The 552019-nt window shown below is 46.6% G+C and overlaps 1 protein-coding gene across 1 annotated transcript; it reads left to right on the plus strand.

The window, feature by feature from the left end:
• Positions 1-32264: 32264 nt before the first annotated feature.
• KSR2 (kinase suppressor of ras 2) lies at positions 32265-436252 on the plus strand (the record flags this gene model as incomplete). The annotated part of the gene is made up of 19 exons (XM_082640816.1): positions 32265-32444; positions 111175-111315; positions 115128-115278; positions 183126-183639; positions 269861-270045; positions 329987-330056; positions 333238-333321; positions 351451-351518; positions 354636-354754; positions 363085-363253; positions 372312-372353; positions 373004-373076; positions 376070-376118; positions 377945-378312; positions 420761-420857; positions 421868-422001; positions 427964-428095; positions 434907-435036; positions 436052-436252. 19 exons carry the CDS (start codon positions 32265-32267, stop codon positions 436187-436189), a joined length of 2844 nt encoding a protein of 947 aa, XP_082496942.1. The 3' UTR covers positions 436190-436252.
• Positions 436253-552019: the final 115767 nt, after the last annotated feature.

The raw sequence follows: 552019 nt of genomic DNA on the forward strand, positions 1-552019 counted from the left end.
GATGTGACAGTGCCCCTGCTCTCTGCTTCCTCCTGTCACTGGCTGTGCAGGTCGCTAGGGTACCACTGTTCCCGCTCAGCTTTGGGCAGGTTACTTCTCTCCTCATCCAACCATATCTACTCCAAGATGGCTGTGAGGATTAGATGAAATAACATAGGTAAAGCATCTGGTATATTCCACCCCCCTCTCTCTTTCTCTTCTAGAAAACTCTTCACTCATCCTGTTCTTGTCACAAATGTTTCCTCTCAAACAAAACCTAAAGAATTGGCTGGTGTGACTATGCCGGGGAGGGTTAATTTTATGTGTCAACCTGACTGGGCCAAGTGATGCTTGGAGAGCTTGTAGACATTATTTTGGGGGAGCGTCTCTGAGGGTGTTTCTGGAAGAGATTGACATCTGAAGTGGGAGAATGAGTAGAGCAGATAACTCCCATCAATGCAGGTGGGCGTGATCCGATCCACTGGGGTCCTGAATAGAACAAAAAAGGCAGAGGAAAGGTGAATTTGCTCTCGTTTTGAGCTGGGACATCCATCCTTTCCTGCCCCCTGGACATCGGTGCTCTTGATCCTCAGGCCTTTGGACCAGCTTTCCTGGGTCTTCAGCTTGCAGACAGCAAACCATGGGACTTCTTGGCCTCCATAATCATGTGAGTCAATTCCTATGATATCTATGTTATATAAATATCTATATACAAATATGAATATATCTAAAATATATTTTAAATTAAATAATAGTATATATAATGTATAGTGATATATTAATATTTGTTGTATGGCGTATAATATAAAAATATTTTAAAATCTACATAAATATAGTACATAGTATAAGTATAAATTATATTTAAATATACTTGTATTATAACATAAGTATAAATATAATATATATATGTAAATACGATTGGTTCTGTTTCTCTGGAGAACCTTACTATAAAAACCATAAACTGGGCTTTATTCAACTGCCATGGTAAGAGCCATGCTGCTAAGGGGCTTTTGCAGTAGAAACATGATGCCACCACCTCCTTGAGCTGGAAGATGCAAACAAAACTTGACCAAGTTCTCATAAAACTGTGTGCACTTGCTGTCTAGTTTGCCTGGAGTGCAAAATTCTTGTGTGTGACATTCTATCTTATATTTATGAGGTCGTCTACTGTGGATTGTAAGCTCATTTGATTTCCTCACCATTGTACTCCTGGTGCCTGGAACCGTGCCCGTCTCAAAGGAAGCACTCAATTTATAACTGTTTGATGAAGGAATTAATGAATGCTAATAGCTAATGTTCATTAGGCAGTTACTATGGGCCAGACACTGTTCTAAGTGCTTTTACATTCTGTATGCATATTCAGTTGTTGCCAGGAACCCAGGCCACTATTATTATCGGCCCCATTTCATAGGTATGCTAAGTAACTTGCCCATGTTCAGACTTGGTATAAGAGGCAGAACTGGATCTCACCAAGATGCTGTGATTCTATAGCCCAAGCTCTTAGCCACTCTGGTGGTGGCTGGTGTGGTCGCTGGACCAGCAGCGGCAGCATCTCCTGGAAACTTGTTAGAAATGCTCATTATTCTTCCCCCCACCCCAAAACCACTGAATCTGAAACTCTAGGGGTGGGCCCAGCTCTCCGTGTTGTAACAAGCCCTCTAGGGGATTCTGATGCACTCAAGCTTGAAAACCACCGCCTTATATTCTACTGCTTCTTAGTCTTGGAGCTCCTCAGGACTTCACTTTCTAAGAAAAAGAAAGGGTACTAAAATGAGTTTTCTGGGAAAACAAAGGTGTCCTAGTAAATGTTATTTGTGTGTGGTTTTGCTTCTGTTTTGCTATTAACTGAAGGTATAGTCCTTCAGGCAACTTAATTACTATCTCTTTGGACCTCAGTATTGGCATTCGTAAAATGGGTGGGGCTGAACGAGAGAGAGAGGGTTAATATTAAAAGCACCAGAGGATTTTAAAAAATTCCAGTGCCAGAAGTCCAGTCAGACCAATTAAATGTGGCCTGGGGGTGTGACCCGGCAGTTGGCATTATAAAAGGTTCTCAGTTGATTCTGATATTCAGCCAAAGTTGAACTACTGCCCTAGGCTAAGCCAATCACAGCAAACCTCGTCCCCTGATTGGCTTAAAGGGTGAGCCTGTGATCCAGTTCTGCCCAATGAGATGTAAGAGAGAGTGGTGGTGGAGGGAAGGGGCATCTGGGAAACTTTTCTCATTACTTTGCCGATCTTTGCACAGATGATCTTTAGCTTTTCTCCCAGTGCCAAAACTCTATCACTTTAAAGAGAAAGAGGGAGAGACCTGAGTTCCAAGCTCACATGTCTTACCACTAGCCTGAAGTTAATATATAAAGGAAGAGAGTTGGGTGGACACTATGCCCTGCCTCAAGGGGGCAGAGTTTATACATGAAAGATTTAAGCAGAAAAGGATTGTAGCTCCCAGTCAGTTAGATAGAATTCTGGAGACCCCCGCTTGGAAAATGGAACAGAGACAGGCCGTGGAACTGAAACCATGGTCAAAATTACTCCACGGAATGATACTACTAAGAAAACTGTTTTTGCTGCCGACTTTCAGAGGCTACTGCCCGCCCACCCCACGCTGACCCTACAAACTGGATGTTGCTTTAACCATTTCTACTGTCAGAAAGAATTCAGTTCTCTCCTGTACTAGAGTCTTCCTAAAGTTAGTGCCACGTTAAAAACCTGGGGAGGGACTTTCCTGGGGATCCAGTGGTTAAGGCTACGCACTTCCACTGCAGGGGGCGCGGGTCCGATCCCTGGTCTGGGAACGAAGATCCTGCATGCCACGTGGTACAGCCAAAAATTAAAATAATAATAATAATAATAATAAAATAAAAAGAAAAACCTGGGGAGACATGCCTAATTGGCCAGGCCTGGGTCCCATGCTAGTAAGTACCAGGTATATAGCTTGAGTAGTGGGAAGTGACATCTGCCTGCCACCAAGACTTGTGAACTGGTGACATCCCTGAATATAGGAGAGGGATTGCAGCCGTAAGGATCACACCTGGCCACTACACCAGTACTCAGCCATGAGGGACAGCAACCAAATGGTGCCAGCTCTTCTGACTTTTCAAGAGAAACCAGAAACTTGGATTTGTATGTGAAATTCTTGTATGTTAAACATTGACAACTAATTAAAAAAAAAGCTGCTGGCCAAGCAAAAACACCGTCAGAACACTTGTGACTTTTGATTTCTCAAGGACAGATGATCAGGCAAAAGATACAGCGATTCCTTCTTACGCTCTGCCTAGATTTTAGACCTTCTGGAGGATTAAGGCAAATCAAGCTGCTCTCTGCATGTGAATTGTGACATTGATGAGCACAGGCACAAACTTTTCTTATATAAGCAGAACCAGATTTCGAAATGCTTTAATAAAATATCAGGTCATGGAGATGGCAGGATCAGAGTTTGCAAACAAAATTCACAACAAAAGGCATTTGCTCTTAAAATTGGATTAGGGAAAGGGAACCCTGAATTTTATTATTCTCAGCTTTGGAACAAACTTGGCCTTGGACACAGCACTTACTGCCTTAGTTTATTTTTAAGACTTGTTCTTATGAGAGAATGGGATTCAGGCTATCTTTGGAAGAGGCTGGCAGAAGAAAATCAAACTGGGTCTTTCTCCTGAACATGTTTATACTGGTGAAATCATGTTTAAATGAAGAGCTAGGACTTGAAGGAGGGAAAAATCTCAAAGGGCAATTTGAAGAGTGTGTATAAGGGGAAGGCCGTCTTCTTTGGTGACCATGGCAAGATCATTGACTGACAAGGAATTTAAGTCCTCAGGTCTTTTGGGGGTACTTGTCCCCTACAACTAGTTTCTCTTGTCAGAAGTCCAAAAATGCCCTACATCGGAACTTAGAGAAATTCATTCATCATCCCCGAAACATTTGTTGATTGAATAACTAATGAAATGGCTATTTACACATTCCTGAATTTGATTCTCTTTAAGTTGAGATTGAAAGGATAACTCATATGAATTTGCTCCATGCCACTTGAGCTCAAAATTTTCAGTTTTTCTACATTAAATATATCTGGCTCAAGGTCCTCTACTGCTCCTTCCACAGGCCAAGGCAGTTTGGAAATTCAGTCTATTGGGGGTTGGGAGTTGGGTTCCTTCCCTTCTGTAGGGTCATTCAAGAAGTCTAAGAGGTTATGGGGAAACAGGCCAGAAAATTTGGGGAAGGGCTCTTAGTCTAAAGTTCTTTTTTTTTTTTTTTTTTTTTTTGCGGTACGCGGGCCTCTCACTGTTGTGGCCTCTCCCGTTGCGGAGCACAGGCTCCGGACGCACAGGCTTAGCGGGCCCAGCCGCTCCGCAGCATGTGGGATCCTCCTGGACCGGGGCACGAACCCGCGTCCCCTGCATCAGCAGGCGTACTCTCAACCACTGCGCCACCAGGGAAGCCCCAGTCTTTAGTTCTTTACATAGTCTGTTGGAATAGATGCTCTTTGTACAGACTGGAATGATCCCTTTGAAGATGGACCGTTCTGTTGATAATAGTGTCCTTTCCCTCAGCGCACAACTCAGCCACCCGGAACTTTTGTCGTTCCTCCCAGGGCCACAGAGTATGAAGTTTAGACTTTCCTGTGCCCCCTCCTTCCAAGTCCTCCCACCTCCTCCTCCTTACCCACTACTGCTCCCTCCACGTGAGGCCCAGGACCCATAGTATGGGCGTTACCGGGGAGCTTGTTAGAAAGGCAGAGTCTCTGGACCCACTCCAGACCTCCTGAATCAGACTTCCATTATAACAAGTTCTCCAGGCAGTTTGTGTGCACATTTCAGTTGATAAGCTGGATTGCATAACATATCTCTCTCCCATCATCTTGCTCCCCACTGCTGCTCGGCATCCCGCGTGTGGATCTTCAGGGAGCCTGGCGACTCCTCTCTCACACGCACTCCCACCCCTTCCCCTCTAAGGGCCTGGAATCTTGATAATTCACTCACGTCCCTAAGATCCTAGGCATCCTAGCTCCCTTGAGCAAGGCAAGCCCAGGACCCCAGGACTCTGAGACTTAATTGCTTGGGGGAAAAAAATCCCCCTTAGTCATTTGTGATGAGTCTAGGGTAGAAAATAAGTCCAGTTTATTCTTAGTCATATTATTCTGTCACATTAATAATACGCCCTCCTGGCTGGTAAAATTTTAAAGATATTTCTTCTTCTGGAATCCTTCCTAATTCTCCCTACTTGGAGTCTAGCGTCATTGCCTTGGGCTAGAATCTCCGGGGTCATTGGGATTTAAAAAGAGAAAAGGGTATTAATAAAGAGGTGATGGAAGTGTACTTACACTGGCCTGGCTCTGTTCGGCATTGGTCCAGCTGTGAACTGTACTGCCTTTGGGTTTGTGAGACTGAAAAGGCAGAGGCAAAAAAGCAGCTGGGTGTGTACCTGTCGTTAAGATCTGTGTGCTAAACAAGGGGACTGTTGACTACCCACTCCCATCATAGTAGGGACCCTGGGGGATGTAAGGAAGTGAGAAATAGACCTTAATATTGGCAAAAGGCCACAGATTCAATTCGAGGACGAATAGTAATAAGAAAATGCAAATTACTGTCATTATTTACGTTGCATGGCAGAGTTACACACAGTTTATTATACAGTACATGCTACACAGAGAACTGCTATTTATAGACATTTCATCCCATTCCTCCAATCCCCCTAAACTCACTCTTTCAAAGTATTTGGCCCAAGTTTAATGGCAATGTGATTTTAAAAAAAAGTGTATTTAAAATCAATGTAATGTTGAAAAGTACAGCAAGAGAGTAGTACTGAACACTGAAGAGCCGAGGCTGCCCCAGGTCAGTCTGGAGGAGGATTTTTAAACCTGAAAATATTTTAAGTGTTTCAAAGATATAGATGGTTAAAAAAATGTATATAAATATATATATATATACATTTTTTTAACAATGTATCTTTTTATTATGAATTTTTTTAACATTTTCATTTTCAACCAGTGGCTTTTGTACTACTTTAGACAATGCCTTAGAGTCTTTTTTTTTTTTTTTTTTTTTTTTTTTGGCTGTGTTGGGTCTTAGTAGCGGCCTATGGGCTTCTTCAAAATATATATATATATATATATTTTTTTTTAAATAAATTTATTTATTTATTTATTTTTGGCTACATTGGGTCTTCGTTGCTGTGCACGAGCTTTCTCTAGTTGCAGCGAGCGGGGGCTGCTCTTTGTTGTGGTGCACGGGCTTCTCATTGCAGTGGCTTCTCTTGTGGAGCACTGGCTCTAGGTGCGTGGGCGTCAGTAGTTGTGGAACACGGGCTCAGTAGTTGTGGCTCGTGGGCTCTAGAGCACAGGCTCAGTAGTTGTGGCGCACGGGCTTAGTTGCTCCACGGCATGTGGGATCTTCCCAGACCAGGGCTTGAACCCGTGTCCCCTGCATTGGCAGGCGGATTCTCAACCACTGCGCCACCAGGGAAGCCCTTCAAAATATATTTTTAAAAATTCTTTTGACTTAGGAGAAAGTGTGTTTTTTAAAAAGGGAGGCACCTTAGAATTAAATCTTGTTCTATACTGAAGAGACTTGGCAGATGTGCAGGAAACTAAAATATCTGGCATGTTCATGAATATGAGGACTGGACAATTGTATCTTGAAGAAGTCTTGAAATTTAAAGGCCATTTAAAGTACAGATTTAAAAAACATTTTACAAAAGCAAATTTCTTACTTAAAGGGGTATCTAATTAAATTTTCCTGAGTCTCATGGAAGTAAATTATTTTATACCCTCTGCTTTAATTTTTTTTCACAGTTTAATTTAAGGGGTATTGAATAAAGAGAACATATTCAATATGTCATATTTTGGCAAATGTCAACCAGAACTGGCTTGTTAAATACGGGTTATCTTCAACTTGTGCCAATTAATTAATTAAAAATGTTTTCTTAATGCTAAATTCAAATAAGTTCTTGGTTTTGATACAACTTCTGATTTTCTTCTGTTGCTCAGGTGATTTGAAATTATAATTGAGAATAAATTTTGCAAAATTAACACATAAAAGGGCATCATTGGAAATGTTTTCCACTGCATAATTCCAAATGCCATGGAAGTGGTTGGCGTATTTGGATAGTCACGAAACTTAATTCCATACGTACATATTTCAAAATTATCCATCTGCTTAACACCAGGAAGGGTTGCAGTGGTAAGATCTTGGTGTACCCGATTGTGGAGAACTCGGTGTGGTAAAATTTGCAAAATCAAAATTGTTGTTTCTTAAAAACAATTAGTGGGATTAGAAAGTTCTTCCAAGCCTACAATATGGTACATCAGAACAAGAGAACAATATAATTTATTCATGTCTCCCCATACTCCTAAGTGACCACCAGGGAGAAGACACACACAGAGGTAAGGAACTAAAGGTAATCACCCATAGGAATTCCACCGCCACCCCCCCCAGTCCACTGCGCTTCCACTGCAGGGGGCATGGGTTCCATCTGGAGCATGGCACGGCTCAGCCAAAAAAAAAAAAGGAAAAATAAATAAATAAAAAAGGACTTTGGAAATTATTCTGAGATGGGAAAATGTAGTAAGTCAAGCCATATAAAATTGCTGTTTAGAAAATAAACAAGGAAATAAATAAATAAAGGTAATCCCCCAGATCCTAAGGAGGAGTTGAATTTAACTTAAGCTTTAATGTTAATCAAGTGAGATTGTGCCTTCTTACTTGGAACTGTTAAGTGCTGAATAATGACAGTGACATTTAAACGTAGCCCTAAGCGTATTTATATTAGGAAAATACCTTGACATCTTTAGTCTAAGTATTATAAACTATCCTAATACTAGTTATTAAGTTATCCTAATCTGTCGTTAATAAACTTCCCCCTTTGATTTGTAGCAACTTTATAAACAGAATGGGTGCTATGTATTTAGTTGGGTAAAGCAACTGCAGTGGATTGCCTGCAAAGATGGCTGCCAACAATTTCTCCTGTCCCTGTGGATGGGGGCCTCTTCCCCTCTCAAGAAGTGGAATCTATTTCTTCACTCCTTGGAGGCTGGCCTTTGACTTGCTTTGACCAATGGAATGTGACAGAATCTGGTGGAAATACTCTTCTGGGACTTCCAAGCTGAGGCCTGGAAGTTTCCACTTTAACCAGAGTGGGACACCATCTGCCATGTCTAGAAGTCCAGGCTGTCCTGCTGGAGAAAGAGGCCAAGGCAGGGGACTCCGGGAACTCAGCTGACAGCTAGGAGGCCCCATGCACACTAGGGAGTCCAGCCAGCCCCACAAGGAAGGAGGCCCAGCCATGCAGTCCCCAGTCGTTCAAGCCATTCCAGCTGAAGCACCAGCCCTGTGACTGAGACCAGCGTGGGTCCTCCAGCCCCACATGAATGCACCCCAGCCGGCACCGCAAGGAACACAGATGAACTGCCCCTCTGAGCCCTGACAGAGTTCCTGACCCACAGACTCAGGAACAAACTAAACGATTGTTATTTTAAGCCATTGCTTTTAGGTGTGGTCTGTCATGCAGCAATAGATAACTGCTACAGTGACAATTCTCCAAATCCTTAAAATTGGGATTTACCAACTCTTAAAACTTTCTTGGAGGCTGAGAAGAAAAGCCAGGTAGAATATTCATTAACCAAAGCTGACATAACTAAGATAATGTTTTTTTTCTTTGTTTCTTTTTTTTTTGACCTCAACCCAGCTTGCAGGATCTTAGTTCCCTGACCGGGGATCAAACCTGCACCCCCTGCATTGGAAGGGTGGAGTCTTAACCACTGGACTGCCAGGGAATTCCCTAAGAGAATTTTTAATAGTCCTTTTGAAAAAGCTTTGTGACTGTGCTCATAAACTATTTCAGTGGCTGATGTTTCTGTCATGGAGAGAGACTTACTTATAAGTTAGCTAATGTGTAACCTTGACTAGAGCAATGACAAAAGTAGTCACTTTAATACTTATCTAATTCTTACTTGGTTTTATGTTAAGGAGAAGGTCCAAGTAAGCTATGAGTGAGGATGAACAGTATTACAAATACTGCTGCAGCATCCCTAGGCTGCAAATATTATCTGTATAAAGGACACAGTATACTTGTATAGCAATAGAATGTTTATATGCATATATTCCTAGATCGAAGACCAAAAGTAATTTATCTAGGCCTAAAATAAGTTTGAAGCTAGTTAGAATTTTCGTTCAAATTGTAGATGTGACTTGCTTTACTAGTACTGAATTTTTAAAAACGTAGCTACCTAGTGTTACCAAGTTGGCCAGTCTTTTGACAACAGTTTTTATGGAAACATTGCTAGCAGTTTTGTCAACCTCAAGATTTTTTTTATCTGCAAGACTGGGTTAGATTTTTTTTTTTAAAGAAGAGCATTTAAATTAGCAGGTGACATATAGATCAAATACTAACTATATTTGGTGCCTGTTCACTAGGAAATTACAAAAAAAAAGATAGTTAGGATGGGAGCTGAAAAAGAGCCAATAATAAGAGCCAAATACTAAGGGAAAAAAAGAATAGTTTATACTGAGAAATTATTAGCATAAGGCATCTTGTTCTGTAATGTAACTTGTAAATGTAAGAGAACAGGAGAGAGGTGGTAAATATACAGAAAATAAGAGGAGAACAAAGTGACTTAAAAAAATAGACTCATGCATACAGAATGAGGGAAAGATCTGAAAACTAGTCCACTGGGTTTCCATTTTGGGCAATATTCTGGACTAGATAATCTAAAAACTTTCCCACATTTGATAGTCAACTAGAAATACTGGAGAAAATAGAGATAATTTTCTGGAGTCAGAAAAAGAGGGTATGAAATCCAGAGTAGCGGGAGGAGGTCTTTGATTTTTAAAGGTGCCAAAGGAAATAGGGGGGAGTTCCCTGGCAGTCCAGTGGTTAGGACTCCGCACTCTCACTGCAGAGGACCCAGGTTCAATCCCTGGTTGGGGAACTAAGGTCCCACAAGACGTGCGACACGGCCAAAGAAAAAAAAAGAAAAAAAAAGAAAAAAAAAACCCAAAACTAAAAACCAACCAGCCAAACAAACAAACCAAAGGACAGAGGGGACAAAGTTTGAGGGGAATTGGAACTATGGCCTCCACACAAACAAGGACCCTCAAAGAGCTCCACTCTTATGGAAGAGAGTGGGGTTCTAGAAAAATCTGCCCAGCCAGCATAGGGCGATAACTCGGATGTTTATCTCTCCTTAGGTGAGCCTGGGTGGGCAAGAAATGTCCCCTCTGAATTTGTCACAATACGACTGTACTCACATAGGTTTGGGTTTTAATTTATACTGTGGGGAACCGCCAAGCGAAAAAGTAGATAAACACAAGCTCTGGAAGGAGGAACCTTCAGCCTTGACATACAGAATTCCCACAAATAAAGATCAACTCGTTTGAAATTACAAAACACACAAGGAAGCAATTCACCATGAGCAAGAGACAAAAGAAACAATAAACAGCAAGATAAGTTGCCAATTGCTTCAGATAATTATATTTTTAAAGAGTCTGTTAAAATAAATTGGATCACATCTATTTGTACAGCACAGGGAAATATAGCCATTATTTTGTAATAAGTTTAACTGGAGTATAATCTGTAAAAATATTGAATCACTGTGTTGTACAGCTGAAACTAATATAATATTGTAAATCAATTATATTTCAATAAAAATTAATTAGTAAAATAAAACTAACTTTAAAATAAAATTAAAAAAATAAATTGGATCACAGTGATTAAAGCCATAAATAAACGAATAAGAACCATGAGAAAAGAATGACTCTTAAAATAGATAAGGTACTTTTAAAAAAGAAAGTAGGGTGCCTGTATTTTGGTAAGCGATCTTTCTCTTTTTTTATCACTGTCAGTGGAACCAAATATTCAACATGAGACTGTACCTACGCATTTGTGTATTAACTAGAAGCAGTAAAATTTCCCCATGAGTCATTCATCGTCACCCTTTCAGCAAACATTTATTGATACCTGCAGTGGGCCACCAACTGTGCTATGCTATGCCTTGGGGGTACAGCAGGTAAAGGAGAAAGACCCTCAAGTGGATGAGAGAGAAGGACAGGCAACACAAACACTGAGTAAGTTAATTACTAGTGTGATGCCCGTCCCCATGGTGAAAGAAAGTAAAGGGAGACCCAGGCTGGGAGGAGCCAGGAAGGACCCTGAGCAAGTGATGTTTCAGCAGAAACTGAAGAATGAGTAAAATTTACCCGGATTCCAGACTGGCTTGTGCAGTGGAGAGTCTGCAAGAAGACCACTAAGGCGGAATGAAGAAAGTCCACGGGGGTGTGGAATGTGTGTGTAGACCGTCACCACTCAAGGCTGATTCTGGACGAGGGGCCAGCTTCTGAAAATCTTCATGCTAGGCCAGGCAGTTGGGATTTGGATTTATCCTGCAGGGCCTTGGGGAAATTTGGGAGAGGAGAGATCATCAAACTTAGGCTTCAGAAAGATCATTCTGGGGACGAGGTGCCCAATGGTTTAGTAAAAGGTAGAGCTGTCATCCTCAGGGTTGTTGTAACCAGGACTTGAGCTGCAAAAGGAAGTTCCTATCCTGCAAGTTTGGGGAGGGGGGGAACACTTGAAACAATTTTAATGAGCATCAATAGGGAAATGAAACACTTAAGAGGAAGTGAGCTTGGCAATATACCTATTGTGCCTTCCTAAATGGAAAAACAAGCATAAGAATAATCTGCAGACCATGCTCCCATTTTTTTCAAAAAGGGAAACAAAACCTAAAACTGCCCCTGTACTTGTGTGCCTAGTAAAAATATGTATTAACGTGAAAAATAGTCTGAAAGAGCTACCAGCCTCCTCTTCTGGTGTTTCTGGTTTCTATCCTCGATAGGTGGGGGAAAACAATAACAATGATATCTCCTTTTTTCATATTCACGGCTAATTGTCTAAAGCGATGAAAAGAGAGAAAAACTTAAAATTACTCCTAGGTCACTATCATGATCCCCTCACTGGAAAGTGAGCTCCCTGGAAGTAAACCATGTGTTCTATTTATCTTTGAATTTCTCCAGTGGGCAGTACATAAATGCCCAATAAAAGTGTATCGGAGGGCTTCCCTGGTGGCACAGTGGTTAAGAATCCACCTGCCAACGCAAGGGACACGGGTTTGAGCCCTGGTCCGGGAAGATCCCACATGCTATGGAGCAGCTAAGCCTGTGCCCCGCAACTACTGAGCCTGTGCTCTAGAGCCCGTGAGTTGCAACTACTGAGCCCATGTGCCACAACTACTGAAGCCCGTGTGCCTAGAGCCTGTGCTCTGCAACAAGAGAAGCCACCGCAATGAGAAGCCCGTGCACTGCAACGAAGAGTAGCCCCCACCCGCCGCAACTAGAGAAAGCCCGCGCACAGCAACAAAGAACCAAAGCAGGCAAAAGTAAATAAATAAAAAAATGTATTTTAAAAAAAAAAGTGTATCGGGGACTTCCCTGGTGGTCCAGTGGTGAAGACTGCGTGCTTCCACTGCAGGGGGTGCAGGTTTGGTCCCTGGTTGTGGAACTAAAATCCCACATGCCGTGAGGTGTGGCCAAAACACACACACAAAAAAACAAAAAATAAAGTGTATTGGATGCAAGAAGGAGAATATGGGAATTGGGAATGCCCTAAAAGTTATGAGGAAACCAAAAAGAGATGACTTTTTTGGGAATTAAAATCAACAAATATTTATTGAGCCCTTGTCGTGTGCCACCCTGAGCTGGCACGTAGGGTGAGGAGAGGCAGTTGTGTTTAGTAGCCTAAAGACCTAAATTAGCAACAAGCAAAGAAGAATTAGAGAGACATGGTCAAGGGCACCAGCTTTGGAGTCAGGCAGACCCGGATTTGAATAAGGAGTCTTCCACTCACCGGCTGTTTGACCAGAGGCGAATAGCTCAATCTTTTTGGGCCTCTCACTCATCTGCAAAATAAGGATTGTAAAAATAGTGCCTGCCTCAGAGAACCGCTGAGAGAAATAAATGAGATATTCATGTCAGGCACTTACCACAGTGCTTGGGATAGAGTAAGCTCTCCATCCACGCGAGGTGTTATTGTAGACAATTGTAGGCATCAAGTTCATTGTATCTGTTTGGTGTTAATCTCACCAGCTACTCTATAATATCCATCTCTTTGGTGACTTTGGTAGGCAGGATAATGGCCCCCCAAAGATGTCCACTTCCTAATCCCTGGAACCTGTGACTATGTTACCTGACATGGCAAGCAGGACTTCACAGATATGATTAATTAAGGATTTTGCGATGCGGAGATTATCCTAGATTATCCCAGTGGGCCCAGTGTAATCACAAGAGTCCTTATAAGTGAGAGAGGGAGGCAGAGGAGTTAGAGAAAGATGTGACAATGGAAGCAGAGGTCAGAGTGATGTGCTTGCTGGCCGGGGGCCACAAGCCAAGAATTGTGGGCAGTCTTTAGCAGGCAGAAAAGTCAAGGAAACGTATTCTCCTCTACAGCCTCCAGAAGGAACAAAACCCTGCCAACACCTTCACTAGCTCAGCAAGATATTTTTGAACTTGCAGTCTTCTGAACTGTAAGATAATAAATTTGTGTTGTTTTTAGCCACTATGTTCGTGCTAATTTGTTATAGCAGCCATAGCAGACTCATACGGTAAGGATGGACCCTGGAGATGGTCCAGACCCTATTCAGGGAAGGACTTGCTGTCCAGCTGCTGGGAGCATGACCTGGAGACAGACTCTGCTTGTCAGCTTCTTTGGGATCAGCCTCAGCTACAGAGAGCCGCCTCCTCCAAGTTCATGTCCTTTCTGGGGGAGCTCGCACGTAGTAATTGAGGAAGGCAGGGATGAGAGAAAGTATCCTTGAGGAGTGAGGTTAGAACAGTATTTTTGGGCATGCAGAGACTTGAAAAAAATTGCCTCCCATTTACCCTCTTTTCGTAAGCTTTTGGAAATGTGTGCCAACAAAATGGTAGAGTAAAGTGAGAACGAGAAGGACAAGACTCCAGGGCAGGGGAGATTTTAAATGGGCGAAAATAAAGGGAATTCCGAGGACAATGGCAAAGAGATGATTCAAAATGACAGCTGCGTAACAGGCCCCAAAGAGCAACTTGTCCACATTGGAGCAAGAAAACAGACTCTGGGAGAAGGTCTCTGGGAAATAGATGAAACTGATTCTTTGAATGTAGAGATTTTGTTGATAGGCCTACGGCAGAGATGTCAGAGCACTTGGAGAATTACTTAGAAACAATAGTAAAAAAGCCAGAGACATAAAAAAACCAAGTTAGTTATTAATTCTAGGAAAAGCAAAGGGTCGTATAGGAAAGGAGGCATAGTCAGAGTGCATGTACTTGGTTCGGCAGTAAACAATATTTATGTGGTTGTAATAAAAACCTAACGTAAACATTTTCCACTCTCAAAGTGCTATGTAATGATGTTGGAGAGATAGGAGGAGGGTAATGGGGAGTGATGTTCCTGTGGGAGAAATGAGCCAATAAACATTCTAAACTTGATAAAATCAAGAAATGTCAGTATAAGTTTCTCATTTAGAAGGGTGGTAGTAAGTACCAGGGGAAAAGATATAAGGGTTGAAGGTGGTTGCCTTTAACAAACAGGACTTGAAAGGTGAGATGGGGAAGGGTAGGATAGAGGGGTCTTTTAAATTAAGTGCCTTTCAAGTGTATTATTTCGTGTTTTTCTTTTTTTGTTTTTTTTTGGCTGCACCGCGTGGCCAGTGGGATCTTAGTTCCCCGACCAGGGATCGAACCCGCGCCCTCTGTAGTGGAAGTGCCAATTCTTAACCACTGGACCACCAGGGAAGACCTTCAACTATATTATTTTGAATAAATCATTTAATACTTTGAAGAAGTGATATGTACTGTAATATATTTGACTACAGTAATAAGTAAGTGAATGATATTTTGAAATGTAAAAAATTAATTAAAACTTGCTTTGGTGCACTTTTAGGAACAATTAGAATTGTCTCATGAAACTGAAGGCTTGGCAAAGTATTCTCAGCATAGGGGTCAAGCACATAGACTTTGTTTTTTTTGTTGTTTTTTAAAATTTTTATGGGAGTATAGTTGATTTACAGTGTTGTGTTAGTTTCTACTGTACAGCAAAGTGAATCAGTTATACATATAAATATGTCCACTCTTTTTTAGATTCTTTTCCCATATAGGTTATTACAGAGTACTGAATAGAATTCCCTGTGCTGTACAGTAGGTCCTTATTAGTTATCTATTTTATTTTATTTATTTATTTATTTTTTGCAGTATGCGGGCCTCTCACTGTTGTGGCCTCTCCCGCTGCGGAGCACAGGCTCCGGACGCGCAGGCTCAGTGGCCACGGCTCACGGGCCCAGCCGCTCCGCGGCGAGTGGGGTCTTCCCAGACTGGGGCACGAACCTGTGTCCCCTGCATTGGCAGGCGGACTCTCAACCACTGCGCCACCAGGGAAGCCCTAGTTATCTATTTTATATATAATAGTGTGTATATGTCAATCCCAGTCTCCCAGTTTATTCCTCCCTCCTCTCTTTCCCCCTGGTAACCATAAGTTTGTTTTCTACATCTGAAGTACATAGACTTTGGAGTCTGACAGTCACTTTTTAGCCTCAGCTCTGCCATGTGCTGTGTGACCTTGGACAAATCACTTAACTTCTCTGAGCCTTGGTTTTTCTTGGCTACAGAATGGGGATATCAATAATACCCAAGTCACAGGAATGATTTGAGAATTAAATGAGACAAAAATAAGAACAATAATAACTAAGGAACTGTGCTAACCACTTTATAATTGTTATCTCATTGAATCTTTATGACTTGCAAAATTTATGAAGGGCATCATATCACAACGTCTAATTGTATAATTATCTTTTTTAATTAATTTATTTTTATTTTTATTTTTTTGGCTGTGTTGGGCCTTCATTGCTGCACGTGGGCTTTCTCTAGTTGCGGCGAGCAGGAGCTACTCTTCATTGCGGTGCGCGGGCTTCTCATTGTGGTGGTTCCTCTTGTTGCGGAGCATGGGCTCTGGGTGCGCAGGCTTCAGTAGCTGTGGCACATGGGCTCAGTAGTTGTGGCAAGCAGGCTCTAGAGCACAGGCTCAGTAGTTGTGGCACATGGGCTTAGTTGCTCCTTGGCATGTGGGATCTTCCCGAACCAGGGCTCGAGCCTGTGTCCCCTGCATTGGCAGGCAGATTCTTAACCACTGTGCCACCAGGGAAGCCCAAATTGTATAATTATTAATTGTTAAATGTTAGCAGTTTTCTGTTAGTATTTCAATGGGAATGAAGATGAATAGGAGATACAAAATGAAAAAAAGATAAACTCAGTAGCATTCTGCTTATTTTGAGACCAGATTTGCACTGTCCTCTGTCCTCCCATTACCCATAGTCTTTTTTTTAATTTTTTTTATAGTGTTTATTTTTACTTGTTGACAGTTTGCTTTATTTATTTATTTATTTTTGGCTGTGTTGGGTCTTCGTTTCTGTGCGAGGGCTTTCTCTAGTTGTGGAGAGCGGGGGCCACTCTTCATCGCGGTGTGCAGGCCTCTCACTATCGCGGCCTCTCTTGTTGCAGAGCACAGGCTCCAGACGCGCAGGCTCAGTAATTTTGGCTCACGGGCCCAGTTGCTCCGCGGCATGTGGGATCCTCCCAGACCGGGGCACGAACCCGTGTCCCCTGCATCGGCAGGCAGACTCTCAACCACTGTGCCACCAGGGAAGCCCCTACCCATAGTCTTGAACATGAAATAAAAAGAAAAATGTCCGTGGGGCATCAAAGTTCTGTTCAAAAGTGATACCTTTTTGGTTTAGCACTGCATTCTTTTTTTAAATTGTGGTAAAATATACTTAACATATAGTTTACCATTTTAACTGTCAGTGCACAGTCCAGTGACGTAAGTACATTCACATTGTCGTGCAACCATCACCACCATCCGTCTCCAGAACTTTTCATCTTCCCAAACTGAACCTCTGTACCCATTAAACAATAACTCCCCATTGCCCCTTCTCACAGCCCCTGGTAACCATTATTCTACTTCTGTCTCTATGAATTTGACTATTCTAGGTAATCAACATAAGTGCAATCATACAACAGTTGTCCTTTCATGTCTGGCTTATTTTACTGAGTATAATGTCTCCAAGGTTCACCCATGTTGTAGTATGTATCAGAATTTCATTCTTTTTTTAAGGCTGAATAATGTTCCACTGTGTGAATAGACCACACTTTGTTTATCCATTCATCCACTGATGGACATTTGGGTTGTTTCTACCTTTTTTTTTTTTTTTTTTTTTTTTTTTTGCGGTACGCGGGCCTCTCACTGTTGTGGCCTCTCCCGTTGCGGAGCACAGGCTCCGGACGTGCAGGCCCAGCGGCCATGGCTCACGGGCCCAGCTGCTCCGCGGCATGTGGGATCTTCCCGGACCGGGGCACGAACCCGTGTCCCCTGCATCGGCAGGCGGACTCTCAACCACTGCGCCACCAGGGAAGCCCTGTTTCTACCTTTTGACCACAGTGAATGATGCTGCTATGAACATTCATGTGCAAATATCTGTTTGAGTCCCTACTTTCAATTCTTTTGAGTATGTGCTCAAAGTGCAATTCCTGGATCATATGGTTAATTCTATGTTTGATTTTATGAGGACCCGTCATACTGTTTTTCACAGTGGCTGTATCACTTTATATTCCCACCAGCAGTACACCAGGGCTCCAACTTCTCCACATCCTCACCAACACTTGTTTTGCACATACATTCTTGTGCCTGTATGGAAGAGATTCTGTTGTATAGATTTTTAGTAATGGAATTGCTAGGTCAAATGCATATGCCCTCCAGAAGGTTGTACCAATTTACACTCCCACCATTAGTGTATAGAAGTTCTTATTTGCCATTTCCTCACCCACCTTAGATAATATTGTACTTAATATTTGCTATGCAGATGGACAAAAAATAGCTCAGTGCTTAAATCTGTATTTTTCTGATTGCTATGGGAGTATCTTTTTGCATTGTTATTGGCTACCCATGTAATTTCACTATGGTTTAATCAGTTTTCTATTGGTGGACACTTAGCTTCATTACCACCCACTGTGTATATGAAATGGCCAAAGAGGAGGGTGAATTAGGGAAGCTATTAGAAATGTGTCCAAAGACAATAAAATGACTACAGAGACATTAAAAATGATAACCCTGAGTCATCAAGTAGTTACACGGGATTTAGGAAGTAGAAAAGTGTTTTACAAAGAGTTCTATCAAAAGTGGTTTAAAATATGAAGGCTTGGTAATTTTTAAAAGCTACCATTTACTGAACATCAACCACATGTCACCCCCTGTGTTAGGGGCTTTTCATACATCATTATGTCATCTTGGCTCAAACAGGCATCATCTCATTTTACAGTTGTGGAGATGGATTCTAGAGGTGTGCCCAAGGTCACAAAGCATAGTAGGTGAGTTGGTAGTGGATACCAACCCAAATCTATTTGTCACCCTTGAGAGTGACATCTGAAGTGGGTCCTGGAGCCTTGTGGAGATAGAAGTATGGATTGCCCGGACCATGACTCCCAGTGTCTTGAATATCCTGGGGCTTTTGTTTTTGTTTTTGTTTTGTTATTTTGTGACTGTGTGTGCAAATCCAGAGTCAGTAAACTTTCAGACAAAGACCTGATTGCAGTTCTGCACAAAGTGTGCGCCGTGACTTCACTAGGAAGGGACTTAAGGGGCTGCTTAGATACAATATATGTATATATTTTAAAAGTGTAATGGAGATCACTGTTTTTTTTAAATAAATTTATTTACTTTTGGCTGCATTGGGTCTTCGTTGCTGCGAGCGGGCCTTCTGTAGTTGTGGTGAGCAGGCTTCTCATTGCAGTGGCTTCTCTTGTTGTAGAGTGCGGGCTTCAGTAGTTGTGGCACGTGGGCTTCACTAGTTGTGGCTCGCGGGCTCTAGAGTGCAGGCTTAGTAGTTGTGGCGCACGGGCTTAGTTGCTGCGCAGCATGTGGGATCTTCCCGGACCAGGGCTCAAACCTGTGTCCCCTGCATTGGCAGGCAGATTCTTAACTACTGCGCCACCAGGGAAGTCCTAGATACAATATTAAATGTCACTGAATCCCCCAACGAGGAAGTTATTCCCCTCTCATTCCCTTGCAGTCATTTCATGAAGGAGAAAGTCTCCACATGGTGCTAGAAAGACTGTAACACCTCTCCAACCCTTGCCGATTTTTTTTTTTTTTTAAAGATGCTGCTGCAAATTCAGAGCTTCAGCTGGTAACAGTGTCTAGGTAGAATTTAATAACATTATTTTTAAAATTATATTTACTTTTATAGTTATCATCTAATTATGCAAGATACCTATTTTTTTCATTCACTCGAATGAAATAAATTTCCCTTTTAAAATAAATTCACAGGCTTCCGATTAAACTGATTTTTTAAATCAATTAAAAAAATAATAAAATAAATTCACTTTTGTAAAAACCGTGAGTCACTTTATAGAAAACTATAAGCATATGCTGTGTCAGATTGTAAAATAATTGGGCAAAAATTGTGCATAAAGATAATATTCAAATGAAGTTTTGGAGACACTACTTTAGTGGATCCATAACAGCAGTATTTGGGCTTCACGGGTATCGTTATTTGTTAAGTCTGTTCATACTTTTCTAGCTTTAGAGTACATCACGGCCCCATGGGATGCTTGTTAAAATGCAGATCCCCAGGACTTTAACCCCAGAGAGCCTCAGTAAGTCCCAGGTGGGATCTGAGATTTTGCAATTTTTTTTTTTTCTGGCCGTGCCGCACGGCTTGCAGGATCTCAGTTCCCCAATCAGGGATTGAACCCTGGCCACGGCCGTGAAAGCCCGGAATCCTAACCACTAGGCCACCAGGGAACTCTCTGGGATTTTGCAATTCTGATGTAACTGGTCAGCCTGGGGCACTTGCAGAAATTCTGAACTGGATCTTCCAATTTTAGCCCAATACAGATTAAAAAAAAAAAAAAAGGGTGTGTGACAGTGCTACATGCGTGTAAACCTGCCATGCTACAAAAATGCTTTTGCCTTTGTGCTACTATTGTGTTTCCAGGGGCAGAAGCAGTTATAGCTAATGTGCAGGCAGCGTTCTAAGCGCTTTCCACAAGTTGAGTCACTGTATCCTCCGTGACACCCCAGGAGGCAGACTATTATTACTCTTATTTTACAGGTGTGGAAACCCAGATCCAGGGAGCTGAAATCCCTTGGATAAGGTCACAGGGCCAGGAGGTGGCAGGGCTGGGACTTGAACCTGGCCATCCGGCTCCAGGTCGGTACTTTATCCTGTAGGAGCCTCTTACCTCTCCTGGACCCCAGCTCGACTTGTGATGATAAAGGATCATCACCTCCTTCCATTCGCCATCTTCTTGTCATCCTATCAGCAAATCAGACTTTTTATTTAAACTCAGAAATATATTGATATTTGGATTGAATAAATAAACGAATCAATGACTAGGTGAATGTCCCAGGATTGAGGACGCTTCACCTTCTAGCTCATTTGAAACCGGGGACCGGGTCTGTCTTTAAAAACGAAAAGCCAACATTTGTACTTCTTTTGATGAAAAAAAAAAGTGTTCTCAATTTACCAAGAAAACTAAACTGGTACCGATTTATCTGATTCTGTGCACAAAAAGCACAAGACGGGAAAACCTGCGATCTGTCCCACTCAACATTTCTAATTTTCTCCTCCATTTCTTCAGAGAAAAGGAAAGTCCAAAAATCACAGACGAGACTTGTAAAGGACCTTCAGTTCCATTTTTCTGACTTGGGTACAAAATGAGGCTCAATAAACTCCAGGTCTATACCTTTCAGAAGGCAATCAAATATTGGATGACTTGAGGCTCATCCAGGATGACGTGGGCAATTTTGTTCCCTCACCACATGCATTTCTTTTTTCTTTTTCTTTTTTTTCCCCCAAGTCACAGATGGGTGCTGGAAGCTGAGCCAACACTGGGCCACCAGGCAAGTTGCAGACAGCTGTGGTGGGGTGTGAAGAGGAGGCATGTTCTGCTTTTATCGGCCAGACAGACGGCCCACGTGTGAACTGGAGGCGGTGGTGGGCTTCATCTCTGACCCGGGCACAACTGACCTCAGCAAAGGTCTGGTATCAAGGTAGGTAGCGTGCCTTGAATATGCGCAGACTATGGAACAGGTTTTGTTTTTCCTGCCAGCAGATGCTTTTTTGCACTGTTGAATTGCTCTGGTGGAAGAGAGCTTACAAGCAGGAGCACATGGAAAATGCATGGCCAGGATGTTAGCAGTTGCTTCACAGTTGCACTTTGCAAAGGGGTGATCACTTTGAACAATGCACACACATTCACACGACAAACCATTAAGACTCCGGCCGGGGGAAACAGCGTGTGTTCGTTATCAGATGGCTTCCTTAGGCCGAAGCGCACTGTGGACTGGAGCCCTTCACACCCATTAAACAAACGTGCGGTTAATGTCTCGATTTTATGAGGCGCTTTAGATGTCCTTTTGATAATGAGCAGTGGACTCCCCTCCAGAACAAAATAGATGATTTGCTCGTGTGTTTCCAGCTGAGGAGAGCTTGTGTCTGTAGGGGTAGATATTGAGAACAACAAAAGACATGTTAGTAACAGCTACAGAGATTTTCAACTTGTGTGCCGTTTGCTCTGTGACATCTGAGGCCAAAAAGGGCAATTCTCTAAAAGGCAGCTGTAAAGCGGTCATTCTCAACTTTGGCTGCATATTAGAATTAGCTGGGGAGCTTTAAAAAATCCCAGTGCCCAAGTTGTGCCCCAGACCAAAGAAGTGAGAATCTCTTGGGGGTGGGTAGGACCCAGGCATCAATACTTTAAAGAAGTTTCCTGGGTGATTCCTATGTGCAGCAAAGGTTCTGAATCACTGCTTGACCTTTTCAAAAGTCATATAGCATTTTGGGGGAAATGATAATCCACTGATATCTCATTTACAAGGGGATGAAAATGGAAGTCACCATGTAGCGTGCCTGATTTCCAGACTTTATCATCTGCCTCTTTTCTAATTGTTTTGTGCAAGTATTGGAAAGCCTATGCTTAGGGCCTCCGTGGGCCAGGCAGGTACTGCACAGCAGGGAAGGAGCCCAGGTGAAGGTTGGGGGCAAGGGGACTTGAGGGGACTGGAAGGCCTCAGCCTCAGAAGAAAGCGGCCCCTCCGCCCACCTCCCAACATTGCCAGGGGCAGATGCAGTCTCAGTGGGGCCAGGCTTTCGAATTTTTCCGAATAAATTGCTCATCAGAAACTTTTAATGCGAAATATCCCCTTTTAGACCTGTTTGCCACAAATTCAAATTTTAAAATTCCCTGAAGCCAAATGAAACTCACTGCAGGCCAAATGTGGCCCAGCGGGCTGGCTTTTAGTTCACCTAGTTTATATACCTTTTGGGGATTCTTCTTCTTTTTTTAATTGCAGTAAAATATACTGAACATAAAGGTTACCATTTCAGTCATTTTAAAGTGTACAATTCAGTGGCATTAAGTGCGTTCATGGTGTTGTACAACCATCAGCCCTATCTAGTTCTAGAACCTTTTCATTACCCCAAACAGGAACCCCATACTTTTAGACACTCACTCCCCATTCTCCCCTCCCCCAGCCCCTGGCAACCACGAATCTGCTTTGTGTCTCTCTGGATCTGCCTATTCTGGGTATTCCATGTAAGTGGAATCACACAGATGTGGCCTTTTGTGGCCGGCGTCCTTCCCTCAGCACAGCGTTTCCAAGTTCATCCTTGTTGTAGCATGCGTCAGGGCTCCACTCCTTTTTATGGACGAATAAGATTCCATTGTATGGATAGACCACATTTTGTTTATCTGCTCTTTAGATGATGGATAGTTAGGTGGTTTCCACCTTTTGGCTCTTGTGAATAGTGCTGCTCTGAACATCTGTGTGCAAGTTTTGTTTCAACACAGGGATCAGTCTTCCATAGCAACATATGCTCCCATAGTGCTGATCCCAACTCTGAGCACACTGTAGGTGCTCATGAATTGGGAACTTCACTCTAGGGTGACCAGGTTGTCCCAGTTTGCTTTGGACAGTCACGATTTAGGCACCGAAGGCCCCACATCCCAGGAAACCCCTTAGTCCCTAGTAAATGAGGGTGGTTGGTCTTCCTGTAGAGGCTGCTGAAGCCAAGCAGTAGAGGAGGGACTGACAGGACCTCTCTCACTCACCAGCATGAGCCTTCTCAAGGCCAGGCCAAATGGTTTAGTATTTTGATTGTGACTTTAAAAATCATCATGACAAGTACATGTCTCTTGCAGTTCTCTGTAATCACCATTGATTTCAGGCCTCTGTGCTTTGGCACAAGCCGGTACCTCTGTGTGCACCTGGAGGGTTCCCATTCCTTCTTTTATTTATTTATTAAAAAATTTTTGGGGGGCTTCCCTGGTGGCGCAGTGGTTGGGAGTCCGCCTGCCGATACAGGGGACACGGGTTCGTGACCCGGTCCGGGAAGATCCCACATGCCGTGGAGCGGCTGGGCCTGTGAGCCATGGCCGCTGAGCCTGCGCGTCCGGAGCCTGTGCTCCGCAGTGGGAGAGGCCACAACAGTGAGAGGCCCGCGTATCGCAAAAAAAAAAAAAAAAAAAAAAAAAAAATTTTTTTGCATTGGAGTATAGTTGATTTACAATGTTGTCTTAGTTTCTGGTGGTCAGCAAAGTGGTTCAGTTATACATACCTATATATATATAATATATGTATTCTTTTTCATATTCTTTTCCATTATGGTTTATTACAAGATACTGAATATGCTATACAGTAGGACCTTGTTTTTTATCCATTCCATATATAAGTTTGCATCTGCTAATCCCCATCTCCCAATCCATCCTTCCCCTGTCCCCTCTCCCCGCTGGCAACCGCAAGTCTGTTCTCTATGTCTGTGTGTCTGTTTCTGTTTCGTAGATAAGTTCATTTGTATCATAGTTTAGATTCTACATATAAGTGATATCATATGGTATTTGTCTTTCTCATTCTGACTTACTTCTCTTAGTATGATAATCTCTAAGCCCATCCACATAGCTGCAAATGGCCCATTTCTTCTTTAGTCTCAGCCTCAGAATCTCTACCTCAACAGAGCCTTACCAGAGTCCCTCCCCTTTCCCTCGCAGGGGTCTAAAGGACTCTCCTCCTTTTTTCCCAGAGCATATTATAATTACAGGATTTGTTTGCACGGGTCTCCCCACTAGTCTGTGACTTTCTCAAGGAGGGTGGAATGTTGCTGATGCTTTTGTCTGGCCAAATATATCCTCTCTTCTTCTGATAATAGCATTCCTCTTTCCCTTTGGGGGACTAGCCCTCCCCTAATCTCATACCACGTGGTTTGGGTAGAGTTGATGCCACTTCCTACAACCCAGGCCTGGCCCATCCTCACATTCACCCCCTTGGCCAAGGTGACTGGCTTGGGAGTAGGTGGCCTAAACCAGGTTAGTGCACATTCAATCCTGCAAATTATGTTGAAACTAGCTGGAACTAAGTTGCAATGAGTTAGAACTTCGTTGGAACTAAGGAGAAAGGGACTCTTTTTCTCACGGAGTTGCTAAGCTCTCTGTTACCATCTTTGTCACATCCTGGGGAAAAGCCACCGAAAAACGAAGCCAACACAGAAGAAAGCAGAGCTGAGCGATGGGGAGAGAAAAGGATGGTGCCAGGCCAGAGCAACATTCTTCCCCTTCACCTCCTGGTGACCTGAGTCACTTTTTTTGTCTAAACTGGTTTGTGTTGGGTTTTTGTCCCTTGTAACTAAGAGAAAACTGAAGAATGCACCATCCCTTATTAATCTTTAAATCCTGTGCATGTAGCATTCTCCCAGCACATTGCAGGCACTCAAGAAATGAATGTGTCAATACTTTCCTAAGTACGCCATTGCGATGTTTTTTTTTTTTTTCCAATAATGAAATAATATCGATGCAAGGAGAGTCCGGAGGGGAGGATGTAGAAAAGTTGGAGCCCTCACACTCTGCTCGTGGGAATGTAAAGCGGTGCAACTGCTATGGAAAACAGTGACAGTGTCTCAAAAAGCTAAACGTAGAATTACCATCTATGCTAATTCCGCTCCTGGATATATAGCCAAAGAATCGGAAACCGGTGTTCAAACAAAAACTTGCACACAAATGTCCACAGCAGCACTATTCACAATAGGCAAAAGGTGGAAAAAAAATATCCATCAAAAGATAAGTGGATCGGGCCTCCCTGGTGGCGCAGTGGTTGAGAGTCCGCCTGCCGATGCAGGGGATACGGGTTCGTGCCCCGGTCTGGGAGGATCCCATATGCCGCGGAGCGGCTGGGCCCGTGAGCCATGGCCGCTGAGCCTGTGCGTCCGGAGCCTGTGCTCCGCAACGGGAGAGGCCACAGCAGTGAGAGGCCCGCGTACAGCAAAAAAAAAAAAAAAAAAAAAAAAGATAAGTGGATCCATAAAATGCAGTATATGCACACAATGGAATATTATGCAACCACAGAAAGGAATGAAGTACTGACACATGCAACAGCATGAATGAACCTTGCAAACGTCGTGCAAAGGCAAAGAAGCCAGACACAAAGGGCCACATACCGTACGGTTCCGCTTACGTGGAAGGTCCAGAATACGTAAATCCATAGGAACAGAAAGCAGATTTGTGGTTGCCCAAGGCAGGGAGAGGGGGGGACATGTGGAGTGACTGCTAAACCTGTACGGGATTTCCTTCTGGGGTGAGGAAAACGTTCTGAAACTAGATGGTGGTGATGGTCGCGCAACATTGTGAAGGGACTACACGTCACTAGTGGTGAATTTCATGTTATGCATATTTTTCAACAGTAAAAACAAAAGAATTGGGAACTTCCTCAGGGCTGCTGCAGATGGATGCCATGCAAGTTGTTTCCTTCACAAGGTGCCCAGATCAGAGTAAGTCTGAAATCCAGACCGTGCTCTGCCCTGCAAGCTGTGACCCCTGGTCCCCTTGCAGAGCAGATGCCTTTTTCTGATTCACACAAAGACACCATCTGGGCTAATGCAGAACTCCATAGACGAGGTGGCATGAGAAGTAAGCAAGCTCGGTTGATGGCATCACTTTACTGCAATTTTCAGTACTCCTCGGCTGTGTATCTCTCAGAATCCGGAGAGTGCCACAGTCCGCATCCTTTTCCATCCTGAGGGTGCTGTGTCTGAAAATCCACAGTGCATTGTTCAGTGCTTAATTTGTAAAGCCAGCATAAATCACTGGACTAATCATCCGTCCATTACGATGAGCTCAAATTATCTCACCATCAAGAGAGTGATCTGGTTGTTTTGCTCACATTGGAAAATCAAGAGACAAAGAGGCAAAAGGCCAAAAGAAGAACTCTAGAACAAGTCAGTTTTCTGATGTTAGGAAAAATTCACAAGGTTAAAGATAGGAACTTTCTGCCTGCACTCATCAAAGGTATTTTTTAAAAAGCTATTTATGTTTTGGGGATCAATGAGTTAGAACAGAGCAATGAAGCTCTTGCAGCTATGAAGATTTGGTTGTGTCCTGGGGGCTAGTGTTCTGAGCTGTTTCCCCTCCTTGAAGAAGTCAGTAGGAAAAAAAGAAAAAAACAATGCCCTGGGAAAACAGTACATTGAGCCTCTTTAAGGACAAGTCAATGGTAGTTTTTTTTCAGTTCCAGGGTCATCGACCACCCCTCTACCTTTGAATCTGCTGTTTCCCAATTTGCGTCCCCATTCACAATGCAACTTAGAAAATATTGGGGACAGGTCATTGCTAATACAACAGGATGTGGAATGAGACTCTTCCTGTCAACCCAGGACTACAGCTAAAGCTTCGAAGGGAGGGCAGTGGGTAACGATACTCCATCCTTCCATTAAGAGGCAGCCAGACTGGTCCTCTGACCATCAGTAACCATCAGCCTCCAGCCGACGTAAGACAAGTTCAAGATTTTATCCAGAGGAGGTTTTTCTGACAGGTCTTTGTAGGGGGTTTTCTTCTCCCCTCCCAACCCCCAAGCCAAGAGAGGAGAGTTCAAAGAAGAATCACCCATGAGACTCATGAGACTGGGAGCACCGAGGGGGAGTGGCTGGCATCTCACTGCCCGCTTGAGGCTGCCTGGGGTGAGGAGAGAGGGCAGCAGGGCAAAGGTGCATCCTGTTTCTCATGAGCTAGAGCATATATTAGCCTTGAGTCATCCTGAGAACCTCACCCAGCCTGCCAGGCAAGGGGCCCTCAGATAGAGAATGTAGGGTACTTCCCGGGGTATGAGTGGAAAAGGGGTGTGCGAGAGGTCACAGCATGTGCTTTGAGTCCCCACGTGGTCCCCACGGAGGTCTCCGAAGACACCCCAGTTCACCCCCATGTGAAAGAGCCAGCATGTGAGGGCTCATCAGGATATGGCGGGGGCGGGATCTGACACTCAGGCGAGAACTATACCTGTTCTCGCCTGTTCCACCTGAGGCCCCTTGTCCACTCATTCTTTTGCTCCTGTACACCAGCAAGGGGAGCTGGAGAGGAGGCAGGAAAGGACACGCCTGCCTAGTCTCCACACTGCAGATTCCTGAGCCATCTGTGGTCAGAGCAGAGGGGCGGGGAAGAGGTATCACACGGGATGTGAGAATGAAGTTTAGGTTGGACTAGAATGGCCTTCTAATATTTAAATTTGAGACTGTTCTTATAGTTGAAACTAAAAGCTATGGGATCTAATGAAGTATTGCCAACTTCAGCTCATTCAGTAGCCCAGTAACAATAATTTATTTCCACTATTGAGGAAGCTACTCTGAGACATTCGTTATTCAGAGCTAGAATGCAGTTTCTTTTTATTTATTTATTTATTTATGGCTGAGTTGGGTCTTCGTTGCTGCACGCGGGCTTTCTCTAGTTGTGGTGAGCAGGGGCTACTCTTTGTTGTGATACGCGGGCTTGTCTTGTTGCGGAGCACAGGCTCTAGTCTCACAGGCTTCAGTAGTTGTGGCACGCAGGCTCAGTAGTTGTGGCTCGTGGGCTGTAGGGTGCAGGCTCAGTAGTTGTGGCGCATGGGCTTAGTTGCTCCGCGGCATGTGGGATCTTCCCGGACAAGGGCTTGAACCCCTGTCCCCTGCATTGGCAGGCAGTTTCTTAACTGCACCACTAGGGAAGCCCTAGAATGCAGTTTCTGAGATGAAATACAATTCTCATCAGTTAACTCCCAGGCAGGGAGCTGCTTCTGGGGGACAGAGAAACCACAGAACTTTTGGCAGTCTTCTAGGGCTGGAGAGACAAAACCAGGGACTTGAAAGGCTAATATCCCAGAGAGAAGGAGTGGGGGGACAGAAAAGTAAGCTTGATAGATGGCAGTATCCCCCTTAAGACATTTGGCAGATTCTGAAACTGTGCAGGCCAAGAAGCTAAGAAACCAAGCAAAAAGTTCCTGAAAAACAGAGCAGAGGAACTTCCCTGGTTGTCCAGTGGTTAAGACTCCGTGCTTCCAATGCAGGGGGCAGGGGTTCAATCCCTGGTTGAGAAAGTTCTGCCTGCTGCACAGTGCGGCCAAACAAACAAACAAACAAAAACAGAGCAGAGTTTCCAGCAGTCTTGCCATTAGAACTCAGGACTGGTGGGAGAGGCCTCGGTGAACACCTAAACTTCTCAGTTGGAAATCCTGAAAGGCAAGGCCTTAGAAGTGAAGGCCAGAGTTAAATGGTGTCTTATCAAAACTGCAACCCAGCCTCCATCCAGCTCAGCCTCTGATTGGATTAAGATGGTCAGTCCTCGTGCCATCTGTCTTGCAGAGAAAGGGTGAGCCCTCTCCAGAGTTAGATAACATCACCTGGAGACTCTAGATATTTTTTTCATGCACAGACATTGTATGGCATTCAACAAAAATTACAAGGCCTGCCAAGAGACAGGACCAAATCACTGAAAACAAAGAGAAAAATAGTCAGTAGAAATAGACCCCACAGGTGACCGAGGCATTGGAATTAGACAGGGGCTTTAAAATAACCATAATTAATATGTTCAAGAAAAACAAAGCAGAAGATGGAGAAAATGGATGAAAAGAGAATTTTACCAGAGAATTGGAATCCATAAACTTCATAGTCCGAAAGATTGAGAGCATAGAGAACACACTTGAGCTCCTCATCAACAGGGGGATTTTGAAAATGCTGGTTCAGCTCTATACAAGCCATGAAACCCTACAACCCACAGTCTGAGAAAAAGTTTGCCATCATGGGTTGTCATTCTCTCTACTTTTTTTTTTTTTTTTTTTTTTTTTGCGGTACACGGGCCTCTCACTGTTGTGTCCTCTCCCGCTGCGGAGCGCAGGCTCCGGATGCGCAGGCCCAGTGTCCATGGCTCACGGGCCCAGCTGCTCCGCGGCACGTGGGATCCTCCTGGACCGGGGCACGAACCCGCATCCCCTAGCATCGGTAGGCGGACTCTCAACCACTGCGCCACCAGGGAAGCCCTCTCTCTACTTCTTAAGTGGCTTCCTTTAAGAAACACATATTGTACCCTGAACTCTTGAGTCTCCTCTGCCCCATAAGCCCAATCCCTGGAATGGAGCTCTGTTAAAGAGGTGCCTTTTGCTAATTATCCTAAATACATCCTTTGGGCAATGTGTGATGGGAGTACTATTAGTTAAGATGGTCAGGGAGATGAAGCCTATTTGAGTTGACACTAGTGACAGGAGCCAACCAGGAGAGGATTAGGGGGAAATTTGACCCGGGCAGAGGGGACATAGAGTACATAGACCTCTGAGGCAAGACTGTGTTTGGCGATTTAACCTGGGGATAACAAACTTTTCTGTAAAGGGCTAGATAGTAAATATTTTAGCTGTTCCAAGTCATACAGTGTCTGCTGCAACTAAATTCTGCTGCTATAATGCAAAGGTACAGACACATAATAAATAAATGGGTGGTAGTGTCCCAATAAAACTTTATTTATGAACACTGAAATTAGAATTCCTTGTTAATTTTCACGTCACAAAATATCCTTTTGATTTTTTCCCCAACCATTTAAAAACGTAAAATCCATTCTTTTTTAAAATTTTTATTGTAGTATAGTTAATTTACAATGTTGTGTTAGTTTCTACTGTACAGCAAAGTGAATCAGTTATACATATACATATATGCACTTTTTTAGATTCTTTTCCCATATAGGTCATTTCAGAATATTGAGTAGAGTTCCCTGTGCTATACAGTAGGTCCTTATTAGTTATCTGTTTTACATATAGTAGTGTGTATATGTCAACTACAATCTTCCAATTTTTCTCTCCCCTCCCTTTCCCCTTTGGTAACCATAAGTTTGTTTTCTACATCTATGACTCTATTTCTGTTTTGTAAATAAGTTCATTTGTACCATTTTTTTAGATTCCACATGTAAGTGATATCATATGATCTTTGTCTTTGTCTGACTTCCTTCACTCAGTATGACAATCTCTAGGTCCATCCATGTTGCTGCAAATGGCACTATTTCATTTTTCATGGTTGAGTAATATTCCATTGTATACATGTACCACATCTTCTCTATCCATTCCTCTGTCGATGGGCATTTAGGTTGCTTCCATGTCCTGGCTATTGTAAACAGTGCTGCAGTGAACATTGGAGTGCATGTGTCTTTTCGAATTATGGTTTTCTCCGGATATATGCCCAGGAGTGGGATTGCTGGATCATATGGTAGCTCTATTTTTAGCTCTTTCCGCAACCTCCATGCTGTTCTCCACAGCGGCTGCACCAATTTACATGCCCAGCAACAGTGCAGGAGGCTCCCTTTTCTCCGCACCTTCTCCAGCAGTTGTTTGTAGCGTAAAATCCATTCTTAACTCTGGGACCGTAATTTGCTGATATAAGGGGGGTTTGGTAGACTGGGATCAGACCATGCAGGACATGTAGGACATGGTAACAATCAGATTGAAGCAAAGCCCCTTTCACTCTCCAAATGTAAAGCCACCCCTCAGGGCAATTGCAGGCCGGGGTGACAGTTCTGGGAGGCAGCTTCCTACAGCTCATGGGAGATCAATCACCAGGTTTGTTTCATTTTCCCCCAGTATCAAGAGACGACAAGCAAAAAGGCAGAAGCGCGCGCACACGCGCACACACACACACACACACAGACATACACACACAGAGCTAGAAAGCCAGAGAGGACGTGCCCAGGTTCACGCTGACGTTTCTCCAGCATGCACTACGGGGTTTAAAGTTGGACGCACACCTGCTCCCTGCGGGAGTGCACCTGCTGAGCCGCGCTCCGGCCTCGTCTCGCGAGAGCGGTGCCGTAGTAGTGGCCCCCACCCCCACCCGGCCACCAAATCCCTCTCCCCGCCCCCTCGGCCCAGCCTCCGCGCTGTAGCACAGTCTCTGCCATCTCCACCGCCCCCGGGAGCAGCCTCGGCCCGCCGAGCGCGCTTCCCCCGAGCCCCCGCCCGCCGACTGCTCGCTCGCACGCCCGCCCGGTAGTAATTTCACTTTGCCACGCGAGCTCCGCATCCCCTAGAAATCCCGCCCCCCGCTCCCCCTGCCGCCGCCGGGAGTCGTCCCTTTTCCCGGCCAGGTGCGCGAGCCTGCGCGCTCCTCCTCCGCCTCCTTCGGCGGGTCCCTGGCGAGCCGGGGCCGGGGCCCGGCGGGGGCGGATGCGCGCACCGCGCCTCTCCACCAACCCGCTCCCCTGCAGGTCCCTTGCTCTCCATCCCTCGCCGGCGCTCCCTTGCCCCCCCCGCCACCTTGATTGACAGGCAAGATGTCGGAGTGGAGCGAGGCAGGAGCGAATGCAGCAGCCGTCACCCCCGGAGCCCGGCGGCGGCAGCAGCAGCAGCGCGACGACGAGCCAGCAACCAGCCGCAGTCGCCGCCGCAGCCGCGGGAGCAATGCAGACGGCATCTTGAGAACGCGCTAAAGCACCACAAACGGTGGACAATGCCGTGTCACTGCAACTGGGAGGGGGGCAAACCAGATTTTTTTTGACATAAAAGCCAGCCAGCCAAAAATATATAATTTTGTCCTTCACGGAGCCGGTGTGTAAAGAGTGAGCGCTATTTTCCTTCTCCCCCTCCTCCTCTCCCTCCTCCTCCTCCTCTTTTTCCTCCTCCTCCTCCCTAAGTGTACAGACAGCATCACATCACCTGGTTTGCTTCTGAGAAACAGCATCTCTCCTTTTCAGGGACCAGAGACTCAGAGGAGACGTTCTAATGAAGTCTGCTTGATACCCCAAAATAAAATAATAAATTTTGGCTCTTGTCCCCTCCTCCCACCCCCACCCCCTCAACCCTGTGTGAGATGTTGGGTTTCTTCTTCATGAGACATTGTTGAGAAGTCGCAGTGGTTGGAGAGGCGTAGGGGGCAGACTACCTCTACTCCCCCCACACCCCCCTTTTTTCTCTCTGGGAGGAGGAGGAGGGGAAGGGGGCTTGCAGAGCAAGCGATGGATGAGGAAAACATGACGAAAAGCGAGGAGCAGCAGCCTCTGAGTTTGCAAAAAGCCTTACAGCAGTGCGAGTTGGTCCAAAACATGATAGACCTGAGCATCTCCAACCTGGAAGGGCTTAGGACCAAATGTGCTACTTCCAACGACCTCACACAAAAAGAAATCCGGACCCTGGAGGTAGGTGTTGCCTATGGAAAGAAAGCCATCCTTCCTTCCCTCCCCCTTCTCCCCCACCATCCCCTTTCCCTTGATTCTGTTTGTTGGGGGTGGGGTGGGCGGGTGGGAGGGTAGCAAGGTGGGCACGATTTGGTCTCCTGTGATTTATCTTGCAAAGCCTGCACTGGGTGTCCCTTTACTGTACTGCTGGCGTCGGCGCTTGGCTGGGTGGTGGGAGGAGTAGTAGTAACTGTTATTCTTTATTATTATTCTTGCGGTTGTGGTTATCATTCGCTTCCTCTTTGAGGAGTGAGTTCTCCCTTTTTTCCGCTTGTGAATTTGTTTATATGCCACGGGGGCTTGCTTGTGTGCTGGGTAAGACATTAAGGCGCTGCAGAGAACCCACGTGACCTTGCGCATTCTGCAGGTGGTCAAAAGGTGCTTTTTGCTCGCAGAATGGGGCTGCCTGTAAAGATAGACCTCTTCTTTTTCGGTCTCCTTCCCAGCCCCCCTTTTGCTCCTTGGATTTGGTTTGTTTGTTTGCTTGTTTGTGTTCAGTAATATACATGTCAGGAGGCAAGATGCATGAGAAAGAATTCCCCATTGAGCTACCCATTTCCAATCAAATCATTTTGATGCAGGGAGCTGTTGCAGGCCTGAAACGTGTTTAAAAAAAAAAAAAAAAAAAAAAAAACTAAAACAACCCTGGATCAGCATACACAGGTGGTGTGGGAAAATACTCTGAATCTTGGTGGGACCGTGCAAAAAGGGGTCAGCAGTTTTATCTTTGGCGTGTTGTAACATTCTCTCCAACAGAACTTGAGGGGGAGTTTGAAGCAATTTCGTGGGGGGATGGGGGGGTGGATGCAAAGTTACTCAGAAAGAAGATGGCAGAAATTATTTCTTCCGAAGGCCATCTGGTCAAAGGAAGAAGGTTTCAAGAGCTTTAGAAAATGCCTGGCGTCCACGTAATCATTGAGCATCCACGTTGTTCGAAACATCTCTAGGGTTCGACTCACATCCCTCCCTCCAACCGGCCCTGTGCTATGCATGGCTTGATTAAATTTGGGAACTCCCATTAGCTGGCACTTGCTGAGGGTGGTGGCCATGGGGCTGGGAGGAAAGGAAGGTGGTTCTCCCTGTGGTGGGGCGGGCGTGTGCAGAGCTGGGATGGCCACTAGTTTCCAGCCCGTGTGTTTCCAAGGCCTGAACTCTTTCATCCCTACTGAACCTTTTAGCCCTTGTGCCCCCATTCTAGGCTGGATGAGCATCTATCTCTGGTTCACTTTCAAGTCTTCCTTTTTCCTCCGTGGTTTTAAATTTGGCAGCATGTCAGCAGGCAGGAAGGTCACCAGTTTGAAAGTGGAGTTTGTGTGTGTGTGTGTGTGTGTGTGTATTGAGTGTGCTATTTGCTCCCCTAGAACGCATCTCTGTGTGCACCTGTCATCTGGGAAAATGATTGTCAGAAATGAAATAACGTAAGTATCAAGGGGTAGCAGAGGCGTGGGAATTCTTTGGGGAGGCGCAGGTATTTTCTTTCTCGGAGCTTTGGAGAGCCGTGTAGGCTAGGACTCCGCTGATGGAAGAAAAAGTGTGGGATGCCCTGGCCCAGCCTTCTGTCTCTGTCTGAGCAGTGCCCAAGAGAAGATTCTGTTCAGACTTGCGTGTTGTAAATACATAACCCAAAAGGGCCACCGGAGGTCTCTTCTGTTCCTCTGAGTCAGGAGTCCCAAATGCTAGTTTGTGTATTACTATGTAAGTTTCTCCAGTTTTTTTTTCCTCTTTCCAGCGTGCTCCATCCTCTGAGAGCTCCCTGGATCATGGTGATTGTTGCAGTGGGCCATGGATTCCATTGCTGCTTTTCTGCGTAGTGGTTTTCTTTTTAAACTGGGGGATGTGGTCATTGGTATGGTGGGAAGTGACAGTTACTGGGAATGCATCTGTTGTTAGTTTCCTAATCCCAGTATGCCACAGAGTGTGCCCACGACTTTATCCATATTGCCCAAGAAAGGATCTTGAGCAATTATGTCAGTTTAGGCTTCCTAGGTCTAGGGTGGGGCCTCTGGGGAGGAGCTGATGCCTTAGGGTCCAGCCAAGTCCTGCCAAACCTCACATAGGTTTTGGATCCACAGTTGTTGTTTTTAAATCCCAGCAGTTGTCAAACTTTATATATCAGAACCACCTGAGGGAGCTTATTAAAAATGCAGATTCTCAGCCTCTAATCCCAGAGATTCTAATTCAGTTGGGATTGGAGGGGGCCTAGGGATCTGCATTTAGTAAACGGTCCAGGTGTTTCTGATGCATGTTTTCATATTGACACTTCGAGAAAGACTAATCTAATAGGAGATAGAGACCATATTTCAGCTATTCAATGATGACATCTCCCTGCTCACAAACACTAAAGAAAGTAGTAAATTGAACAGACCATCCCTGAAAACCTTGCCTCTACCCCTGTGGAAACAAAAAGCATCTGACATGGACTTAGTCTCCAAGAAGCGTACTTTCATGATGAGGGAGACAAGGCTAATAATGTGTATGTGGGATAATGATAAAGTCCAAACAGTAATATGGGAGACAGCGTGTGGGTCCGTTAGGAATGTGTTCAGCTGCATGAAATGGAAAATCCACCCAGCGTGGTTAAGCAATTAATGGTTTAGTTTTCTCAAGTAGCAAGACGTCTGGAGGTATGTAGCTGCTTGAGTTGGCTCAGTGAGTTAATGACATTGGGGCTGATGTCTTTGTGAATTCTCATGGCCTCTTCCTTATGGCCACAAGATGGCCCCTGAAGCTTTAGCCATCACACCCAGGTTCAAGGTAGGGAAGAGGGGGACCAGGTGAATAGGAAGGAATAAAGGCTTCATATCTTTGTTTGGTTTCCACAGGACACCTCTGCCTTACTACCCCTAAGGTGATGTTTCATTATGTCTTCTTTGCCAGAACTGGGTCAGATCACTTGTCCGAGCTGCAAGGCAGTGGGGATACCATCGTGACTGGTTTAGATAGTTGCAGTCCATTTCCTGGTTTGACCTGTTGCTGCTCCATACAAAATCAGGGTTGTGCTAGCATGGAAGAAGGCATGCAGGGACATTGGGTGGACAGCCAGCAATGCTGGCCACAGTACGTTACCAGGAGGTACTTTGGCAGAGAAGAAAGGTCATGAGTTTTGGAGTTGGACCGATGTAGTTTGGCATTCTAGCTTTCCTACTTACTTTATCTTGGCCTAGTGATTTAAATTTTCTGACCCATGGTTTCATTTTTGGCAAAATGGCAGTGAAGGAATAACATTACCTACCTCAGAGGTGGTGGTAAGGATGAAAAGAGGTGAGATTTTCAAGGGTCTAATGCTATCTGTAGCCCAGCGCCTGCAGGTGCTAAATAAATGATAGCTTCTTTGATGGTGATGATTAGCATTACATGGTGTAGAGTAGATGATACAGAAGGGAACAGCTCAGACTGGAGGGAGAGAAGAAGGAGCTTGAGCAGCATTTCCAAAGTATGTTCTGTGGAACCCTAGCATTATCATTCTTTCAACAAATACTGAAATCCTGGCACTGTACTAGATGCTGGTGGTCAACAAGTATTCTGAAGACAAAATACATCCCATGGTTAACACATTTGGGAAAGGTTGAGGTAAGCAAAAGAGATAGGTATCTTGACTGCAGGACTTCTCAGAGCCTTTAATGTGCTGTATTTGTACATTGTGACTCCAAGAGAGGGTAGCGTCTGCGGTGTTTCCATTTTCTAGAGACATCTCTTGGGCTTGATGTTCCATAGAATGCACCCAGGGAAACATGTGACGAAGTGGTTAGGGAAGCATCCTTGACTGGGGAGCTGGGGACCCTGAATGGAGTGAGGTATGGGGAGTGTTTAAATTGCAGCAGGTTGGGGGAGCTCTCTGGGCCAGAACAGCAAACCGGATGGAGGCATTCTCCTGCCTTCAAGGGGCAGCTTACAGGCCGGCTGGCCCAGAATGGAGAGTACCTGGTAGAGTGTCATAGGAAACGAATTCAGGTTACAAACTCCTGGGGTGTAACTCAGGATCGGGAAGTCAGACAAACAGTTTCATCCCTTTGAGAGGGGAGATAGAAATCTTCAAAGGTTTTGGAGTGAGTACAATTAAAAAATTGTTTAAAGGTTAGTCTGATGGCAGCCTGCAGCAGGGACCAGCAAACTTTTTCTGTAACGGGACAGATAGTAAATCGTTGAGGCTTTGTAGGCCATGTGGTTTCCATCACAACCACTCAGCTCTGCTGTTGTAGCCTGACGCAGCCACGGACAACCCAGAAATAAACGTTTTCTAATAAAACTTCATTTAGGGTCCCTGAAATTTGAATTTGATTTAATTTTCATATGTCACGAAATAGTATTTTCCTTCTAATTTGTTTTTTACATTTAAAAATGTAAAAACTATTCTTAGGTTTCGGGCCTTAAAAAAACAGGTGGTGGGTCAGACTTGGCCCGTGGGCTGTAGTTTGCTGATCCCTGATTTATAGGGTGAGAAATGAACCTGGAGGCACAGAGGCCATCTGAAAGGTGAGTGAGTGGTACTAGGGCTGGTGGGCACTGGCCACGTGCAGCTGGTACTGAGTTGGGTTCTATTTCGGTTAAATTACAAGTGGAGGTGAATATCAGGGATTGGGTCGGGGGATGGCTAAGTAACAGAATCTCCTATACAGCGAGGGTGTTCTAGCCATCACATATCTATTATTTGTTCTTTATCTGTTCCATCTCAATTACTGATTATGGTTTGAGAGACCATACCTAGACTTAATTAAGTTTGGGAAACTGGACCTCAGACAATAACGCATTATTTTCAATGATGCTGTGGGTTGGGATTGGCTGGGCAGTTCTTCGGCTGGTCTTGCAGACCAGTAGTTGTGGTCATCTGGCAGCTCCACTGAGGCTGAATGGTCCAAGATGGCCCTATTCATGTGGCTGGCGGTCGGCTAGTGATTGGCTCAGGCACCTCAGTTCTCTTCTACATAGCCTCTCCAGCAGGACAGCCCAGATTTCTTTCTTTGTTTCTTCCTTCCTTCCTTTCTTTCTTTTCTCCCTTCCTTCCTTTCTCTCTCTTTTCTTCCTCCCTCCTTCCCTCCCTCCCGCCTTCCTCTTTTCTTTTTCTTTCTTTCTTTTTCTTTCGTTTTTTCTTTCTCTCTCTTTCTTTCTTTCTTTTTCTTTCTTTCTTTCATTTTCTTTTTCTTTCTCTTTCTCTCTCTCTCTTTCTTTCTTTTTCTTTCTTTCATTTTCTTTTTCTTTTTCTTTCTCTCTCTTTCTCTCTCTCTCTTTCTTTCTTTCTTTCTCCCTCTCTTTCTCTCTTTCTTTTCTCCCTTCCTTCCTTCCTTTCTCTTTCTCTCTCCCTTCCTTCCTTCCTCTCTCCCTCCCTTTCCCTCCCTCCTTCCCTCCCTCCCTTCCTTCCTTCCTTTCTTCCTTTCTCTCTCTTTCTCCTCTCTCTGCCTCTTTCTTTCTTTCATTGAACTACAGTTTATTTACAGTGTCCAGATTTCTTACATGGTGGCAGCGGCAGTGTTCCAAGAAGGCAAGCTCCAGTTCATAGCCTGTCTTAAGCCTCTGCTTCTGTAACTTTTGCTAATGTCCCACTGGCGAAAGCAAATTATGTGGTTGAGCCCATCGTCAGTGTGGGACTTAGTATCCAAGGGTATGGATTCCAGCAGGTGTGGTTCATTGGGGGCCAGTGAACAATCTAATATAACTGAATCACAGCTATGGAAAAAATCCAAAATAAAACCAAAAGAGCATGGGAAAGAGAGGAAGGGGCATGGGATGATGAGCAAAGGCCCCCTTGGGGAGGTTTTACTGACTTGAGGAAGCAATCCATGAAATATCCGGGGAATGCGCAAGTCAGAGGGAACAGCAGGTGCAAAGTTCTTGGGTGGGACGACGTTCTACATGTTTTGAGAGCAGCAAGAAGACCACTGTTTGGCGCAGGGTGAGCGGGGAAGGGGTGAGGGGCACGAGCGGGAGGCAGACTCAGGGCCCCAGTCACAGACGGCTTGGCTCAGATACTTGCACTTTGTTCTAACTATGCAAAGGGCGGGGGACTGACTAATGTAAAAGCTCCTTTTGATTGCTGCAGGGACAGTAGACTCTAGGGGAGAAGAACGGGAGCACGGAGACAAATTGGGAGGTTACTATGGGAGTCAAAGCCAGGAATGACTGCTTTTTTTTTTTTTTTTTTTTTTTTTTTTTTGCGGTACGCGGGCCTCTCACTGTTGTGGCCTCTCCCGTTGTGGAGCACAGGCTCCGGACGCGCAGGCTCAGCGGCCATGGCTCACGGGCCCAGCCGTTCCGCGGCATGTGGGATCTTCCCGGACCGGGGCACGAACCCGTGTCCCCTGCATCGGCAGGCGGACTCTCAACCACTGCGCTACCACGGAAGCCCGGAATGACTGCTTTTGATGCAAGTGACGGTGGGGAGATGGAGCAAGTGGCCGGTCATAGACGGTCACGTGCATGGGAGGTGCGCGTGAATCGGATGTCGGGGGTGAAGGAAAATAAAGAACCGAGGATTATTCCTACGTGTTTGGCCGAAGAACTAAGTGAATGGCGGTGTCATTATCTGAAGTGTGAAGACCGGGGGTGGATTAGGTTGGGCTTGACAATGAAGTCCTGTTTAGACATTTACGTTTGTGAAGTAGACAGTTGGGTATGTGAGCCTGGAGATTTGATGAAGGCTAGAGATACGAGGTTCACTTAACATGTCAGGAACATCTTTTCATCTTATTAAATAGTATTTTTAATGGCTGCATAGTGTTACATGGCTGTTGCATAATTTATCTAACTTATATAATTCTGTCAGATGTGTATGTTTATCATGTTCCATTATTATAAATAATACTGTAGTAGACATCCTTGTGGCTTGTAGTCATCACTGTCTTCGATTCCTAGAAGTGAAATATTGCTGGATCCAAGGATATGCAAAGTTTCCAGACTTTTGATAGGTTTTGCCAAATTACCTTTCACCCACCGTGTGGGAAAGGGCCCGTTTTTCCCTATCCTCAGTCTGGATTTATGTTTTGTTTTATTTTTTGGTTGCCTGTGGTTTGATGACCAAGAGCTCTGGGTTAAGGAGGCAGTTGTCTTAGGCCCAAATCTCGTCTTTCCTGTTTGCACTTGGGAAGGACCTGGGAACCTGCGTTGGTGAGAGCAGCACATGGTTTTCCATGCACAGCACCCAGCCTGCAGCGACCCAGCCTCTGCCTTGTTCTCATAGAGGCATGGGTGGGATGTGGTCTCAAACTTCTGAGTCAGCGGCCAGAGTTATTTCTGAAGGGTTCGCTGCCCCCTCTGGGGTTTTAGGGTGGGCTCTACTAGGGAGCTCTTAGCCTTCTTCCAACGGGCAGGAAACTGAGGACTCTTCCTCCTCTCCCTGAGGACGGGTCATTTTCTGGGCTCCCCTCTCCACCCGCCTCGCCGGGCTCCACCTTTTGGGACCTCCCTTCCCCCTTGCTGCTCTGGAGCTGGGGAATGGAAGGTGTTCCGAAGCTGAGGAAGCCGATGGTGGAGGGGGGACATGGCAACTGGGAGGGAGGCTGGAGAAGCTGAAGGGTGGGGAGGGAGAAGGGACAACAGTGGGAGAAAAGCCAGAGCGTAGCGTCATTTTCTTGGGCAGGGTTTCTATGACCCTTGGAATGTCTCTCCAGTGGGGGGTGACCGTAACTGTAGTTGTTCCTGTTTTATAAGCCAGTGGACTGAGGTTTAGAGTCACTGATCTGACCCAGACTGCAAAGTCAGGCAGCCACGGGTCTTGGAAGAGGTTGACTGCTCCTCCCCGGAGTCCCCAGAGGTGGCCTGGCCTGGAAGAAAAGAAAGCAAAGATGAGAGCAAATAGAGGCGAAGGAGGAAACATAGGTGATAAGGGCAGTGTGATCAGAGGTGAGAGCTGTGGGATTAATGAGAATCTTAGTGATGGAATACTCTGTCACTCATGTGCCCTCATTGGTGACCGCGCCAGGTGATGATTGAAGAGAAATACAGAACTGATGGAGACAAAGTAGGGCATCTACAGAGACAAGGAAAGATGAGAAAAAGAGAGGGAGACATTTTATTTTTTTTATTATTATTTTAAAGAAAGCCTAATTTATTTAATTTTGGCTGTGTCGGTTCTTAGTTGCAGCATGCACGTGGGATCTAGTTCCCCGATCAGGGATCAAACCCGGGCCCCTTGCACTGGGAGCGTGGAGACTTACCCACTGGACCACCAGCCAGGGAAGTCCCCAGAGGGAGGCATTTCAGACCTCAGAGGTCCAGTATGCCAGCCACTTGCCACACTGACTATTAATCAGTTGAAATGTGGCGAGCTCTATTTGAACTGTGCTATTATTATAAAATACCCGCCAGATCCCAAACTCTTTTTTTTTTTTTTCTTTTTCTTTTTTTTTTTTTTTGCGGTATGCGGGCCTCTCACTGTTGTGGCCTCTCCCGTTGCGGAGCACAGGCTCCGGATGCGCAGGCCCAGCGGCCATGGCTCACGGGCCCAGCCGCTCCGCGGCATATGGGATCCTCCCAGACCGGGGCACGAACCCGTATCCCCTGCATCAGCAGGCGGACTCTCAACCACTGCGCCACCAGGGAGGCCCCAGATCCCAAACTCTTAGAATGAAGAATAGAATGCAAAATATCTCATTGGTATTCTTTTACATTGACAACATGTTGAAATGATGCTATTTTAGATATATTGGGTTAAATAAACTATGTTAAAATTGATTTCACCTGTATCTTATTTTTTCCCTGAGGCTATTAGAACATTTTAAATGACACAGGCAGCTCACTGTATATTTCACTTGGTCAGCGCTGCTCCTGAGCATCGAGGTGATTTCTGTGTTTTGCCATAATGGAAATCTTGTTCTTGATAAAGACTGAAAGCATGGGCCCCCTGGAGTTTCTAGGCAGCCATCGATTAAAGCTGTGGATGCGTTCCAAAGATGGATGCCTTCGATTTCCCTGGACCAGGAGAAAAATGAGATGAAGACTCAGAAATAATAACATAATTGAGTCCCTGGAAATTTGGGGGTGGGTGCTCAAAGCAGTAGAGCCAAGTAGTTGGGAGGGTGTGGACTACACAGTAAGACTGCTTGGATCCCAGTCTGAATTCAGGATCTACTAGCTAAGTAACCCTGGGCAAGTGAGCTCTCCTTCCTGAGCCTCAGTTTCCTTGCTTATAAAATTGGGACAGTGTTTTACATGGGGTTGTTACGGTGATTCAATGGAATCATGCGTTAAAAAGCCGAGCAAAGTGCCCGGCACATAGCAAATGCTTAATAATTGTTCGCTTTGGCGGTTTTGATGATCATACTCTCTGTAGCTTGTCATAGGGAGGTTAGGGTGCTTCAGCCCTGAGTGGTGGGTGGGGTGTTTCAGCCATCCAGGGAGGTACCAGTTCATTTATTCGGTCATTGTTAACTGAGCCCCCAGTGTGTGAGAAGCAGGGAGAAGGCGAAGCCCATGGAGGCCTTCTATGGGATAATGGCACACCTGCTGGGCTGCAGGTGACATAAGCGAACAAGATTCTCATACCAGGTCTGCATCTTCGAACTGCTCACAGATGACTCACTTCCCATCAGTGCCTGGCTGGCTTTAGTCTTTAAACCATTTGCTTGTCATAGACTCCAAGTTGGATAACAAAATGCCAGTTATGGGGTTGGGCCTTACAACTCCTGAACTTGTCTCAAGCTTGTGCGGTAAAGAGAAAACTCAGAAGCTGTGATATCCAAGTGCTTCAGAGGACCCTAAGAGGCTGTGTAGGACCCCCTCCTGCCCAGTGTCCAGCTTTGGCTTTGTGATTTGGGGGGAGCGCTACTTCACAAAGCAGCCTTTTAAAAAATGCATTTTTTGGGCTTCCCTGGTGGCGCAGTGGTTGAGAGTCTGCCTGCCGATGCAGGGGACATGGGTTTGTGCCCCGGTCCGGGAAGATCCCACATGCCGCTGGGCCCGTGAGCCATGGCCGCTGAGCCTGCGCTCCACAACGGGAGAGGCCACAACAGTGAGAGGCCCACGTACCACAAAATAAATAAATAAATAAATAAATAAATAAATAAATAATGTATTTTTTTTGGTGGTAAAATATATATAACATGAAATTTACCGTTTTAACTATTATTTTTAAATGAGCAATTCAGTGGCATTAAGGACATTCATGGTGTTGTGCCACCATCATCACTATCCATCTGCAGAACTTTTTCATCACCCCAAATAGAAATTCTGTACCCATTAAACAATATCTCCCCCTGCCCCCAGCCACAGGGTTACCTCTATTCTATCTTCTGTCTCTATGAATCTGACTATTCTAGGTACCGCCTCATGTAAGTTGAATCGCACACTATGTGTCTTTTGTGTCTGGCTTCTTTCGTGTAGCACAATGTTTCTGAGGTTCATCGATGTTATACCATGTATCAGTGTTTCATTCCTTTTTATGGCTGAATAATATTCCATTGTATTGATAGACCATGTTTTGTTTATCCATCCTGTGTTGATAGACACTTGAGTTGTTTTCATCTTTTTTTTTTTTTTTTTTTTTTTTTGCGGTACGCGGGCCTCTCACTGTTGTGGCCTCTTCCGTTGCGGAGCACAGGCTCTGGACGCACAGGCTCCGGACGTGCAGGCTCAGCGGCCGTGGCTCACGGGCCCAGCCGCTCCGCGGCACGTGGGATCCTCCCGGACCGGGACACAAACCCGTGTCCCCTGCATCAGCAGGCAGACTCTCAACCACTGTGCCACCAGGGAAGGCCCCTGTTTTCATCTTTTGACTACTGCGAATAATGCTGCTATGAACATTATTGTACAAGTATCTGTTTGAGTCCCTGCTTTGAATTCTTTGGGGTTATGTATCTAGGAGTGGAATTGCTGGGTCCTATGGTAATTCTGTACTTAATTTTTTGAGAAACCTTCATACTGTTTTCCACAGTGGCTACACCATTTTATATTTCCACCAGCAATGTGCAAGGTTTCCAATTTCTCTACATCCTTGGCAATACCTACTATTTTCTGGTTTTTTGACTATAGCCATCCTAGTGGGTATGAAGTGGTATCTCATTGTGGTTTTGATTCACATTTCCCTAATGACTAATGATGGTAGGCATCTTTTCATGTGCTGATTGGCCATTTGTACATCCCCTTTGGAGACATGTCTATTCAAGTCCTTTCATAAGTCAGCCTTTTGATATGGGTGAGTTATAAAGGTTAGAATTATCCTCCTTCTGTTGACTTGGATCTACTCTCTGATGTCTTTTATCCTTTGGTTCTACTCTTTGGAGGAGAGCGAATAAGGCCCGTCCTTCCTTTGGCTGACAAAAGTCTCGAGTAGAGTTTGCATTTAGATCTGGAACCTACCAAGTAGAGACAAGAAATAGCCACGTCCACAGATTCCTGACAAGTCTCCAACCCAAATTTTGCAGCCACTGTTTCCCTGCTTTGTCCTGTATGAGTTCCGTTCTTACAGAATTTTGGATTCTGGGGTCTCTGGCGATGATAAATTTCCCTTTGCCTGTGCACCAATCCTACCCAGAGTATCATGCCCATCAGAAATAATCATGAGTGTGTCTCTTTGTGCCCATCCACAAAGGCCCTGCAATGGTGCCTTGGGCAGAGTTGGGTGGCATGCACTTGAGCAATGAGGCGAATAGACAGGTATAAAAAAGAACCCATCAGGTGGGGCATCCAGGGGCTTCATTTCTATTAGATAGGATGTAGAGCAAGGTTAGATGCCACTTTTTATATTTTTATGCTTATCTGACTTGGAGAAACAGTGCTTTGTGATAAACCCAAAAAACAATATTATCCTTTTAATATGTTGCTATACTATTATTTTAATATGTCGCTGGATTTGATTTGTTAGAATTTTGTTGAGGATTTTTGTGTCTGTTCATGAGGGATGTTGTCTGTGGTTTCCTTTTTCATACCATCTTTGTTTAGTTTAAGTATCAGGGTAATACTGGCCTTATAAAACGAGTTTGGAAGTGTTTCCTCTACTTCTGTTTTCTGGAAGAGACTGTAGAATTGGTGTTATTTCATCTTTAAATGCTAATAGAACTCCCCAGTGAAACTATCTGGACTAGAGATTCATTTTAATTTAATTTTTTTGCAGAAGGTTTTAAACTACAACTTCAATTTCTTTAATTTATTCTTGGGTGAATTTTAGGACTTTGTGGCTTTCAAGGAATTGGTACATTTTATCTAAATTGTTCAATTTACATATGGAGAGTTGTTCATAGTATTCCCTTATTATCCTTTTGTGTCTGTGGGGTGTACAGTAGTGTCACCTCTTTCATTCCTGATGTTGGTAATGTATATTCTTTCTCCTTTATTCTCTGTTAGTCTGGCTAGAGGTTTATCCATTTTAGCCATATTTTCAGAGAACTAATTTTTAGCTTCATTTATTTTCTCTATTTTTCTGTTTTAACTTTTACTAACTTTTGTTCTTCTTCTTATTTCCTTTCTCCTGCTTGCTCTGGGTTTATTTTGCTCTTCTTTTTTCTATTTTCTTGAGGCGGATGCTTAGATTGTTGATTTGAGACCTTTCTCCTTTTCTAATATAAGTATTTGTTGCTGTAAATTTCCCTTGAAGGATTACTTTAACTGCATCCCACAATTTTTGATATATTATATTTTCATTTCCCTTTAGCTCACAGTATTTTATAATTTCTTTTGAGGCTTTTTCTTTGATGCATATATTCATCAAATTAAATGATATTTGATGTCATTTAATTTCCAAGTATTGGGGATATTTCCTGTTATCTTTGACTAACAGTTTAATTCTATTATGTCAGTGAACACATTTTATATTATTTTAATTCTTTGAAAATGTTTAAGGTTTATTTTATCACTTAGACCATATTTTCTCTTGGTGAATGTAGCAGGTATACTTGAAAAGAATGTGAATTCTGCAGTTGATGGGTGAAGTGTTGTATAAATGTCAATTAGATCGATAGTGTTAAGTCCTCTATATCCTTGCAGATTTGCTCTCAAGTTTTATTGATTACACAGAGGGGAGTGTTGTCCACTTCTCCTTGTAGTTCCATCACTTTTTGCTTTCATGTATCTTGAGCTGTTTTGTTAAGTGTATATGCATTTGGGATGGTTGTTTTCTTGGAGACTTCACCCATCATTATGTAAAGTTACTATTTATCCCTGGTAATTTTCCTTGCTCTGAAAACTATTTTCTTTGATATTAATATAGCCACCCCAGCATTTCTTTTTTTAGGTTTTTAAAAGTTGAGGTAAAATTCACATAACATAAAATTCACCATTTAAACTCTTTTGAAGTATACAACTGAATGCTTTTTAATATATGTGCAATGTTGTGCAGCCATTTCCCCTATCTAATTTTAGAACATTCCCATTACCACACGTGCAAAAACAAAACAAACCCCCCCAACAACCAAAAAACCAAAACTAAACCTTGTACCTGTTAGCAGTCAATTTCAATGTTCCTGGCCTCCATCCCCTGGCAACCGTTAATCTATTTTCTGTTGCTATGGTTTTTCCTAGTCTGGGTATTTCATAAAAATGAAATCATACAGTATGTGGCCTTTTATGTGTGGCCCCTTTCACTTAACATAAAGTCTTCAAGGTCCATCCATGGTGTAACACGTATCAATAATTCATTCCTTTTTATGGCTAAATAATATTCCATCGTATGGATAAACCCATTTTGTTTATCCGTCCGTCAGTGGACATTTGGGTTGTTTCCACCTTGTGGCTATTTGTGAATAGTGCTGCCATGATTATTTGTTTGGTTAAGAGGATGGGAGCATTTGGGGAGGAAACTGTTTTGCTTCTGCTAAAAACTAAAGAAACGTGTCCCCAGGTTCAGGCTGCCATGCAGTTAGGAACTCTAGAGCTGGAAGTTCCTTCCACACCCTTTGTGGTTGTACATGATGGTCTCTGTGACATTTCCCTGGAGCTCTTGCAGGTATTCGGTTGGCTCTTCAGGTTACACATGCCAGGTGATGAGTTGTTCACACTGACTTCAGAAATGGAACTCATTAAATAAAATAGTCTTTTAAAAGACATTTATAGCCATTAAAGCAAAGCATATTCACTCTAGAAAAAAATAGAATATGCATTTAATCAAAAAGAAAAATGAACACACATATAATCCCACCACCCACAGATCAGCATTGTTAACATCTTGTTATAGAGTCTTATAGGTTTTTCTGCATGCAAACATGTACCTTCATATGACTTTTAAGAACAACTATATTTTATTTATTTCATAGTCTCCTCTTATTTGTTTCTTTTTCCTCTTAAAATTTGACTTAAGACATGAATGTCTTTCCCTGCCAAAACCATTTTTTAAATAGCATTTCAAATGGCTGGTAACACTCCAGCATAAAGATGTAGCATAATTGAGTTAAACAACCCCCTTTAGTGAGTTAGATTATTTCTGGTTTTTTGCTCTCATAAACACAGCCTTAGTGACTACTTTTGAAATGAAGTCTTTGTAAAGCATTCTTATTTGTTTCCTTAAGAAATATACCTAGAAGTAGAATTACTGCGTGCTTGTAAAGCTTTTTCTCACATATGGCCAAATGGTCCTTTAGGAAGAGTGTACCCGTTTATAACCCTCTCAGACTTTACGAGAGCAGAGTTTGTGGCTTTGCATCTTCAGGAATGACAACTGTGAGAGGTAAATATTTCCAGCAAATCTGTGACTTAATGAAAAATATGTAAAGTCACTTTACTAGTGAATCCACTTGTGATGAGCTAAGAAACTTGGGGCGGGCTTGGTTTTTAAAAATATATACTTTCAGTTGAAATAAATACAGAGTTAGAATCATGTCAATGACAAGGAAGCCTAATTTAAGATGAAATTTTTCTGAAGTGACATCAGAAAGGGATGTGAGTTTTACAGATGAGGCTGTGTGATTTCCAGGGATCACACAGTCAGTTGTTTTCTGGGACCAGGCAGGGAACCCACAGAAGAAAAATAGGCCAGGGGCAGGATACTTGGGAGGAGACATAAGGGTCACAGTGAACTGGAGAGCATATGTCACATCTACAGATGTCAGTGTTGCCAGTGGGTCGTATGTAAGCCTCATTTTATCATGGAATTTCCATTTTCCAGCAGAACTCAGAAATCAAAACTATAAGTAAAAAGCAGACATTGACTCATTATTATCTGATTAAGAACCTCACCATTCTTTCCCTTAATATGTTTAAACAGCGTTGGATAAGGAAGAGGAAGGTACAGATAATCAGTGCTATTGAAGTAATGTCTCACTGCTGTTTCAAATTGTTTTTTCTAATCCTACCCATCCATAAGTTGAAAAAATTGAGGTTGTATTGTTTAGTCTGGAGAAGATGGGGTAACCAACTACTTGTTGATTTTATGATCTTTGCTTATTGGGGGGCTGTTTCAATCACCAGTGAGGGCAAAGTTAGAGATATGATTGAGACCACACAATCACACACACACACACACACACACACACACATACACACACACTTCAAACCTATACAGAGGTAGGGAGAATAGCATAATGGACCCTTATGTACCCATCACAAAAATTCAACAAGTATCAAATTATGGCCAATCTTCTCCCCCTACCCCATCCTCCCTGGATTATTTTGAAGCAATTCCTAAGACATCGTAGCATTTCATCCTCAAATAGTTCAAATGTATATTTCTGTTAAATACCAGGTGCTCTGTTTGAAGCATAACCAGACTCCTATTATCACACCAATAATTCCTTAGTCAGATATTTCTCTAAACAACAAATCAAAGTATTTATACACAAAAGAGAGCTGTACTTCTCAAAGCAGCCATGGTAGAAGGCATCTGTCTTGTCCCAGCTCTGCTGGCGTTACTTAAGACATTCTTGAAAACCATCTTCAGAGTCACCTTACAAGAAAACAAGCCTCTTTATTTTTTTCTTGACCCTAAATGGTGGCTTTCAAGATGGAAGGCTACCATCTTGACTTGCCTTGACCCACTTCTGATGACTTTTGTCCCTTTAGAGCAAATAAATAGGCACTCAAAAGGACAAGCCGTGTTGCCATTGAAGATTCTCCTGACAACATTCTGGGTACCGTGTCTGGGAGGAAGCTCAAGGAGAAGAGTCATAGCTTTGATGTTAGGATAAGCCTTCAGCCATTTCCATTGTCTACCCTGAAAGGGGACCTGGTTGATTAGCTTCAACATTCATTCACTCATTCATTCATTCCACTTTGTGTTAAATGCATTAGACATACAAAGGAGACTGGAACAACGTCTTGCCCATATGGGGCTTAAGATGTACAAATATGTACAGCACATAAGGTACTGTTCTGGGTACTGGGACCTGGAATATACTGCCTCATGGATCTAGTGATATGATGTTAAAGCTAAGACCTGAAGGACAATGGAGTTACCTTGAGTTGAGGAAAGGCTGTTCCAGGCAGAGGGACAGTATGTGCAAAGGCCTAGAGGTAGAAGACAGCCTGGGTCTTCTGAGGGACCAGATGGAGCCCAACATGGCTGGAGTACCGAGTGCTTCAGGCCCATTTGAAGGCAAGGGGATGGGGCAGCACTTTTTCCTTTCTCTAAACTGGGTTCCTTTGCATCTTCTTCCTGCCTCATCTCCTCCTCATTATAGAAAAATGAGGCCGTCTCATTTGCCAAATTGAATAAAACTCTCTATGATCACCATTTCTGAAATACAATTTGAAAGCATAACATGAGTTTTTTGGTTCCCTAAGGTGGAGGCAGGTTCTTTAACTCCATAACAAACACAAGCCATCCCATAATAATAACAGATGGGCAAGGCCTTGAGAAGGGTGGGCTAGAGGGAGGGAAAATAAAGCCAGGAGAGAAAGAGGTGGTGAAATGGAAATACGTTTTCAATCCCATGCTTTGTGGTTTATCATTAACAGCAGTGCAGAAAACGTCTCCACAGAGTTATAAAAAGTTCATTAGTAGCATGCTACAGGTCCGAGAAGCTGGTCATTGATCAGATTAACGATAATGAGAGCAGTCTTATATTAACTCAGATTAAGAGGAGGACTCTTCCCCCTACTATTCAGTCATACATGTATAATCACATTTCCTCACAGCCAGTCGCCCTTAGTTTTCTGCTAAGTTGGGAACTAGGGTCTTTGCAAAGGTAGAACCAGGACGGCAGAGGGTAGGCTGAGCCCAGATGCCACCTTGAACCTTGGGTCTGATGGAGGAAGAGTCTCTGGACCCTCCCCTGTGCTCCAGCTTTTGTCTAATCTCCCGGAGGCTGCCCTCCTATTTTTCAGACCTGTTTCCTTCCTCCTGGGCCTGCGTTATCCCAACTCACGATTTCCTACTGTTGAGCCCATACAACATGCCATGCGATGTTCTAGGTGCTAGGGATACATCTGGGTGTAAAACAGGCAAAGACCCCTGATGTTGTGTAGCTCACATTCTAGTTGGTGGAGACAGACAATAAATAAACATGAAGAAAAGGAAATGTCACCTTCTCCACCTTCATGGAAAAGGTGACATTTGAGCAAAGACTTCAAGGAAACAAGGGAGCCATCCATGAATCTGTCTGGGGCAGGGGAAGAGCCCTTAGAGTGAGGCAACAGCTCGTGCAAAGGCCCTGAGGCCTTGGAGGAAGCGTGTGTGACTGGAGTGGAGTGTTGAGGCTAAGGTCAGAGCAGCAGAGTGGGACCAGATCAGTAGGGTCTTTTAGACCAGTGTAAAGATTTTTTACTAAGTGCATGAGGTGCACTGGAGGATTTTGAGCAGAAGAGTAACATGATCTGACTTGAGTTTGAATAGCATCCTTCTAACTAATAGACTGTAGGGGGCAAGAGTAGAAGCAGGTAGATGACTTCGAAGACTATCATGGAGAGAGACGATGGTGGCTCACACCAGGCTGGTGAGCCGTGGTTGGATTTTGGATATATTTAGAAATTACAGCAAATAGGATTTCCAGATATTTTTGACCCTGCCTGTTGATTGATGTAAAAAATGATGGTGTTTACTGGTTACGTTAACCCGAACTCTTTTGGTCGCAAGTGACAGAAACGTACCTCAAATTGCTTATGCAAAAAGTGGGAGGTCTTTGGCTTATGTAACTGAGAGGTCTATGGGTCATTATTAGCTTCAGCATGGCTGGATCCAGATACTTAAAGAATACAGGCAAGGGCCTCTATCTCCACCTCTCAGCTCTGCTTTCTTTCTCTGTTGCTTTCTTTCTATCACTTTTTGCTACTGTGGAGGAAGAGCCTCGTTATTTCCCAGGAGCTGCAACAAATGTCTGGGGTATCCTTTTCACTGGTCAGGCTTGATTCATTTCTCTACTCCTCCTCTCTACAGGAGGGCACAGCATTCTCAGAGATCGATCCTGGAACCAGGGCGGAAGGTCAGCTCTTCCCAAGCTTCATGGACCAAGCAGGGGTGTTCTAACCAAACCTCCCTTGGATGGAGGGAACACTAGATTCTGTTGTCCCAATCCTTAATCCAGAATTCCAGCAAATGTAGGAAAATCTGAGGAGGGTATAAGGAGCAAAAGGGTAAAACATACCCTGGGAATGTCAAGATGCTCATGGTGGGGTGTTTCAGAGATTTTTTAACTCAGTGTTCACAAAATCAGTGGATTTACCTAATAGCCTTACTCTGTGAGTCTACTCTGGGACCAAGAAACTTTGCTTCCAGTGTGTTCTCATGACTGGCTTCCCTTTCAAGGTGGGCCATATATCTCTCATGGGACAGCGAGTAGATGGAGAGCTAGAACACAAGGTATGGGTCCCAGCTCCGCCACCCTGTTGCTGCTGATTTGGGCAAATTACATAACTTTACTGAGCCACAGAGGATATTGGCAGGATCAAAGGACAGACACTTTTTAAAGCGCTTGGGGGAAATTCCCTAGTGGTCCAGTGGTTAGGACTCTGAGCTTCCACTGCAGGGGGCGCGAGTTCAATCCCTGGTCAGGGAACTAAGATCCTGCATGCCATGCAGCGTGGCCTAAATAAATAAAATAAAATAAAATAAAATAAAATAAAATAAAGCACTTGGGAAACTGGACCCACAAGTCAGGGCCTTGGCTGTATTGTTTTGTGTTTGCTGATCATGAGGTTGCCAGATAAAATATAGGATGCTCAGTTAAACTTGCATTTTAGATAGATAATGAATACTTTTCCAGTATATGTATGTCCAAATATTGTATAGGACATACTTACAAAAATTATCATTGTTTATCTGACATTCAGATTTAGCTAAATATTCTTTTATTTGCTAAACCTGGCAGTGCTGGGTGATCATGACAAGGGAAACGTGTTATTCTTACTGATTGCTCATGAGTATCTCCTGACAAACAATTCCTGCGAGGACCAGGAACATTCTCTAAACTGTAGATATCACTAGTGTTTTCAGATTGGACATGAATGAACTTTTTGTTCTCTTTTTGGACTATGGGTTTGTGGCTAAGTTTGAATTCTTGAATTTGACTATGTCAAATTCATGTATGTCCATCCTATAATACCACATTTTGAAATTCTCATTTTAAGATAGGTTTAAGTTTTGGGCAACAGTGTTGGCTCTTCCAGTTATGAGCCATAACCTTGGGCTTAATCTTCTCTGTGTCTCAGTTTTCCCATCTGTACAAATAGGAAGATGACAGTACTTAACTCATAATGTTGTTATGAGGATTGGATAATATATGCAAAATGTTTAGCTCAGTGTCTAGCACATAACAAGAGCTCACTAAGTGTTAGCTGCTGCAGTTATGGCAAATCTCTAGAAATTAATCTGGCTGGTCCAGAATAATTTGTGTTTGGTTTTCCAAATTAACTTCTCAGCTGCATGTGGAAAATTTGGGATTGAATTGTCCTTATGGTTCGGGCTTCATGCTTACCAGATTGAACCCTTGAAGCAGAATAACAAGGTGCAGTCTTGAACTTGACATATATGGGCAACTATGAGCTCCAAACTGGGGGAAGGGGGAGAAATGAGGAGGGAGAACTAACAGTGATTTGGACTGTTGTTCCTAGGCTTGGTGGGCATGATTTTGGCAGTCTTAGCTCAAGATTTTGCCCCAAATTCAAGCAGGCGTGCCCTGTTTAGCAGGGGTGTTGGGTGTAGGAGCATGACTTGGATCCAGGCCATGGAGATGTGCTCCTTTTTGAGTCATTTTCTGCAGCTCCTGTTTCTAACTATTTCTGTCCATTCCTCACCTGCAAACCCTGGGCAAATGCCGGGGTGGAGTACAGATGAGCCCATGGTCATCAGAAGTGTTTGAGGGCTGCCCAAGATCAGGGTCTGGACAGGGCCCGCCCAAGGTTCATGCTGTGTGTTATGCATGCTTCTTTCTCCTCAGGATTATTTAACATGGAAATGTTTTCAAGCTTGGTGTTTTTATCCAAATGCCATTGTGAGAGAAAAGTTTTTAGATGACTGTGGCAGACACAGCGGCTGAAGTCTCTGCTCTGCAACACTCTTGTAGCTTCTTACAAAGAGCATGCTTGGGGGCTATGAAATTTCAGAGGCAGATCAAAATGTGCTGGTGCATACTGAATCCTAAGCACTCACCTGAGCTTCAGGTACATGGCTCCCCACAGTGTGGCTCACAGACAGGTGGCATCGGTGCCACTTGGGAGCTGGTTAGAAAAACGCAGAGTCTCAGGCTCTGGCTCAGATTAATTGAATTGCATTTTAATACAGTCAGGTGATCTGTGTACACATAAAAGTTTGTGAAGCACCAGTCTAATCCTTAGAACAACCCCAGTATTATTGATTCCATTAAAATTTTTTCTTGTGGTAAAATATACGTAATATTTATTATTTTAACCATTGGTAAGTGTACAATTCAGTGATGTTAAATACATTTACAGTGTGGTGTAATCATTACCACTGTTTATACCCAAAACTTTTTCATCATTACCAAGAAAAACTCTGTAACCTCTGTTCTACTTTCGGTCTCTATGAATTTGCACATTCTAGGTATCTCATATAAGTAGAATCATACAATATTTGTTCTTTTGTGTCTGACTTATTTCACTTAGCATAATGCCTTTCAGGTTCATCCATGTTGTTATGTGTATCATCACCTCATTCCTTTTCAGGTCTGCATAATATTCCATTAAATGGAGAGACCACATTTTATTTATCCATTCATCTGTTGATGGACACTGATGAGTTGTTCCTGCCTGTTTTTTTTTTTTTTTTTTTTTTTTTTTTGCGGTACGCGGGCCTCTCACCGCCGTGGCCTCTCCCCTTGCGGAGCACAGGCTCCGGACGCACAGGCTCAGCAGCCATGGCTCACGGGCCCAGCCGCTCCGCGGCATGTGGGATCCTCCCGGACCGGGGCACGAATCCGTGTCCCCTGCATCGGCAGGCGGACTCTCAACCACTGCGCCACCAGGGAAGCCCCCTCCTGCCTCTTTTAAAAAAATATTTATTTATTTGTTTGTTTATTTATTTATACTATGCTGGGTCTTAGTTGTGGCATATGCAAGGTCTTTGTTGCTGCATGCAGGATCTTTTAGTTGTGGCATGTGGGCTCCTTAGTTGCGGCATGCAGGATCGTTAGTTGCAGCATGCAGGATCTTTTAGTTGCAGCATGTGGGCTTCTTAGTTGTGGCATACGGGTTTCCTAGTTGTGGCATGAGGACTCTTAGTTGCAGCATGCATGCAGAATCTAGTTCCCTGACCAGGGATAGAACCCGGGCCCCCTGCATTGGTAGTGTGGAGTCTTACCCACTGGATCACCAGGGAAGTCCCCTGTTCCTGCCTCTTGACTATGGTGAATAATGCTGCTATGAATATTCATGTACAAATATCTGTTTGTACTTTCCCTGCTTTCAGTCCTTTAGGATGTATTCCTAGGAGTATTAACTCCATTTACACATGAAGAAATTGAGATGCAGAGATGTGAAGGGACTCGTCTCAAGTCACACAGCTGCTGGGTGGTGGTGCTGGGTTTCTGCATTTATTTGGTCCCTTCCATTGAACCCAGAGGCCACATGCATCCTTAAAGAGAAAGACAAGTGTTTTTCTTCCTTTCTAAGGGATGTCAACATGGCCTGGTGATAAATATTGGGCTTTGGGGTCTTCCAGATCTGAGTTCACATCCCACCATTTGCTCTTGCTAAGTTTAGTGTCTTGGACACATTACCCATCCAGTCTTAAGCTCTATTTTTTTAATCTGTAAAATCAAAATGCCTACAATGGAAATTGCTGTGAGAATTAAATGGGAAAAAGTAATTCAAGTGCCTGGTTGTAAATATTCAACAAATATTGTTTACCATTAAAAATAAGGAGGTTCCTGGGAATTCTCTGGCAGTCCAGTGGTTAGGACGCCACGCTTTCACTGCCGAGTGAAATCCCTGGTCGGGGAACTAAGATCTCACAAGCTGTGTGATGTAGCCAAAGAAAAAAAAGGGGGGGGGGGTTCCTTATAAAATTAAACATAGATATACCATATGGTCCAGCAATTTCACTTCTGGGTGTATACCCAACAAGATTGAAAGCACGGACTCAAACAGATACTTTTACATGAATATTCATAGAAGCATTGTTCACAATAGCCAAGAGGCAGAAACAACCTGTGTCCATCAACGAATGAATAAATAAGCAAAATGTGGTATAGCCGTACAACGGAATATTATTTTGCCATGAAAAGGAAGTACTGATAAATGCTACAACATGGATGACCCTTGAAAGCATTATGTTAAGTGAAATAAACCAGACACAAAATGATTAATACTGTCCTTTTCCACTTTTTTTTGTGTGTGTGTGTGGTACGCGGGCCTCTCACTGTTGTGGCCTCTCCCATTGCGGAGCACAGGCTCCAGACGCGCAGACTCAGCGGCCATGGCTCACGGGCCCAGCCGCTCCACGGCATGTGGGATCCTCCCAGACCGGGGCACGAACCCATGCCCCCTGCGTGGGCAGGCAGACTCTCAACCAGTGCGCCACCAGGGAAGCCCCCCTTTTCCACTTTTATGAGATACCTGGCATTGTCAAATTCATAGAGGCAGAAAGTAGAATTGTTGTCGTCTGGAGCTGGGAGAGAGGGAAATGGGGAGTTACTGTTTAACGGGTACAGAGTTTCAGTTTGGGAAGATGAAAAGATTCTGGAGACGGATGGTGGTGATGGTTGCACGACAATATGGATGTGCTAAACTGTACACTTAAAGATGGCTAAAATGAGATATTTTGTTATATATATTTTACTACAGTATTAAAAAATGAAGAAAAGGAAGAGAAGTACTTTTCCAGGTACTAATTTTTTTCTCGTATGCCCTGATTACCTTGCTTTCACATACCAGTATTTGATTGGTATCCAGGAAAGGCTGGATCCTTTTTTTTCTTTATGATATAATGATGATAAAAACATTACCCATAAGTGATCAGGGTTGTTATTGGGTGCTGACAGTGTGCCAGAGACTAGGCAAAACCCTTTCCATATGTTATTCTATTTTCATATGCACAACAACCCCGAGAGGTAGGTGCCATCATATTTGACACAGGAAAAAACTGAGATCAAATAACTTTCCTGAGGACACACAGCTAGTCACTGGTGGAGGCAGGATTTGAGAGCCTCGGGACCTGCTGACCTACAGGCCAAGCTGTGCTGCATCCCCAAGGTAATCTACAAAGGGCACCCTTAGATCGTAACTGTGCCCCTATGTTGCAGGAAGAAGGTAGGTGGTGGAGTTCATTGGGCCATCTCTGCCAGGAGCAGGGCCGTCTGTGGCTTTCACTACCAGTGGCTGCTGAGTGATATTTCTCCTCTGGGTGGGAATGAATGCATGACAGGGGAAAGAATGTTCAGGGAGACTTCCTTGGTGCCAGAAAGAGCTCTTGGGAACAGCACCAGTAGAGTCCCTCCCAGGAGAGATCAACCAGTTTCCTCTGTTTAAAGCAGCCCTGATATATGCAAATCAAACTTATAATTCACCTCCAAAGCAGCAGCTTCCAGATTCCTAACTGAGAGATGCTAATTAGGAATTATGGAGCGTTCGTCATCCTTGGGGTGCTTTGCACATGATGTTCGGTGCTCACAGCATCCTTGTCAACAAGTTATCAGGACTTCTGTCTGTAGCAGAAAACAAGACAGGCTAGTGAAGCTTTGCCTGGTTCCCTAAGAAGGAAACCAAGGCAAGGATGGGGAGACAGCTGATTTTTCTTCTGTTTTCTCTGTTGTTTACTTCCAGATCTATATGAGAAAGATAGATGGGCAGCCAGTTCTTTGTTTCTGAAAAGGCTACGTTGGGCAGTGTCCCAAGACGGATAAGCACACACTTCAGAATCAGCCCTGGGTTCAAATCTCAGGTTTGCTGTTAATTAGCTGTGTGTCTTTGAACAACTCTTGTCAGTTTCATCATCTGTAAAATACAGATAATAACAGGACCTTCCTCTCAGGGTTAGGATTTAATCAGATAATACATGTAAAATGCCTTATATCAGGCATGCAGGAAGTAATAATATTAATAGCTACTGCTGTTATCATTATTATATAGTTATTATTATGTAAAATACTACCATGTGTTAAAAATTGTCAGCATTAACTATCTTTTCCTTTAAGGAGTAAGGTAAATAGGAGACAATTTATTTAATTTTTTTAATGGAAAAATTTAACAGATCAAACAGTAATCAACATTTTGCTAATCTTGTTTCATTTGTGTGTGTGTGTGTGTGTGTGTGTGTGTGTGTGTGTTTTGGAGTATTTTAAAGCAAATCCCAAAGGTTGTAGACTTTTATCTGTAAATACTTCAGTATGCACCTCAAACAGGTTAAGCCTTTTGAAATAATATAACTACAAAGCTGTTAACCACAGCTTACAAAATAAAAACGAATTTCTTAATATAATTTAATACACAGTCCATGTTCAGATTTCTCTAGGTGTTTTGAAAATGTGTTTGTGCAGTTGATTTGTTTGAATCAGGATCCATATGAGGATCTTATATTGCATTTGGTTTATGTGTCTCTTAAGTTCTTAATCATCATCGTTCCTGCTCCTTTTTTTCCATGTTACTTATTTGTTGATGAAGCTGAGTCATTTGTCTTGTAGAGTTTGCATGCTTCCCCAGGGTATGGTTTAACTTGTCCCTATATCCCCATGTTTCCTGTCAAATGATAGCTAAATCTAGAGGTGTTTGATTAAGTTCAGGCTTATTTATTTATCTTTTGCAAGAATACTTCATAGGTGATACTGAGTATTTTGTAATGATCACACCAGAAAGCACACAACATCTGGATATTACACTTTTAGTGATGTGAACATCCATCTAGCAGGATCATGTGCTGTCAACCCGATGTATGCATTATGTGTCCCAACAGTCTTTCACCTAATGACTGGCATCCACTGATGACCATATCTAGATCCTTTATTCCATTAGGGGGTTGCAATATCATGCTTTTCTAATTCTGTCATTCCTTCTGCATTTTAAGCTAGAATTATTTTATAAATAACTTTTGCATATCTCCTATATGGTTACTCTGAAATCCAGTTTATATGAAGAGGCAGGATAAATGTTGATTCTTTCCCTTTACTTACCAGTTTTTCAAATGTAGAGTTGGTAAAAATGGCCAGTGATTGTTTTAAAGAATACTATTTTGAAATCATGGATTAAAAAAAATTTACTTGATGTGTTACAGCCCATTGTAGCCATTACTGTTTTTTTTTTTTTTTTTTTTTTTTTTTTTTTTTTTTTGCGGTATGCGGGCCTCTCACTGTTGTGGCCTCTCCCGTTGCGGAGCACAGGCTCCGGATGCGCAGGCCCAGCGGCCATGGCTCACGGGCCCAGCCGCTCCGCGGCATATGGGATCCTCCCAGACCGGGGCACGAACCCGTATCCCCTGCATCGGCAGGCGGACTCTCAACCACTGCGCCACCAGGGAGGCCCGCCATTACTATTTTTGAAGCTCAAAATGCCCCATCTTTGCCCATTCAAAGCCACTTTAAGTTGTCTCCCAAGTTCTTCGGACATGGTCTCAGTTGTCTTGAATGGCCTCCATGCCTTCTGTCCCGACAAGTTGTGCCAGAATTCTTATTTTGTTCCCCAGACCTGAAATCAGTCATTTCTCAAAGAAGCCCTGATTCCTTTGAGAGAAAATGATATTTAGAAACCACAGGTGGGCACTGGGGGTGCTCATTGCTACTGGGTTATCATTTCAGTAGATAGAAGATACACTTTTTTTTTTTTTTTGCGGTACGCAGGCCTCTCACCGCTGTGGCCCCTCCCGCCGCGGCGCACAGGCTCCGGACGCGCAGGCCCAGCGGCCATGGCTCACGGGCCCAGCCGCTCCGCAGCATGTGGGATCCTCCCGGACGGGGCACGAACCCGCGTCCTCTGCATTGGCAGGCAGACTCCCAACCACTGCGCCACCAGGGAAGCCCAAGATACATATTTTTTAGAGAGAGAAAAATGAATTCATAATTTAAATCTAAGATTATGTGATTTTACTTAGCTTTTGATTTTATATTTGTATCTCATTTCTCTTAAGCTAAGAATTTTGGTTTCTAACTTTATTGACCTTAATACTAATTATATATGTTTCAAAATAGTGATATTTATACTGCTACTATTGACTAAGAATACTGAATATAATTAAGATGTTTTTCAGTTCTCTTTGTCATTAGGATATGTCCTCCTCAATATTTACAATTGAAACACTGTATTTTAAAGTAACATAAATTTTTTTTCTCTGTGTAGTTATGTCATCAACTTGATATACAGATAGATTCATTTGTTTTTAAATTTTTATTTTAGTTTTAACCTCCATCAAAAAAGCAAATATGTACATGTATACATATGTGCATATATGACAAATATATCTGTTAATATTACCCCCTTTCTTACACAAAAGGTAGAATGTTATATACACTCTATACCCTAATAATCTAAAGTAGAGCTCCCCTGTTTAGTTCTATTTCAGCTAAGTTGTTTGCTTCATTGAGTTAATAGATTTGAATGAGTTGATTCTCATTATTCACGGTAGTTATGTTCTATAAAGTCATCACTGAGTTCACAAATACTGAACCATTACCCCAGGGGAGATACAGGGTCAGGTTCCTGCAAGACTCTGCCATGTTTTTGCCAACTGATGAGCACATAACCTTGTTTTGTGTGCGTTTCTGTTTAAAGATACCTTATTTAGTATCTCAGCCAACACTACTATAACTCACCCTGAATGAACCTTATCTAACACACGTATTGTCTCCATAAGTCACATATCCCAGCTTTCTTCCTTAGGAACTCTAAACAGCTTTTCAGCACGATGCTTGGGGGCTGTTTAAAAAAGTGAAATCTAAAAAAAAAAAAAAAAAAGGAAAGGTACAAAAACGTGGCTCTAAATAGACCATGAAAAAGACACTAGTTTATAGAACCAGAGTTAAAACAAGAAGCCAGAATGTCACTTTGTTCAACCTCAACTCGCAAAGTACAATGGGCAGTGCAAACTTTTCACTGCTCTGTGTATGTTCCCAAATGACTGTGAAAATGCTGTGAGTATTGATTTGGGGATTACAAATGCATTTTAGCAAGTAGGCAAATCTGCAACAGGAAATCAGCAAATAATGAGGGTGGATTGTATTTTATTTGCCTATCCCTATTTTCTTTCTCCTTCATTCTCCACTGTTGTAAGCTCTATTATGGGAGAGACCCTGCTTGTGTGTGTCTCGGACATGATAGAAGCTTAATAATGATGGATGAATGGATCCCCAAGTGAGAATGGGTATTTTCTACTTTGGGTCGTATAGCTCTAAATATTTGTGTTTAATTTGGTTTAGATGTGTTTCCATTCTTCTGAAATAGTAGTTTTTTGTCAATAAGGCACTGGCCTGGCACATTTGTCATCAAGTCTATCAAGTCTGTTGGTTCTGGGTCTTCAGAAATATCTTGTGTGAAGTCAGATTCATGTAAAATTTCCCAAGTGCTTCATTTGTGACTGTTGGTCACCCTACCATACGATTTACCCAGATTTTCTTTAAATAGAGAACTCTACTAATATGTGCAAACCATGCTTTCATTTACCCCAAGTTGATTGATATGTACTCTTTCAGCCACACAGGCATTGTCCTGGTAGGTGATCTTAAGCCATGAATTTTAGCCTGTTAGGGAGAATTTCTCTGAGAAGAAGTTAAATCATTTGCATTAGATTGGCTGATGAGATTTTGTTGGATGTTGCTAATTTGAGACTCGCTGGGTTTGCCCTGTCTTCAGATAGGTGGGAACATTTCTGGGTGTGATTAGCAGCCTAAATATACTGTATCATCCTGCCTGCAGAGGAGCTAAGCTTCCAGAGAGCTTGGGAAGGAGTCCTGGTTTCTGTCTGGGGACTGCTTCTTTTAGAGTCTTCATCATAATTTGTTTACATTTACTGCATCAAATTCTAGGCAAATAAAATCATGCAACCTCCATAAATAGCTGTCACACGAACATACATTTGCTAAGTTCTTTAGGGATTTGCATGTATATATGTTAAGAAGAGCATCTACTATTTACCGATCACTTCCTGTTGTTTTGTAAGGTTCAAACCACTTTACTAGCTATGCATCCTCTTGTGGGTGACACTATAACATTATTTGTGATGGAAAAGGAGTAGCATTAAGTGAGCCCAGTGCAGTGACTTAGTTGCTGATAGTGATTACTGTTATTTTAATGGGCATTAGTATTTATTACGTGCTAGGCATGGTGCTAAGAGCTTTATATTGATTGCATTTAATTCTCCCGGCAGTTCTGAGGGCATAGTATCAACATCCATTTTACAGATAAGGAAGTTGAGGCTCAGAGAGGTGAAGCCATCTACCCAGAGTCACACAACCTGTTAGTGGCAGAGTCTAAGTCAGCCTGACTCCAAAGCCTGTGTGTTAACTACCTCAGTTAGAAGTGTCTCTAAAAGTCTCTTTGTGATAAAGTCTTACTGTGTGGCCTCAAAGACAGTCTTATTCAACTTGCTTAATATTTACTGAACACGTATCATATGCTAGACACCCCACTTGGCGTTTGTGGAATTAAGAATAACAGTGGCAGGCAGTACTTATGTAGTGTTTAATGTGCCCATGCTATTCTGAGGATTTTACATATATTGGCTCATGTAATCATTATAATAACCATTTCAGGTAGGTTTTATTATTACCCTCATTTTACAGATGAGGAAACCGAGGCCTAGAGCAGTTAAATAAGAAGTCAGAGTCCCACAGTAAGTAAATAGCAGCCAAGACTCATACCTGGGCACCAGGGTCCCTGAGCTGGACCACTACACTCTTACTGCCTCTCAGAGATAAATCAAACACCAGTATGGGAGTAAGAACAGTACCTAAAAAGCTATAATTTAGAATGAGGAGGGTTTTGTACTTCCACCCGCCGTGAGTCCACAGTTTTACCCCAGGTTTGTGTTTGTTCCCCAGGAGTTTGCCATCCGTGGGCTGCAAACCCATTTTGAAGCCAGGTGGGCCCCCAGTTCAGAAACTCTGCTGCTGTGTGCTCGAATTCTCCCTTCTCTCCACCCTGTTTTGTGGTGTGGGCAGCCATTCTGCCATCTCCACCCTGAGCCCTGTGTTTACTTACAGAAGTTAAGAGACTGCATTACAGAGTATAATCTTAGGAAAGGCCTTTTACCTTTGCGGGTCACCATGTCTTTATTGAAAAATGAGAAATCATAACTGTACCTCTCCCATGGGACTCTTGTGAGGTTTCAAGTTAATGCATCCAAAGTAGATGATTTAATGCCTGGCATATAGTAAGTGCTCAATAAATGGCATCAATATATTACTATTATTCATCTGTCTTATTTTAATCTAGGCAGTTGTTTCTTTTTTTTTAAGTGCTAAAATTTAATGAAAATATCAATTACTCTTTAAAATCCTAGAAGTTTTGGTCTCTACTAATTTAATAATGTATCTTAGTGAAGTTATAAGAAAAAGCATGGATAGGCAGTTGTTTCTTATTCTTCCCTTATTCCAGGTCAAAGCCACCATCATAGGACCTACTTTATATTTCTTTCATTTATGTTGTTAAAAAATTATTCATATAATGCATGACTCATTCTCTTGGTAAAAAATTAGAGTATTACAGATAGCATTAAAATGCCCTTAAGCACCCCTACAATTCTGGGGCCTCTTCCCTGCTCCCCAGAGCTAGTTGGTATGATCGGTTTGCTGTGTATCCTTCTAGACTGTTTTCTGTGTATTTACATATACATATATGCACTTGTAGGAAATACATATCATTGTTTTATTTGTATATAAGTATATACCTTTACTGTATACATTATTCTGTAATTTTTTTCACTTAATATGAATTAGTTCCCATTTTTTCAAGTCTTCTCTGTTTTTGCTGATTTTGTCTAATTCTTCTATCATTTGTTGAGAGTGGATATTCAAGTCTCCAGCTATTTTAATTTATTTATTTATTCGTTTGTTTGTTTGTTTGTTTGTTTGTTTATTGGCCCTGCCGTGAGGCATGTGGGATCTTAGTTCCCTGACCAGGGATTCAGCCCATTCCCCTTCCTTGGGAGTACCTTAACCACTGGACCGCCAGGGAGGTCCCTCCAACTATTATTATTAAATTGTTTTTTTTCTCCCTTCAATTCTGTGAGTTTTTAGTTCATGTATTTTGGAGCTTTGTTGTTAGGGGTGTGTATTTTGTATAGTTGTTAATCTCATCTTTTAGAGTGCTGCATTGTGTTCCATAGAACGTGTACAAGTCAGCATGGGCTAGGAAATGCTGCAGTGACAAATAACCCTCAAATTTCAGTAGCTTAACACAACAAAAGTTTATCTTTATTTCATGCTACATGTTCAGTGCAGGCCAGCAGGGATCTCTGTTAATCAGAGTCACTCATGGCCATAGGCTGACGGAGGCTTCAACTTCACAATCACTGAGGCAGAAAAGGGGGATGTAGAGACGGCCACACCGGCCCTTGAAGGCTTCCGTTTGGATGTGACATATGTCACTTCTGCTTGTGTTTCACTGGTCAGAGCAGGTCACATGGCCATGCCTTACTTTAAAGGATATGAAGAGGTATAGTCTTTTTTTTTTTTTTTTTTGCGGTACGCGGGCCTCTCTCACTGTTGTGGCCTCTCCCATGGCGGAGCACAGAGTCCAGATGTGTAGGCTCAGTGGCCATGGCTCACAGGCCCAGCCGCTCTGCGGCATGTGGGATATTCCCAGACCGGGGCATGAACCTGCGTCCCCTGCATCGGCAGGCGGACTCCCAACCACTGCGCCACCAGGGAAGCCCAGGTATAGTTTTTTTGTGACAAGTGAACGTGGAACTAGTAAGTAGCACTGACAGCCATAAAATGGATGTTCCATAGTTTAACCATTTTACTATCCAAAGTCATCTAGGAGGAATTCCCTGGCATTCCAGTGGTTAGGACTCCGCGCTTCCACTGCAGGGGGCGTGGGTTTGACTCGTTGGGGAACTAAGATCCCACATGCGGCACAGCACGGCCAAGAAAAAAATAGTCATCCAGGATATTTTTGACTATTTGTTTTTACAATAATTACTGCAACAAAGAGCCTATTATATGCCTACTCGGGGATTTACCTTCTGCCATGTTGTGTTTAAAGCTGTTGATGCTCCTACTTATTCCTTGGGGCTCTGGGACTTATTCATCAACCAGCTATAGATAAAACACGGGAGTTGTTCAAAGCAGGGACAAGATCATGCCTGGTCTGAAGGACCAGATAAGGTTTATAAGAGACAATGTTTGCAATGGGTATTGAAAGATGGTTAGGAGATGATAGTGCAGAAGTAATAGGGTGAGTTAGTAGGTGACGGGCAAGGAAGTTTGGGGTTCGTAGTGGAGTGTGCACAAGTTGGCCTTGACACTGGGGCCGTATCATCAAGAACTTTGAATACGTAGTTTGGTGGGCAGTGGGAACCAGTGAAAGTTCATGAGCAGGAAAGTGGCATGATCAGGGGTGTGTTTTAGGACGCTGCGCAAGGCACCACATAGGGCTTAGGTTTGCAAACTCAAATGCTTAGAGGTGCCAAAGAGGCTATCATAATGAATGGGACAGTGTCCCCTGAAATAAACATACAGTGCAAGTAACAACAGCTTGCCTGCTACTTCAGGGCGTTTCAGGTCAATTGTCAGCCTCCTCTTTCAATCAGAAAGCCATCCCTGATGGAGTTGCCACTGACTGGATGTGAGATAATAAGGAGTGGGGAGATGGGGGGTGGGAAGGAGATGGGGTGGACTGGAAAGTGGAGACACCATTACTGGGGTTTCCATGCACGAATGTGGGCTCAGAGTTGCTGAATCTTCTGTTTGTTTTTCGAGAGAAGTCAGACATTCAGATTTTTCTTGATTTCTCCTAACTTTTAGACTTTGGCAGCTAATGCACAATTGAAAGGATACTTTTATGGGTTGGATCTGACCTGTGAGTTGCGTGTTTTCATCCTCTGATGCTGAGGAGAGAACGGAGCAAAGAGAGGCCAGTTACAGTAAGGATTCCGAGTATTGATTACATTCCAATATATCTACAGGTATATCCATCTGTGGGTGCAGGTACTCTGTCAGTTGGGGTTTCACAAACTCAAGGAATATTCCTCTTATAAAGGAAAAAGACTTTTAGATATGTTATATAGACTTAATTATTTTAAGTAAATAATTATTTAATTAAGTCTCTACCAACACAAGACTAGTTCTCAAGCAGGGGTGGTTTGGCCCCCTCCCAGAGGTCATTTGGCAAAATCTGGAGACATTTTTGGTTGTCATGACTTCAGGGAGGATGAGGTACAACTAGCATCCAGTGCAGAGAGGATGCTGATCAACACCCTGCAGGACGCGCAGGGGTGCAGGGCGACCCCCGCAGCAGGGGATTGTCTGGCCCCAAATATCAGTAGTGCCCATGTGGAGGCCCCCTTGCACAAATCTAGGTGTAAATGTCTTATGCTTATAGACATTAAACAATGATGAAGACCACACAGATTTGCAAAAATTAAATGCAGACAGTTCTGCAAGCCCAGTATATTCCAATGGATCATATCTGTGGGGCAAACAGTACTTTACTGAAAGTCAGTTGTTCATTGGAAGCCTGACGTGGCTCCATCTTACTGCTGTATAGTTGTTTTGTCTTCAGTGAGCCTCAGGTGTGCGCCTTGGTGCCTGAGTTCTCCTGTCCTATGAGGAAGGAAGAATGGTAGGGTTTGGCCTTCAGGGGGAACCCGTTATCTCTGTGTTGAAACTGCCTCGGTCCGATTCTCATTAGATAATTAAAGCAGAACAGCTTGGCACCAAAAGGCTCATAAATTACAAGCACTGAAATAGCCAGGCAGGACTGGTTTCCAAGGTGGGCATCCAGATGATCCAGTAGGTATTTGTATCGTGTGCCATTTAAAAATATTAGCTTTGAAGTGAAAACTCAAAATTAAAAAATTCTCATGTGGAATTTGTAGACCCTGAAGAATTCATCTGAGGGCCCTCAAGGTTTCATGTATCCTAGTTTGAGGACCACTAATGTGGATGATATCAGAATGTGTTGGATTGGGGAAAAAAGCGAGAAACGGAAGTGGAATTATTTTGCTAATCTTGCAGTTGGCAAAATGATAAATTGGCCATTTCCTCAAAGTCTGCTTAATGGTAGAGAAGGTTTTGGTAATTCTGGGTGTGGGGGAGATGGTGGGAGGGCGTTCTGGGTGTGCAGGTGATAGATTTTAAATCTTCCTCAGGGCTGAAAGAGGTTTCCAGGTGAAGGGGCTATTTGCATCAGGTCTTGAAAAAAGAGGACCCCTTTTTTAGGGTATATCTCAAGCCAAAGCTTCTAAACTTGTCAGGATCCACGGAAAATACACAGATATGACAGTTTCCCCTGTGTTTGCCAGGATAGGTTTAGTGTGTGATCAGCCTGATGGCAGAAGCCACATCTGTGTTCCTCTCCACTGTTTCCCCACTGTCTGGTATGTACAAGTATGCAGTTGAATGTCTGTTAAACAGACCACACCATTGTGTGGTCATCTCGGCTGAAAGTCCTCTGACCTGGCATCCTGCTAAGTGCACTGGGGCTTGTCAGATCTCGAATCTTGATGTTGGGGTAGGAAACAAGCCACTGCAGATACAGACTGCTACTGATACAGTCATGGCTTTGGGTGACCTTGTACCCCCGCTGACATTTGGGGTCGCAGACCTTCACTATGTGACCGAAATCGCGGGTACCTGAATGTGTCCTTTCTCGGCCTCATGTCTCTGAGATACTCTGCCAGCCCACGGCCCCCATACTTGCAGATCCCTATATTCACACTGTATCTAGCTTACGCGTGTGAGAATTTATCTCTTGTCGTTTTCATCAGAGTCGTCCAGCACTTACTACCACTAGGCCGTGAGACAGACACAGGCATAGAAAGGGACAAATCAGGGGTCCTATAAAGGCTCAATGCCCAATAATTGGAATTCAACTCTGTGAGCCTTGTTTTTTCATCTATATAATGAGTATAATAACTTCTACTTGGCGAACTTATCCTGAGGCTCAAACAAATCACAAAGTGGAAGTAGTTTGCAAACTGTAAAGTGGTACCATTTTTGGAATTTATTATCCAGCAACTGCTAATTTTTCTGCCTAGGTCCAGGAACCTCAGAATCCTTCATTATTCTCTTAGCTCCACTTTCATCCAAGGCTGTTCAGATCAACTTAGAGAAAGTGCCAACAAAACGGGCATAAGCAGCTGAGTAAAAGCATTACCGATTTATGACAGATGAAATCAGTGTGAGGTGCTTGATGTGGATTACTTCTTTGATCCTCCTAATAACAGGATACACCCAGCACATTATTCTTCCTAGTTTTGAGATGGGAAATCTGACGCACCAGGCATTTGATGTAATTTATATCCAGGTCACACAGCCAGTAAATGGCAGGACCCCCTTAGAACCATTTTGGGGTCATTTGCCCCATTTGGAGTGAAGAGAGGAGCAGAGAAGGAAAGCCACAGGAAGAGGGTGATGCATAGGAACTGGATCCACGGGGCCAGGGTGGAGAACGTGGGGGTGGTAGCTGTATTAGTTTCCTGGGGCTGTTGTAACAAAATTCCACAAACCAAGTGGCTTCATACTATAGAAATTTATTCTTTCAAAGTTCCGGAGATCAGAAGTCCACAGCAAGGCATCAGCAGGGCCGTGCTCCCTCTGAAGGCTTGAAGGGAGGATCCTTCTTGCCTCTTCCAGCTTCTGTGGCTCCAGGTGTCCCTTGGCTTGTGGCTACATCACTCCAGTCTCTTCCGCCATCTTCATGTGGCCTTCTTTCCTGTGTCTCTCTGTGTGTCCTATTTCTGTTTCTAATAAGGACACTGCCATTGGATTCAGGGCTCACCCTAATTTAGTATGATCTCCTCTTAATTTTTACCTTAATTACCTCTTCAAGGACTCTATTTCCAAATAAGTTCACATCCTAAGGTTCCAGGGGGACAGGAATTTTGGAGGAGACACCCTTCACTACTATAGTAGGATGGACAGGTTTAGAGAAAGAGAGGCCTGGAATGGGGCAGGGAGCAGAAAGGCCAGGTGTCCTTACTGGCCCGTGGCACTTGGTGGTGGTAACTGCTTCCCTGGGGGTGACTTTCAAAGCTCCCCCAGCCCACCGACATGTGACCATCTCACAGCCGAAAGAAACCAGGTCCCCGCGTCCTGTTCTAGAAACTCACTGTCCAAATCCCAGGATGTTTCTCTTTTTGGGCCACGTGGGGATCAAGCACTCTGCTTCTGAAGCCATCTGGGGGCGGGGACAAGCTATGCCGTTCATTTCCTAGTCGATGATGTCCCCCTACCTTCGTTCCTGGCTCCCCTGCCCCGGGTAGGGCCTCTCACCTCTGGGCTTGCTGGAGATTCTCATCAAAAGGTTAATTTGGAACAAACTGTTTTCATAACTGCTGGAAACAGTGTCTGCCCTGAGGGGACTGACTGCCAATGAATTGTTTTAACTAGGTAAGCCTCCCTAGCTGGCATTTCACTATCTTTACAGGTCCCCACTTGCCGTCTTCCTGAAATACAGCATCCAGGGAGCCAAGAGCAGAGAAAACTCTATCCTCTGGAGTGTTGAGCTCAAATCACTCTTTCTTTTAATGTGTGTTTTCCCTGTATTTTATATTTTTAAATCTGGCTCCTTGGTGAACATTTGGACAGTATGCAAAAGTGTTAACGAGTACAAAACAGTCCAATACCCGTACCACCCAAAAGCATTCACTGAGACATTTAAAATATTTTTTCTCCTCTATCATATTGAGGTCATCTGCATATAATGCTTTGTATCTTGCTTTTCTTGCTTAACCTTATATTCTTGCTTGACTGTTTCTCTGTCATTTCAAAACTCTCAGACAACTTTAGATCCCTGTGGGCAAACAGATCAGCAGTTTTCCCTAAGTTTCTGTTTTCATTAATACAGAAGTCTCCTGTACTGGCAAGATTTTGCTATAAGTTTCCAAGGTTCCAAATGGTCTTAAGGTCACAGATACAATTTTTTGTGTTTCCCAGAAGAATATAACCTACTATCATTTCAATAATGTTAACCTCTACTTTTATTTTAACAAGGATATTAAGATAAACCATTAAGCAAGGTTACAGATCCAAATAGCTAAGTACCAGCAAAATAGCTTCTTCCCAGTGAACTCAGCTGCTTAATTTGGTCTTGGGAGAACTTAATTTTCATATTTAATGTATAATGGCATTGAACATCCAAGACTCTTGTTTATTACAACACGTCCTAAAGGTTGAGAGAGAGCTAGGTTACTTTCCTTCTTTTTAGTTTCCTGGTATATTGGAAATGAAGAAAAATAACAAAAGGCCCAAAGAGAATTATACAAGCTGGTGATATGTTTTAAATGTTTTCATTTAGGAAATCAATATGCTTTACCCTCATAATATAGTGAGATACATGGCTTTTTGAGATGGTGTTGGATGTCTGGATTCGAAGTCCTTTCTGGATTCAAAGCTCAGGACAGATGGCCCTCTTGACCTAAGAAGACTTCATGCCAAGCAGTATGTTGCCATGTTTAAAAATCCAACTCACGTTTGCTAACTTACGCCTGTAGTCATCGTGAGTTGCGGTATCTGTCCAGTCGAAACTGATTTATTGAGCAAGTGTACTGAATGCCTGCCATATAAGAAACTGGAAGGGATGTCATTCCTGCCCTCAAGGAGCTGTCTCATGTGGACATGGAACTGTAAAGAAAAGCACTTAAAGTATGATAAGAAGTCCTTGGATAGACGTGTTCAAGTACCGCCATACCAGAGGAGGGGAGTCTGGATGCAGCATGTGTTAGCTGACTGAAAAATAATGCAGTGGCCAGGGTCGTGCCCTTTGAGGGCAGGGGGACTAGTGAACCCTGACTTCATGAGCCGTATACAGGAACAGGCAAAAGCGAGAGCTCATCAGCCAACGTTGGCTATTTTCTACGCCAGGCACCGAGCTGGGCGCTTTTCATGCAGTATCTCTTTTGAACCTCACGCCATCCTATGAGGCAAGTATTCTTATCACAAATGAGGAAATAGAGGCTCGCTCTTAGTTAGATGGAGATTAGCAAGCACTGGGGAGTTGTTAAGGATAGAATAGCACTAAGCTGAGACTCTCCTGGTATAATCTTGATATAGTTGAAGAATTGGAGAAAGTGAATAAGTTTCATACCACGTGATTCAGGGTTGTGTAATGCCATGTGCAGGCACCAGCTAACTATTCCCTGATATTAACAGGTGTACATGTACCACACTTTGGTAAATTGTATCTTAGGTAATTGTTCTGGAGGGTAAAGACAGTTGGAAGACATAGGAGCTGGGGTGGGGGCCCGTGGAAGGAGAACTGGAGGCATAGAGAAGTATTGTCTCCCACTTGATCACCATCCTTTTGGTAAACAATGTCAGGTGACTTAGACCTGGTAGGGAGGGAACTAGTGAATTTGTTTTATAAGAGACAACAACAGGGGTAGTGACGTAGTGCCTAGATTTTATTCAGGCTGTGGAGACCCTTTTCCCAAGCGAAATCTTCCTGAAGACTCCAATATAAAAAGAAGGTGAAAGTCAAGCTACTAGGTTGAAGCAGTTGGGGTTATTAGAACCCTGAGGGTTCCATGGAACGCGGTTTGAAAACCACTGGTGTAAGGACATGCATCTTGGTCTTGGGAGGCAGAACCAAGTTTGAGTCTTGGTGCTGGGATTAACTTGCTTCTTGGCTTTGCATGTTTATGCCACCGCTCTATGTCTTTCCTCATCTACAAAGTTGGATTGCAAGAGAGGCCCTCAGAGGCTCACTTTTGGTTTCAATATTCTCTATAGTTATAGGTTGAAGTGAATTAAATACTGGAATTGAAAGGGATATTTCATTGCCCAGCTACTTCGTTGCCTTAATAGTCCAAAAGAAATTCTGTAACTTGCTTTGGAAACTCAAGTGGGACTTATGCAAAGTATGTAACTTTTCCCCGTATTGTGTTAAAATGGTGGTTTACTTGCAGTAAGTATATAGCACGTAACTTCACATTCTCATAAGAGTCATAGCACATTGAAGTTCCTTTGACCTCAGAGATGCTATGTAACACCGACATCTCTTTGACCCTTGACCTCTGTGGATTTAAATCCCAAACACTGAGGATTATCTTTATGATTTTTGTGTCCTAGAGATACTTAAAGATACTAAACTATAGACATCCTTCAGGTAGTAGAAAGAGCAGCTTTCATGAATTGTGCCTCTGTTTACTGTTCTATTCCTAAGGCTGGTTGCTTAGGAATATTTCGCCGTGATAAAGTCCCTTAAAGGTGAAGGTAGGTGTGCATTTCCACATTTGTTCGGATTTCAGAAGCCTTGTTTTTCTCTCAAGGCAACCTCACTAAGTAAACATGCCAGTGGATTCTAAAATGTAATCCAGAAGAAAGCCAAACTCAGTAAAGAATTAGTCTTGCAAGAAAGCATAAACAAAGCCAAAGTGAATGAGTTTTCTAGTTATTTTTCCCGGATATTTATTTGGAAATGTATGTAAATGGATATATGACAGGTTCATTTAAATATAGTCCATGCTTTGCTTTTCCATATATGGATTGTTTTCATTTCAACACGAGATAGAAATGGAAGATATTGATGCCACACTGTAAACTGATTGCTGTCAACCACTCTATCCTGCAAATACTCACCCCAAATGTTTCTTTTTCTCATGACATTCTTCTTTATAACTAATTCTCACTTTACTTTTACCCAACCTGAATCTTCCAGTATCTTCCAGCTCTCACCAGATGCTTTCACTTGATTCTTTTCTCTCTAAAAGACAAGCAGTGTGATTATATTGAATACCTTTTCAGTAAGTTGGCAGCTCCCAAAGAGGGGCCGTGAAAGGATTATTATGAAGCCAGTATTATATAGCTTTATAGGAAGAAAAAAGGAAAAATTAAAAAAAACAAAAAGATGTGGCTACAGTCCCCCTTCCAGATATTTCTGGAACCTTGGACATGAATTTCTCTTCATTTGCATTTCATGACTAAACAGCGTGAAGTCAGCTTACTTTGACCTTGTAACTCTTACAGGTGCTTGGTTTGCTTGCAGGTTTTTCCATTCACTTTTTCTGATATTCTCCCTCTCTCACTCTGTCCCTCTCCCCCTCTCCCCCTCTCCCCGCCCCACCCACACTTCCTTTCTCTGTTCTGTGCTCTCTTAATCTCTAAACAGGTCAGGGCAGGAGAGCAGTTTCCATTGTGGCTGACGTCAATCCAGCCCTGCAGATTAGTTAGCGGAGGGCGTTGCGAGAGAGGTGCAGCTGTTGTACCTTCACCTGGAGACCAGATCTCACCTGAGATGCCTGGCGAGTGTCATCTTGAGCTCCCAGGCCTGGCACATGTTTACAGGCTGGAGGACTTGTTTCTTTGAGTTTTATACATTCTGGCTGAAAGAAAGTGCACCTGTTCAACCTCTGCTGAATCAGCACAGCAGGACTCCCCATCCTCAACCAAGACAGTTTGTTGCAGTGACAAATCTCATAGACACTGTAGTCAGAAAGAACCAGGTGTGAATCTTGGTGTTGTCACTTACTTACTGTGTTAATTTGAGCAAGTCATTTAACCTCCCTGAGCCTCAGTTTCCCCGTCTGTCCAACAAGGAAAATAAAAGTACCTGTCTCATAGAATTGTTGAAAAGGCATTGGTTCCCAAAGTGGGCCCCCTGACCAGCAGTGTGAATTAGCATCACCTTGATACCTATTAGAAATACAGATGTTCAGATCCTACCCCAGGACCTACTGAATCAGCAACTTTGAGAGTGGAGCCCAGGGATCTGTGTTTTAACAAGCCCTCCAGGGAATTCGATGCACACTTTGAGAACCACTGCCTTGAGGAGTCAAGGAGAGAATCGTCGGCACATCAGAAACTTATACCTCTGAAGCGCAGAAGCTTCTTGAAGATCAGTGATTTTTTAATATATTTCATCCATGTGTCCCCAGCACCTAGAACCAGGCCTAACACATAGTAGGTACTCAACAAACATTTGTGAAATGAATGAATGGATGTTAACTGTTATCATCACTCAATTATCATTTCTATTACTAATTATTACATGCTATCTTCCTACTTTTTAAGTCATGGAATCAGATCAGAAAAAAGGGGAAGGTGGTATAATTTAGTCCAGATCTCTTCAGAAAGATAAGGGTATACAATTCCCATTTTGTGGTTATTTTATTTATATTTTCCTCTGATTATGGCTCAGTGTCTAGTCCGCAGGTATAAGGCAGAGCTGTGATTCCAACCCTTGTCACCCGCTTCTCAGGGTAATGTTTTTCTGCTGCAAGGTGCTATCCTTATGGGGAAGAGAATACATTCTTAGTTCTGCAGAATTTTTCATTGCCGATATTCCACAGCTGCTGTGTGTAGCCTACATATTACATTAGCTTTTTCTCTTTCCTCTTCTGGAATCCTGTCTCCCTTCATTGTTTTTGCTGCTTCTAGTGTTTCAGGCATCCCAGACTGTGACAAACTGACCACCAATGGTAGATGCACATGGTGATTTGGGGCTGGGGTGTGGCATGTGGGCAAAACATTTTGCATTTTAATAGTTACATGTTTAATTTTATTTGTATTAAATACACACACTAGCATATCAAAATTATGGCCTCCCAGATATTATGATGTAGGACAAGGCCAAAATGAGAAGTGTTATTAGGTTTGCATTAACTTGAAGACAAATTTTAAAGAAATAACCATTGCTGGGCCTCCCTGGTGGCGCAGTGGTTGAGAGTCCGCCTGCCGATGCAGGGGATACGGGTTCGTGCCCCGGTCTGGGAGGATCCCATATGCCGCGGAGCGGCTGGGCCCATGGGCCATGGCCGCTGGGCCTGCGCGTCCGGAGCCTGTGCTCCGCAGCGGGAGAGGCCGCGGCAGTGAGAGGCCCGCATACCGCAAAAAGAAAAAAAAAAAAAAAAAAAAAGAAATAACCATTGCTGATTTTATTCTATTTTACTTTTTTGTGGAACACTTTCATCTTTGCAGTTTATTCAGTGATCACCTCCATGTCCCTCTTGGGGTGAAGCAGACTTTTTTTTTTTTAATATTTCTTATTTTATTTATTTATTTTGGCTGCGCCAGGTCTTAGTTGCAGCACGTGGGGTCTTTAGTTGCGGCATGCGGACTCTTAGTTGTGGCATGCATGTGGGATCCAGTTCCCTAACCAGGGTTCAAACCCGGGCCCCCTGCATTGGGAGCGCGGAGTCTTAGCCACTGGACCACCAGGGAAGTCCCCAGTTGCTGATTTTAAAGAAACAGCAGTGGGCTTCCCTGGTGGTGCAGTGGTTGAGAGTCCGCCTGCCAATGCAGGGGACACAGGTTCGTGCCCTGGTCCAGGAAGATCCCACATGCCGCGGAGCGGCTAGGCCCCTGAGCCATGGCCGCTGAGCCTGCGCGTCCGGAGCCTGTGCTCCGCAATGGGAGAGGCCACAACGGTGAGAGGCCCGCGTACCGCAAAAAGAAAAAAATAAAAAATAAAAATAAATAAAAAATAAAGAAACAGCAGTGACTGTGGCAAAGGTCAGCAAGGCGGTATACAGGTGACAAGTTTGGGAAACTAACCAAGGGCCCGAGAGCATCATCTTTGGGGTTAAACATAGCTGGTTTTGAGCTCAGGATCTGCCAATGACAAGCTCCATAACCTTGGCCAAACCATTAAACATCCTTAAGCAACTGTTTTCTCATCCATAAAAAGGGAATATTTCCTCCCTCACAGGGTGGTGGGGAGGATTAAGTGAGAAGCGTATGCAAAATGCTTAGCAGAGTGCTGGCACTTAGTAAAGGCCCAACATACGGAAGCCTAATATCTATAGGAGACGAAGGGGGTTATAATGCCATGGGAATCTGTTTTCTAGTTTCTTAAAGATGGTCTGAATTAAACAAAGTGTTGATGTAGAAAATGTTAATATGAATGGTATGATTGTCCTCTATTTTTCAGCTCAGAGAGGTTAAGGAACTTGCCCAAGGTCACACAGCTCATAGGCAGTAGAGTCAGGATTTGAATCCAAGCAGTCTGGCTCCAGAGACTATTGTTGACCTCTCTGCATCGTTTGGTATATGTTTGAGATGAATCCATAAATAAAACTTTTGGAACCTTCAGAGAAATTTTTCCATCAGGTTGGTTTAGCAGAGACTCCTTAAAATAGGAGTCTATTGACATTTGTACTGAAGATTTCATTTTCCTTTCCTGGCAGTTCACCTTTAGCAAGTGTAAACAAACTTTGTTGTATCCAGAATTTTCAAATTTTCAAACCAAGTTCAAAATTACGTTCATTATGTTTGGCCATTCAGGGTATATAAAAATGAAAGGCTTTGACTGCTCACTGCTGGCCGGGGAAAGGTAGTTTTGACAGTAGTGAGCAGAGCCGCATTGGGGCATGAGGGGCAGGAAGAATGGGTGCCCCTCTATGTCCTTCTCAAAAGATCTGCCCATATTCTGAGCCGAGTGGGAAAGTTAGTAAAAGCGTTACAGGAAGGGGGACCCCTTCCAGGTCCCGAGAGTGGGCTCTTTCTAACACTCGGAAATGAATTATCCGAGGAGACACACGTGCTGACAAAGCAGGAGACTTTATTGGGAAGAGGCACCCGGGTGGAGAGCAGGAGGGTCAGGGACCCCAGGAGAACTGCTCTGCCATGTGGCTTGCAGTCTCGGGTTTTATGGTAATGCAGTTAGTTTCCGGGTTGTCTCTGGCTAATCATTCTGACTCAGGGTCCTTCCTGGTGGCACGCGCATCACTCAGCCAAGATGGATTCCATAGAGAAAGATTCTGGGAGGTTGGCAGGACATATGGGCTGGCGTCTCCTCTCTCCTTTTGACCTTTCCCAGATTCTTCTGGTTGGTGGTAGCTTATTGGTTCCGCGTTCCTTACCAGGGCCTCCTGTTGTAAGATAACTCATACCAGTGGTTACTATTGGGCCTGGCCGGGCCGGGCGGTTTCGGTCAGTGTTTCCCCAATAAAAGCTCTACAATAAAAGAACATGACTACATCGGGACTTCCCTGATGGTCCAATGGTTAGGACTCCACACTTCCACTGCAGGGGGGCCGGGTTCGGTCGATCCCTGGTCGGGGAACTAAGATCCCATAAGCCTGGAGCTGCGGCCAAAACAAAACAAAACAAAACATGACTACATGTAAAGCCTTCATTGTCCAATGTCTGAATGTCATTTTCGACCCTCATAAACCTGCCTAGTAGGGGACATTGATGACCTCACAGGTCTAAGGCTTACTGGAAATGACAACTCCTATTGCACAGTAACTCTGGGTCTTAAAATGAGCCATCAGCCATGGCATGTCTTAAAAATATTCGAATATTTTGTTCATCATGAATCATTCTTTCCATTTTTTTAAAGTATTGCCTTAAAATATTAGGTATTTTATTTATGTTTTTGTATATATTTATTATTGTATGTTTATTTTATGTTTTATTTACATTCTATTATTTACTTATGATTTCCAGGGTGTTTTGGCACCCCTTTAACTTTTTTTTTGAGTGGCAAACGATTTTTTAAAAATTTATTTTATTGAAGTATAGTTGATTTACAAAGTTGTGTTAATTTCTGCTGTACAGTAAAGTGATTTTGGTATACATATGTATACATTCTTTTTCGTATTCTTTTCCACTATGGTTTAATACAGCATACCGAATATCGTTCCCTGTGCTATACAGTAGGACCTTATTGTTTATCCATGCTATTATATTATATAATAGTTTGCATCTGTTAACCCCAAACTCCCAACCCATCCTTCTACCATCCCCTGTCCCCCTTGGCAACCACAAGACCGTCCTCCATGTCTGTGGCACCCCTTAAATTTGTATCCAAGGCAAATGCCTCACCTGCCTCACCCTAGCCCTGGTCCCTCAACTTCAGTGACCCCATTGCACACTGTTTCATTCTTGAACACCTGTCGCAGTGGTATTCTCTTCACTGATGTTAAGCTGCCTTTTTTGGGAAGAGTCCGTGATGCTTCTGAATTTATTTTGCCAACAGGTTCTCTCCTGGGAAAGATGAAACCATCTTTTGGTCTTAATGATTTGATGTCTTGCCATGCTGTTCTAAGCATTTTGAAGAGAAAGGATGCCTTTGCCAATATCACAATTAGCTGGGAGGCATGTGAATTTATTGTATCCGATCAAAGCATCTATTCAGCCAGAGCTTGTCCACCTTACGCGCTGGCCCGTCACATTTGCTTGTCACAGTGGATAGTATGGTTGAATGCCAGTTTATTCAATACCTTATCAATGTTGGATGCATTCTTAAATACAGGTTTTGGCTATGATGCTGATGTTCTTATAATAGGAAGAACAAAAAAAGCAGTGGGGGGCTTCCCTGGTCGCGCAGTGGTTGAGAGTCTGCCTGCCGATGCAGGGGATGTGGGTTTGTGCCCCGGTCCGGGAAGATCCCACATGCCGCGGAGCGGCTGGGCCCGTGAGCCATGGCCACTGATCCTGCGCGTCCGGAGCCTGTGCTCCGCAACGGGAGAGGCCATGGCAGTGAGAGGCCCGCGTACCGCAAAAAAAAAAAAAAAAAAAAAAAAAAGCAGTGGGTTACAAGTTATAAGTTGGGTTTGCATGTCTGTCACATCTCAATAGCCCAATTAATAATAACCAACTTGTCATATCTACTGTGAAGATGAAACATATGAAGTCCCTATCAGGGTGCCTGGCACACACTAGATTTTCAATAAATCATGGTCATTATTATTTTGAATTTTATGTCTATCTCCCTGTTTTTCTTTCCTTTCCCTTGATGCATCCGTGAAATGTTCTTTGATTACACACTGTGTGCTAAAGACTGACCACAACACCGTTGGCTGCTGTCAAAATCTCTTTCGTATAGGATCCGTTCCTGCTATGTCTTTCCAGTATTATGTTTCTTACTAGCTGTGTTCTAAAAAAATATACACCTGAATTTATGTACTGAGTTGGAGTTAATAAGCCTCTGTATTGGATATTGGGTGAGAGTCCCATAAACCTCTGAGTAGGGAGTGGAGGACCTCTATGTTAGTTTTATATTGCTGCATACAAGTTACCACAATTTTAGTGGCTTGAAACATACACATCTGTTATCTCACAGTTTCCATGGGCCGTACGTCCAGAAGTGGCTTAGCTGGGTTCTGTGCTCAGAGTCTCGCAGAGCTGCAGTCAGGGTGTTGGCTGGGCTGCATTCTCATCTGAAGCCTTGACTGGAGAATAATCTGCTTCTAAATTCATTCATGTTGCTGGCAGAGTTTATTTCCTGGCAGCTTTATGACTGAGGACCCCAGCTTCTTGCTGACTGTTGCCTGGAGTCCACCCCCGTGTCCTAGAAGTTGCCCATGGTTCCCTGACCATATGGCCATCTCTGTAGGCAGTTCACAGCATAGCTGTTTGTTTCTTCAAGTACAGCAGGGAAGTCTTGTTCCCCACTCCGCTAAGATGGGAGTTTCATATAATGAGTCCTAATTACTGGAATGACATCCCATCACCTTTGCCATATTCTGTTGGTTAGAAGCAAGTCACATATTCTCCCCACACTCAAGAGCAAGGGTTGTACAAGGACATAACAGATCATGGGGCCGTCTTAGAATTCTTCCTACCACAGCCTCCTTGGAGAAACTCTTAGATGTTAGAGCATGGGCTTTGTGAAAACTGTTTTAACTTCTCATAAGACCTCATCTACAGTTTACTTTATGGTTGCGTCCCAAAATGGGGGGAAGTTGCTGGAAGTGTGGTCTGGGAATAAGTAGAGATTTTTATGTTTTTATCACATACTAAGTATCCATGATATACCAGTCAAATCTATATAGCTATTGAGAAAATCTGTGCTTATGTTGGGATCCATAGTATTCAAGGTTTTATGAAAGGGGGGGGGCTTTCAACAACAGTTTACACAGCAGGAAGAGCCCAAGGTCATCTGATCCTGCTTCCTGCCTCCAAGCAGGAATTTAGTCAGTCCTTACCCCTCCCAAACAAAAACAACCCAGGAGACAAAACAGCCCCACCAACACCTCCTACTGTTTTCTTACAAGAGAGTGGAAGAAGAAAACCTTCACTGACCTCTTCTCCAGCTGGAGGACTTTTGAAGTATGATTGCATCTGGCCCTGTACTAAGAAGACAGTTGTTGAGAGGGGGGAGATTGACCATCACTGTCTGTGTTCACTATCCCATCACCCTTTTGAAGTGCATTTGAGTGTCTTAACCCTCAACATGGGCAACCAGTTTGCAGGAGGTCGATGTGCAAAAGACAGGAGCCCGGAGGAAGCCACCTGAGAGAGGTGCTAAGTCGCTGAGCCGAGGGTAATATGTGACTGTGTGCATAGACGCGCGCAAATGTGCGTGTACGCACACACACACTCTCACGTTGTGCACAATAAATTGCCAACACTTTTGTGTGGGTGGACATATTCTCAAGCCAAGTGAAACTTCTGCGGGGGTGTTTTCATAGAAGACTTCAAAATAAGACAATATTCCCAACAATCCGGGGACTTGAGCCCATTATATTTGTGGGGTATCTGCTTGGTGGTTTCTGCTGCGTTAATGATCTGGCATCACCAGGTTTCTTTGCCCTGCAAAAAGCTAGCACCCAAGTCACCTAGCTCACATTAAAAAAAAAAAGGAAAATTACCAACCCAGTGCTTATTTTTGTGCCAAAGGGGATTTCCACAGGGGGAGAATATTCCTCCCTTCTGAAGGCCATTGTTACCTCAAAGGCATGTCTGTTGAGCCAGGTAATGGGGACAAGCATGAAGTCAGAAGCCCCTTGCATGGGAATCACAGGAGACACCAGCTAAGCTTTGATTGTATTTTTGGACACTGCAAAGCTGATGTGCTTTCCTAGTCAACCTTTCATGCCTCCTGATAATGGAGGCTATTGGGCGGACTGGAGTGCTTGCTTTTTCTCTTAAAAGAAGCGGAGATCTCAGACTTGCTGGGTCAGGGAAAGCAACCTTCTCACCTTTCTGCACAGCGTGCTGAGTGCCAAAGCTATTCTTAGTTTGAGTGTATTTCCTTGGCACTTGTGCCTTTGTATTTTTTTCCCCTCCAGATCATTTCTGCTGTACATAATGTGGCTTGAAACTGGCATCTGCCGCAGCTTGGGAGATGGATTCTAATGAGGCAATAATGCCTGGTAACGAAAGGGTGGATGCTTCCTGCCCTCCCCCTCCCCAAGCTGAAGAACAGTCCCTGCTGACTTGGGCAACGAGGAACAGGGTGAAGGGGAAGAAACTGTTTCTCTCTAACACCTCCTGGTAGGCAGAGGAAGTGGCACAGCCCTGCCCTGTCAAGCTCTCCTAGTCTGATCACTATCGGAGCCTTGACCTTGCTGAGACGGGCCACTACCAGCACATCCATTTTATAAAGATGGAGACTTAGCTGCATGTTAGAATCATGCAGGGACCTTTTTTTTCTAAAATTGAGATATAATTCACATAATATAAAATCCCCCCTTTTCAAGTGTACAGTTACTTTTAGCATATTTACAAGGTTTCAAGCGTACAGTTCAGTTGCTTTTAGCATATTTACATCACCACTGTCCAATTCCAGAGCATTTTCATCACCCCAGAAAAAACCCCATGCCCAGTTATGCCCCATCCCCTCCTCTCCCCAGCCCCTAGCAACCACTAATCTACTTTCTGTCTCTATAGATATGCCTATTCTGGACATTTCATACAAATGGAATCATACAGTATGTGGCCTTTTGTGTCTGGCTTCTTTCACTCAGCGTCATATTTTCAGGGTTCATCCATGTTGTAGCCTGTGTCAGTATCTCATTCTTTTTTATGGCCAAATAATATTCCACCGTATGGCTAAACCACATTTTGTTTATCCATTCCTTAGCTGATGGACATTGTTTCTGCATTTGGGCTGTTGTGAAGAGTGCTTCTGTGTACCTTCATGTGTGATTTTTGTATGAGCATATGTTTTCAATTTTCTTGGTCTGTACCTACTAGCAGAATTTCTGGGTCATGTGGTAACTCTGTGTTTAGCTTTTGAGGAACGCACAAACTGTGTTCCACAGTGCTGCACCACTGGATGTTCCCACCAGCAGTGTATGAGAGTTCCAGTTTCACCACATCATCACCGACACTTGTCTGTCTTTTTGATGATAGACATCCTAGTGGGTGTGAAGTGGTCAGGAGACCTTTTAAAAAATACCAAATGCCTTTACCACCCCCACTTCTCTCCATTCCAATGAATTGGTCTGGGGATTGGGCATAAGCATTGGTTTTATTATTACTGTATTTTTTAATTCCCCCAGCTGAGTCTCTTGTACAGCCAGGTTTGAAAACCATGGGGCTGGGAGCACTTTTTAGCACATTAGTAGATTTTTAGCAGGCCTCTACCCAGGGTTGGGAGTAGGTGAGGTAAGCAAGGCATTCCCCTTGGGCACAAAGTTTAAGGGCCAGGGGTAAAAAAAAAAAAGTCAGTAATCAAGATATTTAATATTTTAATGCAGTATTTAAAAATCAAAATTAATGCAACAAATTCTTGATAAACAAAATATCACATTTTATATAAAAACAGCCTCTGACCCCTCATTGGAGTGACTTACCTCACTCCCCTCACCCTAATCCTGGCACTATTAGATCCTGTCTTTATTTAAAATCGTGAGCTTTTGTTCTTTGTAGATTTTTTTTGGTATTACTTTTGATTTTTAAAGAATATTGCATTGAAACAGAATCCATCTTGAGTGTTTGGTGCCTCCTTGAATTTTGCACCTAAGGTGAATGCCTTACTCTCCTCCACTTTCTCCCAGCCCTGCCTTTACCTGCCTCCAGATACGGTGAAAATTAAGCACCTACTATGTTCCGGTTACTTTTAGATGCTCTGCGTGATCTCATTTTATCACACCTAATTCTCGCGGCAAGCCATTTAAAGTAGGTGATAGAATCCTCAGTTTATGGATGAAGATACAAGGTTCAGAGAGATAGTGACCGTGACCCAAATCACACAGATAGCGTGGGTGACAAGGCTGGATTTGGACCCAGATCTTTGTGCCTGAGATGATGCTTTTTGCACAGCTCTGTGCTGGGGTTTCTGACATGTTCAAATTCATAAGCCGAAACCAACCCTGCAAAGTACAAAGGATGGAAAGTATGGGTCCCCATGGACAGATGAGAAAACTGAGCCTTAGTCACTACGAATTCATTGGAGATTTGGTCACTTTTTCTGGAAAGTTTTTTTTAGTTTACATAGACTCTCATTCCATTTTCCCTTTAAATTTCATTGGCAATTTATTTATTTGGCCCAGCAAATAATTATTGAATCCAGCTATGTGTGCTCTGTCATGTTGGTTGTGGAGTAGGGGACAAGACAGTTAAAGTTCTGCACCTGGAGTAGAGATCTGGTAGTGTTCGTAAAAATTCACTTTATAAGCAGCTTCTCATGAAATTGATTTGTTGTTTGTTTGTATGTAGGGCAGGGGTTCCCTCTTTTCTGTAAAGAGCCAGAGGGTAAATATTTTAAGCTTTCCAGGTCCTGCAGTCTCTGTTGCAACTACTCAACTCTGCAGTTGTAGCCCAAAAGCAGTAAACGAATGGGTTTGTCTGTGTTTCAATAAAACTTTATTTACAAAAACAAGCTGAGGGCTGGATTTGGCCTGTGGGCAATAGTTTGCTGACCCCAGGCGTAAAGGAAGGTGTATCTTTCACCAGAAGGCAGTATGGGAAAAAAAATGCTTGGAAATGTCTGAAATTGGCCTGTTGAAGATAGAATCTTGAAAGGCTGGAAACGAAATGAATTCTAAAAGGCAGAACTAGAAGAGGTGGAAATATTGTGTTGTGAGAGTCCTCAGCCTTGGAGGCATGAGGGGGAATGAGAAAGAAAAAAAAAAAAGATTTGCCAATTTTTGGGGGGGGCAGGAGGAGTTAGCTTTTAATTTAATCTTGAATTTTAAATGGGGGAAATGAGAATGTAAGTTAGAACAGATGTTTAAAAGGACATATAAACTGCTTTTTTTTTCACTTGACTCTCAACTGTCTTTTAAAAAATGATTAAAAAATTTTATTGTGGTAAGAATGTTTAACATGAGAAACGCCCTCTTAATAGAGTTTTAATTGTGTAGTTCAGTACTGTTAGATTTCCTTGGTCATGATGTTGTATGTCAGATCTCTAGAACTTTCTCATCTTGTGTAACTGGAATTTTATATTTATTGGTTAGCAATTCCCCGTTTCTCCCCCCAACCAATCTTGAAATAAATCACTTTAGATGTAATAAGACATTTCTAATAAAAAAGGTGAGCTCTAGTGATTGGAACTAGAGGCCTAAGAATCGAGAACCTCACTTAATTGGGTTGGCCAAAAAAATTCATTCGGGTTTTGCTGCAAGATGTTATAGAAAACCCGAACGAACTTTTTGGCCAACCCTATACTTTTTTCCCTCCCCATGCACACTTCTCCTGTGACCTTTGAATGATTTAAAGGGGTGACAGTGCTTAACCACATAGTAAAGTGACCCAGTGGGTAATTCCTCATCAGCAAGGGAATCCAGTAGCCCTTGGAGGGGGAAGATGGGCTGTTTCATAATTGCACTTTGAGACTTCTTTTTCCCATCTGCTGGAACCCAAGTCTCCTGGCTCCCAGTCCAACGCTATTTCCATTACACCATTCAAGTGTGATGCAAGATTTGGCAGAAAAATGTCCCATGGTGGATCCCAGCGGGAAGAAAAAAAGAAAAAAACCCTATGGTTTATGGATATATAAACAACTTTAAATGCCATAAAATGGATCTGAATGAAGCATAGGAGAGGGGTCCCCACATAAAGTAAATAGGGCATGAAATCATGGGTAAAGTATGTCTTCTATAAAGTTTCTACAACCTGCAAAGGCTTTAACACAGAGAAGACCTTTAAATAGTGATCTTATTTAAAAATACTAGGTTTATAAGCAGCGTTTCCAGGAGAACACAATTATGGAATTCTGAGCTTGGTCCCCTTAGTCTGAAACTTACAAGCTCCATTGATAGAGGATGATTGTGGTTGGAGAAAACATATGCAACAGGTTCCGTCCTGGGCTCCTAGGATACTTGGCTGAGCACTAAAGCCTTTGGGTACCCATGGAGGCTGGAGATTGTATGCATCTGGGTTTGAATACTGATCCTGTCACTTAATAGCTTGAGTGCCTTTGGGCAACGCTTGTCCCCTTTAGAGCCTCTGTTCTCACATCTATAAGATAGGAAGAACAGTGTTGATGCCTCAAGACTGTTGTGAGGATGACCCACGACAGGGCTTCTCGCACTGTAGTCCCTGGACCAGCAGCATCAGCATCAGCTGGTTGGATGCGAAGTTGGTCATCTCCCCAGACCTACTGAATCACAACTCTGAGGGTGGAGTCCAGCAATCTACGTTTTGACAAGCTCTCCAGGGGATTCCGATGCAGCTCAAGTTTGAGAACCATTGGCGCAGGAGAGGGTTTCTCAGCCTCAGCACTGCTGATATTGAGGACTGGATAATTCTTTGTAGGGGTGGGGGTGATGGGAGGGAAGGGGGGACTGTCCTGTGCACTGTAGGATGTTGGGCAGCCCTGGCCTCTACCCACCCGATGCCAGTAGCAAACCCTCCCCTGTAAGTTGTGACAATCAAAAATGTCTCCAGATTTTGCCAAATGTCTCCTGGGAGCCCAAATCACCCCTAGTTGGGAACCACTAGTTTAGTATAAAGCGAGTTCCTGGAACTATGGTAGGCTGTTAATTACGCATTAACTTGCTTTACTTTCTTCTGCGGTTTAGCCATTTGAATTGTAGTAGGAAAAAAGAAGAAAAGAGGCAAGATGCAAGCCTTTTCTTTTTTTTTTTCCTTAAACTTTTGTGGGTGTGCTGACATCGTGGCCTGATGTCTCATTTAAAAATAGTCATACCCTTTAAACTTTCTAACAAAATTTTCCTTTGGGTTGAAGCTAAACATGGAAAATCTCAGCGCCGGGGACCCGCATTAATTCTCCCCCAAAGCTAAGTGGCTGCACGTGGGGATTTTGGTGGAAAGTTTTAGGTCGTTGTGAGTGCAGGGCTTGCTGCCCGGATGCGCGGGCACGATGTCCCTCCACTTCACCTTGGGTTCCTCTCCTGAGAGCCGCTCAGCTGGTGCCCTCGACACCTGGCTGCCTCCCCCTGCTAATAATAACCAGAGGAGTTCTGTTTCCCTTTGCTGGTTAACTGTCTCTTGTGCCTGGATTTTCCTTCGACATGTGACCCTAGTTTGAAGAGGCATCTGAGCCTGGGGAAGGGGGCATCGTCCCAGTGTGGTGCCATGGAAGTGGGTGACCCTGGTTCTAATTCTGCCTCTGCTACTGACTTGCATGGGAGATGCTGGGCAAGTCATTCGGTTTCTGCATCTGTAAAATGGACACTATAATACCTGGGGCTTCTGTGGGAACATAATTTTTCTTTTATTGTTATAAAAAAATATATATATGTCATAAAACTTACAATTTTAACCATTTTAAGTGTACAATTTAGTATTAAGTGTATTGGCATGTTGTGTAACCCTCGCCGTGATCCGTCCCCAGAACGTTTTCGTCATCCCAGACTCAAACTCTGTATCCATTAACAATAACTCCCTGTCAGCCAGGGCCGCCATACAAAATATCACAGAATGGGCAGCTTAAACAACAGTCGTTTATTTTCTCACAGTTCTGGAGACTGGATGTCCAAGATTGTTACCGGAAAACTGAGTTTTCCTCTTGGTGGGTGTTGAGCCAGTAGACACAGCCAAGCCAAAGATCAGGAGAAGGAAAGATTTATTATTACTTGCAGCAAGTAAGAAGAACACCAGGGATCTTCCCCAAAGCAGTGTCTCCGAGCAAAATTGGGAAAGTTTTAAGCTAAGGGTACATGCATATTCATGAAGGGGCTTGAGCAGAGGAGAACTCAGCATAGAACTGGAGCAAAGGTCAGCAGATTCCAAGCTTTAGTTGACTGAAGTCAGGAGGGTCAACATATCATTCCATCCTCCACCTGGGTGGGGGCCTGAGTTTCTGCAGAACTCAAAGGTATATTATTATGTATATCCCTTGAGGAACCAGGCCTCTCCCCCAAGGCTACACTATTGTTTCTTGACTCCTCCTCCCTTGTCTCTGCATCCCCTCCCTTCAGATCGTTAATTACTGAGACCTGTTCAAGGGCAAGCATTGTGACCAGGCTTAGTTCACAAAATGGCTTAGGCCAAAATGGGTTCTCTTATGTCAAGAAAGCCATGCCTGATTCTCTTTCTCCGGGGACCTCCTAACCTTGCTTGCAAGATCATGGTGCCAGCACGGTCAGGTTCTGGTGAGGGCTCTCTTCCTGTCTTGCAGACAGCCCCCTCATGACCTCATCTAAACCTTATTTCCTCCCAAATTTCCCATCTCTAGATACCATCACACTGAGGATTAGAGCTTCAACGTATGAATTCTGGGGAGACACATTCAGTCCATAACACTCCTCATCCCTCCCCTGCAAACCTCTACTTTATGTCTCTGTGAATTTGACTATGCTGTACCTCATATAAGTGGAATCATCCAATATTTGTCCTTTTAGAGAACATACTTTTGATACGGTGGAAGCTTTTATTTGTAGCACTGACCCTCTTTGAGTTTTCTGAGAAATCTGATTCAGGGCTGAATCTGAACTCAGGTGGAAAGTTTGGAAGTGCCCTGGGGAAAAACCAAAGGTCAAACAGCTGAATAAAAACTAAAAAATGCTGGTGGTTTTCCAGTTATCCTCCATAGGGGTTTAAGCCAGAAGTTATTTGGGGCTGGAAAAGAGGCTGCACTTGTTGGAAATACTGTCCCAAACATTCAGCCCTTTTTTGAGGCAAGCACTGGGGGTGGCAGACACTCCTGTTTGCCTATCCAAAGTCATCCATCTTCCTCCCTGCTTCCTGAATTCTAATATGATTTTGTTTGTGTTCATTTGGGTGACACTGCCCTTCAGTAGGTCACTCAGAACTGGTCCAAACCAATGACATTCTCTTTGCAATGATTGGCTTGTCCTAACCACGTGACCTCCCCTTCTCACCAATGGGATGCAGGGGAGGTCTAAAGGAGGAGGGCTCCTGGAAAAAGTTGTCTCACTGATGGAAAGAGACCCCTTAGAGAAAATGCTGCCCCTTTGTTGTCACCTACAGGGAACTGCTGCAGCCATTTGGTGCCCACTAGGAGAGAAATCATTATACACGGTGCTTGGTAGTGTCAGTGAGCCACTGAATGAACCAACCCTGGAAGCCACTGCCCTCTGGATTTCTTGCTCTGTAACTAAAAGATTCCTCTGTTGAAGCCAATTTTAATAGGGTTTTTAGTTCCCTAAGACAGAGCATCCCATGGATAGGCTAGATTCTCAGGAATTGGTTATGGGCCATCTTACTCCGGTGGTTGCATTGAGGCCTGTGTATATTGGATTTTGACCAAGATGGACCTACATGTAAATATCATAGGCACCTCTACCCTCCCTCACACCTCTTCTTAGGACCTTGACAAAAAAGAAGACAAGGTATTTTTTCTCTTTCCCCGGGGATGACCCTATTTTGTTAAAAAATTTATTATTTATTTTATTATTTTGGCGGCACACAGGATCTTTGTTGCAGCATGTGGGATCTTTAGTTGCAGCATGCATTCGGGATGTAGTTCCCCAACCAGGGATCGAACCCTGGGCCACCTGCATTGGGAGCATGGAGTCTTACCCACTGGACCACCAGGGAAGTCCCAACCCTATGTTTTTAATAATCTAGGTCATAGATGCTTATGACATAAAATATACATAACAAAAACAAAAAAGTATATACTTAACAATTACATATACACACACATCTGTATGTGTGTATGTAATTGTTATATATGTATATTATATGTGTATATATACCTGTATGATTACATGTATATTATACAGATAATTTACATATTGTGCACATGCACACACACACACACATACACACACACACACAACTTTTCCCCCAGAGATAACTCTGGCAGGATACTATAGTGGTTACGTGCCTGGGCTCTAAGCTAGACCCCCTGCATTCATTTTCGGGCTCCACCTTTTCTGGCTGTGTGATCTTGGGCAAACTGACTAACCTCTCTCTGTGTCAGTTTCCTTATCTGTAAAAAGTGATTAATAATATTAATACCTACTTCATAGGTTTGTGGTGCAGATCAAACGAGATATGCACGCAAAGTGCTTAGCACGATGCCCAGTGTGTAGTTAGCGCTCAATGACTAGGGATAGTAATGACTCCTATAACCTTCATTGGAAAGACCTGGATTCTGGCTTCAGCTGTGCCACCTCGTAGCCGTGTAGCCCCAAAGGAGTCCTTTTGTCTCTCTGAGCCTGGCCTTGGCCATCTGCATCCAACAGATTGTTATGATTGTGCCCGTTGCAGTAGTATCCGAGGCCCAGGTAGGTGAAGTGACATGTACGAGCACACCCAACTAGGGTCTGCCCTCCCTCCTCTGGGCCTGGGCAACCTTTGGCATTACCTATTGAATATCGGGAGGGAAGACAGAAAGGCGTTAGTTACATGCAGTTTTTCTACATGGCAGATGCTATGGCTGCCTCTACCCCCATTTGTTGCCGGTGAGGCTTAAAGTAAAGAGAAGAACCAGAGTGGGTGGTAGAGATGATGGAGACAGACAGGGCTGGCGGAATCTAGTGCCTCGCTCCCCGCACTGGGATTTGCAGAGATCTACTCAGTGCAGTATTTTGTGTCTGCCTTTATCCTTTCCACTCACTAGCTACACAACAGCCGCAGAGGTCAAAGGATGTATAATTTGAATTTTTAATAACTCCTTCCAGATTGCTTTTCATAAATATATAACTTCTTGCACATCCACCAGAAAGAAAAGAAACCAGAAACTGTTTCCTCAGTTTTAAGGCGGGATTTTTTTTTTTTGTATTTATCATCATGTATTTTTGGCTGCGTTGGGTCTTCGTTGCTGCGCGCGGGCTTTCTCTAGTTGCGACAAGCGGGGGCTACTCTTTGCTGCGGTGCGCGGGCTTCTCATCGCGGTGGCTTCTCTTGTTGTGGAGCATGGGCTCTAGGCGCGTGGGCTCCGTAGTTGTGGCGCACGGGCTTTGTTACTCCGTGGCATGTGGGATCGTCCCAGACCAGGGCTCAGACCCGTGTCCCCTGCATTGGCAGGTGGATTCTTAACCACTGTGGCACCAGGGAAGCCCTAAGGCAGGATTTTTGGCAACATCTCTTCTGAGTATCATCTTTTGGTGGAAACTGAATATTTGAGCCTTGCTGGCCATCAGGATTCTGGGAAGGCCCTTTGTTTTTTCCCCACCACTACAAGTAATAGGTTTTCAGAAATTTCCCTTTGAGAAGACCATTTTTAGTTCTTGTAATAGCTGGCAGAGTTGAGGATTTTGCCTGTGCAATATGGAGCCGAAAATGTCCATCTCAGTTCAAGTACATGCTCGTTAACGATTGCTGTGCTAAGGCCGCGCCAGAGACAGGATCCCCCCTCATCCTGGGCCTCATGTCTTCTTTCTTTCTCTCTTTTGCTTGTATCCTTTGTTCTGGGATTGGGGACTTTGCCAGGGTGTAATCTGTAGAAGGGTCTTCAAAGGTGGAAGGCGGGACGAGGCTCAATGGCCAGCTGGGGGGGGTGGGTTACAGAGTTACAGATCCAGAAGAGACAGAGGAGGCCCTTAATACCATGGTGCCTCTGTTTCCCCATTTGTAAAATGGACATAATAACATTGGCCGTACCCATCTCTCACAAGGTTGCTTTATGGGACAAATGAGATTGTTTATTTCTTTTATCGGGTAATGTCACTCCTTGCTTAAAAAACTTCTGCAGCGTGGATGAACCTAGAGATGATCATACTAAGAGAAGTAAGTCAGACAGAGAAAGACAAATTATTATATGTCAGTTACATGTGGAGTCTAAAAAATAATACAAATGAATTTATTTACAAAACAGAAACAGACTCACAGACATAGAAAACAAAGGGTTTTCTATGGTTACCAAAGGGGGGAGCGGGGAGGGATAAATTAGGAGTATGGGACTAACAGATATATAACACTATATATAAAATAGATGAACAATGAAGATTTACTGTATAGCACAGGAAACTATATTCAATATATATATATATTAATGTTAATATCTTTAAAATTTTTCTTATTTTTATTTTTGGCTGCACTGGGTCTTTGTTGCTGCATGCAGGCTTTCTCTAGCTGTGGCAAGCATGGGCTACTCTCTTGCGGTGCACGGGCTTCTCACTGCGGTGGCTTCTCGTTGCAGAGCACGGGCTCTAGGCGCGTGGGCTCAGTAGTTGCGGCACGCGGGCTCCAGAGCGCAGGCTCAGTAGTTGTGGCGTACGGGCTTAGTTGCTCTGTGGCATGTGGGATCTTCCCGGACAAGGGCTTGAACCTGTGTCCCCTGCATTGGCAGGCGGATTCTTAATGACTGTGCCACCAGCGAAGTCCTGTTCAATATTTTTTAATACCTATAATGGAAAAGAATCTGAAAAATATAGAAATATATATAAATGAATCACTTTGCTGTACACCTGAAACTAACACAATGTTGTAAATCAACTGTACTTCAAGGAAAAAAAAAAACAAACGAACAAAAACCAAAAAATGTCTGCAGCTCCCTACTGCATAGTAATAAAACCTTGCTCCTTGCCATGACTAGTAGGACCCACATGATCTAGCCCCTGCCTACATCTGTGACCTCATTTCCTCCTTATCTTCCCTTTTCCCATGATAATCCAGGCCTCAGATCCTGAAACATGCCAAGTGCTTTCCCACCTCAGGGCCTTTGCACATGATGTACTTGGCTGCAGTGCCCCTGATGTAGGGAGATTTCCTTTAGCTGATGCAGGTAATCATCCTTCCCTGTTACGTGCTGTAAGCTCTTTGTTGCAACCATAGCATTTATCACAATCTGTGTTTATCTTATTTATTGCGTACATGTTGTTTCTCTTGCCCACAAAAATAGAAGTTCCAAGAGGGCAGGGATCAAGTCTGCCTTGTTCACCATTTTATCCCAAGGCTTAGCACAGTGGTTGGCACTTAAAGGAAATCAACCATTTATTCATTGTCTACTGTGTGCCAAGCACCATGAGGAGCACTTTTAAACCAACATCTTATTCTACTCTGTGGTTGGTTGTAAACTAACTTTATTGTCAAGACTAGTAATAGAAATTTATATCACTTGGATATAACAACTACACAAAGCCTGATATGCCCAATGTGATGTCGTTGGCTTTCAAGATGGGAGTCAATCCAGCTTCCCTGTGTTTTCATTATATGGTGCTAGGCGGGTACCATGAGTGAAATGCTTATATGATGAATGGATGGTTAGGTGGATGAATGAATGGACGGTTGCATGGATGAGTGGATGGATGAATGGATGGATAAAGGGGTGGGTGGGTGAATAGGTGGATGGTGGATGGATGGTTGGGGGATGGATGGTGGGTGGATAGATGGATGGATAGAAGAATGGTTAGGTTCCAGATATCTGCAATCAAAGGATTCCAGGGTTGAAAGGAACCTCAAGATTCATCCAGTTCAATCCCCCATCCACAATGATCCCCCTCTGCTCAAATGGAAACTGGTGTGGATGTATTTTTGTGTGTAGGGGACAGGTGAATGGCGACTTGGAACACAGGAAATTATGAATGTCTGTCAAGGCCTGCCTTGGATGCCACCTCCTCTGGGGAATTTTCTCAGATTGACCCTCCAGAAGTCATCTCTCTGTCCTTGGAGCACTAGGCTGCTACCTCTACTCTAGTGCCCATTTCCCCCTGCAGTCATTTGAAGGAGCTGTGCATGTACCTGGCCACTTCACTACCCTCTGAGCTCCTTGAAAGCAGGGCCTGGTTGGGAGCTGCAAGGTGCTTTCCTCTTGAGGTTGTCTGGCCTTTTCTAGCTGCCATGGTTTTTCCTTGCTGAGGCCTGTAGCTGCCTCTGGGCTTTCAGGGAAATGTATGTCCTCTGTAAATGTGCCCAGGACACCCCAACATTCCCTTTGAGGGGCTCTGGATAGGATTGTGGTCCTGGGGGTGGAGCCCTAAGCCATTCGGTGTCCTGTTATCTCTCTGTTCTCATGACCTTGAGAGATATGAATTGGGCTAAGATGCATAGAGGTACTAACCCTACTGGACTTAACCACAGCCTTGGCCTCTGGTGCTACCTCTTACCAGCTCAGCTGGCCCCACAGCTGTGGAAGGCCTGCAGCTTTGAAGCAGACAGCCCTGGGGTCAGCTCTGCCACTGCCCAGCTAGACTTGCTCCAGGCAAGTCCACTGACTCCCTATTTTCCTCATTTGTAAAATGGAGACAATGAGGCCAACCTTGCAGGTTTGCAGTAAGGATTTGAGAGACTATACATAAAGAGCCTGAGGAATGGAGGCTGCTGTTGCCATTTATTAGCTGCCGAATTGATTGGGAGAAATGACACAGCAGGGGATGTAGGACAGTCACCGTACTAAAGAGGGTCACATGATCAAAAGAATCTCTCCTCTCTCTTTATTTTGGGAAAGAATAGCTTTCCACTTCTCTCTGCTGACAACAACCTCATCTCTAGGTTAGTAGCAGATGGTTGGAGTTGCCAATCTGTTGGGTTTGTATACTAAACCCCCTTCACACCCCAAATCACACCAAAACAAGCAAAACAAAAAATGTAATCCGGAGTTGAGGCTGGTAATTCGAACCCAGGACCTATGAGGCAGCTGTGGGTTTTGTGAACAGAGAATGACCTTCCTTTGGTCATTTTTGTGCATCTCTCATTCATTCATGAATCCCTTCTACTGTTTTATTTGATTTATTATTTTTTTTGTAGGTGTCATTTTTTATTTTTTTAAACTTTTATTGGAGTATAGTTGATTTACAATGTTGTGTTCGTTTCAGATGTACAGCAAAGTGAATCACTTATACATATACATATATCCACTCTTCTTCAGATTCTTTTCCCACATAGGTCATTACAGAATACTGAGTAGAGTTCCCTGTGCTGTACAGTAGGTCCTCGTTAGTGATCTATTTTATATATAGTCGTGTGTATATGTTGATCCCAATCTCCCGATTTGTCCCTTCCCCCACGTTCTACCATTTTAATTACTTCCTGGGGGGGGACATCACTGTGTTCATGGGTGGGAGAATGCAAAGGTGACAAAAACAAGGCTCCCTGCCCTTTAGATACTTGAAATCTGGTGGGAGAATTAAGACCTGACTAGAAACAACTCTAATACCAGGGAATACGTTTTAGCTGTCAAGCATAAACATCGTGGTCTTGGAGCTGAGGATGGTGGATTGTACTCTGATTGGGGAAAAAGAAGGCTTCCAGGGAGAGTGAGCATTTGAGTTAGAACCTGAAGGATGAACAGGAGGTCAAAGGGCAGGGAGGTCATTTCAGAAGCACAGAAGTACCCAGAGCAGGAGCTCCCACACTTGAACGTGCATCAGAAGCACCTTGTGAAAAACACGTTGCTCGGTCACACCCAGCGTTTCATTCAGTGGGTCTGGGGTGGGGCCTAAGGATTTGCATCACTAACAGGTTCCCAGCTGATGTTGATGGCCCTGGTCTGGGGACCCCACTTTGAGAACCCCTGGTGAAGGCAAAGCGGCAGAGGAAGAAAGTGTAGGAGATCATTCATTCACTCACTTCCCCACTGAACAAATATTGAGCACGTACTACGCATCAGGCCCTGTGCTAGGTGATGGGGTACAGAAGAGGATAAAAGAGACTGCTGCCAGCACAGGGGAAGAAGGATGTTAAGCAGAGAGACGCCAGGGGAATATGACTGGAAGCTGTGATAAGTGCTATGAAGGAAAAGAACATGGTGATATAGGAGAGAATAACAGAGCGGGGTCTCCTCTGTCTTGCTGGAATGGACATGACGTGTGAGGGGGGCTGTGCAGAATGAGAAGGATCTGGTGAGATGTGTGTGGCGAGGGCTCCTGGTGAAGGGGCCAGCATGTGAAGAGGCCCTGGGGTAGTAACGAGCTTGGCTCATCCTCCTCATGGACTTGGAATAAAGAGTTGTGGGGTTCATGGTGGCGGAGAAGCGGGCAGAGCCCTGCCGGCCAGGGTAAGGCATTTGGATGGTACTCAAAGTGCATTGAGTATCCAGCAAATGCACGTTTGGGAGAGGAGTGGAGAGAGTTTAGGCCACAGGACAGGAAGGTCTTAGATGACAGTCTCAGGACCTTGGGCCTTCATCCGTGGCCACAGCAAGATCTGAGTGGGAGGCTCTGCCCTGAGCTCGGCTGGACAGCACCAGCTCACACCTCCGAAGGGACCTTCTATTAGCAAACCCTCAACCCTCCATAGTCATCCCTTTGTTCAATCTCTAAACATAGCTGGAAGGGAGGGAGGAGCAGGTATGCCTTTTTTGCTGAGGGGGAGGAAGATGGGGAGAAGAAAAACCATGGAGAAAGTGTTACATCTGTGCTGTCCAAGATGGTAGCCACTGGCTGCATGTGGCTATTGAAAACTAAATTAATCAGTATTAAGTAAAACTTTGAATTCAGCCCCAGAGTCACATGGAGTAGCCACATTTCAAGTACTCAACAGCCACAGGTGACTACGGCTACCATCTTGGATGCGGCAGATACAGGACATTGCCATCATCACAGAAAGTTCTGTTGGACGGTGTTGCCTTAAGTGAGGTTTTATCAGCTTGTTTAGGAGAGAGTCAGATGGGAACCTGGTCTCCGGAACAGCTCCCAGCCTGGAACTATTTTTGCTCCATGATTTCACTTCCATGGTGGCCACGTGTGCTGCCACGTGTGCTGAAGTCTCCCTGATCTTGGCTTTGCTTGCTTGAGCGCAAGACCAGGAGGCTTGGCAGCCCAAACCCGAGCCCCACCTGCCTGGCCAGCGTTCTCTTCTGAACACTGACCCTGTTGCCAAGACCCCAGGTGCAGCACAAGGAGACACAAAAATGGTTTTCCTTGCCAAGCAAAGCCAAGACTAGTGTGTAAAACTTGGTAGGAAGCTTTTGCTTTTCCTTCATCAGTGTCACTTCTAAGCATAATCCTGAAATCTTTGAACTTGGGGTCACTCTGGAGAGTATTTTTTAATCTTTCATTGAATGGATAGATAAACGAGTCTGTGAGGTGTTATGGGCTTGCCTGGCACCTCATAGCTTCTTCGTTGCAAAGCAGAGAGTTGAATGCGGGCCCCTGACTTTAATTTTAGTCTTTTTCACCCTGGCATTCAAAGGGCATGGTGATGTCATACGGTTCATCTTAGCCAGAACATTTTCTGGCTCACTTGAAAATTTCCAAGTTTATTTTTGGGTCAGGATCCTTTAGCTTGTGTGTGAAATTTACCAAATTGGGGGAAAAATCAAAATCGATTAAGCCCCTCCCTGATTCCCCACTCAGAACTGCCCAGTATTGAGCAGGGATCAGAGTGACAGTACTATCAAGAAATTGGCAAAAATCCATCATCAAATAAAACAGAGAGGGGTTAGAGGATGCGTTTATCGCTTCTATGCTTCCTCCTGCAGATTTTGATGGATTCTATTCATTCTGAGGTGAATTTCCCTGTCCCCTTCTCCTCCTCTCCCATCCCAGGTCCACTCTGGAGCTCGTCTCTTTCCTTCAGGAGCTTGCATTTTCCAATCCTGAGCATCTTTGAAGGAGTCATGTTGTCCATCTGGGGGAAAAGGCTTTGGGGTGTTTGCTTCCTAAGAGATCTTCTAAAAACTGGACATGCGTTAGAGAGGAAATACCCTATGAATGATGGACATAGTCTACTTCTGCATTGTCCAGCACCACAGCTGCTGGCCACATGTGCCTGTTGACCACTTGAAATGTGGTTAGTGCAACTGAAGAACTGAATTTTCACTTTTATGTAATTATCTGTTGGTTTTAGAAGTTAACAGTTTATTAAAGCAAAAAAGAAATTCAATACCCTTATTCTCCTTATGCTTTAAATTCAGCTTACAGGCAGTATTATTCTATTCGTGTAAGTCCAGGAAATTTTAGCAATCACATGTAAGGGGAGTATGCATAATTTTTGCTTCCACTGACAACCTTAGTGAATTAAACACCTTCAAATAATTTAACTATATTTATAAATTTGATATGCAGAAAAATTTTTTAAGACTCAGTTGACAGACAAGCCATCCCACTACTTACACATAGAAATCTAAAAAAATAAACTTATAAATATGCTGGGCCTTAAGCCACTTTCTATCATAGTACATAAATGGAATACAATTTTAACTTAAAATGTACGTCTGAACCAGTTATTCAATTACACATTTCAAATTAGACTTAGAAAGGTGAAGTCTTCCTCTAGTTGGCCAAATTATATAAAACATTAAGAGAATGTAAAATAAATACTCCAAAGGCACAGACTCTTTAATTCAAATATTACTATTATGGGTTTAATTACTTAAATATGTGTATAATTCATCCTCGATTTTCCCAGAACTTAAAGATGCTAACCCATTCAGGAAACTAGTTTATCTCACACAATTCTCAGCTTAAAGTCTAATGACATTTTTGGGAGGTGAATTCTCTGATTGCCTGAGGTCACTTAATGTCCAGTAAGACTGCTTTCTGGATTTTTGTCAGTGGTGCCCATAAGCTGCCCTAACCTTGTTTAGTCACTATGTTGATTAATTATGTAATTTTAGTTAATTTAAATTTACCTTTACAGGGCCACGTGTGCTCAGTGGCTGGTGTATTGGAAAGCACAGCTCTAGATGGAATAGGTTTCCACGGTCAAGGTGAAGTGGTTGCCCAAATGAGACGTGCTTTCAGTGTACGCAGGTTCTGTGTTTTTTCCTTGTGTCATCTGTTCTTGCTTTATGCCTGGGGTCTTAGTTCTCCTTTCCCTCTCGTTCGGGCAGTGAAGAGTAAGGCAACATCTGGCCTAGGGCAGACCTTCCACAGATGTTTTTGGCTGCTACTTTTTAAAGTCTGGCTCTGTCCCCCCAGCTGCCCAGGGACCACAGCCATCACCTCCCAGAACTTCTGTGGGATTCCTCCCAGCCACGCCTCCTCTTGTGCAGTGCCCACCCATTGGCTTTTTTTTTTTTTTTTTTTTCATTTTTTGGCAACTTCATCTATCTTTGTCACTTGCCAGGAAGTTTCATGCTCAAAGTGTAGGTACAAAGTGTGGGTCCCTACTCTGCAAGCTTATATTTCTCTGTACAGCTTGGTCCTTGGTGAGTGATTAAGGGGGAAGAAGGGGAACGGGCAGGGGGAGGTCTCTTCAACTGTCTGGCTTTGCCCCCCTAAAGCTGGCCCTCGACAAAAATGTGTGCTATTATTTATTACTCTTCATGCAGGCTGTCCTTGTTCCAGAAAGGCTGGGAGAGGTTACAGCTGGGGCACAAGCTACGTTTGCCTGAGGGAACCCTGCAATCTTATTTTTCCCCCTGCTTCTTCTCATTTTCAGGATGATTGGTCCTACATACATCACTCTGCCCTCTCTGGAATTTCAACCCCTCAAGACTCCCTCGTTTAATCAGATCAGCTAATTGGTACTGCAGTGGCAATGACTGATAAAGAACCCCTCGGCAGTGGTTCTGGACTTCTTGCGTCTGTCAGAACTACCTGGGGACCTTGTTTAAAAGAAATGAGATGAGAAGCCCCCTGTCCCCAGGAGTATTTGGTTCCGCATGTGTGGGTCGGGGGGAGCAGGGCTCAGCCTGTGTGTTCTTAACAAGATCCCCTAAGGGAGCTAAAGGTTGACAACTGTAAAGTATTGTCACTTAGTGGAATGAAAATAAGGAACGCGACAGGCTCGGGGCAAACTCAGCGCCTACTTGTTATCCTCGTGACCTTAGGTAAGTTACATCGTCACTCTGTGCCTCCATTTTCTCATCTCAAAAATGGGAATAGGGGGCCTCCCTGGTGGCGCAGTGGTTGAGAGTCCGCCTGCCGATGCAGGGGATACGGGTTCGTGCCCCGGTCTGGGAGGATCCCATATGCCGCGGAGCGGCTGGGCCCGTGAGCCATGGCCGCTGGGCCTGCGCATCCGGAGCCTGTGCTCCGCAACGGGAGAGGCCACAACAGTGAGAGGCCCGCATACAGCAAAAAGAAAAAAAAAAAAAAAAAAAAAAAAGGGAATAGGGACTTCCTTGGTGGTCCAGTGGTTAGGGCTCCGCGCTTCCACTTCAGGGAGCATGGGTTCGATCCCGGGTTGGGGAGCTAAGATCCTGCAAGCCGTGCAGCGCGGCCAAAAAAACCTAAAAAATTTAAAAAATAAAAATGGGGATGATAAAGTTCTTGGCTCTTATGGTTCATATGACAATCAAATAACATTAACAAAGCACTTACTGCAATGCCTGGCACATGGTAAGTGCTCAATTAAATTTAGCTATGATTATGAATATATTGTTGTATAATAGTTTACTGATAATAACATTGTTCTTAGCATAACTAAAGCAGTAGGCACAGGGCTGGCATATAAAAAGTGTCAACAAATGTCAATTTTATTATTATAAATATATAATATATGCTGTATAATATAAAATTATGCTTAAAATCATCTTATGTATTATATATCTATGAACTCTTATGGATATATATTATACAGATATACTATATATAATATACAATAATATATAATAATACATATATTAATATATAATAAATTGTATATGTTATATAGTATATAGATGTGCTATAAATATGTTATAGCAAAATGTATTGTTATAGCAAAAATATTAAAATAGTAATTATCATTATGTGAGGAAGTTACCAGTGGGGCTGGCATCTAAGTAAGTGCTCATTAAATATGTCAACTCTTTTTTCCCTGCTGTTTGTAGTATTCATTAGCAGTAATAATGTAAAGAAAAGGAAAAGCCACCAGGTGCATTGAGGGCTTTAAAAGGCGGTGGGCAGTTTCGGGCAGAGGGAGCCGGCCGCGGTGCGGCATTCCGGGAGGCCAGCGCTGGACTGGTGGGTCGGGTTGGCTTCCGCCTGAGGGATCCTGTTCTTACTGGGATGGAGTGGGAAGAAGAAGGACGCGCCTCCCAGGCCTCCAGCCGTCAGCAGCGAATTTGCCTGCGGTTGCAAATCGCCGGTTACTTGAGACGTTAGAGTCAATTCTCTCCGCTGTCAGCTGGTCCCCCCAGCGTCGGAGATGTTATGACAATGGTCGCCCTGGCAACCGCGGGAAGGCGTCGGGCCGCTGGCGATTTCTTTACCCTCAGAGAGCCTGGGCCGCAGAGCCAGGGCTCGGTTCTGAACGTTCAGCGCCGGCTGGAAAAGGAGTTGGGATTTCTGGGTAGAGGCCTGACCACCCCCCGACCCCCAATGATGTTAGTTCATAGAACAACCAAGAAAAATGTCTTGTATGCCAGGCACTGATCTGAACGCTGCGGGGAGAGAAAGGCAAAGCCCGTGCTCTTTTGAGCTGACATTCTGATGGGTGGGTGAGATGGGGGTAACCATGGAAACCAATAAACAGGATAATTTGTGGGATAGCGATGAGTGCTCCCGAGGAAAAAACAGGGTGTTGTGACGGTGACATTGGGGGACAGTTGGGAAGGGATGACACCCGGAAGACAAGAAAATGCCGTTTATGTCTTAACGCCGGAGGGCAAGAACTCTGAGCAGTGGGGAGATGTGGACGGTTCAGATTCAGGGTTTTGAGCTCTCCGTTAGTGGTGGATTCCTGCTAAAGAGAAGGCAGCAGTGTGGGTGCTTGCTGACAGGCAGCCCTGAGGGTTACAGAGGGCTCTTCATCTGTGTGATTTTAAGGCCAGTTATAGCTCATCCCTGAGCCTCAGTTTCCTAATGTGTAAAATGGCCGTTGCCATGAGGTTTACACGAGGTGATTCGTAAAAGATGACAGATCCTCGATCTGTATTGCACTCCTTTCCAGTTTCCACGGACTCTGCTTTAGTCTTCTCTGTTTTTTTTTTTTTTTTTTAAACATCTAAGTGGTGAAGGTTTTGGACTCCAGCAAACCAAACCCCAGGGCTTGCCCATGGGTCTCGGTTTATCTAGGTTTAGATTCTGATGAAAAGTTACCCGTTTTCACATTAGAGATTTCAGAAATGATTATTTATAGCTCTGTCACATGTCTTGACTTTAAACATTTTTTTTTTTGTTTATGCTGCTAAATTTACCATCATGCTAATACCAAGTACAGTAATAAGGCACTGAAGATGCTCAGATCCAGTGAGGTCGCAAAAAATTTTCCATCAGCTGTAGAAAGTGCCAGGCTGCCCCCTGGTGGGGATATGGGGAACTACATCTCTGGGTTCCTACTCTCAAAGTCCTGTGATCCTTCTGACCCCCCAAGCCCAGGAGTCCTTATTTTGTACGGGACAGTGCGGGGGCCCATGGTAGGCTCAGCTTGGATGTGCTGTTTCCAGGAGCCCAGTGTTTATTCACTTGAAGATGGGATTTCTTTGGACTTTTTGCAGTTCAGCTCTGCATGGACTTGAATTGAGGGTGACCTAAAAATAAATTAGGACACCTGGCAGGGTGAGGACATACCAAAGCCCTTTACTAATTGTGTTTCACAACCTTGACCTCTAGATGGTTTAGACTCTCCACTTCAGCAGAGTGTTATGGTGAAGCGGGCACGGAACTGGAAATCAGAGCCCGAGTTCAAATTCCGACCCTCCTGCTTCTTTAGTTATGAGCTTGGATACAGTTCCCAAGCCTCTGAGCATCAGTTTCCCCATCTGCAGAATTTTGTTAATAACAATCCAACACCCACTTCAGCGTTGTCATGATGCTCTTATAAAGCAGTATGTTTAGAACCATTTTGGAAAATAATTTGGTTAGTGATGTAGGGGGATTAAGATCAATCCCTGAAAATGCCTCAAGTGGAGGTCAGCGCCTCTCACACCTCGTGTGGGGAAGGGTCAGTTTTTTTCTTTCCTGGTACTTTGGAGCCAATACTCTTATAAAATGTGATAAAAATGACCTACTAGAAAAATGAAATGGACCCCAAACCCCAAACAAAATAGAAGCCTCGGGCTTCCCTGGTGGCGCAGTGGTTGAGAGTCCGCCTGCCGATGCAGGGGACGCGGGTTCGTGCCCCGGTCCGGGAGGATCCCACATGCCGCGGAGCGGCTGGGCTCGTGAGCCGTGGCCGCTGGGCCTGCGCTTCCAGAGCTTGTGCTCCGCAACGGGAGAGGCCACAATGGTGAGAGGCCCATGTACTGCAAAAAAAAAAAAAAAAAAAAAAAAAAAAAGAAGCCTCACTTTAAAACTATCAGATTCAACAGACATAAAATTGCCCTGTCAAATAGCCATTGAAGTGTCTAACTGCTCTCAATTTCTGTCCTTAACTGAAGGGGGCTGACCTTCAGGGCCTTCCTGGCACTTGAATAGTCCTGTCTTAGGGCAGGTGCGGGTGTGTGTGTAATTGATTTCGTATTCCCCCCACCCGCCCGCTCTTTGTATTTAGAAGGTACCTTAAATGAACGAATGAGAAGTCTTACTTCTCTTAGGATAAACGTAGAGCTCTCCCATCTTTGTCATCCCGTGACCTTGGAACATCGCTTTGTAAGAGGCTGTTCTCGTCATTTTGCATCCTTGGTGCCTGTGCTGAACCCTGGCTGCCCTTCTGCTCTGACTCCTGTCCTCTGCCTCTTGATTGTGTTTGCACGGCTGTCTCGTCTGGCCCACTGGGAGCCCCTTCAGGCCTGGACTGGTGCGGCCTGCTCTTTGGCTACCCTGGGCCTTGATGAGGACTCCTCCCTCAGAGCTGCTTGGTAAAGGCCTGCTGTGCAGACGACCCCACAGCCTTTAACGGGTGCTGCTGGCAGGGGTGCTGCCCCCCAGCTTCCAGAACTGGTTTTCTGCCCTGATCTTGTTGCCCAAGGATCTGGATGCTTAAGCTTGTCTGAGAAGCAAACTGCCTTCATTACGTAATTCAGACAGTAGATGGATGTTTCTCATGCTTGCCTGGCGCTCAGAACCATCGGGGTGCTTGCGTTTCTATGGATTCCTGGGCTTTCTCCAGATTCCCTGAATCGGAATTTCTAGGACATGGGTCTGGAAGTTTGATGTTTTAGCAAACACTTCCAGGTGGTTTTTATGGTCAGGAAATTAGGGAAAGAGGGAACTACCTTGTAAAATATTCCAGTGTCTTCGGAGAGCTACTTAAGCTCCATGGCCCTCAGTTTCCTCATCTGTAAAATGGGGATATGTATGTGTGTGTATTTATATATAAATATTTATATATACTATATAGATATATTTAAAATTTATTTAATGAAATGGCTAACATTGTGAATGACCCACATCTTTATTGTTGGCAACTGTCTGATTTTCATGACATTTGTGACTAATTGTTATATAGATAATTCAAGCTTATAGAAAAATTCCAAGATACACATGCACAGATATGCAGTGATAATAACCCAGAGATGCAGCTGCTAACATTTTGGAGCATTGCCTTCTAGTCTTGTGTGTGTGCGTGTGCCTATACATACATGCAGTTTATATTCAGAAAATGGGATTATACTGTTCCTGTTGTGTAGTTGCACTTGGCAGTGGATCATAACATTCTTTGTGCATCAATAAATAAGAGTTTGTTAGACTTGGGTTCATATCTTGATTCATGCACTTAGTAGCTCGGTGACCTTGGGCAAGTTATTTAACCTTTCTGAGCCTTGATTTTCTCAGTTGTGGAGTGGGGCAGTGATTGGACCTATGTTGCAATGTCACTGTGAGAATTAAATCAATAATTGATAAAAAGTGCTTATCACGGCACCTGGCTCAGAGAGAGCCCCTGTTAGCTGACAGCTGTGATTATCCTGCAGCACCAGCCCTGGGGACCTGGTGGAAAGAGCTGCTGATCCCCAGGGTCCCCATTTGGGAACTGCTGCTCCATCTCTGCCCAGTCCAACTTCACGTTCTGGGAAGTTTTCTGGGGTTTTCCCTGCTTGGACTAGCCATGCTCTTGTCCGGAAAGGTGATCTGTGTTCCTCTTTGGCTCAAGGGGAAGCCCTGGACCTGTGGCTGCCCCCTCACACTCCATCTGCTTCCTACACCCATCTGTCTCCTCCATTCTAATGCATCATAGTGGGGATGACCCTTGATTCTGGCTTCTGGGCAGGTGTAGGTCCAGTCTCTGGGTGACCCCGGAAACTCCTCCCCAGAATCCAAACATTCCTTCAACAAATAGTTAGGACACGGTGTTTTGTGAGGGGTGGGGTGGGGTGGGGCTCAGCCTGTCTTCTGCACAGACATTATCTCATGTGATGCCTCAGCAGGCATGTGAGCAAAGGTGATATATGCCCATTTCACAGATGAGAAAGTAGAGGCCCAGGGAGCTGATATGACTTGCCCAAGCCTCAGAACTGGAATTCAGAAATGCACTTCTCCCACAACACCTAGTAGGCTTCCCAAAACGAGTGAGACTGTCTCCCTGCCCTTGAGGGGTTGATAACCAACTTTTGGATTTCCCATTTGGTGGGAAGGACCTATGAACAACTCAGAGTGCAACATCCTGGTAAAGAGAGGGAACTTTGGGATCACACCCTAGCTTTGTGGATCCAGACAAGTGATTTAACGTTTTTGTTTTTTTTTTTTTTTTTGCGGTACGCGGGCCTCTCACTGTTGTGGCCTCTCCCGTTGCGGAGCACAGGCTCCAGACGCGCAGGCTCAGTGGCCATGGCTCACAGGCCCAGCCGCTCTGCGGCACGTGGGATCCTCCCGGACCGGGGCACGAACCCGCATCCCCTGCATCGGCAGGCGGACTCTCAACCACTGCGCCACCAGGGAAGCCCGATTTAAGGTTTTTGATGCGTCAGTTTTTTCGTTCACAGAATGGGCTCAGAACACCGGCCTCACAGCTAGCATTGCTGTGTGGATTTAAAAACAAACAAACACATTTAAAGCACTTATCTCACAGCGCCGGCACACTGTGAGTATTCAGTGAATGGTGGCTGTGCAAGCATGACCATTATTCCCCAGAATGCTTTATGGTAACTGACAAAGATGCCCCCAGCACACATCCCAGAGATGCTCGCATCATGGGCTTTTGACCCTGGTATCAAAAGAATGCCTCATGCAGAAGATTAAAAAGAAAGAGGTAGTGGGCTTCCCTGGTGGCGCAGTGGTTGAGAGTCCGCCTGCTGATGCAGGGGACACGGGTTCGTGCCCCGGTCCGGGAAGATCCCACATGCCGTGGAGTGGCTAAGTCCGTGAGCCATGGCCGCTGAGCCTGCGCGTCCGGAGCCTGTGCTCCGCAACGGGAGAAGCCACAACAGTGAGAGGCCCGCATACCGCAAAAAAAAAAAGAAAGAAAGAAAGAAAGAAAGAGGTAGTATGAAAAAGTATGAAAAAACAGGGAGAGATCCTGGAGGCTTACTACCTAGTGAAAAAAGTATGATACAATTTATGTGAAAAAACCCACAACCCCACCCATCAAACCACACTGCAGAGTTCCTACATGTATGTATATATATATGTGAAAGTACATAGGAAAAGGTCTGGAAAGAAGGACACCAAACAAATCTCAATAGTTCCCCCCATTACCTTCAGGGAGAAGGAGGTCAGCATTAGTGGGAGTAGTGGGCACAGGGAGCTTTGGCTTTATCTGAAGTGTTCTAGCTTCTTCTTTACAAAGAAAATATGTGGATGTGTTTATTAAATAAGTAAAGTAAATTAAAATAAAGTTATCCTTTCTGCAATATTGGGGCTTTGGAATCAGACTTGGGTTTGAATCCTAGCTCTCTACTTAAGTTGTGTGATGGTGAGCAAATGACTTAATTTCTCTGGGCATCATTTCTTCATCTGTAAAATGTAGATCCTGACAGCACCTAGCTCCAGGGGATGTGAGGATATATTAACATGATGCATGTAAGAGCGCACGGAAGTGTCAATAATGGTACTTTTATTTTTATCATTATGCTTTTTTCATTTACTCTTCCGAATCTGAAAAGGGCTCCTTAATCCTTTAAGACTCCTGTGTCTTCATTACTCACCGATTATAATGCAAGGAAAACAGTAATAAATTATATAATAGCGTATGTACAAATAAAATGCCAGAGAAGAATCGATAAAGACTTGCTGGAGAAGGTGACATCTGAGATGGGCTTTGGAGAGAAAGTCAGATTTTCATGAGTTGATGGGGTGGTATATCAGTTAGCTATGGGTTTCACTAATGCTGCATAACAAACAATCCCCAAACCTTAGTTGTATACAATATAAACTTTTATTGGTTCCCTGAAGATTAGTGGCTCTTCTGATCTTGACTGGGCTCACTCATAGCCAACCCTGGGCAACAATTTGCTTTTGGCTGAGCTAGGATGGCTTTGGCTTGGATGTCTGTGAAAACTTGACTTTGTTCTGTGTAGTTTCTCATCCTTCAGTGACTAGCTGACCAGCCTGGGCACATTCTCATGGAGATTCAAGAGAGCAAGCAGAAACACACAAGGCCTCTTTCTATTGGTGGAGGCAAGTCACACTGGTTGGGTGCTGGCACCGATTCTGCCTGTTTAGTGAGTTAACTGCAAAGTCATATCACAAAGGATGTGGAGACAGGAGGGGTAAAGGATTCAGGTCATCTTTACAATCTACCACAGGGGGATATGGAAAGGACTTTTAGGTAGGAGGAGCCTGAGCAAATGCATAGAGAGGTGACATTGAGGTGACGTGTTTAGGGAATTGCATGGAAACGAGAGGCAAGGAGAATAATGGAGTTGAGGTGAACCCCAAATAATAGTCAAAAGGGTTTGAACATTATCCTATAGGACAGTGTTGCCCAGACTCATCAGTCTGTATCACCATCATACTTTTTGTCATATCTGTGTATTTTGCTATCAACCAAACCCAATTTTCTAAAAACATACATGTATCTAAAAATAAAGCTTTGTACAACTGTTGTAATGGAAAACTAGTATCACTTGCCATAAATGGAAGACAATCAAGAAAATAAATACAATGAAAATGTATCATTAAGTTGTTAAATACTGTTACCTGCCCAGGGCTGTGAGTCTGTGTCCTGCTGTCTGTTATAAAGAGAGATTAGCCAGTGTTAGGTGTTAAAGACATAATATCACTGAACTGAGACTGTCTCTTTGATATATAATTAGATGGCTGCAGGGAGATTAGGACAGGAGAGAATGTGCTCATTATGGGACCCAATGTTGCCATGCCTGGGCACCACCCCAAGTTATCAGTGGTACCGACACTTGGGAAATGCTGCTCTTCAAGCATGGGTGTTTGAGCAGTGACATGGTTCCATCAATCCTGCTAAATGTCCATCGACAGATGAACGGATAAAGAAGATGTGGTACGTGTTTACAATGGAATACTACTCAGCCATAAAAAAGAATGAAATCATGCCATTTGCAGCTACATGGATGAACTTAGAGATGATCATACTAAGTGATGTAAGTCAGAGAAAGACAAATACCATATGATGTCACTTATATGTGGAATCTAAAATACGACACAAATGAATATATCTACGAAACAGAAACAGACTCACAGACATAGAGAACAGACTTGTGGTTGCCGAGGCAGAGGGAGTTGGGGATGGAGTGGGAGTTTGGGGTTAGCAGATGCAAACCATTATAGGTAGAATGGGTAACAACAAGGTGCTACTGTAGAGCACAGGGAGCTATATTCAGTATCCTGTGGTGAACCATAATGGAAAATAATTTTTACAAGAAGGTATATATATATATATAACTGAATCACTTTGCTATACAGCAGAAATTAACAGGACATTGTAAGTCAACTATACTTCAATTGAAAAAAAATGTTGATACTTCCAAATCAAATTGCTCTCTGGTGGCATCCTCAATAGTTTCTCACATTCTCACTGACATTGGATAGCATCGGCGTTAAAAAATATTGCCAACCCTATCCAAACATTTTTTTCCATTGATAAGCAGCTAACGCTTATATATCGTATTTTATAAGATCGCTACAGATGTTTAAACAGGAAAAAAATAGGTCACCCGTAATCTTAATTTTGTTATATACCCTCCCAAGGCTTTTCGCATCTATACTCATATAGTTTTATAAAGCTTTTAATACATTATTTATACATTACAAATATTATACATATTTTGTACATCTTTAAATGGTATGCCACTATATGAATACATTGTAATTTATTTACACCAGCTCTTATCACTGAAGAGTTGGATTGTTTCCAATCTCTCATGCCTATTATCCACTTGGAGCAAGACTTCATGAATATCCTTAATTATTTCTTTAGGATAAAGCCCTAGAGCAGCACTGTCCCTTAGAAATATAATGAGGGTCACAGATGTGAACCAAATGTATAATTTAAAATTTTCTAGTAGCCACATCAATAAAGAAACAGCTGAAATTCATTTTAATAATATATTTTATCTAACCCAATGTATCCAAAATATTATCATTGAAACATGTAATCCATGTAAGAATATTAATGAGATATTTTATGTTATTTTTTCCTGTCACGTCTTCAAAATCCAAGGTGTATTTTACACTTACAGCACGTCTCACTTCAGGCACTAAAATGTCAAAGTACAATGTAGCTCTATCAAAATGACACGGTTATGTTTAACAGAAAACTAGTGTACGGGGCTCCCATTTTCAAATTTAAATTGAATAAAATTTAAAATTCCATTCCTTAATCACCCTATAGCAATACCCTACATGTTCAGTTAGCCACACGTAGCTGGTGAAGTGACCATTTTGGACATTTGACACTGAGATTAAATCAGTTTCACTCACGTCTGCTTGTCAACGTGTGAAACCAGAGCAGAGTTGGGGGTGGTGCCTGGATATTGGATTTGCGAATCCATCAGCAAACATCAAGATCTGAAACAACAGCAACAACAACAAGGCATGCCATATGATCCAGCAATCTCACTCCTAGGCACGTATCTAGAGAAAACCGTAATTTGAAAAGATACATGCACCCCGGTGTTCATAATCAGCAGAGTTTACAAGAGCGAAGATGTGGAAACAACTTAAATGTCCATCGACAGATGAATGGGTAAAGAAGATGTGGTACATATATACAATGGACTACTACTCAGCCATAAAAAAGAATGAAATAATGTCATTGGAAGCTACATGTATGCAACTAGAGATTATCATGCTAAGTGAAGTAAGTCAGAGAAAGACATATACCATATGATATCACTTATATGTGAAATCTAAAATATGACACAAATGAACTTATCTACAAAACAGAAACAGACTCACAGACATAGAGAACAGACTTGTGGTTGCCAAGGGGGGGTAGGGGAGGGGTGTATTGGGAATTTGGGAGTAGCAGTTGCAAACTATTGTATACAAGATGGATGAACAGCAAGATCCTACTGTAGAGCATAGGGAACTATATTCAATATCCTGTGATAAACCATAATGGAAAAGAATATGAAAAAGAATATATATAGATAGATAGATACATATCTATATCTATCTATATCTGTATCTGAATCACTTTGCTGTACACCAGAAACTAACACAACACTGTAAATCAACTATACTTCAAGTTAAACAAAAACAAAAACAAAAACAAGGGCTTCCCTGGTGGCGCAGTGGTTGAGAGTCCCCCTGCCGATGCAGGGGACACGGGTTCGTGCCCCAGTCTGGGAAGATCCCACATGCTGTGGAGCGGCTGGGCCCGTGAGCCATGGCCGCTGAGCCTGCACATCCGGAGCCTGTTCTCCGCAACGGGAGAGGCCGCAGCAGTGAGAGGCCCACGTACCGCAAAAAACAAAAACAAAAACAAGGCAGGCAGCAGAACTAGGGTGAGAGGGCAGCCCAGCAGGGGTCAGGGTTCATGAGGGCAGCACCCAGGCAGGGCAGTGGCCTGGTGGAGTTAGGGAATTCACTAAATTCAGCAGACGGAGCCAGTAAATAAATATATTGAGGATTGTTTTTCTCACTGCCTGAGAAGAGTGATACAAATGTGGGGAGGGAAAATGCTAGAATAAACCCTATGGTGTTGGATTGGGATTAGAGGTATCAGTTATCAATACATATAAATAACAAATATAAGTGCAGATTTATATATCTACGTATTCACATATGCATTGCACATACATATGTTGCCTAGGCTGTCTACTAAGGGGACTGGAAATGATGACACCCCAGTATCAATAATCTCACCAAGTACTCAGATCTTGGCTTCTGAATACCATATTCCGCTCAGAGGAACCAACACTCCTTGGAAAAATGATGGATTCCAGGGTTGGGGCAGGAAAAGAATAAGATGACCCTAGAAAATTTTGTTGTGTCAGAGAGTAAGGAAGTGCTCGAAGAATGATGGGGACGTGTCAAAGTGTACTTATTTCTTTTGTGTGGTTTTCCATACTTGTATAAACAAAATAGTTAACACAAGTCGTAAAATAAAACAACGGACAGACATGAGAGTTCTATAGATGTCTTAGTTGAGAGCTCAGCTTTGAAGTCTCAGTAGGTCAGACCCTATTCATTCAGAAATAAGCTAGAGAAAAAACATATTCTTTTTGACATTTTCTATTCTAACAGTCGAAATTGAGATTCTAAATGAAAAGCATTCTAGGTACATTAGCATAAGGTGAATTTTGTGCCGTTATTGCAATAGAATGTGGACTTATCAAGAATGGCAACTTTGGGACTTCCCTGGCAGTCCAGTGATTAAGACTCCATGCTTCCACTGCAGGGGGCACGGATTTGATCCCTGGTTGGGGAACTAAGATCCCACATGCTGCGCAGCATGGCCAAAAAAATAAATAAATTTAAAAATTTTCCTTTAAAAAAAAAAAAATGGCAACTTTCTCTTTACTAGTAAGGTGAATAAAATTAACGTTAACTTAAATACCAGTTTTCTGATTTCTTCCAGTGGGCTTCAGTGCCAGGTGAGCTCTCCTAGATGGCAACAGGAATGCCCAGGCAGCTCCTGGCTTTGCCGGCACCCTCCTGACAATTCCAGTGGGAAGTGGGAGCTGTCCTCTGAGTGCTTGGGAAGGGTTGATGGGGAGGCTTCTCGGTGGCCCAGCCTGGCTTACTTGTTACTCCTGCTCCAAAGGCCGCAGCCAGGCCTGGGTCACATGCCCACCCTGCAGCCTGGTGGCGGTGGGGTAGGTGGGTGAAGCCAGCTTCACCTCAGCCATATGAACTGGGAACCAAAGAAGGAAGGCTCCCCAAAAGAAAGCTGAAATAGTCTTTGTATGGAGACCAGCTAGACAGAAACAGATGCCCACTGCTGTCATGCCCTGCTCCAAATTACATGATCCTAGAATTCCGGGACTGCCTTCTTGATAAATATTGGTTGACAGGTGCTTTAAAATGTCAAAGGCATTTGTATAACTAAGGATTTTAATTTTTGTTTCATTGAATTATCTTTATTAAATAGCTTTTAAATCACAAAAATTATAACATGCTTTGAGTAACTATTGAAACAAAGCAAAAATATATAAAGAAATACAACCGTTTTTTCCTCACCCCATCTATAGAGCTTCCCCATCCCAACTTAGCAGGCTGGGGTGTGTCTTCCACATTTTTTCTCTGCTCATGCACACCTACTGCCTTTCTTTTGTTAATGTTGTTAGTTTTTACACAATAGGCAATAAAAAAGAAAACTTTCCTTTTTCATGGCACGACATCCCTCTAGAAGCATGGGTTCAGGTCCATCTCATTTTATTTTATTTTTTAAATTTATTTTTTGCCCACACCATGCGGCATGCGGATCTTAGTTCCTGGATGAGGGATCGAACCTTTGCCCCCTGCGGTGGAAGCATGGAGTCTTAACCACTGGACCACCAGGGAAGTCCCAGGGTCCACCTCACTTGAAAAGTATTTGTTAATTTATGAATACTTGCATGTGACTTAAGATTGAAACAGCAAAAAAGGGGTTAAACAAAATATTCCTTTCACCTCTGTCCCCCTCCCTCCCTCTTTCCTTCCCTGGAAGATTAGGGATCTTTCCAGAGAGTGTCTGCATTTACAAAGATATGCAAATGTAAACATTTCCCGCATGAATGAGAGAGTGTTTGTTTTTATTTATCAGCGTATCTTGTCTTAGTACACAGCACACTTCCCCTTTTTGTTTTACAGCTGCATAGAGGTCCGCTGTGTGCGTGTGTCCTCATTTATGATGAGTCTCCTACCGATGGCCCCTCAGGGTGTTTGCAGTCTTCTGCCATTGCAAACAGAACTGTAGGAAATATCCTTCTCCACAGTCATTTGACACAGGATGGGGTGTCTGTGGGAGGAGTTCCTACAAGTGCAACTGTGAAGGTCAAAGGATTGGTGCAGCGGAGATGTGGATGGATACAGTCCAAACCCCGCCCCCACTACACGGGTACAACGCACGCCGTCCTCCCCAGCAGAATCTTGGAACCTGCCTGTTTCCCCATCTTCACCAACACAGTTGGGACATGAGTGGAAACTGGGTCTCACTGCAGTTGAACCGGTCTTTAAAACACGGAGTTGGGGTGCGGAGGGGACATTGGGGAGATACTTGCCTCTCGTCCTTGTGGCAGTGCCTCTGAGACATGTCCTCTGTTCTCTGTGTCTCCGCAGAGCAAGCTGGTGAAGTACTTCAGCCGGCAGCTGTCCTGCAAAAAGAAGGTAGCCCTGCAGGAACGCAATGCCGAGCTGGACGGCTTCCCCCAGCTCCGGCACTGGTTCCGGATCGTCGACGTGCGGAAGGAAGTCCTGGAGGTGACTGGAGGCGACCCCTGCCCTCTGCCCCTTACTGGCCGGCAGCCAGCCCCCTCAGGCAGTGGGTTTTTGGCTGTGTCTGGCTCATAGTAGGACTTAAATACGTGTTGGATGAAGGCACGGAGCATCTCTGATGCTGTCTGAATGGGGTCATTAAGAGTGCGGTTCTAGGGACTTCCCTGGTGGTCCAGTGGTTAAGAATCCAGGCTTAAGTTCGATCCCTGATCGGGGAACTAAGATCCCACATGCTGTGAGGTGTGGCCAAAAAAAAAAAAAAAAAAAAAAAGAGTGTGAATCTAGAGTCAGATAGACCCTCTTTCAACTCTGCCACTTAAGGACTCAGTCTCCTGGGCCAAATCACTTTACCTCTTAGACCAGTGCTGTCCAGCAGAATGTTCTACTATGGTGGAAATATTTCATATCTGTGCTGCCTGATGCGGTAGCCACCAGCCACATGTAGCTACTGAGCACTTGAATTGTGGTTAGTGCATGTGACCGAGGAACTCAATTTTTAATTGTATTTAATATTCATTAATGTGGCCAGTGGCCACCATACTGGGCAGCATAACTTAGGACATTGGTTTTCTCATCTGTTCAATGGGGTAATGGTTGTCTCCTCTTCTTAAGTAGTTGGCATGATAAAATGAGAGGATCTGTGTAAAATGTTCAGCCCATAGTCTGGAACCTAACTGTACCCAGGAAATGTCAACTTATGATTGTTGTTGCTGTTACTGAAAGCTTTGGAAGTAATAGGTTTTCTAGTGACAAAACCAGCACCCCTGTTGTCTTGTGTCCACTCTCCAGGAGTGGATCACATCCTTAAGGTTCAAGGATGGTGAGATTTCCCTACCCTCTGGGATCTTGGGTTCCCCCCTGTTTTCAGTGACTGGGTGGAAACTTTCCTAATAAAATCAGGTCTCATTCATTGAATCTTCAGTGCCAGGCATAGTACTGAGGGTTTTACATGCAGGATCTCAACTCGTGAGACTGTTCAGACCCTCACAACGACCTTTTGAGGTAGGTATGACTTTTACCCCATTGTACAGAGCAGGAAACCGAGGCTAGAAGATGGAGGGAGTTGCCCTGCTCGTGAGTGGGCGGAGCTAGCAGGAAAACCCAGCTCAGATGGACTCCAGAGTGTGAAGTGGGAAGCATGGTGCTTTCTCCTCGTTTTCCTGTTGGGGGGGCCTCCCTGAGCTGGAGAGAGGGCGTTCTGGGCGCCCCCCCTCACCTGCAGGACCAAGTGCCATTTCTCAAGGCACCCCCTGCTTCCTGCTCGAAGAGGCCTGGAAGATCCTTTTGTCTTTTTTAGACCTTGTTCCCAGTGTGATCTTGCCCGAACAGGCTACATCTAACAGTCCTGAGCTGGGGATACAGAACCCTCACATTCCCCTCTCCCCCGGCCCGCATCTTGCGCATACGCACCAGGTGGTGTAGGAGTCTCTGTTTCTTAATATCATTCCCAGGATGGCGGTTTCGTGTGAATATCCTTAAAATGAAAGGTCCCATAAAAGTACAGACAGTACATTTTATTTGCATGGCTCCATACACGTTTCAGAGGCTTTCAGGACCATTTATGTATCAATTGAGGCGAATAAGACGGAGACAAACCTTCAGGGGTTGAAAACTAGTGACCCTCTGCTGTATCTTGTATCTGACGCACAGATCTTTTTTGTTTGTCTTCAAAATTATTTTTGAGCCAGTATTTAAAAGTTGGAAGAGTGCATAAAAAACTCAGATCTTCGGCTTCTCTCGAAAAATCGGAATTGCTGACCGACCGCACAGACCTAAATTCCTGTCTGGTGTCAGTGAACCGAATTCTGCTGCCCCTTAGGATTCCGCAGGCTAGTTCTCAGCTTTGCTCATTTACATTTACCTGGCCTGCAAGTGCCTGAGCTCCGGCTCTTATCTTAGTCTATGAGAATCGAGTCCAAGGCCACCAACCAGGCGGTGTGGACGGAGCTGGGTTTCTAACTCTCTGTCTGCAGCTCATGCGTGTGTCTCCCAGACAGCCCCCTTCTGTGGAAGAACCAGCAGTGTAGAGAAAGCTCCTAAGTGAGACTGCCTGGGTTCACACTTACTCACAGTGTGACCCTGGGTGATGATGGTCTGACTTCTCTGAATGCCAATGTCCTAGTTACAGACTGATCATGATGGCAAAAGTACCTGCTTTATGTGGCCTTTGTGACCTTTAGAGAAAGTCCACGAAAAGCACTTAAAACAATGTTCTATTTCAATTATTATTATTATTATTATTATGAATAAATCGAACAGAAGTGCCTCTCCTCTTTTGGCCCAAGCTAGTTAAAGCCTTCTCCATTTTTTTCTGTCATTCTTCCTTCTGTGATTTGTGTGTGTGTGTGAACCGTAAACTTCAGTGTAAATTGAGTATTTTGGAGGGTAAATTATAGGATTAAAATGCACAAGTGAATCTTGCAGCAAAGAGGAGAATTCCTTTATGTTGTGACTCATCCCTTCTAAATGTAATTCATTTCATACTTTCAGATCCTGGTCCATCACCTACCTTTCTGAATGTGGACTTCCCTGTAACAGTCCCTATTTGAGAAAGCTTCTATGTGACTCATTCTTGTTCTTTCTCTGCCCCTGACCTAGTGAGTTGGAGAGGCACTGATCGGGTTTCAGCTTTTGCCCGGCAGCTTTTTTTTTTTTTTTTCATAGAATTTTTGTGTCGATGCAGTTTTCATCTTTCTGACTGCCAGATTAAGGCGGGCGCGGGGTGGGGCAGGGTGGTGTCTCATTTGGTTGTAATACACAAATATGGCCACAAGAGGGCGGAAGTACTCCACAATATTGTCTTAGTATCTCCATTCTTTGCTGTCTAAAACTCTTATTTTAATAATAGTAATAATAATAAATGTCAAATGTTGGTTACCAATAAGTGCTATAATGTGAAGGCTATTTTTATGTAGATGCGTAAATATAGAAGTTTGACCAATTTCCAGGTGTGTCCATATTGTGGTGTATAGGGCCACACTACTTCAGGGAAGGGAGGGATGGTTGCTGGCGGTGGTGAAGGGACACCTGACCAACACAGTTATAGCCGGCAATCCTACCTTTCCTCCAGCCCATCTCTTCAGCGGTGTCCCTTTCCCCACTCCATGCTATACTCCACTTTGTCTTAGATTGCAAAGTCCTGCCCCATCGGGCTCAGACACAAATCCTGTTTGATTGACAGCACTGAACCACCCACAGGGTTCCAGCCCCCCTTTCCCCTTAAGGTTCCTGAACCCCCAATCTGAGCCCTAGAACGTGTGACTGGGAAAGAGAGAAGAAAAGGGAAAGGAGACCAGCCATCAGGAGACTTGGGCTGTCCAGTTTACTCTGCTCTTATTAGTTCACCCTGGATTTGGGACAAATCATTGCAGTCCAAACCGGGCAGGAGGCATGGAAGGCCTTCCAAGATGAGTAAATTGGAGCCCTGCCTATAAGGAGTTCAAAAACTGCATGGGGAGACAGGTAATTAACTGCCACCATTTACAGAGTCCCGACTATGTGCTAAGCATACCTGCTACCTTACAGAGCACATGAGCTTAAAATTCCCACTTTTCAGGTGAGTAGAGTGGGTCTCAGAGAGGTTAAGTGATTTTCCAGGGATCATCTAGCTAATGAGTGGCAAAGCTGAGATTCAAACGCAGGCGTGTGTGACCGGAGTGAGGAGACCCAACCATTATGCCACGCCGACATCCACCGAGAGCCTGGCGTTCCTCTAGGTACCACTAGAGGGCGACATGGAGGCCTCCCCTCGGGGCGCTTCCGGTCTGTTGACCCTCCTTCTCTCTTCCCTCCGCTAGGAGATCACCCCGGGCCAGCTGAGTCTGGAGGACCTCTTGGAGATGACGGACGAGCAGGTGTGTGAGACCGTGGAGAAATACGGGGCCAACCGGGAGGAGTGTGCCCGCCTCAATGCCTCCCTCTCCTGCCTCCGGAACGTCCACATGTCAGGTGAGCAGCCCCAGGGGGATGGAAACGCGTCCCCGTCGTGTTTGCCGCCATTCCTCCGGGTTCCCGTGCCCGCACCTGCAGGCCAGGACGAGGCAGAGGCAGCTCTGGATGGTGCGTGCCGCTCATGAGCAGAGGAAAGAGGGCCTGGAATTCGGAGCCAGAAGAAGTGGTCGGGGCAGCTACTCTCGCCCAAGGGAGACCTTCTGAGGTTGTAGGGCATGGGGTTCTGGATAATTAGGGTCCAGATATGGAAATATTGGGCGTGAGTGAAAGACTAGGGTCTTTTTTTTTGCTCCGTGGCATGTGGGATCCTCCCGGACCAGGGCTTTGTGTCCCCTGCATTGTCAGGCGGACTCCCAACCACTGCGCCACCAGGGAAGTCCCTAGGGTCTTTTTACCTTATACATTGGGAAGTGCCTTTGTACTTTGGCTCAGCATCTAACTTCTTATTTTTCTTTTTCCACAAATAATATACATTCATTGTAAAAGAAATTAGAAAATAGATTTAAAAAACCCCAAGTCCCCACCCTCGACTGTTATCATTTTGGTATAATTTTTGGTATAATTCTTCCTGACAAATGGGTATGTGTATAGTTTCTCTAAACAATAAATGATGAAACCATGAAGCTAGGATTATCCATACATATTATTTTGAAACCTGCTTTTTTCACTTAACAAAATAACTTCTGATTTGTTTTTATCAGTTTGAGGTCCAACATTGTAACCTTTCTTTGCTATTTTTCATTAATTTCTCAAATACCTGTTTGCCCTGATTAGCAGGACACCAAACATCATTCTGATTGAGGTTTCCTGCTTTCCTCTAGCCTCATGATTTTTCCACTATCTCTGGGGCCTTTTCAGTCCTAAGGGATCAGCTCTGCAAGCAGCCAAAGAAAAGCTTACTGGTCCACCGGCATGGTTGTTTCAGTTCCCACCACAAGGAGTCACTGTTGAGCACTAGTCAGGCACTGATAAACGGTCAGGTGGCTGTACATCAATAGGTGCCCTAGCTGGATTCAACATGAAACATTCAACGAGTATTTATGGAGTGATTATGTGTGCCAGCAGGGCTGGGCGTATGGAAGTGGACAAAAAAGAACATGTTTGAAACAGGTCATTGGCCCAGCTCCCCCATGCATGCCCTTTTGGATTCTTTCTTGCTAGCAGACTCTAATGATGGCTACGATCATCATCAAATAGCCCTGAACTGGGGGCTCTTCTGTCACTGAAGGTGACTGGTAGCATTCCTGGCATCTACCAGTAGAGGTAACGCTAGATACCAGTAGCACCCCTGCCCCATCCCTGTCATGACAAACAGGAATGTCTCCAGATGTTTCTAAATGTTCCAGGGAGGGTCCAGAATTACCCCTGGTTGACTAGCTATACAGGTCACGTTATTCTTCACTCTAGTACAATGCTATTGAGTCACCTAATATTCTCATAGTTAAAAAAGGCCTCTCACTCAGTGCAGACAAAACCTGCTTCAAGGAGACTTCTTCTCTCTACCTACTGTGAGAAGCAGCTGGCCATTTTCTCGCCTTTAAAAAATTGCACTGAATTACAATGTTATATCATAAACATCTTCCTTTGTCAATAAATGTATTTCCTGCTCCTTTTTAACGCCTGAAATCTGCCACCATTTATTCCACCAGCCTCCTATTTCTAGAAATGTAGGTTGTATCCATTTTTTTTCCTGTTATAAGCATTGCTGCAGTGAACAACTTTGAGTGTTAACTTTGGGTACATCCTTGGCGATCCCTGTAGTGTGAATTCATAGGAGTGGAGTTCCTGCAGCAAAGTGTTTACATATTTTAAGACTTCTGGTGAATGTCGCCATATGGCTTTCCAAAAATTCGTACCAATTTATGCCTCTCCCTCCCACCGTCCCCCACAATGCATGAGAGTGAGCATTTGAGGTTAGGTTCTTTTTTAAAATTTGTTTGTTTGTTTGTTTGTTTAAACATCTTTATTGGAGTATGACTGCTTTACAATGGTGTGTTAGTTTCTGCTTTATAAAAAAGTGAATCAGCTATACATATACATATATCCCCATATCCCCTCCCTCTTGCATCTCCCTCCCACCCTCCCTATCCCACCCCTCCAGGCGGTCACAAAGCACCGAGCTGATCTCCCTGTGCTATGCGGCTGCTTCCCACTAGCTATCTATTTTACGTTTGGTAGTGTGTATATGTCCATGCCACTCTCTCACTTCATCCCAGCTTACCCTTCCCCCTCCCCGTGTCCTCAAGTCCATTCTCTACGTCTGTGTCTTTATTCCTGTCCTGCCCCTAGGTTCTTCAGAACCATTTTTTTTTGTTGTTGTTGTTTTACATTCCATATATATGTGTTAGCATACGGTATTTGTTTCTCTCTTTCTGGCTCACTTCACTCTGTATGACAGACTCTAGGTCCATCCGTGAGGTTAGGCTCTTAATTGCTTTTCAGAGTTAATATCTTCTCTTCAGAGTTGTGCTACTGAGTTCGGAAAAGTTCTCATGAATGAGCTGGACCCCAGTTCTTCCTGGGAGAGGGGTTTATGTCACCTCTCCATAGGCGGGGCATCATCCTTTGTAACATCCTGGGCTTGGTGAGACCTTGAGAGGGCCTCTAATCGGGTATTTTTCAAAAATTTTTTAATCGAGATACACAGTAACAAATATGATTTATATTGCAACCCTGTACACACACACACATACACAAATACACACGCATGCACACATTCACATACACAACTAAAAGGAGTTTCATGAAACAATACTCATTCTTACTATACGTGATATTTTATACACTTTTTTCTATTTTATTCCATATCATTTGCCAAATGCTGGTGATAATCCACCACTTTGATTTCACACCCCACTTTTGGGCTGTGAGCCACAGTTTGAAAAGAACACTGATATAATCAATCCTCCCACCACCACCAACCCTTGCTAAGCAGCTGAGATTCCTTTGACGATGTCCTACCTCGGATGCCACCCTTTGAACCACTGGGACCTTGAAAGCAGTGACCAAGGGCTGTGCTCGTGCCCAGATTCCTCCAGCACCAGGGTCAGCTTGGAGAGAACCTCAGCTCAGTAAAGCACTATCCACTCAGCTCTGAGTCTCCTTAAAATTGTGCTCTACCTGCCTTTCCTCGCTGTTATGGTGCCACTCTTCTCATTTTAAGTTTAATTTAAACTTTTTTTTTTCGCGGTACGCGGGCCTCTCACTGCTGTGGCCTCTCCCGTTGCGGAGCACAGGCTCCGGACGCGCAGGCTCAGTGGCCATGGCTCACGGGCTCAGCCGCTCCGCGGCACGTGGGATCTTCCCGGACCGGGGCATGAACCCGTTTCCCCTGCATCGGCAGGCAGACTCTCAACCACTGCGCCACCAGGGAAGCCCAATTTAAACGTTTTTAAGGAGTGGGTTTTTTTTGTTTTTTTGTTTTTTTGTTTTTTTTTTAATGGATACCTCTCTTCCTTAGTAGCCTTAAAGCTGCAAGAAGGCAGGGATCATACCTGTTTTTATTCACCATTTTATTCCCAGCTACATATCTAGCCCATAGGAGGGACTCAATAAATATCTCTGAATCAATACACCTTCCCGCTCATGTAGCCCAGGAAAACTCCCCAGTGCCTTAATGGACAGTCTTTCTTATAGATTGCAAAGCACCTCAGGATCTGGCTCCCATTTGGAAGCCCACTGTTCACATTTCCCCCGCAAGCCCTAAATATCCAATTAATCTATTAGTTACTTAGGGTTTCCTAGATCAGACATGGATTTTGCCTCTTGGTACTCACCCCCCTGCCTAGAATTCCATTCCCCTTTGTCCTCCTGGTGAATCCCTGTTTATTCTCAGGCCCAACTCCTGCCTCGAAGCTTCTGCACTTTTTTTTTTAATTTTTTTTAATTTCTGCTTTATAACAAAGTGAATCAGTCATACATATACATCCGTTCCCACATCCCTTCCCTCATGCATCTCGCTCCCTCCCACCCTCCCCATCCCACTCCTCCAGGCAGTCACAAAGCACCGAGCTGATCTCCCCGTGCTCTGCGGCTGCTTCCCACTATCTATCTACCTCACGTTTGGTAGTGTATACATGTCCATGCCTCTCTTTCGCTTTGTCACAGCTTACACTTCCCCCTCCCCATATCCTCAAGTCCATTCTCAAGTAGGTCTGTGTCTTTATTCCCGTTTTACCCCTAGGTTCTTCATGACATTTTTTTTTTTAAATTCCATATATATGTGTTAGCATACGGTATTTGTTGAATGAAAAGTTTTTTGGGAAAGCCGCCTGACATGCTTGCTCCTGATCTCCACCAGGGGGAAGCAGTGAGCCACCCTCAAAGGATTCTTGCTTTAAATTCTCTTCGCTCAAAAATTATCATTGGTTTCTTGAAGCTTCGAACTATCTTGGGAGCTGGCTGGTTCCTGTCATTTCCTGCCCTTCACCTTAACCAAAAATGTTATCCTAATAGGGAAAAAAACAAGTGTCTTTCGCACCAGACTCTTGTTTCTTGAGCTTGGTATTCCCAGCTCTCAGCCAGAAAGCTGGAGTCTCCTACAGTGATAAAATCAGATATTTTAAATTCTGGTGTGTAGTGGGGACTCAATGAACGTTTGTTGAGGGACTGAAGGAATACAAGTTGTGATGAGAAACTCATATGGAAACCAAACATATGGAGACAAGGAAGCTTTATCTCTGGCCAAGAATGCATGTAATCTCAGTCTCTCTGTTTCTTAGAGCATAGGGGCAGCTTGATTTTAGAGTTGTTAACTCTAATCTTAGTTTTCTCCTTGGGTTTTGGGGCTATCCTTATTTCCCAGTGCCCGAGGAACCCCAAAGATAGGAAAGCTTAACCTTTTCATCTCTTCTCCCAGCTAGTTAGGTCAGCCTTAGCCTGACACCAAAGAATGTGCAATCATTCCTTCAACAAGCTCCAGGGACCCCGAAGCCAGGATATCCGAACCGTTCCTTATCGTGTCAGCTATGGCCTGAAACCACAAACATTCATTCCCTCATTTAACAAAGTTTATCGAAAGCCTACAGTATGCCAGGCACTGTTCTAATCTCTGAAAATGTATGCTTAGATGTCTGTCCTTATGGAGTTTACATTCTAGTGGGGGAGACAGGCAATACATTATATCATAATAAGCATGTACATTAGGAAGTGTGTTAGAATACGTGCTGTGGAGCACTCCAAGGCTGGAGACCTCAGGTATGAAGACCACGGGCTCCCTTCCTGAGCCTTCCTGTCCTGGGTCACAGCTGCCTTATCAGAGGAGAAGCTGGTGGGGGCATAGCTCAGGTATCAGAGTGCTGTTGCCGTGACTTTCTCTTTTCTGATGTTTGCTCTTTCTCTCTATTCTGTTTCTTGGCTTTTTGATTATTTTTAGCTTACTAATGTGTGGTCATTTGTATCTTCACTTTTCGAAGGAAAAACCCAGGTTCAATGTAATGGAAGACCCTGCTTTCCTCCCTCCCTCTCTCCCACCCCTCCCTCCTATACACATGTATCAAGCACTCACTACACATTTGGTACTGTGCTGGGTTCCAGGGCCTGACGACCTTCTTGGGGCTTCAGGGTAGAGCTGAGACCAAGAGGAGGAGGGGGAGGTCTCCTAATGACCGGGGGGTGGGGGGAGCACTTGGAAGTGCATTGCTTCCGCAAGGGAGCTCGGAGCATCCCAGGCGTGGAGAGACCAGTGTGGCTGGCCCACTGGGAATGTTGGGCAGAGAGGTGGGAGCTGGCATCAGACAGGGGGCAGGGCCAGCCGCCACGGTGGACCATGGCACAGAGCTTGCATGGCAGGGTTTTGAGTAGAAGATGCCTGGATTACTTGTCCAGTTTTCAAACAAACACTCTGGCTGCAGAGTGGGTGGGTGGCTTGGAGTGAGATGCCAGGAAGCGTCAGAGGAGCCCAGGGTGCCACTGGCAGACAGGTGCCCTGGGAGCTTGCTTTGTTGAGCCCCCCTCCAGCTCCTCCTCTTGAGTTTCGGGGGTGGGTGGAGGAGCAGGGAACTGGCAGCCAGGAGAAAAACAGGATGCAGAGTGGCCCCGAAATAGGACAGCCTCAGATGCTCTCTGGTATCTCCGCAGTTTGCGTATTGAATGAAGCCCACCAGAACCCCGCCTTCCACTGTAGCCTTCCTTCCACGGGAACAAAGAGTAGGAGTCGTCTTGATTGCCCTATTGTTCCAGTTGCTTCTAACTTCGGGCGGGCTGGGCTGGGTGGCGGAGGAAGAGCCGCCCCTTCCACAGCCCGCCGTGTCTGGTGTGTTCCAGCGCCATGTCCTCATCCGTTCTCCAGCATCCTGTTCTGTGGGTTCTCAGGAATCCCTTACACAGCGTGACTCCGCGTTAGGACTCCTGATTGCAAGCGACGGAAACCTGATGTGATTACCCTTCCTCAGACACGGCTCATTCATTCAGTATAAATTTCGATTGAACATCCTTTGTTTCGGTCTCGGTGGGGGACTAGGGACACAGTGGCGGGCAAGGCCAGTCAGCTCCCGCGGACCTTGTGTTCCAGACCCGAGCTGTCCAATATGGCGGCCACTAGGCTCATGTGGTGAATTAAACTTATGTTCATTGAAGTGAGATAAAATTAAAATTTCACCTCTTGCATGGCACTAGCCGCACTTCAAGTGATGCATAGCCACCTGTGTCTAGTGGCTACCCTATTGGCACGGTTCTAGGTCGTTTCCATCATCACAGAAAGTTCTGTTGGACGGCACTTTTCTAGAATATGTCGAGAGAAACAATACACAAGAGAAATAGCAAATGGTGATCAGTTTTATGTGGAGAATTAAAATAGGGTGATAACGATGGTGGCTAGGTGGCCAGCTTTGATGGGGTGGCCACAGAGAGAGGGTCAGTCAGAGCTCTACCAGAGAAGCAGAACCAGTAGAATAAATATATTAAGAGATTCATTGCAAGGATTTGGTTTATGTGATTGTGGTGCCTGGCTGGGTAGGTCTGAAATCCGTGGGGTAGGCGGTCAGGAAGGGCGGGCTGGAACGACTGGGCATGAGCTGAAGTCGCTGTCCATGGGCAGAATTTCCTTTTCTTCAGGGAAGCCTTAGTCCTGCTCTTAGCGCCTTTCAGTGGATTGAGCCAGCCCTTCCAGATTATCGAGGGTAATCTCCCTTACTTAGAGCCAACTGACTGTGGACTTTAATCACATCTACAAAATACCTTCACAGCAGGAATATAAATTAATAATTGCTTGAATTACTGGGGACTGTGCCTTAGCCACGTTGACATATTGAACTGACCATGACAGTGAGCCTCTCTGGGGAGGTGACATTTAAACGAAGCCTTGAATGACAAGAAGATACAGATATGAGAAGACTGGGGGAAGAACATTTTGAGCAGAAGAAACAGGTCATCAAATCTCAAAAGCACTGTTAAGAAACAGAAAGAAGACCCACGTGGCTGAACCGTGGGGCGTGTTCTGATAACCCATTCCTATGTAACAATCTACTCCACAATTTAATGTCTGAAAACAGCACCTACATTGTTATCTTTCATGATTCCCTGGGTTGGCTGGGCTCAGCTGGGTGGTTCTTTGGTTGCGTGTGTTACGGGCTTGACTGGGCTGGAACGTTCAAGATGGTACATGTGCGTGGATGGCAGTTGACACTGCTTGTTGGATGGGAGTTCAGCCTGGGCTGTTTATGGGGCACCCACATGTTGCGTGTGGCTTGGGCTTCTTATGTTGGAGTGAGCATTCCAAGAGGCAGGAATTGGAAGCCACCAGTTGCCTTAGAAGCTAGTCCTGGAACAGGTACAGTATTGCTTTTGCTGGTGACTGTATCAGTGAGGGGTCAATCAGGGAGCAGAACCGCTCTGAGGGTAATGGAAAAAAGAATTTATCATAGGAGTGCAGACCTTATACAACGGTAGGAGGAGCTGGGGAAGTAAAAGTTTGAAAGGACTAACTGGAGGTTCAGAGCAAAGCCTCTAACCTGCCCTGATAAGGGAAGCCAGCCTGGGTCGTTGGGAACTTCTGGAAGCAGCATGTCCAGCTGTTGCAGGGGGACCATGAAGAGGGGCTGGTGCAGATGCCAGTGGAAGGTTATCGGTTCTTTGGAGCTATCGCCTCTGTGAGTTTGCAGGAAGTGTCTGGTGGTGGACCCGAGGTCACCGTTGATCACCAGGGTCCACGTCAGGAAGGAAAGTTGGCCGTGGAGCAGGGAAAATGGAGGATGAACTCCATCTTCCGCACCTGCCGCCTGCTGCCCTTGCCACCCTTCAGAGCAAGACAGATGCTGCTTCACTTTCTCTGCCCTAATCTGGTACATGTTCACTTTTGGCCAACTCTGACCTGAAGCCACAGAGGACAGGATTCTGGAAACGTGGTACCAGCCTAGCCAAGTCGACAATAGGCTAGTACAGCGCAGGGAGCAGGGGTGGCAGGGAGAAGGCGCAGGTGGAGGTGCAGGCGGGGACCAGCTCCTGGGGAGCCTCAGAGCCATGTCAGGAAAAGCAGAATGGGAGGCTGTTGGAGGGGGTTTGAAGAAGGGAATCGTCTTGATTTGATTTCACTTCACTCATAAGGCAAAGATGGATGGAGCTGGCTTTAGGCAAAGTTCAATCCATCAGTCAGTCTCTCTCCCTCCTCCTTCATCTTAGCTCTGCTTCCCTTGGGGTCGGCCTCAACCCTCCCTATCTATTTAACTCTACCTCACTTTCCTCATCAGCAAAATGGGCATGCTGATAATATCTTCCTCATGGCGTGGTTGCAAGAAAAGAGTTAATAGAAACACTTAGCCTGATGTCTGGCAAATCAAGTGCTTAATATATGATCGCTATGATTATCCTTATTTATTTATTTATTTATTTATTTATTTATTTATGGCTGCGTTGGGTCTTCGTTGCTGCGTGCGGGCTTTCTCTAGTTGCAGCAAGTGGGGGCTACTCTTCATTGCGGTGCGCGGGCTTCTCATTGCGGTGGCTTCTCTTGTCGCGGAGCACAGGCTCTGGGCACGTGGGCTTCGGTAGTTGTGGCACGCGTGCTCAGTAGTTGTGGCTCGTGGGATCTAGAGCGCAGGCTCAGTAGTTGTGGCGCACAGGCTTAGTTGCTCCACAGCATGTGGGATCTTCCCAGACCAGGGCTCGAACCCATGTCCCCTGAATTGGCAGGCGGATTCCTAACCACTGCGCCACCAGGGAAGCCCCATCCTTATTATTCTTTTAAGTCAGCTTCCTCCTGCACACTGCCCCCCACCCCACCCCAGCCCCTTCCCTCCCAAGCTGAATCTGAAACAGTGTATTTTCCCCACAAGCCTCTGGCTGCTCCCTGGGGCACAGGACATCCCCCCGCCCCCTGCCGCCCCGCACACCAGCCTTTATCTTACAGCCCCGGAAGCAGAGCCCCAGGTCAGCACCCAGTCCAGGGCTTAAGCTGCCCTTCCCAATACAGCCTCTATTTCTGCTGTCTTGCAGGCCACATTCTGGCCCCTCTGTCTAGCCCACCTGCCGCTTCACACAACCAGCTCTGGCTTTTGTGAAACCACCACACTCACACCCCCCCGACCCCGTCCCACCCCAATGAGAACAAAGAGAACCTGGCTCCCCGCTGTCACCTCTGATCAGCACAGTGGTTGCACCCAGCAGGTACTGAGCAGAATTGGGCGCAAAACTGACACTGAACTTGTACTATATGGTCTGCAGGGGCTGAACTGTTTGAGGATTGTGGGTTCCATATGCACTGCACCCGATCAGCCAAGTCAGGCCCAGGCAGACTGTTACAGCTTAGAATCAGATCCCAGTTCCTTCTCCCAGGCTTCTGATGTCTTCACACCCAGCTACCCTGATCTTCCTGCTTTTCCTTGAAAGGCCTGCCTCAGGGCCTTTGCACGGGTCCTTCTTTCTGCCTGGAATGTGCTGCTCCAATCTTCCTCTGGCTGATTCCTTGTCGTTTTGGTTTCAGCTCAGATGAGACCTTCTCCTGATCCCACCTTCATCTCAGTCACTCACTCATTTCCTCATGGTCCCGATCACAGATACAATGATTTCATTTTAAGTGTTTGTTTCTCTACCCCTTCTCACTAGAACAGTGGTTCTCAGACCTGGATGTGCATCCGAATCCTCCAGAGGGCTCCACTCCCAGAGTTCCCATTTCAACCGGTCCAGGTCAGCACCTAGGAATTGCATTTTTAACAAGTTCCCAGGTGATGCTTCTGCTCCTGGCTTGGGGACTGCATTTTGAGAGCCACTGTGCCGGATTGTCCCAGGGCCTGGCTCAGAACTAGAGTGTAAAGAGTAGTTACTGAATGATTGAATGAGTGGTGGTCCATGATAATGGTAACAGCACATACTGAGTTCTTACCGGGCCAGGAGCTGTCCTGGGTAATTGACATGCAGCACTGGCTTATTTAATCCTTTCAACAACCTCACGAGGTCCATGTGATTATTATTTCTATTTTCTGGTAAGAAAACTGAAGCCCAGAGTCACACAGCAACTAAGTACCAGAGGCAGGATTTGAACCTGGGTCCATCTGACTCCTGTCGAGCCGAGGCTCCCTCATTAGAGAGAGGTGGGGGGAGTTCCCTGGCGGTCCAGTGGTTAGGACTCCGCACTCTCACTGCCGAGGACCCGGGTTCAATCCCTGGTCAGGGAACTAAGATCCCACAAGCTGTGTGGCACGGCCAAAATAAATAAATAAAAATAAAAAACCAGAGAGAGAGAGAGAGAGAGAGAGAGAGAGAGAGAGAGGTGGGGACAGCTTTCCCCTTAACTTTGGGAGGTCCATCTATCTCTGCTGAAGTGGCTGCCCTTTGGGGGCGTTTCAGGGATGTAGCAGCTTAAAAGAGCTTGAGATAAAAAGAAATTACTTAAAGCCTGGATGTAACTACCAAGTAACAGCAACATCGCCTGTTGACAGAGCAACTTCTGTTGTAGGAAGTACCTGCATACAGATGACCCCATTTGATCCTCACAACCCTGTGAGTGGTGGGCAGATGAGTACACATTTCACAGGTGAGAACACTGAGGCCAAAAGAAGGTCACTTTGACCCTCCCACGGTCCCACAGAGCTGGAATTGGAACTGCGATGTCCCATTCCTGATTCTCAGCGCAGAGCCCTTTCTGCTGTATGCCATTGGGGGATGGTGGTGGTGGCCATGTTTCCCCTCCAGGTGGAATCCTCGAACTGGAGAGCCGGGCGCTGCCCCAAGCTGGGTGTGGCTGGGAAAGCTCAGAAGCCCCTTGATCTGCTTCTGAGTCCAGGGAGGCTCTTCCTTCTCCTGGCAGGGTTGAGTCTTTCTTGGTGACTGTTTCTGCCCTTCTCAGCCATGGTCCTAAGAGAGAACGGGAGGCGTCCTTGGCCATATGAATGTGTTTGAAAAGTTCAGTAAATGTGCAGGAGGAAAGCAGGGAGGGCAGGGAGGATGGAGAGAAATGTTATTACCTTGTGTTGTTATTTGAACCAAGTTATTTTCCCCTCCCCCTAAAATGTCCCAACACTGTGACACTGCATTGCTGGAAACTACGAGAGGGGTCCAGTTCATAATAGTCACACTTTTCACTCAGTTTTTTTTTTTTTTCTGCATTGTTTACTTATTTTCCTGATTACTGACTTACAGTCTTATATGAGAAGTATTCAGTCTATTGTTTGGGGAAGGAAAAAAAAAAGGCTTTGTTTTGACCATAATTTGCATGCTAGTTAGTATTTTAAAAATGGATCCATAGGAAGAAAAAGTCTAGAAGGAGATGCACTTGGATATTTATCATAGTTGTTTTTGGAGTAAGGTGATGTTATTTCTGTTTTGCTTATCTCCATTTTCTATCTTTCTGGGCAAGGAACAAGCGATGATGTAATTTAAACCAAAAAAAAAAAATTAGAAGGAAAAAAAGTCTTCCTTGAACCCAGTTTGTTTACCTTTTTCTGTACCCACCCCTTTTGTTATTTCTATGATTCCCTCATTGATTAACCCCCTTCTTTGCACCTGTTCAAAAGGGCAAACTTCCTGCTGCATCTTCCTGAAGTTAAATTCCCTGTGGCTTAGACAATTCTTGACGATGCTCTAAAATGCAACTTAAATGCCACCACTGCCGGGAAGGCTGCCTAGATTGCCCCTGCTCCACTCTTGTGTTATTCATCCTGCAGTTCTCTTGTAGTTGTTCTGATATATAAATCTCCCATATCAGATTAGAAATTCCTGGATAGCAGGAGCCATCACAAAAATAACAATTAATTATTAAAAGTATGCTCTGTATCAGGTACTGTTCTTAGCTGATATTAAGGGTAACTTCACTCAGTCTTCAGAACTTGCCCATGAGATAGGGACTGTTGTAGTCCCCAGTTTTCAGATAAGAGAACTAAGGTGCAGGGAGGTGAGCCTAGTGACCCAAGGTCATGTGCAGTGAATTGTAGGGTGCCAGGATTTGAGCTTGGGCTGACCACAGACTCTTTTTTTTTTTTTTGCTTCTTTTGTTTTCTATAGAGTACTTAGCACAGTAGCAGAAGTATCATTGAGGGGGAGGTTGAAGCATTTCTAGATTTGCCCCAGGAGAGAGAAGTGAGAAATAGAGAGTAGTTTCTGTCTATATCACTGGTTGGCTTGTGTGGTGGAGATAACAAACAGATAATGAGAGAGAATTCTCTCTAAATCAGGGGTCAGTGAAGTATAGCCCACTGGCCAAATTCGGCCCTCTGCCTGCTTTTGAAAATAAAGTTTTACTGGAACACCGCCACACCCATTTGTTGACATTGTGAAATAAAATTCACATTTAATGGCAAGACAAGAAAAATTTAAATATAAAAAATTGAAGATAACATTCCTTTTTGATCTTGTAAGAGGCCACGATGACGCTTAGAGCTGGATCATGCACCCTGTCAACAGTACGTCATTTAACGTACAGCCCTCTGTCTCAAAAACTTACATAACTGTACCTTGACTTCTAATGGGCAGAACAGTTCTTGGAGCTTTCCAAGATGCCACTCCTGTGTTATAATCCTCAATTTGTCTCGAATAAAATTTTCCATTTCTTTCTTAGATGGATGGATTAATTTTTTGTTGACAACATATTATACTGTCTATGGCTGTTTTCACACGGCAACAGCAGAACGGAGACCGTATGGCCCAGAAAGCCTAAAATATTTACTACCTGGCTTTTTACAGAAAAAGTTTTGCTGACCCTTGTTGTAAAAGACCAAGCAAGAAATACTGAGTGTTGGCTAAAACAAATACTCAGATGCTCTAAGGCAGGAGAGATCTCAGTCTGATGTTAGGAAGAACTTCCTCTGGGAGGAGGGAAGTAAGTACACGATGAGATTGGGGTACATTGACAGCGGAGAGCTCTTCGATGAGGGTGAATTACTATTTGCACAGTGGTACGGCATTACCTGGAGCTGCCCTTTATTGAGCACTTACTACACTAAAGCCTCAGGGGAAGGAAGTAAAGGCAGGGAGGATGGACGGGCCCCAGAGAGATTAAGTAACTTGCTCGGGGTCACACAGCTGCTACAAGGTAGAGCCTGCACTCAAACCCACGCCGGACTCACTAGAAACACGCGCTTTCTAGTGTTTCTTGCAGCGTCCCGTGTACCGACTTTTCTTGTCCGTTTCCCACCAGACTGTGAGTTTTTTGGGGGATGGGGATCACATCTCATTATCTCTTTGAGTGCTGCCTGGATGGTGCCCCCGGAGGGTCACTCTCATTTAGGGGGGCCTGTGGTTCTCTTTGGGGAACGTGTCACACCATCCCAACAGGATCCTGAATTCGGGGGTGCCTGCACCCCAGATCTCCCTGCTTGGGAAAGGAAACCCGAAATGCCTGCCTTCCCTCAGTGACACAGACCTGTTGATGTGTCCCACCCCCACCTCAGCCCTGTCCTTGGGAACAGAGGTCGGTTTAGCCCCATCATCTGATCATCTTCTTACTTTAGCGCTTTTGTTTTTCCCTTCTCCGTCTGGTACTTTGTGGAGGAGAAATGAGGCGGACAAGCTTTGTAATCGGATACCAGGACACCCTGGGTAATGGTGACATTGTTTTTCAAGCTCTAACTTCTAAAGACCTTCTGCCTTCATTGTCATGGAAGGCAGAGGGACTGAGTGGCAGGCTGTATTTTTGCTCTAAACCCTAGGTTTCTTGCTGAAAAAAGTTGGGGTCAAATAGCTGGTTGGCTGCAAACACTTGGATGCTTTTTCCTCCCAGTATTTATTGCCTTGGACGCCATCTGACCGGGGCTACTATGTGATGATTCTTGACGACCACCAGGGGGCGCTGCCTGATAATCTTCCTTTAGCTGAGACGCCAAAGAATTTGCTCAAGTGCCACAGAAAAAAAAGATCTACATTAAGGTGCAAACTGGAAGGAAGCTCGGTCTAATCCCCTCAACTTTCAAATAGGGAAAAAGGAGTTCCTGAGAAGAGAAGCGCTTGACCCATCTACGGCAGGGAACAATGTAGGCTGAATTCCCTGTTATAGAGAGAGCATCTGGTCAGGCTGAGAACCAGGGGGAGCTTCAGTCTCTTTTCCTGGCTGGCCTTACATGAGCTGCACAGCATCGGAGCAGCTCCTGGTTCCTGCCTGCCTCCAGTCTGCTCAGATGGGGGTCTTGCTGTCACTAACCTTCCTGCAGCACTCATGTCACTGAAGCTCTTACCTCCGTCTCCCTGCTACACTGAGAAACCAGTTAAGAGAAGGAGATGATCTGTAAAGGAGGAAGCCTTCAAATAATGACTCGTGGAGACGCAAAGGGAGCTCGGAAGGGATAGTGGCTTCATTCCCTTGGGAGACGTCTGGAAGTGCATGGGTCCAGACATGGGGTAACTCCAGCCGCATGGGGGCCTCCTGGAGGCTGTCAACAGGATGACTGTGAGAAGCAGCAGGACGTGCTTTGATTGAAATCACTGCCTTGGCCTTTGCCACGTGCCCGGCACTGGGGCACAGAGATAAAAAAGACATAGGCTACAGTTGGCAAGGGGCTGAGCTCCTGGGTTCTTTTTCCAGCTGGCCCGGCCAGTTTGTGGCACAGTTGGAGGGTGTGTGAGTTCTGAGACTGGCATGTGCATCCTGGCTGGGCCACTGGACTGTAGTGAAGCTGGTTCAGCCCTTTCCCTGTCAGAGCCTCTGTCTTTGAAACAGGCATGAAAGTGCCTGGCCGTCTCATGGTTGATGCACGGAGCAGATGACATGAGAGATAGCCCGTGTCGGGCTACCGCTGCTACCTGAGCAGAGCCGTGCTTTGGTCCTTTTGGCTGGTGTGAACTGGGAATCAGATGAACCAAGTGAATGCGCCAAGCCAAAGGTCTCTCTCTCTGCTCCCCTGTTCTGCCTCCAGCCTGCTTCTCGAAGGCAGACTCCTCCAGAGCGGAATGGTCCGAGGGCCCCAGAGCTGGTAAAGCCCACTCCCCAGTGGGCGTGGGCAGCCGAGGGTCATGCCAGGACTTCGATCAAGCCCCCGAATTTGCCAGAGCTAATGCCCCATGGATGGGGGGCGGGCACTGCAGCCCTTTTATGATTTTGGATTAGAAAAAGGATAACGACTCATCACAGCCTTCCTTTAATACATTTGAGAGGTTGGAAAAGTTTCCATCATCTTTTATAGAACCGTAGGACTATATTTATTTCCCCAAAGGGAACAAGATTCTGGACTAAAGGGCTTTTAGGCAGGGGATCCATCGGTTTCCACGAGGTCCTTCCTCACTGTGGACTGTCTCCGAGTCCGGGGTGGGGGTGATGTGCTTAAGAACGATGATCGTTGTTCATCCCATCAGATGTCGGGTCACCACACCTCAGGCCCCAGGCAGCAGGTTTCCTTGGGCTCCTCAGTGATAGCATGTAAAGGGCAGCTCGGGGTTTCTCAGCCTTGGCACTGTTGACGCTTCCGGCTGGATGATTCTTTGTGGTCGGGCTGTCCAGTGCATTGTAGGCTGTTGAGCAGCATCCTGCTATACCAGTAGCTTTGATGCCAGTAGCATCCGTCCCCAACCCCCGCCTCCACCGGGAAATCAAACATGCCTCCAGGCATCCTCAGGTGTGCCCGGTGGAGAACCACTGTCTGGACTTCTCCGAGGCGCTGCAGGCTTCGCCCAGCTGATGATGCTCCTGCTTGGACGGTGATGATGACGAGGATGACAACGATGATGACAAGTGAAGTGTCCTGAGGCCAGACGAAAGCCTGGAAAGTTTGTGAAGACCGAGGTTCTATAAAAGCACAGAAACCCGTAACTGAGTCGGACTTTGGCTTATCATGCCCAGAGTGTCGTTTTCCCAGGGGTCTTTAGTCAAATTTTCAGGAACCAGATGAAAGCTAGGAGCCTTGATGTACCATCCTCCCTCCAGCACAGACACACACACAGACACACACACACACACATGCACGCACGCACGCACATGCACGCACGCAGGCGCGCGCTCACTCTCACATGCATAATCCTTCCCTCTCTCCCCAGGGACCTAGTTAAAACTTCCATCACTTTTGGAGGTAAACAGCTCTCCATGCCCTGACTTCTTCAGCCGGGAGAGCCTGGACCAGCCACGTGACCTCCCTGAGCCTGGGGACAGGACGGACGGGCAATAAACCCTTCCCCCGTACTTCTGTATCTCAGGTTTGACCTTCATGCTGGGCCAGTGAGCTGACGACAGTAACCACATCCCCACCCTCACCGACAGCTGTATAGTTCACACCGTGGCTTCTGTCTGTGATTGTTATTCTTGCATTGATGCCCATATCAGCTCAGAGACACCTCTGGGGATTCTTTGAACATAAGAAGTAGTTCCCATCTTTGTACTCGTCTCTTCTGCCTGTGACACTCTTTCTGGGACTGGCTTCTTCCCATTATTTGCTCTCAGCTCTGGATGTGCTCGCTACCAGGGATTAGTCTGATTATCTTCTCTGTCATTACTCAGGGAAGCTCAGGGGCTGGGAGAACCCCGGGGGAGGGGCCGAACGCAGCCCCAGCGAGTTCCGGGGAACTTTCTAGAGGAAGGAACAGCGACACTGAGTTCTGAGCATGACAGGCTGTGTTTGGGCTTCTTCGCTGGCTTCCTGTGTTGATTATTTTGTTTTATTGCCCACCAGATGCCAACTCTCAAATCTGCTCAGGGTGTTTTTGTTTTGTTTTTCTGTCAAATCATCCTAGCTCAAAAAAAAAATTTTTTTTTTTTCAGTATCTTTTTGGACCATTTTTGGGACAGTATCTTTCTGGACCATTTTGTATTGTGAACGCTGCCTGAAGACTTTCAGTGCCAAAGTCAGTCATGTGCACGTTCTGTTTTTGGAAAGCAGGATGTTGTACGTACAGAAAACGCCAGGACGTGACCAGCTCCATCCACTTTCCTTTGATCCCTGTACCCATGACCAGAAGGTGAAAGAGGATTTTAAGTTAAATTCCTCCTAAGCCCTGGCCATGGGCTTTATTTGGCAAGGCCTTTCATTGGGTGATGCCAATTTTATGAGGAGACACTGGGCTTTTGGCAAAGGGGAATTATGACATCAAGTTTGGGCCCGAAAAGATTGGGACGGAAGAGATTAGAGGTTTCGTTATGAAGGAAGGGCTTGGTGTCCAGTGAAGTTTTCCAAATATTCATGGTGCCAATGAATGTGGAAGGGGAGGATTTAAAATGCCCCCATGCCTCGGGTGTCTCGCTCTGCATAGATGTTTGCTCTTCCCTACTGTGTCCAAGGCGTCGCTCCATACTTACGATGTGCTAGACACATCTTATGAAAGGATTTTCCATGATGCATTATCCTTGTAACAACTGTGTACGGTCAGGGCTGCCCTGTGAAAAGGGAGGAGATGGAGTTCAGAGAGGTGGATGAATGTAGCCAAGGCTGCACAGCATAGGCAAGTCACGAAGCCGGCCTTGCACTTGGGAGTCTGGCATGTAACCACTGCTTTATGCCACGCCCCAGGCCCTGAGGAGAGACGGGAAGGGAGTGGCATTGATTGAGAACCCAGGTGCTCTACAGAAGTGGCTCGGCCAAGGTCACCTGGACTCGCTCAGGTCTGCTTAGACGTGAGTTTTGAGGAACATGAACTCATTGGGCGACAGTGACCTGTTGGCCCAGGTATCGCTGGCGGGTGGTTTGATGCCCTGGGAGTCTGTTGGAGCAGAACCAGTGACCGGGTTGCACGTGGCTGGTCCTGGAGGAAGTGGTACGTGAGAGGGAGGGAGAGGTGGGGTGACATGGGGGTGGGGTGGGGATGAGGCCTGGAGCCTGAAGGGGGGTCCTGCTCTTTGAGGTCAGGCAGCTGCTGCCCTGACTTCTCTGGTTCTCTTTAATAGGAGTAGAATAATAGTGCCTGTGTTTTCTCTAAAAGGCAGGTTTGAGGAGGCAGTGAGGTGATGCATCTGAAGGCTTGTGGCCCAGCCCCGGCGTACAGTATGTGCTCAGTAAATACACGGCACTTGTTACTTGCGCTATTATTGCTAGTGATCTGGCTCAAACAGAGGTTTCTCGGGGGTAGGTAAGCATGGCCGCTGCCTGGGAAAGGTTCTTTAAATGAAACATCAGGTAAAGGGGAGACCTGGGCTTTGGTGCAGTGAGGGGGGCATCACAGTTGTCTGCTTCCCGGTGCGCTGAGCTCAAATTTCAACCGCCGTGGGCCAGTTTCGAGGTCTGAAGGGCGCTGTTCCTCAGTGCCAGCAGCCGGGGTGATCCCAGGAACATGCTGGGCATTCCGGGTGGGCTCCGCTCAGGGGGAGGGGAAAAGGAAGCAAGTGGGGGAGACTTTTCCACAAAACAGGTGTCATCCCACTAAGCATCGGCTCTGCTGTCACATGGTCCTGGTTTCAAATGCTGGGCTCCTTGTGACCTTGGGAAGTTGGTCTGCTTCTCCGAGCATCAGTGTCCCCATCTGCACAGAGGGGTTGAGGCCGTGGAGTTGAAAGGACCACGGGAGCCTGGAGCAATCGATGGTTAGCAAGCTGGAGACGGCCCAGAGGAGCAGGCAGGGACTCGGGCTGGGGGACCAGCTTGGGTGCCAGAGATCAAGGTGAGCAGGGACAGAGGTCAACGCTGATACCACGGGTCGTCTGCTCTACACTTTGCACCTGCATTGCCGGAGTGATGCCTCTCGGGCCAGAGAACATCCCTGAATTCTACAGCCACCGGCTGCTTCTCTCTCTCTGACACACCAGACTCCTCACAGACATGGGCTGGGGCCAAAGTCCCCCCGCAGCAGAAAAACAGCTCAGAACAGAGCAGCCCGGATTGAGAGCCGAGGCGTTCCTTGAATCCCTGGCCTACTTCCTGGGTCACATCACTCAAGCCTCACTTTCTCTCTTTAAAAAAGAGAATCGGAATTCTCATTCTCCTCACCTGCCCAGGTGTTGGTGAGGGTCAAACCAGGTGACATCCAGGAAGGGCTTTGCAAGCTGTCTAATACCTACAGCTGGAGGGGTGGTTACTTTTACTGAGGGTGGCTGGGTCTGAAGTGCCAGTTTTATCCGGGGCCATTAGCAAAGAAGAGGTGGAATCTCCCTTGAAATAAATTCCCCAGAGCTCTGGTTGGTTGCCCCAAAACATATGCAGGCAGACACAACACAAATGTCACAAAAAAATACTCAAATGTCTTTGATGGCCCATCCTGGAAAGTAGAGCCTGTTTGGAGAGGTTGGATGATGTTTTAGTATATAGTTCACTCCTGCATTCAGCTTTAACCGGCATTTGTCAGAAACCTCCCTGGGCCTAGTACTGGGGGAGAGGTCCCAGCTTTGTGGCCTTGGGTAAGTCATTTCATCTGTGAGCCATCATTTCCTGGCCTGAAAATTCAGATAATAGTTGTCCCTCTTTGGCTTGTTGTGAGGATTAAATGAGATAAAATATGCAAAGCTCAGTGCCTGGCATGGCGTTCCCATGGGGCCTGATAACTGGTCCCTTGCTATTACTATTATATTATTGGCCAATAATTATTGTTACTGTTAGGTTTCTCCACCTCTCTGATCCCGTTAAATGCTTCCGGGAGTCCTGCAAAGATTATTTTACTTCTCTCTCAGTGCCGCTCCATTTCCCCACCCTGTCTTCCGTGCGAAATAAGTGCCTGGGGTTCATGGCCCCAATTTATGGACAAAGAAAGAGGTACAGCTGCCAAAGCCTATTGGTCCAGGTCTCAGAGAGGTAGAGAAGAGGGGTCCTGGGGTTGTCCCTCCTCTGCCTCTATCGAGATGGGCCAAATTGGATGGTTTCTGCCAGTGTGATGCTTGCATGAAACTCCTCATCTAAGGAAAGAAATGCCGATGCTGGTGGAGAGAGAGCATCAGCCGAAGAGCAGGACGGAAGAAGAAAGAGCTGAGCAATAACCCAAACTTTCTTTTCAAATGCGTTTTTTGGGGAAGGGGAAAGAGCAAAATGAACAAGTTCTGCCTGAACGGACATGATTTAATGTGGCCAGGGCATATTGATTATAATATCAGGGCGTTTCCTGCTCTGGGGGAAGTATTTGGGTTTTTCATGCTCTGCCAGTCCCGTGGGAGACATGGACCTGGGAGGAAGTTGGATTTTTGGGACATGTCACATCTCTTTTCTTTTACAGTCAAGAAAATCTATTTATTTAATTAACTTTCCTTTGAGTTTGGCTTTTCCCTTGAGCTAATTTTCTCTCATGTTTTCTTTGTTTCCCAAGATGTCGGTTAGGGCAGAATTTATCAATAGAAACAACAGTATCAGTAACAATAACAATAAAGATTGTAATAAAATCCAAACAGCACCACATCCTCTGGCATCTGAAGTGTGTAGCTGAAGTCATATCTGTCTCTTTAGAGGAATCTGTCATTACCTTGTAGCTTACGTAGATTTTGTTCTTTCCATGTCTGCCTCAAGGGTTTGAAGCTTGAGGTCTGAGAGAGTTCTGAGAAAATCTTTTTAATCATCCAGAAGCCATTCAGGCTTTAGGAGATGGCGTATCCACCCCCTGCCTCCCTTTCTTCCTTCCTCCCTCCCTCCTTCTGTCCTTTCCTTCTCTATTCTAGCCTGGCCAGCTGTCTTTGGGGAAAATAGAGGAAGACTTGCTAAGCATGAGCCTATCTCCTTTATGGCATTTGGAGATGTATTAAATAACCTAGTGCAGGGACTGGCAAACTATGGCCTGTAGGCCAAATCTGGCCAGCTGCCTGCTTTTTAAAATAAAATTTTATTAGATCACAGCTATACCTATTCATTTATGTACTGTCTGTGGCTGCTTTTGCATTACAATGGCAGAGTTGAGTAGTTGCAAGAGACTGTATGGCTCACAAGTCAAAGTATTTTACTATCTTGTCCTTTACAGAAAAAATTTGTCAATCTCTGTTCTAGTCCTTGACTGTGGGCCTTTATGGTTTTTCATTTTTTTCTGCTGTGTGTGCTTGTGAACAAGTAAGCTTGTTCATTTATTGATTCACCAAGCATTTAGGAGCACTTTTTTGGTGCCAAGCCTCCTGTTAGGTACAAGGGGTGTTTCTTGTCTTTAAGGAATTATTGCAATGCAATAAGATACAAACAGAGGGCTGTGTCTGCTGCAGTGGTGACAGGAAAGAGGAAACAGGCAGTGTTTTGGAGGCTGAGTGCAGGAGAAATCTAGAGAAACCTTCATAGTGAGGAGACATTTGAGATGGGTATAAAAATAGAAAGTTTCCCAAACGGTTGGGGGACCATGACCTCCCAGTCATGGGAACAGCCTGTAGTGAGGTATGTGATTGTGATAAAGCATGATCAGCTCAGAGAGTTGGAAGTCAACTTGGAGGACGGTTTGGGTGATGAAGGGAAAAGATGAGACTAGTAAGATAGGTGAGAAGCTATGTGGCAGCACTCTAAGGACAGGAATGGTGACTTTTGTGTCTTTATTCTGTTATGATTATCTCCAGGCCACAGCTTAGGAGTGGTGTGTGGTTGATGGGGTTCATAACTCTGAGGGGTATCTCAAGGTCACCACATCTGCAGGTAGCTTTGGAGGTGGCTGATCTGGATCTAGTTTGGCTTTCCATTTTTATACCCATCTCAAATGTCTCCCTTTAGAAATACTTTATCCTTTTGGAATTTACTCCTCTCTTTTCATGGCCAGTGAGAATGTTAGCAGTAGAATTCTCCAAGGCATAGTTCCTGTTTTACAGTAGAGTACAGATGGCAGTCAGGAGGCTGGCCAGGTGAGAAGAACCTGCAGTCTGGTGTATTCCATAGAGTGTCTGGGCAAGTCCCAGAGGGACAGCCATGTGGTCTGGATACTGGATTCCCTTTGAAGGCCTGAGATCAGGGCTGAGAAGTCCTAGGGTTGGCAAGATTGGGCCGAGTTGACCTTGGACACTGGCTGCCCTTGTAACTTGGCACAGGTTGGCCACAAGGGGAGGTCCAGGGCTTGTACATTTGCTTTGATAAAGGGGCTTAAAGATCTTTGCTTCCTCATCTGTGAAATAGGGTAATTATAATACTCACTTCTTAGGATTATTGTGATAATTTAATGAGCTACAATAAAAAGCAAGTGCCTCGAATAGTAAGCACTCAATAAAATGGTTCAGTAATGAAATTACTATCCAGGATAGCATTTTCTAAAGGATGTTGAGGGGTTTTACTTAAAACAAAAATCAAACAGGTTTCTTTCCTGTAGGGCTTCTTGGTGTATGTAGGAAGTTGCTATGTACTGTGATTTTACTTACAACATCAGGATTCGACCCAAACTTGGTTATGGCTCCCTGTTTTCACTGAGGATATGTTGATACAGCATCTCATGAAGCAGGCTTTGGGGAATACTGTTTAAAGGAAGGGTGACACCTACCGAGGGCTTCCTCTGTGTCAGGCACTGTGCTAGGCTCTGGGGATATAAGAGTGAACAAGAAGCACACAGTCCTCACCTCACAGACTCTGATGGTAACGCCTACTAGAGTTCACACGAGAGCCCCGAGCTGCTCTGCGCCTCACTGTTACACTCTGTAAAATGGGAACAATATGAATCTGCTGCATTTTATCTTGCCAAGAGTTTGGAAAGGTAATGAGAAATACTGACTTGGGCAAGGGTTAGTAAAACTGAACTGAGGAAGAGTCATGCTTAAAGCATAATGTAGGAGCTAAGAGCACAGACCTTGGCATCAGTCAGCTGAGGTTGGAGAACCAGTTCTGCCTAACTGTGGTCTCTAACTGTGTGACCTTGTGCAAGTTACTTAACGTCTCTGGGCCTCTGTTGCCTCTTCTACAAAATGAGAAGAGTACTACTATTGCTTCATAGGGTTGTTATGAGAATTTAATGAGTTATACAGCACTGACATATATGAAGTGCTTTATATTTATGAAAAGAATAATCAATAACAATGGTAATAATAACAGCCAACATTGGTGGATTGTTTGCTCTGTTCCAGGCACTTTGCATGGATTTGTTTAATTTATTCCTCACAGCAACCTTACCTGGTAACTACAATTATTATCTCCATTTAACAGGTGAGAAAACTGAGGCTTAGAGTTAAGCCCCTGTCAAGAGGACACAATTTGTAAGTGACAGACTCCAGTGCTTGAGGTTGTAACCACTGCCCCATCCCTACGTAGATGAGATTACTGTGGAGGAGAGGGTGTCTACCAGGCAGGGGTCCAGCTTGTGGATGCATGTAGAGAGGAGAGCCCAGCAGAGCTAGGGGGCAGACTGCAATCGGTTTAGCATTTCCGAAGATCATTCAGGTCCAGTCTTTCTTCCTCAGACCTTCAGGAACCTGTACGCCGTCTCCTTTTTTCCCTTTCAAAAGGCAGACTTGATTCTCTTTCCTCCTCCTCTCTCTATCCTTTGTAATGGCCTTTTGAAGTCGGAAGTACAGTTCAGGGCTCCTAAGAACAGATCTATAAAAGAGAGAACTACTTTCCACAAGTGTTTAAACAAAAAATGTAAGGACATGGGAGCCCTAATACTTGAACCAGTTCTGTGTGTGTGTGTGTGTGTGTGTGTGTGTGTGTGTGTATTTTTTAAAAAGATCTTGCCAAATGCTAATACCTGCCTCTGCTCATGTCAGGCAGTGCTTCATAGAGGTCACCTTTCAGACTTCGTGTGTCTCTTGCTTGTCATCTTCTGAATATTTTGAGAATAAGGGGCTTGACCCCCTCCCTAAGAAGCAGTGCCTTTTTGTTGTTTGTTTGCCTATTCCAGTGGTTTTTTTCTCCTCGTCTTTTAAAATCTTCCTTTTTCCTCCTTCCCAGTGCCCCGTAGCCTGACCCTGCCTTGCTTATCTAAGACAATAAAACAGGAACAAGCTAACGTCAGCCCCCTCCCCCCGCCCCCGTCAGGTTGTTGCCGCAGCTCTGGCTGAGGCTACAGAGCAGGATTGCCGTGGCCTTTGCAAAGAGAGAATCTAAGTCCCTTAGCACCTGGGAGGGTTGGGTGTCTTCTCTGCGGCCACGCTGGGCTTTGTCAGCTGGTGACTGAGCAGAGGCAGAGCGAGACTTGCTTAAGGGGGCAGTTGTCCTAGGTGTGGGTGCATTCATTCACTCATTCATTCATTCATCCCATTTTTCCTCCTTCCCTCTCCTTTACCCTCTTTCCTTTCTTTCTACCCTTTGCTCCATCCACCCATCCATCCATATCCATTCATCCATCCATCCATCTATCTATCTACTCATTCGTTCACTCACTTACCTACCCACTAACTCATACATCCACCCGGTCACACCGCCACCCACCTATCCACCCGTCTATCCACCCACTCACCCACCCAGCTGTTCATCCACCTCTCCATCTTCCACCCATCCACTCATCTGTCCATCTACTCATCTATCACATTTACCCACCCATCCATCTATTTATTCATCCACCTGTCCATCTATTTTATAGGTACCAAGTCCTTTCTATGCACCAGACACTTTGGTCAGTGCTGGAGATTTAGAAATGATACTTTGGTTAGTGCTGGAGATTTAGAAATGACGAACAAGGCCCCTGCCCTTGTGGCGGACAGAACCACCTAATGAAGGAGACGGACAATAGACCATTAAACAAAGGAATGAGGTGATTTGAGAATCTGACAAACACTGTGAAGAAAGTAGTGAGAGAACCATGTTAGTTAGAAGAGACAGTGAAGGTTTCTCTGAGGAACATTTGGACTGAGATCTGAAGAATGTAAAGGGGGGAGGAAGTGGCAGAAAGAATTCTCCAGGGCTTCCCTGGTGGCGCAGTGGTTAAGAATCCACCTGCCAATGCAGGGGACACGGGTTTGAGCCCTGGTCCTGGAAGATCCCACATGCCGTGGAGCAACTAAGCCCGTAAGCCACAACTACTGAGCCTGCGCTCTAGAGCCCGCGAGTCACAACTACTGAAGCCTGTGCGCCCGGAGCCCGTGCTCTGCGACAAGAGAAGCCACTGCAATGAGAAGCCTGTGCACCGCAACGAAGAGTAGCCCCCGCTCACCGCAACTAGAGAAAGCCCGCATGCAACAACAAAGACCCAACGCAGCCAAAATTAAATAAATTTTTTTAAAAAAAGAGTTCTTCAGACACAGGGAATGGTTGTATGATGAAGGAAAGTAGTTCCGACTTAAGGAAGTAACCAGAGTTCTCTGTGGCTGGGGCCACTACATCCAGGCTCCCATGAAGGTACCCATGTGTCCATGCACCTGTTCATTCATCCATGTACATCCATGCATCCTTGCATACATCCATGTATCTCTCTGTGTACCCATCCATCATCCATGTTCACATCCGTCCTGCACCCAGGCACACATTCATGCACCCATCCATCCATCCGTGTACCCATTCACTCATCTATGTAGCCATTCATCCATGCACTCATCCATGAACTCATTTATCCATCTATGCATCCATCAATTATCCACATGCACATCCATCCATGCACCCATGTACTCATCTGTGTACCCATCCATCCATCCACCTAACAAATGTTAACTGACAACCTGTTACCTATCAGACACATCTCTCCTCTTAATCTCTCAGTAGCAGATACAACCATTGGCCACATCTTCCTTTTGGAAACATTCTCTTCTCTTGGCTTCCAAGCGGGCACACTCTCCTGGTTTACTCCTACGTTTCTGGCTCCTATGTGCCTAAAACTGAATTTGCTCATCTTCCTCTCAAATTGCCCTTCCTGTAAGTGGCAGTACCATCTCTCTAGTTGTTCAAGCTGGCAACCTGGGAGTCATCCTGATTTCAGCCCTACCCTCACTCCTCACAGGCTGTACGTCCCCAGGTCATGTTAATTCTGTCCCCAGAATGTATCTCAAATATTCCCACTTCTCACCGCTACAACCCTAGTCTTTTGCCTGGATGACTGCAGCAGCCTCCTCTCTGGTTTCTTTCACACTTGCTCCCCTCCAGCACCTTCTCTACTTGGAGTCAGATTAATCTCTTATAATCCCAAATCAAAACATGTGGCTCCCCTGCTTAAAATTGTTAGGTCCACATAAAAACATATATTAGGTAGGAAGTTCTATAAAAGTAATTCAGACAATAACCGTATTTAACATGGATTAATTACTCTGTGCCAGGCATTGTGCTAAGTGCTTTATACGCATTATCTCATTTAATCCTCCCAACAGCGTGATGAGGTAGGTGCTATTTCTGTCCCCATTTTATAGATGAAGAGACTTGAGGAACAGAGAGGTGAAGTCACTTTTGTAAGATCTTACAGATCAGAGGCAGAGCTGGGATTTGGACCTAGACCTGTGGGATTCTCAAGTTCGTGCCTTTTAACCTCAGCTTTACAGGGCTTTGACATCACGAAAGCTCCATAATAGATCTACAGACTTGGAAAAGGGTGATGTCGGCTCTTCTGGTGGTTTTGGCTAAGCACTTGAAAGTTCTTTCGCTTTGAGGAGGGAGGTAGACCAGATGAACCGCATTTGGAACTCTAGCACTGGTGTTCCTTGAAAGGCCTTAAATGGCAGGGGCACCTAGATGTTTCTTTTTCAGTCTACTGACAAGTGTTGTTGCAAATTTGAGGCCAGTCTGCGGCCGATGAATGTCTGGGTTCGGGGTGGTGGTGCACGTCTTTGCCTTTGGTGTTGGATGGTCCCAGGTAAGAACGTGACCTTGCTGATGCGGAGAAGCCTTTCTGTTTCTTCATATTCCTCCTTCCCCCTGGGATCTGGAGCCAGAGTCTGGTTTTCAAATTGCAAGATAACGATCTGATTTAGTGATTTATCTGATTAGGCTTAAATGTATTTATTACATGCTTAAACATATTCCAGTGAGCTCTGAAAATGAACCACAGGACTGTCCTGGGATAAATTTCCGGGACCCACTGGAGCAAGTTCAAGTAAAGCATAATCTACTTAGAGGAAAACAGAACCAGGTCCTAATCCAATCGGCATGTGCGTTAGGGAGCACATCCCCCAACCCCTGCCCACAAAGGTTAAAAGGAGGCTCTGTCTTCCAAGGGGCCAGGGTCACCTGGACGTTAACATGTCTCTGGATTTTCCCTCCCCACAGAAGTGGTGTGAGGAGAACACCTTATGTACCCTTTATTTATTGTTCTAAAGTCATACTTATTTCTCTTTTTGACACCCAAATCATATTTATTTGCAAAAATTCTGTAAAATAAAGAAAAAAGCAAACCCAAATCACCCGTAATCTTATTCATAGTCACATTTTATGGTGGGTCCTTTCAACACCTAAAAATGCTTTAAAAATTGCCCAAGTAGCACAGGACTACCTTTTAATTATGATACTTCCCAGGCCTTTTTTCTATGCATTTTAAACAAAATAGAAACAATATCAAATTGTATAGATTGTCTTATACCCTTTTTCCTTCACTCAATTTTCTTTTTTTGACCATGTCATTAATTAACTTTTGAAAATATCACATCTAATAGCTACACCCAGTTTCTTCCTGTGGATATGGTGAATTTGCATAACCACTGGTTTTTGGTTATGTTGTACTCTCCGTTTTTGTTATTATTAACACTAGTGTGCTGAACATCTTTGTATCATCTGGTCTTTGTATTGTCTACTCTCATTCCGTTTCTTTTAAAGATGGTATATTTTAAGAACTTCACTGAGTATAATCAACATATACTAAACTGCACAGATTCAAGTATACAATTTGATGAGTTTTGACATATGTATACACACAGGAAACCAATGTCACGAATTAAGACAGTGAACATATCTATCACTACCAAACTGTCCTTGAATGGCTTTGTTTTCCTTGCACTTTGAGGTGACCTCACACGTCTAGGACGCTCTTAGCAACTTCTGATCCCCTTGTGGTCCTAGGACAGAACTTAGGACCTGCCCTGCATGTAGAAGATGGCACAGTTCACCAAATGGAAGAATGCAACCTAACACCTGCCTGCCTTGAATGCCTTTAGTGACAGGGAGCTCATGCCCCCCCAAAAGTCAGCCTCCTTTCACGGCTGGCTATTCTGCCTGTTTCTCCCTTGACCAATCTCAGACTGGCCTCCTGGCACAGCTTACACTCTCTGGTTTTAATTCTGCCCTCCAGTCTTCTCAGGGTGCGTTCCTTCTCTCCCTCCTGACCGCTGCTTCTTTCCCCATTTCATTCATTTCCCCTGGGGCCTGCCACAGAATATTTTGACCATGGTGGTGGTGAGTGCGACTTACCCAGTCCTTGATTTCACAGTGTTCATGTGGGGGAGATAGACATTCAACAACTAAGTGTGTAAATAATGATTTAACTCCGGGGTGAGCCTCATTCTGAAGGAGAGGGGCGTAAGGAGCCATGAGAGCTTATAATGGGGTGATGATCTTTTTTGGGGGTGAGGTCAGGGAAGACCTCTATAGAAAGTGACATTTCATGAGCTTTTGCTTGTTGGGAGATAGCATCTTATGCTTCTTTTCAATTTTCTCTTCTCTGGACCAAACATTTTCAGTTCCTTTGGCCGTTTCTCCTTGGGCAGGACTTTCAGACCTCTCCATCCCCCTCTGCTTCTTGTCATCCTTGCATCCTGTGCCAGAAGAACACTGTGAGCTCCATCTCTGAGGACATTACTTGCCTAATCACACTGTCAATGACTGCATTCATTTCCTTCCTTCAGCCACAGGAAGTTTTCAGTAGGATCAAAGGCTGACTGAGAAGCAACAATAACCACAATAATACAGTGACACCCATGAACATCTATCAAATGCTTCTCTTCCCTGTGTTAAGCCTTTCCTGGGAACTCATTCTCCCCAGGACAATATAAACTCACTAGTAAGAGCCAGCCCTTTACAGCACGTGGGGTGTGAAGCCTCTGTTGTGAGTGGTTTATGCATCATAACTCACTTCATCCTCATAGCAACCTGATGAGGTAGGTATTTTTACTCTGCCCACTTTACAGATGAGGACACTGAGGCAGAGAGAGGTTAAGCAATTTGCCCCAGGCCACACAGCCAGGATCAAACCTTCAGAGTCAGTGGTTGGAGCCACCAAGCACTCTGCGACCTCTGTTATGGTTCCAGTTTTCCAGGTGGGGATATTAAAGGTTTGGGGGGGCGGCAGCAATAGGGAATCTTCCCAAGGCCAAATGGTGATACTGTAATTTGGCCCCAGCAATGGGACCCTAGAGGTTATCCTTAAACCCCACTCTGTTCCGCCTTCTCTTTGGAAGAGCATCTTGAGGAGAGGAGGTTGGGCGTGTGAATCCCAGGTTCTGTAGGGAGAAGGATCTTTCTCCACTGTCCTAGCCTCCAGGGTCTAATCCAGGTCTCATGGGGAGCACCAGTGTTGGCACGCAAATGTGAGGCATCGGGAGAGGGTCCTTCATAATGAGGGCCATCGCTCAGATCCTGGAAGGGGTGCCCTTTCTTTAAAGAGCAGTGAGCCTGCTGTGGGAAGGAAACTCGTCACGGGCTGAAAGTGTATCCATGATCTGGAATGAGCGTGGTGCCAACCTTTCCCCTTTTCTCCAATTATTGAGTCATTGATTAGAGCCGTCTCATTTCCTCTGCTGTTTCCAGTTGGGAATGTGGAGAGGGTCCTGGAGGGAGGGAGAGATCAGATCATTATCTCTTCTGCCACACTCAGAGCCTAATGAAGTTTTGCTAGAACGGCTTAGAAATTCAGATGTGAACAGACAGTAGGTCTTAAGGGATTTCTCTTTGTCGGCAAACTTTCTCTTCCAGAGGAAGAGAGACTGTCACGGGGAGGCTCTAACAGTCTTGAAATGGCTTATCAAAACTTTCATGAGTAGGAGCCGGTTAAAAGCTGAGTTCTGGGACTGCTGGTGACATTTGTCAAAAGGACATTCTCCCCCGTGGCCCAGCCATTCCAGACATAAGTGTACCCGTGTGTCTGGTGGCTTCTTTGTGCCATGTGCGTGATGGTTCAGGGTGTAGGACCCACCTGCACGGCCCTGGGTTGGACTTTCTGCTCTGCCCTCATGAGCTGAGGAACCTCAAGCAAACTCACTTCACTTCTCTAACCTTGTTGCCTTACCTGCAAAGTGCGTGGTCATTCCTACGTGACAGGGTTGTGTGAATTAACTAAAACTGCACATCTAGAGCCCTCAGCTCCGTGCCTAGATCCTGGTGAACACCTGGTGAGGGCAGCTGTTCCATGGGGCCAGTTTCTGTGCTGGGCATTGAGGACACAAGGAAGACCATGGTACAGACCTTAACCTTTAAGGAACACACAGGTAGCTAGAGGTATAAACTAATAAATAGAGCAAAGAGTTACACCAGCTACGGTCCAGGACTGTCCCCTTCAACCATCATGACCTTCCAGTGGTTTCATGATGACCCAGAAAAGACAAAGCCACTTCACACATACTTGTAAAATGTTGTCATAGTTACCACTGCTGTGTAACAAACCATCCCAAACTTAATGATGTTAAATAGCAACCATTTTATTATGTTAACGGATTCCTAGGGTCAGGAACTGGGACAGGGTACAGTGGGGATGACTTGTGTCTGCTCCGTGATGGCTGGTGGCTGGAATCATCTAAAAGCTGACCCACACTCACATGTCTGGAAGTTGATGCTAGCTATTGGCCAAAACCTCAGCTGGGGTCCTCAGTGAAACCCCTACATATGGCCTTGCCCTGTGGCTGCTTGGGTACCCTCACAACATGCCACAAATGCAGTCTTAAATTTTCTAGTAGCCACGTTGGAAGAGAAAAAAGAAACTGGTAACATTAATTTTTTCCAGCTTTACTGACATATAATTGAAATATAACTTTAAGGTGTATGATGTGATGATTGGGTACCATGTATGGTAATCAGTGATTACCACCATCCGGTTAGTTAACACATGCTTTTTTAAATTACTTTAAAAAAAACCTTATTTATTTATTTATTTATGGCTGCATTGGGTCTTCGTTGCTGTGTGTAGGCTTTCTCTAGTTGTGGCGAGCAGGGGCTACTCTTCGTTGCGGTGCACAGGCTTCTTGTTGCGGTGGCTTCTCTTGTTCCAGAGCACGGGCTCTAGGTGTGTGGGCTTCCGTAGTTGTGGCATGTGGGCTCAGTAGTTGTGGGTCGCAGGCTCTAGAGCGCAGGCTCAGTAGTTGTGGCACATGGGCTTAGTTGCTCTGCGGCATGTGGGATCTTCCCAGACCAGGGCTTGAACCTGTGTCCCCTGCATTGGCAGGCAGGTTCTTAACCACTGCACCACCAGGGAAGTCCCTGTAATTACCTTTTTGTTACTGTTGTTGTGATGGGGAAATATTACAGCTCTACTCTCATACCAGCTTTTAAGGACACAATACAGTATTGTAAACTACAGTCACCACACTATACATTAGATCCCTGAAACTTATTCATCTTATAACTGAAAATTTGTACCCTTTGACCTACGTCTCCCCATTTCCCCCACCTCCAGCCCCTGGCAACCACTCTTCTATTCTCTCTTTCTATGAATTCAGTGTTTTTAGATTAAATGAGATCATACAGTGTTTGTTTTTCTCTGTCTTATTTCACTTAGCATAATGGCCTTAAGGTCCATCAGTGTTGTCACAAATGGCAGGATTTCCTTCCTTTCTATGGCTGAATAATATCCAGTGTGTGTGTGTGTGTGTGTGTGTGTGTGTGTGTGTGTACACATATTGAATTGTATGAGTTCCTTATATATTTTGGATATTAACTCCTTATCAGATTTATAGTTTGCAGACATTTTCTCCCAGGCTGTATATTACCTTTTTGTTTTGTTGATTGCTTGTTTTGCTGTGTAGAAGCTTTTTAGGTTGAGGTAGTCCCATTTGTTTATTTTTGCTTTTGTTTCTTGTGCTTTTGGTGTCATATCCAAAAAACCATTGCCAAGACCAATGTCAAGGAGCTTTTTCCCTATGTTTTCTTCTCAGAGTTTTATGGTGTCAGGTCTTACATTTAAGTCTAATACATTTAGAGTTAATTTTTGTGAGTGTAAGATCCAGGGCCAATTTCATTCTTTTGCATGTGAATAATCAGTTTTCCCAATACCATTTATTGAAGGGACTATGCTTTCCCCATTGAGTGTTCTTGACTCTGTTGTCAAATATTAATTGACAACGTGTGGGTCTATTTCTGGGTTCTCAATTCTGTTCCATTGGTCTATGTGTCTGTTTTTATGGTGGTACCAAACTGTTTTGATGACTGTAGCTTTGTAATATGGTTTGAAATCAGTAAGCATGATGCTTCCAGCTTTGTTCTTTCTCAAGATTGCTTTGGCTCTTTGGGGTCTTTTGTGGTTCCATACAGATTTTAGAATTTTTTTTTTCTATTTCTGTGAAAAATGACATTGGAATTTTGATAAGGATTGCATTGAATCTGTAGACAGGTAACTAATTTTAATGTGTTTTATTTAACCCTGCATATCCAAGATATAATTATTGCAATATGTCATCAAAATAAAAAAATTATTGAGACATTTTACATAATTTTATTTTATGCTAAGTCTTTGAGAGCTGGTGTATATTTTACGCTTAGAGCCCATCTCAATTCAACTAGCCATACTTCAAGGGTTTAATAACCACATGTGACTGGTGCCTACCCTATTGGACCGGGCAGCTCTGGAGCTCTCCGAGGTGGGTAGTTTGTGAACGTGAACAAGAAACATCTCACATTGGAGACTTTATTGTTATTTTAAAAATATTAATTAATTAATTAATTAATGTATTTATGTATGTATTTATGTATGTATTTATTTATTTTTGGCTGCGTCGGGTCTCAATGGCGGCATGTGGGATCTTTCCTTGTGGCATGAGGGCTCTTTATTGTGGCATGCAGGCTTCTCTCTAGTTGTGGCGTGTGGGTTCCAGAGCACATGGGCTTTGTAGTTTGCGGCATGCAGGCTCTCTAGTTGTGGCGCATGGGCTCAGTAGTTTCAGCATGCGGGCTTAGTTGCCCCGTGGCATGTGGGATCTTAGTTCCCCAACCAGGGATCGAACCCTCGTCCCCTGCATTGGAAAGTGGATTCTTAACCACTGGGAAGATTCTTCCCCACCAGGGAAGTCCCGCATTGGAGACTTTAACCCAATGTATTCCAAATAGAATTCTGCTGCTCCCAGATCCCAAGCTCAGGGGGCTGACTCTCAGCAGGCACTTTCACTAAGCATGGTCAGCTGGCTTGTTGAAGAAGAGGGCCACATAACTGTGCCCTTTCCTAAGCTCCAGGCAGGGCTGTGAATTTGCAAATGCTGCCCAGGAGATGCTCCAGCTCCCTGCAGCATCTCCAAACAGCTCCCTTTCTGAGCAGGCAAATCTATGAAGACTTCAACCCAATTTAGGACTCATCCTCTCTGTAGCTACCAAACCTTAGCAAATAAGTAGTGATGACACCAGTAACTAGAACCACCTTTCACCAACGTCCTTACCAGGCTTACCATGTTAGCCCCATCATACCTTATCTCACAACCACCCTGTGACGTGGATACTTCTAATATGCCCATTTGAGAGAGGGGAAACTCAGGCAGAGAGAAGTTAAAGTAACTTGCCAAGGTCTTAATGTGAAGCAGTACGTTTCAAACTTGAGTATGCATCAGAATCCCCTGGAGGCTTATAACAACACAGATTGCTGGGCTCCACCCTCAGAATTTCTGACTCTGTGGGTCTGGGGCAGGGCCCGGGAATGTGCATTTTAAAACAAGTTCCTAGGTGATCCTGAAGCTGCTGGTCTGGGGGCCACAGTTTGAGCAGCACTGTGCTGAAGTTAACCCTCCCCCCAAGCCGCTTCCCTTGAAGAAGGGTTGAAGGCACTAAAAAGTTATTTATCCTGAAAGCAGAAGCCGGGAGGGACACGGTCACACCTGGTTCTCACATATGAGCAGGGCTGTCGCAGGGCAGAGGGGGCTGTGCTGTGTGGGTGTAGAGGGCAGAGCAGGGGCCAGGAAGGCAGAAGTCACCTTGACCGGATCTGGGCTCCATAAAAGAAGGAACTTTCTATTAACCAGACATGTCCTCCTATAAGAGGGTTTGAGCTGAGACCTCACATTGGTCGGAGAGCAGGAGAAAAATCCTTTCTTTGGTGGATTTTATGAAGACATCAGTTTCTCAAGTTTGCTACTCTTTTTAAAAACATCGTAGCACATTTTAATTTGGATTTAATTTTATTTTGTTTCACAACATCATTGTTATTTATTCACTTATTTTTAGCTTTGTTCTGATAAGCTCATTAACTTTTTTTTTTCATTTCTAAAAGCAACCCAAAATAATACCCCCTAAACAAAACAAAACAAAGAAAAAACAAAGACTAGCCGAAGGTCTAGGATGGTTGAACATGGTTTAACCAGCTCCATATTGCAGTAGCTGTCTGTCATTTCTTCTGCACATTAGCTGGCAGTGTTAAGGTGAGGGCGAAGACGTGATGGTTTAATTGCCAGTCAGGTATCACCTTTAAAATTGAGAAAGGATTTAGTTAATATTAAACTGGGGTTTGATAGAGATGCTGTAGAGTCAGGATTCATGGAGTGACAGCTCGTGAATTTTGTGGGCCCTTTGTTATTTGATGTAAAAAAAACACATCGGTTTGTTAGGTTCCGTTGGTCAGCAGCTCATTGGTGGTCTGTCCTTACGGAGTAGTGGCCTCAGTGAAATTTCTAGGGAGAAGAAACAGCAAGTATAAACCCCTAAGGTGATGTATTAGTTAAGGTAATGCTGGTTATTATAGAAGGTAAACCTCAAAGTCTCAGCAGTAGAAGTTTATTTCTAACTCAGTTATTGTCCAAAATGGCTGTTTTTGATGGGAGGTGGGGCAGGGGCTCTGTTCGTTCAGGAACCCAGGAGCCGGGCTCCGCCATCTTCAACACGGAGCTACTGGAGTTGTCCTGGATATTGACACCCAGAAGGTGGATGGCAGGGGGGCTGGTGGGGGGAGGATTGAGCAGGTAGTGTTTCATGGACCTCCTTTCTCTTGTGGTCTGCCTTGCTTCCATCCATGTTCCATCGGCCAGAACTCTAACTGTGAAGGAGGCTGGGAAACGTTGTCCAGATGTGGGCCCAGGAGGAAAGGGAGGAGCTTTCCGTGTGCAGCCAGCCAGCATGGGGATGACCTGGGTATTTTGGAGACCCCATAAGGAGTTCGCCAGGACTGGAACGGGTGGGAGAGGAGAGCATGTAGGGGTTGAGGCTGGAGGGATGAGCACAGCCCCAGTATGAGATGCAATTAGACAAACACACTCTGTTTTCTTAGGAACACTGGCCAGTGAGATGTAGCAGGGAGTGGGCCCTGGGTTAAGCCTCTTTCAATGAAAATCTCACTTAATCCTCACAGCAACTCTCTGAGATCGTTACTCTTATTATTCCCCTTTGAGAGATGAGAAAACTGAGATTTAGAGAGATTAAATAACTTGCCCATGGTCACACAGCTAATAAAGGTTGGAGCTGGGATTTAATCGCAGGCTCTAAGAAGCCATGGTGGAGACCCTAGGCTAGTGGTTCTCCAACTCGCGTGTGCCATCAGAGTCGTCTGGAAGGCTTGCTGGGCTCCACCTTCCTGCTTCTGCTTGGATAGATGTGTGGTCCTAGGAGAGCACCGTATATGTAATATGGACTCACTGTAATCCACCCAGGGTTCTCCAGGTAACTTGTTAGGGCTTCACACAATGGGGATCAACGTGGGCGGGGGGCAAACATAGAGATTGCTTTCCTTTCCCAGTGGAGTTTACAGTGCAGCTGAGAAACCAAGGCATAAGACAGGGAATATTGACAACCCGAGAGATTATGAAAGTTCCAACATAATTATGTGGGAGCTGGTGCAGGCAGAGCACAACTAATTACCTCTTGAATAGTGCAGACCGTAAATATTATAGGAGCTCAAAGGGGAAGATGTCACCCCTGACTAGAGGGGCCTGGAGAGGTTTGAATGAGGAGATCTTTAACGCAGGGACTGAGAGAGTAGATTTCAGGTGTTGTTATTTTTCTTTACTTATTTACGTATGGATTATGTCTCCACCTACTAGAGTGGAAACTGTTTGGGTGCAGGGATCATAACTCTTCTACTTCCACATCCTCAGTCCCCAAATGGTGCCCGGAACATAGTAGGTTCTCAATAAACATTTGTTGAACAAAGGATTCTGTATGTGTAGGGACTTCTAAGATGCATTTATAGGTGAGGGTCCGCATATACAGAGGAATATTTCCTTGATCGGATGCATTAAATGAAATGACCATAGTTTCCCTTCTTGCAGGACTTCTCAGGGCCTTTGATCTGCAGACTTGCTTGGAGAATCTCCGAAAGGGGGAGATGATATTCAGTGATACCTGAACTTAGAGCATCTAGTCTCTCTTTCCCACAGCCCCTGGTAACCCGCTGTGGAGCAGCATCATTTGCTGAAGCACAGTTTGGGAGGTCTTCTAAAGTGATGGTGGTTTTCTTCTGTATGTTCTCTCCCTCTCTCCCTTCTCATATGCCACCCTCAAGCCCTCCATGGTTTTCAGGTGGTGCAGGGAGTGAGGGGCTCACCCTGGCGGTCAGGTGGAATTTGGAGGTGGGTTTCTAAAATACCATGCAGCGGTGGATTTCCTGAGAGGCCCAGGATGTGGCTGCTTCATTTCCTCCTTGCGTTGTTTCTGGAGCAGGGTGTCGAGTGAGAGTGACGCTGTGTCGCTGGTAGCCCCCCTCCCTGTCAGGTTTCATCAGGGCCTAGAAGCTTCCCTGTGGCACCATGGAGTCCCTACCGTGAAAAGGAAGTGTCATGGCTGCTGGGCTGAGTCTGAGGGGCCTGAGTGGAACAGGTTTGTGTGATGTGCCCTCTTTGCCTGGGTCTCTCTGTAAGGGATCCTGACAGGGGAGGGGGTGTCAGGGGAAGGTGGGTGACAGGTGTCGGGGCAGAGACAGGCCACCCTGGGAGGTCAGAGGCCTGTTCTGGAGACCCAGGCGATGTCTTTGGCTCCTGCAGGGATTAATTTGATTTTCAATTCAAGAGCGTTATTGCGCTTTAAAAGGAAGGGGGTTCTGATTCATGCTCCAGCATGGGTGAACCTTGAAAAAAGCCAGACACAAAAGGCCCCATGTTGTATGATTCCGTTTCTATGAAGTGTCCAGGATAAACACATAGAGGCAGAAAGCAGATTGGTGGTGGCCAGGGGCTGGGGCAGGGGGAAATGGGGAGTGATTGCTTAAGGGGTACAGGGTCTCCTTTGGGAGTGATAGAAATGTTTGGACTTAGATACACGTGGTGGTTGCACAGGATTGTGACTGTAAATACCACTGAAATGTACACATTAAAATGGTTAATTTTATGTTATGTAAATTTCACCTCAATTAAAAAAAAATTCCTTAGTCCGACTCTGTCAACTTAGAGAGCGGGAAACGGAGCCCTAGAGGAGCTTTGGGATCTGGTCTGGACTGGAGCAGGGAGTCTCACCCCAGGCTGCAGTTAGAATCATATCCTGGGGAGCTTTTAAAAGTCTGGCTGCCTGGGCCTCACCCCCAGAGCTGATATAATAGGTCTGGGGTGGGGTCTGGGCCGCTGGAAGCAGGAATTGGAATATATAGCAGGTGAACAGCAAAGCCAGGGCCAGAGCAAGCGTCTCCCGAATCCCACGCTCCCACCCCGTGCTGTTTACACCCTCGTCCCTCCTGAGTCTCAGCTGTCAGGAAATGCCAGACGTTTAAAGCACGGCTCCTCACACTGTAAGGAGCACGTAAATCATCTGTGCATGTAGCACAGTGAAGATCAGGGTTCAGCAGGTCCGGGACACGTGTGAGAATCTGCATTTTCTAACCAGCGCCTGAGTGATACTGCCGCCACTGGTCCAGGGACCACACTCAGCCAGGGTCTAAAACGCAAATGAATCAACATGTGGAAATTCAGGTTCAGAGATGTTTTAAAAAAAGCATATAGCTCAAGAGAGTTATGGCTTGTTGAGCTCTGTCTTGTATCCTCTGGTCATTTTAGCCCTGACACTGGTTCTATGAAGCAAGGGTTTCGATTGTCCCTGTACTACAGATGAGGACACTGAGGCTGAGAGGCAGGGAGTAACTTGTCCACGCTTGTACGACTGTACTCTCCACCTGTCCTCTTCCCCGTCTCTAGGGAAGGGACGGGGGAGGGCCAGACCTGTGTGTCTTGGCTCAAGATGGTGCAAAGATGGCCAGGGTAGTATTCAGAGCCCAAATTCAGCACAGCCAGGCTGGTGCATGAAAAGGTGTGTGTGGGGGTGTTTGAATTCAACAAGTAGGTCCCCTGAATTAAGAGGCCTGTAGTTGACTTTGACAGGGCCTCCCATCTGCTGTCGATGGGGTGACTATCCAATATCTGGGCGGCAGGCATCACCACGTCATCCTGGTTTGCTGGGGACTTTCCTGATTTTAGCATGGAAAGTCCCCTGTCCCTGGAAATCACCCCAGTTCTTTGCAAACCAGTATGATTGGTCCCCTACTTAGAGTTCAGGAGTTCTTTACGGCTTCCAAGGATGCTGCTATGTTGGCCGTGGCTGGCGGGGCAAGATGTCTGAAGATGCCCCTACTTTGACTTATCCCCACATATGGCCTGTCTTAGTAAATAACTTTGACCTTTTTCAACTGTGCATCTTTGCACATCCCCGGGATTGTTCTGTGCTGTGGAGAAGAGCAGCTTACATTTTCAGAAGAGCCTGTTGAGGGAATAAAGACACAGACCTACTTGTGAATGGACTTGAGGATATAGGGAGGGGGAAGGGTAAGCTGGGACAAAGCGAGAGAGAGGCATGGACATATATACACTACCAAACGTAAGGTAGATAGATAGTGGGAAGCAGCCACATAGCACAGGGAGATCAGCTCCGCCTGGAGGGGTGGGATAGGGAGGGTGGGAGGGAGGGAGACGCAAGAGGGAAGGGATATGGGAACAGATGTATATGTATAACTGATTCACTTTGTTATAAAGCAGAAACTAATAAAAAAATAAAAATAAAAAAAATAAAGATAGTGATGAGTTAAAGATTAAAAAAAAAAGAGCCTGTTGAGGGATGCAGTTGCAATTTAAATTCTCATGAAGATCCCAGGAACATTGAAAAACTTAAGCTATTATTAAATATGTTGAAGAATCTCATGATTTACTGTGGGAAACACAGCATTCATTATCTTGAAGTCTGGTTCCTTGATGGGTGGTTAGCAAGATTTGTCTTTCTCAAGGAGGTAAAGATGGTAAAAGCGGCATAATAATAATAACAGTAATAAGAAAACAACAATAATAACGATACTGATTATTTTGGCCGCTCTTTACTGAACTCACAGTGTAGGGTCTCCAAATGGACCATGAACTTGCTGGCAAAGGGTATAGTACCAGGAGTCAGCAAACTTTTTCTTAAAGGACCAGAGAGTAAATATTTTAGACTTTTGAAGGCCGTATGATCACAGCCACAACTACACAACTCTGCCATTGTAGGGTGAAATCAGCCCTAAACAATCTGTCAACAAGTGTGGCCGTGTTCCAATAAAATCAGATTTACAAAAATAGGTAGCCGGCCCTCGGGCTACAGTCTGCCGCTCCCTCGTGGAGTGGAAAGAGCATTGTCTTTGGGAGTCAGACTAGGTTCCAGACCCACCTCTGCCAGTTTCTAGCAGGTGACCTTGGACATGTGTAACCTTGTCCTCTCTGAGCCCCAGTGTGCTCATCTGTAAAATGGGAGCAGTTGATGGGCCCAATCTCACAGATTTGTAGTGAGGATGAATGTATGTCCAGAGAGCCCGCAGGGTAGCGAGTGCTCAGTAAATGTTAACTCTTTTATATAAGCTTCTCAGCGTGGGGCACTGAGATATCCCTCTTTCAGATACCTTGGCAAGAGGGTGATGTATGCTGTCCGAACTCGCTCCTGCATGGCCTGCAGACTCCACCTGTCCGCCATGTGCTCCCCGCTCTGGAAAGAAACACTGTGTTCCTTCCCCCAGGTGTTGTTTGATGGAGGAGAGGCTGAAGTCCTTCTCTCTCTTTGTTTTCATGCCCAATAAATCACTCTGACAAGGGCTTGTTATTATTTAACCCTGTACATTGTTTCGGCAGTTGCTGGTAGGAGAAGGGAGGGAGAAAGGCATCATTTTGCCCAGAATTGCTTTAGGAATGGAAATATTTTTTTTTGTGAATTAATATTCATCAAATAGATCAGGTAAACATCCAGTAATGACAATGCATGGGCAATTTATCAATTCCAGTTCAGAATGCAATTATCAGTCCAGTGGCACCGAGACACCGTAACGAAGCCTGCCTGAAAAATCCCATTACTCCCAGATCAGGGGGTGTGAAGATTCATTTTTCACTTTTATATCAAGAATGATACCCTCTTGTCAGAGTAAGTTTCTCCTGAGCCTCAGCCTTGGACAAGGAGTTTGGCAAAGGCTGATTCCAAAGACACAACAGGCCTCCTGGGAGTTTCTGGTAAACAGTGGGAGTAGGAAAGGGAAGGGGATGGTCCCCAGCTGACCCCCACCCCCCAACCTGCTCTGTCCCAGATGCTGTGCTAAGAGATCATTGCATTCCTATTGTCAACCTCACACAAACCCAGGACATTGTTGCTATTATTATTATTATTATTATCATCATGATCAAAAAGTTCCACTTTACAGGTGAGAAAACTGAGGCTCAGAGAGGAGGAGGGGCTTGTTTGCTGTGGATCCCCAAAGATGTTCTTGCCCTAATCTCCGGAACCTGTGAATTTGTCATCTTACATAGCAAAAAGGACTTTGCAGATGTGATTAAGGATCTTGAGATGGGGAGATTATTCTGAAATATTCAGTGGGCCCAATGTAATCACAGGGGTTCTTATAAGAGAAAAAGGAAGGCAGGAGGGTCAGAATCAGAGTCAGAGAGAGGGATTTGAAGATGCTACACAGCTGGCTTTGAAGATGCAGGAAGGGGCCAGGAGCCAAGGAAAGCGGGCGGCCTGGAGAAGCTGGAAGAGGTGAGGAAACAGCATCACCTCTAGCGACACCTTGATTACAGTCCACTAAGACCCATTTTGGACTTCCGACATCCAGAACTCCAAGATAATAAACGTGTGTTGCATTGAGCCACTAGGTTTGTGGTGATTTGTTACAGCGGCAACTGGAAACTTGACTGAGGTTAGTGGCCAGTAAGCGGCTCTGCTCAGTATCCCTTTTGCAAGCGTATCACACACCCCTTCTGTTACCTTCTCAGTCATCCTTCTCTTGGAGACAAGTTTCCATGGTGAGAAACTCAGATCATGTAAAATTCTTTAGCCTGGGGGCCACTGAGGAATCCCAGACCAGCTGCCTGAAGGCCTTGACTCAGCCATGGGCATGCGTCATCCCTTGGCCCTTCCCACCCCCTTCTCTATCCCGTTGGAATCTGCTTTTCTCCAACTGAGTGGCCAGCGGGGCTTGGCCTCCCTAGATCCCTGGGGGACAAGCACCCAGGCCTTTGTGACTCTTGGGTTTTTCTGCTTTGGCAGTCAGGGCGAGCAGGTGAGGAAGTACCCTTAGGAGCTCCGTCCTCAGAGCTCCCTGCTCCCGAGGAAGTGCCACCATAACAGCAACTTTCGCCCTTGGTTCCTGTGACCAGCTGAAATGTCCAGAGGGCCACTGCAGCTTCTGCCGTCACTTTTTATTCCTAACTCTGCCCAGAGGTGAGCTGCAGGTACCCCCAAAGCAGTCTAATCACCCATGGTGCTTGGGGGCGTAGGAGTGCCTGAGGCTCTTCAGAGGGGCTGATGCCCACAGGTACCCAGGCTCGGTAGATGTCCTTTGTTTTGTTTTTAAAATTTATTTTATCAAGTATAGTTGATTTACAATGTTGTGTTAATTTCTGCTGTATAGCAAAGTGATTCAGTTATACATGTGTATACATTATTTTTCATATTCTTTTCCGTTCTGGTTTATCACAGGATATTGAATATAGTTCCCTATGCTATATAGTAGGTCCTTGTTGTTTATCCATCCTGTATATAATAGTTTGCATCTGCTAATCCCCAACTCACAATCCATCCCTCCCCCACTCCCCTCCCCCTTGGCTACCACAAGTCTGTTCTCTATGGCTGTAAATCTGTTTCTGTTTTGTAGATAAGTTCATTTGTGTCATATTTTAGATTCCACATATAAGTGATATCATATGATATGTGTCTTTCTCTTTCTGACTTACTTCATTTTGCATGATAATCTCTAGGTCCGTCCATGTTGCTGCAAATGGCATTATTTCATTCTTTCTTATGGCTGAGTAGTATTCCATTGTGTGTATATATATACCACATGGAAGGTGTCCTTTGGATGTTTCTCCTAGGTCTCTGGTACAGCCATTGTCATTGAATTATCACCTCCACTGTCATCTTGCAGGCACCCAGCCAGCCATGTCTCACAGAACCCAGAAGTCAGCCCCAGAGGCAGATCACTTGTCCCTACTCTGGGTACCTGTCTTTATTCTCAACAAGGTACAGTTCTGGGAGGTGGAGAAGAGTTTTGGTGCCTCTTAGGCACCCCGGTTCTTAACATTCATCACTATTTATTCAACACTCAGGCCAGGCACTGTGGTTTACATCCCTGTTCACGACAACCCTCAGCTGTGGGTACTGTTTTTTTTTTTTAAACGTCTTTTAATTTATTTAGTATAGCAGCTAGCTTTGTTTAATTTGTCTAGAGAGAAAAGCCATGATTAAAAAAATATATGTATATATATTTTTAATGCATGAAAAGAATGGGTCCTTTTGATTTACCTAGAATTTGAAGGAATCTTTGCTCTTTCAAATTCAATTTCAATAACGTTTATTGATGGCTTCTGATGTTCCAGGGGGAATGTACGTGGAGGATGAGGAAGAGGACCTATCATATATGGAAAATCAGGGTAGCTCTGATTACCTATTATAGATTAGGAAACAGGCTTAGAGATGTCAAGTGTCTTGACCAAGGTCACCCAGCTCGAGGTGGCGGCAGTGGAGCTGCAAACGCCGATCTGCTTGAGTCCTGACGCTAATCCTCTGAATTGTGCTTTAAGGAAGAATAAAGCCAATGACTGCTCATCATCTATGATTTTTTTTTACATTTGTTTCTTGTGGCAAAATAGACATAATGTCAAATTACCATTTTAACTATTTGTAAGTGTACAATTCAGTGGCACTGATGACATTCACAATATTGTACAACTGTCACCATCTCTTTCCAAAACTTCTTCATCGCCCCACACACAAGCTCTGCACCTGTTAAGCTGTCCCTCCCCATCCCCCTTTCTTTCTCAACCCCTGGCTAATCTACTATTCTGCTTTCTGTCTCTATGAATTTGCCTGTTCTAGGTATTTCATATAAGTGGCATCATAACACTTGTCCCTTTGTGTCTGGCTTTTTTCACTTTGCAGAGTGTGTTCCAGGGTCATCCAAGTTGTAGTACTTCATTCCTGTTTACGGCTGAACAGTTCCTCCATTGTGTGGACACCACATTTTGTTTATCCACTCAACCATTGATGGAAATTTGGGTTGTTTCCACTTTGGGGCTGGCGTGAATCATGCCATAGTGAACAATAGCGTACTGCCCCGGTGCTGCCTGGAGCACCTGGTGCTTCAAACACGTACGCCTATTATACATGATTCAGTCTTTTTTTTTTTTTATTGAGGTGAAATTTACATAACATCAAATTAACCATTTTAAAGCAAACAATTCAGTGGCATTTAGTTACATTCAATGTTGTGCAACCATCACCTCTATCTAGTTCCAAAGCATTTTCATCACCCCAGCTAAAGCCCCGTACCCATCAGGCAGTCACTTCTTCCTTCTTCCTTCCCAAAGCCCCTGGCAACTACCAGTCTGCTTTCTGTCTCTGTGGATTTACTGATTCTAGGTATTTCATATAAATGGCATCATTCCCTATTTTCCTTTTGCGTCTGGCTTCTTTCACTCAGCATCATGTTTTCGAGGTTCATCCACGTTGTAGCATGCATCAATGCTCCATTCCTTTTTATGGCTGAATAATATTCCATTGTATGACTAGGGCCATTTTGTTTATCCATCCATCTGGGTTGTTTTGACCTTCTGGCTACTGTGACTAGCGCTGCTGTGAACGTTTGTGTACAAAGGGTTGTTTGAGCACCTGTTTTCCATTTTGGGGGTATGTGCTTAGGAGCGAGATTGCTGAGTCATGTGGTGAGTCTATGTGTAGCTTTTTGAGGAGCCGTAATCCAGCCTTTGTGTGATGATTTTGTGCAGGGACCTCGCCGTCCACGGTCTGCTCTGGGAGAGCAGGGGCTGCCTCGGTTCTGCTCGTCGTGTTCCCAGCCGCTGCGGGATGGTGGGCGGTGTCGAGTTGAGTCATGATGTTTCTCATCTTCCTTAAGCCACTTTGTGAAAGGGAAGCAGAGGGAGCTCTCCTCCCGTGAGACCTTACCGTGTTCCTGGTTCTGTGATGAGAAACCCTGTTTATTCTCACACCTACTCTGGGAAGTAGGCGTGATTGGCTCCATTTTACAGCCGAGGAAACTGAGGCTTGGGAGAATTAAGGACACGTGCCTGGTAGGTGGCAGGGCTGGGATTTGAACCTAGGTCTGTTTGAGTCTGAAGGCCATGCTCTTTGCCTAGAGCAACAGTGTTGTTTCAGGTCTCAGGCTTCACTGGGCACTCTCAGGAATGTAGCGTGGGTCTATAAATTTACAGGGCAGTTTACGTCCCTTCCACACTTCATCAAAAGTGATGAATATTATGGTGATGGTGATGGTGACGAGGACAATAACTCAGTGCTTACTGTATGCCCAGTGTGGTGCTGAGTGATCTCCTTGCATTATCTCATTTAGTCCTCACCTGCCACCTTCCTTGGAAGCTATTATTCTCCCCAGTTTACAGACAGGTAAACTGAGGCTCACACCTGCCTTGCTCACAAATGCCTAACTAGTAAGAGGCAGAGCTTGGATTCAAATGCAGGCTTCTGACCCCAGCCCCCACTCATGCTTGCCCCAGCGAGCTGGCATAACTTCCTTCCTTCATCTTGTTGACAAATGTTGTTCTCGGGGCGCCGGGGACATCTGTGAAGATTCTGGATTGCCCCCAGAACATCTTCATGCACTGATAACCCAAACCTCGTTGTGCTTCCCTGGCGTTCTAGCCTGTTCCACCTGGCACGCTGAGCTGTGAAAAGCTGGTGTCGTTTTCCAGAGTGAGTATCACAAGGAGACAGGGTGACGTCCCTGGAACAATGACACCACTGACAAGTTGGACTTCATCTCTTTTCTAAGAAAGTCTAGAGGTTTTAAAAAACCTTGTGCTTATAGCCCTTGATGAAATGTACAGGGAAGAAGCAAAGGGTTACGGCTGTCAAGAGTGAATTTCTTCCCCATCCTACTTCCCGGGCACTTTCAGTGGCAAGGGATGCATTTCCCAGTAGCTGAAGAAAGATGAGTTGGTGTCTCTTTGTGTTGCAAGTTGGGATGATATACCTGGGGGCCATTTCTCTGCTGAAGGAGGGAAGCATGACACGGGCTTAGAGTGAGGGATGCTCTCATGGCAAGTGAAGTCCAGGGGGGTTGCGAGAGCCAAAGTCAGTGGCTTTGCTGTAGCTCTGGGGAAACTGTTACCTGGCGGTATTCTCTGATACTGTAGTCAGGCTGCCTCGCCCTGTTCCCCATCCGTGTTGCCTCCTGACAAGAGTCCTCTAATAAAATGTCACCGTCATCAACTCACCGGGAGAGTGATAAAGGAGGACAGGACTTTTCCCCCTTGGTTAAAGTTGGTGTGTTTTCCCGTCCCATTTAAAGTGACTTTCGTGTGTGTGTGTGTGAGAGAGAGAGAGAGAGAGTGTGTGCACTCTGATGTGAGCGCGCGCTGATGTGAGCGCGCGTGTGCCTGATGCAACCCAACGTTCGCCGTGGCGCCTTCACTTCCAAGACACCCGGTTATTTTTAGGGATGACGCACCCGACATCAAAATAACTGGTTATTTTTGCGATTGGGTGCATCAATCACATTATGACATATTCCAGCTCTGGAGAAACAGCAGCTAACCAGCAGGCAAGACGTGGAAAGGGAGCAGTGTGAGTCAGACACGGGGACAGAGCCAGAGGGCCAGGGGCTGGGGGGCCGGGAGACGCTGCTGAACCAATTTAAGTGGCTGGGATTCCTCATAATAGCTCCCTTGGTTGAGGGCTTGCTCTGTGCTAGGCACAGTGCTGAGCCCTCGACACGTAGGGTCCTGTTTACTCCATGCAAGGATCTTCTGTGATGGGGGGGGCCCATTATCCCTGTTCTGCAGATGCAGATACTGGGGCCCAGAAGGTAAGCAAGCTGCAGTTAGGTGTTGCATGGAGTGTAACCAGCTCCGTCCAGAACATCCTAGTCTCCTTGTGTCTTATTGAGAGAATGCTGGCCCTTCCCCTTTTTTAAGCTCCGTGTGTTTATAAAGCGGTTGCTTAATTGTGGACACTGAGCTGTGCAAATTGTCTTTTGGGAGTGGAAAGAAGTATGGAGAAAGAGACGGAAGAGCCGTTTCCGGTTCTGAAATAAACAGAACAGTTGAGTTAGGCAGACAAAATGTTGATTTCTGTTGCTACACAATTCGCGTATCTGGGTGTGTGGTAGACGGGCTGTGATCGGGGTTTTGATCTTCGAGGCCTCCTTCCTCAGCCTCTTCCACGTCTTGTCAGTCATTCACTCTGTCCAAATGTCCCTGGAGTTGGTAAGTGTCACGTGTATCACACACACCACAACCACCGCTAGCCCGGCCATCCTAGTCTCTGCTGGATCTCCATGTCAGTCTCCAAAATGATCTCACCTCCTGCCCCTTTCCACCAACAGCCAGAGGGATCTTTCTAGAAGGTACCTCTGATCATGTCATTCCTTGAATGAAACCATTCAGCCTCATTTCCACAGATTCAATGTTCTGGTCACACGGAGTGGTTTGGGGTATTTTGGCCATTCACTTACTCACTGACTCATGCAGTAACTATTTGGGGGTTTATTACGTGCCAGGCTCAGTTCAAGGTGGGAGAACAGTAAACAAGGTAGACAAAAGTGCCTGCTTTTGTAGAGCTTACATTCCAGTTGGAGTTGGGGGAGACAGACAGTAAATGAACAAATGGGCAAGTAGAGAATGACTCAGCGCTGTGAAGAAAATACCACTGTGACGTAACGGGGAGTGACTGGCAGGAGAGGGGAAGCCTCCCCGAGAGGGGGGCGTGTGAGCTGATGGCCTGCGTGACAAGGAGCCAGCCCTTGAAGGGTCTGGGGGAAGAGCTTTCCAAATAGGGAAGAGCAAGTGCAAAGGCCCTGAGGTGAGTTGGTGTGTTTGGAGCAAAGGCCAGAGTGGCAGGAGGTGTGAGGGCTTGGGGCGGTGGGGGGGGGGGGAGGAAGGGACGAGGAAGGCAGGCTTGCAGGCCGCAGGAAGGGATTTAGATCCTTAGAGTAACAGGGAGCCACTGAGGTTTCCAGTAGGGAAGCGAGGGTCGGTTATATGATTGCAAAGATCAGTTGTCATCAGAGAATGGGTTGTAGAGGAGCTGGGGGGGAGGCAAGGAGACCGACCAGGAGGCTGCTGCAGCTGTGCAGGCATGAGATGACGGTGCCTCAGACTGGGCAGTGGCCGTGGTGATGGAGAGAGCAGGCAGATTCAGGATGTGCCCGGAGGTAGCATGGATGGCCTTGCCGCGGGCAGGGAGGGAGAGATGCGTCTGAGCCGGTGGCGGTGCTGTGTATGGAGCTGGGGAGTTGTGGGAGTGATGCAGGTCCAGGGGTGACAGCCGAGGGGTTGACCCAGGGCTCTGCGTTGAACAGCATGCCTTCCTCCAGCTAACTCGACCTCCCCTCTGAGAGTCAGCTTGGAATCCTCCTCCCAGAAACCCTGTCTGAGCTGCCAGACAGGCCCTGTGTCCGCGTGTGGACAAGGGGTGCACACTTTATGACAGTTGTCTGCGTGACTTTGCTCTTGACCCCAGCAGGGATGGGCGCCTCACCTGGCTCCTTCACTGCTGTGTCTCCAGGTACCTGACAGTAGCTCTTTGTAGAACTGGATGGACTTGCTTACAGGAGGAATCAGTTGGGCTGGGGGCTTCCCTCAAGAATCTATTCCCGATATAAAGGTAGGGGTTGGAGGAAAGGAGGGAGGAGGGCCTGCCAGGTGGCAGTAAGAGAATCATGTAGAAAGAGCTCCAAGCACCAGCTCTGCCTCCTCCTGCTGTGTGACCTTGGCCAACCCACTTTACCTCTCTGAGCTTCAGTTTTGCCATCAGTAGAAAACAGAATCATGGCAGTTGACTGGCAAGGTGGCCATCGTGGATAAATGAGACAGTGTGAGTGGAAGCATCTAGACGAGGTCTGGGGAAAAAGTTAAGTATGTGATTGAATTAGAACCTGAAAAGTCCGAGCAGGGCTGGGTGTAATCTCTCCTCTAATAATGCCGCCTGAGTTTTCTCTGGTCCCACAACTGGCAGGGGAGGGCTTTGCAGACTGTACCTCCATCATTAACGATCAGATTCCTCTTTCTCTCCCCTTTCCACCTCTCATTTATGGAATAAGAAGAAAAAGTCAGAATTACAAAGGGTTGGAGCTTAATTCACAGTGAGATGTATGCAGTGCTCTGACTCCAGGTTGGTCAGAACACAGAAAGGCCTTAATCTCGAAGTCTAGACAAGTGGTTTTCAAACTGTGGTCCTGCACCAGCGGCATCAGCACCACCTGGGAGCTTGTCGGAGATGCAAAATATCAGAGTCTATCCCAGGTCCAAGGCATCAGAACCTTGGGGCTGGGCCCCACATTCAGTGTTTTTTTTTTTTTTAATTAATTTGTTTATTGGTTGATGGATGTTTGGCTGCGTTGGGTCTTCGTTGCTGCACGTGGGCTTTCTCCAGTTGTGGCGAGCGGGGGCTACTCTTCATTGTGGTGCGCGGGCTCCTCATTGCAGTGGCTTCTCTTGTTGCGGAGCACGGGCTCCAGGTGCACGGGCTTCAGTAGTTGCAGCATGTGGGCTCAGTAGTTGTGGCTCACAGGCTCTAGAGCGCAGGCTCAGTATTTGTGGCACATGGGATTCGTTGCTCCATGGCATGTGGGATCTTCCCAGACCAGGGATCAAACACGTGTCCCCGGCATTGGCAGGTGGATTCTTAACCACTACACCACCAGGGAAGTCCCCACATTCAGTGTTTTAACAAGGCCTATGGGGAATTCACAGGCATGTTCAAGTTGAGATCCACTGGCCTAGAGCTTCCAGCCTCCAATACTTCTTTCCCTTTAATGGAAAGAGAATCAGAATGTTCAAATTGAGAAGATTAGAGTTATTGTCTAGTCCAGGTTATTTGAAACATGTTTTATAGATCATGAGTTTCATCCATGTGTGGTACAAGTTAAGTAATTTGGATTCCGTGATCATCTAATATCATATCAATGAGTCTGAGAAATGCTGAGTTTCTACTCTGCAGGACTTGTCAGAACCTTTAATATCCTAATGTGCTTTGTGAATCTCCAGTGGAGGGCTATAGCATGCAGTCTTTCTCAAGTTTACTTTTAGGACTCATATTCTATGGCACATAGTCTGGGAAACACAGATCTAGTCCAATCTCCCATCACATGGACAACCCCATCTGTAAATTTCTGGTTATTCAGCATTTTCTTCAAAGCTTCTAGATACAGGTTGTTGTTGACCTTATGAGGTCACCGTTTCTTTTTTTTTTTAGAGAGGCTGTTGGTAACTACTAGTGTTTGGCTTGTAATAAGCCAAATCTGCTTTCCTTTAATTTCTTCCTATTGGTTTTAGCAATGACCCCTGCAACCATCTAGGACAAATCTAATTCCTCTTCTGACTCATGGCAGCAGAAAGATAGCCGTCCATCCACAATCTCCTCCCAAGATTTCTCCTTTCCAGTTCCCATCCCATAGATGTGGTCTGACTTCTGTCGTTAGGGAAGTACTGGGATGTTGCTTCTTTAAAATGGCTTCTTTCATAGACCTGATTACAAAGAACAAACATTTATCATTGGGCAGACAGGTATTTCAAGAATCTTCTATAGTAGTTTATCATCATTCCATCTCTCCCAAGTACATAGTGGTCTAGTCTATTAATAAAGATCTGGGGAGATCACAGTCTTTCTCGTTTGTCTGTTCTGGTGAAGTCCAGTAGTTTTGCTCATCTGAAATCTCCGTCTTACGCCTAACAGCATGGTTTCCTTACCTATCTGTTCCTAAACCATATTTGCACTTCACTTTGACTAAACAACCAACTGACCGACTGACTGACTTCTCTCGTTTGTCCATTTATTCATTCATCCCAAAATCTTTTGTTGTCCACTCTGTGCCAGGCATCTATGAGGTGCTACAGAGCTGAACAAGACCAGTTTGATCTGCACAGGCTATAGGGAGAAGAGTGATGATGAAAAGAACACATAAACACATATTTTAAACATGTGCTAAGTGGCAAGGCAGTGATGGAGAATAACAAGGGTGGAAACCAACCCAGAGAAGGTGGTCAGGGAAGGATGCTTGATGTTTGAGCCGAGAGCTGACGTATATAATTACAACCCATTTTTTTTTGGATTTCGTAATTCTGATTGTATCATTATAATCAGCCTTAGGTTATAAGGACTCAGAGAGCAGGGACTAGGTTTTCATATTGTGCTTAGTATAAAGACGTAGGCATCGTGGTTGATGTTGAGGAAGATCTGGAAATCTCATGCATGATTGAAACAAGTCTCTCCCTGTAGAAAAGCTATCCACAAGCTATTACGTTTCTTAAATATCAGAGTATACTAGAGCAAGTATAATGTTACCATTTATTAAGGGTCTACTCTTGTCTGTGTTTCCACCCTCCTTTTACGTTATCGTTGTTATATGTATCACGTCTATAAACATGAAGGTAGTTTTGGAGTATCTCCTGGACATTTGAAATATTGTGACATTCTAAATCTCCTTTGGAGAATATTGATTATTGTTTGTTTGTTTTGTTTTAATATTCTTAAGCAATCCATCTGATTAGATTCAGGCTGTCAGTTTTGTCTTGCTTTCTGTGGGTCCAACGCCAGATCATTTCTCTAAGTTTTTCTGATGCTTCTTTGGGTTGGCCTGAGCACGTGCAGTGTATTACACACTGAAGTAGGAAGCCCCTTCTCCCGCTCTTTCCTTTTGGGGATATCTTCCCCGTTCTCTGGCTCCCAGGGACTTCTTTCTTCAGTTCTTCTGGCCAAAAAGATGGCGTTCTTTCAGAGTTTAGCCTGCTGCCCTGGTGCATGATTCTGAATGGCTGAGCCTGACCTTGGGATGAAGTGCTGACGAAACAGAGAGAAAACACCCCGTGGATTCTCCCTCACGTTATCCACATCACACTGGCCCCTATTCCCAGCTCCTCTATCCAAAGGGATGGGTTTTCTCTGGGGGTCCTAGGTACCTGTGTCGTTTCTGTGTCATATGAAAGCAGTTTTATGGCTGGGGTGACCTGGGGGCAAGGCTGGGGGAGGAAAAAGAGAAAAAAAGAGGATTCTCCCCACATTCTTCTGCTCACAGGGCTCCATGTCTCCATCCTTTGGCTAGAAAGATGGGTTCCTCTGGGGTGTTTATTCTCCATGCCCACTGCATAGTTGCTAGATTCTGCCCACTTTCAAGGCAAAACTAGGAGATGAAGGAAACTCACCATATTAGTCATTCTTCAAAGTCTTACCTTCCTCCCCTTTTCACCTGCTGTTATTTATTTGTTTTAATCCTGAGATAATTAGTTGTCTTTTGCATTTTTCCCAGAGTTTGGGGCTGTAATCAGTGCTCCTAAGATGGGCTTTTTCCATCATGGCCAGACCCAGAACTGGCATGGGTAATGTCAACTCACTAGACCCTCAAAACAATCCTATGAGGTAGGTGATACTGTCCTCATTTTTTTTTTTTTTTGCGGTACACGGGCCTCTCACTGTTGTGGCCTCTCCTGTTGCGGAGCACAGGCTCCAGACACACAGGCTCAGCGGCCATGGCTCACGGGCCCAGCAGCCCCGCGGCATGTGGGATCTTCCCAGACCGGGGCACGAACCTGTGTCCCCTGCATCGGGAGGCGGACTCTCAACCACTGCGCCACCAGGGAAGCCCCACCTTTCTTGATCTCCCTTTTTGCACAGTCCCTCTGCATTAAGATTTTTTAAAAATCAGGCATGCATTTTTGAGATGCAATAACACACAGAGCCCCACCCTGTCGGGATAATTGGCCAGTACCTGACAGGAATGAATGTGTGGTGGATCACAATTGCAAACAGCCCTAATAACCCCCTCCCCCCACTCTCCATGCCCTTCATCATGTCACTCTGTGGTGCCCTCCCACTCTGACTCTGGCAGGGCCATGTGACTTGCTCTGGTCAATGGGGTGTTAGCAAATGTGGTTCAAGCAGAGGCTTAAAAAGCATTGGTGTAATTGGGCTTGCTCACTCTCACCTTCTGCCACCACCCTGAGAAGGACATACCTAGCTTAGGTGCCAGGGGGAGGATGAAAAGTATATGGTTCAGTCCCCAGTTGTCTCAATCCTCCCAGCAGTGGCCACCAGGGAAGCCTGATACTGTCCCCATTTTACAGGTGAGGAAACAGAGGTTCAGAGAGGTGAAGCCAGGTTCTAAACTCTCAGCTGACGGCCATTCTCATGCTACCTGGTGTCTTGCCTGAAGCCGCTTCATGATGTCAAAGCTGCTCACCTGGGCCCCTTATCTCCCCTACTCCACTAGGGCACCCTTGGGGTCAGGGCCCACATCCTCCTCGTCCTTCATCTATAAAATGGGGGAATACTGGTATCTACCTTGTAGCACCATTGTAAGGATTAGATTCGGTAATATAGGTGTTTAGAATAGGGCCTGGCACACAGTAGACTCTCAGTGAAGTGTGACTGGGTCATTGCCACTGCTATTATTTTTTCCTTGTATATTGGACATTTCTCAGCACAATGACTGGCATACTGTAGGGCTCAGTAAATATTTATTGAGTTCAGTCACTTGTGAAACCATTTTATCCTTAACCACAGTGTGTGTTACTTTGTCGTTTCTCTTTCAGAAATACATTAGCGTTTCGGGCCATTATTCCTTTTACTCCCCCAATTGCTGGCACCGCCCAGAGGATGCTCCCAGGGGACTGAGTGTCCTGTTCCCATTCTCCGCCCTTGTTCAGTATTCTTCTTCTGCTTCTTTTTTTTGCTCAGATGAACGTCTCCCACTTCTTCCTTATCATCCTCCACCACGAGAGGAAGAAAGAGGAGTTCTCAGTTCAAATTTTGCCATTTTTCACTAATAACAGTATAGCTTTGGAACAAGTAAAATTTAGACCCTCCCTGCCCCCTGCAAATCTCATCTGTACCTTGTGAATAATTGCTTCTGTCTGTGAAAATTAAAAATACAGGCAAAATGTTTAGTGTGGTGCAGGGCACAGAGTAAGTCCTTTAAAAATGTTAGTTTCCTTACTGACCCCTGATAGTATAATATACAGAAGTTCTGACTGCAGCGTACAAGGAGTTATTCCAGATGTGAGAGGAGTTATGATCCAGATACAGTTGGCAAGAAGCTGCCCAAGGCTTCTAACACCTCATAAGTGCTTGCTGCATAATAAGTGCTCAATAAATATTTGTGGGATGAGTAAGCCACTGCAGGACGCAAGCTCGGTGCCTTGTCTCTCAGCATCAGACTGCCCTTCGGGGTGAGTAGCCGTGAGTGTCTGCATTGCTAACTAGACACTCTTAGTTCCATCTCAGTCTCTGATTTTTTAAATCAGTTAAAAAGGTTTAATTATTGTTTAGACCGGGAGGTGTATATATATATATATATATATATATATATATTTTTTTTTTTTTTTTTTTTTTTTTTTTTTTTTTGCTGTACGCGGGCCTCTCTACTGCTGTGGCCTCTCCCGTTGTGGAGCACAGGCTCCGGACGCGCAGGCTCAGCGTCCATGGCTCACGGGCCCAGCTGCTCCGCGGCATGTGGGATCTTCCCGGACTGGGGCACGAACCCGTGTCCCCTGCATCGGCAGGCGGACTCTCAACCACTGCACCACCAGGGAAGCCCAGGAGGGATATTTTTTAATTTTTCATTTTTTTTTTTTTAACCTCTGGGCTTGGCAGCATCTCCTTTTGGAAGTATTCTTTGGAAGCATCGTCAACGTGGTGTTTGGGCTCCAGTGGCAGCCTGGGTACCAGGAAAGGTTAGCTGCTGTGGAGCTGGACCCATTTGGATTGGCTTCTTTCAGATCAAGCCAGCAAATATTTATTGGTGCCAGTGTTGTGCAAGGGCCTGAGACGGTATGAGGAGATGGAAAGTGTCGGGACGTGGCCTCTGTCCTCCAGGAGTTGGTGGTCTAACTGCAGATACGGGCAGGTCCTCAGCTCAAATGCAGTGGGCTCACGTCCTCCTAAGGGGTGGCCATCAGTACCGTCAGAGCACAGAGGGCACTGTCCTTTGAATAAAGCCTCAACTTCCCACCTTGGCCCGCAGGTCCCAGCCTGCCACCACCCCCCTCATTTTCCCCCCCACCCCGGACCCTCTATACTCTGGCCCCACTGGCCCCTCTCATATCCTCCAGTGGGCCCCATCCTTGGATGACATGCATGTCCTGGTTGGGGCACCTGCCTCTCTTTCTTTGCCTAATTAACCACTGCTCATCCTCCAGACCCCAGCTCAGGGGAGCCTCTTCCCAGCCCTCAGCTCCCTCTGTTCTAACTAAATAATTGAAGTGTGAGTCCATATTTAATGCTTGCTTCCTCTTCTAGATCTGTGATGGACGTTATATGTATAAGGAGAAGATAATATGAGCCATGTATGTAATTTAAAATCTTCTAGTTGTCACAATAAAAAAGAAACAGGTGACATTAATTTTTTATTCTGTTAAAGTATACATAACATCAAATTGCCCATGTTAACCGTTTGAAGTGTACGTTTCAGGGGCAGCAAGTACTTTCACAATGTTGTATAATCATCACCACTATTCCTCCCTAGAACTTTTTTCATATCCCAAACTGAAACTCTGTAACCATTAAACAACTCCAGCCCCTGGCAACCACCATTCTACTTTCCGTCTGTATAAAGTTGACTAGGGACCTCATACAAGTGTAAACACAATGATATTTGTCCTTTTGTGAATGGATTATTTCACTTAGCTCGTTTTCAAGGTTCATCCATGTTGTAGCATGTATTACAATTTCATCTGTTTTTATGGTTGAATAATATTCAATTGTGTGGATGGACCACATTTTTTTTCCATATCCTCACTAATGCTTGTTATTTCTTGTCTTTTTTTTAAACATCTTTATTGGAGTATAATTGCTTTACAATGGTGTGTTAGTTTCTGCTTTATAACCAAGTGAATCAGTTATACATATACATATGTTCCCATATCGCTTTCCTCTTGCGTCTCCCTCCCTCCCACCCTCCCTATCCCACCCCTCTAGGTGGTCTCAAAGCACCGAGCTGATCTCCCTGTGCTATGCGGCTGCTTCCCACTAGCTATTTATTTTACATTTGGTAGTGTATATATGTCCATGCCACTCTCTCGCTTTGTCCCAGCTTACCCTTCCCCCTCCCCATATCCTCAAGTCCATTCTCTATGAGGTCTGTGTCTTTATTCCCGTCTTACCCCTAGGTTCTTCATGACCTTTTCTTTTTCTTAGATTCCATATATATGTGTTAGCATACGGTATTTGTTTTTCTCTTTCTGACTTACTTCACTCTGTATGACAGACTCTAGGTGGATGGACCACATTTTGTTTATTCATTCATCTGTTGATGGGCCCTTGAGTTGTTTCTACCTTTTGGTTATAGTGAATAATGCTGCCATGAACATCAGTGTGCAAGTATCTGTTTGAGTCCCTGCTTTCAATTTTTTTGGGTATATACCTAGGAGTAGAATTCCCGGATCATATGGTAACTCTATGTTTAACGTTTAAGGAATGACACTAAATTTAACAATATATTTTATGTAGCCCAGTATTTCCAAAAAACTTAACCCTTTCAACATGTAGTTAATATAAAAATTATTAATGAGGTTTTTTTTTTAACTTCTTTTTCACGCTAAGTCTTCATAATCTGGTTTGTAGGGTATAAATTCTATGTGGATGGAGAAGCCGCTGGTTTTGTGGATCCAAATGCCTTGTACATAGTGGGTGTCTAATCTAAAAGATGAACGTACATAGCTGCCTGGGGAATGAAAGAGAATTACAGCTAACCAACAAGAGCAGCAGTCATGACAATGAGGGCAGGTAGACTGTTTGCAAAGTGCTTTATTTTCATGAATTCTCAAAACAACCCTACGGAGTGGGTGCTTTTATCATTCCCTTTTGTGATACACAAAGCGCAGTTCAGAGAGGTGAAGCACTTGACTCCAGGTCACACACCTTGTAATCAGTAGAGCTGGGATTCAAACTCAGTTGGGTTCTGCCATTCTGTGACAAGGAGTTATCACAGGAGGTGCTAAATTAGAGGTCTCCGAAAAGCCCTCTGGTGCCCAAGGAGGTGTCTGCCTCAGTTAAGAAGGATGACAGAGGATAATAAAAGTTTTCCCAACATCTTTTTCCTGGGAGCATCCACATTTCTGTCTCTGTGGATAACCTGAACAGATTGACTGCCTGCCACACCAGGCTCTAAAGCTTTCACAAGCAATTTCCCCGCAGAGGGAAATTGGGAGAGAAATGAGGGCAGGTGCGGGTCCCAGTGAATCCGCACGGCGAGGGAAAAGGCAGGAGGATTAAGAAAACCTGCTGTACCAGTCAGTTGTCTGGAGATAAAAATAGGGTGCCTTGCCGCACCTGAGGTCATCTAATGCCACCTTCCGCTTTCTTGAATTTTCCAGCACAAGAAGTTATAGAACTAATATAACACCTGTCACTCAAAGGGTGGCAGAGGGATGGAGCGACAGAGAGTTCTGGAATTAGAAGCATCTCAGAGAGCAGCCTTCTCCAGTGTGGCTTGTCCCTGTGTGGATTCTCTCCTGCTGCATCCCGGGGAACTGGTCTGAGCCCCATGGGTCCCCCACCTTCTCACCTCCACCTTGTCCCTCAGAGGCCCAGGGGACGGTCCATCCTTCTGCAGGGCGCTGGGGCGGGGCAGAGACACAGCTATTACTCAGAGGACATAGAGCCAGAAGGAGGCAGGATCAAGATAAGGACATCTTCCTACTCTTTTTCTGTGGTCACCAGGCCTTTATTTCTCAAGACTTTATCTTTGCAGGTCAGCCCTTGGCATGAATAGGATTTTAGCCGTGTTAAGGTATTTCCCATCTCCCTGCTTGGTGAATTCAGGATGGGCGATACAAACAAGTTTATCAGTCATGGCAGTTAGAATTTATGAAGAATTGATTCAGTCCACAAATATTTTTTGAAGCAATATATAATTTATGCATTGAGACAAAACAGTCTATATTTATTTTAAAAATTTCCCCCAGCTTTATCGAGATATAATTGACAAATAACATGGTATAAGTTTTAGATGTACCATATGATACCATATGATGATTTGATATACATATGTGCTGGGGAAAAACATCTGCATTTATTTGTTGCCAAGCACTGTGCTAGGTGCTGGGTGATGCAGTGATGAGAAATCTAGCCCAGGCATCTGTCTTCTTAGAGCCTGTATTCCAGGGGGAAAGACAGATGATAAACAAACAGATAAATCAGTCAGTCTTAATTCTTCATGGATTCTGTGTTCATCTCCGTGAATTTGCCTACTCCCTAAAATTTATTCGTAATCCTAAAGTCAATACTTGGATTTGTGGAGTGGGGAAAAGTCTGAGTCACCTGGTGTTCATGTTCTCAGCTGAGGTTCATGCTCTGCCTTCTTGTTTCAGCTCTCATACTGTCAGTGAGGTGTTTTTTTTTTTTTCTCAAGTTTTTCACATTTTTTGTGCTTTTTGGGGGTGATTTCTCTGTTTAAAATGACCCCTGAGCATAGTGCTGAAGTGCTGTCCATTGCTCCTGGGCATAAGCAGGCTGCGATGTGCCTTTCCAGAAAATACGTGTGTTATGTAAGATTCCTTCAGGCAGGAGTGACAGTGCTGTTGGCCACGAGTTGAATGTTAATGAATCAGCAACATAGATATTAAATAACTTATTAGATTCTGTCTTTAAACAGAAATATTCATAAAACAAGATTATGTAGGGATCAGTTGATGAAAATGTCACCAGAGGGTCATAGGAACCTAACCTTGTATTTCCACTAGGAGCCATGGTTCAATATTGGCTATTTCAGTGTTTGCAGTGACTTTATATTATAGAATATAATGATGGTGAATAATGAGAACAGATGATATAAAAGAATAATTCCACTGAGTGGTAAGGGGTGTGAGGAAAATGAAACAGGAGGAGGGGGAGGAGAGAGAGTGGGTAGCAGGGTGGAGGTGATGCACAGAGAACGGTGGTGGGCACTCAGCTCTGTGGGAAGCTTGGAACCCGGGAATCCTGGAAACAGTGCACCGTGCCATCCACTCTGCTCACCGTTCGTATTAGGCTGTTCAGAGCTGCTGTGTGATGCTGACGGTCACCGGGGTTCAGAACCACGGTTCCAAGGAGACTGCAGTGTACAGTGTCAGAACCAGTCAGTACCTCCAGGGCTTGGTGCCCTATCAAACATTCTCACCACCAGAGGTGTTTTATTGCAGTTTTCTCCATACAGATTCTAACCGTGTTACTAACCAGGAAGGGCTTTTTTTTCAGTTTAAACTGTCCAACAGATGGTGGTGGTTGCTCTCTTTATTCTGGAGATTGGCTGCATCCCAGTCACAATTTTAATTGTACTTAACAATTACAACACTAAATATTGTAAAAGAATATACAGCGGAGGGAAAAGAACATGGGGTTTGGAGTCGGATGGACCTGGCACCTTCTACGTGGGCGGACCTAGGGAAGGAAGGTCCCTGCTGCTCTGTGGGGCTCAGTCTCTCCATCTGAAAAATGGGGCTGGTAATACATGTCACCCTGCGTGGCTGTGAGGATTAATTCAGATGTGCTATGTATAGCTGCCAAGAGAATGTGGTCTGTGGTCAGAACACCAGGGTTTGGAGCTTGGCCTCGGGCAAGTGTTTTAATTTTCCAAAGCCTTAATTTCCTCACCAACCCCACAGGGCTGTCGTGAGAAATAAACGAAATAAAAGGCATCAGGGTGAGAGATGGCGGGGCAGCAGTGGGGTGTACAGTAAGCACTCAATGAACGTTAGCTATGGCCGTGATTGAAAGTGCTTGGCTGGGACTTCCCTGGCAGTCCAGTGGTTAAGACTCCGTGCTCTTACTGTTGAGAGTGCGAGTTCAATCCCTGGTTGGGGAACTAAGATCCCGCAAGCTGCAGGGCGTGGCCTCCCCAAAATGCAAATAAATAAATTAATTAAAAAATAGTACTATTAAAAAAGTGCTTTGTTAAACACTCATTAGGATGACAATAGTAATAATAATAAATAAATAAATAGAAATAACAAGAGTTGGCTGAGATTGGGAGAAATCAGACCCTAGTGTATTGTTGGTGGGACTATAAAAAGGTGCAGCCACTGTGGAAAAGAGTTTGGCGGTTTCTCAGAAGGTTAAACAGAATTACCAGGTGACCCAGCAATTCCACTCCTAGGTATATACCCCAAAGAATTGAAAACAGTTGTTCAAAGACATACTCGTATGCAAATTATCATAGCAGTACTGCTCACAATAGCCAAACGGTGGAAACAACCCTTATGTCCACCAACTCATGAACAGGTGAACAAAACGTGTCCTACCCATATCATGGGATATTATTCAACCATAAAGAGGAACGAGATTCTGATACAGGCTACAACAAGAATGCGCCTTGAAAACATGATACAAAGTGACAGAAGCCAGTTACAAAAGATCATTTACTGCGTGGTTCCATTTGTACGAAACATCCAGAATAGGTAAATCCGTAGAGACCGAAAACAGATTAGTGGTTACCAGAGGCTGAGAGAAGGGGGTGAGGTGGGGAGTGACTGTTTAGTAGGTATGGGATTTTTGGGGGGGAAGTGATGGAAATTTTTTAGAATTGATAGAGACAACATTGTTAATGTACTAAATGTCACTGAATTCTGCACTTAAAAATGGTTGATGTGAATTTCACCTCAATACCATTTTTTTTTAATTTATAAAAAGGAGCTTTGGGGCTTCCCTGGTGGCGCAGTGGTTGAGAGTCCGCCTGCCGATGCAGGGGACACGGGTTCGTGCCCTGATCCCGGAAGATCCCACATGCCGCGGAGCGGCTGGGCCCGCGAGCCATGGCCGCGGAGCCTGTGTGTCTGGAGCCTGTGCTCCGCAACGGGAGAGGCCACAGCAGTGAGAGGCCCGCGTACAGCAAAAAAAAAAAAAAAAAAGGAGCTTTGTTAGAACAGAAAAGCTACCCTAAAGTTCGTGACCAAACGTTAATCTGGCTAGATCTCCTGGTGGATAATAAAATTGCAAAAGCCTCGTAGGGCAGGACCTAGGAAGCATTACTGGGTCAGAGCCCAAGCTCCCTGCCCTGGCCCATCTCCCAGATGACCTGCACGGACTGCGGTCAGTGCATTTGTTTGGTCCAGCTTGGGGACGTCCTGGGGTGGAGACCGTGCCCAGAGGAACCCACAGTTTGGCCGGATGCCAAGCTCATTAATGCGATCTTAGATTAAGATTCTTGCCACTGTTGAATTGCTTTGGCAATGGTTTGTTTTTCATTTGTCCTTATTTGCTTCTTTTTGCAAGTACTACAAACCAGAAACTTGAAAATTCGTCCTGAATTTCAGGTTTCACTCTTTCAGGGATTGTGTCTATAGTGAGTATCATATTTGACTTTTTTTTTTTTTTTTTTCTTTTGCGGTACGCGGGCCTCTCACTGTTGTGGCCTCTCCCGTTGCGGAGCACAGGCTCCGGACGCGCAGGCCCAGCGGCCATGGCTCACGGGCCCAGCCGCTCCGCGGCACGTGGGATCTTCCCGGACCAGGGCACGAACCCGTGTCCCCTGCATCAGCAGGCGGACTCTCAACCACTGCACCACCAGGGAAGCCCCTTGACTTTTTTTTGAAGGGTCAGATGGCATTGCCCTCAATGCTGATCCGAAAGGTCTTTGTAAAATGGTTCAGCCTTTCAAGGGCTTTCTGACTGTGTCTCCCCTTCCTGAGAGCATTGGGAGGCTCCTAGAAAAATCGGGATGGTGAGGGGTACAGACCTGTATTGGAAACCCCACTGTACCACTTATCAGCTGTGTGACCTTGGGCCACTCAGTCTCTCAGATGATCCTCCGTTTCCTCCACTATAACATGAAGACAGTAGCAGAATTTTCTCCAAAGGGTCTTGTGAGGATAATGTGAAGTGGTGCATGTAAAATACTTAGAATACTCTTTGGTGCATAGTAGGTGCTCAATAAACAGTAACTGTTGTTAGTGTTAATAATAATTATTATTGTTACTATTTTTTTGCTTTACCAATGACTCCAGTGAAATATTTTCAGCCAGCCTCTAAAAGTTCTGTTTCTTGCCGGAAAGTTGTGAGGATTAAACTAACAAGTGTTTTGAAATATTCACAAAAGTTACAAGCAGGGGTGATTCTGGAATAGTAGCATATATGCATTCTGATGCTGGCACTGAAATTCAGACAAAGTCCAAGCCAGACGTTTCCCTGTATATAAAATGTTAATGGGAAGGGACAAAGAAGTTAGGCACTTGCCTAGACTTTCTGAAATCACTTTCTCCCTTGAGAATGGCTTTTATTTCTCTTGGTCACTTATCAGAGAATGTCAAAAGAAAAATCCCTGCACCTTGAAATGTCTTTAATCAATCCTTAGACCTTTCATTTCTTAAAACCTATTCCTTTCTCCCCACCCCATTCAAGCCTTGAAATAAAATGATTTTCCAGAAACAGATGACAAGATAGCAAGGGCTACGATTAATAACTCCCAGAGCACCTTGGTGCCACACCTTCCCTATTTAAAATGAAAAATTACCCTCTTGCCTCAGACTTTATTAAAAAGAGGATCAAAAGAGAGAGGGGAAGAGTTGATGTAATATAACCCATCAGTGAAACACTTCTGAAGCGTCGGCAGAGAGAAGTTGAATCCCTGTCAGTTGAGCAGCTGGCAATTTGGTTAATGAAATGAGGCTTTTTGCTTCTGCATCCCCAAACTTCTGATTTTTTAATGTAAGGGTGAAGGAGAAGAGAATTTGATGGAGAAGGGAATTTGGAAAGAGTAAAGCTTCTCTTCCACACTTTTTATCTCTCAGACTTTGAAACTTTAGGACAGCGATCCTTGGGACCAACTCAGTGCTTCCTCGAATCTCATGGAGTTCTGCTGTGTGTGTGTGTGTGTGTGTGTGTGTGTGTGTGTGTGTGTGTGTGTGTGTGTGTTTGGAGGAACTGTAGGCTGTGGGGGGTAGTGGATCCCAGCTCAACTTCAGATGCCATGTGATAAAGGGGAAGCGTGAAGGTGAAGGTTAATACCAGCTATGGGACTTTATAGAACTCATTTATAAAACAGATCAATAACACCTACCTTACAGGGCAGGTAAGACAAGCACTGAATCCCCTAACTGGGCCTGGCAGGGCCCTCCAAATGCTAACTTTTCTATCATAACTCCGCAGTCCATATTCAGTAAATGTCGTTGACTCCTGGTGGAAGGCTCTGTTAGTCTCCTTGATCTGCTGTAACAAAACCACCACAAACTAGATGGCTTGAAACAGCAGAAATGTATTCTCTCCCAGTTCTGGGGGGCTTGACGTCTAAAATCAAGGTGTTGGTGGAGAAGAATCAAGGAGGAGGCTGTAGGGGAGAATGTGTCCCGTGCCTCTCTCCCAGCTTCTGGTGGCTGCTGGCGATCCTTGGCTTGTAGCTGCGTCACTGCAATCTCTGCCTCTGTCTTCACGTGGTCTCCTCCTCTGTGTGTCCTTTCCTCTTCTTAAGGACACCAGTCATTGGGTTTAGGGTGCGCCCTAATCCACTGTTTCCTCATCTTAACTTGATTACATCTGCGGAGACCCTATCTGCAAATAAGGTCACATTCACTGGCACTGGGGGTTAGGGCTTCAACATAGCTTTGGGGGGCATACAATTCAACCACAATAAGGACGCAGTGGCTTTTTTTTGCGGTACGCGGACCTCTCACTGCTGTGGCCTCTCCCGTTGCGGAGCACAGGCTCCGGACGCGCAGGCCCAGCGGCCATGGCTCACGGGCCCAGCTGCTCCGCGGCATGTGGGATCTTCCCGGACCGGGGCACGAACCCGCGTCCCCTGCATCGGCAGGCGGACTCTCAACCACCGCGCCACCAGGGAAGCCCAGTAGTTCATTCTTTTTGATGGTGGAATCATACTCCGTTGTATGGACACACCACATTTACTCTATCCATTTGTCAGTCGATGGGCATTTGGGTTGTTGCTACCTCTTGGCTGTTGTGATTAGCATTGCTGTGAACATTCACATACAAACATTTGAGTGCTGCTTTCAATTCCTTTGGGTCTATACCTGGGAGTGCAATTGCAGTGAGTGCTTATTTAATCGTTGATCTTCCCACTGGCCTGTGAGCATCCCGAGGACAGGGGAGACAGACGCCCGACCCCAGGCGCTGGTATAGCGAATGCCTGGGGAGCAGGCTAGACGAGTCCCAGGCATCCAGAATAGACGTCTCACTCATCCTCAAGCACCCGCCCATTCGTCTGCATCATCATGTGGTCCAGGCTCTGTGCTGACAGCTCGACTCCTTTTATCTCATTAACTCGCTCCTTGCTTCTCTCTGATATTTGCTCAAATGCCCACTGTCACGTCCGCATCCTTTTCTGATTGAAGTAGCCCCAATACTCTTTTTTGGTGCCCACGTCCAGCTTTCTTTTCCTCCATGGCATTTATTATCACTGACATATTATAGACATTATATTATATATGACATCTTATAAGTAATATAATGTTACTTTTTTGTTCATCCCCTTTTCTTCTCTGTTTCCTTACCAAGAACATGAGCTCTGTGAGGACAGGAACTTTCGTCTCTTTCGTTCATTGCCGTATCCCGGTGCCTAGAACAGTGCCTGGTATACAAGAAGAGTTCAGATATTTGTGAAATATACTTGGGTGAATGAATGAATGAATGTGTTTAATCCTCACTGCACCCTCCAAGGGAGCCATGATTATTCATTCTCATTTTACAAACCCCCAGAGTCTCAGAGAGGTCAAGTAACTGGCCCAAGATCACAGAGCTGATCAGCAGTGGAACCAGAGTTCTAAGCTGGATCTCTCTGAGTCGCAGTCCCATATTCTTTTCACTTCACTCAGGGGAGCATGAGCTCTAGCGATAATGCCCAAAGTACTTCCCTGTGGCCGTGGAGTGTGGTATGTGATTAAGATAACTTAAAAAAATAGATTTACTTTTGTACACATGTTTTACTTAGGCTCATTTGGCAATGTGTTTGTATTTCCTGAGCAAATACATCAGTCCAGAGCTTGCTGGGTGAACCAAGCTGATCCGGGCTTGATTCTCTGTCCGCCCCCAGCTCTCAGAGCTATTCAGCCTCTCTGAACTTCACCTTCCGAGAGGTACACAGGGAGGTGACGTCACCTGGTGCCATGTTCAGCTCTCAGCACAGGTGCATACGCTTTAAACGGGAGGTAGCAACGCATCACCATGGTGTTGAGAATTACAGTACAATCAGCTAACATTTATGGAGGGCCTGCTGTGTGCCAGGTGCTGGGCTCAGCACACTGCTTGTGTTATTGCATTTGATCCTCATAATATTCCCCCAGAGCAGGTCTACTATTGTCCTGTTTCACTGCTGATAAAGCTAAGACTCAGAGAAGTTTGATGAGTGTCCAAGGTCACACAGCCAGGAAGTAGGAGAGCCAGAATTAGGGCCAAGTCATCTGACTCCAGAGCTGGCTCTCTTAGTCCCTGGGCTAATGTGTATGTGTAAATATTTGAGAATCAACACACCATAGTGATGGTGATTTTGGTAGAATGCTCTGGCAAAGTCTGGGAGGAAGGAAAAGGGAGACTCTTGCCAGGAGTAGCCCTTGCTCCAGCTCCTGCTTCCATTTTGCTGATTAGGACGGTCCAGGGTCTTCGGTAAATGCAGGTCCCACTGTCCTAGAGGCCCTGTGCCCTCGTTGTTGAGTTGGCCAAGATCCTGGGTTTGAATCCCAGAGGCCAGCTCCCATCTCTGCTGTAACCTTGGAAACATCTTCATCTCTGCACATACATTTCCTTATCTACAAAGTAGAGATCAAAATGGCCCTTTGCACACAGATTTATGAAAATTAAGTAAGATGTGGAACAGTCTCAATATAACAAATGAAGAAAAGAGATGACAAACCACTAAATAAGATCTTATGGTGTTTCTTAAAAAAAAAAAAAAAGCACAGCAAACCAGCTGGCAGGCTCCACAGCCAAGCAATAATAGGCAGGATGGCTAGGCTGTAGAACAACATTGCCTTTTTCCTTATCCAAATTTTCTAATTTTTCTATAATGAATATGTAATAACAAAATGAGTTGTTTTTAATTAAAAAAGGGGCAGTGAGTCAGTGTTCATGAAAGCACTTTGTAAACTGTCAAATGCTCTATAAATTAGCTCTTGTTATGGTCCTTATAGTAATTATTTTTGTTATTGCCAGTCGGCCACGAGTTGGAATTTATTTCAACTTGGCCTGTAATGGGAGGGCCCACTCGATCGCCTTCTGCCAGGTCCTGCCACGTGGTCCTCTCTCTCTCTCTCTCTTCTTAAAAATAAAGAAATTTATTTATTTATTTTTGGCTGCGTTGGGTCTTTGTTGCTGCATGCGGGCTTTCTCTAGTTGTGGCGAGCGGGGGTTACTCTTCGTTGTGGTGTGCGGGCTTCTCATTGCGGTGGCTTCTCTTGTTGCGGAGCACGGGCTGTAGAGGCTCAGTAGTTGTGGCTCACGGGCTCTAGCGCGCAGGCTCAGTAGGTGTGGCATACAGGCTTCGTTGCTCCGCGGCGTGTGGGATCTTCCCGGACCAGGGCTCGAACTCATGTCCCCTGCATTGGCAGGTGGATTCTTAACCACTGCGCCACCAGAGAAGCCCTGTGGTCCTCTCTTGATACCTACTGACTTCTCTTCATCTGTGCTGCCACCACCCAAGTGGAAGCCAGCATCCTCTCTCACCGGGAGCCCTGTGATACCCTTTAACTGGGTTCTCCTTGTCCAAGCAGCAGCCTCAGTGATTTGAGAAATGAACTGTATTAGATTTTTTTGGATTAGTTAAATTTTATCTATCTATCTATCATCTACTATCTATTTGTCTATCTATCATCTATTACCTTTCTCTCTCTCTCTCTCTCTCTCTCTCTCTTCCCGTTTTGTTGAGAAATAATTGACATACAGCACTGTGTATGTTTAAGGTGTACTGCATAACGATTTGACTTACATACATGATGAAGTGATGACCACAATAGGTTTAGTGAACATCCATCATCTCATATAGACACAAAAGAAAAGAAGAAGAACTAGTTTTTTCCTTGTGATGAGAACTCTTAGGATTTACTCTCCTAACCACTTCCCTGTGTAACAAATGGCAGTATTAATTATATTAATCATGTGGTACAGCACATCCCTAGTACTTATTTATCTTATAATTGGAAGTTTGTACCTTTTGCCTGCCTTCATCCAGTTCCCCTCCTCCGCACCCCCATCTCTGGTAATGACAAATCTGATCTCCTTTTCTATAAGTTTGTTTGTCTTTTGAAGTATAATTGACCTACAACACTCTGTTACTTCCTGGTATACAGCATAGTGATTTGAAATTTCTATATATTACAAAACGATCACCACGATAAGTCTAGTTACAGCGTGGGGAATATAGTCAGTAATAATGTGATATCTTTGTATGGTGATAGATGCTAACCAGAGAAATGAACTTTAGATCAAAACCCTCAATGGCTTCCTGTTGCACTTGGTATAAAATCCACATGGGCCTGGAGGTCTGCCCTCACCTGTCCCTTCAGCCTCCTGAGCCAGTTTCCGCATTGTCACCATATATTGCCTTCGAGAAGACACCAGAAAAGGGACCCAGGAAAGTGCCTGCCCTGACTTAGATGGTTTTGGAGCCTGAACGTTTGGTCCCAGTATTTGACCCTTACGCTTTTACATCTCTTAGTGTAGAGGATGTAGGACTGCACGTTGTAGCCTGAGAGTCTGTATGTGTAGACCAAGTACGTATTTGCACTCTTAATACAGCAAATGAGTGAAAAATGTTAGTGCACTGTAGGATTTAGTTTTATTTTCTGACTTAGCTTATATCAGGGCTGGAAAAAACCTCAAGTTGCATTCAGGCAGTAGGATTTTTTTTTAGTGCTCCATTTTTTCTAATAAACTGTTGTAAGACAAGGAAGTCTCCTTTCTGCCTCTATGCTTTAGTCCTTACCATCCTCCTCGCCTCTCCCCACACCTGCCATGCTCTTTCCTTGGACATTTGAGCTGTGGGCTCCCCAACCCTGGACAGTGGAGGGCAAGCCCGTGGAATGGGGATTATGGTGAGACGGTCAACTAAAGGGTTTCATTCTTTTTGGAGGGGCCAAGTGGGTGTGGTTGAATTTATGTAAATATGCACACAGCCTACCGTGCATAATTTATGTAAATGTGCACACAGCATACCGTGCATTATTTATGTAAATGTGCGTACAGAGCACGCTGTAATCAGCACCCGCACGGTGCACGGTGTCTACGGTGTAGTGCGCGTCTACGGTAATGTGCCTACAGTGTAATTCATCCGCTTTCTCTTGGCTCATCTGTCGTCTCTGCTCCTTTGTCCCAACTCAGGAGGCAACCTTTCCAAACAAGACTGGACCATCCAGTGGCCCACCACGGAGACGGGGAAGGAGAACAACCCCGTGTGCCCCCCGGAGCCGACCCCGTGGATCCGCACCCACCTCTCCCAGAGCCCCAGGGTCCAGTCCAAGTGCGTCCAGCACTACTGTCACGCCAGCCCCAGCCTGGGGGCCCCCGTGTACACCCACGTGGACAGGCTCACGGTGGACGCCTACCCGGGCCTGTGCCCGCCCCTGCCACTGGAGTCGGGCCACCGGTCCCTGCCTCCGTCGCCCCGGCAGCGGCACACGGTCCGCACCCCGCCGCGCACCCCCAACATCGTCACCACCGTGACCCCGCCCGGCACGCCACCCATGAGGAGGAAGAACAAGCTGAAGCCCCCGGGGACCCCGCCGCCTTCCTCCCGGAAGCTGATCCACCTGATCCCGGGTTTCACGGCCCTGCATCGGAGCAAGTCCCACGAGTTCCAGCTGGGTCACCGCGTAGACGAGGCCCACACGCCCAAGTGAGTGCATTTGGTGGGTTCCCGGGGGCAGCTGAGCCTCCCGGTCAGGGCAGCTTCAAATCAACTTGTATTTCCCTCCTCCAGTTGAATGAAAGGTGGATTTTCCCTAATGGCTGGTCTGGAATTTCCCAGAAATGACCCCTTTTAATACTATTAATGCTGTAAAGTAGGAGTCGTAAAACTATAGCCCAGGAGCCAAATCTGAATTTATTGCAACGCATCCAGATTCATTCCGTTCTGTTTTGTCTGTGGGTGCTTTCCTGCTACGATGGCCGAGTTGAGTGTGGCCCGAAAAGCCGAAATCTTTACCGTCTGGCCCTTTACAGGGAAAATTGCCAGTCCCTGCAGAGTCTATCCTAGTGCTGCCCCAAGAAATAGGACGCCAGCTGCATACGCGACCTTACGTTTTCTAGTAGCTGCCTTAAAAGAGTAAAAAGAAACAAGTGATATTAACTTTCATGATATGTCGTTTAACCCAATATAGTAAAACATGATCATTTCAGCATAGAGTCAATGTAAAGTATTATTACGGAAATACTTTGCATTCTTTTCTCCACACTGAGTCTTTGAAATCTGGAGGGTATTTCACACCAGCAGCTCATCTCAATTCACACTGGCCACCTTCCAAGTGTCGAATGGCTACCTGTGTCAAGTGGCTGCGATGCTGGATGGTGCTGCTCTGACTGACCCTGTGCCTGGGACTTGCTCTGTGTTTATACCTGAGATACATGCCCAGGTCTGCTGGGGGTGGGAGGGGGCTCAGGGAGCGGATAAGTGGACTGTCAGAGCAAAGGTCGTCCCACAGAAGCTGCAGGTGGGGCCACAGGCACCCAGGGGAGAAAAATCCTGAAAGTTGACATGGGCTGTGCCTGGCTCTGGCTTGCGGGCGGGGGGAGGGGGGGGACGTGGGTGGGACTTGCTGCCAGCAGAGGGCGACACGGTGTTTGTGGCTGTATGCTGGCTAATGAGAGAAATGGGGCAGCTCCCTCCAGGGCCCCTCAGAGGCTGACTGTGACCTGGGTCCCTTGCAGGTTTTTGAGGTCTCAGTGTATTAAAAATGGAAGAAATGCTAAACAGGGTCACAGAAGTGAGTAGCACGTTTTAAATATTTACCTTTAACAAAATTGCATCTGAGGCATAGAAGATAAAATGGTTATGGATAATCCTATGAGGAGATGCGGGGAAGAGTCTAAATTTGGGAACTGTCGTGTGTGAAAGGCGTGGACCCCGGTTCTGGGAGCTCTGAGGCGGGGGAAGCACTGGGGAGCGGTTCACTGCATTTCCATTTCAACGATTTAGCCGGTGTTTCGTGAGCTCTCACTACCATATGCGGGTGAATCTAAGACGTTGATCATAAGATACATCCTGTGTGCATCTTAGAATTGATGAAACGTGGTGCGTTCTAGACTCTGGGCTAGTTGGCAGGGTACAATGGAAAGGAAAGAGACATAGCCCTCGGCCTCGTGAAGACTGACACTAATCCAGTAACCACACATGGGTGTTATAGTCTTATGTCCAGTACTTACGAACAGTGTTACAGGCTATCAGGAGAAAGTGCAGGATGCCGTCAGAGCTTGTGGAGCTGATTGAGTTTGCACTGGCAGGGAGGTGAGTGGGGGGACTGGGGAGGGTTTGGTCGGCGTGGCTTCCAGAAGAACTGTTTGGACTGAAGGTTAATTAGGGATTAAGATGGTGGAAGGGGTGGGAGGTGTTCCAGGAAGGGAGCATTACCCATCGGAGGAACTGACGGAAGGCCTCTGTGGCTAAGGGAGCAGGCAGGTGATGCAAGAAGAGAGTCCTGGGTTAGGCAGGTGGCAGCACTGTTCACAACAGCCAAAAGGTGAAACAACCCGAGTGTCCATCAGCAGATAAAGGGATGAACACAGTGTGATCCATCCGTACAATGAAATATTATTCAGCCATAAAAAGGAATGAAATTGTGACACCTGCTACAACATGACTGAACCTTGAAAACGTTATGCTAAGTGAACTAAGCCAGACATGAAAGGACAACTGTAGTATGATTGAACTGATGTGCGGTGCCTAGAACAGGCAAATTCACAGAGAGAGAAAGTAGAATAGAGGTTGCCAGGGGCTGGAGGAGGGGAATGGGGAGTTAGTGTTTACTGGGTAGAGTTTCAGTTTGGGAAGTGGAAAAGTTCTGGAGACGGATGGTGGCCATGGTGGCACAGCAATGTGAATGTACTTAATGCCACTGAATTGTACCCTTAAAAATGTTTAAAATGGTAATTTTATGTTATATATATTTTACAACAATGATGAAAAAAGAGACAGGAAAGCCAGGCATGGGCACATTTTTTCTGTAAAGGACCAGATAGTAAATGTTTTAGGCTTTGCAGTTCAGGTGGTCTGTGGCATCTCTGCCATCGTAGCAAAAGCAGCCACAGACAATAGCTGAATAAGCGGCCATGGTGATGTTCCAATAAAACTTTATTTAAAAACAGGTGCCTGGCTGCATTTGGCCCACTGGCTGTAGTATGCCCTGGCAGAAGCCCTGGTGTAGGCAGTGATTCTCCCTTCTAAGACCTTAAAGTGATTTAAGTGGAAGACACGATCAGATCTGATTTTACAAAGGTTACTCAAGCTTCTGTGTGAAATCTGTATTGGAAACATACCGCTTCACCAGACATATTTGGGACATCAGAGACTTAACAGAGGGTTGATGCTTTTCTGATTGGAGTTGGGCTTGATTTTTGTGGGGTTTTTATATAAATTTATATATATTTTACTTACTTATTTTGGCTGCGTTGGGTCTTCGTTGCTGCATCCAGGCTTTCTCTAGTTGCGGTGAGCGGGGGTTACTCTTTGTTGCGGTGCGTGGGCTTCTCATTGCGGTGGCTTCTCTAGCTGTGGAGCACGGGCTCTAGGCACTCAGGCTTCAGTAGCTGTGGCTGATGGGCTCTAGAGCACAGGCTCAGTAGTTGTGGCACACGGGCTTAGTTGCTCCGCGACATGTGGGATCTTCCTGGACCAGAGCTCGAACCAGTGTCCCCTGCATTAGCAGGCGGATTCTTAACCACTGCACCACCAGGGGAGTCCTTATTTTTATGGTTTTGTGAGAGCCAGAGAGACTGGCTACTGAGACCTCAGGACGTGGGGAGGGTTGCAGGAAGGCTAGGAACGCAGGTTGCTGCTGTGGAAGGTGGGAGGGACATCTGGGGTTTGCTGGCCATGGTTTCCCCAGACTGTGCATCTCCCTCACTCATCGCTGTGTTGATCACAGAGTGAGGTGGAATTTGACCAGAAGGCAGAACCTGGCTTGAGAGACACACGATCTTTTAATCTACAAGCTGGGGGCGAAGTGAGACAGGCTGCCCTTTGGCTGTTTGTTTTTTGCCCCAGCATTATTGAGATGTAATTGACAAATAACACTGTGTAAGTTCAGGGTGTACAATGTGATGACTTAGTACACACACGTATTATGAAACGATTACCACAATAAGGTTAGTTAGCACATCCATCACCTCACATAATTACCTTTTTTTTTTGTGGTGAGAACAGTTAAGATTTGCTCTCTTAGCAACTTTCAAATGCTAACAATATAATATTGTTAAACAGTCAACATATTGTACGTTAGATTCGCCAGAACCTATCCTTGTAACTGGAAGTTTGTACCCTTTGAACAGCATCTCCCCATTTCTCCCACCCCCTAGTCCCTGGCAACCACCATTCTACACTCTGTTTATATGAATTCAATGTTTTTAGATTCCAAATATAAGTGAGATCATGCAGTATTCATCTTTCTCTGTCTGACTTATTTCCCTTAGCATAACGCTCTCAAGTCCCATCCATGTTGTTGCAAATGGCAGGATGTTTTCTTTTCTGTGGTTGAATAATATTCCATTGTGTGTGTGTGTGTGTGTGTGTGTATGCCATATTTTCTTTATCCATTCATCCATCAATGTGCATTTAGGTTGCTCCCCTATCTTGGCTATTGTGCACAATGCTGCAGTGAACACGGGGGTGCAGATATCTCTTTGAGATGATAATTTCATCCTCTTTGGATATATACCCAGAAGTGGGATTGCTGGATCATATGGTAGTTCCATTTTTAAATTTCTGAGGAAACTCCATACTGTTTTCTATAGTGGCTGCACCAATGTACATTCTTATCAGCAGTGCCCAAGGGTTCCCTTTTCTCCGCATCCTCACCTACACTTATCTCTTGTCTTTGACATGGTAGCCATTCCAACAGGTGTGAGGTGATATCTCATTGTGGTTTTGATTTGTATTTCCCTGATAATTAGTGATGCTGAACACCCTTTCATATACATGTTGGCCTTTTGTAAATTTGTAAATCTTCTTTGGAAAAATGTTTATTCAGGTCTTTTGCCCATGTTTTAATTGGATCCTTTTTTTTTTTTTTCTATTGAGTTAGTTGTAGGAGTTCCTTATGTATTTTGGTTATTAACCCCTTATCAGACATATGGTTTGCAAGTATTTTCTCCCATTCTGTAGATTGCCTTTTCATTTTTTGACTGTTTCTTTTGCTATGCAGAAGCTTTTTAGTCTGATATAGTCCCACTTATTTATTTTTCCTTGTGCTTTTGGTGTCATACCCAAAAAATCATTGCCAAGACCAGTGTCAAGGAGCTTATTTTTTTGGTCTATTTTTTAAATTGAAATATAGTTACTGTATAATATTATATAAGTTACAGGTGTACAATATAATGATTCACAATTCTTAACAGTTATACTCCATTTATAGTTATTAGAAAATATTGGCTATATGCCCCATATATTGTACAATATATCCTTGTAGTTTATTTTATACCTAATAGTTTGTACCTCTTACTGCCCCGCCCCTATGTTGCCCCTCCCCCTTCCCTCTCCCCACTGGTGACCACTAGTTTGTTTTCTATATCTGTGAGTCTGCTGCTTTTTTGTTATATCCACTAGTTTGTTGTATTTTTTACATTCCATTCCACATGTAAGTGATATCATACAGTATTTGTTTTTTCTCTGACTTATTTCACTTAGCATAATGCCCTCCAAGTCCATCCATGTTGCTGCACATGGCAAAATTTTGTTCTTTTTTATGGTTGAGTAGCATTCCATTGTATATATGTACCACGTCTCCTTCAGCCAGTCATCTGTGGATGGAAACTTAAGTTGCTTCCATATCTTGGCAGTTGTAGATAATGCTGCTGTGAACATTGGGGTGCATGTATCTTTTTGAATTAGTGTTTTTGGTTTTTTGGGATATATACCCAGGAGTAGAATTGCTGGGTGATATGGTAGTTTTATTTTTAGTTTTTTGAGAAACCTGCATATTACTTCCACAGTGGCTGCATGAATTTTACATTCCCACCAAGAGTGTACAAGGGTTCCCTTTTCTTAAGGAGCTTATTTTAGTGGGCTATGACCAGCATTAAAAAATATGAAATAGACTATCCTAGACTAGATTATATTGGAATGCATTGCATGTAGTGAGGCTAAGTATTAGTATTGTTTTGTGAAACTTGTGTCAGATATACAGTCATCCCTCGGTATCCACAGGGGATTGGTTCCAGGACCCACCAGGGATACCAAAATCCACATATCTCAAGTCCCATTGTTGGCCTTCCATATCCGCAGTTGCAACCACAGATCATGTATGACTTACTGAAAAAAAAAATCCATGTATAAGTGGACCCACGCAGTTCGAACCCACGTTGTTCAAGGGTCAAACTGTATATAGTGTTTTTTTTTATTCTGGGGGTTCTTCCCACTTGGGACAGCTTTGATTTGGGAATAAACCCCACTGGGGCGTGGGTGAGGAGGCTCGAGTAGTCAGCCTTTTATGCTGTGGAATGTAGCCAAAGGCACTTCCAGAATTACTCGGCTCATTCTGGTTTCTGTTCTCTGCTTAATGTCTGGTTTCTTCTCTCCTTCTCCCTGGTAGCCCTGCTGGGGATGGTTCTTTGTTGCCAACTTGGCAGTTTTTAAGCCTACTTTTATTTCCTCTCCACGGGATGAAGTGGGGTTTCCGACATCACAGGTCTTTCTGAACAGAACTGAATCTTTCAAAACTATTGGTTCCTGTGAGCTTTCCAGCACCAGTACCCTGGTGGGTGCTGGGTGGGAGGAAGACTGTGTTTGAGACCAGTAATTCTTGGCACTCTCAGGTGTACCCACAGTGCTGTTCAGCAGATGGTCTGCTCAGCTTTCAGTCCTGTCCCCAGTAGTACCTCATGGGCATTTGTAGAAAGAGCAGGGCAGGAAAACAAGACTGTATGAGCTATAGTATGTCTCTCATCACTGGTAGCCTTGCAGTCCAGGTACGTTGAGCTGGATCAGAACTGTTGTGATTGGTATTGGCCAAAACCGTTGCTCCTGCTTTGTATGCATTCTCAAAGTCCTTTTTACTTTCTTCTTTTCCTTTTTTTCTTTTCTTTTGTTTTGCATTTGAATTTATGAGTGTGATTTTACTCCTGTGGCACTACCAAAACACGCACACATATACACGTGCATGCATACACACACAGAGGGGGAAAAAGTCCTATTTTTTCCCCTGGTAAAAGTAATACCTGACTGTTGTGGAAATTGAGACAACACAGGGCACATGATGAAGAAAGTAGATAGTATATGCTGGACCTTTTGTTTTATACACACACACATAACATGCATTCTCACAGGGGTGAAATCACCCCTAATGGGACACAAATGGGTTTTTAGGAGAGAGAGACGGGGAAAAAAAAACCTTGATATAATAGTTTGCAGATCTCCATAGAGTCATATACATAAATAGATACCCAGTATATCTGTGGTATTAAAATTTCATTGGGAGTTGGGGGTGACGATTGGAAAAAAAATCTAAAAGGCTTCTTTAAGGGGTCATTGAAAAAAGGCTGGGAAACACTGACATAGATCTGTGGATATAATCCTATAGATAGACTTAGGCATAAACATTGGGGGTTACTAAGTCTCCCCAATGTTCTTACCCATCTCTCTTCTCCCTCTGGCTTTGTGGACACACTTACATAGGTAAGCTGGCGCTGATTTCCTTACGGTCAGCCGTTTGAAACATTGAGGGAGCAATCTCAGGGATTCTGGTCCTCTTGGCCTTCAGTCCAGGGATTCCACGGTTACTGTGTTGGAAAAAGGAAAAACCTAACAATTCTTAAGTGTGTGCTGGGTTGTCTGTCTTTTGATTCCCCCATTCGTCCACTCATCACACAAATAAATGACTTGCTCTCTTTTGTCAGAGCATCTGAAAGGGTACACTGGATTTCTGTGAACTGAATCACATTTTAAATGCATAAGAGTAGCTCAGTATTAAAAAGGAATTCTATTGTAAATCCCCCTTTTTTTTGCAAATTCTTTTAAAACATAATTTCCAATGATAATTTTAACTACAGAAGGGACTTTGTTTTGAAAATAAAGGCAGTATAAAATGTAAGCCATCCAGGGTCCAAGTCCCCTTCCCCTTGCCACAGAGAACATCTAGAGCTGCTCTTAATGCGTTGATAAAGGTCCTTGTGTACGTATGTTGTGTTTGTATGTGTATCTATCATATGTCTACTTCCCTTCCTTCGTTACTGGAACCACATTGTATGGCTTTCCCACTGTGACTTGCTGTTATTAGTTCTGCATAAATATAAACATTCCCTTTATGACCTTCATACCTTATCTCTTTAGAAATTCTTCTGTCTCCTCAAAGCTCATCTAGAACATTCCTGGGTTCATGTCTCTGCTCTCTGGGGCAGAGTGTGAAAACCTCAGCTGACCTGGGAGCAAAGAGAACGGGCTGGATGAAACCCATACTTGATCCTCACTGTGACTCTTCATTCCAGTGAATTCACATTTCTGTATCTGAGATATCGATGCCATTTGTAGCTTGTATGAGAATAGGCTCTCCCCCACAGATTCCTTATGTAAATAAGAATTCAACGGGGCTCTTTTCATTTATTTTAGAAAACTAGTTATGGGCAAAACACTCAGACACACTGACACACACCTACAGATCATTGTGCTAATTATTACGACAAACTCTAATATATTTATAAGGGCAAGAGTGGAGTGATTGGTTTTATATCACAGCATATTCATTAAAATAGGAAGGCTTCTGCTGGGCTCGTACACTGGCTTCTTTTAGGTCTAATTAAGCATTTAGACACACGAGATTAATACTGATCACACTTGGCATCTGACTGATGCACGGCAGCAGCAGGCGTCTCTTCTGTGGGTCCTCGGGGGCTGCTCTTCCTCGCCCTCACCTCCAAGTGGCCATTCAGGTGCAAGGTGGTGAGGTCCACATTAAGCGGGTGTGGGGACCATCCTGGCTTAGGGGACAAGAGCTCTTGTAAAACCTCCATCAGTATAGCTCCCAGGGTCCCTGCAGGGGACATGCCCAGTTATAACAGTCATGCTACTCAAGGATCCCCAAGGCTGTGGATTCCTTATCAGGAGTTTCAAGTTCATACCAAGAACTCCCATTCGATGTACAGTTCAGCCATCAGAGGCAATTCTACCACGAGCAGTGTGGTCTATTAACAGAGCTGACATTGCCCCTTTAGATTCGAAGGATTAGAGCTAGAAAGTCCACCCAAGGTCAGTTCCACTTTCGGAAGATGAAAAAGTTGAGCTCACCCTTCACTCTTCACCCACAGCTTCTCTTGAAAAATCCTTTCATTTTTATTTCTTTTATTTTATATAAAATTTTTTTTAAATTTATTTATTTGGCTGCTCCAGGTCTTAGCTGTGGCACGCAGGCTCTTTTTTTTTTTTTTTTTAACATCTTTACTGGAATATAATTGCTTTACAATGGTTGTTAGTTTCTGCTTTATAACAAAGTGAATCAGTTATACATATACATATATCCCTACGTCTCTTCCCTCCCTCCCACCCTCCCTATCCCACCCCTCTAGGTGGTCACAAAGCACCGAGCTGATCTCCCTGTGCTATGCAGCTGCTTCCCACTAGCTATCTGTTTTACGTTTGGTAGTGTGTATATGTCCATGCCACTCTCTCACTTCATCCCAGCTTACCCTTCCCCCTCCCCATATCCTCAAGTCCATTCTCTATTAGGTCTGTGTCTTTATTCCCATCTTGCCCCTAGGTTCTTCATGACCTTTTTTTTTTTTTTTTAGATTCCATATATATGTGTTAGCATACGGTATTTGTTTTTCTCTTTCTGACTGACTTCACTCTGTATGACAGACTCTAGGTCCATCCACCTCACTACAAATAACTCAATTTCATTTCTTTTTATGGCTGACTAATATTCCATTGTATATATGTGCCATATCTTCTTTATCCATTCATCTGTCGATGGACACTTAGGTTGCTTCCATGTCCTGGCTATTGTAAATAGAGCTGCAGTGAACATTGTGGTACATGACTCTTTTTGAATTATGGTTTTCTCAGGGTATATGCCCAGGAGTGGGATGGCTGGGTCATATGGTAGTTCTATTTGTAGTTTTTTAAGGAACCTCCATACTGTTCTCCATAGTGGCTGTATCAATTTACAAGAGGGTTCCCTTTTCTCCACACACTCTCCAGCATTTATTGTTTCTAGATTTTTTGATGATGGCCATTCTGACCTGCATGAGGTGATACCTCATTGTGGTTTTGATTTGCATTTCTCTAATGATTAGTGATGTTGAGAATCCTTTCATGTGTTTGTTGGCAATCTGTATAACTTCTTTGGAGAAATGTCTATTTAGGTCTTCTGCCCATTTTTGGATTGGGTTGTTAGTTTTTTTGATATTGAGCTGCATGAACTGCTTGTAAATTTTGGAGATGACTCCTTTGTCAGTTGCTTCATTTGCAAATATTTTCTCCCATTCTGAGGGTTGTCTTTTGTCTTGTTTATGGTTTCCTTTGCTGTGCAAAAGCTTTGAAGTTTCATTAGGTCCCATTTGTTTATTTTTGTTTTTATTTCCATTTCTCTAGGAGGTGGGTCAAAAAGGATCTAGCTGTGATTTATGTCATGGAGTTTTCTGCCTATGTTTTCCTCTAAGAGTTTTATAGTGTCTGGCCTTAAATTTAGGTCTTTAATCCATTTTGAGCTTATTTTTGTGTATGGTGTTAAGGAGTGTTCTAATTTCATACTTTTACATGTAGCTGTCCAGTTTTCCCAGCACCACTTATTGAAGAGGCTGTCTTTTCTCCACTGTATATTCCTGCCTCCTTTATCAAAGATAAGGTGACCATATGTGCGTGGGTTTATCTCTGGGCTTTCTATCCTGTTCCATTGATCTATATTTCTGTTTTTGTGCCAGTACTGTAGTGTCTTGATTACTGTAGCTTTGTAGTATAGTCTGAAGTCCTGGAGCCTGATTGCTCCAGCTCCGTTTTTCTTTCTCAAGATTGCTTTGGCTATACGGGGTCTTTTGTGTTTCCATACAAATTGTGAAATTTTTTGTTCTAGTTCTGTGAAAAATGCCAGTGGTAGTTTGATAGGGATTGCATTGAATCTGTAGATTGCTTTGGGTAGTAGAGTCATTTTCACAATGTTGATTCTTCCAATCCAAGAACATGGTATATCTCTCCATCTATTTGTATCATCTTTAATTTCTTTCATCAGTGTCTTATAATTTTCTGCATACAGGTCTTTTGTCCTCTTAGGTAGGTTTATTCCTAGATATTTTATTCTTTTTGTTGCAATGGTAAATGGGAGTGTTTTCTTTTTTTCGGGGAGGGGCACGCAGGCCTCTCACTGTTGCGGCCTCTCCCGTTGTGGAGCACAGGCTCCAGACATGCAGGCTCAGCGGCCATAGCTCATGGGCCCAGCTGCTCTGCGGCATGTGGGATCTTCCCGGACCGGGGCAGGAACCCATGTCCCCTGAGTCGGCAGGCGGACTCTCAACCACTGCGCCACCAGGGAAGCCCTGGGAGTGTTTTCTTAATTTCACTTTCAGATTTTTCATCATCAGTATATAGGATGCAAGAGATTTCTGTGCATTAATTTTGTATCCTGCTACTTTACCAAATTCATTGATTAGCCCTAGTAGTTTTCTGGTAGCATCTTTAGGATTCTCTATGTATAGTATCATGTCATCTGCAAACAGTGACAGCTTTACTTCTTCTTTTCTGATTTGGATTCCTTTTATTTCTTTTTCTTCTCTGATTGCTGTGGCTAAAACTTCCAAAACTATGTTGAATAAGAGTGGTGAGAGTGGGCAACCTTGTCTTGTTCCAGATCTTAGTGGAAATGGGTTCAGTTTTTCACCATTGGGGACGATGTTGGCTGTGGGTTTGTCCTATATGGCCTTTATTATGTTGAGGTAAGTTCCCTCTATCCCTACTTTCCGGAGGGTTTTTATCATAAATGGGTGTTGAATTTTGTCAAAAGCTTTCTCTGCATCTATTGAGATGATCATATGGTTTTTCTCCTTCAATTTGTTAATATGTTGTATCACATTGATTGTTTTGCATATATTGAAGAATCCTTGCATTCATGGGATAAACCCCACTTGATCATGGTGTATGATCCTTTTCATGTGCTGTTGGATTCTGTTTGCTAGTATTCTGTTGAGGATTTTTGCATCTATGTTCATCAGTGATATTGGCCTGTAGTTTTCTTTCTTTGTGACATCTTTGGTTTTGGTATCAGAGTGATGGTGGCCTCGTAGAATGAGTTTGGGAATGTTCCTCCCTCTGCTATATTTTGTCTTTTTTTTTTTTTTTTCTGCTATATTTTGGAGGAATTTGAGAAGGATAGGTGTTAGGCATGCAGGCTTTTAGTTGCGGCATGCAGGATCCAGTTCCCTGCCCAGGGGTAGAACCCGGGGCGTGGACTCCCAACCGCTTGACCACCAGGGAAGTCTCAAATCCTGTCATTTAAAAAAAAATTATTTATTTAAAAAAAGATTTATTTATTATTTATTTATTTAATTTATTTTTGGCCGCGTCGGGTCTTAGTTGTGGCATGTGGGATCTTCGTTGAGGCATGCAGGATCTTTCATTGCAGCATGTGACCTTGTCTCTAGTTGTGGCATGCAGGTTTTCTCTTCTCTAGTTGTGGTGCTTGAGCTCCAGGGTGCATGGGCCCTGTAATTGTGGTGCGTGGGTTCCAGAGCGTGTGGGCTCTGTAATTTGTGGCACGCAGGCTCTCTAGTTGAGGTGAGCGAGCTCAGAGGTTGTGGCGTATGGGCTTAGTTGTCGCGCGGCATGTGGGATCTTAGTTCCCTGACGAGGGATCAAACCTGTCCCCTGCCTTGTAAGGTGGATTCTTTACCACTGGACCACCAGGGATGTCCCCCAAATCCTGTCATTTTTAAACACCTGCAATTCACATTGAATTTCTTATTTTGAATTAGTGAGGTCTTTAACAAAGGCTTTTATAATTCATATAATAATATATAACATGTTTATTATATATAACATAATTTATAATTATTTGCTGTAAAATTTATGCATATCAGTTTTTTTGTTAAGTATTGTCATTACTTTGCATAAGAAAGTTCTGTTCACAGCCTCATCTTCCCATTCATCCTTGACCTGTGCCCTCTGGCCTAGATTACAGGCCCTCTCCCCCAGGGCTGGAGCAAGAGTAGGCTCTTACCCTCATGGAGACCTCTCCCTTTCCCTCAAGCTGCAGTCCTGTGATGACTCCAGGGAGACTCATTTAGAATAAGTTTGGCTTTCCAAGTATCAGTGGGACCATCTCTCTGTTTTTGCCCCAGAGGCTTATAAAAACACCACCTATGAATCATCCATTGCTACACTCCTGACAGAGCAGCTCTGAAGTTCGACAGTGAAAATGTCGCTGGACAATGTGCTGATTTTATTATGACTTATTATGGTGAGGTGAGTTGTGGTTTGGGGAACAGGTATTTTGTTTGAGGTTTCTTGTTCCTTACAAGGAATAACTGAATTTATTATAGGTGAGATTTGTTCTGATTCTATGTAGAGTCATTTTGCTTCCCCAGTGCCTGCCTCTGTCTCTTGTTATTTCTTTTTAAGGAGTTGAGAGTTTCCTAGGAGCCCTTGTAACAACTCCTTTTGGGTAGCTCTCAGTTCTAGAAGGAGCCAAGGTGAGTCCCAGCTTTACTGCCGACTAGGCTTGTGACTAGAAACAAGTTGCGTAGGAACTGTTGCTTCCAGGGAGAGGAGGCTGTGTCTGCCCACTTCTTGGGGCAGGTGAGGCCTAGCGCATCCCCCCTGGGCTGGATGTTACATGCAGCTTTGGTGGACAGACCCTGTGCACACCAAGTCCTGCCTCTGGCACCTGTGTCTCTGCCTGGGGGCTTCTTTGGGCCAGTGGAGCATGTTTTGCTTGAGTGCAGGGCAGCCCATGCCCCCAATATGGACAAGAGTTCATGCGTAAACATGTCCTCAGTGGGGCCGCTCTGACATGTGTACTCTTGGAGGGGCCTCACAGGGGCCGCACCCCAGTTCCCCACAGTGGTTCAGACCCACCCCCCAATAACACACCTTCTATGGGCTTTCCTTCCTTCCCTGCCTCACCTTTCCACTTCATCATGCTTCCTGGGACCACCTCCCAAGTATCCTGCTTCCACCCCAGAATCTCTCTCAGGGCTTGATTTTGGGGGAAACCGAACTAAGACAGGAATAAAGGTAATCCATCATTGATGTAGTCGCATTAAGCTCTACACACGGCTGTGTGGACATATTTTTACTCAGTTAAAAGATTTGCCGATTGAATGATTGTTACAATAATGGAAATCATAGCTGTCACATATTGTATTGCTTATTTTTGGTTTTTGGTTTTTTTGTATTGCTTATTATATGCTGGCACTTTACATGGTGTGTTTTACTTAATCCTCAAACATTCCGTTTTACAGTCAAGGAAATTAGCTTTAAGCAAGAATGTGCCTCTTCCAAACTCATTCAGACTAGTTAAGTACCAGAATCGGGGTTCCTTCCAACCCAAAGTTCATGGTGGTGTTGGGGGATGGGGTGAGTAGGGACCATGGGCTCTGGAGCCAAGGGGCCTGGTTTGCATCCTGACTTCACCACTTCCTGGCTGTGTGACCCCAGGCAAGATGATTACCCTCTCTGAGCTTTGGTTTTCTCATCTGTATAATGGGGCTCATATGGTACCTAGTTCATAGTGTTGTTGGAAAAGTTAATATATGTCAAGTGCTTAAAAGAGTGCCTGACCCATAACAGGGGCTAAAGAAGTGCTACTCATTGTCACTATTTTTAAAATATCAGAATCCATGATAATAACCTTGGTTGTTTGTAGGTTTCCTGCAGGGAAATAATCCATTAATAACACTGTGAGGCATAGAAAAGAGGGTCTGATAGGACCCCCCGCTGCTTTTAAGGAGCTTCAGTTCTAGTTTGAGAAGACAGGCATATTGTTAAGGCATAATCTTAATAATGTAAGTCAGCTCAAACATAAAAATAGATTTGGAAATAGAGAAGAAACTTACAAATTTGTTGCCTCCGGCCCCAGGCTCTGTCTGAGTGTTTCCGCACAGGGCAGCTGTGAGGGGCCACATTGCAATGGCTTTCCTCTGTTTCTTCCCTTCCTGTGAGCTGAACTAGAAAACCTTTCGGCTAGATCTCAGACCTTCCATAAGCCAAGCTCTAGGCTGGAACCAAGGAGAAGTTCATATCATGCTTTAAGCGGGGCTTTGCTTTCTTTTCCTCCCATGGGGTGGGACATACCATGTGACTGGTAAGGTCTTATAAGTCTACCAGCCCACAGTCTGTAACCCAGTTACAGTTGGTATGGGTCTTGGTACCCAGAACACATGGATACATGGGAAAAGTATCACTGTAAGTTCAAGGAGGTAGAGAATTGATAATTATTGAATACATGTACGGAGGACCTGGCACTCCACATGTGTTAGGGTAATTGCTTCTCAAAGTAAATGGGAGGAGAGGTAGTCATCTTTATCCCCATTTTACAGATGAGAAAACTGAGGTTCAGGGAGGTTGACCAGTGTCATGCAGCTTTGTATGCAGCAGAGACAGGATGGGAACCCAGCCTGACACCAGAGCTCTTGTTACTGTGCCATGGTGGATGCAGCTTGCACCAAGCAGATGGTGCAGAGACCAAAGATGATAGAAATCAGGTGTCGTAGGAGAGCACGAGGGCTTGCTGGCTGGCTTGGGACAGTTAGAACCTATAGGTGGGGATGGGGGGGAATAAAGTGAAGGGGGCAGAGAATTCAATCGATGCTCTTGGCACTTCCCAGGTCACCATCTCGGTTTGTAACGTAGCAGCCGGGTTGAAAGCAGCCAAGCAGCAGAGAATCTCTGCTCCAACCCCCCCTCGCCCCCCCCGAATTAAAAGGACTCTACCATGCATCTGAGATCCTTGCCACTTTAGAGCCCAGTGACAGAAAAGCAGTATAACCTAAAGGTTAAGTGTGCAGGCAATAGAGCCAAACAGACTTGGGTTCACATCCCAGCCATGCTACCTCCTGGCCAAATTTCCCTGGAAGAACGATGTCACTGGTCTGAGCATTAGTTTCCTCTTCTTCAAAATGGAGACGGTTATAGTAGCCATAGAGTTACTGGCGTTGGTTTCGTGCAAGGAGTGTTCACTGTCGTGTGTGCATTCGCAGAATATACCCACACACGTCACTGTGTGTAGGTACTAGCACTGTAGTCAACCTGGAGGCGGGAAAGGAGCCCTTTGCTGCTTCTCGCCATTTGTCATCTGGTTCTTCTCCTCTCTGGTCCTCCCTCTTCCCCTCTGGGAGCACATCAAGGCGGCAGTGGACCGGGATCCGAAGACACGTCCTGCCATTGCCACTGACAGAGCTGGAGGGTGATCCAAAGCCTCATTAGTGAAGATGGGGTGTGCTTGCTTCCTTGCCAGAGGCTGGTGGTGATGGGGAGCTCCGACGGGAGCCTGACCAGTGTACGAAAGACTTTGTTATTAGGATTTCTGTGTGTTTAATTTTGGGGAACATGTGGTGATTGGCTAATTGCATTATGTGGGAGAGACAAGTCCTTGACTGTGACCTGGAGAAGCCGGAGGTTCAGATATTCCTGGCGGGGAAGGGTCTAGCTTGGTGATCAGTGCCCTTCAATAGCTAACACAGGTGACTGCATAAATGTTATGGCCCCAGGAAAACACACACTTTGTAGACGTGAAGTAGGATATTTGTCAACCACATTCTGATCACAGCTCTTGGCTCAGTTATCTGATATGTGGATTTCTTCACGACATAACTATTCTTGCAGAGGGATGGCTTTTGTTCAGAGGCGTGGGACTCATTGATGAGTCTTATTCTACTCCTGTCCAGATTTTAAAGATTGACAGGGTTGGTTGTGCCTTCAAATATTTGGGAGGGAGAAGTCTCTTTTAAAGGTCCCTTAAAGTCTGTTTAGAACAATGTTTTTGAAATAATTTCAGGCTTGCCGAAGAGTTGCAAGAATAGTACAAAGAATTCTTTCCCAATTCCCTTCACCCAGATTCCCAAACATTACTGTTACCACACTCGCTTTCCCCCTGTATCCACCCATTCATCCACCTGCCTGTCTATCCATCCAGCCACCCATCCATATTTCTGTTTAAACCATTGGAGAATAAGTGGCAGACAAAATACCCCCTTAATTCTATCTTATTCAGCATGTATTTGCTAAAGTCAAAAGCATTCTCTTAAACAATTACAGTATAATTCCCCAAATCAGAAAATTAACACTGGTAAAATACTTTTACCTAGTGTCAGACTTTATCCAGATTTCAGTTGTCTTCATAATGCTCTTAATAGCAAAAGGAAAATCCAGATCAGACAATGAATCCAGTTATTCACGACCCCTTAGATTCCTTTGATTGGAAGAGTCCCTGAGATATGCTTTATCTTGTAGACCATCTCTCAATTTGGGTTTATCTGATGTTTCCTTATGATTAGATTCAGGTTATACAGTTTAGCAGGGATGCCACAGAAGCCATATGAAATTCTCAGTGCATCACATCAGGAAATGCGTGTTGATATGACCCATTCTTGGTGTTGCTAATTATGATCATTTGGTGAAGGTGGTGTCTGCCAAAGTTATTATTTTGCCCACTAAAATGAATAAGTGTCTGGCGGGGAGATACTTTGAAAATATGTAAATAGTTTGTTACTCCTCAGAATTTCACCACTGTTTTAGCATCCATTGATGATTCTTGCCTGAATCAGTTATTACTAGGATGGTTTCCAAATGGTCATTTTCTAATTCCATCATTTCTTCTGCATTTGAAAGGAAGAGCTTTCCTTTCTCCTTCTTGATTTATATCAGTGGACTCTCACGGATTCTTATCTTATTCAATAGGTTATAATCCTTTACGTAATATCATTATTTATCTTGCTGCTCAAGTTGTCTCAGACTCTACCGGTGGAAGCCCCTTCAGACTGGCTCCTGCATCCTTTAGACGTGTTCTCATCTTTCTTTGAGTGTTGCCTTATTTTCTGGCATAGGAAGATGTGGCATCTCTATGTGAAGGCAGATTTTTTTTTCATATATAAGATATTGTGTGTAAAGAGCTGAGCACCATGCCTCGTGCAAAGTAAGTGTTAGCTCCTATTATTAATGGCATCACTGTGTTATTATGATATGCTAGCTCTTGACCCTCAGACCTCCTGATCTTTTTCTAGCAGCAGTGGGCAGGCAGGCTCTGCCAGACACAGCTGGCTGTCACAAAGGCATAGAGGCTGTTTCTTCTTTTCTGGCGCCTAGACTCTTAACTCAATATAATACAGTCTTCAGGGGTTATCCCCTTAGGGGTGTAATTTTTTTGAGAAATTAAAAAGTATATAGAAAAATGCAGTGACTAAGGTAATGGACACTTGGCTTTCCACTACTCAGAATGAACATACATTAACATTTTGTTCTATTTGCATAGCCATTTCCCCCCAACAACAACAACAAGTATTGACAGATAAACTTGAAGATCCCTCTGAAAACTCAACCTCATTCCTGCCTCCTCTTCTCAGAGGCAGCCACAAATTCATTTCAGAGTGTGTCCTTCCTGTGTGTGTGTCCGTATTAGTTTGTGTACCTAAACTTTTTACATAACTGTAAATATGTATATATCATTGTTTCTTGCTTTCCTTCACTCAGCATGTTTGTGAGATCTCCATGTTGATATATACATAACTCCATGTTGTTTACTTTCCACTGCTGTATAATATTCCATTGTACAAATATACCATAGTTACATATTTACGGATTCCCCTGTTGATGGACATCTAGGTTGCTTTGAAGCCTTTAGTATCGCAACCAGCATTGCAATGAAAATTCTCGTACTTGTTTCCTGGTGCCTACGTGCAAGGGTTTCTTTCCAAAACACCCTTTGAAACAGAATTGCTGGGCCAAGAGTATTTGTATTTTAATGGGGGAGAGAGGATCTCGTTGAGATTGCAGTCTTTTCAAGGATAAAGGGAAGACTCAGGCACTGAGATTGGTGATGGAGGCATTTTGGTCCTGGGGGGGAGTGTCTTTCTGGAGTCCATCAAGTCAAATTTTGTATCAGGCTGGTGCTGCCACCTGTTTGCCTTTTGCCCTTGACCGTCAGGTAAGTTTTCAGAGCCAGCAGGGGTACGTGGTAAGGCAGCACTATCCTCTTCCTCTACTTCTTCACCTTAGATGGATGACAAGACTGGGGACTCTCGGAGAGGGACTGCCCAAGGGGCCCCCCAGAAACAGCAGCTGAAGTCAAGCTTGCCGGGAGAGTGCTTATGTTGAGCTGGTATTATTGCCTTCCTTGTCTTTCTTTATCCTTGTCATTATCCTCATCTGGCTGGAATGGGCCAGGTTCTATCAATTAAAAATAGTCATACCTGGGCTTCCCTGGTGGCGCAGTGGTTGAGAGTTGGCGTATCTGGTGTATGTGTAAGGCTGGCCATTCCCCCTCCAGTTCCAGAGGCAGGCGTTTTTCATGGACCCTGGTATGACTTCAGAATCCTTCTCAACACAACAGCTTGGGAAAGTCACTGTCAGTCAATTGAAACTGAAATGTTCGATTAATTAATGTTCATGCCTTTCCATCCCTCCCCAAAGCTGTTCATTTTATTGATTAGAGCAAACGCTTCTACTCTTGAGGGGGATGTGACTTCAAATATGAAACAAACACAGGTAAGAAAAAGCTAGAGGGAGAGTGTTACCCTTAACCTGTTAAATGTATTTGTTAGCAACTATTATAGGGCACCCCATGGTTTTGCGGTGCTGTGATTATCTCATAGATGCACTTTCCCCAAATCATCTGGGAGTGTCATCCTATAGGCCCACTGTTTATGCAGACCAAGGGCTGCTTGGCCACACGTGGAGTGATACATTTTGCATGGTACTGGTATGGGTGCCGTGTGTTCACAGAGTGAAATCACGCCCCACCTGACACTCCGTACCTCTGTATGCCAGATGGATTTGATGATTGAGTTTCATTCATTCATTCATGCATCCTCTTGAATGTATAATGATAGTTATTATAATTACCGTGATAAAAGGAAAAGCATTAGAATTAGCCTCAGGATTGAGGTGCCTAGGAATAAAAGTCCATCTTAGATACAGGAAACTGCAAGGCTTCCTGACGACCTCATTTGTTGAGTAGAACTTACGTGTCCTTTTTATCTTTCTTTGCGGTAATGAGGTTGCGTTTTTGCTTCTCCACTCCCTCTCTTTGCTCTGCCACTGGCAGGCACCAGCCTTCTGGGAGGGGATGTCATTTGGTTGCCAAATTAAATGTCCCAGATCTGTTCACTCGAGAGGGTGGTGTCATTTCTGGAAAAAACAAACAGGAGGCACTATTCTCTATCTTGCTATCTGACCTGTTTGATAGAATTTGAAAATGAACCTTTTATTGTGATAAATGGGGAGACAGAAAAGTTCCTCCCAGGGCCAACTTCACCACTGTATTCAGCTCCCAGATGGCAACTTGAGTCATAGGGGGCAGCTGCCCAGCACTTTGATTTAAGATAATAGGGGCCAGGATGCAGGAGTGATATCAGCGTGGGCTGGAACGGTCACACTGAGGCAGGCTTTTAAGTGAGGACTTTGAAAGCCAAGGCAGAGGTCAGGAACAAGGCTGGGCACAGCTGAGACCCCAGAAATGCATCTACAAACTGGAAGCTGTGATGGAGAAGCTGTTTAAAGCCAAGTGTGTGGCCTCAGCATGAGGATGTCAGGTAGCCACGAAACAGTCATGACTGTCCTTATAGAAGGTACTTCTGTGTTCCCTTGTGTGTCCCCTGTGTTCAGGAGCCAGTCCTGGGTCCACCCCAGAGTAAAATCTGGCCCCATCTGGCACTCTGTACTACTTTATACCGGATGGAAGGATTTGATGTTTTGAGATTCATTCATTCATTCATTCATTCATGTGTCATACATTTTTGCCTACATGGTGCCAAGTCCTACAGGGATTCCCTGGTGAGAATATGATCCCTATTTTTCAGGAACTTACAACTGAGCAGAAAAGAACGATAAGTTAGCAGACTGAAAGAGCAGTGTGTGCTGAGTGGGATAAAGAGGGCCTTGGGGGCTACCTTGGAAGTGACGGTAGGATTTAGAGTATGGGTCCCAACTTGGAATAGTCCATCCCCAACTGTTAGTGACACTTTCCTCTCTTCTCCCATTGTGTTTGCCCTGGGAGCTATTCCCCAGGAGATATTTTAGGGCCTCTTTGTTCATTGGATGGGCTCATGTTTGGGCTTTCCCTCTGTTCTCTGTTCATCCCAGGAAAATAATGCTGCTGCACAGTGTCCTGACCAAGTCGCCAATAGCCTGAATTAGTTGTACACTATTTAGTGGTATTATTGGGCTCTCCAGCCCTGCGTCAAACACTGACTCATTTGCTCATTCTTTCATTCAGAAAAACTTATTTTTCAGTGCTTAGGATGTGCAAGGACTGAGTGAGAAGCTGGGGAAACAGAGTTGAAAACAAACAAAAAAAACCCCAGCCTTCCTTTCAAGTATCTCAAGATTTAGAGGAGACAGACTAGAAACCTACCTTATAACTCAGTGGCGAAAGGTCTGGAGCAAAGGAGGTAATACTAGGACTGAGGGAACCCAGGTGAGGATCATCTAGAACGTTCGAGGGAGCCAGGGACAGCTTTCTGGAGGAGCCATCATCTAAGGCAGGAGTCAGAAAACTTTCCTGTAAGGGGTCAGGTAGTAAATACATCAGCCTCTGCAGCCCAGTGGTCTCTCTGGCATCCACTCAGCTCTGCAGTTGTAAGTGAAAGCTGCCATAGACGATATGCAAATGAATGGGGTGGCTGTGTTCCAGTAAAACTTTATTCACAAAAACAAGTGGCGGGCCAGATTTGGCCTTTGGGCTGTAGTTTGCCAGCTCCTGACCTAAGGTGAGACCTGTCGAGTGAGTGGGCATTGGCCAGGTGAAGAGAGAGGGGGAAAGATGTGCAGGCAGAATGGCAGGTGGAAAGGCCTGGAAGCGAGGGCTGGTTGGGGAGCTGAAAATGGTTGTGTAGCCAGACTTTAGCGTGTGTGTGTGCGTGCGTGTGTGTGTAAGTGTGTGCGTCTGCATGTGTGTGTAAGCGTGTGCGTGTGTGTGCACGCGCGCGTGTGTGGGGGGGTGGGGTGAGAAGGGAGGATGAGGCAGGAGCTGTTGGGGGTTTGAAGCTTCTCCCCCAGGCAGTCGGTCGGGAGCCTCCGGAAGGCCTCTTAGGGCAGAGGAGCGTGACCTGTCTTGAATCATTTTAGCTGAGAGGCGTTTTGGCCTCGAGGCCTCAGCCCAATTGCTGTGAGCGCTTTTCTTCCTGTTTTCCATTAATTAATTCTTTCAGGTATGCGACGCCCCTTCCAGGACGCAGGAGAGCGTGACTCTGGTGACACGGCTGAGCAGAAGTCAGCGGGAGGCCTGCCATCTGCTCCCGGTGGCTGATGGCAGGGAAGGGAGCCCCTGACCCACTGCTAGAGCCGCCCACTTCCTCCCGTGGCCTCTGCCCTCTGGGGACTCTGTAATTTAAAATGAATGTGGCCGGGGGTCTCTGGTTGCTAACAGTGAGCCCTCCAGCCGCCTCCCCTTGCTCTCCTCAGGCCGGAGGTGTTTATTAACTCAAATTAATAGAGGAAGAATAAACGTACTCGCATCTCTCGAGGCCTCCAGCTGGGGCCCGCTTCCACCACGGCTGGGCTTCTGGAAGCCAAGAGCCGGCGAGGTTAATTTTCTGGGGCGGTGCTTAACGACGTCAGGAAGCCATCACGGAGCCCTTCGTCTCAGCCCTAGTCGTGTTTCGGGATCATGATTCCTACATTAGAGAGATGGCCTTTCGGTGTCTGTCCGCTGAATCAGGCACAGGTGTGCGGATATCGTCCCGCCAGCCCAGGTTTTAAACACCAAGTTGGCGTGGGATGTGTCTGGGGAGGGACACCCAGCTGTCGGGATGTCATCTCTTGGCACCGGCTTTGATGTCACCTTCCAAGATGCTGAGACTGAAAGCGTTTTGTTTTCAGTGAAGATGAGGAGGAATATCTAAGAAACATGTTCTTGGCTCAGGGAAGGCACCGATTCATTTTCTTAATCCTTCATTTCATCAAAAGTCTGTGTGTGAGGACCCGAGAGAAATTTCCAGTCTTCAGAGAGCCTTTTTTTTTTTTTTTTTCCAGAGAGCTTTTTGGACAGCAACTCAGCCCTGTGGGGGAGTTAGGTGGGTTTGTTCTTTTTCTGACAGGTAGATTTAGAGAGGCTCAAACAGGTAATATTGGCTATGGTTTCCCACACACCAAACTGACCCTCCACTCCTTTCTGTCTCTGCCTGCATACTTCTGTATTCATACTATAGTGCAATGAAAATAATAATAATCTAGAAACAGCTAACATTTACTGCATCCATACCATATCGTGGGCACTGTGCTAAGTGCTTTACACAATGTATCAGCTTCTGTCACCCATGAAGTAGGTATTATTATCATCTCTCTTTTGTACTGAAGAAACTGAGGTATAGGAGATTATACAATTTACCTAGGATGGCATCTTCTCCATCAGGTATTGCCAGACTACCACCTGAGGGCCAGATCCGGCCCACCACCTGTTTATGTAAATAAAGTTTTATCGGAACGTGTCACATCCTTTCACACTACGATGGCAGAGTTGAGTAGTTGCATCCATAGCCTGAAATATTTGCTCTCTGGCCCTTTCAGAGAATGCATAAAGATTCCTGTCCTTAGCTGACGTGGCAAGTGTAATACGCATCTGGCCCAGAGGCTGAATTCATCACCTTACGTATGCTAGGCTGCCTCTGTAGTTGCCACGTCCATGCCCATCACTCTTTCTCCAGCAGGTTTTAAGTCTCTGTCCTTTTCCAGACCCTGGACTGTGAGTTCTTTGAGAGGAGGGACCCGGTCTCATTCATGTCTTTCACTTCTTTGCTTAACCCAGCACTGCGTACAGAGTTAAAGGCTTGATAAGTGTTTGCTAAATGACTGAATGGTTGGATGGATGGATGGATGGATGGACGGATGGGTGATTTTCCCAGCTTCCCAACATCGGAAGCCACCCCTCCCTACTCTTCCCATTACAGAGTGAATGCGAGAGAAGCTACATAAGGAGGACCCTTGTCCAGTTTGCTCCTTTAGGGCAGGGATGCAGGTGAGTGACGTTGTCTCTGCCAAAGTTACCTGTTCCATTGTTTCCAGCCGTGCTCCTGCCAGCAGGGTAATGTGGAAGCAGCTGGCAGATGCCAGAGGAAGCAATCTTTACTGTTCCTTTTTTAATTTAATTTTTATTGGGGTATAGTTGCTTTACAACGTTATGTTAGTTTCAGGCATACAGCAAAGTGAATCAGTTATACGTATACATATATCCACTCTTTTTTAGATTCTTTTCCCATATAGGCCATTACAGAGTATTGAGTAGAGTTCCCTGTGCTAAGCCATAGGTCCTTATTAGTTATCTATTTTATATATAGTAGCGTGTATATGTCAGTCCCAATCTCCCAATTTACCCTCCCCCCCTTATCCTCTGGTAACCATTAGTTTGTTTTCTACATTTTTACTGGTCCACTTAGAGTTGTCCTTGCCTGAAATTCAGATTCTGAATGTTCCTCATACCCTATTCCATTCAAGCAATGTGTGTCAACCCGCACGCATGGCGAGCACAGTCCCGAGTGTGAATTCATGGGGACCCTTTCCTAGAGCCTCTGCAATAGGCCTGCGTGAGAGGGGAGCTCTGTCACTCAGGCAGCCGGGAACTCTAGGGAGGGACAAAAGCAGCATCACCTTCCTCAAAGGGCAGCTACGAGGCCAAACCCAGCGGTAGGCCCAGAGGTGTTTTGGCCACTGCCAAGGCCACAGCAAATGAAGTCTCCAGCAGGGAACTTTTTTATAAGCAAGGAATGCAATTCGTGTAGAGTTCACAATCTAACGTTAGGGCACTGCTAACCGCCTTTCACAAGGGGAACCCAGCATTTCCTGAGTGCTGTTTCCCTACCTGCGTGCCCCTTAACATTTCCCCCATTTCTCAGGTGAGGAAATGATGATGTAAAGAGCCCAGGGAAGCAGTCTCGGCACTTGGACTCTGGGCTGTCTGGTGCCAAAGTTAATGATTTTAGTCTCTCTCCGGCATGGCTTGGCTGTGGGTTGGGCAGCATGGAAGGGTTTGGCCTCAGGCACTGCTTTCTGCCTGAGCCCTTAAGTGTCTGCGACTCACTCAGGCCAAGTCCCCAGCATGGCCGTGTGGAGAGCCCGCTGCTGTCTGGGCGGTGAGGGCTGCAGGGCCATTAGCCTCACTTGGAGTGTTTCATGCCACAGGGGGACCTCACAGGTTGCTCACCAAGCGCTGAGTTCCGAGTTTTTCTCAGTTTTCCATTTAGGTTTTCAAGAATATTCCCAAAGTGTGGGGAGACTAGGGTCTCTCTGGGAGCCAGAGGGCCCTCTCAGAAGCTAATGTTCCATTCCAGGTTATAATGGACAGCAGCTGGGATGTCTGCCTGGGCCAATTTGCTGTGAACAGCTCTGCACACTTAGCCTCCAGTGGAGAATTTGTGAGTTTACTTACCCATGGCGAGCGCAGGTGTAACAGAGTGACAAAACTTGTTGGAGGTGGGGACAGAGTTTCTGGCGTGTTTGCAGTTGGCCTTTTTCTGATACAGCCCCTTGCTTTCTCCCCCTCTTTTCCTTCTCTGCCCCTCATCATTGTGAAAAAGTCACGTGCGTCCCAATTTTCTTTTCTCTTCTCATGAGCCTCTTTATTTCCAGTTTTAAAAATAGAGCATTAATTTACATACAATAAAAACACAGATTTTAAGTTCAGTGAGTTTTGATAAATGTATATCCCCAGATACCCACCACCCTAATCAAGATTTAGAATATTTCTCATCCACTCTGAAAAGTTCCCTTGTGTCCCACTCTCCAATTATTTTCCCCTACCTTCAAGGCAGCACCATTCTGATTTTTATCACATGGCTGAGACCTCTCATAAAACTTCACATAAATGGAATCATGCATTGTACATATACTCTTTCGTGTCTGGCTTTTTTCACCCAGTATGATGCTTTCGAGATTAACCTACGTTGTTCTGTGTATCAGTAGTTTATTCTTTTGTATCACTTCATTATTACCTGTTAATAATATTTCATTGTGTGACCACACCACAGTTTATCCCTTCTCACTGTATTTGTTTCCTAGGGCTGTCATAACAAAGTAACATAAACTTGGTGGCTTAAACGACAGAAATTTGTTGTCTCACAGTTCTGGAGGTCAGAAGGCCATGTCAAGGTGATGACTGAGCCTTACTTCCTCTGAAGGATCTAGAAGAGAATCCTTCCTTGTCTCTTCTAGCATCTGATGACTCCTAGCAATCCCTGACGTTTCTGGGCTGGTAGCTGCATTATTCCAATCTCTACTTCTGTCTACACGTGGCCTTATTCCCTCTGTGTACCCTCTCCTCTTCTTATAAGGACAGCGGCCATTAGATTTAGGGCCCACTCTTACCTTAACTTGATTACATGTGCCAAGACCCTATTTCTAGATAAGGTCCCATTCATAGGTCCTGGAGGTTAGGACTTCAGCATATCCTTTTGAGGACACAATTCAGCCCCCTATACTCACATTGGTAGACATATGGAGTGTTTCCAGTTTGGGACTGTTGAGAATAAGTCTGCTATGAACAGTCTGTATGAGTTTTTTTGTTTGTTTGTTTTTTGTTTTTTTTTGGTCAACGTATGCTTTCATTTCTCTTGGGTAAATACCTATGAGTAGAATTCCTCGGTCGTAGTGTATGTATGTATTTAACTTTATAAGGATCTGCCAAGCTGTTTTCCAGAGTGGCTGTACATTTTACAGCCCACCAACAATGCATGGGAAGTCAGTGGCTCTGCATCAGTGCTTCTCAATGTGGGGCAGTTTTGTCCCCCAGTGGACATTTGGCAATGTCTGGAGACATTTGGGTTGCCACAACTTGGGGAGAGGGTGCTGCTAGCATCTAGCTCCTGGGTAGAGACCAGGGGTGCTGATAAACATCGTGTAATGCATGGAGCAGTCCCCTCCTTCACCCCTCCCCTCCCCAGGAAAGAATTATCCAGCCCAAAGTATTAATGATGCCGAGGTTGAGAAACCTTGTTCTACACCGTTGTCACCACTTGATATTGTCAGGCTTCTAATTTTATCCTTTCTAATAAGTATGCAGTGGGATCTTATTGTGTTTTACTTTGCACTAATTAATTAATTGATTTGCATTTCCCTCATGACTCAAGATGTTGGATGTTTCCTGGTCATTTCTCACTCTTTATGTGAATTATCTGTTCAAGTATTTCTCTTCATGTGAATTATCTGTTCAAGTCTTTTGCCTATTTTTAATTGAGTTGTTTATCTTCTTACTACTGTATTGTAGGTCCTTTATCAAATTATGTATTATGGATATTTTCTCTCAATCTGTGATCTCCCTTATCACTTTCATACACTTGTCTTTCAAAGAGCTAAAGTTTTCAGTTTTAACAGAGTCAGGTATCACATTTTTTGTTTTATGCTCAATGCTTTTTATATCCTAAGAAATCTTTGCAAATCCCAAAGTCACCGACCTATTCTCCTGTTTTCTTTTAGAAGTTTACAGTTTTAGCTTTTATGATCCAGGTTTATTATCCATCTCATTAATTTTTGCATATGGTGTATCTAGTTGTTCCAGCACCATTTGTTGTAAAGACCACCCATTCCCCGTGAATCACCTGGCGTCTTTGTTGCATATAAATGGGCCGTGTTTATGTGGGTCTATTTCAAGAGTCTTTATTCTGCTTTATTCTTATGCCAGTCTCACATTGTCTTGCTTACTGTAGTCTCCTTGGCCTTTCTCTGCTCATCCATCTCTTCTGTTTTTTGTTCTCTTAACTTCTCTTTCACTGGGCTTGGGATGAGGGCAGTTGGGAGGAAAAAAAAACTACGTTAAGTTTTTCTTCTTTTTTCATGCCTCTTTGCAGTCTCTTTCTCTTTTCATCTTCCCTCTCTCTCTCCCTCTCTCCCTCTGTGTGTGTGTGTGTGTGTGTGTGTGTGTGTGAAAATTGACTTAGCCAGGAATAAAAAGCATTACATGACTGCACCCAGCATCCTTATTCCTGTTAGCCAGTTTCCTTATTTTTCACTCAACCCCTTAGTTCTCACCTGCCCCAAGAACATCCTATCTAAACAGAGTGGCTACAACTTATTCCTCCCCTTGTCTTTGATTCTATTGACTCCTTGAAATCCATGCCCTCCCCCTACCAGTTTTCCTGGAATCAATAGAAAAAGGTCATGTTTCTTTCCTAATGAATGACTCATCAAGCCAGGGCTGAACACTCACAAACAGCCGTCTCTACAAAGGATCGAAAATGTTTCTTGTCTCTGTTGATTCTCCTATTTATTCTTGGCATGTTCTTGTGTATCTGAGCTGATGGTGCTGGTTATGTCCTGGCATTGCAGACCCCCTGCCTGTTTGACACGGCTCATGGAGTATCCAGCGGCCCAGAAATGCAAGGAAGAGGGAAGAGGAAGGGCAAAACTATTTGTTTGCTAATGATCCAGAGAGATAATGCTTGTTGTGTAGGTACCAGCAGCAAAGCCACTGAAAGTCTCATGACTCTTCCAGACTAAATGGAAAGGTTATAATGCCCATTGCAGCTCAATTTAGGAAAAGTTCTGGTTTTATATATGCAAATGATCAATCAGAACCTGTACTGATTCCTCCATATCTGAGGGGCATTGCTGCTTATTTCCAGGTATAGTTTAAAAGATATACATTCAATCCTATCCCCCAAACATATTATGTTTTAAAGAGTACATTGAAATAAATAGTAAGAGCAGGCTTTAAAGACAGCTTGAATCTAAAATACTTACCTAGGGACTTCCCTGGTGGTCCAGTGGTTAGGACTCTAGGCTTGCAGTGCACGGGGCCCGGGCACATGCCTCAACGAACATCCTGCGCGTGGGGACGAGTATCCTGCGTGCCGCAACGGGGACCCGGCTCAGCAAAACAAATAAATATTTTTAAAAATTTATAAAATAAAATACTCAGCTAATAAAAATTTAGGATTTTCATTATCTTTAAATGATTTCCTTTCTTAAAGCATAGACTAGTGCTTCTATGTCACAAATATACAATAAACATCATTTTGCATAACTTCCAAAAAACCGCATTTTAACTTTTAAAAAAAATAAATTTTTATTATAAAATGGTTTAGGACTCCCAAGAAGTTGTAGTGCAGAAGTTTCTGTGTACCCTTCACCCAGCTTCCTCCATTGATAGTATCTTATGTAACCTTAGTAGATTGTCAAAACCAGGACATTGACATAGGTACAGTACTGCTGACACAAGCACAGATCTTATTTGGATTTCATCAGTTTTACATGCATTTTTTTTTATCTTAAAAAAATCATCTTATTGTCCAAAAGATGACTTAACAAAATTAAAGAAAATTTTGGAACAAGACAACCTGGGGGCACATTCCAGCTCCGCCACTTATCTGTGGGATCATGGGTGATTCGCTTAAACTTTCCGAGCCTCAGTTCTTCCTCCATAAAACGGGGATGATGAGAGCTGCCTAATAGGGTTATTGTGAGGCTTAAACAACTTAACGTGAGCATATAATGCTTGGACACTTTTGTAATAGGTTTGTTGAAAAATCTAAACTCATCAAAGTGTAAACGTGAAGGAAGCAGTTTATTTTTCCTGTAACTGAGGTAGATTGAATGTCTCCTTTCCCATCGTTAATGACAGCTTGGGCAGGTTCATTCACTTTTGGTTGGAAAACTTAAACCAGGCTTGGCTTCCTTGGTGATGCTCTGGTTTGGTCTGAGTCTTCCGCTATGAGTGGTTTCCATACAGATGGGAGCATGGTTCCCCCCGACCCGTCCTCATGTTCATCCTGACAGCCTCTTCCGTCACTGAGAACCACCCTCCTCAGAGGATCCCATGGGCGCCATCAATGGCACCACCCTTGACCCCTTCTCTGGTGGCTACCTGGACGTGGATAGATGCCACTCATCCACTAACCTGCATGCTCATTCCCCTGGAGCCATGGGAGCACTGAGGTCCCTTCTCACATTCTCTGAGGGGGCAGAGATCTGGGATGGAGTAGGAAGTATCCCAGTTTCCTCCCCAGGCTCACCACTTAAGGTGGTTTCCCCTTAAGGGGTTCAGATATCTAGTGATCTCCCATCTATGGAAATATCTGGACCTGTATATGGTAGTCACTAGCCACAGGTGGTAATTATTTTAATTAAAATTAGGTAAAATTAAACTTTCAGTGTCTCAGTTACACCAGTCACGTGTCAAGTGCTCAGTAACCATATTTGGCTGGTGGCTGGCATATTGGACAGCACAGATATAGAACATTTCCATTATCACAGAAAGTTCTTTTGGACACTGCTGGTCTAGACATCCTCCACCTTCAGGTACCCATGTCCATCTCTTCCAAGAACTGTCCCACCCTTCTCTGCTTCGATGGTGGCATTAGAGTATGGCATCAATATTTCAGCAGGTATCTACCCAGGAAATGAGATGCCTGTTTCCCTTTCTTGCCAGCGCGTCTAGGGAACAGGAATGCACACACTTTGTGAATCCTATACCCTCACAAGGTCGAAGACCAAAACCCATCCCGTACCCCTCTTCTTCTGCACACTGGGGAGGAGGTGACAGTGATAGCTGGGGTGTGGGGCTGACTCTGACCCCTCTTTGTTACCCTTGTGGGAAGGAGTCTGGTCCCATCTTCGGCTTGTGAGCAGTTCTCTTTAGAAAGTGGAGTTATTTATGTCTTTTATTTTAAGCTTTGGGCCTTAACCATGATTCCAGGATAATAGGAGAAATCTCCCTTGATATCCTATTACACTGTTACTATGAATAGTATCATTCTGACTGCATAACCTTCTAGACGTGCCTTACAAGTATGGAAATATCCCACCCTCCGTTTCTTCTCTACACTCTTACATAGCCGTTCATTTCTCATAAGCATGTCCCCAAATTTCTACTTCAACTAGAATTTCCATTTTTAGATAACATCACATCATGTTGATGCCCATGGTTCTCTAGTGATTCTTCTTTTAGTTGGAGATTTCCATTATTTCTAGAGCTTTAATGTTATATATAACACTGCTGTGAGTGTCTTGGTGTATATAGCTTCTTGATTTTGATGACTTCTTTCCTTTGGAGAAATTTTCCCAGAATTGGGATGTGGGATTGAGGTCATGAACCTCTTAACTCTCTGTCAGAGCTTAAGGTAACCTCCCACCTCACACTTATTGCGTGTCTGATGGCTGAATGGGGTCTTAAGAGGTTATCTACTTGACATGTCTAGGTGTCACCTGGACTACACACGCACACACATGTCTTTTCTTTCCAGTTCCATCTCATTCCATTCTCCCTTCCCTCCTGCCCCAGGGACTTTGCCCATGCTCTTCTCTCTGTCTGGATGCCTCTACTCTGTGTTCCTTCCCCCACCTTTAATTAATTTATCTTGATCCTTTAGATTTCAGGTCTAGGCTCCAATGTCATTTTCTCTGAGAAATCTTTCTTCACTCCACCACCTTCAAATATGTCAGACTCCCTCGTCAAAAATGGTGCCCGTTTTTTCCATCATAGTGTTTAGCATGCCGTGTGCTTGGACGTTTATTTGTGTAATAAGTGGACTGGTGTTCGAGTCCTTTGTTTGGACACACGGTGGAGCTCATCACCGCGTGCCCGGGGAGCGCCTGGCGTTGGGCTGTATTGAATGAATAGGTGCATCTGAATGCCAAGCAAGGAGGCTGCCAATCAGGATGTCGGGGCTTTTATAAGTCTTGTCTCTGCCTCATCTCACTTTGAATAACTCCTCTTTGGGGATGGAAACCAATCAGGGATTAAAAACAACCTGAAGTCTATGAATGGGCTTCAGGGGTCTGTGAGCACCAGGTTGTTATGTGTACAACTATGGTGTGAACAGGTGTGTAGCTTTCAACAGATTCTCAAAAGGGGTAACGAACCTTCAAAATGATAAGAACTGTCAGCCTAGATGATGGTCAAGGTCTTCAGAGCACTCAGTAGCTAGCGCTCCTTCCCCCACTCCCTGCCTGAGCTCTGAGTCAGTTGAGAAATAAGAGTAAAGAAAGATGCAGATGGGGATAGTCCCAGCTATAGTCTATCTAAAGTATAGTCCTCACTACTCCAGTCTGGAGGAGGATGAGGAAGGAGAGGGGCTACATGAGCCCAGTTCCTCCCCCAAACTTCAAGTTACTGAGTTACCCTCTCTCTGTGGAAGGAGGATGGTGGTTGGAGAGGGGCCCCAAGTGGGATGTGGGTGGAGCTTCTTTCACGTGGAAAGATACACTGAAGGTTTGAGCAGCACCCGCCCCTCCCCTCACATCCCCCCAACAGTGGCCTCAGAAAGCTCGTACAGTCCTGGTATTCTCTGAGTTCCAAGGGACCTTAGAAGCCTTGACTTCTTTCACCTCCTTGCTTGCTTGGGTTTTACCAAAACAATTTACTGCACAGTTAATTCATGGGCATTTTGCAGAGCTTGCGCACTCCAGGACATAATAAGGCCATGCAGGAAAGTCAAACGGACAAAAAGGGTCTGATGTAAGATGACAAATGGCAACTGACATTCTGCTTCAGGCTCAAGGAGCACAGTAGGGCAGGGTGGGGAGTGGGGCAAACCGGATAGCTCATGCCCCCATCTATATTCCTCGCCTCCAGCTGATTGTTGCCATGTAGAATGCAGGCCCTGCGTTGTTTCAGTTTATCAAGAGAAGCCAGAAGTATGGAATTTTTCATGTGAAATTTCTCTATATGAAAAAAAAAAACATTGGCAGCACCTCCAAACTTAAGCCTCATATGAGCCAGATAAAATTTGTCTGCTGTCCAGATGTTACACTACAGGTCACCACTTTGCATACTAATTTTAAAATCTTACAAGCTCATTTAATAAATGTTTTCCTTGAAGTCCACCAAAATAGAAAGCCTGTTGTGTCCATTGCAGGGTGGTTGGTCGAAAGGTTGGAAGTCCTCTTTTTTAGGGAGATGGTGACTCTATGACATCACCTTGGACCTTGTCAGTGTCTCCATGTTAGAGTTATATATGGTGGAGGGGACACAGGAAAGACCAGCACACAGCTGAAAGACCATGCTTTGGCAGGCTGCTGTTGGCATATGTATTCAAGCCCTTGCAGAAGAGGCTAAAAATAGTCCTAGGTGTTTGGGTGATTTTTCTTGTTTTAACCACCGCCAGGCCTTTGGCAATTGTCACCTCATTAATCTTCATGGCAGGGAGCCTGGTTTGGAGGGCAGAGCTGGACTTCCAAGGGCCATACATTTATTTCTGACTAGGCATGTGTGACCCTCAGTTTCCCCATCTGCCCATGAGCCATCCACTCACCAACCTTGTGAGCTGGCCAAGAAGGTGACCTGGGGGGCCGTGATTTCAGGGTAAAGGTGAAGGTTTCCCAGTGGCAACAGAAGATTTCTGTCAAGTAATAAAAATAAAACCCTGAAGGCCATATTAATTTAAAGCCCCATTAATCCAGTTCTGAGTTATTTCCAAGTGGAGTGACTTGTCTAAAGTTTACTTTTGCTGAGCAATATCTTTCCTTCCACGAACAGTGAACAATTGGGTTTTAGTAAAATGGTCCCAGTGAAAGTGCCCTTCTCATGTACCTCTGTGCATTCTCAGTGGCTTTAGATGAAGTTGTTTGCGGTTAACTCATAATCTAGTTGTAAAAGATTCTTAGTGGCACCTCTAGACAATGCTCTGTTAACCTACATGGAATTACTACATTAATTGAAAGTCATAAAAGAAAAATTTTTTTAAATGCACTACATTTGACCTCTTTTTGCATTAGACGAGTTCTTTTGGTTGCAGATGATTAAATCTCAAGTTAGACTGGCTTCTCCTACAAAATGCACTCGTTGGCTTTTGTGAATGCAAAGTTCAGAGGGATTCTGGCTTCAGGTATAGTTGGATCTAGGTGACTAAACAATGTTGAAGGGACTTTGTCTGTCTTGATCCTTTCTCCATGATAGTTTTGCTTTCTCATGGCGGCTTGCTTCCCCCAACTCCATGTCTCAAGTAGTTGCAGACTTAAAACCCCAGTGGAAAGATCAACTCTTCTTTCTTATAGGTTCCCACAAAAGTCCTGGGATTGGCCCCTAATAGATCAACCTGGGTCTTGTGCTCATCCTTGAAACCATTGCTATGTCCAGGGGGACGGAATAAGCTGCTTGAGACAGGTACACACACACCTGTCTACCCTGCACAGACCATGTGGGTGAAGACCAGGGAAAGAATGGGCCCTCAATAGGGAAATGATTATGCATTTGTGGGAACCAGAGGAAATGGATGATAGGCAGACTAAACCTACAAGGTCTTCTACATTTTAAAAATAATTAAGGGGGGCTTCCCTGGTGGCGCAGTGGTTGAGAGTCCGCCTGCCGATGCAGGGGACATGGGTTCGTGCCCCGGTCTGGAAAGATCCCACATGCCGCGGAGCGGCTGGGCCCGTGAGCCATGGCCGTTGAGCCTGCGCGTCCAGAGCCTGTGCTCCGCAATGGGAGAGGCCACAACAGTGAGAGGCCCACATACTGCAAAAAAAAATAAAAAAATAAAATAAAATAAAATAAAATAAAAATAATTAAAACCTCAGCCCTGGGTCAGCCTAAATTATATAGAACTCTCTCAAAAGTACAGTTGTCAGCTTCCTGTTATAGTACAAGAGGAGGTTGTCTGAATAATCAAGTTTTCCTTGGTGCTATCATTCTTTTTTTAAAATTAATTTTTATTGGACTACAGTTGCTTTACAATGTTGTGTTAGTTTCTGTTGTGCAGCAAATTCAATCAGTTATACGTATACACATATCCACTCTTTTTTAGATTTCCTTGGCACTGTCATTCTTGAAAGATCACCCAAAGTAGCATGGGAAAGTGGACCACACATTAACTTTGGTGAACTTGAGGAGTCTGACGATGGGCTTGTCTTGCCAGACTCTTTAGCTTCTGAAAGTCTGTCCCTGGGGCTGGACAGGAAGGGCTGTGTCACTTGGGAGAAAGAACCAATATTGACTTTAGAAGTCAGACCATGAGGATCAAATTTGGAAAAGATGGAGGAAGTTAGGTCATAGTCAGGAGTCAGGGAGGGAGAGAGGGAAAAAACCACTTGGGGATTTAGAAACAGAGTCAGAAAATCTCATTACAGAAGAGCTTGCATTTGTATAGATTTTTTCCCAGGCACTTTCATATCCATTATCTCATTTGAGCTACACCACAACCCATGTGGTTGGTAGGTCAGAAATTCTTATATTCATCTGTTGTGTAAAGAAACCAAGACCTGTTGAGGTTAATTGACTGGACCAACATCAAAGAGCTAGTTAGTAAGAAGTCTGGGAATAGAATTGGGGAGGTTCTAAGCCAGTGTTACTTAATAGACATATAGTGCAAACCACATATGTAATTTAAAAAACTTTAGTAGGCATATTTTTTAAAAAAAGGTAAAAAAGAAAATGAACGGATGAAATTGATTTAAATAATTTATTTCATTTTGCCCTGTAAATCCAAAACACCATTTCACCATAGAGTCAGTTTGACAACTTGAGGTATTTTACATTATTTTTTCCATATGAAGTCTCCTAAATCTGGTGTGTATTGTATACTTATAGCTCATCTCAACTCATACTAGCTACATTTTAGTTGCTCACTAGCCCCATGTGGCCAGTGGCTGCCATATTGGATGGTACAGTCTAGGCTGTACTTGCTGTAATGGGTGGAGGCCATACTTTGGAGTCAACTTTTCTGGGTTTATACTTATTAATTCAGTTCAATAACTATATGTTGAGCATCTGTTATGTGCCAGATGCTGAGAATATAATGGCAAACGAGAAAGACTTGATCCCTACCTCCGTGGAATTTATATGCTAGTAGGAGAGGCTGACATAAACCTGATTTACAGTGAAATAAATAAAATCATTTCAAAGTATCCCAAGTGCTATGAAAGAAACACACAGGGTGCTGAGATGGAGAATGAAAGGTTGGGCAGGAAGGCTTCTCTGTGTAGCAGAAGCTGAGATCAGAAGGATCACAGGAGTGGCCATGCAAAGAGCTGGTGGTGGGGATGGTGGAGGGAATTGTAGGGGGAGAGAACAAAGGCCCTGGACAATATTCAAAGGCCCTGTGAAAGGAAAGCACTTGCACGTTCCAGGAACTTTCTGAAGACCAGTGTGGCTGGAGCTGCCTGGCGAAGGACTTGGAAGAAACTCATTTGTCTTGATATCCAAAGTGTCTGATACATGGTATGTTGCCAATGAATATTTGTTGCATGGATGGATGGATGGATGGATAGATAGATTAATGGATGGATGGATGATGGGTGGATGGTTGGATGGATGGAAGGATGGTTGGATGGATAGATAGATTAATGGATGGATGGATGTTGGGTGGATGGTTGGATGGATGGAAGGATGGTTGGATGGATAGATAGACTAATGGATGGATGGATGATGGGTGGATGGTTGGATGGATGGAAGGATGGTTGGATGGATAGATGGATAAATGAATGAATGGATGGATGGATGGACAGAAGGGTGCCTTCCTTATGTGTTGTCTATGGCTACTTTTGTGCCAAAATGGCGGAGTTGAATAGTTGCAGTAGTTCCTACAGTCTACAAAGCCTAAAATATTTACCACCTTGCCCTTTACAGAAAAAGCTTGATGATCTCTGATTTATAAAACGGGGCCAGCCATAATATTGACTTCTACAAATAATTGTTGTGGAGGTTAAATGAGAGGAGGCTGTCCCTTGCCTGCCCCAGTGACTAGGCTTAGTTTACACTCAACAGAGGTGACTTTTCTCCTCTGTATTCCCTCCCAGATTCTTCTGTGAACTCCCTGTCCGTCCTCCTGTGGACCCCTCATGTTCCCAGGCATCTGAAATGGGGAATTGACTTCTCTCTCTGGGTCCCTCAGTTCCTCCTGAATGCGGCATTTTGTTTGCATGAGGGGGCATAGCTGCCGTCACCCTGTCGTGCAAGCACGTGGGCTGACTTAGGGGTTTCCTTAACATTAATTATGGCTGTGCTTCATTTCAAGAGAGCCCAGATTCCCCCTGCTCTCGGTGGAGGGAAACTTCGACTGTACCCCTTAATGAGAAAGTTATGGTTGTCTTGCCACTGTGAAATTGTGAGCATGAGCATGAATTTAGATGAGAATTTATGTATCCAGGGGCAACGCAGAGAGGCAAGAATTCCCCACATACCTGTTCACTACCAGTGAGTTTTGTCCCGGGCATTGGGCAAAAATATAAGAGCACTGGGTAGAAGAACTTCTAGATTCCCAGGGTGAAAGCTAGGAGCTGGGGGGTGATTGCACATGCCTTCCACACAGTGCAGACTTTCTCAGCCTCGACACTGTGCACATCCGGGGCTAGATAATTCTTTGTGTTAAGGGGCTTTCCTGTACACTGGAGAGGGTTTAATAGCTCCCCTGGCCTCTACCCACTAGATGCCAATTGGACCCTCCTCCCCAAGTTGTGACAACCAAAGATGCCTCCTGACATGGCCCAATTGCCCTGGAGGGCAACACTGTCCCTGGTTGAGAAGCACTGCTCTAGAGGGATCCATCAGATACTGACGCATACCTGAGTTAGGAGGCCGCTGCTACAGGGAACGGGGCTTAGAGGTCAGACGAACTGGCTTCAGATCCCTGGGATGAGTTCTGTTAGCTGTGTGACCCTGGGCACGTCACTTAACCTTTCGGAGCATAATTCCTGCTTCAAACGTTGCTGTAGAGATGGCAGGGGACGGTGTGGTTGAAATGCCGGGCACGAGGGTGAATCTCCATGAGTGGTGATTTCTTTCCGTCCTGGCTGCACACCCCACTCTTCCCGCCTCCTCGTCCTTCCTTCTCCCCAGAAAGACTCTCAGAGTCTTTCCCGCTCTGGGCTGATCCGTAGGGGCAAATGGGTGCAGGCTGCGCTCCAGGTTTTCCCCTGCTCCTTCTCTTGCCTTTCTTTGTGAGATGCAGCATAGGAGGGCACCTGTCGGGGTGAAGAAAAAGTTGCATCTGATTACATAAAGTTCCCTTCGAAGAACGGCATGGTTTTCTAATTTGCAACTTCATGAAAGAGTTCCACCTGCGGCTCCAAAAAGAATAATAGATCAATGGGATTTGAACCTTAAATTCGATCATCCTCCTGGAATGGTGACAGGCATCTGGGTGAATATTTAACGAGCCCGGCTTTGATAACGAAAAGCTACTGCTTCCCCTGATCCTGCCCCCAAATCAGAAAAGAAAATTCCTCTTCTTCATTCTAGACTCTTAGATGAATGAGAAAAGGATGGAGTAAAATATTGGGGAATAACTTGCCCTCCCCAGCCCCCAAACATCACAAGGAACGCTGTGCCGAACTCATTTGATTCTGACTTGGAAGCAGTGGGTTGCTGGCCTCCAGGGAGCCCAAGGAGTTGAAATTGAGTCAGCCTCCGGGAGTAATTTGTGTTTTTGCCTCATCCCCGGAGGAGCAGCCCCATTTCACCTCTCACTGTAGAAACCCTTTCGCTGGTACTTGCTCATCAGGGCTTATAGAAAGTAGGAGGGAAGAGAGGGCAAGGACATGGCTGTGGAGGCTGGATCGGCTTTCCTTTCCTCGTCCTGCCCTGTCCTCTCATCTTTTCCTCTTACTGTGCCTTCCCGTCCCTCCCCTTCCCCTATTTTAAATGGTAAAGGTAAGCCGTGCTGGTGTAACAAACAAATTACACACAAGTACATAGAGTAAAACAGTGACAGTCCCCCCTTTCCTCCTGCCCCAATTTTAGTCCCCAAGTAACTGCTTTTAATCCTTTGCCATCCGTCTTTTGGGGGAATAATAGCCAACGTGACAAAATCTGTATTAGACAGAGTTCCCAGAGAACAGAACCAATAGGACGTGTGTATATATCTCTATCTCTATAGCATCTCTGTTTCTATCAGTGTCATCTATATCTATATCATCTGTGTATCAATATATCTATATCAATGCCATCTCTGTATCATCTATATCTATATCAATATCTGTATCTATATCAACATCGTATATATCTATATTACCCATATCTATATCTATATCTAGAACTGAAGGAATTGATTCATGGGCTTGTGGGGGGTGGAAAGTCCAAATTCCGCAAAGCAGGCCAGCAGGCTGGAAGTTCCGGAGTTGACATTGCAATCGTAAGTCCAGAGGCAGCATGGAGGCGGAATTCTTTCCCACATGCCAGGGGCTGTGTTAAGCCCCTTAATGGCATCTTGTTTGCTCCCGTAAGTACTCTAGGAGGTGGAGATGAAGCTCACTGCCCCATTTTACAGGTGGAAGGGGTGAGGGCCAGGTGGGAGCCGGCAAGGGTGTTCCTGTGGCTGGGCAGGGAAGAGAGCCCCTCCGGCCAGTGATGTTTCTGAGGGTCCCCACTGTGGATCCCCCGGCCTGTTCCTGGGTGTGTCTGAGACCCTGTCCCCAGACTTCACCCCTTCTTGGGAAGAGTTGCCATCACCCCCCAAGGCGGAGGCATCAGAGGGCCTGTCGCCTTGAGACGAAGCTTGAGTTGTAAGTGGAGGTGAGCTCTTTCACTGCTGGGAAAATAAGGGAGTCTGGTGCACCCTGGGCTTCGACCTCACCTGCCGCCTCCTGCTGAAGAGGATGAGAAGGGAGAGGCCTGGTCCCTGCGATGTGCAGGAGGTGATTGGGGGCTCTTCCATGGGCCCACTGCAGCCTTCCTGGGGCTGGGAGGGTTGATGTGGGTGATTCACACCTGGATCTTGGGTGCCTCAGACCCCGGCTGGCCTCACACGTGGGCAGCTGACATGCAAGTGGATGCGGGACCTGAGCTCAGCTCAGCCTCATCCGTGCAGGGAAGGTCATGGGAGGGGCGGAGAAAGGGTGTGGGTCAAGGTGTCTCCCCGGGCCCCAGGCCACTGGGCCAACTCCTCGTGGCACACACCTGGCCTCAAGGGCATCCTCAGACCTTCCTCCTAAGCCCAGGATCGCCCACTGATTTGTGTGTTATGGGAGACAGCAAAAGGGCATCTCTGCAGGAGTTTAAGGTGACGACAAATAGAGGGAACTGCGGAGAATTTCAGGAAGATCCCGCCAGGAAGAAACAAGAGGTCAAGCTGAAGTCCCAAGTTTCTGATCTGTATGGTCCACAGATCTCTCTACATCCCAGACTTCTCTCTTCACAAGAAGAATAACAACCCAGTGGTCATTGGCAAGGCCTGTCAATCCCACCTCCAAAATCTATCTCGACTCCATCCACCCTTGGTGTGGCCATTCCAATCTCCATCTCCATTGGCTGACTGTCACTGCTTCCCAGCCATGACTGCCCTCCTCCAAGCCATTCTCCAGAGTTCCAGCCACACTGTTCTTCCTGAGTTCCTGGAGCAGCGAGCACTTCCTGCCTCAGGGCCTTTGCACATGTCTTCTCTCTCCCTGGAACACCGTCCCCATTTCCACCTCTACTCTTTGCATGGCTGACTCTTCCTAATCCTTCTGATCTCAGCTCCAGCTGCTCAGAGAGACCTTCCTGACCACCCTCCTAACCTCAATCTCAGCATCCGCTGTGTTTCTTTCATAGCCCTTAGGACACTTTGAAATGATTTTATGTATTTGATGGTAAGCTTGTCAGCCGCCCCATGTCCCTGCCCTCTTGGAACTTAGAGGCAGATGATTGCCCAAAGAGTTAGACACGTTATAAAAGTGTGTTAAGGGATAGGAAGGAAAATAAACGGCACGATGAGGGATGAGGCCAGGAGGATCTGACTTCGACAGCATGAATGGAGAAAGCATCTCTGATTAAGTGACATTCAAGACACGCTCTAAAGGAAATGTAGACATTAGCCAAGTGGAAATGTAGGCATTAGACCTCTGTTCTACACAGAGGGAACAGCGTGTGCAAAGGTCTTGAGGCAGGAACAGTAACAGTGTGCTCCTGGGAAGAAGGCTGGCATGGATAATGCCTCATGGTGAGTGAGGAGATGTGACCTGGTGCTCAGGAGGTAGGCAGAGAACAGAGCTTGCATTTGCTAAAAATCGCCAAGCAGAGGGAATTCCCTGCTGCTCACTAGGACTCCTTACTTTCACTGCTGAGGGCCTGGGTTCAATTCTGGTTGGGGAGCTAAGATCCCACAAGCCACGCGGCAAGGCCAAAACAAAACAAAACAAACAAAAAATTGCCAGCATAATGGTACTCACCATTTATTCAGCCCTAATATGTATTAGGCCCTGAGTAAAAAGCTTTATGTAGCTCCTTTAATTCTTACAACCACAGGTATGATTATTCTCAGAGTGTAGATGAAGAAATGGAGACCCCCAAAGATTAAGTGACACCCCCAAAGCCCTGCTCCCACAGCCTGCAAGGTCAGACCCAAATTTGAACCCAGAACTCCAAAGCTTTTTTTTCTTTTTTTTTTTTTTTAGCGGTACGCGGGCCTCTCACTGTTGTGGCCTCTCCCGTTGCAGAGCACAGGCTCTGGATGCGCAGGCTCAGCAGCCATGGCTCATGGGCCCAGCTGCTCTGCGGCATGTGGGATCTTCCCAGACCGGGGCACGAACCCGCGTCCCCTGCATCGGCAGGCGGACCCTCAACCAGTGCGCCACCAGGGAAGCCCCTCCAAAGCTTTTAAATTCCACAAAACACTTGCTTCCGTCTACATCAGGTTCCTTCTGCCCCAGCATCCAAGGCCACCTGGGGTACAGGGAGGTGTGAACACCCCTGGCTCCCCCTTAAGCCACCCCAGGACCCAGATTTCTGCCCAGCCCTAATATGTACGTTTTTCCATAGGGCACTTGAATGTTCCATTATTTCTATTCCCCCAAATGCTCGGAAACTTTCCCATCTCCTTGTTAAATAAAAGATGAGAGGTGGATAATGAAATCCAGATGCCCTCAAGGCCTTCACATGTCACCTGCCAGTTTTTCTGTTGCTCTTTTTTTTTTTCTTTAAAGAAAACAGAAGCGATGGCTTGATGGTTTGGAGCAAGAGGCCATATTCAAATGGCATCATTACCTGTCGGGCCTCGCTATGTTTCATTCACTCATTTCTCTCCTTGGATTCGAGGCTCCAATTCGGTACTCCAGCTGCCTTGCAGACAGTTTTTCAAATACGTCTCAAATGCCAAAGGTCCAATCCAGATCCACCCTCTTGAGAGCTGAGAGCAGTCTCACTCTGTGACCTTCTTTCTTGGGTGTGGAACTAGACGCTTTGCGATCAAGTGCATTTGGTGTCCGTCTCTCCCATAGGCCAGTGGTTCTCAACCCGGATGGTTCTGCTCCTCGGGGGACTTTGGGCAATGCCCCGAGTCAGTTTTGGCACTGCTGGCATCTGACAAGTACAGCTACTGGTACTGCTTGGTATCCTAGGAAGCACAGGGCAGTCCCTCGCCACAAAGAACTATCTTAGCCCCAAATGTCAACCGCGCCGAGGCTGAGAGATCCTGAGTCAGACTGGGGCTCCTGAGGGAAGCTGCCGTCGTCACCACCATGTCCCCAGCCTAGTGCCTGGCACTCAGTAGAGGCTCAGTAAGTGTTGGTTGAACGAACGATCTCACCTGGCTGCTCTTAGCTGGGAGTTGGGGGAGAGCCCATCTGCATCTCCCATCCTTCCGTGCTTTACTCCAGGAACTCCCAACTCTGTGTAGTTTCTTTACTTATTCCTTTCTTCATGCCCTTCCTTGTCTTCCTCCCCTGCCTAACTCCCGTTTACTCTTTAGCACTCAGCTCAGGTGTCACCTCCTCCAGGAAGCCTTCTTTGACTCCCCCAGGCTGTGCTGGTGTCCTTCCTCTGAGCCCCATCACACTCTTCAGTCACCCAATCACAATGCTCGTCACTATGTGAAGTCCATCAAATTGTGAATAAGTGTGGCCCCTTCCCTCCCAAATGTCCCCTCTATATTCTAACTTACCACCTGCTTCCCCGCACTTCCATTCCTGCTCACCACCATCGCCTGATTCTCTCTCAGGGGAAAAAATCGTATAGCGATTAAGAGCTAACATTTCTGGATTTGCAAGGTGTGTAAGTCTCCCAGGGCTGCTGTACCAAATGACCACAAAATACATGGCTTAAATAACAGAAATTTATTCTCTCACAGATTTGGAGACTGGAGATCTGAAATCAAGATGACTTCAGGGTTGATTCCTTCTGGAGGCTCTGAAGGAGAATCCAGTTCATGCCTCTCTCCTAGCTTTTGGTGGTTCCTGGCAATCCTTAATGTTCCTTGGTTTATAAACACATCATTCAAATCTCTACCTCGTCTTCACAGGACTTTCCCCTCTGTGTGTCTGAGTCTCAAATCTCCCTTTCCTTTCTCTTATAAAGACACTAGTCATTGGATTCCAGGCCTAGCCTAAATCCATGATGATCTCATCCTGAAATCCTTAATGTAATTACATCTGCAGAAATCTTATTTCCAAATAAGGTCACATTCACAGGTACTGGGCATTAGGACCTGGACATATCTTTTGAGGGGACGCAGTTCAGCCCACTACAGATGCTTGAGGTCAAGTTGACTTGCTACCAATTAGCCTGATGACCTTAGACAAGGTACTTGACCTCTTGCAGTTTAAGGGAAAATGGTGTTCTCCCCACTGGGTCACTGGGGTAGATAAAACATAAAGAGCATGTTTGGTGTACAGGTCAAGTTCCTGAGAAGCAGCCTCTGAGATGGAGAATAAGGTGCAGGGCATTGATCAGGAAGTGCTCTTGGGATCAACATCTGGGGGAGAGATGGATGGAAGAGAGGTGGGTGTGGGAGGCAGAGTAATGGCCCCTCAAAGACGTCCATATCCCTGGAACTTGTGAATATGTTACTCTACAGGGTAAAAAGGATTTTCAGATGTGATTAAGTGAAGCATCTTGTGATGGGGAGAGTATAAGGGCAAGGGTCCTATAACAGGGAGGTAGGAGGATTAGAATCAGAGGTGTGACAATAGAAGCAGAGGTTGGAATGACATACTTTGAAAGTGGAGGAAGGGGCCATAAGCCAAGGAATGCAGGCAGCCTCTAGAGGTTGGAAAAGGCAAAGGATGGATTTGCCCTAGAGCCTCCAGAAAGAATGACACCTTGATATTAGCCCTGAAAGACCTATTGTAGACTTCTGACTGTCAGAACTGTAGGATAATAAATGTGTGTTGGTTTAAGCCATTGAGATCATGGTCATTTGTTACAGCAGCAACAGGAGACTCATACAGTTGGGAAGAGGGAGAAGTTGGGCTGTGATGTCTTCTCAGCAGAGGCCTGGGGTGGCCCTGCAGGGAGGTTTGACGCTGGAATGACTTTCAGCACGATTACACATTGGAGTAATTGGTCATTAGATGTGGTCTGCTCCCAGAAGGAGGTTTACCTTGGGAAGTCTTCTTCAGCCTTGGTCAATTCTTGGAGAGAGTGATAGTGGAGAGCTGTCCACTGGCAACACTCGCTAGCTGGGGACATGGGTCCTCCAATCCTCAAGGGAGGTCAGGGTGGCACGTTACAGCATCCACTGCACTAGGTGTTAGCCGCTATGTTTTAGTAAGTGACGAGGCATGGTGATTAAACTCAGTGGCCTTGCAGCCAGTCTGGCCTGGATTCCAGGTCTAGTGTGACTGCTTGTTAGCTGAGGCAAGTCTCTTCTCTTCTAGAGAGCAGGGGAAATCCCAGCCCCTTACTCCCTCTTCTCAAGAGGATCCCATGAAATAAGGCAGAGAGCCTGGCACTGGAGTCAGTGGAAGAATGGAATGTGGAGTCCTGGGTTGAATTTTCAGTTATCATCATCTGATTTAACATCTAACAGTAGATTCACAATGGTCTAATTCAGGTCATAGATGACTGTTTCCTAAAGTTTTATTTTTCTTTCCCCAAACTGTAGTACCACCAGAAGCTCTTGAAAATGGTGTGTGACCAGGTTAGTTTTGAAAATTCTAGGGGTTGTATTCTTGTATATCTCAGTGCACGAATATGTGAATTAAAGGCCCTGACAAGGCCTGCAGTAAAGATGCCCATTTTACTTTATTTAAACTTCAAAGTTCTCAAACGAATTTGCTTTGGGGGCCCATTTTTCATATAATACCTGTCAACATCTATTGGAATTAATGTTCTGAGGAACATCCTGGGGGAAATACTGCCAGAGATCATTGATCCAGGAGGACTTAGGAAGGGGGTTAAGGAATATTTAACCTATTACCCGTTCTCCCCAGTTGGCCACTCCTTGATGCTGGTTCAGTTGGAATAGATGAGTGACTCTCTGCTGTCCTCACCTTCCTACATGCTCCTGTGTTTCTCTCGGGCAGAGTCTGTGCCACGCTCATGATGCTTAGCGCTCTCCATGCAGTAACCTCATATTTCTCCTGCCCACGCCCTCTGCAATTGTACAGTTGTTATTCACACCTCCATTTTTAATATATGATGAAACCAAGGCTCAGAGAGGCCAAGACACCAGCCCAGGGTCGCACAGCTCAGCTTGGAACCCTGGATGTCCAAGGCTATAACTCACCCACTGATTTAATGTAATTTAATTTTTAATGGCTTTATTCTCATACCATAGAATTCACCCATATAAACTATACAATTCCGTGGTTTTTAGTGTAATCACAGAGTTGTACAACCACAATTATCATCTAATTTCAGGACATTTTTGTCACCCTAAAAAGAAAGTCTGTGCCCATTAGCAGTCACTTCTCACTCCTTCCCACCCCAGTCCTTGACAGCTACTAATCTATTTCTGTATCTAGATTTGCCTATTCTGGGAATTTCATATAGATGGAATCATACACTATGTGGCTTTTTGTGTCTGGCTTCTTTCACATAGCATAATGTTTTCATGGTTCATCCATGTTGTAGCCTGTGTCAATACTTCATTCCTTTTTATGGTTGAATAATATTCTATTGTATGGATGGATCACATTTTGTTTATCCCTTCTTCAGTTGATGAACATTTGGGTTGTTTTTACTTTTTGGCTATTATGAATAGTGCTGCTGTGAACGTTTATGTACAAGTTTTTGTGTGGACGTATGTTTCCATTTCTATTTTAACCCGCCTATTTATGATAGTTTATATTTTATATTTATAGCCATATTTATAGCCATTTACAGCCACATTGACCAGGCCATTTTTTTGGAAGCATAATGATATTTGTTCATTTGTTTAATTTACATACCATAAAATTCATCCATTTTAAATAAAATGAATGCACTTTAGTAAATTTACAGAATTGTGCAAACGTCACCATACCCTAGTTTTAGATTGAGTCCATCAGACCGAAAAGATTTCTTGTATTTGCTTGCAGTTAATTCCTGCTTCTACCCCAGTTCCAGGCAACTGTCAGTCTGCTTTCTCTGTCTCCACATATGTGACTCGGCCATGTTAAAATCTGTTTTGTAAGAGGAATGGCTGCTACTTAGAAGAGATTATGCTTTCTGAATGTCTATCCATGATGGGCATATGGGTAGGGGACAGGTGGCTTAGGCAAGTGATTTCACCTCTTCTGGCCTCAGTTCCCCTATCTGTGAAATGGGGTTGATCACCATAGGTGGCTTACAGGATTGGAAGTTGTAACCAGTGAATACGTTCGAAACACTCAGCTTGATGGTGTTTGTATGGCAGGCACTCAGTGAATTTTGGACATCCTAATCACCTACCTCCTCACCTTCTCCTAACAGCTCTGTGGGGCGGGTGTCATCAGCCCTATTTTACAGATGAATACACTGAGGCTCAGAGCAGTGGAGGAGGTGTTGGGAATGAATTCCAAAATCAGTGGCTTCCAGAGTCTGGGCCCTCTCACTTGACTGGCTTCTCAGACTTTGTAGCAAGAATTCCCAAAGAGGAGGGCAACGCCCCCCCCTCCCCCCATCCCGCCCCAAACCTTGCCTGGAGGGTTCTGAGTGCTTTGTTATGGCTCCATATATCAGGAACCAATTAGGGCTAAGAGCAGTTAGCTGCAAATGTGTTTCTGGGTAATGATGGAAATGAGGCAGATGGAAACTGTCACCGGGCAGCAAAAGACCCATGCAGCTGCTCGCCATCAAGCCAAGGCCGACCTTGAGGCTGGGTCTGTGGGATCTGAAGGTATCAGGATAAGGACTGGGCTAGGGACCTCTGCTTGGTGTCCCCTGGGGCCCTGCCATTGTACACGGAAGAGCTGGAAAGGGTGTCCCTGAACCACATTGCTCTATGTCCTGTGTCCTCGATTGCAGACTCCTAATTGTGTCTCAATACACAGGTGACTCTGTTGTACAATCAGGAGAGTGTGGACATGGCTGACATTTCTCAGTGCAGGTTGAGAAACGCACATGCGTCTCCCACTCTGGGAACGTCCTTTGCCTGACCAGTTCCTGCTCCCCCGTCTGGTCTTAGCTCCTTTAGGGAACCTTCCCCGGTCCCCTTCACTAGGCTACGTGCCTCTAACCCACTCTGAGAGGACCCAGGACCACCCTTCTGTGGCACTTTCCGTAGCAGCAGTGAAGTCATCCTTTACGGAATGAGCTCTAAGCCCCTTGAAGGCAGCGCTGGGCGGGTCTCTTTCACAGTCATGCCCCAGCATCTAGCCCAGCGTCCAGCATAGACTAGGCCCTCAAGGAATATTTGTGGAACAAGTGACTAAATAAAAACCTGGACACAGGAGCTCTTCTGACCTTGCTCTACTCTTTAAATGTAGAGTTAGTAGCTTCTAATTAAAATCATCTCAGCTCAGGATCCTTTTCCATTGTGTCCTGAGGGTGGTATGTTACAGAGGTCAGCAAACCTGTTCTGTAAAGGTCCCGATAGGAAATATTTTAGGCTTTGTGGGCCACACAGCCTCTGTTGCAGTTAACTCCGCACTTACCACGCGAAAGCAGTCAGAGATGATATGTCAGTGAGTGGACTTGGCTGTGCTCCAATAGAACTTTATTTACAAAAACCAGGTGGTGGGCCAGATTTGGCCAGAGGGCCACAGTTTGCTGACTTCAGGTGTGGAGAGCTGTAGACAAAAAATTGGAAGATCTGGCTTTGTGAAGCCTGGGCCCAGAAGAGGAAGGTGGTCCAGATCATGTCTGTGGATTTGAAAAGAGGTTGTTTTTGGTGTGTGTGTGTGTTTTCAACACAGCAGATTCTATGCAATGACTTCCACTGGAGAGGCCAGAACAAGAGAATTGGACCCAAGTAAGAAAGGCTTTGGTTGGAGATGAAGAGTTCTTGACCCTAAGGGAGTCATGGCTTAGAGACTTTGTCTCAATCAAAGCTCTAAAGGATGCAAGGAGCAGAAGTCCCTCCATCTCAAGAACATTCACACACACACACACACACACGAGATTTGTTGGAATGATAAGGGTGCCTCAAGGAGGCTGAGCGCTAGGGTCGGGACCCCAGGTGGCTGCTGCCTCTCTGCCCCTCTGTATAGCCCCCGTCTCTTTGCAGGTCAGCCTCCCCAGCTCTCTGTGCACTCAGAGTGGCAGCCTCAACCCCAAGTTCACATGTCCTCGTAGTGCAGCATCTACAGCTAACCAACCAGATGCACTAGGTCCAACTCCAAAATCCCAGGAGAGAGAATCTGATTGGCCCATCCTAGGTCAGGAGCCCTCTTTCATCCAATCACCTGTTGCCAAGGGGGCGGAGACATGTGTTGCAATCATGGCTGAAGGTGGTAGGAGTCTTCACAGAGGGAGATGTGGGTATCTTGAAAGATGTCTGCTAAAAGGAAGTGCTAGGGTCTTCTTCCTGGTGATTTTCAGGATTAGGAAAAGTATGAGCAGTGAGTGGGTTGAATAGTGTTTCCCCCCCAAATCACGTCCATCCGGAACCACAGAATGTGACCTCATTGGGAAGAAGAGTCTTTGCAGATGAATCAAGTTAAGATGAGGTCATTCTGGATTAGGGTGGGCCCTAAATCCAGTGACTGGTGTCCTTATCAGAGGAGGAGCCGGACACTCAGCGACACAGGGTCACACAGAGGAGAGGCCATGGGAAGACAGAGACAGAAACTGGAGTGAGCAGTTACATGCCAAGGAATGCCAGGGTGTGCTAAGAGCCACCAGAAGAGGTGAGGAAGGGTTCTTCCCTAGAGCCTTCAGGGGCAGCGTGGCCCTGCCAACACCTTGATCTTAGACTTCCAGCCTCCAGAAAATAAATTCCTGTTATTTTAAGCCACCGAGTTTGTGGTAGTTGGTTACAGCAGCCCAAGGAAATGAATACAGGTGGTCAGCATACCTGCCTTGCTCAGATAGTAGCTAACATGGGTAGGGATTTAGAGGCACCGAGGCTTTCCATGCGTTATCTCATGTGATCTTTACAATGGCCCCATGAGAGAGATGCCAGGATCATTCCCATCCTTCAGATACAAAGAGTGGGGATTTAGACCCAGGTGTCTGATACGGGAGCCCATGTTCTCTGACACTCTTGCCTCTTGGCCTTCCAGGGGCCTGACTCAGCAGTCTTCAGCGATTCCTTCTCTCCCCAGCTGTCTGGGTTACAAGGGTTGGCTTTGTTGCTCCGTTATTGAAGAGATGCAGAAGTAAGCTCCGAGGTCAGTGGCAGTTGGATTCTTCCAGCTCCACCCAGTACCAGTTTACCCTCCCATGCGGGAAACGTGCTTTTCCCCTCGTCCACTTGGCTGGAGATGGCCATGGGTGGGATACGGTCCTTAGAGGGAAAGCCGCGTTTCCCTCAATGAAAACGATTGATGTGAGAGATCTTTCAGGGGCACCTGCAGCTCAGGAACCATTCACCACAAAGGCATAAATATGAATGTCTTCATCCGTGAATACAAAATGTCCTCCCGGTGTTCAGATAATCCCGAAGATTACAGGTCTTCTATCGGAACCTCATAGGAAGCAGTGCACAGATCAAATAATACCCCTAAATGAGACTCAGCTTTTACCCAGAAGTTGCCCAAATGCCTTCTGTTTATGTTAATGCATCCCGCTGGTGGACATGTACTGTTTGCCCTTTCTCTCTACAGTTTCTTTGCAAAGTAAAGAGACTAGCTGATTCCACCCCATTTTATGTACACCGCAGGGAGCGGGGATAATTTCGGTGCTCCCAATCCAGACCCCAATGCGTCTGGAGTGCACGGCATTGGGATTGGAAGGACGGACACCCCAGCAGAGCAGGTCTGGAAGAGACTGATATTTATGGGGTCTGTTTGCATTCATTTTCTTTGGCCTCTAATCCTGCGCTCTGGGAAGATTGCTGGGTAGCTGTGTGTGTTTGATAAATCCAGCCTAGCCTGGGACACACGAATGGTTTTTCAGCGGGAGGTGGAATTGCCTTTTAAGAACTTCAGGATGCAATTTCTTTGCTGTTTTTTGTTGTGGCCAAAAGGATGAGGTCGTGAAGTGCAGACAAGTTTTCTCCCCTCCAACTCCTAGACTTCATGACAGCAGAACCGATTTGGTGTTGTTCATCCGTGGACCCCGACCCCTAGCACCAGAGCCAGGGCGGAGTGAGTTGGGGCCGAGGGAGCAGCGTTTACGGAGATGCTCACTCTGGGGGCTGGGCTGGTGCCTGAATTCCAGGCACTGGTACCTCACCCAACTCGCCCTAGTCCCAGCCCTGCCTAGCATGTTGTTGGCACCCCATAAGTATTTGTTGAATGAACAAGTTAAATCGTGCTCTACAGCTGAAATGAGACTAAAAGAGGTTAAATAATTTGCCCAAGATTCGGCACATGGCAGGTCCTGAGTTTGTGATTGGAATCTGGGCTTCACTCCCGGCCCATCTACCTCTCCCTCCCCGCCCCCTGCTCCATCCCGGCTTTCCTCCCCATCGTTTCTGGGTTGGCTTTTAGTTTCTGGGTTGATGCGTTTGAGTTCAGAGAGAATGAGAAGGAACCAATTCCGTCGCTGGAAAACTGTCTTTTCTCACTTTTTCTCCTCCTCATCCCCCTTGGGGGAGCTGAATGGCTTTCCCTCCATCCAGTCAATGGTCCAGCTGTGAATAGAGAAAAATGGCCCCGAATGTATAATAATGTAGCTCTGGGAGATCTCACTCCAAGCTAAACATCCCATTAGCCAGAGAGGAGCTTTAAAAGGGCCGTGGTATGCTGGTCACCAGCTCCAGCAGTTTCACTGAATTTCTCTCCTTTTGCAAGTGATCTTTACCTTGGTCTCTGGGAATATTCCAGTTTGGTTGAGGCATGGACAACAATGATGCTTAATGAGGAAATTGGTTCTGCCCACACTGGGGAGTCTGGAAGACAAGACGTCCTGATTTGACACCATCCGAAGGCTCTGGAAGTTGTTTCTGAAAACTTTGATGTGGCTTTGGGAAAACAAGCCAGGCTAAATTGCGGACTCACTCCGGAGACCTTTTTTTTTTTCCTCTCTTTTTAATTTGATGGATCTATTTGACGTCTGGCCGTAGAACCTGTTTCTGAGGTTCTCTGAATTACTCCTCCCTTCAGCATTCAGTCAAATATTTGGAGATCTGTTGTATCCCAGGCACTGTGTGCACAGCTCTGGGGACTGGAGTAGAAGACAGACATGATACTCACTCTCAGTTCTGATGAGGGAGGTGATTCAATCCCACACCTTGGCAATGGTAACCGACAGGGGCTAGCTACTAAGGAGAGGTGCTTGGTGATGGGAGGGTCTGTAATGGGGATCTCATTCTTGGCCAGTGACATCAGGAAAACCTCCCTGAGGGGAGTTATGACTGAATTGCTATCTGAAGGTGTAGAAGAAGTTAACGGGGGGCAGACAGAGGCAACAGCATGTGCAAAGGCCCTGGGGTGGACATGATAGCATGTTTCATTTGAGTGACTGAAGAAGGCAGTGCGGGGGAAGAGAGAGAGTGTGAGGGGTGAATCCCATGGAGACGTTGGGGGCTGTGTAAGTTTCCTGGGGCTGCCATAACAGTTTACCCCAAGCTGGGTGGTTTCAAACAATAGAAATCTATTCTCTCACAGTTCTGGAGGCCAGAAGTCGGAACAAGGAGTCAGCAGGGCCATGCCCTCTCCAAAGGCTTCTGGGGGAGACGCTTCCTTGCTTCTTCCAGCTTCTGGTGGCTCTGGCTTTCCTTGGCTTGTGACGGCATCACTCCACCCTCTGCCTCCATCTTCACACGGCCTTCCCTTCTGTCTTCTCTGCTATGTGAAATCTCCCTCTCCCTTTCTCTTATAAGAATACTGTCGTTGGATTTAGGGCCCAGCTGGGTAATCCAAGAGGATTTCATCTCAAGATCCCTAACTTAATTGTATCTACAAGGACTTTCTTTTTTTCTTTTAACAAATAGGTTTTATTCTGAGTTTGGGGAACCAAATACATAGTTATCTCTTTATCATGAGTGTATAGGTGAGGTTTTTGTACAAATGAGGAGGAGGAAAGTGGCATGACCCCCACCCTCTCCCTTGCCCCTCATCTGAGCTTTGGATCCCAAATGTACTTGTACAAGGACCTTTTTTCCCCAAAGAAGGCAACATTCACAAGTCCCAGTGGATATATCTTTGGGGGGCGGGGGCACCGTTCAACCCACTACAGAGGTGATGGTAAAGACTTTCATATTTATTTTATGACTTTGGGAAGCCACTAAGAAGTTTTAAGCAAAGGTGTGGCATGTCCAGATTTAAACTTTTAAAAAGTTTTCTCTTCTGTAATGCAAAGAGAGGACTGGGGACATCGGGTGCAGCTAAGAGGTTTTTTTTCCCTCCATCACCAGGAGAGAGATGCTGAGGGCTTGTCCTGGAGTGGTGGAAGGAGTGATGTGAAGAAGTGGATGGAAATGAACTAGGAGCTCCTTGTTATCATCCAGAGTCATTTATTCAGCGTTGCCCTGCATGGTGGCACCGATGTTGAGAGTTAAGAGGACGTTTCAGCAGTTCGAATGAGCCATTCTCCCTCATCTGAGAGATGCCGACATTTGCTCCCTCACTGACAATTCCCCTCATTATGTGGCTCTCTTGTGAATAAATGTTTTCTCCAGCGCAGTTAATAGCGGCCTCAACTAGTTAAGTGCACCCAGTGACAGGAAGCCAATTAAAGCACGGGCAGGCTTTATATATCTCCATATAGCTCCAAGGCATCAGTGCAGCTCATTATTTTCCAGTGACTTATTTTATTTTATTTTTTTTTAATAACAACCAGGCCAGTCCTGTGCAGGAAAAATAAATAAGAAAGGCAATTCAGTGCTTACTGTTGGTTGCATATCATTTGCATTTCATGAAAGATCTCACTCTGCCATGATGCTAGTTCAGACCATGGCTGGGGAGGCAAAGTGGTAGGTGGGGAGCTTGGGGGGTGAGTGGAGGGAGCGAGGAAGATGGTCCAGCCCGTGGGCTCTGGGATCTGAGGTCCCGCTCTCAGGTCCTGCCTCCACCACCCTGTAGCTGTATGGCCTTGGGTGAGTCACTTAGCTACTCTGTCTCCGTCTGTAAAATGGGAGCATCATAATACCTGCTTTATTGGGCTGTTGTGAGAATTAAATGAGATAATACACCGACAATACTCAGCCAAAGGGTAATCATTACTGACATTTTACATAAAAGCTATAACATGGATTTGTTCACAGGCATGTGTTGAAGGCCTAGCACATGCCAGGCACGCTCTTAGGTGCTTGGTTATGAGCAGAACAGAACGTCCAAAGGCCCTGTGGCTTGGTGGGGAAGATAGACAATAGGTGCATAAACCAGTAAATATGCACAACGTCAGGTGATGTTTCCTGTCATGAAGAAGCTGAAAGCCAAGATAAGGGGAGGGAGAGCGTGGGGAGGGGGTCTACCGTTTTAGAAGAGGTGGATGGGACGGCCTTACTAACAAGGGCACGCTTGAGCACAGAACTGAATGAAATGATGGAACAAGCTGTATGGATTTCTGTAGAAAGAGTATTTCAGGCTAAGGGAACAGCATGTGCAAAGGGACGTCCTGGATGTCCTTGGATGTCTGGAATGGCTCATTGGTTCCATACTGGCTACTCACTAGGGGGGACTGGAGCTAGAAGGATCCTTTTGGGAATGGCACTCTCTAACCCAGTCCAGTCCCTTGATAAGAGTGAGTAAGCAGGCTCGCTGAAACAGCACAGCTGCTCAGCTGCAGAGCTGGGTTCCGAATCCCATTCTGCGTCCTGAGCCCACAACCCGAAAACCTTCACGATGCTGCTTCCAGCAGTACTAGGATACAGGTCATGCCTTCCTACAGAAGAGAAACCCAAGGTGCAGCGAAGCAAATTCCAAGCTTGTCTGACTCCAAATCTGCATTTTTCTTGGCATCTAGTGCGAAACTTAGCTGTCAGGGCAGCTCAGGCAATAACGGGACAATTATTGCCGTGATCACTTCTGAAAGTTTGTACAAGCTGTGCTCCTGAGAAATCCACTCTCCTTTAGGGTTCACTGTCCACTGCTTTTCTTATGATCCAGATAATGCGTTGATCATGGGTGGAGTGGGATCCCGACAAAATCCAAGCTGGGGCCCAGCAGCCTCCCCAGGGTGGCAGGTGGCAGGTGGCACTGTGATATACTTGAGCAGGTCTGGGTTTTATGGCTCCTTTGCCAGTGGTCATAAACTTGGCATTTGCTTTTGGTACTTGGGGAGCCCTGAATCTCCAGTGAAGCTGGGTCTGAGCAGGTGGAGAGCACACAGCTAGAGAAGGTATGTAATAGCTGTGGAGAAGGCGGAGGGGCCTGGGCTGAGCTGGCTGATGGCTTCTCTCGCGGTGGTGGCTGTGAGCTTTCACTCCCACAGCTCAGCTTCCTTTGCCCAGAAAATGGCACCGTGGCTCTGCGGCGAACCTCGGCAATCCTCCCTTTGGTCTTCTTGAAGAAAAGCAGTTTCCTCTCCAAGCATCTCTCTTTCTCTCTCTTCCCCCACAGGACCCTCCTCTCCAGCTGTCATCATTGGGTGGGTTATCCACTTGCTAATTTTTAAAAACTGTGATAAAATACATATAACATCAAATTTGTCACTTTAACCACTTTTAGGCATACGGTTCAGTTGCATGAATTGAACGTTATTCTGCAGCCATCATTACCGTCCATCTCCAGAGCTTTTCCCATCTTCCCAAACTGAAGCTCTGTCTCCATTAAACTCCCCATTCTCCCCTCCCTCTGGCCCCTGGAAACTCCCATTCTACTTTCTGTCTCTATGACTTTGACTGTTCTAAGTACCTCACGTAGGTGGAATCATACAATATTTGTCCTTTTGTGACTGGTTTACTTCACTAAATGGCTTCAAGGTTCATCCATGTTGTAGCGTGGGTCAAAATTTCCTTCCTTTTAAAGGTCGAATAATATTCCGTTGTATGGATAGACCACATTTTGTCTATCCATTCGTCTGTTGACAGTCACTTGGGTTGCTTCTACCTTTTGGCTATTGTGAATAATGCTGGTATGAACACGGGTAAACAAAGATCTATTTGAGACCTTGCTTTCCATTTGGGGGCGGGGAGATATATACCTAGAAGTAGAATTTGGGATTATATACCTAGAAGCCATATGGTAATTCTGTTTACTCTTTTGAGGAACTGCCATATTGTTTTCCACAACAGCTACCATTTTCCATTCCCACCAGCAGTGCACTAGAGTTCCAATTTCTGCACGTCCTCAATGCATTTGTAGGTCCCCTGGCTAACCCTTCTTCCCTTAGACAAAGTTCAAGGGCTGAGTGATGACCCTCCAGCCAGTGTAGACCAAGGAATATGAAATTGGAGGAAAGTAATTTATTAAAGAGGCAAGAGCAGAGTGGTTTAGCCCAAGGGCATAGGACTCAGAGAAGGTCTTCTTGAAGCCTGAGTTTACTGCTCACAGGACAGATGACTTGAATAAATGACGCTCCCCTGTAAGTCTCAGGTGTCCCAACTAATCAGTGGGGTAATTCAGGACCTGCTTTTTAGGGTCAGGAGGGTTCCATGAGACTGTACATAGAAAGCATCTAGCATAGAGTCTGACGGGAGATAAGCATTCTAGGAGTATCCCTAGTGTGGATGGAAGGCATTTATCCACCCAGGATTTATCAACCACCTATTTATGCTTGGCCTGGGAATTCACAGAGACACCTACTCTCTATCATGTTGGTTGCTTCTCAAGGCCCGGGCTTTGAGATGCAGGGGTCCTTAGAAGCAGCCACTCATCTTCAGTGACCTAAGCAATCTCTAGGTCAAGAGGGGACGAGGAAGTCTTGGCTTTTGGAAAATGAGCTTCTTCCTCCAGTTCAGGAATGTTCTAGAAAGTTGGCCCCATCCTCTGGGCTTCCATAGAGCGTGGATTGGGACTCATTCATTGCCCATAGGTGGCTCATTTTATGTTGGTTCTTACTCTGCAGCATCTCCTATATTCTTCTTTAAGCAAGGCCACAGCAGGCACTGGGCATTTATATCACACCGTGTGTTCCCCTTTATTTTTATTCATTTTTTTCTGTATAACTTCTTGTGGGAGTCCATCTTGGCTCCTCAACTAGATTAACAGCAGCTTGAGGGCAGGTGCCTCTTCATATATTCTGCCCTATCATTCAGTAAGTATTTGTTCAGCTAGTGAATGGATGTTATGACTGGATATGGCCTCTGTTTCCTTATCTGTAAAATGGGGCCAATAGTACTAGTACCGACCAAGGGGTATTTGGAAGAATTAAATGTATGAAGAGTACACATTGAGTTCTTGGGAGAGTGCCTGGCAAGTAGAAAGCCCTTACTAGGTGTTATTTCATAGAGATAGCAGTCTGTTTGCAATATACTACAGGGCTCCAGGGAGTGGCGGTGGTTAATATGATAGTTATGGAAAACGTGAAACAGTTACCAAGCATCCATTAAGTGTCAGGTACATACCAAGCTCTTTACACACATCACCTCATTTAATCGTCACGACAGCCCTGGGAGAGGCGCCGCGTCCGTCCCCACCGTAGAGATGACGTGGAGACGTGGGGCCCTTGGAGTGACAGCTGGGACACGGCAGAGCCAGCATCTGGCTGCCTCCAGCACCAGGAAGCATGTTCATTTTCCCCTTTCCTTTCTCAGTCTAATTCTTCTTCTCCCTACTGTTTCATATCCCACTATGCTGAGTATCTCATTTGCACGACAGACACTTTCCCTTGAAGCGAAACAAGGAGTAGGTGGGTGATGTCGAGTTCTTTCCCTCCTGCCTGAGGCCAGGACCCGTGGTTGTTCTCAGGACTTTATGATGCAGCTGGTCTCCTTTGCTGAAAGAGCCCCTGAGTGCAGGCTGAGAAATAGTAAATGGTATCCCTTTTCCCTGAATTATTCAGTACTGAGTGCAATTCGTCAGAAGCCACATGGCGTTCGTGCTTGCTTGCCTGTGGCCCTTTCGCAGGGGAATGGTTCTTTGCGTGTCACGGGCACCACCAAGCCCCACTCTTGGCTTAGTCAGAATCAACTTGACCATCTCTGCCCTCATCACATGCCTCCAAGCCCCTTTTTCTTTGCCAGAGCTGTGGGATTTGGAACCTGTCAAGAGCAACTCTTCTCCCCTCTGCCTGCCCGGCTGCTATTTGCCCTGGGAGGTGATCACAAAGGGTAGATAACTAAACAGGAGCTTAGGAGCTATGTCAACCCAGGTTCAAGTCCCTACTTTCCCGTTTCCCAACTGTGTGACTTAAGGGAAGTGAAATAACCTCTCTGAGCCTCAGTTGCCTCTTCTGTTCTGAAATGGGATAGAGGGCTGGGTTCCCCAGGAAGCAGGCTCTGAGATGGAGTTTAGCATGGTGAATGTTTATTATGGAATGCTGTGGGTATCCGCCCCTATGGGAGGGAGGGGATAGTTGTAGGATCAGACAGAGGGGGAAGTCGAGTCATGATGGAGGCCAAGTGACAGCCTCAGCCCAGTGACCCCACGGGATCTTGGGGGCTGAAATGTCCAACTAGAGTTGGCTTGCAATGGGCCCACGTGGCCAGACCATTACAACTTTGCCTTGATGGGTCATTGGATGAGGGCTGCCCCTGGGAGGTATGACCTTGGGTGAGACAATCCCCGAAGGGCAGCTGGGGCAACAGGTCCTTCCTGAAGGCAGATCTGGGTGATACCTCACAGCATCTAGCACACAGTGTACGTGGCAGTCTCAGCTTCATGGATTTGTTATGAAGATTCAGTTTTGAAAGATGCGTGTAAAATGGTACAGCACTCGGCCCATTGTACATGCTCTATAAATGTGAGTTACTAATAGTGTTCATGTTGGATGCAGCCCAAATCCCCCATCTTCCATAAAACTTTCCTTGATTTCTGGAGTTGGAATGAGCCCCTCCCACTCCCATCCCCCACCTACTTCTGGAGCAGTTAGCTGTTTATGTTATTTCCTGCTGGATTTAGAGGTTTTGGCAAGCAGACCTGCAGCTTACTATTAAATTCCCAGCGCCTGCACATCGTAGACCCTCAACTTGTTGAGTGATGGGATCTCCAAGAGCCTTTTGTGCCACCGTGTTATCCAACAGGCAAGGAAACTGAGGCCCAGAGAGAACAACAGATGTGACCCGTCACGGAGCCAGTTGGTGACAGAGACCTCCAGGTCCTCCAGGTCTGCTGAGGTCCACGCTTCCTCTTTTGCAGTCACCCTGCCTCCCCATTTTTTGGATTCCATGCTTTTTAAAAAAGGATTTTAAAGTAACGTTTGTGACATTGAGATTCAGATAACATAAAATGAACCATTTTGAAGTGAACAATTCAGTGGCATTTGGTATCCTTGCCGTGTTGTGCAACCACCATCTCTGTCTAGTTCCTAAATATTGTCATCACCCCAAAAAGAAACCTCGTACCCATTAAGCAGTCACTCCTCCAGCCCCTGGCAACCACGAATCTGCTTTCTGTCTCTGTGGACTTGCCTATTCTGGATATTTCACGTAAGTGGAATCATACGATACATGACCATTGGTATCTGGCTTCTTTTACTTAGCATCATGTTTTCCAGGTTCATCCACGTTGTAAATCTTCATTCCTTCTCATGGCTGAATAATATTCCACTGTATGGATATGTCACAATTTGTCCATCCATCCTTTGTTGGACATTTGTGTCGTTTTCACCTTTTGAATGCTGCTATGAACATGCACGTACATGTATTTGTCTGAGTACCTATTTTTAATTCTTTTAGATACACGTCAAGGAGTAGGGTTGCTGGGTCATGTGGTAACGTTATGTTTAACTTTTTGAGGAACCATCAAACTTCCATGGCAGCTGAGCCATTTTACACTCCCACCAGCAATGTGCAAGGGTTCCACATCCACATCCTTGCCAACACTTGTTATTTTCCTTTTTAAAAATTTTTAGCCACCCTAGCTGGTGTGAAGTGGTATCTCATTGTGGTTTTAATTTGCATTTGGCTAATGACCAGTTTGAGCATCCTTTTATGTTTTTGTTGGCTACCATTTGTAGATATTCTTTGGAGAAACAGCTGTTCAAGTCTTTTGTCCATTTTATAATTGGATTGTTTGTCTTTTTGTTCCATACTCTCTTTTGATCCACATTCATCATCTCTCCTTCTCTTGAGCCCCCAGCCAGCCTGGTTGTAGCAATAGCACCTTGCAGAGGTGAAGGAGCACAGACTTGCAGCCAGCAGGGTCTGGGTGGAGTGCCACCTCTGTGGGCCCTTGGTCAAGCAGCTTCCATTCTCTGAGCCTCAGTTTCCTCATCTATAAAATGGGGACATGGTCCTCTGTCTCCTACATGGGCCCTAAAGATTGGAGGTAATGTAGGGGAAATGTTTATCCCAGTGCCGAGCATGGGGAGGCCCCCAAAGAGATGGTAATCCTTTTTATTAGCTTGAATTTTACCCCTGCTCCTCAATTTAATTTGCAGCTCATGGCTTAGCTCATGACATGTGCTATCTTCCTGGTTGCTTTTGCATCCACAAGCGATCTGGGATGGACACTGTAGATAGTGATGGAGACAGCCATATAGCTTAGGGATTCTGTACCAAAGCAAACAGGGGGCAGGAGGGGGCCTTTTGCAACATCTTGATGTGATGGCTCTCTTTGCACCCAGCACGGCCTTTGGTGGGCAGCTGTCTATCTCTGTCAATCTGCCAAACCTCTCCGATATGTAATTCATCTTGATGCTGCAGTCACACTGAAGGCAGCAGAACCCAATGGGCTGGTGAGTTTGCATATTCAGGAGGAAGAGGGGAGCCTCTTATTTAGTTTCCCAGGTGCCTTTGGCTTAAGGTGAGGGCCAGTGACTCAGTGTCTAGTGCTGCAATCTTTCTTTGTAGCAGTGAGACACCAGGTTGAGTCATTTCCCAAAGACTTAAAGACTGTACTTGACATTGCTCCCCTAATTGGCCAGTTGAGACGCCGATCGCCCTTGATTCCAGGGCACTGCAGAACAGAGTGTCCAAAAGTGCAGCAAGCGTCTTACGACTTTAAAAATCCACTTGCACAGCTTCCCATCTCTCCTCCCATCCCCTCAAAAATACGGCACTGATTCTTTTTTTTTTTTTTTTTTTAATTTTATTTTATTTTATTTTATTTTTTTGCTTTATAACAAATTTAATCAGTTATACATATACATATGTTTCCATATCCCCTCCCTTTTGCGTCTCCCTCCCACCCTCCCTATCCCACCCCTCCAGGCGGTCACAAAGTACCGAGCTGATCTCCCTGTGCTATGCGGCTGCTTCCCACTAGCTATCTACCTCACGTTTGGTAGTGTATATATGTCCATGCCGCTCTTTCACTTTGTCACAGCTTACCCTTCCCCCTCCCCATATCCTCAAGTCCATTCTCTAGTAGGTCTGTGTCTTTATTCCTGTCTTACCCCTATGTTCTTCATGACATTTTTTTTTTCTTAAATTCCATATATATGTGTTAGCATACAGTATTTGTCTTTCTCTTTCTGACTTACTTCACTCTGTATGACAGGCTCTAGGTCTATCCACCTCATTACAAATAGCTCAATTTCATTTCTTTTTATGGCTGAGTAATATTCCATTGTATATATGTGCCACATCTTCTTTATCCATTCATCCGATGATGGACACTTAGGTTGTTTCCATCTCCGGGCTATTGTAAATAGGGCTGCTATGAACATTTTGGTACATGTCTCTTTTTGAATTATGGTTTTCTCAGGGTATATGCCCAGTAGTGGGATTGCTGGGTCATATGGTAGTTCTATTTGTAGTTTTTTAAGGAACCTCCATACCGTTCTCCATAGCGGCTGTACCAATTCACATTCCCACCAGCAGTGCAAGAGTGTTCCCTTTTTTCCACACCCTCTCCAGCATTTATTGTTTCTAGATTTTTTGATGATGGCCATTCTGACTGGTGTGAGATGATATCTCATTGTAGTTTTGATTTGCATTTCTCTAATGAGTAAAGATGTTGAGCATCCTTTCATGTGTTTGTTGGCAGTCTGTATATCTTCTGTGGAGAAATGTCTATTTAGGTCTTCTGCCCATTTTTGGATTGGGTTCTTTGTTTTTTTGTTATTGAGCTGCATGAGCTGCTTATAAATTTTGGAGATTAATCCTTTGTCAGTTGCTTCATTTGCAAATATTTTCTCCCATTCTGAGGTTTGTCTTTTGGTCTTGTTTATGGTTTCCTTTGCTGTGCAAAAGCTTTTAAGTTTCATTAGGTCCCATGTGTTTATTTTTGTCTTTATTTCCATTTCTCTAGGAGGTGGGTCAAAAAGGATCTTGCTGTGATTTATGTCATAGAGTGTTCTGCCTATGTTTTCCTCTAAGAGTTTGATAGTGTCTGGCCTTACATTTAGGTCTTTAATCCATTTTGAGCTTATTTTTGTGTATGGTGTTAGGGAGTGATCTAATCTCATACTTTTACATGTCCCTATCCAGTTTTCCCAGCACCACTAATTGAAGAGACTGTCCTTTCTCCACTGTACATTCCTGCCTCCTTTATCAAAGATAAGGTGACCATATGTCCGTGGGTTTAACTCTGGGCTTTCTATCCTGTTCCATTGATCTATCTTTCTGTTTTTGTGCCAGTACCATACTGTCTTGATTACTGTAGCTTTGTAGTATAGTCTGAAGTCAGGGAGCCTGATTCCTCCAGCTCCATTTTTCGTTCTCAAGATTGCTTTGGCTATTCGGGGTCTTTTGTGTTTCCATACAAATTGTGAAATTTTTTGTTCTAGTTCTGTGAAAAATGCCAGTGGTAGTTTGATAGGGATTGCATTGAACCTGTAGATTGCTTTGGGTAGTAGAGTCATTTTCACAATGTTGATTCTTCCAATCCAAGAACATGGTACATCTCTCCATCTATTTGTATCATCTTTAATTTCTTTCATCAGTGTCTTATAATTTTCTGCATACAGGTCTTTTGTCTCCTTAGGTAGGTTTATTCCTAGATATTTTATTCTTTTTGTTGCAATGGTAAATGGGAGTGTTTCCTTGATTTCACTTTCAGATTTTTCATCATCAGTATATAGGAATGCCAGAGATTTCTGTGCATTAATTTTGTATCCTGCAACTTTACCAAATTCATTGATTAACTCTAGTAGTTTTCTGGTAGCATCTTTAGGATTCTCTATGTATAGTATCATGTCATCTGCAAACAGTGACAGCTTTACTTCTTCTTTTCCAATTTGGATTCCTTTTATTTCCTTTTCTTCTCTGATTGCTGTGGCTAAAACTTCCAAAACTAGGTTGAATAAGAGTGGTGAAAGTGGGCAACCTTGTCTAGTTCCTGATCTTAGTGGAAATGGTTTCAGTTTTTCACCATTGAGGACGATGCTGGCTGTGGGTTTGTCATATATGGCCTTTATTATGTTGAGGAAAGTTCCCTCTATGCCTACTTTCTGCAGGGTTTTTATCATAAATGGGTGTTGAATTTTGTCGAAAGCTTTCTCTGCATCTATTGAGATGATCATATGGTTTTTCTCCTTCAATTTGTTAATATGGTGTATCACGTTGATTGATTTGCGTATATTGAAGAATCCTTGCATTCCTGAAATAAACCCCACTTGATCATGGTGTATGATCCTTTTAATGTGCTGTTGGATTCTGTTTGCTAGTATTTTGTTGAGGATTTTTGCATCTATGTTCATCAGTGATATTGGCCTGTAGTTTTCTTTCTTTGTGACATCCTTGCCTGGTTTTGGTATCAAGGTGATGGTGGCCTCGTAGAATGAGTTTGGGAGTGTTCCTCCCTCTGCTATATTTTGGAAGAGTTTCAGAAGGATAGGTGTTAGCTCTTCTCTAAATGCTTGATAGAATTCGCCTGTGAAGCCATCTGGTCCTGGGCTTTTGTTTGTTGGAAGACTTTTTATCACAGTTTCAATTTCAGTGCTTGTGATTGGTCTGTTCATATTTTCTATTTCTTCCTGATTCAGTCTTGGCAGGTTGTGCATTTCTAAGAATTTGTCCATTTCTTCCAGGTTGTCCATTTTATTGGCATAGAGTTGCTTATAGTAATCTCTCATGATCTTTTGTATTTCTGTAGTGTCAGTTGTTACTTCTCCTTTTTCATTTCTAATTCTATTGATTTGAGTCTTCTCCCTTTTTTTCTTGATGAGTCTGGCTAATGGTTTATCAATTTTGTTTATCTTCTCAAAGAACCAGCTTTTAGTTTTATTGATCTTTGCTATCGTTTCCTTCATTTCTTTTTCATTTATTTCTGATCTGATTTTTATGATTTCTTTCCTTCTGCTAACTTTGGGATGTTTTTGTTCTTCTTTCTCTAATTGCTTTAGGTGCAAGGTTAGGTTGTTTATTCGAGATGTTTCCTGTTTCTTAAGGTGGGATTGTATTGCTATAAACTTCCCTCTTAGAACTGCTTTTGCTGCATCCCATAGGTTTTGGGTCGTCGTGTCTCCATTGTCATTTGTTTCTAGGTATTTTTTAATTTCCTCTTTGATTTCTTCAGTGATCACTTCGTTATTAAGTAGTGTATTGTTTAGCCTCCATGTGTTTGTATTTTTTACAGCTCTTTTCCTGTAATTGATATCTAGTCTCATAGCATTGTGGTCGGAAAAGATACTTGATACAATTTCAATTTTCTTAAATTTACCAAGGCTTGATTTGTGACCCAAGATATGATCTATCCTGGAGAATGTTCCATGAGCACTTGAGAAAAATGTGTATTCTGTTGTTTTTGGATGGAATGTCCTATAAATATCAATTAAGTCCATCTTGTTTAATGTATCATTTAAAGCTTGTGTTTCCTTATTTATTTTCATTTTGGATGATCTGTCCATTGGTGAAAGTGGGGTGTTAAAGTCCCCTACTATGATTGTGTTACTGTCGATTTCTCCTTTTATGGCTGTTAGTATTTGCCTTATGTATTGAGGTGCTCCTATGTTTGGTGCATAAATATTTACAATTGTTATATCTTCTTCTTGGATCGATCCCTTGATCATTATGTAGTGTCCTTCTTTGTCTCTTCTAGTAGTCCTTATTTTAAAGTCTATTTTGTCTGATATGAGAATTGCTACTCCAGCTTTCTTTTGGTTTCCATTTGCATGGAATATCTTTTTCCATCCCCTTACTTTCAGTCTGTATGTGTCTCTAGGTCTGAAGTGGGTCTCTTGTAGATAGCATATAGATGGGTCTTGTTTTTGTATCCATTCAGCCACTCTGTGTCTTTTGGTGGGAGCATTTAGTCCATTTACATTTAAGGTAATTATCGATATGTATGTTCCTATTCCCATTTTCTTAATTGTTTTGGGTTCATTATTGTAGGTCTTTTACTTCTGTTGTGTTTCTTGCCTAGAGAAGTTCCTTTAGCATTTGTTGTAAAGCTGGTTTGGTGGTGCTGAACTCTCTCAGCTTTTGCTTGTCTGTAAACGTTTTAATTTCTCCATCAAATCTGAATGAGATCCTTGCCGGGTAGAGTAATCTTGGTTGCAGGTTTTTCTCCTTCATCACTTTAAGTATGTCCTGCCACTCCCTTCTGGCTTGTAGAGTTTCTGCTGAGAGATCAGCTGTTATCCTGATGGGGATTCCCTTGTGTGTTATTTGTTGTTTTTGCCTTGCTGCTTTTAATATGATTTCTTTGTGTTTAATTTTTGACAGTTTGATTAATATGTGTCTTGGCGTATTTCTCCTTGGATTTATTCTGTATGGGACTCTCTGTGCCTCCTGGACTTGATTAACTATTTCCTTTCCCATATTAGGGAAGTTTTCAACTATAATCTCTTCAAATATTTTCTCAGTCCCTTTCTTTTTCTCTTCTTCTTCTGGAACCCCTATAATTCGAATGTTGGTGCGTTTAATGTTGTCCCAGAGGTCTCTGAGACTGTCCTCTGTTCTTTTCATTCTTTTTTCTTTATTTTGCTCTGCAGCAGTTATTTCCACTATTTTATCTTCCACCTCACTTATCCGTTCTTCTGCCTCAGTTATTCTGCTATTGATCCCATCTAGAGTATTTTTTATTTCATGTATTGTGTTTTTAATCGATGCTTGATTCATCTTTAGTTCTTCTAGGTCCTTGTTAACTGTTTCTTGCATTTTGTCTATTCTATTTCCAAGATTTTGGATCTGGGAAATAGAATCTTGGATCATCTTTACCATCATTATTCTGAATTCTTTTTCAGGTAGACTGCCTATTACCTCTTCATTTGTTAGGTCTGGTGGGTTTTTATCTTGCTCCTTCTCCTGCTGTGTGTTTTTCTGTCTTCTCATTTTGCTTATGTTACTGTGTTTGGGGTCTCCTTTTTGCAGGCTGCAGGTTCGTAGTTCCTGTTGTTTTTGGTGTCTGTCCCCAGTGGCTAAGGTTGGTTTAGTGGGTTGTGTAGGCTTCCTGGTGGAGGGGACTAGTGCCTGTGTTCTGGTGGATGAGGCTGGATCTTGTCTTTCTGGTGGGCAGGTCCACGTCTGGTGGTGTGTTTTGGGGTGTCTGTGGACTTTTTATGATTTTAGGCCACCTCTCTGCTAATGGGTGGCGTTGTGTTCCTGTCTTGCTAGTTGTTTGGCTCAGGGTGTCCAGCACTGTAGCCTGCTGGTCGTTGAGTGAAGCTGGGTGCTGGTGTTGAGATGGAGATCTCTGGAAGATTTTCGCCGTTTGATATTATGTGGAGCTGGGAGGTCTCTTGTGGACCAGTGTCCTGAAGTTGGCTCTCCCACCTCAGAGGCACAGCACTGACTCCGGGCTCCTCAATTTGGGATGATGTGTTGTCTATTCATGTATTCCGCAGATGCAGGGTACATCAAGTTGATTGTGGAGCTTTAATCCGCTGCTTCTGAGGCTGCTGGGAGAGGTTTCCCTTTCTCTTCTTTGTTCTCACAGCTCCTGGGTCTCAGCTTTGGATTTGGCCCCGCCTCTGCGTGTAGGTCGCCGGAGGGCGTCTGTTCTTCGCTCAGATAGGACAGGGTTAAAGGAGCAGCCTCTTCGGGGACTCTGGCTCACTCAGGCCGGGAGGGAGGGAGGGGCGCGGAGTGCGGGGCAAGCCTGCAGCGGCAGAGGTCGGCGTGACGTTGCACCAGCCCGAGGCGCGCCGTGCGTTCTCCCAGGGAAGCCGCCCCTGGATCCCGGGACCCCGGCAGTGGCGGGCTGCACAGGCTCCCGGAAGGGCGGTGTGGGCAGTGACCTGCGCTCGCACACAGGCTTCTTGGCGGCGGCAGCAGCAGGCCCAGCGTCCCACGCCTGTCACTGGGCTCCGCGCTTTCAGTCGCGACTCGCGCCCGTCCGTGGAGCCCCTTTAAGCAGCGCTCTTAATCCCCTCTCCTCGCGCACCAGGAAACCAAGAGGGAAGAAAAAGTCTCTTGCCTCTTCGGCAGCTCCAGAGTTTTCCCGGACTCCCTCCCGGCTAGCTGTGGCACATTAGCCCCCTTCAGGCTGAGTTCTCGCCGCCAGCCCCAGTCCTCTCCCTGCGCTCTGACCGAAGCCCGAGCCTCAGCTTCCAGCGCTGCGTGCCCCGGCGGGCGAGCAGACAAGCCTTTCGGGCTGGTGAGTGCCGCTCGGCACCGATCCTCTGTGTGCGGATCTCTCCGTTTTGCCCTACCCAGGTATGTGGGGAGTTTCTTGCCTTTTGGGAGGTCTGGGGTCTTCTGCCAGCGTTCAGTAGGTGTTCTGTAGGAGTTGTTCCACGTGTAGCTGTATTTCTGGTGTATCCGTGGGGAGGAAGGTGATCTCCGCGTCTTACTCTTCCGCCATCTTACCCGGAAGTCCGGCACTGATTCTTTTGAAAGTCACCTTTGTGGCATTGTCATCCCATGTCGCCCCACCCCTTGAAGCCCTGTTCCTATTTTTGAGAGAAGGTTTGCAGATTTTCCTCCGAATCAGAATCTGTTTGCCTGTGGTTGGAAAACACTGCCTGGCATTTAGAGATGCAGTTTCCTTGGAGATGGAAACATCTGCCTGAAGATCTGGGGACCTGCGTGACCACAGACCAGCTTTTGTGCCTGGCAGGAACTGGAGAACAGGTCTCTAGATGTGGAGCAGAAGCCATAGTCCTGTTTCTCTTTTCTAAGCCAGCCCAGTGCCACGGAGTGAGACCCCTTTGATGTGGTAATGTGAGAATAAGAACTGACTTTTTTTTTTTTTTAAGATCTCTGCCATTTAATTAACCTGTATGCTGGTAGCAGTTAGTTCAAGACATTTAAATGAGTAACACACAGCCAAATTCCCTTTATATCTGCTCATGTCAAGGGTTTAGGGTAATAGTTGACTTGTTAGTTTTCTAGGTTAGTAGGGAGAGGCTGGGTTTCATTCATTCTTCCAAATACTATTTCTTGAGCTCCTACTGTGTGCCAGGGTCTTCTCTAGACACTATAGATGTAGCGATGAACAAAACTGTCATGACTCTGCCCTCCTAGACCAGAGGTCACAGAACCATGACCTGTGGACCAACTCTGGCCCACTGCCTGGTTTTGTAAAGGAAGTTTCACTGGAACACAGCCTTCCTTCTGTGCTTCCCTATCTCCCTTCTTCCTCCTTTGCTTTATTTCTTTTCCTTCCTTCTTCTCCTCCTTCATTCTTCCCTCCCTCTCCTCCTCTCTCCGGACTTCCTTCTTCTCTTCCCTCCCTCCTTCCAGATTACACATTACACTGACAGTAAGCATTTTCACTGTCAAAGCTTCACATACATAGTCAAATGTGGGAGTTTCTCCAACTCTATTACTCCCACTCCTTTCTTCCGGTTCTTATTCTATGACCTTAAATACATCACAGGAATAGATAGTAAATATATTCAAACATTATGCAAATGTATCTATACATATTTATGTTTATATATATTTATATTTGTAGAGAGGAACTCACACTAGACGTGTTGCTGGGCAGTTAGTTTTCTTCATAAATACGTGTGTCTTGGAATTTTCCACATCTGCTCGTGGAGAACAGGAGTTGGCAAACCAGGGCTCTGGGCCAAATCTGGCCCACTGCTTGTTTTTGTAAATAAAGTTTTATTGGGACACAGCCTTGCCTATGTGTTTATGTGTTGCCCAGGATGGCTTTTGTGCTTCATTGGCAGAGTTGAGCAGTTGCAATGGAGACACCCTAGCCTGCAAAGTCTGTAGTATTTACTATCTGGCCCTTGTAGAAAAAGTTTGTTGATCCTGGCTATAGAGCTACCTCATTCTTTTTTTTTTAATAAAATTTATTTATTTATTTATTTATGGCTGTGTTGGGTCTTCATTGCTGCACGCGGGCTTTCTCTAGTTGCAATGAGCGGGGGCTACTCTTCGTTGCGGTGTGCGGGCTTCTCATTGCAGTGGCTTCTCTTGTTGTGGAGCATGGGCTCCAGGCTCACAAGCTTCAGTAGTTGTGGCACGCGGGCTCAGTAGTTGTGGCACGCAGGCTCAGTAGTTGTGGCTCGCAGGCTCTAGAGCGCAGGCTCAGTCAGTAGTTGTGGTGCACGGGCTTAGTTGCCCCGCGGCCTGTGGGATCTTCCCAGACCAGGGCTTGAACCCATGTCCCCTGCATTGGCAGGCTGATTCTTAACCACTGCACCACCAGGGAAGTCCTACCTCATTCTTTTTAAGGACTGCATAGTATTCTGAAGTGTGGATGCATCGTATTTTATTAAATCACTCCCTTATTAAGATATTTCCTGCTTGCTCTCTGTACCTACTCCAATGGGGACCCACTAAATAGGGCTGACCCTGCTGTGCCTCAGGTTTGACATAAATACTGGACTTTTCTGATGGGGAAGGTGGTGAAGCCTAAGGCTTCAATGCTTGCAGCAGAGATGGGCTGTGTGCCTTTTGCAGTTGTGTCCCCATGGCTGTCCTGGAGAATGTCTTTTGGTGATAGCTTTCCTCCAGCCCTGACCTGGCCTAAACTCTCAGGCCTTGAAGTCTGGTTATTGGACAGCCTGAGCAGATGCCAGCAAAGTGAATGGTCCTTTATTTCAGAGAGTTAGCCTGTGCCACACCTGCCAGTAACAGTACAGACTACTGTCTTTGATGTGGAATTACCAGGCAAGGCAGTGGTTCTCAGGAGTGTGGAGGTGGCTTTGGAAAGCTTGTTAACACACAGATGTCTGGGCCCCAGCCCGAAGGATTTGAGAAACTCTGGAGTCAAGAGTCTGACATAGTGAAAAATGGAAACTCAGCTTTCGTGGTCTCTCTCAAGGATGCACTAGGGGTCTTGGATTGCAAACAGTGGAAGCCAACCCTGGCTGACTTAAGCAGAGAATGGACCTACCTACACAGAAGATTCTGGGATAGCTCCCAGGATCCACTGGAAGGCTCAGAAAGGAGCAGGATCCAGGGTGTCTTGGAGGCTCTAAGTAGCAGGAATGACTTGAAAGGTTGTTTTGGGGGTGAACCGGTAGATCAACCGAGCTTCAAAATTTTTTTCCACTATGTGTCACGCTGTTCAAGATTCACGTTCCCCAGAGAGATTCCGATGGGCCTGATTTGGCACCTGGTGACTTGCGATGGGCAACGTCTATCCCCTGGCTGACACCCCCAACAAGATTGTGCACGGAGGAGAGAGAATTCCCCCCAAAAGTCGGGGGGGGATGGTGAGTGCTCAGTGGTCACAATCAAATGTCCACTGCAAAGCAGCCAGACAGGCCATTGACTAAGATTAAATACCTGAGTTGTGCTGAGCAGGAAGAAATCCATGGGCAAGCACATTAAGTTACAATCCCTGGTGGCCCCGCCCTCTGTATTATTTGATCCCCAGTGGACACATTTTGTATCATAACAAGTCACTGTTGGATGCAAAAGTTGAAATCGGGTGGAAGGCCTTGGTATGAAAAGCAAAACAAAACGTTGATTTCAGACAACAGTGTTCAAACTCACACGGAAAATGTTTCAGACCTTCTTCTTAGGGTCACCATAGGAAAGTCGTGACTTCTTGGAAATTCCGCACTGCTGGGGTCATAGCGCTGAGGTTTCATAGTCCTCACGCTGACTCATTTGCCCCCCACAGAAGCAAGGGGCAGACAGGGGGTCTGGAGAGGTTATCCCACAGTATAAATAAGAAGGCTCGAAGACTCACAGATTCTGACCTGCCCAAGGTCACGCTGTAAGTCTGGAGGAAAGAGGGCAACATCACAGAACCATCACAGTGAGGATGGATGAGCTTTTAAGGATGATCTGCTCTAAGCCCTCATTTTACGAGTGGAGAGGCTGAGAGCCTGCTGAGGTTAAGAGGCTGGCCCCGAGTACCCAGCCGGCCCCTGTACTGTCTGAATCCTTCCCAATCCCTCAGAGCTGGCACATGCTGCTATCTGTCTCACAGACTCTGATGGACACATTTCAATGTGGATCTCATAGAATCACCAGACAGAAATATGTGCTTTTTAGGAATGTCTGTAAAGATTCACTCCCAATTAATTTTCCCAAGGTAAAGGAAGCTTCTTTTTTTTTCTTTTTTTTTTATTAGTTTCTGCTTTATAACAAAGTGAATCAGTCATACATATACATATACATCTGTTCCCACATCCCTTCCCTCATGCATCTCCCTCCCTCCCACCCTCCCCATCCCACCCCTCCAGGCGGTCGCAAAGCACCGAGCTGATCTCCCTGTGCTCTGCGGCTGCTTCCCACTATCTATCTACCTTACATTTGGTAGTGTATATATGTCCATGCCTCTCTTTCACTTTGTCACAGCGTACCCTTCCCCCTCCCCATATCCTCAAGTCCATTCTCAAGTAGGTCTGTGTCTTTATTCCCGTTTTACCCCTAGGTTCTTCATGACATTTTTTTTTTTTTAATTCCGTATATATGTGTTAGCATACGGTATTTGTCTTTCTCTTTCTGACTTACTTCACTCTGTTGAGCTATTTGTAATGAGGTGGATAGACCTAAAGGAAGCTTCTTTGAAGAGTTCCATAGGAGGCAAAATACTCACGGTTTCCCTGAAGAAACATTTCCAGCTGACCTCTCGCTTTGCAGAGAGAAGGCTCTTTGCTGGCTCACCACTGGGCAGACAATTGTCAATTCTGCCTTTGCTTAGGACGCTGACCCCAGGTGCTTTCATGGGGAGATATCAGGGTGTTAAGAATCAATGTGACAACCTGCCTTCGTGCCCCAAGCAAATTCAGGTCTTAGGGGGGCTGCAGTGTATTTTAGGACCAAGAGCACTGAGGTCAGACAGAACAAATTTCAAGTCCTGGCCTCTGCCCCTTACATGCTGTGTGACCTCAGGTGAGTGGCTTAGCCTCTCTGACCCTCTGTTTCTTCATCTGGAGTGGACGATGCCCATCTTAAAGACTAAAATGAGCTAAAACCTATAAAGTGCTTAGCACTAGGCTAGGCTCATAGTAAGGGCTTAATGAATGGCAGCTCTCACGATGAGAGCCAAGATACCTGGACTGGAAACGGACAGAGTCCACTTAGCAAATCCCTGCTTTGAAAGGAAAGGGAACCAGCCTCAAAGGCCATAGTGACTTGCGAAGTAATGACAGAGCCAGGTCAGGAACTCGGCCTCCTGCTTCCCCACCCGGCAATATTAACAATTTAGCACATGGCTGCCTCAGGGTCACCCTGGACAGGCCACACTACCCCCAGTAGGGTGGGTGTCACGACTGGGGGTAGTGATGCTGCCGAGTTTCCCCTTCCTGACCCTTTCCCTCTCTGTCTCCTTTAGGGTTTCTGATTTTAGGGTATGTTTAGTTAAATGATTCCCTGCCCAGGGGGAGGCCAAGAGAAGGGAGAAGAAGCCAACAGCAGCCATCACTTTTTGGGCTTATGGAAGCCTGCCCACATCCTACTGGCCCCAAGGAGACAGCAAGAGCAGACCTTTGCACCAATTTATCTTGGAAATTGTCTTTTCTTCAGGCCAGGGGAGGGGGAAGGAAACCTAAAAGAAAACATCCAGCCACATGCCTGTGAAATAAATCTCTGCCTAAAATCAGTCATCCTTTTTAATAATGAGGGCTGTCATGAGCCTTGGTTTGGTCGGAAATGATGGCCTGTGTAAATATTTGGTCTGTAACTGATTTATGGGTTTGGGAACAAAAATATAAGATTAGTTCCTAATCACAGGGATACAGGAAAATCAGTGGGCCTGGATGCCGGCACAGATCAGGCCTGGAAGGCAGAATTGAGGATGGCTGTCTGGGTGAGCTCAGATGGGGTTGGGGAGGCTGGAGAGGGAGCCGTGGGCTTCTGGATTATTCCGTGGGGCAGAAGCAGTGTTGTCGTGTCCAGGTCAGAAACTGGCCGAGACCAGCAAGATGCCCAGTTTGCAAGTGTGAAACTGGTTGTCCCTGGCCAGCCCTGAAATCAACAACTTGGACAGCTCCAGGTCTGCACAGGCACTGCTGTAAAATGGGAATATATACCGTCAGCTCTTACAGTGGAATTGACAAAGCAATTGGGAATTGGCTTTGAAGTCAGTTAAATCTGTGATCACACTCTGAGCCTTTATTGAGTTGTGTCTTGGGTACATTAGCTGTGGAGAACCCCAGTTACCTTCACTGCAAAATGCGGGTAATAATTGTTCCAAGTCCAATGAGATAAAGTGTACGGAACACAGCGTCTGACCCGCGCATCTCAGTGAGACCAATCTTAATGCTGACATCAGCAGTCCCATGAGTACTAGAACTCAAACCCTGCCCCCGCCCTGGTGGCTGATTTGGGCTCTTACCTTTCCTGCAGGCTAACTACTCCCACAGCCACCCCATGCAACAAATGCCAATGATTAGAAATAAATATATAGGGTGGGTGCCAGCCTGGTGCCCCCCCACCCCCGGCATCAAGGCAAAGTGGGTGCACTGGAAGGCTACCCCTGCCCCCGACTCACTTTCAGGAGGAGCCCCCGAACATTCAGGTGATGAGACAGTGGGCTCACTTGGACTTTCAGACATTCATTTCATTAATTGAACTCTCACTATATGCCAGGCCCCGTACTGGGCCCTGGGGATCCACAAAGAGCAAGTCAGACACGATCCCTGTCTCCCTGTCCTTCTGGTGCTTCCAAATGGGTGGGACAGGTCCACGTTCATCAGATAATTAGAAAAACAGATGTGTATTCCAAAACTGTGGCTGGAGCTTGAAGAAATGTCTAGGATCTATGACAAGACCCAGCTAAACCCAGGAGGGGTGGGGTCAGGATGAAGAAAGGAAAAACACCAAATAAAGTCCAGGTGGCAGGGTGGCAAGCTCTTGGGGTGAGCCAGGTGATGGAAAGTGGGATTCAAGGGTGAAACAAACCAAAGGGCTGGTTTGTTTCAATTTTCTAACCTTCAGGTAAGTCCAGGCCCTACTAGGACAGGGGTGGGCAAGCTGCAGCCCACATTTGGCCCAGGGCCTATTTATATGGATAGCTTTATTGGCACATGCCCTGCCCATTCACTCACCTGTTGTCTGTGACTGAGCTTGCGCTACAAGGGCAGAGTTGAGTAATTGCAACAGAGAGCATAGGGCTTGTGAAGCCAAAGATATTTACTCTCTGGCTGTTTACCGGAAGTTTGCTGACCTCTGCAACTGGAACATCTTTCCTTTCCTCTTCTGATCATTTTTTGTCTCCTGTACTCATCCCGGATCTGAAGCGTGTCTTAGTCGATGGGAGGGGAATGTGTGTATGAGGACAGTTTGCTCTTTCCCGAAATCAAGTCTTAGTAGAAAGTCTGTTGGATATTGAGAGCTGATCTGTTACTGTTACTGTTAAACTAAAGTTTAACCTTAAAAAAAAAATACTATGTATCTGTGCTTAAGACATTTTATGTTTTTCAAGTGCATATTTATATATATATATGCTCATATATAACATATATTTATATATAATGTATTCATTTAATTATATATAATATATAAAGATACAAAAGTATGCATATATGTTTAGTTATATATCATATGTAATATATAAAGATTTAAAAGTATACATATATGTTTAATTATATATCATATATAAAATATAAAAATACAGAGTATAAACATATATGTTTAATTTTGTATAATATATAATATACAAATACATACCATCCATACAATTTATATAATATTATATATAATTAATATTATATAAAAACATAATATTGTATAATTAAACATATATATATGTTTAATTTCTAGGAATCTATAAACTACCACATTTTAATATCTGTCGACTAAATCTGAGATACCAGTTACCAGTTGACTGGTACCAGCCATTTGGGAAACAAAAACCCATCTCAAATTTGATCTTCAGTTTAAAATTTGAAAAAATAATGAAACATCATTGAAATATTAAGTAACAATTGTGCACAGTATTCCATGCCCATACCTCTGTTTTCTAGAGTATTTTTTTTTCATTTCAATAAAACAAAGAGGAGAAATTCAAGCAAAAAATACAGCATGCCATTTAAAGATTACCTTTTATTATTATAGAAGAATACTCCTGTTACTAAGTTCAAAAGCCAAAGGAAAGTCTAAAAGTAACAAAGTACCTACTCTGGAAATCCCGGGCTGTCAACTGCCTCTCCTATAACCTTAGACGTGAGTGTATCCATCTAAGACGGGGGGTCCCTATGACGCACCGACTTAGGAAGCATCTCCCGTCTCTTCCTCTTGCCTTCCTCACGGTGAATTGGCCAGCAAGTCCCGGGAGAGCTGAGTCCCAAATACCTCCTCTCCCTCCACCTCCGTGACTGAGACCTTGGTCCAAGGCGCCACCATCTTTTGCCTGGGGGCCTCCAACAGCCTCCTGTCCGGATCCCCTCATCCCATTCTTGCTTCCACCACGGGTCAACTCTCTACTCACTGGGCAGAGCCATCTCTTAAGAACAGAATCAGAGTGCATCACCTTCCTTTGTAAGCCTCTCCAGCAGGTTCCCATCGCCCTCACAAGCAAACCCCCTCTCCTCACAGTGCCCCCACTGTCTCTCTTCTCCTCCCTCCCTGTGAGGTGACCTGCCCTGGCCTTGACCTTCCCTCACTGACTGGTCCCCTCTCCCTCTAGATCTTTGTAAGGCTGGCTTCTCCTCGACATGCAGGTCTCAGCCTAGATGCCATGTCTCCAGAGAGGCACTACCACCGAGTCACTACATCCTCTGATTCTAATTCTCCATGTTGCTCTTATTATTAACCAGTATTCCCTTATTATTTCATCTGTTTGTCTGTACCCTCACCAGGATACCAGCCCAGGGAAAGTGTGGTTCTTGTCTGCCTCCTTCATTGCTAGAGTCCAGCATGTTTTTCATTAATATATATCTTTTTTTTTTAATTAAAAATTTTTATTTATTTATTTATTTTTGGTTGCATTGGGTCTTCGTTGCTGCGCATGGGCTTTCTCTACTTGCAGCGAGCGGGGGCTACTCTTCGTTGCGGTGCGCGGGCTTCTCATTGCGGTGGCTTCTCTTGTTGCAGAGCACGGGCTCTAGGTGCGCGGGCTTCAGTAGCTGTGGCTCGCAGGCTCTAGAGGGCAGGCTCAGTAGTTGTGGCTCACGGGCTTAGTTGCTCTGCGGCATGTGGGATCTTCGCGGACCAGGGCTCGAACCCATGTCCCCTGCATTGGCAGGTGGATTCTTAACCACTGTGCCACCAGGGAAGTCCTAATATGTATCTTTTAAAGACACAAATGAGGTCATACTGTATACATTGTTTATTTATTTATTATTTTTAATGTTTCTTTATTGTGGTAAAAGTCACATAATATAAAGCATACTATCCTAGCCATATTTAACTGTACAGTTCAGTGGTGCTAAGGACGCCCACATTGCTGTGCTGCTCTCACCATCATCCATCTCCCGAATTTTTCACCTTCCTAAACTGAAACTGTGCCCATTAAACACTAACTCCCCATTCCCCCTCCCCACCCCACCCTCACCTCCCGGCCCCTGGCATCGACCACTGTACGCTCTGACTCTATGAATTTGGCTATTCTAGGTATGTCATATAAGTGGAATCAAACAGTAATGATCTGCACCTAATTGTCTACATTGTTTTGCCTTTTCCTTCACTTAATAATAAACATTGGTGTTCTCGCGATCCCGATTCTTTTAAATCCCTACACAGCTCCATCAAATGGAGTTACCATTTAATACCATTTAATGGACCAGCCCCCTATGATGCATGTTTTAGCTATTTCCAGTCTTTTTGCGAAGCAGTTAATTTTACTGTTGGGAGAGGAAGGGTGAAAATCAGAGAGGAGAGAGAGATGGGACGGAGCAGATGCTCTGATAGCAGAACAGTGATCACCTCACCCTGTAATGCCGGGAACAGGGTTGTTTAGAGCAGCAGAGTCCAGAAGAAGTTTCAGTGATGATGGAAATGTGTTGTATCTGCTGTGTCCAACATGGTAGCCAGCAGCCACATGTGACTTTTGGGCATTTAAATTGTGGCAATTTGAGACAGATGAACAGAATTTAAAATTTTATCTTACTGAATTTAAATTTTAGTAGCCACGTGTGTCTATGGCTACTGTATAGAACAACACAGATATAGGCAAACGGCTTTAGTCTTACCACTCAGGGATGTGGCCATTGCCTGACCCTGGATGATTCAGGCCACCATGACTGGGCCACAGGGAGAGAAGGGAGTAGGAAGGCAGAGTGTTCATTATTTAGATGCAAAGGTCAAGAAAGACGCTGTCACTTGAGGGAAAATAAATCCCAAGCAGACTCTGGTTCTTGTCAGGATTTTTGTATTTTATTTTTTGTGTGTGATTAACATCTGTGGACAGGGAGTCCAGAACAGGGATTGGCAAACTTTTTCGGTAAAGGGCCCCTTTGTGGGCCATACAGTCTGTGCTGCAACTAACTCTGCAGTTGTCAAGCTAAAGAATTAACAGACAATGTGTAATGAATGGGCATGGCTGCATTCCAATAAAACTTTATTTACAAGAACAGGCTGAGAGCTGGATTTGGCCCACCTTTGGCCCATAGTTTGTCAGCCTCTGGACTAGAAGAATCTGGCTGGATCTGCCCAGTTCAGACCAGCAGCCGCTTCCAGAGTACAAAAGGAGAACAATGCCCCAGGCATAACTCAGGGTTTCTTACATTTTGCACACCCAGCCAGGGTACAAGGCAGCCTGGATGACCTACTTCCAGTGAAAGATGATTTCTGGTGGGTCACACCTGAATTTGAGATTCCTGCTGTGCTTTGGTGAGATACCCACAGCCATAAAGCAGGTGTGGAACACACTCCTGTTTTCTGGCCAGGTCTGTACGGGTGCAGAAGTGATACACAAGGTGGGGCTGCTGAGAACAGAAGTTGGGCTCCTTTTTATGCCCCGTGGTGTCTAACACAGTGCATTGCACTTAGAGTGTGCTTGGGTGGCCTGTGCTGAATTTGCAACCAAGTGCCATATCATCTCTGTGAGCTTCAGTTTTCCCATCTGTAAAATGGGTATGACCGTAGAACCTTCTCCACAGGGCTGTGGGGAGGATCACATGAGTTACTGTGTGTGCAGGGCTGGTGTCTGGACTGCAGTGAGTGCTCAGGGCATGACACAGATGCACGTGCTGAGCTGTTGATGGCAACATAGAGGCAGATGGTTCTGGAGGGCTCAGAGCTGGTCATCCTCGAGCCGAGCCTTCAAGGATGTGCCAGAGAGAAGATATGATAGGGTTCTAGGAGAGTGAAGGCATGGAGGAGCTGAAGTAGAGCTCATTGGAGGTAAGAAGAGACAAGGAAAACAGAGTTGACATCACGTGCCTTCATGAAGTAGGAAATTGACTGGAAACAATACAGATTCATACCAAGAGGATGGTGCCGGGCCTCACACAGATCCCTTTTATCTCGTGTGATCCGTTCCACACCTTGGTGATAGCCCTCTTTGAAAAACAAGGAGAAAGTCTCAGAATGGGGAAGCAACTTGCCCAAGACCACACAGCTAGCACAGGGGGAGTGGGACCTCCATCCAGGACTGTTTGACTCCCAGGCCTTGATGAGCACATTATTGTATAGTCTGCTGTCCTCATCCACAGAAAACCAGCCTGCACACTTCAGAGGTCCCTTGGAGGTTACTTGGATCACTCCTAAGAGCCACATTTACCCCCAAACCAGATTCCATGACCTGGGAACCATCTTCCTCCCAAGCCAGATCCTGTGTCTTGGGAGCTGGGCTTGGTAGGACAGAGGCAGGTGGTATCTCTTCTCTGGCACCTTAGCAGTGCTGTTCTATACTTTGGGGAAACTCTGCTTTGGTTTTTGCAAGAATCTGTTCCCCAGTCCAGATCTCTGTGTGACTGAGGTGGGAAGGAACCCACATGTGTCTCCTTTAGAGAACCCTTGAATCCTAACTTCTAGTACATGATGAAGATGTCTGGGTCCAGGATCCTGAGCTTTGGGGAAAACCGCCTCCCTGGTGCTGGACTGGGACAGTGTCACATGTAGTTGTGGAGATCTGGGCTCTGGCTTTGGACAAATTGAGTTTGAATCCTGGTGCTCTCTGGACTCAGTTACTTCGTCTGTAAAATGGAACTGCCCATGAGGCTTGGTGATAATATTAACTTGTGCATTCATCCAGAATATAATTTCGGGGGCACTATGTGTCAGGCATTCACATTGGTGAACAAGATTGAGATAGGGCTTATATTCTAGTTCTAGAATATTCTAGAGAGCAAATGAGGGAATTCATACACCAGTAGAATAAGAATTTCATAAAGTAACCAGTCTCAAGTCCATTCCCTAGTGACTACTGTGTCAGAGGCAGTGGGTATTTCTCTTCTTTTAGTGATAAAATTAATCTGAGTGGTGCCAAGGGATTCCCTTCGCATATAATAGGCACTGATGGTGAGAGCCTAGAGGGGTCCTAGAAAGAACACAGTGGAGGGAAAGGGCTGCCTTGAGCAAGCATTCCTCGCTGAGCCTTTTCTCTGGATGCCTTGGAAAATTCTTTTGTAACTGCCCTTCTTCCAGGAAGGTTCACGCCTCCCCTGTCTGGTGTCATCACCCCAGAGATGGGTCAGTGTGGTCCTCAGACCTTCATGTGCTTCTCCCGAGGCAAGAAGTCCAGGGTAAAGAGGAATTCTTTGGTCCTCTTCGTGGATACTTATCCATCTTCTCTTGATCTTGAGTCCTGACCTACTTCCACATGGGACAGACTTTGCCTATAAGGAGCCTCAGTCTGTGTCTAGAGGAAAAGAAATTTCTTGGCAAGGGACACATGTGAGAAGAGCTCCCTAGCTCAGGTGCCAGGTACTCTGTGAGGCATTGAAGTCCATTATTTCATTGGAGCTTCCTACAACCCTGTGAGGTAGAGGCATCATTAGGCATTTTTACAGGTGAGGACATTGATGCTCAGAGAGGTTAAGTGACTTGATGAAGGTCACACAGCTAGGAAGGGGGAGAAATATGCTTCCTGTATCGCTATTATTTTTTATTGCTATTAGTTTTTTCTAATTATAGTAAGATACACATAGCATAAAATTTACCATTTTTATTTTAAATTTTATTGAAGTATAATTGATTTACAATGTTGTGTTTAATTTTTGCTGTATAGCAAAATGACTCAGTTATATATATATATTCTTTTTCATATATTTTTCCATGATGGTTTATCACAGGATATTGAATATAGTTCCCTGTACTATACAGTAGGACCTTGTTGTTTATCCATCCTATAAAATTTACCATTTTCAAGTGTACAATTCAATGGCATTAAGTACATTTATAATCTTGTGCAACTATCACCACTATCCAGTTCTAAAGCTTTTCCATCACCTCAAATGGAAACCCCAGACCCATTAAACAGTCATTTCCCATTCCCCCTTCTGCCCCCAGCCCTGGGCAACCACTAATCTGCTTTTTGTCTCTATAGATTTGCCTATTCTGGATATTTCATATAAATGGAATCGTCATATGTGGCCTTTGCATGTGGTTTTTTTCACTTAGCTCATGTTTTTGAGGTTCACCTACATTGTAGCATGAATCAGTACTTCATAATAGTGAATAATATTCCATTGTCTGGATAGACCACAATTGGTTTATCCATTCATTTTTTGATGGACATGGGAGTTGTTTCCACCTTTTGTTTATTGTGAATGATGCTGCTGTAAACATTGTGTACAGTTTTTGTTTGAACACCTGTTCTCAATTCTTTTAGGTATATATCTAGGAGTAGAATTGCTGGGTCAGATAGTAATTCCACGTTTAACCTGAGGAATGAACCATCAGACTGTTTTCCACAGTGGCTGCAGCACATTCCCACCAGCAATGGAAAAGAGTTCCAATTTCTCCACATCCTCACCACCACTTATTATTTTTTGACTTCTTGATTATGGCCATCTTAGTGGGTGTGAAGTGGCAGCTCATTGTGGTTTTGATTCGCATTTCCCTAATGGCTAGTAATGCTCAACATCTTTTTATGGGCTTGTTGGTCATTTGTATATCTTCTTTGGAGCAATGTCGATTCAAATCTTTTCATTTTTTTTTCTTTGCGGTACACGGGCCTCTCACTGTTGTGGCCTCTCCCGTTGAGGAGCACAGGCTCCGGACGCGCAGGCTCAGCGGCCATGGCTCACGGGCCCAGCCGCTCCGCTGCATGTGGGATCTTCCCGGACCGGGGCACGAACCCGTGTCCCCTGCATCGGCAGGCGGACTCTCAACCACTGTGCCACCAGGGAAGCCCAAATCTTTTAATTTTAATCTCACTTTTTAATTGGGTTGTTTGGGTTTTTTTACTGTTGTTTTAAAAAACTTTTTGTAAGGCATAAGTTTAATTCAGAAGTAAAGTGCACAATTTTTGTGTACAGTTTGATGCATTTTTATTTATCAATCCACCCAGGTGATCGTCACCCAGTCAAAACAGAGGACATGTCCAGCCCCCAGAAGGATTCTGGGTTCTCCTTCCAGTCAGTAACCTCCCCAAAGAAAATCACTCTTCTGGGGTCTCTCACCATAGATTAGTTTTGCCTGTTCTTGAACTCAGTGTAAATGGAATAGTAATGGACTCATACAACATAGAACTGTTTTGTGGCTGGCTTTTTTGGCCCAACACTGTATTTTTGAGACTCAGCCATATTGTAGTATAGCAGTAGTTTCCTCTTTTTCATTGTCATGCAGTAGTCAAATAAATGAGTATACTGCGATGTATTTATCCATACTACTATTGATGGACATTGAGATTTTTCCCAGTGTTTGCCCATATGAATGACATTGGCATGAATATTCTTACACAGGTCATTCTGTGGACATGGGAGGTCATTTTGGTTAAGGACATAATACCCTGGGGTGAAATTGTTGGGTCAGAGCATATGTTCAGTTTCAGTAGATACTGTCAAATTGTTTTTCCAAATGGTTGTACCCATTCACCGTCTCACCAGAATTTCATGAGAATTCTGGTTGCGCTGTATCCTTGCCAACATCTGGTGCTGTCAACTCTATTTTAGCCACTCTGGTGGGACCTATACTAGAATTTACTTGACATTTTTTTTTCAGCCAGTGTCTCTTCCTCCTTCTCCTTTGTTCTTCCTCATCTCCTTCTTCCTCTTTTTCTTTTCCTTCTCCTTCTTTCTTTTCCTTTTCTTCCTCTTCTTTTAATTCTTCTTAGTGTATTTTACATAAGGCTGTATACTGTGAAATAACTGCATGAAATTATGGATTTGGTGTACAAAATCAATATTTCAAATTTCAACTTTTAAAATACAAAAATGGCATCCACGTCTCATCTAAAAGCATTTCATGTTCCTCCACACCTGGGGAAATGCAGCTTCTGTTGTCTGACTGACGCATCAGTACTCCTTTTTTTGCCAGGGCCCCTGTTGATTCTTGCCATGCTCTGGGCATGCTTAAGCCAGAAATGAGGGTTGTTGCCTGTGGCCAAGGACCACAATGGATTCTCAATAAACATCCTCCCAATGTTAGGCTTTTCCAAACCTCCTCCTTCCCCAGGCTCGAGCAGCTGAGCCGAGGGTCCCTAAGTACTCCCCTCACCTCCACCCCTTCTCACCCAAGAACTGGTGTTATTCTTTGGCTTTGAAAGGGTCTTTCCTGGAGACCTCCTCTTGGGTAATCAGATCAGGCCAACTGCAAAGGATTTAAATGGCCCAGTTTGAGAGGGAGGGGCAGCTCACGCAGCTCCGGGGTTAGACCAGCAGGCATTTTTTTCCTGTTTGGGGAAATGGCTACTGGATTAGCACTTTGCTGCCCAGGGTGGTGTGTGAGAATGTGTGTTTGTGCCTGTCCTCCTGCCATGCCTGTGAGGAGCCTGCCTGTTCCCAGCCCTGTCATTTCCTGCCAGTCGGCAGGGCCAGATGCCCCAGACCCCATTAATGCTGTGCTGAGGGGTTTGGCTGGTGAAGGCTTTCAAGTGCAAGGGGACACAACCCCACACTTGAGGAAGCTGAGGGGCCATGTGAGCCAGCGGCTCGGCTTAGCTCAAAATCCAGCAGACTTTGGGGAGAGGAAACGGTGCAAAGCCTAAGCATCAGTCTGGGACTTCCCTTGGCAACCTTTGGGATAAGGCTCTGAGAGGCTAGCTGGCAAATGGGCATTGATCAGGAGGCTTATGAGTACAGAGCTGTCTGCCAGATCCAGACAGAGGTGGCCAGAGGCTGGCGAAAGAAATAAGATGCATCTCCGCCCTCAAGGAGCCCATATTTGAGAATTAACTGGGAAGATGCTGATAAACAGTCCTCCTGACTCACAGATCGAAACTGGGACACAGTCCTTTAGAATTCCCCGCGCCCCCCTGCCCCCAGATGGAGGATGTCAGGTCCTAGCCTGAGCTGGGGTACATGGATGTGGTTGGGAGTCTGTGGACCCGGCATCTGATCTTGGCTCTGCCACTGTGGCGTGCCTGCTTTGTGTTAGGTGCTGGGGATACACATTCTTCCCATGTGTGTGGGGGACACAGGCCATGGGGGAGACAGACATTCAGTAACCACATAAGTAAATGCAGAATTCACATAGTGCTAGGAGCACATGTAGCCTAGAGATCTGACTAGTTCTGAGGATTGGGGACAGTGTGTCTAAGGAAGTGATGCCTAAAGGTGAGCAGGTCTCCACTAACAGGATGGGGAATAGCGCCCCAGGCAGAGGGACAGCATGTGCAAAGGCCCTGAGGTGGATGACAACTTGGTGTGGTCAAGGACCAGGGAGATGACCAGAGTCAGAGCGTGACAAGGTGACGGTAAAGAAGTTGGAGAGAGGGTGTTGAGGGTGCTGTGAAGCTTTTGTAAGCCATGGGAAGGGAGAACAATGGAAAACCTTTGGAAGTTTTTAAGCTGAGGGTGACCTGATACAATGTACCATTTTTAAACATCACTTTAACTGCTGGGTAGAAAATACATTGTAAAGAATTTAAAGTCAGATGGTGTTATTCAGCCATTAAAAGGAATGATGTTTTGATACATGCTACAACATGGATGAACCTCAGAAACATGACGCTAAGTGAAAGAAGCCAGACGCAAAAGGTCACATATTGGATGATTCATTCCATTTATATGAAATACCTGGAATAGACAAATCCTTAGAGACAGAAAACATTAGTGATTGCCAGGGGCTGTAGCCAAGGGGAATGGAGAGTAATGGTTTCATGGGTAGAGGGTTTTCTTTTGGGATGAGGAAAATATTTGGGGTGCTAAATAGAGGTAGTGTTTGCACAGCATTGTGAATACTGAATGCTACTGAGTTGTTCACTTTAAAATGGTTAACTTTATGTGAATTTTACCTCAATACAAAAAAGACAAAGCAAAGGGGAACAAAAGTGGGATTAGGATTTTAACAGACAGCAGCAGCAGTAGCTTAGGTGAGGGAGGAAGGTGGCTTGGTCCAGACCTGTGGGCTGGAGATGGCAAGTAACGAACCAATGCGAAGAGGTGAGAATTCTCAGGATCCTTGTCGTTCAAATATGCTATGCAAGTCAGGAAGGTTGGAAGAACTTTTCTAGAGGCCAACATTGGACTAGGCCTTTGCTGTCCCTGGTAAAACAAGCACATTTTCCTAGGCCCAGTTTGTGGTCCAGCCTGCCATGTCAGAGAGCCCTTCCAGAAAGCGGCATGTCCACCCAGTGCTGATACAGCCCCAGAGGATGGAGCTGCCCGTGCCAGTGTTTCATTTTGCTGCTTTCCCCAGAATTGGCCCCATTTCCAGAAAAATACATTTATGTAATAGATATCTAATATCCTGTGAAGATCATGGAGAGGATGTTCTTTTTAACTGCATCTACAGGATATACTGAAAAATATCCACTAAATTTTAGTCACAGTCACAGTCACCAGACACAGTCGATTGTGTCTGTTTTCCCCTCCAAGCATGTCTGGGTAATGAGCACAGATGGTAAAGGTGAATCCTACATCCTGTCTACAAAGACTTCCTTGGTGGGTGGGAAGCGATAGAGAATTTCCTTCCGCTTTCTCGGATTAAATAGCCATTCATCCTCCCACTTTCTCTTCTTCCTGTCCTCTCTTCCTCCCTTCTTTCTATCCATCTTTCCATCCTACCATCCCCTCCTCCTTCACTACATCCATCCATCCATCACCCTTTCATCCTTTGACCTTTTCACCCTTCCATCCATCCATCCATTCTTCCATCCATCCTCCCCTTCCCCATCCTTCCATCTTCTCATTCTCTCTTTCATTCTATCCATTTGCCCTCCCATTCTTTCATCTTCTCATCCTCTCTGTCCTTCATTCATTCCATCCTTCCACTTTTCACCTTTTTCCCCTCTATCCACCCACCCATCCATCCATCCATCCATCCATCCATCTGTCCAACTAACATTTATTTATACACACCCCTTCTCTGCTCCCTCTGTGGCCATGAGTGAAGCAGCATTGAGCTACTGTTACACCTGTGCTGGGTTAGACTTGCTTCTTTTTATTTTATTTTATTTAAAAAAACTTTATTGAAGTATAGTTGATTTACAGTGTTGTGTTATTTTCTGCTGTACAGCAAAGTGAATCAGTTACACATATACATACGTCCACTCTTTTTTAGATTCCTTTCCCATTTAGGTCATTACAGAGTATTGAGAAGAGTTCCCTGTGCTCTACAGTAGGTCCTTATTCGTGGTCTGTTTTACATATAGACTTGGTTCTTCTTGTACAAGGGACCTGGCCTCATCACTTAGTGGCCCGGTGTCTCAAGGCTGCCATCTGTGTTTGGGAGATCATCATGGTACCTGTTGCTGCAGGGTTTGACTGCATCCTCTTCATCTGCCAAGGGTCGTGGTGGGTTGAGGGAGCTGCTGGATGTTTCAGGTGAAAAACATGGCTTGGCTTCAGTTTTTGGCTTCTTCAAGGTTAAGCCCCTGCTCTACAGACAGCCACTTTAACCTGGTCCTAGTGACGTTCACATCAGGTCACCTGAACCCTCATTCTGTGCTGGGCCCCGTGCCAAGCACGTGATCCCGTAGCATCGTCATCCATCCTTCTTAGGTAGGTGCTGTGGTTTCCCCCATCGTCCAGGTGAGGACACTGAGGCACGAATAGGTGAGATCACTTTCCTGAGGTCACAGTCAGGACCCAGGCTCCAGACTCCCTGACCCCAAAGCCTGCAAGTGTAACTCCTACATTGCACTCCCTCTGTGTAGACGCCTTTGTGACTCTCCACCACTGGACGCTCGTGTGGAATGAAATGCCGCCACCCCCGCTGCCTGCTCTTCTGCAGCCACGGTTCGGTTCGGGGTGAGCCGGCCAGCGCGTGCTGCTCTAGCAGGAGGCGCCTTCCTGGGCCTTGCGGCAGACCCCCGCGGGGACGAGGAGCAGGGCTGCCCGCGCAGGCGCTGCGGGGGGCAACTCTGCAGGCACACTTGAACTCCTTAAAGCTGAGGGGCAGCAGACCTCCTGGAGAGGGTGACTTTTAGGCTGCCTGTGTGGGAGGCTTCTAGTCTTAAATGAACACCCCTTCCTGGGCCCTGCATCCGGATCTGTGAACATTTGCGAGGCAGGTTTGCTTTGGCCACAAGAGGGCGCCCAACTCCTGGCCACACCTGAACACTGGGGCACTGGGGGAGTTGGGGGTTGGGGGGAAGGCGGTGAGGTTAATTTTGGACCAAACTCTCTTCAACTGATCACCTAAACTCCTGGGGAAGGGGAGAAATGTTTCAGAACCAGCCCGAGAGGTACATTCTATTCAGCTGGGGCCAAGCTAGAGGCTGAGAGCTCCAACAACAAAAACCACAGGTTCCGACCCTCAGGGAGCTCACAGTCAGGCCTGGAAGATGGAGAATTAAAATGCAGCGTTATGAGTGGCCGTCTTCATCCAGATCGATCATTTAATGAACATTTCGTGAGCACCTACTGTGTGCCAGGCTCCGTGCTGGTTACCAAAGATGGAGAAACGAACAATACAGAGTCACTGGCCTCAAAGACCCTCAGTCCACTTGGGAGACAGAGCCTAAAAGAACAAATTTGGAAAATATAGGGAAGTGCAGCCACAGAGGTATATAGAGGATATTTTAGGAGGGTGGAGGAGGAACACCAACCCAAGCTAGGAGGAAAGGGGGAGGATCAGGGAAGGCTTCCTGTAGGAAGAACACTCAACCCTGGTTGGGATGGACTGGGGTGTCAAGGAAGGCTTCCTGGAGGAGAGGACACCAGAGTTTTAAAAATCATATGGGGCCTTGACCCGACAAAGAAGGGGAGGGTTTCCCAGGCCGTGGGAAGAGGATAAGGCAAGGGTTGGAGGTGAGAAGCAGCACAAAATATGTGGCTGGAGCCCAGTGGGAGGGAGCCGGAGAGGGTGGCAGGACCAGATGGAGGTGGGGAGTGGTTACTGGGGGCCACGCTAAGGAGATTGGGTCCCCCTGCTCTCACTGTGTGTGCTTAGGGATACATTTCCCTCTCTTCTTTTTTCCGTCTCCCTTTCAGAGCCAAGAAGAAAAGCAAGCCGTTGAACCTCAAGATCCACAGCAGCGTGGGCAGCTGTGAGAATATCCCCTCCCAGCAGCGCTCCCCGCTGCTGTCCGAGCGCTCGCTCCGCTCCTTCTTCGTGGGACACGCGACCTTCCTGCCCTCCACCCCTCCCGTCCACTCCGAGGCCAACTTCTCCTCAAGTAAGTGCCCAGCAGCTGCACCTGCTGCCCTCCGCGCCCGGGGCGCGCCCTCTTCTTTTCCTTCCGCGAAAATACTCGGGAAATGCGCGTGGAACACGCCTCATCCGCGGTCCTCCTGCCGCCTCCACCTGCAGCACTTATGCCCCTGGGGATGGTTTCGGAGAGAAGGGGGCATCATTGGGAGGCTGTTGTCATTGGTCCCATGTGCCTCCTCTTTTTAGGCCTGCAGGTGTGTAGGGATGACAGCGGGAAGCAAGCATGCAGGGCATTAAAGGAAACATCAGCCTTTTTCTCTCCTCTGCTTCTCAGCAGTCTGGTCACAGGGTTTTTCCTGGCCACTGTGGATAAGGCATCTCTGATTCAATTTCGTAATTTTCTCCCCCACCGCGGGTCAATGCGCATAACCTTTACATCTCAAAGATGGATTTGGGTTCAAACTGGGCTGAGCATGGCCTGGAGTGGCTTACATTCTGCTCCCATGAATTTTGCAACAAAGTGGTTATTCCTGGGAGAGGAAATGGAACTTTCTGGTGATCAAGAGCTGAGGTCTCAGAAGGCGTTTAATCTTCTCTGCCTAGAGGCCCCTTTTGCTGAACGGGCACAGATGTGGTCAGAGGGGAGCCCCTGAAAAAAGCCCAACCAGTCCGCCAGCCAAGACAAAACTTTATTGCCTGGGAACTCAGGAAGAGGAGGGTGTGCTAGAATTTGTAGGAAATAACCCCTTGCCCTTAATACAGCCAGACTGTGTCCACATGTTGATGCTCTGATAAATGATAAGTGATGTTTACTGAGCACCAGTATGTGCTACTCACCCACATGTGTGACATCATTTAGTTCTTGCAATAATCATTGGTACAGATGGATTATTCCCATTGTATAGATGAAGAAACTGAGGCCCAGGGACATCAAAGAATTGCCTAAAGTCACACAGCTATGGAGTAGTTGAGTCAGGATTTGAATCTGATTCTTTCTCACTGCAGAGTATACAAGCTTATCTATCATGCCTGATTTGATAACCAAGTTCCTCAAATATCCAGTGGGATACCTGTCTCTAAATGTGGGGTTCTATTCTTTACCTTTACATAAGGGTTTTAAAACTATTTTTAGGGAGGCCATGGGCCCTTTAAGAACTGGATGCAATCTATTAATTTTCTCCCTGGAAAACTGCACACGTAACATCCAACACAAATGTCCAGTGTCAAGACTGTTGGGTTCAGAACCTCTGCCTTAGCCCAGCTGGATGGTTGACCCGGGGCAGAACTGTGAACTCAGTTTACAAGCCACAGATGTGTCTCATGAGTCCACTGCAGGAATCAGTGGAGGGTCTGGTACCAGAAGAGACTTGTGTGGACATCAGTTAGGATAAGTTCCAGAGCCTGGCTTATCTCAGTGCCCAGAGGGTAGAGGCCCTGAATCAAGCAAACTAAAATAGCACTCACGACACACGTCAGCACCAGAAGGCCAATTTATCAATTTGTCAAGAGAAATCACTGTCAGAGAGACTAGAAACACTCCATGACGGTGGGTGGACCTGCGTGGCAGTCAGAGGGCTGTGTGGTGAGCCTGGACGAGAAAAAAGGGGATGACGTATCCGATCGATGTGTAACGACAGCAGGGTGGGGCAGGGTGTCATGGCCCTGGAGGGAGCTGCCTGGGTTCCAGTCCCAGCTCTGTTACTTTTGAGCAGTGTGCGAACCTCGAGCAAGTCAAGAGCCTCTCTGAGCCTCAGTTTCCTTAATCTGTAAAATGGGGATAACAATAGCTTCACGTCATAGATGGTTGTGAAGATTAGATCAGCTCATATTTGTCAAGTTGTCTGCACAGTAGTTGGCACAGAGTAAGTGCCTGATAAATGACAGCTGTTGTTCTGATGTTTATTGCCTCCTTAGCCTAGTAGCATTTCCATCCTCTGGCTCTATGGTTAATTTTGAGGCTGTGGCTAAATGCCTTTCAGTTCACACTCCCCACTTCCTTACGGCCCTAAGAGTGCTTGGAATTTACCTTGGCGTGATGCTGGGCGGCTGCTTCCAACAGCCATCTGTCTTCGAGCATCGCCATCCCGTGAGTGAATGTCAGCATGGCCACCTCAGAGGGCTTGACCATAGCCCTGCACTTTAATTCTGGCCAGAGTAGAAACATTTCCAGATTGCTGAAAAAAAGAAAAAAAAAAAAAAAAAAAAACACAACCCACAGACTTGCACTTTCAGACCTCTGCTTCTGCCAAAGAGTTTTGCAAGGATTCACCATAGCTCCCCACTTTTCATGCCTGCCCCATCTGCATCTGAGAGGAGAGGCTTCTCTGCTTGCCTGTGGGCAGGAGCAAAGTTCTGAATTAAAATCAGCTCCTGAGGGCCTCCCTGGTGGCGCAGTGGTTGGGAGTCCGCCTGCCGATGCGGGGGATGCGGGTTCGTGCCCCGGTCTGGGGGGATCCCATATGCCGCGGGGCGGCTGGGCCCGTGGGCCATGGCCGCTGGGCCTGCGCGTCCGGGGCCTGTGCTCCGCGACGGGAGAGGCCACAGCAGTGGGAGGCCCGCATGCCGCAAAAAAAAAAAAAAAAAAATCAGCTCCTGATACTAAGATGCCCTAGAAGCACTATTGTCTTTTTGGGCAGTCCTGGTCCTTGTATGCAGAGAGGTTGCTCTCTGATCTCCCAGGAAGGAGAAAAATAGCATTTTAGTCTCAGTGGGGGAACAAGTGTTTAACCCAAATATTAGCTGGACCCCTATGGACCAGTCCCATTTTCTTTGATCCTAACAAATGATAGAAACAGAGGCAGCCTGTTGGAATAGGCTCCAGATCAGGAAATGAGACTCTCTCTGCTGAAGTCTCAGTGTTGTCACCAATTGTCTGTATGACCTTTGTCCCTGCTGAGCACATCAGCTGCATTGTCACAGTTAAGATTCACTGCACTCTTTGAGGCAGACATCATCGTTCCCATGTTACAGATCAGGAAACTGAGGCTCCAAAAGGTGAGTGATCTTGCCCATGTTGTTGATTTTGAATCCAAATGCAAATCTAACCTGCATCCCGTCTTCCTGTCTCTATCTGGGTTTCAGTTTCCCCAACTGTACAATAAGAGACTCCACGCAGGTCCATTCCAGAGCTTAGAAACCCTAAGGCTTACCCAGTGAGTATGCAGAGTGGCTTTTCCTAGGCAGATCTTTTGACTCACTTAGAATGCTGATTTTGGAGTCTCCAGGCCAGGGCTGTTGGGAGAACACAGCTGCTGGCACCGGCTCCCCCATGCTTCCAACAGTCCCGATCTCATGTTACTCTGAGTTGCAGAGGAGAACTTCCTGCCTCTGGGCCCCAGTGCCAGCCTTCCTCCCATGACCCAGCCAAGGGAACCTCTGAGGCTGTGTCCCTACCAGTCTGAGTCTGTCCGCCCGTTTGTCACAGTCAGCTCTGGCTCTGGCTGTGCTGTGAAGGGTGGTGGTCCTGCATCTTGTTACCCCTGATGGTAATGCCTGGAGTCAGCATTAGGAAGATTCCAGCTGCAGAGTGGCCGAGTCTTGGACCCTTGGGGTGCCTAGCCGCCTCGGATGGGATGCGAGAAGCACTTACCACCTTGGGGCTCACCCTCCTTCCTTGGTCTGGGGGTGACAAACAGGGGGAGGGAGGGAAGTAGAAGGAGCCCTGGCTTCTGAGGAATCTGTCTCTTAAGGTTAGCTATGGACAAAACATAAGGTATTAGACTCTGCTGCTCAGTGTGGAAGATGCTGACTCAGGAGTGAACCTGTTTCCCAGAGAAGTAGAGAACCACGGACTTACGTCTCCATCCTCGCTTTATTTATTTATTCCATGCTGCCTTCATGCATGCCATGTTACCCCTGTGGTATCTGATTGGATGCCCTCCACCCATGGACCATTTTTGGTCCAATAAGCTGTGTGTCTTTGGCTCCTTGGAGGGCATCTCTGATCCCAGCTGACTCAGGTAGCCTCTATGATCCCTATAAAGAAGCTTCTTCAGAATGAAAAAAATGCCACCTCCATCATCATTCATTACTGGCTGGCAGAAGTGATTTGGGGTTTGTAGCAACTAAGTGGTGGCTGACATATCTTTGGGCACATCACTGAACCTTGTGGGCCCGTTTCTACCCGGCAAGGATGTAGTGAGAACAAAATGAGGAAATCATGTAAGTTTCCTAGCACAGGGGCCAGAGCTTAGAGCCCTGAATATCAATAAAGGGTAGCTCGGGGAGCTATTGCTGTACATTATGTGATGGGATAGCTTGTAACAATGATGAAAATGATGGTAATAATAGCAATTGGCATTTACTGTGTGTTGACAATGTCCCAAGCATCATCAGTTCAGGAGAGGCCATTTACTTCTATTATTTTGTTTAAGCTTCACAGTCCTCCATCAGGTAGGTACTATTATGATCCCCATTTTACAGATGAAGAAACTGGGGCTGAGAGATTTAAGTAACTGGCTCAAGGTCACAGGCCAGGAAGGAGGTGGAGTTCGCAGTCATTCTGAATCCGCCAGTCTGCAGTGCTGGGGTGTGAAATGGCAACGCTGTCTCCACTGGAACTTGCTTGCTCAAGAAGTAGGGAGCTTAACTTGTTCAAGGTTTCCCTCTGGCACCCTTGCTTAGTTGGGGGATTGTATGCTGGGGACCAGCCTTGCTCCAAGGATGCCTCTTGTTCACCAGAGCATTGTGCTTGCTCAGAGATCGGCACCCATGCTGGCTAGCAAACTATTACCCCGCCGGACTCTGGTGCTGATATTTAGGGGACCCACTGTGCCAGGTGGTAGCCATTCCTGTGGGGGCCAGGCAGCTGCAGAACGTGGCCAGAAGATGTCATCCTGAACACCTTTGGTAGAAGGTTAGGAATGATGGGGGACTTTTGCCACCTGCAGTTTTCTGGGAGTTCATTAGCTGCCCGGGGGTGGGAGGTTGAGCACGTCAGGGCAGCAGCTACAGAAGCCAACAAGTGACTGACGATGCCCGGACATCCCCACCTTGGCCCCAGTGGTACCAGCTGGAGTTTGATATGAGGCCCCGATCTTATGAAATATTGTCCTTCACCAGGTGTTTGAAGGACAGCATGCCCTCACCTTGTCCCATCTCACCGTGCCCTCTTCTCATCTCTTCTCCAAGCAACTCCTGTTCTTTGTCCTGGAGACACAGCAACAGGTAGCTGACCCTCAGTTGAGGCTGAGTCAGAAGCCTGATTTGTTAGGGTGGCCGCATCAGGTAGCGATAAAGACCGATGAAGCCGAGCTGTGGCCTCCCAAGAAACCAGGCACTGGGAGGGTTGTACAGAGACTCAGGATGGGGGTGATTATATATTGCGGTTTAATGATCCTTGAGACCAAGTTTCATTACCCTCCCTCCGCCCGGAAGAGGGGCAGGAGGAGTGCGTGTCTTGACAAAAATCGGCTGCCTGAACCATATTCTCGTCTCAGAATCAGGAGAGATTCTGAGAACTTTGCGTCTGACCTGATTCAGTGGTGGCAATTCCAAGGGGAAAACATACATCCTGTTCATATATCCTGAAGGAGTTTTCTCCCCAAGAATGAGCCGGCGGAAGGCCTGCTCCCACTGCCCTCACCCAGGAGACACAAGAAGCACCCATGTCCCATGTCACCTGGCATGTTTGCTATATTTAGAAACCAGCAGGTCGCTAACACGCGCTGACCATCTGCCCTTGCCTGGCAGGTGCTTGGTGTAGGTGCTTTATAGGCATTCAGATATATACACCTGGGAGCAAGTGAAATGATACAGCAAGTTTCTTAATGAAACATTCATTCCTTGCACCGTCCCTCTCCCAATCCTGCCTTTTAAAAACCCTTTCTGTGTCTGCTTCCTCTGGTGGACACTTCCACAATTTAAACTGGGTTGTACCAGTTTGTTGTGCTCAAAGCGTGTCCCAGAACAGCACCACCTGAAAGCTTGTGAGAAATGCAGATTCTTACTTTCTGCCTTCAAGACCCACTGCATCAGAAGCCCTGGGCAGTGTCTAGGATCCTCTATGTCCACCAGCCCTCCAGAGCGTTTTGCATGTGAACATTTGAGCATCACTCGGTTATATGTCATTTTTTTTAAAGCTTCTTTTGGAAGTAGTTTCAAACTTATAGAAAAGTTGCAAAAACAATACAGAGGATTCCTGTACCCCTTAAACTCAGAATCACTAGTTTTTAACGTTTCTTTACATTTGCTTCCTCTCTCCAGTTCCCCCGCCCCCAGCCCTGATTTCTCCCCCTCTCTCTCTCCCTCCCTCCCTCTCTTTCTCTCTCTCTCTCTCTCTCCCCCCTCTCTCCCTCCCTCTCTCTCTCTCCCCCCCCTCTTGGTGGACCGCTGGAGGCTAGGTTGTATACCCTCTTGTATAACCACACAGAGTTACCAGATTTAATAAACTTATCTGATCAAAACTTGCATCTAACCATCTTCCAATTTCAGCAATTTGTCTCAATAGCATCCTTTAGAGCATTTTTTTTTTTCTGGCTCAGGATTCAGTATGGGGTCACCTACCGCATTTAGCGGTTGTGTCAAGGGCTTGCGTCAAGGAACAGTTCCTTAGCCCTCGTCATTTGTGACTTTGATATTTTCGAAGAGTAGGGACCAGCTGCTTTACAGAATGTCCTTCAGTTTGGGTTTGTCTGATGTTTTCGCATGGTTAGACTCAGGCCGTGCAGTCTTGGCAGGACTTCTATGTAAGGGGTGTTGTGTTTTACTTTGTGCAGACCCTCTTTGTGGGCCCAGATCTTTGGCTTTTTCAAAAGAGGTCAGAGACCGTGACATTTATGAGAAGACTCCCAGTTTTAAAATGTAAGCACCCAGTGAAAAATCTTTCAATGATGCGTGAACCAGTTTAAATAACCCCATGGGCTTGTGGGTCCTATTTGGTCTTGGGGTTCCCAGTTTTTAACCTCTGTTCTAGAATCATGGAGGTCAGAACTGGTAGGTGCCTCAAAAATCACTGAGTGCAAGCTCTCATTTTACAGATGGAGAAACTGAGGCCAGAGAGTGGAAGGGACTTGCCCAGGATTACAGAGCTGGGGTTTGAACCTAGGTCTCCTGGGGCCTAACTAATGGTTCTCTCCGTTACACCAAGATGGTTGCAAAACTGAAGCTTCTAAAAGTGCTTCTGAAAGTGCCCGAGAGGAGGAAAACAGTGCCTTCATTTAAAAGATGACGTTTTGTGTGTACGGGGGTGCTGGTGCTGTGTGTGTGTGTTGGGGGAGTGCATGCACGTAGGTATGTATGTTTTATGTGAGGCTACTGCTGGATTTTTTTTTTTTAATTATTTGTTTATTTATTTATTTATTTTTGGCTGTGTTGGGTCTTCGTTTCTGTGCGAGGGCTTTCCCTAGTTGCGGCGAGCGCGGGCCACTCTTCATCGCGGTGCGCGGGCCTCCCACTGTCGCAGCCTCTCTTGTTGCGGGGCACAGGCTCCAGACGCGCAGGCTCAGTAATTGTGGCTCACGGGCCCAGTTGCTCCGCGGCATGTGGGATCCTCCCAGACCAGGGCTCGAACCCATGTCCCCTGCATTGGCAGGCAGACTCTCAACCACTGCGCCATCAGGGAAGCCCCTACTGCTGGATTTTATCAACTCCCTCTTCTCTGATCTGCCCGTATATTTTGGAATTCCTGCCTTAGCACAAAGAGTTTGGGCTCAGCATGCAATGGGCAACCTTAGACCTTTTGTTATGATTGCTCCCACCAGGAATTGTGGCAGCAAAAATCGGTTGGCAAGTGGTTGGTGCTAGGAGCCAGGGGGGTCATTTGTGCTTCTTGGAGTGAGCCCTGATCCTCAGTCAGGTACACACTGGCGGCACGGGCATCCCGTTCCCTGTCATCAGGACCTGTGTCTGATTGTGCCTTTGTCCTAGTAACAACCCCTCCTGCACAAATAAATGTTTTTGAACAGACAGTACCATTTTTGAGCATTCACTTTGTGGCCAGCATTGTGGGCCTTCAGCTACTCAGGATCTAGAGAGCAAAGGAGAAAGGATTCTGCTTGTTGCCCTCCAGAGCTGTAGAGCTGGCTGGTTTGGGCTTCACTGAGGCAGGGGCTGAAGTTGCTAGACTCCGATGTAGTCTTTGGGATTTTATGGATGGCTGTCCTGCTTTAACTGACCAGAGAAGCAGGCTCCCAAGCAAAACTGCCAAAAACTATTTTGTTAATCAGAAAATAAGCAGGTCTTCATCGCTGTATGATGGTGGTAGTGTGGACATATGCCTTGGTTTCAAGTGACAGTAAACAAACTTGAGCTTTTTTTTTTAGTGTCGAGGTAATTTATTGGCACATGTAGCTGAAAAGTCCAGGGGTTGCATGAGCTTCAGGCTTGGCTGGATCTAGGGGCTCAGTTCATGTCAGGACTCCATATCTCTCATCCTGCTCTTCTCCAGGATGGCTTCACTCTTAGGCTTTCCATGTGGTGGCGATATGGCCTTAGAAGTCTCAGCCCCTTCCCTCTTCTGGTCCATAGTAAAGGAATGAGATTGTTTAATCTGAGATTCACTGAGTCAACCAGCGTGACCACATGCCACCTCTGAACCAACTGGTAGGGTCAGGGAAATGGGATGGAAATTTACTGGCTTAATCCTGGGCTGTGATCTTTACTTTTGGGCTTAGAAATGGAGGATTTTGCCTAAAAATGGAACATGAATGCTGGGGAAGCTGACAATCAGTGTCCATTAGAGTAAAAATGATTAACGAGGGTCCCTGTCCTCAGGGGCTTTGAGGAGTGTCTTCCTGGCCAGATTAGTTCATGATCCAAGATAGTGGGGCCACGTCTTCACTATTGTACAGACAACCCTTTCCTTTTTCTGTGTCTCCCTTGGGCTGTGTTTCTCAGTGATCCCTGGCAAGGAATTTCTTTTCTATCTCTCTGACACTCCTGGGGAGTCTCCAGGAAGCACACAACCTGCCAGGGAAGGTTAACCCCCGGTTTCTGGTGGAGACTCAGCTCCACTCTCAAGGTGAAGCCGTAGCATCCTGGCATTAGCCAGGCACGGAATTGAGAGTTACACAAACCTGGGCTTGAATCTCATTTCTGCCATTTATTAGCTAACATCTCTGAGCCTCAGTTTCCCCATCTTCAAAATGGGCCTAATAGGCCTTTCTTGTGGAGTGGTTATCAGGATGAAATAAAAGGATGCTGAGCACCGTGCCTGGTGCCTAGGAAGCATCACCTGTGTTGCTGTGGTCATCAATACTATTGTACAGTGTTGGGGTTTCGGTCAACTTTGGTCCTCCCTGGTTTCTGCTGGACATCAGTCCACCCCCCACCATACCTAAATGGAACCGTCACTACTGATTGAATTCCTGACGTGTAAAGTGTGATACTGAGTGTATTAGTCCTTGTGGGCTGTTAGGGTCCTTGTGCCCATACCTGCCATAAGCGACATGTCCTTTGCTAATTCTGTTAACAGAAGCTTTTCTTTTCACAGACGTAGGGTCTGCTCTTCTTCTCATCCCCAGGACTGTGCTCCCAGGCTCCCCTCCTGACCTTTCCTGTCACTCAAGTGCCACACAGGCTGTCCTTCTCTAGGGTGTAGCTCTGATGACTCTAATTCTCATCCCAGGCATTTTACCTTTCTGTTACTCCTTTTGAGTGGGAAGAGTCCTCCTTCTCCGAAGAACAGGCTGCTTCCTAGGCCTCAGGGGGACCTGTCACAGCCCCCCGTCCCTGCTGGCCTGGGGAAGTCCCGGCCTTTCCACGCCGCCTTTAGCCTCAGCACTTTCTGGAAACCACAGCAGCCACTGTGACTATTTAGGCCAGGGCTCAGCTACTTTTTCTATAAAGGTCCAGAGAGCAAATATTTCCAGCTTTGCAAGTCGACAGTCTCAACGACTGTCTCTTCGATAGTGTCATGAACACAGCCTTAGGTGACCGAAGGGGCAAGGCTGTGTCCCAATAAAGCTTTATTTACAAAACAGGCAGTGGGCTGACTTGGGCTCAGACTTCAGAGCTAAACAAGACCGGGTTTCAGAGCCCAGCTTTGCCCCCTACTGGCCGGGAGGCCTCGGGTGAGTGAGGTCTCTGAGCTGCAGTTTCTCATCTGCAAAGTTAGTAGAACGGTCGGGTCTCCCTCACAGGGCCGTTGTAAGATTAAATGAGAGAACGCCTGTAAACTGCTAGCACAGGGCCAGGCACATGGTGAGCAGGCAATAAATGTCAGCAATTACTATTTATACAATGTTACTAATGTGTGTATCTGTTCTATGTAACACATATACGTTATACATGTTACATGCACACACACACACACAGAACTGAAGCAGTGTGGTTTTTGGTGAGGCTTCTCCACTCACCTTATTTAATGAGGCCACTTGGTCCCCATGAGAAACCAAGGCTTTTCTCCAAGGCCCCATTTCCTCTGTCAGGGGCTCCACGCCCACAGCCCAGCTCGTCCACACTGAGGTGGCCGCCCCTTCACAACCCCTTCTGAGCAGTCTGGGGTTCTGTTTCCATGGGCATTGGATGGGGAGGCAGACTATGAAATCGAGGTTTGCACCAAGGACAATACAGCCTCTGCTCACGTGTAAACTTAATTCAGATGGATGGTGTGGGGGAGCCAGGCGTCTGGACAGAGGAAGCAGCCCTTTGGTGCCCAGTTTCCCGTCCTTTTGGAAATCCCACAGAACCTGGACAAAGGAGTGGGGGTTATTGGCGAAAGAGGGGGACCTGGCTTAGAGACCTCCAAGACTGCATTTGTCAGGGCTTTTTCTGGTGCAGAGACCCACCACATACCAGCTTCAGCAAATAGAAGGGAACTTTCTGGTTTAGGTACTGAAAAAAAAATCTGGACATAAACAAGGGCTTCAGGAATGGTGGTATCCAGGAGCTCAGTGTCATCAAGCCATGTTCTTTTTCTCTCCCATCTCACAGTCCTGCTTTATGGGTGTCATTCTCAGTTAGGCTCTCCCTTCATGGTGACCCTTGGCTGCTTCAGGCTTCCATCTTTATAGATCTAAGTGCATCCACCCCACTGAACCAGCTGGATTGCGATGAAGGGGAATAGATCTCCAAGGAACACCTGGATGATGTAACTCCCAGAATAGGGATGCTGAGCAGGGAAGAGCAACAACTGCCCCTATAAAAAGCCACTGATGTGTGGGTTAGGTACCTGTGATTCATACTCTCACTTGTTTCTCTCCTCATTGAGTAGCCAGGGGGATGAACAATTACTAATTCAGAAAAAGAGAATGAACCTATTTGATGAGTATTATTTCCTTTTCTGTCTACTTGAGATTCCTACTTTCAGAGGGTGTCAGAAATCTTTCTTTTCCCGTTCACCGTCGACTTCCAGCTGGCTTGAAATAAGAAGGAACTACTTCTAGCCTGGTGGTTCCAACCTTGGCTGTATATCCCAATCACCTGGGTGAGGGGAGCTTTTCAAAATTCTGATTCCCAGGCTGCACCCCTGTCCAGTGACATCAGAGCCGCTGGAGGGTGAGGCCCAGGCATCAGTACTTTTTAATGCTCCCCGGCTGATTGCAATGTGCAGCCAAGGCCGAGAATCACCGATCCAGCCAGAGTGGCCAGCGTATTCAGAAGCTATCCTAGACAGGTGGAGGTAAGTTCTTGTAGGATTTTCTGAACACCCGTGTCCTCAGTGTAGGTGCTGCAAACTTTCTCTTCTCATCTCAAGCTCTGGATATAAATAGAAGACAAGTTTTGGTCTGCAGTGTCATCCCATGTGATTTACAGGTGCTGGGGTCCTGCCAGGGCCGTGATTCACCGCTGCCATTCCTGCTTGCTAACACACTGATTACTGCCAGATTATCTGGTCCCCTTGCTGCATCTTCAGCCAGGTGGGCACCGAGGCGTCAGCACAGGCCTCTGAATGCACATTTGCAGAGGTGGAGGAAGTGGGTGGGCAGACAGGTGTGAAATACAGACAGGACTGTGATTCCTGGGGCGGATGACAGACAGATCAGGCTATCGGGACAGCGCCAATGAGGAGACTTGGACAGCGGTCCAGAGGGCCTCAAATATCTGCTTTTCCCCTCCTGGGTCATTCATTCATTTAGTGCTTGTGAAGGGCTTACAAAGTCAGGAGCTGTGCAGAAGTCTCAGAATCAAATTGTTGACCCCATACCTAAGATTTAAGCAGGAGGAAACCCTGCAGTTCCTAAATGCTGGCGCTAATGGGTCAGCAACCTCTGAACCTCTTTCCCATCCCATTCTCTGAGGCTGGGACCAGAATCTGGGTATTGAACAAGCTACCTTGGAATTACGTCACAGAGACTAGCCCCCAGACGAGGGTTAGGGCCTGGGGCTGTTTTCAACTGGCTTCCAGCCAGATTAAAAAAAAAAGGACAAGAAACAAACTGTGTTTCCATGAAGTATGTTAGTGAACTTAATAAACAGCCCTTTAGTTTGAGATAACATCCATCAGAATTTTTGGTGTTAAATGTCCTTTTTAAAGTGAAATGATGGGTAATTATAGATGGTGATTGTTTTTTACGTAGTGTCCTTACTTAGAAACAGACATGGCTAACTCTAAGCAGTCTCCCATTTATTAAATTTTCAGGTCTATAAAATTCAAGTCAGGAATCCTTTCTCTAGACTGGAGTTTTAAAGGTTGATTATTAATATTATTGAACAATAAAACCCCTTCTTCAAAAAGAAGCTCATATAAACCCCCAGTATATGAATCAGCAGGTTGAAAGGGCAGTTGTTCTGGGTTATGTCCATCAGGGGGCTTTGTGTACCATCCCTGAGTCCCCTCAGTGGTGGCCTCTGAGACACATCTTTGAAACTCAGTTTGGAGCTGCTATCCTGGAAATTTCTTTAAATGATGATTTGAGTGGGAAACCCAAGGCTCTAGGACAGACAGTGTTTTCCCAAACTCCTGATTCCTAATTGGGTCCACTCATCCCAAGGCCAACATGTCACTGATGAATTAAAAAGACCCTCCCATCCCCCACCAACCCCAGAATGCACTTAGCACTAAGGTGTCAGAGGGTGTGGTATTCATTGTAACAGCCCTGATGTTCTCACTTTGAAAAACAAGAAGAGCATGGTCTAGGGAAGTGACGTGACTTTCTCAGGGTTACCAAGAGGGAGGAAGGCCTTGGGGTCAGGACTTGGTTTACCTTGAGGTCCAGAGCACTTTTCTGCTTTCCCTTATGCTACAAAGCCAGCTGTGGCGTGTCGGAAGGAACTTTGAAAATATTCAGGAGCTATGGCTTTTCCAACAGTATAACTTTCGAGTTGGTCTCTTCAAGAGCCATTCCTCCCTCTGTCCACCCAACCAGAAATATTTCAGAGAGCCTCCTCTCTGTGTGGGTACCAGAGATACGGAGATGCATAGACATTCAAGATCTCCATCTTCATGGAACATCCAGACTGCCGGGGGGGACAGAGATGAGCCAGTTTCAGTGGTGATGAGAGCTGTAGAGTAGATGTCCAGGATGCTATGCAAATTAAACCAGAGGTGCGATGATGGGGGTGGGGCAGACAGGGATGCCTAGTCAAGCCAGGGAACCAAGGAAGACTTTCATGAGCAAGAGCTGTTTATGCTGAGACTTGAAGGCTAGGTAGGGTTAGCCAGATGACGAATGGGATGGACGTGCATTTAAGGCAGAAGGAGCAGCCCAGGCTGAAAGCGTTGGACAGGTTTCAGGAACCCAGGAGCCTGTGGACGAGGCAGGGCAGAGAAGAAGAGGTGAGACTGGCAAGGCGAGCTGGAGCCAGATCTGGGATTTTAGTTTAGTATCTGGGGTTTAATTTCAGTGCTGAGGGAAGCTTCTAAGCCTCAGGCTCAGGCACTGACTCGCCTGTGCCGTTTCTACCCTTCCCTTCAGTGGCATGTTCCGCTCTCTGACAGGTGGATCTGTTATGGGTTGAATTGAGATTCCCCCCAAAGGTATGTTGCAGTCCTAGCCCCCAGGACAGAATATGCCTTTATTTGGAAAGGGGGTCATTGCAGACATAATCAGTTAAGATGAGGTCATACTGGAGCAGGATGGGCCCTTCATCCAATATGACCAGTGTCCTTCTAAGAAGAGGGAAGTTTGGACACCAAGGCAGAAACATACAAGGGGAATGCCATGTGACCATGGAGCCAGAGATTGGAGGGACGCAGCTGCAAACCAAGGAGCTCCCAAGATTGATGGCCACCACCACCAGAAGCTGGAGGAGGTAAAGAAGGGTTGCATTTAGCCACAGAGGGAACATGACCCTGCCGACACCTTGATTTCAGATTTCTGGCCTTTAAAACTGTGAGAGAATATATCTCTGCTGTTTTAAGCCACCCAATTTGGGGTACTTTGTTACGGCAGCCCCAGGACACTAACATGCATCCGTAAGTGGTACATCTTCAGCCCTGACGTATGCGAGCGCCATGCTCATGAGTCAGTCTCCCGGTGACTGTATAATCAGTCTGGGAGTAAACTGGGTGCTTTTTGGGAAAATGACATGAGCTCTTCTCAGCCGTGAAATTGCTCATCAATCAGTGCGTTCGAGTGATCACCTCGCAGATGGCCTCCTAGTGACCATAACGAGTCAGTGCTGCTTCCCCAGATGCCCCGCTGGCTCCCTGGACGGCTGTTTGCCACGCAAGAGAATCTGGATGTGCATCCCTCAGGGACTCCTGGCGGAGGAGGGGGTGGAAACCAATTAGACACAGCTGTTGCCGCCCACCTCAGGCACGAGGGTCTATACTGCCTGCAACAGTATGGGAATAAGCTCTTTGGATTAAGCCATTTTTCCAGCCAAAAAAAGCTTCAGTGGAAGCCCATTTGCATCCTGTTGTCACCCCACTTTCTGATTTATGGTGAACTAGGTAAGGCACTTCTTAAATCACAAAGGACACCCGCCAGTCGGATGCTGGCATCTATGGAATGGGTGTTGAATGGATTAGAAACCCACAGTGTGAGTCGGGGTCTGCCATTCCTCACTGTGCAGTGTTGGCTGGGTTAGTCAACCTCTCTGAGACTCAGTTTCCCCATTGGAAAGTGAAGATTCTGCTGCTTCCCCCACAGCAGCATGATAAAGATTAAATTCAAGAGTGGATGGCAAAGTGCCTTCTGTACTGAAGAATTCTGCTGCACTGGGCAAGGCTGATCGAGAGGACTGCCAGGCAGGCTGACAGAGGCTTTTTTTTTTTTTTTAATTTTTATTGAAGTATAGTTGATTTACAATGTTGTGTTAGTTTCAGGTGTACAGCAAAGTGATTCATTTATGCATATTATATATCTGTTCTTTTTCAGATTCTTTTCCATTATATGTTATTAAAAGATATTGAGTATAGTTCTCTGTGCTATACAGTAGGACCTTGTTGTTTATCTATTTTATATACAGTAGTATCAGTTAATCCCAAATTCCTAATTTATCTCCCCCCCTTTCCCCTTTGGTAACCATAAGTTTGTTTTCTGTGTGAGTCTATTTCTGTTTCGTAAGTAAGTTCATTTGTATCATTTTTTTTTTTAGATTTCACATATAAGTGATATCATATGATATTTGTCTTTTTCTGACTCACTTCACTTAGTATGGCAATCTGTAGGTCCATCCATGTTGCTGCAAATGGCATTATTTCATTCTTTTTTGTAGCTGAGTAATATTCCAGTGTGTGTGTGTGTATTATATATATATCTATCTATCACATCTTCTTTATCCACTCATCCTGACAGGCTGGAGTGAAGCCCCCCCCCCTCTGTGTGGGGTTTATGGTAGGAAACATCCCTTGATCTTACTGAAAATGACTGATAAATGGTGGCTGCAGGGAGATCTCCCAGCCCAATGCTGTTTTGTGTGTTCTTCTCACTGTTTTTTCCTTTCTCTGAAATATTTTAAAAATATATATCCCAAATGAAAAATGGTGTATTTGCATTTATACATAATACATATGTGTATGTGCTGATATGTGTATGTTTATAATCTATATACACTCTAAAGAATAATAATAAAATGTTAATGCACTATTTTAAAATAACAGGTGGGCAAACTATGACCTGTGGGCTGGCTGCCTGTTTTTGTTAATAAAGTTTTATTCAAACCAGAGCTGGGATTAGTGAGTGGCAAGTGAGGCAAGGTCATGTAAGTACTTATATAAAAGTTTGATATTTTGTTTCTCATGGATTTTTTTGAACTCATTTAAAAATGTTGCATCAAAATATATTTATCTTGATACCTGAGTGTTTTGGCCACCCCCTTAACTTTTTTCCTGCAGGCTAGTGCCTTACTTGCTTCACCCAAGTCCCAGCCCTGATAAAATTACTCAGGAAACCGAACTTGAACTTAAGAATTAGAGCATCTCAAGCTCCTAGAAGCCCTTTATTTGCATTCCCCTTCCCTTCCCCCGAGGGGTGATGCCATCCTGGATTTGTTTTACCACGTCTTGCTTTTCTTTGTGGGACACCTCACATGTACGTGTTCCTAAACAATAAGTAGTTTAGTTTTGCATGTTTTTGAACTTCACATACTCTGCAGCTTTTTTTTCTTGAATATTCTGGGTTTGAGATTCGTTCAGATCTATGTGAATAATTGCATTCATTTTCTTGCTGTCACATCCTGTGTTTCACCAACTCTAAGATGCACGTGTCTCTCCACAGTTCAGCACCTCTGAAGGTGGACTGTAATTTGCAATCTATGGCACCTCATGGTCTCTGTCCTCCTGGCAGGGTCAGGCTGTCGTTGTCATTCGTCACCCATCCAGTGCACACAGACGTGGCTCTTCATAATGTCGTCACTTCTGAGGTCCTCTGCTTTGTTGATCTTAACATGAGTTGAGTTTCCTTGGAGTTGAAAAAGTCTTCAAAAATATCACACCATGACTTGGCTTTGAAACAAAAAAATTGTCTATACATATTGTCTATGCAGAAAGGCTTAAGGACAGGGCAGCATGATATATGATAAAATATGTCTAAATAAATCTAAAAGAGATTTTGAAATAACACTAAATTTAAGAATTTTAAGTGTAAGAAAGCACTGTGTCCTAGGTAATTGGCAGCCTCTTTCTATCTTAAGTTCATAAATTAATGACCTTGACACTCAATGACATCTTAAAGGTCAGTGAAATATGGTAATATTCCATTGTATGACTAGACCACAGTGAATGCATGCATTCCTCTGTTGATGGACACTGGAATTTTTTTCCCCTCTTTTTTACTTTGAAGCATTCAACTTGATGAGATCAGAGTTTCTCAACTTCGGCACTGTTGACACTTGGGGATGAGTAATTCTTCATGGTGGGGACTGTCTTGTGCACTGTGGGCTGTTTAGCGGCATCCCTGGCCTTTCCCCCCCGAGATGCCAGTGCTACCCTTCCCCAAAAAAACACATTTAAGAAACCAGAAGCGTTCCAGACATGTTCCAAACATCCTCCGGGGGCCAAAATCACCCCATGGCTGAGAGAGAACCACGGGACTGGAAGATGTATGATTGGTGGCCAGAATGGTTGCATCAGTTTATATGTTCACCAGCAATGCATGGGGTTCCTGGTTCTCCCTATTTTTGCCAGCTTTCATTTGGCCAGACTGTTGAACTACTTTCCCCATCTGGTGAGAATAAAATGGTGTCTCAGCTTCATTTCCGTTCATATTTCCCCGATTGCTGGCGTGGCTGAGGATCTTTTCAAAGGTGTTTTGGCCTCTCATGTTTCCTCCTCTGTGAAATGTCTGTGTTTTTTGCCCATTTTTTTTCTGTTGAGTTATTTCTTTTTTTTTTTTCCTTATTGATTTTTAGGGACTAAAAATATTCTGGGTTCTAATTCTTTGTTATATGTGTGGCAAATATCTTCTGATTTGTGGTGTGCCTTCTCACTTTCTTTATTTTCTCTTTTGATGAATAGAAGTTTTTAACATTAATGTAGTCAAATGTATCATTTCTTTCCGTTATGGCTTTTGCTTTTAAAAAATCTTATTTAATAAATTCTTTCTGCCCTGAGGTCATAAACACATTGTCCTACCCACCTGGAATTGATTTTGATGTATAAGGGCAGCTTTCTTTCTTTTTCTATTTCTTTTTTTATTTCCCCAAATAGATAGCCAGTTTCCCAGCACCATTTGTCAAATAGGCTTTCTTTTGCCCCACTGATCTGCCATGCCACCTTGTCACTGGTCAGGTGTCTAAATTCACTCAGGACCATTTTATTCTGTTCTGCTGGTTCTCACTTCTTCCTATCCCTCCTTTTTCCTTTTTCATGTACATCTGGATAATTTTTTTTAATTTGCTTTAATTTTCTTTTTAAAAACAGTCTCTCTTAAATGCGCTGTGGTATCCCAGAGTAGAAAAAGGACATTGGGGGAAAACGTAGTGAAATCCAAATAAAGTCTGGTGTTTACTGAAGAGCAACGTACCAACATCAGTTTCTTAGTTTTGACAGATGTACTGTGTGTATGAAGAAGCTGCATGAAAGGTATATGGGAATTCTCCGTACTATCTTTGCAGCGCTTCTGTAAATCAAAAAATATTCCAAAGTAATAAGTTGATTAAAAGAGATTTCTCTCATTTCTTAAAAATAATTGTTTGGCCTTTTCTGTTACTAATGCCTTCTCTAATCCTTAAACCCATCACTTACTTTTACATTTTTAAATTTATCATCTCTTGGGTTTAAACCATTTATCTTAATCTTTGATCTCTTTTGCCCTCCATCTTTTAAATTTCTGCTTCCTTCACTGACAGTCATTTTTTACTTTCAGTCTTCTTCCTTTTCTCTCACTACATAAGGCAGAAACTTTTACTGTCTTCTGCTTATTGGCATCCTAACTCATTTTGAACTTGCAGGTTATTCATCTCTTTTAGTTTGCTCTCACCTTTAATCTCTTCATAATCACCTATCCTCCCTTCCCCCCGCCCCCCGCCACTTGGCTGCGTCAAGTCTTAGTTGTGGCACGCGGGGTCTTTGTTGAGGCGCACGGGCTTCTCTTTAGTTGTGGCGTGCAGGTTTTCTCTCTCTAGTTGTGGCACACAGGCTCCAGGGCACGTGGGCTCTGTAGTTTGTGGCACTTGTACTGTCTAGTAGAGGCGCGTGAGCTCAGTAGTTGTGACGTGTGGGCTTAGTTGCCCCGAGGCATATGGGATCTTAGTTCCCTACCAGGGATCAAATCCACGTCCCCTGCATTGGAAGGCAGATTCTTTACCACTGGACCACCAAGGAAGTCCCTATCCTCCCTTTAAAATATTATATATTTTAAATATATATTATATTATTATATATTTATATATAATATATATTATATAAATATACATTATACTTAAAATATATAACATTTCTCTCCTCTGCTTCTTTCTGAATACATTCTCTTATTTTTGTTCATGTTTGTAACAGCAGAAAACCCTGGCCATGGGGAGTCAGTAAGGAGAAAGCCTTCATCATGAACGGGGGCAACAGGAGACCTGCTTCCTTCCTCCCCAGAGTTTTAGCAGCAGATTCTAGCTTTTCCAGAGGGCCACCCTGCTGGGAGACTGGCCATAGGTTAACCCTCTACAGACAGCTGTTCTCTGAGTGCAGATGGCATGTTTCATTTGCTGGGACAGCAGCTTCCATAACACTTTGGGCAGCATCCATCGCAACTACGTGGCATCGCCTCCTTGAAAATCCATGGCCCAGTGTCATTGCATCTGGGCCTCCCTCACCTCTGTCGAATGAACTTGATCTCACTGCTCTTACATCCCCAACTTCAGGATGGCCAGAGAGAGGGTCTGCTTCTGGGCCTGACTCAAGTTCTTCAGCAAGATGGATATGATTTATCTCAATACTGACGTTCCCCTTGCCAAGAAAAATGCCATCAACTTGGAGGTAACCCTAGTTGATTCCAGAGTTCTCAGGGCAGGCAGATCATTTCTGGGGCTCTGAGTGCTGGGTGTGGCTCATCTAAGGGGAGCCAGCCCCGAATTCCTACCTTCCTTGTGGCCAGTTCACGTGACAATGGAAGTATGACTTGAAATGGAAAGTCCTCCTCAGTTGGTGTATTTCAGTAGCAGCCTGGGGGAGAGATAATTCCTGTAGGACCTGATCCCATCCCGGGGGCATCTCCCTCTAGCCCCTTTCTGCTTGGAGTGAAATTTCTCCTCCTTTTAACCTTGGCCTGGCAACTGTCTGCCTTCGTGGTTGGCCTGTGGAAGTTTGGTGGCTGATGAACACCTGGCAGACTCAGGGGATTTCAAACTCTATAGGGAATCTGAGCTTTGTGAGGGCCTTTTAAAGCTCCATCTTATACTCCTAGCTTTCTCCTTCCATCAGAATAAATTTTTTATGGGGGCTTTTATGAATTTTTTTTAACTTTGGACTGTTGTTTAACCCATGGTAACAGCTCACATTCTGTATAATGCTTTTTGGCTTAAAAGTGCTTTTTCATGTATTATCTCATTTGATAAATAATGATAATTACCCCTATTCTACCCCCAAGGAACTCGATTCATCTTATTTGTGAGTATGTAGAAAACACTGAGGTTTCATTTGGATTCCAGGTGTTAATTAACACTTAGAAAAGGAACCGACAAAAGATTATCTAGATTTATTATCATATTATTTAGCATATTGGAATATAGATAAAGAAAAACAATTAGGGCATGAAAAATATAGATAAAAGTCAAGATTGGGCCTCCCTGGTGGCGCAGTGGTTGAGAGTCCGCCTGCCGATGCAGGGGATACGGGTTCGTGCCCCGGTCTGGGAGGATCCCATATGCCGCAGAGCGGCTGGGCCCGTGAGCCACGGCCGCTGGGCCTGCGCATCCGGAGCCTGTGCTCCGCAACGGGAGAGGCCACAACAGTGAGAGGCCCGCAAAGTCAAGATTTTTCTTTTCTGATGGAGAAGAAAAGACCTAGATTAATAATAATCACAAGGAAGAATCATGAAGTTGTTTTTTGACCAGAAGAGTCTAAATGTTTTTTAAACACAAAAATAGTTATAGGTCAGGCCATCATCCAGGCTTGTAGTTTTAAAATGGCAGCTCCAGATTCAGCCGTTCATTCATTCTTTCAATAAACTAGTCAGAGCCTTGTTCTACCGTCTGTCTCTTGTCAGCCTGGGGAGCATTTTTAATTTTCTTGGAGCCCATTGGCCTGGGTTGCAAATTCTCAGGTCTTTGGTGAATCAATACCAACAGGAAAAAGTACCGTTGTCCTTTATCTGCAGGGTCCCTGCTTTTTGCAGAAGGCACAGTCCTGACCTCTGGTTTGTCCAGCTGTCATTAACACCCCTCCGTTCCGCCCATCAGGGCCTCTCTCTCTCACCCATTTAATGACCACACTTCCCACAAAACCTATGTCCCCAGTCCCTCCCTATTGTCACTTCCTAGTTAGTTCTCAAATTGCATCTTTCCATTCTTGTTTCCCTGCTGGGTCGAAGCCATCACTACCACAGCCACAGCCTCCTAACTCCTCCTCTGCCTTCCCCTTCTTCCAGTCCATGACCCTGCTGCAGCCCATGAGATCTGTGCAGAAGGCAAGTCTGGTCAGTTCCTCCTGCTCATTTTTCCATGACCCCCATTGCTCTTAGGTCAGAGGCAGAACTCCTCAATGTGGCCACCAGGCTGTGTACTCTGGCCCCTTCCTCTCTGGCTTCATTTTGCACCATTCACACACACACACACACACACACACACACACATTCTCTCCCTCTTTTTCCCTCCCCCACCCCTCCTCTCCTGCCCTCTCTTTTTCTCTTTGCCTCAACTCCACTCTCTGTCTTCCAGATATACTGGTTTCTTTCAGCCCCTCATACCACCCTATTCTCTCCAACCCCAGGACTTTTGCACATGCTGTTCTCCCAGCCTGGAACACAACCGAGCACCCAGAATATGCGTCAACCCTCACTCTGCAGTAGATCCGCATTTCCATAAGGAGATACTGCAAGGCATTACACATGGGAGTACATTAGGCATGTGTAGCACCACTTCCTTAGAACTTAAGGGTTTTCCTTGCTTTTCCTCGGTGTGCTGGGAGGAACCCAAAACTACTTGAGACGGATCTCCCTGGCCTGTCCATGAGCACTCCTGTGACCCACTTCTGTGTGAGCCTAGTGGGCTGAACAATTAAGCAGGTGGTAGCACACTCAGTGAAGCTGAAGACAGTCCCCCTCGTAGAGGACTGGCTGATATTTCTTATTTTGCAAAAAGCAGAGCTTATGGAGAGTATATGCAGTTCTTCTTGATACGACAAGTAAGTCTCTGGGATGGTACCAGGACTGCATCATTTTGACTTCCCATAGGATTCCTTTTACTGACCTACATTTTGGTTCTTATATTTCCTCATCATTAATTGAAACATTTTAGGATAGTCCCCAAAGGGGTTTGTTGAGGATGTTGGTTGCTATGGTAACCAATATCCTGTGGAGGACCTATTTCTGCAGTCAGGAACAGGAAGAGTTGTGATTCTCACGCTCTCTTGTTTCATTTTTTTTATATTCTGGAACCAGTGACACGGTCAGGTGACTGATTGTGTTTTCCTCTTTGTGTTGGCTACCAGGAAGCTCAAAATCAAATCTTTGGCCAGCTGCCCACAATTGTCAGCTTAAGTGTTATGTCTATTCTCCTTCTAGGCTTTACATTTGTTTCCTACTCTGATTTTCTTCTGGCTGCGCTTTTTTTATTAGCTCATCCAAAAAACTTTTTTTCCTTCTATAATGTTATGATTCGATCCTTTCTGGAATAACGAAATTTTAAAAATGTGCAAATGTTAGGTATCATTGTATATATGCTTACTCACCCCCGAGGGCCCATGGGGAGTCTATCATATGCCAGACACCGGGTCACATTATCAGATTTGCATTATGAAGTTTAAAGAAAAGGAAAATGAGGCTCAAAGAGGTTGGGTAGCCTGCCCAGAGTTGCAGACCAGCACTTGGCAGAGCCCAGTTTTAATGTCAGCTCTTTTTCTTAAAAACTGTGCTTTGACCCACTAGCTTAAACTTCCTCCAGTGGAGCACTTGCCTACCTCAGTGCTTTGTAATTGTTTGGCTTCTTGTCTTTCTCCCAGACCTGACTGTGTATTCCAGGAGGACTATGTTCAAAGCTTGTGTCATAGTCCTGGCATTTAACACCATGTTTAGAGCACAGAAGAAGTTCAATAAATATTTGTTGAGTGGATATCAACTTAAACTGGGTTTGGGGAACAATTTCCTCTTATTCCTAAAAGGGGAGTAAAGAACATTTATAAATAATTCATGATTCTGAAAATTCTACTTAATTAAAGTTTTTTGGTGTATAGTGGACCTGGAAGTTTTCTGCAGATATCAGAGAACGTTTTCCAACCAGTGTGAGTTAGTCATGGGGCTGCCTTTCTTCAAGGCAGTGGAAGGTATGAACATGTGTATAATCCTGTTTGACCTTGTCTTCTGGGGACAGGGGAAAAAGAAGTCTTGATAACTAAATTGCACAACAGTCAAATTGCACAAATAGGCTCATTGAGAAGGAGATGCCAGTTGAGTAAAATAATTTTCGTTGTCTTATCAAAGAGGCTGTCTGCAAGAGAATCTTTCTTTTGCTTTGCAGCTGTTTTGGGTGCAGCCTGTGAAGGCTAATTGTGAATCTCGATAGTGTTGACTCTCTGAGCTCTTGAATTACGCATGTAAAATAAGATGCAGGAAATGATGATTCAATCCTGAGCGACTCATATCTCAAATCCTGGATTCTTAGAGGATCGGGGGCTTTTTCCATCCTCTCCTCTGTTTTAAAAATCAGAAGTGCTGAGAGTTATGGTGACGTGCCTATGGTTGCATTGGGAGTCATTGGTGGAAATGGTCTGAGACTCTTCCATCAAGGTGGGTTGAGTTTTGCAACGGGTGCCATCTTGCTTGTGAGGCCAACACAGTTATGTAATTTTCAAGTGCTGAATGAGATTTTCCCTTAGCTCCCTAAACTGATAGAATAGAGTGTGCAGATGCATCCCCAGGATATCCATGGAATGTCTCTGGCCCCTTCATCTGTCTCCCTTTGCAAATTAGTATTGTGGAAGCTAAAGCGTGGAGGTGTGGCTGGTGGTAGAGGATGGTTGTTGGGCAGAAGGTCTGTGTTATGATTATCATTTTTATATTTGGCTTTGGAATTTTTTAAAGTTTTTTCTTAACTTTGAAATAACATTGGGCTCATGAGAAGATGCAAAAATAGTATAGGGTTCCCGTGTACCCTTCACTCAGCTTCTCCCAGTGACATTACCTTGCATAGCTATACTATATTACCAAAACCAGGAAAATGACATTGGTATGATACTATTAACAAGAGAATGTCTGTGTTATTTACGTACAAGTATATGTGGATGCAATAACTGAATTTTTTCTCTGTACCAACCCCTTTGCATGCTGATATAATTTAAATTCTTGTTAAGAACTTTTTGAGGTAGATACTATCATTATCCCCATTTTACAGATGAGGAGAGTGAGACACAGGAAAAACCTGCCTAAGTGCATGCAGCTAGTTAAGTGTGCAGTTGTGACATAAACCTGGATTCTGATTCCTGATCCTGTGCTCTTAACCTCTTTTCTCTACTGCCTTCCAACTCAGTATAAAATTCTTTGGAAGTAGGGACTTAGATTATATATACTCCTAATCTCACTGCAGAGATTTACAGCTGGTAGGGGCTCACTACATATTTAGGTTTCGTTTTGAATACATGGATAGGGACTATGAGGTATGACCTGACTGGATCTTGTTCTCCCCCTACTTTCCCAGAGCTTGCTAAGTCTAAGTTATGAGAACTAGGAATGAAACAGTCTGGAAAAAAAGAAGAATGGGAAATACCCGCACATTGGTTATTGGTAATGGACCACAGAGAGGTTCCTTGACCTGATACCAGCATCCTAAGCCATGTAGCCAGAGAATGGGCCCACCTTTCTGTCTATCCCATCATGGAGCTAGGGGCAAACCTAACTTATTTCCATCAGGGCACAGATATCTGTTCTCTGGGAGCTCCGGAGTACATGAGCTTCAATAATCATTAATCCACAAACTGTTGTGCTGGGTGTCCTTCCTTAATTTCTTCATTTTTCTTCCCTTTGTTTGCCTTTGGTCAACCGTGACACAAATGTATGATCCCTAGGTAAATATCAACTAATGATAGTCAATATGAGGTCACTCAAAATGGTACCTGGAGATAGTGAATAAGGACAGGGGCAGGAACTAAAAAGTATCAGTTAACTTCAGTTCAACAAATAATTACTAAGCACCCATGATGGGCCAGACACTGTGGTCATCACTCAGGATCTAGAGACCATCAGGACTAGCTCTGGCTTTAAGGCAGCTTGCATATGATGGTGGCAGTTTGGTAGAGGGAAAGAGCTCTCAGATATGGGTTCAAATCCCAGTGCCCTTGTCATTAACCAGCTGATCAACTTCGGGCAAGTCTCTTAAGCTCTCTGACCCTCAACTTTCTCATTTGTAAAGTGAAAGTAACAATACCTTCATTAAAGATCCACTGTGATAAATGAAAGAAGACAAACGTAAAAGACCACATACTATACAATTTTATTTGTATGAAACATCCAGAACAGGCAAATATATAGAGACAGAGAGTAGATTAGTGGTTGCCTGGGGCTGGGAATGGGAACAGGAAGTAACTGCAAATGGGCACAAGGTGTCTCCTGGGGTGATGGAAATGTTCGAAAATTGAGTTGTGAGGATGATCACAACTCTGTAAATTCACTAAAACTCACTGAACTGTACACTTAAATTAAGTGAATTTTACGATTTGTAAATTATACCTCAATAAAGCTGTTTAAAAAAAGTATCAAGTGTGAGGCTCAAGTAAGATGATGGAATGGAATCGCTTAAGACATTCTGACATGCTGTACATATGTGCATTATCATTAGCATTTTCAACATTGGAAGTTAACTGTTCTATGAGGCCAGTTGCACACAGAAGATGTTTGCTGGGCAGAGCAGTTGCACCAGCTTGGTAGCCTGGACGTCTAGCAGACATCCTTTGTAGTAATTAATGAAAATTGAAAGTTGTCAGTTTCTGGAAGGTAGGGACTGGCCTCGGATCTGGATCTCCCCAGGGCTCTGAAGAAATTCCTGCTTCCAGCAATAGTCAGCTGTACTTTTGTGGACCAACCCTCCAGCAGGAATAACTAGAAATGCTGGATAAGATATTTCTAACAATCTGTTTAAAGGCATCAGTAAGGTACTCAGGTCACTGTGGGGCTCCTAGGAAGAAGGGAGGCACAGGGAAGTGAACCCATAGTTCAGTGCTACTTTTCCACTCATGGTATTGGTTAATTCCAAAATGGCAGCCGAGAGACTGAGAAGCTAAGAACTTCCTTCACCTCCTGGGGCTGAGGAAGAAAAAGTGGAGCTCAAGACAAACAGAAGGGGACCCTGGTAAATAGCAATGTGTCCAGTAGGGACCTGAGCGGCTATACTCTAGGAGGAAAGGGAAACTAGAAACACACCAGTGCTTATAAAAATAAAGCTGAGCTTCAAATCTGCTGAGTCCCTGGTTGGATTAATGTGATTTGCCCCTCTCTTAACTGCCTGCGAAAAGCAAAATTTCAGTCTTTTTTGGAGAAAAATAACATCATCCAGAATCTCAAATTACCTCAATTTTCAGACACAGTTTTAGGACTTCAGTAACAAAAAAAATTACCAAGCATATTAGGAGGCAAAACCACATGACTTAAAACCAGAAGGAAAAGACAAACCCAGAGGAGTTATTTGAGTTGTCAGACATGGACTTTATCTTTTATTTTATCATGATTCAGTTTCTTATTTCATGTGATTCATGATTTGCCAGAATTAGAAGCTGTCTCCTCAAGTGGTGTAGGTCTAATTTAGCTTTTTTAAAACCAACACTATCAAGGTATAATAAGTTGCACCCATTTAAATTTGGTGTTGGATGGATTTTGACAAGTGTATACACCTGGGTAACCACCACCACAGTGAAGATACAGAACATTTTCATCACCTCCCCAAATTCTTATATCCCTTTGCAGTTAATCCCTCCATCTTCCCAGTCCCATCAACCACTTATCTTCCCTCTGTCACTATACATTATTTTACATTTTCTAGAGTTTCATGTAAATAGATTCACATAGTATGTATTCTTTTGTGTTTGGCTTTTTACACTCAGCATAATGTTTTTGAAATTCATTTCTATTGTTGCAGTTAGCAGTGGTTTGTTATTTTTTATTGCTTATATTTCATTGTAAGACATGGACTTTAAGTAACTATGATTAAGATATATAAGAAATTCGATGACAAGATGGAGAATTTTAGCAGAGATCTGGAAACTATAAAAAATCAAATGGGCATTCCAGAACTGAAAAACATAATAACTCAAATTAATAATTCAATACATGGGTTTAAAAGTTAGCAAATTAGACATATTGAAGAGAGAATTGGTGAACTGGAAGGTGGGTCAGAAGAAAATACCAAGACCTAAGCACAAAGGGAAATAAAGATAGAGAAAATACTGAGAAGAATGTATGTGAGACATATGGGATATGCTGAGGTGGTCTAATATACTTGTAATTGGGATTTCAGAGGGAGAGGAGATAAAGAAAGAGATAAAAGCAACATTTGAAGTGATAATGATAGAGAAATTTCCAAAAATGACAAAAGACATCAAGCTACAGCTGTAAGAAGTGCCTTGAACCCCAAACAGAATGAATACAAAGAACAATATACCCAAGCACCTCTTAGTAAAACTGATAAGATCAGTGGGCTTCCTGATAAGCTCAGTTCCTGTTTCATGGAGGTTTCTCAGTCAATACTTATTACATGCATGCATGTGTGAATAAATGAATGAATGAATAATGAAGGAAAGGAAGGAGGGAAAGAAGAAAAAAACAGAAAGAAGGTGAGTCATGGAGCCCAGCTTTATTTCCCTGATTTGCCATGTGCTGCAGGTGGTTTCCTGGGAGGCAGAATCTGAGATGGAAATTAGCATGTAGGAAGTTTCTTGGGGAGCACTCTTGGCACCTACAGCTGTGGGGGTGTAAAGGATGCAAAACTGGACAGAAGGAGAAGTTGGTCTGTGATACAGTCTCAATAAAGACCTCATCGAACCTCACAGGGCACTCAAGCTGGGCTGGTGGTGCAGAGATGTTCTCAATAGGGACAAAGTGCTCAGGTCTTTATATGCTTTCACTGACGAGTCTTTAGTAGTGGGCTGTCCTCAGGGAGGGGGTGTGCTTTGGGCAAGGCTGCTTTCTTCAGTCAAGGGCAGTTGCTGGGTGGAGAGGGTATCTGGGGGGTGCCTCACAGTGTCCATTAGCTCTACAATACTTCCTTCCATTCCTTTTCCCCATAAAAAAGAAATGGCATGGGATCCCAGCATCCCAAGTTCTATAGCCTTCTGGAATTACCCAGTTCTTTAACACTCATGAAATAACTTAAGCCCTCATACAGTGTGAATGAAGAAAATGTATTTACCTTATGGGGTATGGTGACTGGAGGGTTATTTACATATTCTGATTTTTTTTCTGATGCCTTTCTTTTTTCAAAATTCACCCATTTAATGATTCACCATTGTTAAAGTATTTATTTAAATATTTCTGAGGCACTGTACTATGCACTGAAGTTCTTTCTCTTTAAAAATCTGTATGCTGCGTGACAAATTATCTCAAAACTTAGTGGCTTACAACAACATACCTTTATTATCTCACAGTTCTGTAAGGAATTTTGGAGCAGCTTAGCTGGGTGGTTTTGGATAAGGGTCTTTCATGAGAGTGCAGGCAAGATGTTGGGGCTGCAGTCTCATCTGAAGGCTTGACCGAGACAGTCTAAGTCCACTGGAGCTGCTGTAATAAAATGCCACAGACTGGATGGCTTATAAACAACAGACATTTAAGTCTCACAGTTTCATAGACTGGAAGTGAGGATCATGGTGCCAGTAGTCATATGAGAGCTGTCTTCCTGGTTCATAGTTGGCACCTTCTTGCTGTGTCCTCGCATGGTGGAAGGGGCTAGGAATCTCTCTGGAGCCTCCTTTTATAAGGCACTTATCTCATTCATGAGGGCTCCACCCTCATGCTTAAGCACCTCCCAAAGACCCCATCTACTAAACCATCATCCTTTGGCAGTTAGGATCTCAACATATGAATTCGGTGGGGGGCAGATTCAGACCATAGCAGAGGCTGAAGGATCCACTTCCAAGGTGGTGCATTTAACACAGCTGGCAAGTTGGTGCTGGCTTTTGGCAGGCAGGCTCAGTTTCTCTCCATGTGAATCTTTCTATAGGGCTGCTTGAGTGGCCTCATGACACAGCACCCCAAGTTTCACAGGAGCTTGTCACCACCTCTCCACATCACATTGGTCTCTCCAGTCTGCTTTGTTCCAACGTGGACATAGTCGTAAATTGATGTTTTACTGAGGACTGAAGACGGGATGGGCAGGTAATGGGGCAGGGAAAGGGAAGTAGCAAAGAAGAGCAAAGTATTTAATGTTGCTTAGCAGGTATTACTCTTCTCAAAGCCTTGAGTCATTGTGCAGGATTTAACCCCTGTGCCTGAGCTGCTCTAAGGTCTTTAAGGCACAATGAGTTCTTTTAGACTAAAATGGAATATGATGCCTGAGCAGGTTATGTAACTGGAGGGAAGGGAACATGCTTTCTCAGCACTCTAGGTGTGTCTCACCATGGGGAAGACAGAGTGGGTGGTCACCTCTGCTTTTACCCCAAGATTCTTGCTCCTGTAGCAGGTACACTGGAGTGGGGAACACCCCAGAGGCCAAGGGTGTTCCCAGTGTGTATATTGGGTGTTCCTGGTGTGTATACTGAGTATTCCTGGTGTGTATATTGGGTGTTCCTGATATGTATATTGGGTGTGTTCCTGGTTTGTATATTGGGGTGAGAGGATAAAAAAATGAAATAGATTTTCTTTTAAGATAAATTTTATCTCAACTGCAACCACTATTAACAAATTCAGGCCAAGTGTTAGCACGTCAAAAAAGATATCAGGACAGGAAACAGAGAGCAAGTGTTTCCACACTCACATATAAATAGAGAGATAATGCTCAGAGAATATCAAAGTAAATTTCAGAGGCAGTGGTGACATTTCCAGAATAAACATTAGTTAAACACTTATGAACGACCATCAAAATTATTTCACGGGTGTAAATTAAAAGCCAGTCCTGTAACATTGATTCATTTTCTTCTCCTCAAGTTCCCACAGTCGAAAGCGCAAAAGTACGACAGGAAGGTATTGAGAGACCTTTCTCCACATGGAGATGTCAGTTGCCTTCCCTTTTATCTTCTGTGAGGTTCCTTTTCAACGGGATCTATCATTTACTCCTAATAGTGATAATAAATTCACATTTTATCAGAACTAGAGTTCTGAGCAGCCCACCAAGGGACATGTATTCCAGAGAGTTTCAGGGCACTTTTTTCATACAGACTGAACAAGTTCAGTCAATTCTTAATTATCCATTCGTGTCCTTTCTTCTGGGTGTCTTATGCTTAGAACAAGTTTTCTCTAGACTTTTACAATTTTTTATTTTAATTACAAAAAGTAACTTATGCTATTGCAACAAATTCAAACAGTAAACAAGTATGTCATGTAAAAAGGTCAAATCCCACCATCAGAATATGTCCACTTAAACCAGTCTGAGTGTATCCTTCCTGAATTTTTCTTCTATACATATAGTAGTGTTCTCTTTTAAAAATTTATTAACTATGTTATTCTACACCTTGTGTATTTTCACTTAATATTTCAAGGACATCTTTTCATATCATTACATATATGTCTGTGGTATTAAAGACATATAATATTTCATACTTTGGATGCAGTATAATTTATTTATTTGCACCCATATTTTTTAAACTGAAGTACAGTTGATTTACAATGTTATATTGGTTTCGGGTATACAACATAGTGAATTCGATATTTTTATAGATTATACCCTATTTAAAGTTATTAAAAAAATATTAGCTATATTCCCTGTGCTGTACATTACATCCTTGTATCTTATTTATTTTATACCTAGCAGTTTGTACCTCTTCATCTCCTTCCCCTATCTTGCCCCTCCCCCATCCTTCTCCCCTTTGATAATCACTAGTTTGTTCTGTATGAGTCTGTTTCTGTTTTATTATATTTGCTCCATTATTTTATTGAACTGTCGTTACCACAACATCTTGTATGTAGCTCTCTGAGCATACTGTTAGTTGTTTTAACCTGCCTCAGAGCACAGAATCTGAGGCAAGGATTAAGTGCTATTGCTTTATTTGGGAGGCGCAATCCCAGGGCATCAAAAGTGAGAAATAAGGGAAGAAGGAGAAGCAGTAACATCCTGGCCACTGGTCCACTGTGAGCCACAAAGAGGCACAACATCACTCAGCAGGTGCATCTGCTCTTCCACATGGGATGTCCCAGGACAGACTGGGCAGAGAAACTGCGTCTTAAGAACAGACCACTCAGGAGAGGAGATGAATCTGCCTGCCTGCTTCTCACAGTCTGTCTTCCAGTGGTTGTGGTTCACCCCGTGGTGTGTTAACCCTCCCGCACTTATAGATTGTGTCATTCAGCCCATTTGGCAGCTGCTCAGAGGCCAGATCCCATGCCTCACAGGATGGTATTTCTTCTTTTAATTTATTTTATTGAAGTATAGTTGATTTACAATGTTGTGTTAATTTTTACTGTACAGCAAAGTGATTCAGTTATATATATATATATATATATATATATATATATATATATATATATACTCACACACACACACACATTCTTTTTTTTTTTAACGTCTTTATTGGAGTATAATTGCTTTACAATGGTGTGTTAGTTTCTGCTGTATAACAAAGTGAATCAGCTATACATATACATACATCCCCATATCTCCTCCCTCTTGCATCTCCCTCCCACCCTCCCTATCCCACCCCTCTAGGAAGACACAAAGCACTGAGCTGATCTCCCTGTGCTATGTGGCTGCTTCCCACTAGCTATCTATTTTACATTTGGTATATACACACATTCTTTTTCATATTCTTTTCCATGATGGTTTATCACAGGATATTGAATATAGTTCCCTGTGCTATGCAGTAGGACCTTGTTTATCGGATGGTGTTTCTTCGGAGTCCAGTGAGGGGGCTCCAGAGACTTCTGGATGTGCTCTTGATCAGCCTCAGGTGGCTAAACCACTCAGGCCCCATGGGATGGGTCTGCAGGGTGGCAGCTGGGGCAGAGTGAGCGTCCAGGAGGCAGTGAGGCTGGGAGGATCTGGGGAGGCCAGTGAGATGTGTCTCATAAACTCATATTTCTATAAGATATATTACTAGAAGTAGAATTGTTTGGTCAAAGGTTGTGTGCGTATCAAACTTTGATAGGTTCCAACAAACTTCTTTCCAATAAATTCCTACTGATTTACAGTCTCATAAGAGAGCATGAGAGAGTCATTTCTTATACTTTCACCAACCCTGGATACTATTGGTCTTCATCAAGGTGTCCAGCTTGATAGGTGAAAATGGTTTTGTTTTAACATGTGATTATCATTAGTAAAGTTAAACATTTTTTGATAGATGTATTGGGCATTGGTTTTTCTTCTGTGACTTGCCCATTCACATGTCTTAGAAAATAGAAAATTTAAGTTGTTCTAGCAGGTTACTGGATGCTTTCTCCAGGGAGTACAAAGGCCTTTAAATATTCTCCTGAGTGACCCTAGAGAAAAGAAACCTTCTGCCAAAAAGAGCTGCATCATTCCTTCCAAGGTCAAACACAAATGTGATTTTTTCCTTTCTTTCTTTCTTTCTTTCTTTTTTTTTAATTTTTGGCCTTGCCACATGGCTTGCTGGATCTTAGTTCCCCGATCGTAGACCAGGGATTGAACCCTTGCCCTCGGCAGTGAAAGCACAGAATCCTAAGCACTGGACCACCAGGGAATTCTTTTTTCATTTTTTTTATTGTGGTAAAATATACGTAACATAAAATTTATCATTTTAATGGTTTTTAAGCATACAGTTCTGTGGCATTAAATACATTTGCGTTGTTGGGCAACCATTACTGTCACCCATCTCCAGAACTTTTTCATCTTCCCAAACAGAAACTCTGTACCCATTAAATACTAACTTCCCGTTTCCTCTCTGCCCAGTGCCTGACAACCACCATTCTACTTTCTGTCTCTATAATGTTGACTACTCTAAGTACCTCATATCAGTGGGATCCTACAAGATTTGATCTTTTGTGACTCGCTTATGTCATTGAGCATAATGTCTTCAAGGCTCATCCAGGTTGTAGCGTGTGTCTGAATTTCCTTCCTCTTTGAGGCTGAATACAAATGTGATTTTGAACGATCACTGGTTAGGATTATCTATGGTTCTCCAGGAGACCATGGGTTTCTGAAGCAGTCATTAGAAGAGGCTCCAAGTTGCTGCTTGAGCACTGGATTCCGCCATCACTTCTGCTCCGCACATCTTTTTTCTTGGCCACATCATGGCTCCTGGGCCCCCCAGGTGTCCCCTCACCTCCCCTATCTCCTTCCCATGAACATAAGCTTTATTGGCGCCTGCCATGCCATGACCCATCCACTTGTCACCCTGCTTCCTGATAGCAGGTAGTCTGCAGTGAATACATGTGTGTATCTTTTCAACTATTGTCAAATTTCTATCATGCTCAGGGACCCACCTTGATTTGACTAGTTTGGAAACTTTAAAAGAGACCGTGTGTTAACCCTGGTCTTGCCATACCCTGTGGGACCTTCTGAGCTTTCTTTTGTAAATCAGAACCAAGTTAGAGTTGCCCAAGCTTCCTTTGACTGCCACACCTCCCCACCTGAGGATTCATACTTCCTACAGGCTTCATTTCGCAACTCCAAGCCTACATGGTGGGCTGAGGGTAAGAGGAGGGGAGGGAGGAACGAACGATGATTTCAGGTTCATTTAAAAATTAAAATTAACAACGTGAACTTGATTTTTACACAGTACTAATAATGGTCTATTACAGAAGTAATCTTATCTCTTAGAGAGCGTTCTTATTTATACTGTGAAGTGTAGATGTCTTCAGTGTTTTTCTCCCCCCCACATATATCTTTATTTATATATGAAAATTTAGGATGTCTGTGTCTATTTTTTCTAATTGGGATCAACCTTAATGGCTGCATAGTGTCTTATGTCCTGTGTTTTACTTACACATTCTCTTATTGTATGACATTTGGGTTGTTCTCTAATTTGGGGGCATTCTAAATAATTCTACGATTTCAAAACAATCACATAGCTACAGAGCTTTGTGTGCAACCATGATTATTTCCTTAGGTGGCATTTTTTAGAAGAATAATTTCTGTGTCACAGTGCGTGCATATTTATAAAGCTATTGAATTATGTTGCCAAATTACGCTATGAAAATTGTACTGATTTATACTCCCTAAAAGCTAAAAATTTTCCTACCCAGGAGGCTGGTTAATAATATAGTAGAAAGAACACTCCGGAAAAATATAAAAATAAGAAAACTATCCAGCTGGGTGGATCTAGGCAGCTCTGTTCCCCGCCCCGTGACTGTTTCTTCATTTATGTAACAGGGAAGTTGGGTTAGCTCAGGCTCTGGCAAACTTTTCCCATAAAGGGCCCGATAGTAAACATTTTAGGTTTTGTGGGCCATATGGCAGTAGTTTTCAACTGGGGGTTGATTTTGCATTCCCAGTGTCTGGAGACACTGTGGTTGTCACAACTGGGGAAGGAGTGCCGTGAGTATCTACTGGGGAGAGACCAGGGATGCTGCTCAACCTCCTACAATGCACAGAACAGCCCTTACCACAGAGTTATCCAGCCCCAAATGTCAGCGGTGCCGAAGTAGAGAACCGCTGCCGTATGGTCTCGGTCACAACTACTCAACTCTGTCCCTGTAGTCCGGAAGCAGCCAGAGACATACAGACGGGAATGGGTACCGCTGCGTTCCAATGAAATTTTGTTTATGGACCCTGAAATTTGGATTTCGTATAATTTTCCCATGTCACAAAGTGTTCTTTAAAAAAAATTTGTTTTAATCACTTAAAAATGTAAAGACCGTTCTTAGATTGAAGCCATAAATAGTGGGCTGGATTTGGCCATCTAGCCAGGTTGCTGACCTCTGAGTTAGTTGAACTCTGCTGCTTAGAAGATTCTGTCAGATGGAGGCGACAGATATTACTTCTTGAGCATTTATTCTATGCCAGGCACTGTACATGGATTGTTACCTTGCTTATTCTCACGCCAATCCTGTGGAAGGTTCTTATGCCCATTTTAAAGATGAGGAAGTTGAGACCAAGAGCGATGAAGTCACCTGTCTGAGATCTCGCACGTACAAAGTGGCAGAGCTGGGATGTGAACGCAGGGGTGGCTCCTTCTGGACCCAGTGCGTGAAATCAACAAGTCACCTGGCTCCAAAATGACACGCCTCTTCCCCAAGCCTAGATGTGTCCATCTGAGGTTGGGACCAAGGTGAGATAAGGCGGGGGATAGACGGGGCCGTAGGGAGGAATGGGGAGCGTGTAGAGAAAGAAGGTTGAGAGAAAGCCCTGCTTCCTGTTGACAGAAGTTAGGAAGGAGGCTCCCTGGCTGAGGGTGGCCTCCCAGCATTCCCCGTGCAACCCCAGCATGAGCTATTACTCCCTCCACCAGCCTGTGCCCATTCTCAGGCCTCACAGCACTTAGCTCCACCAAGTAGCCTCTGCTCATGGCTCCACACTGCTTCCTGTGGGTGTGTCCCCACGGGGGTCCATACTGTCCAGGGTGCCCCAAGGCACTTTTGCCTTCGTGAGCCCCTTCCTCCATTAAAATAAGATTAAAAATCATGTTTTGTGACTACATCATCGTTAAGACAACTATAGCCCATGCTGGATTGAGTATTATATACTCATTATTCATACATTCATTTTTTTCCTAATTTATAAAGAAATGAAAATGAAAACATTTTCACGGGCCCCCAGCACTGACCTTTCTGTGCCAAGTGGAGTAGCTGCTCTGATGCTATTTCCGCAGAGTTCTGGGATCAGGCCACAGATGCAAGCCTCTGAATTCTTGAGCAAGTTTCTTTATTCTCTGAGCTGAGATCTCCTAGTTTTAAAAGTAATAATGATGCCTTACAAATCTGAATCAGGAGGCCATGATGAAATGATCTGAGGTGTCCTTCGTTTGTTCATTCCTTCATTCGGCAGATATTGTTTTTCTTAATTGAGCAGCTACTACATGCCCGATACTTTTCTACGTGCTGCATAAGACACAGCTATGCTTTGAGGAGCTTGTGGTCCAGGCGAGCTTATAATAAAATACTGGTGAGCCTTAGACATCATTAGGCACTTGATGGGCAATTTGTCATTTAACAAGCCCAGGAGGCTGGCACTATTTTCAGCTCCACTGTACAGATGAAGAAACTGAGGCTCAAAGAGTTTAAATAACATTCCCTGGAGGGCGGGCCCCGCGTGGTGGTGGTTCCTGTGGCTTGGGTGTCCCCACTCAGGAGCCATCACTCATGCTCAGTGACCTTGGGGACAACCCAGTCTCATGTGGCAGCAACTGCGCCTAGACTCCGCCCTGCTCTCTCCAGAAGGTCCCCAGTGGTGTCAGAAACCTTGCACCCTCCTGTCATACCTGTCTGTTGGCCTCAGATCCACAGAACCCCCGGGTTAATCTCCTGTCAGCTGAGTGCCTGACCTCGTCACCCCTTGCCCATCAAGCCAGCTCATTGTTCCTCTGAAGTTTCCTTTCCAAGGAGCTCTGTTGATGCAACTTGGGTGATAGAGCAGGAGCCCAAGGCAGCTCTGAGCTTTGCCTGATCCCTATTTGGAGATCTCCCTACTGGGGGAGAGGTTAGGGGGCTTGGAGAGGCAAGCAGATCCCAGGATTCCCAGCTCCCCGTGCCAGGAGGGAGCAGTGGTCCCTCCAGGGTGGTGCAGACCTGGCCCTTTGCAGTTTTCTCCAACTGCTCACCCTGAGCTCAGTGCTGGCTTTGCCGCCGACCAGCCGTGCATCTCTCTGAGATCAGTTTCCTTATCTGCAAAAGGGGCATATACTTGCCTCTCTCCCATAGTCCTTGGAAAGACCAAATGCAGTCATGTATACCAAGCTCTTAGGACAGTGAATACATGTCAGTTAATTCCTATTAGAGGGATTTCCTCTGTGTGCAGACTAGCCTAGCCCTATCTTAATTTACGACACCTAGGTCTTCAGTAGCGATCCCTCTGAGCCACACGGGTCCTGGGCCAGCACCCGGGAGGCTGAGATGAACCAGACCTGTCCCTTGTTCTTGAAGATCATTGCCATCAAGCACAGAGAAACAACACAAATCAGCCTGCAGGTGCCGCTCAGGGACGGGCCTGGCTGCACGGGGTCCCGTCACCTACAGAACTGCCCGTGGATTCCAGCATCTTACATGAGCTATGACCACCACCATGGGGCATGGATGTTACTGATTTGCAACAAAGAAACAGGAACAGAGTGGAGTAACTTGCCCCAAGTGCCCGACTAGGAAGCGACTGAGCTGAGATTTGAGCTCTTGCTGTCACTGTCATTAATGGGTAGAGTTGGAGGACTTTTCCTGTCCTACCCTTCTTTAAAGGGAGCCTCTGTGACCCTTCCTCTCCTTTTGGAGTGTGGGTCACAGCTGGAGAGGGGAGCCAGGAGCCGGGGGTGGAAGACCAAAGCCAGGATGGGGCAGGTGGGAAGCTGTTTCAAAGCTTCAAGGGGCTGTAGGCTAACCCCTGGCTCTTAGCCTCTGGGGGCCACTCCATCGCCCCTGGGTGTTCGTTGTGTGTTTGTTGAGGACTAGTTATGTGGGATGTTAACAGGTATGATGTGGGGAGAGAGGGTAAGAACCAAGTCAAACAAGTTTGGAAAATCTAGGTTATAACAAGTTAAACAAGGTCTCTTTTACTATAAGACTTCTTGAAACTTGTGATACTGGTAATGGTGACTCTTCAAAGCTTAATGAGCATGGAATCCTTGGCTTTTTTCATGGAGCATTTATTAGGATTAGTGTGGTACATGTCATAAGTATTGGGACTAGCTGAATTGTATCTTAGAACCCCAAACACTTTGAACTTGCAAGTCAGAGAAGCAGGAAGAATGCTTACCAGGATCTCCATCTAACGGATGAAGAAACTGAGACAGAGAGGTGAAGTGACTGACCCTAGTTAGCAGAGCATCCCTTAAAACCCAGCCTGATCCCCAGCCCTACACTCTCACCAGTGGGCAAAGCTTTATTGCAAATCTCCCAACTCACTGCCATAACATTTTGGAAGTGCCTGTCTTCCTTTTTTGGATGAACCTTCCTCACTCTGGCCTCATTGTTTCTTTCTTTGGTTTCTTTTGCTTATTTCTGGATTCCATCTGAGGCATGAAATAAGCCCACTGTAATGTAGTCCAGTGGACCACTGCCCCCCCTGCACCCTCCCTGACCCCCACCATGGAGTGACAGTTTATGAAGTTTGGGGTCCTTTTCAGCAACACTAGCGGAGCTTTAATGGATATTGGAGCTCTGCTGGCTTGGAGAGAGGCTCTTTAACCCCAGTCAACACGTCTGTCACACCAGCACTCACCCAAACTCAGGGCGCACATATCTGTCCATCAGCAGACTCTTGGGAGAACCTCAGAACATGCAGTTCCTCTCAGAGGCCAAAGTCCACTGAGATCCCAGGGACTCCGTTTGTCCCCCTCTTTAGAAGAGGCCACCAACAATCTTAGAAGCAGACACAAGAGATTAGACATCTTGAATATGGATTGCTTGGCCCATGCAAATGAATTCATCTTTCCCCTGAATTCATTGTCAACATTAAAAAATTGGGGAATTTCACATAAAAATCTGAATTCTGGCTTCTCATGGAAAACCCAGAAAATCTAGCAGCACTGGACCCTCGTTCCTGTTTGGCCACAAAAGACTAGAGCTGAGTGGTGGTCGTTGCTTGAAATCAGTACGTGATCTCCAGCTCACCACAGTGCCCACCCTCCTGTTGTCTCTCCAATAACAAGGCAGAATGCCAGCTGCTGCCTAGACTATATGCTCTTGTTTTAATCTTTATTTAATTGGATTAATTATCATGAACAATTTCCTGCATCCATGTTTCTATAAAAATTAGGAAAACTATGAATAGACTGAGAGGGCCCTATATTTCATTTGTCTAACTCATAGAATTGGCAAACTATGACCTACTGGTCTCATCTGGCCCACTGAAAGCAAAATGGTGCCGCCGCGGTGGAAAGCAGTTTGGCGGTTACTCAAAAAGTTAAACACAGAATTACCATAAAACCCAGTAATTCTACTCCTAGATGTATACCCAGAAGAATTGAAAACAGGTTTTCAAACAAGTACTTGTACACAGATGTTCACAGAAGCAGGATTCACAATAGTCAAAAGGTGGAAACCACCCATATGCCCATCAGTGGTTGGATGGATAAACCAAATGTGGTCTATCCTCACAATGGAATATTATTCAGCCATAAAAAGGAATGAAGCACTGATGCATGCAACAGCATGGATGAACTTGAAAACATGCTAAGTGAAAGAAGGCAGTCACAAAAGACCATGTATTGTATGATTCCATTGATATGAAATGTCCAGAATTAGGCAGATCCTTAGAGACAGAAAGCAGATAGGTAGTTGCCAGGGACTGCAGGGGGGCAGAAAACAGGGAGTGGCTGCTTTATAAGCCTCCTTTGGGGAGGTTATGAACATGGTTTGGAACTAGACAGAGGTGATGTTTGTACAACACTGTGAATGTGTTAAATTCCACTGAATCTTACACGTTAAAATGGTTGATTTTATGTTATGTGAATTTCACTTTGTTAAAAAAAAAAACTGACCCCGTGCCTGTTTTTGTGCTGCCTGCAAGCTAAGAATGTGCTTTTACATTTTTAAATAAGTGAAACAAAGCAAAAGAAGAATAATATTTAATGACTCGTGAACACTATATGAAATTAATTTTAGTGTCCATAAATACAGTATTATTGGAAAAGATTCATGCCTATTCATTTATGCATTGCCTATGGCTGCTTCTGAGTTACAGTGCAGAGCTGACTAGCTGTGACAGAAACTGTATGGGCTGAAAGTCTCAAATATTTCCTATCTGATACTTTACTGAAAAAGTTTGCTGACCTCTGCTCTAGATCTTTCTCGACCAAGTGATGGAAGTCAGGTGGAAATTAGTATCTCAGTTCCTGAGAGGGGACTGCAGTGGTCATTGGTCTTGAGCCAGAGGCAGAGGGATGGACAAACAGGCTTCCCTTGATGTTCAGTGTGTTAGTTTCCTAGGGATGCTCCAACCAAGTTCCACAAACTGGGTGGCTTAACAGACATTTATTCTCTCCTAGTTCTGGAGCTAGAAGTCTGAAATCAGCTCATCTGCAGGGCCGTGCTCTCTCTGAAGGCTTTAGGGGAGGATCCTTCCTTGCCTCTTCCTGGCTTTTGGTGGTTGCCAGCAATTCTTGGCTTGTGGACACATCCCTCCAATCTCCGCCTCTGTCTTCACATGGCCTTCTCCCTGCGTGTGACATCACATCCTCCTTCCTCTGTGTGTCTCTATGTCCATTTCCCCCTCTTCTTATAAACCGTCAGATTAGGACCCACGCTAACCCATTATGACCTCATCTTAACTTGATTCCATCTGCAGAGACCCTATTTCCAAATAAGGTCACATTCTCACAAATGAAGTTATCTAGGAAACAGAAACAGACTCACAGATGTAGAGAACAGACCTGGGGGAGGTGGAGGGGTGGCGGGGGAGGAGGGATGGCTTGGGAGTTAGGGGTTAGCAGATGCAAACTAGTGTATATAGAATGAATAAACAACAGGGTCCTACTGTAGAGCACAGGGAACTATGTTCAGTATCCTGTGGTAAACCATAATGGAAAAGAAAAAAAACAAATCAGGTCACATTCTGAAGTTCTAGGTAGACATGAATTTGGGGGGGGACCTTATTTAAGCTAGTTCATCTGGCACCCCCAAGCTCTTTGATTCTGAATGAGTGAGCACAGACTACTCATGCCTTATTGGAAGCACCCTGAGTGGAAGTAAGCGGAGGGATATTAATTAAATATTAAATTAACTATGAATTAAGCACCTTCTAAGTGCTGGGCACGGTTCTAAGCACTTGATTAATCCTCTGAGGACCCGACGAGGCACAAAGAGATTAAGCAAGAACTTTCCCGAAGTTTTACAGCTAACACGTAGCACAGCCAGGATGCCAACCCAGGCAGCATGACTCCAGAGTCTTATTGAATCCGATGGCCACCTCACAGGGTTCCTCTTTAAGTTTTCATCTTGCAGGTTAAGTAGGTAAACAGTCTCAGAGAGGTTAGAGGACTTGACCAGCGGCAAAGCTGAGATGTAAACTCAGGGAGCAGGACCTTGGTCTTTCCAGCGCACAGGAGTCCTCTCCCCGCATCCCCCCTGCCTTTCATCTCCATTTCCTCCTCCCATGCACGGAGAAAGTCTTTTGCCTGCCCTCACTCAAGGGTGATATCTAGGGATGAAAGAAGCTAGCAGATGCAAAAAGAGTCACCTGGAGGCTTTAAGTGAGGCTCCAAAAACCCTGAGCTGGCTCTAAGCATTCACCCATGAAAACCCTTTCAGCCTTTAGAGAATCAAGGTCCTATTGACAAACGCTAAGATGTTGACACGCGCTTGGAGGCTGGCTGCCTGCTCCAGGGTGAAAGGCGTAATAGATCAGGCCGATGAATGTGCTTCCTCGAGTTCATCAGTCCTGCCTTTGTCTTGTGCATAAGTGAGGATGATCACGTTGAAGGAATCCATCATTAGTTTGTGTTCCTTCCTACAAGAACAGGGGCACTGGGGAGAGGAGATGGAGGGTGCGGTCCAGGAACGCATTCAGGGCCCACCTCCACGGAGAATGGGGGCAGGTGTCAGAGCGAAGGCTCTGAAAACGCGTCTGATTGCATCCACACCCATCCATCAGCCCCGGGTTCAGCCCCTCTTCCCTTCCCCACCGGCTGTCAATCACGTGGCTTTTGCAAATCTGAGAAAATTGCACCTTAGGGTTTGGCTTGCTGAGCTTGAGCATTGGGAACCTGGGGCCCATTTGTGAATTTATTTTCCTCTTTGATATCTGCAATCACACCGTCTTTGAACACTGGCCCTGAGTGCCTTCACTGGCTCAGACTCGCTGCTCAGTGATTAGTCCGGTGGCCATTCTGTCCTTACTGACAGGGCTGAGTCACTCTACCTGAAAGGTGGCTTCTCTGAGAACTTGGGGAAACTGTGAGCCATGTGGCTGGAAGAACCCATGGCTGCATGACTGACCTTGCTATGCCCGCGGGAGTCACAGGTTTGGGCAACCTGTCCCAACCCCTACGCTCACCATTCAACCCACACCATTGATAAATAGTTGGGACCGTGGTCAATAGCCCCAAGAAGTTTGGGAGTCCCATTCAGTGGTTCCCTTCTTCTTGTACGTTTTTGGTATCTTTGACCTAGAGCAGCGATTCTCCACCAGGGGCAATGCTGTCCCTTCCCCACCCACTCCCCAGGGACACTTGACAGTGTTTGGGGATGTTTTTATGTGTCACAGCTGGGGGAACAGGGTGCTGCTGGCATGTAGTAGGTTAAGACCAGGGATGCTGCTCCACATCCTATAATGCACAGACAACCTCCAACACAAAGAATTATCCAGCCCCAAATAACAATCATGCCGAGGTCAGGAAACCCTGATCCAGAGCATCATTCTCCATGTGCATTCCCCACACTTAACAGCAGCGTCCACATCACCTGGAACTTGTTAGAAACTCACATTCTTGGTCTCCATCCCAGACTCAGTGACTCAGCAACTGGGGCCCAGAAACCAGTATTTTACCAGGCTGTTCAGGTGATCCTGACACATGAAGTTTGAGAACCACTGACTTACGGCAATTCGTTTTATAAAAGGCCAAGCAAAGCAGCTACAGGCCCAGGTCTCACTACGTGGCAGAGATGCCTCTCTGACCTCAGGGCCTAGTGGCAGTCTGAGAGGCCAGAGAATTTGTGAGATAAATTAAAACACTGCTAAATGGCTACTGGAGGTGAGAGTACACCTTGGGTTTCTCTGGATGGTGCCTGCTCTTGTGCATTTGGTAGATTAAATTGCTTGATTCCAAAAAGAGCCAGGGCAGGGTTTCCCTTGATTGTGATTTTCATAGAATGTTGAATCTTATTCACAGATGCTCCCATGCCAGCCTCATCACTTCAGGCTGCTAGGTGGATAAACAGATATTTTTCCTCTATGGGAAATTTCTGATAAAGAAAGTAGCAAGAAGTTCCTCCCTCCTCCCTTATTAACTGTGCTGGTAAATTACTGAACTTCTCCGACCTGCAAGTTTCTCTTCTGTAAAATGCGTTATAGTCCTGAGCTTTCCGGTGGTTGGTAGGACCCTGTACCTAAAGTGACAAGCACAGAATAGAAGCTTCATAAATGCCCATTTACACTTCTTTTTTGAAAGAAGGGTTGGGAGGCACATGGCTGTATCAGTTTCCTATTGCTGCTGTAACAAATTGTCATACATTCAGCGGCTCAAAGCCACATAAACATTCTCCTGCAGTTCTGGAGGTCAGAGCCCAAAATGAGTCTTATGGGGCTAAAATCAAGGTGTCTGCAGGGCTGGTTCCTTCTAGAGGCCCCAAGGAGATCTGTTTCCTTGCCCTTTCTACCTTCTAGAGGTTGTCCTCATTCCTTGTCTCATGGTCTGCATCACATCACAGTTTCTTCCACAGCTCCCCCTGTCGTGGTCACATCACCTTCTTCCTGTGACTTTCTTGGGTTTTTTTTTTTTTTTTTTTTTGCGGTACGCGGGCCTCTCACTGTTGTGGCCTCTCCCGTTGCAGAGCACAGGCTCCGGACACACAGGCTCAGCGGCCATGGCTCACGGGCCCAGCTGCTCCGCAGCATGTGGGATCTTCCCGGACTGGGGCACGAACCCGTATCCCCTGCATCGGCAGGCGGACTCTCAACCACTGCACCACTAGGGAAGCCCCTCTTGATTCCCTTTTATAAAGATCCTTGTGATTCCATGTAGGGCCCACCTGGATAATCCAGGATAACTTCCCCATCTCAGGATCCTTAAGTTAATCCCATCTGCAAAGTCCCTTTTGCCATACGGAGTCACATTCATAGGTTCCAGGCATTACGACGTGGATATCTTCGGGGGGGGGGGCATTGTTCGGCCTACCACAGTGTCTTAGCCCATTTGGGCTGCTATAACAAAAATGCTACAGATTGGGTGGCTTAAGCAAGCAAATATTTAATTCTCACAGTCTGGAGGCTAGGAAGTCCAAGATGAAAGTGCCAGCAGATTTGGCATCTAGTGAGGCTGGCTTCCTGATTCACAGATGCCCGTCTTCTTGCTATATCGTCACGTTGTAGGAAAGACAAGGGAACTTTCTAGGGTCTCTTTTATAAGGACCCTAATTCCATTCATGAGGCTTCACCCTCATGATCTAATCACCTCCCAAAGGCCCCACCTCCAAATACCATCACACTGAGGGTGAGGATTTCAACATGTGAATTTGGTGGGGGGGGACACAAACATTTGGTCCATAACACACAGTGACTAAGGTCCTTGGCAATTCTATAAGTAAAGTCCTTTGTAGAAGACCCAATAGTGAAAGGGCCCTAGCACTAGGTTTGGTCACAGGGTGATGTCTGGGTACTGCTGTTCCTTAGAGCTGCTCCTAAGTTTATGGCAGGTGGGGGGTGCCATACACCACCCAGTGGTTCTCAGAGCAAGGTGCTTGGACCAGCAGCATTACCTCACCTGGGAACTTGTTAAAAGTGCAGATTCTCAGATCCTGTTCCAGATTTAACTGAATTAGATTCCCTGGCAGCAGAGGCCAGTAATATGCAGTTTAACAAGCTTTCCTGGTGATTCTGATGCATGTTCAAGCTTTTTAAATAAAGAGCAGCTTTATTGAGATATAATTCACATACTTCCAAGTTTACTCTTTTAAAACAATTCAGTGGTTTTTAGTATTATATTCATAGAGTTGTGCAACCATCACCACTATCTAATTCCAGAACACTTCCATCACCCCAAAAAGAAACCCCACACCTATTAGCTGTCACCCCCTGTTACTCCTCCCTCAAGCCCCTGGCAACCATTAATCCACTTTCTGTCTCTATGGATTTACCTACTCTGGACATTTCATGTAAATAAAATCATACAATATGTAGCCATTTGCATCCGGCTTCCTTTACTTAGCATAATATTTTCAAGCCTCATCCATGTTGTAGCAGGAAAATACTTCATTCTTTTTCATGGCCAAATATTCCATTATTTGGATAGACTACATTTTGTTTATCTATACATCACTTGATGAACATTTGGGTTTTCTTCACTTTTTGGATTTTATAAATAATGCTGCTGTGAATGCCCAAGTTTGAGAACCACTGCGAAAGAGAATCCGTCAGAATCCAGAAGTCTGGGTCTTGCTTTGCTAGTACAGAATATGGATTCTCTTAGAGTCAGGTTCATATTAACCAGACTTTTGAGACTGATGTATGAAGTTGAAATGTCTGTTTAATAATGTACAATGAGGGCTTCCCTGGTGGCGCAGTGGTTGAGAGTCCACCTGCCGATGCAGGGGACACGGGTTCGTGCCCCAGTCTGGGAGGATCCCACATGCCGCGGAGCGGCTGGGCCTGTGAGGCATGGCCGCTGAGCCTGCGCGTCCGGAGCCTGTGCTCTGCAATGGGAGAGGCCACAACAGTGAGAGGCCCGCGTACCACAAAAAATAATAATAATAAAATAAATAAATAAATAAAATAATGTACAATGAGAACTCACTGTCACAGGTACTGCATTTCTCAAGGGCCATGTGATTTGCCCATTTCCTCTCTGCAGTACACCCTTCCTGAAAGCCAGAGTTTCATCAGGACTTCTCCTGGTGAATGTGGAACACAGAGTAGGAGAGTTTGCTATATGCAATGTTTGAAGGCTTTGGGCGGGGACAACCTGCTCACCCTGGACAGGGTAACTGAGAGTACAGGCAAACTGCCCAAGGATAGATCCTGGCCCCACCACTGGCGAGCTGTGTGACCTCGAGCAAGTTGTTCAACCTCTCTGAACTATACTTTCCTTCTCTGTGATTTTGAGATAATAATAATGAAGATGTCATAGGACCATTGGGCAGATTAAATGAGAAAACACCTGTAAAGTGTTCAGAACTAGTGCCTAGTATGTGGTCCATGAATGGTGGGTTACCACCCACCACCTTCACAATGATTAACCATCTCATGTTTGGGAGAGGGGTTGCTATAGCGACTGGAGATAACAGAAGTCTGCTATAAGGTCTGTCTCTGTGACCTTGTATAAGGGCAACATTCTTCTGCTTGTAAGTGAAACAACTTAAACTGCTTTAAATGTTTAAAAATGAGGATTTAATAGAGAAGCTCCAGGGGCTCAAGTGATATATCAGCCCTTGGTTGTTCTCCATCTCTCCACTCTGCTTTTCTAGTGTGTTGGCCTCCTTCTCAGGCAGGACCTTCCCACAGGTATGCTCAGGTCGCCCCTGGGCACTCAGGTGTGTAGCCCACCAGCTTAGCTACTCCAGGGAACAGAGGGTATCTTTTAAAAAAAGGTTCCAGGGTGTTTCGTGGACTCTGATTGGCTCATCTTGGGTCACATGCCTGCCTCTGAACCAGTCACAGTGGTCCAGGAGTTGGAATACTCTGGACTCTCCATGCCTGGGTCAAACGCCCTGCCCCAGGACTAGGAGGTCCAGCCAGCCCTGAACCTCTAGCCCTGAGACACCAGAACGGTTGTTTCCCAATGGAAAACCAGGCTGCTGTTACTAGAAGAAGGAATAGGCTCCAGTGCCAAAGACCCGTGTCCCCTGGATGGGCCTGGAGAGGCAAGCCAACATCTGCCCCTGTGACTCTCTTTGCCTCTCTTTTTATGGTTAACTAAGCTCCTCTTTCGATCTAATATTTCATCTGATTGCATCAGGTTCTGGATTTAGGTCCCTTCCCGACTCTTTGCACAGGGATTGTCAGCTATAAAACTATGGATTTGGAGATGTATAATTCTTTGTGCTGGGGGCTGACCTGTGCTTTGGAGGATGTTTAACAGCATCCCTGGTTTTCACCCAGTAGATGCCAGTAGCACCATCCCCCGAGCTCTGACCTCCCAAAGTGTCTCCAGAGATTTGAGAACCGCTGCTTTAAGCTAATGTTGTTCCTCTCTCCTCTGATCCAGTAGGGGTTGGGCTAGTTTCACACTTGGAAGGTCAACTTCCTTATCTCCAAGTTCTTGGGATAGGGGTTCTCTGTAACCCCCAATACTGACAACACTTCTCACTGATAAACTGTGACCCACGGCCTCACCTTCAGGGCTGCCACATCAGGACCAGGACCTGTCGCATCTCCATCACCTCAGCCCCACTTGGAGATGCTTTGGAATATGGATGCCCCATCTTGACCTTGGAATATACTCCATCACAAGGCCGTCTCCACCATGTCTGCAAACTACAGACAGTGTGATACAGCTTTGGACATCACTTGAGCCTCAGGGAACAGAGGTGGGAGGAAATCTATTGCTCGAAGTTCAGACCCAAGAATGCCTGGTGTCTTGGGTTTCTTAAAGTCGGACTGGGGCCTCTCACAGCAAGCTCACCTGGTCTGTCCCCGCTGAGCCTGCTCAGGCAGTAAATTCCATGGAATGACTCTGCGTGGGGAACTTCTCAGCAGCCCTTTGTTCTAAGGACAGTTAACTTCTGCTGAACACTGACTACAGGGTGGCAGCATAATTTTAAAAATGCCACATTTCCACTGGGGAAGAATTTCAGCTCAGGCAACTCTGAACAGCTCTGATTTAAGATCCATAAACCTAGTTCAAGGCAATAAATATGTAAGTAATTGATGATGTAGTGTGCAAGCAACTTAAGACCCATCCATCACATCCTTGCAAGTAAGGGCTGTGGACACGCTCAGAGAACAGGATGACAGGAGGGGAATAAATGGCCAGAGGGACCTAGACAGTTCTGCTCTCCCCATAACTCACCACTGCTTCTACATGGAGTCGTGGTCTTGTTCCCAAAAGAGCCTCCTCCCCAGTTTTGTCTTCTCAGGCCAGAGAGAAGGGCCACTAAGGAAAGCGCAGACAAGCACCTGGGTTGCTCGAGGTGAAAGCCACCTTTATGGCACACCTACTCCGTACCAGGCATTTGCCTCATGTTCCAGTGCCCGATTCCTTAGGGAAACTCCGCAGGATGGGTGCTATCGCTCCCCTATTACAGAGGAAGAGGTCCAAAGAGCAGAGGACACAAGCATCACAAAGGCAGAATCAGGATTGGGATTCAGATCTGTGCCTGTAATGAATTCCATCTTGTCTCTCTGCCTCTTAGGCAAAAGAGGGGGTCTGGCCCCTGGGTTGCCTGGATTGTGGAACGTGCCATCCACAGACACGTTTGTTGCCCATGTCTGGGTCCAGATGTCAAGCCCGACTTGCAGACCCCAGCCTGTGGTCTGCATGTCCCCTGCCTCCCCCGCCCCATGCCTGTCCCTGTTCAACAAGAGAGCATTTACAATTGAAATTGATGGAGCTCAGGGCCGGCTGTTTCCCTCCCTTCACAGGAGCATTTGCAGTGATGGCAGCGCAAGGCCTCTGTCAACTCTTGTTTCTTCCTCATTTAAGCCTGAGCCGGGGGCAGGAAGCCAGCCTCTTCCAGTTAGCATTTTCCTCCAGGCCAAGGAGACAGGTCCTGTATCTGTGTGGTCTGAGATGGCTCTGCACTGCTAGCGGAGGGCCCCCGAGCGTCTTCAGGTTTCCAGGCTGCCTCTCCTCTTGCTCAGGGCGTCTCTCCCAGGGAGGGTGCACAAGAAGACCCCCTCACCAACTCTGCTGGTGGTCTCTCCTTTCTGAATGTCTGAAGAGAGACCACGGTACTCACAAATGGGGCTCTGCAGTCCAGGAGATTTAGGTTAAAATCCCAGAAGGACATATTCCTTAGGCGCCCTCTGAGCCTCAGTTTTCCCATGTGCAAAATGGGATCATTAGTACCTACCTCACAGGGTGGATTGTTCATTCGTTCGTTCATTTGTTCATCAGTAAATATTTGTGGAGATGCCACTTTGTGCCATCCCTGTGCTAGCTGCTGAGGATACAGGAGGGAATGAAACAGATATGTTATAGAGAATCAATGAGCTAATGCAGGTGAAACACTTAGGCCCGTGGTGCCCAAACTTGTCTGCGCATTAGTATGACCTGAAAACCTTTTGAAATGTGCAAAGCCAGGCCATACCCCAGTATAATTAAATCGAGGATCAGCAAACTTTTAATGAAAGAGCCAGATAGTAAATATTTTAGGCTTCGTGGGCCATCAGGTCTTCATGATCACTCCTCAACCCTGCCCTTATGGTGCAAAAGCAGCTGTAGACGATGCACATGTTGCTGTGCCAACAAAACTTTATTTATAAAACAGATTTGGCCCATGGGGTGTAGTTTGCTGACCCCTGAGTTAAATCACAGTGCAGGGGAGAGGCCCAGGCATCTGTTGATCCCAGTACACTGACAGTTGGGGAACCACTGACTTAGGCAATGCCTGGTACGTGTTAGCTGTTATCGCGGTTACTGTGCTGCAGCTGAGAGAAGTTAAGTACCTTGCCCAGTTTGGGGGCAGAACCAGGACAATAACCCTGGTCTTTCTAACTCCAAACCCCATTCTTTTGATCATTTTGTTTCTCTGTTTTAAGCTCTCAGAGCCTCAGTTTCTTCATCTGTAAAATGGGATTGATACTAGACCTCCCTGACACAGTAGCTAAGGGCCCTGAATGTGACCATTGACATACAGTGCGAATCTGCCCTCGAGAGGGACTCTGTCAATGGGAGGAGCCAGGAGGAGCTGAGAATGTTCCAGGGGTCCTGACCCCAGTGGCTCAGGAAGCCGTGGGGCCCTGAACAGACAGGCACGTGGGGAGAGGTTTAGACGAGGACGTGGTAGGCTCCATTTTTGAGCAGATGGGCTTAGTTTGGTCAGCCGCCCCAGCTGAGGTCCCAGCTCCCGCTCAGAGCCTGAGAGCCAGGGCTGGAGGTATGGGTGGGTGGCCAGGGCAGAGGGGGGCGCCTGGCTTCCTGGGACCCCTCAGTGGTCCAGGCCCTGCAGGGCTGTGGAGAAGTGAAGCCTCCATTTGGAGGGTTAGGCTACTGGCTTATTTTTGCTGGAGTTAGCAAGAAAAACACTTCTCCTCTCAGCTCTAAGCCAAACTCTGCATGAGACACTGAACACATAAAGATGAGTAATCGGCAGCTCCTACTGTCCAGGAGCTCATGGGCAAGTGGGTGGTGGAGAGATCAGATGTGTATGCAGAGGCTCTTGTGCACCGAGGCAAGTGACCCAAAGAGGTAAGCGCAGGAGGCTCCGGGAGGAGCATGGCAGGCGTGTCTGCCCCATGCATTCAGGGAGGGCTTCCTGGAGGAGCCATGCCTGAGGTAGATCTTGGAGGAAGAGTGGGCATGAGTCAGGCTAAGAGAAGTAGGGAAGGGGTGTGGAAGACTGTTCTAGAAAGAGAGAACAGTACCTTTGAAGGTGGGAGGTGCAAGTGAGTAGATCCATGGTGTGAATGTGACCAGGGAAAGGCTGGGGACAGCAATGCAGCCAGTGGCAATTTTCAGCCCAGGACTGGCCCTCAGTGCTGTCCTTCTGCTTTCTCAGAGGCACCAGGCATTTCTTCCTCTTTGGCCTGGGATCGGCATATTCTTCCTCTTCATCTGACTTTTCGTGGTCACTTGAGTAGACATGATGCTATAACAGAGGTCCTGGAGATAATGATTTTGGATATACCAAGTCTGCCCTCAAGATTATATTGAAGGGACCTCCACTCTAACTCCAGAAGCATCACACATATTTCCTTCTTGATAATTTATTTCCTGCGTACTTCCCAAATAAACCAACGTGGATCCATTTTCCTAATGAGATTCTTCTGGATTTCTAGATTTTTTTTGTATTTTATTATCTTATTACATAAACTGATTTTGACATTTCAAGATGATCCCTCTCCTCTTTCTAGACCATAGCAGTAAAATTATATCAAGGGGAAATTTGAGGGGATACAGGGAGAGGGAAGGAAGATGGGTTTCCTAATAGGTCTAGTTTTTAGAATCGAGGGAAGATGCATAATTAGTACCAGTCCCCACCTCCAGTCCATGGGGTGATGTCATGGAATTAGTGGCCCATTGCCTCACTTCTCTTGTCATATCCACTCCCATCACACGCCGCTGCCGCCACACCGCCTGCACATATACCCAGACTACTGTTAACATTTTAGATTCTTCGTCTATCATTCCCACAAGGAAAATAATTACTCATGTGGCACCCAGGTGTCCCATTGTTTGGTTAGGAGGTTAAAAATCCCTGATACACTTCAATAAATTCAACAGTGGGCACATTATAAAATGTAATTAAATGCCTCAGCCATCTTCCCTTTCTTTACTGGCAATGAAATTTAATTGAGGCCATCTGAGGGGGCTGGAATAAATCGCAGGTGATGACTCCACCCTTCACACGTCTCACTGGAAAAGGCGTGATGTTATCACTATCCACATGTGTGATTTATGGGCAATTCGGGGAATCCCAGCTAAGCAGTTACCTGCCGGGATTCAGACGCGAGGTGGTGATGGTTTTTTAAAAAGGGGAGCATGGTTTTGAAGGAGGGTGTTAGAATCAATACATCCTAGTTTTCCCACTAGATCCTGAAGGTAATTCCAGTTTGGTTTCACCATTTAAAAAAATTTTTAACCGAGCCTTGGGCCAGGAGGAACAGGTGTTGGAAGAGAACTTTGATTCTGACTCACTGTGCGGTCTTCCCCTCACATCCTCTGCACTTTTCTGCCTCTTGCCTCACCCTGTCAGCTCTCTCTGTGCTCCCATTTGCTCAGTGCTCTCACTGCTCACCTGTCCTAGGTAGGCAGGTGTCCAAGGTAGGCTTGTACCTGGAGCCACTCCCAGGAGAGCACTTCATCTGTTCTCCTTGACCATGACCAGCACCACCACCTCCCCTATGGTAACTTACATGTCCTCCAGGTCTTCTCTCTGCTTTGATAAAGTGACAACTGGATAATCGTATTAATTATCCCAGGCAGAAACAGTGAGAGGAGAGAGTTAATTTTCCTTTCCCTCTGTCTTCATGAGCTGACATGGATTTCAGCAGTGGCATGTAATCAGAGACATTGCCTCATCACAGATTATTCTACCAGGAGACGGTGAGAGCTAGAAAGAAAACAGGCTTGGGGTGAGACTGGGATAGGTTAGATCCTTGGCTGGACCGCTTGATGGTTCTACTCTGCCTGGCTCTTCTCTTCTGTAAAATGGACATTGAAACAACACACCTAGGATTAGGTGAGCAGAGGGGTGACACCACGTGGTCATGCACACTTTGGCTTGGAAGCTGCAGGCCATTTGTCCAAGAATTCCCACCATGTAAGTGGCCAAAGTGGGTCTAAAACCCAAGTCTTCTGGCTTCAAAGAAAAAAACCTTTCACAATATATACGTATATCAAACCATCACATTGTATACTTTAAATATCTTACAATTTTATTTGTCAATTATACCTCAATAAAACTGGAAAAAAAAAAAGAAAAAGGGAAAAATTTCTCCACTAATCAGCCAAGGAAATGAGTTACATAGCTCTTAATCAGGGTTGACACACTTTTTCTATAAAGGGCCAGGTAATAATTATACCTGGCTTTGTGGACCTCAATAAAACTGGAAAAAAAAATAAAAGAAAAAGGGAAAAAATTCTCCACTAATTAGCCAAGGAAATGAGTTACACGGCTCTTAATCAGGCGTTGACACACTTTTTCTATAAAGGGCCAGGTAATAATTATACCTGGCTTTGTGGACCACATGTTTCTGTCAGTTACTCAAACTCTGCTATTATAGTGCAGAAGCAGTCACAGACAGTGTGTAAATGAGTGGGTGTGTCTGTGTGCCAATCAGACTTTATTTACGAAAGCAGGTGATGGGCCAGATTTGGCCTGAGGGTCATAGTTTGCCAACCTCTGTTCTAAATCATAGTCCATGGAGAGCTTTGTCAGGTTCTAAATGGTGTGTCAATTCTAGAGGTGGAGTGATGATGACAATGATGAAAACAAGAATAACAAAAATATGTCAGGCACTCAGCTAAGCCCTGTTCCAATTATATTACCCCACTTCATCCTGCTAACAATTCTGTGAGGGAGATATTATGACCCCTTTTTTACAGGAGACAAAAACTGAGACTCACAGAGGTGAAAATGCCCAAGGTCTCATAGCTAGTAAGTGGCTGAGCTGATGCTTGAACACAGGTCTACTACTTCAAAGTCCTACACTCCATGGAGCAACTTGATAACCTTCCCATTCAGAAATGAAGTCTGCTGCTCTGTCTTTAAAATAGGCCTGTGCTGGGCTTCCCTGGTGGCGCAGTGGTTGAGAGTCCGCCTGCTGATGCAGGGGACACGGGTTCGTGCCCCAGTCAGGGAAGATCCCACATGCCAGTGAGCCGTGGCCGTTGAGCCTGTGCGTCCGGAGCCTGTGCTCCGCAACGGGAGAGGCCACAACAGTGAGAGGCCCGCGCACCGCAAAAAAAAAAAAAAAAAAAAAAAAAGGCCTGTGCTCAAGGCCTTGTAGCTGGTTTGAACCCCACATACATGCCGATTGGTTTGACCCTGATACCTCCATTCCTGCAGTCTTCCTATTTCTAGGCAGGTAACTTCACCATTGCCCTTTGTTTTACCTCAATGCCATGGGAATCCCTAAGCATCTCCTCTGAAGGGTCTCTTCCACCAAGAGTGAGCAGCACAACCTTTGCTCACCCCCAGCATCTCTTCTGCCTATTTCTTTCCCCAAGACCTGCAACCCAGGCTCACTCATATCTACTACTCACCAGTGCTGAGTTGTTCCCTAGACACCTTCATAGCGATCACAAGCCCGCAGGTGATGAAATTTGGATCTTGAGAAGTGGGTTGTAGTTGTCTCAGGGAGAAAATTATGTCCATCTACACAGAGAAACTCAATTTGGCCCCAAAGCACCATGGTGCTGTAACCTTTAGAGATAGCACATGATTAAAAGACTTTTAGATCTGATGTATTTGAATTGGATAGTAAAGCAAATAGAGTTGTTCCCCGCTATGTGAATAAAACTGTGAACAGCTTTAGTCAAGGACTGGTTGGCACCTTGGATGAATCAGTGGGATTTTAGCTGGTGACTGGCCTGTGGCCGCAGAAGAAAAGTTGAATGCTCTAAGTTTTGTTAATTTCAGGACCCTTGGAGCCTAAAGAATTTGCTGCTTGATTTGAACGCAGCACCGTTGTTAAGTTCTCAGTCTCTCCTGTCCCTGGGCTAGAAGTTGAAGGGTAGCTGGACCTTCCATTTCACTTGTGGCATTTCTGAGGATGAGCTCTGGGGTTGGACTGTCCTAGCTCAAACCCCAGCTCTCCCGCCTAAAATGGAGTTAGGAGATTAGATGAAATAATACATCTAAAGCGTTTAGTCCTGCCATATAGTAAGTACTCAGTAAATGTTAGCTGTTATTATTAATAGTACGATGTGCTCAGAGGTCTTTATCTCCATGGAAACATTTAAGGATAGGATAGCTCCTCTTCTAGCCAATAGAGTTTAGAGACTCAGAGACTGCAATAGACGATTTCTTGTGGTCCGTTCCAACTCAAGGACTGCGTGATTTGAACAATAATTTTTACGTTTGTCTCAGAAGGAGACATAGCATAGGAAGGCAGTAGGGTGCGGGGGTGAAAAGCAAGGCTTTAGTTTTATAGAAAGCTGGGGTCAAGTCTCAAATCCACCAAATACTAGCAATAGGACTCTGAATAATTAATTATCCTCATTTTCCTTATCTGTAAACTAGGGATACAACCTTGTAGGGTTGTTTGGATTAAAGGAAGAAACAGCTCCAAGAGGCGAATCCCCCCTTGGAATACGTACAAGAAGTCAGACTGTGCATTGCTCCTGTACCAGCCAGTGGACTGAGTACTCTGGGATATGGGTTTTTTATTGGGGGCTGCAGGTGGGATCATGACATGACAGCTCAAGTGAGAAAGACCTGGCCTGGGAGCTGAATGGCCTTGTAAGGGTCAGGGCTGATGTTTTGGATCCCAGCGGAGGTGGGGAGTTAGAGGAGGGGGTGGGAGTGGGGCCATCCTCTTTTTGTCATAGCCTGGCAGGCTATGACAAATGCGTAAGACCCTGCACAGCCTCCTGCCTCTGTTCTAACGCGCTAGATGGTTCCCATTGCCTTAACACAAAGCCCAAAGTCCTGTTTTATTTGCTTCATTGAATGTGTCACATTATGTCTCCCCCTGTAGACTCTAAGCTCAGAAAACTTGACTATCTTGTTTGCCATACCCACCCCCAGTTCCGTACCTGGCACACAGTAGTGCCGTCTCAGCTTCCTATGGCTGCTGTAACGAATAACCAAAACTCAATGGCTTACAAGAAAATACATGTGTTATCTTACAGTTCTGGAGGTCAGGAGTCCAAAAACAGTCTCAGGGCTAAAGTTAAGGTGTCTGCAGGGCTGTTTCCTTCTGGAGGCTCCAGGGGAAACTCTGTTCTCTTGCGTTTTCTAGCTTCCAGAGGCTGCTGCATCCCTTGGCACTTGGCCCCTTTCCATCCTCAGAGCCAGCAAACATCACATCTCCTTCTCTGACTCTGACCCTCCTGCCTCCCTCTTTCACTTATGATTACATCAGCCCTACCTGGCTAATCCGGACTAATCTCTCGTTTCAAGATCCCTAACTCAATCACGTCTGCAAAATCTCTTTTTGCCTGTTAAGTCATATATTTTATGGGGCCCAGGGATTAGGACGTGGACATCTTTGGGGGTGGCGGGTAGGCATATTCAACAAAATGTTTACTGAGTAACTGTATGAATGATAGTAGGAATAAGCAACATACTGTGACATTGCTTTCTGGGCCTCTGAGGCCCTTTTCTGAGTTTAAAAGGGCTGGTTCTCATTGTTTCCTTTGCTTTCCTCAGACAGAGGTAGGAGACACAGACAATACAGGATGGGTTGAACTCCGTGTACCTGGAGAGCAGTCTGGACTAGAAGCATCCAGTTTGTTCCTCTCTGAGGTTCAGATCACCACACAGTCACTTCTTAGCTAGAGACAATTGCTTATTGCTTCTAAGCCTCAGTATTCCCATCTGTGAAATGGGGATGAAATTGGCTGTCGTTTATTGAGCCCCAGCTATGTGACCTGAATTTAGAAAACCCAGTCCTGGCCTTTACTTGCTGTGTGACCTTGGGCAAATGGTATAACTTCTCGATTTCCTTGTTGGTGAAGTGGCACCGATGATAACAGCTGATACATCACATGTGCGCACACATGCAGTGTGTGGATAAAATGAGATAATATATGTAAAGGGCTTATCTGGCAATAGTGCTTGGCACATGGTAACGCTCAACACAAAGCATATTTATTATTTTTCTTATTTCTCATTTTTAAAATTCTTATCATTATTCTTATTTCTTTCTTCCTTTTCTTTTCCCTCCTTTTCCTTTGCTTTATCATCACTCATTTTTACGTGATGTCTCTGTGTTAAATGTTTTCAAGAGTTTTCCCCATGCCTGACTCCTCTGTTAGCCTGAGTTCAAACTCACCAGGTCAGAGCCTGAGTTTTTCATTTTAAAGCTCAACCTACCATGATGCTTTATTAATATTGGTTTCTTCTATTGTGGCTTCTGTTTGACTATCTGGCTACCAAGGTGTCAAAGACCAAGCCTCCTGGTTTCTGCCCTTCTGTTATACAGAGGCACTTTTGAGAGGGCATCAACAGTGGGACCTAAAGGAGGGAAGAAAAGCCCTCCTTCTCTGCAGCCCTCTCCCTTGCCATGCACTGCAAATGAAAATATCTGGGAAGAAATGTCTATTATTCTATCCCTGGAACCAAAGGCACCAGGGATGGTCATAATTCTGACTCCATGTCTGCGTGTCTTGTTATCAGAAAATTAGAACAGAAAAGAGGCTTTTGTTCGGCTATGGAGACATCTTAATGGGCGCCTTGATTGTTAACCAGAAGTTTCCATATCAGTTTAATTGCTGTAAGTGCTGTTTGCCTTCTCTGTTGTGATAAGGCCTGAATTTTCATAGATTTTCCCTTTAAACAGTTTGCCTTTGCTTTAAGGCTTGCATTGGCAAGTTTAATGAAATCCAAACGAAGAAAGTAAAGAGAAGATCTCAGAGTTCAGATCTGCACACCCACGGACGAAGCCCTGTGGAGGTTATTATTGCTGGAGGCTAACGTTGTCGCAGCCGATGAATGTAACTGACGGACTTTGCTCCTTCAACCAGATATTGGGAAATGAAACCCAACTACCAAACTTAATTACATCTACTTTTTCGAGAAGGTGCTGTAATTTCAGAATGAGAACAACTACGATATGAGTCTAACAGTGAGATGTGCTTCTAATAAAAGAGGCTTTGTTCTCTACTGAGTTGAGCTTCAGAAGTACCATCTCAAGATTGCGGGGAGAGGGAGCGGGTGGGGAGATGGCTAGAGAAGTGAAAAACATCTCGATCCGGGTTTCTCAGCCTTGGCACTATTGCCATTTGGGTCTAGTTAGTTCTTTGACATGGGGATCTGTCTTGTGTATTGTAGGATGTTGAGCAGCATCCCTGGTCTCTACACATGAGATGCCAGTCGCATCCCCACACCACCGCCCCAGTTATTTGGCAGTATCTCCAAACAATGCCAAATGTTCCCCCGGGCAAAAGTGCCCCTGACTGGAGGTGCTGATGTAGGGGCTTTTGGAAGGCTCGCGAACAACTGCAGAGTTACTCCTTGAGGATGTACCAGTGCCCGGCTGTGTGACCTTTAGCTAGTCACTGCACCTCTTTGAGCTCCTGTGTCTACCTTTGTGCAGTGGGAATAATGAGAACCCCGACTGCACAGAGGCAAAGCTTCTGCATATAAACTGCACAGAATTATGCCTACCACGTATTGAGTGCTCAGTAAATTCACTGTTTCTATGATAATAATCTCAGATTCAGCAAACATGAGTTACGTACTTACTTTGTCCCAGGTGCTTGCTGTGCTATGAGGCAGTGACGCAAAGATGAAGATGTGGTCCCTGTCCTTGTAGGAGTGGCGAAAATATGGAGACTTGTCGGTACTGCCTTATTCTTCACCCATGGCAGACGTTACTAATCAGTCTCAATGCTCTTTCCTCTTGAGCCTCAGAATCCTTCTCAACACACTTTCCTAGACAGCCACTACTAACATCCCATGCGATGAAACCCCTTTGGCACTCCTCACTTTGTAGATTCCCCATGAGGAGGCTGTGTATCTGAGCTAACCCTTCCTCTCCAGCATAGCCATTCCATCTCTACCCATCCCTGGCACTGGAGAAAGCATTTTAAGGACTTAGCAGGTAGCAGCATCCTTCCTTCTAAATCTGACTTCAGTCCCCTGCTCGCTCGCTCTCTCTCTCTTTTAAAATTGTTTTTCTTTCTTGTCTTTTTTGCTTCTCTCAGAAGCCAAAACAAGTAATAAAATGGGCTTGGGCTTGATGACGTTTAGTTTTTAGTTAAACTAGAGGAAATTCCACTGGCTCTGATTCTGAGTGATATATCATGCTGTCTCCCTCTTTCTCTGGCCTTTGGGGCTTGGGAAATCATTAGCTCTTCCAGAAATGGTCCCAGCTTTACAAGGGCAGAATTGGGGCTTCTGGAAACAGCTTTCAGATGGCTGTTGACAGTGTCATTAGACAGAAGAGAGGAGTGAATGGGTTGGGGTTAAATGCTCCCTGATCGGTTCAGACATGCCCAGCTCCACAATGAGCGTGCCACTCCATAACAACTGCTGTGAAAAATGAGGCGTGCATTTGCAGCTCTGAGGACAGGGAGCTGGCTCCATCCATCTGGCCTGAGAAGTGAAAGCTGGCGTGTGGGTCAGCCACTTCCTTCTTCTCTCCCCTAGCTGGTGGAGGTTTCACAGGCCGCACCGGTTCATTTCTGCTGTTGTTTCACACCTCTCTGGGGCCTGTGAGGTCTGCGAGGAGGGTGATGCGGGCAACCAGGCAGTGGAGTGAAGGTGGGGGCTGGTGCCCAGAGGCCGTGGAAGAAGTCCTGGAACTCAGTCAGTGGTGGAGTGATAGTGTGGGTTGCTGGTATGTAGCCTGAGGCATGAAAGAAAAGACCAGATGGGCATAGGCACCCAGCCTGAAGTCTGTGTGATTTATTGTTTCTTCCTCATTCCCATTCATCCATCCATCTAGCTGTCCATCCATCCGCCTACACATCTGTCCACCTTGCAACTCATCTGTCCATCTACCCAGCTATCCAACCATTCATCCATCCATCCATCTACCCACCTACCATCCACCCACCTCCCCATCTATCTACTGACTCATCTGTCCATCCATGCACCTATCCAGATATTCATCCATCCATCCATCCACCCATCCATCCACCCACCTACCCATCCGTCTACCCACTCATCCATCCACTTACTCCAGCATGAGTTTAGGTGGTACATAGTTAGACATATTTTAAATAGTTACTTATACAGAAAGTGATATTGGTTTTCCATATTGAGTTGCTTTGAGAAAAAATGTGTTTAAACAAACAAATAAGTCAACCTAAAATATTAAGTAGATAATTTTATGGGTTGTACAAGGGCATGACAAAAATTAGGAAAGTAATACTTGTATGACTGGCATTTGGAATCTGCTGAGTTAGAACTTTGCATACACAGGCACGTGTTCTAGGTCCCTTAAGCCTGGATTCACAGCTGCTATGTGGTCTACAAGGTATATGATCTTGAACACATGACTTCCTCTCTCCAAGCCTCAGCTTCCTCACCTGTAAGGTTGGGATGCTAACAATCCTGAACCTTGTTTTGAGGATGTAACGAGCTAAGGCATGTGAGTCACATGGCACATGCCTGGCACACAGTAAGCACTTGGTAAATGGGAGCCATGCTCAGTTTTATTCTTCCCCCAGCTGGTTTTTTTCCAGGCACTGCCCCACCCGGGGGACCTTACGTGAGTTAAGGTAACAAAAGCTAAACCAGTTTTCCATTTGGCTTTGGTTTAGCAAGTGATGGCGGCCAGTGTCCTTCCTGAGGCCAGCGAGCCTCCCTCTTCCTTCTGGGGCTTGGTGGGAGCCCACCCCCACTTCTGGTTCTCTGTGTAACAGGGCCTTCTCCTCCTCTCTTCTCTCCCTGCAGACACACTGTCAGTGCCACGCTGGTCCCCACAGATCCCTCGCAGAGACCTCGGCAACTCCATCAAGCACAGGTAGGCTGGATTCCTGGCTGCACGGGGCCCACCTCCCAGCACAGGGAGGGCTGGGGGCTCTGGCCCCAGCGTGGGGAAAGGCTCGGCAGGCTGTTGTGCCCCAGCTCCTATATCACCATGCTCTTCTCTCCTCTGCCAGGCTGAACGTCGATGTGGCAAGGGACTGAGATGTCTGCTTCTTATTCACCTGGCTCATAAAATTAACACCTACTGGTTAAAAGCCAGGGCTTTAGAGTCAGACTGACCTGTGTTCCAATCCCAGCTAGTAAAGCTTTGCAACCTTGAGGAAGTTACTTAACCTCTCTGAGACTCAATTTTCTCATCAGATATTTCTGACTACTCATAGGTGGTCATGAGGATTAAATGAGATAATGTATTAAAGTGCTAAGCAAAGGGCCTGGCACATAATAACCACTCAGTAAATGGTATCAATATTAAGACAAATGCTTGTCCTAATTTTGGGTCTCCCAACCCAGAAGACAAGATTGCAGGCTGAAGTCAGAGATGCTCACTTTCTGCTGAAGCATAGGTCACTCCAGGGCTCCAGCCCTGTTGGGTGCCCGGGACAACCTCTTCAGGAGTACACCTGCCCTTTTCGGGAGGAAGATTTCTATCTACTAAGTCATCCCTTATGTGAAGTTAACTTTCTACATTTTATCTCATTATCCTCAGAATCTGTTCACAAACTCAGTGGGGTAAGTAGCACAAGTGTGGTCATGTCCATTTGACAGATAGGGAAACTGAGGCCCTGAATGATTAAGTGATGAATCTACAAGCTAATTAACCCCAGCATTTTGTGTTCTTTTGACACCTCTGCTGAGAGCTTTCTTTGCACGAGGCCTCTGTGACCAGCAGAGAGTTCACTCATTCATGGTTTCTTTCCACTAGTATTTTTTTTTTTTTTTCTTTTTTTTTTTGCGGTATGCGGGCCTCTCACTGTTGTGGCCTCTCCCGTTGCGGAGCACAGGCTCCGGATGCGCAGGCCCAGCGGCCATGGCTCACGGGCCCAGCCGCTCCGCGGCATATGGGATCCTCCCAGACCGGGGCACGAACCCGTATCCCCTGCATCGGCAGGCGGACTCTCAACCACTGCGCCACCAGGGAGGCCCTCCACTAGTATTTATAGAGAATATCTGTACCGGGGCTGCAGCACTGAACACGACGTAAGGCTTTCAACCTTGGGGAGCTCGAGGTCTAGTGGAGGGGTAGACGGTTAACAGACCATGACAGTACGGTGGTGGTGGGGATCAGGGCTATAAGTGGGGGGAGGCAATTCCAGGGGCAGACACGTCACCATAACCCGGGGTGAGGCAGGAATGAGCACATTCTCCCGGAATGGCATCTCGTCAACAGTTTTTGAAAGAAATATGTTGACAGGATAGTTGTTAAGACTCAAATGAGAAAACGGTGGAGGAAGCCGTGAGAAATACACGATAGACACGTCAGTGGTCGGGCGGTGAGATGCAGAGGGAAAGGCATCAAAAAGAAGGGCCTTTTTTTGTTTGCTTACAGGCTGCTCCCTGGCTCAGCTTCACCTCTGGATTGGCCACACCCCTAGCTCAGCTCCACCCCTGGATTGGCCACACCCCTGGATTGGCTCCACCCAATTGGCCACACCCATGGCTCAGCCATGACACCAGACTCTAGCACCCTAATGTTAGACCTGGTGGTACCTCAGATTCAAATGCTGATGCCAAGAGGAGGAAAATGATCTGATGATCTTGGGCTTCAGGAACCTCTTAGAGGAGCTGGCACTTGGGATGCTTTGTTACTCTCCAGTCTCACCCTGTGTTTCTCCCTGGGCTCCATGCCAGGATGGAAAGACCTAGACTCATCCCAGCCTTGGTGAAAAAATGAAATTAAAATCCCATACCATCCTCTGTCCTCAGAGTCACCTCAGCCACAGCTTGGAAGAGGGATTGCTGATCCCAGGGATGGGAGAGGGCTGGAAAGGAGAAGGAACTCCCACCGGCCACTCACACTCTTGATTCCCACGCTGCTGGCTGGTGGATGAAACACGAGTCCATTTGCCATTCCCCAGAGCTGACAAATCCTGCAAAATAGATCCTGCCACACTTGCTCATCCTGCTAAAGGGGCATAAAGGGACTTAACCAACCCCCAGTCCAAAACTGGAAAGGGAGTTTTCTTGGCCACAAGAGTGTCTCTTCAGAATATTGCTATTTGCTTAGTTATGGAGGCTTTGGGCTGCATTCTGTTGGAAGAGTGACTGACCTAAATCAGGCAAGATGGTACAGCAGAGGGATACAGGCTGGCCCTCAAAATTCTTAAGCACCAAGTTACATAATCGCTTCCGATTTTCATTTTGACACTGTGAGGCAGTGGAGATTAGCTACAACTCCTGCGGAAGGTGACAAAAATTGAAAATGAAAATTAACTCTGACCTGGCAACCTTCAATACTTTTCTTGGGGCCAGCCCTGCTGCTGCCTGGTATCTCTTGAAGAGGAAAGCACCCTGGCGGCGGCAGGGGGCCCCAGAAGTTAATCAAATGCATCTCTGTTCCCACTGGTTCCTGGCTGTATATCAGAAACCTCTACACTGCCTTATGTTTGCAGCAAGTGGCGGTGGCTGGGGAGCGAGGTGGGCTGATGTCCAAAATGGCTTTCCCCTTAGGGTCCTCTTCTCTGCTACTAACGTTTGCAGTCTCCACTTTTGGGGGGATCACCCCTTCTTGAAGCTCCCCAGGCGATGTAACTAGCAGTGATGGGGAATAGACCGCCGGGGCCCCACCTGGCTTTGTGGTTCTCTGAGGGCAGTTCTAGCCCTATCCATCTATCTCCAATCTGAACTTGGCACATAGTAGACCTCCAGGCAGGCGATGTTTGTTGAACGACTAAATGACTGTTATGAGTGTTTGGGTAACAGTACAGTCACAGCCCAATTCAGTGAGTGCTTTCTGTTTACAAGACACTATGTAAAGCCCTTGCACTGTGCATGACCTTGTTCAATCCTCTGAACAACCTATGAGGTCAGTACTGTTATTATTCCCACTTTACAGATAAAGAGACTGAAGTTTAAGCAACTCGATGAAGTCACTTATCTCTGAAGAAGTGGGACTGGAATCCAGGGCCCATGTTCTTATCCTGTCAGTGGTCATCCTTCTAGAGATAGGTCAGTCACCATCACCTTGGCCTTGAACACTTTCTGTCTCTTTCCCGCAGGTTTTCCACGAAGTACTGGATGTCTCAGACATGCACAGTCTGTGGGAAGGGGATGCTTTTTGGCCTCAAGTGTAAAAACTGCAAGTAAGTGGCTGTTCCTGGAAGCACCTTTTCATGGTGCCTGATGTCGGCAGGAGCCATCCTGGGCTCTGAAATAGCTTATGGGATTTTGGTTTCTTGGCTCTCAGGAGAGCTGCTTCTCTGTTTTTTCAGAAATAGGTCTTAAATCAACCTCTACACATGGGTAAAGGGTCAAGGAGAGAGCTTATGAATAAGAACCAGAGCTGAGGGTGATGCTGGAAACGCATAGTGCTGTCTGCAGAGGCACAGTGGGAACTTGGCATTTTCATAGCATCTGAAATCAGGGGTTGGCAAACTTTTTCTCTAGTCGACCAGATAGTAAATATTTTAGGCTTTGTGGGCCAACGGGTCCCTGTTACAACCGCTCAGCTCTGCTGTGTTGCTCAAAAGCAGCCATAGACAATATATAAACAAGTAAGTGTGACAAATTTATTTATTCCAGTAAAGCCTTTTGTACAAAAATATGCCGTGGCTGGCTTTGGCCACTCAGCCATGGTTTGCTGATCCCTGAGTTAGAGTTTGCAAAGGACTTTTGTCCTTTATTTTTTCTTCTTGTGGTGCCTCTCTGGGGGGGGCGGGTGGTGGTTCTGATTCTTCCCATTTTACAGATGTGAAAGCTGACTCCCAGCAAGGATAAACCTGAGGTCACACAGCTAAGAAGTGGCAGTCAGGACTTGAACCCCGACCCCTGAACTCCTGTCCTTCCTGTGGCATCATGTTGGTCTTGAGTTCTGGTTAGAAGACCAGACCATACAAGCCCCTGCCTTCCCCTGCTTCCACGCACCCATCCCGGGTCCTGGCTGGCAACAGATAGGGACGCAGGAAAGACTGCAATGCCCAGCGTGGGCCCTGGAGTCAGACTGAGATGGGTTTACATCCTGGTCCCGCCACTGTCTAGCTCAGTGACATTGGGCGAGTCGCCCCACATTTCTGTTGCTAGTATTTTCATCTGCATGAAAGGAATAATCATCACACCTGCCCAATGTGACAGTGAGCATTGAATAAATCAGCACCAAAGGACATAGCCCAATGCCAGGCTTAGGGTTTTGTCCTCTGTCAAAGGTCACAAATGCCTTTCTGTCTGGCCTTCCTCTTTCCTTCTGTAAACTTGTATTAAATGCCTGCTTTGGTCCAATTACTGTAAACTAGTCAGTAACATTCAGCTGTATCTAAGGGTTACAAATGAGTGTGCATCTGATCGCCTTACAGGAGCCACTAAATTGAAAAGTAGGAACCCTTCTTTCTCCTCTAGACTTCCTCTTCCTTGTCCAGTCCAGGCTGGGAACTCATCTGGGTTCATTCCGGCCTCCCCACATCCCTGCCCCGTGAAGGAGTTCTTACTCTTCCCCCAGCCTGGATGTCTCAGTCATAAGGTGAGGCTGAGTGCCTTTCCCTCCTGGAGTTGTGGGGCGGATTAATGAATTCCAGCCTCTAAGGAGCCTTAAGCTCCATGGCACAAGGGAAGGAGATGGGGGCAGTAACTACCAAGCATTAGTGTTTGGAGGCCCACATCCCCACCTTGGTCCTTTATAGACCCAGCTCTCAGGTGAGTACCCAGGATGGCGGCCCCTGGTCTTTCTGACTTTGAGACGCACTAAGCCAAGTCCTCGGGTCCAACTCGAAGTTCTGTCTGATTTCCCCAGTACACTAGCTGCTCTGGGGCATGTCTTATCTGTGTGTAGTCACTTCCTGTTCTCAGGGGAAACGGCAGCTTTCACATCTTCACACCTGCCGAGTGGAGGCTTTGAAGTCAGGTAATTAGGTGACGGGGATGCAGCCAGGAGTCGGCAAGGCTGAATACTCCCTGAGCCATTTTAATTTTCAGCGCTAGAGGCAGAAGTATGAGATAGCCTCCACTCATGCTGTCTCTGTTCTAGAAGTAATGAGCAGAGGCTCAGACCCTGCCAAGGGTTGGGGGAGGGACGGGGACCTGGGGGAGAGAGGTGGGTGCCAGAAGCAGAGGCTTTAAAGCAGCCAGAACTGAGCTGGAGTCCCACCTGCATTGCCAGACTCCCTGTGTGACCTTGAGCAAGGGACTGTCATCCCAGGGCTCAGTTTCCTTACCTGCAAAGTGGGCGTGATATTAGCACCTCCTGCCACAGGGCAGTTGGAAGGAACGGGTGAAATGTCCTTGCCCCAGATGACAATGTTTTATCAAAAGTCCTCCTCACTCCACCTTGTGCAGATATAGCTCCTGGAACTCCAAGAGGCAGGATTCAAACGAAGCCATGGTCGGAAGGAACAACTGATCTTTCCAATTTGCCTCAGCCCTTAGGGTTGAGGCACGAAAGGTGAAAGCAGGGTCTGTAACAGCTACAGAGTTCTGGGTTGCTTCAGGAACTTTGACGTTGTACTTGTGTGATGGCAGTGGAGTTTAGCGCTCTCTCTAGTATGTAATTAGGAGCATGCATTACTGATATTACCAGCTGAAGTTTGACCTTACTCTTCCATGAATGAAATTCTGTGGTTTTTGCATTAATTATAGTGAGGATGGATGGCTGTTTATATGTGTTTTCAAAGGTTGGCAGAATTTTGAGTGGAAGGGTTGGATGCAGGACAGAAAAGGGTAACACACAGACCCCATTGTCAAGGAGTTTAGGGGAAGATACACCTATAGAGAAATGAATTTTGATGAAACTGAAGTACATGCATGAGAGCAGCAACAGGTGAAATTCCAGAGGGCAGCGCCGAGAATGGGGAGGGAGCTTCTTAAAAAAAATGGGCAGAAATGTGTGTTCATTTACTTGACTAATGTTTATTGAGCACGTACTATGCACCAGGCATAGTTCTAGGCACAGGGGAAATAACAGTGAATGAAACAGACAAAATCCCTGCCCTCATGGGACTTACATGCTGGTGAGAGATGGAGATGGGGAAGGCCAGATGGTAAACAAAGTAAATTAGTAAAATAGGTCATCTGTTCGGATGATGCTCAAGTGCTGAGGAGAAGAACAAAGCAGAGAAGGGAGATAGGAAGAGTCAGGGAAGGGGCTGCAATTTTAATTAAAGTGCTCAGAGAAGGTCTTATACCTGAGTGGGGACTTTGGGAAAAAAGTGGTATGTGATGTGGGTCATTTCCTGTTTTCCTAAAGCATTTCCAGAGGCTTGGGTTTGAGCCTATCCCAAAGGCAATGGTTCTTTCCCACCCGCCCCCCCTCTTTTTAAACCCAGAGCAATTCTGGTTGTGTTATGGCCAGAAACGCCCTGGCTTAGACCCATTGCTACTCCAAGTGTGGCCCCTGGTCCTGCAGCATCAGCATCACCTGGGAGCTGATCAGAAATGCAGACTCTCAGGCCCCACCCCAGACCGGCCGCATCCAAATCTGCATTTTAAGATTGTCCTGGTGATTCTTGTGCACATTAACTTTGAGAAGCACTGCTCTCGTGAGCTCCAAATTCCCCTGTGGATCTGATTTTATTTTTCTAGATTATGGGTCTCAAAACTTGAGTGTGTATCACAATCCCCTGGAAGGTTTATTAAAGCATAGCTTCCTGGACCTATGCCCTGGAGTCTCCAATTCAGCGGGTCTGAGGTGGGTCCCCAGAATTTGCATCTCTAACAAGTTCCCAGGTGATGCCGTTGCTTCTGGTCTTGGGACCACAATTTGAGAACCACCGCTCTATATAAAAGCAGGAGTTTGACAAAATCCAATTTTATTTTCCAACCTGACATTTCTTTTTTTTGAAGGTTGGTCCATCTTTGCTGATTAGTTTTCAGTCTCTTCTGCTGTTAACATCCCTTGGCCTCACTCTATAGACATGAGTCTTGTTCATCCTGGTTTCTCCAGTAAATTCATCCAGTAAATATTTGTGTGCTGAGTCAAAATGACAAGGTATGATTAGGAACCCAGGCTGTAGGTCAGACACACACACCTATATTTGAATCCTGACTCTGCCACTAACTGTGTAATCACTTCTGAGGCTCAATTTCTTCCTCTATAGAAAGAAGAAAATAATATCTACCTTACTAGATTGTTTTTTAAAAAAAACAACTGAGATAAATAAGGGAAAATGCTTAGCCTGGTACGTGACCCATTATAAGAGCTTAATAAATGAAAGCTAATACTGTAATTAGCATTATGAATTAATTTGGGGGTACCCCTCCACCCCGGAAGCCAGGATACTTCCAAATATCTAACCCTTTGCCTCCTGCTTTGGTTCAATGCCCACTTCCTCCAGAATTGTCATCAGCTGTCTTGTCGGCATTCTGAATAGAGAGATTAATGAACTAATAGGAAATTATGCTCAGAAAGCAATTTGCAGTTATCTAAAATGAGGCATTTTCATGTAATAGGTTCATGAGCATGGAATGGAGTTTAGTTCTAAGTGGTCGGATGTCAGCACAATCCACATACTGTCTGATAGCTGTGGATTCAGCTGGCTGAAGTTTGCTTTTGCAGTAAGATGCTTATGCATTTCCCTGGTTCAGTCATGCCTTGGCTGCATCCTTCCCCCTTCTCAGAGTCCTTCTACAGAAGGACCTTTCTGCAGAGCCGAGGTCTGTCTCCTTGGAAACCTCTCCACCTCTATCTGCATCTCTGGCAGGAAAACTGGCAGCAGTGGTGATTTGGGTGGCTTGTGTTCTATAAGACTTTGAACCAAGGTGGGGTTTTTTTTTTGTTTTTTTTTTCCTGCACAGGCTGGAGAGTAGAAGGGAGGGGACATCCAAAACCACCAATGGAGAAGTAGCCCAGACTCTGGCCCAGACTCTACGGATAGGGCCTAGAAATATGCATTTTAACCAAACTCTCAGAGAATTCCTATTTGCACATACGTATGAGTGTTCTGGGCTGGGGAAATAGCATGGGCAAAGGCTTGGATCAGGGCTGAGAAGAGTTTGAGCACGTTTTGCAGGCGGGGCCCGGGGTCGAGAGGAGACTGGCTCTGCTGTGCAGCCTTGGCCCTGGCCTTACTGCTGTGCCTCCTGCTGGTGCTTCTTGAGGCTCCGGGCTGCAGAGGGGCACCGCTCACCGCGCATCCAGCCGCAGTCCGGGGAAAGCAGTCTTGGGCTCTGGAGCTCTCGTCATGCTGGACCAGCTTGCCAGCCAGGATGAGGCCTGGTGGGGGGGAGGAGAATGTGGTGTCAGGGTGGCCTTTCCTCTGGGTGGTGGAGTGGAGGGCAGAAGCCAGGAGTCTGATGTTCTCTGAGTCACCTGCTCTCAGGGCCTGAGACGGGAAGGGTTTGGGTATCAGCATACCTTGCAGATGTTTAAGACTCGTTTGCCTCTAGGACCACAGAGTACTCACTCCTGTGTTTTGAAGATAAGGTGATAAAATCAGTGGCTGCTGAGCACAGCCCTGGCTCACCCACGTGTGTCTTGATGTCCTGCTCACAGCACCAGTGACCTCACTTAGGGACGCTGATGCTGACACCTGAGACCTTCTCTTGCCCTTGGGTGACTGCAGCTCCTCCCCTGCGTGGCTCACAGCCAGGGCCTAACTGGCGCAAGTGTGCAAAAGGCCAGCTTCCTCGCCTCAAGGCAGACAGACTGTATGGTACAGTTCACACTCCAGAGTCCCCTGCGGGATCAGGCTGAGACTGTAATCACCTGCAGCCACATCCTTGCTTAGCTCCTCCCTCATTTCCTGTCCTGCTGAGGAACATCCTGGAGGACTCCCTCCATAAACCATCTGCCAGATTACCCGTCTCAGGATCTGCTTCTAGGGAACTCAACTTAGGACAGTAAAGCAACAGCAAGATCCAGACGCTGGAGCTAGAGAGAGCAGGTCCTGGCTCTGCTGCTTCCTAGCTGTGTGACTCTGGGAGAGTTTCTAAACCTCTCTGATGTCAAATGAGGCTAGTATGTGCATTTGATGTGATAAGACATGTGAGTGCCCCAGTCACCTTAATGATTTGGGGATTCCTTCAAATCAGAATCTTTAAGTTGTTCAGCACTTATTTCATTGCAGAAGTGGATCCTCTATTAATACAAAGTATGAAAAGAAACAGACTCACCGAATCACCTCTATGGGTTTAAGCAAGGTCAAAGTCCTGGAAAAGTCAGCCCATTTCCTACTTTTGTGTAGTTCTTGTTCTCCATTTTTCTTTGGGGATTCTCAGAACCAGCCAACTTCTTGGGAGACATGTTAAAGAGCTTACATCAGGGTTTCTCAACCTTGGCACTACTGACGTTCTGCGCTAGGTAATTCTTTGTGGTGAGGGCTGTCCTGTGCATTGAGGATGTTTAGCACCGTTGTTTCCACCCCCCCAACTCCATCCTCAGTTGTGACAATCAGAAATCTCCAGACATTTTGCCAAATGTCCCCTGGGGTGGCAGGCAAAATTGCCCTTGGAGGAGAACCACTGTTTTATATCATAAATCCTTCACTCCCAACCAATGGGACTGTGTATCCATTATTCAGTTTTTGTTGTTTTTTTTTTTCCTTTTTTGCGGTACGCAGGCCTCTCACTGTTGTGGCCTCTCCCACTGAGGAGCACAGGCTCCGGACGCGCAGGCTTAGCGGCCATGGCTCACGGGCCCAGCTGCTCCGCGGCATGTGGGATCTTCCCGGACCGGGGCACGAACCTGTGTCCCCTGCATCGGAAGGCGGACTCTCAACCACTGCGCCACCAGGGAAGCCCCATTATTCAGTTTTTGAGTGCCAGCATTAGAGTGTCATTACTAAAGTATTCAGTAGAGTGATCAAACAGCTTGGTTTGCTTGGGACTGGGTTGAGCACTGGAAGTCCCGTGTCCCAGGTGACCCAGGTTGGTCGAGGCAGGTCTATGCTAGTAGAAACATTTCACATGCTCCAATTAAGGTCCCTGCCCACGTCTGTAGGTGTGAGACCCATAATCATTTCCCTAGAAAGGTAAAGAGTGATGTTCGGAAACTAGCACGAGATTTCCAATTTATTCCGGCGGTGTTTCAATGCACTTTCCACAGGTCCCCTCTTCTCCTGCCCGCAGTAGCCTGGCTAGACATGCTTGTACTTAATTCTTTTCACGTACACAGTCACTTTGCTAATTTCCACGCACTTCTTTATCTGGTTTTGCTCTGTTACTGGGTCTTTTCACTTGGACTTCACATACTCTTTGGTTCCCTTCTTGCCCTGCGTGTCCTTCTAGCCCATGTCCTTACATCAAAATACAATGTTTTATCTGAAATTTTCCTGTGTTTGCAAAATGACTTCAGCCACAGGTGACAAGGAGATAAAAGCATGAAGTAAGCCATGGTTGGTTTGAGCCACTGGGTGCCCTAATTTTCCCAGCTCTTGAAAAGGGGGGAAATGATGAGCTGGTGTTGCAGCTGCCACAAAGTTCCTGGAGGCTTCAGGAATTTGTACAACGGGCAGGATATTGGCAGGATATAATTATGAGCATGCATCTCAGAGATCACCAGCTTGAAGCCCAAACTTATTTTTCCATTAATAGAAACACTTCAGTTTTTGCAATAATCGTCATGGGAATTAATGGTCCCTTATATGTGTTTTTACCTATTATAGTTGGGTCCAGTTACAGTGGTATGTGAGGGAGGGTTATAATTCTCCTGAGGCTGAGGTGCGGATTGGATATGAGGAGGAGGAGGATGCTGATCCCATGTATTGAGGGCTTACTGAGTGCCAGACATTTTGCAAAGTACTTTACATGCACAAGCTCATTTAATTCTTACAACAACCAGGGAAGGTAGGGTCTATTATTATCCCCATTTTACAGATGAGAAAACAGAGGCCTTCAGGAGTAAATAGTTGGCCCAGAGTCTCACTGCGGGTGGATCCACTCCTCAAACCCACTGATCCCTCTGATTCAAGGTCCCAGAGCCTTAACCACTTTGCATGGGCAAAGGACCAGCCACACACAGTTGCCAGCCCGCACTCTGCTTCTCCTTGAACCAGACAAGCAGAACAGAAGATGAGCATCTGATCTCAACCTGACCCCGGACCAGAGTTGTCAGTCTTTTCCTCCCCTGCCTGCTACCCTCTCCCATCATCCCTTCTTGAATTGAAAGATGACAAATGGGTCTCTGTGATGAACACCCTCAGGTGCTGGGAACCCAGCGGACCCTGTGGTCATGCTCTCCTCTCTCGGGGAAGCTGAGGGGGTCAGCGAAGGCATCAACAACAGGTAATAAATCTACGGCTTCCTTACAGTATCATCTTGTGGAGAGACCAGTGCCGGGGTTTTCCTGATTATGTTTGATTATGTTGCTATAGCGTTCAGTCTCTATATGTTAATACTCCCCATCTCCCTTGCTCATTTCTGCTGTTGCCTTTTTCTTTCTAACCCAGTTGTAGGCCAAAGAGCTCAACCCCACTGAGCTGTCGGCAGTGAGGGAAGGGGTGTTTTTTGAGATTCTTCACTGAGAGCATATGGAGCCATTTCTAGAAGCACAGGCTCAAATGAGAGACCCCAGGGGCGTCAAAACTGCTCGGTTGGGACACTCATTCAGACAAGCCCACTGCGAAGGGGGTAATGATTTTGTTTAGTGATTTTGCAAGAAGGTTTAAGGAGCACTTAATGCGGTGATGTGGGAAAAGGCACGCAGAGGCAGGGAGTGGGACGGATAACCTGAGAGGGGAACTTGCTGCCCTGTGACTGTATCTGCTGCCAGAGGGGGGTCTTTCCAAGATGCTTATCCAGCCTTCACCTCCCTGTTTAAAACCCTTCCTTAGTTCCCCCTGGCTCTCAGGATAAAATCCAGTCTCCCGAGGAGACCCTGCACTATCCTTGTTTACCTCTCCTTCCTCCTCCCTCACCACTTCCCTCCTTATGCCTGGAGCTCCAGCTTCTCTGAGCCATCAGCAGGAGACATGCCCACCCACTGAGGCTTCTTTGCACCTTAGTGCTTTAGCCTACATCTTCCTTGCACAACTCTGCTAGCTCCCCAGGCTCAGCTCAGTTATCACTTTCTCCAGGAAGCCCTCCCTGATTCCCCTCAGTTCCAAGTGCCATACCCCCCCCTTCACGATCATTCCATATAACATACCACATTGTGTTTGTCTATTTACTTGCGTGTCTCTCCAACCAGACTTTAAACTACTTGAGGGTAGGGCTGTGTCTGCTTTGTTCACTGTTTATACATCCAGGGCGAGCACCATGCCTGGCACATAGCAAGTACTCAGGAAATACTAGTTGGTGGAATAGATCTCAAAAGAAGCCTCTGGAGGGAAAGTGGCTCTTCCAAACCCAAGACTCTGGAAACCTGGTTCCAATCCTAATGGGATCATTTCTAGGAGGCAATTTTTTTTGGTATGATTTTTATTTTTCAATTTGTTAATATGGTGTATCACATTGATTGATTTGCGTATATTAAAGTATCCTTGCATTCCTGGGATAAACCTCACTTGATCATGGTGTATGATCCTTTTCATGTGCTGCTGGATTCTGTTTGCTAGTATTTTGTTGAGGATTTTTGCCTCTGTGTTCATCAGTGATATTGGCCTGTAGTTTTCTTTCTTTGTGACATCTTTGTCTGGTTTTGGTATCAGGGTGATGGTGGTTTTGGAGAATGAGTTTGGGAGTGTTCCTCCCTCTGCTACATTTTGGAAGAGTTTGAGAAGGATAGGTGTTAGCTCTTCTCTAAATATTTGATAGAATTCACCTCTGAAGCCATCCGGTCCTGGGCTTTTGTTTGTTGGAAGATTTTTAATCACAGTTTCAATTTCAGTGCTTGTGATTGGTCTGTTCATATTTTCTATTTCTTCCTGGTTCAGTCTCGGAAGGTTGTGCTTTTCTAAGAATTTGTCCATTTCTTCCAGGTTGTCCATTTTAGTGGCATATAATTGCTTGTAGTAATCTCTCATGATCTTTTGTATATCTGCAGTGTCAGTTGTTACTTCTCCTTTATCATTTCTAATTCTGTTGATCTGAGTCTTCTCCCTTTTTTTCTTGATGAGTCTGGCTAATCATTTATCAATTTTGTTTATCTTCTCAAAGAACCAGCTTTTAGTTTTATTGATCTTTGCTATTGTTTCCTTCATTTCTTTTTAATTTATTTCTGATCTGATCTTTATGATTTCTTTCCTTCTGCTAACTTTGGGTTTTTTTGGTTCTTCTTTCTCTAATTGCTTTAGGTGTAAGGTTAGGTTGTTTATTTGAGATGTTTCTTGTTTCTTAAGGTAGGATTGTATTGCTATAAACTTCCCTCTTAGAACTGCTTTTGCTGCATCCTTAGGTTTTGGGTTGTTGTGTTTTCATTGTCATTTGTTTCTAGGTATTTTTTTATTTCCTCTTTGATTTCTTCAGTGATCTCTTGGTTATTAAGTAGTGTATTGTTTAGCCTCCATGTGTTTGTATTTTTTACAGATTTTTTTCCTGTAATTGATATCTAGTCTCATAGCGTTGTGGTCGGAAAAGATACTTGATATGATTTCAATTTTCTTAAATTCACCAAGGCTTGATTTGTGACCCAAGATGTGATCTATCCTGGGGAATGTTCCATGACCACTTGAGAAGAAAGTGTATTCTGTTGTTTTTGATGGAATGTCCTATAAATATCAATTAAGTCCATCTTGTTTAATGTATCATTTAAAGCTTGCATTTCCTTATTTATTTTCATTTTGGATGATCTGTCCATTGGTGAAAGTGGGGTGTTAAAGTCCCCTACTATGATTGTGTTACTGTCGATTTCCCCTTTTATGGCTGTTAGTATTTGCCTTATGTATTGAGGTGCTCCTATGTTGGGTGCATAAATATTTACAATTGTTATATCTTCTTCTTGGATTGATCCCTTCATCATTATGGAGTGTCCTTCTTTGTCTCTTGTAATAGTCTTTGTTTTAAAGTCTATTTTGTCTGATTTGAGAATTGCTACTCCAGCTTTCTTTTAATTTCCATTTGCATGGAATATGTTTTTCCATCCCCTCACTTTCATTCTGTATGTGTCCCTAGGTCTGAAGTGGGTCTCTTGTAGACAGCATATATACGGGTCTTGTTTTTGGATCCATTCAGCCAATCTATGTCTTTTGGTTGGAGCATTTAATCCATTTACATTTAAGGTAATTATCGATATGTATGTTCCTATTAGGAGGCAACTTTGAGGTGTTGGGACGAGTGGAAAGATGTTCATGTTTGAAAGGGCAAGAGATGGCTTTATATACCCATCTAGGTAGTAAACTCCTTTCTAGATGATTCTAAGAAAGATTGTTAAAGAAAGAATTCTTGTCTTATTTCATTATACACCCCCAGTGCCTCTCACAGCTCCTGACATGAGGAGGAAGGCGATGATGTTTTCGGCGTGCGTGAACGAATGGTTATCCTGACTCTGCTATTTACTATCTGTATGATTGGGCTGCTTCCTGAGCCTCAGTCTTTTTGACTTTAAAACGGGCACGGGTGCAGCATTATCCATTGCTCACGGGATTGTTCTTCAGAGTTGTACAGGGTTATGTAAGAGCGCCTGGCCCCAAATTGGTGTTTGCTTAACGTTTCCTCAATTGGATATCGGCGGCCAGGTTTTCAAAACATCCCATTTGCTCTCCGGAAGGAAAGGCGGTTCCTTCTCAGGTGGGTTGCAACGTGAGCTGGTGTGAGATGAGAGAAAGGATCAGGGATTTGGGCTGCTTGGAGCAAACTTTTCATAAACTGGTTAGAATCCCCCATGAACCATTTGAAATGAACGTGACTGTGTTCACCAGCAAGAGTCTTGGGGGCCCCCTCCTCCAGGAAGGCCGCCCTTCTTGATTCCAGCCCCACGCCGGTCTCCGGGCTTGCGTCTGCTCCATGGGGCTGCTGGGGGTCCAGGACGAATCCATTAAGGAAATGGCAGAGCTGCTCATAAAAGGGGCCGTTTGTCCCCATGGTTCCCAGGCAAGGTCCATGGAAGTCCAGTTTGCCTGTGGTCAGACCCCTGTCCCCCACCTCCCCGTCGGGGAGGAAGGAGGGAAGAATGAAGGGAATGCTGAAGGGGACGTGTTTGCACTTCACACTCTGCAAGGGATACAATTTATAAGAAATAGAAATTTTTAAAAATTGATGGAGACTATGAAGGGCCCCACACCAAGAGCATTCGATGGGCTTTCCCTGCTGCTGGGCTTGCCTTCCTTTTTCTTTCTCTCCTACTCTCTCCCTCCACCTCTCCAATATCTGTTGAGCATGTTTCGTGCACCAGCCACCAGACCAGGCACTGAAGGCGGGGTAGGGAAGGTTGCTGCAAAGATGAGGAAGACCCAGATCCTGCCCCCAACATAAATTCACATATTTAATTTTCAGACAGAGAGGATGTCTCATTCGGCCAGCAGCTCCTTTGGAGAATGAGATATCCCACGTAAGCAACTTTTCTTGATAACTGGAGCTTATCCTGTTAGCCTTTGAAGTTGAAAAAAATAAACTCTTTTCCATGAAAGTTTTAAATAAACCCTTTCCAAGTTTCCAAGCTGTCTGAGGCTCACATGGCATTCCCCGTGTGCCCTCAAGTGTGCCCTAGCCCTGCCTGCAGAGACACTGACTTATTTGCTGCCCAGGTGGGCACCACTTAGGCATTTTCTCACTGGATCCTCATGGCAGTTTTGCAGATGAGGAACCCGGAACGTAACAAGGCAGATGGATGCCCCCTTAGTCTGGAAACGGTAGGTTCAAGCTCAGGTTGGCTGGATTCCAAAGCCCAGGCTTTTCACCACTTCTGGAACCACATACGACCTTTCCCTGGTGCCTGGAGTTGATCAGAGCCACCATCCTAACTCATGGTGCTCCTCTGGACCACGTCTGGCATGGAGGTTTGTCCAGGGTAGTCAGCTGTGTCCTCCCCACCCCTCCCTTTTCCTCCACGTGGAACGGAGCACAAGGAGGACCAAACTCCTGGGCTCAAGGGACACACGAGGGACAGGGAGCAGAGGACTTGGTTTTGGTGTGAGAACTGTGGGACAGACCACGTCGCTGTTCTGAACCTCCTTTAACAATCGTGGTGTGGGCTTCCCTGGTGGTGCAGTGGTTGGGAGTCCGCCTGCCGATGCAGGGGACACGGGTTTGTGCCCCGGTCCAGGAAGATCCCACATGCCGCGGAGCGGCTGGGCCCGTGAGACATGGCCGCTGAGCCTGTGCGTCTAGAGCCTGTGCTCCACAACGGGAGAGGCCACAACAGTGAGAGGCCCGCGTACCACAAAAAAATAATAATAATAATCGTGGTGTCTTAGTTGGGCTCCCCTGTTTCTACAGACCTTGAGACGGGGATTTGAGGGCACATGGTGTCTTTGAGAAGTGACCCCAAGCCACACCAGCAGGGGAGTAGGGGAGCGAGACAGGGGAAGAAAGGCAGCTTGTCCTGGGTCCTGGAAGAGGGGGTGACGGCTATGGGCACCTGGGGTCCAGCCCCACGTCGACACACCCCAAGGGAGAGGGTACTGGGAGGTCCATCAACCAGCTCCCACCCGGAGTTCTTTCAGGGCTCCAGGCAGTCCAGCCAGCCCACATTCCCAGCCAGAGAAAGTCCTCCAGCAGAGGGTCTTAGGGGCTTGTGGAACACTGCATAAACTAGCAGTAAAAGCGACAACTCCCACAATAAAAGCGAGAGTACCTGCAACTTCAAGTGCTTGTCCTGGGCACCTTACTTCTGTCGTATCATTAATCTCCTCTGCCACCCTATGAGACAGATGCTATGATCGTCCCCACTTTTTTTATATACCTCTTTATTGGAATATAATTGCTTCACAATGTTGTGTTAGTTTCTGCCGTACAACAAAGTGAATCAGCTATATACACACATATATCCCCATATCCCCTCCCTCTTGTATCTCCCTCCCACCCTCCCTATCCCACCCCTCCAGGTCGTCACAAAGCACCGAGCTGATCTCTCACGCTATGCAGCAGCTTCCCACCAGCCATCCATTTTACATTTGGTCGTGTATATATGTCAGTGCCATTCTCTCACTACGTCCCAGCCTCCCCTTACCCCCTGTGACCTCAAGTCCATTCTCAACGTCTGCATCCTTATTCCTGCCCTACCACTAGGTTCATCAGTACCATTTTTCTAGATTCCATATATTATATGTGTTAGCATACGGTATTTGTTTTTCTCTTTCTGACTTACTTCACTCTGTAGGACAGACTCTAGGTCCATCCACCTCACTACAAATAACTCAGTTTCGTTACTTTTTTATGTCTGAGTGATATTCCATTGTATATATGTGCCACATCTTCTTTATCCATTCACCTGTCGATAGACATTTAGGTTGTCCCCATTTTACAGATGAGGAAACTGAGGCTCAGAGCGGGTCAGTGACTTCCCCAGCTTGTCACAGCCAGGAAGTGGTATCAGGCTTTGAACTCAGATTTGTTCTGTATATTATCCTCACACCACTTCCTTTTATTTATTTATTTATTTATTGGTGGGGATGTGGAAAGGGGAGGACCCTGCCTTCTGGAAAATTTAGGCATCCAGACACCTCTCATCTGGGAAGTAGAATGTATCCCTCTTCTACTGTGGTCCTTGAGCTGTGGCATGCACTTGCTGAAAACTCACATTCCCAGCACTTCCTGAGTCAGAACCCAAGAGGGTATTGGGAATCTGATTCTGAAGCAGGTGGTTTACCGATAGTAGCTCTTTTCTTTCATGGACAGTGGAAAGGAAGAGTCTAATTTGGGTGGAATCATGCGTGTTTCCTGCTGGAAAAGTGGTTCTTTGTAAGTGGGACATGCACAAGTCTGGCCTCAGTCCCTGCACCGCCTCCCCTCCAGGGTCTGGGTGACTTCAGCTCTAAGCTAATCCTGCTGGCTGGATCAGCAGGTCCTGGATGTGTGGGCTCTAGTTCTCGTTGTAGACATGTGAACCTCTGTGCCAAGTTTGTGTCCGGGCATCGGAGAGCGCTCTCTTGGGGTGTCTGCAAGGGCAGTGGCTGTGCTCCAGGGCCTGGCGCTGCCCTCTGAAGCCCTGGCTGGAAGGATGAGAGTTCCATCTCCCACCCTTCAGCCAGAGGTGGAGGAGGGCTGCTCCCTTACTGTGAGAGACAGAGAGGGAAACGCCAGGGGGAGGCAGGAGATGGCTGAGGTCACTGGTGGTCTCGGCTGCCTTGTCCTGATACGGATGTGGTCCGAAGGTGACGTTCAGCTGCTTGGCCTCCCTCTGCGGTGCTGCCCACAATGGGGAACGGGCTGCTTCACATCTGCTCGTCAGCTTCCAGCTGGGATTGTTCAAGGAGGCTCCTAGGTGGGGCTGGCAGAAAGGAGCAGTCTCTTTCTGGAAGCTTCCTGGCGGAATTGAGCTAGTTCAAACAGGAAAGAGTGCAGACACTTCTTGGTTCAACTATCACTTGGCGTCAGCAGTCTCCCCAACCAGGGCTTCCCAAACGTCCATCTGAACAAGTCACAGTCATCCAATTCCTCCAGAGGCTTCCCGGTGTTTGTAGAATCAAATACAGACTCCTTGCTGGGGCCCCGGGGTCCTGCCCACCTCCCCTTCCTCAAGTCTTCCCTTCACTCTGGTTCTCTTCACTTCAGCCTCATCAGCCTTTAACTTCTGACCCCTGAACCCACGAGGCTTGATTTTGCCCCCCAACCTTTGTGCCACTGGAGCCCTTCCCCCTCCCACTCCTGTCACTCTCCATCCCATTTCCCTGTATTATTTTGTTCACCATCTTACCACACAGCCGATTATCTGATACTTGTTTATGTGTTTATTAACCCTCCCCATAAACATAGGGGCTTCATCTGGCTGATCATTGTGTCCCCAGGACCTGGGGTCCAGTAGACCCAGTTTAAGTGTATGTAGAATGAATTAAAGGCTAATTTCACACTCAGCAGGTCTTCCCTTCTCTATAGGTCTGAGTCTGGGGGCCTTAGAAAAGAAAAAGACAAAGCCAGTTTGTAGTAACGTGGGATTTTTATTGCCTTGTGAAGTCAGGCAACTGTAGGGGGAAGAGCAAGGTGACAGGCTCAAAAAAAGGGACATTTTGACTCAGCTGCTTATAGACCACAGGAACCTTCCCCTTTACTCACCTCCACCCCCAAGATGTAAAGCAAGATGAATGGAGGCTTTGGAGGCATCTAACAGAGCTAGAGCTGGACTTGGGACCTCTTACTGACTAGTCGACCTTGGGCAAGTTCTCCAAATTTGCTGAGCCTCAGTTTCTCATTCTGTAAAATGGGGATAACAAAAGTTCCCACTTTTTAGGGCTGTTACAAGGATTAAATAAATTGTGTAAAGCACTGAGAGCATTGCCTGGTACATTGTAAGCACTGCATAAGTGTTAGCTCTTGTTTTTTTCAGAGTCACGTGGTCTTCATGACATTTGTGACCAAGGGTACCTCCTAATGTTTCCAGCCCTCTTAAACTTCGGGTGCCAAGAGCTGTCACCTCTTTTTGAAGATTCCACATTGTCTCAGCCAACTTTTCCCAACCTAACTCAGCCATTCACTCACCACCCTGTCTTGATTTTGTTCTATTCATGTAGCAGCCCTCCATTTATTCATTTACCATTTGTAGCCTTTTTCACTTAAAGCAAATACATTTACAGGTGAAAATGTATCTTATAATCATGAATGGAGAATCAGCATCACTTGCCATTAAAATAAGGTGACCAGAAATAAATAGACATCCAAATAGAAAAATAAATTTATTAAATTCCCTGTGAATACTGTTGCCTGTCCAAATCTGGGACTGGGATTAGCACATGGCAGAGAGACGTAAAGACGTCTTAGCACAAGAAACCCCCCTGATGCAGTCAGAGTGAAGGAGAATTGAGATGGACTCATGTTCTCACTTTGCGATTGTTTCATGCTACCCACATCCCTCCTGGCTTCCCCCCTGCACCCCTGGGAGCCCCAGATCTAAGTTTTCCATATCATAGAGGACTTCAGGGCCCTGTTAGGGCCATAAAAGACTGAACACAAGGAAAATTGGGGAAATGTGCACAGACATTCCAAACCCATCAACTAGACCAGTGGTTCTCATGCCTCAGCACCTACCGTCAGACTCATCTGGAGGGCTTGGTAAAGCAGGCTACTGCATCTCAGCTCCAGAGTCTTTGATTCATCACATCTGGGCTGGAGCCCTGGAAGTTGCATTTCTGGAAAATTCTCACCTGGTGCTGCTGCTGCTAGTCTGGAGACTCCACTTTGAGAACCACTGAACTAGACTAACTGAGTCAATGTCAAGTCCATGTCTGGGTGTCCAAACCATTCCATTAAAGATATCTGTCAAATCCCTAGAGGGGAAGAGAGTGGAGGACACATCTAAAGGTCCCACTTCTCTGTGTAGAGTACTTTGATAATAAACCTCTAAGCAGGCTGAGGGTAGCATTCTGGCAAAGATGTTGGCCGTTAGAAGTTAAGCTGGTGCACACAGAAACAGTAAGGGAATCCAAAAAGATATGCATGGATCATTGACAACATCCGCTGCAGTGTGTATCCACCCTACAGATGTACAATTCCAAAAGAAAAGGATAGAACAAGGTCATAGTACCCTTTTGAAGTCTGATAACGGTATGGGGAAGAGCAAGGTGACATCTTGGATTTGTCTCAAAGGAAGACATTTTGACTCTAAACTCTTAAACTTAATACCTCTAAAACTTAATACCTGTTCATCCTAATTGGAAGCCTTGGTTGGCTGTCTCCTATAGCATGAGCCTTTAAGAAAAAATGATGCCACCTCTGGCACCACTGACCCAGGGTTTCTGCCAGGACAAGTCAGTTAATCTCAGTTTTTCCATCTGTAAAATGGGAAGAATAATAATACCTACTTCATGGCGGTGTTATAAAGATCTAATGACATAGCATCTGTAGAATGTTTAGTGCAACGCCTGGCAAATGAATCTTCAAGTAAGCTGGTGATGATTATTAGGGTTGAATGATGATGATGATGATGACAAACATCGACTGATAGATAACAATGTCTTTCAAAGCATGAAGTCCAAGTGGGCACTGTTGGTGAAACAGTTGCTACCAACTCTTGGACAACCCAGGACTGACCCGTGAGTGTGGGATGGCAGCAAACTCTCTCCAGAGTTAAGTTCCTAGGTTCCAAGGGTATGCCTCTGCAGTAGTTGCCCTATCTCGTCTCATGTCTTGGTATCCACAGCACCCAGAGCTTTCGGAACCATTGATGTGTCCCATCCACCCATCCATCTACCCAACCATACATCCACCCACCCATCCATCTACCCATCCCTCAACCCATCCATCCATCCACCAATCCATCTAAACATCCATGCATCCATCCATCCATCCATCCATCCATCCTTCTCGCTCTTTCTCTCTCTCAGGTTAAAGTGCCACAACAAATGCACCAAAGAAGCCCCACCCTGTCATCTCCTGATCATCCACCGAGGAGGTAAGTATTTAACACTTACTGCCCTGGGGTTGTGGGCGGGGGGGCTCCTGCAGGCCTTCTGAGATAGCTGTCCCATCCAGCTCGCCTCTGGATACCCCTTGACCCTTGATCCTTGCCTGTCTCATTTCTTTCCCTCTGACACCCTTCCTCCTGACATCTGTCTCCTTAATCCACCTCCCATGCCTGTTCTCCCTATTCTTTGTCCCCATTCTGGTCCCTCTGATGCTTTAGCCCCCAGATTCATCTACCCCTCCCTAAGTCTTTTTCTCTCCTTCTTGTCCTCTTTCCTAATTTTTACTCTCCTCTCTTTCCCCCAATCCCATTCCTGTCCCTTCCCACTTGAAAAGAGTCCTAGCTGAGTGTTTTTCTATTATGTGCTCTTCAGACTCAGTCAATTGGCCCAGCAGAAGTAGGCATAGGAAGGGGTCTTACTCGGGCCTGTTGGTTTGGGCCATCCATGTTCCATCTCCTGGGGCCCTGGGAGTGTCTGGGCCAACCTGTCTAGGCAGGAGGCCAGCCGCTACCTCTGGGAAACCACTACCAGCCTCCTTGCTCAGGCAAAAGCAAGACCAATTTAGTGAGAAGGAAAGGCTTTTCCTTGTCCGCTAGGGATTCAGTTGGAGGCCTCGCAGTCCAGCTTTCAAAGTAGTTCCCCCAATCCTTGGCCTGTGGGGTAGTTATTCCCAGACTCCATTATCCACACTGCACTTCATCCACCGGAGGATTCTGTAGGCCTGTGCTGTTCAATACAGTAGCTACCAGCCATATCTGACTATTCAAATTTAGATGTATTACAATGAAATAAAAGTAAAAATGTAATGACTCTGTCACACCAGCCACATTTCAGGGGCTCCATGGCCACATGTGGCTACCATATTGGATAGTCCGGATACAGAACACATTCATCATTGCAGAAAGTTCTACTAGATATCACTAGTCCAGACGCTTTGCTCTTCCAGCGGTGGTACATGAACCAGCAGCAACACGGGAATCGCCCGGGAGCTTGTTAGAAATGCACAACTTCTGGCCTCACTCCAGATCATGCATTTTAAACAGCTTCTACTGGCAACTTATCTACACTTTAAAGAAGCACTGCTCTAGAGGAGAAGTTGCAAACTCAGATGCCTGCCAGGGACCCTGAATGAGAGCCGCTGGCCAGGCGGGCCGTGCAAAGTGGAGGGAGAGCCAGGCGCCATCTAGAGAGGATGGCCACTCCTGCAGTGTGGACCTGCATTGTACCGTTTCTCACATTTCAAAGAAAAGCCCACATAGCTTTATGTGCCATATACATATTTTCAAATGTTAACAACTTATTAAAATTGTTATAATTCTTGCTGGCCCCCTCCCTGCCACCCCCCATCTATAGGTTGGATGGAGGCCTAGTGCCAACTCTGGGGAACACAACTCGCTAATCCTCATCCTCCTCCACCCCTCCCAGCCCTCCCGGCCTCGGGTCAGTGTAGGCTCAGGGGACTCTACCCTGGTCTTGGATGAACCCAAGGGAAACTTAAAGAAGGAGGTAGATTGCTGCCCAAAAGTGCTGGCCTGTCTTCCAGAGCCAACGGGCCATTGGTTTTCGAGGATCTTTGCATCGCTTTCCTCCACAAGGAGAGGAAATTGCAAGAGAAGGAAGAGTCTTCAGCTCCTTTCTCTTGCCCCTTCCCACCTCATATCCTTAATTAAGAACCATCTGTTCCTTGAACTGTATACACGCCGTGAGGCTATTTTTTTTTTTTTTTGCTGTACGCGGGCCTCTCACTGTTGCGGCCTCTCCCATTGCGGAGCACAGGCTCCGGATGCGCAGGCTCAGCGGCCATGGCCCACGGGCCCAGCCGCTCCGCGGCATGTGGGATCCCCCCGGACCGGGGCACGAACCCGCATCCCCTGCATCGGCAGGCGGACTCCCAACCACTGCGCCACCAGGGAAGCCCCGTGAGGCTATTTTAAACCTGAATTCTCACCACTCCTGAGCCCTTGTCTTGGGTCAGCTTTGTCAAGGAAATCGCCTCCCACCCGACTCCCCTCCACTGTGGTCTCTGCTGGAGCCCGACTCCCACATGGAGACCAGGACCAGCCTGCTGAGAGGCGACGCACTCTCAGACACTGACATCGGAAGAAGGGCTCCCTCCCACCCCCCTTCAGGATGCCCCCTTTACTCGAAGGCGGCAGGTGCCTGTACACACGAAGCAAACGGAACTTTCCAGAGGTCCACCAGCTTCTTGTTCTACCCACCCCGCTTTGGTAGGAAGTTGAAAATATAGTTGGTTTCCATGGTGATGGCAGCCCAGGCTTAAGAGAGAAATTAACCCCCTGGGTCAGTCCAAAGCTTTAACTTTTCCACGAACACCCCCAGCCCCACAATATAAAACAGCTAACAAGTAACATTACCAGGCATCACATTTGAATGCAAGCTTCTTGCTTTGCCCCTCCCGGTGGTCCCTGTAAATTGTAAGTGACAGAGGAGTTAACAGGGAGAGGGGCTCAGGTGATGTGGTTTGGATCAGGACACATTTATTTAGCATCGCCTGTGTGCCCAGCTTTGTGCCTTTAGGGATGATGCAGGGGGAAGCTGGGAAGCTGAGACTTTCCTTCAGGGATCCATGGTGACCTTGTTTAGCACAAATGTATTTTGACCTGCTACAGACTGCTCGGGCCTGAGAAATCCCACAGGTGACCCAAGATGATCCTAACACACAAGCTTAGATGCGGGAGGGACAGGTGGCCACAGTGAGCTTGTCAACTGATGACAGCCCCTGAGAAATCAGGAGCCTCTTGTCTTCCAAAGGAGGTTCAATTCTGAAATGAACGCCAATGTGAAACGATTATGGTATTGGAGAAAAAAACTCCGAAAGCTTCAGTTTCATTGTAATCATTTTTAATCATCAAAAGCCATATATTGACAACACAAACATTTTAGAAACCACAGAGGACACAGATAGTGGGAAGAGTGTCCCAGTATCATGACACAACACAGTGACTCTCATTCTTAGGGAATTCCCGTCCAGTCTTGGGGATGGGCCTTTGAGGTGGGGTCAGAGCTCTATTCTCCTGACGTGGTACTTAAATTTAAGTGGTACTTAAATTCCCACTTTGCTGTTTTTACCCCTACGGATCCAGCAAGGTTAGTCCGGACAGAGTCCGTTCCATGTGACATCAACAACCCTCTACGAAAGCCACCCCGGTATTCGGACCTGCACATCAGCCAGACGCTCCCTAAAACCAACAAAATCAACAAGGTGAGACCGGAGTTCTGTTGGGAAGGGGCGTGCTGGGGCTGCCGCTGCCAGACAAGGGGCAGGAGGGAGGAAGGTTCTTGAACAGGACTCGGCAGATTGCCCTGGGAGCATTGCCCTTACTTGCCAGCGCACCTAGGCTCTCCTCATTCTGTGTGGTTTGTGTCTAGAAAAGTCTGGGGGGCATCCAGCCATCAGTGCAGAGTGAGTGTGCCAGAAATCTACCAAATTTAGAGAGAGGGCACCTGGCAGTGAGAATGAATGAGCGTGTTGACGGGGGCACAGTAGGGATGGGAGGAGAGCCTGAGAGGGGGTCCTTAGTGGTGCAGACTCCGCCCTCTTTCCTCTGTGAGATGTTTCATCCTCTGCCAGGATGAGCTTTGCAGATGGTTCTGTGCTTTCTCACACATCTGTTGAATCCAACCACCAAGGGACAAGAGTCTGTTTCTCATCTCCTGCTGGAGACTGGGTAGATGGATCTGTGTGGGGACCACAGGCTCTGAGCCCTAGCTAGCCTAGTTGGCTTCTGGCTGGTCCTCAGATGGTGGTCAGCAGTGGGCTTCTCTGTGCCTCTTTCTTGCCAATGTGGCCTGGAAATTTCCAGCGCGATTTCCATGTCCTTTGTTTGGTCTGTTGGTGGAACGGCACCAAAGCGATCCCAGGGACACTTCCAACCTCACGGAAGAAGCAAAGGTAACATAGGCCAGCAGGTGATTTCTCAAGCCCTACGGTGCCTCCGTGCATTGTATGGAAGGTGGATAAAATGCGGGTCAATCCAAGCGTGTGGGAAGTCACCAGCCTGTGTTCAGGACCCACATGAGTGTCATGGTGGCCGTGTGACCTCTCGCCGGCAAGGCATACTCTCCCTTCTCTGCATAAGGCTGGAGAAGGCCTTTCTCCCTCCCCGATCCACTCTCCACACAGCAGCCAGAATGATTCTTTTTTTTTTCTTACATTTTTTTAACATCTTTATTGGAGCATAATTGCTTTACAATGGTGTGTTAGTTTCTGCTTTATAACAAAGTGAATCAGCTATACATATACATATATCCCCATATCCCCTCCCTCTTGCGTCTCCCTCCCACCCTCCCTAATCCCCCCCTTCTAGGTGGTCACAAAGCACCGAGCTGATCTCCCTGTGCTATGCAGCTGCTTCCCACTAGCTAGCTGTTTTACATTCGGTAGTGTATATATGTCCATGCCACTCTCTCACTTCGTCCCAGCTTACCCTTCCCCCTCCCCGTGACAGAGTGATTCTTAATGAATGTAATTTGAATCACACCATCCTCTGCTTAAAAACCATCCCGTGGCTTTCTGTTGCTTGGAGGAAACAAATCAAACTCCTCACTGCAGCCTGCAAGGCCATGCACAATTTGGTCCCCTCCTCCATCTCCGACCTCCCTTTCCAGGCCTCCCCAACAAAGCCCATATGTTCTTTCTCTCTCATGCTGTCACCCACTGTTTTTACTACTGTATCTCAGTCATTCACCATCTGTCTCCTTGTGGCATTGTCTTAGGACTTGATGATGCAGCTTGGCCCCTGAAGTCAGGCAGACCTGGCAGCCAGTCTCGGGGCCTCCACTTACTCACTCTGAGACTCTGGGCAAGTAACTGAACTTCGCTGAGCCTCAGCTTTCCTGTGTGTAAAATGGGTGTGTTCCAGTTATCCACTGCTGTATAAACAAACAACCTCAAACTTAGTGATGGACACCAACAGCTCTTTAATTATGCTCATGGAGTCTGTGGGTCAGGGATTGGGAAAGGGGTACAGTGGGGATGGTTTGTCTCTGCTTCATGATGTCCAGCTGCAAAAGGCTCATGCAGCTGGGGGCTGGAATCATCCAGAACAGGGATTGGCAAACTGTGGTCTACAGGCCAAATCTAGCCCACTGCCTGTTTTTGTGAATTAAATTATACTGGAACAAGCCACACCTGTATTTTCTATGGCTGCTTTCATGCTTCAAGGGCAGAATTGAGTAGTTACAACAAAGACCACTTGGCTCACAGAGCCTAAACCACAGGATGGTTTAGCCATTTCAAGAAAAATTTGCCAACCCCTGATCTAGAGGCTCCTTCACTCACATATCTGGTGCTGGGATGAGTCAAAGGCTGAGCTCAACAGGGACTCATCGGGAGCAGCTACATGTGGTCTTGCCTTGTGGCTTGGGCTTCCTCACAATATGGCTGCTTCAGGGTAGTCAGGCTTCTTACATGGCACCTCAGGGCTCGAACAGCAACTGTCTTAGCAAACAAAGTGGAAGCTGCAAAGGCTTTTTATAAAAGCCCACGCATTGTCTTGGCTTGTCTCTAGCCAAGGGCTGGCAGTGTCAGTTCTGCTGTACTCTACCGATGGAAGCAGTCACAAGCCTACTCAGATTTAAGGGGGGGGAGGCGTGATCTCACTTGTCAATGGGAAGAATCCAAGGAATTTGTGACCGTGTTTGAAAATGTCCCCTGGTAAGCAAAAAGAGCACCAACCCCAGAGAGTTATTTTGGGGATGAAATGAAATAATCAACATAAAGCACTTAGGAGAGGTTCCTGGCACATGGTAAGCGTCCAGGAAATTCTAGCTATTTTTATCAGCTTAAATCTTGAGCTTCCAATCATAACGTCCGGCTGAGTCCGCTTTTCCTTTGTTATTTGTAAAAGATATAGGTCTCCCCACTGCTGGGGTTGGGGTGCTTAAGGGGTTTGAATGGTGAGGCTCCTGGGAAGTAACCGGGCACACCTATAACCATCCTGTCCTTTGTGACCCCTTGAGGGGTGAGTGGCTCAGAGCCATCTCGAGACCTTTCTCTCCGGCTTTACAGACGCAACGAGCCTCTTGGTGTCAGATGGGACAGAAACATGGGTCAGATCGGTGACTGTGCCATTGTTCTGCTTGTCTGCCAGCAGGAGCATTTGATAAGAGAAATAAATTAACCTCTATTTAGAAAGTGGCTTTGACATGAAGGTGGACAGGAGCTATCAGAGAGCTGGGTTATTGTTTCCCCTCTTTCCCTTCTCACTGGCTTCACTCAGATTCTTTGTGTCAGGCGATGATGTGGTTAGTGCAATAGATTTCTGAGCCAATTTGATCTGAAGATTTCCTTTTCATTGCTCTCTGTCTCTTCTCTTGTCTAGCTCTGTCAGTCCAGGTTCATAAAGTCCAGCTTGTTCACCCAGCAAAATGATTTGAGTGTGCATTTTGGAGTCAGAAGGTCTGGGCTTGAAACTCAGTTTCTTCATATGCTCTGTGACCAGAGCAAGATCCTTCTGCCTTTACTTTCCCCTCTGTAAAGTGGGCATTATAATAGTAGACGTTATTGGAGTTGTGGAGAGGGGTTGATGCCGTGTGTTATATGTCAAGGGTTTAGTCCCAACACTGGATCCTCAGGCCATGGAAGAGCTTGGTGATGAAGAAGACAGACAAGGAGGAGGGGGAAGAGAAGAAAGAGGAAGAGGGAGGAGAAAGAAGAGGAAGGAGGAGGGTGGGGAGGATGGAGGAGAAGCAGCAGCAGCATCTGCCGTCTCCTGAGGGGACCAGTCTACAGTGTTTGTGCTTCCACATCAAGGCATCAAAAGTCCCATCTGCAGTGGTGTCCAGAGCCGAAGATCTGCCTGCTGCAGGGAAGCTTTTTGAAGTGGCTGCATGCTGGCTGTCCTTTACAGTTGGTTGCAAGGAACAGGCTCACCTCGGCTAGCTCAGCACAAGGAGTTGTCTGTGGGAAGGATGGACACGGGGCAAGAAGAGAAAGGGGAATCACAGTTGAGGAGCTAGGTCTCATGAAATGGACATGGAGGACAGGCTTGTGCTCAGGCCAGCTGCTTGGACCCTCAGCAAGACCCTGGGTCACTGTTCTGGCCCTCCGTCATGACGGTGGCTCGGCTACTATTTGTGGGGGCCCTCGGGTCTGGTACTGTCGACCGGTCTCCTCATCCTCTCCTCTCATCTTTTCCCTCCATCATTGCTTCTGTGGCCATAGACTTCCTGCTCCTTGTAACGTCAGCCAGTTTGTCTTCTGGCCTGTCGTGGCTCTTCTGTTCCCTGGAGCCTCATCTCCTGTCCACCTTTGCTCTGCTTTCCACTGTTCTTCCTCTTGGTCCTGCTCTTTTTATTCCATATCATAGGTCACTGACTAGCTGTCATGATGCCCTGACCTATGGTCTTGAGTTGGGAGTGGGCTATGGCAGTCACAAGACAAGTATGGCTGTTTAGGAGTCTGTTGGGTTGGAGGGTGGGGACGGTTTCCTTTGGAAAAGTCCACGGGAGAGAGAGTTACTATCATTGTCATGTTCACATCAGTGCACAGCTGGGTGAAGGGGGAACCTGGGAGGTGAACCTGCTTCTGTTTGATTCTCAGAGTCAGATGTGAGTTTCTTATTACTTGGTTCAACCTTCTGTTTCTGCTTCTGGGGTGGAGACGGGGACCTGGGCCACTAGCCCTCTGTATGACTCCAGCACGTCACATCCCATCTCTGAGTCTCGGCGTCCCCATCTATAGCACAAAGGGGTGGGACTGGATGGTCTCTGAAGGATGTTTCCACATCTGAACTGCGCTCAGAAAGAGGAATTCTGCTGTTAGTCCTTCCCTTCCTGATCTGGTAGAGTTTGAGTTTCCCTCTGCTGGAAGACAGCCTCCAGCTGCTGCTCCCATGGGGACACAGATCTGGGTCTGGGCTGAGGAAGGAATTTCCCATCCCGTTTAGCAGTTCTGCTGGGCAACGTGGGCACCATAAGCAGCTTTCTCTTTTGCTGATTCTGTTGATTCACATCAGCTCTGAGTCTCGGAGATGAGAAAGACTGAATTGCTGCCATAACTGTTTCCTTCATAAGAGCAGCTCCTCCTTCCCTCCCTCCCTTCATCTCTCCTTCCATCCCTCCTTCCTTTCCATTCATTGATTCATATAACGTTGATTAGCTACCTCCTATGTTTTTGTTTCTGTGCTAAGTTCTGCATATGCCAAGATGAATAAGACACTGTCTCGTACGAGGAGATAAGCCTTTTCCTCCTTCCCTCTCTCCTTCTCCTTATCCCTCCCTCTCTTCATTTCTTTCTTTGTTCCTTCCTCTATCACACATTTTTCGAGGGACCACACTGTGCCTGGCATATTGCTAAGTGCTGAGAATAGGGAGCTTCTAGCCTCGAGGATGAGACAGATAAGTAAGCCGAGCAGTGACGGTGTTGAAGCATCAATGGAAGCTGGGGCCAGTACCAGGAGCGAGCTAGTACCAGGCAGGGCTAGTACCAGGCAGGGCTAGTACCAGGCAGGGCTAGTACCAGGCAGCGCTAGTACCAGGCAGGGCTAGTACCAGGCAGGGCTAGTACCAGGCAGGGCTAGTACCAGGAGGGCTGGAACCAGGAGCGAGCAATGTGCTGACCTGGTGGAGTGGGAGGTCAGGGGAACTTCTCAGAGGAGGGCCGGTCTGAGCTGGGCTTTGAAGAAAGAATAGGCATCTTCCAGGCAGACTGGGACAAGGCGGGGCAGATATTCCAAGTAGAAATAACAACATGTCCCAAGCCTCAGAGATGTGAAATAGCCTGGTTTGTGTTGGGAACTGTGGACCGACCATTTGACGCGACTAAAGCAGTCATTGTAGGGATGAGAGAAGAGGAAGTGATGTAAGCCCAGGTCGAGCCTGAATATGTGCATCATGGACCAGCGTTTTCCTTTAAACATGCTGTGTCACTGGAGCACAGTCTCTATGCCAGCTCCTCCTAATGGGATGCTGTTTTCGGTACAAACCTTTATACTTTTTAAAACTGATATAATGACTTTTTTGCAGAGCATCTATGGAAACTTCTTGAAATTTGCCAATCTGTGAGTAGAAGTTCAAAGAAGAGTGTTGATAGGATGGATAGATGCCTGACTTTCATTTCCCCTTGTCCCTCTACTGACAGGATCAGTCCCTAACTTCCTTTAAAAACCTCCTGTGCCCCATTGGGCTGTATGGGGCCTTCACAGCCCAACCACATAAATCTTAGCCCACATGTCACTGCCGTATTATTCCTTACACTAACATGTCCATTGCCATTAAAATTTAATTACCATTAGATAAATAAGGATAGAATGAGAAGGCTGGCTTCCTGATGCCTTTCTACTAAAATCAGATCAGAATTACCTCCAAGGTGGTCTTGCATGGAAGGTGGCTGGAATGAACTAGAGCATGACCTTGCCTGGAATAGGAGTACTTTGTCCGAGGAATGTTTGTAGGAGTTTGATCCACAAGAGCCACAGAGGATAACAACCTAGCTGTCCTTCAATGGATGGTTGGTCAAATAAACTGTGGTACATCCATACCATGAAATACCACTCAGCAATAAAAAGGAACAATCTATCGATGCATGCAGTAACTTGGATGACTCTCCAGAGAACTATTCTGAGTGAAAAAAGCCAATCCAAAAAGGTTACATACTATATGATTCAATTTATAGAACATTCTTGAAATGACAAAATTATAGCAATAGAGAATGGGGTAGTGGTGCCAGGGATAAAAGATGGGAGGGAGGGGTGATGAGGAGAGAGAGGGAAGTGGGTGTGCTTAGAAAAGGGCAACATGAGGGCCCCTTCTGGGGGTGGAAATGTTCTGTATCTTGACTGTATCAATTCAGTGTCTGGGTCATGATATTGTACCGTAGTTTTGCAAGATGTTATCATTGGAAAAAACTAAGTAAGAATGCATGGGATCCCTCTATTATTTCTTACAGCTACATGCAAATCTGCAGTTATCCCAAATAAAAAGCTTAATTGCAAAAGTAAACGCCGTCATCAATATAATCACTACCGTTTGTTGATAACAAAGTGCCTCAGCGCAGTGCTCAGGGTGTAGGTACATACATGACCTTATTTAAACTTCACAACAGATCCACACACAGTGGGTGTTCTTCGCCCACATGAAGGACAGGGAGAGACTGAAGCTTACGGAGAGGAAGTCACTGATGTGGAGGCAGTGTGACTGCGTGGGAGTGGGATGGACTCTGGGAGGGGGAGGTGCACAGCACCGGTTGAGCACGGGATGCCACCGGGCCTCCAGATGGGAAATGTCCGTTCCCCACCCCACACTCCCCGCCCTCATATGCTGGTTGGTGTTTGCTACACCAGCTCTGGAGTTTGCCAGGTAAACACACCTGCTGACAAATAACCAGATCACACAAAACCATCCTTGGGCACCTGGAACCGAGCTGAATGGTGGACCTCTGAGTAATGCAGGGACCAAATGATCCACGTCCTGTGAGTAAACAGATTAAGGTTCCCCTGAGAACTCTTAGCTCTGCTGGCTTTGAGAGGCAGGAACCCCTTTTCTGGGATGCTGAGGTTTGCTAGTGTTATTCCCATTTTACAGTGGGCAAAACTGAGGAATGGCGAGGTTAATCATTTTGTTCAGGATGCGAGGGGAAGAGGTGGCCATGGGATTTTGAATCTGCGTTTGCCTCACTCTGGATTCTGCTTGTAAGAGTTTCCTGGGGATGCTGGTAGCTAAGACAAATTACCACAAACTGGGTAGCTAAGACAAAAGACATTCTCTCACAGTCTGGAGTGCAGAAGTCTGAGATCGAGGTGTCGGCAGGGTTGGCTCTTTCTGGAGACTCTGAGGGCGAATCCATTCCATGCCTCTCTCCTGACCTTCGGTGGCTCCAGCAATCCTTGGCATTTCTTGGCTTCTAGAAGCATCAGTCCCCTGTCTACCCCTGTCTTCAAATCGCCTTTTCCTCTGTGTGTCTTTCCTTTTCTGTTTCTTATAAGGACACTTGACATTGGATTTAATGCCCCCCATGCCCAAATCCAGGATGATCTCATCTCAAAATCCCTGACCAGCATTATTCTGAGGATGCACACATGGATTCTCTCTTCCTTTTGACTTTAGAGCAGTTTCAAGGGCCGGAAGAGGCATTGCTTGTTCCAACTGAGATGTGAGGGAAGATGCTGCAGGCTTGCTCTCACACTGTCTCTTGAGCTGTCAGGCTGTTGATTCTTTAATAAACACTCAGGATGAGAGGCGTTAGGATGGGAAGAACACTCTGGGTACCTCTGCATGGGACTTTCCAAAATCAAAGAGGCCCAGGGAGCGTGACTGTCACCTACATAGCTTTCATTATGTGGTAACCTTTCAGTTCGGGCTCCAAGCAGTGGACAGGAATTTGACCCCAGAAGCTGTTCCATCCGCAGCTGGATGCAACCTGGTGGGGATGATGAAGCAGGTGGGGGGACTTTGGAAGGATCTGGTGGTTGAGGAAAACAGAAGAGTTGCTGTGGATGCCAGGGTGGGGTCTCTTCCTGTGCAACCCACTCTCACTGCTGTGTCTCTGCCTCTCTGTCGGCCCCTGCCCCCTGCCCTATTTTCTTCCTGCAGGACCACATCCCTGTTCCTTACCAGCCAGACTCTAGCAGCAACCCCTCGTCCACAACGTCCTCCACGCCATCCTCGCCAGCACCCCCGCTCCCTCCCAGTGCCACGCCGCCTTCTCCCCTACACCCTTCTCCACAGTGCACAAGGCAGCAGAAGAACCTCAACCTGCCAGGTACCTCCATGCTTGGGAAGCTACAGGGGGGAGCTCTGGGTTCGTGCCAGAGCCATTTCTGGACCAGTCCATGCGTAAAGGCGATGGGTTGGAAGCATATGGATTGAGTCTTACCATATGCAGGGCAGTAGCTACCTATTACCTTATTTGATCTTTAGAGTAGCCATAGCGTAAGTACGATCAGCTCCATTTTACAGATGAGGAAACAGAGGCTCAGAGAGGTAAAGGGACTCTTAGAGACTCAGTCTTTTGGGAAGCAGCAACCCAGGGTCTCCACCTAAGTCTGAGTCACAGGGGGAGCCATTGGCTCTGGAGCTGCCCGTCGTCTTATGAGCTAAATCAGTTGAAACTGGCAACAGGGCTGCATTCTGAGTCCTACCCCAGACATCAGGACAGGGCTCTGAATGAGCAGGCTGGTGTCCGATATTCAGTATCCAGCTCTCTCATGTCCCCGCCCTGAGACCTCTGACTTCAGTTTTCTCATCTCTGAAAGGATATAGGTGGACGAGAGGACCCCAAAAGGTCTTCCAGCTCACAAACTCCAGGGCACTCGGCTGCTGACCTGAGACTATGTGCTGGGCTGTGAGATGGTGGAGAGGCCGTCATGTGATGCTTTGGCTTCTCGGACTCAAGAAAGGGCTCTCTCTCTGCTCTTAGGCAGGCCAGACCTAAGAGTCTTGCTACCCCTTCTGGGGCCCGGCCCAGCCCACTTGCCATTCTAGGGCCCCAGGGACATTTCCAGTTCAGCCATATTGGCAGCATCATAGCTGACTTCAAGACAGAGGCTGGTGGGAGGAGGCCTGGCTTGGCCCGTTGGGACCGAAGTCTAGGTCTGTGTTGTTCAACATGGTACCCACTAGTCACGCATGGCTGTTTAAGTTTAAACTAATTAGGGCTTCCCTGGTGGCACAGTGGTTAAGAATCCGCCTGCCAATGCAGGGGACACGGGTTCGAGCCCTGGTCTGGGAAGATCCTACATGCCACGGAGCAACTAAGCCTGTGTGCCGCAACTACTGAGCCTGCGCTCTAGAGCCCGCGAGCCACAACTACTGAGCCTGTGCTCTAGAGCCAGCGAGCCACAACTACTGAGCCTGCGTGCCACAACTACTGAAGCTTCTGCGCCTAGAGCCTGTGCTCCGCAACAAGAGAAGCCACCACAACGAGAAGCCCGTGCACTGCAATGAAGAGTAGCCCCCACTTGCCACAACTAGAGAAAGCCTGCGCACAGCAACGAAGACCCACTGCAGCCAAAAATAAATAAATAAAATAAGTAAATTAAAAAAAATTTAAACGAATTAAAATTAAATATAATTAAAATTTTAATTCCTCAGTCACACTAGCCACATTTCAAGTGCTTGCGAGCCACATGTGGCTAGTCGCTGCCATACTGGACAGCACAGGTACAGATCATTTCCCACCATTGCAGAAAGTTCCACTGGACAGTGCTGGTCTAGGGGCTGGTCTCCTCCTGAGCCAGCGAGCTTCACGCAGGGGGAAAATATCCCAGGTCCGCAGCCACAGGTCACACCTGCAAGCCTAACTAGCCGTGAGAGAATATCTGGGAAACGAACAAAGACCCAACCCCACATCTGGACAACACCCAGATACAACCACCCATTGAGGACAAGCTGATCACATCACCTGCCCACACTGCTTTGACCTGGGCTGTGTCCAAAGGGATAGAGTGTGTTTTAAAACTTGCATCATGGAAATTTTTTGGTTAAGTCCAAGCCCGAGGCAGCCTCATACCTGTGGTGTGAGGGCCACTCACCTGGCAGCCAGCAAGGACCATAACGGGAGTCAGCAGCTGGAATCATTTCAGTAAGTGCCCCTGAGTCAACAAGGCAACAATTGCCCAGCATTTCCGTAGACTGAGGGTTCCCACCAGCACCCCAAGCCATTTCCACTTCTCTGGAAGGAGGGGAATGGAAAAAAGGCCCTTTGACACCCCATGACCCCCCAATTTCTGGAGGGAGGGGCTGGGTCCTTTCCTAGAGCTGTACCACCTGTGACCCAAGACACACACTTAGGGCTCTTTTCCCAGTAACTGTTTGCTACTTGTTTATGGGTGAGGGGAGGTGGGGCGGGAAAGAACCTCTTAAGGGAGAACCACGCATCGAAGCACCACAGCTCTTTTCATCTCCAGAAGACTGCCGGCATCTTTTTTTTTTTTTTTTTTTTTTTGCGGTACACGGGCCTCTCACTGTTGTGGCCTCTCCTGCCGCGGAGCACAGGCTCCAGACACGCAGGCCCAGCCTCCATGGCTCACGGGCCCAGCCGCTCCGCGGCGCATGGGATCCTCCCGGACCGGGGCACGAACCCGCGTCCCCTGCATCGGCAGGCAGACCCCCAACCACTGCGCCACCAGGGAAGCCCAGCCAGCATCTTTAAACAAGAGACCTGACTCACCAGGAGTAGTCACCGTTCCATCAGTTCCTTTGTCCCTTCCGTCAGAGCCCCAGGGACGGGTCTTGGCCAAATTGCAGTGCTTGCCTGCCAGTGGATCTGCATCTACTCCATGGCAGGTCCCAACAGTGTCCTGACCCTCTTTGGGGAGTGGGCTAAGGGGTCCTTTGGGGGAAGGCACTTTAGAACAGCAGTTAGGAGTGTGGGTTCTGGAGCCAGGCTGCTTGGGTTCAAATCCCAGCTCCGTCACTGAATAACTGCGTGACGTTGAACAAACTGCTTGCCTCTCTGTGCCTCTGTTTCCTCATCTGTACAACGGGGATAATAATAGTACCTACTGTGTAGACTCCTCGAAGGGCTAAACGTTACCATATATGTACAGAGCTTAGCAGAGCACCTGTCTTGTCAAAGAGCTCAACAAAGGTGAGCTATTTTCATTATTATTAGATAAACACAGGAATAGCAAATTACCGTGGCTACCACTGCTAAGTAATCCGGGCCTAACTAGAATTGTGGAAATAAAGATGAAATCCCCATATACCATGGTATTGGGAGTAAGAATCAAATTAAACTTTGGGGTTAGGTAATTTGGCATTGACTGTCAAAGTTTCAAATGTACATTCCGTGGACCAGCAAAATCACTTCTAAGAATTTATATACAGAAATGTTTGCAAAGGCCATGGGGATCTGTATGTGAGGATTTCATGGCAACAGTAAAAAAATTGGACTCAACCCAAATGCCCATCAGGAGGGGAGTGTTTGAATACGCTAATATATCTATATAACCAAATACTCAGCCACCCTTAAAAAGAATGGAGTAGCTCTTTGTAAATATCCTGACATGGAAAGATAGCCACAATATCTTTTAAGTGGAAAATAAGTGATGTGCAAAGCAACTGGTATAATAACATCCTATTTATTGTAAAATGGTTTTATATATTTGTATATGTATGTTTAAATGTGTGTGTGTATATATATGTTTATATAGGCACACAGATGTCTGCAAGCCTTCATGGCAGGTGTTCTAAGAAAAGGAATTTTCTTTTATGCACTTCTGTAATGTATATAAGAGCAAGGAATATGCACCCGTTTTATAATTGAATAATAACAATAAAATGCAATGTCGACAGGGAAAACAAAATAGGACCCTCCAGAAGGACCGCCAGACCCTCCCTCTGTCTTAGGCAGTTTTCGCAAAATTCCCCCAGGGTGACAGGCATCTGTTCTTTTCATACAAGGCCCTGGTCACCTGTTATACTCTAGACTGTGAGCCTCTGTTGATGGGAAAAGGAGCTTTGGCTCTGGTTTCCTGCCAGATGTTGAGTTTTCTGAAGACTATTCAAGCTAACGCCTAGGCATAAAAATGTCCCTGGCATTGATTGATCTAGAATATTCTTTCTCTAAAACAGGCTGTGCGGTTAATGGTCATTTGGCTCATTTGCTAACCTCAAGGCACCCACAGGCTTGGTGGGATTTGCGATTGTGCTCTACTGGTCGGCTGGACCTCCTTGTTTTCCGCCACTCCCTTAAGAAGCCTGGTGCCATGTTGGACATGGCACGGTGTAGGATGGAGTCAAGAGGGCTACATTTGGATCCCAGATTTGCCCCTTCCCACCTCTGTGGCCTTGAGTATGGCACTGGCCCTGTTTAGATCTCAGTTTCTCATCTGTAAAATGGGTCTAAATTGCAAGCTTATGTGACATTTGATGTGGGAAGGTACATGAAGGGGCTTTGTAAGGGACTGTTGTGTGGATTTTAGAGGCTGGAGTGTTCAAATGCCTTCTTTCTTGGGCGTAACCTAGTGCCGTGTTTAGTGTCTCTCTCCTGCCTCAGAACATCAGCTCCATGAGACTAGGAAACTAGTCTGCTTCATCCACCCCTCTGCGCCCAAAGCCCATCATAGGGCCCACTGTTGAAGGCACTGATTAGATGTCTGCTGAATGAGTGAGTGAACAAGTGACTTGAGGCTCATGCACTGCCCAGAGCTGCAGGGTTTTTTTGTTTTCCTTTAAACTGTCTTCTGGCCCTCAGACTGCATTCATCCATTCCGATATCCTTAATGGGTATTTATTAAGCATCTACTACACACCAGGTACTGTACAAGGCACCACGTATGGAGCAAGGCACAAACCAGAAATGCCCTGTAAAAGTTTGCTGTTGCTGCTGTAGCAAATCACCACGAGCTTAGAGGCTTAAAGCATCAGAAATTTATTATCTTATGGTTATGGAGGTCAGAAGTCCAAAATCAGTTTCACTGGGCTCAAAATCAAGGAGTTTGCAGAGCTGGTTTCTTTTGGAGGTTCTAGGAAGGAATCCATTTCCTTGCCTTTTCCCAGCTTCTAGAGGCTGCCTGCATTCCTTTGCTCATGGCCTCGCATCACTCCAGCCTCTGCCTCTGTTATCACATCTCCTGTGATTCTCTCTGACTTGGATCCTCCTGCCTCCCTCTCGTAAGGACCCTTGTCATTATGTTTAGGGTTCACCCAGGGAATCCAGGATAATCTCCTCATCTCAAGATCCTTAACTTCCTCACATCTGCAAAGTCCCTTTTGTCACGTAAGGTAACATATTCACGGGTTCCAGTGGCTAGGATATGGCCATCTTAGGGATGGGGGTTGGGGAGAGGGCATCATTCTGCCTGCCACAGTCTCTGTTCTCATGGAGTTTATAGCTTAGTGGGAGAGACAGGTGTTAGCCGAGCAAACATACACATGAAAATAGGATTATAAGTTGTGATAAGTGCTGTGAAGGGAAAGAACAGTGCTATGAGCAAATTCAAGAAGAGAACAAGTTTAGGCTGAAAGGTCAGAGGCAGCTGAGTCCTGAAGACTGGCCAGAGAGGGCTGGTGGGGAGTTGTCCAGGCGAAGAGAGGAGAACACATGCAAAGCCCCTGCCACGGGAAAGAGCTGGAAAAAAATGTCCCAATGGCTGGAGTGCCATAAACAAGGCACCAAGCAAGACTCAGAGCTGCAGGGCTGAGGCCTGGCAGGGCCTTGTAGGGCTTGGCAGGAATTTAGATTTTATTTAAGACCCAATGAGAGTCAGCTGCAAGGTTTAGGCAGGGGATATTTTGATCTTTCTTCTTTCCTTCTAGATCCTTCCTTTCAGATGACCACTCAGGCTGCTCTCTGGGGAGCCCATAGGGAGGGAATGGGGGCTTCAGAGTGGAAGAGCCTTCAAAGTGGCCTGCTTGTCTCTCTGACCTCTGGTCATCTGCAGCCTCCCAGTTCCTGGGTCCTCTTTGATGCCAGAGATCCAGGAGCCACTCGGGTTCCTCTGCTGCCCCTTGGACCTGCTTCTCGCTGGTGTCCGTCATCAGCAGGAAGAACAAGCAAGATTCACAGCGCCCTTTCCCTCCTTCTCTGGCCAAGACTCTCTCCCTTTCGGCCGTCAGGACCGAGCTGTTAGCAGGCACTTGAAGGGGTCCAGGCGGAGGTTGGCTCTGGGCGTGGAGGCATTTGCCAGGTGTCCCGTTACCTGACACCTGTCCCGTCTCAGAGTGCTGCCTTCTCTCCATCACCAGCCCCGCCTCCTTAAAAGGACACTTAACTGCCAGCTAACCTTTTCTGCAGACACTGAATCCTCAGTCCCAGCTGGGGAGGGAAGAGATCAACTAAGTCTCTTGACAATCCCAGGTAGTTTTTCTTCTTTTAATTTTAGCCCCTTGTTGACTAACAAAATGCCTGCCTGCAATGAAAAAACCTAAGTTATCTAATGGAAGAAAGGTCCCTGACATCATGGAGGTTGGATTTCTTTTAAAGCTTTGTTCTGTACCCTTGAAGGAGTTGCTTCCCAGCCCAGGCACTTCATTTTCCAGAATCAAAAATGCATCCATGGGCTTCCCTGGTGGCGCAGTGGTTGAGAGTCCACCTGCCGATGCAGGGGACACGGGTTCGTGCCCCGGTCCGGGAAGATCCCACATGCAGCGGAGCGGCTGGGCCCGTGAGCCATGGCCACTGAGCCTGTGCATCCGGAGCCTGTGCTCCGCAACGGGAGAGGCCACAACAGTGAGAGGCCCGCGTACCGAAAAAAAAAAAAAGCATCCATTTCAATTCCAACTAGCTGAGATATTTAGGAATTGCTGTGCTAACAGAGTTGAGTAATCCAACAAATGTGAGCAGCTTACCCACTGGGTTCAAGGCACCAAACCAGGTGCTTGGGATCCTGAGATGCCAGGAATTGCTGTCCATCCCAGGGGGAATTTATAAATCAACTGCACCCTCAGGGGCAGCTAATGACTTAGCTCTTTGAAACTATCTGACTGTCTATGAATTATAAAGCATTCTTGTCTGTTAGTTAAGAGAGCTTAGAAAGAGATCGGCTTATGCATCGCAGCTGATCCTGATTCTGCGTGTTCTATGCCCTCTTATGTCATGATGAGCTCAGCCCTATGAAGGAGGGATTTTTATTATCCCCATTTTACACATCTGGAAACTGAGACTTGGAGAGAGTTGCAGAAGCTTTTATAAGCAATCAAGGAAGAACAAGAATTCAACCCTACAGGATCAGCTTCTAGACTCCAGGCTTGGAACCACTGTACTAATTCTTGGTGAGCCAGCTTGTCGCTGAATGAATAAAACTGTTTCCGGAAGTATATTCACCAACTCAGACTCATATCTGATCCCATCCCTGCTCACCGCCTTTACTTGAGGGTATAAAACTCTGTGTGACCTATCCCCCACCCCTGACACCCCTTGTACTCCCTGGTCCAGGCCCTCCACCCTACTGGAATAGTGGTAACATTGGAAACCTTGGGAATGTCCAGAACAACTCCAGTGAACAGACTGGAAGTAAAATTAATTGTAAGAGAACGAGCAGTGAATTTGAGGAAGTTTCTGTTATATGATTTTTCCCTAAATATGGAAATTAATTCATGCCTGTGGTAGGCAGAATAATAGTCCCCCAAAGAGGACCACACTCTAATCCTGGGTTCTGTGAATATGTTACTTTATCCTGCAAAAAGACCTTTGCAGCTGTTACCAAATTAAGAATCTTGAGGTGGAAAGATTACCCTGGATTATCTGGGTGGACTCGAAATGCAATCATGAGGATCCTTATAAGAGCGAGATGAGAAGTTCAAAGACAGTAGAAGGCGATGTCGGGACGGAAGCAGAGATTGGGGTGATGGGACTGTGAACCAAGAAATGCAGGCGGGCTCTACAGCTGGAAAAGGCAAGGAGTGGATTCTCCTTTGGAGCCTCCAGAAAGAATCAGTCCTGCCAACACCTTCATTTAGCCCCTTACAACTGTTTCTAGACTTCTGACCTCCAGAACTCGAAGAGGATAAAGTACTGTTTTAAGCCATCCAGTTAATGGTAAGTTATTACAGCAGCAATAAGAAAACTAATACAATGCTCAGTGCAGCAAATTGGAAAAACACAAGAAACACATAAAGGACTTTTTCCAGTTTTATTGAGATACAGTTGACATATAACATTGTATAAGTTTAAGGATATAATGATTTGATATATGTATCTGTTGCAAAATAACATCCATCACCTCACATAGTTATCAATTGTTTTTCCCTGTGATGAGAACTTTTCACATCTACTCTCTTAGCATCTTTCAAATAGACGATACAGTATTGTTAATTACAGTCGCCATGCTGTACATCACATCCTCAGGACTTATTTGTCTTATGACTAGACATTTGTACCTTTTGACCACCTTCACCCAATGCTCCTATCCCCATTCCCCCACTTCTGGCAATCACAGATCTGACCTCTGTTTCCATGAGTTTGTTTTTTTATAGATTCTGCATGTAAGTGAGATCATACTGTTTGTCTTTCTCTGTCTGACTTATTTCACTTAGCATAATACCCTCTAGGTCCATCCATGTTGTCACAAATGACAAGATTTCATTCTTTATTATGGCTGAATAGTTTGCAATTGTGTGTATGTATGTGTATGTGTGTGTGTATGTATGTGTGTGTGTGTGTGTATATATATATATATATATATATATATATATATATATATATATATATTCTTTATCCATTTGTCTGTTGATGGGCACTTAGGTTGTTTCCATGTCTTTGGGATAGTGATTTCTTTTCCTTCGGATATATACCCAGAAGTGGAATCGCTGGATCATATGGTAGTTCTAATTTTAATTTTTTTAGGAACCCCCATACTGTTTTCCATAGTGGCTCTACCAATTTACATTCCCACCAACAATGCACAAGGGTTTCCTTTCCTTTACATCTTTACCAACACTTGTTACTTCTTGTCTTTTTGATAATAGACATCCTAACAGTTGTGAGGTGATACCTTACTGTGGTCATAATAGATTTTTTTAAGCCACTCTCATCGCTCTGCCAGAAGGGAGAAGATTACTGTGTTAGATCATGGCTTTAGAGACTTTTCTCTCTGTATACGTGTGTCCTTATGCATTTAACAAAGATGGGTTGTGCTCAGGATGGCTCTCTGAGTTGGGGTGCTCTGTTTTCAGGGAGTGTCAGTGGGAGGGTTGGCTTGGATGTTTCTGGCTTCTTTACACATGTTCTCAGTCCCTTGGAATTCGGGGTGTCTGCAAAAGTCTGGAAACCTCAGGGGCGGGCAGAGAACCACAGGTGGCTGCAGGAGCCCCATTTGTTACCTGAAGGGGCCCCCGGGGCAGCACTCACTGTGATGTTTTCTTTCTTTTGCAAGCGTCCCACTACTACAAATACAGGCAGCAGTTCATTTTCCCAGGTGAGTTTCACGTGAGCTCGGTTCCTCCCGAGCAAGCCCTGTGAGGTGTGGCAGCTGCTGGAGGGGATGGAGGCGAAGGTTGCCGGGGTGAATGAGCCCCAAGAGGATGGGGTGGAATCCCCAGACCACAGGCTGGCGACTGGCTATGGAGGTGGAGGAGGAAAGGGGCGGGGTCCAAGGGCACAATGGCACCGACGAGGTCCCAGAGCACAGTAGGAAGGCCTGAGTGGGTGGTCTGCAGTGCAAGGATGGGCAAGGGTGAGGAGGGGTCTAGAACCACGTGGCAGGGGAGAGATGGTCAAAGGGGCTTGAATCGGGCACTGGGAGACGTGAAACCAAGTGGCCTCATCATCCCAAAGGGGACTCAGGAGTGAGGAGGATCCAGTGGGTGCCTCAGGCCAGAGGCTTAGGGCCTCCGGCAGCCCCCAGGTGACAGTGGGGAACTTTGTTCAGGATGTCATCTAGACCACTCGTGCACCTAGGCAGGTAAATTCAAGTGGCCAGGGAAGGGAGAGAGGGGATTGGGAAGCCCCAGGGACTCACGGTCTGGTGAGAAGTTCTCAGCTGCTGGCATCTCCCGGGAGTCAGGCTCTTGGGGGTGGTTGTGGACCCCGAGTTTGGTTTCTTACTGTCTAATCTTTGACTCTCAGATGTGGTGCCGGTGCCAGAGACGCCAACCCGGGCGCCCCAGGTCATCCTGCATCCAGTGACCTCGAATCCAATGTAAGTGGCACAGAGACCTTTTCCCCTGCCCTTCAGTTTGCTTAGGGTCCATGTCTTCTTTCTTCCTTCTCCTGGAATTGATGGGGTGAGAGGCGGGGGAGAAGTATGAGGGGGCCATAGGGACAAGGGAATAACTCAAGCTAAGAGAGAGAGAGTGTGACAGCCCAGGCCAAGAGAGGGACAGTACCCATCCCCTTGAGCCACTTCTGCCTTGTGTCCCTGGCCCTGCCGATCAAGTGTGATTTCCAGGGGCCAGACCATTTCCTTCAGACCCCCAGAAAGACCACTTCCCCCAGGCAATAGCTGGAGCTTAATGAAAAGACAATTATTCTGCATCATTATCCCCCTTTTAAAAAGGATAATTTAGGTTTATACCAGGGATCAGCAACTTACAGCCTACGGGACAAATCCAACTTTCAGCATATTTTTATAAATAAAGTTTCATTGGAACACAGCCATGCCCATTTGTTCACAATGTGCTGTCTATGGAGGCTTTCAGACTACAACAGCAGAGATGAGTAGTTGCAACAGAGACCGAATGGCCTGCAAAGTGTAAAATATCTACTACCTGGCTCTTTGCAGAACAAGTTTGCTGATCCCTGGTTTATAATATTATAAAAATAAAATAAGCTAATTTTGTGAAATTTGGACTATTCTATAAAAAAAGAAAGGAAACATAATCACTTATAATTGCACCACTCTTAGAAGTGTGCTCTCTTCGTATTTTACATACTTGTGATCCACACTATATGCAGTTTCCATCCTGCTCTGTTTATCCCTTGCTATAACATCTCATTTTTTCATTTTATTCTGGGCTCTTCATACACATTGATTTTAATGAATGTAAAATATCATATCGATGCGGAATAATTTCCTTAACCAGTTCCCTACCGCTGGATCTTACATCTTCCTATATCTCACTGTTGTAAACAACTCTGCAACAAACATCTTTGTGTGTGGTGTCTCTTTAGCATCCTTAAGATACAGACCCTCTTTCCAGGTGGTCTATTGCTTGTGCAGCCAAAGTGAAATCACCTTCCTTAACTTCTTTGGTTGTGACCCAAGTCTGGGGCATACTAGGGACCTAATTTTGATTTGACTTCTTTCCCAACTCACATTTTTGCCTACTTGGTTTTTCTTCTGGCTACCCTAGCTGCTCCATCCTTTCTGACCCATGTTATAGCCTTTGTTAAAGACCCAAATGGTACATTTCTGAAATCAAAGGAGGAGCAATTTGTCTAGGGATATTGTGCTGACATCTAGCTCCAGATCATTTCTCTGCTGCACATAAACCAATTCCACAATTTGTGCAAGATGAACTCCAGGTTATTAACTGAGAGTCAGGGAGTGCCAGTGAAAAACGGAGTCAATAAGTGCCTGCGATCTGCTTAAATGTGCGTGGAGTGATGGGAACTGACTCTTTGCAGAAGGGAAATCATTTAATAGCCCCGGCTGCTATAATCACGCCTTGATGCAAGCAGAGGCGAGCAGTCCATTTTGTTGGGCATGAGGAAGGACTCCAGCTGCATTGTTCCACCCAAATCTCCCCCAGTGCGTCAGGTTTCCAGCATGTCAGCTGTTATGATGTGGTTTCTGCCTTCCCAAGCTGTACTGTAAATTATTGTTAATAGGATGGCAAATGCTACTTCTTTCTCCTTCTTTGAGTTCTTACAGTCTTCCAGACTCCCCCTCACCACTCCTCCTCCAGCAAGTGGACTGACTCTGTCTGCAGGGTCAGCAGCTTTCTGGGTGAGGTCTGAGGGTCAAGATAGGGGAGGTCCCCCTCAAAGCTTCCACTGCGGAAGTAGGAAGGGGGTGTGGTGGCCATTGTGATCCCTTCCTCCCACCAGTTCCAGCTCACTCCGTAAACACATCCTCTGCTCTAAAAACCCACTCCCCCAAAATCCTTTAACACATATGGTGCCCCACATCTCCATCACATACCATGTGCTCCAACATGCCCACATATCGCCAATACATCACCAGTTACACCGTCAAGAATGGCACGCCCCCTCCCCCAGCATCCCCAGTATGTACACCCAACTCACACGCACACAGAACAACCCCTGCACAGAGCACATTCCATAATACCCACGCAGTCCTCGGTGGACACTTAGCACTCACATTGTGCCCCTAGCACCCCTACCCAGCTTGTTCCAGCTGGGTATGGGTGCTGGGGGCACAATGTGCCCCAGCTCAGTACACAGCTCAGAACACAACTGCAGCTCACAAGCTCATGAATGCATGAGTCACACACACACACACACGCCTGTGTCTTCCACGCCAATACAGTCTGGCTTCCTCCTCCTCATTCTCACCCTGCATGTGTCTTCTGAACGTGATTGGCAAGGTGCAACTCAAAACACTGCTAACTTTCAAATATATCCAGTAATCCTCTCTCCTGGGAAGGTCCACACCCTCCATTTGTTCAGTACACACCTAACTTTCAACCCTTGTTACCTGTAGACTTTCTGCACAACAGTAGTAATATAAATATTCCTTAAAGTCAGGAAGCCGTGTCAATTTCAACTCTGTATCCCTCTAAAGGTCTGGCACTGTTCCTGGTACATAATTCTAACCAAATGAATGAATGAATAAATGAGCAAAAAACCAAATGAACACTAGGATCCTTCCAAAAGATTCAGAACTGTAGAGATCTGATTCATTCTTTCCTAGGAAACACCTAGAGCTCTAAGGATCCTGCCATCCATGGCATTTAGTCCAGTTTATAAGGAAACTGCTAGATTAGTGGAAACCAACAAAGAAAAATGAGCCCTGAGCAGGCCAGAAAATCTATTTAAGACAATGTCCTTGCACACCACTCCTTGGTGTCAAGGTTATGGATTACTCTAGACACAAGCATTGAGGTAAAATTGGAGAAAAGGGCTTGGTGGTGAGGACTTCTCATTTTAAGACATTTCTTACATGGATCAAGTCAATGCATGGACCCATCTATTCACCTGAGGGTCACATTTATTTTTCTTTCTTTAAAGCTTGGAAGGAAATCCATTACTTCAAATTGAAGTGGAGCCAACCTCAGAGGTGAGAACCGGAGAGCAATGAAGCAACTTTTTCGGGGGGCTACCCACTTGGCAAAGCTGATTGATGTCTTTGATGACGCAGAGGGCTTGGGGCGGGCTGGGGGTGCAGTGGCCCTGTTTGATGGCTGTTCTAACTCCGGGACAACTAACGAGCGGGTGGCCCCTCCCGGCACTGAGCCTAATGGGCCGTTATATGGTGTGCATCACGGAAAAGCTAGTTGTGCAGAAGTTGGCAAGTGATTTGCGTTCTTAGTTGAAAATTCAGCTCAGAGCTGGGTGAGTACCAAGGGGGATGTGCCCCACTGCTTTCTAAAGAACATGTGGTAGGAGGAGACGGGAGCCTCAGGGACACTGGCTTGGCGGGCTGTTGAGAATGTTCTGGGGCTTCTTCCCACCTGCCAGAGCCCCTGGAGGAATAAATGAAGTTTGCGGGGTGAGAACCAGAGCCCTGACTCCTTGGCTCTGCTGGTCTGTCCTGAACTGAAGGGAGTGGAGTCAGGGTTTCCAGAGAAAATCATGTCCTTTTCTGTAACCATTGTGGTAGTTGGAAAATGACCGTGAAAGAAGGTGTATTTCCTGTGTCATTTCTCCTGAGTGTGCCATTGGGGACAGCTTGCTCAGGTTTGGGGTCAGAGAGACCTGTACCCAGCCAAGGGGCTACCTTCTCTGGCTGTCTTGTCAGACTCCAAGCCCCTGAAAACCCCCCCGGCTCAGGCACCTGCTGCTCCCCCATTCCAGCCAAAGAACCCAAGGGGCAGGACCCTGCAGCCCCAGGTGTCCCCAGACACCAGGCTGGGAAGGTAGGTCCCTGGGCCTTGAGTGTCTAACTATTGCAGTGGTCACGTCTAAGTGTGCCTGAGTCATGTGGGCGTGCAGGGTAAAAATGCAGAGTCCTGGCCCTGGCCTTATGACATTCTGGTTCAGAAAATCTGGGCGGGACCTAGGAATCTGCATTTTCTAAGCCATCCCAGTGGATGTTTCTTACAGGCGATCAGGTCTGTGCAAAGAACTCAACAGATCTTCGCCTTATTGAAAACCTCACACCACCCCCAGGGGCAGATGTCATTAGCCCCAGTTTATGAGGAGGAAAAGAAGGCCCAGAGAAGTGAAGTGACTTGCCCAAGGTCACACAGTGGCCAGATTCCAGCTCATTTGGTCTGAGTGTTAGGCTCATTCTGTCAGCCTCTCCCTCTTGTATCTCAGCTGCACAGGAACCCAAGGCCTCTGGCCTGTGCTGAGTAGCTCTGACACCTCTCAGTTTCTGCCTCGTCACTTCCAAATTCCCTGGGGAAGCGAAGGCCCTCCGTGTCGAGGATTGTTACATGTTATATGCAGGTGTATGGTGTACCCGTATTTCAGCCTGTCGTCTTTCTTACTCCCACATAAATAATCAGGCAAGTCAAAACATCATGGTCGAGTAGGAGGGCATCATATATTAGGATTTGAGAGGCCTGAATCTTAATCCTAGCTCAGCCTGGCTGCCTGACCAGAGCTAGGCACTTCCCACAGGGACCAACCATCCCCGTTTGCCAGTTTTCCAAGTGTGAGACTTTCAGTGCCCAAACGGGCAAAGTCATGGGAAACCAGAATACGTGGTCCTCCTGGCATTTCCCCTCTGTGAGCCTCAGTTTCCCTGTAGCACAAGAGGGATGGATTGCCAGGATCTCCCTTTCAGCTCCTTCATTGCAGTACAGTGATAGGCAGGAGGTACCTGGGCAAATAGAGAGACACGCGTGCACCAGCCGAAAACACACAGTGGAGCACAGTGGGACCCGGCGGGCAGGTGGGGCGTGGCAGGAACTGACCCCTCTCCCCCTCTGGCCGCAGAACGAGGAGGGTCGCGACGAGGCCGAGGAGTCGGAGGATGACTTTGAGGAGATGAACCTGTCCCTGCTCTCGGCCCGGAGCTTCCCGCGCAAGGCCAGCCAGACCAGCATCTTCCTTCAGGAGTGGGACATCCCCTTTGAGCAGCTGGAGATCGGCGAGCTCATCGGGAAGGGCCGCTTCGGGCAGGTGTACCATGGCCGCTGGCACGGGGAGGTGGCCATCCGGCTGATCGACATTGAGAGGGATAATGAAGACCAGCTCAAGGCCTTCAAGCGGGAGGTGATGGCCTACAGGCAGACGCGGCACGAGAACGTGGTGCTCTTCATGGGTGCCTGCATGAGCCCGCCCCGCTTGGCCATCATCACCAGGTCAGTCCCACCCGGGCTCCCTGCCCGTACGCTCATTCCCAAAGCCCTGCTTCCGGCAGTGTTGAGAAATGCGGGTTCTGGTGAATTCAACATTCTGGTAAATAGAGAGTCTCTGGCTTTACCAATCACAACTTATATGCTTTGAAGATTTGAGAGTCCAGAAAATACGATTAATGCTAGAACTCTTTGACAGAGTGGTGCCCTGGAGCAGGCACCACATGGGAAGTCAGAAAGGCTGGTTTTAAACCCGTCTGTGCTCCATATTTGTGAAACAGTGTCTCCAAGACTCACTTTCTCCAAATGTAAATTGAATGGATTAGGCTAAAACAGGGGTCAGCAAACTTTCTCTCTAGAGGGCCCAACAGTATTTTTGGCTTTGCAGGCCATACAGTTTCTCTAGTGACTGCTCAACTCTGCTACTGTAGTGTGAAAGCAGGCTCAGACAAGATGTAAATGGATGTAGGTGGCTGTGTGCCAATAAAACATTATTAACACAACCAGGCGATGGGCTGGGTTTGGCCTGCAGACCCTAGTTTGTTGACCCCTGGACTGACATTCTGATGACTTGCTCTGGCTTTCATTAAAATAGCAGAGCCCTTTTGTAGAACTCTACCGTGGTTGTTTTAAATATCCAGGATCCATGGTCTATAACTGCACAAAAGGGGTAGTTAACAGAGAACTGACATTAAGAAAATGTCACGTGATAGGAACTTTCTTGGACTTGCTCTCTGTAAGCTGTAGGCATTGAAAAAAAAATAGCTTTGGTTTCAGTTGAACAGCTGTGGAACATCCTTTGGTGTGTTTTTAAACTCTGGCCTTTGCTCCTCTGTTGCATTAGGACTGGCCACAGCAGCAGTGTTCTTGGTGTGTCCTGTGAGGCCAAGTGTCCATTAGGAGTCTTCTCATTCTTATTCTCAACCCAAGCAATAACATCCCAAATACACAAGCCTCACATTTTGGCAGGTGCCATAGTGGGAGCTGTGGGCTCAGGGAAGAGCTGCTATGTCTTTGATCTGTTCCCTTGTGATCCATACAAAGCCTTTTTGAGTCCATTTGTAAGACCTGGGTGATCGGTAGAAGGTGTGTTATTGTCTGTCACCATTGATTATGCAGTTGGTAGGTTGACTGGAACCCACGTGTCAGATGGTAAGTGCTTGCAAAGGACTAGAGATCTAAGGATGGCCCTTCAACCCTCCTTAAACCAGGGTAGAAACTGGCGGTTCTCAACTCTACACAGGACCAGAAGTGACTCTCAAATAATCAGCCTAGATCATATTCAGGGGCTGAGCTGTCCTGATTAGGTGAGTGTATCAGTAAACTTTTGCTGAGTAACAAATACCCCAAAGTCACAGTTTCTTTCTAGTCTGCAAACAGTTCTGGGCTGAGCCAGGCTCAGTAGTTGGGCTCTCGGATGTGTCTGTGGTCCGCTGGCTGGTCAGACTGAGGGCCGGTCAGTCTCAGACGCCCTCACTCAAGTGTCTGCTGGTTGGCAGACGGTCAGCTGGGGTGCCTCCACACAGCCTCTCATCCCCCCAACAGGCCAGCCTAGGCTCATTCCCATGGGTGGTCTTCAGGGTTCCAAATGCAGCAAGATAACAAGAGGTCAAGCCCTGTTGGACAAGTGCCTTTCACATCTCTGTCTGCGTTGCATTGGCTGATGTCCATTGGCCAAAGCAAGTCACATGGCCAACCTCCATCCAAGGCATGGAGAACAGAATCTGCCTTTGGATGGGAGGATTTGCAATGCCATGTTGCAAGAATGTGGATGCAGGGAGAGAGACAGTCTGTGGCCATTCTTACCACCTACCGCTGCATGTAAGACCCTTACCTCCCTTTTCTTTCCCCTTTCTAGTATGTATCATCTATATTAGCAGGCTGTCAACGGTCCTTTACTTGAGGTGCACAAGTCTGGTTGGAAGGTGGTCTTTCCCCCACCACTGGCCTTCTGCCCACTGTTCCCACCAGTCTGTTTACCCAACTTTCTCTCTGGTCAGCCCCTCACCTTCTGACCTGCTAACCCCTCTTTTTCAAATCCCCAAATTAGAAATTTGAAATCCATCATCTCTTCTCCTTTGCCTAGACCCTCTAAGGACTTCCCAGCCTCTGACTTTTTCAGGGGTATCAGTGGAACCCAGTTACCCAAGCCCCCCTCCCCTCTTTCCCAAGGGCTGGCTAATTGGAAATGGATGGACTCAGTCAGCAGCCATCCTTGAAAAAAGAGTGGTCATTATGAAAATGTGTTGCTCCCCCTGCAAGCCAGCTGCATTGGCAGCCCCTTTTCTATTACATACAAAATTCTGAGTCCCCCTCCCCAAGCACCATAACTGCCTGCAGATTTCACAAATAGCGCAGCCTTTTCCTGGCACCATGATAAAGACTCTGCAGCTTTGGGACATATAATTGGTCTCTGAAGTGTTTTGGTATTTTGTTTGAAGAAGCCAGATGAGCCCCAAAGAAGTGGCATTTATTCCATATTATTGTGTCACTGTATATTTATCTTAGGGAGCGGCTGAGTGCCCTCCTCTCTCCCGTTCAGCAACGTCCACTTGTTGGCCACCCAGGTTTCTTATCTGAACATTCAGTTTGAAACCAAATATTTGAGTAATTTGATTAATCACTCGCATTCGTGCAGTTGGTTGGCAGAGGTTGATGGTTGGATGATAGCCAACCAACTGGAACAGTTTCTGGACCCTGGATTTATTTTACAGGGAACATAACACCAGATAATTACCTGGCATATTCCGGATAAATTCACAATGGCGTGTTCTAGCCAATTACCTAGTAATTATCGTTGAAGTTAACAAGTATTTCTAAGATTAGCTGCCTTGTAATGCAATGTGTACGGCTCTTGGGGAATGAGTAATAACCAACTAGTTACCCAATTGCTAGATCCACAAATGCAATTAGCAGCAGTATTGCTAAATCGTTTCACGATTGGGTCATTATGAGATGATTGCAAAGCTATCGACAGCGGCACAGTTGCTCATTTTTTAAAACTGCAGATGGAATTTGAAAGCCAATAAAGATAGAGTTGAATGAAAGCATCTCTTATCCTTCTACCTTGCTGCAGCGTTTCTTTTTTTTTCTTTTCTTTTTAACATCTTTATTGGAGTATAATTGCTTTACAGTGGTGTGTTAGTTTCTGCTTTACAACAAGGTGAATCGGTTATACATATACATATGTTCCCATATCTCTTCCCTCTTAGTCTCCCTCTCTCCCACCCTCCCTATCCCACCCCTCTAGGTGATCACAAAGCACCGAGCTAATCTCCCTGTGCCATGCGGCTGCTTCCCACTAGCTATCCACCCTACGTTTGGTAGTGTATATATGTCCATGCCACTCTCGCACTTCGTCACAGCTTACCCTTCCCCCTCCCCATATCCTCGAGTCCATGCTGTAGTAGGTCTGTGTCTTTATTCCTGTCCTACCCCTAGGCTCTTCATGACATTTTTTTTTCTTAGATTCCATATATATGTGTTAGCATACGGTATGTGTTTTTCTCCTTCTGACTTACTTCATTCTGTATGACAGACTCCAGGTCCATCCACCTCACTACAAATAGCTCAATTTCGTTTCTTTTTATGGTTGAGTAATATTCCATTGTATATATGTGCCACATCTTCTTTATCCATTCATCTGTTGATGGACACTTAGGTTGCTTCCATGTCCTGGCTATTGTAAATACAGCTGCAATGAACATTTTGGTACATGACTCTTTTTGAATTATGGTTTTCTCAGGGTATATGCCCAGGAGTGGGATTGCTGGGTCGTATGGTAGTTCTATTTGTAGTTTTTTAAGGAACCTCCATACTGTTCTCCATAGTGGCTGTATCAATTTACATCCCCACCAACAGTGCAAGAGGGTTCCCTTTTCTCCACACCCTCTCCAGCATTTATTGTTTGTAGATTTTTTGATCATGGCCATTCTGACTGGTGTGAGATGATATCTCATTGTAGTTTTGATTTGCATTTCTCTAATGATTAGTGATGTTGAGCATCCTTTCATGTGTTTGTTGGCAAGCTGTATATCTTCTTTGGAGAAATGTCTGTTTAGGTCTTCTGCCCATTTTTGGATTGGGTTGTTTGTTGTTTTGTTATTGAGCTGCATGAGCTGCTTGTAAATTTTGGAGATGAATCCTTTGTCAGTTGCTTCGTTTGCAAATATTTTCTCCCATTCTGAGGGTTGTCTTTTTGTCTTGTCTATGGTTTCCTTTGCTGTGCAAAAGCTTTGAAGTTTCATTAGGTCCCATTTGTTTATTTTTGTTTTTATTTCCATATCTCTAGGAGATGGGTCAGAAAGGATCTTCCTGTGATTTATGTCATAGAGTGTTCTGCCTATGTTTTCCTCTAAGAGTTTGATAGTGTCTGGCCTTACATTTAGATCTTTAATCCATTTTGAGCTTATTTTTGTGTATGGTGTTAAAGAGTGTTCTAATTTCATTCTTTTACATGTAGCTGTCCAGTTTTCCCAGCACCACTTATTGAAGAGGCTGTCTTTTCTCCACTATATATTCTTGCCTCCTTTATCAAAGTTAAGGTGACCATATGTGTATGGGTTTATCTCTGGGCTTTCTAACCTGTTCCATTGATCTATCTTTCTGTTTTTGTGCCAGTACCATACTGTCTTGATTACTGTAGCTTGGTAGTATAGCCTGAAGTCAGGGAGCCTGATTCCTCCAGCTCCATTTTTCGTTCTAAAGATTGCTTTGGCTATACGGGGTCTTTTGTGTTTCCATACAAATTGTGAAATTTTTTGTTCTAGTTCTGTAAAAAATGCCAGTGGTAATTTCATAGGGATTGCATTGAATCCATAGATTGCTTTGGGTAGTAGAGTCATTTTCACAATGTTGATTCTTCCAATCCAAAAACATGGTATATCTCTCCATCTATTTGTATCATCTTTAATTTCTTTCATCAGTGTCTTATAATTTTCTGCATACAGGTCTTTTGTCTCCTTAGGTAGGTTTATTCCTAGATATTTTATTCTTTTTGTTGCAATGGTAAATGGGAGTGTTTTCTTAATTTCACTTTCAGATTTTTCATCATTAGTGTATAAGAATGCCAGAGATTTCTGTGCATCAATTTTGTATCCTGCTACTTTATCAAATTCATTGATTAGCTCTAGTAGTTTTCTGGTAGCATCTTTAGGATTCTCTATGTTTAGTATCATGTCATCTGCAAACAGTGACAGCTTTACTTCTTCTTTTCTGATTTGGATTCCTTTTATTTCTTTTTCTTCTCTGATTGCTGTGACTAGAACTTGCAAAACTATGTTGATTAAGAGTGGTGAGAGTGGACAACCTTGTCTTATTCCTGATCTTAGTGGAAATGCTTTCAGTTTTTCACCATTGAGGACAATGTTGGCTGTGGGTTTGTCATATATGGCCTTTATTATGTTGAGGAAAGTTCCTCTGTGCCTACTTTCTGCAAGGTTTTTATCATAAATGGGTGTTGAATTTTGTCAAAAGCTTTCTCTGCATCTATTGAGATGATCATATGGTTTTTCTCCTTCAATTTGTTAATATGGTGTATCACGTTGATTGATTTGCGTATATCTAAGAATCCTTGCATTCCTGGAATAAACCCCACTTGATCATGGTGTATGATCCTTTTCATGTGCTGTTGGATTCTGTTTGCTAGTATTTTGTTGAGGATTTTTGCATCTATGTTCATCAGTGATATTGGCCTGTAGTTTTCTTTCTTTGTGACATCCTTGTCTGGTTTTGGTATCAAGGTGATGGTGGCCTTGTAGAATGAGTTTGGGAGTGTTCCTCCCTCTGCTATATTTTGGAAGAGTTTGAGAAGGATAGGTGTTAGCTCTTCTCTAAATGCTTGATAGAATTCGCCTGTGAAGCCATCTGGTCCTGGGCTTTTGTTTGTTGGAAGATTTTTAATCACAGTTTCAATTTCAGTGCTTGTGATTGGTCTGTTCATATTTTCTATTTCTTCCTGGTTCAGTCTCGGCAGGTTGTGCATTTCTAAGAATTTGTCCATTTCTTCCAGGTTGTCCATTTTATTGGCATAGAGTTGTTTGTAGTAATCTCTCACGATCTTTTGTATTTCTGCAGTGTCAGTTGTTACTTCTCCTTTTTCATTTCTAAGTCTATTGATTTGAGTCTTCTCCCTTTTTTTCTTGATGAGTCTGGCTAATGGTTTATCAATTTTGTTTATCTTCTCAAAGAACCAGTTTTTAGTTTTATTGATCTTTGCTATAGTTTCCTTCATTTCTTTTTCATTTATTTCTGCTCTGATCTTTATGATTTCTTTCCTTCTGCTAAATTTGGGGTTTTTTTGTTCTTCTTTCTCTAATTGCTTTAGGTGCAAGGTTAGGTTGTTTATTTGAGATGTTTCCTGTTTCTTAAGGTAGGATTGTATTGCTATAAACTTCCCTCTTAGAACTGCTCTTGCTGCATCTCATAGTTTGGGGCCGTCGTGTCTCCATTGTCATTTGTTTCTAGGTATTTTTCCATTGTCATTTGTTTCTAGGTATTTTCTGATTTCCTCTTTGATATCTCCAGTGATCACTTCGTTATTAAGTAGTGTATTGTTTAGCCTCCATGTGTTTGTATTTTTTACAGATCTTTTCCTGTAATTGATATCTAGTCTCATAGCGATGTGGTCGGAAAAGATACTTGATACGATTTCAATTTTCTTAAATTTACCAAGGCTAGTTTTGTGACCCAAGATATGATCTATCCTGGAGAATGTTCCATGAGCACTTGAGAAAAATGTGTATTCCATTGTTTTTGGATGGAATGTCCTATAAATATCAATTAAGTCCATCTTGTTTAATGTATCATTTAAAGCTTGTGTCTCCTTATTTATTTTCCTTTTGGATGATCTGTCCATTGGTGAAAGTGTGGTGTTAAAGTCCCCTGCTATGATTGTGTTACTGTTGATTTCCCCTTTTATGGCTGTTAGTATTTGCCTTATGTATTGGTGTGCTCCTATGTTGGGTGCATAAATATTTACAATTGTTATATCTTCTTCTGGGATTGATCCCTTCATCATTATGTAGTGTCCTTCTTTGTCTCTTGTAATAGTCTTTGTTTTAAAGTCTATTTTGTCTGATTTGAGAATTGCTACTCCAGCTTTCTTCTGATTCTGAGAATCTGTGTCCTTCCCTTTCCCAGCCTTTGGAGCTGCCTTCCTTGCATTTCTTGGCTTGTGGCCCCTTCCTCCATCTTCAAAGCCAGCAGCATGACGTCTTTCAGCGTCACAGGTCACATCTCCCTCTTATAAGGACTCTTGTGATTACATGTAGGATCCACCCAGATAATCCAAGATAATCTCCCATTTCAAGACGCTTGACTTAATCACACCTGCCAAGTCCCTTTTGCCATATAAAGTAACTGTCACAGTTTCTAGCGATTAGGAGCTGGATATCGTTGGGAGCCATTTTTCAGTCTGCCACATTACCCTCAGTCTGGTGCATCCAGTCTATTTGTAGGTGAAGCCTTTTCAACCAAGCTCCCCAGCCCATTCTAATTTGACTAATATTTGGGAGCCCTGCCTTAGAGAGTGTCACCAGGAAGTACTGTTATGTGCCCAGCATTGGTGTCAGATGTGTCCAGCTAGTGCAAAGGGAAATGGAAGCAGGGAAATTTTCCAAGGAAAATAAACCAGACAGAATTACATAGTATTCGGATCTCAGCGGGAGGTAATTTGTTATTTATCTGGTGACAGGGGTATGGGTCAACCTACCTTAGCTTGGGGCCATGGAGACAAAGACAAAGCAAATCCCTGAAATTGACGTCTCGGAGAGGGCTTCACTGGGGGATCCTTATCCAACTGCACCTATCCCAGCTGTGTTACAGATGTGGAAACTGAGACCAGGAGAGGAGAAGTGGAGCCAGGACAGGAGCACAGGTCTCCAACGTCAATATACCTCATCCTCTGACAGCTTGAAAACCCCATCCTTCTCCAATGCTTGTTCATCCATCCATCCATCCAACAGATATTTAGTAAACACTTATTAAGCACCAGGCATTTTGCTGAATGTTAGGGGACTGTGGTGAGCAAGACAGACATGGACCCGGTTCACAGAGTGCTGTCATTTTTAGTAGGAGAGAAAGACTAGTAGTAAAGTGGTAATGAGATAATTCAAGTAGGTCCCAGTCTATTGAGGGAAACAAACTGGAGAGACGTGCTACAGAGGGACTTGGGTGTCGGGGTTATTTTGGGGGTGTGTGTGTGGGGGTCCAGGAAGCCTCTCTGAAGAAGTGGTATTTGGGCAGGGACCTGGATGCTAGGAGCCAGCTGTGCAGACTCAGGGGCAGGGCATACCCAGCAGAGGGAACAGCAAATGCAAAGGTCCTGGGGTAGGAATAAGCAGGGAGTGTTTGAGAACCAGAAGGAAGACTGTGGTGGCAAAGCATGGTGGCTGAGGGCAAGAGGGTAGAAGATGAGGGTAAAGAAGCTGGCAGGAGCCAGACTGTGGAGGAGAGGGGGCTCTCAAGCCTGGTTGGGGAGCAGGGGGCTTTTAAAACAATACCGACACCTACCCCAGTCTCTCAACCTCGACACTGTGACATTTGGGGCTGGATGATTCATTTATGGGGGCTGTCCTGTGCGTTCTAGGATGTTTAGCAGCATCCCTGCCTCCTTCCCACTAAATGCCAGTAGTACCAAGTCCCTAGTTGTGATAACCCAGGTGTCTTCAAACGTTGCCAACGTCCCCTGGGGCAAAGTCGCCCCAGCCGAGAACCATTGCCCTGGGGTCTCGAATTTAATTATCCTGGATGGGGCTGGGACCTCAGTACAAAACCTCCCCAGGTGACTCTATCGGCAGTCAGGAGACGCTCTGAGACCCTCTGTCGTAGGACCTAAAAGCTTGGTCTGGATTTTATGCTCCGCGCCGCAGGCAGGGACAACATCTGGTGTCTTTGAGGGCAAAAACTGGGAAACTTCCAAAATGAAGGGTGACAGCCCAGGGGAAGTATTTTGGCAGCTGCAGAGGCAACAACAGTTCAAGGAAATGTCAGTTTATCTACCCTAACTTCCCAACATGATCAGAGAGCTGATGGCTTCAGCTGCGGCCAGCACCCTCTCCTCCAGCCCATCCCACTGCCCTTGGCCAGCCCAGGAAAGGCTGTGTTATGAAGACCACCCTATCGTGGCTGCTGTTTTAACAGCAGATGAGGGTCTGCACCAGCGTAGGGGAAGCCTAGGGAGGGTCTGCCCAGAAAGGTTTATCACAATGTCTCGTCGTCCTCCTTAGCTTCTGCATCAGCCCTCCCTCAGGACAGGAGGGCATGGAGAGCTGTGGGCCAGGCAGAGACTGTGGTCCTGTCACCTGCTTCCTTTCCTTGCAGCTGAAGGAGGCACAACTGATCTTCATTGTTGAAACCATTTCACTGATTGAGGGGCATTTATTTAATGTTAATAAATGCAGAACCCCCAAAATAAATCCCCAAAAGCAACAGATTCCACCAGCCTTCAGCAAGGCACAGTGGTGGTCTCCCGGTTATCACTGTGCCCATTTTACATGTGGGAAGACTGAGGTCTGAGGTCGGCGAGGTCAAGGGAGCCCTTGCCCAGGTCATAGAACAAATAATTGGCAGAACTTGGAGTTGAGCAAATGTACATCTGAATATTAGTCTAGCATGTTCCTTCTTTGCCACCGGGTTGAGGGGGATGGGCTCAGCTCATAAGCAATAACCCGTCGGGGGAGTTTGCCACCTTTGATCATATCCAAATCAGCTGGTGGACTTGGTAACAATACAAGGCCATGCCCCGTCTCACTCCAACGAGCCAAGGCTCTGACTTTTTTATTAAGTTCCAGAGGATTGGGTACACCACAGTTTGAGAACCACTTTCTTATTAAACTGAGTTTCATTTTTTTGGAGCTTTGATTTTCTGTTTATGTACTTCTGAAATGCCCTGTAAGTCCCCATGGGGCCAACACACACACCTCTTCCATATACACCCTAAATGACACCCCAGCTCTCTCCTTTCTCTCTCCCATTCTTGTCCTCTCTCCCACACCCCTTCTCTCATTTGTACAAACACATGCTGTCTTATTCTCTTTCCCTGTAAAAGACTCATTTCATTAATTTAGCAACTCACAAAGGTCGGATAGCCCAGAAGTCCCCACCCCCCAAATAATTTTCTAGAATTCCCCAGGTTGTTTAAATCTGTGCTTCATAGTGTGGACCCCTGACCAGCATCACCTGGACCCCTGACTAGCATCACCTGGGAACTTGTTAGAAATGCAAATTCTTATCCCCTCCCTGCCAATCAGAGGCTTGGGGGTGGGCCCAAGCCCCTCCAGGAGATTCTGATGCATGCTGGAGCTCAGACCCCTGCTTTAAAGAAACCTGTTCCTGCTTCCTGTGCTGGGCGAGCAGACTTTTCTACTGCCTAGAGTTCCTTGCATACTTCGAAACCTCCTTGCCCCCTCACCCAGCAATTCTGCCAGGAGGCACTGAAAGGTGAGCAGCTGAGTCCAAGGTGAGTGAGGGCCTAGAATGTCCCAGTGTGAGAACCAGCAGGGGCCTTAGAGCCGTCTCTTAGCTTCAGTTCACTAATGTACCTTCCACGGTCATTTACTGGACCTGTCTGAGAGCCAGGCTGGGGGCTGGATGCTCAGAACATAGTTCCTACATTTTACACAAGGACTTCATGTGCCAGTAGAAGAGACAGATAATAACAAGTTAAACAGACAATTAAGATAATTAAAGCATTTTGTTAAGTGCTATGAAGGCCACAAACAGTGGGAGGGCTGGGGTCAGCGCCACAGGTATGCTACTTTGAAGAGGCGCTCAGAAGAGTTGTCCAGGGTGGGGGGGTGACATTTGAGCTGAGACCTAATGACGAGGAGGAGATGGCTGTGCAGAGAAAGCAGTCTAAGCAGCAGTACAGCAGGTGCAAAGCCCCTGAGGTTGTTACAGAACCAAATTTGGGTTTGCTCACCTACTCACTGTAAGGCCAACCTACTGACACCAGGTTGTGGTGAAGGAAGGTTCAGCATTTAGTGCAGGGTGTCAATCAAGCAGTACAGGCTGAACTCTCTAATGGCCTTCGGGGAAGTGTTTTTAAAGACAGAGCGAGGGAGGAGGGTGTGGGGTATGTGATCAGCTGGTGGACATCCTTCTGATTGGTTGGTGGTGGAGTAATCAGGGGTCAACATCATCAATCTTCTGGTTCCAACCGGTGTGGTCTGGTGTCTACATGCTTGTGGGCAGCATGTAGTTAACTTCTTCCACCTGGTGGGGGATTCAGTATCTGCAAAACAGCTCAGAGAATGTGGCTCAGAATATTATCTACAACCCTTGAAGAGGAACTAAAGGTCCTTGACTCTGCTTAATGGCTAAACTATTATTGTTTCGTCTTGCTTGACTGTTTTCCTTTGTTTCTGCATTTTCTCACTTCTCTAATTAAATTTGTTCTTTGAAACCCAGGGAAGGCCTGGGAGACTAAAATTTTTCTATAAACTAGAGGCAAGGGGAGGACATGGCGGGGGGCAGGTGTCTATCCCGGGAAGGCCCCATAGGGTTCTGCTCGGTTACAATCCCCCCTTTTCTTCGATACTCCTCAATCTTGAGGGGGAACAGGGGCGGGACGAGAAAAGGAATAAAGTTTTGGGTACAGAGGTGACTCATGAGCTCGGCAGCGGAACCCGGTTTTAGGCGGACTGGGTTTCATGGTGGGAATGAGATGGGTACGTCTGAGGACCACAAGGAAGCAAGTGCGAGTGATGGCAGGGTGGGGGGAGGGCAGCAGCTGCGGGGCCTCAGAAGTGCAGCTAAAGCCTTGGAGTTTATCCTAATGCCGGGGAAGCCAGTGAAAGATTTTTAACAGGAGCTGTTCCCACCCCTCTGGAAGCTTCCTGGTGGCCTGGCTCCTGCCTCCTTTGACACTCAGCCGCTTGTATCAAATGTGTCGAAACCCATTTGGTCGAGAGCCATGAGGCCATCGACCAAGCCCAGCTTTGAAGGACACAGGCCGAGGTGTCCCGGCCGTCAGCGTGGTGTTTCTGCCGCGTGGAGCTTCAGGAAAGATACTGAATGATTCCTCTGCATTTGGGGACAGTGAACTTCATCAAGATGCTTTTGCAGGGACAGGAGTGGGAGGGAGTGTTACCTAAACGTCTGGTCTCGATGGAGGGGCTTGGGCTGTGCACCCCAGGAAAGAGAAGGAAGGAAGCGCAGCGTTTCCCCACTGCTGACGGGAAGATTTTATTTCTCACTTAGTGCGTGTCATCAGTCCCCTTGCTGGGTGCCCAGAGTCCAAGCACAGTTCTGCAGTCATGTCATCTTTTTTTTTTTTTTTGCGGTACGCGGGCCTCCCACTGTTGTGGCCTCTCCTGCTGCGGAACACAGGCTCCGGACGCGCAGGCTCAGCGGCCATGGCTCACGGGCCCAGCCGCTCCGCGGCATGTGGGATCTTCCCAGACCGGGGCACGAACCCGTGTCCCCTGCATCAGCAGGCGGACTCTCAACCACTGCGCCACCAGAGAAGCCCCAGTCATGTCATCTTGACTGTATTGCCCACATGCACACGACATCCAGCCCGTCCCCATCTCCCGGGGGTGAGGTAGTAATGAAATCCCACAGGGCCTCATGTGCACAGCATTTTACATCCAGTAAATATCGGGAGCTATGTAATAGGTTATTTATTTCCAACTCCAAATCAGTTCCTGTTTTTCATGTTTTCAAATAGTGCCAAGCTGCTATGTTTGACAAATGGAGGACGCTGCCTTCTGCTAAGATGGTAACTCAGTGCCTGAATGAGATCTCGACTTACGTTTTCTGTAACTCTGTACTTGTGGGCTTTCTGATTTCTCTTTCTTCAGGCCAGTTTGACTGTCCTAAATATATCATACAAGAGTTGGGAGGCCTGAGCACATGAAGATTCCTCCCCCCGCCCCCGTCATCTAGTGGAATTGGCTTCCTTTTATGTTCAAAAAGCTGAATTGCTTTCCCTTTTTATAAAGCACAGCTGAAAAGGTTTTTTTTTGTCTGTGGCTGTCTTCAATTGTGCTGGAATTTAAAATGCCCCGGCACTTTTGTGAAGGAAGCCTATAAATGTACTAAATCATTATTATTATTATTAACATCATTTCATGTATATTGTACATGCCTGTTGGTAAATGATCATGTGACCAGCAGAGGGCTTGCATGGGTGAAGATTATGCCACTGGCCACCACTTTCCTTGAATCTCAAAGATTCTACACTGGCATGTGTGACATCTGTCATCCCTTGACTTTTGCATCTTATTACACAAGTGATAACTCGTTTGTTGTTGAAAATAGAGATCAGCAAAAAGAAGAAAGTGAAATTCACCCAGAATGTCTCCAGCCAGAGAAAATCACGTTAACATTTTGCTCTGTATCCTTCCAAGCAGTTTTCTGAGTATATATGCCAACTCACAGTCTGTATTTGTCAGGGTAATAGTAGCTGCTGTAACAAATAAGCCTTGAAACATTAAGTGGCTTAACACAAGAGAAATGTATTTCTTGCTCATGTAATAGCTCAAGGTGGGTGTTTCTGGATGGCAGGTGGCTGTTCTCCATGTGTAGAGGGAGTCACACCCAATCCCATCTTTTGGAGTTGTCCCCAGGGCTCAGGATCCTCTGCTTCTAGTTGGGTGAAGAGGAAGAACATGAAGGGGCATATGGGAGGTTTCCATGAGCCAAGCTGAGAAGTGGTGCACACCATTCCACTCGTGTGCCACAGGCTGTCCCAGCCCCTTGGCCACACCTGACTGCAAGGGAGGCTGGGAAATGACTCACTGTATCCCTGGGAAGAAAACGACGTGGCTTTTGATGAAGAGCCAGCAGCTCTGTGACAAACACACATTTATGGGTAGATCTCCTTCTCCCATTGAAGGTGGACTCCTCCACCAACCCTGTTCGAACCCTGTTCGAACCCTGTTTGGCTATTTTCACTAAATAACTTCTGCATGGATAATACCTGTTTGGGTTTGAGTCTGTTATTGCCAATGTCGTTACTCCTGTTTGCCTCAGTTTTCTCATCTGTAAAATGGGGATAACACTGATCTCTTTTGCAAGGTAGGGATAAGAATTGGAGATCTTGTATGAAACGGCTGTAGCTTAATGCCTCCTGTAACTGGAGGTGCTCGATACCTTGTATCTTCCGGTCACTATGGTAATAATGATGACATGCTAACAGTGATGATGCCAGCAATAATGAAAATGATAGCAGCAGTTAGGAGAGGTAGTATATTTTCAGGTGCCAAAGCCTTGGCGCTACAAAGAGAAGATGCTTTATGTTTATTATAATATCAGATGATATGAATTGATTGCTGTGGTTTGACCTCTTAGGTCTGTGACCTAGCTCTGCTTCAGACTGGTGCCTTGGCCACGTGGCTTAACCTCTGTAAGCTTTGAGCTGTCCAGGAGACGTCAAGTCGGGGCTGGATATACTGGTCTAAAGCTCAGATGAAAGGTCGGGGCTGGAAATAAACGCATGTGAGTCATCTGCGTGGAAGTGGTGATTGAAGCCCTGGGCTTCAGTGGACGTTGAGGTCATCCTCCTGTCTCCCCTAGATGACCCTGGAGGGTCAGCCAAGGGCAGAGCCTGGAGCATCTCCAGCACTGGGTGGCCTGGTCAGGAAGGGCCACCCTGCACCAGAGACTGGGAAGAAGCAGGCAGGGCAGTAGAAGCAACCAGAAGCACCTAGAGTCAGGAAGCCAATCCAAAGAGGCTCCCGTCGCCCAGCTTCCCTGCCCCCGGTCCCTCCTATGCCCTCACTGGGTTTAATTTTCCATCGGGCACTTCTCACCACAAGATAATATTTTGTTCCTCAGTTTGTTTGCTGTTTGCCTCCTTTCCCTACATCCCCTCCCCCCCACCTTAGAACATAAGCCCCAGGAACGCAGGACCTCAGCTGTTTGACACACCTCTGTGTCCCCAGCCCCTAAAATATTAGGTCCTCCTTAAATACGTTTTGAATGAATGAATAACAGATTCCAAAAATACATTCGCACGCGTTATCACAGCCTGCTTCTCTAGGCAGGTATGGTAGCAAACAATGAATGGTACCATTTACTTAGAATCACTGAGGAATGGGTGGGACATAAGTAAACTATAGTACAAACCAGTCATGGGGCAGCTATAGGATGTGGGAGAGTTAGTGGTGGTGGCAACAAAAAAGATGCCAACAAGGTGACGTCGATGATAAAAATACAGTAAAGAGGCTGAGTGGTTTGCAGGTATGTGCTTCCAACACTCATCACATATAAGGTCCTGGCCCTGATGTCGGGAATGAAAAGAGACGGGCACGGCCTCTGCAGCCGTGGCACTTACAGGCAGACACGTAACTGGGTGATTCTCAAAGGGTCCTCATTGCTGCCACAGGATCATAGGGGGCTGGCTGTGGGGCCCCAGAGTGGCCCCCTTATCCAACCCATTGGCCAGATGGGCAAGAAGGTATTGGCATTCCCAGCAGAGGGGCCGGCACGTGCAAAGAGCTGGAGGTGAGGGGACAGCAAGACCAGGGGGATGGGGGTGAGATGGCACCCAAGAGGCGGGAACTGGCATGTGGGATCCGTTCGGGGAATAACAAGAGACAGGAAGCTGGAGATGGTCTTAAAGGACCTCGAGAGCCAAGCTGAGGACTCAGAACTCTTCTCCCAAAGGCAGGCGGAAGCCACCCAGAGTTGTAACCAGAGTGACAATGTCCGGTTTGCAATTTAGAAAGCCCGCTTTGGGGCGATCCCTTTTCTTAGGAGAGCTTGTCTCAGGCTTGTTGACATGCTTCCCCGATTGAAGAAGGGTGTGGACAGCCGGTGTTGATCCTAGTCTGACGTCAGTGGGAACCAGCGCAGGTTTTAATGCCCCAGGTCCTAAGAGATACTCGGCTTGACTCCCTAAGGGGAAAGCAACTGTGAGCTGGCAGCCCTCTGGAGATGAAGGCATCTTCAACAGCTTTGTTTACCCCGGTTAAAAATAGCTGCAGTCCCATGTTTTGAAGGCAAATGTAGGCAACATCAGCTCCTTAACATGTGTTCCCAAAACCAGAGGGACGGTTTCTTCTGCACTTCTGGCAGGCGGTGGTTAAACAAAGATTCAGGAGCACAGGGGCAGCTTCACGGAGGGAGCTGAAATTGTAATTAAAAGCTCGTTCCCTGCAATCTGATCGACCTGTGTGCGCTTTCTGGTTTTTCTGTCTTCTAGATCCTTTTAACAACCCTCTGAAGTAGGCACCATGCAACTCTGCCGTTTATAGACAAGGAAACAGGGAGAGGAAACACGGTGCCTAAGGTTATAACGCTAGGAAGAGGCAGGATTTAAACCCAAGACTGTGTGTTTCAGACCAAAGTCCGGATTAAACCATCTTCTTGTCCTCTTTCCCTTAGACATACCGAAGTCTCTCTCCCTGCTCCATGCCTCGTGGGCCTCTTAGAACCCCCCACTGCCGGGCCCTCTCCCCCGCGGAGGGCGACAGTTGCCCCACGTCCTAGTCAGATTCATTGTCCAAGCCACCACATTTGCCAGTCTTGTGACTTGTTGAGTTGGCCCTGGTATTTGTCCCTCTCCCTCCCTCCCTGTGTGGCAGACTCCAAGGTGGCCAGAACGGGCAGAGAGTGAGAGATGTCAGATCAGTGGATTTTCACCACTCTGGGAACTCGCCGGCCCTAGGGTAGGGTTTGATGGTTACCTGGCTAGAGTTGCCTGGGCACTGCTCAACTTCTGCTTTGTCCCTGCCTGATCGTGTTTAAGATAATTAAGCCCATAAATCAAATAATAAATAGATATTGACTCTTTGTCATGGAGTATTATCAGAATTGATTGACCACAGGGAATACTGCTTTCCTCAATCGATGGGGAGCTGGGGGGACAAATAAATCTTGATAATGACTGCCAAGAGGAAGATGGATAGGTATATTAATATGTGCACTGGGAGCGAATATCTTCAGATGTGAAATAAGAGTTTGTTTTGGCGGAAGGGGAGAACAGGAGAGGCAGACAGAGACTGACCATATCCCTAGACCCAAGCGGGGTACCAGGCACTCGCTGATTTTTTTGGTGAACTGCAGAAATCCAAGGAGAGATTTGCCTTAAAGAGAAACTATATTTAGTGTTTACTGTTTCTAGTGTCTGGATGTCCAAGCACCCAGAGATCCCCTCTGCCCAAGGGCTGCGTTGTTCTGTTCGTGTTTGGCCTTCCAGTGTCAACTGGAAGGAAAGAGGAGGGAAGGGCTGGAAATGGTGGTGGGGTGGGGAGGGCAGGAGAGGGGATACTGGGCTGCATAGGTGCTGACAACACACACTGAGAAAGAGATTGCAGAACAACATCAGGTTCGCGGAGCAAAAATCAAGAGTTGGGTTGAGTTTGAGGGGCCACTGAATCTTTCAAGAGGCGATGTTAAGTAGGCTTTTAGATAAGTCATTGTTCAGAGATGAGTTCTAGCCTAGAGATATAAAACTGGGACCATCTCTGCAGTGAGATAGTAAGAGCCATCGGCTTGGGGAGCTGGCCCGGGGCAGTGCTTCTCAAACTTGACTGCATATTAGAATCCCCTGGAGGGCTCGTGCAGACACAGATTGTTGGGCTCTACCCTCAGCTTTGGAACCGGTAGCTCTTGGATGGGGGCCTAAGAAATTGCATTTTTAACATGTTCCCAGGTGACGCCAATGCTGCAGGTGTGGGAACCTCACTTTGAGAACCAGCGGCCCTGGGGGAAAAAAACCAAAGTGAGAACAGAGGGTTCCTGCAAAGATTGCTAAGTAGGGGCCAGAGAGTCAGAGAAAAACCAGGAGAGTGTGTTATCATGGAAACCTGGGGCAGATGGTGTTTTAACAAGAGGTCCTTTCAACTGGTGTTGAAAGGACAGGCAAGATGCAACTGGAGAAGTGGCCCTCAGAATTCTTGCAGCCTTAAGAGTTTGTTGGCTTGTGGATTTATACCTACTTGCAGACTTCCCTATTCACCTGCTCAGTGACCTGTGACACCCCCAGCTGTGATCCTAGGTGTCTGTCATGTGCGTTCCAGGTTAGGGCTAGGATTCAGGTCGGAATGGAGCCCTTCACCTTCCAAACCAGAAGGATGATGGGACTGTTTCGGTGATGCTGGTGACAGAGATTGGAGGGGTCTGAGGCACAGCTGGAAGATCCATTCCCAGGAACAGCCCAGCAGGAAAGAGCTGAAATTCATCAGAACGGCTGTGTGGAGTCGCTGAGGCCGGAAATGAATCTACTCGGGGGAGACGTTCTCTCTGGGCTGCACCGTATTGTTTTCAAAACCTATCAGTGATGCTCAGCCACCACCATCCTTTTAAAAACAAGGGAAGTTGGTTGCTTGGTTGAATCATTGTTGTGAAAAGGCACTGTGAATATTTATTAAGGGGAACATTTATTGAACATCTCCTACAGGCTGGATACTGTGCTAAGAACTTTACAGACATTGCTTCATGTAATTGTTGTCCCCGTTTTACAGATGAGGAGCCTGGAGCTTGGATGAAGTGGCTTGTGTGAGGCTGAGTCGGGGTCTAACTTGACCTTTCAGAGCCCAGAGTCTGAGCCTTAACTCCACTAGGCTGTCCTGTCCTGTGTCATCTTAGACTGAATTAATTCTTTGTTTGACTATTTTTTTAATTACTTATTTTTTCTTCCAGTTTTATTGAGATATAATTGGCATGCAACACTGTATAAGTTTAAGGTGTACTGCATGATGATTTGACTTACATCATGAGATGCGTACTGCAAGTTTAGTGAAATCCATCATCTCATATAGATACAAAATTAAAGAAATAGAAAAAAATATTTTTTCCTTGTGATGAGAACTCTTAGGATTTTCTCTCTTAACAACTTTCATATGTAACCTACAGCAGTGTTCTTTTTGGCTGTTCTCCAAGGCCCTCCAGCTCAGTGTCATAGTCTAGCCACTTCTCTCACCCTTGGGAATGGAGTCAAATTTATGGGAATTTCTCCCCGTGTAGAAATTTTAAACTGAAAAAGAAAGTTCTTGCATGTCAAAGTCAAGCTTCTGTGGATCTTCGAGTGCCTGGCCTTCTGGATCATCAGAAAATACCAAGTTGATGGTCACCAAAAGAGCCTGTGGGGAAATGTTTAGTTTACCAGTTGTCCGGATTTGAGTGATTCGATTTTGGTGCAGATTTACCAGCACAAGTTTTTCTTTTGTGTTTGTAACGATTTAGCCTTTCTGAGCCTCGGTTTCTGCATCTGTACGATGGAGATAATAATAGTCTCCACCTCATGGGTTTATTGTGAGGACTGAGTGAGCGCATACATGTAAGACACTGAGAACAGAACCTGACACGCTGAGTGCTATGTAGGTGTTAGCATTTGTTGTTATTGTTACCGTTTTTATTACCACCAGCCCTACGCCATGGGTACCCAATGGAGGTGGACAGAAATACAACTCATGTCCTGTGCTGCAATAGAAAGAGCCTCAGATCTGGAGTTAGGAGTTCTGGGTGAATCTTCTAACCTGATTACTTGCTGACTGTGTGACCTTGGACAAATCGTGTCACCTCTCTGAGCCTCAGTGTTCTCATCTGTAAATCGGGGATAACGTATTTCCCTGGGTGGCTAGGAGGAGCATATGAAATGCTGGAACTGAAAACTCTTCATAAAGTGACCAGGACTAGAGAATTGTGGGATAATTTAAAATCCCATAATAAGAACAATAATAATAGTTTATGAAGCACTGACTGTGTCTGGCAGTGTTCTAAGCACTTTGACTTTTCCCAACGACCAGATAAGGTTGATACTTTTGTTAAGGGTGGAGCTGGGACTTGAACTTAGTTCTGCTACTGTCAAAGCAAGCATACACAAGTACTTTCTTGGCAAAGAGAACTTTCTAGTTGAATTAGCAGGCAGAAGTGACCCAAGTTTAAAGTTGGGATGGCAACTGAGGGGACCTGCAGTCAGTACCCCCTTCTTGGGGCTTATGCCCTCTGGTCTCTGGGGAAGTGACCATCCTCAGGCTGTGACTGGTGGATGAGAAGCAGAACTCCCCTCTCCTGAGCCCTCTTGTCATCTTCTCTCTTTGATGAAAACAAAGAGTCTTGTGGCTGAGAAGTTGCTCTTGCCTTTAATCAAAAGGTTGTCTCTGAGTCCTCTTCAAAAGAGGATTCCGTTTCTTCTAGGTGTTCAAAAGACCCAGAGGAGCACCAAGCAGGGAACAGATCAACTACTTTCAAAGGCAGGGAAGGGGTCGCAGCCGTCTTGAGCATTTTCCCAGCTGAGGCCAGTCCTCCAACGCAGTTATTTGCACAGCCCGTTGGGATTGGAGGGACATATCAAGGATTCTCAGCGGACTTGTTTGGAAGCGTTTGTAGACCATTGAGAACTGTCAGAGCATCTCGGTCACTGGAATCTGATCTCTCTCTGAGCAACAAGAGCTGCCTGTGACAGTTTCTCAAAATTGGAGATGCCGCACTGCAGCCCAGTGGATTATTATTCTGTCTTGTTAATAAACCACTGTTTCTCTGGCTCAGCTGGCCTTGCGGCCCTTCCTTCTGCAGGACCTCTGGCCCCTCTGGCCTCCCTGCTCTCCTTCTTCCTCTCCTGCTTTCAGCCTTGATGCTGACACACCCCTGGGGCTGATCTTACCACCCAGATATGGAGTATAGAGATGAAAAACTGGGACTGTTTACACAGCATCCAGAGCAATGGGCCTCCCGTCAGGTGCCGAATGTGACAAGGGAAGAGCTCAGAAGGAGGAAGGAGCCAAGAATTCTAGAAGTCATTCTGCTGTCACCTGAGACAGGCCTTTACCCTTTCAGTTTCCTTGTTGGTGAAATGATTATAACATTACCTATTTCATCCTCAGTTGGGTCATTTACATCCTTGTCTGGACCTGGTTGGCCTAAGCTGAACCCTTAGAAGTGAATGACCCTGATCTGTCTATCCATCTTCTCATCAATTTATCCATTCACCTTATGCCCTCTCCTCCTTCATAGACCTATCCACCCACCCTTCCACCCATCCCACATCTACCCACCTGCCTTTCCCACACATTCATCAGAAGGTAGTGCCTTCTGAATTACCCATCCATCCATCCATCCATCCATCCTCCCACCTATCCATTCAGGCACTCAGCTACCTACTCTTCTAACGATCTAGCCATCAAGCCATTCAGCAAATAGTTGTGGAGAGCTGTTCTCTTAGGCACTGCCATTTACTGGGAATGAGTAAATTCGTCAGGGATGTGACGGAGTCAGTGTGTCGTAATTAAAGCCAATCCTCGAAGCAGCTCAAGATGGCAGGCTTGAGCGGGGAGGCTGTGGTCAACATCATTCTGGTGTCACCAGGCTGGAGCCAACAACAAATGAGTCTACGGAAGCATCCACGGATGGGAATTTCAGTAGACTGCACATCTGTGGAAAGGAACTGTAGGCCATATTCCCAGATAGGAAAAGAGAACAGACCACCCAAATGAAAAACCAGGCAGCAAGGCTAAAAGACTGAGAATCACCTTTGCCTCCATGTTTCCTTCCCTTCGGTTCAGATTTTTGTGGAACTCTATGCTGAGAAGCGTGGAAGCTGAGACCCTGGTGATAAATGGAGGAGGAGCGGGTGGTCAGAGGGTGATCTTGGGTGGTGGGAGAGGGGGGAGGAAGGTTCCCATTTAGGAGGCTCTGAGGTAGCTTAGCACGTTTTCCGAAGGTTGGTGGTAGGGAGGGGCCTGCAGGGCTGATTGCTGCCTGTGTTACAGCCCATTAACTGCCAACTCATGATAATTTATCAGTGGCAGGCTGGAGTTTACTTATTCATTATTTATTGAGAAAGTGTTTGCTAAGCAAATCAGCAGTTCGGACAAGATCACAGGGAGGTAGGTTTAACCCACTCAAGAAATCCAACCAGAGCACATTCATTGTCTGAAGGCAGATGGAGCTGCTGGTGACAGATGGACACCCACTGGCCCTCATGGTTCCTGCCTCGCAACCTCAGAAATCTTCACTTGCTCTCAAAGTGGTCTCTCTCTAAGGCACACATCTCACCCCCTCTCCTGCCCCATCCAGTCCAAATTTGACAGTCAGCTCTATGTTGCCATTTCAGTATCACAGTAAAACCCTTTCGGTCAACCCTAGTAAGAATACCTTTGGAGTCAAGTGTCCAAACCCCTTACCTTTTGTGAGATGAATGGCCTTGGCTTTCTTTAGATGTCTTGAAGATCGTGTCCTTTTGTTTGATGAGGCGTGTCCCTGGAACCTTTTAGGTTTTGTTAAAGCAAAAAGAGGATCCTCACACCTTTTCTTCTCCAGAGAATCTAGACCTGCATTCCAGTCCGGGCTCCCTCACTTAGAGACCCGGCAAGATCAGGAAGTCACTTCCCCTCCCTGAGCCTCAGTTTCCTCCGCTGTAAAATGGGGGTGATGAGAGTACCAAGCTCACAGGGTTATGTGGAGGCTTGAAGGTGGTGAAGCCTGTTGCAGGCTTAGAACAGTGCCCATGAGGACTGCTGGGGAACGGTGGTGATTATTTCAGCACGCACCGTGAGCCAGGCACGGCAGTAAGCCCTTTAGAAGTATTATCGAAATGAATTTTCAGAAAAGGGTTGTAGGCTCATTAAGTCCAGCTTACAGATGAAAAAACTGAGGCTCAGAAAGATAAAGCAACGAGCAGTGGTGGAGCCAGGATTCACACCAGAGCATTTCCTTGACTCTCTGGAGGACGGTTTTATCACCCTTATCTTGCAGGTAAGGAAACTGAGGCCCAGGAAGGTTAAATGATATGTCTGGGTTACTCAAGTAGGAAGCACCTGAGACTGTGTGTTACTCTGAAGCCCATGAGCTCTCTCTTGGGTCTCTGTCAGCCTCCACCCTCAGAGTAGAAGATCCAGGGTCTGCTTCTCTCCTGGAAAAGCCCCCAGACTGGACTCCCTCCTCCCATCTCCTGTGTGTGGTTTTTGAAGCTGCACTAGGAAGCGACGATCAGGCTTGTGGGCAACACAGGGCTGTTCTGACACCAAGAGGATGGTATTTCTGCATCTCTGAAGTGAACAGACCCTCATGTGCACACAGCAAAAAGAATAAAATCACAAACTGAAATTGACAACTCATGAAAAAAAGTATATCAATGTTTGCTAAGTGGAAAAAGAGGCAATATTGGCTAGGGAGAGAAATGTCATTTTCAAGCTGCCAAAAAGAGTGTTAACATATAACATGGAAAGCCAGTAAAATCTATGGTCTAGTTCTTCTGAGCCACCTGGTTGAAATAATTTGTGAAATTTCATCTGAGAGCCTTGCACGTAGCTCCTAATCTTGATAGAGATGACATTCTGTTGGCCCAATGTGGTGGCCTGTGTTGTCAACGCTGAAGGCTCCTTCCCAGTTGTAGATGCTCAAAACCTGTGTTCCCAGTCAAAATGTTCAAAAATGGCTTTAATAATTCATGTATCCGTTCACCCACTCGTCCATCCATTCATCCAGCCATCCAACACATGAGAAACTCAGCGATTGTTATACCAGGTAGGAAGGGTTGAAACATGTGCCAGGGGTGTGATGAGAACTCAAGGAGAGGGGAGGGGAGGTGCTTCCTGAAGAATAAGACATTTGGAAGAAATAGAGGAAGGGTGTTCTCGACGGAGGGAACAGCATAGGCAAAGGCAAGAAGGTAGGAGAAACAAGATGCCACATTTGGAAAAGCACCGATAGTTCAGTTGGGTTGGTACTGGGGGGTGTACAGTGGGCACCAAAGTGTGACATCTCTTGACCCCCAAGGACGAGTAATCATAATACTGGGAGTGGATAGGGATTGAGTTCTACTGAGTGCCAGGCACTGTGCCAAGTGTGTTACTTCATCATTGACTGCTCAGGCCACCCTGAGAAGTGAATGATTATTCATCTCCATTTTACAGATTAGGCTCTGTCTTGGTCTGTTCAGGCTGCTATAGCAAAATACCACAGACTAGGTGACTTGTAAACATCAGACATTAACTTCTCACAGTTCTGAAGGCTGAAAAGTCCAAGACCAAGGCTCTGGCAGATTCAGTGTCTGATGAGTGCCCACTTCTGGGTTCATAGATGGCTATCTTATCACTGTAACCTCACATGATGGAGGGGGTGAGGGAGTTGTGGTTCTCTTTTTATTAAGGGCACTGATCCTTTTCATGAGGGCTCCACCCTCATGATCTAGTCACTTTCCAAAGGCCCCACCTCCAAATACTATCACATTGGGGGTTAGGTTTCAACATATGAAACCTAACACATTGGGAAGGGGGGGACACAAACTTTGTCCGTTGTTCTGTCCAAGAAGTTTTGTTACTTGTCCAGGGTTCCCTGGGTGTAAACCACAGAAGCACACCTCAGTGTGAGCAGGAGGCTGGGGTGATCGGATGGGAAAAGACAAAGACATGAAAACAATGGTCTGGGTTCTGGTCTTGGGTGGAGGGAGTAGCATCCCCACGTGCTGGCTCCAGGGTTTGGGTTACACCCTGAACCTCCATTTCCTCGGTATAAAATGGGGCCAACTATACCCATTCAGGCAGTGTGCATGAAATGATATAGCACAGAGGACAGTATGGGGACTGACATGGAGTCAAGATTCTGGTCCTAAGCTAGGTAGAGTGAATGGTCTGGCTGGTCCTACCTTCTCTTATATACATCCTGGCCTCAGGCCTGGGCACCCCCTCCCATGAACCTCCCCAGAGCAAACCAAAGCACATGAACCTTGGAGTTTGAAGTGGCTGGGCCTTCGCTTGTCAAGATCCCTGCATCTTTGCCCTCAAAGCTTTGTAGATAGAAACTAGAGCACCTCTGGGATTTAAGGAGGCCTTGGAGGGCAAGATTACCTGGGTGAACATTGGGAAAGATTCTCTTGGTGCCCTGGGGTTAAGAGCTTAAGGGGGAAAAAGAACCCCAGATGAACTTGAGTGATGATTCTCGCCCATCTCCAAGAAATTGGCACATACTTACATTTTGTTCCTGCACCTTCTAAATTGGTTTGGGGGAATGACAGGACTTTCAATTGAAACAGATTACCAGGGTAAGTCTTGGTGACTAATGGAAATATTCGTAATAGGATTACATGGCGTTTTCATCTTTCCCATGAAGATGCGACAGTGTCACGTGACAACCTTTTGGGGCATCTTCTGCTTTTAAATGATTGAGAGGTTAGGTCACATCCCTTGGCTGACTTGCTTTCTGTCTGTGGGAAGCAGGAGAAAGGCATTAACAGAAACGTGAAATTGAATCTCACTGAGCTTAAGTTCCCATTTGCCTTTGCTTCTTTTTTTTTTTCTTAACATCTTTATTGGAGTATAATTGCTTTACCATGGCGTGTTAGTTTCTGCTTTATAACAAAGTGAAACAGCTATACATATACATATATCCCCATATCCCTCCCTCTTGCATCTCCCTCCCACCCTCCCTATCCCACCCCTCTAGGTGGTCACAAAGCATTGAGCTGATCTCCCTGTGCTATGCGGCTGCTTCCCACTAGCTATTTATTTTACATTTGGTAGTGTATATATGTCCATGCCACTCTCTAATTTCGTCCCAGTTTACCTTTCCCCCCTCCCCATGTCCTCAAGTCCATTCTCTACGTCTGCATCTTTATTCCTGTCCTGCCCCTAGGTTCTTCATGACCTTTTTTTTTTTTTTTTTGAGATTCCATATATGTGTGTTAGCATATGGTATTTGTTTTTCTCTTTCTGATTTACTTCACTCTGTATGACACTCTTAGGTCCATCCACCTCACTACAAATAACTCAATTCCGTTTCTTTTTATGGCTGAGTAATATTCCATTGTATATATATGTGCCACATCTTCTTTATCCATTCATCTGTTGATGGACACTTAGGTTGCTTCCATGTCCTGGTTATTGTAAATAGAGCTGCAATGAACATTGTGGTACATGACTCTTTTTGAATTATGGTTTTCTCAGGGTATATGCCCAGGAGTGGGATTGCTGGGTCACATGGTAGTTCTATTTGTAGTTTTTTAAGGAACCTCCATACTGTTCTCCATGGTGGCTGTATCAATTTACATTCCCACCAACAGTGCAAGAGGGTTCCCTTTTCTCCACACCCTCTCCAGCATTTATTGTTTGTAGATTTTTTGATGGTGGCCATTCTGACTGGTGTGAGGTGATACCTCATTGTAGTTTGGATTTGCATTTCTCTAATGATTAGTGATGTTGAGCATTCTTTCATGTGTTTGTTGGCAATCTGTATATCTTCTTTGGAGAAATGTCTATTTAGGTCTTCTGCCCATTTTTGGATTGGGTTGTGTGTTTTTTTGATATTGAGCTGCATGAGCTGCTTGTAAATTTTGGAGATGAATCCTTTGTCAGTTGCTTCATTTGCAAATATTTTCTCCCATTCTGAGGGTTGTGTTTTCATCTTGTTTATTGCTTCTTAAAAACCACCGTGCTGCCCAGTTACATACAAATGGAGGTGTCTGTGGGCCATTTGGAAAAGAACCACAATTCTTTAGCACAGAGGAAAATGCACTCCCATTGCAGAGACTGGTTTCCCTGGTGATGGTTGCTGTAGAAGCGTGGCCCCAGCCAGAGTATCTTATTTTTATTTTACTAGTTTGTCTATTTCCATTTTCTTAGGCCCTCACTCACTTCATCACTATGTGATTCAATGCTGTTTGGGGCTGGTGGTACCCGTCCTACCTGCTGGGACACCCCCACACCTGCAGACCCTTCCCTTCTGCCAATTACCTATTAACCAGGTACTATAGTCAGGATAGGATAGGCTTGTGCTGCAGTGACAAACAACCCTGAGATCTCTTTGGCTTGCTCAAGGTTTCTCGCTCATTGAGTTTGCTATAGTTTGGGCACAGTGCTCCAGGCGAGCTGTCTTCCATGAAGTTACTCAGGGATCCAGGAAACTCCAGTCTTGTGGCTGTACCCTATCATTATAGGGCCTCCACAGTCACCGTGGCACAAGGCTGCAGATTCGGCAATGGGCTTCTCACTACCCCAACCAGGAAGTGCTAGGGGTCACTTTCCATTGGCCAGAACCAGTCCCGTGATACTGCATAACCACAAAGAGACTGGGAAGTGTGGTCTCCAGGGGAGAATCTGGGAGGGAGCAATAGGAAACAGAATTTGGTGAACACAGGACATTGTCTCTTCCATGCAAGAGTTTTCTAATTTAATCCCCCCAGACCTGGAAGGTAGATTTTGCCTTGTCCACTGGCATTTATCTTCAGCAGCTTGCCCAGAGGCTCACAATGGAAGAGTTCCAGGCCCGGATCTGGAGCCCAGTTCTGCCTAACTCCAAATTCTCAGCTCCTAACTGCTGGGCCCTACTACCTGCCCGATGAGTTCTCTCCTTTCCACTCTCTGTATCTGTTTCTACTGCTAAAAGGAATGATTCCTCCCAGCACACTCCCCTGTCTCTGGATTCTTCTCTGTTCCTCTTGGGGTAATGAAATGGTAGTTCAAGTTCATTTCCCTCCCAGTGTTCATCCCAGGAATCCTGCCCATCCAGCCTGCCTTAACCCCCCTGGTGTTCTAGATTTATCTATTGATACAAAGCTTCAAGTGCAAAGGACACAGTGTTCCTTGCTGTCAGCCTGGCAGAGGCATGGGTTCTATAAAGTTGGAGAAATTCCTTCCCTGGTGAAATTTCTTCCCAGGCTGAGAAATCAGAATTTTTTCCCGTTTACCAGACCAAGTTTCCTCTATAAATGCAGTGAAATAAAGTGAGTGGGAATTTTTGTGAACTTCCAGCTTTTTGTTTTTTAAACAACTTTATATATAAATCACAGAATTCACTCATCCACACAGTTCGATGGTTTTTAGTATATTTACAAAATTGTGCAACTATCACCAGATCTAAGTTTTTATTGAAGTATAGTTGATTTACAGTATTTTATTAGTTTCAGGTGTACAACATAGTGATTCGATATTTTATAGATTATATTCCATTCAAAGTTATTATATGATTTGAGAACATCTTATCACCTCAGAAAGAAACCCTGTACCCACTAACAGTCACTGCCTACTCCCAGCCCCATCTACCCCCAGCCCCTGGCAAGCTGAGCCTCCAGTTTTCAGACAAACTGTTTTCACTGGAGCATTTCAGAGACTGGGAGAAATGAAAACACCGAGTGCTTTTTAAGGGGTGAGGGAGGCTGTGGCCAGTTCTGGAGCTGGCATGACACTACCTGCATTACTTTCCAACTGCAGCCACAGAAAACATACCCCATAGGTAGACACAGGTGTACCTGTAAATGCAAAGACAGCCACACGCGCGCACACACACGGATGCACATACATAAATATACGCACATACTACTACATTCTTGCACACATACACACATGAATTCACTCACGTGTGTACACCCGTGTTCATGTGCACATAAACATGCGTACAGGCAGAGGTCCTCGCCGTAGAAACAATGCACACATACATATCAGTATGCACAGGTGTGTCCTTTGCTACACTGATCCTTTGGTAGCAGCAGATCGGGTAACCTCCGCCTCGTGGCCCTGTCCAAGCCAGTGGTCTGCAAGGAAGGCATTCTAAAGCAATTTGGGATTTACCTCACTCGGGTGAGCACTCGTTCAGCTAATTTCATGCCCAGGGGCTGCCTGGGAAGGCTCTGGTAGGGTATGGTGTGGGGATTCAGGCAGGGAATGGCAGAGAGGAAGAGGCAGGAGACTTAGAAACGTGTAAATTGTATGACATGAACTTGGCATGTGCTTCCGGGTTGGGGTGACGGCGTGTTGGGCTTGGGGCGGTCCTTGATGGAGCCTCCTTCCAGTCGGGGGTGGCGGCTGGCAGTGCATCCTGTCTCCACTGTTGTGGAACTCAGGCTTGCAGAGAAGCTCCTGGCCTGCATTTGCACTGGTCCCACATCTCTGGCCTTCTCCCGCATCACCCCAACCGAATCCGCAGCAGAGAGCTGTGCCCCTGCATCTGTGGCACTGCGTCACCCACCAGGCTCCGCGTCCCCACGCCTGGCCGGGAGTGTTGGCTCCATGCCCGTATGGATGGATGAATGGTTGAATGAATGAGTGAACGAATAAGGGAGTGAATGAATGGAAAACCCACTTGACCTTGACCGCACCCAGTTCTCAGTGCAGAGGAGAATGGCTCAAATTTGTCAAACTCCTAGTTCTAGGAGCCCAGTTTGTGTTGAGCCACCCCAGTTTCTTAGAACAAAGGCCAACAAACATTTTCCATAGTGGGCCAGACAGGAAATATTTTCAGCCACGTTCTTTGGTCTCTGTCACGACTACTCAGCTCTTGCATTGTGGCACGAAAGCGTCCACAGACAGTATGGAAACAGGGTGTGGCAGTGTGCCTACGAAACATTAGTTCACAGAAATGTGAATTTCTTATAATTGTCCCAAGGTCACAAAGTATCATTCCTCTTTTGAACTTTTTAAACTTTTATTTAAAAGTGTTTCAAACGGGCTGTGGGTTTGTCATATATGGCCTTTATTATGTTGAGGTAGGTTCCCTCTATGCCCACATTCTGAAGAGTTTTTATCATAAATGGATGCTGAATTTTATCAAAAGCTTTTATTGAGATGATCATATCGTTTTTATTCTTCAGTTCGTTAATGTGGTGTATCACACTGATTGATTCGTGGATATCGAAAAATTTTGCATCCCTCGGGATAAACCCCACTTGATCATGGTGTGTGATCCTTTTAATGTATTGTTGCATTTGGTTTGCTAGTATTTTGTTGAGGATTTTTGCGTCTGTGTTCATTGGTGATATTGGCCTGTAATTTTCTTTTTTTGTGGTATCTTTGTCTGGTTTTGGTATCCGGGTGTCGGTGACCTCATATATTGAGTTCGAAAGTGTTCCTTTCTCTGCAGTTTTTTGGAATAGTTTCAGAAAGATAGGTGTTAACTCTTTAAATGTTTGGTAAAGTTCACCTGTGAAACCATCTGGTCCTGGGCTTTTGTTTGTTGGGAGTTCTTAAATCAGAGATTCAATTTCAGTACTTGTAATTGGTCTATTCGTATTTTCTATTTCTTCCTGGTTCAGTCTTGAGAGACTGGACCTTTCTAAGAACTTGTCCGTTTCTTCTAGGTTGTCCATGTTATTGGCATATAGTTGCTTGTAGTAGTCTCTTATGATCCTTTGTATTTCTGTGCTGTCCATTGGAACTTCTTTTTCATGTCTAATTTTATGGATTTGGGCCCTCTCCCTTTCTTTTCTTGATGAGTCTGACTAAAGGTTTATCAATTTTGTTTATCTTTTCAAAGAACCAGCTTTTAGTTTCATTGATCTTTTCTATTGCTTTCTTCGTCTCTGAGTTTTCTGCTCTGATCTTTGATTTCTTCTAACTATTTTAGCTCATGGGCTATACAGAAATAGGCAATGGCCTGGATTTGGCCCTCGGGCCGTAGTTTGCAGCCCCTGTCTTAGGAGCTTGGCTCTAGTAGGCCTGCATGTCTACACTCTGCGAAATTCCCTGCAACCCTGACCTACAGCAGTGTGGACAGTGGGCTAGTTGGGTGTGTCCTGAGGTGGCCCAGCGCCAGAGGCCTTCTCAAAGAAGGGAGAGGCAGTGGAAAGGCCAGGAGCTTTGGGCAAACGGGACCCAGATTCTGCCTCCACGTTCTGGCCAGAAGGACCCTGGGCCAGGCATTCATTCCCTTGGGCTTTTGCTTCCTCTTTGGAAAAATGGGAAGATGAAAAGCCACCCCCAGCCCCTGGGGCTCTTGTGAGGATGAGATGAACTGCAGGCCTGTCTCAGGAGCTTGAAAACACTGGTTTCCTCGTCCTTCAGCCTCTGTTCTTTCTATTTCCCCAAGGGGCCAAGTAGCTCAGGGGTTGAGAACAAGATGCAGGTGTCAAATAGACTGAGGGTACAATGCCAGTTCTGCTTCATGGATCTGAGCTGCATGGCCTTAGCAAACGACCTCACCTGCCCGAGCCTCAGTTTTCCCATCTGCGAAATAGGACCAGTACCTCCCGAAAAAGGTTGAGGTCAAGAGTACGACTAAATAAGATCATTCGTGTAAAACCTTTAGCAGAATGCTCATGGGAAGGTTCAATGAATGGTATTTCGTATTGTTAGGAGGCAGTGTGGCTCTGTGGCTGCGAACCCACGGTTTAGTCTCAGACAGGTCTGGGTTCGAGCCAGGCTGCGCCCGTTGAAGCATGACCTTGGGAAATTCCATCCCCCTTTGTGCGTTTTGGTTTCCCCATCTCTTCCATGAAGGAAGTGGACCCAATGATTTCTAACACTGGTCCACAACTTGAATTCTAGAAATGTCTGTACATGTTTTCTTACACCATGGCCGGGTAGGTTCCAGACTCAGGTACATTCCCAGTATCCCCTAGGAAGGTACACTTCTCCCCTCCCTCTCCCCCCTTCCTCCTCCTCCCCCTCTTCCTCCTCCTCCCCTCTTCCCCTCCCCCTTCTCTCATGGGTGGAAAGGGCACAGCTGTTTTGTGGGGTTACACCCACCATTCTACTGTCTGCCCTTTCTCCTTTGCCAGCCCCACAGTCATTTTAAAATATCAAATAGTCAAATCCATCTTCTTCGTTCAGGATTGAATTTTTTCAAGGTGAGAGAGTCCCATTGGGACTTTAAGGTAAGGGCCAGTCCCTGGCTTTGTGCCCTGACCAGGCTATAAACCCTGTGCAGAAGACAGAGGAGGAAAAAACTGCTTCCTTCACTGAGAGTGACAGCCAGAGAGTCTTCCAAGCGAGACGGGGCTACTGGGAGGAGGAATTCGGTTCCGACTCTGCTTTCTCATTTTAGTTTGTCACCCTTTCAATATTTTCCAAACTGTCTATAGAGTAAACATGTGTCTGGTTTCATTTCCGTCTGACTCAAAGGTGCTTTTTTCCTTTTTTCTCATTTTACAAAAGTAATACGTGTTTGTTGGAGAAAAATTAGGAAAGAGAGATAAGCAGTGAGAAAAAGGTTTTTTGCAAAGCTTCTAATCCCGTGACCCGGGACTGGCCCTGCTAACACCCTGGAGTCTATCCTCTCTGTGGATTTTAATGCATATAAATTAGGTGGTGTATGTATATGTTTCAAAAACAGTAATTCAGTTGACTGTTTAGCTTAAAAAAAAATGTGTTTCTGGTCAGGGGGCAACAAGAACTGATGTGTTTTGATATCCAGCCCCAGAGGGAAGGACCCGGGTCGGTCTGGTCTTTTTGTGCCACAGGGAACCTTGTACAGGGAACCTTGTGCAGGGAAAGGCTGGAAGCATCATTGCTAACTGGATCTGGTTTGGCTTATGGTCTGTTTCGTGTGCTGAGCCAGTAGGGAAAGACCTGCCTCGGCACTGAGCGCAGCCCTTCCAGCTCCCGCGGACGATGGGAAGAAGGAAGGTGGTCGCAGTCACTCATTCCTTTGTTCATCCATTCACCTGTTCTAGAAGCATTCCCTGAACACCTCCCCTGGGCCTGGCCCATGTGTACTGCCCGCTGGGCTTGCACAGGTGCATCCAGGAGTTCTCCAGACCCCCTCCGATGGTCTAGCCCTCTGCAGCCTGCCTTGCCTGTCTGTGGGTAGCAGCTGGGAGTTCCCAAACAGAAGCAGCAAAGGGGCAATGAGGCCAAACGAGGGCTGGCCCTGAATTGAAAGGGTGAATACACTGCCGGGCGTGGGGTGGATGGATGGTGGGGGGTGACCGCGTGGCGCAGGGGGGATCGGCTCGGTGCTTTGTGGCCGCCTGGAGGGGTGGGATGGGGAGGGTGGGAGGGAGGGAGACGCAGGAGGGAGGGGATGTGGGAACAGATGTATATGTATGACTGATTCACTTTGTTGTAAAGCAGGGACTAATAAAAAAAAAAAAGAAAGGGTGGAAGGAGAGGCCTAGAGTTGGGAAGGGAGGGAGGCGGGTGAGCTCAGTGGATAAACAAGGGTTTCCAAGGTCAGGCCCTCTGAACTGGGCCTGGCCAGTTCCTGCTTTGCTAAACCATCCTCTCCCAAGGGATCTTATGAAATCCTGGAAAGGTGATTCGAGACCTGGACTCAAGTCCTGACCCTGTCACCTACTGGCTGTGGGGACCTGGGTAGGTTACTTAACCTTCCTGCATGTGCATTTTTTCGCTTGTCTCATAGAGCCTCCCCTCCTGGGGAGGCTGGTGTGAAAAGGTCTCAGTTCAGTACCTTGTGGAGAGAGCTCCATCAGCTCCAGGCAGCGCTAAGCAGCAGGTATGAAACCTGCACCTAGAGATCACACACATACTCACACGTATAAACAACCCCTTTGCCCGAATCACCCCACCTCACAGTTCACAAAGCACTCTGAGTTCCAAAGATTTCAGGTAACTTGCCCAAGACCACGCAGCCAGGAAGGGACAGCATTTTAGCTCCGCTGATTCTGATTCTGAAGTGTATGCTCCTGTCCAGGCTGACTCATTGCCTTTGGTTTCCTCATCTGTACAATGGGAATAACCAGACCCACTTATTCAATGTGATGATGAGTTATTCAATGTGATGATGCCTGGGAACCTTTTGGCTCTGTCTTCATCCCCTGGGAGGCCTCTGGAAGATGGGCATCATCCTAAACAAGATGATGCCTGCCTTTCTTGGAGAGATTAGATAAGGGGCATTTGGTTAGATGTTGCCAGAAATCAGTTCAGAGTCTTTGCCCTGAAACAACAGGATGTGTTAGGAAGGGAGTCCCTGCTGTCCCCTCCTGAGATGCCAACCCTGGCTACCTGTTTATGGAGGACCCACCTCCATCCTCTCATTGTGTGCCTGAGCCCATGTGCATTTCTCCACGGCCCTCGTTATAAACTGCAGTTATTCTGTTTGCTTATTGTCTGTCTCCCCCATGAGAATGTCAGCTCCATCGCCAAGGAAATGGTCCTTTTGTCTTGTCCCTGCACATGTCTGGCCTATAGTCGCTGTTAATACATAATTGGCAGGAGGGGAGGGTTTGCAGGCCTGGAGATTAATGAGTCTGGATTTCCCAGAAGGTGGGACAGATACCACTGGCCCCAAATAACATCGAATCACATAGTGGGGCGCATGATTTTCCTCTTCAGTTCTCTCTCCATCCTTCTGGTGAAATGAGAGACTCTTCATTCAGTGCTAGTATTTAACACCTTCCTAACCCTTACTTGCTAAACTTTTTTTTTTAAAACAAAAAGAGGAGGCCTTAAGCTCTGACCATTTGTCAGACCATGATGCCAAGCAAGGCTTTAATATTGTTTTTTAGTGGGTTTGTTTTCGTTGTATGTATTTTTACATTTATATGGGGCTAGAAATTCTGGCTTTCCTTCTGGTAATGATAGAAGGTAACACTAAAAGTTTCTTTCTAAAATACACTTATTTTTCAGAGGCAGTGCATCTAAAGAAAACTATTAGCAAGTGGTAAATAATGAGTTGGCAGATCTGGCAAAACCCTTAAGGTAGTTTTGGAATGGTTGCAGCATGAGGGATTCTGAGTGAGACGCACAGTCTGACCCTTAGGAGACGCTGAGAAGAGATGCTATAGAGTTTGGGAAGAGCATGTCCTGGAATGCCTCTGGACAAGGTCAAGAAGAGCGGGTCTTGGATGGTGGCTGGACCACAGAGTGTGATGAGAGGCAGAGGAAGCAGCCAGGAGTTCTTGCAGTGAGCTGGAGGCCCACACCTCCCTGGCTGGCTGCCTGTGCCCTTGAAACACTCCTTCTCTTATAAAGCACAGACCAGGGAGGGCAGAATGTCCAAGTCAGGGCCAGGGGTACCCCCTAAAATGGGCAGAACCCCCATCTCAGTCCTTGAAGGTCCCAGAGCATTCGACGCTTGGCCTCTCTGGATTTAGCAAAATCAGAGAGAAGAATCCAGTGAGATCGAGACTGTAAGCTTCCTTTTCCCTCCCGCTTCTCCAAGCTTTGCAGGGATGCATTTGGAAAAAACAAAAAGAACTGAAGCCCTTCTTTCAAGTGCTGCTAGCCCCTGCTTTGCGTATTCTGATGGCTGGAGGGTCATCTTTCTTGTCTGGCTGGGACACGCGCCTTCCCTGGCCAACGCCTTATTTAATGGAACTCTATAACTCTTCCATTTCCTGGACGTACGGCAGGTTAAGCAGGTGGCAAACAGTTGGCATTTCTCACTTGCTTTCTGGCAGTTCCCATTTTTATAGGAAGCTAACCTGGCATTTTTTTTATTATAAAGCCCCAGAGTCCCAAGGTTTCATATCCTTGGTGTTAGATTCACAAAGGGCTTGGAAGTTAGAGATTGCCTGCATCTGGAATTGGATGGAGCAGCAACTTGTCGCTTGGCATGTGATTTATTTGCTCCAGGGAGGGGGAAAGAGTGGAGGACAATTAAGTGGATTTCGAGTTTTGTGGGGTTGGAGCTGCTGAGAAGTGAGTGAGGAGGAGAAGCCGCCAAGTGGTTGTAAATCCCTTCTGACAGAACCGAGTATTTTTAAAATAACAGCTGACTTTGAAACCAGCTGCCTTGGGACCTAAAATCAGGCAGAGCTGAGACTGTTTCCACCCACCTGTTTCTTTTATTCGGAGGATCAACACTTGGGGAGGGCAGCCACTGGGAGATGCTCTCTAGAGCCCAGCCATATGGCCTTGGCTGTGCAATCAAGCATGCTGCATTGGTTCTGCCCCAGGGCCTTTGCACTGGCTGGTCCCTTAGCCTGGAACGCTTTTCCCCCAGATTGTCACATAGCTGGCTTCCTTCTTCCTATTCTCGCAGCATGGCTACCTCTCTGGAGCAACTTCCCCCGAGCCTCCTAACTAAAGAGGCCCCCAGCCCCACCACACTTTGTCCGATAAATCTGTTTATTCTCTTCATAGCACTTGTGCCTCTCTGAACATCTCATCGATTTGCTTGCCTGCTTGTTTATCACCCGACTTCTCCTCTGGCCGATCAGCCCCAGGTGAAGATGGGCCTGTCTTGCATTCTGTATCTCCTACACCTAGAACACCACCAGGCCTGTGTGGCACTCACTAAAGGGACAATGATTGTGAACTTCATGATCTCTGGGTCTCAGTAAAATAAGATTGGCTTGAATGGCAGTTCTCCAAGTGGGGTCCCCAGACTACCCACATCTGCATCGCCTGGGAACTCATTAGAAAAGCACATTCTCAGGGCTCACCCCAGACTCCCAGAATCAGAATCTCTTGGGGTGGGAACAGCCATCTTTGTTTTAACAAGCCCTTCCAGGGGATTCTGATGCACACTCAAGTTTGCCAACCATTGCTCCAGTGCTTAAATACCTATGAGGTCCAGGCAGATGGTGTCAATGCAGGAAGTAGACCAGGTGTGGCAGAGGAGACCCTACATGCCCTGTCTAGGGACATTGAAATGTAAGACCAAGCCTGCCTGAAAGCCTAAAACCCCGTCCTTCTCAAATAGGCCAATTGTTACCCTTAGAACTCCCCAAAAAGCACACGAACAAATAAGCCAAGAATGGTGAAGACACAGGCCCCTGAGAAATTGTTTTTCTTTGGTTGGATGTGATACATGATGCTCTGATGGGACTGTCACTCCCTGGAATCCTGGAAGAGGAGTCCTGGCCGTGGGAAGCAGCTGTAGCATTGCATCCATTCGTTCCTTCAGAAGCTTTTGTGTGTTGGGAGTACAGCAGCAACCAGATAGGTTAGGCCCTGCCTTCGTGGTGTGTACCGTCTGGAGGGAGAGACAGCCTCTAATCAAAGACTCCAGCTGACACATGTACAATGACAACCATGGCAAGGGCTGCAAGGATGGAGTGCACAGTGCCACGGGGCCTGACGGGAATAGGGACCTAGCTGGGGAGGCTTTTGAGGACAGATGGGGAGAGCGTTGCTGGCTGAGGAAACAACCCGAGCAAAGGCCCTGAGGTAGGCTGGTGTGGCTGGAGCTCTGTGAGTGAAGGGATGGAGCTGTCTGCAGGGGCCAGACTGTGCAGGGCCTTTGGGTGCTGGAGGAGTTGGGTCTCTATCCAGAGGGCACTGGGGAGTGACTTGGTCAGCTTTGCATTTTGAAGCCACCGCTCGGCGCGCTGGCTGGAGAATGGATTGGCGAAGCCGGAGCAGCCATGAGGGGCAGTGTGGTCATCCAGGCAGGAGAACATTATTATTAGAAATAGTATTAAAATATTACTAGAAATAATAATATTAGAATATTATTAACCATGAGATGATCCATGTTCAAGGAGCACACGTTGTGGCCAGGCGCTGGGCCAAGCACTGTACTTCTGTGACCCCATGTCACCCTCATGCCCCCCTCTGCAACAGTACTTACTACCCCACTGGGTTAGTTTCGGATTGCTGCAGTAACAGAGTACCACAGACTCAGGGGCTTGGAACAACAAAAATGTATCTTTCAGCTCTGGAGGTCCGAAGCCCAAAATGGGTCTCACAGGGTTAAAATCAAGGCCTCGAAGAGCTGCCTTCTATTCTTGGGGCTCTAGGGGAGAATCCGCCCCTTGTCTCTTCCAGCTTCTACAGGCTGCCTGCCTTCCTTGGCTCTCAGCTCCTTCCTCTGTCTGCACAGCCAGCAAAGACCGGGTGGTTCTTTCCCACATAACATCCCTCAGCTGCCTCTTCCATACTCAGATCTCCCTCTGCCTCTCTTTTGCCTTTCGATTCACTTGCCACCTTCCTGTGACTCTCGCCTCCCTTTTATAAGGCTCCTTGTGATGCCATGTTGGGCCCACCCTGGTCATCCAGGGTAATCTCCCCACCTCAAGAACCTTAATCACAGCTGCAGAGTCCCTTTTGCCATGTAAATGTTTACTGTTTCTGTGGATTGGGGTGTGGATATCTTTGGGGGACTGTTATGGAGTTGACCACACCCACAGTTACAGATATGGACACAGATGAGGCACAGTTAGTCCCCAAGGCCGTGTGGGCTCAGAGGGGGCAGAGCCGGGCGGAGAGCCGGTCTGTCGGTCTTCAGAGGAGGTGGCCCCCAGCTCCCATCCGCCACCATTCATGCTGGCCTGGGTCCCCGGCCTTGATGCTGAGGAATTTGCGGGAGAGAAAGGAAACGGCTGCCACGGCATCCAGGTTTCTTTCCCAGCCGCTGTTTTGGCAGAATGAACCAGTTTGAACAGAGGCCCTTGGAGAGAAACCTCTAGGTGGTTTTATCTCATTGTTTCTGACAAGCCTCTTTTAGGCTGGTTTACATCAAACGTCTTTCATTTGCCTTGCCATCTGGACCATAGGTTTACTGCGTCACCTGAGATATGGGGTCAAAAACAGCATTATTTGAGGTGCCTGGGGCCACGGTCAGAAGAGATGTTGACCTGCAGTTAAGGTGGAAAATTCCCAGTTTTGCTCCTCTTCTTGGAAAAACATGATCTTTGTTGCAGAGGGAGATACTGTGTGTGCACTCGTGCTTGGGCCTACCGCCCCAGGAGCTAGAGAGGTACTAAATGTATCCTTAAACCACTGAAACACCTTCTCTTGACGTCCAGACTGACTCTGCTGCTGAGGCCTGCGGACCTCATTAATCTTCCTTGCCATAGGTGATGTTAGTAGTGATGTAGCTACCATTCACTGAGGGCCTGTGATGTGCTGGAGTCTGAGAACATTGTTAAGAAACAAAAGATGGGGGTTAAGAGCGTAAACTCTGGAGCCAGCCTGCCTGGGTTCAAATCAGCTCTACTTAACCTCTCTGAGCCTCAGTTCCCTCATCTGTAAGAATGGGGCTGATCCCAAACTTGATTAAATCAAAGATGCCGTCTATTAGAATATGCGCTGTTTCTTTTATGTACTGCGAAGAGAGAAGGACAGTGCCCGTGAAACTGTGACCTGTCAATGAAAGCAAAACACATTCTGATTTCAGAGATGTTAGTTACAGTGTGAGGAAATGCACATTGGAATCAATGAAATACCTCGAGAGTACCCACCTCCTGGGGCTCTTGCGCTTAGGCTGGTGTCAGGCACATAGAAAGGGCTCAGTCCACGTTAGCTGGTATTGTCCCCATTTTACAGATGAGGAAGCTGAGGTTGAAGTCACTTCCCGAGGTCACCCGACAAGCAGTAAATGGTAGAGTTGGGATTTGGGTTCCCTCGGCTGTGTGTCTCTTTCATGGCCCCAGAATCATGTCCAATAACAGGGTACCCACACCATGGATGAGATGAGAGATCAGGAACAGGCTGGCACCGTGGCCATGTGTCCGTGAGCAGGTCCTCCACCCCTCTGGGTCTCCACATCCTCACCTGTAACAGGTGGGTGATAACGTGGACCCTGCAGGGATGCTGGGAAGGATGCCTGGATGTGAGAAAGGTCCCACGGGTGCTCAGTAAACCTTCATCCTCTCCTCGCTTCCCTTCCCCACCCCCCAAGCACAAGCAGCTTTTAGGGCACTGGCGTTAGCCACAGAAATCCCAAGCTCGGAGCAGTTGCCGTGGAGAGTTGGACTGACTTTCCTGGACAAGTGGAGCCTTGGGTACCCTGGACACCTGCCTAATGCCTGCTCCTGCTTAGAGCTCAGCCCTCACCTTCAACTCAGCCTCGGATAAACACCTGAGCAGGCACCGCCAGGCCTGGAGCCCCTCATTCCCCTGTAGATGCTGCCCCTTGGGGCTGTGTGAAGCGTTTAGAAATAGTTACCTGGGGTGTCAATATTGGCTTAGATTTTAAAGCTTAACACTGTTGTATTAATTGTTCATCCTTTCCTCGCTGATTTTTTTTTAAAGTAAATTGTTCTTGGAAGGATAACGTACCTGCCAAAGTGTTCAGATCCTAAGAGCGCAGCCCGATTGCTTTCCACTAAGTGCACATCCATATAACCAACACCCAAATCAAAATGCAGAGCATCACCTGCCCCCAGCTCCCCCACCCCCTCACCATCCTCCCCACCCACCAAGGGTCACTGCTGTGCTGACTTCTAACACATGGACCAGTTTTGTCTGCTTTTGCACTTTATATAAATGGAGTCATTGAGTGTGTGTGTGGCTTCTTTTGCTCAACATTAGGTTTAGAACTTCATGTCTTTTGTGGTTAGCAGTAGTTTGCTTATTAACGGTCCAGTATGAAGATATTTTGTTATACGGATATATCATAATTTATCCATTTTTCTGTCCGTGAATATTTGGGTAGGTTCCAATTTGGGGCTATTATGAATGGGTTACTATTAACATTCTAGAATATTCTAGTACATTCTGGTACATGTCTATAGGTGAACATGAGTGTGCATGCCTTCTGGATACATACTTAGGAGACGAATTGCTGGTTATGGCTTATTTATTTATTTCACTTAAGTAAAAGTGCCAAGCTGTGGTCGTACCAGTTGATATCTTACCAGCCAGTGTGTGTGTGTGTGTGTGTGTGTGTGTGTGTGTGTGTCTGTCTGTCTATCTGTGTCTGTGTCTGTCTGTCTGTCTGTCTGTCCAGGGGCTCCAGATGCCATAAGGTAGTGAGAGAAGCAAAGACTCTAGCAGCTGCAGCTGGAAAGGTGGATGTGAGCAGGGGAAAGGAGACAGGGATGGACATTTGGAGGCTGCAACTTCTATGCAGTTACACTGAGAGTCTGGGAGACTTGGAGCCTGTTGCGATTGTTTGCTTGGCCGTCTGCAGTGGGGACATATTTCTTCTGGGCTCTGGCCTGTAATGAGTGTAGGTGGCTGTTCAAGAACAGAGTCTCCAGGGGAATGAATCCACCCATGGTCTCCGCCATCCCTAATACTTAAATGTCACTGTGGTCTAATTGGCTGTGCAGCCCACGGCCCCCCTCCACCTCACCTCCAGCAGTAGCAAACCCAATGCCTGAGACAACAAGGCGGGGACAGCCCTGAGTCACCATGGCTGCCCCTCGCCGACTTACTGGGCAACCTTGGACAGGCGGGCGAATCAGACTCCCTGTGAGTCAGCTACCCTGGGAATCTCACCTCAAGCAGGTGAAGAAACGAATCTCAGTTGAAGATCATGGATGATTATAGGTAGCATGGTGGGTAAGTGGATACGTGGATAGGCAATAGACGGACAGAAGGATGTGATGTGTGTATAATTTGCACACAAGTATGTGTATGTTCACCATTGTATTGATCATTTACCACCTCTCAGAATAGCCAGAGTTTCATGAATACTTACTGTGTTGGGCATGGAGAGTTGCCTACACCTTGACACGCCTGATTTCATGTGATTCTCGTAAGAAACCTTGTAAAGCAAAAACTGTCAGCCTTGTTTTACAGGTAATGAAACTGAGGCTCAGAGAGATTAGCTCTCCTGCCCAGGGTCACACAGCCACTGACTGACAAACCACGGTTCTAAGACAGTCTGACTCTGGGCCCCTGTTCTAACCAGTGTGCTCCACTCCCCACCTGCTCCTTCTCTCATTCAGTCCTCATACTAACTCTGTGGGTGGGTATCATTAGCTCCCTTTGATAGATGAGGAATCTGAGGCCCAGAGAGGTTAAGTAACCCATCCAAAGACACAACGACACATGACAAGTAAAGAGCAGAGCTGGGATTCAAACAGATCCCTCTGATACCTGAGTTCTGGCTATAACCACACAATCTCAGCTAATTCAAGCCCACAGCAGGGCTCTGTAACTACTAAAGGAATGAATACAAAGCCAAGAATATTTTAGCAATCAAGTCACAGGTTAAAAGAAAAAGTCATGCCATCATTTAGACGTAGATGGAAAATGAACTTTCCTGATGTCATTCCTTCTTCTTTCATCCAATATTGGATGTGATGAACCAGATGTGATGCTAGGGGTTGGGGGATGCTCTGGTGAATCTAGAACTCATTCATTCACTCGTTGATTCATTCACTCATTCATTTGTGGACTGTTTATCGAGTTCCTGGTCTGTGTGCGCCAGGATTCAGGCTCATTGCAGAGGAAAAGGATGGGTAAACACGCTGGCAATTAAATGAGGTGTTACTGTCACTGTATAGTGTCCTTTTTCATCTTGTCATTCATCTTGAACCACTGGTCCTCGAAATGAGCTCAGTGAGGCTGAAAATAGTTTGAAAACCCTCTATCCAGATAGACATCTGCTTTGGGGGAGTGTTACTGGTGTTTATACACCCCTGTCTAGAGGCTTGAACACATTATTCACTGATGGTACTTAGTACACATCAGCGACCGCTTTGCTGGTCTTTCCTCACTTTCCCCACACACCAGTGGATCCTGGCAAGTGAGAGCAGCTGGGCCGAGGGGCCGGCAGAGTGCCGTCTGAATGCTGTCTCAGGACCCCAGAAGTTATCAGTTTACAACAAATTTTTACCTGTGAGAGCCTGTGTTAGACGGTACATGGCAAAACCTGCTTCTGGGCTAGGCTAGACTCTGCAGGTGTCCTTGGATGCTGGGGGTAGCTGATAAAGATCCTGAAGAACCCCAAAGGAATTGCTCCCAGACCCGAATCCCAGAACCAGAACTGAGGTCCAGTGCAAGGCTGTGGTGGCTTAGTATCTCACAGGCATAATAGTGACATGTCCACACACACCCACTCTCTGTGTGTCACTTTTGTGTGTGTGTGTGCCACGTGGCTTGCGGGATCTTTTTTCCCCAACCAGGGATAGAACGCGGGTCCTGGCAGTGAAAGCACCGAGTCCTAACCACTGGACCGCTAGGGAATTCCCTCTATGTGTCACTTTTAATAACTGTTGTGTGTGGCCCTTCTCGTAACAACTGCCAACCATTAATTGTGTCCTTCTGCTTTCCAGCCTCTGTAAGGGCCGGACACTCTACTCTGTGGTCAGGGATGCCAAGATCGTCTTGGATGTCAACAAAACGAGGCAGATTGCCCAGGAAATTGTGAAGGTACCGTAGGGTCTGGGGTCTCCCCCTGAACCTCAGAAAGACCCCTCCTGAGACTCATGGTCTGGCTTCAGATCAACAGTCTGGGCTTAAAAGAAATGAAACTTGACCTGAACAATACCAGGCCACATACAACCATGAGGGATGGTCTACTAATGTTTGGTTTCCATCTGGTGCCCCAGCATCATGATAATTGGGTGTGTGCAGAGACGGGGCGGGGAGGGACTCTTCTCATTGATAGACTCCCTTTCCCCTTGAAGCCTTGAATTCCCATGAATGTAAGCCATCTCTCTCCACAGCTGCTGGGGAAGCATCAAATTGTTTGGTGTTGTTTGGGATTAAAACAGACAGGAACATCCTGTGTTTTCTGGTGGGTGCCTCATTAGTCCATCGTCTTCAGGTTTTTAGTTCCCATTGGAAGTGTCAGGACTGAGCTGCAAAAAGAAATAAAAACATGACTGCTCATTAAGGCAAAAAGAGAAATGTAGACATTTCACCCTTAAGCTTGGCCTCCCATAGACCCTTCTCCATGTTCTGGATGATCGCCTCATGATATGTCTCTTGAGGCACACAGTGAAATTCTGCAGTTGTGGGGGTTAAGTAGATCTAAGGAACAAGTCTCCTGCAGAGGAGTTATTTTGCAGAATGGAAGTGGAGAAGATGGCTGATGGGATTCCTTACTCTGGGGGCCTCTTTTCAGGTTTGTCCCCGCCCCTTTCCCTCTGGGGAGATCTTCCTTCGTTTCTTCTTCAGGGAGCAGAAGAGCTTAGATGGAGGTGGTTTTGCTATGATCTGAGGGTGGTGGCAGGTTTCTGTCTTGGGGACCCTGCCTGTTCCCACTCGCCATGCCTTCTCCACCCCACCTGCAAACCTTGGCACTTGGGTCCCAGATCCGCAGCTGTTCAGTGTGGTTTCAGTGGAAAGGCAAGGCGTGTGAACCGTGAACCCAAGCCAGGCTGGCAGTGAGCGCATGGGTGTCCTCTGGCAGCTCCCTGTATCCTTGTTTCTTGCAGGGCATGGGCTACCTCCACGCTAAGGGAATCCTGCACAAGGACCTCAAGTCCAAGAACGTCTTCTACGACAATGGCAAAGTGGTGATCACAGACTTCGGGCTCTTCAGCATTTCCGGGGTGCTGCAGGCTGGCAGGTGAGGGGTAGTAGAAGGGCCCAGAGGGGTTCTTGACAGATGACGGTCGGGGGATGAGAAGTCACCCAGATGGCTTCAGTGACCTAGACGCGATGCTGGACCTGAGGTCTCTTAGCTGCGCGGCTAGGCTGCTGAGCCCATGATGCAGTGCGGATGCCCAGGTCACACTCTGAGTCCCATGGGGCCTGTCCTGGAAATGGCGCCTTTGGGCACAAAGCATCCTTCAGTCCTGCAACGCCCTTGCCCTTGAGTTTCACTGGAAGACACTCTCGTTACTCCAAGCACGCACATGGAAGTTGGGCTCCCCCAAGCACCCTTGCTCAAAGTGTTCTTATGAATCCCGTTGTTTTAGTACAGCAGGAGTGTAGTTAAGAGCAAGGGATTTAAAGTCGGACCCACCCGGGGCCCAACTTGGCTCTGCCACTCAGGAACTGTGCCTTCACTTCCCTGCAAGAAAAAATGATGGGTGTGATGATTCCTGCCTCAGAGGGTCGTTGTGAGGGTAGAATAAGATGACATCCAGCGAGCATCCAGCACAATGCCTGGACCACATCAAGCACTACAAATGATACTGGGCTGGCCAAAAAGTTCGTTCGGGTTGTTCTGTAACGTCTTATGGGCAAACCCGAACGAACTTTCTGGCCAACCCAGTAGCTTCTGTGGAGTTGTTGTAATTAGTATTAATTTGCATATACCTCCTCAGTATCACCCAGGAGGGTCATTAACTATTGTTAAGTAATAAACTCTCAGCCACCACTCACCCTAGAGCAAGCTACCTTGAGTTGACCATGTGAAAAACAGCTTGATCCCAAATAGATAATTCAGAAGGTCTGCCCTTTGTGACTTTTAACTTGGAGTATGTGCTACACACACACACACACACACACACACACACACACACACACACACACACTTTAAACCCAGCATGTTCTCTCTAATCATGCCTCTTTTAATAAACAGTATGCCTCTCCAGAAAGGCAGCACCCCCCAAGCCCTGGTTTCTCTCATTGTACTTCCATTTCAGCTGCTTTGGAGAATCCCTGATCCCTTTGAGGTACACCCAGGAGCCCCCCAACAAAGTGAATTTTGTTCATGCTCTGTAGTACCTTGAATCTCAGTTAGACCATCTGAAATTTGGTGGAGCCTGATCTAGCTGTTCCTGTGTGTTGCAGTAACAAGCAGAAGCTGAAGGGTTTTTTTTTTTAGATTTTACTCCACCCAAAGAGATTCATCTCCAAAACTACATCTAGTCCCTAAGATAACAAAGTAAGTAGACAGGAAATTAACAAATGGATCAATGGGTAGATGGAGAGAGTCATCAAGTCAGAACCCAAGAAGCCAAGAACCCACTTAGGTTCCGGTTTACTGGTTGGGGAATCGCTCCCTCCCTGTTTCCATTGCCCCAGGCCAAGGGCCAAGGAAGCAGTTGGTGACATCACTATGAACCCAAGTATTTGTGTCAAGACAAGAGGTTCAGCAGGCGTTGTCTTTAACCTAGCTCAAGGCTCTTAAGAAAAAAAAGATCAGATTCCTCCCTCCTGGTGGCAGGTCCACACGCTTTCTCCTTGTCAGTGGCTTCTCCCCCAAAAACCAGAGGGCCTCTGATCTTTTCCCTTTATTTATTTATTAAAATTTATTTATTTTTGGCTGCGTTGGGTCTTCGTTGCTGCACACAGGCTTTCTCTAGATGTGGCGAGCGGGGGCTACTCTGTTGTAGTGCACAGGCTTCTCATTGCAGTGGCTTCTCTTGTTGCGGAGCACAGGCTCTAGGCACGCGGGCTTCAGTAGTTGTGGCACACGGGCTCAGTAGTTGTGGCTCGTGGGCTTAGCTGCTCCGTGGCATGTGGGATCTTCCCGGACCAGGGCTCAAACCCGTGTCCCCTGCATCGGCAAGCGGATTCTTAACCACGGCGCCACCAGGGAAGTCCCTGATTTTTTCCCTTTAGATTCATGGTTTTCTGAAGCCACAGGGAGACGAGAAAGCAAAGGGAAATGGAATGACCTTCAGCTCATTCATGAAGGCCCAGTGTCAACCAGGAAGGGAGTGCAAGTCAAGGGCAAGGTGGCTTCTGGTCTTGTCGCCCAGACAGCACACCACACCCGCCCCCACCGTGCCCCAGCCTGGCTGTCAACGCAAACCCAGTTAGTGTTGCAAGAGGCCAGGGAGCCCTCAGCAATCTCTCCCAACCAGAGATCCACAGCGTCTGGCTACCCAGGAGTAGCCATCGGTGGCTTCCTGTGCTTTTTTCCCTGTTGGAGGGAAAATAGGGCTTAGTTCAGAGCTTTGCTCCCAAATGGTGTGCTATAGAATTCGTGTAGAATTGTGGTTAGGAGTTTAGTCGCTGGAGTTTTAAAGACTTGCAGTCAAACGGATATTAGTTCTTTCACTTGTTACCTCCATGGCTTTGGGAGGGTCATTTAAGCTTTTTGAGGCTATTTCCTGACCCATAGAACAGGGGTGGTATCCATCTGATTGTGGGCACATAAGAATTAAGTTGGGTGGACAGTCTGACATACAGGAGGTACTCAGCAGGAGTTACATGCCTTCCTACCCTTCCCTCAGTTAGACCTTGGGTCACTGACAGTGCTGGGTGCCCAGAAAGGGGAGATCAGCCGAGCCTGGGGCAGGGGCGGGGCTAGCAGTAAAGTGAGCACGTTCTGAGCATCCAGACGGATGCCAGGGCTTCCCCTGAGCCCGTCCCCGGCATTGCCTTGCCTACAGCTGTTCTGCCATCGTCCAGAAAAGGTGTCATTTGAGATGCCAGTGGTATCATGCCAGTTGCCCACAGGCTGTTATTGATCATAATAATAACCACAATGAAGATGATTTGGGTTGGTCACCGATAGGTCCATCACCATGGGAACAGGACACCCCGGGGTGTCTGTGCCAGGCCTGGCTCCCAGCCCCCTCTAGGCACGTGCTCACATCCACCCCAGGATGATGGTTATCGAGTGGCCAGCACCCTCCTTCCTGGCCCAGCCCTACAATTCCAAACCTCCACTGCCCCAGTGAGTCAGGAGGAGGCGGAAGGGGCTGTTGGATGAGATGGGAACAGGGACGTTTGCCCTTTTGGCAGCAGCATTCCACTCCACCCCACCCCACAGGGCCTGGTCATGCCAGGAGAATGGCGGCTGGTCCAGGCCACGGCCCCTCTCTCTTAGATGACATTCTTACTTTGGACTCTAATCTCCATTCCATTTCTGAGTCCTCAAGCTACAAAAAATTCCCTAGGGAATAGTGATGTCCAGTAATCATGTGGGCAGCTGGCCCAGCCCTACTCCTTTCCATCCTTGCACTGGCCATGTGGAGTCCAAGTTCATGTGCCCATTTTGCAAACAAACTTGGATGGGAAAGTAGAGACCCAGGTCTGCTCAAGGACAAACAGCTAGTAAGCAACAGATGGGTCCTTAAACCCCTGCCAGTGTCCCCAATTCTAGAAGCCAGAACTCACTGGACACTGCCAACTCACAGGCTCGCCAGTGGATTTGAGTGCTATTTTCCGGCTCCAGCAGAGGATGTGTCCTGTCAGGTCTGCTGTGTGGAGCACAGGAGCACGTCATGTGTCACTAAAGCTGAAAGTGAAATTTGGACTGTTTCCTTGTTCTATGTATAAATTAGAACAGTGATTTTTTTCAACTGGGACTCTCCCACCCCCCAGAGACATTTGTGATGTCTGGACACATTTTTGGTTGTCACAACAGGGAAGGGGGTGCTACTGGCATCTAGTGGGTAGAGGCGAAGGATGCTGCTACACATCCTGCAGTGCCCAGGATGGTCCCTCCACCACGAAGAATTGTCCAGCCCAAAACCCAGAACTCCAAACTCCTGGAGCCTCTTCCGTCAGGGTTCTCTCATCCCCTCACACGTGTGGTCCACAAGCTGACTTTAGGGAGGATGTGAACAAACATTTTTTATCTTAATTTTAACGTGTACTAAACAAGTGCTAGTTTCCATTTACGATCACGTTAAAAGGTAACCTGTTAAAATACATATAAATGAAAAAAAATCCATTTGTAGTAAGTGGTCATCTAGAGCAGCGCTTTCCAATATGGTAGCCACATCTGGCTATGTAATTGTAACTTTAATTAAAATTAAATAAAACTAAAAGTCCAGTTCTTCATTTGTGGTGGCTGGATTTCAAGTCCTCAGTAGTCATGATGGCTAGTGGCTGCCATATTGGACAGCAGAGATGGAGAACATTTCCATCATCATGGAAAGTTCTGTTGGATAGCACTACTGTGGAAGGTGTTCAGATAGGGCAATAATCGTGATTATGGGATATGCATGAGTACAGTTAAGGGAGCAGTGCCTCATACCTTAAATAGCTCAAAGCTCACCCTGGAAGATGTATAAAATCCAGCCAGCCCCAGGTCTCCAGCAGATCCCCACATGCTGGAGGATCTGGTCCTTCATGATCTCACTCTTGATGGTTTGAGAGATCCATCCCACTCTCCCTGTGTTAACTGACCTTTTTCCAGGAGTCTTGAATCAGTGGAAACCTCATAGAAGTTCAGATTTCAGTCCCAGACAGAAAGCTCTGTACTTGCTGAAGACTTACAATACGAAGAAGGGAGCCAGTATCCTTTGTCTTCTAAGAATTTGTCTTCTAAGAATTTCACCCACCCATAGATGTGGTTGAAGAGTTATATGCACAGTACCTACCCAAGGATGTGCACTGCAGCTTTGTTTATAATGATGAGAGAGGGAATCACCTAAGACCCATCAACAAGGGAATTGTCGTGTACAATTTAATGGATACGTGGGGTAGCATGATATGTCCCCACTACGCTGATGTTCTTTGGGTTTCTAGAACACCCCAAAGAGGGCCTGCCTTGGGCCTTTGTCCTAACTTCTCTTCTGCCTAGAATATTCTTCTCCTTGTTCGTATGGCTGGATCCTTTATGTCATGAAAATCTTAGCTCACATTTTACCTCAAGTAAGCGCCCTCTTATCTTTGACACATTCTCCCATTTTAATCTTTCCTATTTAGATAATTCATTTGTCATCACTTTCCCCTACCAAACTACAAGCTCCAGGAGGGCAGGGACTTTGTCAATCTTGTTCACTGCTGTGGTCCCAGTGCAGAGAACAGAGCCTAGGCATAGTGGGTGCTCATAAATACAGTCGGTCCTCATTATTCACGGATTCCATATTTGCAAATTCACCTACTCACTAAAATTTACTTGTAACCCCCGAATCAATACTCATGGCACATTCACAGTCATTCGTGGACATGTACAGGGTGGTGAAAAACTTGAGTCAACTGATGCACCTGTTCCCAGCTGAGGTCCAAGGAGAGGATGCTGTGCAGTTTTGTTTCAGCTCTCATCAGCGATGACCAGAGGATGGAGATGGGATGGTGCAGTGCAGGGCAAGAAGCTCCAGCTCTGGGGCCAGTTGGATGGGTTTTGCCATTCTGCCCGCTGGTAGTGGGGCAGCCTCAGGGCAAATCACATAATACTTCTGAGCCTCATTTTCTCTTGTGTAAAATAAAATAGACTAGGATGAATTGTTTCTAGGATTTAAGATTATAATCTTTCTGAGATGTGTGCATGCGTGTGTATATATATATTTCCTCCAGGAGCAAAAACTCAGTTTTCACTAATTCAGTGTTTGCTGAGACTTTATAGAACATAAGCGCCACGAATAACAAGAATCGGCTGTATTTGTTAAATGAAGCTGGAGAAGGGGGCGCCTCAGAGGAGAAGGGGGCGCCTCAGAGGCGAAGGGACATGATGACTGTTTGGGTGTTGGGTGTCTCTCTCCAGATCAGCCTTTCCTGCACCTCCCACTGAGTTTTGGCCTCAAGCACAAGGTCAGGCGGTGCTTGATGGGGGGCTAGGGATGGGGGAGGAACACAAGAAAGCCAGCAGAGATGGTCCAGGGACTTGGGGTCCATGATGGAGGACTGGTCCTCCCTGGGCTGTGAAACGGGGCTCACTCTGTGCTTTGCTTCTCCAGGCGTGATGACAAGCTGCGTATCCAGAGCGGCTGGCTGTGCCACTTGGCCCCGGAGATCATCCGCCAGCTGTCTCCGGACACAGAGGAAGACAAGCTCCCCTTCTCCAAACACTCGGACGTCTTTGCGCTCGGGTAGGTGGCCCACCCTGGCTTTTGAGAGCCCCAGCCTGGGCAGAGGGGCATTTCCCAAAGCATTCCTGTAGTGCTTTTGGAAGGGACAGGGCATCTGTCTGCGGAGGAAAAGGTGGCTGGATTTCTGGGTGAGTTAGGGGGGATCTGAGTGGGCTGTAGTAGAGAGACCCTAGCAAACCTTCATGCCTGGTTTCTAACTGGTTGTGTGACCATGGCAAGTTACCTGATTCATTCATTCATTCATGCAATAGCTATTTACTGGGTGCCTATTATTAACAAATTGTCAAAAACTTAGTGGCTTAAAATGACCTTTATTATCTCAAGTTTCTGTGGCCATGAGTTTGGGCGTGGTTCTGAACTGGCTCAGGATCTCACATTAGGCTTCAGTCAAGATGTTGGCCAGGGCTGCAGTCTCATCTGAAGGTTTGACAGTCTGAGGATCCATTTCCAAGGTGGCCTGCTCACCTGGCTGTTGGCAGGAGGCCTCAGTTCCTCACCACACAGGCCTTTCCAAAGGCTGCTTGAGTGACCTCACAACATGGCGGCAAGAAGCTGCATTGCCTTTATGACCTAGTTGCAGAAATTATACATCGTCACTTCTACCGTATTCTGTTTGTTAGAAGCAAGTCAGCAAATCACGGGGAGGGGAATTAAGCTCTACTTTTTACAGGAAGGAGTATCAAACAATTTGTGGGCATTTTAAAACCACCATAGGTCCCTATTCTCTCTTGTCTGGTGGAAGACAGACAAGGAAACAGTTTTTTTATAAAATTCTGTGATAAGTGCTATGCTGGGGATAAACACAGGACTGTGGGAAGAAAGGAGGAATTAAATCCAACCTGGGAGATCAGAGAGAGCTTCTTGGAGGAGGTGACTCCTGAGCCTGTGTTAAAGATTGAGTGTAAGTAGTCCAGGTGAGGGTAAGGTGAAGTGTTCCAGATAGAAGGAGCACATGAAAAGCAACAAGGGTGAAAAAGAACAAATTGCCCACAATGGAGGAATATTTGGGGAGCAGGAGTGGAGGGAAGAAGAGGAAGCTGATGGATGGAGAATCAGGAAAAAATGAGCCTGGGGTGGTGAGATGAGAAACTAGAGAGGAAGGAAGGCATTCTGCAGGGACCTAGAGGCTGAGTTAAGGAGTTTTCATCTTCAGGGCAGTAGGGAGCCACTGATGGTTATTGAGCAGGAGAGTGACATAATCACACTTTGAGCTTTAGAACAATCACTACTGTGTTGAAAACGGAAAGGAGAAGGACAAGATTGGGGCCGGTTGACCAATCCAGGGGGGAGATGCTGAGATTCTCTGCTGAATCAGTGCCAGTGGGTGTGAAAGCTGGGATTGGACATAAGCAGCATTTTGGGGGTGGAAGTGATAGGGCTTGATTGTTGGTTTAAATGTGGGTGACGCCAGATATCTGCCTGAAGCACCTTGGTAGAGAGTAGTGTCATTCACCAAAGTAGAGACCCTGGAGGTGGGGCAGGGTTGGGGCATGCCAGGAAGGCAGAGAGAGCAGATTTGGACACAGTGAGTTTGAGCTACCTTGGAGACAGCCGAGGGGAGCAACCAGAAGGTGGCTGAACCTACACATTTTAAGTTTGGGAAAGAAGAGTTCAGGACTTGTCGGCAAGGAGAGTAACTGCAGCCGTGGGAGAGAATGAGATGTCTTTGAAAGTACAGAGGAGGGAGAGAGGGTCCAGGGCACAGCCCTAAGATGCCAATCCAGACGCTCTGAGAAGATACAGCAGGAAGGCTTCCATGCGCCTATCCCTCAGATGGCCATGCTAATCCTCACCTTACCTCGACCATGGGGGCGGTTACATGGACTGGCAGAGATAAGCTGGGAAAGCTGTTTGGGAAAGTTGGAGGCTTGCAGATGTGTGCAGTTAGATTTAGCGCCACCAAGAGATGTTACAGAGAACGTCTTCCATGGAAAAGCACCCCTGCTGCGTCCTCTCTATAAATCGGGGTGGGGGCAGTGTTTGCTGGCACATCAGGATTCTCACCATCTGTCACTTGGGCCCCTTAAGAGGCTGTCACTTGCCCTGATTAGTTTATGCCCAAATCTTTATCTAGTTAGATACTATTATCTGAAACCAAATTGCAATAATTAAGTTGGTATATTTTACTATCAATTTAGCAAAAGAAAAAAGAATGTAATTAACAAAATATACCAAAGTAAGTAATTGGTTTTCCACTGGAGTTTTCATCTTTAGCAATTTTTTTCCCCTTCAAGCGAGTTTCTCTTGAAAGTTAGGTTTGAAAGGAAGTTTTAATGAGGCTTTTATTCCTGACACTGCTGAATTCCGAGGGGCCTGGTGCTCCTGGCTTCCTGCCAATTAGGTGCATCTTGTTGCTTGGGAACATCATGCTGGGGCATGACTTAGAACAAAAATGGACTTTTAAAAGTGTATTGAGCACCGTGTTAAGCTTGTTATGGGCGCTGTCTCATGGCATCTTCAGAAGCACACTTTGAAGCAGGTACCATTGTTCCCAATTGACAGATGAGGAAACTGAGGTTCCGAGTGGCTTAGTGACTTGCCTTATGGTAATCAGCAATGAAGCTGGGAGTCAAACTTGGGACATCCTGACCCCAGGATTGGAGCTTTTAACCACAGAGCCCCCAGGCTGGAGAGTCATTTCACCACTCAAAGCCCTACTTCCCTCAGCCATAAATCAAAGATAATAAAGCCCATTGAGATGTTCTAAGGATTGAATGAGAAAACACCTGTAAGGCTCACAGCACAAGGCCAGGCTCCTGATAGGCCCCCTTCCCCCGTTCACATGAGTGGTGCCTACCCTCTGTGTGTGCCTCCTTCACTGGGCTCCAACCATCAACTAGAGGGTTGCCCTTCCAAATAGTTCACTGCCCCAATTACAAAGGACCCTCAAATGGGATGGAGTGTAGGGCTCTCAGTATAGCATAATGGCCAATGGTGTACTTCTGTAGTCAGATGGCTTCAACTCTGGCTATACCTCTTATTTTGCTGTATGACCCTGGGTAAGCTATGTAACCTTTGTGAGCCTCAGTTTCCCCAGCTGTAAAATGGAGCTGCTAATAGCACTTCTTGTTTAAAATGTGGGTTTTATTATTATTCGGGTTTGATGGGGCCAATAGATCAGGAAACAACTACCACTGGATAGTTCGTTATTCACAGTCCCCAGAAGGAGAGGGCACATCGTACCACGCGGGGCCACACGGGGAAGCACCAGGGTCAGTCAGGAGGCAGAGGGAGCAGGAAGAAAATGTGGGCAAGAGCCGTTATTGTGGTTTTCTCGGGAAGGAATGGGCGAGGCAGGGTAAGCAGGCTTAGCATTGGCCAGTTTAACTAACTTCAGTGGGCTCTGGGGTCTGGGGGCTGTCCTGAGTAGGGAGGGGGAATATTGGCCCTGAGCCTGATAGAGGAGATGGAGGGATGGTGGAGGACTTCGGATTGGTTAGTTTGCATATGAAAAGCCCACTTACAGGTCAGTCCTTTACTATCTCTAGGAATTGGCTAGCCCTGGGAGGGGCAGTCCCTCCAGGGTCAGCAAGGCCCCAGATAGCAGAACATCAGAATAAAAGGCATGCTAATACACCTCCCCCATAATCATCATAAATACAAAAGGCTAAGATGAGTGTCTAGCACAGAGTGGAAACTCAATAAGTGTTATTGTTTATGATGAAGAGAACTAGAATCATCCAGCACTTTACCTGAGAACTTCCTGACCACCTAACTCAACATCCCAGCACCTGAGCATCACCACCCCTCCTTGCCCCAGAGGGATGAGAAGATGCTCACTGAGAGGCGGACCCCTAGAAATAGCTGGTTTGATACAGTCCTCTATCAGTAAAAAGGATAACTGAGTGCTTTGTGTTCTTTAAAGCAAATTTACATAAATTATCTTAGGTTAGAAGAAAGATCATTTCCTAGGATTGTTTCAGTTAGTCCCTGAGTTGGGGAATCTTCTCAGTGACTTGAGACCTATCCCCACCGTACAGCTCAGTGACACCCCGGCGTCCTCTGAACACCCCGACGCGTGCGCCATGGTCCTCACTGCCACCCACACGTCTCAGCATCACTTACGCACTGCCCAGCCCATGTCCCCATCCGTCCCCACGTGCCGCTCACTGCAGCAGGCAGTCGTTTCTTCCGTCATTACAAGGTCATGATTTATGAAACAGACGATAACATAGTCGATCTCTCTAGAATAATTCCTGCATCGAGTTGTTCTGGCATTCAGCCTCCCAGATAAACAAAAGATAAAGATAAACTGCAATTTTATCATCATTCTCATTTGGCAAGTAAGGAAACTTGGATCCAGAAGGGAAGCAACCTACCCAGTGACGTATTACTAGCATAGAAAAGAATCAGGACTTGAACCCCAGGCAGTCTGACCCTCAGATTGTTTTTTTTTTTTTTTCTTTCCACTGTTTCAAAGGAAGTTTCCTTCTTAGAAAACACAAATATAGGGCTTCCCTGGTGGCGCAGTGGTTGAGAGTCCGCCTGCTGATGCAGCGGACACGGGTTCGTGCCCCGGTCCGGGAAGATCCCACATGCTGTGGAGTGGCTGGGCCCGTGAGCCATGGCTGCTGAGCCTGCGTGTCCGGAGCCTGCGTGTCCGGAGCCTGTGCTCCACAACGGGAGAGGTCACAGCAGTGAGAGGCCCGCGTACAGCAAAAAAAAAAAAAAAAAAAAAAAAAAAAAGAAAACACAAATATAATAGAAAAAAAATCTGTCCTTTCTATCACTGAGAGGTAGCCCTTGTTAACATTTTGCTGTGTTGCTCTTATTCTCTTGTCCATCCATATATAGTGGTATTTAAAAAGCATAACATACCTTATATACAGTTTTGTGTCCTGCTTTTTTCACTTAAAATTATATTTTGAGCATTTTTTATGTCAGCAAAATTTCTTTGAAATGTTATAATAATAATAATGATAATAAATATCTTCGTTTATGGATTTACCATAATACATGTAACCAATTCTTGTTATTTTTTTAATCTTTATTGGAGTATAATTGCTTTACAATGTGATGTTAGTTTCTGCTATACAACAAAATGAATCAGCTATATGTATACATATATCCCCATATCCCCTCCCACTTGAGCCTTCCTCCCACCTTCCCTATCCCACCCCCCCTAGGTGGTCACAAAACACTGAGCTGATCTCCCTGTGCTATGCAGCTGCTTCCCACTAGCTATCTGTTTTACATCTGATAGTATATATATGTCAATGCTACTCTCTCACTGCGTCCCAGCCTCCCCCTCCCCCCATGACCTCAAGTCCGTTCTCTACATCGGCGTCTTTATTCCTGCCCTCCACTAGGTTCATCAGTACAATTTTTCTAGATTCCATATATATGTGTTAGCATACGGTATTTGTTTTTCTCTTTCTGACTTACTTCACTCTGTATGACAGACTCCAGGTCCATCCACCTCACTACAAGTAACTCAGTTTCATTCCTTTTTATGGCTGAGTAATATTTCATTGTGTATATGTGCCACATCTTCTTTATCCATTCATCTGTCGATGGACACTTAGGTTGCTTCCATGTCCTGGCTATTGTAAATAGTCCTGCAGTGAACACTGTGGTCCTGACTCTTTTTGAATTATGGTTTTCTCAGGGTATATGCCCAGTAGTGGGATTGCTGGATCATATGGTAATTCTATTTTTCATTTTTTAAGGAACCTCCATACTGTTCTCCATAGTGGCTGTATCAATTTACATTCCACCAACAGTGCAAGAAGGTTCCCTTTTCTCCACACCTTCTCCAGCATTTATTGTTTGTAGATTTTTTGATGATGGCCACTCTGACCAGTGTGAGGTGATATCTCATTGTAGTTTTGATTTGCATTTCTCTAATGATTAGTGATGTTAAGCATCCTTTCATGTGTTTGTTGGCAATCTGTATATCTTCTTTGGAGAAATGTCTGTTTAGGTCTTCTGCCCATTTTTGGATTGGGTTGTTTGTTTTTTTGATATTGAGCTGCATGAGCTGCTTGTATATTTTGGAGATTAATCCTTTGTCAGCTGCTTCGTTTGCAAATATTTTCTCCCATTCTGAGGGTTGTCTTTTTGTCTTGTCTATGGTTTCCTTTGCTGTGCAAAAGCTTTTAAGTTTCATTAGGTCCCATTTGTTTATTTTTGTTTTTATTTCCTAGGAGGTGGGTTTTATTACTCTAGGAGGTGGGTCAAAAAGGATCTTGCTGTGATTTCTGTCACAGAGTGTTATGCCTTTGTTTTCCTCTAAGGGTTTTATAGTGTCTGGCCTTACATTTAGGTCTTTAATCCATTTTGAGTTTATTTTTGTGTATGGTGTTAGGAAGTGTCAATTCTTGTTATTGAACAATTGTGTTGTTAGGAAGTGTCAATTCTTGTTATTGAACAATTGTGTTGTTAGGAAGTGTCAATTCTTGTTATTGAACAATTGTGTTATTGCTACTTTTTTCAATGTTCTATATAATGGTGTACAGAAGATCCTTGTAATTGAGTTTTTGTCTCTATCCCTTATATTCCCGTTAGAGTAGTTTCCTAAAATTACAAGCATGGGGTCAGAGATCCTAGGCACGTTATATTAGACTGTTCAGGTTCTAGCTTTTGATTCATTTTAATTCAGGCACCAGAGAAGATATCCTGGGATAAGCATGACTTCTAAGACATTGACAAAGCTTTATTTATATCTTAGGTAGCAAAACACCAACCCTGTGAGGCAGAAACTAGGGGCCCAGAGTGGTTAGCCAGCAGGCTGACTGGGTGGGTGTGTGTTGGCAAGGGGACACAGAGTTGCAAGTGACATATCACACCCTTTAACAATGTCTGCCAACAGGACAATCTGGTATGAACTCCATGCCAGAGAGTGGCCTTTCAAGACCCAACCAGCAGAGGCAATAATCTGGCAAATGGGCACAGGCATGAAACCCAACCTCAGCCAGATCGGCATGGGAAAAGAAATCTCGGTAAGTCTCAGGATAGTGCCAGGTCTGGGGCATGAGGGGAGAAGCAGACACAATTCTGGGCCTTCTTTTTCCTGCATGTTAATAAGGTTGCAGACGCTTTCCTGGAGGGTGACAAAAAAGCCTGCCCACAGACTTGTCAGGTAATGATTTGGAGCTTAGAAGGCAAAGCTTTTGAACTGTGCCTGCAGTTCAGGTTCCTACTCTCAGGGCACAGTAATACTTGGCCAGGTTTTTCCTAGCAAGGGATTACTGAGCCTAGTAGAACCAGTGAATCCCTCTTTTTCTGTGATTTTTTTAAAGACATACATTAAGATATCACTGGTATTAATGATTCTAATTTTATTTGGATCTACATAAAATTTTTAAGGCATTATCCAACTCAGAACAAGACATATGGAAACAGAGAAACCTGAGTATAAATTAGTAATCATCCTCTAAAACACATCAGGAAGAATCCTCTTTTGATCAGAAGATAGATGTGTCAGGGAAGGTGTAATTATCTGGTGTGTTTTTAAGGATTACCTGTCTCTAGATTTCCTTTCTCAAGTGAGACAATTACTAAGAGTAATTTTCCTGTCTGTGACTTTAAGGGCGCTTATAATATTAGGACATGGATAGAAGCTTCAGGATTCCCTTTTCTCCCTCCTTTTTGAGAAAAATGCCAAGAAACTCCTTGGGGAGCATTATTGATTTCAGTGTATCCCAGACCTTCTATAATAGGATTTACCTAGTTTGCTATATAGGCTTAGAAAGTGGATGAGTAAAAGGATGGATGATGCCATGGATGAGTGATGCATGGCTGGATGATAGATGAAGGATGAATACATGAACTGAGATGAATAGACAGGTGAATGGGTGGATGGATAGATGGATGGATGGATGGATGGATGGATGGATGGATGGATGGATGATGGAGGAATCTGGCAGTGAAACAAATGGGTAGACAAACAGACAAATCCAATGAGATGTCAGGAAGTTACTAGTTACATTAAATCACCATGTCGGTTTCTTTTAGGACATTCTTCTCTTCTGCTGGGCCTTTGAACAAGAAGAGAGACCTACCTTTACCAAGCTCATGGACATGCTGGAGAAACTGCCAAAGCGAAATCGCCGCCTGTCTCACCCTGGACATTTCTGGAAGTCTGCAGAGTAAGTGTTCCCCCTTAGCATCTCTCCCCACTGCCCTGTCCTCTGGCCTTTGTCACCTTTTTGCTCCCCTCCCCAGCTCCTCTGCCAACCATCTCCTTTCCGTGTACCCACCTCCGTCCCCAGCGTACCACCCTTCCCCACCGTGTTTCTGTTCAGGGGAATCTCCTCTGCAATTTGGGTCCTAGAGGCTGCCATACAGGGCCTGGATCCCTGTGGCTACCATGGCTGCCTCATTGCCTGTTTCTTCCTGATGAAGGTTTATGCCCCAGTAAGTCTGAGCATCACATGGTGAGGTGGTACCCTGAACCCGCCAAGCCCTTCATGTCAGCTATTCATCAAAGTAGAAGAGTCCTGGGGTGTACCTATTTCACGGACGATAGACGGGCAAGGTGTCTGTGTCCTATTCCTGTACCCACGGCAGACATGACTAATCTGTCACAGCGCATCTGCCATCTCTCAGTGGTACTCATCAGCAGTTATTTAGAATCAGTGCATGGATGCCTTTCCTGGCCATTCCAGATTTACCCAGCCTCCTTCTTTTACACATGGAGAAACCATGGCCCAGAGACATTCAGCAACTCACCCACATCTGCATGGGGTGTTGGTGACAAAGCTGGGAACACGGGTCAGGTCCCAACTCCCTAGTCTAGAGTTGGCTGTCCCCACAACATCAGCCCCTCTAGATTCCTCACTCACACTCATCCGGCTTTGAGATGGTCACTCTGCTGCTGTGGTCCTTTCAGAAACCACCTGGGTCGGCAGTGGATTGGGGGAGGGCTTGGCTACAGTAGGCCCAGGATCTGGGTCCTGTCTAGGGCTTTGTAATCTGCACAGGGGACCAACCAAGAGGTCTCAGCTGCAGCTGGCACGTTCCCAGGAGGAGAGCAGCTAACTCGAAACTCGCCTCTGGGATCTTGGGTTTGCCCCTCCATGGCTCACATCAGAGGAGCTGGCATTTCTAGAATCCCAGTGTGGCTTAGCACGTGGTGAGCTGGAGGCAAGGCTGGGGCAAGCCTGCGTTCCAAAGCGGTGCATCTCAAAGTTTAATATGCATTCATATCACCTAGGGACTTTGTTAGAATGCGGATTCTCATTCTGTATGTCTGGGGTGGAGCCCAAGATCTTGCATTTCCAAGGTGATGCCGACGCTGCTGGTCCACGGACCACCCTTTGGACCTGTGTTGTCCCAAAACAGCCACATACCACATGGGGCTATTGAACACTTGAAGGGAGTGAGTCTAGATTGAGACGTGCTTTGAGTATAAAATCTGCACTAAATTTCAGAGACTCAGGAGAAAGGAAATAATGGTTAATCCCTCCTCTCCAGCCCCTAATCTTTCATCTACGTTCTGTCTGTATGAATTTACCTGTTCTTGATGCTCCATATAAGTGGCCGCATACAATGTTTATCCTTTTGTGTTTGGCTTCTTGTACTCAGCATGTTTTCAAGTTTCATCCACGTGTAGCATATATTATTAGACCCTCATTCCTTTTTATGGCTGAGTGATATTCCATTGTAAGTCTATACCACGTTTTGTTTGCTCATTAATCTGTTGACGGACACTTGGTTTGTTTGCACCTTTTGGCTATTGTGAATAGTGTTGCTGTGAACATTGGTGTATAAGTATCTGTTCAAGTCCCTGCTTCCAGTTCTTTTTTTCATCACCACGACCACCAGCACGACCTCCATCATCTGGGCACCACTTATTAAACACGTGTGTGATAGGTGCCGTGTCAAGCATTCTGTCTGCATTATCTCACTGAATCCTCAGGGCCCCCCTAAGAGGTAGTCTGGTACCCCCAGAGGAGGCACAGAGAGGTTAAGTGCCTATTCACAGGTCACACAGCTAGTAAGGAGCAGAACAAATATTGGAACCCAGATTGGTCTGGACCCTAAATCCATGATCTTGACCCCTCCACTCTGCTGCCTTCTAGGCAAAGACTGCCTGTCTTTCTAGAACCATCCTGGGAGAGTGGGCATAAATTCTGCCCCTGACAGCCCAGATCCTGGCTCAGTGGTAGTCAGCAAAGCCTCCACCCACAGCTGGAGTCTATGGTGTGGGTCTTTTCTCACCTCCGCTTCCTTTATCTCCATCCCTTACTGAGCATTCTCAGCAACTCCACATGGCACACGGACTGGTGTTCCGGTCCCACGTGGCCTCAACGCAGCTCACAGCTGGGTGACCATCCTAGTCCAGAAGCTACATGCTCCAGTGAGAAGAGCCTGCTGCTGCCTGTGCACCCTTGGGCAAAACACCTAACCTCTCTGAGCCTCATCTGTAAAAACGGTGTAATGTGCCTTTCTTGCAGGCTATCCTCAGGTTTAAACGAGATCAGGTATGTGAGGTGCTTGGCATGGAACCCAGCACGTAGTAGGACCTCCACCTTTTCTTGTGGAGGGCGGGAACAGCTCATCTCAGACCACCTGACCTCCGAGAGGGCACTAATTCACAAAAGATGGCGTTATCGTACCCATGTGACCTCTTGCCACTCTCTCCCTTCTCTCCGTGCTCCAGGCTGTGACCACTGGACAAAGGGACAGCGCTCAGCTGCCTCAGCTCCCAAGCCACCTCTCCTCCCCTGCTCTGCCCTCTGCCAGCTCAGGAGGCCAGAGGCTCACCATCAGAGGGTACCGACCCCGGCCAGCCTGGGAGCGCTGCACAACTGAGCCCGGCAGCTTCCCCGCACCCCAGACCCACGCCTTCGCTCGGGCAGGGGTGGGGACCCCCGAGCCAGGACTTCATGGGACCAGCCAGGGAGATGCGGAGTTGATCAGTGAGGCCCAGGGGACGGTGTAGACAAGAGAACTTTGGGCTGGATGTGGAGCCCCTGGGCCGTGGAGGCTAGGGCAGGGGTCCCACGCGGGCAGGCTCACAGGACCGGCCTGTGTGTGCGTGTGTGTCTACGTGCGCAACACCGTCCGCTCTCGATTTCCCTGATGACGGGAGTCAGGCTGCCCCAGGTCCGGGGCTGACCGCCCATCAGCTGTTTCAGTGTCTGCGTGGTGGGTTCCAGCTGCACTCTCTGGAAAGACGGGACAGGGATGCAGAGCTGAGCGCGCGCTTAGTGGAGGCTATGGTGCCGAGATCTGGGCGGGAGGCTCAGCTGTTCCTGTGCAAACATCTGTTCTCGGAGGCCCCCCCACCCCAAGCCTGTCAAGGTTTGGGCACCTCTGCGTATCGCTCTGAAGTGCATGTCTTCTGCGCTCTGGGTCTCTCTGGGCTACGCTTCGCCGTTTCCGCTGCCCTCTCCTGTTCTGTGACAGCCTCGTCCCCTTTCTTCCTCACTGCCCCCCACTTGCATTTGGAAAGCACAGTGGCTCCCTGGCCAAGATGACTTCAGGGGGCTCCTTCCAGCTCACCTTCATCCATGATGCCCCCCTGAAGTCTGAGCCTTGGGAACTGGGGTTCTGGGAGGGGAAAGTTCTAGAACATTCTTTTTCCCTCCCTCTGCCCTGGCACTTACACCAGCTAAGTTTATCCACCACCATGATGGAGTTGGGTCATTGGGTTAGGTGTGTGTGTTGGGTTACAGGGCGTGTGCACGGCATCTTGTTTGCAAATGACCCCTCCCCCACTCCTGCTGCTTCACCCTTAAAAAGTCCACCTGGGGAGGCGAGGAGGGCCGCTGTTTGTCGGGGTTCTGCATTTTCAGCTTCAGCCGGTGCCGCACCGCAGAGCGGCTTCCCCACTCGACGCCTCTGCACGCCCAGCGCCCCTGCCTTCCATCCCTCAGCCTCGCTCCCCACCTGGCCCAGCTGCTCTTGCTATAACCACACCAGGACCCAGCGTTCTACGTGGAGGTCGCTGGGAGCAAGTCAGGTGCAGAATGATGGGGAGAGCCTCTGTCTTACGTTCCTTACCTTACAAGGGAATGTCTTACGTTCCCCAGACCCTGGACCCCATTCACCTGACCAGGCATCTGAGGGAAATCTGCCCCCCAGCAGGGCGCTAGCAGGACAGCTGGGCATTAGGCAGGAGGCCCAGGCTCTGCCCACAGTCCCGCCATACTTCTTGGACACTGCCCAGCCTTGCTTGCTTCTGGTCGCCACCTCATCTAGATGCCTCCCTCAATGAGAGGGGACCTCTGCCTTCAGAAACCCACCTGGGCTCAGACTCAACGTCCAACCAGAGATATGGGGATCTTCCCCACTTTGGTTCACACTCTGGGGGCCAAGCCTGCTTCCAAACTTGGAAAAATGATGAGACCGGTCATGCTTCCCGAGACCCTGGCTGAGGGAAACCCCAAAAGGCCTTCCTGGTTACTTTCCCAGTGCTCCCACCTGCCTGGGACCAGAGGCTCCAGGCCCCCACGTGGGCCATTCCTAAACATTCCTCTTCTGGGGCATCTGTCACTGGGGCCCTCAGCCCGTCATTTGCGTGTCTGGAGGTGTTGACACGTGTTTGCACAAGCCCCAGCTGCTTTGCTGTCGCTGCGGGCAGCTCTTGTCAGCGGCCGCCGCCCTGTTAAGGCAGGTCACCCAGTGGACCCACCCCAGGCCTGAGCCAGGGCCTCCTGAGGGTCTCACATCTCTTTAGCCCAATCAGACTTCTTGGGTCCCTGGACCCCAGTCTTTATCATGGACCTCTGTGCAGGGGGGGACTGAGCAAGGAGAGGAGCGGCCAAGGTCACCCTGAAGCTGCAGCCCACTCCCTCTTGCCTCCGTTGTTTCCAGAATCAACTAACAGGGCCACCCAGAGCCTTTGGCGGGGCCCAGCAGCATCGCCACAGGCTGATTTTTCCATTCGTTCACAAGCACCAGCTTGAGATTAGGGGCGGAGCCTGAGGGACCCAGGGAGAAACCCCAGCTTGCCCTGCGCCTTTGGAGTTTCTCTGCCTGCAGAACAGGGTCCCAGGTCACCTGCTCTCGCCTTGCTGTCTCCCTCTTTTCCCAGGTCTTTACTTTGTTCCCTCCTTCCTCAGTCTCCGCCGAAGCCAGCCCAGCCCAGCCCCGCACCGCCCTCCAGCTGCACCACCCTGAATTGTTTAGAAGCCAGCTTTTATTTGCAGACATTTTGATCCAGAAGGAACCATTTCCCTGCTGACCTCAGTCATTATTCACTGAAGCAGTGGGAGGAGGTCATGTTCATTCATCTTTTGCAAGGGGAAAAAGAAAGGTAGTGTGTATATTTACACCATAGTTGCCAGCCCACCATTGGGCTCATTCTGTAGAATCCACAGCACAGATTGTGTGCACACATCCAATCACAGCTGTGTGCAGGTGCCCGGCGCCCAGCAGTGAGTTGCCTCTGTCTCCGCCCTGCTTTCAGCAAACCCTTAGGTACACAGGCTTCCCAAATGGACCAGTCCACAAGGTAAAGATTCACTAGGAAGCCTTGACCTTGCCTCCTTTCAAAGGCATGTGGATTTGCACACTGAATTCCCACCAACTCTTCCTGGTCACAGGTCTTTCATAAAATGGGGAGTCCCCTTGCAGGGGGACCTTATGTGGGGACATCTCCACACGTCACCATCCCCAGAGTGAACTGGAAATCAAAGTCTCCACTTAATGTTTCGGCGTCGTTTTCCCTTTACTGGTCAAAAAGAAGAATCTTGTCTTGCCGTGGAGTCCTCCTTTATTTCTACCTTGGATTCTGCGTCATTAGAAGCCCTGGATTGATCTCTGGAGACTAGACTCCTGTATCTGGGAAACCCTGGTCCGCCACCTTTCCACCTTCCAACCCATGTGCACACATCCCGTCCCACTCCTCACCTCCCACAGTTCTTGTCCTCACCTGTGACTGATCGTCTAAGGAACAGGAAGGAAGTGATACACACTGAGGCCCAATCACTATGTTTAAAAATCTCGACTTAGGGTTGGCACGTTATGCCCCAGGGGCTATATCCAGCCCACCAAGTGGTTTTTACAATGTTTAATTGGGGAAAAAACAGAAGAGCTCATGATACGTGAAAACTCTACGAAATTCAAATAACAATGTCAATAAACAAATGTTGGTTCACAGCCACACCCACTCATTTACATACAGGCCATGGTTTCATTTGTGCCGCAACAGAGTTGGCTACTTGTAACGGAGACAGGGTGGCCCTTCAAGCTGAGAATATTTTCAGTCTTGCCCTCTACTGAAGACTTTTGCCGACCTCTGATCTAGGCGACTGTCAGAAGGAAGAAAAAAACAGTTTGCACATGGTTCCCAGAGGAGGAACAGTAACCCAGGGGGAGGGAGTTACAGGGGCCGAGAACGAGTTCCAGCAGGGGAAGAACTTTCTAACGGCTTGCCTTGGAAGGTAGAAAGCTCCCCGTCCTGGGAGAGGCGTGAGCCGACGTTGAGACCCCTTGGTGTGCAGGACCTGGAGGGAATTTGGGCCTCAGAGTTTGTAAGAGTCTAATCTGCTCAGGCTGCCGTAAGGAAACACCACAGTCTGGGGTGGGGGGGGGAGTGTTGGGGGTCTTCAACAACAGAAATGTATTGACTCACAGTTCTAGAGACTGGGAGTCCAAGATCAAGGTGTCAGGGTTGGTTTCTTCTGAGGCCCCCTCCTTGGCTTGCAGACAGTCAACCTCTCACTGCGTCTTCAGGTGGCCTTTCCTTGGTTGCACACATGCCTGGTGTGTCTCTTCTTATAAAGACACCAGTGATATCGAATTATGGTCCTGCCCTTATGACCTAATTTGACCTTAATTACCTCTTTAAGGGCCCATCTCCAGATACAGCCACATTGGAGGTTAGGGCTTCAACATATGAATGGCAGGGGTCTGGGGAGGTGCACAATTCAGGCCATAACAAGGACCCTTGGGATTTCAGAGACTGATTTCAGGGGCTTTTGAGGCAAAACTCCCGTCCCTGGCTGGCTAGTTCTCAGCCTTGGGTCCCTAAACTTGCCCTCCCTGTCCTCATCCCTTGCCAGCCTTCTTTTGACCCAGAAATCCCCTGAGGGCTGGTCTTGCTTCAGATATGCCACCAATGCACTCAAGCCCCCCTCCCCCTCTGCACTAGTCGGCTAGGGCTGCCGTAGCAAAGTACCACAAACAACATTGATGCTCTCACGCTTCTGAAGCCTAGAAGTCTAGAATCAAGGTGTTGGCAGGACCAAGTTTCCCCTGGCACCCGTAAGGGAGTCCTTCCTGGCTGCCCGCCGCTTTACTTCTGGCAGTTTTCTGGCAATCTCAGGCATTCCTTGGCTTGCAGATGCATCTCTCCCATCTCTGCCTCTGTCATCACACAGCCTTCTCCTTCTGTGTGTCTGTCTTCTCATGGCCATCTTCTCATTAGGACACCAGTCATAATGGATTAGGGGCCCATCCTACTCCAGTTGAACTTTATCTTAACCAGTGCATCTGTAATGACCCTATTTCCAGATAAGGTCGCATTCTGAGGTACTATGGGTTAGAATTTGAATGTATCTTTGTTTTGGCGGGAGCGGGGAGCTCAGTTCAACCCTTGACGTCCTCTAAGGAGCTTTGTCTTGTGCCTTGGCTGGTCACCTTGGTTCCTCCGTGGCAGATCCCCTGGGAGATTGGTTCCCCAGACCCCTGGGCTACGAGGGTCAGCCCATTGCTGCCGTTCTTGTCAATCATGCGCCCTGACCCACACCTCCGTCCCTGGGGTCCAGTAGTCCCAGATTTCATCTCCATGGATGAGGGTGGGCGGTTCATCTGTAGCAGGACAGTCGCTTGACCATTGAATGAATGTGCTTCAGCCCAGTCTGAAAGGGTTGGTGACACGATGCTTGCTTTTATTTATATTCTCACTCAGTGGCAAAGGAACAGACCTTGGTGAGTCGCGCTTTTGCTGTGTCCCCTTTTGGCTTTGCCTGTGAAGTGAGGAAGGTTTTGAGCAGGCTCAGGGTGATGCTCTCCCTGGCCCCCAGCCCAGCCCTCACCCATAAGGTAATAGTCCTGACCTCGGAGAGGGATGAGATGCAGCATATGTCAGCCTGGACCTGGGAATGTGGGAACCCCGTGTCTGGAAGGTTCTTCCTGACTCTCCCGAGGGCATGCCTCGGCGGCCTCATTCCTCTCCTGTCACTGACTCCCCTCTCAAGAGCATACTGTCCACGCCCATCCTGTTAACCAACTGAGACAGAAGGTTGGTGGGAGATCTTCAGTCTCCCCGACGTCCTCAATTTACCTATGCGCCAGCACCGAGCGTAGTGCCTGGCACGTAGTAGGTCCTCGATAAATGTTTGCAGGATGCCGGGGCGGAGGGTTGCTGGGTCAGAGTGAGGCCCTGGCACGGGGGGTCAGACATCCTTCCCTGCAGCCAGGGGGCTCCACTGGCAGGGCTGGGCAGTAATGGGATTCCCACATCCGGGCCCTGTGTTGTGGCTCCCATGTCACTCCAAATGAATTTGCCAGATTCAACGGTTGTGACTTATAAAGAGGCCCATTGGGACAGGTGTCCCAGGGTGCCTAGGCCCTGGGAGGCGGAGTAATGTTGCATCTCTAACAGCCACTCTTCAATGAGCACTTACTATGTGCCAGGCCAACTGAATCCCCATGACTGGACGGCCCTGGGAAGTAGGTACCATTATCCGCATTTCACAGGTGAAGAAACTGTGGGAAGGAGACGTAAACCAGCCTGTGCAGTGGTAGAGCCAACATTTTAAATGTGATTCTTTGGGCTCGTTCGTTCCCAGGAACCCACCTCCATCTTGAGTGGTATATGCCCAGCTGCCCATCGGGATGTTACAGTCCACACCTGTGCTGTTATCTGTAGCTCATAACCAGGAAAGAGGGAGGATGCAGGGGAGGGTGGGGACCCTCGTGGGAGTTTGCACGGAAGCTCCCACTTACGGTCCCAGACTGACAGGCTGCCAGGAGCTGCCTGTTTCCAGGAAATGGGCATCTGGGTTGGTAAAGCTACTCCTGGCTTCCTCCAGCACCCCTGCGCCGAGCAGCCTGTACCGTCTGCTGAGCCCTCTCCCTCTCCTGTACTCAACATTTAACTGTGGGCCTCTGCCCCAGGAGGCTCACCAGCGGGTCCTCCTCCCTCTCAGTGGTCACACTGACCGCTGGGATCCTACTTCCCCTTTTCCTAACACCAAGAATATGAAGGATTTCTCATCATGGGGTGAGATGGCTGCTGTCCCTCTATTGAGGACCAAGCTGGAGGAAATGGGCTTTGCCCGGAGCTTGCCTGATCCAGGTTGACCCTGGATCAACACAGTTTACCAGTTTGTTGCATAGACCTTTAATTCCATAGCAGACGAGATGGACGTTGCATTATTGGAAGGGTTCTGGGGCAAATAAGCATCGGAAATGCTCAGGCAGAACAAGGTTGAACTTAATTCTCGATTGCAGGACTTACCAGAGCTTTTAAGACACTACCATGTAGTTAAACCTGTAAAAGGCCAACAGCAGGCTGCTCTTCCTAAGCTTCCTCAGGCTGGTTTCTGAATCCCCTACAAGATGAACCTCTGTGAATTCAACTCAATATCTTACACGGTATTCTGAGAGCAAGTGCCAGCCCACAGAAGAGAACAGCTGACCCCCAGCATTTACCCACCACCTGCTAGGAGCCAGGACAGGTAGATCGACCCCGTCCAGCCCCACCTCCCCTGGAGGCTGGCTCTGTGAGCAATGAACCTAGAAGCAGAACAAGATGCATTAGGCAGAGAGGTGTGGCTGGGGGGTGACCATTGGCTGCTCCTGAGCCCCAGAAAACTTGAACCTTGCCCCTGCCACCTCACATTCCCTACCCAGGCCTGCTGAAGGAAGACCACCGTTCTGTGCATGAGGACAGTGGTTCCATGCACAAGGATGCCACAAAGGAAAATTCTAGCTGATCGTGTCTTCCGATGGAGGGGTTAAATGTGCTGTGTGTCGGTGACTTCCCCAACATAACCATGGTTCAGAGACTAACAGGACCTCATGCCCTCATAGGGGCCAGCTAGGTCTTGACCTGAATTTTTATCTTCAGCCAGGTCATTGCAGTGAAGATCTAGAATGATCTACATTTAGAAGATCTAGAAGGATGACCTAGTCCAAGGAGTACAATATGTGACATTTCCGCTACCACTGCCCCTCCTGTACTCTTGGCAGACATTGCTAATCAATCACAGCATGCCTTGCTACTTCACGTGGATGCGAGTAGCCAGCCTGATCTCATGCCTCTCCTCCTTTCACAGGAGAAAGAACTCAGGCCCAGAGAAAAGAAGGTAAACTCTTCCAAGCTAGGTCCCTTCTTAGAAGCAGAGGTAGATTTAGAACTAAGGCCTCAGAAATTTCCAGAAGCCTAGTCATTTGACGTCTTGTCTGTAACTGGTGGATGGTGTCGAAGGGCCCCGCCGAGCTTTATTATCAGTCAGGCAACTTGGTAAATACAGAAAGAAAGATTTTGTCTGTAACACCTTGCGTATGATCCTGTTTGGTAATGTGTTTGCTTGGAGAGAAATCATTTATCTTCCAGGGAACAGCTTCCCCTCAAGGCCTGACTGCCACCCCCTGCCTCGTACCAGGGGCTGGAAGGCCCGGGGACCTTAAGGAAATACAGTGTTTATGTGAGTGGGAGGCATGTTCTTCACCTGAGGCAGTTTGTAAATGTTTCTGTGGTTCAATCTGGACATCTCTGAAGATACGGAATGTTGCCTATAGAGGGGCGGAAAGGAAACCTGACTCCAGTTGTTTTTTGGTTTCTTCCCTGTGTGGAAGGCTCAAAATCGAGTTTTCACCCAGATAAAACTCCCTGGGGTCCTAGTGGACCACCAGCTCCGCTCCTGAGCTCTTGAAAGGCTTTTAATAACCAGTTTGGTGGCTGAGAGTACTTTCCGTCTGCTACCGCTTCCTTTCCTTCCTCCCTTTATCTTCCACCACCACCGACTCCTACCAGATAACATCTCCCCTGGACCGTGAACAGAGGAGAAAGTTACACAATAGTAGAGATGAAAAATAACCGCCATGTATTTAGCTTAAATTAGCTCAGAAGCACGGCCCCCTCCCTCCATTGAGTGGGCAGCCATTGTTTATACCAACATGCTATTTGCATCCTGCCTTCTTAGATTTGAAAGTCTAATGATTAAAAACAAATCTTAGTTTTTCTTGGCTAGTTCTTCTAGTTTAAAATTACCCTGACCTCCAGCACTTAGAGTGAGAATTTTGGAAAGACTGGTGCCAGGATAGCAGGAAAGAAAAACACAGGCAGACAGTAGGAGGCAGAGAAGCCTGTTCTGAAGTGGTGAGCAATGAGCTGGTCAAGGTGGGAGATGAGCTTTTTTTTTTTTTTTTTTTTTTTTTGCGGTACGTGGGCTTCTCACTGTTGTGGCCACTCCCTTTGCGGAGCACAGGCTCCGGACGCGCAGGCTCAGCAGCCATGGCTCACGGGCCCAGCCGCTCTGCGGCATGTGGGATCCTCCCAGACCGGGGCAGGAACCCACGTCTCCTGCATCGGCAGGCGGACTCTCAACCACTGTGCCACCAGTGAAGCCCGGAGATGAGCTTTTGACGGATGCCGACGGCTGGGTCAGTTCAGAATTCTGTGGGGTTATTTCTTCATCCGCCAAGTATTCGGTGGGTTATTTATTGAGCATCTACTACATTTGTAGACCCTGGGCATTCAGTGATGATGGAAACAAAGTCTCCCCGTTCTGAAGCTTAGAGCCCAGTGGAGGAGATAGACAAGAATCTGGCCAACAACAATCTATAAATTACCACTCACATAGCCCCCGAATGGGGGACCAGTAACATGAGATGTGGGGAGGGGAGACTACTGTGGAGGGAGCAGTTGGCAAAGGTCTTTCCTAGGAGGTGAGATTTCAGATGAGATCTAAAGGAAGAGAAGGAGGAAGAGATGACAGTTCTAGGTCAGGGTCTCCCAGCCTCAGCACTGTTGATATTTGGGACCAGATAATTTGTGCTGTGGGCAGGGCATCCTGTGCACTGTTGGATGTTGAGCAGCATCCCTGGCCTCCATCCACTAGATGCTGGTAGCACCCCCCTTTCCTGCCACCCCTGAGTTGTGACAACCAAAGATGTCTCGGACACTGCAAATGTCCCCTGGGGGGTAGAATCACCCTCCGCCCCCCCCCCCATTTGAAAACACCATTCTAAGCTGAGGCATGGCAGGAGGCCAGAGGGGATGGACAGGGTGGACAGTGGATGAACTGGGCTGGGGACTGGGGAATAGGAGCATCCCAGGCTGGGGAGCATCTCAAAGGTCTTCTAAGGGCAGCGGGAAAGCACTGGGAGCTTTTAAGGGGCACAGTGTCACCATCTGATTCTCGCTCGTTTGAGCCAAGGCATGAGGTCTTGAGTACACTGTCACCAGCCACATCACTAGGACCCACATCCAGCCTCCTGCCATCTGCAACCTTTCATGAAGGAAAAAAGGAAATCAGACAGAGGTAAACAGGAAAACTCAAGGCGGGGCCTCCTTCAGTAACTGTGGCATGGAAGTGGGTTTTAAAGCAATATTTAGCATCTTCAATGGTTGGAAGGCTGCCTAGGCGAGGAGGAAGTTGACTTGCCTGTCACCATCTACATGAACAAGGCAAGGTCTAAAATCCCAGCTCACGGGCTAGGAAGTGAGCCACAGGTCACCCACCCGGTGCCTGGCTCTCTCTGCCACATCCTCCCCCGTTCCTTCTGCGGTAGCCCGCGCCATCCTCTTACTGAAGTAAAGCCTCTTATATCACTTGCATCAGGCAACCCCAAGTGCTGCTCTCAGGGGCTACTCAGGGAAGTCCCCTCTGTCTTCCCCAGGAAGGAGAGTCTCCAGATATCCAGGGGCCTCTCCACCCTCCTTCCAATCCCTAGTTAAGTGTGGAGAAAAGAGTTATGAGGGCTGTCTCTTGTGGGGACGAAGCAATAAAACGGACGGTGTGGACAAGAGGTGGCTGTTCAGTCCCATCCCGCGTGGCTGATTTGGGGATGGAGGCAGGCAGTGGGTGTGGACGAGCTCTGTAGGTCCCGCTGCTTCACCCCTACAGTCAGATCCTGGGGGTTCCAGCAGTCCCAGGATGGGGGGAATGAGGAAGTCTGGCATCGCAAAGAACTGGGGCTGGGAAGGTTGTTTTGGGAATTGGGGACACTCAGTCCAGCACCTTCCAAGAAGGAGGCTGAGTCGACTGGGGTGCCGTTCCCTGGTGGGTCAACCTCTCCCCACCTCCCCGAGCCCTGCCCGGGTTGGGGCAGTGGCAGCTTAAGTGCGTCCCAGACAATGAATGCAATGCATTGGTCCTCCAAGATTGCAGCCATTTTCTCTGTTTATTTTATATCTGTGTTGCTACTACTACTAATAATAAAATGGGTACATAGAAACTCGTGTAAGTTCACGTAACTGCTCTGTAGCTATAGTGTAGACATCAGGCTGCCCTAATGTACTTGTCCTGCCATGCCAAGGACCTCCCACCCCGGCCTGCCTGCCCGCCCTCCCAGCCAGCCTCCCTCGGAGTGCCGCTCAGCCTAGCCCTCCTGCAAATCCCAGCAGCCAGCTGGGTGCTGGCCCGGCCAGGCCCTTAAGGGAGGGGGCGTGGCTAGCATGGGAGCCCTTGGCCAGGCCTGAGCACAACTGTGAGATGCCTGAAGGCTTTTCTTGGTTCCTCCCTAGTCTTTCTCATCAGACTTTCCTCCACAGAGGCCCTGGTGCCCCCTACCCCAGGGAATGCCGTAGATTGTTTTTTCCCTTCCTCCATGCACACATCCTGGCCTTGCTGTCCAGAATATAAAGCCCCAGGCCTTGGAGCACAAAGGCTGGATGCCTGAATGGTGTCAGGCATGGTGTCACCCAAGCTTCTCTGACTCCCCTTCCCTAGCTGTCATCCCGTTGGCAGCCTCTACCCCACCATGGGCTCCCCAAATCCCCCTGGGCTCCCGTATGCCATGGGCATCGCTTCCACGTCATGGTCCCCTAGAACCACCATAGCTCCTACTTTTGGGCCCTTTGGTGGATCTAAAATGCCTCCCATTGAGCAGCTGAAGGAGTCGAAGAAAGTCTCCCCCGTATTTGAAAAGCTCATGTCCCCCCTGGAGTCTGTCCTACAGAGTGAAGTAAGTCAGAAAGAGAAAAACAAATACTGTATGCTGACACATATATATGGAATCTAAGAAAAAAAATAAGGTTCTAATGAACCTAGGGGCAGGACAGGAATAAAGAGGTAGCCGTAGAGAATGGACTTGAGGACACGAGTGGGTGGGGAGGGGGAAGCTGGGGCGAAGTGAGGACAGCATCGACATATATACACTACAGAATGTAAAACAGATAGCTAGTGGGAAGCAGCCACATAGCACAGGGAGATGAGCTCGGTGCTTTGTGACCACCTAGAGGGGTGGGACAGGGAGGGTGGGAGGGAGACGCAAGAGGGAGGGGATATGGGGACATGTGTATGCCTGTGGCTGATTCGCTTTGTTGTGCAACAGAAACTAACACAGTATTGTGAAGCAATTACACTCCAATAAAGATCGATTAAAAAAAAAAAAAGCTTATGTCCCCAACTACACCCGCTACACACCCAACAGAGCTCAGCATCAGGCACCACGTATCCCTTCATCCCCCAAGACTTCAGCTCATCTACTCATCTAATAAATATTTAGTCAGTTCTTCCTGTGCTTCTGGAAAAAAATGAGGAAGAAAAGTGCCCCCTACCTTCAGGGGACCTGAGTCCAGTGGATGAGATAGAGAAGTTCTGACAGGTGTCCTGAAGCCCCAGAGGATCACCCAACCCCGACAAGTGCCCTCAGGAGAAGTTTCTCAGAGGAGGGGACTCCAGAAGCTTGTCTTGAGATTTGAGTCAAATGGGAGTGAGTGGTAGGGAACAGTGTGCCAAGTGGAAGGAATAGCCCATGCACAGGCTCAGAGGCAAGGTGATGATATATTGAAAGCCTGCCCCTAGGCACTAGGTCTGCCCTCCCTTGATTTCCCCCAACCCTGATGCGAGACCCTGGGAAATTCCACCCCCAAACAGAAGGTGCCCTGACTCAGCTGTGGAGACCTTGACTTCTCCCCCGACATCATGCCTGGTCCAGGTTACTGGCCTTGTCCTGGGAAAGAAGGTATCTCAGGTAGGTTTGTGCTTGCTGGATCAGGCCAGTACTTAGGCTGCCTCGGACTCTCTGTGCATCTCTCTCTCTCTCTCTCTCTCTCTCTCTCAGGCTCCGTTGCTGCCTGCCTTCACACAGTGTCTCTGTTTCTTAGTGCGCTTGCATTGGGTAGGACTCATGGATATCACCTCTATAGATGGATTGGCCATCAGCCCTTCTCTTTAAGGCATTTTCCTCCCTGTCTTTGCTTCTGCTTCACTCTCCCTCTACCTCCTCTTGCGACCTGTGTCTCTGCTCTCTGAGGCCCACATGTCTGCCTTGCCACACCAGAAAGCCTCCCTCGGCTGTCTCACCGTGGCCTCTTTCCTGGAGAGTTTATGGCCCCCTGTTCATAGGCCACTGGAGTGTTGAGGTCAAGGACATGCATGAACATGGAAATGTATTGATGGAAAGACCCTACTCTAAGGGTCTCCAACTAAACATGACAGATGTGATGGGCAAAATACTGGTTTGTTACCAAGTGGCTTAAGAAGACCTAGAGGTCATAGTGGGCCATGGGCCAAGTCTGCAATGCAGCCTAAAGTGTGGAGAAAATGTATCAACCCTCTTGGTGGGGTGGTGTGTGCCATTGTCACTATAAATATGTGTCAGGGCTTGAAGGATGGGAAACATAGTATCTTTGCCGACCATAAGACTCCCAGGTGTGTGTGTGTGTGTGTGTGTGTGTTGCTGTAAATTAGCAGGGCTTGTTCACCTGCTTCATTGTGACTCAACATGTATTTCATAAGCCACACTTGATCGTGAATAATGACCTCACCATCAGTTACTCAGTGCCAGCAGTTCCCCCAAGCATTCCTTGGATTTTCTTAGCTTCGTGCAGCCCACGAGTGCTTAGTATATCCCTAACCTTCAAGGGTATTGGAGAGAGTACATGAAGTAATGAATGTCAATAGCATCACACAACACTGTAGGTGCTCAGTAAATGTGGTTTCTCTTCTCCATGACCCAACTGTAGCTTTCCCAGGAATTCCACCTCCAGGGGGTTGTTCCTGAAAAGATGAAGGACTGGAATAGAGAGATGGTAGGTGTTACCCATTTTCTTAGATGTTGATGCCCTGGTGGACATGGAGAGGAATGCCCACATCTCATAAGGGCACCCCCCCCAACCGCTGCTGTGGGGGTCAGCATCCATAGGGCAGAGGCTCAACCTTAGGGAGCTGGAGAGCCTCTGGCAATATCAGCATCCTCCAAGGCCCCAAGACAGAAGCCAAGGGTGTGCACTGGGGCCAGATGAGTCTGGTCACACCAGGTGAGTGCCCTTGCCCATGGCTGGGCCAGGCTGAGAACATCCCACTTGGGCGGTCAAGTCCCACCCTCAGCCTTTCATTTCTGTCTCCCTGAGCTTTGATCTTGCACTGGGGTCCACTCCACGCACTTACCGCATGATTCATTCAGTTGATTACTCTCAAAGTTACTGACCTTAGGAAAATTCTCAATTGTAAAAAAAGCTTTCTCTATGTAAATTATGCTGTTACTTTTTCTATACCCAAAGTATATATATCTATAAATATTATACATATATATATATATTATATATATATATATATATATAAAAAGTCTAACTCTTGTACAGACCGACATGGACCGATGGCCCATATTTCTTCATGTTTGTTCTGACTGTCGCAGAATGAGTTCATGTAAGAAGTTGGCTTCATGTTTTCCTGTTGGGGCCGCTTCTTTCCTTTCCTTGATCTCTCTGTCTTTGTCTGTCTTAGTCTCTGTCTGTCTGTCTCTCATTGCCAATGTCTCATTGCTGGGAAAGAACAGTCGATTCAGATGCCATCCAAGAAAGGAAGGCCAGCTGGATGGAGGGTCCACTGTGTATATTTGTACAGAATCATTTATAAAGTTTTCTACACTTCTCAAAAAGGTATTTCTAACTTGGGCTTTTGGACAGGTTGTGAGCCTCTGAGCCGGCAAGCCTATTGTTTCCTGTGTTTAGTGCAATGTTTAGTGAGAATCCAATGTCTGAATTATTTATGCCAATAAAGAATTTGAGAATCACTGCATCACACTGCCGCCAAAACCGGTCTGAATTCTGTTGTTGTCTGTTGTACAGAAGGAATCTTGAGATGTGACGTCAGCCAGTGTCTCAGTCAGCTATTGACACATTAATGCTGCATAACACATTTTCCCCCAAACTCCATGGCTGACAACAACTAGCATTTATTCTCATGCTCCTGGGTCTGCAGGCCTACATTGGCTTAAATAAGGGTCCTTTTTAGTCTTCAGGTCAAGATCAAGTCTGCTCCACCCATCTCCCTGTTTCAGGGGGCAAGCTGAAGGAGAAGCTCCCTGGGGCATGCTCTTCCTATGGCAGGTCACCAGAAAAGAAGAGCTAAGACAAGCTGCTTGAACATTTTCAAGGCATCTTCTCAAACCACATCCACTAACATTCCAGTGGCCAAAGCAAGTCACGTGACCCAGCCTTTCCGTGGGAAGAGGCTGTAAACTCCACCCAGAGTGGGAGGGGGAAGGAAAGTGAGTGTTTGCTGAACAGGAATGGAAACTGTCATAACCTGGCCGGGTATTCTTCCATCTCGCCAGACATCAATGTTTTCTCCCTAGGGATGACTATGGTGGGAATGCACAAGTGCACACACAGGTATGCACACGATGTGTACACACACACACTGTACACACACACAAATATGACTCTACACGTTGAGCACCTGCTCTGTGTCTGGCCCAGAAAGTATTAAGCGTTGTCGTTAATCCCCACAACCACCCAGTTCCATTTGACAGATGAAGCTGGTGCAGAGGAATGAAGTAACCGGCCCAACCCAAGGTGAGAAGCCAAAGCCCACACTCTCTTGGGCGCACACACAGCATGATGGGCTCCTCAGTCACGTGGATTACCAACGCCCACTTTACAAGGTGCTTCTGTGAAATAAGATCACGTCTCGTCAGGAAAACCAGCCAGTGAGTCAGGGGCACTTCAACTCATTCAAAGCAGGAGGGACTGAGAGCTGGGGAAACAAACTACAGGGTAACTCTGACTCAGATTCTCAGCTCCCTCCCTGGAAACCGTGCTGCAGAAAGATAGAAGAGCTGGCTTCCTCTGTCCCAGTAAGTTCTTCCTAGCACACGCTCCAAGGGCACATTGATGGACCTGGAGTCAAATTCTAGCTTTACCACATGCAGGCTGTGTGGCCTCGGGCAAGTCGCTTGGCTTCTCTGAGCCTTCATTTCCACATCTGTAGAATTGTACCTCTAGCACCGAGCACCCAGTGTCGTGAGGCTTACGTGGATTAACTTGGAGCAGTGCCAGCCTCTAGTAAATGCTCTGTGGATGTTGGTTGCTAGTGTTAGTATTTGTTACTAGTACAGCTGTGGTGTGGGGCCAGCCTTAGTGAGTAAAGAGCAAGCTCCGCTCTGAGTTTCTGCACCCCAGAGTGCCCCATCTCTGCTGGGAGGTGACTCAGGCCCCAGCCCACCGCCACTGTCTGTCTCCGAGAATATCACCTGGTATGTAATGCTCTAAATTTGCTGACCTACCTTCACGAGCATGATTTCTTCCCTCTCATCACGATCAAAGGTGGTGGGTGGTACAAGCTGCCCCATTTTACAGAGGGGGAAACTGAGGTTCTGAGAAGCAAAAGTCTCCCATAGCATCTGAATGTCAGTCCTGGGCTATGTTACTTAGACCAGCTGTGTGACCTGGCCAGACAGTGATGTCAACTGTCAGAGCCTCAAATTCCTTAACTGTAAAATTGGGATAATAGTTGCTCTCACTTCCCAGAGCTGTGATCGGGATTAAAAGCAAGTAAAATACTTAACACACTTACTGACATAAACAACCAATAAACGTTAGATATTTCAAGCCCAGATCTGACATTTAGCCCTGGGATAGCGTTGACGTGGGAAAAAAGTGTGAGACAGACCAGAAACTTCCATCCCCACCTCTTCTATTTCAAGCAGAACAGAAGGGGACAGAGTTTTCCCTGGGGCCTGGAACTAATTGATTGTCCCGGTTCTGGCTTGTGGTACTCTGTTGCTGCAGGTCCCCCATCAATCAGGCACAGCAGGTGTTGAGCTGAGTAAGGGAGGCCTTGCAAGTCAACGGAACTGAACAGCTCATTAACCTCCGTGCACAGGCTGCAGGGAAAGTGCCTGAGAGTGAGAAACAACCACAGAGGAGGTCACCCAGCTGCCCCAGTGGCAGGGACAAGGCCTCTAAACCCTTCTGGCCCCTGGGTTCCTCCTCACCTTTGCCCAAACTGAGACCCTTATCTCCCATCTCCCATCAGCCTGTTCCTAGGCACAGTGCCACTAACAAGCTAAACAAGGGTAAATGTGTTCTTAGACACTTAACAGTGGCTTCAGCCAGTGCCCAGAGTTTTCCTGAAATATGTTCATGGCAGGCTATTGAGTGTGGTCAAAAAGCAAAGGAGCACTGGATGAAACTAAGGTGTTTCTTTGCTGCAGGACTTGTCATAGCCTTTAATATGCTCATGTGCCTCATAAACTCTCCCAGAGTGGGCTAGAGTGTGTAGATTTCCCAACTTATTTGGCCCCAGAACCCTTTGTTCATTGTTTCTTAGAGGATTCATATTCCATGGGATGCTTTGAGAAACATTGCTCTCAGCCATGGGAATTTGAAATATATTCTTGGACCCCTTACAGACCATGTAGTTTCAGAGTCCATGTTTCCCAGACTATCAGATGAAAAGGAAAAAAAAAATTAGGGAAACTGATACATTGTCTTGGCTTTTTATTTTGTTTTGTCAAAAAACAAAGCAAAATCCAAATAAGATCTCTCCAACTTCAGCTGTTAGCCTTGAGTGACTGGTGCAGAAGTACCAAACCAAGCAGCCCTTGCCTTGAAGGAAGATGACCTCCAAGGTGTGCCTTACACTCCAGAGTCCCCCGCAGCCTCAGGCTGAGGCTGGAACCTAACCCGAAGTGGCTCCTTGCCTGCCTTTTCCCCAACCCACCCCCTTACCCATCACATCTTTAATAAGTGAGTTGCATGTGGCTCCTTAGGGTCTGCTTCTGGGAGAACCTAAACTAAGACAGTCACCTGTGCCATTCTGTGAGCCTCAGTTTCCTCAGACATCATACAGGGATGATAATCTCATCCAGGGAGATGATATGTGTGAACCATTTAGCATGGAGGCTAGCTCATAATTCAAGAAAGGCTGATACTTGCTATTGTTATTAGGTTATTATTGGAACCTATGTGTCTTTGGGGGTTGTAGCAGCTCTCTCTAGCCCACGAACCCAAGAGATCATTCTCTACAAGAGAGACTGGCTATTGAGCAATGGCACACCTGTGGTGTCCTCACCTGGAAGCTGCAGACCCAGCACCTCCCCCAACCCCACTCCCTGTCAGGAGGTACTCCCAGAACACAGGCTGGAGCTTGAAGCTCTGGCATGAGGTCCCCTCTAGCACTGGGCTCCTTCCCCTCAGACTTTTCATCCAGAAAGAATGAAGCTTCAATGCCTCTAACCAGACCTCTGAGGATTTCAGTTTATTTGATTGCTTCCTCTTTTTTTTTTTTATATCCGACTCCATACCAGCAGCCTGACTATGGGGCTAGGCTTCGGGGGAGAGGGTGGGGAGCAGGTCTGTGATTTTCTTGTTCAGCGCTGTCCTGATTCTGTGTTCTATGTGACATTTTCCAATCTCAATGAGATTTTTTTTTAAAGGAAAATCAGACCCCACTTAAAGAATAATGGCTAGAAGTTCTTCAAGAAACAAGAAATTGCTAATACCACCTTGACAAAGAGGCAGATGTGAAACATAGCTAAGTGATGTCCCCTAGACATTGAACTGGGGGAAGAGGTGAATTGACCAGCATCTCTCACTGAGGCCAGATTTGCAATTGTTTTATTACATATTAACTTAAGTCCTCTTAAGGCTGATTTAGTTTTTACTTGCAACATATTTGAAGTGACGTTGGGTTCCATTGCTGCTTTCTCTATCTTGAAGTAAAAATTCAGATCAAAGGACTTAATGTTACTTTCATTACAGCAGGGGATCTGCAACCTCCAGCCCCCAAACCCCATCTGACCAGCCACCTAGTTTTGCACAGCCCACAAGATAAGAATGATTCTTATATTTTTAAATGGCTGAAAAAATCAGAAGATTCTGTGACATATGAAAATTATGTGGAATTCAAATTTCAGTGTCCATAAATAATGTTTTATTGGAACACAGCCACACACACTGTATGGTCTGTGAGGCTAAAAATATTTACTATCTGGTCCTTTACAGAAATTGTTTGCTGACTTCTGCATTGCAGAATTGTCAGCACTCTCTAGGGAAGGAGGAGACAGGTCTGTTTGGAGTGGGACAGTGAGAGGACATCCAGCCACATTGGATTGGGTTTGGGAAGAAGGTTCTTTGCCGAAGGTAAGGGTCCCTCTCTTTTCTGGCTGCCCACCCTCTCTTCTCCATGTGGATGTATATATCCCAGCAGTCCTTTCTGCTCCATGACTGTATTTGGCCCTGCCCACCCACAGCTGATTGGTTTAGGGATGGACACCTGACCTAGACTTGGCCAGTCAGATGTCCTTCCCTGGGAATTTAGAATTCTGAACTGGGGCTTGCAGGGAGGAATTGAATAGTATTAGGAGCTAATACTACTACTTATGTGACTCAAAGAAGGTTCAAGAATTTCTACTGCTGACATCCCTAGAGCAGACTTGGTTTTTGCATTTCCTCAGACTCCTTGGATTCTCCAGGTACTCTGTATTCTAATCAGTTCTTCCCCCTTCCTCCTTTTTTCCCCAAAGCTCAGTTAGAATTTTTTTTTTGTTACTTGCAAACCAAACAAACCTGAAGACCTGGTCTCTAGCCCAGATCTCTGCTCATCACTTAACGTGATACGATGTCAGGTCTTAATGTTATTTCTTCTTGCAAAGGGGCATTACAAAACATCCAGAGCCAAGAGGATGAAGACAGTGACCCTCTAAGTAAATTAGAAAGATCTGAGTGAGAAAAGATGATAGGTTTTATTTTTAAATATAAAAACATTGTATAAACCAATTTCAGAATCAATTTCATTAACAATGTTCTTAACACTAAAATTTTATTAGATAAGTTGTTGAACCTATTGGTGGCCCAGTTTTTTCATCCTCACCAAAAGGCAGTATGACATGACCTTTTAAAACTAATGTCAAGATTGATGTAAAATTACTGAGAAGCTATGGAAACATAAAGGGAGTTGCACAAGGGAACAGTATCGAGTGAACAGTGGAGAAAAGAGCAAGGGCTTCACAGTCAGCCAGACTTGCGTTGGAATCCTAGCTCTGTTGCTGTGTGACCTTGGGCAGGTTGCTCAACCTCTCTGAGCCTCAGTTTCACCATTCATATAATGGAGACAATACTAGTCTCTGTGCCATAGCGTTATTGTGAGGATTAAATGATATAATACAGGTTAAGCCATTTAACACTGTGCCAGGCACATAGTTAGCCCTCAATAACTGATAGCTACTATTACCAGTTTTATGATAGATCACCCAGAGAAAGGTCAATGCTATTTCAAGGTAGCAGGCACCCTTCATCCCCATTTCTCACAGTGTAGACAATCCTGTGGGCTCCACCTCCCCCTGCCCCCAACTCAAGTCTGTGGTCTGCCTGGTTCTATCTACCCTTCACTTTCCTTTTCATCTTCCCATCAAAGGTTGACTTTCAAGATGCAAGGCTTTTGCTGGAATGAGGTTGCAGCCTTCCAGCACCTCCGAAAGAGCAGGCTCCTTCTGAGGGTTGAAGCTTTCAGGGCCCTCCTCATCCCAGTAAATTGTATCAAGATATTTGCACTTCAAATGGCCCCACCCTAATCCCCTCAGAGGCTTCTTTCCTGGGCCTTGGGGCAGTTTCCTCACACCCACATCAGTACCCTGAATACTCTAGAGGGACCTCCACACTCTATCTTTTTAGCCCCTCCAGCCTGGTAAACTAGGCACCAGGTGGTGTAGGCCTTGCCCTGGGCCAGGAGCTTAGACTTCATCCCCGCAATAACGCTGGGAAGCTGTGCTATCTGATAACCATAGCCACTAGCCACGTGTGGTTATTTAAATTTAAATTGAGTTAAAATTAAAATTTGAAAATCAATTCCGCCATCGGACCTGCCACATTTCACATGCTTGATAGCCACATGGGGGTAAAGGTTACCACCTTCGTGCCCACATGGCCATCATGGCAGAAAGTTCCACTGAGCAGTGCTGCACCAGGTGAAACTGTCATCACCCCCACTTTCCAGATGATGAAACTGAGGCTCAGAGTCACACAGCTGTGTAGTTAAGCCAGGATTTACGCCAGGCCTCTGATTCCAAGCCACCAGACCTCACCACTTCTCCTACCAGTGCCTGGCACTGGGGCTGGGCTCCAAGGACAAAAGACGGATGAACTTGGAGGACAGAGAGATGAGTAATGAAAAATAGTACCATGTGGCAGCCCACAGCATCTGTGGGCCCAGGGATGCCTTACCCACTGAGCTGACAATATCCACCTCCTGTCTTCCCCCCCTCGATCAACAAAACTTCCCAGAATGGCGTTGCCCAATACAGAAGCCACAGGCTACGTTTAGTTATTTGAGCCCTTGAAATGTGATGAGTCTGAATGGAGATGTATGTGTAAAATACACACTGGATTTCTAAGCTGTTCCAAAAAAAAAAAAACCCAGAAAGAGTGTAAACTATCAGCTTAATAATTTTGTATAATGATTACATATTGACATGATCCTTTTCAACTAGACTGATTAAATAAAATAATTACTATAATTAATTTCACCTGTTTCTTTTCACCTTTTTAACGTGGCTATTAGAAAACATAATTAGCTCTGTGGCTTTCAGCGTATTTCTCCCAGCTGTTGCTGCTCTCGAAGGCCTACTGGGTGTCAGTCCCTGCGCTCTGCAAGTGGCCGCAGGGTGGAACAGAAGAGAATTCAGCTCCAGGCTGACAGCAGATGCCTGTGGGAGCCCAGACAAGCCACATGCTGCTCTGAGACTGGTCTCTGCAGCGGGTACCCAAGCTCTGAGTGTCCGCCAGCCCTGCCTTCTGCACAGGGATGCTGAAAAGCTGCACACCCAGGGCTGCGTGCGCAGACCTGGGGCCGTAAGCAAGCAACTAATCTCTTCTGTTTCCTCCTCTGTAAAATGAAAATAATTACCCCTGCCTCCTGGAGTTATTTTAGAGATGAAGTAGATTAATGAATGCAAAGTGCATGTCCCATAGCAGGTGCTTAATATATGACTGCGGTTAGCAACTAGGGGTGATGTTGTTCCCCCAGGGCATTTGGTGACGTCTGGAAACATTTGGGGTATCACATCTAGAGGGGGGAGGTTGCTATTGGTGTTTAATGGGCGGAGTCCAGACATGTTGCTAAACCTCCAACCGTGCACAGGAGAGCCCTCACCCCCACCCCAAAGAATTATCCAATAGCGGTGAGGTTGAGAAACCCTGGTATATGGCGATGGCTGTTATTGCTATTAGTAGAAACACCTGTGAAAATTACCTAGTTAAAGGTACAGTCACGAGATGGTAGACTCCATGAAGGCAGGGATTTTTTGGTCATCGTTGTATCTCCAGTACCTAGAGCAGTGCCTGGCACATAGTAGGTGCTCAGGAAATATTTCTTGAATGAAAAATGAATGAAATGGCAGGGCTCCTCATCGTCAAAGGCTCAAATGCTCAAAGTAAGAAAGGACATTGTAGATGATCATTATGATCTGTACTTTTATTAATACAAGAAACGTTTGCTGAGCACCTACTGTGTGCCATGCTCTGTGCTTGGGTACTGGGGATTTAATGGTGTCGATGGAACAGAGGAGGTGGAGCTCAGTCTTATGGGCAAGTTGGACAAATGAACAGTTCATTCTGGCACCGAGTGGTAAGTGCTGGGGCAGGGGTGAGCCCTGGGGCTGGGGAGCTCAGGAGAAGCACGTGCCTAGGGTGGAAGAGGGACTCAGAAAAAGCTTCCAAGAGAAGGTGATGTCCAACATTAGGCCTGGAGGAGGAGGAAAAATCAACTAGCTTTTTTAGAACACTCTCCCCATTTCTGGAGTCCCCTTTACAGCATCCTGCTGGAATCCTTTGACTGACAGGGAGCTCATTCCCTCACAAGGCAGCCCACTCTGTGATTTCTCACTGCTTCTTACTAGAATATTCTCACCACCAGGGGCCAGGGTGCAGTCACTGACCTCAGAGCCCTTCCTTTGTCATCTTAAGGCCCCAGTCTGTACCCCAGGCACCTGTCCCATGTCTGGCTCAGGAGGGCCCCATGGCTGACAGCCCAGCCAGCTGCCTGCTTCCTTCCCAGCCTGACAAGCCAGGCCGGCTGAGTCACGGGCTCAGCTTCTCCCCACCCATGTGGGATCTGGGCCTGGGCCAGGGGGATCAGCTCCCTGCCAGAGTGCCCGTTAAGTCAGACCAAAATGAGCCCATGAGCCTCACTGAGGATTAGACCTAAGAACATTCTGGAATGGCATGCTCCACCTTGGAGCTCCCTGAGGGGCAGACCCAGCAGACAGGCATGTTATTCTACCAGTGAAGAAACCAAGGCACACAGTGGTCGGGGGTGGTGAACCTGTCCTGCCTGAGAATGGTATTATAATAATTATTATTGCTGTGGATTGTCATGGTTAATTATTAGAAATTGTCACGTCCATGCGGACAGGGACCCATATGCACTGTTCACTGCTATATGCTCAGTGCCTGTAACAGTACGTGGCACATAGTAGGTGCTCAATTTCTTTTGTTAAATAAGTGCATGGACAATAATAGCTACTTCTATTTTTGGAGGACGTTCTACAAGGAATTACATATATATTTGTTTTTTAATTTACTGTCTGTGTCCATCACCAGGACACAGACTGACTCTATTCTGTCCACCATTATGTGCCCAGCATGATGACACACACATAGTAGGTGCTCAATAAATGTTATTGAGTAAAGAGGCAGGTGCTGGGCGTTTTCTCATTTAATGTCACTCAGCCCAGGCAGGGTGGCGGTGCTCTTTAGCACATCTTCGAGATGAGAAATTGAGCCCTGGAGCAGGGAAGTGACCTCTGAAGGTCACCCAGTTGGGGAGGAAGAGCCAGGGTTTGAACCCACATCTGTGAGATGGCAGAGCTTGTGTGTGCTCTTAACTGCTGGGTCCTGCTGCCCCTGGCACTGAGGGGAGCGGGCAGGGGTGGGGGCCTCTGAGAAGGGGTACTGAGGCAGAATAAGGACCACTTCAGCACTCCCCAATCCTGCCTTGTGTGTCCCAGTCACAAAGCCCTTTCAACATGGTGTCCCATTTGGTGCTCACTGCAGCTTCATCAAAGCCCAGAGAGGAAGAGTAACTTGCTCAAGGTCACACAGCAAGTTCGGCACAGGTCTTCTGCGTCTATGTCCAATGTTCTTTCCCCTAAACCCCAGTTATGGCTCAAACTCGGAGACCTAATATAAGCAGGGACTCATGCGGTATAGGAGAGAAAGCTTATGTTTCAGCATAAACCCAGACTTTGTTTTTCCAGGCAGCCTGGCCCAATACGACTGGTGGCAAATCCAAATTGCACACTTTGCTGTATGACCTTGAGATCTGGCTGCCTGTCTCTGAGCCTCAATTTCCCTATCTAAAAAATGATGCCTTACTTTGCAGGGAGTGGTTAAAATCCCTGACTTGGTGTCTCTCCTGCTGTGTGATCTTAGGAAAGAAACTTAGCTTCACTGAGCCTCGGTTTTTTCACCTACTAGGTGGAGTTAATAAATATCCATCTCTCAGGGCCCGAGAGAGTTCACGGGGTACCGTGAGGGCACTGTGCAGGGCCTGGCACGTAGTAAGTGTTCAATAAAAATGGTTCGGGGGTGGGGGGGTCCTTTGGGAGCACAGTGGGTGACCCTCCTCAGGATCCTGCGGACCCAGCCTGGCCACTGCAGACCCAGCACACACACTCCCGGCTGCCCCCGGCCAGCTGGGGGGAAACCTGAGCCACCCTCCTCCTGGACAGACGCTGTCACTGCTGCCGCTGCCTCTGAAATGAAAGAAAGGTCAGAGCCTAGGGAAGCGGGGCTGGGTGTGCAATGGAGGCGGCCGGCCCGAGAGGAGGGGAGGGGTGGCCGGCGGCTGCCTGGCCGCCCCGGTCTCTCCAGGGGAGGCCTGAACCGGCCGGGCCTGGATGCAGCCCCCCTGCCCTGGCTTCGGCCTCCCAGCCTGCCCCTGGGGAGGGGCCACCTGGTGTCAATTAAGGCCCAGCCACGCGGCTCGCACCACGCTGGGCGGCTGATTAGTGCCGCTGGCCTCTCCAGATGGAGAGCGCGGCCTGAGAGGGGCGCTTGCCAGCACGCCAGGGGGAGGCCGAAGCCAGAGCTGGTGAGTACCCGGGCGGGGGCTCTGTTCCCCGGGCCGGCGGGCCTGGGGAGCCCGGCTTGGCCGTGGTGGGGAGGGGGCTCGCCGTGGGCTTTGCTCTCCCAGGGCCCCACGGGGCCTCTCGGCATCCCCGACCCCCTTTGCCTCGGCCTGACCTGCCAGGTAGCCCAGGGGACCAAATGCCGGCCTGGTGTCCTTCCTCCCGGGTCGTGCAGCTGCAGGGGCCACCCCCGGGCTATGGCTGAAGGGGGCCTGACGGGTGAACGAAGGGCCAGTCGGCCCAGACGGAGACTTTAGCGTCCCAGCTCTCTGCTCGTTACCCCGGAAAACTCGCTCTCTGTGCCGGCCCGTCTGGGCACCTAAGGCCACCTTCCGCCAAACTGCCAGCTCGTGCTCCCGGGAGGCCCCGTTTGGCTGGTGGGCATGAGACCCCCGCAGGAAGCCAGCATGGGGAGCCTGCTGCACCCAATGCCGGAGCTCGGGGGGAGGCCTCTGGCTTCGGAGTGTCACATGGCCTGGAGCACGGCCGGCGGCAAGTAGGGCCCTGGTCTAGGACCCGTAGATGCCCGTCCAGCGTGCAGGCCGTGCAGCTCTGCAGGGTCTGAGCCACCCCCTGTTTCCCAGGGGGGCGTCAGTCCCAGTAGCGGCAAAGGAGGGGGCAGCTGCCTACCCATGGCACAGACGGGGGCCGGAGGGGCACAGCTCTACTATCTCCAAGCAATGTGGTGACGTGTGACTTGTCTCTGGGCCCACGCTATGAACTGTGGGCCCCAGTTCCTGGCTAAGAGGTGTTCTGTTATCCATGAAAGGAGTCCCTTGTGACAGCTGGCGTTATCTCTGATGGAACCACTGAGTGGTCTGTGGCAACCGCTGGCTTGGGGCGGAGGCAACGTGTGTTTGAGACAAGATGGCAGCCCTGGAGGGATAGAACGATGCTGGGTGCGTGTCCAGGTGCTTGTGCCACGTGGGGTGCATTTAGGAGATGAGCAGGATCACCTGTGTGAATCGCTGGAGCCCGTTCTGGACACGGGCTCCAACACGTAGGCTTGGGAGGAAGGATGGGTCAGCGGGGCACAGTCACATGTCCCCGTCTGTGTCTGCGTGTGTGGTTGTATTGATGCCATGGCTGTGTAGACGGGGGCTCCTTGGCAGTGTCCCTGGGTCGTTGCAGTCTCTTTTGCCAGCTCCGTCCGTCTTGGGGGAGGTAGGGGATGTTTCTTGAGGGCAGCACCCACGAGCTCCCTGGCGAGCCAGCTAGATGGTCTCTCTATTGTGCACCCCGGGGAGTTGAACTTGCTGTTTCTCAGACCCCATTCCCACCGAGCTGAGGCCAAGCCAGGCTGGAACATTGTCCGTGGGTCTGGGGTGAGTGGGGAAGGGGGTGGGGCAACCACAGCTGAAGCTCAGCTGCTTTCTGGGAAATACTGGATCTAGTTCATTTCCTCCATAAATATTTATCACGGGCCTCCTCCAGGCTAGAACCTGGGCTCAGAACCGGGACTGTGAGGGTGACCCTAGAATTCATTCATTCACTCACATATATTGATTGATAGACACCTATACTAGGTGCTGAGATTTCATGGTAGGTTTCAAATCCATTCCTTCCTTTATTCCTTCATTCATCCCGCAATATTTATGGAGCATCCGCTATGTACCCAGAGCTGTGTTAGCTGCTGCAGTTACACCGGCAAATCTGGGAAATGGGGAATCATCATCTCTTCCAACTTTCCTTGCTGTCTGTACACAATGAGCCTGGATCTGGCAGAAAGCCAGATGCCCAAGAAGCAGGAGAACATTGGGGTCCTCCTCTGGTCCTTTTGCAGCAAGGCATAAGGGCCCCATGTAGCCATGCAGCTGCCACTTGGAATGTCCCCAGTGTCTACCTGGAATTAGTGACTTTCACTGGGCTCCAGTGATCATGACAGTGACGCACCCTCTTAGGTCTCTGGGAAATATCCACACCAGAACAGGATGAGCTTTACACACATCCATGGTTTAACTCCTTTTCCAAAGGATATTGTGATAATTTTGATGATTAATTACCAAGTATGCCTAAGGCACTTGCTCAGGTAATTAATAAATACTAGAAGGCGCCACTTATTATTTGCCATGCGCCAGGCACAGGGCTTAGCATATACATGATTCATCTTTTTGAATTCTTGCCCCAGTCTGATGGTAGCCCTGTCACTTCCCCATTTTACAGCCACAGAAACTGAGGGTACGAGGGGCTTCGTAACCTGCCCAAGGCCTTTCTTTTCTTTTCTTTTTGGCTGCGCCATGCAGCTTCCAGGATCTTAGCTCCCTGACTGGGGATGGAACCCAGGCCCACCAGTGAAAGCACCAGGTCCTAACCCCTGGACCGCCAGGGAATTCCCTGCACAAGGCCTTTCTGACACCAAAGCCTGAGCTTCCAACCTCTCGGCTAGAGCCCTTAAGGAGTTCCCATCTAGATGGGGACGTGAGCAGAACGCCTACAGACAAAACTTGAGTGGGTCAGCGTGAGAGAGGATGTGCCCCACTCAAGGGGGCGGGGCAGTTAGAAAATGCCAGACAGCAAAGGGCTTCCTCGTCTTTGTAACCACAGAGCGCTTTTGTCCAAACAAAACCTCATGGAAGTAGCGCAGAGCAGAGCTGCCCTGGGCGAATCAAGGGTCGGGGTCTGACCCAGCACAGCGCAGGCTCCCTTCTGCTCCCCTGCCCTTGAGGGGGGGCCCGTGGTCCCTCAGTGAAACCCTGAGGGGTGCGGGCAGCTGGCAAAGCACTTTAGTACGAGGTAAAAGCCAGCCAGGCTGACCATGGCCCGTGAGGATACCTGGCAGGTGAGGGCTGAGGCGGCCTTGAAGGTGGTGAAACCAGACGTCTGGGCAGAGAGGAGATGAGGCAGTCATTCACTGATTCATTCATTGATTCACTCACTCAACAAATACTCACTAAGCTCCTCCTCTGGGCCAGGCACTGGTCAGGGTACAAGGATTAGAGTGGGGATGATGATAAATCATGCTTCTTCCCTTGGCCGAGAACGGATTCTCTGCACGGCCTGGCCGAGGAGGCCCACGGGATCAGCGCAGAGCCTTGGCATGGACGGCAGGAGAAATGGCTCGTTCCTGCAGTAACACTGGAAGCTCCCACTGTCCACCTGGCCTTGGTCCTGGCACTGGGGTTACAACGAGTAACAGGTGGAGGGAGTGCTTTCTAGAAAGGGAGAGGGAGGGACGCAGGGGAGGGCAGCAGAAGGGGCTTAACAAGCCTGGGGGCTCAGCTGGAGACACTCCGCTGACCCCGTGGGAGGCTCTTACCATGAGTTGCACCGCGAAGTGGATCCCACCTTGAGGTAAGGGGGCGAGCCTTTGGGATCCCCGTGTCAGCCAGTCACTGGTCCCCAGCTGGGGCGAGGGGTGTCATCATTTCCCCGACAAGCTAGCTTCCCTACGGAAGGCAGTTCTCCGGGAATAAAGGTCAGCAGCTGGGGAGTGCGTGCGTTGCCAGACAAAGGACACCTGGACAAGGCCCCAGAATTGCCCCCGACGCTGCCCCTGAGTAGCTCCTGGACCGGGGGGCGAAGCAGGCACTGGACAGACGAGGGCAGTCGGGAGGGTGCCTTGCCCCAGTGGAGAAGCGCAGAGGGGTTGGGGAGCCCAGGAGGGGGCGCCAGACCCAGTGCGGGAAGTCAGGGGAAGGTGCCATCCATCTTGAGGCCTGGGTTCAAATCCTAGCCCTGCCACTTGCCAGGTGTTGGCCTTGGGCCAGTTCCTTCCCTCCTAGAGCCTCTGCTTGGTCAGCTCTAGGCTGTAGATGCTCCTTGGGGCCCCCTTCTGGAATGGTTGGTAGGATTTCTATGTGGTTCGAGTAGCCCCGTCCCTGGCACATGGCAAGTGCCGGGAACTGCAGATGGCAGAGCTGGTGGATGGAAGCAGGGTCGGCTTATAGAGCGCTGTGTGCCTGCGGAATCGGGGGCCTTTCCTGCCAACTCCAGAGGGACCAGGGAGCCCCGGGGGGTGCGCCAGAAATGGCTGCCGGTGGCAGGTCCTGGGTGTCATCAGTACTTTGGGTCTGTCAGGCAGAGGCAAAGATGGGGTGTGTGTGGACTGGGCAGAGTCAGCTCAGGAGGGAGCAGGGCCCTGGAGCGGACCGAGAGGGGCCAGGCCCCCCATACTCTCCCCACGCCTCACTCCCAAAGCCCGGAGCCCGGGTCTGAGCAGACCCTCTCTTTCCCTAAGTACCATACCTTCATCCATCCGTCCACCCATCCATCCATCCATTCATTTAGCAAATATTTCTTGAACTCCAACTACATGCCAGGGTCTGAAGATGTGTCCGTGAGTAAGACAGAAAGGATCCCTAGTCTCATGGAGCTCAGTTCATGGTCGGGGGTCATCAAATGCCAAGGACAGAGGACAAAAAGAGGGGCGTGGCCGAGGAGTTGAGAAGATGAAAGTTTTGAGCAGTTTCTGGGTGTCTGGCGGCAGGGCTGTGAGGCGTGAGCTCAGCAGGGGGAGAGGATGGAGGATCGGCTCTACTTTTGACCTCGGGTGGCCTTGGCCTGCAGGGCTTGAAGCAGGGTTTCGGTTCCGGCCAGAGACTGAGGTCGGGCAGTGGCAGTGAAAGCGCTGATTCCTAGCCGCTGGACCAGTGGCCCGTGACAAGGCCCTGGCCCTTTGGCTTTGCAGAAAAGAATTCCCACAGAGACAGAAAGTAGTGAAACAAATAAAGTGTTTATTAGGAGGAAAAAGAATATGTGGGGAAAGACACACGGGCAGAGAGAGTGGCACCCTCATGGTAGTTTGAATCACTTTTATGGGGCCTTTCTTCCGGGTTTCCTTTGGCCAGTCATCTTGCTTTGCCTGGTTCTGAGTCCGTATTTGGTATATCTCAGGGTCCTACCCTGTATGCGTGCACATCTCTTAGCCAAGCTGGATTCTGGCGAAGAGACCTATGGGTAGGTTGACATGACTTACTATGAGGTGACGGCCCCTCCCTTTTGACCTCTGAGGAGCCTTTCTGCTCACGTGTAGTCGGGAAGGTCTCCTTGGCCTCGAGAAGGAGAAACATGTGTTCTCTTATCTGGGTGGGTCTCAGCTCCTCCCCCTCTTCATCTGAGAGTATCTGTCCGCAGGGGACGAGCTTCAGCTGCGCAGCCTGGGGCCCATCGAGCTCCTGCCTCACTTTCAACCAGAGATCGGTGAGGAAGGGGCGGTGGCGTACAGGCCAGGAGTGACTGACAAAAGAGCATGGGCGTGCGTGCGTGCCGGCGTGCGTGCGTGAGGACGTGCGTGCGTGAGGACGTGCGTGCGTGCCGGCGTGCGTGCCGGCGTGCGTGCGTGCCGGCGTGCGTGCGTGCCGGCGTGCGTGCGTGACGACGTGCGTGCGTGACGACGTGCGTGCGTGACGACGTGCGTGCGTGACGACGTGCGTGCGTGACGACGTGCGTGCGTGACGACGTGCGTGGAGGGCTCTGTATGGAGGATCGTGGGAAGGGGTGAGTGGACACGTGGATGTGAGGGTGTGTATCGGGGTTTCGGGGCATTTGTGAGGGTGTGGGGTGTATATACATGAGAGGGTTGTATGGGTTTGTGTGTGTGTGAGGGGTTGTGGGGAGCTACGTGCAAGAATGGGGGGCGTGACTGAGGGCGTGTGAGGATGTGTATGAGGGTTTGTGAGTGTGTGAGAGGATGTGTTTTGGAAGTGTGTGTATATGAGGGTGTGTGCATGAGGATGTGTGTGTGAGGGTTTGTGTGTGAGGAGTTGAGAGATACACGTGTGAGGGTGTGTGTACTGAATGGTGTGTATATGGGCGTGTGAGGGTGTGTAATGAAGTATATGTGGCCGTGTGAGAACCAGTGTGTGAGAGGGTACGGGGGTGTGGAGGTGTGCGTGTGTATCTGTGAGTGTGTGTGCATCTGTCCCTGTGCACAGTTGTGTCTGGGTCTGTACCTACGAGTGTGTATCTGTGTCAATGTATTTTCATCAAATTCTGGATTCGGAGAGCTAGAGAGAGTCTGGAAGCCCCTTCCGTCCACGCCCACCCCCGACCCCAATAACAAGCCCGCCTTACATGTGCACAGCACCCTACAGCTCACACTTTCCCATTCATCCATTGCTCCCTGGGATGCCCCCCTCCAGCAGCAACCCTGGGAAGATGGCTCCATCCCATTTGACAGATGTGGCAACTGAGGCTCCGGACCCAGAGGGAGATGGGGGCAGTGCCTTTAAGTCCCAGGACTTGGTGTCTGGCCAGATCCCAGCTTTGACTCCTCCTCCCTGTATCTCTTCCAGCTCAAGCGCTTACCCACGTAACAAGATGCCTATTCAAAGCCCACACACATCAATTATACTATTTCTTTTCTCCTTTGATTCTATTACTTTCTTTTTTTATCCTATTTCTCCCCTGGTTCCACTTCCCTTCCACTTCATTAGCAATGAATGAGCCTGTAACTTTAACACATCCCTCACCCCCCTCTGCCAAATGCCTTTTACAAAATCACTCTGCAATTAAGAGGAAAATTTCTTATTAAAAAAAATGTTTAAATCAAAGCGGAGCTTATTATTCAAGAAAATTCCGCTAGGGAAAAAGATGGGTTTGCAAATGCTCACCAGGATTCCCCCGGAACAATGCCTTATATAGAGACATTCGCTGCTTGCAAAGAAAAACAAACGATCTCAGATAAAGACCAAATATTTTGAAAGACTCAAACCCCAAAGCAGAGAAAACAAATTCAGTCTTCAGGAAGCCGATCGTGCAATTGGCCAGCAATTCCCACCGATTCAGGAAACAAAATGCACTCTTCTGCCCACTGGATCCTGCATATTAGCTAATGACCCCAAAGGACCTTCCTACTCAGCATCGGGGACTCGGGGCCCTCCAGATGCCCACAGGAAGATAGAAGAAGAGGTGATGCTATTATATTCTGAGGAACTGAGGGTCAGTGCTAAGCTCCAGACCCCCGCACCGCAGTGTGGTCTGAGCTTAGCGCAGCCCAGCCTTGGGCATCCCCGCTCCAGGCAGCCAACGCTGTCTCCACCAGGTTCCTCTTCCAAGGGGCCTGTGACCTGACCCTCCAGCCTCCTGACCGGGACCTCAGCTGCCAGCAAGGCAGCCCCAGGGAGCCTGTGTGAGCTGAACCCAGCTGAGGGCGGGAGCTGGGAGTGAAATCCCTCGGGACGGTGCCTGCGTTAGCCTTGGGGAGGGGACAGGCGGTCAAGGCAGTGAAGGTACTCTCCTTCTCTGTCTCTCTCTGTCTCTCCCTCCCTCACCGGCTTTCTGAGCATCTCTCTGGCTCCGCCATGTCACCGCCACCCTAGCGATAATAATGGTAGCCTTTCATTGTCACTGCCTTCTTCCACATCCCTGCCCTTGCCATCCTCCCACCTGCTCTGTGCAGTGAGCAAGGCTGGAATGATCCTTTGTCCTTGTTCATATATTGAGAGCCAGAGGCTCAGAGAGGTTAGGTAGCTTGTCCAAGGTCATGCAGAGCTGGACCTTCCTCCCAAGACTGTGTGTTCTCCCGTCCAGAATGTTCTTTCCCACGGCATCATGGAGGCTCCCATGTCTCCTTCCCAGGTGTTTCTCCACTCTGGTTGACACCTTTACCTCGATTTCCCTTGTATTCTCTTGACCAGGTTGTGAGATACAGACAGGAATGTCAGGAGAGGATGGGTTTTTTTCAGCATTTCTATTGATTGATTGATTGATTGATTGATTTGCTGTGTGTTGGGTCTTCGTTTCTGCAGGCAGACTCTCAACCACTGCGCCACCAGGGAAGCCCCTGGAGAGGATGTTTTTGTACCACTGGATGTCTCTTCCATCAGCCCCATGAGATAGCAATGATGCTGGTATTAGTAGCGGTTACCATTTATCAGGTCCTGATCAGTGTTTTAGATGCTGGTTTCAGCCATTGGCACACCCCACCCTTACCTGCCATGGCTGGAAACTGGCGCAGACTAGTTGAAGAATATTAAATCGACCTATTTGGCTGGAGTGAAGCGCCTGTCCATGAGGACTGGCACAATACAGGGCCACGCTAGGCATTTGGAATATTAATTCCAAGTGAGCAACAATTTTTGAGCAGCGGGTGTAGCCTGTGAAATGATGGCATATAATAAAAAAGAATGAAATAATGTCATTTACAGCAACATGGATGGACCTAGAGATTATTATACTAAGTGAAGAAAGTCAGACAGAGAAAGACAAATATCCTATGATTTCACTTATACGTGGAATCTAAAAAATTGATACAAATGAACTTATTTACTAAACAGAAACAGACTCACAGACATAGAAGACAAGCTTATGGTTATCAAAGTGGAAAGTGAGGGGGAGGAATAAATCAGGAGTTTGGAATTAACAGATACACATTACTATATTTAGAAGAGATAAACAACAAGGACCTACTGTATAGCACAGGGAACTATGTTCAGTATCTCATAATAACTTACAATGGTAAAGAATCTGAAAAAGAATATGTGTGTGTGTATAAATATAACCAACCAGGGTTCTTGACTTCCTTAGTCAGTAGAAATTGATCAGAGGCCAGACAAGAAATTCAGGCAAGGCTTTATTGGGGCCCCTGCTATAGCATGGGGGGAGCGAGAACAAACAATAGGTTCCCTTGCCTGGTCAGCTCCCTGAGGTGGGGCAAGCTTGTTCCTTATATGGGGTGAGGGTAGAGGTGTGTCCAGGGGTCGGGACGGAGGGCTGGCTTAGGTGTTTTGCCCACCCCTTAGGTGGTGCTGTGTGCAGGGGGCATGCTGAGCACCCTGCTTTCGCTCCTGAGCCCCTGCTTTTGCTCCAGGCTCTTCAAAAGTGGCAGTTGGGTTTTTTGGTCTCTGTGTATCTTTTGTCCAGAATTTGTCCCAACTGCGCATGCACGCAGTTATTTTTAGTCCCGTATAGTTTCCTTGTCTGTTTGCTGCTGGAGGAGAGATGTGTCCAGGTGCAAGCACTGCAGCAGAGGGGCCCAGGTCCCAGCCTGTCTCGTATATATATATATATGGCTGAACCACTTCGCTGCACACCTGAAACTAGCACATCATTGTAAGTCAACTATACTTCAGTAAAAATAAATAAATACACAGAAGTAGAGAACAAACGTATGGACACCAAGGGGGGAAAGCGGCGGGGGGTGGTGGTGGTGGGATGAACTGGGAGATTGGGATGGAGGTGTATACAGTGATGTGTATAAAATGGATGACTAATAAGAACCTGCTATATAAAAAAATAAAATAAAATTTAAAAAAATAATAAATAAATGGAAAGGGAAAACTGAAAATAAAAGATGGCATATAGATCAGTGTCTCTCAAACATGGAACACTTTTAAAGGGCACATATTCTCACAAACGCGCCCTCTCAGTGTTGTCATAAAATACTTCTATTCTGATTCTGCTTAAGTGTGTACCAGCAGAAAAGCAGATATGACTTCTTCATGCTTATATCCCTGTAAGACCAAAACAGATCCACAAGTTAAACACCATCCCAATTTCAAAACAAATCAAATTCAAATTCAAACATGTACGTGATGGCTGGAGTGAAGTTCTGTTCGCAATGTGAGTAGATGACGCGCGGCCCAGAGGGTCCCCTGGGATCCCCCAGCCTCTGCCCCAACGGGCCCCGTGAGGACTTGGTTTTCCCTCACTCTCCCCTCACACTGCTTTGAACCCTCTGTCTGTATAGTGTGGCGTTCCAGCCTTTGGCCTTCACCAGACACGGAAAGGGTCATTTCTGTATCACACCCATGGCCTTTTCTTGTTATTGTGCAGTAATTAAAGCAGGACAGCTCAGCCCATTTCCATCCTCACAACACAGTCACTGGACCATGTGGCAATTCTTAGTGATAAGACGGTTATCAGCAAATCCAGGAAAGGCTGATGGTAATGTCCTCCAAATAAAACACAACGATAACATTTCTAACACGATCAGAATGTCTTATGAGCCCCCAAGGAGACCTCAGTTTCAGGAACTCAAGTTCAGAGGCATCTAGCGGTGGTGGGGAGTGTACATTCAAGTTAGGGGGTCCAACTAGGAGGTTATGGGGGCATTAAGATTTAATGCCGGGAGGGCTCCAAAGACCGAAATGCGAAGGAAGATCTGAGTGATGGGCTAAAGGAAGGTTAGGTAGGATTTGGGTTTTGATGGTGATGCCCAGAGAACGGGCACAGGATTTCTGGAGCCTCCCAGATCTGTGGGGTGCCAGGAGGAAGGATTTAGCAGGAAGCTGGGCAAGGAAAAAGCCTCAGCTGGTTTTGCCCAAGCACACTGGGATTCTGGCCTTGGCTTCATTTGTTGTCCCATCCTCGGCTTCTTGGTCGGTTAAACGAGACCTTCCACCATACCTGGCAGTATAGACAAGTGAGTCAGGGGACAAGCTGATCATAGTCTGAATTCTAGCTCTATGATTTACCAGCTATGGAACCTCAGACTAGCCCCTGAACACGTCTGCAACTGTGTCTCCTTGCTATAAAAGGGAAATTGCATTAGTACCTTCCTACGTTTGTTGTCAAGGTCGGACACAAGGACTGGAAGCTTGTATGCTCAGTAATTTACGGCTTCTGCCACTGCTGTTACTGTGATTGTACCACTGTGTGATGAGCAGCATCCCTTCATCAGCGCCCTCGATCTGCCTCTCCATCAACCCGGTCCCAGCTCCCCTCAACACGTGCTGATAGAGCCTGCTCCCCACCTGTGAGGACTTTATCAAAAGCCTTCATGCCCAGCTGCTCTCCTCCTTCCTCAAAAGAAGGTTTTCAACCTGTCTCCTGCCACATATCCCTTGGCCATCTGGTGAAGCCCACAGACCCCTTTGCAGAAGAATGTTTTTCAATGCATAAAAAATAACACCCAAGGGCTTCCCTGGTGGTGCAGTGGTGGAGAATCTGCCTGCTGATGCAGGGGACATGGGTTCGAGCCCTGGTCTGGGAGGATCCCACATGCCGCGGAGCAACTAGGCCCGTGAGCCACAACTACTGAGCCTGCGCGTCTGGAGCCTGTGCTCTGCAACAAGAGAGGCCGCGATAGTGAGAGGCCCGCGCACCGCGATGAAGAGTGGCCCCCGCTCGCCGCAACTAGAGAAAGCCCGTGCACAGAAATGAAGACCCAACACAGCAAAAATAAATTAATAAATTAGTAAACTCCTACCCCCAACATCTTCTTTAAAAAAAAAAAACAAAAACCAAGTTTGCAAAGGAACCAATTATATCGAGACATAGTTACCAAAAATGTATTTCAAAAACCAAATATGACATGGGAATATGTGTATTTCTTTATTTATGCATTAACTAAAAGAGTAGCTGTGAGCCTAACACACTGTGATTTTGAAGGAGTAATGAGCATACATAGTTCGAGATATTTGCAACAGTTGTAAGGTGATACGAAAATACTTGCGATTTCTATCAGTGATAAAGTCACAGGTCTGATAATACCCATGTGGCCTTCTCTGTATTCGTAAGGAAAGCAAATGCTAAATTTCGGCTAGAGGTTAATAAAATAAAGATGTAATTATTTTTCCCATCCAAGTTCACGGCCCCTCTGAATTGTATCCAGAGACCCTTTGCTCCAGAGCCAATGGTGTTAACTGCCTGTGCTGTGCATGTAACTTTTGCCACTAACTCTAGTAAGCTAAGATTTCTCTCTATTTGAATGTTCAAAATCTCTTATCTAAGAACATACACCTAGTTAAAAAATAATCAAATAAGAGAGAAAGCCTTACAGTGGGAAGCAGTTCCCCATCCCACCCCTTCCTACTCTTAGCCTGCTTCCCAAGGACTCCTGCTCTTACATTTTCTAGCAGTTTCCTCTGTGGTTATCTCCAAATCTCTAAATACCATACATATACTTGACATTTATTGATTTATGGACCTTAGACCTTATCTACTGACATTTCCTTCCCTGTCCTCCCAATATGTCTATCACTATTTTTAGTTCCCCATTGGTTACCTTGGCAACTTTAAGAAATGCCTTCCACTTTCATTTCTTATTCCATCAACCACAGGTGGGGTATCTTGACTCCACAACTATTTCAGATGAGGTGCTGATGTTCAACCTTCCTTCCTTCTCCCCCTTTTCTTGCCTGATCGATGCCTATCACTGATTCTTTCTCTGTACAAGTCCTATCTACCAATATAGTGATAAGCTTCTGGAAAGCAGGGACCTGGTTTGGTTTCTCGTGTATCCCAGCACAGTGCTTGGCACATAGTAGGTGGCAGTAAGTCTGTGTCCTGTGCTCTGGGAAAGGAGATGGCAAATTTCAGAAGGAAGAAGACTTTTTCGTATCATTCCCAAGTCTGGTGACTTGCTTCCCATGTGCCGTTCCTGTTCAAAGAGGGAATCCATTTCCTGTGAGAGAGAACTTTATAAAGCCTCTCCCTTCACTCAAGCCTCTTTACCTCCATCCAAGGCTTCCCAGTTTCCTGGGACAAAGTCCAAACTCAACCCAAGGCCCTGGACTCTCGCCAACTCTCTCATTCCTCTCAGCTTCACTTCCCATAGTCCATCCAGACAGAACCACTTACTGTTCCCCCAGGTTGGCACACTTCCTCCTGCCTTTGCCTTTGCACCTGCTGTTCATTCTGAATGGAAGGCCCATCTCCCCACAAGAGCCCCACAAAGTATACCCTATCCACCCTTCCTGCCTCAACTTAGACATCACCTGTGCCAGGAACTCTTGCTGGACCCTCCTAGGTCTTGTGTCCTCCCACAGACTCTGATACACACCCCACCATATCCCATATCATGCTGAATTGAGACCACCTATTTACTTGTTCGTCTCTCTCTCTCTAGAATGTAAATTCCTTGAAGGTAGAATCCGTAGGTTATTCAGTGTTAGGTCACAACAATGTTTAACACAGTGCCTGGAAGCTGGAAAGTGTTCGATAAATACATTTATGATGGGTGCATGGGTTGATAGATGTACTAATAGATGTACAAATGGATGGATGGATAGGTGGATGAATGGATGAACAGATGGACAGATGAATGCTTGCATGGATGGATGGATGAATGGATGAACAGATGGACAGATGAATGCTTGGATGGACGGATGGATGGATGGATAACTAGAAGGATGGGTTGGATACATAAATAGGTAAAAAGGTTCACGGTTGGCAGGATGGAAGGTAGATGACTGTTAAATCCCTGGTAAAGGTGTGTATAATAAGAGCTATCACAGGGAACAATCTTCATATTTCTTTCATCCTAAAACTCCATCATTGATGGAGACATCAAAACCTGTGCCATGAGATGACTTGATTGGTCCTATTGTACGTAGCCTTGAGGTTAAGTTCATGTCCCTACTTTCCCCAGCTCTCCCCAGTAACCCAGGGTGGATATTTCACTCAAAAATGTCTGTGAACCTTCCTGGAAACTGTACTTTTATGAAGTGCTTTTGGGGCTCTGAGTTTTCGGTATTAGCTATCAATGGTGGAAGCAGAACTCTCTTTGGATGTATTGTTCAGCACAAACATTTCCTGATGGTATATTATGCTCCAGCAACTATGGTAGGTGCTAGGGATGTGGAGATAAACAATCAGTGCCTCCCTGGAGCTAAACTGTGGGGAAAGCAGTGGATGTAAACGTGTACTCAGCTGGTGAGAACACAGTAACAGCAGCAGTCAATGTTGCTGCCGTTTACTGAGTTCGTGCTCATAGGAGAAGAGATGGAGATGGAGAAAGGAAAGAGGGTGGCCCTGATAGGAGGAAAAACAAGAAAAATAGAATAGCCTGTCATGTGAAGCAGGGACTATTAGCTTCATTGTGTAAATGTAGAGAGTGAGGCTCAGGGGCATTAGTTGAGTCACTCAAGGTCACACAGCTGGTAAGGGGCGGAGCCAGAGTTCTCCCTGCCTCCAGGACCCAAGCTTTTAACAGCTGCTTGGCCGGGTTCTGTAGCACACAGCGGAGCTACCAGAGGAGGACCAAGAGTGGGTAAGCCAGGTGCCAGGGGCCAAGGTGGAGAGGGAAGTGAACTCTTTCTTCCTGGAGGGTATGTGGAGTCTCCATGGACTTGAGGGCCATTGTCCTGTGGTCTCTGATGCCTCCATGCCTGGTGAAATCCATGGGGTGGAGCTTGAGCTGAGGCTCTGACCAAGGGCACTTCCTGGCTGGGGTACCTTGCTGGGTTTCCCCAAGGCAGCACAGTGCCAAGAGCAGGACACAGCTTAGGATCAGAGAGTCCTGCTGGCCGGTGCCAGCCGTGGGACAGGCAAGCGGCCGAGCCCAGTGCCTGGCTCCCAGATTGAGCTCCCTGAGCCTCTGTTTCCTCATCTGAAAAATGGGAGTGATGGTGCCTACTTTGCCCAGTTGTTGGTATTGGGATAACATATGTCAGCCTGGCACACAGTAGGGCTCGGTAAGTGGTGGGTCACTTTTGCCGGCCCTTGGGCACAGACAACCTGCTCAGACCATTCTCAGAGATGACCCCTTTGTGGACAGGATACCCCTTTGAAAATCTGATAACAGCTGGAACCTCTGAAGAAAAATACACATACACCCTGCAGTGCGTGTGCCATCTCAGGAGGCTTGTACACTGCTGTGGGCCCAGAGTCAGACCTCCTGGTCTCAGGGCCAAGGGGTAAGCCATGCAGTTGCTCCCATTAGCATTTTGGTGATCTCAGATTTTGGAAACCCAAAGAACCATAGATAATCCAGTTTGAGAGCCTCTCTGTGGACAAACGAGAAAATGCTCTAAAGCATCTGTGAATTGATAAAAACAACCACCACCACCATCGTTTGGACATTTCCCATGTTCTGAGCATGGCATGAAGCCTTTTACATGCATTAGCACGTTTTTGACCAAACAAAGCAATCCCACATATAATAAGCCCCATTTTGCAGATGAAGACGCTGAGGCACAGAAGTTGCCCAGGATCATTCAGTAAGTGGCAGAGCCAGGATTTGAACCTGGGTCCATTTAATTCTAACAGTCGAGCTCCTAACGTGAGAGGATTTTATGACACACGCCCTTAAATGTAGTAAGATGGGGTCTTTGTTGGACCAGAGCTCATGGGGGTAGATCAGCGGCAGAGTGGATGCAGCGGGACGCCCCAGTACGACCTTGGAGGTGCCCGTCACCCTGACTGCAGTGCACTCTGCCCCCAGCCTTGGGGCACACTGGGCGGGCTGCTTGCTGAGCCCATCCCTCCCGAAGCCCCCTGGAGTTTCCAGGGCAGGATGTGGGCTGCTCTTCTCACAGTGACACAGAGCAGCAGGACAGCTCCCTTCGTGACAGCACGTGGGTGTTCTTTCCTTTCATCGGATGGTCAGTGTCATTCCTAGAATTCTGAGACAGTCTAATAAGAGGAGAAACCAGTAGGCCATGGAGTCATCGGAAATTGGTTGCCCAGCGGCTTTGTCTCCTGGAAGGGATACGGTAGCGGGTTCTTCTCCCCCATGATTTTGATAGGCAGGGAAGCACCAAGCTGGCAGCCTGATGGCGATGTCCTCCCCCACAGAGGGCCGCAAGACCCACTCAAGTGGGTGGCTTCAGTCCCGGGCCCCTCCCCGGGGCCTGGCCGCCACGCACAGGGGTTCACCTGAATGCCCAGCTCATGCCAGTTAGAGCTCTTACCAGCCTTCATCTCCCTCTGTCAATCTCCACCCACGGAATGTGGGAGACACATCAAAGCAGAAAGGAGGGAAGAGGCAGCCTGGAAATGTTCCGAGTCCAACCCTTGCTCAGGCCCGGAAGTGCTGGGGGACACCAGGTGTATTATTGATATCTCTGGGCACCCACTTCTGAAATGTGAGGGGGCATGGCAATCCACTCTGCAGTCGGACAGTGGGGTGTTCACCATCTTGAGTAAGAGATGTGTTCGTTTGCGAGGCCCGCCGTAACAAACTCCCACAGACTGGGTGACTTCGACAATAGAAATGTATCATCTCACACTCCTGGAGGCTACAGGTCCAAGACCAAGGTGTCTGCAGGGGGGACTCCTTCTGAGGGCTGCAGACGAGTATCTGTAGCATGCCTCTCTTAGCTCTGGCTGCCTCAGGGCTCCTCGACAGGTAAGTGACATTGCCCGGTCTTCACACCGTCTTCCCTCTGTGCCTCTCGGTCTCTTCACGTGGAGTTTGTCTTCTGAGGACACCTGTCGTATTGAATCCCCCGCCCCTACTCCAGTAGGGCCTCATCTTCTTCACTAATTACATCTGCGACGACCCTATTTCCAAAGAAAGTCACATTCTGGGGTGCCGGGGGTTAGGACGTCAATCTGTGAATTGGAGAGGGTGGGGTTTGGGGAGCATAATTCAGTCATGACAAGGGGGGGCTTCATAGCAACTCAGGACTGCGTGAGAATGGCTTGGAATCTGCTGTCCCTTTGATGAGTGATCAACAGAGAGATGCACAGATGAGGCGAAAGAAGGATGGCGGGAGGAGAGGGGGGAGAGGATGTGCTTATCACTGAAGGCACAGGACCTGAGGCTGGAGGACACAGGCCTGACACCAGCACTGGGTTGTAGGTCTTCCGCTTGCCCCTCCCCCTCCCCCTCCTTCAAATAAGCGAAGAGTGAGGTACTTGGGCATCTGGAGGATGATTCCTCTTTATGGAAGAAGACAAGGGACAAGGGACTTGAGTGCCGGGGGACAGGTGGGCAAGGGGAAGCTGTTGGGAGTTTGGAAGAGAAATGGTGTTCGATGTATTTTGCCTTTTTAAATGAGGGGATTCAGACTGCTTTTCTTGCTCCCACTTTAGCTTCCCTAGGGCTGCAGCTCTCACACTTCAGCGTCGGTGTACCCCGCCCAGGGACCTGGTTAAAAAGAAAAAGGAGATTCCTGGGTCCCACTTCCAGGGATTCTGATCAGGACAGACTGTACGATTTGCAGGGCCCCATGCAAAATGAAATGGTGGGACCCCTTGTTCAAAATTTAATAAGAATGCAAACTATTATATAGAGAATGGATAAACAAGGTCCTACTGTATAGCACAGGGAACTATATTCAATATCCTGTAATAAACCATCATGGAAAAAGAATATATACATATGTAATTGAATCACCTTGCTGCACACCAGAAACTAACATATGTAAATCAACTATACTTCAATAAAAAGAAAATAAATCAACTATACTTCAAAAAAAAGAAAAAAAAACTAAAAAAGAAAAAATTTAATAAATCCAAGGACAGCAGCAGCTCAGGGCCCCTCTGAGTGTGAGTTGGGGGAACACTCTAGAGGGAGTTGGGGGAAGGGGAACCCCTGGGGCTTGGCCCTCTGCCTCTCCCACCTCTGGAGAGGACTTTGCAGAGGCCACAGGACAGATGTTTGTGCCCTGGTCTCTAAGCCTCTCATGACAATTTGTGGGTGGCTTTGACCAAGGTTCACCGCAAAGGGATATCAGGAAGTTTGAGCTGGACTTTTTGCAGTTTTCCTGTGAAAGAAGACAAGTGCTGGCATTCCCCCCGAAGTCAGGTCAGCCAGCGTTCCCAGGTGGCAGGTGGCATCCCCAGCACATTTTTAGAGGAACCAGACCAGAAAGCTCCAAGGAGAGAACTCCCTGGGGTTTCAAGAGAGGACATGCCTGAGATGGGGTCTGGCATTGCCCGTCCTCTCTCTGAGCGCGTGGTTGGTGTCAGGTCTAACCCAGTGCCTGGCTCACTGAGGGGGATGGATAATTACTTAACATTCGGGACATGAAAGAATAAAGAAAGTGTAAAGACAGACAGACAAGGGACACTTCCCTAGGGTCTTTACCTGCTAAAAGTAACCAGCAGCCGTCCAACTCAGTGCCCAAAAAATGAAGAGGCATTTGGCCCAGATCTGGAGGAGGCTTTGGGCAGTGGTCCATTATTGGGCCAGTCTCCTCGCATACCGACGGCTGACCCTGGAAGTGTGCACACGGTGAGTGCGCCCCAGGAGGGAGGGCATGCACCCACACTCCACCCCCCAGCCCCAAGACCCGATCCCAGGAACTTCTCAGCACATGGCTGCACCCACAGGGGCCAAGCTAGTTCTCCCTGACCTGCTTCTGGACCAAGAGAAGTTCTAGGTGAGAAACCAAATTATTTCAGGTTCCCAGCCGCAGTGCTCCGGGAGCCTGTAGTCCAGCTGGTGTTATTAGATTCTGTAGGGAACAGCTAGAGAATGAGACAATGCCATCAAGCGCTGAGGGTTCAGGAGGGGGGAAGGAAGGTTGGTGCGAGCTGGACCCATTATGAGGGATCCCGGAGAAGGTGGGGTTGGTTTTTGGGGCACCTCCCAACACCCCGCTGCAGTAACCACATCAGCGGGATTCAGAATTGAGTTGGATCCTTTAAGTTCTCTTTCCTATCCTCACCTCTTGCTGAGAGTTGAACAGTGTCCCCCCAAAAAAGATATGTCTGAGCCCTAACCCCATTACCCCTGTCTGTGACCTCATTTGGAAATGGAGTCTTTGCAGATGCAATTAAGTTAAGGATTTCTTGATGAAAACATCCTGGATTTAGAGTAGACCCTGACTGGTGTCCTTATAAGAGAAAGGGGCAGGGGGAGATTTGAGACACAGAGAAGAGGGTGTGAAAATGAAGACGGAGATTAGAGTGATGCATTTATAAGCCAAGGAACACTAAAGATTGCCAGCAACCACCCAAAGGGTGAAGGGTGCCCACAACCCCTCATGTAATTGATTTGCAACTTCATGAGCATCTATAATATTTCAAAATTAAAAGTTTTTTAAAAGAAAAAAATTTAATATGTTCATTTTAAAAAGACGAAGAAAAAGAGAGAGGCATGGAATTAATTCTCCTCTGGAACCTTCATAGGATGTGGGCCCTGCTGATCAAGGGTTTTGGTACTTCTGACCTCCAAAACTCCAGCGAGAATAAATTCTCCAGAGAGAATAAATGCTGTTGCTTTCAACCACCAAGTTTGTGGCAATTTGTTACGGCAGCCCCGAGAAACTCGTGCAGATGTAATGGACACAGGCCTGCCTGGCTGGACCCAGCACGCAGTAAATTCTCAATAAACGTGTTCCTTTTAGGAAGTTGCTTTTCGTTACACTGACTTTTAAACAAGATTATAAGGGATCTTAAGATCAGAACAATCAGCATTCCTAGGAAATTCAGGACGTAATTTTCCACTTTTGTGTCTCTGTGTCCCATTTTGGTAATTCTCATAATATTTCAGTCTTTTCCATTATTATTCTGTTTGTTGTGGTGATCTGTGATCAGTGGTTTTTGTCACTACTATGACTTATGAAGGCCCAGGTGATGGTTAGCACTGTTTTAGCCATAAGGTAGTTTTTAAATTAAGGTCCGTACATTGTTTTGATACATAATGCTATTGCCTACTTAATAGGCTACCATATAGTGTAAACATAACTTTCATATGCACTGGGAAACCAAAAAAATGTGTGTGACTCGCTTTATCTCAATACTCGCTTTATCGTGGAGGTCTGGAACCTGTATAGTAACAACACCATGTTATAAACTTCAAAGTTGCTAAAAGGCTAGATCTTAATTGTTTCTACCACAAAAAAGAAACGATAATTATGTCAAGTGATGAAGGTATTGGCTAATGCACCTGGTGGTAATCATATTATGATATATAAATGTATCAAATCAGTACATACTCTGGAAACTCACATGATGTTATACATCAATTTTCCATAAAAATAAATAAATAAGACAGAAATGCAAACCTTCAGGCCCTTCCTCAGACTTGCTGAATGAGCACCTGCATTTTAGCGAGATCCCCAGGGCGCCTGGGGGTACCTGCGATTTTGAGAAGCCTCCATCTGGAGCATCTTTGCCCCACTCCTGTTTTTAAGAAAAAAAATTTTAATGGGATTTCTGACTTTTAACAATAAGCTGTTTGCTATTTCCTGAGCCTCTGATTCTTCATCTATAACATGGGACCAGGACTGCTTATCTCGGAGGGACGTCCTGAAGGTCGAACGAGACAGGTCCAGGGCTGGACGTGCCCTCTCCCGCCTGGCCCTCTCTCTGTCCCTCCTGTGGGCAAGAAGCTCTTTCCCCCAGCATTTGGCAAATAGAACGCTGGCTTTTTCTACTTTTCCAGGGCCTCTGCAGGGCAGTTTCTGAGGAAGGTCCTTCCAATCAGGCACAGAAGAAATCACTGTCTGAGGCTGGGATGGGGTTCAGCCTCCCAGCAGGGCCCACCTCGGCTGTCAATCATGGCTTTCTTCCTCTTTCTCCTCCTCCTCCTCCTCTGCTACAGGTCCACAAGAGCTGTTCCCAGGGTAGAGATTTGGGTGATGCCAACCCCAGGTCAGGGCTACAACTTGATAATAAGGGCCAGACCCTCCCTCCAATGAGAAAACCAGCAGCATCTGTGGGGCAGGGAGAGGCAATACCATGGTCGAGTCTGTGAACTGGGAAAAGGAAGAGGGAAGAGGGTTTGGCCCCGCCGTCACTGGGACCCTGAGAGTAAGGGCTTGGAGTAGCATTTCTAGGAGTTGGGGGGTTGGAGGGGGCTGAACTGAGCCACCCAAACTCATTCACCCAGTCACCACCCACCTGGCCCAGGAGTTTCATGTTTTACTCTCATTTACCAATCATGAATTGAATATGTACTAGGTGCCAGGACCCGTGACGATGACCATCTCAGCCCAGCTTTCAGACAGCTCCTAACTACAGCGGGATATTACAGTCTAATGTGATCGGGGCTGTGCTTGAGGCATGGGGGGCACTGATGTCAGTCTAGGGGAGACCAGGAAAGGGCTTCTTAGAGGAAGAGTTCTCCAAGCTGGGATCTTGCAGGTTGAGTCAGCAGAGGCATGGAGATGGCAGGAAGAGTGCTCCAGGCAGAGGGAACGGCATGTGCAAAGACCCTGGGGTGAGGAAGAGGGAGGTCCAACCGCAGAACAGAAGGCAGCAGGGTGTGGCTGGGACATGGAGGCTGGAGACAAAAAGCAAGTCTGGGTCACAGAGGGCCTAGCAGAGTCTTCAACAGTTTGGCCAATGTGCAGGCAAGGAAAGGATCTGAACAAGAGGAAGAAAGGAAATATATTCCGATTTATACCTCAGGAAGATCACACTGGCTGGATGGGAATGAAGAGTGGGCAAGATGCCAGATTGGAGATGTTCACAGTAATCCTGGCAAGAGATGCCTGTGGTCTAAGGCTTGCCAATATGACTAAGGAGCTGAGGGCAAAAATAGCACCTGTTTCACTCTGAACTCCCGAACTTGACCTAGTCTGATGGCAGGGTCTAGAGTGTATTACCAGCAGAGGTCAGCACCCCAGTTTAAGTCCTGGCCATGGATGAACTTGCTGTGTGGCCTTGGGCAACACACTTAAGCTCTCTGAGCCTTGGTTTTCCCAGCCATAAAATAAGGATAATTGCCTACCTCACAGGAATAATATCAGCTTCTAATCATATGTATGGCCACGTGAGGATTAAATGAGAAAATACACATAAAGAATGGTGCCCAACAGAGTAAGGACTTAACACAGACTGGCTGTAATTATTTCATTTATCAATTGTTGTTAATTCTCCAATGATCCAGCACCTGCTTCGTGCCTGGTTCTGGGGACCCAGTGAGCAAGACACTATCCCTACCCTCGTGTCACAAACTAGCTGGGGAGGCAGTTACATAAAAGCAAGAGAAGAGGCAGCTGTGCCTGGTGTCCCTTGCAGGCCTGGGCAAGGGACACCAGGGGAATGTTTGGGGGAAGAGGAAAAAGCTATGGGTGTCGACAGGCAGTGAGAACAGCCCTTGGGATCCCCAGTCCCAGCTGCCAGCATGGGAACCCAGAGCAGAGTAACATGATCGGGGCTGGAAATCTCTCCTTGGCTTGAAGAGACCAAGGGAAGTGAGTGAGTGAGTGAGTGAGTGAGTGAGTGTGTGTGTGTGTGTGTGTGTGTGTTTAATGCGGCAGGGGAGGTTGCCTAAATAGCCCAGATCACAAGGCTCGAGGTTTGTGACAACCAGAGTCACCAGGATCCACGCAGGAGGCGCCGCCTGAGATGAGAAAGGCATCCCGGGCCTCGCCTGGCCCTGGGCCGTCGGGGAAAGGGCAAAAGTGAAAATAGCCCTGGACCATCAGAAGTTGCAGGCTGGTACGGCCTTCAGGAGGGCACCTGATGGGATCTTTTAAACTGAGAGCTCCGCTTGCCTCTGACCTTCTCACCTCTAGAGAAACTCTAGCCCAGGGCTCATTGTTTATAACAGTAAAAAACTGGAAATAGACTAAAGAAATGTCAGAAGGAATGTGCCTGAGTAAAATACATTCTCTTTAATGGATATGGCGATTTAAAAAAAAGAACTAGTCTAGAAAAGAAAAGCATTCACATGACAAGACTTCAAACACATCCTGCAGATTGAGAGAAATTTATAGAACAAGGTACAAAAGGGGATCATATTCCCATATATTTAAAAGTGTGTACATATACAAAATCACGTTATTATCGATATGTATATATGTATGTATAAGTATAAAGCAAGTCTGGAAAAATACACGCGAAACTCACAGCAAAGAATTCCTCTAGGAACAAGAACGTTGAGGATATTTGATACCTAGAGTGGGTCATTTTTTTAACACTACCCACCTCTACAGGGCAAAATTATTTTCTGTAATAATTCTGTAATAATAAGCATTATCTTCAGGGCTTGTTCTTTATTTTTTTATTTTTTTAAATGATACAATTTATTTATTTATTTTATTTATTTTATTTTTGGCTGCGTTGGGTCTTCGTTGCTGTGTGCGGCCTTTCTCTAGTTGCAGCGAGCGGGGGCTACTCTTTGTTGCTGTGCACGGGCTTCTCATTGCGATGGCTTCTCTTGTTGCGGAGCACAGGCTCTAGGCGCGTGGGCTTCAGTAGTTGTGGCATGTGGGCTCAGTAGTTGTGGCGCACGGGCTTAGTCGCTCCGCGGCATGTGGGATCTTCCCGGACCAGGGCTCAAACCCGTGTCCCCTGCATTCCCTGGTGGTGCAGGGAAACCCTTGTTCTTTAGTTTTTAGAACAAAAATTTTTAAAGAATAAATTTCAATGTAAAAGATATATTGAAATGCAGTAAAATAAATCATGAATAAACTAAAAATTTGTCCTTAACAAAAATCCAAAAATTTTACATCTAGAGATTTGTACTCCATTTCACTCTTTTACATTTTAAACACAAATTAATTTCAAACACTACTCCACATAGAACTGAAGAATGGCGGAAGTGTCTATAATCACTCTTTATTCTGAATCTACTGTTTAAACATAGGAATATAAATTATCCCAGAGGCTGGAGACACAAATTGAGCCCAACGTGACTTTGAACAATTCCAAACTGTTGTGAACGTTTGAACTTTCAAAACAACCCTGTGTAGCTGAGTCTGCCTGTGTCAGGGGCCAGTGTATAATTGGGGGTTCTCTGAATTAGCTTCCATAGAATACTATGCTCATTAAAGGAATAAGTAATAAAAAGTGGGCCAATCTGAAGCTTATTATTAAAACTTAACAGTAATGCAGCCATGGTTGAGAACTTACAAACACTTTCTCAAAGTTGGTATTTGATCACCGACTTTGGTTAGAATACACAGTGCATGGTAATAATAAAAAGCAGCCCAACTTAGTTTTATTATATTGTAAACTTTTCTACAGACAGCTCAGCTCATTATTGCCTGCTTTCAAGGTGGGCCAGCCCCTCAGCCCCACCCTTGGTACCCCATTGCTAGGGAGGGCTGGTAGGGACCAGGGTCAGGGATGGGGGTATCAAAGGGGACTTTAGCTCTACCTATAATATTCTAATTTTTCCAGCATAGTGGCTAAGAACATGGGCCCTGAAGTCAGACTGCCTGGGTTCGAATCTTGGCCCCAAGGTTGTGTGACCCTGGGCAAGTTACTTAATCTCTCTGGTCTTGTTTTCCTCATCTGGAGGAAATATGGAGCCGATAATGCCTATGTCATAGAGTGGCTGTGAGGATGTCACCAGATAATTTGTATAAAATTCTGGCATATGGTACGTGCTCAATAAATGTTGACCACATTTCTGGAGGACAATGTGTTCATATATTACAATGTAATTTTTAAAGTGTGTGCCTAAATATACTCTTACTATAGGATCCAGCAGCCACACTCTTTGATATTTACTGAAACGAGTTGAAATCTTAGGTCCACACAAAAACCTGCAAGCAGATTTCATAGCAGCTTTATTCATAATTGCCAAAATTTGGAAGCAACCAAAATGTCTTTCAGTAGGTGAGTGGATAAATAAACAGATATATCCAGACAATGGAATATTACTCAACACTAAGAAGCAATGAGCTATCAAGCCATGAAAAGACAAGGAATAGGGCTTCCCCTGTGGCGCAGTGGTTGAGAGTCCGCCTGCCGATGCAGGGGACACGGTTTCGTGCCCCGGTCCAGGAAGATCCCACGTGCCGCGGAGCGGCTGGGCCCATGAGCCATGGCCACTGAGCCTGCGCGTCCGGAACCTGTGCTCCGCAATGGGAGAGGCCACAACAGTGAGAGGCCCGCGTACCGCAAAAAAAAAAAAAAAAAAAAAGACAAGGAGGAAACTGAAATGCATGTTGCTAAGTGAAAGAAGCCAATCTGAAAAGGCTGCATACTGTATGATTCCAATTGTATGACATTCTGGAAAAGATTAAAATGTAGAGACAGTAAAAAGATCCGTGGTTTCCAGAGATTAGGGAGGAGGTGGGATGAATAGGTGGAGCACAGGGGATTTTGAGGGCAGTGGAACCACTCTGTATGACACTGTCCTGGTGGATACATGCCATTATACGTTTGTCCAAACCCATAGGATGTCCAACAGCAAGGGTGAGCCCTAACATAAACCGTGGACTCTGGGTGATAATGACGTGTCAGTGTAGGTTCATCGTTCTGACGAATGTCCCACTCTGGTGGGGGAGACTGTGTGTGCTGGGGACCAGGGGGTGGCAGGAGGCATAGGGGACCTCTGTACTTTCCGTTCAAAGTTAACCTAAAATAAAAGTTTAAAGCGCATGTCTAAAAGAAAGGCCAGAATGCTGAAATGTTAACTAAGCTTAATGCTGAGTACCATGCAGGATAGTTATTTTATTCTTTGTATTTTTAAAAAATTATTACACAGCCCCCTACCTTCAGGCTGGAAGGCCCGGAGGGGGTCTCTCGGAGGCCTCAGGGGCTGAAACGGTCCAGCCGCTCAGCACACCCTTCCCCTTTGGGTCTGATGCTTCCAGGTCTGCTCAGAACAGCTCTGGCCTGGCCTATGAAAATTTCTGACCCAAGAGGCAGTCTCTCTCTCTGAGTAGATTTTCTTTGTCTGGGGATGGACACAGGGAGAAGCCTGGCTGCTAGGAGTTTAGAAGGGTCTTAGGCCAGGTTGGCAGAGGGATGGCGAGAAGCTTCAAGGTTTGGAAGGTCTCCAGATGGAGAGATAGGGATGGAGACTGGGCAGGAGCCTGCCTGGAGCACTGACCCTGGTGCCTGTCCATCCTCCTCTCTGTCCCTCTGTCCACCCATCCATCCATCCATTCATTCATTCATCCATCCACCTGCCTTTCTATCTGCCTGTCCGACAGCTCCTCCTCTCAAGCATCCATTTCATTCATTCATTTATTCCACAAATATTTATTGAGCATCGACTATGTGCCCGGTACTATGCTAGGCCTGGGACATCGCCATGAGTGAGGCAGACACAGTCCCTGCCCTCCCGGGGCTGACATTCTAGTGGGGGACACGGCAATAACAAGTAAACAAACAGCCAAATATATAATCACTAGTTGGGCGAAGACTCCAGGGGTCTTGAGGCTATCGCCTGTCCGTCCGTGTGGCTGGCCATCCAACTGCCAGGGCTCCCCCCTGTCCTTACACTTCTCCATCGGTCCTGCAAACAGCCTGGGGCCAGCCCCTTGGGGTCCTGCTTCACCAGAGGTTTCCTCCCAGAACTTTCCTTGACTCTTGCCTCAACTTGCCCAATCATGAGAATCGCTGGTGCACCTGTTAGAAATAGAGATTTCTGGAACCCTTCTGGAGATACCCTTGTGGGACCTGGAACCCTGTTTTGATGGCAGACGAGCCGGTGGGTGCTGCCCGGGTGAGGGAGCTGTGTCTCAGCTGCAGCCCCGCAGCCACCTATGCAGCCCCAGCCTCACGGGAACAGCTGGGCCCCGGCGACGCACCTGGGCTGGTTCTCACAGCCCAGGGCTCTGGGGGGAGGGCTCCCTGAGGCCCGGGGTCAGAGCTGGTCAGCGCCAGGCTGCCAGGAGCCTGCGGAAGCCCGGTCTCTGGGACAGCAAGGACAGAGGTGCCCTCAGGACCTGCCGGCTCCGAGGAGAAGGAGGAAGGGGACAAGGCAGAAAGGAGACTTGGAGGGTCTCAGCGGCCTCAGCAGGTACAAAGCCCGGGCAGGGAGGAGCCTGGCTGGTCCGCCTGGTAGGGAAGCCCCTCTGCCAAGACCCCGCTCTGCCCCCAGTGCAGCCCCGCCCTGGTACCAGCCGCCCTTACAGTCCTGGGCCCCTGTCCAGGTTTGGTGAAGGAAGTGCCCATTGTGCGCACGGGTGGGGCTGGGGCAGGTTTGAATGGACAGAAAAGAATGAGAAAGGCGTTCCTGGTGGTGGCTACAGCGGGAGGCAGGAACGGGGCGTCTGAGAAGGATCCAGACCACCCTCATTTCCTGAGGCTCCCAGTACTGGAAAAATGAGGAAATTTCCAAATCGAGATTCAAAACCTCACTGCTGTATTTTTAACGCTTGCAATGAATGAATGAAGCTACAGTTAATACCCACCCACAACAGGGCAATGCAGGTACACTGGTCAAAAGAGGAGGACAGGGTTGGTTTTACATATAAATTCATCGTAGCCCACAGCCTGGGGGAAGTGCGGGGGGAGAAGGTAAAAGTCATTCGCTGAGTGTCGTCTACTTGAGATCCTATCGCTGAGCCTTGGTGACTGTATGAACGAGCATATTCAGAGGCCACGTCAGGTGACTGAGTTTGGGGCTCCTGCCCCCTATGGAAAAAAAACTGTGGGTGGGTCATTAGGCAGACATAGGGGATTCTGGTGGGGAGACCTGGGAGATGTGGTTGGATGAGGCAGGGCACCATGGGAGGATGGAGGAAGCATCTCGACCAACTGGGGGAAGCCAGGGGGGCTTCCTGGAGGAGGTGGCTCTAACCTGGGACCTGAAGGATGAATAAGCGCGAGCGAGATGAAGAAGGGCAAGAAGTGGGCTACCAGGAGGAAAGAATAGCAGGAACTGGCCAGAGGCGGCTGGAGCCCTTGGTATGAGAACGGAGGATGGAGAGGTGAGTAGGCAGGGCAAACAAGGAAGCCCTCAGGCAAAGTCAGGAATTGGAACTTTAATTCCTACAGTCAGTTTAGCCAGACTTTCTTTACTTGTAGATATTGTCAGTGTGGTTTTTAAAATTTGCATGTATCTATGTTCCTTGTAGACAAATCGGTAAGTACAGAAAAGCAAAATGATCAGGAAGCTTTGTCATCAGGAGTGTGAAAGTACACAGGTGTTGGGATGGGCAACTTGTGGCTTTTTCCTCCCCCACCCTTCCCCCAAATAATAACGTTAAAAATCATGGCTGCCATTAATTGAGAGCATCAGGACTGTGTATAAGAGACAATATATATATATATGTTATCTGTTATATAAGTTGTCTACTGCTGTATAAATAAGTCACCACAAACTTAGTGGCTTAAAACAACACACAGCTATGATCTCTGTTTCTGTTGGTCAGGAATCTCAGCGTAGCTTAGCTGGGTCCTCTGCTTCATGGTCTCTCACAAGACTGCAGTTAGGGTGTTGGCCGGGTCTGGGGTCTCATCTAAAGGCTCTACATGGGAAGGATCTATTTCCAGCCTCCTGTGTTTGTTGACAGAAGTGAGTTCCTTGAGGGTTGGCGGACTGAGTGCCTCAATTCCTTGTCATGTGGGATTCTCCAGCATGGCTGTTGGCTTCATCAAAGTCTGTAGGCTGAGAAGGAAGTAGAATCTGCTAGCAGGATGGAAGTCACACTCTTTTGTAAGCAAATCACAGAACTGGCAGCCCATCACATTTGCTGTATTCTATTACTTGAAAGCACATCACAGGTCCTGCCCACACTTGAGGGGAATGGATTACACAAGGGTGTGGACACCAGGCGATGGGAACCATCGAGGGCATCCTAGAGTCTGTCCACCACAAGTTCCCATAACGGTTCCAAGTGGTCTCTCTCCATATCCCCACTTTGCAAAAGAGGAAACTGAGACACAGAGAAGAAGGAGAGGAAGCTGCCAGGATGACTTCCCATGTACATCCAAACCTTATTCCTTATCAGTAAGCTCTGAAAATTTATCTAACATCCACCAGTTCAGAGACTACAATACACAAAGCACAATACTAGGCACTAGGATATATAGGAATAATTAAATTAAGGTGCCTGTGTTCAAGGAGCCTTCAGTGTACTGGAGGGCAAAGAAGGACATAAAAGTTAATTTCACTTCAACTTAATAGGTGATTAGTCAAAATATGCCCAAGCAGATGGTCTTATAGAGAAGGGAATAATTCATTGTATTGAAGGCAGGGAGGAGATCAAGGAAGGCTTCCTGGAAGAGGTGGCACTTGAGTGACGTTCTGAGCCATTTTGTAACATTAAGAAGCTGTGGCTTCAGAAGCATGAGATGGTTTGTTCTGCCTGGGTAGGCACCAACATTCTTTCATTCATCGATTCCCTCCTTCATTCATGCAGCATACATTTATTGAGCACCTGCTGTGTGCCAGGCCCTGGGTAGGTACTCTTAGATGTCATATGCTGTCAAGTCCCTGCAGCAGCCTTGCTGAGCAAGAAGTACATAGAGAGTGCATACTGTGTGCAGAGGGTTGCACTGAGCAGAGAACATCCCCCACCTGCATGGAGCTTGCACACTTGAGGGTCGCACAGGGCAGGGTCCTGCAGAGATCACCCCAACCAAAGGTGACGTGGGGTATGTACCAAGTATTCAAATAGTAATTGATGTTTGCGAAGTGCCCACCACCGTCTTCTCAGCAACTCTCCGTCTCCGTCACCCCTCACTGCCTCCTCGTCCCGTCTCCTCCAAATCTCTCACTCTGGACTGTTTCTGAGTGTTTGGGGGCTTCAGTTATTGAAGGAAGGATTCTGACTGGATTTGGAGTGCCAGCCTCCATCACAAGTCCCAGGCTTGCCTGGGGTTTTGGCTGCCCCAGTGTGGGTCCCTGACCGTGTCACGTAGAAATGACCCCTTACCTTGGCCTTCTTGACGTGTGATTAGCCACTCGGCCAACCAGCCATACCTGAGGGGAATACAGTCTCATTCATTCACTCCACACACTTTGGGTGCACGCCTACTCTACTGGCAGGCACTATATTGCCCAAGAAATACAGTGTTTCTACCCTCCTGGCGTTGTGTATGAGGAAAACAAAGGGATAGAAATCAAGTAAAGAGCCGATTACAAGCCTGGGAGTTACATTCTGTATTAAATGTGATGGGGACTGGCCCAGCTCTGCCTCGTGTAAGTCTAGAGAAATTAACAATCGAGTTACCTTTCTTCAAACGAGTAGAAGATAAGCCAGAGGAGACAGGGGTGAGGGAGGGCATTCCAGGCAGGGGAACAGCATATGCAAAGGCACAGAGGTGCAAAATGGCAATGGAACAATTGGGGCAAGCTGGCGAGTTCATCACGTGTACAGTTTTGGTGAAAAGAGGCAGTAGAAGTAGGGAGCAGACAGGAGAGAGAAGAGATGAGGAAAAGAGAGACTGTTTTGCTCTTTTTTTTTTTTTTAAGTTAGGGTCCTATAAAGTAGGGCCTTCCATCAGGGCCTCACCATTTTCACAGCCCTTCCGTCCTCATCCCTATAAGCCAGTTGTCACCCAGGAACAGCTCTCAGGCGGACACGTCCTGTTTACCCTGCAGTGTTCGATCTTGTTGGGTTTGCTGTTGGAACTTGGTTGCCAGATGTAACATTTAGGAGATTTAACATTAAAAAAAAAAAAAAAGATTCCATACTTCCAGCTTCTTGTGAAAGATCAGATAATCTGACCACACTGGGGCTTCCACATCCCACCTGGAGCAGTCAGCCGCAGCTGCAGGACAGTGACGGGTGCTCCAGGAAACGGGGCGATGGGCTTTCCAGTTCCATCTGCCCCTCTCCCTCAGCCCACGGCCTCATTTATATACACCCAGCCTGGCTCCAGGAAGCCTCGGTGGCTGGGGTCCCTGCTTTGGGACCCTCCATGTCAGAGTTCCAACAGAACCCACGAGTCACCCTATTCCCTGCCACCTGGAATGCTCGTCCGGCATCCCCTGGGTGCAACTGGGCATCAGAGGTGATCATCTGGAGGGTTCTAACCTCTCAGCCACTCCTTCTAGCCCCCGTACCTAGAGGGGCTGATCTGGGCGGCTCTCCACGGGCAAGGCTGGCTGAGTAGGGTTCAAGGTAGTGCTACTTTGGCCAGGCAGAGGGAAGCAAGGAAAGGAGAATGGGGGAGTGGAGAGAAAAGGCTGGGACGCGCCCCCCCAAGCCCCAGCACCTCTTTTCTCCTCTTCTAAGACACTTGTCTCTGTTCCACTTATTCATCTACATCTCCCCCTGTCTTCCCCAGAGTCTAGTACAACTCAGAATTTGGTGTCAGGAAGAGCTGACTTCAAATCCTGCTCTGGCGCGTAACAGTGGTGTGACTTGGGCAGTCACTTCCCCTTAAGCGAGAACACTTCCCCTTAAGGCACCCACATCGTGGGGTTACTGCGGGGATGAGATGGGGTCAAGTGGCAGGCACAGTACCTGGCACTCTGTTCAGTAAAAGACAACTGTGTCCACGCATTCTTCTTTCTTCCATCCAGTTCTTTGAGCGTCTGCAGCAGATGTGCTCCATGCCCTGTGCACATTTATTAATATTTCTTCACCATGTTTGGGCCCAGCTACTCTCCATGTACATTCACTCCCAACAGCCAGAACCTGCTTTGCCTGGGAGAGAATCTGAGGGCCCAGGAATTGACATCTTCCTGGGGGTGACACCTACCCAGTGATTGAGGGGTGTGGCGCCCTCACGTCCTAACGGGGGCAATTCTGGGGTATTATCTACACTGTCTGCAGCGCTTCCCTACAGGACTGAGCCTCTGGGGACTTTACTGATAGCACATCCTCTTGGTCACCTTCCCTTCCTGTTCCTCCTTCCCTCTATCCCCAGCATTCTCCATGGAGACATTTCCCCATAAATCACTGCCACCCAAATCCTCATCTCAGGGTCTGCTTCTGGGGAGCCCAACCAAAGACGGGATCTCTTTTCATCTCAGCCTCCCAGGTGCCCCTCCCTCCCATCCTGGTTCCACTTCTTCCTCACTTTCCCCATTGGTCCTCCCTGCTCTGCCTTCCGCTCCTGGACGGCTCACGCAGCCACCTCCACCACCACCTTGGAAGCAGATGGCATCATCTGGGCAAGAGAGCTCCCTTCACAGTGATTTATGATCCTCGATTGGGCAGCTGTTATTTTTAGCTGTCTCGCTCCACCTTCTGCCGTCCTCCAGGATAGAGGAAGTTCAGCCCTGTTTCTTGGGCGTCAGAGGGGGGCTATGTCAGTGGTTTTCAGCTGGAGACAATTTTGTCCCCCGAGGGACATTTGGCGGTGTCAGGAGACATTTCGGGCTGTCACAACTGGCGTCTAGTGGGTAGGGACCAGGGGTACTGCTAAACATCCTACAACATGCAGGATAGCCCCCCTGGCCCCCACCGCAAAGAATGACCCCAAATGTCAGTAGTGCTGAGATTGAGAAACCCTGGGCTTTGTGTTTCCCTACTTTTTTAAACTTTTTGTTACAGTATCAGGATATCACATCCTCCTCTTGTAAATACAAGGCAGCCAAGATGCTATGTTGCCTGTTGTCTGGAGCCTGCCATCAGAGAAAGGTCCAGAAGTGATAATAACTAACACATGTGGATGTATACTCTGTGCTAGGCCTGTAGCAAGCTGCTTATGTTATTAGCAATCCTATGAGGTTTTTAGAACTCCCCATTTTACAGGTGAAGAAAATGAGGCTTGGAGAGGGAGAGCAACTGCTGAATATCAATCACCTTTGAACCTGAGATTTTCCCCAAAGCCCATGCTCTTAAACACTATGCTAGATGCTGTCGACTATCTGATGGCTCATAAAATGGTTACTTCCCATGGGACACAGCTACATACGTTCATCATGCAAGAGGCATCTGTGTTCCCATCATTGGAAGTCCCCAAGAGGACAGATCATGAGGCAGCCTGGATGGAGGCCCTGGCCTCATGAGGGAGTAAGGTCCTATCTCCATGGGTACTTAAGTCTGACAGATGTCGGGCCAATGATGGCCCTTTGAAACTGTCTCTTCTTGTATCAGTCAGCTTTGGCTGTGTAACAGTCCACCCCAAAAGTAAACACCTGTTATTTTAAGTCACTGTTGAAGTTCACAATTGTGCACGTCATCAGTTTGGATCTGTGGTCAGCTCCCAGGTTGGCTGGGGGCTGACTGATATAGAAGGCCTTTAGTTGGATGACTCATCTCTGTGACACCTGGTCACTCAACCTCTAGCAGACTAATCTGTGCTTTTATACATGGCAGTGGCAGGATTTTAAGTGTGTGAGAGGAGTTATGACAACTCTCGGAGCGTTTTCTGGGAACCGGGAAATGTCAGTTCTGCTGCATTCTGTTGACCAAAGCGAGTTACAGGACCAGCCCAGACCCAAGGGGTGGGGAAGTAGATTCCACCCAAAGTATTATCACCGTGTGCAGTTTCCTCCATCGGCAGTTTCCTCCCAGGCTGAGGTCACCTATTCATGTAGTCTTTATGGTTGGTGGTACCAGCACTTAACCTGGCTCCATGAAACTGTCAGTTACTTAGCTCTGTGGCCTTGGTCAGTTACTTAACTTCTCTGGGCCTCAGTTTCTTCATTTATATTATAGGACAAAATATACTCTTCCTGCCTACCTCACAGGTTGTCATAAAGCTCAAATAAGATAGTGGAGGAAGAAGGGCTATTATTCTAGTACCTGTCCGTGAAACAAGGAGGCCCGGCTGCCCACACCAGACACGTGCCTCCCCCTGAGCCAAGTCTCCTGCAATTTATCAGTAGCCAAAGCCTGACAAGCTCCTGGTGGATTCTCCATCAATCCTCCTGTCTCTTTTTCCAAGGAAAACCCAAGTGGTTTTGCCAGAAACGCTCAGAATTTTTTTCACTCAAGTTCAACTCTTAAGCATTGACCGAGAGCCCCTTTTATGATTGCGTTGTTTGGTCTAAGAGCAAACGTGGAGATTCCTTGGCCTGAACTGCTCTCCGTTAAACCCCTCTCACCAGAAAAGGCTCTCTATTATTCAAGAAATACAGCCTGTGTGCTCTGAGACATCTCATACGCCTCAGGTTCTGACATGGCAGAAAAGAACTGTGGCCTCCTGGATGAGGCCAGCTCTGTGGAAGAGTATCAGGCCTGCTCAGTGCATGGTTACCCTCCTGCAAGGGACCCCAGGGATCAGCCACCAAACATCCCACAAGCCTGGGGAAACTGAGACCAGTGGTATGAAAAGAAGAGTGTGATTATCTCAGCTGGGGTAAAGGGCCTTTGGGTTGTTTGGGGCAGAGGAGAGAATGAACACTGTCATATAGTTATTATAACTGATTAACCCCGGTTATTGAATGCTGACTTTGTGACATGTCCCCTGCTGAAGGCTGGGGACCATTCCTGTCCCATTCACTGTTATACCCCCATGCTTGGCGTTGAGCCCAGTCCAGGAGATGCGGGGATTTGTGGCATGATCTCATTTAATACCAAGCAGGTACCATTAATACCACCCCCATTTTGCAGATGAGAAAACTGGGGCCCTGGGCATGGAAAGAATTTGTCCAAGTCGCACAGCTAGGAGGTAGCAGAGTCAAGACTCAGACCCATCCTGTCTGGCTCTGAAGTGCATTCACTCACTACACAGCGGCCCCTTCAACTCTGCTGGCTCCAAAGAGTCTAGACCTGTGGGCGGGATGCGGGAGGGGTACAAACAAAAACATGCAAAGCACACAGATGACCCCGAAGTTTCTTCCTGTAGCGGCCGAGCCACTGTTCTCTCCACCCTCCCCCAATCAAAAGCACCCTGCCCACCTCTCCCGGTGCCAGCGGGGCACATCGCCAAGAGGACCGATTTGGCCTTTTTGTACTGATTTAGCACTTTTTACATCCTTACTTGTACCGGGCACTGTTCCGTGCACTTCCCCTGCCTTAGTTAATTCCAGCCTCAACACTAGGAAGATTCTGCAACCCTCCAAAGTGATCCAAAAGTGAGTGGTGTCACTGGGATTCAAAGCCAAGCAGATTTCATCATCATCGTCATCATCATCAACATTATTTCATTTACCATTTTGACTTCTCACCATATGCCAAGCACAGGCTAAGCATTTTATGTGCACAAATCCTCACATCCACTCTCTGAGGTAGGGTTCCTTATGATCTCCAGTGTGCAGAAGAAGAAACTGAGTCACAGAGAAGTGAGGTCACTTCCCCCAGATCACAGTGACAGTAAATAGCAGAGCCAAGGTTCACCCAGAGCTGGCTAAGACTGGAGGCCATGGTCTTACTCATTGGGCTCCATCACTCTCCCTGTGGGGAGTTGACTATGCACATTACCTAACATTGAGGGAATAGATTAAAGAATGAGTGCATGAATAAAAGGGAGCACTTCCAGGCACACCCGCCCCCAGTGAGCAGAGACGGGAGGGAGGGAGGTCTCCGTTAAGTCTTAGCTCTGGAGTAGCTGGTTGCAAAGGTGGAGAATGGGGCAGGACTGCTGGAGAAACCCTGGGAGATGTTCACTGCAAAAGCATCATCTTCTTACAAAGCCCCTGGGGAGGGGGTCTCTGCTGGCCAGTGCTCCTGGGGCGCTGACACCTCTCCTGGCCGGACAGGGAAGAGAAGGGGACTTTGGAGGAAGGCCATCATCCTCTGCCTGTGGAACGGTCACCACACGCTATGTTAATGAGAACTTGGCAGTGACCCCTCAGTCCCTGCGGAGGGCAGGATTCCATTTCTACCGGTCGAGTTGCACAGAGCTTGGCAGAAGCCACAGCCAGAGGAGCAAGGCATGCCTTGTCCATCGGGCCTTACAAACAGTCACTGCCCAGCCAGGGCCCTCTGCAAGGAGCACAGTTAGAACAACCAGGGACCAAGTGGACATTTAAGGCACCTCCTCTTTCCCCGCAAAAAAGAATCCTGCTCTCTCCTGGGTGCAAGGGGAAGTAGGGTTTTAAAAACATTACTGAGTGGCTGGTGTGCCAAGCTCTGTGTGTGTTCCTGGACCCCAGTAGTCCATCCTGTCCTTATAGTGACCCTATGTTTATTCTCCCACATAGAGGGATTCTGTTAAAATATGAGTCAGATGACATCACTCCCCTCCTCAAAGCCTTCCGGTGGCTCCCCAGTCCCTTAGAACGAGGTCCAAATTCTTCACCATGGTCCACAGGGCCTTTCCCCTACCCTGTTATCTCTGGGGTCTCTTTTCCTACTGCCCTCCCCTCTCGCTGACACCACCCCAGCCATACTGCTATTTCTCCAGCACATCAAGCATGCTTATGCCTCAGGGCCTTTGCACTGGCTGTGCCCTCTGCCTGGAAACCTCTTTCCCAGGTATCCCCACATCCCATTCCTTCGTCTTCATCAGGTCCTGATGAAGTGATACCTCATCAAAGAGGGCTTTACTGACTATCCTAGAATCCCGTCCCTTTACATCTCCCTTCCCTGTTGTGATTTTCTCCAAAGCATCGTTACCCCCCGACACACTAGAGTGTCACCTCCATGTGTATAGGGACCTGGTGTGTTCATTCTGTGTCTCTGGGACCTAGCACAGTGCCTGGTACTTAGTAGATGCTCAGAAAGCATTGGTTGGCTGAATGAATGACCCTTGTAGATTGGAATGAATGACCCTATTTTGCAGATGAAGGATCTGAGGCTCAGAAAGTTTAAGGACTCACCTGAGGTTCCCTACCCCATAAGTAGACAACTCCAGATGAGGAAGATAACATCGCTTTATGAACTGCATAATCTTCTGTTATCCAGTCTTCTGTTGTCAAACATTTTTATTGTTTTTTCTCTCTAATCCATAACTTGATGACCCTCCTTGTACATTCATCTTTTTTCCTATACCTATTTCCTTAAGATTTTATTTCTTCCCTTCTCTCCCCTGTTTCTGTTACCATATTCTGGGGGCTTAGAGTCAAATTATTATTATTATAAAATAGTTTTATTGAAAAGGTCTTGCTTTAGATAATTATTTTTCTATTACTTTTCTATAAACCTTTCTAAAAAGCTTTATCTTTTTGTTTTCCTAGTTTTGTCACTAAGTGTCAGTGATTAAAAACCATGATCTCTAAAAAAAAAAAAAACGCAAAAAACCATCATCTCTCCATTTGGGGATTATTTATTTTGATTTATCATTTGATCAACTGGGCTTATATTTGAGTAGGTTTTTTTTATGGACATGTAAGTGGCAAACTTTCTAAGTCTTTGAACGTCTAGGAACGTATTTCTGGCATCTTAGCCCATGAAAGGAGATTTGAATGGAGTAGAATTCTTGGGCCACAATCCATTAGCCAGGATTGGGTATATAGGGGTGTGTGTGTGTGTGTGTGTGTGTGCGCGCGCGCGCGTGTGTGCATGTGTGCGCACACGCAGAAGTATTTTATTGAGCTATCATAAACATACAGTAACATGCAGAAATTTTTAGTGTGTAGCTCAATAAAATTTTGACAAGTAATTCACCCATACAACCATCAACCAGATCAAGATATAAAATATTCCCATCAGCACACAATGTTCCCTTGGGCTCCTTTCCATCATGCTTCCACCCACCAGATGATATGTTCTGATAATGTCATAGTTTAGTTTTGTCTGTTCTTGAAGTTCATATAAATGGAATCCTACTGTATGAACCCATGTCTGGCTTAGTTCACTCAACATAATGTTTTTGCGATTTATCCATATTGTCATGTGTATCATTAGTTCTTTTTGTTTGTTTGTTTTTTCATCTGAGTGGTATTACATTGAATGAATATGCCACAGTTGGTTTATCCATTTTCCTCTAGATACACAGAGTGGTTTCCAGTTGGGGCTATTATTGTCACACAGGTCTTTTTGTGAACATTGCATTTACTTCCCTTGGGTGTGTATGTAGGAGGGGAATTGCTGGATCATGGAGATGGTGTTTAGCTTTGTAAGAACCTATCAAACAATTTTCCAATGTGGTTGGACCATTTTTATACTTGTTCCACATCCTGAACAGCACTTGAAATTGCCAAGGTTTTAAAAAATTGTTGCGTTGGGCTTCCCTGGTGGCGCGGTGGTTGAGAGTCCGCCTGCCGATGCAGGGGACACGGGTTTGTGCCCCGGTCTGGGAAGATCCCACATGCCGCGGAGCGGCTGGGCCCTGTTAGCCATGGCCGCTGAGCCTGCGCGTCCGGAGCCTGTGCTCCGCAACGGGAGAGGCCACGACAGTGAGAGGCCTGCGTACCGCAAAAAAAAAGAAAAAAAGAAAGAAAAAAAATTGTTGTGTTGATGTTTTGCTTTGTTTTAACCATTATGATGGGTGTGGAGAGAGATCTTGTGGTTTTAACTTGCATTTCTCTGATGACTAGTGGTGAACACCTTATCATGCGCTTATTGCTTGTTTGGATACCTTTTGCGAAATGACTGTTCAACTCTGTGGTCCATTGACTTATTTGACTTTTGGTTTTGATTGTCAGAAATCTGAGGCAACCTGATTTTTTTCCTTTACAAAGATCACCTGGGTTGTTGCTTTTGTTGCTTAGAGTTTTTTGGTTCATTTTGCTTCACTTTTTCTTAAATACTTGTAGATTTTTTTCTTATCTCTGAAATTTCCTGACATTGATATCTGCTAGATTTAGATTTAGCTGAAACTCAGTCCAGCCAATTATACACAGAAAGCTCAAGGCAGTTTTCCATTATTATTATTATTTTTTAAAGGATCCCCAGGGGGATCCCATTCTTTTTTTTATAAATTTATTTATTTTATTTATTTATTTTTGGCTGCGTTGGGTCTTCGTTGCTGCATGCTGGCTTTCTTTAGTTGCACGGAGTGGGGGGCTACTCTTCGTTATGGTGCGTGGGCTTCACATTGCGGTGGCTTCTCTTGTTACGAAGCATGGGCTCTAGGCACGCAGGCTTCAGTAGTTTCAGCACATGGACTCAGTAGTTGTGGCTCGTGGACTCTAGATCGCAGGCTTAGTAGTTGTGGGGCATGGGTTTAGTTGCTCCGTGGCATGTGGGATCTTGCCGGACCAGGGCTCGAACCCATGTGCCCTGCATCAGCAGGCGGACTCCCAACCGCTGCGCCACCAGGGAAGCCCGTTCCACTGCAGTTTTTAATTCGGCAATTATGTTTTCACCTCCTCACGGTCTTCCCTAATCTCAGATATGCCTCTTCTGTGAAAGCTTCCCTCGTTTCTTAGGTGTAGCATCCGTTAGAACTGTATCAAGAACATGAACTAGAAATTTGACAAAGTTTTTTCTGATTTCTTTTAATCCCTCCCTCCCATAAGGATGCATCATCCCATTCTCTTGGATGCACCATCTCATGTTTAATATTGTTCCTCTGCTGATACAGTGTAGGGTATTGAGTTGGGCTTTTCTAAGATTATGCATTCTATTGGTCCTTTCAGGCCCAGTGGAAGTGAGAAGGAGAAAACAGAGGTTGTTACAGAGCAGCATTTCTGGTTTGGAAGTCCAGGCACCTAGGAGAGCAGAGTGGAGATTTGCACCATGGCCAGCTTCATCAGGAAGCTCAGCTTTGGGTCAAATAGTGTCTTGTCTCTGATAATTGTGGAATCAGGGGAATAGCAAAGGCAATGCCCTTAAGTCTTTGCTAAGCCTGGCTTCCCTCAGTGGCAGCCAGCCACGGCAATGCTCTCAGATGACTAACTTCCCCTTGGGGTTCCCCACAGCATGGCAGCCCATACTACACCCTTCCCAGAGGCACCAGCTGGATATAAATGAACTGCTTGTTGCTCCCCACCCCTGACAGGTATGCTCTGGGGGCTTTTCCCCAGACTTGACAGTAACTTATTCTTTCACACATGACCTTCCACGAATCTGTTCAGATATTCCTCCAATCTAATCCCATCTCCACACGATTTTGCATAATTATCTGAAGTTTGGGGCAATGTGGATGCCAACCTTCCCTAGTTTCTAGATCCAATAAAGGCTTTTCCCTGGTTTTTCTATGCCGTTGGTAATTTCAACATATCCCAGAGGGAAACACAGAGAGACTTGCCTGCAAAAGGCATCCTCTGCCCAGAAGTCTTTTCACGATTCCCTGAAGCCATATGAAGCCAGCATCTAATTAAATAGAGATCAGTCAGACCTCACCTGTTAACACACTCCTTGTATTTTATTACACAATCCGAGAACCTTCTTATTAAATGTAAATTGCACACATATCTAAGTGTGCTGTAGAGGTGTAGTCATGGCCCAGGGCCTGTTTTACTGCTGAAACCAAGGTACTTTCAGGTTTTGAGAAAAGGGAAGAGGAGTTACACAAAGACCCTGAAGCCTTGGAAGGGCTTTTGTTTATAAAGGAGTGGAGGTCTGGGGCCGGCCTCTACCTCAGAAATAGTTTCCTTCTTCCCTGAGCACCTCGAAGTGAATGCTGAGTCCACCCCAGCTAAGTGAGCAGCCCAGGCTTTAGCAAAAGCATAGATTACAAGACCAGCCAACACTGATCTCCCTCCAGGCTTTGATAAGTGTTCCCAACAGCTCCATCGAGTACGTGCATCAAATGTCCCATCCTACAGATGAGGAAACTGAGGCTCAGAATGGTTCAGGGAGGGCCACACAGCTAGTGAGCGGCAGAGCTAGGATTTGAACCCATGTTTATCTCCTTTAATTCTCAGAGCAGGCTGATGAGGTAGACATCATTATTTCTACTTGAAGGTAAAACAACTGATGCCCCAGAGAATAAAGTTGAGAGGCAGGCTCCCTGCCACCACACTCAGGTACAGTGGAGCCAAGACTCAGCCCAGGCAGGGGTCTAAGGACCTGCTGGGAGCCCAGGATGGAGGTGCGAGCTGATGGGAGAGCTTGGGGACGTGACAGCCGGTAGGTGATGGTTGAAGCTACTGGAATGGGGAAGAGGCAGCTCAGGATGGAGAAAAGAGGAAGGACGGAGGGAAAACCCTGAGCAAAGAAACATGTGCAGGATGACACCAGAAGAGGCATCCACAGAGGGGACGGGACAGGGCAGTGGGTGAAAACCAAAGGAGGTTCTTCCAAAGAATTGGGGTCCTCAAAGTCCAAACTTCCTCTGGCAGAGGCTCGACACAGAGTTGCTGGTCCCATGTTGGGGGGACCCTATGGAGGTCCCATATGGAGGGGGCATCAGAATTACCCACAGGGCTTATGAAACTCAGATGCTTGGGCCCCACTCCAGAGTCTCTAAGTCAGTAGGTCTGGGGCAGGGGACGGGGGGCAGAGGGGGGCAGGAATTTGCATTTCTAACATGTTCCCACTTGATGTCCATTCACATCGTCCATATTCCAGAGGGCCAACTTTTGTAAGAGGAGGGAACATTAGCATGGATGGGTTCAAGGTGCTCAGCCAGGTCCCTGAGCTTTTCTTCTTTTCTCCCCTTGCTCAGTCCTTTCTGCAAACTCCCCCAACCCTCTATTTATCTACGGTTCTCTTTTTTTTTTTTTTTTTTTTTGCGGTACGCGGGCCTCTCACTGTTGTGGCCTCCCCCGTTGCGGAGCACAGGCTCCGGACGCGCAGGCTCAGCGGCCATGGCTCATGGGCCCAGCCGCTCCACGGCATGTGGGATCTTCCCGGACCGGGGCCTGAACCTGTGTCCCCTGCATCGGCAGGTGGACTCTCAACCACTGCGCCACCAGGGAAGCCCCAGCTCTCCTTTTAAATGGAAGTATAAGTACACCCAGTAAAGTGCACGCATCTTAAAGGCACACACTTGATGGATATTTACATGGATGTACCCCTGTGTGTCCACACCTGGAACAAGATGCAAAACATTTCCAGTGTGCCTAGCAGTCTTTCTCATGTGTCCCCATAATCAGTAACCCACACCTAGAGGTATTCTAGGAAGGAACGGGGTCCTTCCTCTTGAACTTCATGAGATGCAATCACACAGTATGCTTTCTTTGTGCCAGAGGCCCCTTCTCGATAGTTGACAGGTTTATTTTTTATTCCTCACTCACTCCAAACATTCAGTCCAGAAAATGCAAGTGACTACATTCATGAACTTCCCTGTGCCTCTTCCTCTGTGTAAGGCGCGTTTTCCTTGAGATCCTCCTACTTCTTTTCAGTTCTCAAAACAGCCCTGTAAGGAAGGTGTTTATATTCCTGCCATTTTATGAGGTTCAGAGAGGTTAAGACATTTGCCCCAAATCCCATAGCCTATAAGAAGCAGCCTCAGGGGCTTCCCTGGTGGCGCAGTGGTTGAGAGTCCGCCTGCCGATGCAGGGGATGCGGGTTCGTGCCCCGGTCTGGGAGGATCCCACGTGCCGCGGAGCGGCTGGGCCCGTGAGCCATGGCCGCTGAGCCTGAGTGTCCGGAGCCTGTGTTCCGCAACGGGAGAGGCCACAGCAGTGAGAGGCCCACATACCGCAAAAAAAAAAAAAAAAAAAAAAAAGAAGCAGCCTCAGGTAGCTTGAATCCAGAGCCTGCCTTTAACCATGAGACCATCCTGCCTCCCTCCCAATGGAGCCTTATGACCCAGTAGACATGCATGTCAGTGTTTGTTGATTGACTGAATGAAGTGATGAAGTGACCTTCCCACCCCCAAAGCAGCTGTTCTGCTGATCTTTGGAGTTGCTACATGAAAAAGCAGCCTAGGATCACTTCCCAGGGCTCAAAGTCAGGCTAGCTTTGCTCGCGGGGTGAACAGTGGATTCACGTCCCCAGTGGTCTAGCCTCAGCCTGACTCACAACTGAGCTGGCCAGTTTGGGAGGCTGAGCCCCGGGGCCTGGAGGTTGGGCTCAGTGAGACATGCCCCCCGGAGCCACCAAAGGCCAAAGTCGACTGCACTGCCTCTCTTGAAGCATCCTGGCACCTCTCAGGGTCCCCAGCTGTGGTCCTTGTGTGGCATTTATACCAGCCAGAAGCACAAGACTGCTCTGTTAAACCGCAGAAGGCAACCTCGAGACAGTTGAACAGCCAGTAGCCTTTGTGCTAGCAAGAGAGATACAAAAAAGGTGTCAAAAATGGATAGTTTTTTTCTCCCCTAATTTTTCAAAGTGGATAAAAAGAAAGAGAGGAAGAGGGGGGAAATGGGCCTAATTATAAATGAGGAGTGGCGTGAAGTTAATGATGACTCATATTTTAAATTGGTGTTTGACAAGAACAAGAAAGAACTGAAACCAGAACAATTAGGAAGTAACGAAGAGCTTAAAAAACAGAGAGAAAAGCAGGTGAGGTAAGGATCCCTGAAGACCATGCCTGGAAATGACTAAGTGTGTCTCAGGGCCAGACTGGGGGTGGGTGTCCCATAGAGGAGCCACCGGAATGATTCTAAAGAGTTGGTACAGATGAGAGGGGCTCAGAAAGTCCAGCCAGACCACCAGCCTCAAATCTGCCCACTCCTTGCCATGTCCAGCTCCTCCATGCTGATCCAAGCCCCTGACCTCTCTCCCTGGAGCCCAGAAATGACCACCTTGCTGGTGCCCGTCCTTCCTCTCTCTGCCTCTCTCCCAATCCATTCATCTCAGGAGCCAGAGGAATCTGTCTAGAGACAAGGTGACTGCCATCCCCTTGTTCCAGATCCTTCTGTAGCTTCTCAGTGCTTATCAGAGAAAATCTCAATGTCTCGCCTTGAGCTCCAAGTTCTAATCTAAGTGGTGAGCTGATGTCTACCTGTCCAGCCTCATCTCAAGCCAGGTGGGCCCTCACCCTGTCCACATCAGGATTCTGGCATCCTCAAACATATCACATTTGTTCCAACCTCAGGGCCTTTGCACATACTCTCTCCTTTACTGGAAATAACCCGTCTTCACATGAGGCGCAGAGGGACCCATTCAAGTTTAACTTCATGTCAGAATAAATGTTGCAGAATACCTAGCTGAAGGAAGTCTCCCCAGTCTTTCTCTTTCACTACACCCTATGACATTTCTTCATAGCCCTTATCATGGCTTGTAATGATAGCTTTTGTTTATTTGCTTGCTTTTATGTTGTCTAGCTCCTCCTCTGGACTATGAAGGCAGGGACTGTGGATGTTTTATTTACCAATGTATAACTCAGAATCTAAAACAATGAATTACATGTAGTAAAATAAATGAGAAAGCCATCTTATGCAGTGATTCCAGTTCTGGCTTCAGGCACAGCTGGATCTAGGTGATCATTGTCATCAGGAATCTTTCTCTTTTTACCTAGATCTGCTCTCCTCTGTGCTGTCTTCATTCTCAGGTGAGGTCTCCTTGCGGCAGGCTTTAGCAACTCCAGTGGGAAAAGAGGCTCTCCTTTCAAATCGTTTCAGCCAGAGTTAAGTTACCATTTATTCATTGGACAAGTCTTTCTTTATTGAGTGAGCACTTAACTATGTTCCAGGCACTATTCTAAAAATCAAAGAGTCATCAGTAAACAAATGGAGTCCTTGTCCTCTTGCGGTTTACATTCTAGTGGGGGAGACAGACAATAAACAAGTCAGGATAATGAGCCCCTTAAACCAGTGATAACTGGGAGGGGGTTGGAGAGTAACGGGCAGGAGGTGGACAGGTGAGAATTCAATTGATGTGTGGGACCTCTGACTGCCCCGGCTGCAGGTGACTGCTCCTCAACCAATCTCATGGCAAAGAGAGCAAGGGGAGAATTGTCCCAAAGGAAAACAATGAGATATTTCCAGAAAAGGGTGGGATGGAGACAGTCAGGCAAACCCAGGAGGTGTCCTCCTCAGACCATGGAGGGAATAGACTCAGGGACTCAGGACCCAGGATTGCTGACCCTACACCAAGTCTCATAGTATGTACCCCTCTGTGCCAGGCATTGTGGAAAACACTCTAGGCACTGGTGGAGAGAGGTCATTTCTGGCCTTGTAGCTTCTCACCTCCAGGGTTGGGCAGTGGTGTGTTGGGATCAAGCAAGGCACCCTGGAGCACCTGAGCATGTCAATGTCTGACTCAAATCAGAGCAGACTCTAGGAGGTCCCTGAGAAACTTTCACAAGCAGGAGAGAAAGATCTGGAAGCACCACAGATGCATGAGGCTCAGCTCCCATCCTCCACCCTATTTCAGCCACACCATGCCTGACACCACGAGCCCCTGACTGGTTGGGGCCGGTGGTCCTGGTGGTCATCGGCTATTGCACTGCTTTCCTTCTCTGCAAAATGTTTCTCTGGCCTTAAGATCAGGTATGCCCATGAGAGTGCAGTGTCTCATCTGTTTTGTGGGTCTCAGAAAGTGAGAGTTGAGAATTGCAATTTAGTGGGACTGGGGTAATATTTTCTCCAGAAAGCGTAACTTCCAGAAATACTCGTGTCTGGGGAGGAGGCCAAGCTTCGGGTCGGGTTTGTTTTCAACAATCTTGGAAGGGTTTTCAGGTTGCCTCCATGTTATTGGGAAGTCACCTGAGGCCCTGAGATTAGTGTCCAGGGGATTAGAAATGTTGCCTTGTCCTCAAGAATGACTGTCTCAGGCAGGAGTAACACCTGGCTTTCATCTCAAATGCCATCTCAAAGGGGTCGGTAATGACGGCCTGGACCACCATGTTGAGCACAGATACAAGCTCAGCAGGAAAGTGTTCCATGATCCACTAGTAATGTCTGCCAGGGATATAGGAAGAGTGGGTTGTGCACACATGCCAGATATTTACCACACCTGATCAAATGGACAACATTGTGCTTCCTAGAGAAAAATGTCCCACTAGAAATAGATGCAGGGTGATAACAGGCATTGTCCCAAGGTCACATGTCACAGTAAAGAGCAGAGTCTGAGGTTAGACCACTCCTGGTTCCACCACTTGAATACTGTGTGACCTTGGGCCAGTTATCTACCTCTCTGAACCTCAGTTTCCTCTTCTCATTATTATAGCAATAACATCACTCCTATCACATAGGAGTTTTTGAAGATCAAACGGGATCACATATGCAATATGATTCAATAAGCCCTGTTTCCCTTGTTTCCATCCTCTCCTCCTGTGGCCATCCGTACCAAGGAGGTGAGAAGTCAGAAAGGGGAGGCAGAAGACCCCCTGGCATCACCGGCTAAGGAATGTGCAGAGGGGCTAACCTGGAAATGAACTAAAATTGGGATAATTAAGGGGCAATGGGAAGTTTAAAGAGCCAACCCCAAAGCTTCCACTAGAGGTACAAGCTTGTCCGGCTGGCCCACTGCTTCCTGGAGAAGCTGTTGGGAGTGGTGGTTTGAGTCAGACCACATGGGTTAAAGCCCAGCTCTTCCTCCTACTGATTGTGTGATATCACCTCTTGTGTCTCAGTTTTCTCATCTGTAGAATGGGAGTGCTGAGAGCCCCTTCCCCCAGGTTGAGATGTCAATTAGGCGAGACCTAAGGAAAGTACTGGCACAGTGCCTAGCACATAGTAAATACTATTAGAATGGTTGTTTATTATTATTATTATTATTATTATTATTATTATTATTATTGTCTAGCAAGTATTTGCTTCCTCTGGAGCCTGGAAGCCTCATCACTAGGCTTCTTTCTTTCTGTCACATCATCACCACATGAAAATGGGGGCTGTTGAAGAAATCACCCCAGAGAAGAATTCCTCCAGCTCCGCCCAGGAGATGTACCCTTCCTGTGGTCTGGGTCTGGAGGACGTCCAAGGCTGCTGGGTGACCACGCCACACGGAGGCTTCTGAATCCCATCCGGGCAGATGGTGTCCCCGGGTCCTTCACTAATTATCCTACAGCAGAACCTTGCTGCTTCCCACTCTAATGCCCAGTAATCGGCCAAGAAACCTCGCAACCCACTATTTGGAAACAATTAGCCCAGTTCACGGCCTCTGCAGCATCAATTAATGTGGATGTGAACATAATTTATGGGGAAGCAGGGACGGACACAGGGGGATGAGGTCACAGCAACCATAAACCTCTGGCTCAGATGAGATTCCCTCGGAAGGGGGCTGACAGTGGGGATCCTTCACCCTTCAATTTTACAGGCGTGGGCCACTCCCCACCAGAGGCCTCCAGGGACCCAGAGTCAGAGGTCTGTGGCCAGGGCCTCTGAGCTCAGGTTCTGGTCATCCAGGACTCAGACAGTCTACCTCGGCCATCCCCCTGCCTCCACGCAGGCTGCCCCAGCACCCTCTTCAACCTAAGAGGAAGATGCTGCAAACCCACTGATCTCTCGGTCTCTTGGGACCCGTCTCAGCTTTGGGGAACCCTTGAGGAAGACAACACAGATGGCCTTCACTGACCCCACCGCAGGCTAAGGGCAGTTCTTGGAGTGAGAAGGGGCTCCCTAGGCCCATTTCTCTGAAGGCCCAGCCCAAATATGTCGGGAAGCAAAGGCTCAGAGGTGAGGCCGACTCTAGCTTTAGTCCCAGCTTGGCCACAGATTGGCTGTGTGACCATGTACACGTCTCTTAGCCTCTCCAAGCCTCAGTTTTAACATCTGCAAAATGGGGATTTAAAAAATCAAGTAGGCAAATGGGTTCAGCCCCTGTACTTTGGTCACTGGAGGTTTCTGTCGGCAGCTGCTGGAGTAACAGTTAACAGAAAAATAGCAAATCCCTTAGAGGGCTTCAGAACTTCCAGAACACCTTAAAACCACAGTCCCCATGGATCCCCCTGAAGGGTGGGGAAAGGCAGTAGACCAGTCATCGCGAGACTCCACCGCGGGAGGGTCCACTTCCCAGCAAGTCACTGGCTCTCTGCAGCATGGGTCTCGCTGCCTGTTGCCGGGAGACATCAAGCTCCTCATAACGTGGGCCTCTCCACAGTCGGCTCCCAGCTTTCTCCCCAGCTTTCCCCAGGGCAAGGGGTCCGAGAGACTGCCAGGGTTAAACACTTTGCAGGCATCATCTTACTTGATCCTCACTAAGGCAAGGGCAGGAGAAGGCAACAAGACAGGAGCCTCTGTCTCTATTGGAACCAAATCTCGGAAGGGACATCCGTCACTTGAGCTGTATTCTCTTCATTAGAAGAAATCACTAGGTCCCAGCCACACTCTTGGGGGGAGGGTTCACAGGGATGCAGGGATGACTCCGGGAGGCAGGGGTCATTGGGGGCACAGTGGAGGCTGCCTACGCCGAAGGGACAGTTAGCGTCATTACTGAGTGCCAGGCACTGGATTAAATGCTTTGTGGGCATCACCTATTTAATCCCCTCTATGGCCCCGTGGGCTAAGTGTTACCTACCCCTCAGCAAGGGCTGAGCAGAACAAATGATCATCCAACAGAGAAAGACAAATTGACCCCTTAAAAGATGCTGGTAGGGACTTCCCTGGTGGCGCAGTGGTTGAGAGTTCGCCTGCTGATGCAGGGGGCACGGGTTCGTGCCACGGTCCGGGAAGATCCCACATGCCGCGGAGTGGCTGGGCCCGTGAGCCATGGCCGCTGAGCCTGCGTGTCCGGAGCCTGTGCTCCGCAACGGGAGAGGCCACAACAGTGAGAGGCCCGCGTACCGCAAAAAAAAAAAAAAAAAAAAAAAAGATGCTGGTAGGAAAGGAAAATACATCCTAAGAGGCAAAAAAAAAAGTCTGCCAATTACTGTTACCATCCCTACTTTATGGGTGAGAAAGTTGAGGCTCAGAGGAGTTAGGCAACTTGCCCAGAAATTGGGAGGAGCTACTGGAATTCGAACCATATTTTTATGGTTGGCCTCTCACTCCACGAAGTTCAGGCCACTGTCCTTTGGGATCCAGCCACAGACTGGCTGGGCCACCCTGAACATGGGAAGTTGAATATCTGATTAATGGGGTCAGGAAACCAGCCTACTGGCAGGTCAAGGGAACTTTGCAAATGAGCTGTAATTCAGTAATGCTATTTCCTTGCCTGGGGCAGACTGAGTGTTCTGGGTCAGCAGAAGCAAACTCCTTAGCTTATCTGGCTTGGCGCATTGGAGACTTGAAAGTAACTGGAGAATTGTAGCCAGCCAGCACTGTGTGCTCAGGTTAAAATTGGGAGAGTGGAGCTGATCCCATTGGAAAGAAACTGCCTTGAACTCCCAAAGGTGGCAAAGCACAGGAGCAGAACCCAGGAGGCCAAGAGAATGGTCTTATCCCTCCCTGACCCCAGCAAGCCAGCAGGGCAGCCTTCCAGAACTCATACCCAGGAGGGATGGGGACTTAGGCCCCAGCCAGGCCTGGTTCCCTGTCCCAGCTCGGCCACCATCTGACTGTAGGGCCCTGAGCAAGCCACAGACAACTGTAAGCCCCAATTGCCAGGGCTGGAAGTGATGGCAATCCAAACTCGCAGGACCACGGAGAGGATGAGAAGGTGGAAGACCTGCAAAACACCCCTCAGAGAGTGGGTGCTGAGCCAACGCTGGCTCTTCTCGGCACGTCGGATGTGCCAGGCAGAGGCATGTCATCGCTGTGCTTCTCTTCCTCGTGCTGGGCACAGACTTGGCTAATCAGTTAGACCAGCAAGGAAGAATGCAACTTCTGGACAGGGTGAGGGCTCGAAAGATGCAAATCCAGGAATTGGAACCATTCTCAATCATGGCATCGCTACAAAGTGGGTCATGGCACTATTTCTAAAGAAAGCTTTGGTCCAAAGAGTTATTGATGGCAATTGGGTCTGTTTCAACACCTCAAAAGAACAGAGTGCCCCAACACCTGGGAGGTAGCCAGGTGCAAGGCAGATGGGGAGCAGTGCTTGTCACTCATTGCAGAGGGCTTCCTAAGACCCCACGGGGACGTGGATGGATCTGTGGTGTCTGCCGTAGGCCAGCTCTACCCTGGACCCTTCTGCGTGATCTGTGGCAATTCTCGACTTACTAGAAAACCGTGAAATGATGTACATGCTCTGTGATCTTGGGAGAGAGACCTAACGTCTCTGAGCTTCAGACAACAGGGTTCATATCAGAGCTGTCCCGAGGACTTGAAGGTGACACACGAATCGCAGTGCCTGGTGCCCGATATAAATTCTCCATCATTGGGAGTCCCCACTGCTGTTAAGGGATGTGCCTCTTTAGAATGACTCTGTAACGTCTCAGGACCCCTGAGTCCCAAGGAGTGAAGCTGGTTGTATCTTCCCGGAAACGGATCAAGGGAGCAGACTGTTGGCTGACAGCTCACAGGAGGGAGAGGGGACCCGGCCTCTCTGAAGGCTTAGGGTGGGCCTGGGACAGGCGAGGGACACTTGCCACTCACAAATGTCCTCCTTGGATGCAACCAGAAATCCTGGTGTTTTCCCTTCAGCTTGGCATAGGGGAAAAAGACCCCCTCCATCATAGCCCAGTGTCCACCAGGGTCCTAAGGAGAGGGGGCCACACATGTGACAGAGAGATGGATGGTTTCAGTGCCCACCAGGGCTCCTGGCACCCGAGGGACAGAAGCTATGTGTGTGTGTGTGTGTGTGTGTGTGTGTGTGTGTGTGTGCGCGCACGTGGCGTGTGAGACACTATATCTTCAGCCGTCAGGTCTTCTAGAACCAGCAGTGAAATACACAGTGTTGCCGGAAGACACTTCCCATCCACCAGGAGGGCTGCCTGCAGAGTTTAGGGGCTGCTGGCTGCAGATGGTCAGATATTAAATTCCACTCGGCCTCCCATCTGGTGGCAGCTCTGGCCAGCTGGGAGAATTCCCTGCGGGCCAGCTCTGGGCTCTGGCAAGCCACTCTGCCCCAAGCCGACCCTCCGGTGACCCTCAGACAGGGCTGTGCCCAGCTAATCAGAGGGGTCCCCCACCTCCAGCCGAGCGTCCCCTCATCTCCTGCCAAGGTAGCCGCCTCTGATCTCCCCTCCAAGTCTGCTCCCCCAGAGCTGGGGCTGAAAGAACACAGGACGGGGCATCACACCTACCAGGGGTCACATCCTGGCTCCTCCGGGCATTGTCCAGGGCCTGAGCCTCCATTGCCTCCTCTGTTTTTCCTATGTCCCAGGGTCATTGGGCAGATGAAATAGGAGATCACACAGGTAGAGCAGGGTCTCTTGACCTTGGTTGGCCCTGTTTATATATTGGTCTGGATAATTCTTCATGGTGGGGGGTTGCCCTGCAGGGCAATAGGCACCGTCCTTGACCTCTACCCACTAGATGCCAGTGGCACCCGTCCCCTAGTTGTGACAACAAAAGTTGCCACGCGTCCCATGGAGGTCCGGCTTCCCCACTACCCCTGCCGAGAATCGCTAGTGTGGAGTGGTCTGCGCCATGCCTGACACGTGGTCAGCACTTGACAGACAGAGGCTGCATCAGACCAGTAGCTGCTGTCTGAGCTCAGAGCAGTGGCAGCTCAGAACATGGCAGGACGCGCAGTAAGCGCTCAGTTGTTCACTGCGCTTGCGGTTGTCTGGCCAAAGGCCCTTTTGACGCCTTTGAAAGGAGGTTGTGAAATCTGTGGTTCGACAGTCATACACCACGCATGTACAGAGAACTATAGGCCAGCTTGCGATAGATACATATGTGGGCCCAGGTCTTTTTTTTTTTTAATTTGTTTTATTGAAGTCTAGTTGATTTACAATGTTGTGCTAATTTCTGCTGTACAGCAAAGTGATTTGGTTATACAGATACATACATTCCGTTTCATATTCTTTTCCATTATGATTTATTATAGGATATTGAATATAGTTCCCTATGCTGTACAGTAGGACCTTGTTGTGTATCCATTATATAATAGTTTGCATCTGTTAATCCCATACTCCCAATCTATCCCTCCCCTACCCCCCTTCCCCCTTGGCAACCACACGTCTGTTCTCTATGTCTGTGAGTCTGTTTCTGTTTCACAGATAAGATCATTTGTGTCATATTTTAGATTCCATACGTAAGTGATATCATATTGTATTTGCCTTTTTCTGACTTACTTCGCTTAGTATGATCATCTGTAGGTCCCTCCATGTAGCTGCAAATGGCATGATTTCCTTCTTTTTCATGGCTGAGTAGTAGTCCATTGTATATACGTACCACGTCTTCTTTACGCATTCATCTGTCGATGGGCATTTAGGTGTTTCCATGTCTTGGCTGTAGTAAGTAGTGCCGCTATGAACATGGGGTGCATGTATCTTTTTGAATTCTAGTTTTGTACAGATACATGCCCAGGAGTGGGATTGCTGGGTCCTATGGTAACTCTATTTTTAGTTTTCTGAGGAACCTCCATACTGGCTGCACCAATTTACATTCTGTGGGCCCAGTTCTTAAGTAGGTGAGAGAAAGGGACCAGGGGGCAAGGGGGAATTGTCCTGGTAACCCTAAGAGGTCGCTTCTCTTATGCTCCTGTGGTGTGGACAAGGAGACGGAGGCATCTCAGGAACTTGTCTGTGGGCACCAGCAACACGACGGAGGGATTTCCACAGGGTCCTAGCGGGGTTGTGTGCTGGGAGGGGTCGCTGCTGCTCTTCCCGGAGCACGGCCGCCCAGCCGGCAGGTCAAGAAACAGGGGCTGAGAGTTGAGCTGGATCTTGAGCCATGAGGAGGATTTCTTTTAAGGAAAAGAGGGGAGGGAGGGAGGTCCAGGCAGAGGGTACAGCCTGAACAGGCCTGCGGCTGGAAAAGTCTCAGCTTTCATTTTATAGGGTGTCTGACATTTTGGGGGAAGTTGTGCCAAAAGAGAAACAGCAGCAGCCTCCCCCTGCCTGCCCCCCGGAGGTGCAGAGAGCCGCTCCTCTGCCCGAGACCAGCAGCGCCAGGTGCATAGGGTAGCCCATCCTGTGCCTCCAGGAGCCACATCCCGTCTTTTCTCAACCTCATTATCCCGGAAGTGTTATAATCCTGCCCAGGGGATGTCTGCTGTGCTAGGGTGACCAAAAGTCCCAGGCCAGGTCTTCTGGATAAGCAGAATAATTTCCATTTCTGTTTAAAGCCGAATAATGATTTTAAAAAAACAAAAAAAAAAAACCCTGAGGTTTATCCAGCTCTTCCTACACCCCAGCCCAGCACTGAATACTTGACTGGCCTCACAGCACTGAATGCCCATCCTGAGCCCCAAAGTTAATACTTTTCTTCTCAAAAGAAAAGAGGGGGAAACTGAAGCACAGAGAAGTTAAATGGCTTGGCCAAGGGCACCTAGCTGGGTAATAGTAGAGTCAAGATTCAATCCCAGGAAGTTGGACACCACAGTCAGGAAGTAACCACTGCACCACACAGCCTCATAGGAACAGCCTCTTACCCTGCACCTGGTGGCAATGCTGCTGACAAGTCTGACTTTGAGACCCTTGCAAAGTACTGGAGTGTGAAATGAACACAGACACACACACACACACACACACACCTTTCTGGGTCTTTTGTCCCATAGGATGCTCCCCTGACACCAAAAGTGTCACACACTTTTGTGGGGTCTCTACCTGAGGACCCCCGAGAAGGGGGCAATGCTTCCATTTGATCATGACTTGCTCGTGGTGGTGGTTCCTGCTCTGTGGTTGATTAGAGCTGTGGGGACGTGGGGTCCCTTCCACAGCCTCTCACTCCCTACCTTGTGGAGGACCATGAACTCTCTCTGTAATTCACAGGGCCCTGAGGGATGGGGGAAGACGGGAAAGGAGAGATGGTGTTCATTCAAAAGTCTTTACTGCCATTCTGTTAGGCATCGGAGAGCCAGCCAGCGCTGAACATGACACGGAGACAGAGACAGGCAGGGAGGGAGCCAAGAGCAGTGTGATCTGTGCCGGGTTGGACGTGAGCCCAGGGGACTCAGGAAACACAGAGTGGGGTACTTGATCTAGTCTCAGGAGGTAGGAGAGGCCTCCTGGGGGTGGTGAGGTCTCAGCTGAGATATGAAGGAGAAGTAGGATTATAGCCAGGTAAAGAGGGGGGTGGGGGACTTCCCTGGTGGCGCAGTGGTTAAGAATCCTCCTGCCCATGCAGGGGACACGGGTTCGAGCCCTGGTCCAGGAAGATCCCACATGCCATGGAGCTACTGAGCCCATGCGCCAAGACTACTGAACCTGTGTGCTAGAGCCCACGAGCCACAACTACTGAGCCTGTGTGCCACAACTACTGAAGCCCGCGTGCCTAGAGCCCATGCTCTGCAACAAGGGGAGCCACTGTAATGAGAAGCCCGCGCACCGCAATGAAGAGTAGCCCCTGCTCAAGGCAACTAGAGAAAACCTGCGCACAGCAACGAAGACCCAAAGTAGCCATAAATAAATTTATGAAAAAATAAAAGGGGGTGGGAAGGTATTCCAGGCATAAAGAAGCACTTGTGCAAAGGCCCTGGGGTGAGCCCATGCTAACAACTGTGAGTCTCTGTGTTTAGCTGGAGTCTAGATTATGGGGTGGGAGAGGGGAAAGGCAGGGAAGGAGGGGTGGGTGGGGGCTGCATCGGGTAGGGGCCTGTAGCTCATTCTATCTTGAGGGCAATGGAAGGCCACTGATGGGCTTCTCTTGAGAAGCCAGAAGACCCAGTGATACTGGACTTGCACTCCACATGGCAAGGATTGGCTGGAACCACGCTGTATCCAACCCTTTAGACAGCACCTGTTCTCTTCAATTCTCCAAGTCCCTATGTGACCCATTTCTTGAATCATTAACTGGCTGGCTCCTGCAGGTCCAGTCAGCCCTCCATGTCCGGTTCTGCATCTGTGGATTCAACCAACTGCCAATCCAGGCCCTTCATATCCACCTGTTCCGCATTTTTCCATCTGTGGTTGGTGGAACCCATGGATGCACAGATACTCAGGGCTGACTGTACTACACCATTTTATATAAGGGACTTGAGCATCTGCTGATTCTGATATCGCTGGGGAGGTCCTGGAACCAATCCCCCATGGATGCTGAAGGGCGACTGTATTTGCTTTTGCTACCCTTGGGTTAGAGGCCATTGGGTGAAAATGTCAGCTTGCCAAGGGGTTTCTTCCAAGCTGCCTCCCCAGTCTGCCCAGAAGACCTTCCCTATGCAGCAGCCCCTCCCAAACCCCATGGAGAAAAAGACCCATAGCCCAGGGAGAGAGACAAGTGGCCTGATCCAGAGGGAGGTGAAGCCCAGCCTTGCTTTTTCACACTCTGTTTTCACATCCTAGCCCATTAGGTGAAGCTGCTTGAGGGAATAAAAAACAGATACAAGTGGTTTTTATTGCATCAAAGATGAGTGTTTTCCTCAACATGGCATGAAGGCAGTTTTAAGCATCATCAGAATTACTTTCATTCAGCCTTTGAATAGCTTGATTCTCAAGCTTCTCTGAGCTCAGAGAGATTCTTCAATGGGCATAGGAGAGCCGAGCAAGCAGTAGGTAGTTCTTCACCTTGCTGTTGTGGTAGGGAGTGGGGGGGTGGTCATTCATCACTTTTGGATGATTTGCGCTCACTGACTTCCAAGAGCTGAGTAGAAGTGAAGAAGAAATGACTCACATTCTGATTCAGAGAACGTTTATTGAGGACCTACTATGTACTTCAAACACTGTCTACAGGATAGCAAATCCCAGACTATGTCACCAGCTCATACCTCTTCTGAATTCTTGTATTTAACTTTCTACTTAACGTCTCCATTCAAATGTCTCCCAGACATTGCAAACATGGTGTTCTAAAGTCAACTCTTCACTCCCACAAAAATAGGGAAGGAAGAAAGAAAAAAAGAACTCTCTCCATCTTCCCCAGCTCAGGAAACATCAACTTCATCTCCACAGTTGTTCAAGCTAAAACACAGGAGTTATTCTTTTTTTTTTTTTTTTTTTTTTTTTTTGCAGTACGCGGGCCTCTCACTGCCGTGGCCTCTCCCGTTCCGGAGCACAGGCTCCAGACGCGCAGGCTCAGTGGCCATGGCTCACGGGCCCAGCCGCTCCGTGGCATGTGGGATCTTCCCGGACCGGGGCCCAAACCCGTGTCCCCTGCATTGGCAGGCGGACTCTTAACCACTGTGCCACCAGGGAAGCCCCAGAAGTTATTCTTGACCTCCTTCTTGCTCATCCACAACAGCCAATCCACCACCGACTCCTGCTGGTTCTTTCTTGTAACTGCTGCGCCCAGTGCTTAGTTAAGGTAGTGCTAGCTGCCGTAACAGTTAGACCCTATAATCTCAATGGCTCAGTAGAACAGAAATGTCTTCTTGGGTCAAATAAAGTCTAATTAGGGATCTAGAGAGTGATTCAGGGACCCAAGGGGCTCCCATCTTACGACTCCACCGTGCCATAGGGCAGCGGTCCCCAACCTTTTTTTGGCACCAGGGACCAGTTTCATGGAAGACAATTTTTCCACAGACAGGGCAGGGAGGGGGGATGGTTCAGGCAGTGATGTGAGTGATGGGGAGGGATGGGGAGCAGCAGATGAAGCTTCACTCGCTCACATGCCACTCACCTCCTGCTGTGCAGCCCAGTCCCTAACAGGCCGTGTACCAGTACCGGCCGTGGCCTGGTCCTGCCATAGGGCTTTTGCTTCCAACCGATGGAAAGGAAAAGGGAGGGCAGGGAAGACACACCTGCTCTTAACTGCTTCAGCCCAGAAGTGACACCATCACTTCTGCTCTCACTTCATTGGTGAGAACAAGTCACATGACCTCATCCAGCCACAAAGGCCACTGGGAAGTGTAGTCTCTGGTGGGGCAGCTGCTTCCCAGCCACAGCGATACACTGTGGAAGCGGAGCTTTGGTGGACAGCGGGCCATCTCTGCCTCAGTTCATTTCTTCCACCTTCACTGCCACTTCCCCAGTCTGAGCCAGTGTCCTGTCTCACTTGGGCAACTGCAACAGTTCCCTTCTGGTTTCCTTGACTCCATTCCTGGCCCTTCTCTAGTCTGTTCTTCACACAATAGCCAGAGTGGTCCTTCAAACCATAAATCAGACCACCCATGTTCCTTCTCATGCTCAGAATGAAATACAAACCCGTCACTAAGGGATGCAAAGCTCTGATTAGCCTGGCCCCTGCCACCTCTTCCACCATCGTCTGCTTCCCCCATCACTTGCAGGTCCTCCAATAAATACCTCCACCCTGACATGTCTTGTTGTCTTGGCTCACCTTTCAGCTGGCCTTCCTCATCCTCCAAGACTCAGCTTAAACACTAGCCGTTTCCTCAGAGAAGACTTTTCAATCCAATCAGGGCCCTTCATAGGAGGGCTTTCACAGTGAATAACTGGATATCTATTTGTATGGCTCCTTGTTTATGTGCCTTTTCCCACATAGGCTGTGAGCTCCTGGAGGGTAAGAAACAGTATCTGTTCTCTTTACTGGTGTCCTGGCAACCTAGAACATTGCTTGGCACATAGTAGGGGCTCAATACATATTTGTTGAGTGAGTGAACGAATGAATGGATGAATAACATGATGTCATGGACTCCCCAGCACAACCCGATGCAGTAGGTTCTATTATCATTCCCGTTTTACAGATGAGAAGATGAGGCTCAGAGACAGGCAGTGGTTTTTCTCAAGATCACACAGCAAGGAAGTGGTGAACCTACAGCTCAGAGCTTGTTCTAGCTGGGTCTCTCCTTAGCACTCCCATTTTGGGTGTACTTTAGGAGATTTCTCTTTGTCTTCTCCCAGGCCTTCCATCCCCATTGCTGTGCCAATGCTTTCCATTGGCTGAATCCCACTGGAAGCTGGATACAAGGGACTCAGCTAATTGGGTCAGCCTCCAAGGGGCAGAAGGGTCCACATGGGCCTGGGGAGACAATAGTCAGCTCACACCCCTTTCAGGTTGAAAGATGAGAGGTGGCCCCATCCATCAGGGTTTCTTTGGTTTCAAGAACCATAAACTGACTCTGACAAAACTCCCGCAAAACAAGGGATGTATTGGAGGAATGCAGAGTAGCTCCAAGATTTCAAGAAAAAGCTGAACAACTGAGCTTCAAGGAGGAACCAGAGTTCCAAGACTGCATGTAAAGTGGGGGGGGGTGCTCCCCAGAGAAAACTGTGGTGCAGTTGCCAGAAGAAGGGATGTAAATGCCGGGCCCACAAAAACAAGAGATGTCCTCACAAGACTCACTCCTACCAAAGGGAAATACAGCCTAGTCAGTGGAGAAGCTAATGCCTCACCAGACCTCAGAAGGACCATCCATTGGTGCTCAATCACCACTTGTGGGTTGGAAGAATTAATGAACCAAGGAATGCTAGAGAATCTGGGCTTTATCCAGAGGGCACCGGGGACTTGGACGTGCGTCAAGCTCCAGAGGTGACGTGGTCAGATTTGCATTTTGGAAAGGTGAGTCTGATTTGGGTGGGAAGACTGAGTTGCAGGGGGCAGGAAGCCTCTTGGGGCTGATGGAGTGTCCCAGGTGAGGACGTTGGCAGCTCAGACTAGAGAGAGGTCGTAGAGAAGGGAAGATAGGGTGACGTCAAGCAATTTGGGGGCTGCGGGCACAGTCAGAGCCTTTGAGACTCTATACACATGACTGTTGATCAAGCTGCTAAACGTAGCTCACAGCCCCCTCGGAGGGCCTGGGTTGGGGTCTGCAGCCCTGGGTATCAGTAGCAGCACATGCTGACAAACTCATCAGATGCTGCGGTTACGCCTAATCACTCATCACAGCTGTGGACTCCCCAGGCTAACCCCGTGAACCAACATGAATAGCCCTCTACTTGCCGGGATGATGGAGTCCAGTCACTGACCCCAGAGATCTTCCGTTCTGTTGGCCCAGGGAGATGGGCACAGGGATAACCTTGCCTCCTGAAAGAGGAATAGGACATCACCCACAGTCACCCCGAAGATTCCCTCACCATCCACACAGCATTTCTGGAGAGTGCCCGCCAGCCCAGAATTATACTGTGGCTCCAGAAGTGTGACTCCATCCAACTAAACCCTGAGCCACTCAAAATGAGGCAAGGGGTTAATTCCACTTTTGGCAAAATACAACCTCCCGGGGGTTCCTGAATGTGCCCTCACTTCCGGGGCTTTGCATATTTCTGGAAGGCTTTCCTCTCCCTCCTCCCTGCCCACCTTTCCCGGACCCTCTCCAATCTTCTCCAGACCTCAATGCAGAAATTATACCCAAAGGGATAGGAGTTCCTTTGCCCCAGGCTGGGTAGGCGTGCCTCCTTTGTGCTCCCGCCCTCCCCACCCCTATTATCCCCCTTAACATACTGCATTGTCATTGCGTGTCCTTGAGCAAGTTAAATATTGATACTTAACCTTCTCTGAGCCTGCATTTCCTCCCCCTGGAAAATGGGGTTATAATAGTAGCCGTCTAATAGGTCTTTGTGAGCCTTCAGTGGTTGTGGCCCTTATAATGCCCTTAGCACGGTGCCCAGCACGGAGGAAGCAGGCAGCGACTGCCTGCTTTAGCCATGTCTTGGTTTTAGCCACTTCTTGGTCATGAGACTTACTGCAGAATCTGCTCCAGACCTTGCTTTTCCAGTGTTGCGTGATTTCCCAAGACCTCAGAGACCCCCTCTTTGATTCTGGCAGCACTCCTATTCGTATTGATCAAATATCAAGGCTGCCTTCCTCTCAGGGGTGTTAATTGGCCCAAGGGCTGTGTGCGTTGGGCACCTAACAGATTTCTAAATGAAGTCGTTGAAATCTGTCCCGTGGCATCAGCTCAGAGAGGGGTCAGCAGGGTTTGAAGTACTTGGAAAAGTTTTCTGTGTTGAAGATGCTATTCTCATTGTGGTATTATTCATTGGCTGCAAAGCTAAAGATTTTACTTCCTGCGCTCAACAACCGTTTCCTCAACACCAATGGCCTGCACATCCACCAAGACACTCTCCCTGCCACATTATCTAAAAGTACCCCCTGCCCCAGACTCCTCTCTGCCCCATTGCCCTGCTGTCTTTGTCATTGTGTTTATTGCAGTTTGCTGTTATATTATTTATTTGTTTACTTGTGGATTTTTATATTACGTATGTCTTTACTTGTTTTTTGGTCAGCCTCCCCCGCCAGAATGTCAGGACTCTTTTGCTCTCTGCTGGCTGTGTCCACACAGCCTAGAACATACCCTGAGCGCTCATTGAATATTTATTGGGTAAATGAACGCCAAGCACTGGGCTAGGCATTTTGCAGGGGGGAAGAAATGAACAAGAAGATGTGGATTCTGAGGAGTTCCCTGGTGGTCTACTGCTTGGGATTCCGCATTTTCACTGTCCTGGCCGAGGTTTAACCCCTGGTAGGGGAACTGAGATCCCACAAGCTACGTGGAGTGGCCAAAAAAAAAAAAAAAAAAAAGGAATACGTGGATTCTGGCCTCAAAATGCTTATTCATTGGGTGATTAAGGAAAGACTTGAGAAAAATAATTGTGATTCTTGGATGTGTTCTAAGAAAGAGGCCTTAACATTCTGGAGGCTCATGCACTGACTGCAGTTAAATCTTTACAGGCTTCCTTGTTTTCTGTCTGTTTCTCCAATGGCCTGACCGTATGTCCTGTGGTGACAGCAGGGACACTGTCTGTCCAGTTAATCTAGGCACAGGATGGCATCCGGTGGGTGGCACATAGTAGTTTAGTCAATGTCTCAGTTTAGTTTGAGTTTGAGTTTCCTGGAAGTAGAACCTGAGGTGCTGGAATGCAAGGAATTTCTTCCGGAGGTCATCCCAGGAAACACCTAGAGGAGAGTGTGGGGCTGAGACAGGGAAGGGGAGGGGCCAGGAGAGGGTGCGATATCCAGCAAGTTACCACTGTGGGCGACCGCAGCTGAAGCCTGCGGGAGCGGCCTGGGAGCCGGTGTAGACCACGCCTCTCAAAGTCACCCTACTCAGGGGTCAAGGGAGTTGGGGCCCTCCAGCTCCTGTCAGGCATTGGTTGAAGGTACTTCAAGGGGGAGATGTTAATTTCCTGATATTTCTTCTGCGAAAGAGCTGGAGGTGCTGCCAGCTGGAAGTTGGTTAGGCACGTATGGGCATGGTGGGTGCCGGGGTGATACAGCTGCCACACTTCCAGAAGGTACTACGGTCAATAGTTGTTGAATGAATGGCATTTGTGGTAGGATGTTGGTTAAATGCCTACTACCCGCCAGGTGCCTTGTAGCTGTTTGTTAACGTGATTTTCAAAGCTTTTGGAAGGCAGGTAGTTACCGGGGCTCAGAGACATTAGGTAACTTGCCCAAGGTCACACAGCCAGCAAGAGGCAAAGCCAGGATTTGGCCCAGTCTTGCTTGGCTCCAGTGCCCACGGTCTCTCTCTTTTTCGTAATGTCAGCTGGTGGGATACAACAATGATGTGGATACTCTGGGCTAGAAAGTTCAGGAGGGGCCCAGATTTTCTCATTCACCCCCTTTGTCTCTCTGTCTTCTCTTTGGCTCCAAGGCTGGGTCAGCCCAACCCTGTCCCCAAGTCTAGTCAACACATCCCCTTGCCCTGAAGTCACTCCAACCCTCTCAGGCTTCACTTCAGCCAGAATTTCCCCTTAAGATTAGTGGGCTTTGAAGTCCAACAAACCTAGGTTCAAATTCTGGAGCTGCCACTGCTTAGCTGTGTGTCCTTGAGCAAGTAATTCTACCTCTCTGTGACTCGGTTTCCCCAGAAAGTAGGCCAGTATTTGCAGAGCGACTGTGAAGTTTAAGGAGGGTTAACATGGCCCATAGGAAGTGCTCTAGAAATGGTAACCATGGTGATCTTGAAGAAGTGATGCTTAGCTTATTTTTCAGTTGCTACCCCATCTTTCTAAGCCCCAAACTGCTCCCTCTCCCCACGTGCTTCTCAATATCAGCGACCATCATGTTAATTACATAGACCCTGGAGCCAGTCTTCCTGGGTTCAAATCCTGGCCCTGCCACTTACCAAGTGGGTGAGAGGTAATATACTTGAAGTGCTGAAATGTAGTAAGTGCTAAGTGCTACTGAGTGTATGGGTGCGTGGATGAGTGGGTGGATAGATGGGTGGGTAGGTGATCCGTAGGAGGATGAAAAATTGTAAGGCTGTGCTTTTTAAACTCTATTTCCAGAAGTCCTAAGTGCCTGGGGGCTCCCAGGAGGAGGACAGGCGGGCAGGGGTCTCGCCCTCACCCCATGATTCCTAAGTAGCTTCTCCTTCACCTATTTTATATCTTGGTTTCTGTATACAATTCCATTTGGAATTTTTGTTTTTAATATTGCTAAGTTTCAAAACAAGTTTCAAAATCATCAGTGTAGAGAAGCGATTCTCAAACTTAATGATGCATCAGAATCACTGAAGGCTTGTTGAAACCCAAGTTGCCAGACCATACCCCCAGAGCTGCTGAGTCAGTAAGTCTGGGGTGGGTCCAGAAAATCTCCATTTCTAACTCCCAGGTGATGCTGATGCTGCTGGTCTGGGGACCAGACTTTGAGAACCACTGTAATAGAGAATCTATCCTGATTTCTCCATGCAATTAAATCTAGCTGTTGAGTGCCTGAGATGCACCAGCAAACTGCTAGGCATATTGGAGAACATCAAAAATAGATTCAGACACGGCCCATATCCCTCAAAGAGCTTCTGATCTCAAAACAGAGATGAGAACCCCACACAATTAATAATAATAATACTAAAGATAATAATAATTGTAAAAGGAGGAGGAGCTACCATTAATTGAGCATATACTGTGTGCCAAAGACTGTGCTAAGTAAGGGCTTCACAAGCATGACCTCATTTAATCAGCACAAGCCTATCAGGTAGGGACTATCATCATACCCAGTTTTAACAGCTAAGAAAGCAGAGGCTTGGAAAGGGTAATTAACCTGCCTAAGGTCACACAACCAGGAAGGAGCAAAACCCAAGACTGACTCTGAAGCTTTGAAATCACACCATAAACTTGCACACTCCTCTTTTCCCCACAATTAGAGAAGAGTATCAGACAGTTTGCTCGAGTGTCAGTTTGAATAAATCAAATGGCAAAACACATGACACTAATGAAACTCTGGGCTGTCAGGCTAGGGAGAAGGAAGTGGGTTCTCTCATTATGGCTTTAAAAGTCAGAGTGAGGCCAGCGGGATCCCTTTCTGGGGTTCGGGGAGGTATAGACAGCACACTGCCAGCACGCCAGCAGGCTGGGTTGTCACCGCTCATGGCCTGGGAGCTTGTCTGATTTCCCCACTGGACTGAGTGTTGCAGGGGCCAGAAATCCTCCCTGGGGGTCTCAGTTGCCCCAGCCCCTGGCCCACCAAAACAGAGGGCGCAGGGAATGTCTATTAAATGGACCATAGAAGATGCCATGGAAAGCATCCAGACCCACGGCTCACATTTGTTTTTCAAATGAAAGCTAAATGAGGAAGCTAGATACAGAGATTAGAAACAGATCAACTGGGAATGGAAGGGGAGTCCACAGCACCCTTCCCCCTCCACCTGCACAACTGGCAGCCCCCAAGACACCGCTGCAGAACCACAGGGGGGTCAGAGAACAGAGGAGGGAGCTCTGCTCAGTCCAACCCCTTTAATTTTATACAAGGGGAAACAGCGCCCCGGAGAGGGGAGGGGCCTTGCCCAAGGTCACACACACAGGGGGATGAGGACAGAGTCAGATGAGAGGTCACACACCTTGACCCCGGTTTTGGCAGCTTTCTGGAATACCAAGCTGGAACTGTACCTGCTCCTCTCCTACCACCTCCCCAGTACCCTCTCCCAGGGACTGGTCTCAGAATTTTCCTTAATTCTTGGAAATAAGCCCAGGTGTGTCATCTTTTCTGTGCATGTCTACAGTATGGTGCGGAGGGGCAGGATTGTGAGAGAGGGCTGCTTTGGTGGGGGAGGGGCGTCACTGTTGCTGAGATGCTGTGTCATTGAACTCCGAGCATCTGCAGGCTGAGGATGAGGCCCCTACCCAGCTCACCGGAGTGGATGGACAGGCACAGAGTTGCCAACTGGGGACCAGAAGGCTGCCTGCCTCAGCTTCCCCCAGGAGCTTGCTAAAATATTACCACCACCTGAGATCTACAGATTCAAAAGCTGTGGAGGCAGAATCCAGGAAGCAGTAGTCCTCTTCTCAGGCGATTTTTATGTACCTGACAGCTCAAGGAGCTCTGCTTTTTTTGTTCTGATTAAGACCTCCCTTGCACTGAAACACCTCCACTCAGGTGCTGAAGTCTATATTCTTGGTCAGAGTTCTCAGGCTGCTGGCCATAGCAGTTTATTTTGGTGGAAGGTCGCTTTAAAAACATTTGTGTGTGAATGCCTTTAGTTGGGGCACTCACTCCGGTTAGCCCCAGGCCCCACTACTCCCTGCCGCCTGACCCAGCCCGCCTCATCTGTTCCCTGGTAGCATTGGCTTCTCCCTGCCACTGCCTTCAAGATGCAAATATTTTCATTGGCCCCTTACACCCCGGTGTGACAGGCCATCAGACACTCCAGGTTTAGAGGATTCTGAGGGATGGTGCCTTGAGTTGGGATGGGGGAAGCACAGGTAGGAGGTCCTATATTGGCAGTGCAGGAGATATGAACAGCAAACTTAAGGTTCCTGCCTATTTTTCAGTTGGTGCCCTCAGGTGCTGGAGACCTCCACCCCTCTTCTCCCCCCACACCCTAATGCCCCTACCCTCACATCCTTTTAGATGCCCCCTCTGTGGACAGACGCTGCAAGATAGGGTGGCAACCAGACGATACAAGCAGTCCTAGGGGTGGCCCAGCGCTCTCATCCCACTCAAGTCAGCCCCACGTATCAGGAACCCAGGCCCCAGGTCCCCAAAGCTGAGTAAACAAAAGCACGGACCTATCTGGCCGGTCTCCGGAAAACAGGAAAGCTACAGTGAAGGTTTAGCGCCATCTGTCGGCTATTCGGGGAACTGCCGCTTTGCCAAATAGGCTGTGCAGGGCAAAGGGCGCCAACAAACTTGCCCGCGGGGTTTCTCAGGCAAGAAGTTGCCTCCTTTTTGGCCACTAAAGCGCCCTGAGAGACCATTTGGTTCTGTTGCTCTTAACCTTTTCCAGGTCTCAGCCTTCTTTAAATAGCCACCGAATACTACAAATCCTCTACCCCAGAAAAATACACTTGCACTTGATTTTGCATTTAATTCCAGGGAGTTGGCTATCCTTGGGTTTAAGATCACCTTCTCAGACCCAGAGATGCCAAGAGGTTTGCCCAAGCTCACACAGCCCATTAGTGGCAAAGCCAGGTCTGAGAGGCAGGTGATCCGGTTTCAAATCTAGTGCTTCTTCTGTTCAGGCTGCCTCTTTAAGCCTTAAAGGGCTGCTCCTTATTTCTTCCCTGTCAGAATCCTGCGAATGTCTACGAGGTGTTTGACCACTCAGCAGCCATCCCGGGGGCTGTGACACCCCCATGGCTCCCGGGGGTTCTAGGCTCTCAGATAATCCTGTTTCTGTGCCCTGGCCCTGCTGGCCTGCCATCTCCCAGACACCCCCCTACCCCCAGGGCCGCAATGGTGACCCAGCCCTCTTAGGGATCCTGAACTGGGAGCCATGACAGGGATCTGATGGGCCTCTGACAGGCTGTTGCCCTTGGATGAATTGCCAAACCTCCCTGGACCTTGACCTTCCTGTGTGTAAAACGCCAGGGCTGGGGACAGCCATCTCCAAGGGCCCTGCCACAGTGCTGGGCCTCTCTAACTTTTCAAGACTGACCCACGGGCTCAGTCTTTCACGAGCACATCTGACCGACTTCCCCAGCCAAGAACCCAGGGGCAGGATCGAAAGCTGAATTCTTTTCCCGAATCAGGAGCCCTGGGTGGGTAGGGTGGGCTAGGGTGGAGAGGGGCGAGGGGCTACTTGAGGGACGGGGAGCCTTGTGCAGTGGGAGCAGGGGGGACACAGAAGAGGCACCCCTGGGTCTTCCAACACCCCTGTGAGCCTTCAATTCAGGACGGAGCAGCAGACCAAGGGGCATTGCTTGGGGATGGAGGTGTGTGGGATGACAAGGGGTGGACAAGGGCATATGGCCGGGAGGGTTTGATGACATAATGAACAGTCCGGTGTACAGCGGATGGCTAATAAGAGAGTTAAGGTCATCACATAGCTGGACCCCAGTAAGCTCTTCATCCGTTTATTCACCAAACATTTTTTGGGTTTGGGGCTGGAGCGGAGGTTCTCACACTTGAGTGTGAATCAGGACCACCTAGAGAGTTTGTGCAAATCACAGATCGCTGGGTCCCAGTCTGAGTGTCTGGCTCAGCAGGTCTGGGGCAGGACCCAAGAAATGACATTTTGAATACATTCTCAGGGCATGCTGAGGCCTCCGGTCCAGGGAACATGCTTTGCGAAGCACTGGCTTCCAGTGACAAATGAGACAGACCTGCCATGCCTTTGTGGAGCTGTTAACAGTCCAGCTGAACCAGTAAATATTCTAAAGTGTGTTGTGTTATGAAACACAACAGGGTGTGTGGGCCGGGTGCTGTGGGAGCTCAGAGCAGGGGCATCTCCAAAGAGGGGATGTTTATGCTAAGACCTGAAGGCTGAGTAGAACTGGCCCAGCAAAACAGCGGGGGAGTGGTGAGGTTTTGTTAAACACTTACTGAGTAGGTGCCAGGACCCATCTCCCATTTCTCATCTATTCCTCCCAGTCAATGGGAGGGAGGCAGTATTAACCCCATTTTACAGATGAGGAAGTTGAGGCTCAGACAGGCAAAGGACCAGCCCAAGTTAATGGCAAGAAAGTAGCCCCAGTCTCTCTGTTCGGAGGACACCTGTCAGCTGCCGCACCCCCTCTTTGGCTTCTGCCCCGCACCCTGTGCCCCCCTCCCCTGGGGGAGCCCCCACCTTGACACAACTGCAGGGCCCGGCCAGCCGCCCTCTGCCCGCTCACCCTGCCCAAGCCCTTCAAGTGTTTTCACTGCTGGGTGAATTCAGCAGATGCCTTTCGATCGCAGCCTATTGAATTAGCCCCTCTCTGCAGCCAAAAGAAGATAATTATGTTTTCATTAGCCCTGGATAATGTATTACCCCCTTGGTGGCAGCACATCGGCCAACCTCCTCCTTCCCTCCCCTCCCCTTGGCTGAGCCAGAGCCCTCGGCTCCCCTGGGCCCACCTCTAAGCTGCTGGGTGGGGACTGGTTAGGGTCCAGGGTGGCAGAGAGCAGGGAGAGGGGACGGCCTCTCTTCAGCTGGGAGAAGCCTTTTACCCACCCACCATCCACACAGGGATGGAGGGTGTGGGCCCGAGAGAAGATCCAAGAATGATTGTTATCATAATGACCATTTATGGAGAGCTTATTCTGGGCTGACCCCTGGATGGGTCTCGGCTGGTTGAGCTCAACAGCACTTGGGTCGGGGGGAGGCATTATCAACATCTCCCCCAAACACCAAGGAGGTCCTGGTGGAATCAGGTTAGAGGCAAAGCCCAAGCAGCCTTTAAGCAGGAGAGACTACAGAGGGTACCACACCCGAGGGGCTTTTGGGGGACCATCCCTCCGCATAGTCCGAGGGCCACCACATGGCTATGAGGCTCTGGTCTTTTAGCCCCAGTTTTTGAAGCCCTCTGGCGCAAGCGAGGAGGGCTCCCAAACCCCAGACACTCCCCTACCCGCCCCGAAAGACGGCAACACCATCTTCACTCTTTCTCCACAAGGCAAAAGGGGAGTCAGGAAGAGCCCCACTTTAGGGTCAGTAGGACCGAGTTCTAATAGCTGTTTTTACCACCAATTAACTGGAGCAAGTCATTTTGCCTGTCAGAGCCTCCACTTTCCCGTCTGTAAAATGGGAATAAGAAAAAGCAATCATCCCTTACAATTTCTGTGATGAGTCAATGAGGTATACCTATAAAATCCTTGGCTCAAGACTGGCCAAATGAAAGGTACTCAATACAAGAGAGCCGTTATCCTTTCCACTGCGACAACTAGTATGGTAACTAGTCCCCTTAATGCTAGCGAAAACACCAGAGTAAGCGAAGAGGAGTCTCTGTCTGTCTTTCCCTCTGCCTTTCCCCTCTCTTTCTGCCTCTCTCTTCCTCTTTATCTCTCTCTGCTGATGTCTCTGTGTCTCTTTCTCTCTCTCTCTCTCTCTCTCTCTCTCTCTCACACACACACACACACACACACACACACACACACACACACACACGCGACTCCGGTTGTAACTGGCTCCTTCCCTGGTCTCAGAAGCCCGTCTTCCCAAATCTCTGCCTCTGGAGAGCTGCATTACCGTGCTTTGCCCTCAACGGCGCCAGGACACCTGATGGCGAAGACTGAACTGGGGGAGTGGGGTTTCTGTCCCCCTCTCCCCAAAGCCAGGCCAACTCTGCCTTCTGCGGGCACAGTCCAGCCTTGGCCCTGACCCCACCCTCCTGTGGCTGCCCACCCCCTACGAGCCACCCTTCTCCCCATTAAGAGCAGCTGGTGCTCTGGGATAGAAGGCGCCCCAACCTGGGGCCACCTCTGGCCCTGAGCCACACATGGGCAGGCACGCACAGGAGCTGTTTGGAGCAGGTGAACGGCCAGCCTAGTGGAAGAGCAGATTCTCTTCTTCTGGCTTCCTGATTTTCCCCAGTTGCCATGGTAATTGAGGGGAGCAGTGCTCTGAGTCTGACTCTGATACCACTGAAGCCCAGCGCTCAACTTTGAAATGTTTCAGGCAGGGGAAGCTGTGCCCAGGCTGGATGCTTCCCTGGGACGCCCCATCCAGCATGTATGTCCCTGTACTTATTCTCATCATGGTTATTATTACTTGGGGCTACTGAGCATTTACTATATGCCAGGCACTATGCCAAGAGCTTCACCAGCATCACCTCATCGTTGGCATCTTCATAACGATCCCAGGCCCGTTTCACTGCTGGGGAAACTGAGGCTCTGAACCTTGCACCGCGTGTCACAGTCAGGAGGTGGCAGAGCCCTGGGGCTGAGAGGGAATTTCTCGCGTCTTCCTTTCAGCGTGTGGAAGACAGACAGACCGCCACGCGCCCTCGGCTCCAACAGCGGCTTCATTCTTTCCTCTCCCACCTCATCTCCCCCACCCCTCTCCCTGCCCCCGAAGTCACAACCCCTTCTCCCGGTGCTTGGTGTGAAAGACGATTAGAAAAGCATTTATTAGTGACAAGAGGGGGGATTCCTCTTTGCCTCTTCTCTGCACCACTCAGAGCCTGAGTGGGCTTGTTGCTCCGCTCAGCAGGGCTCGAGGGGGAAGATCAAGCCACCCAGAGCCAGGTGCTCTGTGTGTGTGTCTGAATTCTCCTCTCTTTCCTTGGTTTTCCCCCACTTCCCCAAGAGTGTGTGAGCAACAGCAACAGTGAAATGCAAAATCCTTTGCAATCTGCCCAGGAAAAGACAGCTTTTGAGCCGGGTTTATATGGTTACCCATATGTTAGGGCCCCTAAGAAAGGAAGGAAATCTTGCCTCCCTGCATCCTCCCCTCCTCCCAGCCCAGCCCTAGGCCTCTCTCACCTGCGGGTTTATCAGGCCACAGGTGAGCCTGTCCCCTCCATCCTTGCCCCTCTCCAGCTGCCAGGCCTAAGCGCTGCTCCAGGGAAGAACAGAACAAGGCAACATTTCCAGAACCGGCCACCTCTCTCCCTGTCTGCCACCCAAGAGCCGGGCTCAGAACTCAGGCTCATTGGGGCTTGCAGCGGCGCCAAGCGTGTCCCACTGTCCCATTCGGGAATGTTATCCCAGCACTGATGTAGAGGCAGAAATAACCATCCCTGCCTCCTGCGGGGTCCTCTCTGCCCAAAGGGAGCTGCCCTGTGGCTACACTCAGCCCCCTCCAGGCTCCCAGAAATTGTCACTGTGTGTGTGTGTGTGTGTGTGTGTGTTTCCTGATAGAAAAAAAAATGGAAATTGGGTTATATAAAAGATGTATGCTTTGGAGCCCAGAGCGGCTCTTTTAATGAGGGTTGCGACGTCTCCCTCCCCACACCCATAAACCAGCCGGGTTGGACGTCACCGCTAATTTGTTTCAGCGTTGATAGGATAAAGGAGGGACATTAAGAAATAAATTCCCCCTCGCGACCCTCGCTGAGCTCACGGCTCTGCCCGTACATATTTATGCCGCGTTTCCGGCCGCTGGGCGAGGAGCTACTTAGCCCCGCGGCTCCTCGGGGCAGCCAGGCGGCAAGCGGCTGCCGGGCGGACGGGGTGAGCCAGGGGCGCGCGCAGGGCGCCCGGCACTGCGCCGGGGAAGCCCAGGGCCTCCGTCCCGAACTTGGGTTCGCCGGGGCGGAGGGAGGGGAGGGGACCTGGGAGGGGTGGGGCTCGGGGAGAGGGGGCGGGAAGGGATCAGAGAGGCACAAAGCGGAGGGGAAGGGGGAGGGATGCGCGTGTCTCCTACCCAGAGGTGAGTGGGTGCGACTGGCGCCTTCCAGCCGCGCGGGGCGGCGGACCGGGAGGATCTGGAACCGGGAGCGCGGTGGCTGCGGACGCCCGGGAAAAGGAAGAGGAGGAGGAGGAGGAGGAGGCGGGCGGGCGGGCGGGTGCGCAGCGCAAGAGGCAGCCTCGGCGCTGCCCGGCTCGGCAGCAGGTGAGTTCTCGGCCCAGGCGTCCCGCATGCCCTCGCTGGCCGCTAGGGATCCCCCCGTGCTCGCGGGGAGGCGCAGGCTTTGCGCGCGTCCCAACTTGGTCCTGGCGGCCTCGATCTCCTCCCAGCAGGCAGCCCCAGGCCGGGGGCTCCGCGCTCCCGGCCGTTGTCGCGCCCGCCGCGCTCCAACTTTGCAGGGACCAGTGTCCCTCTTCCGCCGCGCGCTCGGCTCGGAGCTGCGGCAATGGCGGCCCCTTTGGGCACCCCGCGCTACCCCCCGCGAGCAGCCGGAGGCTGGGGGACGCCAGTCCCGGGGGATCGTTGCACCTGCCCAACCTCAACTTTCAGCTTTCCTCCGTGCCCGGCTCTCCTGAGGCACGGCCACCGCGAGTCCGCGGTAATGGCGGACTCTTTGGCATCGCTCGCCACCCTCGGTGGGGGGCCCGAGGCCGGGAGGGCTCCGCTCCTGGGAAACGTCGCTGCTCCCGCCTGGTTTCCAACTTTGCTAGGGTTCTTGCTGCGCTCCCGGCAATGACGGGACCGCCTGCACCTCTTACTTGCGTCCGGGCGGGATTGGGGTGCAAGAGCTCTGGCTCCTAGAACCTAGGAAAGTTGTGCCTCCTGCTCGAAGGAGGCTCTAGAGCCCCCGGACGGGCGAGGGGCACACTCTGCTGGGATTCGGGGCCGGACAGCGCACCACGAGCAGTGGGTTTACCGCCACGTAGCCAAGGGTCGGAACAGGGTCCCCGTGAGATCCAACTTCCAGAGCCACCCGAGGGGTCCTTGGACCCGAGAGTCCGGACAGAGTGCTCCGAACTGTGCTCTAGAGACCTCGAGACCCTCGCCTCCATCCCCAGGGCATTGCGGCCGGAGGGCTCGCTCAGACCGCGCCGTCTCGGGCGGCACGCAGAAAGGAGAGGCACGCGCCCAGAAGGCAGTAGAGCGAGGGAAGGCAGCTTTCGAGTGACACCACTGGGTTCTAATCCTAGATTTACCGTTTACTTGCTATGTGGTCTTAAGTTAGTCCCTTTACTTCTCTGAGCCTCAGTTCTCTTGTCTGTAAAATGGGGGAAACAATACCTTTCTAGTGCGACTGTCGTGGGGACCTTAAAAAATCACAAATGTGAGAGGACTCCCGTAGCCCAACTCAAACCCCAACTTCGGGCCCCAGAAGAGCACACGACTGTGAGAGACAGCGTCCCTGGGCAGAGATGCGTGTGGTGCTGGGAGGGCACCCAGGGCGCATCATCTGGCCTCTGGTGGTCCAGAACCTTGGAAGAGAGAAGGAAGCAGCTGCCCCTCAGGCTGGTCCCCCAGAGGAATGAGGGAAAACTTCCCTCTTTCTTCCACGTTTCTCTAATCGGTATTGGGGCAAACAGTGTGTGTTCACAAAGGTGCAAGGGAACGTTGACTTTCCTCATTGTTATTTTATTAACTTCTTTATTGGAGTATAATTGCTTTACAATGGTCTGTTAGTTTCTGCTGTACAACAAAGTGAATCAGCTATACGTATACGCCTATCCCCATTTCTCCTCCCTCTTGCGTCTCCCTCCTACCCTCCCTATCCCACCCCTCTCCAACTGTTATTTTGAACTTAAGATAAAACAAGGAAGGAGCCTCTGGTGCCCCAGCCCCAGCAGTCACGTCCACTCTCCTCTGCCCTCAGGATCTCAGACTTGAGAAGCCTTGGCGTGTATCCAAAGGGAGTCAGTCTGCCACCACCACCATCCCAGTCCTTTCCACCCCAATCCTTTCCACCAGTGCAGTTTCTGGGAGCCCCTGAAAGAGCGCACAACTTTGTGCCGTCTCCAAGGTGCTGTTACACACAAGGTATCCTTGGAACAGCCCCAGGAATACTTCTAAAATCTCCCCAGGTCACCAGCACAGCCATCTGAATCCCATTTTGCAGCTTTGGAAACTGAGGCAGGGCAAGCCAAGCGACCCACTCATAGCCGCCTACCTGGTAAGCGGCACAACTGGAGACCTCCGTCCCAGTGTTTAGTTTCTTAATGTGGGGGGGTTTGCCACATCTGGGCACGGAAGCTGCCTGTGCTCCTGCTTCAGCACCCACAGCCTCATCCTGCTACATCTGCACGGCTGGAGGCCACGCCAACAGTCAGGGACATGACTGTGTCTCCAGAAATTGTGAGTTCCCCCAAAGGCCCAGCCATGTAGGGAAAGAGCGGGCAGCATAGTAGAGAGATCTGGTAAGGACCCCTGCTTGAAGCCAAGCTTAGCTCACTCCACTGGCTGTGTGACCTCTGACTGATCACTTAACCTATCTGAGCTTCAGTTCCATTATCTGCAAAATGAGAACAATAACTTCCACAAGGGGTTGTTTTGAAGATTTTGTGATAACGTATGTGAAAGGTGGTCTGGGAACAATACTTCTATGCCAACATTGGTGATTATAGAAGAAAGAGAACCCAGAAGGGAAGTCTTCTGTGGTACCATTTGGGGCCAGTAGTGTGGACGTGGTTTCTAGATCAGCCCGCCGTTTGCTTGTTCTTCCTGCCTCTTTGTTTTCCCAAAATGGCCAAAGCCAGCCCTCCCTACCCACCCCCAGCCCCCGCAAAGGCTCTATCTTCCCTGCGGAAGGACCTCACCAGAAAGGGTGAGAGGCTAGAGGTAGTATAGTTGGGTAGGCTGCTGTCTGAGGGTCTCTGCAGCTGAGCCACGGGGAGCTGTCCAAGGTACCAACTGGAGAGTTATCTAAAAACTTTCCCATCCACTGGTGGGGGTGTTAATTTCCTAGGATGCAGGAAGACTTGGGGGTCAGTTCATCCGGGTGTTGTGAACACACACAGGTCTGGCTGTGTTGCCTTCTTGGGTGTATGTTCTGGAGTGTCTTATGACAAGACTCACTAGGTTCCTGTCCCTCAGGTTCTTGGGTCTGTGCATACCTTGGTGAGCCTTGGAATGTGGTTGAGAGGGGCAGGCGACAATCATGACCATTAGAACTGGGGCTTTTTCCTGTTAGTAACCAGAATACTCAGCAGTTGAATTTGGCGTTCCGAGAGCAATTTTTTTCTGGCCAGTTTGAGTAAAGGGGCATGCTTCCCACCACCGGTCAGTGTGGGTTTATGTAGTTAACACAGAAGCTGCAACAACTATAAACATGACCATTTCCCTCATTCTAATACAGGATAGCTTTGGGGTATATCTAATCTGGCAAATGCCAAACATCAGCCCAGTGGACCATCAACATCAGAATCCACAAAGATCTGGTCAAAAGCAGAGACACCAGATCCTACCCCAGGGCTAATGAATCAGTGTCCCCAGAGGAGAATTGAAGTTTCTGTATTTTTAACAATACTTCTCCATGAGATTCTAAGGCCCTCAGCTCTTGTCCAGTACCCGTATTTTACAGATGGGGAACCCAAAGCCCAGAAAAGGTACATGACTTGCAGAAAGTCACACAGCACGGTATTGTCAATGCTAGGATAGAACCTCAGTGCCCTGGCTATTTGCCCAGTGCCTGTTTATGATAATGCCACACTGACTTCAGTGTAAAGAATCCCCATAGATTCTGTACCAGAAGGAAATTTAATTCCGTCTGTTTCCTGGTTGTTATCATAGGTGGGACAAACTGTTCAGGAAAGACTGAGCATGATTCCACCCACCTTGACCTTGTCACGCATTAAGACCCGAGTCCTCATCTAAATGTTGGGCATTAGCCCCTTTGGTTGATCCATGTGTCCTTTCAGAGAGGAAATTCCTTTTTAAAGTGACCTAATGGGTATAACTTTAGGAACCAGGTAATCACAGGGGCTAATAAACCCTGTCTACTTATCATTGACTTCACCAAAGCCATTGGTTTGGGCTCATTTCAGCAGCCAAGTCAGCCCCCTCCCAACCTTGGCAAGTCCTACGTATGTGTTTGCTGCTCACATGTCCATTCCTAGGGAAGGAGAATGATGAGCAGAACCCTGCAATGCTGGAAAATTGAATCCACGTGAGTCTATCAAACGAAAAGGACCTATCAACAGAAAATGCCCCTGAGTCCCCAATAAAAGTGTAGCTGACAGGGCTCAGCAGACATGGATCTTGGCATAGTTGTATTTACCAATGATCAGCCAAAGATGAGCAGCAGTTATGTGGGGTTCTGCAGCAGACGTCAGCACATTTGTCAAATGTGTGATGGTGAGTGTTAAATGGCAGACCCAGTGCCGGGCCCCAAGGGCAGGCACTCGGATTAAAGTGTGAGCCCTGCTCGGACAAAGCCTGCAGTCTGGTCAGGTAGCAGGCACCACACAAACCCTATACCAGGCTTGAAGTTTCAACAAGAGAGGTAGAGGTGAAATGTTGCTGCAGATGGGTGACTGGAGGTATCAGGGAAGACTTCACAGAGGAGGTGGCATCAGAACTGGTAGCCTTCTGATTTGTAGCACCCTCTCAGTGACAGGGTCTCCGATGCTGAACTGGGTCAAGTGCAGCCAGGTTGAAAGGCAGAGCATGCACCGAAAATCAAACGAGGATGTCATCTGGGGAAGCATCTGACGCCAGGCTTGGGCACTTGTGGCTTCTGTGACTCGGGGTGAGTGAGTTCACCTCTCTGAACCCCAGGCATGTCATCCATTAAATGGAGATTATAACCACTGCATGGGGTTGCTAGAAGGATTCAGTGAGATAGTGTACATGTGATCCTGGAAAGGAGACAGACGGCATCAGGTCCGTGTCAATGATCAGAACAAAGAAAAGAAATGCAAAAAAGAGAGACCCGTTAGTTAGCCAGCTCACGTGGGCCGTGCCCCTTCCCCTCACTCAGCCCTGATTTTCTCATCTGTGAAATGAAGGAGCTGGAATTCAAGGGCAACTCCATTCGGAAATGTGCAGATATGGTCTATCTGGCTGGTACAGGGCTTGCGTTTCAGTTTGGTTTGGTCTGGTTTGGTCGTTCTTCTTGTCTTTAGGGCACAGGCCCCCACCATTAAGTACTGTTTGTCACTTGCCTACTTTGAGACATTTCAGTGTACAACCCCTGGACTAACTTCCCTCCAAGGTTTTTTCCACCTTACATTCTATGCCTCGCCAGAGAAAAACATTCGCCCCATCCTTGTCCATCAGTGGCATTCGTGATTTCTGCTGACAGTTCCTAAAAAAAAAAAAAAGTTGCTCTGTTAGGATTGAAAACAGATGCCTTTGCAGGGGCAAAGTCTCCATTTCCAGCCTGGGCAGTGTTTTCTTTCTCCTCACCTCTGGTTTGCATATTCTGTCACCTACCATCATTAGACCACCTCTTCTCAAATGGGATCCCCAGAAAACACAGACCTTCTTTTTGGCCATGCAAGATGCTTCTGGAGTCTTGGGCTAAAGGCACCTGAAAGAAATTCCATAGATTTTCAGGGGTTCCTAAAAAGTGCCTCAGCTTCTGCCAGGAAACTTTGCCCACCAGCATTCAATAATACTCAGGAATTTCTTATTTATTCAAAGCCTGACAGCTAAATTGCTATCGTGGGGATTAAAGAAGTGAGCCTTTCTGGGACCCGTTTGCAGGTTGAAATGAGGAAGGGAGCTTGTGAACTCAAAAAGCTTGCCCAACTGCAGATAGTATTGAGCAGCCAGTGTTTCTCAGCTAAAGGATTTCTTGTCCTGAACAAGAGTCAGGGCAGCTGCTGTTTCATCTAACAGGAGCTCCTAGTTCTGGGCCAGAACCCCATAGGACAGGCTGAGGCAGAAAGAAGTGGAAGACACTGTCCTTACCCTCAAGCAGCTCCTGGTGTCCAAGAAAGGGATCAACTTGCCATGAGTAGAATGCAACGGGCAGGTGGTGTGAGCAATCCATCCTATCTGGTCATTGAAACAGCCATGTGGATCACGTTGTGCTGTATTTCATTCCAGGAATTTTAAGCATAAAAATGTAACCAGATAAATCAGAATATGGATAAATCAGAATAGTCCTCTATAGCCACTGACATATTTTGGGCAGGTTTTTCTCTCTGATTTTTTTTTTAATTAATTAATTTATTTATTTATTTTGGGCTGTGTTGGGTCTTCGTTTCTGTGCGAGGGCTTTCTCTAGTTGTGGCAAGCGGGGGCCACTCTTCATTGCAGTGCGCGGGCCTCTCACTATCGCGGCCTCTCTTGTTGCGGAGCACAGGCTCCAGACACGCAGGCTCAGTAGTTGTGGCTCACAGGCTTAACTGGTCTGTGGCATGTGGGATCCTCCAAGACCAGGGCTCGAACCCGTGTCCCCTGCATTAGCAGGCAGATTCTCAACCACTGCGCCACCAGGGAAGCCCCTTTCTCTCTGATTTTTGAAGCAGTCTCTTCGCTCTGGAATATTCAGTAAGGAAAATGAAAACCGATTATATTCATGTACCAAGATTCAGGTAATGAAAAGATTCAATAACATCTCTGCGCTAGTTTATTAAGTTAAGTCTTAGCCGAAAACGCCTTCATTTGTCATTTCTCCCCTAATATCACGGTGGTCACTGAACTGAAATCCCTTGATTTCTCACAGGGTGTGCTCTTAAAGGATGAGACTGGTTGGATTTTCTGGTTTGATATTTTAATTTTTGTTGATTATTTTTAAACAAACATACAAAACTCCTACGTGCACAAAAATGTTGTTTCTTTAACTGCTGTTTTCAATGCCCAGGGTTTCTTGGGGGTATCTTCTTCAAGACTTGCCTTCAGAAATTATATTTCTTTCTGAATCTCCCTACTGGTGCTATTTCATTGGGCTTTTAAGAGTTCATTTGCTTTTCAGAAACAGGAAGAAGGCATTGGGAGCCACATTTTACGGTTAAAACTGGAGGTTACGTTGGATGAAATCATGTGGTGATTTTGTTTGGAGGAGGGCTCCTTTTAAGAACAATATTGTGTAATCAGACTGGATTTCTTGTCTGGTTCTAAACTGGTATCTAAGTCAAGCAGCCCTCTGCATTTCATCTTGAAAGTCTTATGACGGGAACCAGCCACAAAGCCAAAATTCTTCCCGTTCAAGAACCCCCTGACAGCCTGTTTCTGTGCAGTAGATTGACTTTTCTCTCCTGAGCAGTGGGGATTAGATTTACTACTTCAGTTGCCATTGTGTAAAACACAACCTTAGCTGAATAGTTGGTGAAATTTGCAAGAATCTTAGGTGTAATGATGGTGCTGTGAGTTTTGTTTAGGATATGCATGCTTAAGAATTTAGGGCTGAAGCATTATGATGTCTGCAGATTATTTTCAAACGGTTCAGTGCAAAGATGATAGATAGATAGATAGATAGATAGAGTCATAGAGAGATGAGAGATAACAGATGTAAATATATGGGTCGGTGGGTAGTTGGATGGATGGATGGATGGATGGATGGATAGATAGATAGATAGACAGACAGGTAGATAGAGTCAAAGAGAGAGATTATGGATGGATGGATGGATGGATGGGTAGATAGGTACAACAGACAGGGCAGATATGGCAAATGCTAATAACTTGAATATAGTTGGAAGTTTATAGGTGTTACTGCATTATTCTTTTAAATTTTCTGTATTTAAACATTTCAAAATAAAAAGTTGGGTGGCAAGAATAGCTTTAGTTAGACGTTCTTCTGTATTAAAATTTCCCAAGTTTCTTAAGAGAATAATATTCAGCCTCCCCATCTCTATCCCCCCCACACACACATATACACACTTGCACACATACACACCCCCACACACACTCATAAGCACCTCTTTTCCTGGAGGAAATAATCCAGCAGTTTAGCAGAATGTCACTGTTTTCCATGGCAGCCTTTCTTTACATTTTTCCCTCAGCATTTTAATTAGAGCTGTGAGTCACTGTGCTTTATGAAGGCTGGTGACAATGTCATTTACGGCTATTTAGCATCCCAGTCGAGCCCTCTTCCACGGTGCTCATTACTTCAGGGGCAGTGAGCAGTGAGCAGGTGACAGTTCCCTCTGTCATCAGCAGAGCAGGCTCCAGGCCTCTTGAGGAACTGAGAAATGAGCTTGAGGTTTGTCCCTGGAATATCTTCCAAAGTTGCCTTTTCCACCACTGGCTTTACAGCCGGGGCGCACCTGAATGTGTTGGAGCTCCGAAGGGTGATTCAAAACTGCAGCTTCGGCATCCTTCTTAGCGTCAGCAAACTTTCCTCCCAGGCACGGGGGTCTGACTTGCCATGACATCAGCTCTTGAGCGTATCAGCTGCCTCTGGACGTGAGGGGATGCAGAGGAGGCAGGATTCTGGTCAAGCTGGATTCGAATCCAACCACTCGCCTTCGCCCTGTAACCTTGGGCAAGTTATTCAATCTCTCTCGAAATGTCCTTTTCCTCTCCTGTAAACACGAGGCTGACTCCACTTCACTGGGTTCTTGGAAACATTCAGTGCTTGACTCATACTGGCTGCTCTGTACGGTTATTAGTAAGGAGGAGGATGGCCATTAGGGTAATTCAGTTTAGACCTGCTGTGCCCTTGACCATAGCATCGCTTCTGACATTCTTCATCCCTAGAGCAGGGGGGATGAAGATTTATCAGACAGGGTAACAGGAAACAGAAGGTACCTGCAGCAGTGATGCTTTATTCCAAGATAATTTAATAAAGGAATTACTTAAGGACATGGACACTTAAGGACAAGAAGGGAGGGTGAAGTGTCCAGAAACTAGCAACAAGAGGAGTGAGGACCACCCCAGGCCGGATGAAGTGGGGGGAGGGCACAGTGTTACTGAAGCCCTTTGGACCGTGGGATGGGGTGGTGGATGCGGCAGGGGCGAGGGGTGTCCCAGCAGAAGCTGTACTCACACAGAGCTGCAGACCTCTCCAGACCACAGTGCTAAGACGGGAGGGAGCAGCCTCTCTCCCCTCCTTCTTTCTCATCTTGCTTGTGCCTCAAATTGGAGGCCTCCAATCAAAAGCCAGAGGGCAAGGAACCTATTGATACCCATAGGGGTCAACCTCCTCCTGGAGCCCAGATAAGTTTGGAGAAGGATGGAGAATAGATCTGGGGACAAAGGATGGAGGACAACCAGCACAGACAAGGAAAAGAGGAAGAGCTTGCTGATAATCGTCCGTGAAACCAAGCTCAATTCATTAGCTCTGAACAGAAAGATGCTTCTCCGATCTGGGTTGTGCTGGACTGTCTTCAGTTTTCTGGAGGATCCTCCTGAAGCCCTCAAAGTGAATCAGGCGTTTGCTTTCATTTCAAACATTGAAATATATCCCTAGGTACTTTGAGGAAATGGGACTGGGCATTAGAAAATCAAATGAACAGTGCCAGGGCACTGAGACTTAACCAGCAAATTGTAGAGTCCTGGGTCAATAAAGCATCCGGTCTATTGAGGAGACTTGTTGAATAAGCTGCTGAAATAGGTTCAGTGTTCGGTCAACAAGTAACTGGTTTAGTGTCTGTTGAACTTTCATTCTGTGTTGTTCTGAGCACATGTCTGGGGGCAGTGGGCAGCTGCGTCACATCAGCCAGGTGTGCATATTGTGAAAATGGGAGAAGTTCATGAATACCAAACAAGGCATTCTAGTGGTGGTACCCCAGGGACCCTGAGATGCTGTTGCACCTTCAAGGACTGTAGTAGATTAAACACGGAGGGACTTTCCTGGTGAAAGTAATGTGCTGTTGTTGAAAGAGTCCTGGGGTGGGAGCTGGGAGTGTCAGGTTGCTCCAGCAGAGATACTAACCCTGGCCAGCATTCTTCACACATTTGCTGAGGACCAGGTACTATGTTAAGCGCTGGGGTCGCATAAGCACAGATTTTCCAAAACGTGGTAGATACTCCACTGGTGGTACCCATGTTTTTATGGAGGTAAAATTTATGTAACGTAAAATGCATCGTTTTAAAATATACAATTCAGTGGCAGTTAGTATATTCACAGTATTTTTCAACCGTCACCTCTGTCTAGTTCCAAAACATTTCATCATCCCAATAGGAAACCCCATACCCATTAAGAATTGAAAATAATTGTTCAAACAAAGCTTGAACACACATGTTCAAAGCAGCATTGTTCACAGTAGTCAAAAGGTGGAAACTACCCAAATGTCCATCAACGGATGAATGGATAAACAAAATGTGGTCCATGCATACAATGGAATATTATTCAACTGTAAAAAGGAATAAAGTACTGATACCTGCGACCACACAGATGAACCTTGAAAACATTGTGTTAAGTGAAAGAAGCTAGACACAAAAGGCCACCTATTGTAGGCTTCCATTTATATGAAATGCCTGGAACAGGCAAATCCATAGAGACAGAAAGCAGATAGGTAGTTGCCAGGCACTGAAGAGAGGGGGCAAAAGAGAGAGACCGTTTCACTGGTACCCAGTTTTTTAAACTTTTTATTTGGAAGTAATTTTAGACTTATAGAAAAATTTCAAAATGGTACAATGATTTTCTTTATTATCCCTTATCCAGCATCCCCTAGTGTTATCATCATTCATAGCCATAATGCAGTTATCAAGAGCAGGAAATTGACAATGGAATAAGATTATTAACTAAACAACAGACGTTATTTGAATTTCACCACTTTTTCCACTAATGACCTTTTTCTGTTCCAGACCTTATCCAGGATTCCATGCCACTTTTAGTGCGTTCTTTCTCTTTAGTCTTCTCTGATCTGTGACAGTTTGTGAATCTCTCCTTGCCTGTCACGCATTTGAGGCTAGAAAAGATTACTGGTCAGTTACTTTCTAGAATGTCCCTAAATTGGAGTTTGTTCAGTGTTTTCTCATGATTGGAGCTAGAGCAGTATCCCTTTTTCAGATTTGCTCATTAAATATTTGTTTTGATAATAGAAAAATGTAGCTGGCACCTTCGTACCATGATTTCATGGATGTTCTTACTTTGGATGAAGCCGTGGTATGTACTTAAGGGAAAAATGAGTCAAATTTAAAGAAAAATAGTAAATAAATAATTGCACAGTGTGAGACAGAGGTATGGCACAAAGATATGAAGGTGGCGAGACCAGCTGGCGAAACATGATATTATTTCATGGAATCGTCGCAAGAGCCCTGCAAAGTAGATACTATTAATATTTGCCATTTTCCATATGAAGAAATAGAGGTGCAGAGATGCTAAATGTCATGCCCAAAGCCACAGTCAATCACTGGCAGAGTCAGGATTTGAACCCAGGACCTACAATCTTAACCATGACATTCCCCCCTAAGCCTTTCTTCCCACCTCTGTGATGCCAGCTAAGATGCTGTTCACGGTGACATCGTTCTCTTTTTTTTCTGTGATTTTATTTCAGGGGAAAATTTGCAGAGCTCTGTCCAGTAAGGCTGAATCAGGTGGGGTAAGGCTGAATCAGGTGGGAATGTGTCACTCAGTGCCGAGGAAGGGATGCCTTCTAGGGGCTTACCAGGTGTACTGGAACAACAGGAGATAAAGACCCAGCCAGCTCAGGTAACCCAGGTGGAGCCACTAAGGAAAACATATAGGATCTGGGACTGTGTATTCCCTCCAGTTGGAGGAAGGAGGCTGGTTTCCACTCAGATCTTGTTGGAATGAGTAGGCACAGACTGGCTTGAAAGAAAAAGCTCCATTTAGAGAAAAAGGTGTCACTCCAGGAAGGGTTTTTGTAAAAATACCAGGTTAAGAGAAGAAGCAGATATGGAGTTAAGGATGACTGTTGTGTGAAGCGCTGAGCCATTCTCAGTAGCTTTAACCCGGGGAGATGAAGACAGGGTAAGCACCAGCCAGGGGGCAAAGGCTGGGACAGATGCAGAGAGCTCTCAGGAAGGTGGGCATCCCCTCAAACACCTGGACCAACTGGGAGTACCCGTGACAGGACCCAGATCGCTGAGCACATCTGCCACTTCATCGAGCAGCTTCTAAATGTGACCTTCCTTGTCTCTCTTTAAAACTCACTATCTAGCAGGGTCCCACGGTCTAATAAATACCTACAGGGTCCTGGCAAGAAACAAATGAGTGAGGCGGCTGCATGGGGGCTGGGGGGAACTGGAGAGCTCATGCCCTATGTAAAGGGGGCATCACCTCTCACTCCAGCTGTTTGCTGACATTGAGAAATGCAGACCATGTGTGAATGCACCTTCCAATAACCCAAGAAAGCCAGAAATTTGTCTTTCATGTGAAACTTACAGTCATCTGTATGCCTGTGGGCTGTTGTTTGTAAAATCTGACCAGAGCCTTTTTGAACCAAGTGATATCCTGGCTCTGAAGTAGACAGTTTTGTGCAGAACAATTTATAGTTGGGTGGAAATTGAAATTTCATTTGAAATTGCCATTTTTGTAGGTCACAGAATGATTCAATATCTGTAGTTGTACATGGTTCACGCTAATATTACCACACTCCCTAGACTGAAGTGTTCTGGTTGAAGTTTCATTCGACTGCAAAAATGTAGCACAGGCATTTAGCAGCAAACCGGACCAGTGTTTCTTAAACTGTAATGTACATACCAATCACTCGGAGGTCTTCTTTCTTTTTTTTTTTTTTTTTTTTGCGGTACGCGGGCCTCTCACTGTTGTGGCCTCTCCCGTTGCAGAGCACAGACTCCGGACACGCAGGCTCAGCGGCCATGGCTCACGGGCCCAGCCGCTCCGCAGCATGTGGGATCTTCCCCGACGAGGGCACGAACTCGCGTCCCCTGCATCAGCAGGCGGACTCTCAACCACTGCGCCACCAGGGAAGCCCCGGAGGTCTTCTTAAAAATGCAGATTCTGAGTTGTAGGTCTGGGGTGGGGACTGAGACTCTGCATTTCTAACCAGCTCTTAGGTGATGTCTGTGGTCCATGACCACACCTCACATAGCAAGGCATTAGACCATGGCCATCATTGGTGATTTTACAAGCTCCACTGAGATCCCCCCTCTTCAGCTCTCCTTTTCCTAAATCCAAGTGCTGTTACCCAAATATGTGAAGTTTCATTTATTTCTTCTTTCATTTGTTGTGGGCTATTTATCACTTCTTGGGGCTTCCCTGGTGGCACAGTGGTTGGGAGTCCGCCTGTCAATGCAGGGGACATGGGTTCGTGCCCCGGTCCGGGAAGATTCCACATGCCACGGAGCGGCTGGGCCCGTGAGCCATAGCCGCTGAGCCTGCGTGTCCGGAGCCTGTGCTCTGCAACGGGAGAGGCCACAGCAGTGAGAGGCCCGTGTACCGCAAAAAAAAAAAAAAAAAAAAAAAAAAGATCTGTGCATTTTCAATTTTGGTGTGGATATTGTCAAACTGCCATTCAAAGAGGCTGTACAAAGCAGCGATAGAAGAGAGTGGGGATTTCCCAAAGCCTCCTATCGGGGTTTACTGTCAAACGCTAAACAGTCCTTCATCCTTGCCCTCCTGACTCTGATGCTCCTTCCTGCCCCTGAGGTGGGGGCATTATTAGATCTGGGAAGATCACGGACAAACTGTAGCCGTGAAACTGGGGGAATTATATGGCTGGGGAGACCCCCTGGCACCAGGGTGCTCGTGTCTCTGGGATCCCCAAGACAGAGAACGCCAACTTAACCCCCTGCCTTAGAGAGGTTGGCGGGTTTGTAGCTGTGATTTGCTGGAGTGGGAGAAAGCACGTCAGTTTGATTCCCAGGTAGCGTTCTCTCTGGGGAAAGACTGCAAATTAGCAGTTCGGGAGATGTAAGGAAGTTGGTTGTTTTGCTGTGTTTGTTGTTTGTTTTTTTTTTTTACAGAGCACAGTTGGGTTACGGTTTTGGTCTTTTGTTTTTATTGGGGGTGGTGATATTTTGGTTTTAAGACATGGAGGGCTTAGGATTTGTTTTTAAATGAGATTGGAAGGAGATGGGAAACAGGGTCGTGACTCCATTAGAGATTTTGTGGGTGTTTGAACTGAAAACAGCCAGGAGTTCTTCACAGGCTGGATGTTGTTTTCTTTAATATTTAGTGGTAATACACATTAAAGTGGTAATACCTGTGATTTTAAAATAATAATTTAAATGAGATTCAAATAGAAAAAAAAAGTAGTGCAAAGTCTGTCTCCGTCCTACTACTGATGTCCAATATTTCTGCTAAGATGCAGCCAGTGATACCCGTTCCTTCCAGAATATTCTCTACATTTACATGTGCAGAATGTATGCATTTGCACCTTTCTTTTTTCACCTAATGATATATCTTGGAGCTCATTTCCTACCTGTAAATAGAGATCTGCATCATTTTTTAAATGAAACATTCATTGCACAGATGGGTTAGATTTCAAACGACATTCGGACAGCAAGATTTTGGGTCCTGGACTATTAGCCTAGGTGACCCCCTACTATGACCTCTCTCTTCACATGGTTTGAGGTGGGTCTTCTCTCTCCCCCACTCCTACCCCCATCACACCTAATATTCCAGTGGTCAACCTCAAAAAGTGGGGAGATGTTTGCTCACTGTCTGCGTCATTTTTCTGGCTTCTTTAGAAAGCAGGAGTATCTTCTGCCTGCCTAGGTTATTAGTAGATGATCAAGGGGACCTCAGGGACAGTGGGGTGGCAGGGAGGAGCTCTGGTCCAGGATCCACGAGAGTCAGACTCTAGACTCCACTGCCCAATGGCAATGCAGTGTGAGCACATGTGTGATTTTTAACTGTATGGTAGCTGCATTTAAAAGCATCAAAAGCAACAGGTGAAATTAATTTTCATAATTGTGCTTAATCCAGTATACCGAAAACATGATCCTTTCAACATGTAGTCGATATTGGAAATTATTGAGATATCTGACATTTTTTTTCCTCCTAGTCTTTGAGACCCCATGTAGATTTCACTCTTTTTTTAATTAATTAATTAATTAATTAATTTTTGGCTGTGTTGGGTCTTCGTTGCTGTGTGTGGGCTTTCTCTAGTGCGGCGAGCGGGGGCTACTCTTCATTGCAGTGCGTGGGCTTCTCATTGTGGTGGCTTCTCTTGTTGTAGAGCACGGGCTCTAGGTGCATGGGCTTCAGTACTTGTGGCATGCGGGCTCAGTAGTTGTGGCCCGTGGGCTCTAGAGTGCAGGCTCAGTAGTTGTGGTGCACGGGCTTAGTTGCTCCACGGCATGTGGGATCTTCCCGGACCAGGGCTCAAACCCGTGTCCCCTGCATTGGCAGGCAGATTCTTAACCACTGCACCACCAGGGAAGTCGAGATTTCACTCTTATGTCACATCTCAAGGAACCAGTCACAATTCAGGGGTTCCATGGCCACATGTGGCTAGTGGCTGCCCTATTGGACAGACAGCTCTAGACACCCCCAACTCTGGCTGATCCATGTTGAATGAACAGCCTCCCCCTCACTTCTCCAGGCCTCTGTTTCCTTATTTTTGAGTAGGGGAGCTGGGCAATCTTTTGGATTTTAATGGCTGCTCATCATCCTAAGATGGGCCGACGTTCAGTGCTAAGAGTGAAAAGCCATGGGCAAGCCAGGACAAGCAGTTTTCCCTATTGTATCTTAATGTCCACATCTGTAAAATGGGGATGATTGAACGCGCTGAGTCAGGGTGAGGATGACAAGTATGGCAGCTGACGAGGATGTGTTTTGGGGGAGGCATCATCTTAGGGGATTGTCTTTGGGATTAGGATCAACCCTGGTGAGTGCCCAGCCCCCACTGGGTTAGAGCCAGGGCTGCCCTCTAGTTTATTCCTCTGAACCTCAGTCAACTTGTCCTTCTGTAAAGTGGGGATAAAAATGACACGTGCTTTACAGAGTCACTGTCAGGATGAAATAAGACACCCATGCAGAGGGCTCAGCACACAGTAAACTCTCCATCACTAGAAACTGCTACTGTTACCATCCCTCCAGATGCAGACATGGACCCAGGATGGGGAGTGGCATACCCAAGGTCACACAGCGAGAGGGTAGTAGCAGATGCTGGTCTATTTTGGCTCCCTCCTCCTCCCTGGCAGGCATCCCCAAAAGTCAGTCGTGAATTTCTTCGCAGCAAGATAAATGAAATAAACACACCTGAAATCACTGAACTACTCCAGTGAGGCCTGGGTCCAAGTACTGTTTCCATGGTACGTGCTGTGGCGTGCACATGCATGTGATGTGTTTAAAATCATGGCTCCAAAGGTCTGAGCTAGGTTGGGGGGATACCCAGCACCCATCTTCCTGTATCCAGTGCCTCGTACCATGACTGGCGTGAGATTCCTTTGTGTGCTTTCAAGCATAGGGCCCCCTTCTAGATGGCACATGACGTACGTTTGGAGAGGCTGTGACAGAGGAGAACGTGCACTGAATTAACAGCCAGGAAACCCGAATCACTACATATTATGTAACAATAACAGGAAGCCGTTTCTTCTGAGCACTTGCTCTGTGAAGTTACTGAAACCCTTGCACTTACTGTTTTATTTAATCCTCCCAGTTACCCAGGGAGGGAGGAATTACTTGACCCATTTTACAGATAAGGAAACTGAGGTTTAGAGAAAATAAAGAACTCACCCAGAAACACACAGATAGAGCCAGAAAGGACCTTAAAAATCTTCCCTGTGGCAGAAGGGGGGACAACCATCCTGGGCAGCCCAGGATTGAGGCGGCTTCTGGATACTGGACATTCGCAAAGGACAAGAGGGTCTCCTTCCAGCAGCATAGTGTATTCTTTGGGGATATCGAACCTGATCACGGTCAGCATGAGGATGAACATATGGCAGCAGATGAAGGTGTGTTTAGGGCGGGGCAAGAGGGATAGTGTTGAGGGATTAGTATTAAGATTAGGATTTTGCCCCTGGTGAAGGTTCAGAAGCCACTTGCTTAGGTAGAGAGCTTGTTCAGCCCCACCCTGTCTGTCAGCAGACGCTGAATATCACTGCCTCTCCTAAGCCCTGCCTCTCTCCAGTTCCTTCCAAAGATCAAGCTGTCTTTCTAGGGCCAAAGTCTGAGAAACAGCACTTCAATTTCCCAAGCACCAGCCAACAGCCTCCTCTGATTTAGAAAGCAGCTGAGAAAGAGAGAGGAAAAGCTGGGCGTGGCCAGGGAGGTTTGTGGGTTGCTTTATTTCTTTTTTCTTTTTTTTTTAAATTAATTTATTTATTTTTGGCCACATTGGGTCTTTGTTGCTGTGCGCGGGCTTTCTCTAGTTGCGGCGAGCGGGGACTACTCTTCGTTGCGGTGCGCGGGCTTCTCATTGTGGTGGCTTCCCTTGTGGAGCATGGGCTCTAAGTGCATGGGCTCAGTTGTGGCTTGCGGGCTCTAGAGCACAGGCTCAGTAGTTGTGGCGCACGGGCCTAGTTGCTCCGCAGCGTGTGGGATCTTCCCGGACCAGGGCTGGAACCCGTGTCCCCTGCATTGGCAGGCGGATTCTTAACCACTGCACCACCAGGGAAGTCCCTATGTCTTTTTTCTTAAACCAAGTCCTGGCTCTGTCCTTTGGTAAATTCTGGCCCAAGCCAGTGTGGGGAAGAAGAGAACTGGGGGGCCCCGCCTCCCCAAGAGCTCACCTTCAAGTCCCTTCTTGAATTAAAGAACGGAGCCCAAATGCCAAACTTGGACACTCAGGAGAGATCTGGAGGTCCCAGCTGTCTCTGCCTGCAACTAAACAATGAGCATCCTGGGTTTGGTACCCAGAAAAATGGGGCTCCGGGAGAGTTAAGGAAGCAACAGCCGGGGCAGGGGCTGGGGCCCAGGTAGGGAGGTGGACCAGTCCTCCCCAGTGAGGAATGACATAACAGTTCTGGATGGTTTTCTCTGCAAACCAGAGCCCCGACAGCAAGATGCTGAAAGACACTCCGCCTGTCAACACACGGGCCGCACACGCTCACACACACAGCAGAGAAATGACACAGCACGAGGCCGATGCATGAATACAGACAGAGAAACACACACACACGGCGACACCAGATGGAGAAGGCAGCCGGGCTGGGTCTGGGTGTTCATGATCCCCTCACCCACAGAGAGGGGCTGGCGGAGTTGCATAACACAAGCTGCAAAAGGGGCAGGTTGAACTTGCTAACCACCACCCACCTTGAGGGGGATCCAGGAGGCAGTGCCTCCTTCTCAGGGTGTCATCTGCACCCACCCCCTACTCTCAGAGGCAGCAGGAGTTTATCAGCTGCCCCAGCCCTGGGGTGACCCCGGGAAGTCACTAAAAGGAAAACAAGGGAGTGTCATTTTGTTAGTAGTGGCAGATGGGGGCTCCCTCCTTGTGCGAAGGAATTTTGAGGATGCTGGCAGCAAGGGCTGCCAGGGTAGAGAGGAGACTGAGGCTCGGGCTGGGGGACAGGAAAAGAGATGGAGGGATTCTCTTCCACCCCCGACCCCCGACCCCACCCACAAGCCACAGATCGCCTGCCCCCCCAGACACGTAAGGCACGCTTCCACAGCTGCCCGCTGTGCACATGCCACAAGTGCACACACCTCACGTGCACCACAACATCTCCAGCTGGCCTCCCTATGGGCCTTTGGTATCCCATTTACTTCTCTGAGCCTGGGGGAGCTGGTGGGAGTTGCAAAAATCACTAGATTATACACTTTTTTAAACTAGAGTATAAACTTAAAAGCTCATGCTCAAGAGTGGAGCAGATCTGAGTTCAAATCCTCCCTTCACCATCATTCTCTACATGACCTTGGACTGAACCTGCCCAAGTTTCAGTCTTCTCGTCGGTTGAAGGGTTACTGTGAAAATCAAAGGAGAAAAAAACATTAAGAATGTACATGCTCAGCAAGTGCCCGCTGTCTTTAGTCTCTGGGGCTTTTTCTTCTTCATTCCACAAATATTCGTTGAGCACCAGCTGTGTGTTTACCTAACAGTCCGTGCTTCCTAATGTTTCTCCGTTAGGGTTTCAGACAGCCTGTGGTACACACATGCTCTCCAGAGTTTGGTGTGGACCCACGTCTTTGGTATTTATTATACCAATTTTGGCTTATCATGGTATGGAATGTGGCCAAGTCTGTCCTTTTGAAACTGGATGGTCGATAATTACAAAAATGGTCATAAAGTCCAGTTGACGTCCCTCGTCGGTGGTTCCATGGAAGGTGGCGTCATTCCCTGTCCCGTGGGTTTGTTGTGGGCAGGCTTTGGGAACAGCCAGAATGAAGAGTCCAGTGATCTTTGTCGGCTGAGCTCCTGACCTGAGGATGGAAAACGTTGCAAAACTCAGAGGGCCAGAGGCTGCGTGACAGGTTGGAGTGGTGACTTCTTGCGGTGGGAAAGAGATAAGAGAGGTCTTCTGGTCCTTGCCTTTTGATTTCTGGGGCTGACTGTCAGTGGTTCCCCCCAAGGAGCCCCTCGGTCTCATAGGGCTTTGATCCTGAGGGTGAAACCAGGCAATATGCAGCTGCCTGCAAAGGTATGCCCCTCGAGGAAGAAGGATTTCATTTCTAGGTTGGCTTCAGAACTCCAGAGCATCTTATGGCTAGACTTCTCAGTTGGCTGCGTTTCCCATGTTAGTTTTGAAGGTGGTGTTGGACACCCCACATCCATCTCTCTTTTTTAATTCTTTTCTTCCCCTCCCTTTTTCCTTCTCTTGACCTCAGGAGGCCCCAGATTGGATCTGCGTCTAACGGGATGGCGATACCCAGAGGATAGTCCCCGCTAGCGTGCGTCACCTCTAGACA

The sequence above is a fragment of the Mesoplodon mirus genome (assembly GCF_964341445.2).
Source record: "Mesoplodon mirus genome assembly, chromosome: 13".
In the NCBI taxonomy this organism is placed as follows: domain Eukaryota; kingdom Metazoa; phylum Chordata; class Mammalia; order Artiodactyla; family Ziphiidae; genus Mesoplodon; species Mesoplodon mirus.